Source organism: Drosophila nasuta, chromosome 2L (assembly GCF_023558535.2).
Source record: "Drosophila nasuta strain 15112-1781.00 chromosome 2L, ASM2355853v1, whole genome shotgun sequence".
Lineage (NCBI taxonomy): Eukaryota > Metazoa > Arthropoda > Insecta > Diptera > Drosophilidae > Drosophila > Drosophila nasuta.
The window spans coordinates 9,872,002-10,331,630 of NC_083455.1; the positions used below are offsets into that span (position 1 = coordinate 9,872,002).

At 35.2% G+C, this 459,629-nt stretch overlaps 51 protein-coding genes, 3 long non-coding RNA genes and 4 other non-coding genes across 94 annotated transcripts; 32 read left to right on the plus strand and 26 right to left on the minus strand.

Moving 5' to 3' along the window:
* Positions 1-982: 982 nt before the first annotated feature.
* Positions 983-2,881, minus strand: LOC132783609 (uncharacterized). The gene is made up of 3 exons (XR_009632171.1): positions 2,722-2,881; positions 1,457-2,652; positions 983-1,387 (listed from the first exon to the last, which is right to left on the minus strand). It is a non-coding gene; the product is annotated as an uncharacterized LOC132783609 (long non-coding RNA).
* A 15,172-nt stretch (positions 2,882-18,053) lies between these two features.
* Positions 18,054-18,831, minus strand: LOC132785882 (GATA zinc finger domain-containing protein 12-like; the record flags this gene model as incomplete). The annotated part of the gene is made up of 1 exon (XM_060792186.1): positions 18,054-18,831. A coding segment is annotated over one exon (642 nt), but the record flags the coding sequence as incomplete, so codon positions are not given.
* On the minus strand, positions 18,806-96,818 carry LOC132783606 (guanine nucleotide-binding protein subunit gamma-e). 2 transcript variants are annotated; one of them, XM_060788877.1, is made up of 4 exons: positions 96,650-96,818; positions 95,952-96,085; positions 58,608-58,749; positions 18,806-18,937 (listed from the first exon to the last, which is right to left on the minus strand). In XM_060788877.1, exons 3-4 carry the CDS (start codon positions 58,718-58,720, stop codon positions 18,832-18,834), a joined length of 219 nt encoding a protein of 72 aa, XP_060644860.1. In that variant the 5' UTR covers positions 58,721-58,749; positions 95,952-96,085; positions 96,650-96,818; the 3' UTR covers positions 18,806-18,831. The 2 variants fall into 2 exon arrangements, with proteins under 2 accessions (XP_060644860.1, XP_060644859.1); XM_060788876.1 differs by lacking the exon at positions 96,650-96,818 and having other exon boundaries at positions 95,952-96,300.
* LOC132783604 (angiopoietin-2-like) lies at positions 49,254-50,877 on the plus strand. The gene is made up of 3 exons (XM_060788874.1): positions 49,254-49,353; positions 49,423-50,584; positions 50,653-50,877. The coding sequence occupies exons 1-2, from the start codon at positions 49,273-49,275 to the stop codon at positions 50,359-50,361; spliced, it is 1,020 nt and encodes a 339-aa protein (XP_060644857.1). The 5' UTR covers positions 49,254-49,272; the 3' UTR covers positions 50,362-50,584; positions 50,653-50,877.
* LOC132793986 (fibroleukin-like) lies at positions 87,071-88,716 on the plus strand. Its single transcript, XM_060804189.1, has 3 exons — positions 87,071-87,230; positions 87,299-88,438; positions 88,508-88,716. Exons 1-3 carry the CDS (start codon positions 87,226-87,228, stop codon positions 88,542-88,544), a joined length of 1,182 nt encoding a protein of 393 aa, XP_060660172.1. The 5' UTR covers positions 87,071-87,225; the 3' UTR covers positions 88,545-88,716.
* A 902-nt stretch (positions 96,819-97,720) lies between the features above and the next one.
* LOC132793417 (angiopoietin-related protein 6-like) lies at positions 97,721-100,072 on the plus strand. Its single transcript, XM_060803342.1, has 3 exons — positions 97,721-98,351; positions 98,421-99,591; positions 99,661-100,072. The coding sequence occupies exons 2-3, from the start codon at positions 99,098-99,100 to the stop codon at positions 99,764-99,766; spliced, it is 600 nt and encodes a 199-aa protein (XP_060659325.1). The 5' UTR covers positions 97,721-98,351; positions 98,421-99,097; the 3' UTR covers positions 99,767-100,072.
* Positions 100,073-103,288: 3,216 nt separating this feature from the next.
* Positions 103,289-105,627, plus strand: LOC132798322 (borealin). 2 transcript variants are annotated; one of them, XM_060810137.1, is made up of 3 exons: positions 103,289-103,892; positions 104,691-105,150; positions 105,242-105,627. In XM_060810137.1, exons 1-3 carry the CDS (start codon positions 103,502-103,504, stop codon positions 105,432-105,434), a joined length of 1,044 nt encoding a protein of 347 aa, XP_060666120.1. In that variant the 5' UTR covers positions 103,289-103,501; the 3' UTR covers positions 105,435-105,627. The 2 variants fall into 2 exon arrangements, with proteins under 2 accessions (XP_060666120.1, XP_060666119.1); XM_060810136.1 differs by having other exon boundaries at positions 103,299-103,892; positions 104,679-105,150.
* A 546-nt stretch (positions 105,628-106,173) lies between these two features.
* Positions 106,174-107,132, plus strand: LOC132792151 (borealin). Its single transcript, XM_060801403.1, has 3 exons — positions 106,174-106,506; positions 106,564-106,777; positions 106,831-107,132. The coding sequence occupies exons 1-3, from the start codon at positions 106,245-106,247 to the stop codon at positions 107,027-107,029; spliced, it is 675 nt and encodes a 224-aa protein (XP_060657386.1). The 5' UTR covers positions 106,174-106,244; the 3' UTR covers positions 107,030-107,132.
* Positions 107,133-107,517: 385 nt separating this feature from the next.
* Positions 107,518-109,287, plus strand: LOC132798670 (general transcription factor 3C polypeptide 5). Its single transcript, XM_060810617.1, has 4 exons — positions 107,518-107,685; positions 107,748-107,949; positions 108,006-108,135; positions 108,193-109,287. Exons 1-4 carry the CDS (start codon positions 107,566-107,568, stop codon positions 109,181-109,183), a joined length of 1,443 nt encoding a protein of 480 aa, XP_060666600.1. The 5' UTR covers positions 107,518-107,565; the 3' UTR covers positions 109,184-109,287.
* Positions 109,288-110,409: 1,122 nt separating this feature from the next.
* On the minus strand, positions 110,410-114,489 carry LOC132798284 (asparagine--tRNA ligase, cytoplasmic). The gene is made up of 2 exons (XM_060810091.1): positions 114,332-114,489; positions 110,410-112,238 (listed from the first exon to the last, which is right to left on the minus strand). Exons 1-2 carry the CDS (start codon positions 114,363-114,365, stop codon positions 110,596-110,598), a joined length of 1,677 nt encoding a protein of 558 aa, XP_060666074.1. The 5' UTR covers positions 114,366-114,489; the 3' UTR covers positions 110,410-110,595.
* A 370-nt stretch (positions 114,490-114,859) lies between these two features.
* LOC132798286 (dynactin subunit 6) lies at positions 114,860-115,646 on the plus strand. The gene is made up of 2 exons (XM_060810097.1): positions 114,860-114,964; positions 115,032-115,646. The coding sequence occupies exons 1-2, from the start codon at positions 114,948-114,950 to the stop codon at positions 115,570-115,572; spliced, it is 558 nt and encodes a 185-aa protein (XP_060666080.1). The 5' UTR covers positions 114,860-114,947; the 3' UTR covers positions 115,573-115,646.
* Positions 115,568-116,268, minus strand: LOC132798287 (probable DNA-directed RNA polymerases I and III subunit RPAC2). Its single transcript, XM_060810098.1, has 2 exons — positions 116,147-116,268; positions 115,568-116,093 (listed from the first exon to the last, which is right to left on the minus strand). The coding sequence occupies exons 1-2, from the start codon at positions 116,162-116,164 to the stop codon at positions 115,791-115,793; spliced, it is 321 nt and encodes a 106-aa protein (XP_060666081.1). The 5' UTR covers positions 116,165-116,268; the 3' UTR covers positions 115,568-115,790.
* Positions 116,269-116,589: 321 nt separating this feature from the next.
* LOC132798282 (brain tumor protein) lies at positions 116,590-153,806 on the plus strand. 9 transcript variants are annotated; one of them, XM_060810082.1, is made up of 4 exons: positions 116,590-117,173; positions 139,352-139,602; positions 141,460-144,795; positions 151,845-153,806. In XM_060810082.1, the coding sequence occupies exons 3-4, from the start codon at positions 141,564-141,566 to the stop codon at positions 151,937-151,939; spliced, it is 3,327 nt and encodes a 1,108-aa protein (XP_060666065.1). In that variant the 5' UTR covers positions 116,590-117,173; positions 139,352-139,602; positions 141,460-141,563; the 3' UTR covers positions 151,940-153,806. The 9 variants fall into 9 exon arrangements, with proteins under 9 accessions (XP_060666065.1, XP_060666073.1, XP_060666070.1 ...); XM_060810087.1 differs by lacking the exon at positions 116,590-117,173 and adding an exon at positions 130,116-130,132; XM_060810083.1 differs by lacking the exon at positions 116,590-117,173 and adding an exon at positions 132,607-132,754.
* Positions 153,807-154,346: 540 nt separating this feature from the next.
* On the minus strand, positions 154,347-154,880 carry LOC132798288 (uncharacterized). Its single transcript, XR_009633923.1, has 2 exons — positions 154,739-154,880; positions 154,347-154,677 (listed from the first exon to the last, which is right to left on the minus strand). It is a non-coding gene; the product is annotated as an uncharacterized LOC132798288 (long non-coding RNA).
* A 64-nt stretch (positions 154,881-154,944) lies between these two features.
* LOC132798285 (uncharacterized) lies at positions 154,945-158,959 on the plus strand. Of its 9 annotated transcripts, none has more exons than XR_009633918.1 (4): positions 155,322-156,250; positions 156,412-156,669; positions 157,597-157,812; positions 157,877-158,959. XR_009633918.1 is itself a non-coding variant. In XM_060810093.1 (2 exons), exons 1-2 carry the CDS (start codon positions 155,051-155,053, stop codon positions 158,473-158,475), a joined length of 828 nt encoding a protein of 275 aa, XP_060666076.1. In that variant the 5' UTR covers positions 154,945-155,050; the 3' UTR covers positions 158,476-158,955. The 9 variants fall into 9 exon arrangements, 3 of the variants coding, with proteins under 3 accessions (XP_060666076.1, XP_060666078.1, XP_060666077.1); XR_009633919.1 differs by having other exon boundaries at positions 155,322-156,041; XR_009633921.1 differs by having other exon boundaries at positions 155,322-155,881.
* LOC132798290 (uncharacterized) lies at positions 156,373-157,160 on the minus strand. Its single transcript, XR_009633924.1, has 2 exons — positions 156,878-157,160; positions 156,373-156,803 (listed from the first exon to the last, which is right to left on the minus strand). It is a non-coding gene; the product is annotated as an uncharacterized LOC132798290 (long non-coding RNA).
* A 291-nt stretch (positions 158,960-159,250) lies between the features above and the next one.
* On the plus strand, positions 159,251-161,399 carry LOC132798357 (pineapple eye protein). Its single transcript, XM_060810175.1, has 2 exons — positions 159,251-159,431; positions 159,486-161,399. The coding sequence occupies exons 1-2, from the start codon at positions 159,318-159,320 to the stop codon at positions 161,238-161,240; spliced, it is 1,869 nt and encodes a 622-aa protein (XP_060666158.1). The 5' UTR covers positions 159,251-159,317; the 3' UTR covers positions 161,241-161,399.
* A 913-nt stretch (positions 161,400-162,312) lies between these two features.
* LOC132798226 (pescadillo homolog) lies at positions 162,313-163,828 on the plus strand. Of its 2 annotated transcripts, XM_060810008.1 has the most exons (3): positions 162,313-162,524; positions 162,614-163,449; positions 163,512-163,828. In XM_060810008.1, exons 2-3 carry the CDS (start codon positions 162,826-162,828, stop codon positions 163,683-163,685), a joined length of 798 nt encoding a protein of 265 aa, XP_060665991.1. In that variant the 5' UTR covers positions 162,313-162,524; positions 162,614-162,825; the 3' UTR covers positions 163,686-163,828. The 2 variants fall into 2 exon arrangements, with proteins under 2 accessions (XP_060665991.1, XP_060665990.1); XM_060810007.1 differs by having other exon boundaries at positions 162,313-163,449.
* Positions 163,745-164,916, minus strand: LOC132798227 (coiled-coil domain-containing protein 43). The gene is made up of 3 exons (XM_060810009.1): positions 164,635-164,916; positions 164,359-164,577; positions 163,745-164,295 (listed from the first exon to the last, which is right to left on the minus strand). Exons 1-3 carry the CDS (start codon positions 164,788-164,790, stop codon positions 164,047-164,049), a joined length of 624 nt encoding a protein of 207 aa, XP_060665992.1. The 5' UTR covers positions 164,791-164,916; the 3' UTR covers positions 163,745-164,046.
* Positions 164,917-165,191: 275 nt separating this feature from the next.
* Positions 165,192-288,325, plus strand: LOC132786284 (neurogenic protein mastermind). 5 transcript variants are annotated; one of them, XM_060792890.1, is made up of 15 exons: positions 165,192-165,817; positions 181,964-182,027; positions 209,326-209,556; positions 272,375-273,005; positions 274,067-274,228; positions 279,937-280,807; positions 280,923-282,409; positions 282,583-282,792; positions 282,865-284,320; positions 284,534-284,719; positions 284,778-285,115; positions 285,206-285,506; positions 286,054-286,422; positions 287,335-287,640; positions 287,713-288,325. In XM_060792890.1, exons 3-15 carry the CDS (start codon positions 209,528-209,530, stop codon positions 287,742-287,744), a joined length of 6,378 nt encoding a protein of 2,125 aa, XP_060648873.1. In that variant the 5' UTR covers positions 165,192-165,817; positions 181,964-182,027; positions 209,326-209,527; the 3' UTR covers positions 287,745-288,325. The 5 variants fall into 5 exon arrangements, with proteins under 5 accessions (XP_060648873.1, XP_060649025.1, XP_060648798.1 ...); XM_060792815.1 differs by lacking the exons at positions 165,192-165,817; positions 181,964-182,027 and adding an exon at positions 185,719-187,200; XM_060792966.1 differs by lacking the exons at positions 165,192-165,817; positions 181,964-182,027 and adding an exon at positions 185,719-187,200 and having other exon boundaries at positions 285,209-285,506.
* LOC132798899 (fibrinogen-like protein 1) lies at positions 177,865-179,531 on the minus strand. Of its 3 annotated transcripts, XR_009633989.1 has the most exons (4): positions 179,399-179,531; positions 179,243-179,329; positions 178,134-178,419; positions 177,865-178,064 (listed from the first exon to the last, which is right to left on the minus strand). XR_009633989.1 is itself a non-coding variant. In XM_060810911.1 (3 exons), exons 1-3 carry the CDS (start codon positions 179,186-179,188, stop codon positions 177,959-177,961), a joined length of 1,119 nt encoding a protein of 372 aa, XP_060666894.1. In that variant the 5' UTR covers positions 179,189-179,232; the 3' UTR covers positions 177,865-177,958. The 3 variants fall into 3 exon arrangements, 2 of the variants coding, with proteins under 2 accessions (XP_060666894.1, XP_060666893.1); XM_060810911.1 differs by lacking the exons at positions 179,243-179,329; positions 179,399-179,531 and adding an exon at positions 178,927-179,232 and having other exon boundaries at positions 178,134-178,884; XM_060810910.1 differs by lacking the exons at positions 179,243-179,329; positions 179,399-179,531 and having other exon boundaries at positions 178,134-179,230.
* Positions 222,883-224,561, plus strand: LOC132786925 (fibrinogen-like protein 1). The gene is made up of 3 exons (XM_060793726.1): positions 222,883-222,969; positions 223,039-224,234; positions 224,304-224,561. Exons 1-3 carry the CDS (start codon positions 222,889-222,891, stop codon positions 224,413-224,415), a joined length of 1,389 nt encoding a protein of 462 aa, XP_060649709.1. The 5' UTR covers positions 222,883-222,888; the 3' UTR covers positions 224,416-224,561.
* Positions 256,932-258,574, minus strand: LOC132798771 (fibrinogen-like protein 1). The gene is made up of 3 exons (XM_060810743.1): positions 258,439-258,574; positions 257,244-258,369; positions 256,932-257,174 (listed from the first exon to the last, which is right to left on the minus strand). The coding sequence occupies exons 2-3, from the start codon at positions 258,239-258,241 to the stop codon at positions 257,054-257,056; spliced, it is 1,119 nt and encodes a 372-aa protein (XP_060666726.1). The 5' UTR covers positions 258,242-258,369; positions 258,439-258,574; the 3' UTR covers positions 256,932-257,053.
* Positions 261,208-262,878, minus strand: LOC132790453 (fibrinogen-like protein 1). The gene is made up of 3 exons (XM_060798986.1): positions 262,760-262,878; positions 261,495-262,690; positions 261,208-261,425 (listed from the first exon to the last, which is right to left on the minus strand). Exons 1-3 carry the CDS (start codon positions 262,838-262,840, stop codon positions 261,329-261,331), a joined length of 1,374 nt encoding a protein of 457 aa, XP_060654969.1. The 5' UTR covers positions 262,841-262,878; the 3' UTR covers positions 261,208-261,328.
* Positions 288,326-293,882: 5,557 nt separating the features above from the next.
* On the plus strand, positions 293,883-297,095 carry LOC132787201 (alpha-N-acetylgalactosaminidase). Of its 2 annotated transcripts, XM_060794162.1 has the most exons (7): positions 293,883-293,994; positions 294,420-294,527; positions 294,648-294,808; positions 294,863-295,037; positions 295,094-295,525; positions 295,584-295,946; positions 296,851-297,095. In XM_060794162.1, exons 2-7 carry the CDS (start codon positions 294,507-294,509, stop codon positions 296,968-296,970), a joined length of 1,272 nt encoding a protein of 423 aa, XP_060650145.1. In that variant the 5' UTR covers positions 293,883-293,994; positions 294,420-294,506; the 3' UTR covers positions 296,971-297,095. The 2 variants fall into 2 exon arrangements, with proteins under 2 accessions (XP_060650145.1, XP_060650220.1); XM_060794237.1 differs by lacking the exon at positions 294,420-294,527 and having other exon boundaries at positions 293,890-293,994.
* A 19-nt stretch (positions 297,096-297,114) lies between these two features.
* Positions 297,115-300,869, minus strand: LOC132787493 (stress-activated protein kinase JNK). Its single transcript, XM_060794600.1, has 7 exons — positions 300,758-300,869; positions 299,478-299,640; positions 298,610-298,739; positions 298,346-298,543; positions 298,011-298,275; positions 297,663-297,946; positions 297,115-297,356 (listed from the first exon to the last, which is right to left on the minus strand). The coding sequence occupies exons 2-7, from the start codon at positions 299,585-299,587 to the stop codon at positions 297,231-297,233; spliced, it is 1,113 nt and encodes a 370-aa protein (XP_060650583.1). The 5' UTR covers positions 299,588-299,640; positions 300,758-300,869; the 3' UTR covers positions 297,115-297,230.
* A 651-nt stretch (positions 300,870-301,520) lies between these two features.
* Positions 301,521-303,211, minus strand: LOC132787635 (probable elongation factor 1-delta). 2 transcript variants are annotated; one of them, XM_060794851.1, is made up of 3 exons: positions 303,040-303,210; positions 302,388-302,465; positions 301,521-302,242 (listed from the first exon to the last, which is right to left on the minus strand). In XM_060794851.1, exons 1-3 carry the CDS (start codon positions 303,124-303,126, stop codon positions 301,637-301,639), a joined length of 771 nt encoding a protein of 256 aa, XP_060650834.1. In that variant the 5' UTR covers positions 303,127-303,210; the 3' UTR covers positions 301,521-301,636. The 2 variants fall into 2 exon arrangements, with proteins under 2 accessions (XP_060650834.1, XP_060650918.1); XM_060794935.1 differs by lacking the exon at positions 302,388-302,465 and having other exon boundaries at positions 303,040-303,211.
* Positions 303,212-303,489: 278 nt separating this feature from the next.
* Positions 303,490-305,168, plus strand: LOC132786992 (dolichyl-diphosphooligosaccharide--protein glycosyltransferase subunit 1). Its single transcript, XM_060793851.1, has 2 exons — positions 303,490-304,113; positions 304,174-305,168. The coding sequence occupies exons 1-2, from the start codon at positions 303,540-303,542 to the stop codon at positions 304,962-304,964; spliced, it is 1,365 nt and encodes a 454-aa protein (XP_060649834.1). The 5' UTR covers positions 303,490-303,539; the 3' UTR covers positions 304,965-305,168.
* A 97-nt stretch (positions 305,169-305,265) lies between these two features.
* On the minus strand, positions 305,266-312,375 carry LOC132786618 (uncharacterized). Of its 2 annotated transcripts, none has more exons than XM_060793312.1 (5): positions 312,299-312,375; positions 308,246-308,496; positions 307,992-308,189; positions 307,763-307,927; positions 305,266-306,630 (listed from the first exon to the last, which is right to left on the minus strand). In XM_060793312.1, the coding sequence occupies exons 2-5, from the start codon at positions 308,489-308,491 to the stop codon at positions 305,413-305,415; spliced, it is 1,827 nt and encodes a 608-aa protein (XP_060649295.1). In that variant the 5' UTR covers positions 308,492-308,496; positions 312,299-312,375; the 3' UTR covers positions 305,266-305,412. The 2 variants fall into 2 exon arrangements, with proteins under 2 accessions (XP_060649295.1, XP_060649214.1); XM_060793231.1 differs by lacking the exon at positions 312,299-312,375 and adding an exon at positions 311,965-312,118.
* On the plus strand, positions 312,325-314,093 carry LOC132787334 (acylglycerol kinase, mitochondrial). The gene is made up of 4 exons (XM_060794360.1): positions 312,325-312,416; positions 312,611-312,814; positions 312,885-313,011; positions 313,067-314,093. Exons 2-4 carry the CDS (start codon positions 312,717-312,719, stop codon positions 314,078-314,080), a joined length of 1,239 nt encoding a protein of 412 aa, XP_060650343.1. The 5' UTR covers positions 312,325-312,416; positions 312,611-312,716; the 3' UTR covers positions 314,081-314,093.
* LOC132787734 (protein trunk) lies at positions 314,082-315,036 on the minus strand. The gene is made up of 2 exons (XM_060795051.1): positions 314,937-315,036; positions 314,082-314,873 (listed from the first exon to the last, which is right to left on the minus strand). The coding sequence occupies exon 2, from the start codon at positions 314,846-314,848 to the stop codon at positions 314,138-314,140; it is 711 nt and encodes a 236-aa protein (XP_060651034.1). The 5' UTR covers positions 314,849-314,873; positions 314,937-315,036; the 3' UTR covers positions 314,082-314,137.
* A 328-nt stretch (positions 315,037-315,364) lies between these two features.
* On the plus strand, positions 315,365-316,611 carry LOC132787561 (proteasome subunit alpha type-1). Its single transcript, XM_060794725.1, has 3 exons — positions 315,365-315,512; positions 315,575-316,213; positions 316,272-316,611. The coding sequence occupies exons 1-3, from the start codon at positions 315,510-315,512 to the stop codon at positions 316,491-316,493; spliced, it is 864 nt and encodes a 287-aa protein (XP_060650708.1). The 5' UTR covers positions 315,365-315,509; the 3' UTR covers positions 316,494-316,611.
* Positions 316,612-317,462: 851 nt separating this feature from the next.
* LOC132786757 (vesicular glutamate transporter 1) lies at positions 317,463-320,648 on the plus strand. Of its 3 annotated transcripts, none has more exons than XM_060793432.1 (5): positions 317,463-317,753; positions 318,698-318,775; positions 318,852-319,012; positions 319,079-320,149; positions 320,222-320,648. In XM_060793432.1, the coding sequence occupies exons 2-5, from the start codon at positions 318,718-318,720 to the stop codon at positions 320,420-320,422; spliced, it is 1,491 nt and encodes a 496-aa protein (XP_060649415.1). In that variant the 5' UTR covers positions 317,463-317,753; positions 318,698-318,717; the 3' UTR covers positions 320,423-320,648. The 3 variants fall into 3 exon arrangements, with proteins under 3 accessions (XP_060649415.1, XP_060649500.1, XP_060649579.1); XM_060793517.1 differs by lacking the exon at positions 317,463-317,753 and adding an exon at positions 317,761-317,829; XM_060793596.1 differs by lacking the exon at positions 317,463-317,753 and adding an exon at positions 318,237-318,258.
* Positions 320,649-320,956: 308 nt separating this feature from the next.
* On the plus strand, positions 320,957-323,056 carry LOC132787059 (mitochondrial chaperone BCS1). Of its 2 annotated transcripts, none has more exons than XM_060794047.1 (2): positions 320,957-321,031; positions 321,697-323,056. In XM_060794047.1, exon 2 carries the CDS (start codon positions 321,703-321,705, stop codon positions 322,999-323,001), a length of 1,299 nt encoding a protein of 432 aa, XP_060650030.1. In that variant the 5' UTR covers positions 320,957-321,031; positions 321,697-321,702; the 3' UTR covers positions 323,002-323,056. The 2 variants fall into 2 exon arrangements, with proteins under 2 accessions (XP_060650030.1, XP_060649957.1); XM_060793974.1 differs by having other exon boundaries at positions 321,010-321,166.
* A 412-nt stretch (positions 323,057-323,468) lies between these two features.
* Positions 323,469-326,000, plus strand: LOC132787410 (cystathionine gamma-lyase). Its single transcript, XM_060794477.1, has 6 exons — positions 323,469-323,668; positions 324,554-324,750; positions 324,896-324,986; positions 325,055-325,322; positions 325,381-325,708; positions 325,771-326,000. Exons 1-6 carry the CDS (start codon positions 323,525-323,527, stop codon positions 325,919-325,921), a joined length of 1,179 nt encoding a protein of 392 aa, XP_060650460.1. The 5' UTR covers positions 323,469-323,524; the 3' UTR covers positions 325,922-326,000.
* A 265-nt stretch (positions 326,001-326,265) lies between these two features.
* On the plus strand, positions 326,266-328,596 carry LOC132796349 (probable dolichyl pyrophosphate Man9GlcNAc2 alpha-1,3-glucosyltransferase). The gene is made up of 4 exons (XM_060807497.1): positions 326,266-326,996; positions 327,614-327,811; positions 327,868-328,027; positions 328,090-328,596. The coding sequence occupies exons 1-4, from the start codon at positions 326,332-326,334 to the stop codon at positions 328,522-328,524; spliced, it is 1,458 nt and encodes a 485-aa protein (XP_060663480.1). The 5' UTR covers positions 326,266-326,331; the 3' UTR covers positions 328,525-328,596.
* Positions 328,082-331,680, minus strand: LOC132796358 (cyclin-dependent kinase 5 activator 1). 2 transcript variants are annotated; one of them, XM_060807517.1, is made up of 5 exons: positions 331,562-331,680; positions 330,228-331,135; positions 329,977-330,114; positions 329,238-329,443; positions 328,082-329,167 (listed from the first exon to the last, which is right to left on the minus strand). In XM_060807517.1, exons 2-5 carry the CDS (start codon positions 331,128-331,130, stop codon positions 329,020-329,022), a joined length of 1,395 nt encoding a protein of 464 aa, XP_060663500.1. In that variant the 5' UTR covers positions 331,131-331,135; positions 331,562-331,680; the 3' UTR covers positions 328,082-329,019. The 2 variants fall into 2 exon arrangements, with proteins under 2 accessions (XP_060663500.1, XP_060663492.1); XM_060807509.1 differs by having other exon boundaries at positions 331,410-331,680.
* A 1,187-nt stretch (positions 331,681-332,867) lies between these two features.
* On the plus strand, positions 332,868-335,030 carry LOC132794006 (protein CEPU-1). Its single transcript, XM_060804212.1, has 7 exons — positions 332,868-333,041; positions 333,194-333,438; positions 333,537-333,653; positions 334,257-334,350; positions 334,471-334,598; positions 334,661-334,829; positions 334,896-335,030. The coding sequence occupies exons 1-7, from the start codon at positions 332,999-333,001 to the stop codon at positions 334,985-334,987; spliced, it is 888 nt and encodes a 295-aa protein (XP_060660195.1). The 5' UTR covers positions 332,868-332,998; the 3' UTR covers positions 334,988-335,030.
* A 565-nt stretch (positions 335,031-335,595) lies between these two features.
* LOC132787636 (polyisoprenoid diphosphate/phosphate phosphohydrolase PLPP6) lies at positions 335,596-336,722 on the minus strand. The gene is made up of 2 exons (XM_060794812.1): positions 336,571-336,722; positions 335,596-336,500 (listed from the first exon to the last, which is right to left on the minus strand). Exons 1-2 carry the CDS (start codon positions 336,577-336,579, stop codon positions 335,886-335,888), a joined length of 624 nt encoding a protein of 207 aa, XP_060650795.1. The 5' UTR covers positions 336,580-336,722; the 3' UTR covers positions 335,596-335,885.
* A 715-nt stretch (positions 336,723-337,437) lies between these two features.
* On the minus strand, positions 337,438-343,727 carry LOC132793929 (uncharacterized). Of its 2 annotated transcripts, XM_060804097.1 has the most exons (8): positions 342,814-343,726; positions 341,495-341,638; positions 340,364-341,411; positions 340,138-340,265; positions 339,898-340,062; positions 339,565-339,832; positions 339,366-339,496; positions 337,438-339,200 (listed from the first exon to the last, which is right to left on the minus strand). In XM_060804097.1, the coding sequence occupies exons 1-8, from the start codon at positions 343,111-343,113 to the stop codon at positions 339,012-339,014; spliced, it is 2,373 nt and encodes a 790-aa protein (XP_060660080.1). In that variant the 5' UTR covers positions 343,114-343,726; the 3' UTR covers positions 337,438-339,011. The 2 variants fall into 2 exon arrangements, with proteins under 2 accessions (XP_060660080.1, XP_060660089.1); XM_060804106.1 differs by lacking the exon at positions 339,898-340,062 and having other exon boundaries at positions 342,814-343,727.
* Positions 343,728-344,408: 681 nt separating this feature from the next.
* Positions 344,409-349,515, plus strand: LOC132793004 (insulin receptor substrate 1). 4 transcript variants are annotated; one of them, XM_060802595.1, is made up of 9 exons: positions 344,409-344,516; positions 345,582-345,975; positions 346,033-346,213; positions 346,284-346,415; positions 346,533-346,720; positions 347,180-347,432; positions 347,499-347,605; positions 347,740-347,839; positions 347,907-349,515. In XM_060802595.1, the coding sequence occupies exons 2-9, from the start codon at positions 345,606-345,608 to the stop codon at positions 349,462-349,464; spliced, it is 2,889 nt and encodes a 962-aa protein (XP_060658578.1). In that variant the 5' UTR covers positions 344,409-344,516; positions 345,582-345,605; the 3' UTR covers positions 349,465-349,515. The 4 variants fall into 4 exon arrangements, with proteins under 4 accessions (XP_060658578.1, XP_060658548.1, XP_060658570.1 ...); XM_060802565.1 differs by having other exon boundaries at positions 347,499-347,587; positions 347,656-347,839; XM_060802587.1 differs by lacking the exon at positions 344,409-344,516 and adding an exon at positions 344,697-344,711 and having other exon boundaries at positions 347,499-347,587; positions 347,656-347,839.
* Positions 349,516-349,749: 234 nt separating this feature from the next.
* LOC132793019 (uncharacterized) lies at positions 349,750-350,606 on the plus strand. The gene is made up of 2 exons (XM_060802607.1): positions 349,750-350,190; positions 350,247-350,606. The coding sequence occupies exons 1-2, from the start codon at positions 349,827-349,829 to the stop codon at positions 350,411-350,413; spliced, it is 531 nt and encodes a 176-aa protein (XP_060658590.1). The 5' UTR covers positions 349,750-349,826; the 3' UTR covers positions 350,414-350,606.
* A 455-nt stretch (positions 350,607-351,061) lies between these two features.
* LOC132785958 (uncharacterized) lies at positions 351,062-354,175 on the plus strand (the record flags this gene model as incomplete). The annotated part of the gene is made up of 2 exons (XM_060792299.1): positions 351,062-352,720; positions 353,267-354,175. Coding segments are annotated over 2 exons (1,851 nt in total), but the record flags the coding sequence as incomplete, so codon positions are not given.
* A 1-nt stretch (position 354,176) lies between these two features.
* Positions 354,177-357,457, minus strand: LOC132783744 (engulfment and cell motility protein 1). The gene is made up of 4 exons (XM_060789100.1): positions 357,242-357,457; positions 355,658-356,692; positions 355,043-355,594; positions 354,177-354,985 (listed from the first exon to the last, which is right to left on the minus strand). Exons 1-4 carry the CDS (start codon positions 357,336-357,338, stop codon positions 354,486-354,488), a joined length of 2,184 nt encoding a protein of 727 aa, XP_060645083.1. The 5' UTR covers positions 357,339-357,457; the 3' UTR covers positions 354,177-354,485.
* A 183-nt stretch (positions 357,458-357,640) lies between these two features.
* Positions 357,641-359,083, minus strand: LOC132783747 (tRNA (cytosine(38)-C(5))-methyltransferase). Its single transcript, XM_060789103.1, has 2 exons — positions 358,740-359,083; positions 357,641-358,685 (listed from the first exon to the last, which is right to left on the minus strand). The coding sequence occupies exons 1-2, from the start codon at positions 358,798-358,800 to the stop codon at positions 357,703-357,705; spliced, it is 1,044 nt and encodes a 347-aa protein (XP_060645086.1). The 5' UTR covers positions 358,801-359,083; the 3' UTR covers positions 357,641-357,702.
* Positions 359,084-359,104: 21 nt separating this feature from the next.
* LOC132783746 (probable ribosome production factor 1) lies at positions 359,105-360,503 on the plus strand. The gene has a single exon (XM_060789102.1). It carries the CDS (start codon positions 359,192-359,194, stop codon positions 360,401-360,403), a length of 1,212 nt encoding a protein of 403 aa, XP_060645085.1. The 5' UTR covers positions 359,105-359,191; the 3' UTR covers positions 360,404-360,503.
* Positions 360,504-360,967: 464 nt separating this feature from the next.
* On the minus strand, positions 360,968-362,501 carry LOC132783748 (peroxisomal biogenesis factor 19). Its single transcript, XM_060789104.1, has 5 exons — positions 362,346-362,501; positions 362,147-362,264; positions 361,763-362,066; positions 361,538-361,701; positions 360,968-361,445 (listed from the first exon to the last, which is right to left on the minus strand). Exons 1-5 carry the CDS (start codon positions 362,398-362,400, stop codon positions 361,205-361,207), a joined length of 882 nt encoding a protein of 293 aa, XP_060645087.1. The 5' UTR covers positions 362,401-362,501; the 3' UTR covers positions 360,968-361,204.
* Positions 362,502-373,015: 10,514 nt separating this feature from the next.
* Positions 373,016-375,501, plus strand: LOC132783745 (segmentation protein paired). The gene is made up of 2 exons (XM_060789101.1): positions 373,016-373,363; positions 373,559-375,501. Exons 1-2 carry the CDS (start codon positions 373,297-373,299, stop codon positions 375,298-375,300), a joined length of 1,809 nt encoding a protein of 602 aa, XP_060645084.1. The 5' UTR covers positions 373,016-373,296; the 3' UTR covers positions 375,301-375,501.
* A 13,570-nt stretch (positions 375,502-389,071) lies between these two features.
* Positions 389,072-394,185, plus strand: LOC132798358 (armadillo repeat-containing protein gudu). The gene is made up of 3 exons (XM_060810176.1): positions 389,072-390,094; positions 391,803-393,054; positions 393,929-394,185. The coding sequence occupies exons 1-3, from the start codon at positions 389,484-389,486 to the stop codon at positions 394,067-394,069; spliced, it is 2,004 nt and encodes a 667-aa protein (XP_060666159.1). The 5' UTR covers positions 389,072-389,483; the 3' UTR covers positions 394,070-394,185.
* A 593-nt stretch (positions 394,186-394,778) lies between these two features.
* Positions 394,779-411,013, minus strand: LOC132798808 (ras-related and estrogen-regulated growth inhibitor). Its single transcript, XM_060810794.1, has 6 exons — positions 410,358-411,013; positions 399,416-399,587; positions 399,197-399,333; positions 398,979-399,137; positions 398,764-398,916; positions 394,779-395,282 (listed from the first exon to the last, which is right to left on the minus strand). Exons 2-6 carry the CDS (start codon positions 399,522-399,524, stop codon positions 394,842-394,844), a joined length of 999 nt encoding a protein of 332 aa, XP_060666777.1. The 5' UTR covers positions 399,525-399,587; positions 410,358-411,013; the 3' UTR covers positions 394,779-394,841.
* A 6,376-nt stretch (positions 411,014-417,389) lies between these two features.
* LOC132798330 (trehalose-phosphate phosphatase) lies at positions 417,390-420,158 on the plus strand. Its single transcript, XM_060810142.1, has 3 exons — positions 417,390-417,804; positions 419,147-419,768; positions 419,837-420,158. Exons 1-3 carry the CDS (start codon positions 417,740-417,742, stop codon positions 419,966-419,968), a joined length of 819 nt encoding a protein of 272 aa, XP_060666125.1. The 5' UTR covers positions 417,390-417,739; the 3' UTR covers positions 419,969-420,158.
* A 1,450-nt stretch (positions 420,159-421,608) lies between these two features.
* On the plus strand, positions 421,609-426,410 carry LOC132796329 (uncharacterized). Its single transcript, XM_060807473.1, has 4 exons — positions 421,609-421,769; positions 421,835-422,159; positions 422,229-422,415; positions 425,911-426,410. Exons 1-4 carry the CDS (start codon positions 421,705-421,707, stop codon positions 426,162-426,164), a joined length of 831 nt encoding a protein of 276 aa, XP_060663456.1. The 5' UTR covers positions 421,609-421,704; the 3' UTR covers positions 426,165-426,410.
* Positions 426,318-427,211, minus strand: LOC132796339 (SOSS complex subunit B homolog). Its single transcript, XM_060807484.1, has 2 exons — positions 427,006-427,211; positions 426,318-426,943 (listed from the first exon to the last, which is right to left on the minus strand). Exons 1-2 carry the CDS (start codon positions 427,084-427,086, stop codon positions 426,470-426,472), a joined length of 555 nt encoding a protein of 184 aa, XP_060663467.1. The 5' UTR covers positions 427,087-427,211; the 3' UTR covers positions 426,318-426,469.
* A 345-nt stretch (positions 427,212-427,556) lies between these two features.
* On the plus strand, positions 427,557-438,769 carry LOC132789618 (histone acetyltransferase KAT7). Its single transcript, XM_060797732.1, has 7 exons — positions 427,557-429,281; positions 429,336-429,493; positions 429,552-429,924; positions 434,089-434,194; positions 437,838-437,995; positions 438,312-438,407; positions 438,468-438,769. The coding sequence occupies exons 1-7, from the start codon at positions 427,776-427,778 to the stop codon at positions 438,582-438,584; spliced, it is 2,514 nt and encodes an 837-aa protein (XP_060653715.1). The 5' UTR covers positions 427,557-427,775; the 3' UTR covers positions 438,585-438,769.
* A 7,079-nt stretch (positions 438,770-445,848) lies between these two features.
* Positions 445,849-445,920, plus strand: Trnaq-cug (transfer RNA glutamine (anticodon CUG)). The gene has a single exon. It is a non-coding gene; the product is annotated as a tRNA-Gln (tRNA).
* Positions 445,921-447,048: 1,128 nt separating this feature from the next.
* Positions 447,049-447,120, minus strand: Trnaq-cug (transfer RNA glutamine (anticodon CUG)). Its single transcript has one exon. It is a non-coding gene; the product is annotated as a tRNA-Gln (tRNA).
* A 172-nt stretch (positions 447,121-447,292) lies between these two features.
* On the minus strand, positions 447,293-447,364 carry Trnaq-cug (transfer RNA glutamine (anticodon CUG)). The gene has a single exon. It is a non-coding gene; the product is annotated as a tRNA-Gln (tRNA).
* Positions 447,365-448,994: 1,630 nt separating this feature from the next.
* On the minus strand, positions 448,995-449,066 carry Trnaq-cug (transfer RNA glutamine (anticodon CUG)). The gene has a single exon. It is a non-coding gene; the product is annotated as a tRNA-Gln (tRNA).
* Between the last annotated feature and the right edge of the window lie 10,563 nt (positions 449,067-459,629).

Sequence of the window (459,629 nt, forward strand, 5' to 3'; positions counted from 1 at the left end):
GCATTGAGTTCCCAAGCAGGCATAAAAACGTTTATCAATATACATACAAATATGCAAGATTATATTGATTTCGAAATAACAAACATTGTCAAATTCACGTTATTGTCGTGCTCTGCGCCCAAAGAATTATCTTCAAAACAATATACTATATATATACATGTGATATAAAGAACAACGAGTTAAGAGAGTAAAATAAATATAAACATTCGAGTGTGCTCGACTGTGAGATACCCGCTATGAACGCAAAACAGAGCGGTATACATTTTAAATTATACCAAATTAATATGCTACAAAATAGGAAAAAAAATATACCAAACTTCTTGATCAGCGTCAACAGCAGAGACGATCTAGTCATGTCCGTCTGTCTGTCTGTCTGTCCGTCTGTCCGTATGAAACACTGGATCTCAGAGACTATAATAGATAGAGCTATAATTTTTTTTCCGACAACATTTGTTATGATTGCACGCAGATCAAGTTTTTTTTCCTCAAATTTTGCTACGCCCACATCCGCCCCCGCAAATAAAAAAAAACTAATAACAAACGTATTTTTAAATCTAATTTTTGCGAATTTTTGTATATGCAGTAATAACTATAGTAGTTATGATTCCTGAAAATTTGGTTGCGATCGGATAAAAATTGTCAAAGTTATTAAAGAAATACTTTTGTATGGGTAAAAAAAACACCTACTTACTAGGGCTCTGTGTTGCTTTGGTTGACAATCTGGTATATTGTGCCGTCTATGGTATGTTTTGAGTGCGGTATTACATCGATAAACTAAATATTTTTAGTATTTTTGTAGTATATTCGGTATATTTTGATAAAAATACCGCTAAATATATTTCTTTTATTCAAAATGGGTAGCGGGTATCTCACAGTCGAGTACACTCGAATTGTGTAATTATTATTACCTTACCATAAACTGATGTTACAAAAACCAAATTTTTTAGGTATTATTAGTAACAATGTTTAGTCAAGAAACGAATATGTGTAGATAATTTCTTAAATTATATTAATATTCAAGGTTCGACTGAAAGGATATATACAGGATAATCATAAGTTTACTGACTTTTAAGTACTATATTTGCACCTCTATTGAAAAGCTACATCAAAACATACAATAAATGCAAAAAAAACTGATCTATCTCCATTCAAAAAATAAATCGCTGCATTAGATAGTCGCTGGATTTATTTTTCAGAACGAAATTTCTTAATGCACCAATATATATATAAATGATTATATAATTGAGTCAAATATGGGAATTTCAGCTTTTCAGTTTATCACTTTTTCATCGCATCTTTGGGGCGAATTAGCATCTTAACTTCTTTAAGTATAATGTACTTCTTCTCCCACCAACCTAGTTTTGGCCCATATGGTGCATTTAAACGACTGCATAAGAAAAACCAAAAATCTATAATTATGTGTCTTGCTTCGAAAATAAAAATTTGCAATATTTACCATGTATAACAATAATTATACCACCAGCCACTTTCATTCCAGACTGCGCAATTATTAACATCATCTTTGTCGTTGTCGTGATCGTATGTTGAGAATTTCATGTTTTCAGTGTCTCTCATGCCATCCTCAATAAAAGTTCCATTGGATTTACCCAAACTCAGTGCATATCCATTATCTTCATCAGATATTTTGAAGTCGTCATAACGAACGTTGAAGGCACTTCCATTCTGAGCAACCAAATGTATGTAAAGTTCGAAACGCTGCAAGCTCGTGATACGATGGATTTTCTCTAAACCAAGAAAGAAATCACTTTCAAAAGAACCGAAACCGTTGCGATACGTTGCCCAATCCCTATTGAAATTCTCATTTCCCCCAACTCGTTGTTGTATTACAATCCATCCAGGTCCAGCTAACTGACTATCGCACAAAACATTGAATAAACCTATGCCAGAGACATTGAGTTGATTAACTCCCGGATATTCTCCGAAAGGGATGCATGTTGTTGCATTTAATTTATCAAGTTCAGATTGACATAACTGATTTTCCTTTACTTTATCTATTAGCTTAGTTTCACTTTCATTTAATTTCAATTGAATTTTTTTCTGTTCTTCTCTAATGTTCTCTGATGTTCTATTTAATTTGTTGATTTCTGAACGACATAACTGAATATCTTTTTCATGCTTTATTGATATAGATTTACTGTTCTCTAATTCCAATTCAAGTGTTTTCTGGTGTTCAGTGTTATTTTTAATATTCTCACTAAATCTGTTTATATTATCATCTTTTTCAATTAATTTAGAATTAACAGATTTTAATTGAACTTGACAATTTTCTAAGTTGGTGGATTTATCTGTTAGTTGTTCTTCTAATTTAAGAATAATATTTTGTTGTGAATGAATTTCAGATTCAGATTTATCAACTTTATTTTGACACAATTGCAAATCGTTTTCCCCTTTGACTACTTTGTTTTTATACTCATTTAATAGAGCTGCCTCCTTCACGAATGTTTCATGAATTCTTACAATTTCACGATATTTTTCCATAAGATCAGAATTTAACTCACTTATCTGCTTTTCCTTAGTTTCACTTTGTTCTAATTCATTTCTAACCTGTCTGAAATAATCAAGCAACGGTTTCACAGTTTTATATGTATGAATGCGGCACTGTTCTTCCATTATTCGGTCTGATTCACAAGTCTGATAGGAAGAAAAAGTATACACTTTAATCACTCATTGTTCTTCTTAGTATTATGTCTTTGATCTCACTTCATCTCCAGTTGTTGTAGCCACCAAGAATATTTGAAGGACCATCAGTAACAAAACTCCGTTATATTGTATTCTGCCCATTTTAAATGCTTCGACTGCTCGCAAGTAAATTGAATTTGCAACTGAATTTCGTTATTTCGTTAAAGTCATTGAAATTCTGCAGCGGATGTGGATTCCGCATTCTGAACGAGAGAGGTCAAGTAATGATAACCTAGAGTCTCGGCCCTAGATTCTCTGTCGGCAGAAGAGATTTCAATGTCGGATGATCATCTGTAATTTTTTCTGTTCAATAGGTTCTGGTCTATTTGCTCCAAGCAGCTTCTTCTTGAAGACCCATCGACAACAACATTGTTTTCAATTTCTTTCAGTCGCGTGTTGACGAAATTATGCTCGAATACTTTCACAATGGGAATGAGTTTGTATTAATATATATGCCGACAACTATTTGGTTAGCAAATTTAAAAACAACTTGATTAAGTTAATAATTGATTTTTTCTACCTGCTTTTATGGGGTAGAAGAGTATTATAACTTTGTGCCGGCAGGAAATGTGTGTAACAGGTAGAAGGAGGCATCTCCGATCCCATAAAATATATATATTCTTGATCTGCGTCAACAGACGAGACGATCTAGCCATGCCCGCTTGTCCGTCTGTCCATATGAAACACTGGATCTCAAAGACTATAAGAGATAAGAGCTATAATTTTTTTTCGACAGCATTTGTTATGTTTGCACGCAGATCAAGTTTGTTTAAAATTTTTGCCACGCCCACTTTCGCCCCCGCAAATCAACAAAAATCGAATAACAAGCGTAAAATCTAGAGTCGCGAATTTTTTATACATACAATAATAACTAGTAATTGTGATTCCTGAAAATTTGGCTGCGATCAGATAAAATTTTTCGAAGTTATTAAAGAAATACTTGTGTACTACTACTTAGTGGCTTTGGCTGACAAATGTGGTACTATATAAATATACCAAATATACAATTTTGTTTGTTTATGGTATTTTTGAATTTTAGTATATTTTGAGAATAATACCGCAATATTTTGCTTTTATTCAAAATGAGTAGCGGGTATCTTACAGTCGAGCACACTCGACTGTTGCTTTCTTATTCCTATACAAAAGTATTTCATAAATAAGTTCTACAATTTTTATCTGATCACAAACAGGAAAGTAAATATCTTTTATCTAATACTCGTCGTAGGACTATCGATTGTGGTTTATGTTGAATAGTTTGAGATTAGCCGCCGCAAATAGGTAAACAGTATCATACCATCATCAGTTATACCAGGCGAACATTAATTAGAAGCAAGCAATAATGCAAAAAGTCAATGGCATCCTGTGCTCCCACCTGCTGCTCTATTATGTTCGCCTGGTACTTCAGCAATTTCAGACAATTCCATTTGTCATGCAGGGGCGAAAATTGCCAAATCATCAATTTAAATAACAAGAGAACATAAATCAGCAGCAGGCAATACTATGTGAAATCAATTGCAGCACGTGTTCCCGCTCTGAAAGGATCTTTCTCTGAACTGCTGCTGCGTTGGAAAACCACGTGCTGCTTCATTATGTTTGCCTGGTATTTCATCTGCTCGATTACGGCAGTTGTTGAACAATTCTAGTCATCGCGAATGGGTAAAAAGTGACAAATCATCAAATGAAATACCAGGAGATCATAAATCAGCAGCAAGCAATTATGTTCGCCAAGTATTTCAGCTGATCCACGTTGCACTTTACTATGACTTCTTCCTACTCACAGCTATTGTAATTTTCTTATAATCTACTAGGCCAACAGAAGTGACCAGAAGGTAGCTGCAGACAAAGTCACTTCGGAACGTTTTCAATTCTGACCAATCAAATGCAAGATCTCATAATCCCGCCCTTAGGATCCACATGCAAGAGCGCAAACTGACCAATGGGGACAAAACATATTTGGGTCCATTTCTAAATATTCTATTCTATTTTTTTATGTTCGCCTGATATTTCAGTCTCTCCAAGTGGCTTTTAACAGAAAGTCTTGATACCTAGAGCCCGTCACGAACTGCAGAAAAGTGCCATAAGAACGAGTATTTAGAGAGGGCAGAGGAGGGATAAGATGAGGAAGATGACTGTGCATTTTCTTATTACTTATACTATTTCCCTATAAAGGTTTTGTGACACACTTTCTTCAATGCGGTAATTTTTCGTATGAAATATCAGTTATCAATATTTCACTGGTTTACTGATTGCCCGCATATGTTATGTGGATGCAGATCGATAGAGCTGTTCGTTGTGATCCTAGCAATATATATCCTTTGAGAGTATGGCAGGATATGGCCAAATAACGACAGATCTTCATTTAGTTTAGATACTTTGTATAGCAACCCCTAAAAGTATGCAATCCAAACAAATAATGCTTTTACCATATTCGCCATAACTTGGCCAAATCCTGAAAGATCTGGCAAGGACATACCTTTTTTGTAATTATAGTAACCAGAACTATTGATTAGGATTCAGGAATTTCAAGGATCTCTTAAGAAAAAACACTTTAAATTTTTTCAAGGGGGTAAGCATAGAAAACTTGGCAAAAACTTGAAAAAACCGCCGTATTTCGGCCATTTGAAGGACGATTGGGATGTCCTTTGGCACAAGGACAGCTATAATCAATACAAACTGATTGGCATACCAAAGAGGAAAAATGTCCTGCAAATAGCCAAGTTACAAGGACTTTTTTTAATTTAAAAAAATCGTGTATATCTCGGCCGTATCCTGTCTGATCCTTGCGAATTCTGTGCCAAATGTGAAATATTAGTTAGGCCTATCATCCTGCCAAAGTACATTCAAATCTTTGTGGTTCTCGAGATATCCTGCAAATTTGCAAATTTAACCTTTTCCTCTTGATTCGCCGACCAAAAAATTACAAAAGTTGGATCCTTAGATAATCCCATATTTTTTGATGCAGATTGATAAAGTTCGTTCTTGCGATCGTGCCTATATATGTCCTTTGACGTATTTCGTCAGGATATGGCCGAGATATAGCTTGTTTTCGAAAAAGTATCATTGCTACACCCTGAAAGTATGCTACAAAAATTATTTTTTAAAGCGTCAATTTCAAATTTGCAAGTAATCGACAAAGAAATCAAATCCGTTAAATTACCAAAATATTATGTTTTTATTATTTGTTTTTTACTATTGTTATTATTGTATGTACCAAAAATCATGACTCTAGCTTCAAAACTACGCTTTATATCATTTTTGTCGCTTTGCAAAGCAAATTTGATCTGCCTTCAAAAATAGCAAGATCTCTATTGGATATCATACGGACCGACAAACAGTTTGACATGAATATTTCGCCTCGCCTGTTGACGCTGATTAAGTATTTATGATATGTATATTCTTTAAAGGGTCAAAGATACCTTCTTTTGCCTGTTGCATGCATTTCCTGCCAGCACAAAGTTATAATACCCTTCTACCCTATGGATAGAGGGTATAATTATTTTAACGGCACGAAATTCCTTTTGAAGTTGTTTCTTTTATTTCAACTCTACCTCATGGAATCGTGGGTTAAGTCTTCAGTTTAAATCTTGCTAGGTTAAGGCTCCGCTTTAAATGTGTGAATAATTACCACAACCTGGCTGGCTGGCAAGGTTCCTCTTGCTACAGGCACAATGTTTGCCTTGGGGCAATCTCATTAAACCAACGCATAGCGTCGGCTTTGCCACCAGCGACCATTCAATTTGTTGTAGTCGCCTAAATAATTCATGCTTAAATTTCACTTAAACATGCAAAAACTCGTTACGCCCAGCGTCTTGCTTCTCTTCTCTCTCTTTCTACAACTTTATCTCCGTCTCTTTTTCCTTCACTGTTAGGCTGTAAGCAAACTGACCACCCACAATGTTCCAGATTCAGATACAGAATCGCGCGTTGTTTTTTTCTGTGCTCAAAGAAAACTTTTGCTGGGTCACACAGAGAGAATCAGCAAAACGACCACAAGATAAACGTTGAGCAAACTTTGTATACAAGCTAAAGCCGAGTCGAGTCGAGTTGAGTTGAGGAGGCGCACACACAAAAAATGCACAAGCTGAGCTGATAATTTGCCTTCAGTTTTTTAAATAAAATATAAATCAAGCCACGTGCCAGCCGCAGAGGCAGCTCGCTCAACTCTGAAAGCGGCTGAGAGAATTCTCATTTACAGTTTGTCAAGCGAAGGCAGAGTCACTGAGTCCGTCAACCAGTCAAGCATTCATTCTGTCATTTGGTTGTTTGTGCCAAAAGACTTGACACACACACTCACACACACACATTGCCTTAACTTGAGCCGACAGCTCGACCAAAATTCAGTGGAAATTTTGCGCAACTTTTAAGTTTGGAGCCACGCTGCGTATGCTTGATAAAAATGAAATAAAAATCTCTCTTGAGCCCCATTCGCACTGACGTGTTAATTAGTGTGACGTTTTATTTTTATATATTTTCAGTTCTTCACGTACCATATACCCTAAGGTCCAGATGGGAATAAGAAAGGAGAGGGAGAAGGAGAAGGATAATGATTTCTAGCCTTGAAGCTGAGGCAACTACAAATTAAGGCTCCCGCTGGCTTTATGCGCTGCATATTGTCGACTCATTAAAAATCAGTTCACAATTTGCGTTGGCGAAACCGCAAAAAGCAGAGCCACGACCAAGTAATTTTCATTTTCATAATCAAACAAACTGCAAATCACACAGCACACAAACACACACAAAAGGAAATACAAAACACAAGGCCGCTTGCGGGGCTAGATTTTTGTCATGGAAGGAGATTTCGCTGTGGCGACTGAGCCGCAGATTCAGCCACGTCAATTGCATTAGGAATTGCATTTAATGAGCAAGCACACCAGGCAGAGTGAGGAGAGTTGAAGCAGCAGCTGCCAGCGACAGCGACAACGACAACGTCGTCAGGCAAATGGGCTAGAAAATGGCGCCATTGAGACGCCAAAACTGGCGCCCAACGTGAGATGCTGATGACTAAACATTTGAATGCTGCTCGTAGTTTATATCAAAAGCCAGCTTAGCAAATAATTAAAGCAGACAGCCCCGCCGTGCCAGTCCATGCTTTTGCTTGTCAAATAAATTTGTTATTAACTATTGCAATGTTGCATGCATAATATATCATCCGTTTACATTTTGACAACAATGTTCAGGTAATTCGCCAGCATAATCCAAAACAATTTTCTAGTCCAACGAAATCGATTCAACAACAGCATTTGCATAAAACTCGCCCCAAATATTCCCTCGTGTTTTATGCGCATAATATTGTATTATTTAAATGCTGCCTCTGTTGTCAACATTGTGCGAGATTTTCAACTCAATTTTCCATCTCTATTGGACATTGTTGACATTGCTTGTTGTTGCATTTGCTGCTAATCAATTGCATTTCAGTTGTGCATTGTGCTGTAGTGTGAAATTATAATGAATTTTATTGCAAAATGAAAACTACATAAGTATATTTAAACACAATAGGATAATGCATCATATTGAAGCTATTAAAAGATAACAGCTATTAAAAATTATAAGGTCAATTAATAAATTATAAAATATTTTAAGATAATCTTGAGTTAAATTGTCAATTTTTAGTGCAATAAATAATTTTTGGGCATCAACTTTTATAAATAGTGTTTCTTGGACAAATTCTTAATGATATATTAAGAACCTGCAGTTGTCCAATCAAGATAACTGCACTCCTATTTTGATACACTTGCAGCCTAGCTCAAATTGACGTGAGTATGCCTTTTTTAATGTTACTTAAAGACGGTAGATACAAACAAAAAATTAAAACAATATCACATTTTATGCATTATACTTTACACTATTGTTTTGCATACTGTAGTAGGACGTGTGCCTACACACACATACATACATATACTTTAACTCGATGCTCTCTCGGCTATCCGAACTCTCTCTCTCGATATTGGCTCTCTTTATCTTTTCTCTCATTCTATTTCACATTCTATGTATTCTATGTATAACATAATTAAGCTACGCGGTCAGTCTTGATCGAGCAGCAGAATAAATCGGACGCTAAGCTACAATTCGTGTTGTTTTATTAACTACCACAATTTCAGAAGTGGGATCGGCCATGAAAAAAAACATGAACACGTCTACATTTGACAAATACGCTACGGCCCAGTTAAAAAAGTGGCTAACAGAGCTATGTTTGCCCACGACAGGCAGCAGAGCAAAATTAATAAAACGGTTGTTCGATGTTTCACCAGAGATGTTTAAAAAAGTACCAGCAGGAAGCAACGATTTATTAAGTTTGGCCAATATTTTGTCTGGCCAAGAAAAGGAATTGCACAACAACAACGAGCGTCATGATCAGACTCAAAATGTTCGCGAAAATTCTGACAGAGGAGAGGGTGTTGACCAGGATTTGTTAAACACCATTGAAAAGCTGTAAGAAGAATTACGTTTAAGCAAAAAGGAATTGCGAAATTCGCAGAACAACGTAGCTGCACATCAGATGTATACATCAGAAATAGACAACAACAACGGCGCCACACAGTTTTTGCACGCAGCTGCACAGCGTTCGGCGCCAGAAGTCGCGAATTTGGGCGACAACAACAACGACAGCAACGGGATCGAGACAACAACAACGGTGCCATACAGTTTTTTGCGCGCAGCTGCACAGCATTCGGCGCCAGAAGTCGCGAATTTGGGCGACAGCAACGACAACAACAACATCAGCAGTTCTGTATTTCAAGCTATGGGCAGCACTGGAAATGTAACGGGCAGTACTGGAGAAGAGAAGAATTGAGCTAAACGAAGTAAAATGTGGATCAGCGGTCTCGCTCGCACTCGGAAAGGAAGCTACGCTAGAGTTCGACGGAAAATCATGTGCACGCATTTGGGAGTAGATCGCTTCATCACAAGGCAACATCTGTTAGGAACACAGACTGTTAGGCAACAACTGTTAGGAACATAGATTATTAGGCAACATCTGTTAGGAACACTGATTGTTATGCAACAACTGTTAGTGACATCAACTGTTAGGGACATCAACTGTTAGGCAACAACTGTTAGGAACATAGACTGTCAGGCAACAACTTTAGGAACATAGACTGTCATGCAACAACTGTTAGGAACATAGATTATTATTCAACATCTGTTAGGAGCACAGACTGTTAACGATAACAGAGCGAATAATGAAAACAAACTGTTAGGAAATAACACAACTGTTACGAGATTGTTATGCTAAACCACAACTGTTACGAGATTGTTATGCTAAATCACAACTATTAGAGGATCAATTTATTAAGGGCGATAGATTAAATGAAAAAAAAAAAACTTTTATGGAATTATTAGAAGAAAATAGTTAAGAACAACAAAGATTTATCAAATTAGTAAACTCAGCAACATTCACAAAATTAGATTTGAAAAATGGCTACTTCCATGTTTACATGGAAGAAACTTTTCGATGATTTAATCAGGCAAGAATTAAATAATAAGTAAAAATGTATAAAAATATTTTACTGTACGACATAATAGTAAAAGTATTAGTTAAGATTTATTTTTATTCTTTGTAAAGTCAAGATCAGGAGATCTGGTTCGCAGGATGGCCGAGTTGTAGTAGGACGTGTGCCTACACACACATACATACATATACTTTAACTCGATGCTCTCTCGGCTATCCGAACTCTCTCTCTCGATATTGGCTCTCTTTATCTTTTCTCTCATTCTATTTCACATTCTATGTATTCTATGTATAACATAATTAAGCTACGCGGTCAGTCTTGATCGAGCAGCAGAATAAATCGGACGCTAAGCTACAATTCGTGTTGTTTTATTAACTACCACAATACTTTTTTGACTTTTTTCGTTTTTAAATTCTGCTACGAGCGACGAGACAAAACTTTAAGAGGTATTGTATTGTTTTGGACACGTGTGCAGTAGATTTAATTGCACTTAAAACTTTTTATTAATCTTCCAAAAAAATGCATCTCAATTCTGTGCAGCGAATGCGTTTAGAAAAAGACCCAAAAGACCCATTAGCCGTGCTTTGGCCACTTTTATAGCGACTGTAATATTGTTTGGCAAAAATATCCTTCAAACAGCCAAGATACAACAACTTTTTTTTTATTTAGAAAATTGGTCATACTTCTTTCATATATTGTTTGATATTTGCAAGCCATGCTTTAAGAGAAGCATAATAGTGAGGATTATAATCCCCTTTTAACTTTCGAATTGTCTTGGATTCTGCAATTTCTTCTGTTTACAATTACAAAAGTTGAATCATTAGATTGATTCAGTTGGTCCTTACGATTGTAGCAATGTGTCTTTTGAAAGTCGTGACAGCTTATGGTCGAGATATTGATTCGTTTACCCTTGCAATTGTTTCTGAAATAATACTAGTCTTACTTATCTTGTGCTTTTATCTTTATTCCTATAACATATTAACATATTCTTTATGAAAACATCACAGTGAATTTATTTAATTATTTTTTATTATTAGTTTTAATATGAAATATTCATCTGTCTTTACATTTAGAAAAAGGTTTTAATTTAATTGTATCTACTCCTGGCAATGCCATTATCATGTCACTGTTAAAGATAGAAATTTGTTCTGAAGTACCCAAGGAAGTTCCTTGAAGTAAAAAGAGATTCCCTCCTTCAACTTTTGGGCTCCACACACGAACGCTCATCTCTTGATACGTTGCTAGGTACATTTTGTGAGTATTGTCACAGGATTCGCCGAGTTCACCTCGAGACTTCTGAAGACCTTTATTGATCAAGATATCAATGACAAAAATCTGGATAATCTTACTGCTTTTTATCACTTACCAACAGGCGTATCAAATTTTTCACGCCTCTTTCACACTTCAGACTCAATTCGACCACATAGGGACATACTTAAGCTTCGACCACCAGCTGAGTTCCAACGACAGAGCAACTCAATCAATCTACTCATCGAATGAATGAATGAATACTTGATGAGTTGCAATAACTTACGATACTCTCGCTATCTCAACTGACTGCTGACAAATGCCATAGCTTATGAAAGCTAAACACACGCTCCCTTTTACATTATGGTAAAAGTCGTCCTTAGCATTCGCCTTGCCTTTTTATAATGTTTCATGGTAATTTGGCCATTTCCGTTGGCTCACATCGTAAACACACACACACACATGCTTGAGAGAACCCAAGTCTAACTGCCTCTGCTCATTTCATGGGTTGGACGTATAATTCAGCTGCTTTCAACTGCCTGTGTTGCGTTTCCCTGTTCGAGAATCGGTCACCTGGGTCTCATTAATGCTGCGCTGTGGTAATTGCCATGTAAATTCAACGCGCTGAACATTTTTATATGCCTCTCTATCTTATCTCTGTGACTTTTGGGTATTTAAGTGTGAGCTGAATTGCTTTAAGAAAGGAAAACCTTGAAGTAAAGACATCGTATGGCTGTGAAGTTGCTTTGAAAGTTTGCTTTTAATTTTATTTCTGAAATCAATTGATTATTTTGAATTTGTATTTACTCTACTTTAATTCTTTTGGTGCAGTCAAGAATAATAATAGTATTTATATTATGATTCTTCAAAAATTTGGTTGCGATCAGATAGAAAATTTAGAAGTTATTTAAGAATTTCTTTATATGGGGAAATTCAGGTCTTGGCTGGCAATCTGGTATATTTTGAGCATAATGTGAATGTAGTACTATATTGAAATACCAAATATAAACTTTCGCATAGTTTTAGTGTTTTTGCTATATTAATTCTGCATGTTTTAAAAATAATACCGCATTGTTTGGCAAATGTAATGATATATTGATATACCAAATGTATCGTTTGGTATATTTTTAGTATTTTTGCTGTATATCAATTCGGTATATGTATATTAAAAAGAATACCGCACTGTTAGGAAAATTTAGTACTACATGTATATCAATAAACCAAATATACCCGTTGGTGTATTTTTAGTATTAAGTGCAATAATATATATTTTAAAATTAATACCGCACTGTTTTGCTTTTATTCAAAATGGGTGGCAGGAATCTCAACATCGAGCACTCTCGACTATAGCTTTCTTAAGCTTGTTAAGTTTGTTATTGATATTTCTGTCGAACATTTTTTCTCACTCATGAACTTGTTTTAACATATACACTTTCAATTTCTTACTGATTTTGTTGCCCAGGCTAGCATGCTTTTGCTAACAGCTTAATAGCCAACATCGACAGAGAAAAACCTGCTGCAAAATAGAGATAAATATGCCAACAGTCAAGTTGTATGGATTTATTTTATCGTCACATTCAATTTTATTGCGAACTCAATAGTTAGAACAATGACATTTTCAATTTGAAAGCATTTCCATTACAATTTTCCAATCGCTTTCAACTGTAAGCCAAGTCATTTGCACAGTTCGCTGACTTTCAATTGCTGTGCCTCGGCTAACAATAGAAAGAAGGGTCGGCGATGTACATATAAAATCTACACCAGATACTGGAGCTTTAGAAATAAAGTTGTGAGTCGCAGACTAGTTTAATTAAATTAGTTATAGTTGGTCCTTTTGTTCTCTTAATTGCTGCAGAAACTAAGCGCAAACTAATGTCATTACGTATTGACAGGTGACTTGATGTGAATAGTACTCCATCACTTGAATTATTTGGTATTTAAATGCTGTAAATTTAACATCGAATATAGACATTACGCATACGCAGAGTATGACAAAAGACTGTTACCAAAAGTCTTTTGCTTTATCTAATACTTACTGTCGCCCGAAGCAAAGATGACAAGCAAGGAATGAAAAAGCATTTCCAACTTGCCAATTTACATAAGTAACAGTCAAGTGTTAGAGTTAAATGAAATAATATCAAATATACATGTAAATTATATGAAACAAAAAGCGTCAGCAGAATCTAAATAAATACGAATGTAAAAAGCATAATTTAGCAGCATCATCATCATTACCATACTGAGAAGGGGGAAATGGAAAGCAGCCAAACCAAAAGGTTTTATCTCGGGTTATAGGCATAGGGAAAATTCGTAGTTGGATGGTTCAAAAATAAAACACAAGCAACATTTTTGTTTTTTTTTTTTTGTTAGTTTTTCTGTTTTTCTTTTATAGAGAGGGTAGTTTTTCTCCGCTAAGGATTTTCAAAGTTTACTTTTATTTAGAGAAGTTCCTTTAATGATAATCATACTTATGCATTGTTTTTGTTCTGTTTGGTTTTGTGTTTTTGTTTGTTGTTTGCCTTCTTGTTTTGTTTTTAAAATTTGTTTTTTTGGTTGTTGTTAAATAGTTGTTGTTTAACAGCTAAATACATGTTATTATATCATGGTTTAATAAGTTTGTTTTTCGTAATGTTTTTGACTTTCTTTTCGGTATAGTTTGTTTTCTGCATTAAAATTCACTTACTAACTAGATTTTGCATTATGTTTTAAGTTGTTATTCGTTCTAAATTATAATTGTTTTGTTTGCTTTTTTAATTATTTTTTGGTTTCTGGTTTAAGCCTTTGATGTTGTGCGGCACCGTGAGTTTGTTTGTTGTTGTTGTTGTTTTTTTGTCTTAAGAGTTCGCATTTCTCGACAAGTTTAAGAATCAATCATATTTCTAAAATTAAATAATAATCTATATATCCATATATCTTAATAGTTAACGTCACTTAATAACCTAAATTGTAACAATAATTTGTTGTTTTTTTTTTAACTTTTACACACATATAAGCAATACACGTAGTAATATTTTGTTCTATATATATGTATATGTATAATATATGTATGTATTTATATATAGTATATTTTGTTTATTGAGTTTAAACGCTTGGAATGAACTTTAACATCAACTTACGAACTAGAGATTTGATTTCAATATAAATATTTTCGCTTTCTCACCAACTTTTTTCTTTTGGCACATGCTGACAGACAGCGATGAGTTGTATAAGTTGTCGTTTTCCAACACTGTGCCAGCGGTAACCTCTTCTTCTTCTTCTTTCCATCCTCTTCTCCTCTTCTTTTCCATCTTCTTCGCTCTTCAAGCTGACTTAAGAACTAGATTAATTGAGATTGGCTTTAACATGCGCATTTCTTCATCAACTTTTGAATGAGTGTTAATGACATGTTAATAACTTGTTTTGACTTCTATTTGAATAAATATATAATTATATACGATTATATTTAATAATTAAATGTATTACTTTTAATTTTAACAGTTACAAACTTGTTTATTCATATATTTATTCATATTTAAGAACGTTTGGAAAAATCACTAAATTTTCGCTTCTTTCTTTCCTTCATTTCGTTTCGTTTCGTATATATTTATTTACCTCTCCATTTCATATGACCCTCAACATTAATGTTTTTTTCTGTAATTTATTTTGAGACTACGCGTATTTAGAAAATGAATTTGAATTAACGTTTAATATATATTCGATATTCGATTAAATATATTTAAAAAGTGCGTGCGTACTTTGAGCAAACCTTATGCCACAGCGTGAGTCTAGTCAAAAATCGCCAGAGAAAAGTATGACATTGCATTATTGTGGGGAGACTTCTCAATTCTCTAGATCCACAAATTGTTCAATTTTCGTGGCACCCTCACACCCCTTTTGCCCCCGTCTCCAGCATCCCGGACTCCGTGCCGGGAGTGGAGCTGAGGCTACTTGGCGTGCTTAATGCGCTCTTGAACAATCATGGAGCCAAATATGTTTGTGTGTTTTTTTTTTGGAAAATCTTTGGGGAAATCCACGAAAGAGCTTTCGTTGACTAGACGCACGTTGGGGCACAATTGAAGTGCCTGAAGTGACTGACGCCTACGCTTACTGAGTACATTTCTAATTTAGCTTGAACTTTGCTGCTTTGATTTCAACTGTTTACCACACACAGACACTTTGGCACAATCTGACATTTGGAACACACACGCAGTGTGATGTTTGGCAACGCTGCGTGTTCCACATGCCAAGCGTTCCCCGCGTGTCTGTGAAAATCGGCACTGCGCGCGTTTGTTCGCAATGTCGACTTTCCTCGCATTTTGATTAAACTTCTTCCTATCCTATCATTCCATTTAATATAATTGTTTTATATTCTTTGTTGTTTGTTTTTTCGTTCGTATTTTGTAACCACCAATACCTTAATTAGTTTTATTTTCTTGTGTTGGTTTTGTTTGCTTTGTAGATTGCAGAGTGCAGCCTGTTTAACTCGTTGAGCCATTCGCTTTAGCTTGGTTGATTGTAGCTGGCTGCTACTTTGTGCTTTCGACGCCAAACTGCGTTCCATTTCATGCGTTTCAACTTTGTAATTGCTTACTACTTCCTCACTATGGCTCTGCTCCAATTTTGCACAGTTCCACTCTCATTCGTTCCACGTTGCCCGTAATACTTTTGTATTGCTGCTACTTTCTCAATCAACTTGCTCTAATTATCATAATGCTATTTGTTTTCTTATTTTGTTGCGCGACTTATCAATATTGTTATCAATTTTCTTTTTGTCTACTTTGTGGGTTGAAATGTGCTCGCTTTTTATGTACTTTTGTTTACTACAGTTGCGGTTATATTTCGAGTATTTATCTTTAATCTCATACATTGTGTTCGTTTTGTATTTTACTTCTTCGTCTGTATTTTGGTAACCTCATTTTTTGACGAGTGTTTTGGGTGTGTGTTGTGTTTGTGTCTGTGGTTGTGGTTGTGTCGTGTGTTTTGTTGTCTTTTAATTATCTGCCTAAAATTATAAGACTAATTCGAAATTGAAATCAAATATTTGTCTATAACTTAACATTTTATTAAACGTAAACTCATTTCATCGTTTAGTCTGCTTCTTTTTCTGTTGTGTTTGAACAGATTTCGATATTAAGCGTTTAATATAATATAATATTCAATGGTTCCTCAAGTCCATTTTGCAGTTTTATCTATCGACTGTTTCGCTAAATTATTCTAAGCTGGGTTCAACTATTTATCATCACTACATTTATGTAGATCATCTTCTTTTTTAATCGCACTACATTAATAGTTACTGTATTCGACATCTTCATCTTCATCTACGGTTTCAAGTGTAGTTTGAGTGTCATTTGTATCTGTTGTTGTTTTTGTTGTTGTTGTTGTGTTCTGCGTATATAATAATATAATCTCACTAGGTAATGGTAATAAACATAGCTTTAAAACTAAATAAATACGTATATTATCATCGAGTAACTACAGCGTCTGCCTTTTTAAATAGTTTGTTTGTTTCATTGTTTCTCTAAACATATGTTATATATGTATATTGTATATAAAATCATATTCATATCTCTATATAGTATATATGTATATATATATAAGTTATCATTTATAATATTTTCTTGTTTCTTGAATAGAAAACCATACATAAAAGTGTGTCTATCGATTTGCATTTTGCATTTTGCATTTTCACAAAACACGCATCGTTCTCAATTTGCAATTTTTTCTTCTCTCATCTGCTAAGTTCATAAAATAATCGTGGTTTTTTGGGAACTAAATTTATTTAGGAGGGTCTATATATCATTATTTTTTATTTAACAGCATCTCAAGCAAAAAACTTATCTCAAAATACTTAAAAAATGGTTTTCTTTGGCAAACTTTAAGCACGACTGGGAATGTATATTTCTGTTGTTTCTTTCATTCGTGTAGCTTGATCAAGTCAAAAACTTATTACAAAAAAAATTTAGTTGATTTTGCAGGCCAGACAAAGGTAGAAATATTGGCAATGAAACAGCAAGATCGTTTGTTTCATTCCCATATTTAGCACACAATGAATGGCCAAAAAACAATTTAGGATTTAAGTACGATAAAAAAAAACAATCTATTTATTATGGCAAACAGTTTTGGATTTTAGCTTTTCGGTTTTTGTTTTGGTTTGTTTGTCGTTTCCTGACTAAACATGATGGGTGGGTTACATTTATCGAGGCTCAACATGTAGGATTTTGTATTGATATGAGCTGTTTAAGTTTTTTTTTTTGGTTGGTTTTGTTAGCGCTGTCGACTAGTGTAGAATGGGAGGGATTTCATGGTGATGATGACGATGATGGCAATGATGATGACGATGATGTTAAAGGAAAAGAAACAATGTACGGCATGCTTGAACTGAAAGAGCAATAACAACTACAATACGATACGATAGCTAGAAAAAAACGTAGAGAGATGAACGATTCAAAACACAAGCGACAAGTAGATAAACGACGAGAGCGAGAGCGATAACGATAACGATTAAAGAGAGAGAGAGAGACAGACAGTAACGAGACGACAGCGACAACGAGAGTATGTTCGATGAGACGAGTACAAATACGAGCGAATACTCGATGAGCACTCGTTGTTGATGTGGCTGTAGTTGTTGTTGTTGTTGTAGTTTCTTTTTTGTTGTGGTTCATTTAGACTATGCACAGCTTATTTATGGTTATTATTTATTTAAGTTTTGAAGAAAGTGTGGCATAATTGTAAAACTTAAGCATAGAGGATTCTGATTCTGATTTCTTACTGTCCCATCACTCGATCGTCCTTACTTCATTCCCCAAGATTACCATTACCATCGCCTTCTGTGCATCAGGATCTGTTCACGTACGATCTGCCAGAACTTGCCGTGCAGCCAAAGGACGAGCACAACCAGCTGCATGAGCAGCGGCCACTGTTGAAGTTCGTGGCGTGTGCGACGCTTCAGCTGTTGGAGTCGCCCCTTTGGGCCACCGAGCAGACGACACTCGAGCGGTGCTGTTGCCGGGGGCGGGGCATAGCTCAGGTTGTAGTTGTAATAGTAGTAATAGTTGTTGTTGTAGTGCTGCTGTTGTTGCTGCTGCAACTCAACCGACGGCGTCACATGATCGAGATCACTCGCATTGCAATCGAAATTGAAGTTTGAATCGGAATTGGAGTTTGAATTGGAATTGGAGTTGAAGTTGGAGTTGGAGTTGGAGTTGGAGACATGGTTGCTACCTCTATGGCTGCTCTCTAAATAGCTATAATTATTATTATTATTACTTTGGTATGCATTGTTTGTTGCACATGTTGTTGCTGTTGTTGATCGCGTTGACAATGTTGCTGTAGCTGCTGTTGGAGTAGTTGTTGTTGTCTTTATAGTATTGTTATCATCATTATTATTATTTATGTTATTGTTGTTGTTGATGGTTGGATGCTCATCATTACGGTATTTCTGTGGTTTACGATAATATTACATGATGATACATTTGCCCTTTTCAGCCCACGGATTGTTCTTTTTATCCGGCGCATTAATCAACGGATCATTCTTCTCGTTCTCCTCAATAAAGGAGCGCATTCTGTGAAGGAAAAAAAGAGAAAGTAAATATCATTAGTTGGGTTAAGTAAATTGAGTATTATATACATTCCTAAAGAGAACAACTGAGAGACCCGCTACACATTAGAAAATTAACAACATAAATATTCCGAAAATATACTGAAAATATACCGTGAATATACTGAAAATTCCATGATATATACTATATATGTATATACCGAAAATGTTCTTAAATATACCCAAAATATATAAACTTAACGACACACGAAAATATTACAAATATACCGAAAATATACTTCAATATACCCTAAAAATATATACTTAAAGATACCCGAAAATATATTTGTTATACCCAATATACCATTACAGTCAAAATATACCATTTTTGTAGAACTGTAATTGAAGTATTTTTCTTTATATAGAATATACTGTTAATATGTACAACTTGAATTTAATGTGTGTATGTAATACATTGTTGAACTGTAGTGGAAACCAACTTGATCTTTGAACAACACTAAAACGCATTGTTAAACATAATAGTTGATGAGTTAAGTCTCACTCAAGTCCCAAAAAGCATTGAAGCAAGTTAGTCAGGAAATTCACTGCATACTTAAATATTTTAATGCTGCCGAATTCAGCAGCTAATGCATAACAAATAAATAAAATAAAATGTACAACTCAATTGCGTTTGAGATAAAAATGAATCCTTTGGCAATGTTCCCTCACACCTTCAATGAGGGAAACTAGTCAAAGTGTTGGGGATCGTAAAACGTGTAAGCTTCTCAAATGGTTACAACAAGAATCAAGCTATTTTAAGAATTGCGGGAGTGCTTAAAGCGAAGCCAAGCACCGAACAGATGTATAACGACATCGCACGCGCCATCCATTTCAACAGCAGGCAAACCCATAAAATCGCAGGGGTCGAGTGCGTATACTTAACGCGGTAGTGATAGTGCTGGATAGGGGCGAAGAATGAAGAGGAATAGGGGACGGGCAGTCAGCAGTTTTTATGCTAATCTGCACGCAGATGGACATTAAAAATGTTCAACGTTTTACTTTTACACGCGCTCGCTCGCAAAACTAAAGAAGACGCTTTCTTCTGCCTCTCCCCCGCCTCTACTATAGCCAACTTCCCCCACTTGAAATCGTCTGCATACAAACGTTGTTGTTATTGTAATACACTTATCCTTTAGCAGCATACAAATGGGGGCGCCCTGTCGTTTGCATTTGTGTCTCCTTCATTTCGTTTTGTCTGTCTGCAGTCTCAAGTCCACAGTCTTCAGCCTTTCTAGCCGTTTGCCCATTTGTTTTCCTTCATTTCTGCACATTTTCTTCGCACGCGTCTTGTGCTCAGAGAAGGAAACTCCTGCTCCCAATAAATAATTTCTTGTGAATTTACCAAAAAAAGAAAAGAAGGGGAAATAAAAAAAGCAAACACAAGCAGCAATGCAAAGTGGAACAGATAAAAGTACAGACTGAATGTGTCTGTGACGTTGACGGCGACGGCGACTGTGGCACACGCTTTGCATTTCAATTTCTTGCGTGAATTGTTTTCTTTGCATTTCCTCACGAACGCCTTCATTTCGCCATGTTTCACGCGGCGTATGCGTTATATTAAGCACTTGCGAATCCCGCAAAACGATTGCTGCTCCCAATATTGCCATAAAAGTATTTAAATCATATATCTTTGCTGCGTCACGCAGCAGCAAAAAAAATTTAAAATTCTTTAATTATTTATATGTGCAGTAAAATTAATTGCACAACGTTTTTTTATATTTTATTGCTTGAGTATAATTAGAATTAATAAATAACTTGCTTTTATATTTTACTGCTCGAATATAGTAACAATACTTCAAGTATTTCAAAACATAAATTTATCTGATAATGTGGTATATTTTGCAAGTAGCATTAATAACAAATATATCATTTGGTATATTTTTATATCCGCTATCCATATGGTAGAAGGGTATTATAATTTTGTGCCGGCAGGAAATGTATGTAACAGGTAGAAGGAGGCATCTCCGACCCTATAAAGTATATATATTCTTGATCAGCGTCAACAGCCGAGACGATCTAGCCATGTCCGTCTGTCCGTCTGTGTGTCTGTCCGTCTGTCCGTCTGTCCGTATGAAACACTGGATCTCAGAGACTATAAGAGATAGGGCTAGAATTTTTTTTCGACAGCATTTGTTATGTTTGCACGCTGATCAAGTTTGTTTCAAATTTTTGCCACGCCCACTTCCGCCCCCGCAAATCAAAAAAATCGAATAACAAGCGTAAGCTACAGCTCCGAGTTTTGGTGTATACAATAATAACTATAGTATTTATGATTTCTAAAAAATTTGGTTGCGATCAGATAAAAATTGTGGAAGTTATTAAAGAAATACTTTTGTATGGCCAAAAAAGCCTACTTACTAGGGGTCTTAGTTGCTTTGGCCCACAATCTGGTATTTCGTGCCATCTATGGTATATTTTGAATGCGGTACTATATCAATATACCAAATATACCATTTGGCATATTTTTAGAATATTTGTAGTATATTTTGAATAAATACCGCAATATTTCGCTTTTATTCAAAATGGGTAGCGGGTATCTCACAGTCGAGCACACTCGACTGTAACTTTCTTACTTGTTTTTAATATTTTTGAGGTATACTTATGAATACCGCACTTTTCGAGCACGCTTTCTTTCTTGTTAATTTTCTCAATAAATTTAAATTACTATTTTAATTTCGAAATAAATTCTTTTAATACGAACTATGCATTGATGCATTTGAATTTATTTACTTTATTGTGGTTCATAGAAATATTTCATTATGTGGAAATTTGAAAATACGTTTTTATAATTTGTATTTCATTTCTTGGAAATTTAAATAATACTCAATTTAAGAGGAAATTCTTTATATATTTAAAGAAACTTTACTTTAGCTATTGATAATTTCTTTGCGAATAAAATGTGCAAATGCGTTATGGCATTAAAGAGTAATATCTTTTGATTTATTTATTGGATATAATTTAAAAGAGATTTCTGAATTTATAGCTAAATTATAATGTATTATTATTTATATTATGATTTTGTTTTATGTCATTTTCATAATGCATTTCAATTTAATTTATTTATACATTTGTTTTATTTATTCATTGCAGTCGTACTTAAATCTGAATTTGGCTTATTTGCTTGGCACATTTCCTGGCTTTCTCATTAGTTACATTGCGTTTGCCTCGCTCGCTTGGTGGGACAGATAATATATTTTTCCTTTTTGGAATTGAAACACATGCGTCGTATACGCAATGTCGTGCACACACGCGTCAGTGACAAACTATTGTGTTTGCACTTGTGTGTTGTCAGGTGTGTGTGTGTGTGTTCCCCCCTTATCTGAGTTCCCCTCCTCCCCCTTTATCCGTCTGCCCATCTTACGCCGCATTTATGCATAATTTAACTAACAAGACCTTGTCGACTTTGTTGTCCTTGTTGTGCATACCTGTGTGTGTGTGTGTGTGTGTGTGTGTGTGTGTGTGTGTTTGACTATAACTGTGCCAATGTCTGTGTGGTATGCAGAGCGGAGGGGCGTCTCCATTTCCTTGCTCATTTTCCGCATCAGCAGAGCAAAAGGCAACGTCATGTAAGACAGCAAGGGATTCAACACAGAAAGAGAAAGAGAGAGAGAGTGAGAGAGAGGAGAGGGGATGATAGACTGTTTGCTAGATACATAAAGCAATGCCCAGCGAGGCTAATGGGCTTATGACTCTGCGGTTTTCCCGGAAAAGCCTACAGCCTCCACCTCCCTCTCTACCTTGGAAAAGAAAACACACACACATAGTACAACTGGAGAGGCGAGAGAGAGAGAAAGTGAGAAAAAGCGAGCAAGCAAAGCGGCAGCAAAAGTATTTTAGCCCCTAAACAAAAGGCCAAGGGTTCTGTTTTACTCATTTTTTGTGTTTCGGGTTAGGTTTGGTTAGGTTTTTAGGATTTCGGTTCGACAGTCAAGGCTACAAGGCTACGAAACGAAAACAAGTAAAAGAAGAAAAGCCAGTCAACAAAGTTGTTATGATGACGTTCTTGCGGCAAAAGGTTGCAAACGACTCTGGAAAAGTGTATAAAAAAAAAAAATGAATGTAAAAGTACATTTTCATAGCCCCTTATGTATGACATTTCATTTTGTTGTCGGTGGCAAAACGTTGCTTATCATGTATTTATAATGAGCGCATTAGCAAGAAATGTCCAGAAAAAGGTTTTTCACATCCCGTAAGTAGCTTATTTAACGCCAAAAAAAAAGCCAGCAGCAGCAGCAAAAGGAGTGACATTCAAGGCAGCTGAAGAAGGCTGAAGCACAATTCTGAGAATACATTTAAAGTGCTTGGCTTAAGCACGGAATTTACATTTACACTTTGCACGAGTTTCCAAGTCATTCCCATTTTGCCGATTCCGTCTCATTGTGTTTAAAATTTATAGCCAGTCAAACAGTCTGCTTCAACTTTAGGCGACTCTTTAAAATGGATTTGGCGTTCAGGTATTTCAGCTGTCAGTACAAGAATTCTTGGCCCCAAAAAACAAAACAAAAAGGAACCAAAGCAGATTTGTGTGTGCGCTTGGCAAGGGTTAAAAGGGGTTTTGCACTTGAGTCGCGTTTATTGAAAACGACATCGTTGTTGTTGTTGTTGTTGTTGTTGTTGTTTTGCCATGAAATATGCAGCAGCCAAACGGATGTCGATTGTAGCGCTGAGCTCAGTTGATGATGTCATCATCATTGGCAGCTGTACTCGCAATTACTTGTCGAAAACTTTGCCCATAACTGTAAGACGCTTTTAATAAGCAAACGGCAGCAAGTTGATGGAATACGACGTCGAGCATAAAAACAAAAGCATTCACTTTGTGGCGCCGAATAATTGTTACTCTCAACAATATTTAGAAATAGGTAAGACATAAAAAGAGAAATTTAAAAGCAGCTAAGTTTAGCTGTAATGCCACATAAAGCATTATTAGTAATAAGAGAGCGAAAAGTATTTTAAATTGTATTTTATGTAGACACTTTTTAAATACTAAATATTCTGTCTAACCTAATGTTTTATATTCAGAATTTAATGCATCGTAAAGACAAGCATTGCCTTATTAAAAATATTAATTTAATAATTAACAAGAAGAGTAAAAACAGCTTGGCATTATGGTAAAAATATATAAAATTAATATAGCGACAAATACTAAAATATACTAAACCCTATATTTTAAATTTTCTGGTTTTCAGAACTCTTCAATTTTCTGTATAAAATTTTCCGAACCACTTTAGAATTAATATTTCGTATAGTGTATATCATATCTTTAAGAAAGTTTTCAAAATTAAGAAAGTTTTGAGTTTTATTTAAGTTTTGAAACCATTGAAATACTAGAAAATCAATATAACCTATCCATCTTAATTCATTCTTATATTTAACAAGGAAAGCACAAAGAGTGCGGTATTTTAGTTGAAAATATACCAAAAATAATAAATCAAAAATATATACCAAATGTTATATTTTGTATGTCTATATAAAATGGATCATTTTTTTACTTTTGCAGAGCACTTAAAATTATACAAAATTTATAACAAACCACATTCGAAATAAAAACGAATATTCAACTGTTATTTATATAATATTTTATCTTTAAGAAACACGATAGTTTTAATGTAAGTTTTAAAACCTTTGAAATACTATAAAACCAATATAATCTATCCATCTAAATAAATAAGGAGAGTAAAACATAGAGAGTGCGGTATTTTAGTTAAAAATATAACACTATATAACCATACACTATATAACAATACAATACAATATCACGACATATACCAAATATATACCAACTGTTTTATTTTATATATCTATATAAAATTAAATGATGGATAAATGTTTTTACGTTTGAAGAGCCCTTCAAATTTTGCAAAATTTATAACAAACCACATCCGAAATAAAAACGAATATACATCTGTTATTTATATACTATTTTTAAGAAACTCCTTAGTTTTAATCTTAGTTTTAAAACCTTTGAAATATTATAAAACCAATCTAACCTATCGCTCTTAATTCACTTTTAAAAGCAGCCTCATCAACCTAGTTACCAATGCAAGCAAAAGCCAAACGTTGCTTAATTATAATTCGTATAAACTTTGTAGCAAGTTTGCAACAATCTGAAGCAGCAGCTGCAACAAATTGTGGAAACGCTTCAAGCATCCAAGCAGCACATGCCGAGTGTTCCACTGTCTTCGTGTAAGCATTGAAAACTAACTCGTTAACCCCTTTTAATGAATGCGTGCCCACTTTCATTTAGTAAACTGCTCTCTGGGGCTGCAAATTAACAGCACTTCCGTTGAAGCAAGAGACAAATTATATGAAATTGTCAATGGCTGCCATTGCATGCCATTTCTGATTCGGATTCAGATTCAGATTCGGATGTGTTTCCTGCCAGCCAACTGACAACATTTTGCTTTTAGCTTTTAGCTAATTCATGGCTTAAAATGGGGAATGGTAAATGAACAGAGACAGAGATTGAGTAGACTCTAGTGCAATGACCTAACTAATGAAATATTCACAGATTAGGTGCTGTGCAAGGAATTTCGTTCAACAAAAATGTAATTTAAATATGAAAGGATGCGCAGCAATAATTGAATAGAAAAAGGAGTGAAGGTTTTAATGTTGTAATGAAGGAAATAATTGCTTCTTAATTAAACATTAATAGATTAAATTTTGCATTCCAAGAATTGTTTGCTTTCTGATTGCTTTAATTATTTCCATTTCAATTCGTCAGTAATAAATGTTATATTTTCTAAGAGCTTTTCATTTATAATTTCCACATAAAAGTGAACGCAACAATTTTAATTTAACTGCAGTTTTATTCTCATTTATTTATTTCTTAATTCATTTATTACTTAGTTCATTTCATCTACTATATGTTAATTTATAACTTTCACATAAACCTATTTTCCCCTTAACTTCAACTTCCCCAATTTCCTTATCGTAATGCAACAACATTTGTGTTAAAGGTCAAATTCTTTTCCAGCTTAGTATCCTTCATCCTTTTTATAAACTCTCATTAGAGATAGAGATGAAAGGGGAGATAAAAAACTAGTAGATAAATCTCTAGGCACATTAAATGGCAAAGTTACACAGTTGCAAGCACGTTACAATTTATCAGCATACAGATAATGATATATTATTGTGCTCTCATAAATTGTGGACCTTAATCACAGTTGCTGCCGTCTCAAAACTTACGAGCAGACGCAGAGAGCAACAAAGTTTGTGAACTATTAATTAAATTCAAACACACACACGCACACACACACACACAGTTGTCAACTGAATGAAAGGAGAGCACAAAAAGTGTGCAAAACACACACATGCAAAGAAGAGTCATTTACCTTTTTTGGTTAGGCTGCGAAACATTCGACTTTGTCTATTTCTGTTGCATGGAAACCAAAATACGATTTAAATGTTGATTTATGACAGACACACAAACACACACACACACATGCAGACAGACAGACAGGCATAATCTAAGCACCTGAACGAACGCTATAAAAAGCATTATTTATCGAATGGCGTCAACATTCTAGGCAGCTATCGAACACAATAAACAGAACCCACATCGTGCCGCAAGCAGCTTAACTGACGCTTTTCCACCAGCAAAGCCGCCAAACTTCTCCACGCTTCATCCTTCCCCAACAACTCTGTACAACTCTCTCTGTGTCTCTTTCCCCCGATCTGCCTTCACACTCTCACATTGCGGCGGAAACTCCATGCAGACATAAATTTCATATTCAGTTTGTGTAAACAAAGTGCGACAACCACATGTCACATCGCATCCTCTCTTTCTCTTACTTTTTCGCTATATGTGAGAGTGTGTGTGTGTGTGTGTGTGTGCCTCTTTTGCCTTTTACTTCCTTGCTTCTTGTTTCGTTTTGTTTGAGTTTGTGCTTAAAAATATGATTTCATGCATACTTTATTTGTTTACGCATAATTACTGACGCCTTTCTCTCTCGCTCTCTCGCTCTTGCCTGCAGGCAAGCAGGCATGCAAAATTGTTGCCTACTTTTGTGCGCACTGCAACACTGTAAATCTATAGCATACTTTTGTGCGTTGGCCTACGGCGACCTTCGTCATAAGCAAATTTCGAGCTCATTTCACAACTGTATTGTTGTGCACAGCACTTGGCGGCCTTCGCAGCCGCAGCTAAATTTAACATGCTTTCCACAACAACAACAACAAGAACAGGGCAACAAAAAAAGTACTGGCAACAGCAGCTGCTGTGGAGAACAAGAGAACAAGGCAGCGGCACTTAAAGCCCAGTTAAAAGCCCCTCCAGCAGCCCGCCAAGTTGAAGCGCTTTGTTTGCATGCAAAATATGCGGAATTTATATAGATACACACATGTGTGTATGTGTGTGTGTGTGAGATATGCAGCGAGGTAATTTCATAGAAGCAGCTCAGGTGCGACCCCAAAATAAGGCAAAGACCGACTAAAGACACTCACGACATCGCAACATCGCAATTGAGACTTAGAGAAAAGTCTACATTTATAGTATCAACTAATATTTCCCATTTCGCAGTTTTTACAGGGTATAAGTATGCATAGAGTAAAATTGCTTTGGCTTATCGCGTGTTGTAAACACACACAAATTGCACGAAATATGCAAATTCCCAGTGTAGATTCAACATGTGATGCATTTCATTAGCTTCAAGTGCTTGCAGTTGCCCCATAACTCAACCGCCACTGAAAGAGAGTGTGGCGAAATGCGAAGAATAGTAATTTATTCAGCATTGTAAAGGGCATGAGAAGCATTATGAAAATTGCGCTGGAACAAAGCATAAATCCAATTTTCTACTTTTAAGTAATTTCGATGTAGACTTAAAATTTTTTGTTCGTATTTAAAATTTCGAAACTTGCTTTTGCCTTAATCCCAGCCATAAATATTTAATGAATTTATTGTGGTCCGAACAAGCAAAGTTTACCAAAAAACAAGCAAGTTTCTATTAACCCTCTCACATACATTTTTCCCCAGAGTTATTAGTAAAAGAAAAAAAAAGAGTAGAGATAGCTTTCTTCCCCCGACTGCAATGAAAAGCAAAAACTTTGCCCCATTGGAGTTGAAATTACTGCCTTGCGAACTCCTCTAAAATATTTAACATTGTGCCCACAATTTATGTGCACAAAATGTTACTTTAAGAATTTATTTTTCTTACTTACTTTTCTCGCAACTTTTGGCACAAAATTACTGCTCAACTTTAAGGCACAATTTGTGATTCTTGCGTACACCTCAAAATGTCGCATTTTAGCTTGCCACACTAAGTAGAAGCTGCACGTTGCACAAACAAAACCCGGAAAAGCAAACGTTGCCCAGATTTAGATGGAGATGGAGACAAAAACCTGAGACTGAGACTGCGACGGATTTGTGCGACGTAATCAGAAATCCAAAGAAGTTTTTTACGCGAACTGCGCACTGAATGACAAAATGCACATCAGCAGTAAATTCAAGCGAAAAAACGAGGGTGGAAACTACAGACTGGTGAATACTCTAAAATAATCAAAATACTATAAAATATTGTTAGTGTGAGAGAATTTTAACGAGTTTTTTTTATAAACATAATATTTAACAACATTTATTCATATTATTCATACTAATATTTCATTATGGTTTCTACTTGAGTTTCCAATAATTACTCTATATAAATGAGAAATGTTTTTCTTTTCAAAAATTATTATGCTTTCCTACATTTTTTTATTCTTATGTCACATCATTAAAAATTATTATTATCAAATTCTCCCTAATTACATAAATTTTAAAAGTAACTCAAACATTAAACAAAAGTACAAGATTAAATTTCTTTATTCTAAACTTTGGTTTTTATAGTTTTGACTAAAGTTTGTACCAATTTCTTTATGATTAACGTTGAAGAAAATAATAAAGTAAATTTACTTTTCATGCATTCATATTGACACATTTGCAATACTAATTTCATCACTTTTTGCATGTCATTAGTTCCAATTTAATTTTTTAGTATTTAACTCGGATCTACATTCATTTCAATAGTAGTCATCTCTAACAAATACTTGAGAAAAGATTCCTCAAACTACAACTGCATTATTTAATATTCTTCATCAATTATGTTTTAATATATTGTAACTTGGCGTGAATTTAGTTCATTAAACTCTTGATGTAGTATTAAATTTGAGTTGATAATTTCATCACTTTATTTTGCATTATTAATATGCTTTCAAATTTATTATTTTATAATCATATAATCACTCCTATATTCATTTCAATAGTGAGTCAACTCCACTTGATTCTTGTTCAGAAATTCATGATTTAAATTCATTGTAATACATATTGTACTAATTAAATATTTTTACTAAAGTTTGTAGCATATTTATTATGAGAAATGTTTCTAAGAGTAAACAATTATTTTTACTAAACTAGTATCAAAATAATCACACTCATACCTACTAGAAATTCTTTCTACATAGTTCATTTCAATAGTCACTTCAGTCCAATCAACACACCCTATATCTTGTTTGATTACTATATAGGGTATTCATGTTTGTCTTCGATTTGGGGAATCATTGAGGATTCTGGCAAACAGAGGCAATGTTTCAGTGCCCGATGAGCTTAAAAGTGGTAACGAAACCAAATCACGACACACTAATCGTTGCCCCAACAGAGAAAGGGGTAAGCAACTTTGTTGACACTTGGGAGAGGGAAGGGAGCGGAAGGGATAAGGGCTCAGGTCACCTGCTGACCCCCACTCGATGGGAGAAAAAGACCAAAAGAAGCAGCTTTATTATGCACCAGAGCCGACAAGCAGACTTGCCACAATCTGCCGCACAAGAGTGCTTGGCATTTTCTTAACCACTCTCCAAATGCGGGGGCGGCGAGGAGAGAAAGAGAGAGTGGGAGAGAGATGTGGATGCTTTCGCCTTTTTTGCCTTTTCATGAATAACAAATCAGGTTGAAAGACAATCCTGGGCCAGGTCGTGGCCTAGACGGCCAAAAGCCGCAGTTCGTTTCTCAGTTCTCGCAGTTTTCTATGCATACAAAACGACAACGAAAATCCTGAAACAAAAAAAAATGTATTTAGCATGGCAAAGCAATGTGGTGAGAGAGAGAGAGGGAAGGGGAGGTAATGCCAAAGCGGGGGAGGGGGTGGGGGGATAGTGAGATGTGGTGAGGTGAGAGTAACTGCACTAGAAATGTTTTGAAGGCCTTCTGGTCCACTTTTGTTGAATTGAAAAGAAATTGTGCAAAAAACACTTGAGCTGAGTTTTCCTTCCCCCGCCGCCACCTCATTATATACAGCCTCCCCTCTCACTATCCCCCCTTCCCCTTCTTCGTCAACGTCTCTTTTTTTCAAGTGTTTGTCAAAGTTTTGCCTCAGGTCTTAGCAGCATAGAAATATTTTCTATATTTTGCTGTTGCACAGAAAAATAGCAAGTCAAATGACCTGTGACAAGAGCAGAGAATATACAGTTCTACAGTGCCTGCCGGAATGCAACGAACATGTGACAAAAAGAACAGTCTCCGCAACCGAGTTTGAATCGTGCAATTGAGAACCTTGGCCGGCAACTTTGGCTAAAACTTGTGGCAGCTCAATGAAAAGCATGAAAACCCAAACTGAACTCTTTCTACGTGCAATTTGGAGAGGCGAATAAGTTTTTGTCCGAAAATTTCCTTTAGCTTCTCATTTTACACAGCCAATTTAAAAGAGCGAGTATATTACGAACTCACAAAGCAAAGTCTTGACATTTAATTATGAAAAATAAATGAGGGAACAAATTTAAATTATTTTCATTCTGTAAAAGTTTTGTTAAACTTTTTTGCAGTTGTTTGTTCACTAAATTATTTGCATCTTAAGAAAGATTTTCTGCAATATTTTATACGAATTTTCATGATTAAGAATTAAATCATTTTGACATTTAACATACAATTTTATTACGACTTTTTTACGTTTTCTGAATTTTGATTGTTTTTTTTTTTTTTTTTAATTACTTAAAACTGAAGAAAGAATTTTAGTATTATTTAATACGATTAATCATGACTAAGAATTAAAACATTTTGACCTTAGCATTCATTATTAATATTAATTTCCTTAAATTGTTAAAAGTTTCAATTATTTGTTGGTTTAATTACTTTGAGAAAGAATTAATTACTTCAGAAAGAATTTCAGCAATATTTTATATTAGTTCACGACCAAGAATTAAATCGCCATACATTTTTAATATTGATTTTGCTCAAATGTTCAATTCTTTGTTGATTAAATTACTTTAAACTTCAGGAAGAATTTCAGCAATTTTATATATCAATTGAAGACCTCAGCATACAAATTTATTTGTGAATGTCTTTGCTGTAAGACTTTTATTAAAATACGCAACATTGTCTGACTAAGATTTAAATCGTTTTTATATTTATAAATAAATTTGTTACTAAAATGTGACGCTTTTCTAAAACGTTTGCAATTGTTTTACGACTTTAATTTATATTTAAGTTTAATTCACGTTTAGATATATATAAAATTACTATTAAAAATATGATATTAAATGGAAGTGTTAGCGAAACCATTCATCACAAATCATTTTGCATTTCGTGAATTTAGGCGTTTCATCTCAATGCAGAAATTCCAAATTAAAATGCAATTTGTATAAGACTTGGGCATAATAATGCGTGTGCGCCTAAAATGCAGGAAACACACAAACTGTCTGGCGTTAAAGAGAAAGAGAAAGTCGGGCAAAGCAAAAGGCCGGAAAAGCTTAGCATACATTTCAGCGCTGTTTGCTTAATTTCAGTAATTGCGTATGCCAGACACGCAGCCAGGATTTTAATGCTCCACAGATGCAGAGGAGAGAGGAGAGTGGAGAAGGAAGCTGAGGCTTAAGCACATAATTTCTAGACACCATTCAATAATTACAGGTGGCAATGTGGCAAGTGTTTGATGGCATGGGGCAAGCACATATATCGTGCTATATACCACACATATGAATGTATGTATACGTTTCATACAAGTGCTCATCATTGAGCTATCAAGCGATGAGTGTAATGCAAATGCATATTGCTTGGTGAATGCCGAGCGGAAATTTAATGCCAGAAATTGCAAATTTCCTGCTATCAAAACTCAAACTCGGGCACAACTTTGAGCCAAGCCGATGATGATGATGACGAGTGAGAGAGAGAGAGAGAGACGAAAGCTTGGCAATTGCTGCGTATTTGTAGATTTGCATATTTGATTTACTGTCGACAACTAAAAGTTCCAATCTACCTAGCTTTGCCTACTTGATGCTGGCACATGTGGCGTATGCGTGATGCCTGCTAAGGCTTACTAAACGGCAACAATATTAGTAGAAATTGCATTTTGCTATGCTCCCTACTATTTTGGCTGTTATTTAACCATATTTGGAATTAATTATTTGAAATATCTAATTACCACTTTTGAATTACACTTGAGACGATTGACCTTTATTTTCCATGATTTCATATTTGAAATCCAGGAAATTCTATGTTCCGGGAATTCTTCTGAAAATCTTGTATTCTGGTATATATTTTCAACGTAGTAGTACATCGATATACCAAATAAAGGCTTTAGTATTTTTCGATATATAGATTAGGTATATTTTAAGAACAATGCTTTGCTTTTTGGTTGAATAACTAAAGAAGGTGACAAATAGACACCACTATTTATTCTGGTATATTTTATATCATTCGGTATATTTTCAAAGTAATAGTATATCAATATACCAAACAAAGACATAGGTATATTCTTAAAACAAAAAATACCAACATGAAATCCTACTGAAGATACCAACAATTACAAAATATACCAAACAAAAACTTTGGTATATTTTAATATTTGACATATTTGTTAGCTATATTTGAAGACATTGTTTTTATTGAAGATGAGTAGTGGGTACCTTAAAGTCGAGAACACTCTTGTGTACACTTAATTTTTTTTTGTGTTTGGGTGAATAATAATATTCAGAATTAATAACCAAAATTGTCAACAACAAAAGAAAACTATTGAAACAATAAATTTCGAAATATTCAGAAAATAAATTCAATTTCGTTATAAAAATTGATTGCTCAAGTTGGTTAAACTATTTGGCACACATAAATTATATCCTAGCATATAGAATACATATATGAAAAAACATTCAAGGCGACAATCTTCAAGTTGACTGTGTTCATTTGCGAGTGCAGAGAGACACAGTTCAGTTGAGTTTGCTTCAGTTGTTTGCTTAACTTTGTCTCGGCGCAAATATGTAGGCTAAGCACATTTTTGCTTTTTCTGCGACTTCTAGTTGATTAATTGAACTGGAAAATTGCTGAGCGAGCGAACCATATACACACACAAAAAACAAAAGTTGAAGGGCGCGTATGATTGATAGTTTAAGCTGGGTTTAATGAGGCCTGAAGGGCAATCCCTTATGGCAACCGCAGTTGTATGGTTGACCAGATGGAGATTCTTTTCTAAGTCACGCACTCATTCCCATTTACATAGCTAATTACTTTGGTGCCACCTGATTTTTGCATCCCTTAATTAAAGTTACTCACAAATTGGGGAGAGGAAAGAGAAAAGCTCGCACAATGCGTTTGTTAATGAAGAAAAGTTTTGCGCGTCTTTTTGACAAATTGCATGACAATCAGTGCGCATTGCGTTGATGGAATGCAGAGGACTGAAGAGAGGTCTCAAGCGACTTTAAAAGGAGCAATTGTTCATTGGGAAAGCAATTTGCAAACCAGCAACGACAAAAGCCAGCAAATTAAATGATGAGATCAGGCAACAACCAACAAAAACAACAACTACAACAAACTGACAACGATTTTCATTTGGCTTGCAAATTTCAGCATTCTGCTACTCGAAAAGTCTTTCATTTACGTGACATGGCCCAAAGAATGTTGCCGGGTCCGAAAGAGGCAAAAGTGAATCAAATGAATGACAGACAGTTGATTCATGTGTCCACCATGTCCACTAGGGACAGCAATTACACCCAGGGGGAAGCACACCATAAATTATACTCATAGTAATTCTGTCGTTTGTCAAATGCAAAACTGCCACAGTAAAAACTTGCCTCGTAAATTAGCAGAACAACTCGAGTTTGTCAAACATACATACATATATAGCAATTTTGTATAATCAAATTAGAAACGAGAGTGTCAATTGTCTATATATGTACGTATGTATGTTAATAATTCAAAGTAGAACGAAACAAACCATCAATTTGAGCATACTGTTTACGCTTTGTCTTTTTTCTGAACTGCAGCTAAAAAGTTTTAAAAATATGCAACGTTTCTAGTCAATTAAGCATATATTAAAAGTTAGTTATTATATAAAATTTGGATATTAAACAGCATAAATTTTAAGTATGTGAGCACTTATAATTTTAAAGAGCAAGGAAACAATTTTTTACCATAATTGTCCAATATTATACATGTCAACTTCTTATTTCCAAACTACAGCGATTGAATGTATGGCAATAGATGTTTAATCCAAACCAGTAAAGCGATAGAAACTTATAAAGGGAATTAGAATTTTTCACATTTCATAATATTAGAATAAACTAGTTATTTGCAATATAATTCCTATAAAAAGAAACCTAATTTTATCTGCTGAAATACTGTTAAAAATTTGAACCACCATGTTTTAATTGATGTTTGCCAAAATGAAGAGGTTAATCACAGTCCATTGGTTGAAGAAAACATTTTGAAGACGCCAATAAATGGTACAATAACTTTAACCAGTTAGTTAGAGGATATAATTCACATAGACAATATGATTATAGAACAATTTTAGGAATCAGTCAAATGCCAACTTTTGTAGCAATAAAACTCCACTCCCAAATATACCAACAATCTCTTTTTAAGAAAATTATATTAAATTTACAGTAATTAAAAGCTTCATCAGAATAACTTAAAATAAATTTTTGCAACAAAGAATTATGAGTGACAACAGTTAGCGACAGCTAGATAAACAATGTATCAAGATAGGTCAAAAGCAGCTTTTTGAAGAAGGCAAAAGTTGTACCGTAAATTGACAAGAAAAATGAATTCTCCTAGGCAGTAAATTGAAAGGTCCATATAAAATAAAATCTCTCAACTTTTATAATATTAAAATTTACTTTCTAATGCTACCTACCAAAGATGAGATGTACATTAAATATTTAAATGTTTTGCTGTATTTAAAAGCTACATCATGGTCGATTGCAATTAAATTCTTATGACCATAGCAAAAAGAATTGTGAGTGACAACAAATAGCGATTGAGTTAGGTTAAACTAAACATTTTGAAGAGGGAAAACATTTAATGAATTATTCATTAATTCTCATAGACAGTGCATTGAGAAAACTTATAAAAAGAATCAGAAAAATGTGTCACCTTTTATTAAAGTAAATTCTACCTGAAACGGATGAGATTGGCATTTTCATTAAATGTTTAAATTATTTATAGATACTTAAATTCAATTTACTGTAATTAAAAGCTACATCGAAGTCGAATATAATTAATTTCTAACGACTACATCCTAAAAATTTGTGAGTGACAACAATTAGCGACCGCTAGATCAATTATGGAAAGAGTTTGGTTAAAAGAAATCTTTTGATGGAGGCAAATGGCACATGAATTGATTCTCCTAGTCTGTATATTGAAACATCCATAGAAAATAAAATAAGTCCCCTTTTGTAATACTAAAATTTACTTTCAAGTTTCTCTCGCATGTTCAATTCAATTTTCTGTAATTAAAAGCTACATCAGAGTCGATTGAAATTAAATTCTAATGACCACATCCCAACGAATCGAGAGTGACAACATTTAGCGACCGCTAGATCAATGATGTATTGAGTAAGGTTGAAGGAAACATTTTGAAGAACGTTTCATCTATCCTTCTGGGACCCAAGATTTCGAGGATGTTAAACTGTTATTGCACTCTTCTGCGCTTCAGTTGGGTACATGTAATTTGTTATTTTTAAATCACTGATGCGGGCAGAAAGCAAGAGAGAGAGAGAGAGAGTGAAGAGTGTGGAACGATGAGTGAGTGAGAGGGCAGCAAGTTGCGGGTCCTCTAATTGATGCCTCGACAACGAGGCGATTCGCTTGAAAAGTTTTGTGTATCCTTTTAGCGTTAACTGTACTTTTGTGTTGGTTTTGCGGCTGCTTTGGCAGTTTTCCCGCTGCCGCTGCCGCTGCTCGTCAGGTTGTTGTTTTTTATTACTATTGTTTTTGTAGTTGTTAGTTGTTGTTGTTGTTGTTGTCGTTACTGTAGATGTTTGTGCTCTAATTCGCCGTTAAGTGGCTTTTGGACATTTGTTGCAAAACTTTGCCACTTTTTTTTTCTCGTTCAATTATTGTAGTTGTTGTCGTTGTTGTTGTTGTTGGTGTTGTTGTAGTTGTTGTTGGTGTTGTTGCTTTCATCCACTTGATACAGTTGGTGTTTGTTGTTTTCGATACTTTTAGCGGGTTTTGTTGCGGTTCAACCGATGCTGGCAGATAGCCCTCTGCAGTTGCGGTAAATTAATGAGTGACAACACAGTATCAGAGCGAAAGAGAGCGAAAGAGAGAGAGGGAAAGGGAGAGGGAAAGAAAAGTTTACTTCGGCAAGAGCCCAAAGTTCAATTTTCTATTGAAGAACTTGAGTCGGAAAGCCGCTCAAATTGCTCTGTCAAACGATAGACGCTGATTTAGCTTCACTTCAACAAATTAAAGCAGCAAAATACTTTATTAAAGAATCAGCTCTGAAAAGTACTTTAAACGATGTACAATTTTATTGTTGTCCTCAATTGATTGCCTTTTAATTCCGGTAACCATTTAAAGTGAACAAGAATTTTCCATAGGAATTTCAGTTATACAAAAAAAGTTGTTTGCAATAAGTATTCTTTTATGAAATAAATATCTCTATATAGTCAAAAATATTTATTTCAATTTTTGAAATATTGACCTAACTATAAAATTGGTTTCTATTTGTTACAGTTTTACTTTAATTCACTAAATAAATATTATTCTGTGACATTTGCAAGCAACTAGGCGCAAAAATATGCTTTCTTCTTCATATCGAAAATTTATTACGATATTCGGCTGTACAAAGGATTTTACAGCTTTGCGGTCAAATATAAATTGTTATAAACACTATTATGCAATATTTTTCATACAAAAATATAGTTTTCAATTTATTCATTTAAGATTTGAAGACATTTATTATGTTCTGAGATACTGCAATGAATTTTTCTACATTTTCAAGAAGAAACCTTCTTTCACACAAATCTATCCTCCATAAATAGAATAAAAAAATAATGAAATATAGTCTGATGAACCTAAATTTATTCATTATCAATAGCATTTATTTTTAGACTACACAGAGAGAAAAAACAGAGATTAGAAAGTTGAATGCAAATCTTGCTTTGAGATATTTATTAAAATATATATTTTGAAACAAGATTTGTATGCTGAATTTGCATTACAAAATTACAAAATCTCATTTTAAAGTTAAAACCTTGTTTCAAGAAAGTTTTATTCTGTAGAGAGAGAAAAAAAAGTTAATTGAAAAGTAGATTGTAAATCTTCATTTAAGAACTTATCGATCTTGGAAAAAATCTTGACACAAGATTTTTAGGTGGAAAATAGAAATCTCAAATTTTTGTAGAATTTTGATCTTGATTTAAGAATAAACCTTTTTAGATAAATTTTGACATCTTATAATCTTAATTAAGATTATATTCTTCGTTTACGTGCACTTCGTGTATTTAAAACTTCGAAAATGTCAGAAATTAACTGAAATTATTAATATTACAAGAAGGAAGTGAAAAAAACTTGTAACTTCTCTCCTGAAGAGAAAACGTTTTACAAAAAAAAATATCATATTAATTTTCAATGAAAGATGATAATCTATAATTAAAAAGTATTGAAAAATCTTGGAGTACCATTTAATTATGAATAGTATTCTTTCTTTTGTAATTTTATAACAATGCAATTACTACGAACAAATTCTACTTCTGTAATTCTCAATTCAACTGTAATTGGATATGTTCAATACTTCGCTCATTTATCTTTATATTGTATTCTTTGCGCTTAAGTTAAGGCAATTATTCTACGTTATTCTTTGAGCTGCCTTATAGCTTAAAGTTGAAGCTGTGACTTTGATTTAATAGCCACTCACTGAAGTGCTTCTTCTCTGTGCATCGCTGCAATCAGAATTTGTTGACCATTTCGTTTCATAAATAAACCAATAATTTCATTTAAAGCCCAGCAACCCGCAGCACCTGTGACGATGATGGTGACGTTAACTGTGACTGAGTGTGGAGAAAGGAGAGTTCGAAGTGGAGACAGCAGAGTGGAGTGGAGTGGAGACATTGCATCGTGCGGTTCATGAATGCGAAATGCGGAACACTTCAAATATGTACAAGCATGTGTATCTCTTGAACGAGTTTACGGATGCGAGTGCGAGTGTGTGCGTGTGCGTGGGTGTAAACGTGTGTGTAAACGTGTGTGTAAACGTGTGTGTAAGCGTGTGTGTTCGTGTGGGTCATAAAGCTTTACGAGCTGGCGTCCACACAACGCGCCTCATTGTTATGGACAATAATGCGCTGAGACAAACACGTGAAATAAGATTTTCATTTTTATTTTCATGTTGGCATTTTTCCCGAGCCAAGCGGAAGTTGTTTTAATTATAACACCTGGCTGCAAAAGCTGCAGAAGCAGCAGCGAACGAAGAAGGACATTACATCATGGTACAGTCAGTGCAAAAAGACACAAAGAAAACAAGTAAGGAAGTTACAGTCGAGTATGCTCGACTGTGGGATACTCGCTACACATTTTGAATAAAAGGAAAACAGTGTGGTATTATTCTTATAATATACTATATAATATACCGCAAAATTACTAAACTATTCCAAAGGCTATATTTGGCATATTGATACAGTATTCGTATATAGTACTATTCTTGAAATATACTGAGCTAATATACCGCAAAAAACTAAAATATACCATAGACAATATTTGGTATATTGATCAACAAAAATGTATAACTCTATCTTTTATCGACTCTGAGATCTAAGTGTTCATACGAACAGACGGACAGACAGACGGATAGGCAAAGATAGCTGTGTATATCGCCTCGGCTGTTGATGCTGATTAATAATCAAATTATACCTTTTCACCCTATGGGAAGCAGGCGTAATGAGAGAGACAGAGAGAGAAAGAGATGAAAAAAAGAGATTCTTTACCATATATGTAGATTTCATATGCAAAATTTAATCCCACAAATGAGAAACGTTCTTCACGGTGACTGCATTGAAATCGCACTTTCTTTAGTCTCTTGCTCGCCCTTCTCAATTGTCTCTAAGAATAGTTTTGCGACCAGACACATAGTCACAATTTAACAAATTAAAAAAGGGCGCAGCACAGACAAAAAGCTACGGCAACGATGGCAGGCAGGACGAACAGGAAGAACAATCCGGATGCACAACCAAAACTGTACGAAACGTCATGACCATGACCAAGAAGCGACCAACTGCCAACAGTCAAGAGATAGAGATAGACATAGAGATAGAGATAGACATAGAGAGCAAGCAAAGTATAGTATGCAAAAATGTGGGGCAATTGTGGATACAGATATCCTGCGAAACTGAGTTGCATCTGGCTGTCTCGCCCCAAGGGCGTTACGAGCAAACACATCCATTCTCTCATATACGAAAAACTCGTTTTCTAATTGAATACGAGAAGCGGCGAGCCAACAGCTCAGAATATTCACAGTGTTTATGGTTTGACTTACGGATTATTGTGCACATTTCAACATTTGCTATTTCAATTTTACTCACCTGAAAAGAGAAGAGAGGAATGATTTCAATTAGTATGGCAATAAAAAAATGATTTAATAAGCTTTACTTCTTATGCAATTTCTGATCGAATGCAAAGAGCTAACAAAGAAATAGTTAATTGCATCTTCAATTGTCAATGCTCAATCATTAAACAATACTTTTTACTTTTTTTTGCCTCAAATTTCTGCACGCTTTCATTGCAAGATTCAAAGAGATCATTTTTAAAGTTTTAAGTTTAAGTTATATAGATAAATATTGAATCCCGATTAATACGAAATAAATAATATAATAATAATAAGACATTGTTTTCCATCCTAAAACCGGTTGAATTATATAGAGAGAAGAAGTACATTCTAAAAACTAGAATACAAATCTTCAGATTAAAAACTTTTCCATATTGAACAAGTAAGAAATCGACTGTGAGATATCCACTTTCCAATAAAACCATATTCTTAAGAATCTGGTATATTTTGTGCTCTAAGGTATACTTTGAATGTAGTGTAATATCAATATACCAAATAATGTTAATAGTAGAATATCGTAACCAATAAAATTATTCGGTATATTAGTATAATATCGTAACTAATAAAATTATTTGGTATATCGATATTACACTACATTCAAAATATACCATAGAGTACAAAGTATACCAAATTGTCAAACAAAGCACTTGTACACTAACAAAAATAAATCAAAAACCACAAATGAAATACTTTCCTTGTAGTTTAATAAAAAGCAAAACCCCCAAATTTAATACATACAACTTCAAAAATATTTTTTGTAACAATTTCCACCACAAATGTGTGCGAAATAAATCCAATCAATTGCTAATCTTGTCTGGCTGTCCGTCAATCTTTTTAATATTGCAGATAAAGATACCTTAACTGCATTTTGTTGAATTAGTTTCTGTGTTTTATTTTTTTTCGCGCAACTTGGCAACTTAATCAAATTGCTGGCGATGTTTGCACATTTATCATGTGGTTATTTATGTACACAAAGAAATAAATCACACATATTTCCCACATGATGTGATTTAATAATTGATGAATATAGTTTTCAGCCTTGGCGTTTTTTTCCGGTTACATTTGGCAGCATAGACATCATGGGAATTAGGGCTCATCCGTAACCCTGAATTATTGAGCAGACCAGAGCAGAGGACCAAAGAGATCGTATAGTCACATGTTGCTTTAATATGGTTTTAAGTCATTTCATTTATTATTTAAGCCGTGGCACAATTCGGTCGCGTTTGGCTGTCAAAAATGCAATCGCGCCAAAAAAAAGAGTAGGAAAAAAACCCAACCAGAGCAAATAAAACAACAAAAAAAATCGAAAAATATGGGATGCAGTGAAATTCAATTACTGCCCGATGACGGCGCGAAAGAGAGAGGGAGAGTGATAGAAAGAGAAGGAAATGCGACTGTTGGGAACGTAACGAGATGTAACCGTTGTTTGCACATAAATTGTTTGTAGTTATGCCAAAGCTCATAATGTGTGTGCGAAAGTGTACTACACACATATAAACTAGTGTGTGTGTGTGTGTGTGTATGTGGGTGTGGATGTGACCCCCATTTGCTGCCCCCTCTGAACCGCACTCTGAGCAGCTGCCAGTCGCCATTTACTGCCATTTGCGCCCAGCCATGTGTCAATGAAAAAACCAAAAAATAAATACGAAATTCGAATAATCCAACGCCAAAACGTCGCTGTTTTTCCAAGGCAATTTATCTGACCTCACACTCGAGTTTTTCCTTCTCCCCGCTACTCTCTCTCTTTACATTTTCAATTGCCTTTGTTTCCTCTGCTTCACATCAGCTATCGGAGCTCTGCTTGCCATTGAAATGTGTACCATAATTTCTGTTTTTATTAACCATGTGAATGACGACTGTAGAAAAACTCGCATAAAAACTGAATGAACAACACAAAAAGCGAAAAACGAAAAGCGAAAAGAAAAACGACCAACTAAAGCAAAGTAATAATATTGTACAAATAACGACATTGTAGTTGATACACAGCGCACGCATTTCGCTATCAACTGCACAGCATATATAGAATTTCTTTTACACGGACTCAGCATATACATATAGAATACTAATGAATTGGAGAGAGCAAAAGATAAATAAAACAACGCGGGCACGCATTCAGCTACGTAACTATATTTAATGGCATATTAAAAAGACTGACCACCAGCATCACTTTTAATATCAACAAACCACAGAAGGAAAGAAATTGATTTCTTTCTCTTATCTGTCACTATAATGACTTTTATTAAAATTCACATAAAGCGGCAAAGATATGAAAGACTACATAAACTATGTTCGCTAAACTTTTATGACAACGCTGTTAATTTGAAATTCAAACACAAAATATCCACTAAGTAGATAAAGATTTCACAATTTAATGGGTCACATTCAATACTATTTTTATCTTAGACAGCATACTCTATAAACTTGTATTAGATATTTAAAAAAGTAAAATAGTACAAAATTCACAAATACCCAGCCCTATTCCACGGTGAACGAAACTTTGCTGCGTAAATGTTTCAGCCTTATAGAATTCAATGAATGAATCAGTTCTTACGTCAGTCAGAAAAAAATATTAAATATAAATAGATTGAAGTAAAGTTCTAGAAACTACAGAAGGAAAGAAATTGATTTGTTTCTCTTCTTATAATAACATTCATTAAAAATTTAAAAATTATAAAATAATATAAAAGACTACAAGAACTATGTTCGCTAAACTTTTATGACAACGCTGTTAATTTGAAATTCAATCACAAAATATCCACTAAGTAAATAAAGATTTCACAATTTAATGGATCACATACAATACTATTTTTATCGTAGGCAGCATACTCTTTACAATTGTATTAGATATTTAAAAAAGTAAAATATAATATAACATAAAAAGCAGGAAATTTACAACAACCCAGCCTTAATCCACGGTGAACGAAACTTTACTGCGTAAACAACTAAATATAAATAGATTGAAGTAAGGTTCAACAAATTACAGTCAGAAATAAATAAATTTCTTTCTTTTATCTGTCACTATCATTACTGTTACTTTTATTTAAAATTCACAAAAAGCGCTAAAGATACAAAGGACTTCACAAACTACCTATGTATAATAATCGATAAAGATTTTACAATTTAATGTTTCATATTTAATCCTACTTTTATCATGTTCGCTTACTTAGTTCTGTTAACAGAACAAAGGTTTAATATAGTTAAGAGTTGAAAATTAAAAATAAAAAACCAGCCTGAAATATTCTAAACTATTTTGTGTAAAAATTGCAGGCTAATAGTTCCAAACAAATGTATTAGTTCTAAAGGCTGTTAATCAGAAGCTCAGTCAGTTCATTATAAACAACTAAAACACACAGATAGAGATAAAGTGCAAATATACATATTCGCAATTTTTATGGTAAAGCTGTTATTCAAGCAAATAATATTTACAAAGTCGATGAAGATTTCATAATTTAAACCATTAGCTAAATTCAATTAAATCAATTCATTGCGTTTCCATTTACAATCTATCACAACTTCTAAAAAAAACTCTTCAAATTAATATAATTAGCTCCCAAAATACTTTTGCATCTAACATAAATAAATACAATAAACAAATTGACCATAAAAGAACACTTTGTACTTTGGCATCTGTTCAGTTGCCAGTGAATAAATCCTCGCAACAAATTAAATAAAGTACATATTAATGTTGGCTTTGTGACACTCGACTTCTGACTAGTTTTAGCCCACTTCATGCTCAAGCTAAGCTGCAATTTGTTCGCCTAACCGCAGAAGATAGTGGTCATAACTTTTTAATTAGTCGCCATCTCTAAATTAAGTCGAGAGAAATCCATCAGCAAATTAACTGATATTTTATTATGACCATTGTGGCATTAATAAATCTTCAATAAACGTTGTTTATTGTTGATTTTTGCGATTATTGATGTGATATTTAAATAAATGAGGCAATAAGAAGTATTAATAGGCGGCTGCTTAAAGGCAATCAGCAAATTGAAGCGACACCTTCTCGCGCCAAGCAATTAAAGAGCTTGTTAGCTGCCTTAATAATGTTGCCAGCTTAATAGCCAAGCTTGCAGCGTGTTGCTGCAACCCCCCAGCCAATTGCTCAATCATTCAACTAATAGACCAGGCGATGAACTGCGATTTCTAACTGGGCGTAATTGCAAGCAACTCAGTAGCTGGGCGTGACACACTAAGTACTTGCTGCATTGGAGCGCTCTTCTAATAGACAATCGCTTAATTAGCTGCCACCGACGCCGCTCAAAGACAGAATAGTCTACACTTAGACTTTGCACTTATGTGGCATAAAATAAATAAGCTCGCATTTGTTGCAAACTTCTAGTGGAAGTGGCCATTATGCTGCACATTACTATACTATACATGTATGTATATTATATGTTTAGAAATCACTCGTTATATACTAAGAGTAAATACAAGGAAAGTAGAAAACTACAGTCGAGCGAATTCGATACACGTCACCAAATTCCTTAAAAGGCAAGAAGTGCTTAAAAGTGCTTAAAATATACCATCTTGATATACTGAAAAAATACTGAAATGTACCAAATGGTATATTTGATATATAGTATATACCAAATTAATATACTGAAAAAATAATAAAGTATGCCAAGGTCCATTTTCGGTATATGATATATACCAAATTCATATTCTAAACAAATACAAAAGTATGCCAAAGGCTATATTTGCTATTTAGTATATACCAAATTCATATACTGAACAATAATAAAGTGTATCATATACCATATTTGGTATAATAATAATAAAAAATACTAAAGTATAGCGAAGGTGTTATTTTGTGTATAGTATATACTACTACATTAAAAATATACCAGAGTACCAAATATACATTTCCTGTAGGCTCAAAATTATAATATCTTTCTTCACTATGGGCAGCGGGTATAAACAAAACTTACGTTTGCTCTACAACAATCATTAAATACTATAAATGACAAAGTCATGTTCTTACGGAAAGTATTATAATAATATGTATTGATGTTGAACTCGCTCTTCCACTTAAATATAATTTTACAATCATCATACATTCAATTTTATGGCAAGCTTGCATTAAGAGTGTGTTAATTAAGCTTTCGATAAACAAAGAAATAAATGCAACGCTTGCAGTTCTGTTGAAGCAAACGACAATATTGATTTTCAAGTGATCAATCAACATTTTATTTAATGCGTTGATGCAACGCACAGTATGGTAAATAAGGGAGAATAAATCGGTTATAAATTCGATATGTGTTTCATTTGTAGCAGCAGGCATCTATGTCCTTTGACCTTATAAAGTTTAGAAACAGTCATATCCTTTGACCTTATGAAATTTCCGATTTCCATCCACAACATTCGTCTATTTCAATTTTAAAGACTTGGCGAATGCATTATTTATGGGCTCTACTTTTGTTAATGTAAAATGCCAACGCTGAGCAATAGATTAGAACTGGCGTATCATAATTCACTTTGACATTGCTCGAGCAAGATTAATGTAGCTGATACTCGCAGATATGTAGGCAAAAATTGCATGCAAGTAGACAATTCGACTACAAAACTCGTATATACACACTTATATTCGCACTCACAGTGAGTCTTATACACGTATAAGAGGTGAGGAACCTGCTTGAATTGGCTCTGCTGCTATTGCTGCTGCTGCTGTCGTTGCCATTACAATTCATTTATATGTGTGGCATGTTTTATGGCATACTTTGCTGTGCTGCCATTAATCAACATTAAAAGTGTCAACAACAACAACAACAGCAACAAAGGGACCAACAATGGACAGAGCAACAACAATGGCCAACAGCAACAAAGAGAGTATAAGAAGACAGCAAAATGGAAAAAGAAAAATGCTAAGCTTGCCGCTTCTTTGCTCTCTGTATGCAAAATAAAATGCGAAAAGTGCTCATAAATAGCTGACACGTTGCCACGTCGAGCGTAACGCATCAGGTAGAGTAGGGGAACAGCAAAAAGTGTGTGGAAAGTACTATACTATAGTGTGTGCCACGTGTAGCGATAAAGCAATCAGCAGGTGTTTGTCATATTCCTCGAGTAAATTATTTGCCCCGACAAGTTGATAATTCACCACTCGCAAGTCGCAACTCGAAAGTCGCCAGTTTTCAGTTTCCAGATTCCATCTCCGGTTGCCGCTCAATTTCTTGCGCCGTTAAGCCCAACATTATATTATTTATGGGCTTTGCTCCTTTTACAGTTTATTTCTTAGCTGACAAGTTAAGTAATATTAAAAATGTTTTTTCTATAACAAAATTTATTGCACCCTAAATATGACAGCAAAGTTAGTTATTAGTTTTTCTCTACAAATCAATGAAAAGCGATTTGGCTAAAAATTCTTCTTACAAGAAAATTGTTAAGAAAAGATCTAGTGAAACATTTGTATTTACAATCCATATAAAATGTTTACCTGGGTACAAAATAAAAGCAAAAGTATATGAGAGGAAGTCTCAAGTGATTTCATCTAGTTTATATTGCCGCAAGTTGTTTTTAAACAAATAAAAGTTTGGTACGAAATTAGCATTGTTTAGCTTCAACTGCTTAATAAATCAACATAAAAAAAAAACAAAAATAAATGTAATTGAGATTTTTCATATTCTAATTAATCTAATAAATATATGAAAAATCTAACTTATATTTATTTTATTTGGATTTGTTAAGTAGTTAAACGACATCTAAATTTAATTGAAATAAATAATAAATAGAAACAAACTCATTTTGGGATCTTTCATTTAATCTGATTAGAGATTTTTTTGCGGTTTTCCTTGAACCCTGCAGCGATTGTTGGATTAAAATAATGTTCTTTAAACACCCACAATATTTAGTAATATTTAAATTAAATGCGATAAATAATTTATTTAAATTTATAAGATAATTAAATTACCTACAAGTGCTTATTACATAAATCTAAATACAACATTAATCTAAATAAACCTCAGAGTAATATTTCGAATGCCGATTCAAAGTCGAATAATAAAGTTGAAATAAATTTCAATTCATAAACATACATTTTCAAGCTTTAAATTTCCGTAGGGTGACTTTAAAACTTGAAGTGCTTTGCTTCTCCAAAACTCTTGCGATGCCTGCCACGTTTCGCGACTAAATTGTAATGCCCTCAGCAAAATATCGAAAACGTTGAAACAATTTCAGCAATTTCAATTGCGCGTCCCAAGTGCCTGTTGAGCAGATGCGGACGGAGATGAAGATGGGGGGGCAATAGCAATCAAGCAACCGTTTGGCAATCGTTCAACCCTATTCTTATTAAATTATATTAAACACAGTTCACAAAATTACAAGAAAGGAAGGTTTACATCCTTTCTCTCCTTTTCGGCGACTGTTTTACGCGTTCTTCTTTCGCTTCTGTTGCTGTTGTTGGGCATGAAGTCAGCACTTTATAGAATGTTGTTTTGCATTTAAATTAAATTGAATAAACCACTAATCCAATTCAGTGGCCACACCCGCTTGTGCAAACAAAGGTCACATCAACACTGAAGTCTGTCGACGCCTGAAGACACAAAAGCGAGTACATTTTGCCCATATCCTTTTGCATATGCTTTCCCTCTTTTTCCTCTTAGGCCAATTAATTTGCATGTTTTTGTGGGTCACACAAAAACGGTTTAAAGCCTGTGTTAAGTAGTGCTGACTTGCCTTATGCTGACAGTGTCAATTAGTTGGCCAATGACCATGGACAATTGCACTCACTGTGCACTGAGTGCAGCAAGGCAAATCGCCTCACTTGGCCCTTAAAAGTATGCTTCATATTTTAGCTGCAGCCATTTTGACTTATAAGAGCAAGTGCTTTGTGTATGTGTGTTTGTGTGTTGTTTAAAAGTTGTGCTTAATATGCCGCGACAATAGCATACAACAGCTTCGTGGCGTCGTCTTTTGGCACTCAGTGTGCACAATTTGTCACAACTTTGCGCTTTCAGCTCAGGCTCCATTTAGTTTAGTTGCTCTGCTTCTTCTTCATATATCATCCACAGAACTTTCGACAATAAAGTTTAAACTTTATTGTAGTGTACTTTATTCGCATATATATTTTGTACACAATAAAATAAACGTGTATGTAAAATTATAATTTAATTTAAGTTCCTTGTGCTTTGCAAAAGCCAACTTATGCATAATTTATATTTAATTGAATTCTAATTACTTGAAGCTAAAACTCATTTATAATGCTCCATATTTTCAAAATTGTTTTCCTATTACTTAAATTCAATTATTTAATTCCCCAATACTTAAACCTATGGTTAATATATTAATTATTTAAATTTATTTTTATTTGATGATATATATTGTGTTTTCTAATATTTACCAATACTTCTTATTTATTTATAATTGTCTTCTCTACTATTTAAATAAACGTATTTCATTTTGCAATTCTTTCAACTGTTTTCCTACCGTTTTTACTCAAGAATTATTTAAAAAGAACACGCTTTTAGTCAAAACTACCCCATAAAATACATTTGAAAACAAGTGAGATAGCTACAGTCGAGTGTGCTCGACTGTGAGATACCAGCTACCCATTTTGAATAAAAGCAAAATATTGCGGTATTTTTTAAAATATACAGAAATAAAATAACGAAATTCTTTATAAATATGTCAAATGGTATATTGGTGTATTGCTATGGTACTAAACTCAATATATACTATAGACTGCAAAATATAGTATACCAAATTGTCTCCCAAAGCAAATAAGACCTCTAGTAAGTAGGCGTTTTTATCCATTGAAACAAACTTGATCTGAGTGCAAACAACAAATGCTATCAAAATTATAGCTCTATTTCTTATAGTCTCTGAGATCCAGTGTTTCACACGGACAGACACACAGACAGACATGGCTAGATCTTCTTGGCTGTTGATGATGATCAAGAATATACTTGTATATATTTTATGGGGTCGGAGATGTCTCCTTCTACCTGTTACATACATTTCCTGCCCGCACAAAATTATAATACCCTTCTACCCTATCGGTAGCGGGTATTAAAAGTAAATTATACTCTTATTAACTTAATCAAGTTGTTTTTAAATTTGCTAACCAAATAGTTGTCAGCATATATATTAATAAAACTCAGTCCCATTGTCCTTTTGAAAGTATTCGAGCAGAATTTCGAGTACTTCGGAGATTTACCCCACTGTTAACACACGACTGAAAGAAATTGAAAACAATGTTGTTGTCGACTTGTCTTCAAGGAGAAGCTGCTTGGAGCAAACAGAACAGAATCTATTTTTATTCCTAATGATAAGCCATGATTTTATGATCCGAGCTTTTATTTTTTTATTTCTTCGAATTTAAAAAAATAAACAGGAAATCATCTGACATTGAAAAATCTTCTGCCGAAAGAGAATCTAGGGCAGAGACTCTAGGTTATCATTACTTGACCTCTCTCGTTCAGATCAATTGAGCGGAATCCACATCCGCTTCAAACATTCAATGACTTTAACGAAATAACGAAATTCAGTTCCAAATTCATTTTGTTTGCAGGCAGTCGAAACATTTAAAATGGGCGGAATAAAATATAACGGAGTTTTCTTACTGATGGTCCTTCAAATATTCTTGGTGGCTAAAACAACTGGAGATGAAGTGAGATCAAAGACATAATACTAACAAGAATAAAGAGTGATTAAAGTGTATACGTTTTCTTCCTATCAGACGTGTGAAGACCGAAAAATGGAAGAACAGTGCCGGCTTCATAACTACAAGACTGTGAAACCTTTGCTAGATTACTTCAGGCAGGTTAGAAATGAGTTAGAACAAAGTGAAACTAAGGAAAAGCAGATAAGTGAATTAAATTCTGATCTTATGGAAAAATATCATGAAATTGTAAAAATTCATGAAACATTCAAGAAGGAGGCAGCTCTATTAAATGAGTATAAAAAAAAAGTAATCAAAGGGGAAAACGATTTGCAATTGTGTCAAAATAAGGTTGATAAATCTGAATCTGGAATTAATTCACAACAAAATATTATTCTTAAATTAGAAAAACAACTATTAGATAAATCCACCAACTTAGAAAATTGTCAAGTTCAATTAAAATCTCTTAATTCTAGATTAATTGAAAAAGATGAAAATATAAAGAGATTGAGTGAGAATATTAAAAATAAAACAGAACATCAGAAAACACTTGAGTTGGAATTAGAGAAGAGTAAATCTATATTAATAAAGCATGAAAAAGATAAACAGTTATGTCGTTCAGAAATTAACAAATTAAATACGACATCAGAGAATATTAGAGAAGAACAGAAAAATATTCAATTGAAATTAAAAGAAAGTGAAACTAAGCTAATAGATAAAGTAAAGGATAATCAGTTATGTCAATATGAACTTGATAAATTAAGTTCCACATGCATCCCTTTCGGAGAAAATCCAGGAATTCATCAACTCAATGTCTCTGGCATAGGTTTATTCAATGTTTTGTGCGATAGTCAGTTAGCTGGACCTGGATGGATTGCAATACAACAACGAGTTGGGGGAAATGAGAGTTTCGATAGGGATTGGGCAACGTTTCGCAAAGGATTCGGTTCTTTTGAAAGATACATCGTATCACGAGCTTGCAGCGTTTCGAACTTTACATACATTTGGTTGCTCTGAATGGAAGTACCTACAACGCTCGTTATGACGACTTTAAAATATCTGATGAAGATAATGGATATGCACTGAGTTTGGGTAAATTTAATGGAACTGTTTTGGATAGCATGAGAGACAGTGAAAACATGAAATTCACAACATTCGATCACGACAACGACAAAGTTGATTATCGTAATTGCGCATTCTTCTATAAAAGTGGCGGGTGGTACAATTATTGGTCTCCTTGGTAAATATTGCAAATTTTTATTTTCGAAGGAAAACATTAATTATAGATTTTTGTTGTTTCTCATGCAGTAATTTAAATGCACCAGTTCCATATTGGTGGAGCAATAAGTTCATTTACTTTAAAGAAGTTAAGATGCTAATTCGTCCCAACGAAGCGATGAAGAAGTGATAAACTGAAAAGCTGAAATTCCCATATTTGACTCAATTATGTAATCATTTATATATAATTGGTGCATTAAGAAATTGCGTTCTGAAAAATAAATCGATCGACTATTTAATGCAGCGATTTAATTTTTGAATGGAAATATTTTAGTTTTTATTGCTTTTATTGTATGTGTTGATGTAGCAAATTTAAAATGTCACTAGACGTGCAAATACTTAAAAGTCAGTAAACTTATCATTATTCTGTATATATCCTTTTAGTCGAACCTTGAATATGAATGTAATTTAATAATTGATCTACCCATATTCGTCTCTTATTTAAACATAAATGATGCAGTTTTGTTACTAATAATACATACAAAATTTTGTTTTTGCAACATCAGTTGATGGAAAGGTAATAATAATTACACAAAGCAGTGTATTATAGTGGGTGCTATAAGTGTATTTATTTTCCTCTTATTAGACAGATGAATTCGACCAGCAAATGGAAAATCTAGTGTGCTCGACTGTGAGATACCCGCTACCCATTTCGAAACCAAAATATTGCGGAACAGACGCACATGGCTAGATCGTATCGGCTGTTGATGCTGATCAAGAATATATATACATATATAGTTTATAGGGTCGGAGATACCTCCTTCTACTTGTTGCATACATTTCCTGCCGGCACAACGTTATAATACCCTTCTATACTATGGGTAGCGGGTATAAAAAAATAGTCTTCTCTGCGCATTCTTTTAATTCGATAGTAAATTATTATCAACGTCCAGTTTTTATAGTCCATAAATAATAATGACTCTTGTTTTTAAACACTTTCTTTCAATCGGAACATAGAACTTGCTTGTGCAGTTTTTAGAGCTCATAAAATTTGTAGCAAACTCTAGTTGACTAAGCTAAACAATACCCTAGTTATATGTTTTTATATTTTTAAATCCCCTAAGCTGTTAAAGGGTATTTATACCACGAAAGGAATCAATTGTTAGTCGCAGATTTAGCTGCAATAAATTGCCAAATATTTTTCAAAGTCGCATTAAATTCGCTTCCCAAAGGAAAAAGGAAAAAACCCAAAGGAAAAAACCAATTGAGTTTCGGTTTTTCTTTTTTTGGGTTAACCCCGTTGCGTTGTGGAAAATGCATCCGCTGAGTCGAGTCTGGCTGTGAGACTCGTTCATACATTTCCGAATTTATAACCACAATAAACCGCAACAAAAGCGACAACCACACAGCCATAAACTGCAGCTCTACTCGCATGCCTTATTGTTGTTCTTGTTGCTTCCCCAACATATATATAAATTGCCATAAAAATATAAAAAAGTGTATACAAAAATAAAGGAAATTCTACTTGCTCTCCTTCCCATACTCACAACAGGAAAAATGAAATGCCAAAAAGCAAGCTACAATATTTTCGGCTTCTCTCTCTCTCTCTCTCTCTCTCTCTTGCTTTCTCTCTCTCTCTCAATCTCTTTTTCTTTTTCGCTTCTCGTTGAGCCTCCGAGAGAAAACACAATTTTACGCACGAAAAGTCAAAGTAATTCGCCTACAGAAATACCCTAGGTTCATAATCTGAAAAGTTATATTAGCTCTAGATTTCAGATAAGCTGTGTAAACAATGCTTTGTTATAAAAAAAAAAATCAGCTTAATTTTAAAGTCAATCAACTGATTATCTAAATTAAGTATAAATTTAAATTTTAAATAATTGGATGAACTACTTATGCAATGTGAAATCATTGTGATGACTAAGATGTTGACTGATTGACGGACTCATATATTGATTGACAAATTATTTTATTGTTGATTGAGCGTCTGATTGTCTTTTCTTTTCTTTAATAGATAGCTACATTAAATGAATAATACTCAATATTACACACATTTGGTAACTGATTAATGGAGTGATGATTTGACTTCACGACCTGTTGATTGATTTATTGACTGTTATATTGATTGACAGAATTTTTGATTGAACGTCTGGTTATATTATATAGCTATATTTAATCAATAATAGACAATTTGAAACACATTTGATTATCGATGAACTCATTGATTGCTTTCACCTATTGACTTTCTGATTGTCTGACTGACTAATTCAATTTAAAAATTTCATTGACTGATGATTGATGCATAAACTCACTGAATTGTATAACAAATGTTGAGGTTTATTATAAAATATGACAGATTAACTAAATACTTAAATAAAATCATAGCACTAATTTGCATTGGATCACAAAATATGACATCTTCACTCTCTGATTGACTGACTGCTATTGATTGATGACTGACTAAGCAAACTCACTAAACTTGCAATAGCATTTTGATCATCAGAAATATGAACTATCCTATTAAATCATTGCAGATTAAGTAATCATTCTTATTGATGGTACTTTTTAGGTTATTTCTTATTTCCAATTTAATTTCTAATTTGAGAGTAGGGTATGTTTTAGTCGTTCAATATTATCGAACAACTTGTATGTATATAACTTGGCTTATTTATAAGACACTGCGAGCGACACTAAAAATAAATTCGCACTTGTTGATGGTAAATTAAAATGCACAACAGATTTACATGCCGACGGAAGTCGATATGGAGAGCATAAAATAGAAAGACAGGCAAAGAGAAGGACGAGAGACAGAGAGAGAGAGAGAGAGGGAGAGTGAGACAGAGTTGAAAGCTGAGTTTTGCGGCGGGCATATTAACATTATATAAGGAGCTTGCACGTAAAACTTTTAGCACCTGGAGTCCAGGGCGAAACTTTGCAGCAACAAGCAAAAGTTTTACCCCCCCCCCCCATCCACCCCTCTCACTCTGTCTCTCTCTCTCTCTCTCTTTCCCCCTCTTTCTTGCTTGCAGGGAAAACAAAGTAAGCCACAAAACTTGGACTTAGCATTAAGCTGAAATAGATGCCCGGCCCGGGGCCAAAGTTGCGACGCCCCAAAATGTATGCAACAACATTTTGTGGCCTGCAACAGTGAAATGACCATCGCGATGGTCGAGCAACCGCTTAAAGCCTGTCACGCAACATGACAGTGTGTGAGTGTGCGGTTACAGCAACAACTCATACACACACACACACTCCCGCTGAGGGTGTCAATCAATCATGATTGCGCAAACCGAAAAAACCAAAAGCGAGGCGACCAAAGAATTGGGTTCCATTTCGTCATGCTCGACAATCACGTTGTTGGTTCGTTGGTTCGTTCGTTCGTTCGTTGCAACCAAATCGCCGTAATGTGTGGTGTTTGCTGCACTTAACGAGCTGCCTGCCAGCCACACACACACCCACACACACACACATACGAGAGACCTACTCCCACTATAACGGTGGTCAGTCAGTGCAATTTGTACATCAATCAAGTGCTACGAATTCGCCTCTCAAAATTTAATTGACTTTGATTTTGTAAAGTTGCTCTCTATGTGTGTGTTATATACTGCTATTTCTATGTGTATGTGTGTATCATACTGCTATTTCAATGTGTATGTATGTACTTTATACGCTTGACTAATTTGCTTCGTTTTACAGCTGCCGCTGATTAATCGAGCAGTTAATCGAGCAGTAATCGCTCTATAAAATTGCATTTGTCATGCCCTATAAATGCCCGAAACTCGAACGTTATTGGATAATTCACAACGTTTGTTCGAACTTCAATTCAATTTGTATTTCAATTTGTAGTTTGAGTGTTTCAGTTTGAGTTTGACTTGGCTTCGATTACCGCAATCAAAGCTAAAAATATATATGTACATATATACTTTTATACTTTTTTGTTGTTTACTTATTTGTTTTGCTGTTGGTCGAGTTTATTTGATAGTTAAATTCCATTTGATTTCACTACGAGAGTGTTTAAATAGCGTCAACATTTTGTACACAATAAACTGAAGAATTCCATCGTCATCGCCATCGCCATCGTTTGTTTGACAAAAGACACAAAAATGCAATGACAACGTTTGCAGCTGCAATTGATAGCGCCAAAATTGAAAATACCAATTAAAGCCAAAGTGTTTAATTGAAGGTTTAAAATTCCTAACTGGCTTTAAAGAATAAAATGTGAAAATCTATTAAATACAAATAAAGTGTTCACAAGATACATTTGCTGCTTAAGAGTAATGTAGTAAATTTGTTTTGCTTTCAACTCTAGTCGAAAATAAATGCATTAAATATCAAATAAAAAGAGAGCAGAAAAAGAAACCAAATAGTTCGGTGACCGAGTCTTATAAACGAAATGTGAACACCGAATAAATATAAAATAAAATCCTCAAGATATTTTTTCTGTATAGGAATTAAAGCAACACATCGAATGCATTAAATAATTCAAATGCAACTTAAGCTAATGCATAAGATATCCAGGGAAAATTTAAAGAATAAAATTGGTTGCAGAAATTTATATATAAAATGAGAAATTAAGTAGAATTCAAATATCTACAAGATACTTTAGCTGATTGCGAGTAGAACAGTAGATTTGTTGTGCATTTTGCTTTGTACTCAGATATCTAAAAGAATTCAATTGCAAGTCAAAAGCTAAATCATTGAAAAAAAGCGAGGAATTGGAAACAAAAATAAAAGCCAAAGGACTTAGTTGAAGGATTAAAATCAGTTTCTGATATTTAAGAATCAAATAAGAAAATCATTTAAATATAAATACTATATAATAGAGGAGAGTTGTCAATATGTTTTGCTTAACACTCAAATACTCTTAAATCCTAAGCACAGCAGTATAGAAAAAAGCAGGCACAAGTTGTAATCTCTCTAAAGTTAATCCTTGCGCCACGCTGATTAATAAATAAATAAATTAAAAATGTAAATCAGTAATGCAGCAGCTAAGGTTCAATCCCCGCTGAATTAGGCTGCGCATTCGGTATGCAGACAAAATGCAAAAGGATTAGCCAGCTCAACATGGTTGAGGATAGGTTAAATAAATTACATAAGGCCACACAAGCACAGAGTGATGTAAGCCCTCATTGAGACCCCAGAGCAACCGAAACAGAGAGAGAGAGAGAGAGAGAGAGAGAGAGAGAGAAGCGAGTACACAAATTCATGCTGCTGTATACCAATTAATTATTCATAATTAGCCAGCGACTAAATGTTTAACTAAATCGCAGGCTCTTCAGCCATGGCCACGGGTCCGAATACGTTTATGGCTACGGGTCTGATTACGGCTTTAGCCAACCCCGGACAACTTTGACTCCGACTCTGACTCCGACTCCGTTTGTTTATTCAAAAATTGGCTGCAGTCACAGTTGGCTAAAACAGCGGAAAGCGCTGTTTGTTTTCTGGTTCAACAATATTAAAAGTTGGCCATTAGAGAGACGCCACATTAATTGTGATTTATGTGCAACAGCGCCAGCTCCACGTTTCACATTGTGTGGCATGGCCATTGTTGAGCGCAACCTTGCCACATTTTCATGCCACAATTACAGTTTTAAATATGCTCACAAAAATAGTGAACAACATTAGACAACTTTGAATGCAATCCCAGGATAGAGAAAGAGCTGCGCATAAATCAATTGATTTATACACTAAATGCAATAAAATAACACTAAAAGCGAGCTTCGCATTTTGATTATCAATAAACTAAATATGCATTAACTAATTCGCTAGAAGCTCTAAAGATATATTAAATATATTTATTCATATTTAAAATTTTTAGAAGTTTTCCAGTCGAGCGAAAGTTCAACATAAAAATAAAATAATATTTAAATTTCATTTACCAAAATCTCTTCTTCTTTAAAAAAAAATCTATATATTCCATAGAAATTTGAAACATTGACTATGAATATGAACTTCATACACAAAGCGAACAAAATGTAAATTGAATAGTGGCTTGCAAAAAATTTAAAGAGTTAAGAATTTTAGGTCGAAAAAAGCTTGAAACTCTCTTGAGATTATAATCTTGAATTTCTAAAATTTTTGTAAAATTTTCTTGAGTTAATAATACACCTTCTTGTTCAATTTTGACATCATATAATCGTGATTTAAGCAAGTTTTCCTTCTTCAAATTTTTCAACGGAAGTTGAACATAAAAATAAAAGAATGTTTAAATTTAATTTATCTCTGCTTCAAATTCAAATTGTTCCTAATTCAAAATTCAAATAAATCTAAATTCACAAGGTAAAAGAAATGCCCAAAGATATTTGCAATATAAACTATGCTGAAAAGCATATAAATATATGTTATATACTCATAGCCCGGTTTTAATGCATTTCGAAGCATAAAAAAAAGATGCGGCGAAAATCAAAGCAAATTTCATGCTAAGTATTTGATTATTGTCATTAACGTTTATAGTTTATGGGGCTTTTATCAGATGAACAGACTGTCAGACTAATGAATGTGATTATATCGATTTTGCGGTAAATGCGCATAAAGAATAATGAACATTACATTAATATCTATTATAATTACTTTTATTGTATTGTTCATCTGAGTTAAAATGAGTACAATTACTTTCTTATTCACAAATTACTTTAATATCAGATATTTATAAATATCAACTTTAGTCCTGTAATTGACAATTTTCTTTAGAAACAATTTCTATACCAACCTAAGAACAATATCGGGTATAAGGATACACAACTAACAAAATATATATTTATTTAAAAAAAAACACATAATCATCATTTGCTTTACTTTAAACAATTTACATTTTGCCTTAGTTCAATAGGAACATTTTTGTCAATCTGGAAACAAGAGTTGGTTATCTGGAATTTTATTAGATTTTTGATATTGAATTAAGAGTTTACTTGCTTGGTTAAATTTTGACATCATATAACCTCGATTTAAGATCTAATACTGGATTTTAGAACGTGTTTGTTTTTCTGTGTACTTAACTATTTGCTATTCATTCTTATAGTTATAGTATCTCAACACAGTATAAGCTAATAGGAAACAAAGAGTTATAGTTTCTACCAGCAAATGAAAAAGCTTCTTTGTGTGCATTAATTTGATGCTATTTAAAAGCCAGAACCATTAGAAAGACTTTGTTTAAAGTTAAAATGAAGAGTACTTAAAAACCAATTCTAATTTGATGAGCTACACACATGCGAGCTTGTAGATATAAAAGCAAAAAGCCTGTAGCTAAAAGCCAAAAGACAAAAGTCTGACAAAGAAAGTTGTAATAGGCACAAAATTGGACAATAAAACCGCTTTGAGCGTGGGCAAAAAGTTGTAATAGGTATCAATTGCTGTGGCACGAATACTTGCATCAACATATTTCTGGGCAAACATAACTTTGCAAATTCACTCGGCGAATTTATGTGAAACATTTTGTCGGGGGGATGCTCAACTTTCACACACACACACACACACACACACACAGGCACATCAAAACAGAGAGAGAAACACATGTATATAACTTTTGTCTAGTCGTTGTCTACACACTCCCCTGTAAGCCCCTCAACCCCTGCACACAGGGGGGGCGGCGAAAAACATTAACTGGGTATAGACTGAAAGGCGAACATACTAGTTTAGAGCGGGGTCTGAAGCAGCAGCAACCACCGCGACGACAACCACCGCAACAGCAACAAAAACAACAACTTTATATTTATGTAAATATTTTGCAAGTACAAACAGAACGCCCGGTTGAGCACTCAGGGCGCGCTCAGGTGTTTGTCTCGTCGGGCCCCAAGAAAGAAGAAGAAGAACAAGAAGTGTATGAATATTTTAGGCCAGCACTGTGTCAACTTTGGACCACGCCACGAGGCGCGTCTAGACAAACACCACGAATTTCCAAACACACACACACTCACAGCCACACAACAACACTTTTGAGTTGCCACTCACGCAAATTTATTTATAAATTTATTTTAAATCGAAAACACTGTCGTATTATTAAATATTATTATTTATGTTTTGTATTTGTCGTTTTGTTTTTTACTCACTCAGCAATGCTTTTAGATAACGGCCAGCGCTCCATAGAGGCCTGATATTTCATATTCTCGATTTGCTTCTTTAATGCGTCCCGATCCATGTTTTGTAGAGCACTGGGATCCATGTCGGCCAAAATTTATCCACATGCCACCCCTGCAATGGCCAACAGAGAGAAACATTGAGAGAGAGTGTTGAAAAAATGTTAATGTCAAGAGATGCCATAAAAATCTGCAAAGAGTCGCGCTCTCTCGCTCTCACTCTCGCTTCCGCACACTCACACTCACTTTCACGCTCTCACATTCGCTCTCTTGCAAAGCGGCAGCTGTACTGCAGTCAACTTGTGCCGTGTGGTTGAATCACCCTGTATTCGTTTTAATGGCCGGTGTCTCAAGTTTTGCAGCGTTCAGCTTCAACGCATGCGCACAGCATTAATAACAAATCAATAGAGAGCTCCACAGTGCGAGAGTGGGAACAAGAGCGAGAGCGAGAGCGAGAGCGAGAGCGTGTGTCTGTTTTAACAGCGCCGCCTAGGAGGCTGCTATAAAAACTGGTTTCAACTGGCTGCTGTTAGCATTTGCCCACAAATCATTTGTTTACCTCCGGAAAAAAAAGGAAAACTGGAATGCAGCCAAAAATAAAAGGGCGCGCCCGTCGCAACTGTCAAATGCAGAAAACCAATAGCAACAACAACAACAATATTAAAATGTTAGCCAAAAAACAGCTGAGCCAAGCACGCAGCTCTCCCACAAAAAAAAAAAATCACTTCCTCGCTCTCTTTTTTGCACTCAATTTCTCTCCCTTTCTGCCACCTTTAAGCTGTGGCCGGCTTTCACACACGGTAATTTATGAAACCTCATCTTTGTTTATTTAGTCGCCAGGCGTTTTAGTCTTGATGTCGTAAATAACAGCAGCGTGTCAAATCATTTTCAGGGGTTGGCGTGCTCGACGAACATTAATTTATGGCAGCCCATTGTTCAACTACGCGGCATAAATTAAATGTGTACAAAAATATATTCGAATATATTTGAAATAAACGACAAAGCTTGTGTAACATTTGCTGTTAACAGCAACATCAACAGCTGCTGTTAATAGTAACAGTAACAGTAACAGTAACAGTCGCTGTTATGTTTAGCTTAGACACAAACCTCTCGCAGTTATCGCATGCTACAAAATGATTCAATTTGATATAGCAAACAATAAAAACAACCGCAAAGAGTCCTGTGCCGGGATAAGGGTCTAGTGACAGCTCGGACACAAAGAAGGACGAGACGAGACGAGAGGGGACAACTGAAAACCGCAGGCAGCAGTTGATTCCCATAAGGTTGACAAAGCCACGCTTCGGCCATAATCAACGCCAATGATATGAGTTTCCACTCTACATCCCACTCAACAACGTGGGGGCGTGGACAATGATGCACTCCCCAACCAAACGGGAGTTCGGCCCTTCTCTCGTTCCGTGTAGTTTTTCGCTGCCAACATTTTGTAGGTGTAACTTAACAAATAGGAAAAAGGGACAAAGCGGTCGCTCAGTCGGTTGCTGGCTTTGACCATGTTTGCTCCATGTTCCATTCCCCTTAGTCAGCGATACATCATTTTTTGTCGCTTCGTTGGTCAACTGACAGCGGTTACTCCAAAAACGACCGAAACAACCAGCTGTCAGGCCGTAAAAGGATTTGGGGCTTTAAACCCAGAAAATGGTTGAGTTGAGCAGCTGTGTTCTGTGTTCTGTATTCTCTCTTCTAATATATTTTTTAAAGCCATCGTTTCATTCCTGGGGTGCGAAGTGTTAATGGCTAAAAAGTGTTGTAAAAAGCCAGATTTAATGTGTTGGCCAGGGAATCCCTGCAATGGAAGTGAGACAGAGAGAGGAAGAGAGAGAGAGAGAGAACTCTTCTCGCCTGCTGTCCTTACAACATGTGTCCTGCCTGCTGTGTGCTCACATGTTGACAACGACGAGCCCTCGGCACTAAAAGCTTAAAGTTGGTTTAATTAAAACTTTTACAACCAGTTCACTCCTTGCTGGCTAACAATCCAGGCAGCCAGCTACCAGCTACCAGTTACCACCTTCCTTTTGGCCAGTTAAATGTGCAAATCATTGGATTTTCGGCAGGACACTTTGATGTCTGCTAAACTAAGCGTGATTCCAGCGAACATAAGCGAACAAGCTAAAGTTTAGAATACAGAATGCATGGCTCAATGTTACCCTTTAACTCCTAGTTTTAAATTGTCTTATTTAAATTATCCTCCACATCTCTATTCTTGCTCTACTTTTTGCAAAATTCAGCTTCAAAAATTAAAGTAAATGTTTATCCTTAATTTAACTTTACTCTCCATTTAATTTTCTAAATATTCATTCTACAATGCTCTGAAAACATTTAATTTATTCAAATTATAAGTGAATACAATTTGAGCAATTAAATTTTCATATAAATTATCAAATAATTTGTATATTCACTTTTACAACATTGTTCACATTCCTTGCATACAATTCGCTCTTTATATAAAACAAATTATTTCCAATTATTTAAATTTATTCAATTCATAAGTGAACACAACTTTGTGCAATGAATTTGAATTGAATATTATCATAATTGTTTATTTCGACAGTCAGAATTCTTTTCATTTCATTGTAAAAAGAATTATATTATTTCATTTCATATAAGGAACCGTTTCTTCAATATCCCCAGAAGTATTCTATAGTGCGCTTGTATCTCAAATATTGAAGGAACGAAATTTGTCATATTTGTCATTACCCCAAGAAATAGACTTATTGAAACATTAAGATCATTAAACAAATTTATAATAATGCCAACGGTATTTATAATTTCTAAAAATATGGTTTCGATCGGATAAAAGTTTTCGAAGTAATTTAAGAAATACATTTGTATTGAAAAACAACGCATATTGCAAGCGAGATTTAATTTCTTTCGGCTGACAATCTGGTATATTTTGCACTCTCTGGTATATTTATAATGTTCTAGTATTTCGATATATCAACAATATCCTTCGGTATATTTCAATATCAAATGTGGTATATTTTAAGTATAATACCGCACTGTTTTTATTCAGAATGATTTGCGGGTATTTCACAATCGAGCTTACTGGACTTTCTCAATTATTATAATTATCGACTTATACAATTCTGTTTACTTGATTACACATCAATCTTCTTCTATCTAATTGGATAGGAAATTCGAGCGATAGAAATTTCATCTATTCGAAGATAAATACTACTTAGTGCAAATGGATTTTCAGTTGAAATTTCCCCCGATTCCATTTTATGCTTATCGACTTTTACAATTCTATTTACTGCTAGCTCTGCAAATGAAACTTTCCCACTCCCAATTTGAGCGCTTGAAATCTAAACTAATTGCTTGCAGCAATTGTCGGTCAAATAATTGATGCTGCTGTAACCCAGAGTTGGGAGTGTGTGCTCATGCCGTGGTTAGCTGTTCAAGACAGACTCAGAGACAGAGACAGGGAGACAGAGACAGAGAGAGAGAACTGCAAATGCAACTGAAAAAGTAGCAGAAATTTATCTCATACATGGCACCCAAATAGAGAGCATGCAACGGACATAAATCGTTAGCAAAATGTTTTTGGCGGTTACAAGCGGCTGTTCCAAATTCCCTTCCAACTTTCCCTTATCCCCCTCTCCCTTTTCGCTTCGGGGTGTTTGGTTTTTTTTCTCCCTCGCACACACACACAAATACAGTAAGCCGCTTGAGTGTTTCGCGTATATGAATGTGTGGTGAGTATGCGTGTGTGTGTGTGTGTGTGTGTGTGTGAGCTGACGTTCAAGTTTTTTACACTCGTTCCCCTCGCTTGCACAACAACAACAACAACAACAGCAGGCTCGTCCCACGCACAAAGCAAATGCTCTCTGCAAGCGACAAGGACAACTACGAAAAGTCAAGTGATTTTCTTTTTTGATTGTTGTTGGCATCCTGTTGCTGTTTGTTGTCCTTCCCTCCCTTCTTCTTCATCTTCTTGTTGCTCTTGTTGTTGGTTGTCCGAAAAAGAAAACAAATTGTCAACCGTCAACCGGGTTCTGTCAGCCAGCGAGTCAAGCAGAGTGAAAGAGGCATAGAGCAGAATTCATGTATGCAACACTCACACACTCACACACACACACACACACACACTTGCGAGGGTCACTTCAGAAGTCTGTTTGACAGGAAAATTAAATTTTATGAACTCGTTTATCGATTAACTTGTCTTCCATCTTAAAGACAAATTGCTGAGCCTAAGTTTATGATTGGGCACAAATACATTTCCGTTTGAAGAATGATGAATCGAAGAGTGTACCAAAACCTTGTCAGACTTCAAAAGTCATTGATTGTCCGTGAAAATAGAAAATAAAATGAAGAATTAAAAGAGATTCCGCACTGTCACAGGCTTCAGTGGAGTTTCCTTCTAAGAAATTACCTAGTAGAGGAATCTAGTTGTTAAGTTCCTCATCTTTACCCTCCCCACCATGGTAAATGTAGATTTTTTTTTATAAGTTACCCCTAATTTAGTTCATATTTCATTTTTTTATATACTCGACTTCGTTGACTCGACAGACCATATTAAAAAAAATTAGCAATATAAGTATATTCATGATACTCTGATTGTTGAATACATATATGATATGATTAAGAATATTTAAATAAGAATATTTAAATGACTTCAAGTCTGAAGCGTACTCGGGACAAATTCATTTAACCCATTGGCACATTTGTATCATAAAATATACCATTTGTAACTTGTACTTTTTAAAGTAACTTACTCAGATGTCGTTTTCTTACGGTCGTGGTACCATGACAAAGATAAGTGCCGAATAAATTACGATGATAATGTGCTATATGAAAAAATATACAGATGATTAATATAAATGTACCAAAAATCAGAATTCTTTCAATTTGATGTATCCACAAGTATGCCTCAACAATTTTCTATTACAATTATTGCTTTTATGTTTACTAATTTAGTGTAAAATAACAAGAAGATACAGACGATGAAATTCGTGTCGCTTCTCAGCGAATGATTGAAACTATATAAAAAGAATTTATTGTTGTTGCATTGTGGATTGTTGTACTGTTGTTGTACAACGAGCTACTCATCCAGTGTATGCCTGATCTTCAGGCACATACGATCCATTAATAATCAATTTAATGCCAGGCCGTGATCTTTGTGTGTATGTGGTGAACCGTCAGAATCAGATTCTTTGGTGCTCCGATGAGCAGCCAAACTTGTTGTGACGTCCAACCAAATTCGTGCACCCAATGGATTATTGATACTAGGGTTCACTAGGGTCACACAGCGCTCTATAGTTGTCATAGAGGTTGATTGGACCACTAGAGAGGCTAACATCCGTCAGTGCCGAGCTCGATGAGCCGAACTTGTATAATGAAGAGATATTGGTTATCACTGCACTCACAATTATTTCCACTTCATACCTGTATTAGTTTTCGAATTTATCACTGCACTATTGATATATGTATATATATTTATGTATATGCGTCTATGCTCGCATATATTCTCACTATTGTGGGGATGATCTGGTTTTCTTTGCCAGATTATAAAATTGCAGAATCACGTGAAGTTATAAAAATTTCGGTTGCCGAGAGACAATAAATACGTCTACTTTGTCTAATTGCTTTTCTCTACTGCTAAGCTTTCGACTGTACGCCACTGCCCCGCATGGTAAGCCGAGCTTTTGCAAGAGCTTTGTGAAGACAGTGATAAGCAAAGTGCAGATAGTGAGATGACTAAGTTGGGGTGCGTCAATATTTAGAACAGCAAAAAACAAAAAGTTGGGAAATTTGGAACTCTTCTATTCAAATATATTTCTCGGTCACTATAAGTTGGATTTCGATTGAGGGAATTATGTGGATAAGGTATGATTTAAATGATTTTATGATTCAAATTATAATTTACAAAATAAATATATTCCGTTTCTGATCATTTAATGCTTTTAGCAATTGGAATTAAGTTTGAAGCAAGAAGAATCAAAATTGGGTGCCTATTAAGCAAATTTTATGGATAAGATAACATTTAAATAATTTTAGAGAAATTATCACATGGGTTATAAATAAAAGTTGTTTCTTTGCCTTTAATGATTTTATCAGTTAAAAAAGAGTTATTGAATTAGTGAAAGATTAATTGCATCATCCATTTCATCTGATAATGACTCAGCTTTATCAAATATTGCAAATTTTAGTGGGTTAATAATGCTTTTTTTCTGCTGTTAAAAATTAATAGTTCAATTATTAAATAAATGAGTGAATCAGTCAGCCAGTATGACAGTTAGTACAAATGGTACCCCCACTAGCAGGACACCCCCCGTTAGTCGGACAGTTAGCACAAATGACTTAGCGAAAATCCCCATTCGCATTTAATGTGTTTATCAGGTAAAGACGATTTATTATTTAAATAAATACAGGTTAGTAAGAGATGCAAATTATGTTAATGACCCAACCTTATTGCATTATCAAATAGTGTACATTTTATTGGGTTAATATTGCTGCCTTCTACCTGTTACCAGTTGATGATGAGTCCCCCCATTAGCGGGACAGTTAGTCGGACAGTTAGCACAAATGACTTAGGAAAAATCCCCATTAGAAGGACATTCTTTTAAGCAAACACTTCGATATTCTTTACAGAGGAATTTGTCCTCCTTTAAGTTGATCTTCAAAGATGAATACCTGCTGAAATCAGTTTTCACTGTATTTTTAGTTTTACACTGCATTTACTCTACTAAATAACCGTTGACATGCAAATTAAAAGACCACATCGATCAACCCTCGACACTGGGTAAATTTATAAACTCGTCTGAGTGTTCAGACGCTTCTGGCACGACAACAAAAAGTGAAAAGTGTTTTTGTTATTAACTAGCACGTGCAAAGCGAAAGTGTCGAAAATTGCCCAGCACTTGAAAATGATAATTCAACAGCAAATTGAGGGTCTTCTCACTTGCATTTCTGTATAAATATTTAACGTAGCTCAAAGCAATGGAAATAATTGTCATTAACCAACTAAAATATTATACGACTCAACAACAAATTCCGCTTGTTAGCTTGTCAGCTAGGAATGCAAGAAATTTAACGATTATGTTGACAGTTGACGGTTGATGGCTGACTGAGGGAAAATTTATGAGAAGGACGTTTAATGTATTGTTAGCCAAATGCTAGTTCAGCTAAAAAATATGACGGCAACTTGTGTCCAGCCAAGCGACTAACAAGAAACGTGCTCATTTTCTATGAGTATAGAATGCTCAAGAATATTAAATATACGAGTATATGACTTTATTCTCTCAGCGTTGCTTACATTTATATTAAGTAGTTTCAATCTAATCGGAGCTAGTATTGAAAGCTAGCATATAAACTTCAATAACCATTTAAAATTACACAATGATTCTCTCTTAATTTACTTAGTCTATAGCTTTCGAATATATTATATTTCGTTCTAACTTTAACCCCATAACATTAAAAGCTAAGCAATCATTTCATCACTTAAAAATACATTACATACACTGTAAAGTATTTCAATTTAAGGCATTTTAAAAGCAAAAAGTTATACAAGCAAACTATCATCCTATTATTCAAATCAATGTCTTAGACTTAGACTTAGAATTGTATAAGATAGAGAATTATTACCATACAACCATCAGTGAACAATATGAAGTGCGTTTTTTATCAACTGTAAATAATCTCAAAGAGTTTAATACATTAAAATTACGTAGTTTTAATATAATTTATTTTTAATTCATTTTAGAAACTTGCGGATGTATTTGTAGTTCTAACTATTCAGCTTATTAAAAACTTATATCCAATTATTTAAATAATATTTTAGTGCACACAGAATGATTTATAATATAATATCACATAATTTTTACCGCCAATTAAGATAATTATCAGCTTTAAATAAGGTCAAAGAGTAAACTGCATTCAAAATATGTAGTTTTAATTTACTCAGAAATTTAATAACATGTTGATATATCTAATTATTTTGTTTTAAGCGTCATTACTTTAAGTTGCACCATAACATTAACCGCAAAGTAAAATGCTTATCAAATGAAAAAGTTGACTTCATTAAATTAATGTAGTTTCAATTTACAGTTTTCTAACTTGAAATCTTTAAAATTTGTTTGTTTCTCTGATCATTTTTGAAAAAATAATCAAAATATTTTTATAAAAAATTCTATTGCTTGACAATTATTATTTAGAATAATCGATAGAGAATTATTACAGTCAAGAGATAACGATATCAAATAACATTAACATTTATCAACTTTAAATAAGCTTAAAGAGTTGACATTTAAATTATGTATTTTTAATTTACGGTTTCCTTCTTTAACACTCTCTAGACTCTTAATAAAAACTAGCATTCAATTCTTTAAATAATGTTTGAAACCATTAGCCTGAGACTAAACGACTTGTATAAAATTGGGATATATTATATTGCAACAATGAAAAAATATCTTTATCAACTCTAAAGAAGTTTTTATTTTAAACGTTTCTATCTTTAAGGCACTTGAACTCAGATAAAAACATCTTTGTATGTCTGATTATTTTGTTTGCGTTTTTTTTTTTGAAGTAATCAAATTACATTGCTTGAAATTTGGCCACAAAATGAACGTCTTGTATATCTTTAAAACAAGGCTTTATTAAAGCCACAGAATAAACGTCTTGTTTAAGATGATATTACAACAAAGAGATGACGATATCACATAACATTAATCATCAAGTAAAATCTTTATCAACTGTAAATGTAGCTTAAAGAGTTGACTTCATTAAAATTTTGTAGTTTCAATTTACAGGTTTCAATCAGTAAGGAACTTTAGACGCAGATAAAAACAAGTTTGTATCTCTGATTCTTTGGTTTTTTAAAAGGTAAGTAGAACCTAGGAGGGGATTTAAAAAGTAATCATGCTATTCTTAAAACAATGCTTTAATATAAAATGAAGCTTGACATTAAAGCCACAGAGTAAATACGATGAGGAGTTACAAACAAACAAGAGATGACGATATCACATAACTTTTACCGTCAAGTAAAATCTTTATCAGCTGTTAATAAGTGTTGACTACAATAAATTTATATACTTATAATTGACAGTTTTTAAGACACTTAAAACCCAAAAGCTTTAAAATATGTTTTAATCTCTGATTATTTTGTTATTTTTAAAGTAATTATGATATCCTTGAAACAGAAAATGTTTTAGTATCAAATTAAATTGCTTGACATTTAGCCGCAAAATAAAATTCTTGTGTACGATAGGGAATTATTACAACAACGAGTTAACCATATCGCATAACATTAATAGCAAAGTAAAAAGTTTATCAGCTGTAAATAAACGAAGCAATTTTCCTGTTGAATTTGTCATTGCAGCCAAGCCACTTGAACTCGCTCGAGTATCCAACATTGTATGACAAATGTTTGTGCAGTCATCAACGGGATTTCATTGTGAATTGCGAATTGCGAATTGCCACCTTAAAAGCTGTCGACAGCCTTGGCAACTGGAAAATAATACAAGGGAAGCGACGACAACAACAACAACAACAACGATGACGACGATGATGACAAATTCAGGGCAAAGTTTCGAGTCCGCAACTTTTTGGGGAACCACAAAATGCAGCTGCAACTTGATGTGCAACTTGGTATCTTCAAGTGTCTGCCGACCACTTAGCGAGAGCGAAAAAGACAAACTGTGAGAGAGAGACGGAGTGAATGAAATAATTAAATCAAAAAATGCGTGTGGTTTCCAGGTTTGGCGATTTGCCAAACTGCGTGAGTGTGTGAAACAAATATTTCTATCCCTATATAATGTGAAGTACATACTCGAATAAATTCTGTGGCTGGTACTATGTGGCGTATGCGTGATTTATAACCTAACCAGGTGTTGCCTAATGATGAATTAATGCCAAGCATCGTGCACCCCCACAAAATGTGAATTTAATATGTCTTTGCACTGCATGAAAGAACTTATCTTAGGGCAAGTTACCATGGAGAACAAAAATATTAAAAACAACTTGATAAAAGCGTACAAAGTACAAAAGAATATTTGAACTGAAGGTTCTATTGTCAAAATCATTTTTGTTCTGCAAAAGTAAACTCATATTAACACAATACACATTTGTATTTGTTCTTTCCATGTATTAAATATGTCACAGTTTATTTCAAATATTTCATTTTTAGAACACCTTACATGAAAAATATAAATATTTTACACTTAATTGAAATCAACAAGCTAGAATGAACTTTGCTCAACAGATTTCTGGCTGAAAAATTGTATAATTTGTAGTTAAAATAGAGTCAGGAGCAGCTCAATATAATTATGTTGTAACATCTGTGTAATAATTATAAAGAAAACTATGCGTATGCTACTAATGGAATAATATATTATTAAGAACTATTGGCAAAAGTTTGAGGATTTTTATAACCGCTACTCATAGGGTAAAATAACTTTGTGCCTGCAGGAAATGTATGTAACAGGCATAAGGAGGCATCTCCGACCCCATAAAGTATATAAATTCTTGATCAGAATCAACGCCGAGACGATCTAGCCATGTCCGTCTGTCTGTCCGTCTGTCTGTCCGTATTAACACCTAGATCTCAGAGACTATAAGAGCTAGAACTATAATTTTTTTGACAGCATTTGTTGTTTGCCCGAAGATCAAGATTGTTTCAAATTTTGGCCACGCCCACTTCCGTCTACTTAAATAAAAAAAAATCGATATACAATAATAACTAAAGACGCAAAAACGCCTACTTACTAGGGGTCTTAGTTGCTTTGGCTGACAATCTGGTATATTGTGTCGTGTATGGTGTATTTTGAATGTGGTACTATCTTGATATACCAAAAATACCATTTGGTATATTATAAGTATTTTTGTAGTATGTTTGATATGTTTTGAGAATAATACCGTAATATTTAGCTTTTATTCAAAATGAGTCACGGGTATCTCACAGTCGAGCACACTCGATTGTAGCTTTCTTACTTGTATAGTTATAAATCCGGCACTGTTTTTCCATTTGTTGGTCGAATTTATCTGTCTAATAAGAAGAAAATAAATACACTTATAGCATCCCCTGTAATACACTGCTTTGTGTAATTATTATTACCTTTTCATCAACTGATGTTTCAAAAACAAAATTTTGTATATATTATTAGTAACAAAACTGCATCATTTATGTTTAGATAAGAAACGAATATGTGTAGATCATTTCTGAAATCACATTAATATTTAAAGTTCGACTGAAAGGATATATACAGGATAATCGAAAGTTCACTGATTTTTAAGTATTTGCACCTCTATTGAAAGTGTCTAGAGATTTTAAATTTGCTAAATCAAAAGATACAATAAATGCAATAAAAACTGAAATATTTCCATTCCAAAATTAAATCGCTGCATTAAATAGTCGATCGTTTTATTTTTCAATAAAATGCACCAATTTCTTAATGCACCAATTGTATATATGTAAATGATTACGTAATTGAGTCAAATATGGGAATTTCAGCATTTCAGTTTATCACTTCCTTATCGCATCTTTGGGGCGAATTAGCATCTTAACTTCATTAATTTCAGCGCTCCACCAACGTAAATCTAGCCCATATCGTGCATTTAAATCACTGCATAAGAAACAACAAAAATCTATAATTATGTGTATTCCTTCGTAAATAAAAATTTGCAATATTTACCAGTAAGAACAAGAATTGTACCACCAGCCACTTTCATACGAGACTGCGCAATTATATTCATCATATTTGTCGTTGTCGTGATCGAATGTTGAGAATTTCAAGTTTTCAGTTTCTCTCATCGCATCCTCAATAATAGTTCCATTGAATTTACCCAAACTCAGTGAATATCCATTATCTTCATCAGATATTTTGAAGTCGTCATAACGAGCATTGTAGGTACTTCCATCCTTATCAACAAAATGTATGTAAAGTTCGAAACGCTGCAAGCTCGTGATGTAATTTCTCTAATCCGAGAAAGAAATCACTTTCAAAAGAACCGAAACTCTCATTTCCCCTAACTCGTTGTTGTATTACAATCCATCCAGGTCCAGCTAACTGACTATCACACAAAACATTGAATAAACCTATGCCAGAGACATTGAGTTGATGAACTCCTGGGATTTCCTCCGAAAGGGAGACACGTTGTGGCATTTAATTTATCAAGTTCAGATTGACATAACTGATTTTCCTTTACTTTATCTATTAGCTTAGTTTCACTTTCCTTGAATTTCAATTGAATCTTTTTCTGTTCTTCTCTAATATTCTCTGATGTCCTATTTAAATCGTTGATTTCTGAACGACATAACTGAATCTCTTTTTCATGATTTATTAATGTAGATTTACTCTCTTCTAATTTCATATCAAGTGTTTTCTGATGTTCTGTGTTATTTTTTAAATTCTCACTCAATCTCTTTATATTTTCATCTTTTTCAATTAATCTAGAATTAACAGATTTTAATTGAACTTGGCAATTTTCTAAGTTGGTGGATTTATCTGTTAGTTGTTCTAATTAATTTAAGAATCATATTTTGTTTTGAATTAATTTCAGATTCAGATTTATCAACCTTATTTTGACACAATTGAAAATCGTTTTCCCCCTTTGATTACTTTGTTTTTATACTCATTTAATAGAGCTGCCTCCTTCATGAATGTTTCATGAATTCTTACAATTTCATAATATTTTTCCATAAGATCAGAATTTAATTCACTTATCTGCTTTTCCTTAGTTTCACTTTGTTCTAACTTATTTCTGAGCTGTCTAATAATATCGATCAACGGTTTCACAGTTTTTTGGTCTGATTCATGCGTCTGTTAGGAAGAAAAGGTATACACTTTAATCACTCTTTATTCTTCTCAGTATTATGTCTTTGATCTCACTTCATCTCCAGTTGTTGTAGCCACCAAGAATATTTGAAGAACCATCAGTAAGAAAACTCCGTTAAATTTTATTCTGCACATTTTAAATGTTTCGACTGCCCTCAAACAAAATGAATTTGGAACTGAATTTCGTTATTTCGTTAAAGTCATTGAAAATCTGAAGCGGATGTGGATTCCGCTCAATAGATCTGAACGAGAGAGGTCAAGTAATGATAATCTAGAGTCTCGGCCTAGATTCTCTTTCGGCAGAAGAAATTTCAATGTCGGATGAGAAGAGATTTCAATGTCGGATGATTGTCTGTATTTTTCTTAAATTCGAAAAAATAAACAAAATAAAAATATAAAAAATTTATAGCAATAGGTTCTGTTCTGTTTGCTCCAAGCAGCTTCTTCTTGAAGACCCATCGACAACAACATTGTTTTCAATTTCTTTCAGTCGCGTGTTGACGAAATTATGCTCGAATACTTTCAAAACGACAATGGGACTGAGTTTTTCTTAACAACTATTTGGTTAGCAAATTTTAAAACAACTTGATTAAATTAATAAGAGTTATAGGGTAGAAGGGTATTATAACTTTGTGCCGGCAGGAAATGTATGTAACAGGTATAATAATAATTTTTTTTCAACGGCATTTGTTATGTTTGCACGCAGATCAAGTTTGTTTCAAATTTTGGCCACGCTCACTTCCACCCGACAAATCATTAACAAGTAAGAAAGCTACAGTCGAGTGTGCTCGAGTGCAAGATATACCAGATTGTTACCCAAAGCAAATATGATCTCTAGTAAGTAGGCGTTTTTGCCCATACAAAAGTATTTATACCCGCTACCCATACGGTTGATTTTTGTTTATTTGTAGGGTTATTATAGCTCTATCTCTTATAGTCTCTGAGATCCAGTGTTTCATACGGACAGACGGACAGACACACAGACGGACATGGCTATATCGTCTCGGCTGTTGACGCTGATCAAGAATATATATACTTTATAGGGTCGGAGATGCCTCCTTCTACCTGTTACATACATTTCCTGCCGGCACAAATGGGTAGCGGGGTATCTCACAGTCGAGCAGTCGAGCAGTCGACTGTAGCTTTCTTTATTTTTTCTTTTTGTGGAGTAATAATTTGCTATATATTATTTATAACACCGCTCTGTTTTACCCTTATTCAAAATGGGCGCTTATTCAAAATTACATTCCTTCAAATAAATAATTGTGTGTGTTAAGAGTTGTTGGGAGAATCAGGAATATTAATGCTACCAAAGTTTCTTTTGACAGTTTTTTGTAACTAATAGTAAGTGTGTCTTTAAAAGAACATTTGGAGCCACTTTAAACGCTGTTTACTTGTTGGACACTTCCACACTTGTGCCTATAAAAGTCAGTAGAACTTTTTCTTATTTTGGTACTTCCAGCCAACTCATAATCGGGAGAGGGAATTCCCTTAAAGTTGGAGACAATATTTATGTGGATTCAAGTTTGCAGCCATAAAAAAATACGTGTATGTGTCTGCTCAGTGAACATAAAGGGAGAGGGAAAGGGAGAGGGAGAGTCATCTGTTACTATGAAGCACTGTGAAGCGAGGTGAGAGTGGCCTTATAAGTTATAGTGTGACAAGAAGTTTGGTAACTTTATCGGGGCACTCGCATAAATCACAGCAACTAAACGAAGCCGAATGGCAATTATATTTACGACCTGACCTGACTGCAATCGATGCGCTGCTGTCTGCAGATACAAAGCCCAGATGCAGATACTAGAGCTCTGTAAATGGCAACACTAAAGATGGACAATTGTTGTTATACGGAGTATACACAAGAGTGAAAAGGGTATTTTCATGCTCAATTGTTGCATTCTAAAAATAAATTATTATCTTCATTGAGGTAACACGAATTTTTGCTATGCTCATAGTCAACAGAAAATAACTAACTCTTAAAAACTATTGAGTCTTCATAATAATGCTGATAATAAGTTAATATGTCTAATTCGAAACTTAATTTTAAATTTATATCGTAATGAAACAATTATAATAAGACATAAGATTCATCTTTATTAAAAATGTTTGGTAAGCATAGAGATTCTTATTTATTCAAGTTAAAAAATTGTTTTGGTATATGTTTTTCACTTTTTCGCATATGGAGAATACTTCATTACATAGCAGATGGCTGAATTGTTAGCACTGGCAAACATTATAATCAATTCTTTGAAAGAATAATAAAATTTCATCTATTTACAAGTACTACACTGCTGTTTCTTGGTATTGTTTGTCCACCTCTTTCATTCTCAAAAGTAAAAGTAAATATTCAATTCATGTTCATCTTAGTTCTTAATTCTTAGTTCTTCTTAGTTCTTAATTCTTAGAAACAATTAAAGTGAAAGTCCTTATACTATGGTTGACAATAATTTTAAAAAGCACCAAAGTTAATTACAGAATTGAAGAACTTTCTGCTAACTTTCGTAATTATTCACATGAATAAATAACTTTAATTAATAAATTAAGAATATTCAGCCAAAACTCAAAAACTTGTTGAATGCATAGTTTCATTTATACTAAAAAGTTGGTTTTGGTATCTCAGAGTCTAACCTAATTTTCCGACTTTTTTTATCTGTTTCTTGGTGCTTGTTTACCGATGAGATGCAGTATATTTAATTAATATAGTTGCTACTAACTGTCATAATTTGTTAATAAATAATATTCGTCAAAAACTTCAATCCATGATTATTGCATGGTTTCATTTGAACAATATCCCTAAAAAAAGGTTCAGGTATCTCAGAGTCTAACCTAGTTTTCCCACTTTTTTTTATCTGTTTGTTGTGTGCTTGTTTACCGATGATGGCAAAGCGTACAAAGCAAGCGAAGGCAGAACAAAAAATGCAATTAAAAGCGTTTCATGTGACACTTCAGTTGCTCCACGTTCTATTGTAGTCTATTTCTCTCTTTTTTTTTTTTTTGTTATTCACCCGGATCGAGGGATCTATTTGTTTGCTTTGCCAGCGGGTTATTGCATAATAGTAGCAGCAGGTAGCTGGCAAAAGAACGATTGGATGGCAAAACGAAAGATAATAGTTATCCAGAGCTACGACAACACCCACTGTTTATTTATATCGATATGCAGAGAGGCGAGTGAAAAGTTTAGAGGTGCATTAAAGTTGCATGCTTATTGTGATAAGCAGCACAGAAAAACGGCAGCTGCTCATTTAACATTTACGTTGAGTGCAAGCAGCAAGCAGCAGCAAAAGGATCTGCCAACTGGGAGACATCATAAAGTTTTTTGTGCTGCATATGACACGATGCACTTAAATTGGAAATGAGCATCAGAGGACACACGGAGGACGGACACAGGACACACTTTGAAGATGGCAAAACTTGAAGACGAAAATTAAATGTAAGCATGGAACCCAAACCATTAAATTTGCATTAAAATATTCAATTAAGAGCAGAGCAGACAGGACATGAGAGAGCAACCAGAGCACACAGAGCACTAAGCAGCTGCTGAAATAGAGACAATGTACTCTTGCTACATGTGGCAGCTGCTGTTGCTGCTGCTGCTTCTTCTGCTGTGGCGGTCGCTCCGCCTCGTGGAGTGCATCAAAGGCATTTGGGTGTCTTTTATGATACGATGACGATGACAATTTCTGGCCCCTCTCTATGTCTCTCTGCCTGCGCACTGTCTCTGGCACCTTATTTTATGCTTTAATTATTTGTAGCATGCAAAGTTAAGCTCTTACACACACACACACATACATAGACAGACACTGGGCAGGGCATTAAGTTGTAAATATGTAAAAAGGCGACGTAGCTCAGCTAGCTGCATGTAAAATTGCATCTCCCTCACACTCATCTGCTATCTCCTACTCTCACTTCCACTCCCACTCCTCCACTTTGTGTGTTTGTGTTAAACTGAATTACATTGCAGCCAGCAGCTGACTGTGTGCATGCATGTGTGTTAAAAGCTGTCTGCTGTGCACTGTGTGCGTGTCTACATATTTAACAACGCCGCAAAGTATGCAGCAAAGTTTATCAGCTGCGTGGTCGTGGCTGCTGCTAAAGCTTCCACAACGGATTTACTTCTGTGTTTCCTTTCCGTTTCTGTTGCTCTTGTTGTTACCAAAAAATACCCTGTAGTAGTGCTGAAGAGAAGTGTTGTATGTAAGAAATAGTAGTGCAGTAAATGGTATAGAAAAATCGAATTAATATTGAAAAAAGACTCAATTTAATGCCATCAAACTTTCCGGCTGTCTGTCCGTCCGTGCCTAAAAACACCAATATTTGATTGACATTCAAAGCTAGTGCTATAAAATTCTATATACACACTCAAATTTAACGTAAGTTTAAATATTCTCACGTTTTGCTGGTTTATATATATTTTTAATCCGTTTATTTAATAGTATTTGCCACGCCATTTTGCCATGTAACTGACAGTTGAGCAAACTCGACAGCAGCTTTCTAACTTGTTTTGCTTCTGTTTTTGTTTTGCTAACACACACGTCGCCAGACAGCTATTTTAGTTAGTGGCTGCTGCGGGTGAGTGCTTCGTTTTAAATCCGTTACAATTTACTTTAAGCAAATCCCATAAATTCCCCATATCACAACACACACTCCCACAACCAGATAACAACACTTACACACACTCTTGTGCTGTGCAGTTTTCGGTACATTTTTTTAATGGAGTTCCTATGTGGGCATAACTAAAGCAGCTTACGAGCTACTTTATGAGCTTCCTCCTGCCTCCTCCCACACTTTTGTACTTTATTAAAAGGCATTTAATTTAAACGTGCATATAACACACAGTATATTTATCCAGTTTAAGCTCATCTGCCTACAGCTGAGTCCACAAGCTGCCAACAAATTGCAATTTGCTATTATCTGAGAATATCCTATTATTGTAGTACATATTGCAAACTCTGTTTATTCTGCACCTTTTTTACTAACGAATTTCATTTTATCAATTGAAAATGAAATGAAAATATATATTCGCATAGAAATAAATATTGTTAGATTTTCAATTTACCACACAAATACGAGTATTATTTTAAATTTTCAAGTTTTTTTTTGCAGTTTATACAAATTGATTAGATTATTGCTGCACATTGACAAGATGACAACTTTATCTGATTCCCGCTTTGTATTTCCGTTTGCAACTGATTTGTGTTTGAGTCTGATAAAATGTTAAGCTCCAGGAAGTAAGTGCTTGAAGTTGATATTTATTGAGATTGCTTTTCAGAAGACTTATTGCCGATTGAACTTACTTATGGTAAATTAAATTGTGACTTTCGTGCGTTCTTGAATTATGGATATTTTATGTCGTTAAAACAATCTTATTGCCGGAATATTTAATTCAAAATTATGATTAAATTGTCTCTCTATCTCTTTTATTTAATTTAAATATGATTTCATCTTGACTAAAGCAATTTCTCTTGATTTTATAGCATTATTTATCTATGCTATATTTGCAGATAATATTAATATTATGATCGGCTTTATTACAATATAAATAAATGGCTTTACAACAACTTTATTTTTGTACTAAACAAAAAATATGTACACACTGTTAAAAAAGTTTTAAAAAGTTCTTAGTACTAAGAATTTTGGTCTAAAAAGTGCGTCAAGATTGTAAAAATCTTAAAATTAAAAGGCACATTTTGATTTCAAGAACATTTGATATTAGATAAAAGTACTTATTAATAAGAGGAAAAAATCATTTAGTTGTAAGACCAAAAATCTTCTTTTAAGATAAACAAAATACTACATTATATTATATTTAATGACTAATGTTCTTAATTTTAAAAATGTGTTCTTAATGTGGTCTTACTTTAAGAACAAAACTGAGTTTAGAAACTGGTCATTTTTTTAGGGTACTGCATTATATTTTGCAACACATTTGTAATCACAATATTTGAATACTTTCAACAATGATTTATGTTTGAAATCCAACTTTAAAAGGACAAAGTCTCTCACAGTTTATACTATAAAGGCAACGCTTTGGTCTGCTTTCATCTCTAAACTTAAAGCTTAATTTAATATATCACACCTTAGTGCACTTGCAAATTCATCCAGGAGTCATGCCCTTTAGATAAATTCGAAACTGTCCGTGATTCGCAATCAATCCGACGAACTAACTGAATTGGGAGTGCTGCAAGAGCCAGACAAACTGTCTAACTGTCTGAATGAGTGACAGACTGACTAACTGACTGACTGACTAACTGAATGGTTGACTGACTGACTGACTGACTGACTAGTTGACCAACTGACGTGCCACACCCAATCACTTAACGGGCTCATTTGGATGCACACTTGTTGCCGAATGCAGCGAGCAACGTTTAATCAAATCAATTTTCCATTCTCCCATTCTTTTTTCGGGTTGCTTCTTACACATGTTGCAAAATGCTGAAATCATTTACGAGCTCGTCGTCAATTCTTTGCTTCGTCCAGCACTATGTAAATGTAATTCATTGTGACAGCCACGAAGAGAGAGAGAGAGAGAGAGAGGAAGATAGGAGAGAGTGAGACGGCATGAATGAAAGAAATGGGCAACTCTAATTGAATTTAGTTTACGGCATTTTTGTCGGTCCTTGACCAGGCTTGGCTGGCAAAAATGCTACGCTCAAGCTCAAAATTGATGCATGAAAAGTGCAACGCACCAAAAGGAGGGAGAGGAGAGGTGAAGGCGGCGAAGCGAGGTGGGCGCATTGTGCAAAGCAATGCCATGCCACGGATTTCGTAGCCGTTTTCCAAAAGCATCCATAGAAATGCCGAGTTGCATCATTCTGCTTGTGGGGAGGGGATGGGGAGGGGGGCAGCTGGCAACTGTCGCCTTTGTCTGCCCGCTTTTTGTTAGCCAGCGAGGCCAGCGCCAAATTGGTGTCGGATTCGCGATGCGGGGGAGGCGAGGGGGACTGAGGGGACTGAGGGCTGCGGGTTTAGTCGGCCATGAATGGCGGCGCAAATAATTGAATAAGGCGATCAATAGGTGAACAAGTTGCAAAAAGCCAGCCCCCAATTCATCTATGCCCCATTCACAAGTCTCCTTCCCCTCTCTCTGTCCCTCTCTCCCTCTTGAAACTCGAATTCATTTCGGAATTGCGCTGCGGCAGATGAAGCTAGACTCTGGGCAAAAGTGAGCAAAAGTGTTTAATTGAATTAGCCAAGCACAAGTGCGGGTCAAAAAAGCTGACAAAACAACAAAATCAAAATCAAAATATAAAACTAAAGCCGTTCAGCTCAACGAACTTTCATTTCTCTACCGGATTTTCACGCATTTTCAACATTCTTTGATCCATCTCTCTTACTCCTACTTCATCCATCTCTTTCGCTCAGTTTCCTCGTCACAGCTAACGGGACTTGCGTCATCTCCTATTAACAAATTTACCAACTCCAAATTGTTTCAACCAAGTTATTTCTACAAAGTTTTCTAACTAAGTTTTCCTAAATATTTTCTCTAAAGATTTTAGCCCCCCCTTCAGGGGTATTCAAAATTTAAACTTAATAGTTCTATATGCATTTCTAACAAAACTATTCACTTGCATCATACGCAACAGCTTAGCAAATTATAATGATTGTAAATTACTTTAGTTTATTAATAAACTAAATTTTACCATTCCCAAAGTTCCTCTTGCGAAATACATTTTTACAAAATTTACACTTTTTTCTACAGGAAAGAAAATAAACTTTAAAGAAATTTTGATTTGCATACTTATAAGATCGTTTACAAAAAATTAAATTTTAAATAGCATTTCAAGAAAATGAAATATTTTAAGCCTACACATTTTTCCCTGCTGAAAGAAAGAAAAAACAATCAAGTAAGAAAGCTACAGTCGAGTGTGCTCGACTGTGAGATACCCGCTACTCATTTTGAATAAAATCAAAATATTCCAAAATAATATACCACAAAAACACTAAGAATACAACAAATGGTATATTTGGTATATTTATATGATGCTACATTCAAGATATACTACAGAGTGTCAGCCAAAAGCACCTAAGAGCCCATACAAAAATATTTCTTTCATAACTTCAACTTTAATAACTTCTATATAGTCATGATATTTATATACCCGCTGCCCATAAGGCAAAAGAGTATTTTAATATTGTGCCTACAACAAATGTATGTATTCTTGCCGTTTGTCCGTCTGTCTGTCTTTGTCTTTCCGAATGAGAGCCTATGGTAGATCTTAGCGACTATAAGTGCTACCTTAATCTTTATAGTCATTTTGATTCCTCAACAATATGATTGCCATTATATAATAATTGTAAAAGTTATTTAAGAAATAACTTTCATATTTTATAATTGTATATGGTTGCTGCAGGCATATTTTGTACTTTATGATATATATTGATTTTAGTACTATATTCATATACCAAATAAAGCCTTCGGAGCATTAATTGTATTTATTTGTACCATATGGTTTTATTAAAAATGATTAGAGAGTATATCTCACAGTCGAACACACTAAACTGTAGTTTTCTTAAATATTTTGTATAACCATAACGTAAAGCACAAAAAACAAGCATGAAAATTGAGAACTGAACGAAAACTAAATATTAGGTAAACGTATTTTACTACATAACTGAAAACTAAATGAAAACTAAATATTAAGCAACGTATTTTATTACAATAACTGCTTTAGATATTCCACAACCCATGTAATAAATAAGGAAACCATAAATTCATTTTTGGAATGCGCTTAGAAATTCAATATGCATACACAATTTAGATTTGTATACAGATTAAATGAAATGAATGCGTTGAAATCGGAGTTGTAAATCTGTAAAACTTTTAACAGATTTAACTTGAAGTTTCATAAAGCTCTTGAAAAAGATTATTAAACTTTTTTCAATTTATCTGAAGCAATCTTACAACAATATAAATTGCTGAGCTCATATTGAATCCAAATATCAATTTGGCAATGAAAAATTAATAGTATCCAATTAATTTCAAAAGCATACACTTTAGTCACAGGTAAATTTAAAGGCAAAAGAGTTTCCATGCTTCGCCCCCCCCTTTGCTTTATCTAAGGCAATGCAATTCAATACACATCGATAGGATATCAAAATCCAATCAAATCGAAGCCTGCATCAATTTTTTATGTCTCAAAACGAAGGAGGAAGAAAAAGCAAACTGAAATCGCAATGAAAAATTATGAGCCATGTGGCAGTTATACACTCACAAAAGCAACAATAAAACGACTAGCTGCAACAACAACAACAACTAGAATCAGAATCAGAAACAGTTGCAGCAGCGGGAGCTTTGGCAATAACAATAACAATAACAAACACAACCCTTTTGGCTCTGCAATTGACCACGACGAGATCCCAGGGCCAAAATAGCATATAGCCAATAGCCAAGTGGCCATTGATGCGTTAAATAAAAAGCTCAACCAAACAATTTCCAAAGCAAAAACAAGTGCAAATTTGAAGAAGGAGACGATGCTTTGCTTCATCGTTTCCACATGGAAGAGAAATGAAAGCAAGAAATTCAGTAGCTGCTATTTTTGTGTTATGAAGACATTGAAATACCCTTTTTTTGATGAATAATGAAAATAATTTATGTATACATAAGTATTATAAAACTTACGGAAATATATGTAACAAGCAGAAGGAGTCATCACCAACCGCAGAAACTGCAGCTTTCGGTATATTTTAATATTATTAAGATAAAATTATCTATAATTTTGGTATATTCTTAGAAGATGGCTTTATTGAATATGAGTAGCGGCTAGCTTTCCTACTTATTCTTATTATTTTAGTATTTTGTATGTATCTTTGGTATATTTTTGATACATTTAAGTAATTAGTAGTATATTTTGGATATAATTTTTAAATATTGTTTTTATTGAATTTGGACAGTGGTAGCTTTCTTTCTTAATTCTTTTATTGAAATATTTTTATGGTATATTTTCTAAAGGATGGTTTTAATTAAAATGGGTAGCGGGTAACTTTCTCGCTTAATTATTTGATTTTTAGTATATTTGTAGTATATTTTTGGTATATTTTTAGAATATGGTTGTATTGAAAATGTGTAGCGGGTAGGTTTCTTACTTATTCTTATTATTTTAGTATTTTGTATGTTTTTTTGGTATAATTTTGATATATTTGAGTAAGTTGTAGTATATTTTGGGTATATTTTTTAATATTTTTTATTGAATTTGGGTAGTGGGTAGCTTTCTTTCTTAATTTTTTATTTAAGTGTTTCTACAGTATATTTTTGGTATATTTTCTAAAGGATGGTTTTAATTAAAATGGATAGCGGGTAATTTTCTTACTTAATTCCTTGATTTTTAGTATTTTAGTATTATATTTTTGGTATATTTTTAAAATATGGTTTTATTGAAAATGAATATTAGTTAGGTTCCTTACTTATTGTTTTCTATTTTATTTTGTTTGTTTATACCGTATTTCAATTTAATTTATTTTCGTTTATTTATTTTTTTCTTATTTCTCATATCATAAAATAATAATACGGAAATTGTAAGTTAAGAAAATTAAATTTTCATTTCACTAAATTTGTTATTTTGATGTTCTATTTTGATATTTTCTTGTTTGTCATGCAGTTAAACTAAGTTTGTTAACTCTAAATATTTACTTTCTGTATCATGACAAAGCTAAAATAACTGCTGCAAGTGGGAAACAGAATGACTGGCAAAAAAAGTGCAGTCATAAAGTTTGAAGCAACAGTCAATAAAAAGCTATAAACTTGACAGTAAACGACTTAATAATGACCCGGTTGAAGTTTGTGCATTAGCAGCGATTACGTTTGCTTAATTTATATATTTACAGGGTATCAAATTGATGCAACAACTAACAAGCATTATTAGGGCAGCTTTCTTGTTTTGCTCCTTTCTACTTCTCGTTTCCCCTCTTCTCTTCTCTGCTCTGCTCTCCTCCTCTATCAAGATTCTCTGTGTGCCGCATCTCTTTTAGTATACTGACTCTGCCCAGACACGTTCACAAACATTTCATGGTTCAATAAATTTGCTGCCGAGCGTACCGGAAACTTTGCGAAAAATCCATTGGAAAATGCTCCTCTCTCTCTCTCTCTCTCTGTCTCTGTCTCTGTCTCTGTGTGTTGCCATGTAAAAAGCAAAGAAATTATCTGTTGCCACTGGCTGTTTGCCACGCCCCCAACCTACACGCTTCGCCCACCTGCTACGAAGGAGCCCACATTCTACACAGAGAAAAAAATTGATAGGTGTCGGAATTGTCTATAGCTTTAGTTGAGTTTAAATAAAAGATTAATACATCTTGATATTTAACTCGAATAATTTCTATTAAATTCTTATTATTTATTTATTTTTCCTTTTTACTTTAAAATTTGGTCAAATAAAATATCAAAATATCAAATTTTGTACTAAAATAGGAAAATTCAATTTATTTTATTCTTGATCTATAATTTTATTATTATTATTTTCAGACATTTGAAATTACAGAAGTGAATTCCTTAACTTAAAGTTAGATTTCTATCTTTCTTAAAAAAAATTTAATTGGAAATGCATTACAATAGAATATTTATTTAGTTAGGGAACCAAAGTATTACATTTGAATTTCAGAATTAAACTTAATACACCAAAAATTTATGAATAAATTTCTAGGTTTCTATTTAAATTGTTCTCTTTTTGTCTTTCGTTCTAGTCTTTTAATTAAATTGTTGTTTTTGTCTTTCTTAGTAGGCTTCGAACTATTCTTTTTATCTTTCTTGATAGATATCAGTTATTAAATAAAATATAGATTTTGTAATGCAATAAAATATGAAAAGAAAATATATTTTTGGCTGTTTGATGTTAAAAATTTAATCTAAAACAGACGACATTTTAAAGTAAAGTTCATTGCTTGAATTTAGTTGAGTTTAGTTTAAACTTTTTCTCTTTGTGCATGCTGCTGCTGTCCTTATGCCACATACGAGTTGCTTGCTCACTTTTTTCTTTTATTATTATTTTTATTTCCCGTTTTACATTTTACATTTTACAATTTTTTCGTATTTTTTTTCTGTTTTTGCATTTTGCACATTTTACAAGTCTCTGACGCGCGCTCTTTCCGCTTGCCTTGCCTTGTTTGCCACGTCCACACATTATATATTTGGATCCCATTCAGCGGGTGTGAGCATGAGGTAAATTATGCATTGCCCTTCCCCCCACCCACTTTTCACACCTTTTGCGATAGCAAGAAAGACAGAGAGAGAGAGAGAGACAAGATCAGAGGCTGAGGCTGACTGCGTCTGGCACAATTATTGTTGTTGTTGTTGTTGTTATTGTTGCAAGTGTTTGGCTGCCTTTTAATATGTTGCACAAATAGCAATTAAAAATGCTACTGCAAAAAAGAACACCAACCAAATGAATTTTAACGAGCATTCCATAATTTATAGTTTTAATTAGACGAAGCTCACCTAAGCTGTGTATTTTTTTTTGTATTTCGATTCAATGTGCATTATCTCTTGATTAAAATTGCTATTTGAAAAGGTTGTAGCAAATTGAAAAACTGCGTATCGATGACCAAGCTTGCAGAAAATAAAGCAATAATTTATACTGATAGCATTTAGCTAAGCTTTATTTTCAATTAAAATGGGAAGCAGCAGAAATAAGCAAAGAGTGAATCAAATAATTGATATTGATCCGTTTGAAATTAATTTCTTATTATTTTAATTAGTTTTATACAATTTAATAATAATAAGTTAACAAGAGCTTTTATCTATCAGTAATAATTAGTTTTAATTCATTTGAATTCATCAAATATACAATCTATTAAATATATAGTCATATAGTCAAAAACACAATGAAGTATCATCATTAGTTTTAATTACTTTAGTCTCTTATTAATTTAGTTCAGTTGAAACTCATTCTAAAAGCTAAATGGTTGTATTAAATTTATCTAACAATATTTGTCTAACTTTCTCTAACTCTAGTTAACACTTCGCATTATGTAGCTTAGTTTTCAGAGCCCTTCTGAATTATTTATAGAGCAGAATTAAAGTTAAACTTTTGGCTTGTCTATACATTAAATCCGGTAAATAATCCAATAAAAAAGAATTTTGCATTTTACAGAGAATGGGAAATTAAAATTTATGAAATTTCTGTTTGAGATAGAGTTTTGTGTTGATGTGATGTATTCAGAAACAAGAGATGTACTGTCGAGTGTGCTCGACTATGAGATACCCGCTACCTATTTTCAATAAATGCAAACCAATGTGGTATTTCTATTATAATATACCAATTTAATATACTGAAGCAAAACAGTGCGGTATTATTTATAAAATATACTAAAATATGCGAATTTGGTCTACCGATATTGAAAATATACCATACAGTACAAAGTACATATGTCAGATTGTCAAGCTAATCAAGTCTTTAGCCATATAAATTTTGTTCTTAAATAAGTTCTACAATTTTATCTAATCGCAATCGAAAATCGTGAACCTTCGACTCTGTGGATGAATAATTTAAAAGAAAAATCAATGATTTATCATAATTAGATAATTCGTTAACACTTTACTAGCACATAAAGTGAGTTTAATTTAGCATATAACCCAGAGGTCTTTTATTCATAGAGCAGCATTACTTTATTGGATTCATTAAATTTTGGCTTATTGGATTCAGTAAATATGCAAAATATTCTAACGAAAATAAGTTTTGCATTTTGCTAAGGAGTGAAATGAAATATTCGCTATAACTGAACTCTAAAATGGAATTTAAAAAACTTCTGTTTGAAATAGAGACTCGTGTTTAACTCATGTTGTTTAATACAATCTTATACTTAATACAATACAAACTCATCATTAGATCATTCGTCATATAAATTGACTTTTACTAATAAATTATTTAGAGAGTTAAACTTCTGCTTATAAGTAATTCCTTCAAAATAATCTAACTAAAATGAATGCTACATTTTCATTGAAAATGAAATTTGCAATTTGCTACTACTGAAATGACTCTAAAATTAAATTTATTCAACTTCTGTTTGGAATAGAGACTGGTGTTAAACTCATATTGCTTAATAGAATGATTAACTTTGTGTTGTTTAATAATAAGCTCAGTGAAATATCATCATTAGATCATTCGTTGAAGACTTTACTCAACAGAAAAAGTGACTTTTATTTAATTAACTATTTAGAGAGCATCACTGCAGTTCAACTTCTGCTTATGCTATTAAGTAATTCCGTCAAAATAATCTAACTAAAATGAATTTTTCATAGAATAGTATGAAATTTGAAATTTGAAATTCGCCATGACTGGACTCAAAAATGAAATTTATCAAACTTCTGCTACGTTGCACACGAAGAATGCAAACACAAATGCCACACACACACACACACATACACAGAAAGAGAGAGAGAGAGAGAGAGAAAGAGAAGCAGTGACACAGAAGCAGACACTATACGGAAACCGGAAGTACTGCGCAAATTTTGTGAATGCACTTCCGTTTAGTGGGCTGCGGATTCTCATCGTGCACGGAATTTCAGTTGGCCGCAAATCGCATAGACTACAGCAAAGTGTGTGTTTTGTTATTTATGCTTTGTATGTTAGTTGACTACATTTAAATTTATTAAACGTCGATATTACAATTACAGACACGCAAAATACACAACAAATTGAAGTTAAACACGTTTAACATTTAGTTTCCTAATAAACTAAATTGCAGTTTATTCAATTGTCCTTTCTGACATTTTGCCAAATATTTACAGCAAATAAACATTCAATATTTTTGTCTGCTTAAATTTGCGGTTTCCTACTTTATTTTATTATAAATTGCAAATCGATAAGCTAATTTGCAGACAGTTTATTAGTTCAATTTTTGAATTGCCGCTAAAAACTAATTGGCGACTCATTAAACTTGTCATTCAAAACAGCCTTGCACTGATCTCATTAACAGTGTGCAATCTGAAGAAGGTCAAGCCTGCAATTAATATCAACACCAAATTGCAGTCTTTTAATTAAGTCACTCATTAGAAAGTTTAACAGCGTAGATGTCTTTAATTAACAGCATATTTATCTGTAAGTTAATCTAACTGCCACATAAATATATTTTATTTTTAATTGAAATTTCTATATAAAATTACATATAAGAAAATTTATATATCAAAATTCACGTCTCTAGCTTTTACGCTTGTTATTCGATTTTTGTTGATTTGCGGGAGCGGAAGGGGGCGTGGCAAAAGTTTGACACAAACTTCATCTGCGAGCAAACATATCAAATACTGTTGTTTTTAAATTTGCTAACCAAATAGTTGCCAGCATATATATTAATTAATTAATCTCAGTCCCATTGTCGTTTTGAAAATATTCGAACATAATTTCGAGTACTTCGAAGATTGACCCCACTGTCAACACGCGACTGAAAGAAATTGAAAACAATGTTGTTGTCGATGGGTCTCTAAGAAGAAGCTGCTTGGAGCAAACAGAACAGAACCTATAGAACAGAAAAAATTACAGATGATCATTCGCCATTGAAATCTCTCCTCATCCGACATTGAAATCTCTTCTCATCCGACATTGAAATCTCTTCTCATCCGACATTAAAATCTCTTCTGCCGACAGAGAATCTAGGCCGAGACTCTAGGTTATCATTACTTGACCCCTCTCGTTCAGATCTATTGAGCGGAATCCACATCCGCTTCAGACAATCAATGACTTTAACGAAATAACGAAATTCAGTTCCAAATTCATTTTGTTTGCGGGCAGTCGAAACATTTAAAATGGCCGGAATAAAATTTAACGGAGTTTTCTTACTGATTGTCCTTCAAATATTCTTGGTGGCTACAACAACTGGAGATGAAGTGAGAACAAAGACATAATAAGACATAAGAAGAATAAAAAGTGATTAAAGTGTATTTCGTCCTATTAGACGTGTGAATCAGACCGAAAAATCGAAGAACAGTGCCGACTTCATAACTACAAGACCTTTACTCGATTACTTCAGGCAGGTTAGAAATGAGTTAGAACAAAGTGAAACTAAGGAAAAGCAGATAAGTGAATTAAATTCTGATCTTATGGAAAAATATCATGAAATTGTAAGAATTCATGAAACATTCATGAAGGAGGCAGATCTATTAAATGAGTATAAAAACAAAGTAATCAAAGGGGAAAACGATTTGCAATTGTGTCAAAATAAAGTTGATAAATCTGAATCTGAAATTAATTCTTTAAAAGAACAACTAACAGATAAATCCACCAACTTAGAAAATTGTCAAGTTCAATTAAAATATCTTAATTCTAGATTAATTGAAAAAGATGAAAAGATAAAGAGATTTAGTGAGAATATTAAGAATAACACAGAGCATCAGAAAACACTTGAGTCGCAATTAGAGAAGAGTCAATCTATATTAATAAAGCATGAACATGTTATTCAGTTATATCGTTCAGAAATCAACGAATTAAAAGGGACATCAGAGAACTTTAGAGAAGGACAGAAAAATATTCAATTGAAATTAACAGAAAGTGAAACTAAGCTAAGTCAATCTGAACTTGATAAATTAAGTGCCACAACATGCATCCCTTTCGGAGGAAATCCAGGAGTTAATCAACTCAAGATCTCTGGCATAGGTTTATTCAATGTTTTGTGCGATAGTCAGTTAGCTGGACCTGGATGGATTGTAATACAACAACGAGTTGGAGGAAATGAGAATTTCACTAGGGATTGGGCAACGTATCGCAAAGGTTTCGGTTCTTTTGAAAGTGATTTCTTTCTTGGATTAGAGAAATTACATCGTATCACGAGCTTGCAGCGTTTCGAACTTTACATACATATGGTTGATGAGGATGGAAGTACCTACAACGCTCGTTATGACGACTTCAAAATATCTGATGAAGATAATGGATATGCACTGAGTTTGGGTAAATTCAATGGAACCATTATTGGGGATGCCATGAGATACAATGAGAACATGAAATTCACAACATTCGATCACGACAACGACAAACGTGATGATGGTAATTGCGCAGTCTGGACTGAAAGTGGCTGGTGGTACGATGCTTGTTCTTATTGGTAAATATTACAAATTTTTATTTACGAAGGAATACACATAATTATAGATTTTTGTTTTTTCTTATGCAGTAATTTAAATGCACCATATGGGTCACGTCTACATTGAGGGACAGTTTGGTACAATTATATTTTACTTAATGAAGTTAAGATGCTAATTCGCCCCAAAGATGCGATGAAGAAGTGATAAATTGAAACGCTGAAATTCCCATATTTGACTCAATTATGTAATTATTTATATATTATTGAGTTCTGGAAAATAAAACGATCGACAATTTAATGCAGCGATTTATTTTTTGAATGGAAATATTTCTGTTTTTATTGCATTTAATTTTTGTTTCGATGTAGTACATTTTAAGTCTCTAGATGCTTTCAATAGAGGTGCAAATACTTAAAAGTCAGTAAACTTATGATTATCCTGTAAATATCCTTTCAGTCGAACCTTGAATATTAATGTAATTTAAGAAATGATCTTCATATATTCGTTTCTTATCTTAACATAAATGATGCAGTTTTGTTACTAATAATTACACAAAGCAGTGTATTATAGTGGGTGCTAAAGGTGTATTTATCTTCTTCTTATTAGACAGATGAATTCGACCAAAAAATTATAGAATAGTTCCGGATTTATAACTACACAAGTAAGAAAGCTACAGCCGAGTGAGCTTGACTGTGAGATACCCGCTACCCATTTTGAATAAAAGCTAAATATTGCGGTATTATTCTCAAAATATACCAAACATACTACAAAAATACTAAAAATATAGGGAATTGTATTTTGGTATATCAAATATACCATTGAAAATATACCATAGACAGCACGATATACCAGATTGTCAGCAATCAGATTGCCAAAGCAACTAAGACCTCTCTAAAGTAGGCGTTTTTGCCCATACAAAAGTATTTCTTTAATAACTTCGACAATTTTTATCTGATCGCAACCAAATTTTCAGGAATCACAATTACTATAGTTGTTATTGTAAATACCAAAATTCGCGACGCTAGCTTTATATTCATATTTTCATATGAACAGACGGACCCTACTTCATCGGGTCGGAGATGCCTCCTTCTACCTGTTGCATACATTTCCTGCCGGCACAAAGTTATAAAACCCTTCTACCCTATGGGTAGCGGGTATAACAAGTCATTTTGAATAAAAGCAGAAATACTAATATACTGAACAAACGTAAAATATACCAAGGGCCATATTTGGTATATATTTGAAGTACTACATTCGAAATATACCATAAAGATATAAAATTACCCGTTTGTCAGCCAAAGCAGCTAAAACTCGATTGCAGTAGGCGTAATTTTCCATACAGAAGTATAACTTCTACGATTATCTTTATTATTCTATATAAAATTACTTTCAATGATATTAGAAAATTAATAACTAGCAGCTCTGTAACTATAACTATTTCTTTGTAGGTTTTAGAGCCTGTTTTGCATTAGCATTATTTTATTTATCTTCTAAATTTAAAAAAAAACATAGAAAATATCATGAATGCCTAAGAAACGAACTAAATATTACAAGAAATTACGGAACTAGAGATAAAACACGATTTTATATTTACTCCGTATAAGTTTTAGAAATAATAGCTTCAAAGTGAAAAGCGAAATTAATCAATGCATTTTATTTACAACATTTTTTCCCATTTTCTGTTCTTGCAATCTACAATTTTTCATGTCACTTATCAATGACCTTTTTTTCTATTTGTATAAAATATATAATTAGATATTATCACTTCGAAGAGAAGTTAATCAATGCATACTATCTAGGAAATATTTTCCATAGTTTGCGATATTTCACTTTACCTACTGACGAATTCTTAAAATATATTTAAGGCTTAAGTTATTGGCTGCCATTAAAGCAACCATATAAAAAGGTAAGCGACACACACACACGCACACATTTACAATTCTATTTTTCCCTCTTTGCCTTTGCTTTTGCTTCAGCTGCCATATTTTCTTTTGTTTAACTTGAACGGCAAAGTAATGCACGCCAATTTTCAATACAAAAATCGAACTTTGAAGTGTCCGTCGTCGCGTCGCGTCGCGTCGCCTCGCGCCCTCTTTACGAGTGGGCGTGGCGGCAGAGCTGCAAATTGGGGCATGGCTTAGCACTGGCTGCATTGTTGCTGCTGCTGCTGCTGGGTGCATTTCTAGTTTGCATGGCCAAAAACCACTTGAAATTATTATTGATGAACACGCGCCGCGGGGGGCAGCGAAGCAACGAAGCCATCAATGACAATGGGCAGCAGCAGCGAAATCGAAACGAGGGCGTCGATAAGCCAAGAGAGTGCCAAGAGGGGGAGGGAGGAAAAGTAAGGTTTAGTGTAGTAATGTTGTCGCGGCAACGAATGCGTTTTGTGCGTGCACACGGAAAATATGGAAAATGAAAACGAAAATACATTGCATACTTAACGGGGCAACGAAGCGAAAAGCAGCTTTCACCGTCCAGGGGAAAGGCAAAGCGAAAGGCAGAGGCAGAGGCAGAGGCACAGGTCATTTGCCTGGCCAGCAAGCACTCGAGTAACTTTTTATGGCAATTGCCATAAATTAAAAATTTTTATTAGCATACTTTCAGGCGGCAACTCTCCTAATAAAGAAGAAGCTAGAGCAAACGCAAAATGGTGAAAATATTGAGTAATTTTAGTTTTTTTGTGAGGACTTTGTAATTCATTCAATGAAACTTATGCTAAAACAAATTCGATATTCGGTAATTAAGCTTTTTTTAGACGCATAAAATATTGCTATTTTAATAAGGATAAATATGAAGTATAAAATATAAAAATGTTAAAAAAATTAAATGTTTAATCGAAAGTATTAATATCAACAAATTTAAGAAAAAATGCATTTAAAATATCGCAGATTGTATAAAGCGATAAGCGAAATATAATATTTTATTTCCTTCTTCCTTTCTTCGGTATATTAAATTGGTATATTTCAAGAATAATACCGCAAAGTTTCGCTTTTATTGAAATCTAATCTATTAATATCAACAATTTTATGAAAAAATACTTTTTTAATTTCACTAATTGTATAATGATAAGCGAAATACAGTATTTTAACATTCCTTTCTTCCTTTATTACTCACTGTATATTTATTTGGTATATTTTATTAATAATACCACATTGTTTGGTTTTTATTAAAATTGAGTAACGGGTATCCTAAAGCTAATGTATTAATATCAACAATGTTAGCAAAAAATACATTTTTAATCTCATTAAATAAAATATAGTTTTTTATTTCCCTTCTTTTAATTTCCATGGGTATATTCATTTGGTATATTTTAAGAATAATACCGCACAGTCTTCATTTTATTGAAATTGAGAAGCGGGTATCTCAAACTTTCGTACTTATTTTTTTATAACCAGAAATCTCAATCAGTGAAATTATTTTAAATAATTAAAAAAAAAAACTGCAACTTAATCAGATCAATTTATGGAATAATAATTTAAGCAACATATAAAATATTAAATAATAAAAATCTTATGTAAAAATCCCTTTTTTCACTTAAAAAAAATAAACTCTTACTTTTCGAATAAGAAAGCTTTTTATTTATCTCAAGATCTTAGCAAAAAGTTGATATATTTAAATTCGATCAAAGAACTTTCCTCGTTGCACTTTGCAAACCAAATAGAATGCCGCAAATATTTTGCCACATCGAAAATGATTTGATATTCAAACACGAAAGCATTCACAGTTGAAATAATTTGCATTCCGTTTATATAGTATTTGCTAAAAAATTAGCATGGAAAAATGCTGCGCATTTAATTAAAATGCTTAATTGAAACATGTTGAATTACATGCGGCACTTTGAGCATAAACAATGCCACAACTAAATCCATCGAAAGGTTTCGCAGAAATTCATCAAATTGTCACGTAGCGTGGATCCCTTTTTATACATTTTTTTTCGTTTTCCTGACATGAATGCATTGAAATGCAAATATTTTGCATTATAATTGAAGCACGACAAATACGTAGGGGAATTCCGTGAATTCAAGTGAATGCATGTGATTGCGATTGCCAATCAATGTGGATGGGGAGAAGAATTCAAACGGTGTGACAGCAAAATACATTGATACACATGTAATTCAATTATTTTTTCATTGCAACAAATATCAAATTTAAGTTGCGAGGGATTATGTCATGAAAAATACTAAATACTCTCACGTACTGGTATATTATTAGATTATATAGTATTATATTGTTGTTGCAGTATTTGTTACTGATTTTTTTCGTTGCAACAAATACCAAATTTAAGTTTCGAGAGTTTTTTTTAACGCAAAATACTGAATACTCTCACATTCTGGTAAATTTTTAGATTCTATAGTATTATATTGTAGTTGCAGTATTTGTTACCGATTATTAAATAAATCGATATTCCTCTCAATAATCTAATTCTGTTCTACTATTAATATGTCTATACATATATTTCTTCTGAACAGTATATATTTATTTTATTGCAAGAAAATTTGGCTATTAGGTTATATGTGGAGTATAAATGGATAATGAAAATGTTAATAATAATATTAAATAAATAAATAATGTAAATATGTGCCACAAATCTTTTAAATGGAATGAAAATATTCAACCTCCCTTTAACTCTACACTACACGAATAACTTTGAAAATTTAATTGCGTTAAATGAAGTGGTAAAAACGTCACAAAAAATATCAAATGTGGCATGCCTTGCGGACAATACACACATATATATATTTACAAAATGAATGCCTGATTTGAGTTACAAAATGGTTTTTAATTGGCCAGCATAATCATTGAATGATTGCCTTTTGGGGGCCAATATCAGGCACAAAACAACAGGAAATTATTGAGGCGCCGAAATAAATGAAATTGAATTGAATTGAACTGAACTGTAACTGCCATATAAAAATACATTTATAATTCAAATACAAAATTGCAATGACAATTTCATTGACGACAGGCGCCACATTAAAAAGTTTATGGAACAGCAGGAGACGAAGTGAGGACGAATGTCAGTTAATAATTCTTACACAGCCTTAATCGTTGCGTCATCTTTGACTGTAAATATTTTTACAACAAAGTCAGAGTGAGAACACCAGAGAGAGAGAGAGAGAATATGTCATTAAGTGCGGTTACAATGCAAATGAAATGGCGCTTTTCGTTATTGTAATGATTATTTAATTGAATTGGTCGATTAAAAAGTTTAATTGATCTTTGCGGCCCGAAATCCTTTTCTGTGCTGATGTCATATTTTTTTGTTGTATTAACTCTCAGTTAACAGATGCGTAACTCAAAGTTTTATCTTATTGAAACGTTTTTGTGATAATCGCTGGGACAATTAGTGGATGATTTACTGACTATCACACAATCAAAGGATGGTATCTTTGAAGAGGTTAAGTACAGCAATTAATTAGTGATTGAAAGCAAAAAGGTCAGAGTGTTTAACATGTTTGTTATCATAATAAATTCAAACTACCCTTAACTCTATACTATACGAATAAGTTTAAAAATTTAATTGCGATGTGTTGTTCCTTTTATGAAATATAAATTTATTTGTCAAAAATAATGTTTATTTCCACAATTATTTGTCACTTTCAGACTGCAAAATTGGGTTACAAAAAATGTTGCAATACTTATTATTTAATAGTAAGTATTTATGTAAGAATTTTGGCGATAATTGAGTGCTTCGTTCAAGGACTCAAACATTTTTATAGAAACGTCAACTTGAGTAATGAAACCTGATAAACTTGTAAAGCTAAAAGACAAAGCAAAGATGAGAAGCTAATTATCCACTAATGAGAGTGTAAACTGAGATAAAATTGTTGAGAAATTAACTTTTAGTATTCGGTTAAATTGGAAAGATTACAATTTAAAGAGAATATGTTCACATCCTTATACACTTATATATAAATTGATGTCCTACATATTAATTCTTAATATTGAGAATCTTAACATAATTTTCAATGTAGAGAATTCTATTCCCTTATCTTGAATATAAAGCTTTTTATACCCGCTACCCATAGGGTAGAAGGGTATTATAATTTGTGCCGGCAGGAAATGTATGTAACAGGTAGAAGGAGGCATCTCCGACCCTATAAAGTATATATATTCTTGATCAGCGTCAACAGCCGAGACGATATAGCCATGTCCGTCTGTCCGTCTGTCCGTCTGTCCGTCTGTCCGTCTGTGTGTCTGTCCGTCTGTCCGTATGAACACCTAGATCTCAGAGACTATAAGAGATAGAGCTATAATTTTTTTTCGATAGCATTTGTTATGTTTGCACGCAGATCAAGTTTGTTTCAAATTTTTGCCACGCCCACTTCCGCCACCGCAAATCAAAAAAATCAAATAACAAGCGCAATTTTAAAGCTAGAGTTGCGAATTTTGGTATATACAATAATTACTATAGTAGTTATGATTTCTGAAAATTTAATTGCGATCAGATAAAAATTGTGGAAGTTATTAAAGAAATACTTTTGTATGGGCAAAAACGCCTACTTACTAGGGCTTTTAGTTGTTTTGGGCGACAATCTGGTACATTGTGCCGTCTGTGGTATATTTTGAATGGTGTCCTGTATCGATATACCAAACATATCATTTGGTATATTTGTAGTATTTTTTTTTTAGTATTTTCGGTATATTTTGAAAATAATTCCGCAATATTTGGCCCTTATTAAAAATGGGTAGCGGGTATCTCACAGTCGAGCACACTCGACTGTAACTTTCTTACTTGTTTCTATACTTCTTACTTAAAATTTAAGTAGACAAAATGTTAATGTTTATAATGAAATTTAATTATTATTGTTAATAATTGAGTGCATCCTTCAAGAACTTAAGCATTTTTCTATAAACGTCAACTTGAGTAATAAAACCTGATAGGTGAGATGAGAAGGTTTTGAGAAGTGGATAATTCCACTAATGAGAGTGTAAACTGAGATAAAGTTGTTGAGAAGTGAATTTAAAGTTCTCAGTAAAGGACAAAATATTACATTTTCAAGAGTTGAAATGAATATGCTCACATTCTTATAATCTTTTATATAAATCCACCTACTGGTAATTTCAAATAACCTGGAACATTATAATATATAATCTTATATTTATATACTAGCTATAGAGAATCTTAACATGTTTATTATCATAATGAATTCTATTCTCTTATCTTGAATAGACATTTATGTGTGAGAAATAAAGATGTTTTCTACACTAATCGCATCAATTAGTTTTTCATTGTTCAGCTACAAAATGTAGGTAGAAAAACTATTGTAATACTTAATATTTAATATGAAATATTACCAAGTATTCATCTAAGAGTTTTGGGTATAATTGAACCCACGGACTTGAGCATTTTTTATAAAAGGAAAAAGGCGACTCTTAATCTAGAATTGTAAAACACTGTTCAGCAATCAGTCTAAAATTAAACTGCTAGAAAGATTATAAATTCAATCGACTGTGTAAAAGTCAAATATATGTATATATTTTTTTGGGTATATTCCAGATATTCCATTCAAAAACTTGTGCATAACTTACCAGCCGGAAAAGTTGAGAAATTTGTCGCCTCACTGGTAAAGTGGACGTTGGCGTTGGAGTTGGCTTCGAATTGAATTTAGATGTGGGCGTGGATTTATGGCTTTAAGAATGTTGTCAATGTTGAGAACCGAGCACTGGAAACACGTTTTCAATTTGCGTTAAGAGCTGGAGGACAGTGCGCGCCAAAAAAGTATGCAACACACTCATCACAACATACACACACAGACACAGACACAGAGGGACACAACAACAGAAAACGGAAAACTACAAAATTATATAGAAATGTCTTGTGGGTCTGTCTCTCAGCGATGTTGGCCGACTGCCTGCGACGATGTCAATGGCTGTTTTCCGTTAGCTGCTTTGCCCGATGGCCGATGTCTGATGGCTGATGGTTGGTAATGTGATTAGTTGGCCCCTGTCGATGTGTACGTGAGTGTGTGTGTGTGTGTTGTGAGTAAATTTTAATTTAATTATGTCGTCGTCGCACTCTTCGCACAACAACGTTCCCTCTCCCTGTCCCGCTCTCTCTCTCTCTCTCTCTCCCACTCTGGCCTCGCAATTACGAAAGAATGCTGAAAGCAAGTGTGCAAGAGAGACAGCGTTCGGGCACGAAGGGGAGGGAGGAAGAAAAACTAAAGACACGCACCAATAAACAAAGGAAACAATAACAGAAAATAGAAAAAAAGAAAACAGCTAACCGGGTCTAGTTTGCTGCACAAACGCGCGAATGTCGAAAGTCGAATGAATGGCAAATGAGTGTGTGAGTGTGTGTGTGCGTGTGTGTGTGAATAGTGCGAATGCGAATGCGATGCGATTGCGAAATGCGAGTGCGAAATGCAAACTGCGAACTGCGAACTGCAAACTGTGAATTGCGAACGCGAACTCGACTGCGATTGCGATTGCAATGCAAAACTGAAAACGGAACTGAACTGAGCTCAAACACGGACTGTTTTTCTTTCTTTTTTCGTTTTTTATTTGGTGTGAACGTTGCATCTGCTGTCGCTGCTACAAGCGACTGAGTCGCTGCCACTCTTGGTGTTGCATGCACCAAGGCGAAACACAGCCGAGAGCCGAAGTCGCCACGAGTTGGAACGTTGTGGCAATGTGAAACACTCGTTTGAGTGCAACTCAGCAAGCAAAGTGTTCCCTTTAAAATGGGAACAGCTAGAACACCTGTGTGCAATTGCAACTGAAGAGAAGAGAAGAGTTATAGGAGGGGGAGAGAAATTTAATTGAGTTTTCGTTACTACTTCAATATTTGGGCTCATTAATGCGAGCGAGGGTAACAACAACTACCCTCAAGTTGAGGAGGGAGGGGGATGAAAGTATTACAAGTATTAAAAAGCCATAACATTCCACATTGAATTGATTGCTTGTCGTTTCGTTTCCTTCTCGCTTCGAGCCACCCACAAACTATCATTATTTTGCAGGGTAGCTGCACACAACCACATGAAGTGCATTCATTACTTATGGCCATAATAAATTGGGACAAGAATGCTCTCTTCAACATCATATGCTTCTCGATTGGGCGGCAACAGTTGAGCTCATTAAATTTCGGGGCAACATTCAAAAACAATCCTAAATACGATATAAACAGCGACAGTCGAGAGAGTCTGTGAGATAATCGCTACCCATTTTGAATTAAAGCAAAATATTGCGGAATTTGATTTAAATATAGCGAAAAATATACCACACAAATTCTTTTAAAATATGTCGAATGGTATATTGGTATATTGTTATGGCACTAAACTCAATATATACTATAGAGTGCAAAATATACCAGATTGTCAGTAGGCGTATTTTATGGGATCGGAGATGCCTCCTTGTGCCTGTTATAATACCTTATAATACCTTTCTACCCAATGGGTAGCGGATATATAAACTCAATTATACTCTTATTTACTTAATCAAGTTGTTTTTAAATTTGCTAATCAAATAGTTGGCAGCATATACATATGTATATTAATAAAAACTCAGTCCTATTATGCTTTTGAAAGTATCCGAGCATAATTTCGTCAGCACGCGACTGAAAGAAATTGAAAACAATGTTGTTGTCGGTGGGTCTTCAAGAAAAAGCTGTTTGGAGCAAACAGAACAGAACCTATTGAACAGAAAAAATTACAGTTGATCATCCGACATTGAAATTTCTTCTTCCAACAGAGAATCTAGGGCAGAGAGTCTAGATTATCATTACTTGACCTCTCTCGTTCAGATCTATTGAGCGCAGTCCACATCCGCTTCAGACATTCAATGACTTTAACGAAATAACGAAATTCAGTTCCAAATTCATTTTGTTTGCGGGCAGTCGAAATATTTAAAATGCGCAGAATAAAATTTAACGGAGTTTTGTTACTGATGGTCCTTCAAATATTCTTGGTGGCTACAACAACTGGAGATGAAGTGAGATCAAAGACATTATACTAAGAAAAATAAAGAGTGATTAAAGTGTATACGTTTTCTTCCTATCAGACGTGTGAATCAGACCGAAAAATGGAAGAACAGTGCCGGCTTCATAACTACAAGACTGTAAAGCCTTTGCTAGATTACTTCAGGCAGGTTAGAAATGAGTTAGAACAAAGTGAAACTAAGGAAAAGCAGATGAGTGATCTTATGGAAAAATATCAAGAAATTGTAAGAATTCATGAAACATTCATGAAGGAGGCAGATTTATTAAATGAGTATAAAAACAAAGTAATCAAAGGGGAAAACGATTTGCAATTGTGTCAAAATAAAGTTGATAAATCTGAATCTGAAATTAATTCACAACAAAATACTATTTTTAAATTAAAAGAACAACTAACAGATAAATCCACCAACTTAGAAAATTGTCAAGTTCAATTAAAATCTGTTAATTCTAGTTTAATTGAAAAAGATGAAAATATAAAAAGATTTAATGAGAATATTAAAAATAACACAGAATATCAGAAAACACTTGAGTTGGAATTAGAGAAGAGTAAATCTAAATTAATAAATCATGAAAATGATATTCAGTTATGTCGCAACAAATTAAATTGGACATCAGAGAACTTTAGAGAAGAACAGAAAAAGATTCAATTGAAATTAACAGAAAGTGAAACTAAGCTAATAGATAAAGTAAAGGAAAATCAGTTATGTCAATCTGAACTTGATAAATTAAATGCCACAACATGCCCCCCTTCGGAGATTATTCAGGAGTTCATCAACTAAATGTCTCTGGCATAGGTTTATTCAATGTTTTGTGCGATAGTCAGTTAGCTGGACCTGGATGGATTGTAATACAACAACGAGTTGGGGGAAATGAGAATTTCAATAGGGATTGGGTAACGTATCGCAAAGGTTTCGGCGTTCCTGAAAGTGATTTCTTTCTTGGATTAGAGAAACTACATCGTATCACGAGCTTGCAGCGTTTCGAACTTTACATACATTTGGTTGCTCGGAATGGAAGAACCTACAACGCTCGTTATGACGACTTCAAAATATCTGATGAAGATAATGGATATGCACTGAGTTTGGGTAAATTCAATGGAACCATTATTGGGGATGGCATGAGATGGTCTGAAAACATGAAATTCACAACATTCGATCACGACAACGACAAATATGGTGCTAATTGCGCAGACTCGCATGAAAGTGGCTGGTGGTACAATTCTTGTTCTCGTTGGTAAATATTGCAAATTTTTATTTTCGAAGGAATACACATAATTATGGATTTTTGTTGTTTCTTATGCAGTTATTTAAATGTACCATATGAACATCTACTTTGGTGGAACAATGGAATCATGTACCTTAAAGAAGTTAAGATGCTAATTCGGCCCAAAGAAGAGATGAAGAAGTGATAAACTGAAAAGCTGAAATTCCCATATTTGACTCAATTATGTAATTATTTATATATGATTGGTGCATTAAGAAATAGGTTTCTTTTAATGAATAAATAAGAAAATAAGCTAAACACTCGCTACAAATTGTGAACAAGAGCAAAACAGTGCGGTATTAATTTTAAAATATACTTAATTAATATACCACAAAAATACTAAAACTATACCAAATGATATATTTGGCATATTGAAATACGTAGTACTACAATCAAAATATACCATAGATTAGAAAATATACCTGATTGTCAGTCAAAGCTTCTAAGACCTGTTGTAGTAGCTTGATTGTGATTGTAGGTGATTGTTTCCAATAAAAAGAATTTCTTAAATAAGTTTTAAAACTTTATATCTTATCGAAACCCAATTTTCAGAAGTCTTAAATATTGTTATAAATATAAAATTACGCTTGATATTCGAATTTTTTCGATTTGCGGAGGCGAAAGTGGAACTGCATGGATACGCAACAAATGCTGCCGAAAAAGAATTATATCTCTATCTCTTATAGTCTCTGAGATTTAGATGTTTATACGGACGGACAGACAGACAGACGGACAGGCACAAAGCTATAATACCACTATGGATAGCGGGTATAAAAACAGACAGAAATAAGATAATGCAGATAAAGTCTGCAGATATTAAAGAGTGTGAAATTTAAGCTGATAGCCAAGACGTTGTTAGTTTTGCTTTTCGAATCTCTGACTAAAGAAACAAGTATTTACGAGTGACATTTTGAAGCTAATGGCATTTCTTTACACACATAAACATAAACATTGAAGACATGTTTAGTGATATTTTTATTAGATTATATACACAATTTTATAGGGTGTTAACTCAGAGCAACTGCAACGACTCAGTTGCTTTGACATCACACTCTACTCAAGCATGAACACAATGAAGATAATAAAATATTACATTAGCGATATAAGATCAAAAAATGAATTTCAAGCTTTCGGCGCTGAGACGTGATTATTTGAATATGTAAATATTATTCATAAATATTTAAATAGAGAATGAATAAAAGAGAACAGATTTCACGATGTAGCCATAAACATATTTTTCTATATATACATATATTATTATATTCTTTTTAATTTTATTATATTATTATGTCTTAAATCAGATTTTCTGTACGATTCACCTTTCAGAGAATTCTAATTTTAGAGCTGCTGTTGTATTATAATTTTAATTTATATCATTAAAAGTAATATTTGATTTCATTCATTTTAATATTTATTATTTGCAGATTGGATTTTAAATATAAGAATTATATATGTTGCAGAAACTTATTTCTTGCTGCTATTGTATTACCACTTTAATTAATAAAATATCATAAAAAGTAATAATTAATTACTTTAATTTTAAAATTTATTATTTACAGATTTATTTCTTTATTTAATGGTTATATATTGCAGGAGATTATTACTGACAGACCCTTTGGAAATTAAAGAAAAAATCAAAACCAAATTGGTCTTGCAAATTTGAAGGCATTAAATCAGTTAAAGTTTGCTTTGACTCCCACTCAATATTTAATATGCAGTCGCAAAGTTTTCGAAAACTGCCAACTATATGCATACATAATTTTATTCAATACAATCGCAAAATAAACGCAAACAACAACAACAAAAAGCTGCAGAGCAAAACCATTTCCATAGTGCAAAAGCAGAATAAAAATGTCACCAGAGCCATCTATCGCCTGGAGGCAGCAACTAGCATTAGAGTATCTCGTGGCCGAACAACAGTTTCGCATAGAATAGCGCTTATTAAAGACTTTCTGTGTGGCAGGTTGTCTAGGATGCGTATCCTGCGCTTTGTGTGCGCCACCTGCCTATGTGTGTGTGTGTGTGTGTGTGTGTGTATTGCTGGATACGTATGTATATAGAGATGTAATGATGCCGCTCTGTTGCAGCTGTTCCAGATATCAGTGAGGACAATAAAAGCGAAGCATGCGAGGCGCATCACACCGCAGCAATATGCAACAGTTGCAACAGGCATAATAAAACGCACATTTATCCACAAGAGTGTGTGTGTGTGTGTGTGTATTAAGTCGTTGTGTAATCTATCCATGAAAGTCGCTTCCGTTTTACATTTTGTATGCTTAACGCATCGTTTGGTCGCGCAAATTGAGTTTCACTGTGGCTGTGGCTGCTTTTGTTGCACAAATAAAGTGCTGCGAAAATGTTGACGTTGCCGCTGATTGGATATGCTATTTTGCCTTTGACACATGCCACATGCCACACAGTAGTCGTACTACAACATTTTGTGGCCTTTTGCCACACAACTTTTACCAGCCTTTGTGCCTCACACACACACACTCAAGTGGCAATTAAAATCCTTGACACTCCTTCTCTTTTGAGCAACAATTTAATTAGGAAAATCGAATCAATAAGTGCTGCAATTTATAAGATTGTGTGAAGCTGCTAATCCTGCATAGGCTCTTTGACTTCTTGACACCCTGTATGCATAGTGCATCCACACTGTTCAACCATGAACAGCAGATGGCGCTATCAATTATCAAGACCGCATACTTTTCGATAATTGTATAATACAACATGTATTATACATGTTGTGATACAAAACTTTGCACTTTTCTTTTATCCTCTTTGATAATCATTAGAAATTACTAATAACTACTACTATTTTGAATATTAACCACAATTCCAATTGGTACACATTTTCAGCCTTGCCACTAAGTGATAAAATGCATCCGAATCTACGAATTGGGCAACACTGAAAATACAGTTATGTTTTTCTTTGCACGACGATATTAAAATGGTAGAGAATTTTTACATTTGATGGGTTATCAAGGTTTTATATACATATCTTGAACTATTTTTATGTTGCTTAAATTCAGTTACTTACATACATATGTATTTAAATCGAAAAACATATTCCAATGCAGTCATAGTCTGCAGTACAAAAGTAAAACAGGACTGTGGAACTCCAGAGCACAATTGCACATATAAATGGTGGTGTTCTTTAATTCATTAGTCACATAAAAAAATGTTTAAAAAAAAATAAATACTAAAAGACAAACTTAGTAATTGCAAAACAGACTATACAACTGGGCGCAAAAAAAATATATAAAAACGCGCGTACAACAAAGACCAATAAGTGAAAGGGCGATGTCATGAAACATCGATAACAACGAATTTTTTAAACATCAAATTGCTGCAACAATCGATATTTTGTAGCAATTGTGGCCTGGTTGCACTGCATGTGGTATATTGGTATATTTTGAAAAAAAAATTATGAAAAATAGTTGTTATTTTAAATTTTTGGTTTTTTATTCCACTTGCCATCTACAATGTTTTGTACCCTCTTATCTAACCAAGTAACTGTAAAATTTTCTGTAAAAAATTTTATCTAAAAATCGAGTATGAAGTCAATGACAGCAGTTTATTTTAAAAAAAGTATATCTGATAATTTGTAGTATTTTTAAACCAAAAAGTATATATAAAGACGGTCTCACTGCGCGGTGTCGTATACTTTGTGCGTTGTGAAATTAAGAGTACGGTCACGCTGTTTTACTTTGAAGCTGCCGATCGACGCCATTAGAAAAAAAGGCGGAAAAACTCAAAAGAAAACATAAAAACTCAGACGCCTGCTAAGAAGGAAACAAAGAAAATCGTAAAATAATAGCAAAAATAATTTAAGGAATTTTCGGAGCTAAACGCAACAAATCGAAGGCAAAGAAACAAAATGCCACGCACAAAGATACCAAAGAATTCGAAACGGAACCGAGAGGCCGCCAATCGTGAGGAGAAAATACGCGTTTACGAATTGAAAACGGATTCCATACAATTGGCATTAGAGGATAAGGAGACGCGCTACAAATCAATGACTGACACAGCAATACAGCTAATACAATCGCGACTGCAATCCGAATTGTGCAGCATGAAGATGAGCGAATTTCTCGACATTATCGCAGAGCTTGAGCACTTCGAAGATTTCAAGGCCAGCGATCAAACGCAGCACAATGCCACCCAATCCATGTGCAACAGCACAATAAACGGCGGCGGTGGCGCCTCCAACGACGGTGGCAGCATCAATTGCGGCAGCGCCATTGCCGCAAACAGTCGCAACGATGAAGGTAAGCGAACCTAGCCTTATTAATCATACTGCAGCATACCCGGTAGCCAGGGGGTAGTAAAGTATTCCAAGATCATGGCCATCAAATACGAAGCTTTTGCGTCATAAAAATCATACAGTGTTATCTGATGATTTATTCCTTGCATTCTGAATTTGTGAATTGGCTTTCAGATAAATATGTATAAAATTGGTTAAATAATGTTATATGTATTATATGTTGTCACCAATCTTCACTGTTCTCAATTATCTTTAATATGCATTGAATTATTGAAGCATTGTTTTGGCAGATGGTGAAATTCAACGACCTAATCCAGGGCAGCCTGAACGAAGTTAAAGATAAATATAGGACTCGATTTATGTTAGATTTAGCCAATAGATTATTTGTAATTTGCTTCAAAATTTGTAATTTGCTGTAAAATGTTGTACATTTTTAGTAGTTAAGTAAAGAGATTATTGGGTGAAAGGTATTGTTACTTTTAGAATAGATGTGATTTAGAGCAAGATATTTTCGTATCAAGTTCGAAATCCTTGATCTAGGTCATGACCGAATGTATATAGATATTAAAAATTGGTTCATAATCATGGCTATCGGGTATCTTACAGTTGAGCTTGCTTGACTGTCGCTTGCTCATTACTTATTATTGCTCTTTCTTTGTTTTATTGGTGGCGAGTTTTCACTAACAAATCTTTCAATTTTAACCTTGTCATCCATAACTTTCGCACTCACACACTGTACACACACACACATGCGCACGCACATTCCGTTGGTCTGGTCACTCTATTTAAGGCTACCTTACAGAGGACAGCGGCATGGGCGGAGGCGCCATCAGCATCACCGGCAGCATCAACAACAACATCAGCGGCAGCAGCAACAGCGTCAATGCCATAAGCACAATGTCCGCTTACAACGGTGCCGCCATGCGCTCGGCGCGCGCTATGCGAACTCCTGGGCCGCTGCATTCGGCGCGTGCGCGCCGTGAACGTCGCAGTCGCTCCGCCTGTGGAAACAAGCTGGGGCAAGCAGTCGGCGGTGTCACAACTACGAACAGCAGCAACTCGTCGTCGAATGCACATCGCAACTCGCGCAGCAAATTGCGCACTCCAATGGCCTCGCGTCCGAAGGCGTTCAGCGCGGATCGCACAGCTCGCAAGCCACGCCCAACATCCTCGCCTTCCACACCGCCCATGGCCTTTTTGCGGTGGCCCAAGCCGGGCGAGGTGGCGCTCTCCCAATACGGCAGTCCCATCGTAGCCCAAGTGTAAGCAGAGTTCCCCTTTTTATTTATTTTCCTTCCTTTTGTAGATTCAACTTTTATCTAAACTATATCTCTTTTATTTTCGACTTCACAGCATGCCGGATAAGTTTGCCAATGTTAATATACCAATAAGGAATGGCGTACTGTCGCTGCGACCGCGTAAATTGGGCGAAATAAAGCCGGATCTGCTCGAGAATCTAGATGCGGACACCCTTAACCAGATTAAGACATTGCACGAGAATTTACAATTGATTGTAGACACCGCCAGCAAGGCAGGATTAAAGTAGCGCTCATCCGAAAGCTATTTATCCATCCCACTTTGCCAATCTATAAATACCCCACGTATTTTATGTTTGCTTAGTTTATCGATTATAATCACGCATTTAATTTCTGTATTTTCAATTTTTACGCATTAGTGATTTTTAAAGTGTATTTTAAAATGTAAGCTTATGTTTCTTAATAAATTTCAATGTTCATTCACGTTGTCACTGTTTCCCCATGTTGGATATTTCAGATATGCTTAATGATAATACTATTTTAATGGTTTTAGAAGAATTTTGATTAAAATGTTTCTATATTCGTTCCTGCTTGCTATAAAAAAATAGAAAATAATTTATATTCAACTTTTTAGAAAATTGATTAGTTCAAATAAACACTTCAACATTTTATTTATAAGGAATTCATAGAAATTATTGTTTTAAATTGGGAATTATTTATTTATTAAATTCTTAAAGAAAGGATTGATTATAAATATTCAAATGCTATTAAATTAAATGCTATTCTTCGTATAGTATATTAAATTTTCACTTTCGAGGATGATTCGATATGGATATAGTTCTCAAGAAGTTATTTTTAAAGGTCAAATTATCCTTTTTGTACTTCTACTCCATAATCTAATATTTAATTTAAAACTGATGATGATGATCAAACATAGTTTCGTTAAATATAAATTCAAAAGGTTTTTAATGGAGTTACTTTTATAAATGTACAGCATCTTATTCAAACGTAGTAATCGTGTTTTCAACATCGCTTTCAAAGTTGGCGCTGAGATTTCTCATTCCATATCGTGCCTATTATTTTGTTCAGTTGAGCAAAAAATGCCACGCACCAAAGTGCCTAAGAAACGTACACGCTACCAGGTGCGTCTGGAGGCGGAAATCGCAGAGCGTCAACGTCTCGCTGGTGTCAAGCTGGACGCAGCGCTGCAGAAGATTGATGAGTTGGGCAAGCACAGCAAGCAGCAGGTGGACAATCAATTGCAGCTGTTGATGGCTCGCATGCCGCAGCAAATGCTGCAGATGAAATGGAGCGATCTTTACAAGCTGCAGCTACAACGCTTTGAGCATTTTCAGTTCAAATGTAGGAATATATCTTTATCAGCTTTGGCTTAATAATTTAGTGATTAATCTCTTGCAGCTCCAGCTCCTCCGCCAACTCCACGCAGTCACTCCAATTGTACCCGGGGACGTCTACGCACTCCACAATCTTCTCGCAGCCAAGTGCAGTCCGTGGACAGAGCGGGCGCCATGCTTAAGCGCGACGACAATTTGCCAGCCTTCACCTTACTCCGCTGGCCCAAACCCGGCGAAGTGGCGCTCTCCACAGGCGGCAGTCCATTGGCAGTGCAAACGTAAGTTGTCCATATACAGTTGTCTCCTCTTATGTGTCATCCCTTCCATTTAGCTTTCCAGATCGCTGTGCCAACGTCCATATTCCCACCAAGGTGGGCGTCCTTAAGTTGGAGGCCCAGAAATTGGCGGATGTGAAACGTGAGGTGCTCCAGCAGCTGGATGCGTCCACATTGAATCAAATCAAGACATTGAGCTCCAATCTGCACAAGATTGTCGATATTGCCACCAAAATACAAGCCAGCAAAAAATAGTTTACAATTGCTAAAGTTCATTTACACTTTGAGCATTAACTGCCATTGTTCTTTTTATCGATAATTGTATTTATGTTGTGCTAATAAATCGATTGCTCTCTAACGCCATTGGCATTTATTAAAAGAGTAATTTTTTAAATTAATTATTAATATAGCGATTAGAATATGTATAGAATACGTTTAGTCTGCACATAATTGTTGACTATGCCATCCAATTGCAGTCCAGCATTGTTTTCTTAAGTTTGTTTACATTTTTAAATCCTAACGGGCAGTTTCCGCTATTATTCATCGGCAACTTTGATAATTTATTCCTTAACAAATCGTATGTCAATGAATTTAAGAGTCTTCACAAAGCATTTTCTTGTTTTACAGTGATATTAATACTATTGCAACATTGAAAATAAACTAGTAAATTACTAATTTAAGAATATAACAGCTGACTGCGCAAACAGCGATTGTAAAATCGATTGTTGGAATGCAACCCTGCGTCTCATCTGTTTACATGTGTGTATGTTTGTAATTTAGTAAACAAAAACATGTCGCGGCAACTAAACTTCAAGCTTGGTCAGGAATATGAACTTATTGAATATCCCGGACGTGTTGTCAACATTGACCGAATGGAGGCAACACTTGGAGGCATTGTAAACATATCAAAGGTAAGTAGAAGGCATATTTGTAAAGGAATTGCAACAGCTGGTAAATTACATTGCTCTTGCAGGTTTTGAATGATGAGAAGAAGCGCTTGGAGTTGCGCTTCCATCCGGATAATCCATACAATAAGCCCACCTTTGGCGACTGCACCGATAAATCGGGTGTGCTGCTGTCGGTGAAAGTGAGGCGCCACAAACGGGACAAGACGCGACCGCCACAGCATTTTGTGCGCTTGCTGGGCTACTGCAGTCGCAGCTTCTCCTTTGAATGTGAGTGGACAGTTCACTCTGTGCATTAAGCTTAGATACTAACTATTATTTGGCAGCACTTTGTGACTTTCAGTATCTGCCGCTGTGGCATCAGCCCAAGAGCAACGATGCGCTCGCTGCCGAAGAGCTAAGCTATGCGATGCCGCTAGTGAAACCACAAGATGTCACCGACTTGGAGTTCTTCAAGTGAGTGTTGAGCATGGTCAATTGCTCAAACTGTTACTTAAACCAAATCCTCCTTAGATGCAAGCAATCACAGCTGCTTTGTTTGCCGGAACTCTTTGCACGCGTTGACATCGTGCATGCCGGCAACTTTCGCATCGATGAGGCGGACGATGGGCAACAGGAAGTGCTCGGTGTGGTGGCCAAGACCACATATGACAATCACGACATTGTGCCGTTTAGCATGCAGGACACATTTCCCACACAGCCCGATGCACAAATTCTCAAACGCCTCAAGGTCAAATATGTTTCCGATGAGCAATTTATGCGCGTGAAGAAACTATTCGCCGAGAGTCCTGTCTGGACAAGAATAGCCCTGCTCTACGAGTCCGGGGTGACCAATGATAAGCTCAAGTGCATCATACCCTCTTTGGCCTTCTACTTTAGTAACGGTCCTTGGCGCTCGCTCTATGTGCGCTATGGCTACGATCCGCGCAAGGATTTCAAGAGTCGTCACTACCAGACCTTTGATTTTCGGCTGCGTTTCGGCTCCGGTGTGTCTGAGTTTGTCTATTGCCGCAAGTCCGCGAAACAAAAGATGTTGCTAACTGGCGGCGCAGCTGAAGATTCGAAGAATGATCTCGTACAAAACATTGATTATCCATATTTCGAGGAGCACAAACTGCCGCGTTCACGCCAATGTATGCTGCGCTATTGCGATGTGCGTCTGCCCAAAATACAGGAAATGCTGGAGAAGATTCCCACACCACTAACTGGCGCTGTGTGCAATGAACGCACTGGCTGGTTGCCTCCCAGCTTTGATTCGCAGGTGCGACAAGTTGTCTGCGCCACCATCAGCGAACTGCTCCGCAATCACTATCGCAAGGAGCATCTCACTGCGGAGGTGGATGCGGTCCCACAAGCTGATGTCGATGCTGAAGGAGAGGGGGAGGGTGAAGGCGAGGAGGAGTACTATGCAGAGGATGAGGACATGGACATGGAAGAAAGCACCGCCAATGAGTCCTTCGACGACAAAAACATCGAGCAGCTGCTCACCAATATGACAAGCTAAGATTATATTACAACCATAAAATAATTACAATCTTATTATTATTGTTATCTTGTAATAGATTATAATACTATAATAATAATATAAAATAATACCTGAGTCAAAAGAAAACCGTGCCTAGTGCAAGGTCAAGGCTAACATAAGAATATTTAGTTTGTTAAATTGCGTAAAAGAAAAATACATTCATTGGAATTTCAATTTGTTATTCACTAAACTGTCCAGTTTACTACTGTGGGCAAAAAGTAAGGTGAATTTTCAATTTAAACTTCGCGGGCCTAACAATTCGGGATAGTTCTTTTTTTCTTGAGTTGGCAGGACTGTTGATGACATCTTGTCCAAATTTCATGTGAATGTCATTATCAGTAATATATTTACGCTTGTGTTTTCAAAACGACCAAGAGTGCATTTTTCGATCTTTACAATGTCTGATTTAATTGAGCAAAGAATTGCCATCAAATTTTGTTTGCGGAATGAAATTTCGGCTGCTGAAACGTTGAGGATGTTGCGGAAGGCCTTTGGTGATTCTACCATGTCACAAAAAAGTGTTTATAAGTGGTACAAAGAGTTCAAAGAGGGTCGAGAACGTGTTGATGACTTGGAGCGCTCCGGACGACCATCGACATCAACAGATGACCAACATGTCAATGAAGTGGAGGAATTAGTGAGCAAAAATCATCGGTTGACTGTTAGAGACCTTACTAAAAAGATCGGGATATCAGAAGGATCTGTGAAAACGATTTTGAAAGACCACGGCCTACGAAAAGTCAAATCTCGTTTGGTACCGAAAACTATCAATAAAAGCTGAATCGAAGAAAGCGCTGATGGCTATACCGCTAATGATTTGGCATGTTTCGAGGGAGGGGATTACTTTCAAGGGGATGAAATAGATTTAGTAGAATAAATAAAGATTTTTCATTTTACAAATAAGTTCACCTTATATTAAACTTGTTATATTAATGTAATTATATTTTGTTTCGATTTTTTTTCAAATATTTGCGAATAATATTTGTTTTCTCTAAGATTCATCAAACTCATTTAAATAAGACTTAATTTTAAATAATTTTATATTAATACCCATTCCAATATGAAATTTCGAATTAAGCTTTATACTGTTCTGGAATTAGAATATATATTTTTAAAAAGTCCTAGATAGAAATTTTTGAAATTGTCTTCTCGTCGAAATTAATTTTCCATTTAATCGAATAAACAAAACAGTTATTTTCGTGGTAGCCTCCAAAGGATTAAAATGTATTTATATCGAAGATAGCAATTTAAATGCAGTACAATTTGTAATTATGATCCAGAATCTTGAAGCGTTTATTTGAGTTTATATAATATTAGTGATAACAAAGCCATAGTATTTTGTTTTTTTAAATGCCGCATTTAAAAGGGGAAAGACAAAGAAGCTTTCCAGCTTAGGGCTTGCATCTGTCGAGGAAGCGTGGATACAAGCAGACCTCGCGAATGTGATAGCGATTGAGCAGCCAGCAGAGGAAGCGCTCCAAGCCCAATCCGTATCCGCCATGTGGCATTGTGCCGTAGATGCGTTGATCCGTGTACCAATAGTAGGGCTTGGGATCGATGCCCTCGCGTTCGTAGCCCTTCAGCAGCTCGGCGCTATCGAAGATCCTCATGGAGCCACCCACAATCTCGCCCACATTTGGCAGCAGCACATCCACGCTCTCCGTGAGGCGATTGTCCTCGGCGCAGCGTGACATGTAGAAGGACTTAATCTCGGCTGGGAATTTAATCAGCAAAATGGGCTCGTTGATGGTATCAGTCATTTTGCGCTCGGGAGCCTCGGGAATATCCTCGCCAAACTCGTAGAAGGTGCCATCATCCTTGGTCACATTGTTCTCCTTCAGCCATTTGATGGCATCCGTGTAAGCCATGCGTCTGAATGGCTTCTTGGGCGGCTTAAAGTCGGGATTGAGTTCGCCAACTAGATAACCGTATGGTGACTTCAACACACGATCCACAACATCGGTGACCAGATCCTCCAAACGATCCAACAAATCGTCGAATGTGACAAACGGAAACTCGGCCTCTATGTGCGTGTATTCGGCCAAATGGCGACGAGTGCGACTCTGCTCCGCACGATAGCTCTGGGCAATGGTGAAGACATCGCCCAGCGCCGGCAAACAAGTCTCCAGATACAATTGCGAGCTCTGGGTCAAATACGCTTCCTCGCCGAAATACTGCAGCTTGAACAGCGTCGAACCGCCCTCGACTTGGGTTTGCACCAAGGTTGGAGGAGTGACCTCGTTGTAGCCACGCGCAAAGTAATGGGCACGGAATGCCTGCATGACCACCGAGCGCATCTTCAGCACCTTTGAGGTGTTCTCGCCACGAATCATGATGTGCCTGTTGTCCAGCTGCACATCGGGTTGTGCCTCCTCGTTGAGAATGGCATCAGCACCGCCTGGAGGCGCCAAGCCAATCAGTTCCCAGTAATCCACATGCAATTCATGGCCACCTGGAGCTGTTTTGCCCTCGGGTACTAGCTTTAAGGTGCCATAGAGCAGCACAGTGCTCTCGGTGCTCAGCGTCAGCGCCTCGTAGGTCTGACACAACAGATCATTGAGCACACACTGCAAGAATCCGGTGCCATCGCGAAGAGTGATGAAGATCAACGATTTGCCCTGACGACGCAAGCGATGCACCCAACCATAGAGCTTAACCCGAGTGTTGCGATGCTCGGCACCTTCGAGGATACGAATGCGCTTTGCCACTGGCCAGCTGGGATCCTCGGCGATCTTCACTTTGCGCGCCTCCTCCAGATTCTGTTGACGCTTCTCTGCATCTTCCGCTTCGCGTTGTTGCTTCTCGGCATTCTTGTGTCCCTCACGCACAAACAGCTTTTGTATCTTCTTCAGCTGCGATTTGGCTGCCGGCTCGTAAAGCTCGCTGGCCTTGGGGTCTTTGCTGTCCACATAGATTGTGGGGAAGGGTTCCTTTCCTGCATGACGCATCGCCTGCAGAATCGTCTTGTAGGGCTTCAACTCGCTGCCATCGCCGGAGTCGTCGCTGCCACGCTTTTCCGACGTGAAAAGCGCACCTGTTAAAAAATAAACGCATTTTAATTTCATTTTTATACACAATATTTTAATAAATAGTATAGTTGTGGAATAAAATATTAAACCAAAAGAGGAAATTAATTCATTTTAATTTCAATTCAAATTCTGATGTATCAGTAATTTTTAATTTTTTAAAATTATTATATACATAAGCTTTTAAAAAATAAATAAAAACGATTCCATTTATACAGAATTTCTTATTAAAAAAGATGAATTAATTACAATTCTATGTGCTTAAATAAAATTAACAATAATATGATAATCGTTATTTAATATGATAATTATTTTAGTTGGGGAGTTAAGATCATTTTAGATAAATAAATTCGTTAAAGGAATATGACATTAAATTAAAAGGAAGTTAATGTATTAATTGTATATTAAAAATAAACTTATAAGAAACGAATTTTGTTGGTATTCTATAAGAAATAACATATAAATAGCAATAACATATAAACTCTTAACTTGCCGGCTGTGCCATTTGTTTTGTGAGTCACTATGTACCAGAGAACGGCACGGGTATACACACTCAACGGGTGCACCCGTTACTCATGTGCCTTTTCGGTAGCCTTACACTCGCGAGTGCGAGTGGCCAAAAATACACACACTCGCGAGCCTTATACTCATGAGCAATAAGTGTATCGCGAGCCTTACACTCGCGAGTGCGAGTGCCGAGGCATACTCGCCACTCGCGAGCCTCACACTCGCGAGTGCGAGTGCCGAGGCATACTCGCCACTCGCGAGCCTTACACTCGCAAGTGCGAGTGCCGAGGCATACTCGGCAATTTGCGATCGGTGATTCTATGCACTCGGGTAAAGCCGGTGCCGGTGGTTATGGGTAAAAAATTATGAGTGGACCGGCACGATTGTATGTATGCACATACATATGTACGTTTGTGTGTATGTATATTGAGATGCAAGAAATGCCGTCGGCTTTTTGTATTGTTCTTGTTATGCATATATTTTTATGATTTTATTGTTTTTTAGGTAAAGAATTTCAAAAAATTCCAAAAGGTTTAACAACTAAATTTACCAACCTGACCTGACCCGACAAAATGTAACGCCCATTCATACCTAATTAATATTATAATTCAATAGGAAATGTGGAAAATCCGGGGTTTGTAAAGTGAAATTTTACCTGTTTTATGAGTTTTTGATTTTTATATTCATTAATAACCGGTATTGTAAATGCCTATATAATTACAAAGGGTATTTTGCAAATTTATGCAATTTCCATAAATTTCAGGAAAAACCACCTGATATTTTATTTGACCATTTGTCAAAGTAAAAAAACACCCAAAAATCATTCAAAGAAGTCAAAAGTCATAAAATCTACCCGCGAGCCGCGACACACAAGCATCAATAGGGGTGGGGGAAAAACACCCGAGTATTTGCTCAGACACTCGCGAGTGTCTGATCAAACACTCGCGAGTGTCTGAGCAAAACACTCGCGAGTGTCTGAGCAAAACACTCGCGAGTGTCTGAGCATTTCGTCAAGAGTGTCTAAAATGATCGGTTGCACGAAGAACAACCACCCGCGAGACACGAGTGTGTACGAGCCGAGTGCAAGAAAGGCTCGAGTATGACAATGACTCATACTCGCAGCACTCGCATGATTTTGAATAAGTGTGTATCTCTCACTCGTTTTGCGAGTGCACGAGTAGCACTCGCACTCTTAAAAGTACGGGTGTGAGTCGAGTGTCGAAATTTGCCACCCGTGACGATGTCTGCTATGTACACTATATTCATATCTAGATATGACAATAATTGAGTTCAGCAATTGATTTTTAAGAATTAATTTTCAAAAATAAGAAAACTAAATTAAAGGAATTCAGTTATTTACTAAATGTAGAATTTTAAAAAGTCGTAGTTAACCATTTTAATAACAGAAAATCAATGATGAAGTTGAGCATGCATGCCGAGTCAGTAATTAAGTTCATCACTGTATACACTATATTTTTGCGCATGTATTTGTGTGTATGTGTGCTTCAATGACACATGGCCAACGTGGACAGCGGCATTTCAAGTAAAAGCACAATTTTATCACTTATCAACGCGAAATTTTTGTAAAACTCACCAATTGTTAGCTCAGCCAGCTGTTCTGTAGGCATTTTGAATACCAAATGCTTCCGCTTACTGTCTTAAGTAAATAAACGTAGACCGTGTCTGCTTAAAAGCTGCAATCAAATTGCATCAGCTTCGAGACCGAACCAGGGCTGCAATGCTAAATTTGCCGCACATGAGAACTAAGTTCTCGACTAAATAAACGAGCACTGGTTCATTTGGCATTCACAACGCAACTTGAACAATTTAAAAATTTACTAAAATTACTACAAAAAAAAAATATTGATCGTTTACTTATGACCGAATTTTAGATATTATGCTTAACTTGTATTTTCAATGCTGAATATGTAACTTACAAATATTTATTTGTATTTTGTATTAATTTATTCCAATTTGTTTCGTGCATGTTTAATGATGGTCCTTTTTTTATTGATAGAAAATTAAATACAAAAATATATAATTGCAATAGAAAACTTGTTGAATATCGTAATTGAACAGAATCAACTCGCTGTGTGACCATATATAAAAGTGGTAAGAATCGATGATCAAAACACTTAATAAATATCGATTAATCGGATGTGCCATCAAAGTTGCTCCTCATCATCCAATTGAAACAGCTGAAAATAAAAATGCCCGTAGAAAACAAGTAAATAAGTTTTGTGCCTGAAAGTAAACAACTGCAAGCATTAACATCTTCGAACTCTTCCATATAGCATTAAAATCCTGCCCAAGTCAGTGGTGTGCGATGAAAGCACACTAACCGGTGACATCACCTTCTCCACTGGCTGCGTCGTCCATCCCAGTGCAACAGTCATCGCTGAAGCGGGACCCATAATATTTGGCGAAAACTGCATCATCGAGGAGTATGCAACTATTGCACATGAATTAGCCGAAGGTGCCAGCTGGGACGCCAACAACATACTGAGTATTGGCAGTCACAATGTCTTCGAGGTCGGTTGCACGGTTAAAGCAGCGCGCATTGGCGACAAGAATGTCTTCGAGAGCAAAAGTTTTGTGGGCAAAGGTGTGACAGTATCCAGCGGCTGTGTGATTGGCGCCGGGATTCGAATGCGCACTGTGCAATTGTTGCCGGAGAATACAATTGTTTATGGACAGCAGGCGCTGCAACGGGAAGCAATTGATAAACAAGGTTCACAGACACTCCAAATTGACTTTTTGCGTAAAGTTCTGCCCAATTATCATCATTTGCGCAAGCCCAACTATGATCCCAAGAAGGCGCGCAGCGTCGTCTAGTTATTGTATAGTGTATTTGTGTATTAATTAATCTCCACATCCTTTGCATTAAAGCTATTTATCTCCTTCTCAAACGTTTCTATTGTATGATCACATAACGCCTCCAAATCTTCCAGTCCTCGCTTCAGCAAATCTATAGCACGCTCGCGATGCGATTGTATGCGAAAATGCAGCTTCTGCTCGGTGGGATGCGGTATCGTGTAGCCACAGAAAATGTATTAATTAATCTCCACATCCTTTGCATTAAAGCTATTTATCTCCTTCTCAAACGTTTCTATTGTATGATCACATAACGCCTCCAAATCTTCCAGTCCTCGCTTCAGCAAATCTATAGCACGCTCGCGATGCGATTGTATGCGAAAATGCAGCTTCTGCTCGGTGGGATGCGGTATCGTGTAGCCACAGAAATCCACCTCCGGGTAGCGAGCAATTATCGTCTTCAAAGCGTTGCCCAGCGTGTGACTTTCGTTCATGAACACAAAAGTGCGGGAGCCATCGCCGTTCTTCTCATCACCTGCCAACTAAATTAATACACTTTAATTGTCATTCACTTCTCACTTAATGCATTATTCACCTCTGCCAAAGCGCCCATTATTTCTCTAAACTTGTTGAAATTGTAAACAAACTTGTTTGGTCAAAAACGTGCACAATATAAAAGCAACGTTTTGTGGCTGGTTGGCAACTCTGTTGAAGCGATAGTCGCTGTTTGGTTCGATGCGATACTCATACTTAGTTTGCTGGTATTTTCCCAATAAATACGTTCCTAACTGTTAAAAATATTTGTAAAGCGCATAGCAAGTCCGTCGAGAAGTACCGAAAATATAAAATTAAGAATCTATTCTTTCAAAAACTTTTTTTGCTTAAAAAAAATTAATTATGTTTAGTAAGTACATAATTCCTATCGCCCATTCTCACAAAATTTGATTAAACAAAATAACGGAAAATACCAACTTGCAGGGTGGCCGGCAATGTAGGATGCTATAAAACGTTGACTTATTTTTTGTCTATTAAACTTCGGTCACTCTGGACTGACAGACGAGAACACTTCGAAAAAGCCGAAGTTTTGCTTGGTGTTGGTTTAATTTTTACGTTAATAGTGCAATTGCTAATTAATTTCGAGCACACCAGCAATTTCATAATACTTCTAGTGTTTTAATATCACACGTTGCTCAGTCTCACAAAAAAGCAGCAACATAAGCAAAAAATAAAATATATAAAAAAGCACCGCGATTCTTTTGTTAGTGTTCCATATACATGTATGTGCATATGAATGTGTGCGTGTGTTTGAAACCAGCGCAAAAAAGTCTTATACAGCAGAAAAGGCGGCAAAAAGAAGCAGCAGAACAACGACAACAACAACGTAACGCAAAGTAAAATTGCAACAGCAAACAGCAAAAGTTTGTGCAATGCAAATGCATTTAACGTGAAAATCGGGTGACAGCGGCACATTGCTCTATAAACAAACAAAACAAAAGCAACAAAACGTTTTGTGTTTTTGCAACACATTTCGTTTTATGTGCGTCAATGCAGAGGACAGGAATAAAGCAACGGGCAAAAATCAACTGCAGCCGAGCCAACAGCAACAACAAATTGGAATACAGGTTTGTGCAGAAACAGCAAAAAATTGAAATTAAAGAAAAATAAGCAACTATTTTTTGTACACATAATTTATTGCAATTTTATGAACTAAAAAAAATATGCCAATATTTATTAAGTGAATACATATCAATTTGTATACAGGCAGCGGACATGTATTTGTATAAACACAAATCCAAATTATGCAAATTCATGCACACACACACAGAGACAGCGGCAGCAGGCTGGCAACAAGCGTGCGCAAAGGCGGAAGCGTATGTACATGCAATACAAATACAAGTTTGCATACGTGCGCCTGCATGTGTGTGTATGCTAGCAGACCAGTTCGCCGTTCTTTTTTAAGCTTTTTTGTTGTTGTTTACTTTACTACATGTACATACGCTATGTCTGTGTGTGCATACATTATTACTTTAGGTATTGCTCCGTGTATTATGCTTCCCCCGTGTGCCACTCCCTTCCCCCACGGTCTACACCTCTCTCTTACTCTCTTTACATGTTCTAGCATAAAGCGACGCTCGCGGTTCATTTGTTTGATGGCGGCAGCGGCAGCGCCGTCGGCGTCACTCACATCTGTTGTTTGTTAAAGGCAGCCTGTCTGCTGCCTCTTTGCTTGGTGGTGACTAACGCCAAAGCGTGTTCCGCTATCTCAAAACGTTTCCCACGTCCCCGAGGCCTCCACACAGACACACACCCACACTGCAAGCATGTGTTGTAATGGTTGGAGTTTTTCTGCTTCTTCTGCTGTAAGCGCTGCTCTTGTTGTCTTTGTTGTTGCTGCATTTGGCGCTGTTTCATTTGCCAGTTCAAGCCTATGCAGTTCCCCTTGCAATTTGTTTTACACGTTTCATTTCTCATTTTGTTTTCCCCACATTTAGGCAATCATGCAAAAGGGTGCATTTGCATTTATGTACAATGTAATGTAAATGTAGCACATATGTACATACATACATAAAAGTACATATGTAGAAATTGTTTGATCATGCTCGGCAGCTGTTGAACATTAATGTTTATGAACGAATTGGAAAATTTTTTTCGAAATGCATCTATATTACACTATCTTGCACTGCATTGCATTGCACCATTTATTTTTATTATTCTACGTATTTGTTTATTGTGCACATACGCCATTTGATCGGCTGGCATACATATGTATGTACATACATACATACATATCATATTCTTATTTGTCAACACAAATCAATGTTGGGTTATTTTTGTCTGTGTTTTCGGAGAACTGCATGAGTGAATTATCCGTTATCAAACTGATTTCGAAATGCACTTGCTGCCAAAGTTCATTTGAACTACTATCGAACTAGATCTTTGTTAAGGCGCTAGTCGAATTGCAAAAACAAATCGCATTTGCAGCCCTGGTACAAGTTAAGCTTTGCAGCTTGCGTCTGATGCTGCTGCGAATATATGGAGATGTGTGTATGTATGTATGTGTCTATATTAAGAAGCAAACGTGAGCAGACCATCGAGTGTCTGTGGAAGAGCAGTGCACAGACAGGAGGCAGCATTTTTCGAATTCCCAAAATCACCATAAAAACTAAATGACGGGGGGCAAACACTCACATTCATACATACATGCAGCAAAAATAACAGCAGCAGCAGCAACAACAACAATGACAATGCGAATGTGAATGAGGGCCGTCCGTCTGTGCAAAAAAAAACAGATCTGGCAACACTGTCGCATCCTGTTTTTTTTTCATCTCCCTCTGTTGCTGGGCGACGAATGATCGGCAGCCAGACAGAGACATACAGACATATAAATACACATACATATTTGTATGCTCACACTTATACACATCAGTGTAATGACTCCTTATTGCCGTTTTTAAAGTCTTGTGGCAGTGTTTTTTTTTTTTAATTGTTATTTCATCGTTTAAGTAAGGACTGAAAATAGCATACAGAGAAGACAAGTAATAATGTTTTGAAAATGGCAGAAATAAACTGACACTAAAAATGTTGGCTGCATTTATTTTATTTTATATATAAAATACATACATATGTATATTGTGGTTTTTAAGCCAAACTCCTTAATAAAAAATTAAAATTTTGATTACCTTTCCAACATGTAAACATTTAAATAGCCGTTTTCCCAATTTTAATGTTTATATTTTTAAAATTACTATTGGATCTGACAATAAATAAACTAAAATATACATTCGAGAAATTGCTGTAATTGTAATAATGAATATCTCAGTTAACAAAATTGCATTTCCTTTCAAATTGCAATAAACTATTTTGTAAGCAAGTGAGAATGCTCGACAGTCAGATATCCCGTAAATTTTCTCGAGGCTGTGTATTCTGCCAGGACTACAAGGTCTACTCTACTCCTGCTGCTCAGCTACAGCTGCCCTGGTCCTGCGGTTTCATTTCATTTCATCTTCGTTTCACTTTTTTTTTCATTTTGTTTGTGTTGCCTTGTTTCGCTTTCTGCTTTGTGCTTTGTGCGCTCTCGTCGTCGCATTGTACAGCTGCCGGTTTTCAACATGTTGTGTGTGCGCCATCTCTTTCGCACTTGCATGCTCCTGATGTGCGATGTTGCTATTGCTTTTTCGCATACACACGGGGTGGAAATGCTGTGTGCTCAGCTCTGCTGTGCATTGTGAACAAAAATGTTTCGCAGCCGGCGCACACGGCAAAAACGTTGGCTTTGATCCTTTTGCTTTTGCTTTTATTATTATTTGATTCTTTTTCGTTTTTATTATTTTCTTTTATGCTTTCTACTTTTGGCTCAGACATAGACGACGTCTGTCTGGCCACCCCAAAAATTTGAACAGCACATTTTGTGGGGGGAAAGTGTCTTGCAAATAAATAAATAGTCATGTCAGCCATAATATTAATGCCACCGAATAGCGGAAGGGCAGACAGCAGAGAGACGACGTCGACTTTGACGTCGAGGGGTGTTGAGTGCGGTGTTTTACGTTGGGGACAACAAACAGCGGCGGCGGCGGCGGCAGCAGGAACAACGCTGTCGTTGGGCGTTGCTAATCAACCCTCGGGGGCTGCCAGACGACCGACCGACCGACAACAATAAGAACAACAACAAGCCACAAGCGAGAGCAACAGCCACAACTGCAGTGGCAGCCTCCCCCGAAATACACACACACAAACACTCACGAGTCTATCTCAAGTCCGTGTGAGGTCAATAAACCTTCGAGCCAGCATTTCTTGCCGCGAAAATCGATGGACCATTCCCAGACCAGCTTTTCCCTGCCATCTCCCATCTCCCCCATCTGCTCTTCTTCTTCTAGTTTTACCCCCTCGAGTCACTTGAGTTTCGTTTCGCGTTCACGTTCACGTTTTACGCATTTTTGTGCATTGACCCCCAACGCACCGTGTCCGCAACCCTTGCGCGCCATTTCAATTTCTTTGGGGGCCGTGAACCTTTTGTGAGGGGGAAGTATTTTTTGATATGAAATTCGCTTGGCTGCATTCTTTCGCCTCTGAGTTCAAATCCTTGAAAAGTAATCATTAAAATGCTTCTAGAATAGTTTGCAGATACTTCCTGTATGGTAGACTCGTCTCAGTATCATCTTTGTTTGCTCTAGCACTTTCTGAAAGTATTTAAAAAGGATCTTAACTTCTGGAAGTTACTTCCCTGTTTAGTCCTTTTCATAACTTTAACGTATTTGTAGAGGGATTAATACTCTGCTAAGTATCTATTACTTTCTGGAATTATCTTAAAAAAGGGTATCCCCCATATATTTCCTCTTCTCTCACAAAACCATGTTAGTCTAGGATATATCAGAATAACAATCATTGAAACTATTACATGAAATGGCTTTTTGTAGTACCTTAGAGCATAGTCTAATCCTAATAAATGTCCAAAATAGTACAGTAAGTTCGAAGTGGAATAAAATCTTAAAATAGTTGCCGAGAGTTTCAAATACATTTTTCTTTCTGACAACCTGACGTGCTCGTCCCTTTTGTAATGAAATTTAGCTTATCCTTTGGGAGTATGTAGTGCCTGAGCAGGGGGGGGGAGAGAAATCATTCTAGGCTCGAAGAAAGTATGCCATCTTTGTGCAGGGTTTGTCTTTTATGGCATGTAATGAATCGTAACTTAAGCAATAACAATGAGAATAGCATTAGCAATCATTTGGTTTTTGTGTCTGTATCAGGTAGACAGGCGAGTAGCGAGTGGCGAGTGGTTGTTGCCCCTTGTGTCTTTCCTTCCCTTTTAGGGGTGGCTTTAGCAGCGGCAGTCTGAAGTCTCGTAAGGAAATCCTTGGGAAACAACAGGGGGGTGATGCCAAACTCCATGAGTGTACACTATGTACAATTTCACGCTTTCCTCTATTTGTTATTTTAATATGGAAATGGAAATGTAAATGGGATGGGATGGGTCCGAAAGGCGACAGATCGAGTGTCGAGTGTAATGATGTCTAACAAGTTATGTGTGTAAGTTTGTAAGCTGTTACATGCTCCGCAACTCGGGGATCGTGAGAAATTTTAATGTAATCAACTCGCCTCTAGGGGTAGGCACAACCAAAACAAAAGAGCCTATACAGGTTGCAATTTCAGGGGAAAAACGACAGGTCAAACTCCGGGTTGCCAGAGGAAAGAAAGAGAAAGAACATTTTAAATAGAATTGTTCCTCAACACCAAATTGAAACAGAGAAATGCTTATGAGACAACTCATTTGAACCAGCATATACTTAAAATTCAAATGATTTTAGATCGTAAACGGAAAGAGAACATTTTTCTTAAATTTCTTGACTTGCACAATTAAAATTTACCATTTCTTATTATAGAAATGCTTTTTGTTTCGTGTTATGAAATATTTTTCTAAACATTTTTAAATGTGATAAGGAATATTTGTAGATTTGTGACTCATTTCATATTTTACTATAACTCGGATCACATAATAAACTCACTTACGTGTTGTTAGATTACAGGCCTTAAACCTTTTCTACTTTAGCACATGATATAACATTGTATAAGTATAAAGAAATTTATGAACCTAAATATCTTGGAAAAACACATTACTCCTCTGTAATGATTTAAAAGTTTCTAGAGTAAAAAAGCATTTCACAATCGGTTTTAAAGTCGAACTATAACTAATATACAACTTGTTAGCTGTATTGGCAAATGGTCTATATACATATTAGCTAACTGCAGTTAAAAGCGAGACTTGTTAAAAGCTTCGTCGTTATCTTTGTTTTGCAATTGCGAGACTAGTTTGCACTTAAGATTTGCCACACATCGTTGAAAACGTTCTTACATTTGGTGACAAAATCGCACACGAAATTGTATAAAGTGTGTCTGAAATTTCGTTGTGCTGATAATGAAACAACAACAGTTGAAAAACGAAGCCAACACCAAAGCTGAGGCGAATAAATACAATACGAATATGTATGTAAGTATTTATTTATTTTGTATGCGACCGAGTACATTATTCTTTTAAGTTCTTTGGAGCTTTTCGGCTTTTCGAATTGCTATTGTTGCTTCCGCTTGTTGTTGCTGTTGTTGTAGCTGTTCTTGCTTGTTGAAATACAAATGATTTCACAACTTGCTATGGTCTCGTCACCGCGAGCGACAGCACAACGTGTAACCCCCGACGGCGACTTGAAAAACCAAGAACAAATAAGAAATCAGTCGAATGTGCTCGACTTTGAGCTACCCGGACAGTTTTAAGAAATTTTAAAGCAATTTCAGAAAATGAAAGTTATTAAAAATCGTTTTATGACCAAGTATATCATGCGATCACAAATTAGTTTTCAGAGCTCATTCAGATTATTCTTATAATCGCCTATACCAAATTTCGACTTTGTAGCTTCGAAAATTTGAGACAAAATTGAAATAGAAAAAATCTTCATTAGAAAAGCCAAAAACCTAGAACAAATAAGCAAATATTCGAATGTGCTTGACCTTGAGCTACCCGGAGTCAGTTTTAAGAAAAATCAAATCCAATTCAGGAGATTAACTTTGTGTAAAATTGTTTCTTGACCAAGTTTATTATGCAGTCATAATGAAATTTTCAGAACTCATTCAGATTATTGATATAATATCATTAATACGAATATTCAATTTTGTATTTTTGTAAGACATAAAAAATAGGTTTAAAAATAGGTTGTCACTACCCTTCTAATCTTTTTTGTTGCTGATATGCAATCATAATGAAATTTTCAGAACTCATTCAGATTATTGTTATAATCATCTATACCAAAATTCATCTCTGTAGCTTTTCGAGTTTGAGCTAAAAGTGAAATTATAAAAATCTTCGTTAGACTATATTTTACTTTTCAAAATCGGTTGTCACTACCCTTCTAAGCTTTTATCTTGCTGGTATTAAAAACAATAACAAAACGGCAAAGCTAAAGAGCGAAGAGCACGAATAAAAAAGAAATGAATCTAGCGAGAAGAAGAAACACGTTTTTCAAGCGTTGCTGATTTCATATTAGATTTAGATATACATTGTATTGTTGTATTGTATTGTAGATGTTCTTGTCGCCTAACCTGATAATTTCTGCTGCCAGCTGAAATGATTCAGAGATCCACCAACAATTTGGCAAAGTGAATGTACCCGATATTTGTGTTTAGGATTTTGGCTAGCCAAGTTCTGTTTCATGATGTCCAATAATAAATATTACGTGCGATATTAAAAAGAATTGAATGGAAAGGAAGCCACGCGCCTCAGTCTCTCTCTCTCTCTCTGTCTCTCTCTTCAAAGCTCTCTATCGCTTTAGATCGAAGAGATTGACCAAAAGAGCACAGTATTGACTATTGGCTGACTGTAAGATACCCAGTAAATATTTAAAAAGTTGAAAACTGATTTTATATATATAAATTTTTCTATATTTTCAAAATATATCAAAATTGTTTATAAGATGTTGAACCAATTTTCCTATAGTAATCAATTTTAATATTATATTATGTTATTATGTAATAGAATACATTTTATAGCATATATTGATATCGAAGAAAACAAGATTTTACTGGCCTTCTTTTTGTACATGAAATGATAATATTATTTCTTTAAAAGAAATTATAGCTTTATGGACTACCATATCAATCAAAGCAAACACATGATAGCCACATATCAGAATTATCGTTGACACTGAAAAAATTATCTTTTAAGACATCTGCACTTATTGACAATTGATGATAAGTTATTGGATGTGATTTATTTAAACTATAAATAAAGTTTCAATTTGCAAGCTTTTAATATTTCACCAAGAAATTGAATCAATGAATGAAATGCTTTTAAAATATCTTATCACTTTGCAATTATTTATTGATTAGTTAAAGGCAAATGGTATTGTATTTAATAAATAATAAACAAAGCGTGTCATTCACACTTCTCTTGTTATCGATAAAAAGTTTATCGTTGGATTAGCTATGCCTGACTGTCAGACAGGGTATCGAGAGAGCGGGAGAGACAGAAAGAGAGAGGCAGCTTTTAAGCTCCCACCGGCGCCCCCGCCTGTTGCTGTTTTGGCTGTTGCTTCTTCTTTAATGAAGGTCAATGTTCGTCTGTTAGACGCCATCGGCCCGGCAGAGACGTCGACGTTCTGCGTCTGCGTCGACGTCGCTGGCAATTGTTGCTGGTTTCTTTTCTGCTGTTTCGCTCCATTTGGTTGGGTGCTTGACGCTTCTGCCGACGCCGCCGTCGATGTTGCTGCTATTTGTTGTCGTTGTTGTTATTGTAGTTGAAGTTGTTCTCTTGCTGCCGTTGTTGTTGTTGTGATAGTGAACTGTTGGCAGATCATCAAGCGAGCCCCACACACACTCATAAAAGTCGTAAGTCGCGACGGGTTCATCAAGAGTCAAACTTGAAAACTTGCCGGACCCTAAAAACGAGAAAAAAACTACAAATCTAACATTAGAGCATTGTTAATGATATTTCATGCTTATTGTTACAGGCGTGTCTTTCTCTTCTCCTCCCCCCTCTCTTTCTCCTCTTGTCCCTCCATCGCCCTCTCAAGCGTAATTATGTCTAACATAATTTAATTGTTTTAATTTGCTTTGGCTTTTTGGGGGGCACCCTCGAAAATTTGGTTGGAATTGAATGATTTCCGTTTCTTTGCTCACATTAAATCGCTTGAGCTTGAAGTTTGAGCATAAAGCAGAATCGTGGTTTATGATAAGATTCTACAAATTAAAGACCTCAAAACTTTTGAAGACCTACCCAAAAAAAAAAGAAGGAAAACCAAAGCGGCGTGTGGCCAAATATAATTTATATTGCAAAATCAATCAATCAAGATAGAAATTTTTTATTTATCTAAATTTACCATTTACAGATTAAAATTCAAAGTTTATTGAAAATCAAAGCCTTTAATTTTAAAATTTTAAGAATAAGTCAAGAACTTATAATCGTATCAATTTTCTTTATGAAACATTTGTAATATTTGAGAGTATTTTGTATTATTTGACCAAGAATTGCATTTTAAGATATATTATTGATGTTTTATTTCATTTATATATTTTAACTTCTGTCAAAACTTATGTTTTACAAATAAAAATATAAATTTAAAAAAATATATATTTATTCTAATAATAACAAGAACTGTAATATGAAGCTTCTTTGACAATGCATCAAACTAAAGCTTGCAGAACAATCAAAACACAGTCAATCAAATTGAAACATAGAAAAAAAGAGAAGTAATAAAAACTTATTTTGAAAAATCAATAGAATTTTACAACTTAGGAATTTCATTCATGTTTTATATTATAATATTTTAATGGAAATTTTGCAAGTTTACCTTGAGATTCAGAAAATATATTGCTAGTAATAAATGAAGCAGTAAAAACGGCAAATTTTAATATCTCTTTAGCAAATATAATATGAAACAGCTTCTGGAGAGGCTTTTCTTAAGCTTTATGAGGGAGTTAACTTGATTCCCATGGGGCAAAAAAGCGATGCTCAGGTGGATTCGAGGCAAGTGATGCATATGTAAAAAATATTCCACACAAGCGGAAGTTTTGATGCCGGATAAAGGCAGACGAGTAAATATTTGTATTCATATGTTGTTGTTGATGATGATGGGAGAGGTTGTTGAAAGACCCAAGAGTCAGTCCATTGAAATTAACCAAGCGACCGAAAAGTGTCATTTCCTTTGAAAATAATCTGACGAAATAAATATAATGGACACACTCACACACACACACACATATATAAACAAATAAGAGACTGCCCATGGTTGAGAAACCTTGGATCAATTATGAACGTTGACCTTTTTGCCAAATTTTCCATTGTAAAGAGTAAAGCGAATGGCCAAAAGGTGAAAGAACAGAACCAAACAGAACAGAACTCAACGTGGAACATAGAGAAGCGCGTGGACTGTGGACTCTATGGAGTGTGGATTGCAAAGTGTGGAACGTGGGACGAGGAATGGCAAAGCACTAAAGTAAATAGTATATGGCGACATGTTGGGCTTGAGCTTGAGAAGCGAAGCGAAGAGAAAGGAAACAAGAGATAGAGAGAGAGAGCAAAACGAGCACAAAGAGATTTAAAGCAAATAAATAAGCTAAAAAGCAAAACAACAATAAAATGAAAAGACAACAAATATATTGTTGCCAAAAACTTTGGATAGCAACAAAAACAAAAAAAGGGGGTGACAGCCTTGGAAAATAATTTAATAAGTTTGTCATTGAACCCAGTCTGCAAAAAAAAAAGAGGGAACGAAGCTTGAGTAGCTAATTCAACTTTTGAGGATACAATTTATTAATTCCGTCTGCGCTTCTTTCGCTTTAAATTACTCAAGCTATTTAAATGAGACTCTTGTGCAGCAAAAGGTGACTTTAAACATCATCTCTCCATGGTCACAATCCAGTCTTAGAGCAAACCGTTATATGTGAAACCGTTACTTCTTATTTGCTAATAAATAAATTACTATTAGGTAATGTTTTTTATTGAATTTTGAAAACCTGACTACTAGCAATTGGTGATTAAAAAGAATTTCTTGCATAATTCTTTGCTTTCTTCTTAATTATAAATACATTTCTCCGGATATGTGAACCACATTAAACCCGAGAGCAATCTAGAAATAATTCTAAGCTAAAATCGAAATAAATAAACCAAAGAACAGGTCTCTTTAGTGTGAAGAATTTATTCCCTTCTCATGCCCTTAATTTGTTCCCGCCCCTAATATAATTTATGAACTCGCCAAAAGACAAAAAAAATAGAAGCTGCCAATCATCATAATCTAGCCAATTATAAATTCAAGTTATCGATTAATTTATCACTTGTGTTAAGCCTAAAAGGTACAACTCAAGTCTCACGTTATGAGTTCATTTGCATAAAATTAAAAGACCATTCATCCAACACTAATTTTTTGTCTTGTAGTACATCAAGTATTTATATTTTGTATATATAAATATATATTTGCGATTGCGCGTGTCTTAAAGTATCTCAAGCTGCTGCTGCCCGCATTTATCTCTCATTTCTTGTTAACACAAAAAAAGAGAAAAAAAGTGCTGCTAAGCAATAGGCAGAATCTCAGGGCAAATGCTGAATGCTAGAGCCAAAAATAAAAACGGGTTTGAAACAAAAGAACAGACATTAACCTGTCCCCCTGCTGCCCCCTTTTGTTCTCCCCCTTTTACCATCACTTGAGGATCACGAGAACAGAGCAAAAAGAAAAACAACAACAACGAAAAAAAAGCGATTGTGTTGAAGACTTGAAATGGTAACTAAGTATAATATTTATGAGCTTTGAACTCGCGAGATCGGTTGAGTTAGTTGAGTTAGTGAACATAGAAAGGATGCAGGGGGCATTCAACTTGCAGAGAAAAACACGCATCAGAGCGGAAAATATTGCTGTAGCAAATTAGTTTCTGAGGAAAGTAAATTTCGGAGATGATTTATACATAGGAAAATCGTAAACACTGCCCAGAATATCATTCAAAGAATTTTAAAGCTAACAATTTGAGTTGAGTAACATTTTTGAGCTTATAATTAACGCATTTTGATTAAGTCACGAAAAAAATAAGAAATGATATGATATATTTAAAATTAATAAACATATATAAACATATCATGTCAATTAATAATAAAAAAAGCAACATATAAAAAATGTTAAGATTTCAAAAATAAATGTTCTGATATTTTTTTTTAATTTTTGAGAATATGAAAAAAAAATAATAAGAAAATATATGTTTCGATATTCTATTTTTTTTTATTTTAGGATTAAATGTATTTTTATTTCTCCAAAAATATGCAATATGTTTTTAAATCGAGTTTAAGTAAATTTCCGAGATGATTTATACATAGGAAAATCGTTAACACTGCCCACAATATTATTCAAAGAATTTTAAAGCTAACGATTTGAGTTCTTAACATTTTTGAGCTTATAATTAACGAATTTTGATTAAGTCGCGAAAAAAAGGAATTATATATTTAAAATAAATAATCAATAGCAATATATAAAAAAATTTTAAGATTTAGAAAATGAATGTTTTGATATTTTATTTTTGTTTTGTTATTTTGAGATTAAATATATTTTTATTTCTTCAAAATATGCAATGAATATGAAAAATGTTAAGAATTTTTAAAATATATGTTTCGATATTTTTTATTTTTTTTATTTTAATATTAAATATATTTTTATTTCTCCAAAATATACAATATGTTTTTAAATCTAATTAAATTTTCAGCATTTCTCTTAAGAAAATATATTAATACCTTTTTAAAAATTATCCCAAAAAATATCACAAAAATATTGTTTTGAATATTCTTATTCCGACTTTAAGCACCAAAATTCTCACGAAACATATAAATTATGAAACCAAATAAATAAAATTAATTGTTATGGACAGCTGTAAACAAGGAAGACAGTGAGAAAGAGAGAGAGGGAGAATGAGAGAGAGGATCAGCTTCCGCTTGGAAGCACTTGCTGTGAGCTTCCAGTTTACAGCGCGTTCAGCAAGCTCATTGAAAATGCAGAGCTTTTTATTTCTAATTTATTGTGCTTGTTGCTTTAGCATTTGATTGAACGATTGAGTAGCGAGAGCAACAAGTTTTGTTTTTGTTTTTGTTTTTTTCTATACAAATTTAAATGGTTTTGGGCTTTTATTAGTTCGTTTGTTTGGCTATTCATAGTGACAGCCTCAACTTGTAAGCGCTCCACACGCACAACAACAACAACAATAGCAAGAACAAAACTTGACAAATACAACAATAATAATAACACTAACAACATAGGTCGACGGTTAGTTGGTTTATTGACATCGCTTTGCCTCTGCTTCGTGTCTCAGTTGCCACTTTTTTTTTTTTTTTTTTCTTTTTTGTTCAAGTTCGTGAATTTTTTAGCCGTTCGTTGACTTTTTTGTATGTTGCTTGGTTTTTTTTGTTAACGGTGTGTTTGTGCCAAGCTAATATCACTTTAACATTGGTTTCTGTTCTGTTTTATTTTGTGGACTATTATGTTATTATACATTTTGTGTGTGTACCACATTTAAGCCAACAATTTTCGCAACATTCTCTGAAATGTTTCTGGGAATACAAAAACTGAGACGAGGCCGCAGACAGAGTCTGAGACTCAGACTCAGACTCTGATACACCCGCAAAAAAAAAGCTCAAGTTTCAACATGAAATTTCCTGCATATGCTTCTGTCCATGCGGTTTTCGAGTTTAAACAGAATTATGAGGTCAGTGCAAGGTCGGAAAGGGTTAAAAAAAAAAAACAAAAAGTAAATTGGAAATTGATGTGTCTTAGCGCTAATGTAAGCGGATATGAGGGTCCTGAAGAGCCCCAATATTTAACATAATTAAAAAAAAGGCTGAGAAAGAACTTTAGACATCAATATCACGTTAAAAGTAAGATAAAATGATTGTCAAAGAATTTCCAGCATTAATTCCACTCTTTGTTTATTTTTTCTTTGCAGGTAAATAACCGATAACAACAAATCGATTAAATTATCGATTGCATTTGCATAAGCCAGTTCCATTTGATTGGGTTCCAACAATTCATCTTAAAGTCCGACTTGCGATCCACACCCTCGCACACACATTGATGTAAGTTGATCGATCGTCAGTTGCATTCCCACCCTTACGATCCACTCTCGCCTGCGCTCTCAGCGCCACTTACCTCGTTTCGTTCCACATTTACGTTCCTTACACACACGGCAGGAAAGGCAGACAGCGAGTGTGAATGAGCGAGACAGAGAGGTAGGGAGTATGAGCACGAGGCAGGAAGCGAGAGAGGGTAGAAAAGAGAGAGAGAGAGAGAGTGAACGACAGCTGCAGCATTGCTTTTCAGGGCACAAGCTGGCTTATTTCCGGTTTCGAGTGTCACCTTTTTTCTTCCCTCCAAATATTAAAAAGAGCCATTACCAAACCGATATATGAGTGTGTGAGTATGTGTGTATGTATATGTGTTTGGTTTTTATCGTTGTTGAAATTCTCTTTAGCAAGGCAAACATCTGGCTCTTGGCCTGTGACGGCGACAGCTGCTAGGGCAAGCCTAGCTCTCCCCCCCACCTCCTCCATTCCATTCTCTCTCTCCCCCAGTCCACAAGCGTAGCGGCGTTTAATTGCCGGCTTCGTTTAATGAGCGCGCGCGACGATTGAATTGTCTGTCAATATGACAATAAAACAATATTCAACGTTTTTACTACACATGTACTTACACATTTATTTATGAATGTATTAATAATGTATGCATGCAATAAATACAACAAACTTCAACTTTGCCATGGCTGCTGATGTCTCTGACGATGATGTTGCCTTACCTCATTTTTTGCTCAGACTCAATAGCAATTTTTTCATTTGTTTTTTTTTTTTGCTACTTTGGCACGTTCAACGTCTCTCGCTTGTCATTGGGGGGAGTTCATGAACCGCTTGCAAGGACAGTCGGCGGCTGGCAGATCGATCACTGAAAAAAAGCAGCTTAAACTGAAAATGGAACATGGATGTCGAAATCCACTGTGCCGTTTTCCACTTGTTTCCTTTCCCATTGTGGAATACAAAACACAATGCTCAACTCATCATGAACCCATAATTCTCAGAATCCAGACAGAGACAATCCACAGTAAGCAAATGCGTAAGAGCGAGATGGCACACATTGGCCACCTCCTGTGTGAGTCACACGCTTACACACACATACAGAGAGAGCAAGCAAGTTGTGTGCAGTGCAGACTCAATCAAAGTTGGCAACATTGGCCGAAGCCGAAGCACGCAAGAAATCACTGACCTTGACTTTTAACAAAGTTTAAGGCCCTTTTAGTTGCCAGCGCGCACACACAGACACCAACATAGTCATTGTGTATGTGTGAGCAGCATAATTATGTACACACACATACAAACATTTAATCGAGCGTGTGTGTGTGTGTGTGAATTGTAGCCAAGCGCGTTCGCTTCTAGACTGGTTTATTGCGCGCTGTTCTTAAGCTTGCTCTTAACGCACATGACGCAAGCGTTCCGTTCCGTCCGCAGTCGACGTCGCTGCTGCGCAGACTTTTACATTTTTCCTATTGCATCAGCGATCGAATACACACAAACACACTCACACACTGACGATCAGTTGGATCGCTGCTCGTTGTTGTACATTTAGCCATAAAAGGCTGTCTGTATGTGTGTGTGTGTGTACATGGAAATAAAACATTTACCTGAGAACGCAGACCGCAAAATCATTTTACCTGTCTTTTCTTGTTTTAGTCTTGTTCTTTTCACACACACACACACATTAAATGTATATATATTAATGTTATCTTTAATTAATAAATCGAAGCATGTATTTAAAGCCACTTCCTTTCTCAACAGTTCGCTCGCACTCGCCGCTTACTCCCCCACACTGCATCTAATTGCACTTAGTCCAACTCTCTCTCCCTATCTCTCTCTCTCTTTCTGTCTTAGTCTTTCTCCTTTTTCTGTAGCAATGAGTGCACTGCTCCCTTTTGCAAATATTCTTGTAAATGAATGTGTGTGTGTGCGTGCAAATTGTTCTATGCATGATGTCTACTAGTTGGTTCTGGCTGATGCTCTCTTCTGCCGCTGTCGCTGTCTATGTGTATGTGAGCGTGCGTGCGTGTGTGTAGGAGGTTGTCAGAGGTCAGTCTCATCGCAGCCGCAGTCGCAGCCTTTTGCTTGTGGCCCATGTACAATACATTCCACACGTATGTACGTACAATACACACTCCACAATACGTACATACAGACAGTATGTTCCACTTGCCATTTTGTTGCGCATTGAGCATTCTGTGTTGTGTTGTGGGACTGGTGGGACCCCCAACTAGATTTTTGCTACCATGCCCTGCCTGCCTCTGCTCTGCTCTGCTACCGTAGCGCGCCCCTCTGCTGCGTCGTTCTTTGTCTCTGTTTTGTTCGCGCCGAACTGGTTGTGTGAGTTTTTGGCTTGGGCTGCTGCTCTGCCGCTGAGTGTTTCGAATCCAATTCGTTTCATTTCCCATATTCCGTTGCTGTGTTTCGCCGCTCAGTTTGTTCCGTGGCTTGTATCTTGTAAAAATTCTTCTATGTTTACTCATTTCTCATTCAGTTCTTTGCGCTCGCTGCATAAACAACGTGTATACGCTTGCCGTTGTCGCCGTCGTCGTTGTGGTCGTCGTCGCGTCCCCAACAATATCATCTCTTAGCAAAGATTCATTCGTCGCGTTGTTATTACACTACTACATGTGTTTTGTGAGTTTGCAACAATAATAACAAGCAATATTTAATAAAAAAAAAAGTATTAATATTATAATAAGAAAAATATACATACATACATATAAATAAGAGTGCAGTCAAATTGTTGTATGTATGCGATACATACTAACATATTTACGTATTAAAACATTTTCCTGTTTCACCACAAAACGACAAACGACGCCAACACAAGCAGCAGCAGCAGCGACAGCAGTAAAAACAACAACAGCCGCAGCAGCAGCGTAGCGTCGGCGTCGCAGAGTTCATCAACTTGTTTAGAATCGTCGTCGTCGTCGTCGTCGTTGCTGAGTACGTGGTACGTGAGTGCGTGGCTGTCTCGGTTGCCTGTGAATGTTTGTGTGCATGCGACTGTATGTGTGTACTTGCATATGCTTTAGTGTGTGTGTTGCCTTTTTCCTACTCGCCTTTTTTACACGTTTAATTTGTCTACGAGTTGCCGCTTCACTTGCTCTCTCGCCTCTCTTTAGATTTTGTATTTGTATTTGTTTGTTGTTGGCATACGGATACGACGCAATGCAGTCGACAACAACAGCAGCAACAACAACAACAACAAAATGAAGAAAGACAACAATAATATTTAAACGTAGCGCATTTGGGCTTCGATTTACTTGCTTTGCTTGCTCGCTGTATGTGTTGTTTGTTCTTTTTCTCTTTTTCCGCGCGTTTTGTGTATGTTTTGTTTGTATTACATTTTTTGTTATTATCTCATTTCTTATTGTTGTTTCGCCTCGCCTCGCGTCTTGCATGTATTTTTGTATTTACCGCTTTACCGACGACTCGCTGCGCGTCTACAGTAGATGCCATACAAATAGGCACAGTGTGATAAAATGCATTGTGCAAATTACGATAATTGTAACAGATTTTTGCATCTTGATGAAACATTTTAAGTATACAAAAATAACCTAATGTTGGATTTAAAAAATTCAGCACTCGAGGAGTGAAAAAAGGATTTATTCGTCTCAATATTCTTCCGACGAAGTTTGAAAAAAAAAGTTTTTAAAGATATCGAGACTAACAATTATTCAAGCAATTTAATTAATAACATTTGATCCAGTTAGAATAATGTTTATGTCCAAGTTCTAGACTCCAAGAAGCGATCTAAGTTCTTTATTAGTTTTTTGTGAGTATATAAAATAAATTGTAAGTAATTGCATTCAATGTGTTTAGTAAATGACAAAAAAGGAGTAAGAATCCAAAAGCTGTAAAATATTCAGATATTTTTTTGCTTTTTATAAAAAGGATACAAATTAGGATAATGATTAAGAATGAGGATAATTTTTCATGCTTGAAAGTTCTATTTTACATTCATTTAATTGATGTTCATCCTTTAGCTTGCTTAACACGTTGTGTTGTTTGTTGTTGTGATTGAAAAGCCGTTTTGTATGATGTGTGGGTTTTGTTTATTAATATTAATGGATTATTTGTATTATGTCGATGTTTGTATTGATAAAGTTGGTGAAGGCGGGCATAAGGTGCGACAACCTTTCCGGGGGCGCGACCTTGTGCTTCGGCCTGTTTGTTTGACGGCAATTGTATAAACAGAGAGTGATCAAGATTAACTGCTGTTGCTGGTGCCATTGGTTATTGCCACCACTGTGATGCGGAAGAGTAATATGCCTTGTTTTTTTGCTTTTTCTTTGTTGCATATATATTAAGAAAAAATGAGGGAGAGAGGGAGAAAACAAAAAACAAATTATTACGGCAATGTTCTTTAATTTTACTCACACGACGTCGTCGTCGTCGTCGTTTTCTTACTGTGCTGAGCCACGCTGGTTTCCAAGTCATTAAAATACAACGGGCTTTCGGCAGCGCCAGCAACGACGACGAACACATGTGTTTTTAATTTAACGTTTAGCGCAAAAAAACACAAAAAAGATCGGGAAACGTGTTTAAAATGTTGATACACTTCTGCACTCAAGTATCGTATTTCATTTACGCTCGATAACGCATTTGGTCTGATCGAAAAAGCTGTCGCCACCGCTTCGCCCTATGAGTGTATAGTTAAAGTTGATATATTTAAATGTACGATATTATAATTATTATTATAGCAAACTTCCATGATATTCTTCTATGTATTCATTTGTGTAATAAGTTTAGGTTGTGTGGCAATCTGTGTGTGCTGTGTTCCACAGCAACAATCTTTGTGTACCAGTTTTCATTATCTAAAAGTTGCGCGCTTTGGTGTTTCTTTCTCATTACTTGACAGTTTGGGGGTCTGTTGTTGGGGTCTCTTGGGTCGAGCTCTACACGTAATAGATAAAGTCTCCATATATCGTATATACAGAGTGTAGTAGACAAGAGACCGAAATTGATACAACTCTAATTGAAAATGTTTAAGTAGATTGTAAATATTTATCGAGAGTGGCACGAAAGACACGTACAATTTGATTAGATGCAGCACTAATTGCTGCACTAAAACAAGCGCGTTTTTTTTTTTTGCACTATTATATTTTAGCCAAGAAAGCACAATATTGCAGGAGGCCACTGTTAATGGCAGGACAATGGAACTACAATATTTGCATGTAATTTTATACAGATGCATTATTACACATGGAATTGTTAAAAAAAACAATATTTTCGCCTTTACTGTATTAGATTTCCGAGCAATTGCAATATTTCAGCCCCCCGCTGTTAATTTAAGAACAGAATAGTTGCCGAAAAAAGTTGCAGTAATATTTGCATGCAGTTTCCTATTACTTGTGGCGCCATCTAGTGTGCGAGATTAAAAATTACAAACAGTGCATTGTGCAGTGCTAGACTAGTCGCTACCCTTTTACTATGCATCTGCTGTGATGGGAGCATTAGCTAGTCTACCCGCGGAGCTCGCAATAATACATATTATTTTACAGCTTCGTTTTTAGTGAGTGAACTGAACCTTCAGGAACATGGCGACGACGCGCCGTTGACCTGTCGGACCAAGTGAGAAACACAGGCAAAGAGAGAGCGAGATAGACAGTGAGTGAGTGTGAGGCTGCATCCAGAAGCAGCAGCAATAAAGCGGAGTCTGTTGTGTTGTATGAGTTGCGATGTGTTGATGTGTTTGTGCAAGTGCAAGAAGAAGAAGCAGCAGCTCTCGACGCAGGCTGTGCTGATGGTTGTCTGCTAAATTGGATGCTGCCTTGCTTTTGTTGTATTTGGCTTGTTGTTTTTGTTGTCTGCCATTCTTCGCCGTTCATTTCATTTCATGTTGTTATTTTTTGTCGCCATCGTCGCACTCTAATACAGCAATAAAAACAACTCTTGCGTGGGGGTCACTTGGCATTGTTCTTCTTCTTCTTCGGCAGCTTCTGGTTCAATAAAAGGCGCCGAGTAAATTTCATTCAAGCAGACTCCTCACTGCACAACGCCCTGTCTCGCTCCCGCTTCCTCCTCTCCATCTGCTTTTTAAGCTGCTGACGCATTGCACTTTGGGGAGTGTGTGTGTGTGGAGAGTTCGAAGAGTTGAGATTCAGACAAAGTCTTCGAATTGGTTTCACAAATACGAAATTTGCATCGAACTCTTTTGCATAATTCTAGGAACACCAACACTCACACATACATATGCAATGTATTTGTGGATGTGTGTGTGTGTTTGTGTATCTGCAGCTGCGGCCCGTTTAGAAACGATGGCGCAGGTAAAAACAGTTTCGTTGTCGTCGCAAAATTTCGCATGCTTTATTCTTTTGTCGTTCTTTTTTCCGAATTGCGCTTTGTGCTGGCCTTCTATATTTTGTACGCGTCTGTCTGTGTCATGCTCTTTGGCTTTGTTGTGGTTGTTACCGCTGTTGGGTACCATTGAACTCTGCTGTCGCTGCTGACGTCGGCGTCGACATCGACGTCACTGCTGCTGCTGCAACTACTGCAGCAGCAACCCTAAATGTGCGCCTAGGCGGGGAACGTTTGGGAATTGAAACACACACACTGCAGCAGTCGTTTATTTCTATGCGAAAATGAAACAGCGTTGAATGCATTTTCGTTGTATTTGTTGTTTCTGCAGAACTCCTGGGCCCTGTTTTTATGTCCGTCTCCCATTCTACTCTCGTTTACAGCTCAGCTCTGTCTCTCTCTTTCTCCCTCTCGCTCACTCTCTTTGCTCCCGCTCTGCTGAACTTGATATTTTTCGTTGTTTTTGCCTTGCAGTCATTTTAAATACTCACTATACTCTACAGTTGAAAAGGGTATTTTCATTTACAGGAAACCACATAGTATGCTAATAATTAGCGAGTATCTCAATGTTGTGCAAAGCTGAGTGTATTTTTTTTATACTCTTTCGCTTTCATATAATAAAGTTGTGCCATTCCGCCGAAGCTATAAATATTTTATTACAAGATCCATGTAGTATTTGTGCATGTAAAAGTCTTTATAGGGTGGCACTCTTCCTCTTGCCCCTGCTTCAATGATTTTCTGGCATATGTTTCCTATTCTCCTCGTCTACTTGAAGTGTAAAGAGTGCCAAGGCAAAAACGGAAAAACAACAATAAAACAAAAGATGCGACATATGGTATATATTGTATATTACTTTTAGAAGACAATCTGATATTTATCTTGTCGCGATAGATAATATAGAATATGGCGCGTCGTATTCAAAGAGCGAGTCCCAATGTTTACTGTATATAGACCAATTTTTGCTAATCTAATCGCGCCCAACTGGCCTCAACTATATCAATTAGTAATTTAGTATGTGCGTTTATTTTAGATATGCTGCTGTCATCGACGTTTAAAAAGCAACTGTTTTTGTCATTATTACTGTTGCTGTTGTTTTTGTGGTTGTTGTTTCTTGTTGTTGTTATTGTGTCTTTCCAATCATAAACAATGCCACGCAACGTGTTTATTATTAAGCAAACCTGTTCAAATATGAACTTATAATAATGATTAAATGGTATTATACTCCTACTAAGCTGGGAAGTTAAGGAACTAAAGAACACCTAATTCATTTGGTTTATTTAAGTGGTCACACAATTAATAGATCATTTGAGTGTGAGTTCCAGGAATGAATGTTCGCTCATATGAGTCAGCGAAGGAATGATTAGTTCACACGTTCGCTCATATGAGTCAGCCAAAGGAACTTATTGAAGCTCATCTCATTATTTGCAACAGTTGGCAACGCGCTTAAAGAAGCTGCTGCGCATACGATTAAGCACACACACACACAGACACATTAATAAACATCTGTGTAATGCCATCGATGCTGAATGTTAATGCAATTATTGTATGGATACGTGTGTATGCGTATATTTTTAATTGCATGCCAACAATGAGTAGAGAAATGCTGCGCTGCAATTTACAACTAACTTCAAACAAACATACGCACACATACATACACGTGTATGCTGTATGCATTGCCTGTGTCTGCGCGTCATTTGCTGGCATTTTCCATGCACCGACTGTAACCACAAAAACATTCAAACAGGAAGAAGAACTTTTCTCTTTCGCTCGCTCGCTCTCTCTCTCTCTGTCTCTCGAAAGTTCTGGCCGGCGACAGCGGCAGCGACGTCGTCATCATAGGCAAAAATTTTGAACACACACTTTGCCTACTCAGCATTAGCAGCAGCAGCAGCAGCAGCGCAAGCAACAACTGTGAAAGCAAATTTGTTGTTGTTGAATGTGTTGCTGCGGTCGTTGCCCAAAATTGGGAAACATGCGCACCACAAACTATTAATCCTAAGAGAACGAGTGGGGTTCCTAACCTGACTGAAGAGAGCGACTGCCGCCGTGTTATCGGTTTATCGTTTTTGTGAATGCTGCTTCCTGTTACAATAGTAATACCATTTGGCGCTCTCTTTCTCTCAGAGAGCACACAACCTGTGGCGCTCGCAAAAACTTTGTGCTGGGTGACTGGCCGACGCCATATTGTTTTTAGGGTTGCGCGCGCTCTTAAAGCGGGGCTGCAAAAATTTGCCTTTGGGGTGATTGAGCCGGCATTCAACAGTTCGGCATTTATGCTCTATCTCACTCCTGCTACCGCGCCCGCTACCACCTCCCGTTCTCTCACCCACACGTAAACTCTGTCGGTGTGTGTGTGTGTGATCGCTGCGGGCTCTTGTTGCCGTGTGCTTTTACTGTAAATATGAATATTGATTTTTCCCAACTTTGTGCTCCCTTCAACTGCCCGTCGATGTTGTCGGCGTTGTGTGAGTGATTTTGACAATAGATATTTGGTTGTTGCGCCTTTCTTTTTCTATTGTATTCCTTTCCCTTCCCCTTTTGTGGCTACTGCAATTGTGCAACGCTGCTCTGCCCAGTTTTAGTTGTAAGGACACACGCAGGCAACGCAACTCTCTCTTTTCTCTTCGCTCCTCTCACTCTATCTCTCTCTTTCTCTGCGACAGTGGCGGCGGCTTTGCTGCCCTGCCGCTCTGCTCGTCGCAAGCTTTACCCGGGTCGCTGAATAATGCGCAAAGTTAGTTTTGCAGGGAGCTGCGTTGCAAACGCGTCGTTTCCCCACGGACGTTTCTACCCAAAGAGAAAAATATATTCCGCAGTGAAAAGTGCAGTTAGTCTTAACAATAATTACAATAAAATAACAAAAAAATTATAAATTTGCCAAAAAAAAACAAAAACTAACGTATTTTCGTTTGTTTGTTATAATTGCAGCATTTTGTGCGCGCGACTAAAATTGACAGCAGCCTAAAAGTATGCTACAAAAATATTCAACTTGTTACCGCTACGCAGACGACAGCAGCAACACTAACAGCACCAACAACAACAGCAGCAGCATAAGTAACGAGCAAAAAGGACCATAAAAACGCCAAAAAAAAACTTTGAATTGGCAGCATTTTTGACAGCATTAGCAAAGTGAATGCAACAACAATCAAACTAGACGAAAAATTACAACAATAAATAAGGTAAGTCATTGCCTTTTGAACGTCCCTGTGTGTGTGTGTGCGGGTGAGTGTGAGAACGTGTGTGTGTGTATTCAGTCTAGACAGTTGCAGCAACCCCTGTCACCCCTTGTGCACCCTTCGCTCAGCGCGCGCTTTGACTGCCGCTTTTTTCGGTTTGTCGAGGGTTGATTTTGCGTTTCATTTTTCGGTCTTCAAGAGACGCATTTGTTGACGGATGTTGTTGTGTTGCGTTGTGTGTGTGTGTGTGTGTGTGTGGGGGAGACGAAAATCTAGAAAACTTTCTTGTCTTGTTTACTTTTCTGTGAGGGGCATTTTTGCACCCCCGCTCTGTTGCTCTCACTCTCTCTCTCTCTTCCTCCTCTCCCTCTTCCACTCCCTGTTTTACTTACTCCCCCACTCACGTACTCAGTGACTGTTGCTGCCGGCAGGGCAAGTAGTTCAATCAACCTAGAAGCGAGGGGGAGGGGCAGCAGGGCAGCAGTTGTCTGCCAAGAGGGAGCGAGAGTTGTGCGTGCGATTATTGCATTTCCTGTTGATGGCTGAAGTTGAAGGTAACTTGAGTTCCCTTTTTCCGGGGGTTGCTAAACCCGGCCACAAAGTGGGGGACAAACTCGCAAGACTTGTATGCCATTCTCGAAACGCACTTTGTTTCCATTTGTTGTGGGGGAAGGGAGGGTGGGGAAACCTAGAGTAATAAAAGCAAAACAAGCTGTCGCTACTAGAAGCGGGGAGTGAGATTAGAGCGCTACAATTAGTTATAAATTATGTTAGCATAAAGAAAAAGGTGAATCACAAAATTGTGCAACAACAACCACAAACAAAAAACAAAAAAAAGGGGGCCAAAACAATAGACAGCAAGCAAAACTTTTGCTGACTCATATGAGAGAGGAAGCCTTGGGACTCTTTTGGAGCAGGAGAAGAAGGGGGCAAGGGAAGGTTGTAGGGTGTTTCCCCTTAATGAAAGCAAAGCGTCTAGAATTTATGAAATTATGCAAAGGCTTATGAATTGCCAAACAAATAGGGATTTGAGTTCTGTTCGTTACGCCCAATTATGTCTGCGCATTGAAGCGTGGCTTTTTCTCGATTCACTCTTCAGGTCTTTTTGTCTGGAAAGTTCTATTAAGTCGCATTTCCGGCAATGAGTTGACAAACTTATGCATTTTGGAGGAAAAGTGAGCATAGGCTAGATAAGGTCATAATTTGTTGAAGACTTTTTGGAGAAAGAGTTTTGCAATATAAAAAAGGGGAAAAGTACCTTTTTGTTGTCCTGTTCCTCTAATGGGATGAATATTTTAATTGCTTTTATAAAGTTGCAAGGTGGAAAATTATTGGTTTGGAAAAGAACATTCTTTTGTTTGTTTTTGGGTCAAAGAAAGAGTTTATCATGTAGTGTTTTTCAAAATTTAAATAAAGATGAACAAGAAAAAATATGCAAGATGATATTTGAAGAATAAACTAAAGTTAGGAGGAGTCAAATTTAAGGGGAACTCATTATGGTAGAAGTTGAACAAAGGTTAGGAAGATATCAACAGAATTAGGAGATCATTTAGATTATGGGGAAGATGGGTTAATATTTAAAATAGATATGAAAACTGAAGGCAATAGATAATGAATATATAAATTTGGTTAAAAATAGTGAAGGGACTTCATTACAAAAATTAGGAGATCATTTTGGATGGGGAAGATGGCTTCGTATTTAACATAGATATAAAAACTGAAGGTAATAGATATCTTTCTATAGGGACTTTACTTGTTCCTTTACCTATAACAATGTCCCTTTGTCCCTTGTCCCTTTACCTATCATAATGTCATTAAACAAGTAATTAATTCATTTACAACCTTCTTTGTTACTTTCAGTCACAGAATTCAACTGAGAGGACCTTAAGTATAGAGTGAGAGACTCACTCAGGAACACAAACGCTAAGCAAGCGATACACACACACGCACACACAGAGATTAGGATGGCGTCGTCGCCGACACCATCTCTGGACTCGATGCGTGGCGCCAACTCGATAGAATCGTATGAGCACGCTGGCTATTTATCCGACTCGCCGCTGACACTGAGCGGCTCATCGCCACCGGCGAGCGATTCGGCGATCTGCAGTGATGAGTACATTGCGGGGGGTGGTCCGGTGAGTGTTAAGGTGCGTCAGGATGTGAGTGTGATAAATGGACATCATCCGATTTCGACATCGGTGTCATCTAGCTCATCGGCCAGCTCTTCGTCCTGCTCCTCATCATCATCGTCATCCTCATCGTCGTCCTCTTCGTCATCATCGTCGTCGTCAACCAGCGGTCTCAGCGGTTGTGGCAGCACCAGCAGCAGCGTCATCAGTGGCAGCAACAATGTGACAGCCGTGAGCAATGGTCCCGGTGTCATTGGCAGCAATCTCAATAGCAACAGCAGCAATGGCAGCATTAGCAGTCTCGTTGTCGGTGCCGGCAAAGGCAACAGCAACAACAGCAGCAGCAGCAACAACACCAACGGCAGCAGCAACATCAGCACTAATGGCAGCAACAACAACAACAGCAGTAGCAACAACAGCTTGTCGCCAGCACGTTGCACCGCCTGCAAGAGCAAGTGCAGCGATGCGGTGGCGAAGTGTTTCGATTGCCAGAGCTATCTATGCGCCAACTGTGTGACAGCGCATGAGTTTATGCATTGCTTCAACGGTCACAACGTTTGCCTCATCAAGGGCTTCGAGGCCAGCGGCAACAGCAACGGCAGCAGCAACAGCATCAACAGCAGCAGCAACAGCAACTCGAACAATCCGGCGTCGAGTGACTTCAAGTTCGCCAGTTCGCTGACCATGATGTTGCAACAACAGCAGCAGCAATCGCAGCTGACAGACGTCCAACAACAGCAGCAGCAGCAACAGCAACCAATGTCACAGCTGTCGAAGATTGTGCTAGCAGCAGCAGCAGCTGCCGCCAATCAGACACAACAGGAGCAACATCATGACTCTCTCTATGCCACACACATGCAACAGCAACAGCAGCAGCAACAACAACAGCAGCAGCAGCGACAACTGTTTTGTGGTCGTCACAAGCATGAGTTGCTCAAGTTCAGTTGCCGCACCTGCTGCACTCTGGTGTGCAAGGAGTGCATTGTGCTCGAGCATTCGACGGGACTCCACGAGCTGGAGAATGTGCAATCGCCCGGCATGCTGACAGCCAGCAACAACAACAGCAACAGCAGCAACAACAGCGCCGCCTCCAATGAGGCAGCATTGCAAACTCTGTTGGCCGATATGCGTGGCAAGATCGGAGAGATCGTGGCCATTGCAAATGGGGCCGAACAGAGTGTGAACAAGGTGAAGTTGCAGTATCAGAAGGCGCACAACGAACTCAACGAGACGCATCAGTTCTTTGCCTCGATGCTCGACGAACGTCGCTCGGAGTTGCTCAAGGATCTCGAGTCTCTGTACACGGCACGTGTCAACAGCAATGCGGTGTGGCTGCAACGCTCCAAGGAGCTCATCGACAAGGGTCTCTCCACCTGCGAAGCTGTCGAACGCACCCCGGCAACCGGTGTGCAGTCGCCGCTGCTCACCGAGGCGCTGCTACTGCGCAAGACACTGGAGCAACAGTTGCAGACGGGCGTGCAGGATTTGCAGCTGCCCTTCGAGCTCGAGTTCATGTCCAACTATCAGTCGATACAGGCCGGAGTGCGCAACACTTTCGGCTACATTCGTGCCAGCAATGGCGGAGGAGGAGGCAGCGGCGTCAGCAGTGCCACCTGCTCGGAGGCAAGTCTCAGTCTCGGTCACTTGACGCACAGCAGCAGCAGCCACAACAGTCACGGTCACAACGGACAGAGTCACGGCAAACAGCCGCCGATTGCTCGACCCACACAGAGCGCCAGCAACAGCAGCGCCAGCAGCGCTGGCAGTCATCACCATCAACATCAGCAGCAACAGCAGCAACACTTGCAGCTGCAACAGCATCAACAGCAGCAGCAGCAGCAGTTGCTGCCCGGTTTGGGTCTGGGCAGTCTGCTCGACAACAGCAGCGTCAACAGCGTCGTGAATGGCAGCGGCAGCAGCAGCTATGCAAATGGTTTGCGCAGCCTTAACGAGTTGCAGCACTTTGGCGAGTTGCTCCCAAAGAGGAACAGCAGCAGTTCGCATTACAATCCGTACGAGAAGTGGAGCAACGGTGGCAGCGATAATCTCTTCAATACGTCCTCGGCTTTGGTCAGCAGCAATGGCAGCAACTCGGCGGTTGTCGATGCCTTCGCCAGTCTCTCGAGTGTCGCATTGAACGGCGGCAACAGCAGCCAGAGCACTGTGAGCAATGATTCTCTGCTGGATTTGACCAACAAGTTGCTCTCCGCTTCGATTTATCCACCCAAGTCGCAGATCAAGCGACAGAAGATGATCTACCACTGCAAATTCGGTGAATTCGGTGTGATGGAGGGGCAATTCACTGAGCCCAGCGGTGTTGCTGTCAATGCCCAGAATGACATCATTGTCGCCGACACGAACAATCATCGCATCCAGATCTTTGACAAGGAGGGACGCTTCAAGTTCCAGTTTGGCGAGTGCGGCAAACGCGATTCGCAGTTGTTGTATCCCAATCGGGTGGCTGTTGTCCGCAATTCGGGCGACATCATTGTGACGGAACGTTCGCCCACCCATCAGATTCAGATCTACAATCAGTATGGGCAATTTGTGAGGAAGTTCGGTGCCACGATCTTGCAACATCCGCGTGGCGTGACTGTGGATAATAAGGGACGCATCATTGTCGTTGAGTGCAAGGTGATGCGTGTGATCATCTTCGATCAGAATGGCAATGTGCTGCACAAGTTCGGTTGCTCCAAGCATCTGGAGTTCCCCAACGGTGTGGTGGTGAATGACAAGCAGGAGATCTTCATCAGCGACAATCGGGCGCATTGCGTCAAGGTCTTCAACTATGAGGGACAATATCTGCGGCAAATCGGTGGCGAGGGCATCACCAATTATCCCATCGGTGTCGGCATCAATTCGAATGGCGAGATTCTCATTGCCGACAATCACAACAACTTCAATCTGACCATTTTCACCCAGGATGGGCAACTGATCTCCGCCCTCGAGTCGAAGGTGAAGCATGCCCAATGCTTCGATGTTGCACTGATGGATGATGGCAGCGTTGTACTCGCCAGCAAGGATTATCGCCTCTACATCTATCGCTACGTTCAGCTGGCTCCAGTGGGTATGTAAGATGATCATGATGTATGATGATGTATGCAACCAACACCAACTGCGAACGTGCAACAACACGCAACTCGACGTTATCTGTAGGTTTATTTAGGATTAGCCAGCGACAGTTTTTCTATTAACTTGCGCGCGCTGTTCTCCCGCTCTCTATCTCTCTCTCTCTGCCTCTGTCTCTGTCTCTCAAATACTGTGCTTTAGCTACTGCTCGTTTGTTTCCCCCTCTCCTATCTCTATCTCTCTCACACTAGCATAGCAAGAGGGGTGCGTGCATTGAGTTCCACAAAGTGTGGAACGCATTCCACCGATCAGACTGCGAGTGGATTGTGTTTTAAATCAATTCCTTCCATTCCCAAAACATTCGAATTTATGTGGATTGCATTTCTCGATGCGTTCCACACACGCACACACCATTTTGTGGAACTCGTTGCACGCCCTCTTAAAGTACTATACATATATATTTTTGATTATTATCTATTTAAAAAAAGAAAAATATTGTTGAATTTTGTTTTTATACACTGTGTTAAGATTCTGCTGTTTATTTTTTATTTTATTTGATTTTGATTTTATTTTATACATGTACTACTTATTTTTTTTTATTTTATTTAATTAATTGATTATTGAATTTGTGTATTATAATTTGTACTATTTTTGTATTCTTGTCTCGAATTTGGAGCTCCAGACTGCCTGCAAGTCTCTTAATCACACATTTTTTGAATAAAATAATATAAAAAAATAATACACAAAAAAAAAACGCAAAAAAAAAACAAAGAAACAACAACCAGCAAAAGATCCCTCCACTTTTTTATGTTCGCTTGTCTCTCGTTGCAAAAGCAAACAAAAAACAAAACAAAAAAAAAAAAAGGAAAAACGATAGAGAAGTTGATGTAATTACTATTTAAACAATTTGACTTTACACACACAAGTATATATACATATATCATCTATATTTTATTGACTGTAATTAAATTAAGTACTGCGCATTGTTTGTTATTATTTTTGATTGCATAAACAACAACAAAAAGTAAAAAAAAAGGAAAAAAAACAAGGAAATGAGAAATGAATCGAAATGAAATGGAAAGAATTAAATATATATTTAACTGTTTTTTATGTTTATATAAATATATACTATTATTTTTGTATTGATTGTAAAACTTATTGATTACTGATTATTTATATGCGTACATCTGTATTTTACAAAATATTATTACATTTTTGCTACATTTTTTTTATAATCAACCAACAAAAAACCAACAACAAAAGCAAAAACAAAACAAACCAACAGCAAACTAATTTCTTATACTCGCTTAGTTTTTATGTTTTTATTGTTTTATTATTATTATTATTACTATTACAACTATTACTATTATCATTATTATTATTATTATTATTATGATTACACAAGCAACATAATATTATTAAAAAATTTAATTATTAAACAAAGATACAATTTGCAGATTCTTAATTTGTAAAATCAAAAGAAAGGAAAATCGAAAAAAAAAAAAAAAAAAAACGAAAAACGCACTGAAAAAATAGTTGAAATTGTTGTTCTTAATTGTTGATCTACTTATGTATATGTGTGTATGTGCATATGTGTATGTGTATTTATTTATAATTTCTTTGTTTGTTTAAGTTTTGAATTGTAAAGACTTGACGCTCAAGAGAACGATTTAATATCAAAGGCAATTGTTGTTACAAATTTAAAAAATTGATCGAAGACGAAATGAAAATTGCAAATGCGAAAGAAAATTGAATTTAAAACCATTTACATTTATTTATGTTGGTTTAAACAATTAATTCTAATTTATGAATCACGCGCGAGGAGAAAGCAGAAAATGAGAAAATATAAATAAAAAATAAACAAAACAAAAAAAAAAAACATAACAAATAAAATGATAAAATGGTTGGCAATCAGCGCAGAAGACTTAAACAATTTAATTATTATTAATGATGACCACTTACTATATATATACATAATTACAAATATATAATTAATAATAATAACGATTAAGAAGCGAACTTAACTTAGGGCAAAGCATAAATCTCAATCAGAAACTCTCGAAAGATAGTTTCAAAACATTGACAACAAAACAAAAACGAAAAACAAAATCGTATTTCTATTAATTATTGCCGTCGTTTGAGTTGGTTTTTCATTTATTTTTTAAGTATTTTTCCATGTGTTCCAATTGCTTTTATGATTCCTCTTCCCCCTCAACTCAACTCCAAACTGCAAAATGAACGCCAACTCACTCGAGAGTTGCTTTTGAGACTGCGTTACAAAATATAAATATAATGAATAATTAATAATCATAATAATTATAATATATTTTGAGAACGCAAGCAACACTTGATGATGAACTTTTGAGACTACAAACGCAACAGTAACAGGAACAGCATTTACAAAATGTTTATTTTATTACAAAACAAAACAAAAAAAGAACTTAAAACTTAATAATATAATTATATACATATATATTACGATATATACTTATCAAATATGTTTGTTTGTTTGTTTGTTTTTCGCTTGGGCCCAACAATTTATTACGACTTTTTTTTGTGTATAATTTTTGTGCTTTTGTTTTGATTTAGAATATTTAAATATTTAAATAAAAACACATTCTCGTTCAATCGTTTTTCTTCACTTAAGTGAGAGATTATTAAACTGTAGTGTTCTATTATTATTATATTTTTTTTTTTGTAATACAAACTATGGAATGTATCTTGTATCTTATATCTTGTATCTATAGAGAGTATATATTATTATTATTATTATTATTATTATTGTGTGTTCATTTGCCCACGTGCTTTGCATTTGGTCAAAGGACACGCAGATGACGGTTTTTAATTTTAATGCTTGTTGTAAACTATAAAAAAACAAAAACAAAATACAACTATATTTAATTAATGTAATTGTAATTGTAACTGTAATTGTAATTGTAATCGTAATTGTGCGTAGCCTGTAATGGAACGGTAAAACAAAGTATTGTACATTTCTTGTGAGAAACTTTTTACTTGACACCAAAACTGAAACTGTTGAAAATTTTTTATATACATAAAATTGTTAATCAAACACAAAAAACAAAAAACTACAAAAAAAAACAAAAACAAAGTGAAAACTGCTAATTGATGGTATTTATTATGGCTTAAAAACATATATATAATACTATTTAATTATATATTTATTATTATTATTCAATAGCATTTAGCATTTAAATATTTGGCACAAAACAAACACAAAACGAAACGAAAAAGCAGCTGACTATTTTTTATGACTTGTGCTTTGATCTTTTTTTGTTTGTTTGTTTGTTTGTTTTGAAAACTGTTACAAAATGGGACACAAATAACATTTAATGAATTATTAAACTTGAACTTAATTAAATACTTGAAGCAAGCAAGAGACGACAACAGAAAACAAATTTGATAATTTGATTTACATAAATTGTTGTACAATTTTTATTAATTAATCACTAATACTACCACCACAAACCACGAAAAATAATAGTAACTAAAAGTACATAATTAAAAACATTTTTTATACATACAATTATTCCGACAAAAAAGAAAAAAAAAAAAAAAAAAAAAAAAAAAAAACGTAGCTTTGTGTTTTCATTTTGTTCACTTTTAGTTCTGATTAGCTTGATTTGTTTAAACAAATTTCGAACGGACTCAGCGAGTGTCCCCGCCCCTCAATTCTTGCCACGCCCCTTTGTCTCCTTCCTCTGCCTCTATCGCTTCCCAAGAAATATTTTGTCGATGAATATGTAGAAATTTAATTATATATATATATATCAAATACATAAATGTTGATAACAATTTTGATTGAATTGAGAATCTAATAGACTGTACAAACGACATGATGAATATGCAACAATTTCATGAAAATATATATTTATATATATTTCATAGAAACATATTTATGCAAAAGATTACACACATTACGCTATCTGTAACTCTATACACACATACATACATATATATAGTATATATACATACATTGACATTTTTAAAAGTAACACACAAACATATATACTATATGGTAGATATATACATATATATGAATTTTTTTTCAATGCAATGAAAAATCAACTACAATATATATAAAGTAACCTTTTTATACCGCCAACTAACTGTGCTCTCTAATTATAATCCAAATATGCTCTAAAAGCAGAATTAATTTACTTCGGTTAGCCGAAGTTGAAATACCCTTGCGGAATGTTGAACTTCGAAAAGATTATCGATAATTATTCTATACCTTCTGCTTGGGTAATCGATTAAAAAAAAAAAACTAGGCTAGGACTGCGATCTTTGGATTTTATGACATACATATACCCTGACTATATAATGATTGTATATGTATGTGATGTATATGTGAATGTATGTGTATATTTAAATATTTAACTATGTGTAGTTGGTATTTGCATGTGACGCCATTTGTGATTAGTTTTGGGGCCGCCTCATTCATAAAGCAAAAAGCAAAAAAAAAACCAAAAACAAGAGAAAAACAAAATATTCGTTTCATCACAAGAACAAATAATAATAAAGACGATCGAAAGCATATTTATGAATTATAATGAATACTAATCGTAAGAATATAATGTGCTGATGAAGTAGGCAACACTTTTTCATTGTTAGGCTATAAATATTGAAGCCAAAAACTAACTTAACTTTAGAAGTCCAAGTCTGGTTACATATAAAAACAAAAAACAAAGGGCAAGGGTTTGGTTTAATGTTCGAGTTTTGGATTAGAGATTGGGATTAGAATTGCGTTGAAAGACGGTTGAAGAGTGAATATATACTTAGATCAAAATTAGCCCGGCAGACATCAATTTTAATGTAGTTTATATTTTTGATAAATGTTATTGAATAATATTGAAAAACCAACAAAAAAAGAAAAAAGAAAAACGTATCCAAAATCAAAGAGAATTGATAAGCAAAAGCGGAAGCATACTCAGCGTATCCGGCGCGTTGTTGACCATTTGTACGGAATTTAGATTTATCGATATCGATATCGTCATCGATATCGACATCATTGGCAAGCAGCAGCGAATAATAATAATAATAATAATGATAAATAAATTCAAACTGGCTTCGTAGAAGTGTTTTTAAGTATTATTAGTCTATATACAAACAAAAAGTAAATGCTTCTATTTATTTATTAACACTCTTTTCATTTGTAGTCATCAGAAATAATCAACTACGATACCGCAATGTTAAATTCAATGTTAGAGAACCACTTCAAGCAAAAAAAAAAAAAGTATACTATACCTACATTGTGTGTATATATTTTTTAAATTAACTAGCTACATACAGACATATAAAAATATATACATTCATAACATTTAAATTAATAATTAATGCTTGGCTTGCGTAGTGTCTATCGAAAATGCAAACAAACATTTCTCATTTTTTTGTCGGCAATAATTTTCTTAATCTAAGATTAAGAACTAGCAATTAGAGTTAATTGCCAAACACACACGTTCAATTTAAGCAAATGTCATTAATCATATTCATAAAATCCATATATGAAGCGATTTAATCATACCCTCTTAAAAACGAAGTGCGTATGATGGAGACACAAAAACGACAACAGCAACAACCACAACAACAACATTTCTTTCTTACATGTACACATACATACATAAGTACATACATATGTGGTAAAGCGAAATACCAATATGCATGTGTGCATACATTTGTGCGCAAAACCAATATGGCGATCATGCTTAAAGTTAGCCGAAAATGAAATACTCTTGCACTTAGTTGCCGCCAGCGCCCACTACAATCATAACTACTAGGAGCAAAGGGTCTTAGAGCGTCGCAGTGCGTTCACTGCGCTGAAATGTATGCACTCTTTTCTGCCTCTCCATGATCTCGCTCTTAAAACTGCAGCAACAGCATGACGCTCTTGCAAAAGCTCTCTTTGCTAATGAGCGCAAATCTATGCACACATGCATGTATAAATGATAAACAATTAACTATGACTGATTTTTACACAGGAAACATTTACACATAAATATGTATAAACAAGCATATACAACTATACAGATATATATACATATACTACTATATATACATACATTTATATATATACATAAATATGAAAGATGTTGCTACTATTATACATACATATGTACACGTAATAACACGCCAGCTACATGTGTGTGCGGTGCATGTTATAACCATACGTGTGTTTGTTTCTCTTTAAGGAATTTAGTAGACAAAGAGAACTTTACATTTAACACACACATTTCTATGATACTCAATTAGGAACATGAACAAGAACAACAAAATCTTAGACTGCTTCGAAAACGTAAACGTGAAACAAGGACGAAAAACAAAAAAAATGAAATTGATATCGAAAGATAAAAACAAATTATTAAAATAAAAAAAAAAACATTTAAATGGAATGCGACGCGTTTAGGGAATTTTATAAGTTTATTTTGTAGTTCACATTTGTTTTTGAGTTGATTTGCCATCTCTTGCATCCTACATATACTATGTATGTATTTCTATCTCTCTCTATCTTTTACTTAGCGCGCAAGACAAATGATTGATAAGAAAATTTTAAATGTATTTGAGCAAAATTGAAGATAAAATCTAAAAATTAAACAACAAGAATATATAAAAAATATTTACATATATACACATGCATAATGTAATAATTATTATTATTATAATAGAGTGCGTATACATATAACTGTTTGTTGTTAGCTGCTTATACTTCCTATTGAAGACTACCAACACATTCATATCCAAGCATTTGTAGTCTGTATTTGTATTTTAAAGTATATAGTATAGTAATATATAGTCTATACTCATCTTCAAGCATTTATTAATAAGAAACCACACATTAATATGCTCCATACGATCATTGTATGTATCTCAAGTCACACACAACAAAAAAAAAGAAAGTATGACAAATCAAAATATTACTATAATATTGTTAATGAATTTGCATTTAACATTGATTTATATTATTGCAAAATAAAAGCAAATTGTTGTTTATGATTTTGTTGATTTATTTGCTTTTTCTTTTTTTATTTGCAGCCTCACGCAAAATGGCCAACAACTTGGCCGATAAAATTCAGTCAGAATACAAAAATTGTTTGAATTTACAATTGTTGGAGGATATCAATTATTAAGTTTATATTTACATAACACATTCCACATGCCAATTTTATATTCAAGTTGTTTTGTTCTCACTTTTTTCTGTTTTAAATCAATTTTGGGACTCAACAAAATAAATGAAATGATGAATAATTGAAAATGAGTCTCTACGGTCGAACCGCACACAAAAAAAAACTTAAAAAAAGATAAAAAAAAATTATATATTACAAGAAATTTGCTTAGAATTCCAATTGACATATTCATAATTGTTAGCTTATACATCATTATTATACATCATACATACATATATATTATATTCATGCATTGACATCTACGTACATAAGCAAATACATACCAACATCTAGTTATAGTGCATCATGAAATCATCATCTAGTCATTTTAATTATTAAACCCAACATACATAAGCACATATGTATTTTTTATAACAAAAACAAAAACGAAAAGAAAAAAAAAAACGAAAACGAAAATGAAAATGAAAATATTCATATGAAACACCAATTAAATGTTAAATGTCGTTACAATTAAGTTGATATGTTTTAACACAAGCTACAATTACAATTTTAAAAATAACAATTGATTGATTTTCTGCGAAATGAAGAAATGATCAAGAATGAAATGGAATGATGAAGAAAAGTTGAATGTTTTAGATGAACATAGTATACAGGGTGTTGCTAAATGGCTTTATATACTTACTTACACATGCTAAAAACACACTTACACATATTTATTAAATACATACATGTTTTTCTATATGGTTATTTATTCAATGCCCCCAATTGTTTAACCCAACTCTTAGTTAAAAAAAAAAGAAAAACACACACACAAAACGAAAAAAGAATATAAATATTTTCGCTCAAATTTAGTTGATTCATATGAGAATGAAAGTTTGTTAAAGAAAAAGAAAATGTGAAAATGCAAAAAATATAATGATGATTAACGAAAGGATTAAGGACTGAAAGGTAAATGATATATCAATGGGTTAAGGTTAACATTGCAGGTTAGCACTCTTGGCTGTTTTTTGGGAGAGAATTGACGATGGAATGAAATTGTTAAATTTATGTTAATGAAATATGATGAAAAGTAAACCCAAAAATATGATAAAAACAAAAAATGAAAATGCAAATGAAAGAAAATAAAACACATACACACATGGCCCACCAATGCATACTATATGCGCACTGTTTCTTATATAATGCATATAGATCAGAGTACTACGAACACCCCCCAGAAACACCGATCACAGTTACAGATACACAGATAACGATACATTTACAGTTGCAGAGATCCATAGTTACACCCGAAACATTTGAATTCAGTATTACATATAATTTAACTGACTAAACTAACTTTAACTGCCAACTCTTCTCCTCTATATCTAAAACGCTGCTACTAAAATGCATTCATTATATATGGTAGACATAGTAGACACCCTGCATATGTACTTAAAGCCCCCACTCTTATAAAAACAAGTTGAAGAAGTAGATCAAGAAGAATATGAATATGAAGAAGAAGAAGAAGCACACAGCAAGATGGCAATTCTCAAGAACTAAACGCATATGAAACGCATTTACTTAATATACATGCATATAACTTATATATATTTTTATGTATTAATATTTTTATTAACAACCAATACCAAGAACAACAATGGGAATAACAAATTAACAATTACCAATACAATACTTACACATGCATATATATATATATATGTATATCTATTATATGTATATGAAGTATATGAAAAGTATTCTTAATGTAAAATACCGAATGTAATAAATGTGAATGTTATTAACTCATTATACTATTATTATTACGATTCTGATTGTATGGGCTATTAACCCATTGATAACTAAATGGAAAAACCAAAAAAAAAAAACACAATTAATGACACTCATTATTCTAATGTTTAAGTGCGAAAAAAACGTAACTCGCTAAAATCGTCAAAATATCTGCAAATATTTTTATACACTGATAAAAATAATAAAACGTAACAAAAAGAAAAACAAATTCATAATTTTTGGTCGTGAATGGCGAAAGTAAATGGATAATGTTTGAAACTGATATAACTGAAACTGATTTGTGTGAATTTGATTAATAATATTAACAGAAAAACAATTATAAAAACAACCAAAGAGAACTTGAAGCAAAAGTAAGTCTTTTTAATGCTTAGGGGCCACAATTTTCGAAGTACATAATTAAAAAAAAAACATTGAAAAATAAAAATTATTATTATTATATATTGTATTAACATTAAAAATGTTGTGTAACAGTAATAATAAAAAGACGAAACAACAACAATTTTATTGTAAGAATTACTATTTCCATCACAAGAAAAACTAAAAAAAAAAAATAAAAAATATTTTGTTTTTAATAAATCAACTTGGTTTTCACTAAATGTTCAAATGGGCGAGGCGAGGCAAGTAATTATTTCTGCAAGTTTTATTTAATGCACAAAACAACTGAAAATTAGATGAAAAAATGGAAAAGAAAATTTGATTCACCACATGCTGCCACAGATATTATAATATCGCTGATTACTGCTGGGGAATCATCAGAGCAAATGCAGTCCGAAGAACGAGTATTTGTAATTTAAGTCGCCAACGGCTCCGCAACAGCAACCGGGTGCAGCAGTTGCACATGGGCCACAGGGTCCATCACAGGCGGTGCGATAACAGCAATAGCTGCAATCTACAAGGCAGCACTGGACACAGGGTGTTTCTCTGTAGTAGCGGCTCTGGCAGCACATGGTGATCTAGAAAAACAATTCCAATCGATTAATTGATGCTTGCTAGCTAGAATTTAAAAATGCTTACCTATAGAAATTTCTGGGATGTCGGCTTGAGTCTGAAATTGAAACTAAGCTAAAATATTAAAACTTGTGCTACGTATTTTAAGCACGGCCTGCTTACAGTGAAATTCAAAATTTAACGTTCACATTGTAACTGCATAAGGGTTGCCATATTATAGTTTTTATCCAGTTCTCTAAGCCGCTGGTTCATATGAACGCTCCAAAGAAACCAATAGAATGAATGCGTTCGCAGTTTAGTTCACTTATTTGAGCGAACAAAATCAGCTGTTCTTCAGTCACAACAAGTTGCATTTATTAAGAACTAACAATATAAACAATGGCTGGTTTGCATCAGCTTACTGTGGATGTGAGCTGTATAAAAAATGAGAATAAGGAGCACGTTGAAGAGAAGGAGCAGTGGGACAGCCAAAAAATGAATGTTATAAAAACAGAGCCTGCGGAGGAAGCAACAACAGACAAACTGTGGACAGAAATTGACATTGGACCCATAAAACTAGAGGAAAATTTGTACAATTTAGAAAAGGAAGTGGACTCTTTTGAAACGAGTAATTCATAATTCTTAAGCGAGGTACACACGATGCAAACAATTTGCAGCAAGTTGAAAATAATTTGAAATTTGTTTTTGTTTTGCAAGTTCTTCGTTAGAAGCAAAATGGTTTCATTTGAATTTATACGTGCAAATATGATTGCAAAATGGTTTCGCTCGTGTTTATATGTATTATAATCTTTATACGTACGTTCAAATTTGATTGCAGCAAGTTGATTGCTGATATAAGCGCGAGTGAAACCATTTTGTTGCAAATAAAGAACTTGCAACATTTTTTGCGGCAATATTTTTTGCTTGTTGTCTGTATACATTATTTTGACGTTATCTTGGTTGCGTCAGTTGCTTGCTTGTTTGCATGTGCGGTTTGCTTTCAGTCGCAATATTGCAGCAAGCTTTGCAACATGTGGGATCGCGAGAAAACGATACAATTAATTGAATTTTACGAGAATCATTCTGTTTTATGGGATGCCTCGTCAGCAGACTATAAAAATAAGCATAAAAAAGCAAAATGCTTATCGCGAAATTGCTGAAAAATTAGACAAAAGTAATGATGAAATAAAAACAAAAATTCATCATTTGCGCACTCAATTTTTGCCAGAGGTGCGCAGAGTGAAGCAAAAAAAAGTGTGGCCAGGGTACATCGGACAACTATACCAGCAAATGGCATGACACTTCACCATCAGGCGAAAAAAAAAAGCATTTTTAAATTCTTCACATATATCTTTTGCTTGAGTAGAGTTTTGCGTATTTCTTTAAATTGGTAATACCAATTTGGTATGCAGTTTCATCTTCAGCTTCACTTCTCCATCAACTTCATTGTCGAGTGTTCCATTCGGAGGATATTTTTGTTTTGACACTTTCTTAAACATCAACCAGTTTTCTGGCCCAAGTTCCAATGGCCTTCTTAAAGCACAAAATCTATTTTCCATTATGCCAAATACACTCTTCCACTTTTCATTATTCTGTAACGTATGTATATGATAGACTACATGCTTTAAAAATTAATCCATCAGAAATATTTCCTATGCCTCCTACATCGAAGTAGTTTTATAGTTTTCGTCTGCTAACACTTAAGTTGAAATAGTTACTACCACTGTTAGACGGATCTTTAATATCTACGTGTTTTACAGATGACAGATGACGTACCAAGTACATCCAAAACAAAAAAAAGAAAACGTTATGTGATAGAATTTAAGGACGAAGATCAGCATTTTAAAAAGGTTGAAATCACATCAAAATAAAATAGACTTCTGCTTCGCAGAAAAATTCAAAGAGCTATTTTGGAAGTATCGGAAATTGATAGCGAGGACACTTTTACTTGATCCACGCCTAATATCGTGTACTCATCTACCAACTCTCCAGTTCTTGCCTTTTGCGATGGTAAAATGGTAAATGCATATAAAATTTACATACATACTTTAAGATATTCCCTTTTTGGGCATTCATTCACTCCGGCACAATTTGTGCAACCGTGCTCACAGGAATGCGACAAAGAAACATCACAGAATGATATGAATCACTTCTAAAAAATGTAGTTACATCAATAAACATATTAATTAAAAGTTCATAAAAATGTTAATTATATTTAATACATACCCGTGGCTAAAAAATGCAATGTCAGGGCTAATAGCTCATTTGGTGGAATCGCACGACGCTTCACAGTGTCTTGTTTAGTTATATAGTTTTTTACTTTTTATACCCGCTAACCATAGGGTATAAGGGTATTATAACTTTGAGCCGGCAGGAAATGTATAGTATGTAACAGGTATAAGGAGGCATCTCTGGAGCTGGAATTTTGGTATATACAATAATAACGATAGTAATTGTGATTCCTGAAAATTTGGTTGCGATCAGATAAAAACTGTAGAAGTGATTAAAAAAATACTTTTGTATGGGCAAAAACGCCTACTTACTAGGGGTCTAATTTGCTTTGGCCGACAATCTGGTATATTGTGCCGTCTATGGTATATTTTGAATGCGGTACTATATAGATAAACCAAATATACCATTTGGTATATTTTTAGTATTTTAGTATATTTTGTATATTTTAATAATAATACCTTAAAATATATTTTTAGTATTTTTGTAGTATAATTGGTATGTTTTGAGAATAATACCGCAAAATGGGTAGCGGGTATCTCACAGTCGAGCACACTCGACTGTAGCTTTCTTACTTGTTCTTATATAAAATTGAAATCACTGACTGACATGCGAATCAAATTGTAATAGTTTGTAGCTCTTTTAAAAGGTTCTGGATGCACTCCTTTTTCATTTCTATTGGAAATCCAATTCCAACACTTTCTTTTTTTTTGCAGACTCTAATCTTCTCACTTTTTTACGTTTAATGAAAGTCGCTAATGAGCAATAGCAGAAACTCTCGATTTTTGTGCTGACATAATATATACACGTCGTTATTCCTTCACTTTCACAAAAACAACAGAACTTGTAAATAAAAAGTTTGCCTGCAAAACGAAAATTGATTGAAGCAAGAAATTTTCTTGCAATATTTGTGCAAACTTTTGCTGCAAATTGTTTGTATCGTGTGGACCTAGCCTAAAATTTGAATTATGAAACTAATTATCGTGTGATTTACAGAAAGTGCATGCAAACTGCCTGAGGAGGCATCTGGGAAGTCCGGTAAATCTCAAAATCGACGTGAAATTGTGCGAAACTTTCATCAACGCATTTTGCAACTGGATAAGCATCAAAGCCAGCCTTGGAGTTACCAAACAAAAAGCATTTCGAATGCCCAGCACATGCGGGAGCTGCGACAGCGTCTCATGAACTTGGAGCAGTCAGCAGGCAACTCTTCTAGTGATTCTAATGATTGTGGCACGCCAAGCAGTCAACTCAGACGTGAGCTTGAGCAGCGTCTCATGGATGTGGACTCATTTCATAGAGCTAAAAAGCTGAGTAATCGTCAAAGAGTTGCTGCCAAGCTGCCTTCAGAAACAGAAGCTGCTCAGCGGATGCGGAGGCTGCGACAACGTCGTCGAGATCTTCAGTCTGCTCACAGTAATTGTGATAGTCCAACAACTCCTATCGAATTAAGTGCAAATCGAATGGAAGAGTTTCGACAGCGTCTCTTGAAGACAACAATTGTTGCAGCCACGGCTAAAACACAAAAACAATTACGAAACTTGACACACAAGAAATCCATTGGAGATAAAAAACTTTCAAAGCCTGCCACGTGACAAGATCAATAAAAACAAATATTTTATATTTTATTCTTAAGCTTTTATAGACATTATTTTCATAATTCATTTATATCTATTGTTAAGGTCAGATGTCATTTTTAAATTAATTTCATTGTATGTTACCTGATTTAGACGTATGGGTGTATTTATTTGAGAAATGTGTGTATTTTGTTTAACTCAAGTTTTAATGAGGCTTGGTATCATAAAAATATATCTATCTACACAAAATGTATATGTTAATTCTGAAGTTTTATGATGTTACCAAATAATTACAACATTTATGTATTTAAAAAATGTATGTGCCTATAAAAAAATGAGACTTTGGCAGTCAATAATCTCAGATACTTTAAAAGCTTTGGAATTTAAATGTAAATATTAGATTTATATTTATCGTTAAATTATAGAAAAAGAACTAACTAAAATAAGTATCTAATAAAGAATTTTAGATTTAATAAAATTTAAACACAAAAATGCAAACAAATTATGGAAAACACTCATATTTTATTAATTGAAAATTATTATTTTTTGAATAATTTGTAAAGCTTTTGTTAAATGTAATAACATAGTTGTGGATTCTGGTTTAAACTTAACATTAATATATTTTTAAATATAAATTAAAAATAATATTAAATTTATTTAATACAATTTACTAGTTTTGAAGTGCAAATTAAAAATAACCCCATTCAAATAATTGCAGGGATGGAACATTTAGTCGTTATTGGCTCGATAATCGAACATATCGAGTAGATTTTTTCGATTATCGAGCCAAAGTTATCGCAGCTGACAAGTATCACTGGGCGCGTATCGACAAATTGGCCGACAAATTTAATTCGAAAACAATGCGTAAATGTGATATTTGTAATAAAACAGACGAGGGAAGCGAAGATGACGATGTTTACATGTACGGAGAGTGGATGACCAGATGTAAAATCACAGTGCATTATTTTTGTTTGGTAAGGACAGCAAATCTTTGATGAACAGCAATTAAAATATTTCTCGCTTTGCAGATGCTCTCAACACATTTGCCACAACAAGGCGGCGACACCAGTGGAATACTCGGTTTCATGATACGCGACATACGCAAAGAGATCCAAGCGGCACAACTACGCAAATGCTTCTATTGCCTTGGACCAGGCGCCAGCATAGAGTGCCACAAGTGTCATGCAATCTTCCATTTGGCGTGCGGCATGGAAAGTCATTGTGTTAACTATTTCCGTGATGACTTTCGCAGCTATTGTAAGGATTGTGCACCACGCGACAAATATCAAAAGCAACTGATGGCGGCGCCACAGTCAGTTTTCAAAAATCTACGTTGCGACATTTGCTTTGACAGTATCCGTGTGTTTATATTGTCCAAGGTGGTGTATGGCGACTGTTGTCGCAAGGGATTTGCCCACAAGGTCTGCATGCGACGCTATGCTTATTCATCCGGCTACTATTTGCGTTGTCTGTGGTGTCGCGATGTGAAATTCCACGAGACGATTAAACTGCAGTCGGTCTTTGTGCCAGATCGCGATGCTACCTGGGAGCTACAAAAGAATGCATATAGCGAATTGCATTCAAAGCCCTTGCATTGTGATGAAGCGGAATGTTTGTGTCCTAAGGGTAGAAGTTACAGTAAGACCTATAACTGGAACATCCAGTTGTGCATTACATGCGCTGCCTATGGTTCGCATTTCAAGTGCCGGAAGGATGGTGCTAAAGATTTCAAATGCGAATTATGCAAAGTAATCGAAGCGAAGATGCAGAAATCAAAAGACAGAAACAAAGAGCAAAATTCACAAAAAAGCAACAAGGACCAAACAAATACCACGAGTCAATTGGATACCACATTATATTTGTCCAAGAATTCGCAATCGCTAGCATCGGATGACGAGGCGCTTCATGCCACAGACGAGGAGAGCTGCTCCACTGAGGCCAGCATTGTAACAGTTATTGCCTCGCAACTTCGCAAATCGACGATCTCAGAACCAAACGAAACACCAACACCAACAAATGAAATTGCTCTTGAAACACAGACACCAACACCAACACCTGAAGTTGCTATTGAAACACCAACACCAACATGTGAAGATGCTGTTGAAACACCAACACCTGCTGTTGAGGCTGAAGTTGCTGTTGAGGCAATGGTGATTGATCTGCCGGATTCGCAGAAGATTGAATTCCGTTTGCCGCAACCGCCACCAACACCTGAAGTTGCTATTGAAACACCAACACCTGCTGTTGAGGCATCAACATCAACACCAACACCTGCAGCTGAGGCTGAAGTTGCTGTTGAGGCAATGGTGATTGATCTGCCGGATTCGCAGAAGATTGAATTCCGTTTGCCGCAACCGCCACCAACACCTGAAGTTGCTATTGAAACACCAACACCTGCTGTTGAGGCATCAACATCAACACCAACACCAACACCTGCAGCTGAGGCTGAAGTTGCTGTTGAGGCAATGGTGATTGATCTGCCGGATTCGCAGAAGATTGAATTCCGTTTGCCGCAACCGCCGCTTTTACTCCGCAAGAGCTTCACGCATGGCGAACACTTCTATTTGCAGGTCTATGACTATCAGGAGCAGTATCCGGAGCGCTGCGTGGGCACTTGGACTTTCCGCTTTCTCATGAACGATGCACGGATTCAGGATAGTTCTGAGCAGGCGTTGGAGCAGCTGCAGCCAACGATGTCAGATGTTTGGACGCGTGATAGAAATCGTGGCATCTACGACGAAATTGATCACAAAGAAAAGGAGCTGGCAATGTCATCAATTTAAACTAAAGTGCTTGTCAGCATATGACTATTTGTAATGCTCATCCGTTTAACTAAGTTAATCGAACATCGTTAGTAATATTGAAAATATTTTTTTTTTTACAAAAATTCGTTTTTGCTTTGCTTTTCTGAATTTCTCCTGTGAACATATTATTTATTTCAAAAGTTTATAATAAACAAAATAATTACAAAAAAATATTAAATTTAATATAAGAATACTTTCAATTCTTCTTGTTGGCTTTAAGAATTGAATAAATATTTGCTATTCGAGGAATAATATATGATTAATTTATTATAATAAAGAATCTGATCGACAATTGTAAACAGTGAATATGTATAAACCCATAGATGACTAAAATAAGTATAAAAACAGAGTTCAGGTAGCGCTATCTAAAAGTTAGTTTAGTTTTAAAAAGGATTTTATTTTTAACAAGTAAGAAAGTGTGCTCGACTGTGAGATACCCGCTACACATTTTGAATAAAAGCTAAATATTGCGGTATTATTCTCAAAATATACCAAAAACACTGAAAATATACCGAATTGTATATTTGGCATATCAAGATAGTACCCCATTCAAAATATACCATAGGCGGCATAATATACCAGATTGTCAGTTAAAGCAACTAAGACCCTTAGTAAGTAGGCGTTTTTGCCCATAAAAAAGTATTTCTTTAATAACTTCTACAATTTTTATCTGATCGCAACCAAATCAGGAATTACAATTACTATAGTTATTATTGTACATACTAAAATTTGCTGCTCTAGCTTTAAAGTTACGCTTGTTATTAGATTTTTTTAATTTGCGGGGGCGGAAGTGGGCGTGACAAAAATTCGAAACAAACTTGATCTGCGTGCAAACATAACAAATGCTGTTATAACTCTATCTCTTATAGTCTCTGAGATCCAGTGCTTCATACTGAACGACGGACAGAACCACAGACGGACAGACAGACATGACTAGATAGTCTCGGCTGTTGATGCTGATCCTCCTTCTACCTGTTACATACATTTCCCGCAGGCACAAAGTTATAATACCCTTCTACCCTATGGGTAGCGGGTATAAAATGTTCAGGTAACGCTATCTAAAAGTTTGTTTTGTTTTAAAAAGAATTGTATCTTCAAGAATAAATAAGAGTAAGAGTATTAACCTACTACCTTGATTCTAAATCAGTCAGTAATTGCATTGCAACCCCTTCGCTAATCAGATGTCAAGGAAAAGTGTCTTCGATGCTGTGTTCAATGATGGAGCTTTTAAGCTCAGTACTTCGAGCAAATCAGGAAATTGGGGTATGCAAAAAAAAAGCTCTTTGCACTGCAGGGGTAAAAGAAAAACCCCCTAACGAATGCAACACTGTCACTAACGAAGGGAAGCAAAGCTTTCGCAGGTACAATCAAAGTTATCACCAGAAGCTGAGAGTCAACGGAGACGCAAACAACCCTCGTGCAGGACAACGAAACGGTTGCGAGGATGTGATTTTGCTGCTGACTTTCTCAAGTCAACAACATCGAACAACAAATTTTTGCAGTCAGCAAAAAAAAAAAGAGTGCTTAACAGCTTGTTAGATAGTTGTAGTGAATTTTTGCTAAAATGCGAAGTCGCACTGAGCTGGTGACCACCACATTTGATTTGGATTCAGATGAGGAGGACTATAGTCCCGATGACGACGATTCCGAGGAGGATTGGCGACCCAATAACAACAACAAGAAGCCGCAAACCAAACAATCCGAAGCTGGCGGTGGCCGCAAACGCAAGTCCAGCGCTTCAACGGCATCCAAGGCCAAGAGACGTGCGATTGCTGCAGCGGCTGCAGCAGCAGCGGCGGCTGCGGCAGCTGCTGCTGTGGCAGCTTCCAAGGTGAGCGATGATGATGACTTCGAGTCCGCTGATGACTTCTTGGATGGCGACGAGGAGGAGGATGAGGATGATTTGGATACAGAGCACAGCGATGAGGATGATATCGAGTCGCCAGCTGCGAGCACCTCAACCAACAAACGTCCTCAGAGTCTGCCGCCAAAGAAGCAGTTTGCAGTGAAACTGACGCAGCTGGATTTGCTAATCAACAAGCGTGAATTGTGTGCCAAGGATTGGCTGCAGAATGCACGTCTGTGTCTGTGGCGCAAGGATGAGCAAACGAAGCTGTTGCAGAAGTATTTGCGGGTCAAGACCACACAGGATGCGGAACAGCAGCTGCTCTTCACCTCCAGCTCAGTGGTAAGTTTGTGTATCACTTCTTCCTTAATATCTTTAATATATAAATGCAATTTCTTAAACAGTACTCCAGCTGGGATGAGCAGCACATAGGTGACTTTGTGGCTGTTAAAGTGAATTGTTTGGATCCGAATAATCGACGCATTCAACTGGCTGATTTAGAGGCTATTAAAAAGTTGTCGCTGGAGCTGCAGGCGACACAACACGTGGCTGATGAGGCGGCGGCAACAACTAATTAACTTTCAAGTTTGTTTAAGCACACAACAATTCCTAGCGTTAACTTAGTATTATTATTAGTATTTTAAAAGTTGAAAACGATTTTCAAATTTATTGTTTAGTGAAAACAATTTCAATATCAAATTAAAAATCGCGCATTTGCACAGTAATTTTTTTTCGAGGGCGGGACGTTAACTATAATATAATCATTTGAATTGCATGCATACGTATAATTTGCTTAGTTGGCAGCTAAATTTAATGAATCTGTTGCACTTAATTAGCACGGCAGCTAAGCGAATTATACTATATAGTACTATATATGCATGTATGCTGCTTGATTTTTGGATGCCGGACGGTTTGCAGAGTTTAGCCTGCCAGCTGCGGTTACCGACGACGTTCGCCTTTGACTGTTTTGCGTTTCTCTTTCTTCTCTTCACGCAATTGCTTCTGCTTCTCGCGATCCTCTTTATCCTTTTGCTTTTTAGCCGCACTCTCTAGGCGGGCTTGCTCTCGCTTCTCCTTCGCCAGGTTCGCTACATCCGCCTTGTTTGTATTGGCCATAATTCCGCCAGAGCCACTTGGCTCAATGCCCTCGCCATCCGAATCGTCGTCCTCCTCCTCGCTGACAGCAGTCTGCAAATAAGTTAAAATAAGCTTTTAAGAATGAGTTTAAGGATTTGACGATTTGTGGTTAACCTGTGAATATTGCGCGAGTATCTGTTGCTTGATGCGACGCTCCTCGTCGGTATATTCACGCTCCTTGGCGGCGGGTTGTAGCTTTTGTTGCTCCAGCAACTTGGCCAGCTGAGCATTCACATCGATGTCCAGACCTTTCTTGGGCGGCTCATCGGCGCTGGGATGACTCTGTAGCCACTTTTGCAGTATGCTCGCCACCAGCTCCTCAATGTTGGCACTCTATAAGTGAAAATGTTAAGAAATTGTACAGTTTAATAACTTTATTTCCAAACTTACGCCAGTTTCGCTTAAGATGCCTTCGAGTGCCTCGATTTTTTCTTCTTGGGATTCCTCCTCGCCCTCGAGTATGCCAATAATGTAGGCACCAAAGACGCTTTCGTCTGTGTTGAGCAGCCGCAGCTGAGTATTTAGCCACGTTTCGAATTCACTCATTTTTCAAATGCAGTGCGGGCAGCTTGAAATTTGTTGTTCAGCCAAAACTAAAAGCTGATAAAATAAAGCAACAGCAAACTTGACACAGCATGCAAGTTGCAGCGTTGCCAGATCTTGCAAATCGATCAGCTGTCAATAATGCCGCATCAATGCAAACAATAAACGCGTTTGTTCTGTAGAATAATTTGTCTTTATATAGTAACTTATATTTAATAATTATTTAGCACTAAAACAAACTTAATGTATAAGCTGTGCTTTGTATTTATGTTCACCGGGTGCTATCGATACTTAAGTAGTTATCGATACCAGCTGCACAGCTGTGCGCAACAGTTGTGAATGCCCGGTAGTGTTGACTAACGAACATTTAGTGCTACAAAGCGCAGACATTTCTATTGTTATTTATTTTTTGTGCTGCGTTCTTTTCACTTGAAATTGCGATTTAGTTTGTGTCTTTCATTAAACATTTCATTGTTTTTAGTTGCAAATGGCAACAATTATACGTGCAACATATAAAGAACGCATGCAACATGCGCCAATACATAGACGGATCAACATATAGAATAATGTGCAGCAGTTGGCTTATTGCCACAATAACAATAAGTGTTTATATTATAAACAAATTCCAAGTGCAATCCCAACTATAAGTTGCGAAGGGTAAAAAATATAGTTATGCTATTGCGACGACGACGGTTTTGTGCGTAATAGCAAAAGTGTGTGTGTGTGTGCGTATGTCTCGACTCTGTCTGCGGGCGTGTGTGTGAGTAAGTGTTCTTTTCGTATCTTCGTCTTTGTCGCGCTCTAATAGAACAATAACAACAACACATCACACGACATCTGCGTTTTGTTTATTTGTTGCCTTCAAACAACAAAAATAACTACAACACACGCGCAGCTGCAGTTAGCAACAAGTGGATAAATATACAAAATAAAGCCACGCTCAAGAAAAACGAGAAATCGCCAAACAATTTGTCTACGAAATACATTTTATACTACGATTTTTTTTTTGATTAGTGTTCTTTTTATGCAGGTGAGTTAATTGCACCTAACTTTATTTGACAGTTGATTGACAATTGATTAATATTTATGCTAATGCAAGAGCAAGCAATAATTGAAATACTCAATACGTACACTATAAATCATTATTTATTATTATTTTTTTTTTAATTTTATTTATGTAAATTTTAACTACAAGTGTTAAACTTAAAGTTGATTGAATATGGTTTACATTTAATTTTTTGAAAGTTCAGTTTAATTTCCTTTAAACTTGACTATAATTTCCTTTTAAACTTCACTTTAACTATTTGCTTATTTCTATTTCAAAATCCGCTTTTTGAAGCCTCTTCCCAGTTAAAAAAAATAATTTGCATTAAAAAAAATAAAAGTCAAAACTTTCGTGTTTTATTTGCTTTAATGCCTCAGAAGGCGGCCTTCGTTTTATATGGGTGTAAAACTGCTAAATTCCGCACGAATAAAAACGAACATAAAACGATAAATGGAAGCCAAAGAAGACGCGTCTTCTCAGTCATTTTTTTTTTGTAGATTTGTGTGCACTTCTCGCAGGCTTATTTACTCTGAAATTTGAAAGCCTCTTAAAATTGCAGTCAACTCGTAAACTTCACACTTTCCATCAGTCGTTGAAGCGTTAACTGCCAGCTAGGCATTAACCCAAATTGTGTTTATCTTCTTTATATATAGGAAGTGTTAGCTTCATATTGTACGTTTCCAATTTTGTTTTGGCATTATTTTAATTTAATGTTATTAAATAAAAAATAACATTGAAAGGTAATTTAACTAATTAATGTAGGATTGTATATATAAATTTTTATATTTGAACATAGGATATTATATGTTTATATATAGGGATTCTTAACTCCATATATTAATTTTGAAGTAGTTATGTTTATATTCACACAACTTTCAAAGTAATTCTACATTATATTTGACTTGATATAATTTTAAACCTTTTTTAAATGTTAAAATAATTCCTAAACTATTTAATTTAACACTTTTATATGTGATTTTATTATTTTTAAAACATCATACATTAAAAAAAGATTATTTATTTGAGTAAAGTTTATATAAAAATCTCAAAATGTTCCTCTTAATTATATTAAAGTCGTAGATCACATTACCACATTTTATAGTAATCAATCTTTGCAGTAAATAGGATTAGTTTAAGCTTCATTTGTCGCACTTTATTATATTGAAAATTATATCGTCATGATATGCACGAAGCTAGGCAAAAATTCAAAAACAGAAGTCGGAACATCAAAGCAAAGCAATTAACAGTTGGCAAGAAGGAAGTGGCTAGAGAAGAGAAAAGTCCCGGTAGACCCTGTTGGGGATAAGTACTAGGAAGGCAATCCAAAAATGTATTTGAGGCAAATCCAAAGAGCGTGGCCTTCGCCCATTTTGTGGGGAGGTGTTCCAAAGAGGAGGCGCCTCCTGTCAAGAAGGATGTCAGCAAGAGTTCGTTATACACTCTCTCCACAAACATATTATAATGCTGTGAAGTACGAGTATTTTGTGTTATTCTTACTGATGGAATTATGCAGAGCTCCCCACGGCGATTGGGGGTCGGGTCGCATTTAATGGGGTGGCACTCGGGCACTCGGGTTTTTGCGCCTGATGGCTGCAAACATATGTTGCTTGTTAGGACAGCAAAGCAGGTTTGGCCTCCATCGACAACGACTCTGACTCTGACTCTGACTCTGACTCTGGGTTACTTAGCAATGAAAACGAATGAAACGAAAGATTATTACCATGAATTTGTTAAGTATGTAGTTTACCCAGAAACTGCTTGTAAATCCATTGAAATACCTTGATAATGCTCTTTTAATTTTATATTAAATATATTATGCAATACATATAAATTTTATATATTTATAAAAGTGGGAGTTCATTTTAAATATAAAAGAAAAAACAGGTCAAATGAACATTTTCTTTCTAATCTGAAAGTTATTAGGAAATTAGTAATATAATAATTTTCTATATTTCTCAAGAATTTAAAAATGGTTGTCCATTTAACATATAAGAGAAAAAACAGCCGAAATGAACATTTTCTTCCTAAACAGTTTTATAAAAAAAAGTTAAAAAAAACTACTACTATAAAAAGTATATTATAAAAGACTATACGGGAAAAGTTAATAAAAGTTAAATTAAGAAAAAGATATACAAATTTTCTGAATTTCACAAGTAAGCAAGAATTTAAAAGGATTTTTAAATTACATTTTCAAATTGAAATTCTTACATTCCTGTGAAGTATAAAAAATATTATAATATTTGTTTCTTATTAACTTTCCCTTATATAGGCTAGGGTTTTTGTGATCATAAAATATATTCTTGTATTTATTTGTTTTACTAATGGAAACATGAGAGAAATATATAGGAATATAAAAAAATAATCACATATATATATATAATTTAGAAATTATAAATTCTTATTTTGGAAACTCGTTAAATAATAATGACAACGTCACCAAATATGTGCTAAGTTGATACAACCCTATAGCAAATGACACTTAAACAACTACTGAAGTGTTGCAAATTTACATTGAGAGTGTTATTATTTTGTGAAACTTTGTGCAGCAGTAAAATTAAGGTGCTTTTACATATTTAAAATGTATTATTCAAGCACAATTTTATCATTGGATAAAAACACATTTGCTTGTGTTCTCTATATATACGATTATTATCGCATTCTAAGTGCTTTTAATGATTTTGTAAAAATTAAATAATTAATTACACTTCAGAGTATACTTTGTAATTCATGTAACAATATAGATATGAAATATATATAATATATAAATCTTTTTCCCATCTTTTTACAATTGTTAAAGTAGATTTACGAAATTCTTAAGTATTTTCGCCACTTGCAGTAGAGAAGTTGAGTTAGCGCCATCTATCGTATTGTAGCTGCATCGATGTGGTCTGCGTTTGAATTTCAAAGAGAAATATATTACTCAGACTTATTAGCTTATTAATAAAAGAATTTCTATAAACTGAACATTTAAAATAATGAGAAGAAAACTTTCTAAACATAAAAGATATAGATTAAAATAATAAGAGAACAACTTTTTAAATAAAAAATATATAGATTTTCAAATTATTAATTCAAAGATTTTTATAAATTTAAAATAATAAGAAAAAACTTACAAAATATAACAAAAATCGATTTGTATATAATAGATATGGTCAAAAAATGTTCAAGTGCAGAGATATAATAGTCAGTAAAATATCGCAATTACTATTTTGAAGTTTACAAAAAAGGTCTTTTAATTTAAGTTAAATGTAATAACGAGAAAACTCTTAGGGATTAGTTCCATTAGAGATCTTTAGCTTGTATTACTAGCAAGAAAAACAAATACATAAATATTAAAATATTATTACTTAAAATAATATCTTGGGTCTATTACATGGCTTACAAAGTTTCTATAAAAATTGTCTAATCATTGGGAGAATTAAGTATTACGTTGGCAATGGCTTCAAGCGTTATTCGTACTTAGGAGTATCTTAAGAGTCGAGCACGCTCGCCTGCAGCGTTTTCTGCTTGTTTTTATCATCAGCAGTTGAGTGAAACTGATTGAATACGTACACTCGAGCTTCATTTTGGATGGCATGGCAACTGTTTCAGCTTCTGCTTCTGCATTTGCTGCTGTTGCTGTCAGCTGGAAGCCTGAGCTCCGCGGGCGGCTGATGGATTCCATTCATAGCGACGGCCCCCGCATACATGGATATCCTGGTGCGGCTCAGAAGAGTCCTTTGGATGGGGAGGGGAGGGAGAAGGGGAAGGGGAAGGCGGAGAACTCTGTGCTGCTTGTCGACTTTGACATTTTCATTTTACAACTGGCAATAATTTGTGTTGCTATCATTGCGTCCGTCGTTGACAAATTGTCCGCTAAGTCAGAGCAGAATCTATGTCAGCTTAAATGTATGTATAAGACAGGTCATGGTGATATATGGAAGAGCTTCTCTTATTCCCGGACTCTCTGTCGATTCCTGTTGCGCTCTCAAGTAGCCGCAACATGTGTGTGGGCTTTCAAACAATTTTCAATTAAGCGTACAATCACGATAAATAAATCTCATTGTGCAGCGAACTTCATCTAACCCGTTCTCTCTCTCTCTCTCTCTCTCCCTCCCCTCTCTCTCTCTCTCTCCCTCGGCTGTTGGAGTCACTGTTGCGTGGTATGAGGCAGCTGCCATGTTGCCACTTTATTGCAGTCTTCTAGCTTCCTCTGTGCCGCTAACACGCTTTTGCTTCTAGCCATTTGATACTCTGTCCTCTGCCCTCTAGCTACTTAGGGCCTAGTTGACTAGAGTGTGGCTTACGTTTAATAAACTATCATTTTGCAACACATTTTCCATTGTCATGATGACTCTTTAAAGCAGATTTGTGAATTGCTTCCTATAAAATCCACGAACAGATTTATAAACTGATAAAAATATGCAAAAAACCCAAACTTAATGAGATATTGATAACAACATTTTTATATATACAAGTTTTGCTGTATTTGGAATCTATAAAATAAATAATAATAATTTATTACATCGTAATAGTTATATCGTAAATTAATTTAAAATCTGTCAGACTAAAATTCTACATTTTGAATTGTTATGATGACTCAGTAACAGATTTATGAACTGATAAAAATATGGTAAAAAACCAAAAACAACCAGTTAATTAAATATTGATAACTAAATTTATTTTACATTTTTCTGAATTTGGAATCACAGAAAAATTAATGATAATGTCGTATTAATTATTATATTATAACGTAAAAGTTGTACCTCAAATTAGTATAGAGTCCGTCAAATTATAATTTTACATTTTAGATTGTCATATTTCATATTTCATCATAAATTTTAAACATGCATATTGATCTTCTTTAGCGTAATTTTAAACTGAACTAAATTTAATTTCAAGGGAAATAATTTGTGAATCTATATTTTATACATATCCATTTAAGCATTTTATTAGTTGTAGCTTAATAAATTAAACATCTGCTATTCAACTTTTATAATTTTACATTATATTTTCGATTGCTATGTTTTTCAACAATAAAAATATATATAATACAATATTTTGTATTAAAATTTTGCTGAATTTGAATCCCAGAAAAATAAATAAAAATATTATTTTTATTTGAAATATAAATAATACTATAATATTATATTATATTATATTATATTATATCGTAACAGTAGTAACTTAAATTAGTTTTTAATTTTAAAAATTTTCTTCTTAAGCGTCGTTTTAAACTGATTTCAATGTAATTTCCAGGTAATAATTTGTGTATCTATATTTTCTATCTTTGCATACTTTTTTTTCATTTAAGCATTTTACTATTTGCAGCTTAATAAATTATACATCTTCTATTCAACTTTTATAATTTTACATTATATTTTCGATTGCCATGATTTCAGCCATATATAAGCATAGCTGATTGTAATCTATGAATCATCATCATAAATGTTAAAGATAGTAAAAAAAATTGCAAAACTTAGTTGTTTTTTTTTTTTTTAAATTATTCTTTTGGGTTTTTGTAGGTGCCACATTATTGCAAAGGGTATCCCTTTCATTAAGTGATATATTTATATTCCTGAAAAGTAATGAAGAATATCTTAACTTATAAGATTTTTCTAATAAACTAAAAAGGTTGTTTTATAAAATAGTTTAAAACAACAATCTTAAAACATTTTTGAATATGTTTCAACACTATTTATGTATACATAACCAAAGTAAATAATTATTGTAAAAATAAAAGAAATTCTTAATTTCTCTTTGAATTTCAAATTTTGTTGAGAGTATTTCTGTGTCGCATTGTAAGTTGTTAGAGTCGAAAATGTCGACTTGTTTATGTTTCATTTCCTTGCCATAAATTACGCGTTTCGAGTGAGCCGAGTGTGTGTTTTTATAATGTTTTGATATATGTGTTTGGATGAGATGTTATGAGTTACATTTGAAGAAGCAATTCAACAGTTATGCTTAGACTGGATTCATTCTTCGAGTGTGTCCAAAATGTGTGTGTGTGTGGCCAGTTTGAGGCGCTTGACAAATAAATATATAAAAATATATGTATATAGATAATGAAATGAAAAGAGCGAACCGCCAAATGCAGGCAAATTCAATCAAGCTAAAATTGAAAAAGATTTCCGTGAAGAATTAAGCGTCTACTCTTGCTCTCTCTTTCACTCTTTCTAATGCTTGCGCCGAAAAAAAAAATGGAAAAAAATTACATAAACAGCAAACGAAAACGATGAGAAAAAGATGCGGCAAAGCCAAGCAGAGGCATTTTTTATAAAGTAAATAATAAATCAGCGACGAGACGAGATATATGAAAACCGAACCACATAAAGAGACACACACACACTAATACACTCACACACATACACATACACATATGCAGATACAGATACAGATGCAAAAGCATCGGAGAAACTACCTATAGAAGATTTAGTGGTTTGTCTTCTGGACTTTGCTTAGGTAACTCAAAGGAAGTAAACAGGATTTGAACTTTACCAGGAATTTGGCTCTTCAGTATGCTGTTCTTCTTCTTCGTCGTCTTCTTCTTCTTTTGCTGCTGCTGTTGCTGCCACAGCTTGTGGCATGCCTCTAACCTATGCATTAGGTACAACACAAAAAAATAGTTCTCTTTTTTTTTTTGGTTCCCTAAAGTTTAGCTTCACGTCATATTTCTTTTCTTTTTTTTTCGTGTTTTGTGTATTTGCTGTGTGGAAATTCGATATATTTAAATATGTAGTTAGTTCATTTTGTTGTTCGTTCTTCAATGAATTCCCCTGAATTTTATTAAATGATAAGACGTGTAATTTGAACACACATAAGCTTAAACAGCGAGCCAGAGCAAATAAGTAATACATATATATACTATATATATAATCTTTTATATAGCCCAGAAGTCATTTGATATTGGGAATACGTGGAATTCTGTGCGCCAGCCAATTAACCGATAGTCAAATTTTCAAATGCTGCAGCTCATTTCAACCGGGGGTCAAACTTACAGTTATGTGAGTCTTTCAGCTGCAAAAATAAATAAATAACAAATATAGAAGCAGAATTTGTTGATTGAAATTTGTTTTAAAGGTTAGTTGAACACATTTAAAATATAATTCTTAATTTTCTTTTAGAAATTTACTTTCCTCACTGGCAAAGAAGTTTAATAAATATTAAAAAAAGAAAGATACAATTGAGTGTGCTCGACTGTAAGACACCCGTTATCAATAACAGCAAAACTGCTTGGTATTATTCTTAAAATATACCAAATGTTACTATTTTTAGCATAATAATTTAGTATATTTTAGGAATAATGCAAAAGGTCGAGATTTTTCGTAAAATATACCAAATTGCAGTATTTTTAGCAAAATAAACAAAATAATAATTAATAATAAATTATACCAAATTATTATACTAACAATGCTGATAATATACCAAGTGTTTTATTGGGTATATCAATGTACTATTAAATTTAAAATATACCGTAGGGTACAAAATATACCAGATTGTCAATTAAGACTCGACTGCAGCAGCCATTGATTGACATATAAAAATAAATAAATACCATCTCAATTTTTAGTCTGCAATCAAATTTACAAGAATCATAAAGACTGGAGCTATGATTGTATGTACCTCTTTAAAAAAAGAGCTTTACGATTTGCGTGGGCGAAAGTGGGCGTGGTAAAAACGTAAAAAAAAACTTGATCTGTTTGGAAAAGTGCCGTAGAAAAATTTGTAGTTCTATTTCTGACATTCAATTATACGGACAAACAGACTGACAAACGGACAGACAGACGGACATGGCTAGATCGTCTCAGCTGTTGACGGTGATCAAGAATATATATACTTAATAGGATCGTAGATGCCTCCTTATGCATGTTACATACATTTCCTGGCTTTTTAAAGCTTTCTTCTTTTAATATACTTGTATATAAAATTCTAAAATCAATTCTTCGCAGATTGAACTTCTTTGCATCAAAGTTCACAAAAGAAAATTATAGTTTCCATTTGCCGCTTAATATTCGCTATTTTTCATACTGTAGTTTCTAAGCTGGCTGTCTGCAATTTGCAATTAAAATGTATAAAATAATATAGCCCCACGATCAATTATTCAAATTGCACTTGGGTCGTTCATTTTGTATGTGTGCAACACGAGTACAGTTAGTTTTTTGTGTTGCATGTTGCATGTTGTGTTGCTGCCTTGTTGTTGTTGTTGTTGTTGTTGGGGTTGTTGCAGCTGCTGTTGTTGCCACTGGTATTTACTTGGCTGCCATGTTGCTTATTTGCCACAAGTGAGCAATTATTTGTGCAACATAATTAAAGTTTTATTAATTCATAAACAAATGCGGCGTTAAACAAGCGAAATTTCATAGTATTCGACTACAAGATACTCTGGAATTTGCAAAGTAAACTGTTGATTGTAAAGTTAAATTCAATGGTGAAGAAAATTTGAGAAAATAGTAAAACATGAAACCTTTTGAATGACTTTAATAGGAAACTTAAGAAATAGATCTACAAGTCTTAAATGTTACCATTTTGATTGATAAGTAGTGATTTTATGTTATCGGAAACTGTTTTGATATATTGAATTTAAATAATAGACATTTTCAAAACAGAAATTTACGTTGATATATTTTAAAAATAATCCTAATTGTTTTAAGGCAATCCAACATTTTTATTTGCCAATTTTCAATTCAGTCTTAAGTAACAAATAGACATATATACATTTAAAAAAAATCAGTAAAACTATATATTTTAAATATAAATATTCAAATTGATCATAATTACTGCATTAAGATTTTTAGTTTTCATTTATAAGCTAAGTTACTGTATAAAAATACTAAATGCTATATTTGGTATACTACTACTATTAAATTCAAAATTGATTATAATTATCACATAAATAATTTAATTTTTATTTTTTTAACAATTTACTGAGATTTTTATAATTCTATCAAACAAAAATAATCACTTAATCATAAAGATTACAAGTTATCTTTATTGGTAGGGTAAACATTTCCATATTCAATTTCATATAAAAATCAATTATAATGACTTTTTGGAATACTACAAGTAAACTATGTGAACTATTTCTAAAATATAATACATCAAAATGATTTCTTTACAATATTAATTCGTTAATTTAACTTAATAATATGTTCAAATCTTGAGAGTTGTCATAAATAAAAATAAATAGCGAGATACTATTTAATGTCTTTATTGCCATACTTCAAATAAATAGTAAAATTAGAATTTCTCATAACAGATGGCATAGCATTTTGATTAATAATTCCAATATAAAATTAGTTCTTTTCAAATATTTTTATAAATTGTTGTACATTTACGTAATATAAATTTTTTTTATAAATAAAAAAAGAAAAATTAAAAGTTTCACAGGAAAAAAAATGTGTTAAAATCAAGAAAAAAATTGGAATTAAGATTATATGATGTCAAAATGAATTATTAATTATTTCATCCTAAAAATCTTATTTAAAGATATTTTATTTTTAAGCTCGAAAAAATATTAAATGGAGATTTGCAATCAACTTTACAATCTAGATTTTTTTCTGAGTAGTTGTAATTTTAATTTGCAAACTTGTCCAATTTGTAATAAATAAAATAAAAATTAGAAGTTTCACAGAAAGAAAAAATGTGTTAAAATCAAGAATAAAATTTGGAATTAAGAGAATATGATGTCAACATTTATTATTTCAACGTACAAATCTTATTTAAAGATACTTTATTTTTAAGATCAAAAAAATAAAACAAAATTTACAATCTACATTTAAATATAGATTTTTTTCTCTGATTTTATGATTTTCTCTAATTTTAATTTGCAAACTTGTCCAATTTGTAATAAATATTCTCATTTTAATTTGCAAACTTGTCCAATTTGTAATAAATAAAATTAAAATTAAAAGTTTCACAGAAAGAAAAAATGTGTTAAAATCAAGAATAAAATTTGGAATCAAAATTATATGATGTCAAAATTGATTATTTCAACCTAAAAATCTTATTTAAAGATATTGTCTTTTTAAGTTCGAAAAAATATTGAATAGAGATTTCGAATCTACTTTTCAATATAGTTTGTTTTCTGTGAGTAGTTCTAATTTTAATTTGCAAACTTATCCAGTTTTTAATAAAAAAAACATTTAAGAAGTTAAAAAACACGTCCCTTTTCGGCCAGTTACATAAATTTTCATCGAGTTATGATACCCCGTTTTAATTGTGTTTTAATGAGAATCGGCAGCAAATGCAAAATGCCTTTCAGCACTTCATCAAGGGGCAAAGCTGTCGCGTTGTTGCTGCTGCTGTTGTTGTTGTTGTTGTTGTTGTTGGTGTTGCTTTGACTGTGTGTTGCTGCATCATTCATAAATAATTCCAAAAACGCAGACACACAGCGCAACACAACTGCAGGCAACGGAGACGCAGACGCAGACGCTGGCGGAGGGGAAGGGGGAGGGGAAGGGGGAACAGCATGCTGCATATTTTGCGCACATATTCCATTTTCACACCGGCTTACAACATTCGACACCTGCCCCCCCCGTCCATCTCCTCCCTCTCTGCCACAGTGCTTGCGGCAAACCTGTCTTTGCTGAATTTCGATTTAAGCACGTGTCGCGTCTGTTTGTTGTTTGTTGTTGCTTTTTGTTTGCCGCTGCTTATTGTGTTGCACTTCCACCAACTTGTTTGCCATTTGCTGCTCTGTGCCACCCAAAAAAACAATTTTGGTAGCGCAACAACTGAAAGTCGCCCCTTAAAAGTAACTTCCGCAATCGCACAGCAACAAAATACTCGCAACCAAGAAAATAAATATGGTAAAAAGAATAAAGAAATCAGAGCATTGAAATCTCACCATGAGTGGGCACATTTAAATACCCTGTAAGCAACTCGATTCACAACACTTTATGAATGCCATAAATACTGAGACACATTGCGAAAGACATCGAATTATAAATACTCTTTTACTTATTTATATTTTTCAACAAATGAATTTTCCCTTACTAATTTATTGGAAATTTAATGCAGACATAAAACTAAGACAATAATAATAGCATCGAAGAATAAAACTTGTTTTTTTTTATTAAAATAATTTAGCAATTTATGAAAAATAAAGTTAAGTTAGAGATAGAAAACTGAAAATAAAATAAGTTAAATTGGAGATATATGAATGGTGAAATTGAAGAATAAATAATTCAATTTATAAAAAATGAAATAAAGTTAAAGTTCAAATATAAATTAAGGATATAAAACTGAAGAATAAATTATATTTTTCATATTGAAATAAATTTGAAATTTAAAAAAAAAATTCAATTAAGTTAAATTAGAGTTAGAAAACTGAAGAATAAATTCTCTTTTTAAAAATTAACTTATGTTAAATTAGACATACATTAATGGTGGAGATGAAGAATAAATAATTACTAATTTTCTTATTAAAATAAATTTGCAATTTATAAGAAATGAAATAATGTTAAATTAGAGATATAAAATTGAGGAAAAAATTCTTTTTTTTCTTTTTTTACATGGCTAAATGATTTTTTATACCCGCTACCCATAGGGTAGAAGGGTATTATAACTTTGGAACAGGAAATGTATGTAACAGGTAGAAGGAGGCATCTCCGACCCTATAAAGTATATATATTCTTGATCAGCATCAACAGCCAAGACTATCTAGCCATGTCCGTCTGTTCCGCAATATTTTGGTTTCGAAATGGGTAGCGGGTATCTCACAGTCGAGCACACTCGATCTTCCATTTGTTCGTCGAATTCATCTGTCTAATAAGAAGAAAATAAATGCATTTATAGCACCCATTATAATACACCGCTTTGTGTAATTATTATTACCTTTCCATCAACTGATGTTGTAAAAACATAATTTCTTATGTATTATTAGTAACAAAACTCCATCATTTATGTCTAGATAAGAAACGAATATATGTAGATCATTTCTTAAATTACATTAATATTCAAGGTTCTACTGAAAGGATAATCATAAGTTTACTGACTTTTAAGTAAATTAAATTCCATTCAAAAAATAAATCGCTGCATTAAATAGTCGATCGTTTTATTTTTCAGAACGCAATTTCTTAATGCACCAATTATATATAAATGATTACATAATTGAGTCAAATATGGGAATTTCAGCTTTTCAGTTTATCACTTCTTCATCGCTTCTTTGGGGCGAATTAGCATCTTAACTTCTTTAAGTAAAATAGTTCCATAGTTCCAACAATATAGACTACCATATGGTGTATTTAAATTACTGCATAAGAAACAACAAAAATCTATAATTATGTGTATTCCTTCGAAAATAAAAATTTGCAATATTTACCAATAAGAACAAGAATTGTACCACCAGCCACTTTTACCCCAGACTGCGCAATTACCATTATCAACTTTGTCGTTGTCGTGATCGAATGTTGTGAATTTCATGTTTTCATGTTTTCTCATGCTACCCTCAATAGTTCCATTGAATTTACCCAAACTCAGTGCATATCCATTATCTTCATCAGATATTTTGAAGTCGTCATAACGAGCGTTGTAGGTTCTTCCATTCTGAGCAACCAAATGTATGTAAAGTTCGAAGCGCTGCAAGCTCGTGATACGATGGATTTTCTCTAAACCAAGAAAGAAATCACTTTCAAAAGAACCGAAACCTTTGCGATACGTTGCCCAATCCCTATTGAAATTCTCATCTCCCCCAACTCGTTGTTGTATTACAATCCATCCAGGTCCAGCTAACTGACTATCGCATAAAACATCGAATAAACCTATGCCAGAGACATTGAGTTCATAAACTCCTGAATAATCTCCGAAAGGAAGACACGTTGTGGGACTTAACATATCAAGTTCAGATTGACTTAGTTTAGTTTCATTTTCTGTTAATTTCAATTGAATCTTTTTCTGTTCTTCTCTAATGTTCTCTGATATCCTATTTAATTTGTTGTTTTCTAAACGACATAACTGAATATCATTTTCATGCTTTATTATTATAGATTTACTCTTCTCTAATTCCAACTCAAGTGTTTTCTGATGTTCTTTGTTACTTTTAATATTCTCACTCAATCTCTTTATATTTTCATCTTTTTCAATTAATCTAGAATTAAGAGCTTTTATATTTTTACCTTTTTCAATTAATGTAGAATCAAGAGATTTTAATTGAACTTGACAATTTTCTAAGTTGGTGGATTTATCTGTTAGTTGTTCTTTTAATTTAAGAATAATATTTTGTTGTGAATTAATTTCAGATTCAGATTTATCAACTTTATTTTGACACAATTGCAAATCGTTTTCCCCTTTGATTACTTTGTTTTTGTACTCATTTAATAGAGCTGCCTCCTTCATGAATGTTTCATGAATTCTTACAATTTCATGATATTTTTCCATAAGATCACTTATCAGCTTTTCCTTAGTTTCACTTTGTTCTATCTCATTTCTAACCTGCCTGAAGTAGTCAAGTAAAGGTTTAACAGTCTTGTAGTTATGAAGCCGGCACTGTTCTTCCATTATTCGGTCTGATTCACACGTCTGATAATAAGAAAAATTAAACACTTTAATCACTCTTTATTCTTCTTAGTATTATGTCTTTGATCTCACTTCATCTCCAGTTGTTGTAGCCACCAAGAATATTTGAAGGACCATCAGTAAGAAAACTCCGTTAAATTTTATTCTGCACATTTTAAATGTTTCGACTGCCCGCAAACAAAATGAATTTGGAACTGAATTTAGTTATTTCGTTAGAGTCATTGAAAATATGAAGCGGATGTGGACTCCGCTCAATAGATCTGAACGGGAGAGGTCAAGTAATGATAACCTAGAGTCTCGGCCTAGATTCTCTGTCGGCAGAAGAGATTTCAATGTCGGATGAGAAGAGATTTCAATGTCAGATGAGAAGAGATTTAGAGTCGCGAATTTTGGCATATACAATAATAACTATAGTAGTTGTGATTCTTGAAAATTAAATTGCAATCAGATAAAAATTGTCGATGTTATTAAAAAATACGTTTGTATGGGCGAAAATGCCTAGTATATTTTTGTATTTTTGTAGTATTTTTGGTATTTATATATGTGGTATATTTTGAGAACAATACCGCAATATTTAGCTTTTATTCAAAATGGGTAGAGGGTATCTCACAGTCGAGCACACTCGACTGTAGCTTTCTTACTTGTTAACTAAAAAATTGACCGTTTGCTTAAAATACTGCTTCTTCAAATGTTGTCGAGCTGATAATATACTCAAAATATTAGAGCAAGTACTGATTGATTAATAATATAATATTCAATGTGATCTAGTTAAACAATGATAAACTTACTGATTGATTGATTTACTAATGAGACTCGCTTATTAGTGATATAACTATGAATAGAGATCTAGTTTTTCAAGCATTAATTGATCAATTTATTGTGCACTTAGTGAGTTGTGCTAATATAATATTAAAATAAGATAATAAATCTTTTCAACTCGATCATTAAAATAGATTGCATAAATACGTTCACTTGGTGGGCCCGTAAAATAACCCCATCACTAAACAGTTTATAGGGTATATTTTTACACGATCTAAATTAAAATTGGTATGAAAAAGCAGCGTGTGGCGTCTTTGACGTTGTCATCGTCATCGTCGTTGTCGTTGTCGTTTGCCGAAGTGTTTATTGTGGTTCATGGTTGCAACACCTGTCGAATTGTGGCATCAGCATAAAATAGAATAAAATGAAATGAAATGAAATAATAAATGAATGCGATGAAGCTCATGAAGCGAAAGCAGACCACAAAAAGCGAGAGTCACAGATACAAAAACCGAGAAAACCCAATGCGCAAACCGAATCGTATATAATATATATATAAATACTTATACTCATATCAAAAAAGAAATATATACAGAAGTATTAAACAAATACAATGAATTTGAAAGCAACACACACAAAGTATAACAGATGAAAAATACAAAAAAAAAAAATGAGAAGAAATAAAACGTCTGCGCTTCAAGTTGGGCAAATAGCAAATTAAATAAATAATAATAATACGAATATTTATACAATAATGAAACACGCGCAAGGTTTAAGCACACACAATCAATTGTTAGCAAACAATTTGAAAAATTCAAAGTTAAATTTGAAACATTCAATTTGCAGACTTTGGCATAGGAAAAATGCAAAATGTATTCCTCAGATAAGAGATTAGATTTATTATTTTTTCGTAAAGATAAAATCAGGTAACTGCCAAAAAAAAAAATAAAGAACACCTGTTCCGAAAACTAAACTTTGCTGATAAAGTATTTTTATGCCGTCTACGTTTTGTTCTCTATTTTAGAACTGCTTTAGTTGTTTTATTTTTAGCATGATATCAACTTATGACAATTTAATCAGCTCTTAAAAATGATGATTGAATCTTATGCTTGTCATGTAAAAATACTTTATTTAATTTAGTTAAATACAAATATTATTATTGATAAAAAAGAAGAGTTATTTGAAAAATTATGTCTTAGCTGCTTTGACTGACAATCTGGTATATATTGACCTTTGTGGTATATGTCGAATGTATTATTTTCATCGATATGGCCAATCTGGCATATTTTGACCTCTTGGTATATTTCGAATTCATTATTTCATCGATATATAAAATATGAACAATCCGGTATATGATGGTATATTTTGAATGTATTTCTTCACCGATATACCACATACGGACAATCTGGTATATTTTGAACTATGGTATATTTCAAATGTCTTACTTAATCGACATACCAAATATGGCATTCGGTATATTTTTATATTTTTGCGGTATGTTATTTAGTATAATTTAAGAATAATAACGTTTTGTTTTGCTTTTAATTAGAAGGGTTGCGGGTATTTCATATTCGAGTAGACTCGACTTAATATATCTTAGTTTTTTTTATATTTAGAAACTACACATTTATTTTCTTTGGACTACTCACTTTTCCTTTTCATTTGAAATACGAGTAATATGAAATTGTGCATAAAATTATTTGACGTGAATTTTAATAAGTTACTTGTAGTTATTTTTAGGTTCTAGAGCAAAAATATTATTTAACGAATATTACAGCACATTTAAAACATATTTAAGATACATCAATTAAGTTATATTAACTAAATTTAAAAATTTACAATCTTAACTAATATTGGTTTAATTTTTTATTTTTTCAGGATTAATTTTTATGTTGTTTGGATAATTCAATAGTTTACGTTCTTCAATTATGTCAAAGTGAAAGTAAGTAAAGTAAATCTAAGTAAATTTAAAATTCGCTGCATGGATTTCCATTTACGATCAATTTGTGGTAATAAATAAACAAGTTTATAATGGAAAATGGGGAAATATGTTAAGGTATAATTTCTGTCACTTCCCAGGTAAATATGACTCAAGTCTTGAAGCAGTTTCAATGCCAAACACAAACAGTTTTCCAACGAAAACTTTGGAAAATATAGCTCAACATGTATGTGTGTGTGTGTGTGTGTGTGTGTGTGTGTGTGTGTGTGTGTGTGTGTGTGTGTGTGTGTGTATAATCCGACACTACTGTCATTTTCTTGACTGGTCATCAAGTTTTATGCTATGATTTAGCATTGTCTCTCGTCATTTTGTATCTAATTGTTTGTAACATTAAGCAAAAAAAAACAACCCAACGTTAAGAAATAAAAATAACAAAAGCCAAAGTCAAAGGAAAATGGCAACAAAAAAAAGAGTTTTTTTTTACAAACTGTCAGCAATTAAAGTAGCACATTTGTCTTTGTAGTTAGCAGTTTGGTAAGTTTCTATACCCTGTAGCTAAAGAATGGTTTAGAGAGGGGTTTATCAATTATAGTTTTAAGAGCGGGTTCAAGTTGATTACATAATAAATTTTGAACGGAAATTAATGCAAAAAATGGGAGATCGAATAATAATCATAATAATATTAATATGAATAATATAATAATGTTTGAATAATATAAATATAATGAAACATTTCATTTCCAAAATCATAAACCAACTAAAATTATGTTATATGTATATAATATAATATCAGAGCTCATTGGAAAACTAATATTTCCGTTAATTTCATGTTAATTATACCATGTACTTATTGTTTAAACAGACAGATTGTAAATAAAAGAAGAGAAAGCGAGAAGAAAAAAGAAATACATATTTTTTTAAATTTATCAAAACAAATAAAGAAAAGAAATATAAATATTTATATAATAATTTGCATTTAGTAATCGTTTTTTAAGGATTCATAATTTTAGTTTAAAGGTATCTTCTATTTAATCGTTGCACATAAATTTCATAAGAAATTTCTGAAGACTCGCATTTACAGGGTATCTGCTAGTCATTAACTGTGTGTAAAAGTCACTCTCACTTATTTAGTAGCTGTTGTCTCAGTTTTGTGGTCTTGTGCGGTAATTATGTGCATACAATCAGCAACTTAACTGCATTTGTCATGCATAATTAAGGCTGCCAGCAAATTCAACCAAAACTTAAGTGCCAAACGGCAACAAACAAATAAATGCGAAAGTGTTTGTTGGTTTTAAAAACATCATAAAAGAATATAAAATTGAATTTATACTTACATTTTTTTTTTTGCCTAGAGTCACGGTCGTAATTATACAAAATGTTAACCACAAATTCGAAAACATTATTAGCTTTTAGGAGACTCTAAGAATATAAATTTAAGAATTTATATTTATTATTATTATTATTTTAGTTTAATACAAAAATTCAGTATATTTAGTGGACTTTTTTATTTATTTATTTATTTTTTTTTTTTTTAATTTTAAAAATTCTAATTTTTGCAATATTTCCAATAATTATTAAGAATAAATATGAAATTATATCAAAGCAAATGTTTGGAATATAAATTTTAAAACTGAACTAAAAAAGATAAATTTGTGAAAGACTTGTTTTTCATTTTAAATTGCAAATTCTGTAGTTGTTCAGAGCTAATTTAATAAAGAACAATAAATTTTATAAAGCCCTTGAACTGCTAAAAAAAAACTATTAATTAGACAAAATTTAAAGTTTACACAAAGAAACTAAATATTACATGAAAAATGTGAAATATTGCCAAATATTGTTCATAAATGGAAACTTCTGGTAAACATTCGAATTTTTTGTGATACAACTTGACTTGCAATCAGTTGGCCAAGTCATCCAATGAGTCAGCACATATTTTAAGTAATAAAAAGTTGCAATAAGCACGCTTAATAAAAGTTTGTAAAGGGAGTGTTCAATTAATGTAAACAAATATTCATTTAGCTAAAGTTGGAAAAAAAACTACATAATTTTTTAAATAAAAAACATTTAAAAATTTAAAAAATGAGCAAAAGATATTATACATTTTAATAAATATGATTTGCTGATGTCAAATTCATGAAGTCTTTTGAAATTTTGAAAATGAATTAAGCTAGCTCCCACATAAAAACAATTAATAATTGTAATTTTCAATAAGCAATACATTTGCTTGGTCAATTGAAGATTGTAGATTGCTTATCAAATCTCTTGGGCAATAAACCGAGTGTTCAAATTGCGATAATAGTTATCACTCGAACGAAAATTAACCTAAGACTACCATTTAAATTGTCATCCTTTTAAACACAAGTGCAAAAGCTTAAAGTTAAATCTTTGTTGAAGCCGCCTTAAATCTGTTGTGTGAGTAAGTTAGAGGCAAAACTATTATCTTTTTTCATATTTTGTATGCCATGAAATACAAAAAGAAAAAAAAATTAAAAATTTGTTGCCGCTTTGCTTAAAAAAAAGAGCCATAAAAAGCAGCAAAATAGCTGCCAATAAAACCGTGTACATATGTGCGTGTGTATGATGAGATATATGCGTGTGCTTGTGTTGGTGCATGGGAACAGCTAGTAGCTGTGGAGTACTATTGAAATTGAAGGCGACAGTGACGACAACGACAACGACGACGGCGACGTTGACGCCGCGAGCTTTTCCATTTTGTTTATTTTTGTGCTTACATTTTTGTCGTTGTGCCGCGCGACAAAGCTGCAAATGAGCGAGTTTGTCTACGGCACAAAGAGCGAACGAGCGGTAGCAAATGCAATTGTGCTCTCTCTTTTTGTTTTTGTTTTTGCCACTCTCACTTGAGGAGTGCGGCGCTCTCTTCACACAAAAACACAACATGTGTTTCGTCATCAAAATGTATTTTTGTTGCATTTGCCGTGTGTTTGTTTGGTTGGAGAAATTTTTTAATTTTTTTTGTAGCTCGCTTTCAACGTGTCTCTGTCATTGTTTGCTAGCGGGAAAGCTTTGGGAAATTTAATTGTATGTGTCAGTATGCAATTACACACATTAATAAGTCGTATTTATTTAATTTAAATATTATTTACATATTTAGCATATTAGCATTGGCATTATTATTTGATTGGTTGTATGATTTTACCAAAAGCCGCCATTAAATTTCTGCAAAAGCACTACAACAACAACAAGCCATCATCAACAGCAAAGACAACAACAAAAACCATCAGCAGCAACGTTGTCGCTGCCGTTGTCTTCGTTGCCGTTGTCGATGTCGATGCTGTTGGTAAGCGCCTCTCTTCACATACGCTAATTGTGGGGCCACCACGCAAAATGAAAATGCCGGCAGTGGCCTCCAGAGAGAGCACGAGAGCGTAATCGAAAGAGAGCGTGTGCGTACACAACCCACAAACACACACAGCCAAGTAATCGTTGCATCTCGTTCTGTTTTGTCTGCTAGCCGTGGCTGGTGTAAGCAGAGGCGCATTATTATTGGGCAGCCATTGCAAAGCGTTGCCAACAGATAACAAAACCAATTTTTTGCGCTCTCGCGACACTTGACACAAGCAGCGGGAGAGGAGAGCATGAGCTCTCAAGTAAATGAGAGAGAATGACAGCAAGCAAAGTAAGCAAGCAAACACACAGCTGGTGTGTTGTACCTATTTGATGCGTTTCAGTCCGAGTTTGTATTTCGTTTGGTGAGGTTTGTTTTTTGTGACCCACACGTCGAGCTGAGAAAAATTATTGTGTGTGTTGTCAGCCCTTGTGCTGTGCTGTGTGTGTCGTCGTCCCCACTGTGCTCTGCTGCTGTCGACGTGTCTCTCGTTTCGGGCGCCGTGCGTGTCTCTCACACAACAGCTTAAATACAAAACTGGCAAAACAATTGTGAATTTATATATATTTTCGAGCGAAATCAATTTAAATCGCTAAAAATCGAAAATTGCGCAAATAGCAAAATCCACTTGGCGCAGCCCAAAATATAAGAAAATCAAGCAAAGTGCGTGTGTGTGTCGGATGTGTGCGTGTGTGTGTGAGTGTATTTGGAGTGTGTTTGTTTCACACACCGCAGCGTGTTAACAACGCAAATTGCTCTCAATATTATTCAACATTTTCGATTGTTTGTTGATCTCGTCCCAGCAAAACTTACACTATTCTCCAGCAGCAATAACAACAAATTGTCAAATATTAAAATTGTGTGAATATTTACTGAAAAACAAAAAAAAAAATTTTTTTCCAACTCGGTTACGGAATTTTTGTGTCGCGTTTCATTGCCAGCATGTCTCTTGAGCGCGCACTCTCTTGATGTCGCTTGGCTCTCTCACTCTCTGTGTCTCTTCGTTGCTTTGGCGCTCTCGTGTCGCTTTGCCGCGTTGCGTCGGCCGCGTTTCATAATCCAATTGCCGTCACTCGTTTCGTTTCGTTTTGTGGTCGGTCTTCCTACGTTGCGTTATCGCCCGAGCTTCACGTATCTTTATTTATATTTTGTTTCGTTTCCATTTCGTTTCGCATTCGCGCCGTGTAATATTTTAGTGTGGCTAGTGCCCACACCCCCCACTCTCCCCTTTGGGCGCTCTTGTCTTCGACTCAAAGCTGCTTCCTCCTTCATATAAAACACGCCCGATTCGAGTTTTCCTACAAAAACTAATCTTTTGTTTTTGATTTCCTCCAACTTCGTTTTGTTTTGATCTACAGTTCTAACTTCTACGACACAAGTACTATATCATTTCATGGAAGAATTCCATACAAAAATAAAATACTATATGTTGTCACAAGTAAATAAAAATAAAATAAACAACAACAACAAATATATCTCAAGTTTGCCTTGAAAATACAAAAAAAAATATAATAAAAGTAAAAAATATTCAATAAAAATATAATAAAATCAATATAGCTACCATATAGAGCAATCCACATATATTTATACACGCAACGGTTTCACTTTGCAAATTATATACAACAACAACAACAACAAAATTTACAAGCATCATTATAAACAATATTGATTGTTAGGCCAATTGTTGCCTAGTGCAAAAAAAAAAATTAATTAGATAATTGATTAATTATAAAATAAATACAAAATAATACAAAAAAAAAATGCAGCTAAACTCAATAAACTTGGATTATAACGCATTTTACGATTGATTGAATTTGAATCTAAAAAAAGGTAAATAAACAAGCTATTATTTTATGCAAAATGCATAAAGATAAATATAAAATTACCTTAAGTTGAAAATTGTTTTTGTAAAAGGTTTACAACTGAACTTGGTCCTTGGCATATTTTGTAAAAACTTGAATTATTCTCATATAAGTACTTAATCAGGGTCTAAACAAAACAACAAACAATCAAGATATTACAGCGACTTTTTAGTATTTATGGAGTTGGTAGTTTTCGTTTTAGTATATTTAGACAGATTTAGTATTTTCTTTCTCTAACTTCTTTATTTTAAAATTAGAAAATAGTTCAAGAAAATACACACTTTAAATTTAATTTAATATTTTTTATATTCGGAAAGTGGAAAAATCACTTTTTAAAATGTATATTCAAATATAATAACAATACGAGTATTCGAAAACATTTCATTTTAACTGCCAACAAAATTTTGAATAACTTTCGTCAGTTGTAATTACTTGTAACGATATCTAATTGGGAGATAAAGTATCTCACGGCTACTTTAAAGTCTGTCAAGCATTTGGCAAATGATATTGAAATAGAAATAGATGAAAATATTTTAGTTTAGATATTTCTTTATATTTATATATTAGCATTTTATTTATACGCGCGTGTTTCAATGAAGATTTTCCTTTTGACTATTTTCGTGTCTCCCTCTCGCTCTCGCTCTCCAAACCCGCGCTCTCTCTCTCTGTCTATTGAGTGTCGCTGTCTCACTCTTTCGCACCTGCTTAGTGTGCGTACTTTTGCGACGTATTTCGGTTTGATTTAATTAGTTTATTGTTGTTAATTTTGTGTGTTTGCGAACAGGTTAAACCAGTTTTGAGACCAAGCAAAAAAAAAATAATACTTATATATATAAAAGCCTCTAACGAAAAATTTCTTTATAAATAGTTTTGTGTTCGTTTCAGTTTTTGTGTTTTTTTTGGTTGCTTGGTTGAATTGCTTCTCTCTCGCTCGCGCTCTCTCTCTCTCTCGCTCTCTTGCTCGCCCCCCTCGGCACTTAATTGTCTGCTTATTATTTAATAAATATGTGTATGCCTAAACAGTGCGCTTAGGCTTATCGCCAAGGCAAGTACGCACACACACACAGATACATAAATACACACACACGCACACACACATACACTTGTGTAGACAGGCCCAGCAGCGATTAGATAATAGCATTTTAAATGTTGTCTCTACTGTACGCTGAAAAATTGACCAACAATAACAAATGGACTTTGTTTTGAAACTGACAAAATCAGAGAGAGAGAGAGAGAGTGCGGGAGAGAGAGAGAGCAAACGAATGAGAGTGACTGATAAGGTAATATGCGTGGAAAAGATAGGAAAGCAGACAGAAAGAGAGAGAGACTGAGTAGAGGAAGAGAGCGATTGCTAGGGAGCGGCAGACTGAACGTGATATGATATATTTTGAGACTATATAAAATATTCAATAAGCAGATCTGTTTATAAATATTGCAAATAAAAACAAACGCAAAATGAAACACTTAAGCAATAGTCTAACTACCTGATATTTAGATACGCAAAGAGAAAAGATTTCTCAAAGAATTCGTCTGAAAATTGATTTGGATCTTTGCTAAGTTATTTTTATGTTAGTTTATTATTTACCTAATGAAGATGATTGGACAGAAATGCATGCGTTGGTATTAATAGCTAAGGTATTTGGTGAAGGAAGGAAAATTTTATAACAATTATAATTTGAAATACACCAAAATATTGTGAATTACCTAAATATGAATGAACTTTATGGAATTTCACATTCCGACTGATATATGAAGGAAATGCTTCATTTCATAGCGATGTGTATTTTACAAATGTAGCTAAAATCTGTAGAAATTTTAAACTATAAAAAATTCGAAACATTAAAATGAGCAAAAAAGTAAAAGAGAGCGGCTAGAATAAAGTATCTGTTGACTCAAAGACTTGCTGAGATTAGAGACAGCTAATTTGATTTTTAATGTGCATAGACAAGTCGAAAATAAAGTAATAAATATGAGTATACTATATGTAAGAATGTATCTACAAGTATGCAGATATCAACATACGATATGCGGTATACTGTATACTGTACGTATACGCAATGCAAGCAATGCCATTAAAAACTTGTTGTCGTCGGTCGTCGTTGCTTCTTTTGCTTAAAAAAAAAAAGCTTAAGCTTCGTTGACCTTTGCGTCAATGTCCTCAAAACCTTGAGTGTCGCTCTTTTTTTCGGGTTATTGAGGAAAAGCAACAGTACTTTTTCTTTTTCTGGCGTTTTTTGTGACTTGCATTTGTCTTGCAGTTTCTTTTATAGCTTGGAGAAAAATGAATTTATAGATTAAGAAAAATTTAATGATTCCGTAATTGGGAAATTAAGCGCAGTTCGTCTTCAATTCCAACTTCTAGTTACATTCTCCTCTTGCTCAAATTGGCATATTTTATTTTTTCCTCTCATTTTTTTCTTCTCATTTTTTTTTATAATTACGTTAACTTCAATTACTGCTTACGTACAATATCATACCAATTTTTGCTTCTTCTTCTTCATCGTCTTGGTCGTCATCTTTTGCTTCTTCTTTTCAGTCGTTTTCCAGTCGAAACTGGTTTCTTTTTGTTTTTTTTTTGTTCGTATATTTCGTTTGCTCCACGAGTTTTGCTATAATTTTAATTTCTTTTTGAAGTTCTTCGCAAATGTTTTGAAGGTCTTGCCGCTTTTTGCTATTTAAATTGTAGTTAAATAATTTTTGAAATGTCTTCAAAAATTGTTGAAGCAGACAATAAATACGGTTTTGTGTATATAAGGCAAGGTTTTCCTTAAGCAACAGCACAGGGAATACCATCTAGTGTGGCATCTGCTAATGTTGAAGGCCCCTCGATGACTTGACAAAAATAATGTTGATTAAAGAGAAACTATTTGCGTTGATAAATGGAGTAGAAAGAAAGGTGCAAACTTCAAATTTATCTTTCGATGCGATTTTAATGAACTAATAAGTATTAAATAAATCTAAAATATGTCAACTCGGTATTAGAAAAGTGCATTATTTGATATTTTTAATTTTTTGAAAACTAGCTATTATTTTGTAAAGAAATTCTTTAATTTATTATTGAAGCTACTTTCTTGCTTATCCAAATATATTCAATATTATGAACTAATAATGTATGTTTATCTAAAATATATGAAATTAATCTTAAAGAAGCTTGAAAATATTAATCTTTTTATTATATTTTAATTAAAATTTATTACTAAATTCACTTTTAATTTGATTTTGAAGCAAGAATGAAACTTCAAAGATTTATTCCTCATAGACCAGGCTATATATTCGTATAATATTAATCTTTTTTTTTTATTTTTTAAGCAATTTTGTTATTAAATTCACTTTTAATTTGATTTTGAACAGAGAATGAAGTTTCAAAGATTTATTCCGAATTGATCAAGCTATATATTCATGACAATTTCAACGCAACTGACTTTGACTTGATATCGAATATTTCGAGTCGTGGTTGATTCACTATTTCCTACACACACACACACTCTCTCACACACACACACATACACATCCATTGTATTTGTTTTGTTTTGCTTTTTGAGTTTGCCGCCTGCTTTGGCTGCTTTTGCGGCATTTGAATTCATTTTTAGATTTCAATTTATTTTCGGCGTAGTTTATGCCAATTTGTTTTTTTTTGTTGTTGTCGCTGCTCCTGTTGTTGTTGTTGGTGTGATTTCTTTTTTATAATATTACGTATGCCACATTTCTGAATATGTATATTATTCAAATAGTATGCATGCATGTGGATTTTTTTGTTGTTGTTGTGAAAGCTTCTTTAAGTGAATTTTGTTGTGATATTCATTCTTTTATAAAAAGCTAAAGAATGAAGTCCAACACGATTAGAATGCTCTCTTGTCAGCACTGGCTTTATATTCTGTTGTTGATTCGAGTCTGTGTTGTATTATATCAACGCTCGTAATATCTATAACAATAATAAACATTTCGGCTTTGACAGCGTATTAACTAATTGACGTCTTTGTTTATCTTGAAGACACAATTTTCAGCGATTTTTGTTGTTTTTCGGAAATTGACATTTTCGACATGCCGCCAAATGCGAGACAAATGTTTCCACTCATCTCCAAATGGCACATAACAGTAAAATTCTAGACGGCACATGTAAATACCCTGTAAAAATATAAAAGTTTAAGGTTTGATGGAAATTTAAACATTAAAGTAAATAAAATGTAGAGCAAATAAGAAATAAACTTCGTTACATTGAATTATGTTTGAATATCTTGAACAAGAATGGGTAATGCAGGGTATATAACAGTATTCCAGCACTATTCCATTCAACAATACTCTGTAAAAATATAAAAGTTCGAGGTTTGATGGAAACTTATACATTAAAGTAAATAAAATGTAGAGCAAATAAGAAGTAAACTTCATTGCAATTAATTATGTTTGAACAATAAATCTTGAACAAGAATGGATAATACGGGGTATCTATGGCTTAATCTTTGGATCAATATGCAATCTTACAAGCCTTTTGAATTGACTGTACTTAGTGTTCTTGGCTGGTTTCTTGTGCCTTATACTCTTCGTACTACAATTATCTTAATTAAAAATCTCAAGTCAAAGTTGGCCAGAGTCAAGACAACCACAAACAGCCACAAGAGCAGAAGATTAGCTCATCTCTTTTCTGCTGAATTAAATAATCAACGTTGTTGTTATTTTTATTGCTGTTTTTTGCCAGCTCTTTGTTGCGAATTTGTTTAAAAACAGGGCTTAAAACATGGCTCTTAGTTATAGAAATTCCAGTTGTGACCATTGCGCAAAATAATCAAGTCAAAAGCTGTTAAAATCTGAATTTTAAGCGCTAGGAATGCGTTGAGAATGAATCACAAATGAATTTAATGGGCTTGACTGCTGACTTGAGTAACATTTTGATAGTAATTAGAGATGGGAATTTACTGAAAATAAAATACATTTATAAATTATAGTATTTGATAACGTAATAATAAAATTGTTATTAATTACAATACTTATTTTGATTGTCAATATATTAATTGCATAGTTATTACTTTTCAATTGCCGCTTTTATTGCTCCAACTTGCGAAATGCGAGTTAACGCATCAATTTCTATTATGATGCTCTTGAAAGCTTCTCCGTCTAAGCTTTGATGTTTTTCGTTCTAGTTGAGCTGCTCAAAGCTTCAAAGTTGACAGTTAAATGTCGTAAGAGAGCCAATCGATCCCTATGCGAGAGTGCGTCTCTCTCGCTCTCCTTCTATTAGCAGCGTAAGCCGCTGATCTGAGTGCGAGTTCAAAGTGCGAGCGAGACAATCAACGAGCATTTTGTTGGGTGTATTAGTGTGTGTGTGTGTGATTTGTCTGCACACTGCCAAAGTTTGAGTCAGAATGTTGAACTGCTTTTTGGTTTGACGTCGCTGTTGCGCTACCTGTTGCCGCCTGAGCGCGCTGCCCCTAAAAACAACATTTAAGCACTGCTTTTGTTGTTGTTGCTGCTGCTGTTGCTTGTGATTTGGTTAAACGTCGCTAAAGTCTATTATTATCCCAGGCAAGCATACAAAAGGCTAAGAAGCAAAGCGTAAGATAAAACCAAAACCAAAAAAAAAAGAATATTACCAGCAAACGTCAGAGCGACCACCCTTTAAAGAAGCAAAACATACACACAACAACACTGAAAAGAATCTAGAATAATTATTATATGCGGTTTTTACACAACAATAACAACAACAACAACAAGCATAAGAGCAGCGCAGGCAGAAACACGCACACACACGAAAACTTCTCATTGGCATATCAAAAAGCGGCACCAAAGAGCGAGACACACACACACGTCACAGCATGCGAGTGTGACAGAGTTGGCGATATATTGGGGCTTCAAGACTTTACCTAACGTTCTGAGCATTGCGTTGCTGTCGTTCATATGTCTGTATGTGTGTGAAATGTAGGGGAAATATTAATGAGCATGTGTGAGGCAAAAAGGCTCTCAGCATTTGTATGCGACTATGTGTGTGTGTGTGTGAGTGTTTATAAAGTTGATTGCACTCGATTTTTAGATACAGCTTTTTCAAGGTCATCAACGAAAAAACGACAAGCTAACCAAAAAAGCAAAGCGCTCGCTGCTTAGTTGCTGCTTCTTGTTGGCCGCTTCTAACAGCAACAACAGCAGCAGCAGCCGACGACAGATCGACAAAGAGCACACACAAAAACACACACACACACGCTCGTAATATAAGAAGTGATGCCTGTGCTTTGGCTTGCTTTACTTTACTTTGCACTAAATTTGAGCCTCTCTTTTGCTGTCGCTCTCTCTCACGCTGTCGCGCTCTCTTCTTGCTTTACGTAGTATTATTAGAGCGAGCCGCGCATTTAATTGAAAACTATGCGCCGAAAAAAAAGCTCTCGAGTTGAACTTGAAATGTTTTTGGCGACTTTGTCGTCGTTCCTCTCGTTCGTCTTTTCGCGCTCCTCTAACATATTGCGCGGCTGGTAAACATTCCAGAATGCTGAAATCAAAACAAGCATTCCATTTTATGACGTCTTTGATTCTTATATTGTTTTGTTATACATATTAGCAAAATAATACATTTTTTTTGTTTTGTGTATTAACAGTCGAAGAGTTGATTAATTTATTTAAATTTCAGTTTTTGAATAATATTTAAATTGAATACCATTAATCCTTTGAGCAGTGTATTAATATATTCGTTACGTCAAAGTCCGATGTTCTCATGTTTATTTTTCGATCATTGCAATAAAAAAATTCATGTTGTGATTTGGTTTGTTTGTGTGCTGATGTTTGCAGCTGTTGGAAATGAGCCGGTTTTTGTTTTTAGATGCTCGCTTGCTTTATTCCTCTCTCTCTCTATCTTTCTTTGTCTACATCGATCTTATTCTTTCATTCTTCAATTGAAAACAAACGTGAGTTTGCTGAGCATTTTTTTTTTGCAACCTTTTGTTCTTCCTGTTCTGCAGCAGAACAAAGGATGCAGAAGGATAAAACAAAATAAAGAAATATTTATAGCAAACATTGAGGGAATTTGATAATTATGAAATTATAAAACACATACCTAAGACTGAAATAAAATGCATTCGTTTTTTATAATCAATTTTTTATTTTAAAAAGTAGCACGAAAGAATTTGCAACGTCATCGTGAAAAAAAAACAGAAATCTTAATTATCATAATTTATATAAATCGGAAATTAAAGAATGCTTAAAAGTGAAAACTTATTTAAATAGAAAAAGAAAAGACTAAACTTTAATCATAACTTTTTTAAGCAGGCGCCACCTGCAAAAGACAGCAATATATGATATTGGTTAGTTTATCTCAAATCTAAAGCTTCGCTTAGAAAAACGACATAAATTATCATAATTTTAATTACTCAAACCTTGAATTCATTCGCAATATCTTGATAATGTCTTGGATAATTTTATTTGTGTTCCCTTAGACTAAAGAACAACAAGAACACAGGTTCCTCACGATAGTCTGACATCAGTTTTTCCTCGAGTGCTGGCATAAAAAATCCATTTGCATTTTTTTTTTTGGCTTTTGGCTTTTGGTTTTCCCCTCCTTTCCCCTCCTTTCCATCCTCTGCAATCGGTGTACGATGAGGGCCCATAAACAACTTGTTAAGGCCCTCCATAAAAAAGGCTCTTTCAAGTGCTAAATGTCAAATTTACGCAGCTTTATTTATGGCTAGCAAAATTTTCAAGCAAATCGAAATGAATTTACATAAAAGCCAAATAAATAAGCGAGTCCACAGATAAATACGCATGTGTGTGTATCTGTGTGAGACTACTCACACTTAACAATATGTGCGTGTGTGTGTGTGTATCTCATATTGTGTTATGGATTTACTTTCAGTTGTGTAATATGCGCTGTGAGTAATTATGACCAAAATAACAAGCAAACAATCGCTGTCTTTGGCATGTCGAAGATTAAGCACACTAAAGAGAGCGTTTTTATACTTGCTATACACATGATAATTAATCGATTTCGAAATATTAAAAATATTCGCAAAGAATTCTCAGCGGTTCTTTTTGGCAACTAAAGAATAACGTAATTTTTTGTTGTGCTGAAACTAAGAGAAGAAAAATAAAACAATTCTTTCGGACCTTATAGCAAGGAATTTATCATATTTGAATGATTATAGACTTTATAGAATGCATGAATATATGACTAAGTTACTATCTGTACAGATAAACAGTATTATTTATAGCAAAAGATTCATTTTAAATATATGTAGATTTAATTTAAAATTTTGAAACTTAATAAGTAAGTTACTCATTGTATAGATAAGTTAAGAATTTGTTTTAAAGATTATAGATTTTATTTTAAAATTGTAGAATTGATGAAACTTTCAAATGGTTTTGATATCTTTATTTAATATATCCTTTAAAATTATAGATTTTAATTTAGAATTGAAGAAACTTTGAAAGGATTAAGATATTTTTATTTAAGATATTTTGTAAAGATTATAGATTTTAATTTAGAATTGAATAAACTTTCAAATGACTAAAAAATCTTGACAGATAAATGATATTGAAATGGTTATTTTCATTTTCTCTTTTCATATTAACTTTTTGAATCTATTTAGAGAGATAGAGAGAGATCAAAAGACATTGATCAATTTTTTTTTTTTTATTTACATACTTTTTTTTATATATAATGAGTATGTTTTTGTATTAATATTCAATGCGAATTTTCATTTATGGCATATAATATTATACAATTGATTTCAATGGAATGCTTAGAATTAACAGTTGTGGTTATTTTGAGGTTTTCTAGTAGAGATTAATGAATTAAATGTAATCAGAATTAAAATAATTATGAAAGTACATAAATTAAGAAGCTAAACTTTTTACCACTAGAATAAAAATAAGTATAAAAGAAAACTTAATATAATATAAAATTCACATTAACGAAATAGTCTAAAGATTTCTGAATGTGAGAAGCTAAACTTTTTACCACTAGAATAAAAATAAATAAAAAAGAATCCTTAATTCACTTTAGCGAAATAGTCTAAAGATTTGTTAATGTGAGTATCTTTAATTTCGAATGTTGAATGAATATATTAAAGTACCCTATATCTATAAGGGTATAATAACAATAAGTAAGTCATATACGCGTATGCTGACTTCATTGACAAGCTGTCTGAATGATGCCAAAATCTTAAGCAGTTAATGAGAGGAGGACAGAGGAAGAAAGACAGCAAATGAGAGAGGGAGAGGCGTGAGTTTTATGGGGCCAGAGAGAGAGGGAGAGGGGGAGTAAAGAATGCGTGTGTGTGTGTGTTATTTTTATGGTGCTGTGTGGCAGTCTGGTAAAATCTGGGATGTTGTTTACAACGACCATGCAAATCAGCTGAACTGCAAATGGGGCAGCAAATTCCATTCGACGCATATTTTATACAATCTGCTCTGTGCTGCGTACGCGCAATTCAAATGCAATCCAATCTCAATACAATACATACAATACCAAAAAAATACCATCAAACCGAATCGAAACGAATCGAAACCAATGCGGCCTGCATAAATGTTGTTGTTGTTGGGCTTTTATAGGGCGTGTGGCGTGTGGCTTGTGGCTTGTGGCGACTCAAGAGGTCTGCCAAAAATGGCCAGAGAGTCATCCAAAAAAAGCGAATCGCAATATCAAAATAACTTGCCAATTGTCGACTCTAATGATGACGATAGTTTGTTGTTGTTGTTTCGCTCTTGTTGTTGTTGTTGTTATGGAAATGGAAGTGCGACAACAACAAATGAAAATGTTAGTGCTCTACTCTATTTGTTTTCGCTTTTGGATTGCCTCTTTGCATAGCTATGCAAATTGATATGAAGACGATGGAAATTTCATCACTTAATATGAAATTATATCCAAGGAATCTCTTGGAAACATTTATATTACATTATCAATTTGCCAAAGGGAGTATTACTTCCATTCTTAAAAAAATATCTCTAATTTTATTTAATCTAATGAAACCCAGAATATAAATTCCATTGTAATTAATGTTTATTTATATCTAATATGTCTTTCATTTTATTTAACTTTATTTTGTTAGATCGAGTGGAACCTAGAATATCAACTGCATTCTAATCCATATTTAGTTTTGAATATACAATAAATGAAATGTAGATGAAATTTCAATTTTTCTGTATGAATTGAATTTATATTCTAAAATGTTCAAAAGTTTTATTTTTGCCAGCAAATTATTTTTAAGAATAAAATGCATATTCCATATATTGTATTCAATTTGACTACATAAAGTTGAAAATTAAAGACAGAATTTTAGTTTCCAAAATAAAGTTGCACATTAAAGATTGAATTTTAGTTTTCAACTTTATTTTGTTCAGTTAATTTACTTCCCAAAAATATTACGTTGGCAAAAATATGGTTTTATAAATTAATTCGTGGAATACTCAATAAATAAAGTATTAAATTGTTGTGACGTAATTTGAAACATCATATTTGACAATCGGATATAAGAAACCTTTAAGGAGAAACATAATTTAATTTTCAATTTTGTTTTATATTTAGAATTTCAAAAATAACCAGAAAAATGCAAGTGAAATTGTGGAATTTGAAGTATTCAATTATTTGAAAATATTCGTCAATTTTATTAATTAAATATTTGTGCTGTGAATAGATGAAATAGATGTTGAGAGAGATGGGGGAGAGGTGTGCAAGGGAAGTGTTATATTACGCTAAATTTGTTGCCAAGTGTCGCTGGCGATTGTCTTGACAACGTTTGTACTATTTTTGGGGGAAACTCATTACGAGATTAATTCAATTAAAAGTCTCTTAGCCCAAAGGCAAAGCTTAACAGCTTAGCCAAGTCGCTTCGTCTGCTGGAGTTTGGGTGCAATTAACTTGGTCGTTATAAGAAATAAGTCAATAAATAAAAGTCAAAGAATTAAATTGCATGCGATGCAACCTCATTTTCAAATAAGATTTATTTCGAGTAAATTAGCAAATATTTCGCTGTAATTATGTGTGGAAAATTCCTAGCAAACATTTCTCTCTCTCTCTCTCTCTCTCTCTCTTTCTAATTTGATTAATTACTCAAAATCGACATAAACAAGTTTTTGGCACAAGTGAAGCAGAAGAAGACAGATAAAACGGTGTCTGAAAAAGAGAGAGAGAGAGAAAGAAGAACTTGGGATGTGATTAATGATTCGATTCGACAACAGAACCCTAAGGTTATGTTGTTATTGTTGTTGTTGTTCTTGGCTACTTATTGTTATGTATTAGCTAAACACTTGCTATTCAGCTACCATCTAAGAACGATTACCTGAGCAACTGCTTCCGGGCAATTGTGACATCATTTTGTTGGAGATATTCAACTCACTTGGAGAGTAAATAAAAACTGTTTCAAAATGTTGCTAGATTTATGTGTATTCATTTCTATTTTTTTGATTTAATACTATTAAGTATCTTACTAATGGTTCAGTTTGCATGTTCATCGACAGTTAACCGCTGCGTTGGCGTTCTTCAGCTATAATAAAGAACGAAGTTCGTTGCGATGCAGCATTAAGATACTCTGTAATTATGCAAAATTGGTCAGGAGAAGAACATTAAAGTAGAAGGGTTAAAGAATGTTGCTTATAACATTTAAGACTGCAGTTAAGATTATCAATATAGATCTAAGAGTCCTCAAATTAAGTAATTATACTCTATAAAAATCGATATGTTTTATACTATACAAAAATGGTTTCTTCTTAAAAAAAAATTAAAAGAAATAATCGGAAAAGAAAAAGTTCTTGTTTAAAGAGAAATTATATTAAATCAAAAAACAACATTGAACAACATTTCTATTTGTATATAATATCTTTTAAATCTATAAAAATCATTGTTTTCTATAATACAAATAAATTGTTTTTTCCTAAAGAAAATTTTCTTGCTTAAGAAAAGTTTAAATTAAATGTTATAAATATGAAAATGAAGTAAATTAAAGAAAGTTCAAGAAATATTTCTATTTAATAATAAATCAAAAAATATATTTTTGCTTTTTAGTTTACTAATTTGTTTTTATAAATATTTTCTCATAAACATTTCTTTTCATGTATGACATCTTTTTGCTTTATAATGTTTTCGATATTTTCTATAATACAAATAAATTATTTGAAAAAGTTCTTGTTTGAGAAAAGTTTAAATAAAATATTAATAAATTATAAAATATTTTATTGCTGATTTGCTTTATTTTGACAATACATATTTTCTCATCAACATTTTTATTTTCCCAGGGTATCTTTTAGTCGTTTATTCCAGCGCTCTAACTTGATTTCCACGCCGATTTTTATATCGTTTTCCATTTGTTTAATGCTTCTTTGTGTTTTTGTGCAAACTAACCTATTTTTCAGTTTGGAAATTCCAAACATTTGTATTTGATCAACATTTTTTCCGTTTTTCGTTTTTTTTTTAAATGCTAAAATTCATTTGCGCAAGTACAAAAGAGCGTTGTGTGTGTGCCAGTTTCTTTTTTTTGAAACAGCCATCGAATGATAATAGTACTAAAACCACATTTTTAACGTACTTTTTTGTCGTTCGTCTTTTTTCCGCTTTTTTGGTTTTTTGGCTTATCAGTAACGAAAAATTTAAACAGCTGTCGTGAAACGCACTGCAAACAGTTGAAAAACAAAATCCAAATACGAATGCGAGTGCCATGTGGTGTATCTCTTCTTCTTCTTCTTCTTCTGCTTCTTCGGGTTGTTGTTGTTGTTTATTATAGACATATCTGTATTTTGTCAGGTATTCCAGACACGTCCCGAGCAACGAAGCTCGAAGCTACCTCGTAATGTAACCAGACTTATTGCCTGCGTTTTTCGTATCTATTTTCAAAAACTATACAACATACGATTCCGACTTGAAGTTGGAGCTGATATGCAAAGCATGTACCTCCCATTGCCTGCCCCTATGCACACACACACACACATGCGTATAAACTGCAGTAATCGGAGCGTGGGGAGGTGATCAGAGCGAGAGAGAGAGAGAGACAGAGAGAAGGTCTTTCTTTCTATCACTTTTAACTCTTTCCACGGTCTCTGCCCGCAGCTTGATAGTTAGACGAATACAACATACGAACGCTATTGTCTTCTTGTCTGTCGTTTTAATAGCTTCAATACCCTTGGAATTTATTAAAGGGTATTATAAAGTTGGGCCTTGAGCAAGGGTTGCAAGGAATTCAAATCACTTTATGTTTTTAATACAATTATTTTTAGTTGCACTTTAAAATTTATTTTAATTTTTGATTCATTTTATATTTTGAATACAACTATTTTTAGTTGCTTTCTATTCACTTAAATATTTATTTTAATTCTTTGATCAGTTTATATTTTTAAACTAAATATTTTTAGTTACTTTCTATAGATTTTAAAATGTATTTTAATTTATTTTTATTATATTCATTATTTGTATGTTTAATTTTCGATTTATTCCTGAATTCTTCAAATTGCTATTAAATTAAATTCGTATTTTATTATATTAGATTTTTAGATTATTAAAATATTTCGGTATTTTTTCAGTATGTTTTTTGCCATTTTTAAATTATTGTTGAATTATTCAAATTGTTATTGGATATTCGCATTTGATTGCATTGGTCTATTACTTTATTGCAATATTTTAGTATTTTTTCAGTATATTTCTTGCCATTCATTACATTTATAATTTGACAGTAAATTTATTGATATCAAAATTTTTGTATTTTTAATTTTTTTTTAGTATGGATATTTTATTTAGAATTTTTTTTGTGTCTTAGACAAAAAATATCAAAAGTTGTTAGTCACAATTTATTTTTATTTCATCATTTATTCCATGAATTACCAAACATTTTTGAATACTCAATATAATTGAAAAACATTATTAACCGCTTTAGCTTACCTAATGATTTCTATTTACAAGGTATCTTATTGTCTAGAACGCTTCACTGACGATTGTTTCGTTGAGCGCAATGCGGAAATAAGTTGAAGCTGATAAGTTGACTTTGAGTTTGACTCCAGCTGTGGAAAATTGTTATGCGCCTGTTGTAATGAGCAATAAAATGATCGTGAAGTTGTCGTTGCCAAGAATGTCTTCTGCAATTTTAATGTCTTTTTAAGTGCATTAGGTTTGGAGACAACTCTCAAACAACAAGCATATCCTGTGTGGCAAAAGAGCTATAGTATAAATAGACTACTTTAAAGAAACTAACATTACAATTAACAATACATTTTTGTTAATTTTTTGTACATCAAATAAATTTGATAATCAGTTTTTTTGGGAGCTGCCTGAGCGACCCACCCAAAATGTTGAAATAAAATATGATACGTGACATTTTTATCAAACACATTTAACCCGAAAATCATCAACAATTACTTATATAAGTTATTCTCAAGGCGGAAAAGACGAATACCGTAAATAATGTGTAAATTGTATTTAAACCATTTTGCGCATTCGCTTGATTAATTGGCTTTTAGATTGAGTTATGACACAATTATAAATTAAGTGCTAGAATTTTAAAAAGGGAGAGGCAGGAAAGAGGTAAAACGAGAGAGAATGAAAGTTACCTGACTTTTAGAGTATATACCAACACTTTTAGTATATACCATACATTTAGTATATACAATAAGTTGAAGTATCTTGCTGTTGAGTACACTTTGACTTGCTTTACAATTGCTATTTTAAAAAGAGAGAGGCGGGAAAAAGACAAAACGAAAGAATGAAAGTTACCTGACTTTTAGAGTATATACCAATACTTTTAGTATATACCATAAGTTGTAGTATTTTGCTATTGAGCACACTTTAACTTGTTCTACATTTAGTATTTTAACAAGGGATGTGCAGAAAAGAGACAACATGAGAGTGAAAGGAGTTACCTCCCGTTTAGAGTATATACCACATTTTCAGTATATAGCGTAAGTTGTAGTACCTTGCTGTTGGGCACACTCAACGTGGTTTACAATTACTATTTTGAAAAGGGAGAGGCAGGAAAGAGACAAAGCGAAAGAAAGAAAGTTATCTGACTTTAAGAGTATACTTTTAGTATATACCACAAGTTGTAGTATCTTGCTGTTGAGCACACTTTGACTTGTTTTACAATTGCTATCAGGTACATTTATAATGGTCGGCGATAAGAACAGTTGCTCGATCCACTTGTGCCTCGAATTTTGTGCTTATCAACTTACAATACTTAACGCTGATGGATCAGGGCAAGTCGAGGTTTTTACTTTTGTAATATTTGGGAATGAAATTACTCACGGCACTTGCTGCTTCATTCCACTTTACAGTTTGCTAAGCAAATTTGCAACTTTATGAGTTGTTTTTCGTGTGTGTGTGTGTGTTTGTGTGTGTTCGTAATGAGGCCAGTTTAAAATACATAAACTCAATTTTTATATATTTACTTTGCGTTATTGTTGTTGCTGTTGTGCACATAAACAATAAAAACAGCAAAAGCAAAAAATATTTAAAAGCCAAAAAATCCGAAATGTTTTATTGTCGCGTACGCAAGAAAACGTACAAATATTTTTGCCACAAAGTGTGCCCCAAATAAGGGGCACAACAACAACAACCACAACAACAACAATAGCGATGAGCTGTTAATAATGCTATGTAAATAAGCGAAATAAACACATGAAATGCTAAAATGCTATCTCGCAAGCTGCTCCAGCATACAAAATTCTCATCACGTTGTTTTTCACAATAAAAGGATAGAGAAGAAATTATCTTAAAAGCGGACAGATTGACTGACTGAATGACTGAAATAGAAATTATGCTAAAAGCACTGCGTAAAGACTGATTGAATAGCTTACTGCTGAAATCTAATGAATTTTTGCATATTTCCTATTTGAAACAAGTAAGAAAGCGACAGTCGAGTGTGCTCGACAGTGAGATACTTATAATATACCAAATTAATATACCACAAAAATACTAAAACGTGTCAAAAGCTTTATTTAGTATATTTATACAGTACTATATTTAAAATATACCATAGATTACAAAATATACCAAGTGAGAAAGCTACAGTTGAGTGGGCTCGACTATGAGATACTTATAATATACTAAATTAATATACCACAAAAATGCTAAAACGCACCAAAGGCTTTATTTAGTATATTTAGCACTTTATTAAAAATATACCAAGCTACAATCGAGTGTGATACGTATAATACACCAAATTAATATACCACAAAAATACTAAAACGTATCAAATGAAATATTTAGAATATTTTAATAGTATTATATTCAAAATATATCATAGAGTACAAAATGTACCAATTAACAAAGCTACAGTCGAGTGGGCTCGACTGTGAGATACTTATAATATACCAAATTGATATATTGAATTGATATAGTAGTATATTCAAAATATACCAGATTGTCAGCCAAATTTTTCCTTTTCAAAAGTATTTCTTAAATAAGTTATACAGTTTTTATCTCTTCTCACATATTTGTACCAATATCAAAACTTGAAATCAATTTAATTACTTGCATAGCAACAAAAGAAAAATGGTTAACTAAAATTCTTTTGATTCGGTTCGTGATCAAATGATAATAATCTTAGCAAGGGCGCCAAATACTCTCTTCATTAGTATTTAAAATATTATGGGAAACTTTTATAAATTTGAAATTATTATCTAATTTAGTCTGGCAAATGAAACAAACAGATTTCAATTAACGTTTTCGAATTGATCCACATTTAATTATCAAAGACTCAAATCGTGTCTTTAAGCCTCAGTTGTTTCTTTTTCTGTATACAGATATATTTGTAATTGTATCTGTATCCGAAACTGTATCTGTATCTGTATGTGTTTCTATATTTGTATCTGGAGCTGTGTGTTTTGTTGATTAACACGTCATCAAGCGTTGATCAAATGAAATTCACGAAATTTTCACAAAGGCGTGTTAATTAAAAACGTCGCTCGTGTCTGAGTGAGAAACAGTGAGAGAGAGTGAAGGAATGAGAGAGATAGTTAGCTCATAAGTAACTCAATCACTTGCTTTCTTGCTCACTCAGTCTTTCTCTTGGGATTCTCCTTTTGGGTTCGGATTTTTGGGTTTTTGCCCTTGAGATACTTCTATATACAAGTCTAGAAGTTGTTTATTTTATTGTCATCGTTGTCGTCGCTTCAAATGTTGTTTGTGTGTGTGTCTGTGTTTTTTTTATTTTTATCAACGCTTGAAGACGAGCCGGAAGAAGCAGACGAAAACTGCATTGAGTTATCGAGTGGCAGACGAAACGTAAACAAAACGCATATCGTTTCCCCATTGCCCTTTTTCGCTCTGTCTCACTCACTCAAACACATGCTCCTTCTCTTTCCCTCTTTCTTCGTCTCCTGGCTGTGCGTTGTATTTGTTTATTGCGTGTAAATTTCGGGAATAAACAAATAACCGCAAAACCAAGATAGAACGCTTGTTCTTTGGGTTGTCGAAATATTAATACTCTTAAAGTTTTCTTTTTTCTTTCTATTTTTCATCAGAGCAATAGAATAATCACTCTCATATTACCAGGAAGGTTTTCTCTAAAGTTAAATTTTACATTACATTAAAATTTACATGTTTAATTTGGTATTTTGACTAAGTATTCAGTTCTTTTCTTCCTTAACCAAAATTAAAAATATTCTTTAAAAATTGATATAAAAATGTAACTATTATTCTAAAGAACATATTAATATTATTTCAGTCAAGTTTCTCAAAAATAGCAATTATATTATTTATAATAATAGTTAAATTTTCAAATTTTAATTCAACTTTTGAAAGAATATTTTTTTTTTTTGCTTGGAAATTGAATTGAAATATCTTATAAGTTTAGTAAGTTATACTATAACTTAAGACATATATTTTGTTCGATTATGAATTTAATTTTGTGATAATTTACGTGCATTCTACAAACTTGAAAATTTCTTATAATTGTAATAGAAAGATTTGTATTTCATTATGCAACTTATTCATATAATTGTCTATTATTATTATCCATTTAAGTAGTGAAACAATTACGTACAACTTTCTTTTCTCTATTGCACAATAAGATAGTTAACATGACTGCTCGAGACACGTCTCCAATTGCCTCTCGTAAGTGGCTTACCCTTTTTAAGATAGTGTATAAATACTATGGCTGCGTTTATTTGTGTTTCCGTGAATGGAGTGCATGACGAATTGACAAATTATTTGATTATGGCTTAAGTGAAATTGTTGAAATGTGCATTTCGTACCGAAAATTCATTTGCTGCGTTGCTCTTGCCTTATCTTGGTCTGCCGCAGTCGCTGCCTCTGCCTCAGTCGCTGCTATTGTTCTGTGCGCAGTTACATAATATACATACAAACACACATATTAGCCGGTTGCGTTGAAATACATCTGCAAGTGAGTGAACGGTGTGTCCGACTCTAAGGTAAACGAGCAGCACTAAACTTGCGAGAGAGCAAGTGAGTAAGAGAGAGAGCGAGAGCACAGCAACTGACTACGTAAGTTATGCAACGGCAGAGCCACGACTAAAGCAACAACAACAACAACAGCAATAACTACAGCAGCAGCAGCAGCAACGACGAAGAGCAGCACAAAGCGTACATAAAGTAAAAAAAAAATTCAACGGCTACCTTTGCTTCCCCCTTCCCTACTCCCCACACCCCACTCTGTCATCTCTATGGCTCTCACGGCTTGGCTGCTTGACTGTCGAAGCCGGTTGCGCTGGCAGAACTTCTTCTCTTTGCTGATGTTATTCTTTTTGTTGTTGTTGCTTTTGCTGTTGCTTTGGCTGCCCGCAAGATTCTGCACAGTTTACCGTTACCTTAATGGCTAAATCACCGTTTAGAAACGCAACGCGAAAAAAGCAGCACATAAAAATGGCTGCTTGTTGTTGTTGTTGCTGCTGTTGTTGGTTGCTGTAGCTGTAGCTGTTCTTCAGTTGACCGATTTCAGCGGAACTCTCTTCGACGTAAAACCTAAAACGTAATCATAGTATTTATATATTTCGCAGACGTGCTTAGATTTTAATTAAATTGAAAATTACACTCAATTGCACGCCTGGGAGTCGAAAAACTTGCAGGCAATAGGTATTATTTATACCCTGTAACTGAAATTATAGCAAAGGGTCGACACAAACACTAAAAGAGAGAAACTTTTGTGCATTATGGAAGAGAATGAAATTTTTAGGTCGGTAAACTTACATAACATACGATCATTATAATGATTATAACGTGCTTAGGTTATAATTATATTTTCAGAAGCCAGAAAGACTTCTGGGCTTAAAACTATGAAGACAACAGTTAGCTAAGATTGTTTTCTATTATGATAACGTAACTTTTTTAGTAAGAAAAACTATTAAAATTTCAGTTATTATCTTTCTTTTATGTTTGAATTTCAAAAGAATGTTTGAGTATCAAAGATGGAAGTATGAATAGTAGAAAACAAACGATAATTGAAACATTTTTAAAAATAATAATAATTTTAATTTTTCAGTTTTGTATGAAAGATATCTTAACTATGAACGATAAGAAATGTGTTAAATCTCATCACAAATGGCAAGCTTAAATATCTAGATAGTTGTGGGCTCAAAAGAAAAGTTCTTGGGCTTTGTGATTGGTTGCCTGAAGTTGTACGATAAGAAGAGGAAAACAAAGCACTTGTTGGGCTTGCATTTAATCAATCAAAAGGCGGGGCAGGAAAAAATATGGCAAACAAAACGATATGAGAGATATATAAATACGAATATGTGTAGAAACAATGAGAACAGCAGCAGTAACAACAGTAACAACAGTAACAACAACAACAACAAAGGCAATGAAATGCATTATTATTAATATCACAAAAATACATGAGAAAACAATGACCAGGCGAGTGAGACGCATATAGGATGACATCAAGCTTAGCTCTCCCAAGAGTGTGAGCGAGCTGGCGATAGCAAAAGACAGATTATGCTTCTGCTTTTGTGCCACGCGTACTGGAAATTATATAAAACATGTTTCTGCTGTGTCAAGAGGAGGAGCACAGTGAGAGAGAGGGGGCCGGGGGGAATACTGCGACTGGGAGGAAGCATAGCCAAAGGCAAAAACAATAAGAGAAACAAAATAACGCAATGCAGTTGTTGTGTTGTGCGTGTGTTTGTTGCGCTCTCTTTCGCTCCCACTTCCCGCTCCCGTTGTCAGCTCTTTGGCCTCTCATTGTTGTTGATGTTTTAAAAGCAAATACAATAAAGCATATACTCTCGCTCTCTCGCTCTCACACTTGCCATGCGAAAACAACAAAGAATAACTGCAGTCATCAAACAGAATTAAAGTTACTCTAACAAGATTACTAAAATCCATAAATCACAGAAAATGTATAACTGATAAACTTTGAGATAGATAAAAAAAATATTGATATATCTAAATGTAAAATAGATCGTCTTAAATGATTTCGACATCTATTAAAAATCCATTGACAAATCTCATAAATCAAAAAAGGAATAACAAAACACAGTAGTCAACAGAAATCCATAAAAATGCATTAAAAGTTGACATCAATTGAAATTATTGCTTCCGACCTCAGTTGGGGCAGTAAAAAGCAATGTGTTCACTTCATTAAAATTTATTATTTGCCATTGCTGACAAGTCAACGCTCTCAATGCGTTGCATACTTGATGAACAATTCATGCGACTCTCGCTTTTGGCAAGTGTGCAACAAGAATGCAGAAAATAAATACAAAAAGCTTTCAGTTGGGTGGTGGCTGCAATGCATTGAGTACGAGTATATGACACGTTGGCAACGCGTTGCAAAAAAAACACAAACAAAAACAAGAAAAAAGAATAACACACTCACATACAGACAAACACACTCTCTGGGATTATGCAGCTGATGAGCTTATGCGAGAGAGCGGTAGAGTGAGAGCGAGAGAGCTGAAACTGAAGCTAAAGCCAAATCCAAAGCCTCAACTGCAGCTTCTCAAATTGACAAACAAGCAAAGATGCGAATAACGGAAGAAACGGAACAAAAGGGAAAAGGGGGCCAAGCAGATGGGCTTGGGAAATCGCTCTAAGCAGGAAATGTTGCTGAAGGAAAAGTATTTAAAGTTGCGAAAAATATGATAAATGATTATAAATAAAAATTGTTTTTCTTAAAAAAGATGAGATATTTTTGTATTGCTATGTATACGATCGGTAGTTTTTAGCATAGATATTTATAGACAGATATTTATTTCTTGGAGAAATGTGCAACAGCGTTATAGAGAATCGAAATTATTCACATATGTGTATCAACAAAAAATAACACAAATAGAAAAGCGCGTCTTTTATTTAGTTTTATTTTCATACAAATTCTTTATGTTTAGCATTTGAACAAAAAGAATACAATTTTTGAAAAAGAATAAAAGTTGTTGGTATAGATATATTCTCTTTTATACCGAGTGCAACAATATCATAATTAAAAAAATTATTTTAAAATAATAAAACGAATTACAAAAAAAAAAAAAAAATTAATATACTGTTTTAATTTAGGTAAACTTTAAAGTAAAGAGTCCTTAATTTACTAACTACATTATTTTTCATTTATTTTTATATGTGTACCTCAATATTATTTTTCATTTATTTGTATACGTATAATATATCTCCATACTATTTTGCTTTTATTTTCACATGCGCCACATTCAGAAAAATACATATTTTTATGGTATTTTACTGTGCATACTGGTTATTTCATAATCTTTCTTCAGCCTTAACCCTTGTGTGCCGAAAAGACAAACTTGCACTTTGCCAGCGGCAAAATATAAAAAGAGCCCAACATGTTTCTCCCCTTCAAAAAGAGAAAGATTCACACTTGGCGCCTTTTACACAGTTAGCTGAGTTTGCTTTTAAGGTAGAGAGAGGGGGACAAAGGGGGGACAGGGGGTCGTTGTAGGGTAGGTCGAAGGCGGCTCGACCCGACCCTAAGTGTTTCTTGTAACTTGAGTCTTCAAGTGCCCAGCTGGCATTTGCTTTTGCCAGTTTTTGTACATTTTTCCCGCTGTATTCAACCATCTTGGGGCATTTTCCTCAACTTGTTTTGTTCATAAGAAAAAATACGAAAAATAAAAAAAAAACTAAAACAAAAACCGAAAAAAGAAAATGAAAAGAATGCCTGAAACAGAATTGTAGAAAAATGTTAATAAAAGTTGTATTCATCTTGCCTCTTTTTTCTCTTTTTTTTTGCAGTGTGTGTTTCATTTACGTCTTGAAGCAAGTTGTTATGTATAGCCCCCGAGTTAGACATCAAATCAACGACAAGCAACATTAACAACAACAACAACAACTACAACAATAGGAGCAGCAGCATCATCAACAGCTACAACAACAACAACAACAACAACAACGGGCACATCTAACGCTGCAGCTAACAGATGAGCCCCAACAACAGATGTCAATTGCTGCAGCCGAAAATGCAGGGTAAGTTATTCTTCTTCTTCTTCTTTATCGTTATAGCGAACTCAAGAGAGCTACATTTAAGATGTATCTCAATCTCATTCGGCATGCACAAAGCATTTCAAGTAGCTTCTATAGCCCAAGGCGTGGCTTTAACAATGCTTAAGACACAAGTTACAGTTAATTACAAGAAATAAGCTTGTCAATCAGCATTTCAATCATATGATCATTCAACAAATGGGTTTTATAGCTTTCGGTTAGATCCTACAGCCAAAAGCGTGGTTTTAAAAACCCTTAAAATACAAGCTAGAGTGAACAAATTCATTAAATACAAAAAATAAGCTTGTCAATCACCATTTCAATCAACAAATGGGTTTTATACCTTTCGGTTAATATCTGTTGATAAACTTTATAATTATTAATAACACTACAAATATGTGCGTTAATTAAATAAAATTTGCATGCATTTCAATCAAACAATCAATCAGTCAGTCTATGAGCCATTTGTTCGGTATTGTCAGTAATAAAGTCTATCTATCATAAATTCCACATAATTTAAAATATATTAGGATTATTAAAAGTAATATAAGCTTTTTTAACACTATTATCAAACACATCAATCAGTCTTTCAATCAAAAACTTACTAAATGTATCAGATGTATGATGATGATATGAAATTTAAGTATTTGAATGTATAAGAAGTCATTCAGTTAATTTCTTAGCGAATCAGTCAATCTGGTTTCCACATTCTTAACACATATAATCAGTTCATCCTCAATTCAACCAGTTGTCAATCAACCACCTTATTCAATCACTCAATCATTCCATTAATAAACAGCTTCTAATACAATAGAATAGCTTTTAGCTGTCTAAATTATGCAGCTGCTTCATAATTAAATTCTTTGAATTCGCCATTCATCTAATCAATAGGCTCTTCAATCAATCATCAATCACTGATATAACCAATCTCCCCATCAAACTGTCAGTATTTAAACTCAAATAGTCACTCAATCTCTTAATATGTGTATATTCTGTCAGTCTGTGCCCAAAACAAGCTCATTGACTCATTAATTGTGGCTCATTCTCAAAAGTATCGCACAGATACAAATGCGAGTTGAGATACAAATATTGTTTTGATGTACGACACCTTTGCTGAGCTAATACAATAAAATTTTAAAGAGAGGAAAAACATTGAGATTTGTGATTGAGAGAGATTCTCAGCATTCTTTGTGTCTCAAATGTTATTCTGAAATATTTTTGCGCATATTTCGGTCTTTGATTTATAGCTTTCAATTACTTTTATGTTCTGTTTCAGTTGAGTTTTTTTGTTTGTGGTCGACGTCGTTGCTCATAATTTCTCAAGTTTTGTTTTGCTATTTCCTTTCGGTCTTTTTTTGGTTTCGCTTTTTTTTGATTGAAATTGATTTTATTAGGTTTTTTTATATTATAAGTTCAGATGCGTTCCAAGTGGAAATTTGTGGCGCATTTTATGGTTTTATTTACACCCAAATGCGCGACTCTGCGCTTTTTATTATGGGTCAAATTGTGTATGTGTGTGTATGTGTTGTTTGCGGGGGAGAAGCTCAAAAAAAAAAAAAGAAGGTGTGCAGCGAAATAAAATGCTAAGCTTCGCTCCACTTGAATGGCAATTTATGACGTTAGTTGAACAAACAACAAATAAATAAGATAAAAGTGTGTAATCACACATAAAAATCGAATAGCCTTCGACTCTCATACTCATAAAATCTTTGCATTATTTATGGAACTCAAGTTGCAGTCATTATGATTTTGTTTATTAATATTCACCTGGCCTAATGCTTGTTGTTTGCTTAAGCTTTGCCCTCTGACCTAATTAGAACTACAAAGTTTTACCAAACTGCATCGAAAGTGGTTCAATTATGAATATTTAATTAGAATTGATGTCGTTCATATTGATGTTATGACAACGTCTTCAATGTGCTGTCCATTCGTTGTCTCTCTCTCTCCCTCTCTGATTATTTATTTACTTCATTGTTTATTTACTTTCGAACGTCAAGTGGAACAGATGAACTTTAAGTTAATGAAGAAACTTTTATTAAGAGATGCAAACTGAACTATGACACAAATTTATTGCTGTTAAAATAAGTTTTAATAAATAAAGTTAGTTCCGGGTTCAAAATAATTGATTGATTGATATGTCAACAATTTGAAATACAATAAAAATAAATATGATTTATTAAAATGACAACAATGTTAATACCTTGTCTCTATTTGAAGTGATGGAATATATTTGATTGATTGATTGACTAAATATTTCTGCGCCTCCTAATAGAAAAAATTAAATATGGTGTTAAGTATTTCTTTTTATAAACTGCCAAAATATCAATGATGATATGATTCTTTGTCTCTTCATATGCCATTTGATGGGATGGAATAAATTTGATTGATTGATTGACTGACTGAATATTTCTGCGCTTACAAGTAAAAGTTGAATAAGTATTTCTTTTTACTAACTGCCAAAATATCAATTAATAAGTCAACTAGTTAGTGAATAACTCGTCAGTTTCTTTGTCAATCACTTGGTCAATCCATCAATCACTTTATGTAGTAGAAAATCCATTCGAAAGATACGCTACTTTCCCAGTGCATTTAATGACTAAATTAACTCGACGCCTATTGAAGATTTTCACTGCATAATTTTCACTTTTCTTTGATGCCGCAACGAAAACGAAAGTGAAATAAATGAGGCAGGTCTCCCCCTGATGAAGAGAGCGATAGAGAGAAGGGGGAGGCGAACATTTTGAAGGTAGAGTTACGAGTGCACAAGTAGTTTTTTGTGTTTTGTATTTTTTGGGTTTAGGCCTAGAAACACACAAAAAGCTGAAAAGCTAGAGCCTAGCTGAAAACTGAAACTGAACCGAACTGAGTCTCGGCCACGCTGATGAGTTTAGCCCACTTTCACTTTCGTTTCGTTTGGGTTTCGTTCCATTTTTCTAGTTTTCGGCTAGCCGGTTTTTCCAAGCCACAACACACACACACAGAGAGAGCGAGAGAGAAAGAGAGATAGAGAGAGAGAGAGAGACTAACTGACTGACTGACTGACAATGAAATAAAGTTGTTTCATATTTCATGGCGAGTTTGAAACTGAAACTAAAACTATTTCAGGCAACGCCTAAAAAATAAAAGTAAAAAACAAACTTGCATAGGAAAAAATGCCACAAAATTACTCATCAAACTGTAGACAGAGCTGCGGCATTGTAGGCTTGATCAATGGAAAAGAAAAAAATGAAAAAAAAACAAGCAGAGAAAAAAGAAACATTCATTGTCTGCCCACGTAATATGAATACACTCACAAATACTCACTCTCATACTCACATGCGAGTGAGATGTTTAGCTCTTTTTTTTTTTACCAAGTAACTAAATATAAATCTATTAGTTTTCACATTTTGCTCGCTCACTTTCACTTTTGTCAATCGCAATTAGTGACGACAACAACAATAAAGCATTGTACAAAGTTTCTCATTTTAATTGCACTCGTCTTCGAAATGAGCCTACACAACAAAATAGCAAAAGTCATTTAATTGCCAGCAAATCAACAACAATAACAACAACTGACATAGCAACAATGATAAAAGAAAACAATAGTTTATAGATGAATTACTTAACTTTTCAACTGTTAGTAGCTTTATGAATGTATTTTTAAAGTAATCAGTGTGAATCTTAAAGCAAGCAGTGCTGTTTTACTTTAAGATTGTGAACTGTACTTCTGCTGTCCTGCTGCCTGTCTGTCCACTGATTCAAGCAACTCTAACTGCTAAACTATAAAAGCTATCACCTCCAAATTTGTCTTAGATATGATTGAGCTTAATACACATACTAAGAATACTTTAACATTTTAATTACTATGTTTTGGGGTAATTATTAAGTTCAAAAGCGTGCGACTTAAGATTACAGCAGACTGTCATGGGAAACTAAATACCCAAGAAACTGACATTCGAAACAGAAATTTGCCAAGGCAAGCAGTGTTTACTTTGAAGCAAGCAGTGTTTTTCTACTTGAAGATTGAGAACTGTACTTCTGGCATCCTGCTGTCCGTCTGTCCACTCATTAAGATAGCTATAACTCATAAACTATAAGAGTTATCACTACGAAATTTCGATGAAATATTCATAAGTTTAACACACAAACTTAGTATACTTTAAAATGTAGATTAAAATCCTTTAAGACTGTGTTTTGGAGAAATTATTAAATTCGAAAGCATTTGAGTGCGACTTAGGATTACAGCAGACTCTCATGGTTTGCAAGCAACAAACTAAATACCCAAGAAACTGGCATTGAAAACACAAATTTTCCATTTGGCAACAACTACGCAGCAAATTTCATATAATTTCTGAAAGCAACAACAACGACAACAACAACAATAAGCAAACGCCCACATAGCTGTCTAAAAACACGCCTCAACAACAAAACGAAATCATTTTTCCAAACTCGGAAAAAACAGTCGAAGAAGATGATGGAAGAAGAAGAAGAAGCGAGCGATTCATAAGCCGCTTACATAAGAAGAATGAATCAATGAATGTGGCTGTGAATATTTGCTTGTTATTTGATTTTTTATTGTTTCTATTTTTTTCCACTTTTTTGTTTCTACTTATTTATTTTTTTTTGTCGAGTAGAATTTAAGCTAAGTACGCCTTAATTGGCTTTGGGCGTGGTTGAGGAACAAGCAATCAATCAGATTTCTTTATTAGAATTTTTTTTTCTCGTTTTTAATGTATTTGCAAATGAATCTGCAGCTGTAGTTGTAACTGTATCTAGCTAGCCCAATTTCCAATGTAGCCAGAACTTTGATGAAAATTCCAATGTGGCGTCGCGTCGACGCCCACATTGAAGCGAATAACTGCGTTTTTTTTATGACTTTTCTTTGTTACGCGGAAAATGAGGGAAAACCTCATACCACAACGTATACATACATACATATGTATATCTACATTTTCATACATCTCCCTCTTTCTCTATTCAGTTGAGGCGAATCTAATGCACAAGCAAAGAAAAAGAAATGAAGGGAAAACAAGTTATTGCATTTTATATTTATCCTTATCAGCAAGGCGAGAGGGAGTGGCAGTGTGAGGGGGAGGGGAAAAGTGCTATCGCCATAATTTGTATGCAGACAACGCGATTGCAGAGCTGCATTTGCTGTTCTGTTATTACACACTTCATTTATTCAGTCTGCTGCTGCAAATTACTTTGAATATGCTCTTATTATGCGCTCTCGCTCATCATTGAAGCTGCACAAAATTGAAGCGTAGTTTGCTTATAAATTATTTAAAATAGTTTTACATCTGCATTCCAATACAAAGTTTTGCAGTCTGTTAAAGTAACAAAGTCTCACAGCTCTCTTCGCTGTTAATTAACAGCGTTGTTACGTGTAAGTGCATAGGTAAACAGCGACACACACACACACTCAACGCACGCACACTGCAAGCTGTTCACGCAGTTTACTTTTTTGCCGGCGCAGTCTATTAGAGAGAGCGCCTAAAACATGACGTCACGCGACTAAAGCACTCACTCTCTCTCTTGTTATCTCTCTTTGTATTTGCGCTCTTTTGTTTTTAGACTGATCGCTGCTCAATACGTGGACATTGCTGCTGCGTTAATGAGCCGATCATTTGACATTTTGAGCAGACTAATTGTTTGCATACGTCACCAATGAAACGCAGTATTGTAGTGTACTACATACAATTGACATTAGTGCTCAGTGAGTGGTAAAAAAATGAAATCGACAGGAACTAAATGAGTCATGTGGCGCACTTAGTTTTTAGTTATATTATTCAGCAATATGACAAACAATATTACATAATTTATGAGAGAAAATCAAATGTGTTGAATAATTGATTTGTAGAAAATGAAACATAATTAAAAAATAGCAATCAAGCTTACATAATTTGCACGCACACACACACACACATACACTGCCATATTGGTATTCTACAATTACTGTTCCAATTCAATAAGCAGTGCAATTTGCCAAGTTGTTGTTATTGTTGTGTGTAAGCAAGCAGTTTTTTCTGCCGTCTGCTGTCTGCTTGACACCCACACGTGCACAGTTTGTGACGCGTGTGCGTGCAACTTGTGTGTGTGCGTGTGTTTGTGACTTATCTTAATCGCGCCTACAACTTTTGCCAACACATGTTCCAACATGTCAATCACCTTATATCTAATAAGAACAAAAAGTAAGACAACAAATCGAAGAAAAGCAACAGCAATAAATACTTGTTGTTTATCACAAACAAAATTTGATATACGATTATGATCCGTCTAAGTTATTATACAGATTATTATATTTTCGTAGGGAGCCCCGCTCATTGAGTTTTGTTGTCCATGTCAAAACATATATTAATTACATGCTGCTTACCTAAGCAGTTTTTCGCGCTCTCCCTCTCTCTCTCTTTCTCACTCTCTCTGTCGCACTTTCGACGTGTAATGTGAACCTGTCCAGCTGTTTTAGACGCAGACATTAAGCAGACGACCGCTAATTACCTCGCCAAAGCATCATCATCAGACAGTCTGGCAACCTGGCCAAATCTCAACAGACTTGCCACATTATATAAGGAGAGACACCGTTTAAAGCAGCTCAAGAATTTGACGAAAGTTAAGCTCTTCAAATGAATTTGAAATAAGCACTTAAAAAAAAAACTGAAAATCTCCTTAAGTCAACTACAATACAATTGCCCTTCAATTGTGACTAAGAAAAAGACTCCGACTAGCTTAATTTCATCATCCGACTGCTTTCGGTTTCATCTGTTGGTTTTTTATTTTACGTTTTTTTACGTTTTTACCTTCAGGTACTCAAGCGTTGCCGCTGTTTGTTGCCTACCTCAATAGCAAAGCAAGACTTTGACTTCACCTTCAAAGCACATTTTTGCAAATCAAGTTTAACGCCAAAAGCCTCAAAGAAAAAGATAAATACATAAAACACAAACAAGCAACAAGAGAGAGAAAAGACACAACTCAGATGCTCTAGCAACAAATTTTAAATAAAAATAATAACACAAGCAATTGGTTAATTGAATTAAACATTCAAAGAGAATGCTAACAAATTGATAAGTTGACTTCAAGGATTTCTTAGACAAATTCTAAAATTTTAAGCAAACCATTTATTAAATTGAATTAAAAGTTAAAATAGAATACAAACAAATTGTTGAGTACAAGGATTTATTAAACAAAAATTGGTTAATTGAATAAAGAACTAAATAAGAATACAAAGAGTTGATTTCTTTTTCTAAAAATATAATAATGAAAAAATAAGATGAATAATTGAATAGAAACTAAATTAATAAGAATACAAAGAGTTTATTTCTTACAAATGTATTCTAAAAATGTAATAATGATAACAGATGAATAATTGTATTAGAAATTAATAAAATGATTAAAAGCAATCCTAAAATGGGATTTATTAAGCATACATTTTTAAGTTTTATAGTTATAAATGTATGCTTTATATTTCTAAATCATGCAGAGAACCTTTAACATTTATGGTTAAAAATAAATAATTGCTATCATATGATACAAACATAAGATTGAAACTTTAAGCAAATGGTTTTTGTGCAGATATAGAATATAAAGTGGAATTTAATTGCTTCTTCAAAATGTTTTCAATATAGTGAAACTACTAAGTTAAATAATTTTATATTCTCTACTATTAACTTTAATAATTTCATACTCTCTCATTCAGTCATATTCAATAAACTTTTAAAGTGCCGCAAGTTTCAGCAAACACATTATTAAAATTGAATGTCTAGTTTGAATGTCAATACAATCAAATAAATTGAGCCACGCCTTACTTTGAATGCGTTGCAAGCTCCATAAATAAATGAAAATACCTTCTGCAAGAGTATGAGCACTGAAAATAAACTGCCAAAAATAGAGAGAGAGAAAAACGTTGTAATTTTTGTTAATGATTTTTTGTTGTTTCTCTTTTTTTTTTCTAGTTTTGAGTTTTGGGCTATAATTCGTTCGTTTCGCTTCTTGACGCTGCTGCATAGTTTCAGTTTTTGGTTTTAGCCACGTTTGATGTCTATAAATGTTGGTTAAGGTTGGCTTAACTTTGAAATCAAGTTTGAGTCAAACTACATAGGCCAAACATAAACGGATAGTTGCTTTTTAGCCTGCTCTACTAGCAACATTAGTTGGTAGTTGCTTTTTTTTTTGGTTTGCTGTAATGTAATGCATTTGTCTTTTCGAGTTGTTGTTGTTGCTTTTGCAGTATCATTGCTGGCTTGGGGTATTAGACACGGTCTGATTACCTGATAAATTCATAGATAGACTCGTATGTGACGGCATTAAAATAATTGTGATTTACGACTCGCCTTTTTTCTACTACTATATACAACTGCAATTTCGATGCTCGATTTAAGCTGAAAAATGTTAAAAGCCAACAGCATTAATGCAATTTAAATGCGCTTTAGATAAGGCTAATTTATTTAAAAATTGCTGTAGTTAACAATTAAATGAAATTCACAATTCCTTTAATTGAAATGCGTTTTCAATTTCAATGAATTTCCATAGCAAACAGCTTTAACAGCTGTTAACTGGCTTTATTAAATGTTAATTGAATGTTTTTTACAACAGCAATTTTTAATTGGGGATTAATTGTAAAATATACTTTAATTTGCTTTGAACTGAAATTGCATTAAATTAAATGTGTAGTTCAATTCTCGTAATATTCAGCTTTAACAGCTGCTAACTTAGTTTGAATGTTAATTAACATTTACACAACCCAAATTTTAGGTTCATATGACAATATTGTTTTATTCTTTTTATTGTTTTAAAATTTCAAAAGATTTAAATTAAATTAAAATTAACTCTTGTACCATTAAATTTTAACAGCTGTTAACTTAGATTAGGATTGAATGTTAATCAACATTTCCACAACATAATTTTGAGGTATCTTCAAAAATGTTGTGTTCTTTTCTGTGCTTCAAAGTTATTGTAATTAGCAATAGATTTAAGTTTAATCTACTTCCATATCAATAAATTCTCATAGCACTCAATCTGTTAACTAGCATTAACATTGCATGTTAATTAACATTTGTGCAACATGATTTTTTTTAGGTTCATTCGACAGCCTTGGTTTGCTTTTTCATTTTTTTTTATTTTTGTTATTTTAAATGCCATTTAGCTCATTTATGGCAGAGGAAACTGAGAAGAAAATATACATTCACATTTTTACTGTATGCCAAAGGCAAATATGCCGTTTCTTTTTGTGTGAATGTGTGCATGTGTGTGTGTGTGTGCGTTTTGCCAGCCTCCCCAATCAGCCAAGCGAGCGACAATAATAAAAGCATATAAATGAAAATGAAAATAATAAAAATCATACGAGATATATGTAATAACAATAATAAGTTTCGCCTTCGGGTAGGTCATGCGAGAGTCTGCTCTTTCCCTTACTCTTCTCCCTTGCTCTCCTACTCTTGTTCTTCCTCTTTGTCTGCCTCTTTTGTTGAAGTTCCATGCGTAATAAAAAGCTCAGCAGTGTCTGAGGCTTTTCAACTGTTTACACACAATTTGCTGACTGCTATGGCCTTACTTCAATTGCTGACTGCTATGGCAACTGGCTTACTCCTATTGCTCACTGCTATGGCAGCTGGCTTACTCCTATTGCTCACTGCTATGGCATCTGGCTTATTCCATTAGTTGACTGCTATGAAATCTGCTTACTTCAGTAGCTAACTGCTATGAAATTTAGTGTACTCCAATTGGTAACTGCTAAAAGAACTACCTTACTCCAATAGCTGGCTGTTATGACGTCTTGCTTACTTTCATTAGTTGACTGCTATGACAGTTTTCTTACTTCAATTGCTGACTACTATGCCATTTAGCTTACTCCATTTGCTGACTGCTATGACAGCATCTTTATGCTAATATCACAAGTAGTTAAAAACAATTGCAACAATCTCACATATATTATTTTTTATCTTTCACCATTAATAGTCAAGCATTAACTTTTATTAATTTGCATTCAACTTTCACCTGTATTTTAATTGCTCAATATTTCTCTCATTTTCGCATTCGAATTGTGCACAAAATGTGACAATTATCGACGGCTCATTTATTAAATGCAAACATATTTACAACAACAATTTGATTTTATTGCTGCATAAATTATTCGTTAAATACAATGTGTAGAATTTTCACCGCAAGTTGTTAAACGCATTTATACAATGTTTTAAAGTGTTAAGTAAACTGGGAATATATTTTAACAGTTTTTTGTTTATTTGACAGTTTAGAGTACTGATATTTTATGTTGAAATTCTTCATAGTAAAATATATATCTTATTGCTATTTTGCATTGATTTCGGACTTTTGTTTTTGGCTTCAAAATAATTGATGAAGTATGTTGATCCATAGTAACTTATTTATTTTAATCCATCACAACGTGCAGCAATTATAAGAAAAAAAAAACACTTATCCAATTATTTTGGAATTGTAAAATAAGTTTAAAGTATTTCTATAATCTTTTTCTTCTGTAAAGTATTTCTACAATCAAATTTCATATACTTTTTCTTCTGCCTTCACATTTAAAAATGATTTAAATTTAAATCGTTTCCCTAAAAGTTTTAATCCATACAGATTACTTTAACTACTAAATGTTAATCGCAGACTATTTGGGTTTTAAAACTTAAATTTCACTGCTGTTAAATCGCGTGTTTCATTTTCCAATTTCTTAATTATTCAAGCGCAAACTTTACGACTTGGACTTGGCTTCCAAATAAATGCAGACCCTCGATAAGTTCCGTTACACTTTCAACAATAAATAAATTATAATTAACACGACCTTACTAAACAATAGCACAGACCATAAATCGATTCGTAAAACAAAAGGCAAAATCATCAAACTCATCCGATTGGAACTCAAATGATTCACATTTGCTGTCGAGTTTAGTTTGTTAATTAAAAATTAAATTGAAATAAAACAATTGCGGATTTAATACAATTGTTAATTGTTGGTAAAAACCATGGCTACATTTTTTTTATTGTTTTGTTTTATTAATTGCAGTAATTTTTGCACTTAAAAATTTAATATCTAAAGCGACGTTTGGCTGGGCTAATTAAAATTGCATTAAAGTAGCCGGATAATTTATTGGCCTTTAACTTGTCTTGCGGCTGTCATAATTTGTACCCTGTAAAATTAAACGAGGAAGGGTTGGTTAGTGATTTGGTAAAGGGAGAAATATTTGTGGATATGAAAAAGAATAGAAATACATTTTGGATTATGAAGTATTTGTATTTAGTAGAATGACAATTAGAGGAAGAATTATAAATAAAGTTAGGCCTTTTATCTTAAATGTTGATTGTGCATTTTTTATTTTTGATCTATTATGGTTTTAAGTTTAAATTAAGTCAATTTTTTATCTTAACTTTTAATTTTTTCCTCTTCGTTTTGGGGACTTATTTGCTTTGGCTGACAATATAGTATATTTTTTGTGTTCTATGGTATATTTTGTACTGATGCAGCATTATTTCGTTATATCAAATAGAGAGCTCAGTATATTTTAGTATTTCAGTATATTCATTTAGTATATTTTATGTTTTACGGTATTTCTCAGTCGAGTCCGCTGAGTATATAATAGCGTTTTAGTATATCCATTTAGTATATTTTATTTTATTGTATGGTATTTCACAGTCGGGACTACTTAGTATATTTTAGTATTTTTAGTATATTCATTAAATATACTTTTTTTGTTGTATTTTAAGGTATATTTCAGCCGGGCCCGCTTAGTATATTTTAGTATATTCATTTGGTATATTTTTATTTTATTTTAGAGTATTTCTCAGTCGAGTTCACTCAGTATATTTTAGTATTTTTAGTATATTCATTAAGTATATTTTTTATTGTATTTTTTGGGGTATTTCTCAGTCGAGTCCACTCAACTGTAGATTTCTTTTTTGCTTGCCACTTTTAGAATTATTTACAATCTAAAAATCTTATGTGATAAATTTACAATTTATTTGACTTATTTTGATCACAGCACCGACTAGCAACTACCCTTTACAACATATGGCTTTCCTCCATTTTATCTGCCAAAACTTCTTCCATTTTTCCCACCCATTTTCTTTATACTTTTTGCTGGCCATCCAATTAGCCAACTGAATAAGTTTATTTGTTTTACCACTGCGAATTTTGTTTGAATTTTTCCAGTTGCACTGTTTGCGTTTGCAGCTGTTTTCTGTCTTTCATTTTCATCGTGAAAATGTTGTTGCTTCTTCTTCTTTTTCAGCTGATTCTACTTCTTCTTCGTCGTCTTTCATTTCGTCTTCTTTTCCTTGTGTGGGCGTGGCCTTTGTTGCTTGTTTTTATTGCAATTAAACATGCAATTGGGGGCCAGCCATAAACTATGCGACGCATTCCCCTCCGTTCGGATAATGTGTAATTAGTACACACACACACATTGTAAGGGTGTGTGTGGAATACGTTATAAACAAATGTGAGTCAGCCAATATTACGCTTCTTTGTCCTTAACATTTGCCATTGTCCTGCTTAATCCCAATGCAAATTCATTTATTACTTTCTTTCATTCGCAGTCCGCATATGAAAGTATTTTCTTTAATATGGAATTTACATCCCTAATGAATGCATAAAATAAGAATATCTCAAGATTTTATTACTGCGATGCATTTTCATTGATGCTCTTAGTTTATTGATGTGCAAATTCTGTGTATCTTATAAAATTCAGAGAATGTTTGATACCAAATGAGTGCATAAAAGAGGAATATCTAAAGTTTTTCATGAGATCTATAAATGTATATTTTTTACTGCTCTGATGAAGTACTTTTCTCAAGCTAAATGCATTTTAAATAAAAGCTAAATTTGGTTGCGATCAGATAAAAATTGTAGAAGTTATTAAAGAAATACCTTTGTATAGGCAAAAATGACTAGTTACTAGAAGTCTTAGTTGCTTTGGCTGACATTCTGGTATATTGTGCCGCCTATGGTATATTTTGAATGTGGTACTATATCTATATACCAAATTGGTATATTTAAAAAAAATACCGCAATATTTAGCTTTTATTTAAAATGGGTAGCGGGTATCTCACAGTCGAGCACACTCGACTATAGCTTTCTAACTTGTTATTTTTTCGAATTTAAAAAAAATTTACAGACGATCATCCGACATTAAAATGTCTTCTCATCCGACATTGAAATCTCTTCTGCCGACAGAGAATCTAGGCCGAGACTCTAGGTTATCATGACTTAACCTCTCCCGTTCAGATCTATTGCGCGGAGCCCACATCCGCTTCAGATTTTCAATGACTTTGTCGAAATAACAAAATTCAGTTCCAAATTCATTTTGTTTGCGGGCAGTCGAAACATTTAAAATGGGCAGAATAAAATTTAATAGAGTTTTCTTACTGATGGTCCTTCAAATATTATTGGTGGCTACAACAACTGGAGATGAAGTGAGATCAAAGACATAATACTAAGAAGAATAAAGAGTGATTAAAGTGTTTAATTTTTCTTATTATCAGACGTGTGAATCAGACCGAATAATGGAAGAACAGTGCCGGCTTCATAACTACAAGACTGTTAAACCTTTACTCGACTATTTCAGGCAGGTTAGAAATGAGTTAGAACAAAGTGAAACTAAGGAAAAGCAGATAAGTGAATTAAATTCCGATCTTATGGAAAAATATCATGAAATTGTAAGAATTCATGAAACATTCATGAAGGAGGCAGATCTGTTAAATGAGTACAAAAACAAAGTAATCAAAGGGGAACACGATTTACAATTGTGTCAAAATAAAGCTGATAAATCTGATTTTGAAATTAATTCACAACATAATATTATTCTTAAATTAAAAGAACAACTAGCAGATAAATCCACCAACTTAGAAAATTGTCAAGTTCAATTAAAATCTGTTAATTCTAAATTATTTGAAAAAGATGAAAATATAAAGAGATTGAGTGAGAATATTAAAAATAACACCGAACATCAGAAAACACTTGAGTTGGAATTAGAGAAGAGTAAATCTATATTAGTAAATCATGAAAAAGATATTCAGTTATGTCGATCAGAAATCAACGAATTAAATAGGACATCAGAGAACAATAGAGAAAAACAGAAAAAGATTCAATTGAAATTAACAGAAAATGAAACTAAGCTAATAGATAAAGTAAAGGAAAATCAGTTATATCAATCTGAACTTGATAAAGTAAATGCCACAACATGCATCCCTTTCGGTGATAATCCAGGAGTTCATCAACTCAATGTCTCTGGCATAGGTTTATTCAATGTTTTGTGCGATAGTCAGTTAGCTGGACCTGGATGGATTGTAATACAACAACGAGTGGGGGGAAATGAGAATTTCACTAGGGATTGGGCAACGTATCGCAAAGGTTTTGGTTCTTTTGAAAGTGATTTCTTTCTTGGCTTAGAGAAAATCCATCGTATCACGAGCTTGCAGCGATTCGAACTTTACATACATTTGGTTCATCGGAATGGAAGAACCCTCAACGCTCGTTATGACGACTTCAAAATATCTGATGAAGATAATGGATATGCACTGAGTTTGGGTAAATTCACTGGAACTATTATTGAGGATGGCATGAGAATAGCTAAAAATATGAAATTCACAACATTCGATCGCGACAACGACAAAGATGATTATGGTAATTGCGCAGACTTGTTTGAAAGTGGCTGGTGGTACAATTCTTGTTCTGCTTGGTAAATATTGAAAATTTTTATTAACGAAGGAATACACATATTTATAGATTTTTGTTGTTTCTTATGCAGTCCTTTAAATGCACCATATGGGAAACATCTAGTTTGGTGCTACTTTGAGTGTATTTACCTTAAAGAAGTTAAGATGCTAATTCGCCCCAAAGAAGCAATAAAGAAGTTATAAACTGAAAAGCTGAAATTCCCATATTTGAATCAATTATGTAATCATTTATATATTATTTAACCGGTATTTTCGGTATATCAATATAGTACCATATTCAAAATATACCATAGGCGGCATAATATACCAGATTGTCAGCCAAAGCAACTAAGGCCCATAGTATGTAGGCATTTTTGCTCATACAAAAGTGGGAGTGGGCGTGGCAAAAATTTTAAGCAAACTTGAACTGGCTGCAAATATAACAAATGCTGTTGAAAAAAATTATAGCTCTATCTCTTATAGTCTCTGAGATCTAGGTGTTCATACGGACAGACAGACAGACGGACAGATGGTTATGGATAGATCGTCTAGGGTTATGTTATATACATTTCCTGCCGGCAAAAAGTTATAAACCATTGTTTCTAAATGTGTAGATAAATAATTCTTTAAAATTTAGATTTCTATCCAAAAATCACGGTTATATGATACAGATTTAAATTTACCAGCAATGATTTAAAAGTTTTTCTATGATGAAAAAGATTCTTAATCTTAAAATTATGATTGAGATTAAAATCTTGATTTAAGAATTGTTTAATCCAAAACTCTTGTTTCAATAATTTTCCTTTAAGATCGAATTTCCTTAAAATCTTTAAGAATTAATTTCTAGATAAGCAAATATTTTAGGGAATAGTTAAAGAAAGTAGCAAAACATTGTATTATAAATACAAATTTGATGAATTTATAAAGTGTAACATTCATTGTTTTGATAAGTTTCATTGGAATATTCGGTTATATCAGCTATCGAAGCGCATCTTGACTGGCAAACACACACACTTTATACACACACTTTACACACATCATTTTGTTGGCTGACAGCATTTTTGATGAAATGGCTTTTTATATGATTTATGATTCAATTGGAATGATTACGACATACGCTGAAATGAGCAAATGTTGCTCCTTTTTGCTGCTTTAACTTTGGCTGCTGTTTCAGCTGATGACGACAACAGCTGCAATTTAGAAATTAAATTTGCCATGCAACATTAAGAGCCAGCAACAAATGAATTGAAAGGCGGGGGCACAACACACACACACACACACAAACGCACATACATACTAACACACACTCATCCAACGAACTGTGATTCAGTGCAGAGAACTCGGCGACTTCTTGGGAAAAGAACTCTCGGGAGTCGAATCGAGTTGAGTTGAGTTTTAGGATCCACTCCGTGACGCGACACATGTTGTCACTTTGCTTCTGCTTCTGCTTCTTCCTCCTCTGTGTTCCCCTTTTCGCCCCTCTCTTTGTTAATATCCGGCTACTTTTGCCCTCGCTAATAATTCATTATCTGGCGCAATGCATCTATAAGGTGTTGCCAACCAGACTGAGAGACGGCCCGACTGCAAAAGTATCTGCCAGATACATCTCTATCCTTTTCCCTTCCATCTCTTTTTCTATTTGCAGCTGATGAATGCAGGCAACATTCGCTTCGCAATATTTGCTTTATTTATTTTCGGCTTTTGTTCGTTTTGCTCTTCTTCTTTTGGTTAATTAAGTGCAATAAACTTGTTGCAGACGATGAACCTTTTTTTAATTGATTTTCTAATGTATTGTGTGGATTGATAAATTCATCAAAAATTTTAGACAAATTCTGTATAGAAATTTTTGATTTGAAATTTGTATAAATTCTTTTTAATTTGTAAACAAATCAATATAAATATTTTTGGTTTAAGAAACTCACTCATTTATTTTTATTTAAATATTTTGAGCAAAATAAAGGATTGTAAGCAAAAACCTTAAACAAAATTCAATTTAAAGATTCTAGACTATTCACTCTTTTTTTTTTTTAGAATTTATTAAGAATTTACTGATCAGTTCTTTAATAAATACAATCGTATTCAAAAATTATCCATTCATTTTAAAATAAAATCATTTTAATAAATTTGACGATATAAAGAATTTGAAATAAATTCAGTCACTTAAAGAATTTTTGAATGTTTTTATTTCAGAATAAGAAACAATTTGTAACATTCTTTTTCTCCATTAAAAAGTTGATGTATTCATTTTAAAATAAGTTAATCAGTTTAATAATAAACACATGCATTTAGTTTTAAATTAATTTGGTTCCTTCAAGAATATCTACAAGAATTAAAGAATATGAATATGATTTTTTTTTTAATCTAATAAAAAATGTTTGCGAGTATTTTCGAATGACCTTGAATGTTTATGCAGTATTTTAAAAAAAATGTCAGTCTAAGTTTATGAATTGTATTGCTACTTTTATTATTATTATTGAAGCATAGATTACAAATGAATTTATAACCAAGCGTAAATGTATTAGCTCTGGCTTTGCCAAGAAATGTATTTTTATTTCAATAAATTCTAACCAATATAAAACGAATTCATTTATTTTAAAGTATTTGTAACCTAATAAAGAGATTATTAATTAAAGAAAAGCTAAACATATTCATAATGATAGACACACAACATAAAGTTAGTTAGTTACTTTCTTTCTATTCCAAACTTTGCATTTTAAATCTATTAAAAAATGTTTTTTTTGGGTAATTATAATCAAATGTTGTAACTAAATGAAACTAGTTATATTTGGTCCATTCAAGAATATATGAATTTATTGTGAAACAAATTCAGCTGCATAAATAATTTGTGAATATTCTTTATTCTGACATTTGAAAGTTTATACATCAATTTAAAAAAATTTCAGTCTAAGAAAGAGTTTATGCATTGATCTATCAATAAATTCTGTCTAATAAAGAAGTAATGCATTTATTTTCAAATAAACCTCATCTAATAAGAAGATAATTTTTTAAAGAAATGTCGACAACTGTCTAAAAAGATTCGCATTGATAGACACACGACATCAAGGTTAACTTCCCTTTATTACAAACTTTACATTTTATTTTCACAACTATTAAAAAATGTTTTTTTGTTGGGTAATTATAATCAAATGTTGTAACCAAATGAAACCAGTTAAATTTGGCACTGTTCAGCACCTTCTTCTATCTTATCTACACCTAGAACCTAGAACCTATCACGAAATCGTAATCAACAAGTAATTTTAGGGTTAGTGTTCAGTTCAATGCTGTCGCCTCCGTCAGCGTCAATATCATTTTTCAAGGATATTACCAATTTGTCACAGACAGCAAATATAGGAGACAAGTCTCCAAGGAGAGTAGGAGATAGAGAGGGAGAGAGAGGATGAAAGCGAGGGGCGGGTCACGAGTTTGCTGGAAATAAAGCAAATTAAATGGAAAGCGGCGTGTAAATCTGTCGCATTAGCAAAACATCATGTTTCACTGCAAATGGCACGCACTGTAAAATATGTTAACTAGAAGGAGGCTGCCTCGATTCTTGCTATTCTCCCTCACTCTCTCTCTCTATTGGTATTGACACGGCAGCGAGAAAATTGTAGAAGAGGAGAGAGAGAGGGGGGAATTGGGAGGGACACGATCTCCTGGCAACAGTGAAGGACAAACAAGTGCGATGCGGAGGTGGGAAAGAGAACGATGCAGGAGTGTGAAGCCAAGCAAGGACATCATCAAATTGACACAGCGACAGTCACAGTGGAGCAAGAGCTATTGAAATTTGTATAATATTGCAAATGAATTATTAATGCTATAGAATTGTTCAGACACAAATATTAATAATCATATTAAATATATATCTATAATATATACCATAATAGAATTAATACTATAATCTATATAATAGTACCATAATATAATATCATAATTATTATTAATATTTGTGTCTGAGTACTTCCATAGCATTAATAACATATCATTGTATTATAACTATTTATATCAATTATTATATTATTAAATCAAATAGAAGACACAAAAATAACTTTTTATTGATAATAAATTAAAATTAGATTTAATAATCTTTAAAAAAAATTTCGTTTGAATTAATCATACAATTAAAATATATCTACCTTGAAATATTAAAATAATATAGCATATAAAATCCAACGAGAGATAAAAAATTAAAATATATTTACTTAAAATAAAGACAATAAAGTTTAAATTTATTTGCTTTACAATAATATTATATTGCGCATAAAATCAAACAAAAGTTACAATTATAATGACTGCTAAATTTCAAATTTGCTTATTTTATTTTATTTCTTTGAATATATGAACTTACCTAATAATTGAATAAAACATCTAAAACATTTAGAATGATTTATCTCTGCTAAGATGTAAATTAAAAACAGCTTCATTTCAATTTATTTGCTTACTTTTTTTAAATGTAGGAAATGAGTTGGTATTATTCTTCTTCTTCTTTTTTAACTTATAAAAATACTTAAGTTGTGAAGAATAAAACAAAAGTCATTTACTACGCTTTAAGTATTTTTATATTGTGGTTTGTTTTATTCTATAAGTATTTAAATGTAAACATTAAAACACTTAAATTCCAATTAATAAACCAAACTCATTTTGTTTGAAGTTTAAAAATAATATTACACTTCAAATCAAATACAAGAATAACTTTATAATCAACACTTACTTCTAAGAACTTAATTTTGATTGTACCAGAATGTGATTTAGTAAATGAAATACTAAAAATATGAATAAGAAATCAAAATAGAATTCTTAAAATACAAGTAATTTATTTTAAGTATGCGATTAATATAGTATTGTGAATAATTTCGTTTGTTATTCATAATATTACGCATACGTCCCAGTGTGCAGTGTGTGTCGACACTTGTAGATTGTAGGCGTGTGTGTGTGTGAGTGTGGGAGGGAGCGTGTATTGGTTTGGTATACAACATGTTGAGCCTGAACCTTAATTTATGCCACTTTCCATCGCCGTCGCCGTCGTTGTTGCCTTTGCCTCCTACTTGCCACTTGCCACGTCGCACGTTGCACGTCTCCAGTCGCCTGTCGCCAGTTGTCGACGTCGTTGTCGTTGTTGTTGTCGTCTGTGTGTGGCAAAGGATTTTCGGGTTTCACCTTTTTGCCTTGTTGTCCTTGTTGTTGTTGTTGTTGTTGTCGTTTCAATTGTCGCAGCTTCTGTTGATGTTGTTGTTGTGGCCATTTGCCATTTTTACTTATTGTCACTGTTATTTTTTTTTGTATTTAGTTTTCCACTTTTTCCCATCCACGCAATGTTGTTCGCTATTAGCTTTTTATGCAACGTCGCGCTTCATGATAATTTTTTATGGCTTATTGTGTTTGATTACACGTGTTGAGACCAAAACATCAACAGCAACAGCAACAACAACACGAAGCGAAGCAAACTGAGGCAAACAATTGGTCTCGCTATTTTCTTGGTTTCTTTTTCATCACTTCTTCACAGAGTTTTCTTTTTTTTTTAATTGTATATTAAGAGCAAAGGCTTCCTTTTCAAAATACCATATTAAAACTCGCTATATATAGCATATTTATACTATACTACAGTGCGTATACGCAATTTCTGTATTAAATGTTAGTTATCAAGTTTTCTAATAAACGTTTCACAAATTATGGAAAATTAATAATGAATTATTAGAAAAATGACAAACTAAATCAATATTTAATTGTTTAAATTTCATTATTAAGCCTGCTGAATATTTTTTAGGAATACAAAAAATATTATTTACGAAAACTAATTTTAATTTCTTATCTTTTCTTTTATTTCCAGGTATGTACCAATCTCTATATAATGGTTTTTTGATTATTATAAGTAGTAAGTAAAATCATAAAGAATATATGATAAATATGATAAAATATAAATATTTATATTTGCCAAGTGGTTGCTAATTTATATCATAAAAGAGAAAACTTGATATATTCTATCTACTTCAGCTGATTGAAAAATTAAAGGAAAAGAAATCTGAGGAAATCTTTATGGGAAATCTTTAATAATTTGCATTAATTATGTTAAATTATGAAACGCAATCGTTAGGTTTTTTTTAACAGTGTTGTTTATTAACTCGGTTATTCCAAATCTCTTATTAAAATCGTTACATATCATTAACAGTTGCACCCCAACAGAGCTGTTAATTAACAGAACTCATCATTGATGTTAATTTATAGAACTTAACATTGTAACTCTTATTTAAATAACAGATGCAGCTAAAACAATGCTGTTAATTAACAGAACTGAACGTTAATGTTAATCAACAGAACTTAACATTGCAGTTCTTATTAAAAGGCTAACATTTAAATAACAGATGCTGCCAAAATAGTGCTGTTGATTGAAAGAACTTAACATTGCCACAATGTTAAGCAGTCGAAATGAAGTCAGTTTGATTTTGAATACGCAAAGTAATCAAAATTCAATGTACAACAAACTTTAACGTGCAAATAAAATAGTTGTTTAACAAGTTATAATGAAATATTTTGCACGCATTCCGAAGTTCTTTTAACTGCTTCGTTTTGGTTTGTTATCAAGTCATAAATCCATTATGGTGGCATTTCCGTTTTTCATTATATTATTGTCAACTAGAAGTCAGCTCGAGTTTTTCTTTTTTTTCATTCGTGGCCATAACGGCATTTATTAAAAAACTTGCAAAGCCAATGGCAACAACAACAACAAAAGCAGCAGCAGCAGAAAATGTCGAACGACATTATTTGTATTTGCTGTGGATTTATAGCAACTAGGGAGGCGAGGAGGGAAGGGGAGAGCAGTGAGTAACGTTTTTAAACTATACGTAGTTTAGTACTGCAAACACACACACACACAGACACAGACACGCACACAAGTAACGCTGTCCCACTCTCTTGAGCACCTCACATACTCCAATGGCACTTCAGCTTACGTTATAAGAACAGAACAGAACATAACGAAGCGAAGCGAGTCTGTTTCACAATTTGCCACAACGTTCCGCGAGCAAAGCGAACAGCAGAACCAGAATGAGAATGAGAACGAAAACGTTTCTCGTTGGCGCTTTTGGAGCTGTGCCTGCCTACGAAAACTGCGACGCAATTGTGGCGCTGAACTGTACAGTGGAGGACATTGACATTTTGCGTTTGCGTTTCGTTAGCATTTTTCGTTCACTCGTTTCAGTCCCAGCTACGTAGCCACAGTCGCTGTTGCTGTTGCTGACGCTGTCGCTGTCGCAGTTGCCGTCACCACAGAGGCAAAGAGAGCCACAGAACGTTTTTATGCACACAACGTGTTGAAAAGAAACAACTTTTAGCCACTGCTTCTTCCTACACACACACGCATACACTCTGACAGTTGTGTTTATGTGTGTATTTACACTACTGTAATTATTGTTGTTGTCGTTGTGACTTCTTACGTTTCGCTAGTGAAGCTCATTAAAATTGTGATAATGCGCGAGGAACGCGCTCCATCTACCTCCCTCCTCTCCCTTTCCCCACCTCTCCCATTCTAGCCACACACTTCACATGTTCTGTTCTCACTCTGACAACAAATGTTGACAGTTTTATTTGGAACATTTGGTGTTGGAAACTAATCCCGACCATAAAACTGGGATTTGTTCCTAACCTTTGGAGCATGTGACCACCACAGCAACAAAAACAGCAACAACAACAGCTAACATCTAAGTCATCATCATAATTCCAACTAAACATTATGTTTAATGCCCATAAAAGTAATTGCTTTTGCTTGTGATTCAGCTGAAAGCAAAAATACAAAAAATACAAAAAACAAAAACTACAAATTTTCACACTTGGTTTTTTTATTAATCATTTTTAATTGAGCTGCTGTCAATGCAAATTTTATTAGAAAAAATGATTGCAGCGTAAATCTGTGGAGATCAATAAAATGTCTATGAAAGATTTATGAACTGATTTGTTGAGTACTTTTTAATTATATGGATACATTTTAATAGCATTTTGATGTTACAGTTTTACTATACACGAAATAGATAAATAAATTTAGCTACATTTTTATGAGTTACTTTGAGTATTGCTATATTTTTTGCACCCTAATATTGAAATATTTAAAATAGTTTACAGTTATAATAGTAAATTCCAAATCTTGTAACTGATTTCATAACTTTAAAATAATATAAAATGCTGAACTAAATATTTTTTTTCAAAAATGAAAAAAAAACACTGTTTTATAATATTACATTTTTAAATGTGAAGTTTTGTTTGAGATAAAAATGTATTATTTATTACTTCACTATTATTTCAGTTTCTTAATTAATAGTTTTTACATACAAAACAATTGCAAATTATAAAACTCAATTCATCAAATTGCATTTCATTCAAAATTTCGAGGTCATTCACAGATATTTGTGAGACACTGTGATTCATGTGCATGCAAGTCGTCGATTCGTGTTCAAATTACATTCCGTCAAAGTTTGACAGGATATTTCCTTGAAATTATTTTTGGCGGTCACACACCTTTTCTTTCCCGTTACTCGATTTTACAAAGAAATTGAACATTTCTTGCCACACCCATTTGAAGAATAAATAATAATAACCAAGTTAAGACAAGAAAAGCAAGCTAAAAATACGCCATCTAAAATATATGCATAGTGAGAGTGAGTGAGTGAAAGAGAGAGAGAGAAAGAAATTGAGTAAAATTGATGTTAGAAAATTTGCATTATTATAGCACAATGGGAGACGACAAGGTGAAATAATTGCTAGAATTGAACAACATGGAAAAAAATATAAAGAGCTGACGCGTCGCGCATCATGGAAAGAGATGGAAAGAGAAGGGAAAGGGGGGAGAAGTTTAGAACCCTATCCCAACCGGCGTTTTAACAGCGTTGTCATGAATGGGGCGGCTGACAATGAAACACACGCGAGGCGACGCAACGCGACAGCGACATGGCGACAAAGCGTTCGACGAGCAGCTGTTTGGGTTCCCAACTCTGTTGTTGTTGCAAAAGCTTTCACCCAGGCGCAAAAGCAAACGTTTGCCGCACTTTGTGTTTTTGCAAACACACAGCGACAGCGCGACAAAGCGTTGAGAGAGAGAGAGCAAGCAAGAGAAGCGACTGTGAAAGAGAGCGAATTTTGCAGTTGCGCTCTCTGAGCGTAGATGCTTTGCTAATTGGAGCAAAGCAAACACAAACAAATGGCAATGGGTCGACATTGTGTTCCAATGCCACACTGTTTCACTCTACGCTGTGCTGCTGGCGTCGCTGCTTACTCTTTAGCGTAGTGCTAAGGGGGAGCAGCGAAGTTTTGGTGACGCTTTTTCAATGCTGGGCGGCTGCTGTTTGCTGTTTGTTGCTTGCTGCTTGTGTTGTCCTTACACAACTGCAAATGTAATGTGTCAGGATTTTATGCTGCTGCTGCGCTGTCGCTGTCGCTGCCGGTTGCTGCTGCCTCTGTTCTGCTTATCTGACCGTATTGATCTTGTTACAATTTGAAAATGTGTGTAATTTGTTTTGTCTGACGCAGGCGCGACTTGTTTTTTCGTTTTTGCTTCGTTTTTTTCTCCCCATTGTTTTGTTTTTGTTTTGCATTTGCTGCTGCTTTTGCTTTTACTGGGCGGCTGCTGCGGCTGTGTGACCGTATGTATGTGTGTGTGTGTGTGTTGCTCTCTTGTTGTTTGCGCGCTTGTTTGCTGACAGCCTATTACGTCACGTGCTCGCTGTTTTGTTTGTTGTTGTTGTGTGTTTTGTTTGCGCTAATTGTCGTTGTCGCTTCTTCGTGGTTCTCAATTTGTAATGTGCTTATTGACAGTTTTGTAATAGAAACACAACTATGTATAATATAACGTAATGCAATTAAGAAGATGCCAAGATTAACGTTACGTAATGGGCAGCGTTGTAAGCTTTAAATTAATTGCAAACAAAAATGCGCGCCGAAATGTCGCCTAATAAATGGCGAGATTAACGTTAATTACGTAAAGTATTAAGACGTTATCTCAACGTAATTGCTAACATGGCCACAGCTGCGAATTACACACAGTGCGTATACGCATTTAATTGCAGACGCATTTTAACGTAACATCAATCTTTACAGCGATGACAATAAAGAAGCTAGCATGAGCTCACTTAACAGCAAATGTTACTTAACATTGCTATATTTAGAAATGTTATTTAACATAACCCAAGTTAACAGAAGAAACCTTTGCAATTTAACATAACCTCACTTAACAAACGTTTGAAAACAGACTTGGGAAAAATGCTTATAAGACCATAAATAATAAACAATGCATAATGTAATTAAATAACTTGCATGCACAAAGAGTAGAATTTGTCCAATAAATGATTTATTTATGTGCATATTTGCAAGTTGTTTACAACTTCAATACAACTTGCAACTGCCACAAACTCAAGGCGAACTCAAACATAAAATATACATTATGTAAGTGTGTGTGTGTCTGTGTATGTGTGTGTAATTTCCTGCCTAAATGCGAGTAACTACAGCAACTTTGGACAAGTGCAGAAACAAGCTGAAACAACAACAACTGCAATAACAGTAACTGGCCCAAACAGTCATTAAAGCCCACCTTAAACTTTGGCCAAAACACGCACTCGTAACAGGCCTCAACCTCAGTCTGTCTCTGTCTCTGTCGCACACTATGCAGCATTTAAAGTAAAACTTTATCGACAGGAAACTTCATTATAAACGACATTGGCACACAGACACAAACACATATACAAATTGTTACACACACACACAAACAGCAGCGCAGCTTTCCTCTAACGGCAAATGCAGCCTAGTGAATTTTACAGTGGGACCGAAGCGTGCGGCAATAGACAAGAGTTGTGAAACAAATTATGGGTTTAGTCGCGAGAAGTTGCCTAGAGCGAGAAAGAGAGAGATAGAGAGAGCTGAAAAATGAAGTCGCGGAGGGGAAGGAATGTCTAACATTGCAACGTGACCATCGTGCACTTGTAACATGTTTTTTTTTCTATGTTGTAGCTGTAAACTTGTTCAAGTTGCATGCATAGATGAGAGAGAGGGAGAGCGAGAGCCAGCCAAGTGATAGTTAGAAAGCGAAAGATAGACAGAGAGAGCAATAAAACTGGATTATAGGCCTGCGCGCATCGGCAAAAACAACTACTACACGTAACAACAACAATAACTGTTCATGCCAACCAATTACAGTGACACCTCAACTTAAAATAGAAACTTTAACAATGATGTCTACTATTGTTATTCGAATTTTGTATCAAAATGTTGAAATGCGATGAAAAACAAAAATATTTTTCTTGAGTTTAAATTTGAAATGTCAATTTATATAATATTTTAAAAGCAAGAAACACACTTTAACAAATAAATTAAAAAAATAGATTTGAACGATTAGAAGCTAGCATTATAGTTTCCAATTTAAATTTTAATGTTTAATTTAAATAATATAAATACTACAAAATAGTTAACAGCCAAAGAAAATTACATTTCACTCATCTATTGAATTTTAATAGGCTTAATAAATATCATGACTAATAATTTTACAATTTTACATATATAATATTATTGATTTTTACTTTATTACTGATTATTTTCAATTGATTTTAATACTTAAAAGCTGGCATTATAGCTTTTTGATTTATATTTTGATATTCAAATTAAATAATATAAATACTGCAAAATAAAAATTACATATTTACTTTCGAGCTTTAATCAGCTTAATAAGAATTTTGACTAACAATATGAAATTTTACATATATTATTTATTTTTACATTTTTACTGATTATTTTCAATTGATTTAGAAGCTGGCATTACAGTTTTCAATTTAAATTTTTATATTAAAATTAAATAATTTAAATACTACAAAATAGTGAACAACTAATAAAAATGACATTAATCAGCTTAATAAGTATTATGACTAATTATATGCTATTTTACATATATTATTTATTTTTACATTATTACTGATTATTTTGATTCAAGGCAGTGCGTGGCATAACTCTTGTCAATTAGCATGATAAGTCGTAAATGCAAGGAGTAAATTGCTGCAGTAATTGCATAGTGCAGTTCCACTGTGCGCACGTCATCGCGACCGCAGAATGCAGCCCAGCCCAAAGCCCAAGTTGGAGTCGAAGCCACAACAACAAATTCGAATACAAATACACAAGCAGGCATGCATGTTCATGTGTGTGAGTGTGTGTGTGTAGGCATTTCGGCTGCTGCTGCTGTTGTTGTTGTTGTAATTGTGATTCGACGTTCGTCTGCCTTGGCAGCATTTTTGTTGCTTTGCTGCTTTTGTTTTGTTTTTGGCACGTTTTTTTTGTGTTCGTCGTTCGACGTCGTGGCCTCTGCTTGTATTTGTTGTTGTTGCTGTGTGAAATAGGCAAAAGTAGTGAAAACTCGTTTTTTGCATGTCTCTCTTTGGGGAGTTGTTGTTGTTGTTGTTGTTACTGTAGTTGTTGCTTGTCGGTTTTGTCGGCTTTGAAGTTTAACTACTTTTGGAGGCTAGCAACGGGCCAAAGTTGTTTTTATGGTTGTTGTTTGTTGCCTTTGCCATATCCTTTAGCCAATGACGCCCAGTTTGTCCCCCCTCTCTCTCTCTCTATCTCACTCTCTCGCTCTTTCTTCCTCTCTCGCTCTGGCTTGGTCTTGTCTCGTTGAGTTTTTCCAGAGTAGGTCAGGAATGCAACAAAGTTGTTGTTGTCGCGCCCACTTAGCAACTGCAACTTGGCCACGTTTTGTTGCCGTTACTGTTGTTGTTGTTGTTGTTGTTGGCTTGGCTTGTCATACGGTATTTTTCTCTCGGCTCGTACCGTTAGAAGCCACTAAAGTTGTGCGCTTGGCCACGTTAATACTGCATCTCTCCCTCTCTCTCTCTCCCACTCTTTCTCTCTCTCTTTCTCTTCAAGTGTGTTATGTTATTTTGTTGGCCAGGCTCTTACATTAGCTTTGGCTGACAAATGACTTAACACTTTGCTCTCATGTCATAAAATTAAATTCGCATTTTGTTTCAATTTGTTTGTTTGCTCGTTTCTTGTTTATGGGCATTTTTGCTGCTTGCAACATTAATTTTCCAAGACATCCTTTTAACCGTTGACAGCTAAAATTGTGTTGCAAGTTGCTAGTAAAAGTTTGCCTAAATTGGTTAAATTCATATATTCACAGAGAGAGAAAAGTTTCGTTCTACAAAACCAGAATCAAAACTTTTAAAGTGTATATATATAAATTGTTGTGAAATAAATATAAATTTATAAACTATAAAAGTTTTTTTGTGGTAGTTTCTTTTTTGGTTCATAGCCCTACAATTTGATGCTTAAAAGTTCAAAGAAATTGGCATAAAGAAATATTTTCTTTTTTTAATTTCGGTTAAAAAAAACTAGAGTTCTAATTATATATTATAGATCGAAGAATGTAAAATTAAAACAGCGATTAATTTAAAAAGATTTAAATTTCTTCATTTTATATCCTCAAAAGGTGGAATACATTTTTTCAATCTTTAATCAATATTTTCTACTTGTAAAGCAACAATTTTAGGTATTTGTAATTGATATAAAATAAATACTACCATAGATTTGCATTGGTGCTATCATAAATTAGACAAAGAAGTTTGGAAAATGGTTCCGAATTCTATAAATAAAAAAATGAATACATTATAGACACTATTAAATAATATAAGGACAATAAAAAGTATTGCTTACAACATTATTTTATACTGGTATAGTTTATTTTATAGTTTTTAATTCCAAATTATTTTTAAATTTTTACAAAACATCCATAAAATTCAATTTTTTGCACACTTATTCAATTTTCTACAATTTTTTATTGTATTTACTAAAAATAAAGAAAACATTCTTTGCTTTGTAACTTCTCTTATTCATAGTCAAAAAGAAAATGAAGTACATATAAGGAATGTTATTCACAGTTCAAATTCAAAAGAATTATTAAAAGAAAGAATAAAATCGAAGGTCGCAAATATTAAAAGATTGTAAAATGAAAAATGAGCATTTTGAAAGCCGAACATATTCTATAATAATTTGCATTTTCACAAAAGATGCTGCTGCTTAAACATAATCCATTCATCGCATAATTCAGACATTGAATAGTTGATTTGCATCATTTGCAGTTTTGCCTCACTCAAAAGCTATCGACTTAAGGGACAGTTTGACAAGCAGTTTGAAGATACAAAAGTATCTTTGCATCTAAATAGAATGTGTGTGAAGTAACTGTAAGCGACGCAATCGGCATGCAATATTATCATCATAATTGTCGGCATTAAAAGTGCGGTGACAATAGAGACAAGTTTAATAATGTTGCAGATACATTCGTAGTTATACCAACCAACCCACCCAGCTGTAATATAGTTATTAACTCTAGCTGTATCTCAAGCAAGTGGCAAGTATCTGACTGCCAGTTAGCTGTATCCGCTGAGCTACTGTGGTAATTAGCAAAACTAATTAATGCTGCTCAAATGTGTGCCATGTATCTGCCACTTATGCCGTGCTGTGTATCTTGTATCTCGTATCTTGTATCTGCCACAATCTCAAAATTAACAACATTGTCGAGGTGTCGCCTTGCTTTTCCCGTTCACCGTTCACCATTTGCCATTTGCCGTTGGGCACCGTTAAGCTCTTCATCTACTTCTACTTCTGGTGTCAGCTTGTGGTATTAATTTTAAAACAGCTTTGCGACACTCCCGGAAATCATATCCGCCACACACTTTACCTCTACTATGTGTATTCAAATGCAACTCGCTTACTAAGGCATTAATAGTAACTATTAACTCTACTTCAGCTTTCCACCTCTGCTTAAAATGTTCTTAAGGAAAATGAAAAACCCTCACGTATATCATATAACCTGCTCAATTTAAAATGTAACATTTCCATATCCGACGAGCGACGTGTTCAGACAAGCATCGTAAAACTCAAACGCAGCTGCGCCTAAAAGCAGACTACTCTATACAATTTGAAGAAGTTCTGCTTTAGATTAGACGACTATTTGATACGCTTGCAAAAATGGAATTGCAAATTTTAAATTCAGTATTTGGTCTTTGAAATCTATTTTGAATTTCTTGGGAAAATTAGTTGACAGAGCTAATGAAATAGTATTATTATGTGCTACTCTTGCAGAAATCGAATTTCATTTTCAAATTCAGTAATTTACAATTTAGTTTGGTCTCTGAAATCTATTTTGTATGATAACTTAGAGTAATCAAAAAATGATAAATGCTGAGTAATAAAGAATATATTAAATATATATTTAATGATAAATACTGAATACTATATTAAAAATTATGAATACTGAGTAACCAAATATATTAAAATTTTAATTATTAATATTAGGAAATTGAAAATGTAGCTTTTGTGTTTTAAATAAATATATTAAAACCTCTATTATCAGGAAATTAAAAATGTCTTTTAAGTATTTCCATAAAAATATTATGAATTTTCCCAGAAAAATTATAACAAAATTTTCAATTATTAAGCGAAAGTTACAAAAATTCTTTCGTTATTCTTTTGAAATTTGTAAGTTGACTTTCGGAATTTGTAATTTGACTTAATTAATTGAACTTGTGTATTTTAATAAGTATATTTTAAGTATATAAGTATATTTTGAATACATAATAATTTTTTTTGGCAGTTGAGCCTTAAAAATGTCTCGACCGTCGAAAGTATATTTTAACACTCTTTATATTGTATATTTTATAATTTTTTAAAGGAAAACATTTTTAAAAATAGTACTATAATATTCAAAAATTCTTAAAATATCATTTTAGTTCTCAAATGGGCTTTAAAGTTCCCTCCCAAAAGCAACAAACATTTTCACTAACAAGTCAATTCAACCTTCATCACAAATACCTGCGTTAAAAGAGTATTAAGCTATCGAATAAAATGTCACTCAACAGTTGTACAACAGTTGTGTTATACTCATTTTTTTGCGCCATTACAAAATAATTGAAGTAAGTGGATGGCGCCCCCTCTCGCTCTTCTCTCTCTTCTCTTTGCTCACTCGCTTTCCCTGTCTGTTTCGTTCGCCATTGCGACACATTTTTGAATACGCGTCGCGCTTAGGAAAAAGAGGAGCTGGCGACATAGGAAAAAAAAGAAATCTTTGCACATTTCTTTTTACGCCTTTCCTTTTTGGCAGCAGCCTCAAGTTCAAGGTTATCTCTGCTGCTGCTGCTGCTGCTCTCTCACTCTCAGCTTCGCACACACTCTCTTTCAGTGGCTGCCTCCCGCTCTCCCGCTCTCTCTTTCGTTGTCTCTGTGAACGATTTTCGGGCGTGAATATTTCGAGGATATCGTGAAGGCTTTGGCTTTGCCTTTGCCGTTTGTTGTTGTTGTCACAGCCGCTTTTTTTGGGGTGTTGCCGCCAAACGCCGACGCCAGCGCAACGCCGCAGTCGCCGTTGACGTCGACGTCGACTATGATGCCCGAGTTGAGGTTATTTACCCAGCGAGTGGAATTCGTTGAACTTGAATTTTTATTGCTGGCAAGTTTCTTGTACCCAAAATGTAATTGTCATGTGGGTGAAATGGGTGGCTTGGGTGGTTTTCAGGTGGGTGGTGGGATGGTTGAACGTGTTTTGCTGATATTTATATTTCAATTTATTCTATATTTACTATAGATAATTGCAAGTAAATTTACAATATAATTGAAATATTCTACATTTATTTTTCTTATACTTTTAAAAAAATTTTTTGTACTTATTTTTATTTATTTTAATAGTTTAATAATAAAGGACTAGAACAAAATTATGGTATATCAACATCATTCTTAATTCCGTTATCTAAAGGTTAAATAATACCTTTTAACGGTTTAAATTTTTAATTAGGATACTTACTAACAATTACAGTTGTTACAATTGTTTGTATGTATGTCTTCTGAACGCTATATAAAACACAATATGCTATTTAAGACTTTATAGTTTGTTTTCCACACACTTTAAGCAAAACTTTAGCTCGCCAGCAAATTTCAGGACAATCGCTTGGCAAACTCAGCAGTTATTCCAATTAATTACAGGAGCCATCCTGACTAGCGCCATCTAGCGGTTCGTGGCTTTTAATGGCCTTGTTTATGACTGTAAAATATTGCGCTAATTTCTAAGCGAGATAAATGAAATTGTGATTTAAGCTGATGCCTAGAAGGCGACCACGAAGAGAAGAAAAAAAAAACATGATAATAAATAAGAAATTATTATTGTTGTTGGACAGTTTGCTGTCGCAATCGTAGGTCCCGTTGTCGCAGTTGGCGTCGCAGCAGCAGCAGAAAGAGAGAGAGAGAGAGAGAGAGAGAAGAGTTGTAACTGTGTTATGCATCCAAGGCACTATTAAACATATATAAGGAATATAGTACGAATAACAATAACAAATGCTGTCGCAGCACAAATCGAAATGGAAAGAATGATGATGAAGAAGAAGCAGAAGCAGAGAATCAAGCACTTTTTGGACGGTTGAACGTACGCAGGTCCTGAGTTCATTCACCGTTGAAACCAAAATCAAGATACAACAAAAACAGCGACGTCAGCGTCGACAGCGCCAACGCCAGCGACAGAAGAGAGCAAAGACAGCAAGCAGAGCGCCAAGAGGCAATGCATACGTAAGACGACAGCAACAGTGACGGCAACGGCGACAGCGACAGCGACAATGATGCGACGCAAAGTCAAAGACGACGACAAGCAAAGCAAAAACAACAACAATAACAACAAAAAAAAAAACAATTTTGTAAGAACAAATGAAACAAATGCAAAAACAACGTAAACAATACGCGCGTCGACGCCGCTAAAGCTTTCAGCGCACTTTTACGAGCGTAGAGAGCGACAGCGACGCAATGTGCGGGTGAATGTATGTGTGTATGGGAGAGCTGCAGGAGAGTGTGTCAGTGTGTGGAGTGGCTAAGCTTGAGAGGGAGTTCAAATACAATAGTAGAAAAGAACGCACGCTCTCTCTCACTCACTCTCTGTGTGTGTGCGTGTGTTTGTGAGTTTGAAATGTATGCAAATAAAATGCGTATGCGAGGCTGAAGTGGGTTAATATGAATACAACAACAACAAGAACAAGAACAAGAACAACAATAACCCAACCGAACTCAACTGAACCAAGTTGAGTCGAGTTGAACTGAACAACGGGGCAAAACACTCGAAAAGGAAGACATCGAAGGACAAGAGTGCATTGGCCGATGCTGCTGCTATCGTTGCTGTTGCTATTGCGGTTGCTGCTGCTGCTGCTGCCTCGCTTCTGCCATTTACATGCTCTCTAATAGCACTAAACATTTATGGAAATTGCCATTCGCATAAATGTATGCTACTTTCAAAGGCCTAAACCGCACATACTCACGCACACACTCACACGCACACAACCACACACACCAACAGCAAATAGTGGTCAGCTTTTTATACCGCAATATTCTTTTTGGTCTTTTTTGGTGCTTTTATTTATAAGCCTTGGTTTAGCGTTTTGTCTGCTGACTGTCTGTGTGTGAACGAGAGGGAGGATACAGTTTAGGTCATCCATTTAATGCATTGTATATATGTATTATATTTTTATTTTTATTTTTACCTGCTTATCATTTTTTTTAAAGAAAGTAGATAATTGTAAATTAAAAAAAAAAATTACTTTAATATAAATATACTAAATTCAGTATCAGTTCAATCAGTTTTTATAATAAATATTCCAAACACTTAGTTTTTAAATATAAATTACTTTTCCATAAAGTATTAAATTTTGATATAAGGCAACTTTTAAGAAAGTAATAAATTAATCGTATTTTTTCATTTATTAATTTTAATGTAAAAAGCTTGAATTATATATTATAAAAATTAAGAAACTTAAATTATAAACTTAAGAAGCTTAGCAAAACTTTTTTAATTTTGTTTAATTTTTAAATTTAATGCTTGATAATTTAAAGAATTCAATTTGGTTCTTGAAACTTTTTAAACTATTCTCATCCATTCTTAGATAGTTTTGTGGGTACTCTGTATTTTTTGAATAAGCAATTTCTACACCCATCCAATATGTTTTAACTTAAATAAAGAAAGTTCACTTTGATGATGGAAAATATTGATTATGCTGTAAAAGTTTACCCTCCATTTGAGGTCGTTATGTGACCGATAAGAAGTTGGGATACTCAGTGTTGTGTCATTAGACGGCTAATCGTTCACTTGCCGCAATTAAAGTGGCCGCAAGTTTGTGGCACGTGCAACTGCTTCACGCAATAAAGAAACGAACGGAACTTTGAACAAACAAAATATGAAATTAATTGCAGAATGTCGACAAATAACAACCAAAAAAATAAAGGCAGAGCAATCACAGAGAACATTTCCACTGAGACAGGATAATAGACTAGCGGTACTCTATAGAGAGAGAGAGAGGGGGGAGGACAAGGCAGCAAGGACATGCTCCAATAAAACCCTCTCATGTCAGTGATAAATGAACAATTTATTAAATTACCACAACGCCAGCCGAATAGAAATAAAGCAAAAAGGACCTCCCAATGAGCTCACTCTCCTCTCCTTCTCCTCCCTCTTCTATTACCCTCTCTCTCTCTGCTCATCACATGCGTGTTTGGTAGGCAAACAAGATAAAGGGGGAGGAGAGGGTTACAGTGTGTTTGTGTGTGTGTGTGTGTCCAGCGTTGATTTATCGCCAGAGAAAAGTGCTATAAATGGGGACAAATGAGTTTGCCCACAGCTGCCAACGCAGGGATTCCCTCCAAACTCACTGTGATGAGCAAATTAAACAGCCACTGTGTTCGCTAATGAATAGATATTCAAAATAAATATGCATTTTTCCAAAATTTACTTCATATTGTTATCCTTAGTGACACAGAATTAGAGGCGCTAAAATATGTCCATAAAATGATAAGCAAAAAAAATAATAAGGAAAAAATAATAAGGAGAAATAATCGAACTCTACATAAACCTCACTCTAAAAAACTCTCGATTATAATTAAAAAATAATCATTATATTTTCATAATAACAAAAATACTATAATTATATTTAAAAAAAAAAGAGATATTAATAATACATTAATAATACTGAATTTGCAGTAATTTTTAATAAAAAAAAAATAATAATTAATAATAATAAATTTACTTAAGTTCTCAGCAAATTTGATTTCATTTTAAATATTGCAGCAGTAAAAAATCACAAAGGTTGAAACAGAAAAGTTGATATGTTTTATCATATTATCAGCAAACTTATTTGTTTGAAGTTAACTCTAGATTAAAATTATATAATAACTGTTATATTATTATAAAATTTGATATTACATAAAATTCAATTTTAATACCCACACATTCTTAAGTTATTTTAGAATACTTATTAAAATAAGAAATAAAATCAACTTTAATGTGAATAAATTTATTCCTTGGAATAATTTGTTTCGAATACAATTGAATAAAAAGAAAACTATTAATTAATTGTGTGATACACTCAATTAATAAATTTAATATTGATTAAAAATATGAAAAGTTGAAGTGTTTTCTGATTTTAATCATTTTTTTATCATATTTATATTATGTATTTTACAATTTGATATAAATAGTTACAATTTTCTTTGATTTTAGTCATTAATATTTTATATAAATATGATAAAATAAAAACTTTTTATTTTCGCATTAAAGTTATTAATATGAATTCAATTATTGTAATTTTAATTTAAAATATAGAAACCGTAAAAAAAGTATAAAATTGAAGCAGACTAACTATTAAATTAATGTATTTACTATAATGAATAATTGAAAACATTATTATGATTATTAACTGCTCTCTGTCAATCAGTCAATCAGGTAATCAATCAGTCACACAATAAAATTACAGATTATTAAAGTTACGTAGCTTGCTTCGAGAAGGGCCACAAATAATTTCACGACAATTCCCAATTATCATTAAAGGGTCGCGTCTCCTCTTATCACCTCCTCGTACTTTTGGGCCCACTTGTATTGATTCTGACTGACAGTTGAGTAGGTGGGCAACACACACACACACACACTCACACTCACACAAGCGAGAGTGTTAACCGAAAAAATGACGTGGCCGCAATTAAAGCAATCGAACAGGAACTCAAGAAATTGCTGCCACAAAGCAATAAGCCATTGACGTGAGACCAGCAAACGAAAAAAAAAACGAAAACTAGGAAAAACAAGAGAGGAGCAAAGAGTAAAATACATAACATATAAAATATATACAGTAGTAGGCAGTTGGTAATAGCGGACCGAATAGTTAAGCGAATTGAAGCGAAGCAACGGCCCAAAGTAAAGTAAACCAGTCCAAGAGCGACGGACGGACGGACAGACGGACGGACGGACGGACAGAAAGGCGGACAGAAGGTCTTTCGGTTTCAGTTTTACTAGTTTCCAGCTTTAGCTTCAGCTTCGTAGTTGTCGTTGTCGTCGTGTACTTGAGATGACGTCAACGCATAAAAATATAACTATTTCCGAAGGCGAAAAAGAAGGAAAAAGTGAAGCATGTTTTTCGTTGTTTTTTGAGAGGGAACAAAACAGTCAAGCAGTCAGTTAGTCAGTCATTCATTCAGGCAGTCAAAATATTGTGCGGTTAAGTAGCTTTTAGAACCGCGAAACTAAATTCAATGAATTGAGTTGTCGTTGCTTTCGCAATGCGGTTCATTGAACTTGTCAGGACATGAACTGCGATAACTCTTGGCCAACTTGCTCGAACTTGGCCAACAAAAATGCGTGTGTCAACTGTATCTAATCAAGCAATGCTCACTCACTCTTTCTCTCTCCTCTCTCTCTTCAGTTGTCTTTATCAATCTGCAGTTCAATGGCATTGACACTTTTGCCATTGACCGATATTGGCAATATAATAAACAAGGAAGTCAATCGGTCAATCGACAGTTCACTTAATGTTACGACAAGCAGCAGCAGTAACTTGATTGAACTCAAAGCAATCAGTTGCTGATGATGAATTCTAAGCTAATACGCAGCTCAATTCATTCTTAACCTTTCAAGCCATCAATTAAGCTGATTTTCACAAGATTACTTTAACAGTTTCTCTTTAGTTTATTCACTAAACTTCAGCTTGCTCTTAAGTTGTTCATCAATAGCTTTTAAATTCATATCATTCACTCATGTTGATTGATTGATCAATCAGCTTATCTTTACTTTCCTTTCTTAAGTTTATTTTATTATAATTATTACGTGTTGGAATGCCACTTGATTGATTTAATATATTTGAAATACTAAGTTAATAGCGTTCAATCATGTTGATTGACATAAGCCAAGAATAAAATTTACGGAAATCAAGTAAATTATTTGACGTATTACAAATTAATGTATTAAACTTCCACATCTTCTAGGTTAACAGCTTTCAATCATGATGATTGACAGCCGGCAAGTCAATCAACAGGCTTTTATCACAATCATATGCTTCTCAAGGTCAAAAGTCTGATAAATTCAACCCATATTTAATTTGCTTGACATCATTCAATCATGTTGATTGAGCACAACTTTTTCATGTTTTCATAAAACTTCAGCTTGATCTTAAATCGATAATCGATCACTAATATGTCTAATATCTTGTATGGAGTCATTGAAATTACTCATTAAGCTTGTCAATACTTCTTTCAACAAACTTTATCGTGGTTTTATTTGTATTTTCTGCTTTTCTGCTGTCAATTAACATGATTGAATACTTTTCATTTAGGAAAATTAAGTTAATTTAAGGTTTTAGATCAATTTCTTTACATCCATAAACTAATATAATTACCAAATTAAACTAATAGCGTTCAATCATGCTGATTGATGACAGACAAGTCAATCAATTAAATCAAATTTCAATCGATAAAATTCAAACCATTATATTCTCAATCTCGTTGCAAATTCAACTCCTTTTTATATGCTTGACAATCAATTTCAATCAAGTTGATTGAGCACACCCTTTGCCGCTATCAATCACAGCGCAATCACAAGAAAATAGTTTGTCCATGAGCCAACTGGAGATTTGTTCAAGTTCACGCAGTTATATTTAAATTCAATGATTTATTTTTGGCAATCAAGCAGAGAAATAAAAACATACTCAGTACACATTCATGAATATACTCAAAATGAGTATGACTAATTTCTTGAATAAACGAAAGAGAGAGGGAGAGGGAGAGAGACCATTCAAATCACTCAATTTGATTTCAAACAGTTTAAAAATAGACATTCAGTTTATGCTATTTGCTTGTTTGTGAATGTTTTGTGTGCTTTATTTATATTATTTTTGTTTGACTTTCAGGGTTAAGTATGTTTTTGTGTGTAGCGAGTGTCTCTAAGAGTAAGGTAGTTCCTATTTACGCTTCGATTTATTCATTAAAATGGCTAATTTATTTCTTAATTGCGAATACAATTTTTAAATAGTTTTTCCCATACAATTTTTCTACCTTACTTAACTTTAATTGTATTTGACTTGCTTCTAATATAATTGTAATTAAAACGCACTAAAACAGCAAACTAATTGTCTTTTTATTTCTCTCTTTCATTACAGGTAAGCAGCCTTAAACGTTTACGCATTTGTCTTGCGGACAGCCTCCATGTCGTATGATTAATATGAGCGTAAGTTGCAGAATCAGAGCAAAGAACTCGCTCGCAATATAAATTGTTAATGTCAACACGTTCTGCGATTCCACAACTGACAGTTTTCTCTGTTATTCTCTCTCCCTCCCTCACTTTTATCTACTACTTGATTCGTGTTTAATTTTGCTTATTGCCTTGTAATGAAAATTAATTGCGGTCACCAACGGACAAACATTAAGAAATTGCTCTCTTCACTTCGTTTACTGTTCTGTTCTCTACTGTTCTCTAAGCTGACTTTTGGTCACAGTTGTCGACGGTCAAGGGATCGAGGGTTCGAGGGGTCAACTGCCAAAAATCTGTGGGTGCTAAAATACGTGCGGCATATTTACACAGCAGATTAATCTCTTTTTCTGTGACAATCCAACTGACAAGGGCGAAGAGTTTGCTTTGGAATTGGAATTGTAATCGCATCTCGGCTTTAGCCACAAAACTCTTGTCAACAGTCACCAATGGTTAATTAATGTACAGCTATTGCTATTTACTGTATTTATTTATTCACTACTTTATCTGCAAATTAGATGGTCCCAATTTTATGTTAAACTATTCCATTATAGAAGAGCGGAAAGAACTGCTGGAAAACAATAGTTGTAAATTACGAAATATTCCCTAAATTTAGCTGAACTTTTTATACAACTTTTATGTATACTAATTTCGACTTTTTCAGAGCACAATTGTAGAAGTTATTGAAGAAATTCTTTTGTATGGGAAAATCTGTTTCTTTTTATGGGATTTAGTTGCTTTGACTGACATTCTGGTATATTTTGAATTTAGTGATATATCAATATACTAAAAATAACTTTAGTATATTTTAGTATTTTTGTTGTATATCAATATTGTACATTTTAAGTATAATTCCGCACTTTAGTAATATATCAATATACTATGTATAGTCTTTTAGTATTTTTGTAGCATATTAATTTGGTATATTTTAAGAATAATACCTCACTTTAGTAATATATCAATATACTGTATATAACCTTTGGTATATTTCAGTATTTTTGTAACATATTAATTTGGTATATTTTAAGAAAAATACCGCTCTTATTTGTTTTTATTCAAAATGATTAGCGGGTACTTTATGGTCGAGCACACTCGAGTATAACTTTTTACTTGTTTGTTTATCTGCAATAGTATTGACTAAAGCCAAAGAGTTTTCCGGTAGAAAAACTCATTTTATTTAAACAGAAAACTACAATCAAATCTACAATTTAGTCAAATATTTATAAAGAAAAACAAAGTTTCTTTATTAATCAAAAAAAAAAAACAGGAGTGAACAAAATATTTAGAAATGCAAATCTGATGTGAGCTACTTTAATAGTCAACTAATTAAGCTCACTCCTTTTTCAACCAATTGTTTTTTTTTATTTCTATCTGTACCAATTCATTTATTTATCTCCTACGATTAGCTCATATCTATCTGCTTAAGATGGAAAGCTGCAAATATTTATAAATACATAAGTATTATAGCTTAGAGGTAGTTGAAATATATCACTTTCAACAGCTAATTGTTGAAATTATGAAATGAATTATTTTTAGCTATTATTTAAAGATTTAAAAAGATCTTTATCTACACATATATCTTATTATAATCCAATGACTTACGCCAAAGAGTTGCACTTTTCAATTTATTGAAGAAGACAAAAGTAGAAATCACTGTTAAAGGAAATAATATTTTTTGAATGCATATAATTCAAGGCAGACTATAATTTGATGGCTTATTTCCCATCGAACAAATCTCTGCAACTGTTTGATTAACCCTTCACTTTCACTTACTTTCATTCGCTGTGCATTTTTAGCATCGCAATGCGAGAGAAAGAGAAGGAGAGATAGAGAGTGAAGAGTGACGAGTGTGTGCAGTTAATCGCATTTAATCACCTAATGCAATTCCATTTAATTTCCCAGCACTTTCATCAGGCACATTTCATTTTTATTGAGGTATTTGCTGGGCGCGTCTAGCTCTCTTTCTCTTTCTAGCTGTCTCTCCGTCTCTCTCTCTCTGCCTATCTTCCTTTCTTACTTTTATTGTCGTTGTCCATTTCTAAGGACAGGCAATTCGGACAAACTTGCAATGCTTGTTTCAAAATACCAAATTCTGGCATACATTCTGTTTACGAGCCACAAAAAACGTAATTGCCCCATTTCCACAGCAGAATAAAATGAAGAAGAAGTACTAGACGAAGAAGAAGAAGAAGAAGTAGAATGACCAACTGCAGACGCGCATTCTGAGAAAGCATTCAACACTTTAATGCAGGCAATTGCTGTTGTGCTAGATCTTGTTTGCTTCTTCTTCTTTATAGCCAAAAGTCTCGACCACTAACAATTCCTGTAAAAATCTTAACGAGGCCCGCAGAAGTGTTGATATCACATCGGAGTTTATTTGAGAAATGTTTAGGAAACAACACGACATTGTAAATGCTCTATTCGAGATATTCTGAAAATTTCCGCACAATCGTTACACAAGTAAAAAAGTTATGCAACTTTACAAGTTTATTAAATTAAAGATTACATAGTAAAAATATACGAAAATTTCAGCACAATCGTAGGATAAATACAAAAGTTATGCAACTTGTTAATTATTATATTGAAGATTATAATAATTTTTAAAAGTTTGCTTACCTCTTGCTCTATTACATATCTGTAGGGTATCTCGTATTCGTTGCCACCCCTTTTGCAGCCCACACACGCACTTGTTAAGCAGAAGTTAAGAATGAGCAATTTATCAGCGTATTTTGTGTGTGTTTTTGTTTCTGCTTATTTGGCACAAATCGAGAGAGGCCTCCACATAACATAACATAAACATGTCCAGTTGCCGAACCCAAAGCGCATTTCCTTATTGCATTTTCAAATTTGCGCATACTCTATGTCCTAAGGGTATTATACTGTAGTGACGAAATATGTTAAGCCATTAGAGTATTAATTGTTGTAAAAATCAGAGAAATTGCTAAACTATTTCCTAAATAGAAATGTTAAAGTTTCTTCATTATTTATTCATTTTTAATTTTATTTTTAAAAGATCTCAATATTCAGATGTGTAGTTTTATATAATTGCGCTTAATTTAGATTTATATATATTTTTTATTTTACAATTCGACATATATAGTTTTTCTATTCAAAAGGTTTTATTTATTTTTACATTTCTTGAACATTTTTTCTTAAGAATTTTGCAATGAATTTTTCTCAAATTTATTTTTTTGAGCAATATTTTCATATTCGATACATATATTTGTTTTTGTATTCATTTTTAAAATGTTTTCATTATTTATTTTCTTCAATTAAAATATTTTTTAATTTTACATTTCTAGAACATTGTTTTTAAGAATTTTGAAATTAAATTTTCTCAAATTTATTTTTTTTTCTAATATTTTCATATTCCATATATATACATATAAATATATATATATATTTTTTATTTTTTTTTTGTATTAATTTTTAAAATGTTTTCATTATTTATTTTCTTCAATTAAAATATTTATTTATTTTTACATTTCTTAATCTCTTAAGAATTTTGAAATTAATTTTTCACAAATTAATTTTTTTTATTCATATTCCAATACCTTCATTTGTCACTTTGGTAAGTGAATCAAATGCTCGACTTCGCTGCCCATAACTTAAGGTTCTTGTTTATGTTCTTTTTTTGTGTGTGTGTGTTATTGTTATTATTTTTGTTGTTGCTCGTGTTCTTGTTGTTGTTGTTGTTGTTAGCGGCGTGCGTCCGCCTCGAAATGAATGCAAATATTTGCCAATGAGGCGCTTTTTAGTCGTTCAGTATTTGCGGCCCCGTTTATTACTCATAGAGTCAACTACGAGTTTTGGAGTCGTGAAGTCCGTTTATATTGGGTTCGTTGACCCCAACCGAAAAGAAAGTGACGCATCCTATGAAAATACTATACTATATATGAAGTAGTATGTATGTTTGTATCTATGTACGTTATAAATATTTTATATATATTGTATTTCCAAAACTTGTGCACTTTTTTTTTTATTTCATTCTTTCTTCATTCAATATTTGCGTGCTCCATTTGTTGTTCTCTTCTTCTTCTTCGTCTTCGTTTTGTGGCTTTGTTGCTTTTGTTTTGTTTTAACGGCGCTTTAAAAATAGCTGAGACCTTTGCTTGACTCCTCAACTTTTTGGCCCCGCATTGCTTTGATAAGACTTAAAGCTTCCTGCCCCTCCCCCTCTCTATCCGCTCAGTTACTCTCCTCTCTCTCTTTCTCTCTCTTGTCGCACCTCCCTCAATTGAGTCGCAATCATTTTATATGCGATTCAACAAATTTATTTTACACCTTATGCAATGCTATTTGAGTGTTTTTTTCGATTCACCTGTAAAGTGAAATCATTTATTTAATATATTTTATTTTAATCGATCATGGAATTATATAAAAACAAAAAGAAAATATATTACAAAAAATACTATTCAATTTTAATGTATTTGCTCTTTATTTATTTAAAATGTAAAATGAATATAATAAAAACGATTAAAATGTAAACTTGCATATTTTGTTGCATTCTTATAAAGTTCAACTTATCTAAGCAAAAGTATAGACTGAAATTAATATCATCTTTAAGAAATTTTCTCATTTTCTCTTATATTCTTCTACTCAAATATCTTTATTCATTTGATATCTTTTAATTTTGTAATTATATTCAATTCACTTTAAAGCTTAAATGACTGTAATATTTAATAAGAAATAAAATACAAAACAATCTTAAATCTCTCCTTCTTTCTCTCTCTCTCTCTCTTAACACTGTCTCAATAGATGCTCCTTCAAATCCCCTCTTTCCCCCTCTCCATCACTCCCTTTTATTCGGTTATTTCTTGTGCGCCGCCATTCAACTTAATTGAACAACTTACTGTGTTTACTTTACAACTCGGCAATAATAATAATTTTTTTTTGTTTGTGTGCGGAGAATTGCCGTTAAGTTGAAGTTGGCAGCAATGTGACATGTCGGAAATTATACCAAGTTTTCAATTGGTTTTCTTTTGTTGCCTTCTTCGCATTGTGTTGTTTACTGCCTCGTTTTATGCTCATATTTCGTCATTATGGTAACTGTACTTGCTTGGATAGCTAAACGGTGTGGCAAGGGAGTAGAAGGGAGGCAAAGCAGCGTGTGCGATTTGTCAACAAACTCTTTGCATGCATATTGAGTATACGATTACATGTGTAAAGCAGTGCCATTATGATGACTGGCAGTATTTCTCACAAGTGGCCACTGGCCAGCCTAGATCAGCTAAACTGCTTGGCTACAGTGCTGCCCAGTAGCTTTTCCTGCAGTGCAGCCCATAGAAATTTGACTATTCCTGTTTCAGTCGCACTGCTTAACGCAGAAAACTGCTTCTTGGCTGCCTGCAAAGTTCTCACGCTAAGTTACAATTGCTATTGTTGTTATTCTGCTGTGTTGTCGCTACTCCAGTTTATTATACCGTAAACCGTTGTAGGTTGACAGCGATAAGTATTGCATGCGTGATTCACATGTTGCCAATCTGCATAATGGGTGTTGTGGTTTGATTATACCTCCAGTGCTGCCCATTTGCTGATAGGTAATTTTTGCATACCTTTTTTTGTGTGCTTACTTGGTTTACTGTATGTACATAATTAGTTTTATTGTTCTGTAATTGTATGATATGTGATTATGCTTTTGCTTTAAAATGGGTCAAATGTTCCTTCTCTTCACTAATTTTACTAATGAATAGTATTTTAATAATTATCCAATGCTCCATTGAATATTTCAATTAAATGACAATCCCAACTGCTTATCCTTTCTTGCATTACACTTTTCTAGCGCTGCTTTGCACTGCTTAGAAGAGTTCCCATATCGTTAGCATCCTCCACCCTGCAGTCAAAGCGAGCGCAACAGCAACTGTACACGTTGTTGTTGTGCTTGTTGTTTTCATCTACGTCAGTTTTAACATATTTTTGCATTTACGTATTTACGTCACATGAAATTACGCTATGCGTGACATGCTTTTATGTCGCTGTGCACGTGTGTGTGTGTGTATGTGAAGCTCTCCTAAACCAACCGCAGCCAGCAAACTTCAACTTCAAAACAAAGAACAAGAGCTATAACTACAACGACAACGACAACGACAACGACAGCAAGCAACAGCGTTGACATATTTCCGCAATAAAGCTGCAGGGCGACAACGACGGACAAGTTTTCAATGTGAACGGAGATTGCATGCGAAAGAGAGAGAGCCAGTGTGCGTGAGTGAGAGCGAGAGACGGAGAGCATTGCGAGTCTGTTGCACAATTAAGAATTTGTTATGCAAGTCTTTTTGGTCTCCGAGTGCAACTGCAGCAGCAGCAGCTTCTGTTACCCTGCGGTAATGTTGTTGCCCGTTACATTATTGGGGTAGGACCACAAAGCGAGAGCAAAAAAGAGAGATAGAGAGACTGCAAAGAAGTGCAGCAGCGAAGCTTTGAAGTTGTTTTTGTTTCTCTTGCAGGGTAGAAAGCAGCATGATTATTATTGTGAGCATGATTGAGCAGCTCCTCTATGCGCAATTAATGCAATGCCTGTCAAAAATGTCGTTGTTGTTTGTCTTTCATTTGCAGTTCTTTTGATAGGGCAAAGAAAGGAAATCTGAAAGACACAAAAAAAAAACAATCAAGCAAAACTTAACGAAGCATAAAATTGCGTAATTTACTGCGCATTTAATTTCAAGTTGCGTTTTGCACAAGAATTGGAAAATACTTGCTAGCGAGTACAACCCAACAACGAGAGAAACCGGCAAAGAACAAGCTCGAAATAACTGAGCGCGGCTTCGCGAAAAGAGAGCTTTCGATACGCCTTTAATACAAAACGAAACACATGCATATGCATGTAGTATGGGTGTATACGTGTGTGTATGTAAATGAATGATGGCGGTCGACTATTTTAATGAGAACGCATTGTGGAAAGGTGTGAAGTTAAAGAGAAGAGAAACTTGATTGTGATTTGCTATGGATTGTGGATCATTGTGGATTGCATTTCAGGATAAGCAACAGCTTCATATGCTTTTTTAATGTAAAGTTCTTTTTTCTTAAATTATATTAAAGTAAATACAATATTTTTCTTTGAATTTTTAGTATTTTAGATTATAATTCTTCAAAGACGTTTTAAATTTTTAGTTTAATTGATAAAATTTTAATTTCACAATTTTCATGGGTATAGTACTGTTTTTCTTATAATAGTTGTTTAACTTAATAACTCATTGCTGTAATAATTGTCCTCTTTATTTGTCGACTCACAGCCTGCGAACGTCTTTTGTGTTTATTGTTTGCATTGTCAACGCCTCATTTTTTGATCGGCAATATATTTTTTTTGTTAAATATAAAGCGTAGACAAAGGCTTAGCGGACAAAGGATGTGGCAGCAGCTGTGTGTAGAAGAAAAAGCAGTCAGCAGATAAATCAGAAGATTCTATACCCCAAAAAAACAGATCGAGAACTTGCTAAATCAAGTTTAAATGATGAAACCAAAGCCACTTTCCGCATTTGCTTCTCGTCTAATGCACAGTATGAACTGCTCGCATACCCTGTAAATGCAGAGCAGGTGAATCAACAAGGCGAAAAGAGTGTAGAATTTTTTAATGCTTAACTGCAAGTCGAGCATCGCCTTTGATTTATTTGAAGTGGAAATCCGGCTAGCAAAGGGCGTAGCTGCTCTCGCTCTCTCGCTCTCTCTCTTGAGTCGCCGCTCTTGCAAAGCTCAAGCATTCCGTTTGTTGGTTTTGTCTGACAGCAAGCAGATCTCTCCGCTTTTCTTCACTGGAACCGCTTGCAGCTCCATCAATCCGTTCATCCGTTTTGGTGCAGCGCTCTGTAATTAATTTGGCAGCTACAACAGAGCGCAAAGAGAATATTTAAAGCGGCATCATATCGAATTACCTTACTTTACCATTGACAGAGCGGCAGACAGAGATGAAGAGGAAGAGCGAGAGGAACAGACGTGCAGAGAGTCCAAGCTAAAGAGACATACATACAGGGTGCTCTGCACTTGCCATCATAATTCAATTTAATGCAAAGCTAACAACTGTTTGAGTTCAGCTGGTTAACCCTTTTGCCTTTTTTTCTGTTGCCCCTCTTCTCTTCTCCACACCTCCTCCTCTACAACGTACGCAGCTTTGGCTCAACTTAATTAACTCGCCACTGCTCCACAATATTTTTGTCTCGCTCTTGCTTATGCTGCAGTTCGGTTTACAAACTAAACATTAGCAATGGCAAATACGTCCGTTTAATTAAATTTGCATAGAAAATAAAAATAATGCAACAACAACGGCAGCAAAGTGAATGAAAGAATGAGAAAGAGAGGGAGCCACGCAACTGCAGTGCTTGTCAAACTGTTTGTTGGGAAAATGTGATGCTGAAAAATAAAATTGCGAAAAACAAGTTGTGCATTTAAATTGAAAGAGAGATGTATATGCTAGTATAAGAACAATTATCAACAAGTAAGAGTGAGATACCCGCTACCTATTTTGAGTAAAAGCAAAATATTCTGGTATTATTTTCAAAATATACCGAAAATACTACAAAAGTACTAAAAAATATACCAAATGGTATGTTTGGTATATCGATATAGTACACCATTCAAAATATACCATAAACGGCACAATGTGCCAGATTGTCAGCCAAAGCATCTAAGACCCCTAGTAAGTAGGCGTTTTTGCCCATACAAATGCATTTCTTTAATAACTTCCACAATTTTTACCTGATCGCAACCAAATTTTCAGGAATCCCAACTGCTATAGTAATTATAGTATACACCAAAATTTGTAGCTCTAGCTTTCAAATTACACTTGTCATTCGATTTTTTTGATATGCGGGGGCGGAAGTGGGCGTGGCAAAAATTTGAAACAAACTTGATCTGCGTGCAAACATAACAAATGCTGTCGAAGAAAATAATAGGTCTATCTCTTAAAGTCTCTGAGATCTAGGTGTTCATACGGACAGACGGACTAGATCGTCTCGGCTGTTGACGCTGATCAAGAATATATATACTTTATAGGGTCGGAGATGCCTCGTTCTACCTGTTGCATACATTTCCTGCCGTCACAAAGTTATAATACCCTTTTACCCTATGGGTAGCGGGTATAATTACTTTTATAAATCATTTGTACTTTAAATTTCTATAAAATTTGCTGTTTGCATATTAATAATACGTAAATGTAATAAAAGCTGAAATATTTCCATTCAATAAATAAATAGCTGCATGAAATAGTCGATCGTTTTATTTTTCAGAACGCAATTTCTTAATGCACCAATTATACAAGTATATAAATGATTATATAATTGAGTCAAATATGGGAATTTCAGCTTTTCAGTTTATCACTTCTTCATCTTCTTTGGGACGAATTAGCATCTTAACTTCTTTAAATAAAATATAATTGTTATAATCGTCCCACCAACATAGATCTGGCCCATATTGTGCATTTAAATGACTGCATAAGAAACAACAAAAATCTATAATTATGTGCATTCCTTCGAAAATAAAAATTTGCAATATTTACCAAGTATTACAATAATTGTACCACCAGCCACTTTCATATATGATTGCACAATTATCATCATCATCGTTGTCGTTGTCGTGATCGAATGTTGAGAATTTCATGTTTTCAGTGTTTCTCATGCCATCCCCAAAAGGAGTTGAAATTAAATTTCCCAAACTCAGTGCATATCCATTATCTTCATCAGATATTTTGAAGCCGTCATAACGAGCATTGAAGGTATTGTCATTCTCATCAACCAAATGTATGTAAAGTTCGAAATGCTGCAAGCTCGTGATACGATGTAATTTCTCTAATCCAAGAAAGAAATCACTTTCAAAAGAACCGAAACCTTTGCGATACGTTGCCCAATCCCTATTGAAATTCTCATTTCCCCCAACTCGTTGTTGTATTACAATCCATCCAGGTCCAGCTAACTGACTATCGCACAAAACATCGAATAAACCTATGCCAGAGACGTTGAGTTGATTAACTCCTGAATAATCTCCGAAAGGGAGACATGTTGTGGGACTTAATTTATGAAGTGCAGATTGACATAACTGATTTTCCTTTACTTTATCTATTAGCTTAGTTTCAGCATCTTTTAATTTCAATTGAATATTTTTCTGTTCTTCTCTAATGTTCTCTGATGTCCTATTTAATTTGTTGATTTCTGAACGACATAACTGAATATCATGTTCATGCTTTATTACTATAGATTTACTCTTCTCTAATTCCAATTCAAGTGTTTTCTGATGTTCTGTGTTATTTTTAATATTCTCACTCAATCTCTTTATATTTTCATCTTTTTCAATTAATTTAGAATTAAGAGATTTTAATTGAACTTGACAATTTTCTAAGTATGTGGATTTATCTGTTAGTTGTTCTTTTAATTTAAGAATAATATTATGTTGTGAATTAATTTCAAAATCAGATTTATCAACTTTATTTTGACACAATTGCAAATCGTTTTCCCCTTTGATTACTTTGTTTTTGTACTCATTTAATAGATTTGCCTCCATTTTTCCATAAGATCAGCATTTAATTCACTTATCTGCTTTTCCTTAGTTTCACTTTGTTCTAACTCATTTCTGACCTGTCTAATAATATCAAGCAAAGGCTTTACAGTTTTTTGGTCTGATTCATACGTCTGATAAGAAGAAAAGGTATACACTTTAATCACTCTTTATTCTTCTTAGTATTATGTCTTTGATCTCACTTCATCTCCAGTTGTTGTAGCCACCAAGAATATTTGAAGGACCATCAGTAAGAAAACTCCGTTAAATTTTATTCTGCACATTTTAAATGTTTCGACTGCCCGCAAACAAAATGAATTTGGAACTGAATTTAGTTATTTCGTTAAAGTCATTGAAAATATGAAGCGGATGTGGACTCCGCTCAATAGATCTGAACGAGAGAGGTCAAGTAATGATAACCTAGAGTCTCGGCCTAGATTCTCTGTCGGAAGAAGAGATTTCAATGTCGGATGATTGTCTGCGATTTTTTTTAAATTCCAAAAAATAACAAGTTAGAAAGTTACAGTCGAGTGTGCTCGACTGTGAGATACCCGCTACCCATTTTGAATAAAAGCTAAATATTGCGGTATTATTCTCAAAATATACCAAAAAATACTGCGAAAATACTAAAAATATACCGAAATATATGTTTAGTATATCAAGATAGTACACACACGTTCAAAATATACCATAGACGGCACAATATACCAGATTGTCAGTCAAAAAACCTCTAAGACCTCTAGTAAGTAGGCGTTTTTGCCCATACAAAAGTATTTCTTTAATAACTTCCACAATTTTTATCTGATCGCAATCAAATAAAATACTTTATTATTATTATATTATTATATTATTATTATTGTAACCACCAAAATTCGCAGCTGTAGCTTGAATATTACGCTTGTTATTAGATTTTATTGATTTGCGGGGGCGGAAGTGGGTGTGGCAAAAATTTTAAACAAACTTGATCTGGGTTCAAACATATCAAATGCTGTGAAAAAAATTATAGCTCTATCTCTTATAGTCTCTGAGATCTAGGTGTTCATACGAACAGACGGACAGACAGACATGGCTAGATCGTCTCGGCTGTTGACGCTCATCAAGAATATATATACTTTATAGGGTCGGAGATGCCTCGTTCTACCTGTTATACACATTTCCTGCCGGCACAAAGTTATAATACCCTTCTACCCTATGGGTTGCGAGTATAAAAATGACACCTTAAATGTCCTACAACTAGTTTAAATTTAATAATGTAATGATTTCACTGCTTCACAAACTACGTTTCGCTAGATGGCGCCACTTTAAATTTAAAGTAAATTTACAGGGCATAATTGAATGTGTTCTTGTATGCTTTTTAAGCTATATCTGCAGCCTATCGATTTAGCCACATTGTTTGTCCATTGCAACTGCCGTTCAACTGTCGAAAACTCTGTAGAAAAGTAATAAAAAAGCAAAGTTAAATAGTTATTGCGGTGCAACTGATAATGGGGAAATCCCTCAACATATCCATGAGAGCGGAAAATTGTAAAAAAAAAAAGAAACTCGAGGAAAAATACATGTGGAAAATAAAGCGAAAACTGCGACTGGCAAATGTGGAAACCAAAGGAGTAGCAGCAGAGGGAGGGAAGGCGGGGAAAAAGGGCTCAAAGTGGGGCAGCAACAGCAGATGGAAATACGAGCAGCGAGTGAAATGTTAGACATTGTGGCAGCCACACACAATCACACACACACATGCTAGATGAGGATTTACAAGCTTGTTGTAAACTTATACCTTTGGCAAACACACACGACAAAAAACAAGTGACAAGGCTGCAAACTAAGCTAACTCGACTGTAAAGCACTCGCTAGCAGTAAAGAAAATATACAAAATATATTGAAATCAATTTAAACTAGACTCAAATTCTTTAAAAATAATCAGTAAAAGTAATAAAATATAAAATCAAATCAATATTAGACTGAAAAATAATATTAAAATGGAATCTGGAACTCTAGTATAATATAAAAATTATGAGTTGTATCAACATTACTCTACAAAACTGTTAGAAAATCAACAAATAATTTCTTGTTATGTTCTCACAAAATTTGTACAGATTCAGAACTTGTAATCCCTAAGATCTATCTATTTAAAAAGAAATCAACAATTTTCACTTAAAGCTCTAACATTGCCAGCGGATTATTACACCCTCTTAAGCGTTGGGGTAGCGAGTATAAAAATGAAGGCAGTCAATAGAACGCTCACACACATGAAGACGCACAATTACATCTGTATGTGAAAGGGGATTAAAAGGACATGACAGGCTGCTGTTTAGGTGTATGCGAATAAGGGGGATGGGGAGGGGAGGGGGAGTAAGGGAAGTTGCGGAGCCGCCCCAGACAACAATTGCAAATGCCGCGGCAAAACGATGGAAACTGTGGAAACTGTCACAATGTGCAGTCGTGTATGTAAACAATTGTAATCCGGTAGAAAAATCACAGAACAGAACTGAACACAACAGCAGCAACACAACGAAGCGAAGCAAACCTAACCTAACAAAAAAAAACATACAGCATAGCAGCGAAACGAAGCGAACCTAACCTCACATAATGGAAGAAGAGAAGCGCAGAGGAGAACGAAACGAGCTCAGCAAAGCAAAGCCTACTAAACGAACATACCAAGAGCTTATCTTGTAATTCAATATTGAATTGAATTGCGTGGCAGGAAAGGGAAGGCAAGGGAATAGAACGAATTAAGAAAGAACTGCATCATTTATGTTTAGATAAGAAACGAATATATAAAGATCATTTCTTAAATTACATTAATATTCAAGGTTCGACTGAAAAGATATTTACAGGATAATCAAAACTGATTTACTGATTTTTAAGTATTTGCACCTCTATTGAAAGTGTCTAGAGATTTTAAATTTGCTAAATCAAAAGATACAATAAATGCAATAAAAACTGAAATATTACCATTCAAAAAATAAATCGCTGCATTAAATAGTCGATCATTTTATTTTTCAGAACGCAATTTCTTAATGCACCAATTATATATAAATGATTACATAATTGAGTCAAATATGGGAATTTCAGCTTTTCAGTTTATCACTTCTTCATCTATTCTTTGGGGCGAATTAGCATCTTAACTTCTTCAAGTAAAATATACCCATTGACCCGCCAACTTAGATATCGCTCATATGGTGCATTTAAAGGACTGCAGAAGAAACAACAAAAATCTATAAATATGTGTATTCCTTCGTAAATAAAAATTTTCAATATTTACCAAGCAGAACAAGAATTGTACCACCAGCCACCTTCATTCCAGACTGCGCAATTACCATAAAAAGCTTTGTCGTTGTCGTGATCGAATGTTGTGAATTTCATGTTTTCACTGTCTCTCAATGCATCCTCAAGAATAGTTCCATTGCATTTACCCAAACTCAGTGAATATCCATTATCTTCATCAGATATTTTGAAGTCGTCATAACGAGCGTTGTAAGCACTTCCATACCGAGTAACCAAATGTATGTAAAGTTCGAAACGCTGCAAGCTCGTGATACGATGTAATTTCTCTAAGCCAAGAAAGAAATCACTTTCAAAAGAACCGAAACCTTTGCGATACGTTGCCCAATCCCTATTGAAATTCTCATTTCCCCCAACTCGTTGTTGTATTACAATCCATCCAGGTCCAGCTAACTGACTATCGCACAAAACATTGAATAAACCTATGCCAGAGACATTGAGTTGATGAACTCCTGAATAATCTCCGAAAGGGAGACATGTTGTTGGACTTAATTTATGAAGTGCAGATTGACATAACTGATTTTCCTTTACTTTATCTATTAGCTTAGTTTCAGCATCTTTTAATTTCAATTGAATATTTTTCTGTTCTTCTCTAATGTTCTCTGATGTCCTATTTAATTTGTTGTTTTCTGAACGACATAACTGAATATCTTTTTCATGCTTTACTAATATAGATTTACTCTTCTCTAATTCCAACTCAAGTGTTTTCTGATGTTCTGTGTTATTTTTAATAATCTCATTCAATCTCTTTATATTTTCATCTTTTTCAATTAATCTAGAATTAACAGATTTTAATTGAACTTGACAGTTTTCTAAGTTGGTGGATTTATCTGATAGTTGGTTTTCAAATTTAAGAATAGTATTTTGTTGTGAATTAATTATAGATTCAGATTTATCAACTTTATTTTGACACAATAGTAAATCGTGTTCCCCTTTGATTACTTTGTTTTTGTACGCATTTAATAGATCCGCCTCCTTCTTGAATGTTTCATGAATTCTTACAATTTCATGATATTTTTCCATAAGATCGGAATTTAATTCACTTATCTGCTTTTCCTTAGTTTCACTTTGTTCTAACTCATTTCTAACCTGCCTGAAATAGTCGAGTAAAGGTTTAACAGTCTTGTAGTTATGTAGCCGGCACCGTTCTTCCATTTTTCGGTCTGTTTCACAAGTCTGATAGGAAGAAAAAGTATACACTTTTGTCACTCTTTATTCTTCTTAGTATTATGTCTTTGATCTCACTTCATCTCCAGTTGTTGTAGCCACCAAGAATATTTGAAGGATCATCAGTAACAAAACTCCGTTAAATGTTATTCTGCCCATTTTAAATGTTTCGACTGCCCGCAAACAAAATGAATTTGGAACTGAATTTAGTTATTTCGTTAAAGTCATTGAAAATATGAAGCGGATGTGGACTCTGCTCAATAGATCTGAACGGGAGAGGTCAAGTAATGATAACCTAGAGTCTCGGACTAGAATCTCTGTCGGCATAAGAGATTTCAATGTCGGATGATTGTCTGCGATTTTTTTAAATTCCAAATAATAACAAGTTAGAAAGCTACAGTCGAATACAAGCAACATATTGCGGTAATAATCTCAAAATATTAAAAAAAAAATGTGCATGTATTCTCGATCGGGATTTGAATCCGAGCACCATAACATGTCGGGCTTGCAACCTTTCACTAAATCTAACACAGCCATTATGCAGTTGCTATTTAACTCTAGCCATATAAGATAATCATCAAAATCAATGCGCGCTTAGTTCTTACTTCTGTCAGCTTGAAAGGGAATAAAAAAATATAAACCATTAAAAAAAATGTTTGTATTCCCGACCGGAACTCGAACCCGGACACCTCAACATGTTGGTCTTGAACTTTACCACCAGAGCTATCACAGCTATATATCACAGCCGCTATAGGCGAGCATGTATGTATATACGCAATACGTATTACGTATACGCATACATACAATACATACAACATACGACATACATACATACAACATGCAACCAAATTTTCGGGGATGACAATTGCTATATTTGTTATTGTCTAAAAATTATAGCTCTATCTCTTATAGTCTCAAAGATCCAGTGTTTCATACGGACAGACGGACAGTCACATAGACACAGCTACCCTATGGGTAGCGGGTATAAAAATATGCATCAGATTATTTATCTTTTTACTTAATAAATCAATTAAAAAAAAACTTAAAAAACAACATTATTTTCATTTACGCATCAGACTTTTCATCTTTCTACTCTATAAATCAACATCATTTTCAATGGTGTATATTTCCGCAATATTATGAACAATAATAATATATATGTATGTATGTAGATTCATTTATCTTTGATGATCAATGATGATCGTGTATTAATCAACATTTCTCTCTGTTCTTTCTTTGCAGGTGAGTAACGCAATGAACTTTCCAAGGAAAAGCTCGTCAATTCGTATATTATCAAAAAAAAAAAACATACGAGTATAAAATCGTTGTCAGCTTTTTGAAATGTAAACAACATGCAAAAAATCCAAAAACAACAGCGGAATTTTGAAGGTTAGCTTATAATTTTATTTTTATTTGCTCATCAATTAAAACTTTTGCAGTTTGCGAGACGGAGAAACACAAACTTGAAGGAAATATATAAATTTAATTGTGCACAAACTGCAAAACAATCTTCAACATGAAAAATACCTTATAGTAATAAATAATTTTGGACTTCTTTTTAATTGTCCCCATGAAGAGTACAAGAGGAATGAATTAAGGCTACTAACATTAAACAAAACTTAAAGCATAAATATGCAAACTATGCAAAAGAATACTAAATGCACATAATAGTTTACAACTTTCATTAAGTTTTCAGTATTTTTGAATTTAATACAAATTATATATTTATAAAATATAACAGAAGAGTATTTATACAAAGATTTAAAGTAGTCTTTTCATCAACTTTACTTTATTATTTATGTTTCTTTTCTTTTAAATATTTTTTTTTATTCTGTTTCTTTTCTATCTAATTGACAATAAGTAAATTTTATGTTTCTTTTAAGTATACGAGATTTTTTAGTTCCTTCCTATTGTTAAATAATTAAAATTTTAAATTTATTACTTAATTCAATAACTTTCAATGTTTATATGCGATTTGCATCGCCTCACAATTGAATAAGACTCTACCTCGACAATAAGTCTTAGTCAGCTGCTCAATTTAGCAACTATCAGTTTTCAAGTCAGCTCAGTTTGGAGTGTGACCGTATTTAGCTGCAGTCGCCGTTGAACACGCAAAACAGCTGTTTTTTTTTCACGCGCGTCTAACCTTAGCTAAAGTGTCTAAAGCTAAAGCTAAAGCAAAAACAGAAACAGAAACAGAAACAACAAACACAAACAAACTGCCGCAAAATGCTAAATCGACTCTGACCCACTGACATTATTTCGCTATAGCAACGATGACGACGACGACAACAGCAACAACAACAATAACAATAAAAACAACTGCAAGCACTCAGACAACAACAACAACAAGAACAGAATCTAAACACAGTGCAGTTTATCAGCAGGTGGATTGCTGAGGCCGGTTATACAATGTTACATTGAATATGTACTATATAATAGTCTATATGTTTGCACACACTAAGACAGACAGATTGACGTAGAGAATGATAGATAGAGAGAGAGAGAAAAAGAGAGAGACTACTTGTAAGATGCCGGAAAGAGAAAGAGAACGACCCTGTCTAGTGCCTACTACATTATTCTAGTTGCATTCGCATGCATTCGACCTCAGTTTGATTTGCTTTAGAGAAACTGATAATAACAATAGTCAGACTAAAAGCAGTAATAAAATAAATTAGTTATATATCACTTCAATTAAAATGTGTACTTTACAGAATTATAGTTTAATAATTAAAAGCTTATTGCTAATATTGCTAAAACAGGAAAGCGAAAAAGCTAAAAGAAGAGCTAGAAAATCATAATACATCGATATTACATATCGTATCGTATAATATCGATAAATTAGTACCTAGCCCAAAGTCAAGCAACATTTTTTGAGGTGGTTATAGATTTTATAGGCATTTTATGATTTGAATTTTTTTTTTTTATTTAAATAAAAATAGAAATATTGTAATGTATATATCTTTTGCAATATCTATGTAGAAATATTAATTTATCAATCAATTTAGTTTAATTTTAATCTTTATTTTCGTACCATTTCAAAGCGATCATGGAACGATCTGCTCTTTGCTTTATGACTAACGACACACCCACTTTAGCATATCGTCAAGGGTATGCCCCGCTTCAAATACCGCACCCGACAACAAAGGCAAATAACTGAATCATTGGACATATCACACTTATAAATATATTTTTATGTTTTTTTTTTGTGTTTTGCGAAAATAAAAATATAAAAAAATTCAACATAAACGACAGCGACAACAACAACAACAGCAACGAACAGCAATCGAAATACACTTGAACGTGAGTGAAACAAAATTCATGACCCACTTTATAAAACGCTTTTTCTTTCATCCATGACCCACTTTATTATTTGTAGCAATGATTGAGCGCACGCGAGAGCGAACGAGAAAGACAGAGAGACACAAAGAGAGCGAGCGCTGAGCAGTTTAAGCATATGTTTTATATTCAGACAATTAGTTGCTAAAATGCAAGCCTACAACAACTGTACAACTAACTGCACAACTGTCGGCACAGCTGAGTAAATGAGCTGAGACACAGCACTCTCTCACACACACACACACACACACACACTCAGACGCAGTCGGATAGACAGACTCAAGTACGTGGGGGAGAGGGGGGAAGTGCAGTTGGCGAAGAGCGCAGCTCAGTCAGAGAGAAGCGAATTGCAAATGGCGGGCGGCAGGCGGCAAACGGCGGCTTAGTTAGCTGAGTTTTTAGTTAGGGGCCAGCGACAAGTGCCGCCTCTTCATGCATGCGTGTGTATGCTTTGAGTGTGATTATGAATGTCAGTCAGTCTGACAGAGAGACAGAGACAGAGACAGCGACAGCGACAGACAAACTGAAAAACACTCGAAAAGCCGCAAAACAACTAAATTATGTACAAAATGATTTACGGTTGGAGGTTAAGAGCAATACTTGCACACAGGTATAAATACAATAGATAACTCCACACTGTTATACTGTTATACTCGAGTATGCCACAAGCAGTTCAAACGAATCTTTGCCATTAACCTAATCACCTACTTACTACAATTACTCATCCATTGCGATAAATTTAAATTATAAAAAAAGTACCTGCAATAGTTATTTATTATCAGTGGATCGTATCTGCATAACATATATATTACAGTAGTGAGTCAACAGCTGACGAAATCGAACTGAAGAATTCCAAGAATTTGCAGCATATAGAATTTCAATAGAGACTAGAAATCGTTTGTTCAATAAAGCTTGGCAAATAATATTAATTGATTGATTTTATGTAATTAATATAACTAAATTGAGATGATTTAATTTAAAAAATAATTTAATATTAAATATTTATTATTAACATTAATTAATTTGTCATAAGAGGCTTTTAACATGCTCTTATATTCTTTGCTATACCCGATAGATGGCATTGAAACACTTTGAAGCGCCATCTAGTGTGCTGAAGTTTGGCAACTGGTTCTAATGCTGGAAATTACGTATACGCGTAGTGTGCTACTTTAGGGAAACTAATAGTCGTTATCGTTGTTGTTGTTGTTGTTGTTGCTGCTGTTTCTATTGCACTTTGTCCACTTCCATTTTTGGGATGCCATTACAACTACTATGTGAACAATGTTGCTAGTTTGTTGTTGTTTGTTGACTGCATGTTGTTGTCTCTCCCATCGCTGTCACTTAGTTTGCTGATGTTGTTGTTGTTACTGTTGTTGCTGTTGTTGGTCGCACTCGTTGGCAATTAATTGCGACTGACAACATGGACAACATGTTTGTTTTCGTGTGGCAAATTGGCTGCTGTCTGCTGCATCAAAGTGAATCGTTGTTGCAACTCTCAAATTAAAATTTGTCAAGTGAAATTAATGCGCTTTCCCACAAGAGAGCTTAAAGTGTGCATTGTAGAAAAAACACTGGAAATTATTTAAAGTGAAGCGTCTAAAAATGTTTAAATGTGTTACTCACATTCTCAACTATTCAAGAATTTCATCATGCTTTCAACAAAGGTCAGCTCTTAAATATTCTGTATAGCTTCATTCAGAATCAGATTAGATAATATCTTTGGGGAGCTGGCTGCTCAGCTGTCCAGCAGCACGTAGGCCAAAGCAAAGCTTTAGGAATGCCTAAAACAATATCGCAGGTCGCAGTTGTTGATTTGCTCACAAATTGCCCTCAAGCATTGAAAATATTAATGGATATTATTTTGCTTTTGCTTTTTGGGATCTGGCAATTTAATGAATAAATCAGTTTAGGTTCTTTTAAACTTTGAAAATATTTCTTTAGGTATTTAAATTTCAAATAAAACCAAACTTAGACAATTGTAAAGGAAATAAGAAAATAATATATTTCAATTTTGTAGCAATTTAATGAATAAATCAGTTTAGGTTTTATTTTAAACTTTGAAAATATTTCTTTGGGTAGAAAGGGTAAAGAAATTTCAAATAAATGTAAATTATGAGTAACTAAAGATATTTCGAATTTATGTTTAATATGAGAATATTTTATTCATTCATTTACAAACTGTAATTTACCTGGAAAAGCAAAAGCAAAAGCGACCACACACTAAGGAACTTGGTAATGACCAGTGTCCAGTGTTGAGGACTGTGAGCTTGTTGTACTCTTATTTTTTTTAATTACATTATGTGCATAATGAAGGCCTCGACTGCGTCCCAAAGAGAATGCGAATTGCGAATTGCAGGCAAAAATAATTACAGACACTGAACGCCCCGAGTCAACGATGTAATCAGCGTAAAACAGAACCAAGAATGGAAGATGGAGAATGGAGAACGGAGAGAAACAGCGTGAACTAAATCAAAAGAATATCAACTGAATGCTAGCAGAGCTATAGAGTAGCTTCATTTGAGAGTACCCTGTAATAGGACAGAGAAGTTTTTAAGATAGATGAAAGACAGAAATAGAAAATTCAATTAAAATACATTTCTAATATAAAGCAAAATTAAATAGGATAATCTAATTAAGACTATGATCAGAACAGAATCTTCTTTATAGAACAGTGAAGAATTGGAAGGTCTGATTGGTCAAAACACAAAACTGAAAAGTATTATTTGCTACATAAATATTACAAAATGAAGTTAAAATAATGTTATGTGGAAACAATCAGCACCAAATATTATAGAATAGAAGAAGTTTTAATAAAAAGAAAAAGTGCAATTAACATAGCAACATTAATTATAGATTATACATAATTATCGATTCGAGTTCACAAAAAAACGATGGGGAAATTACACTTAGTTGGGTTTAAGTTACAAAATAGTTGGAGCTACCCAATATCAAGAATGAGGCAGGGTATTTGCCAGCAAAGGGAATAGTTTTTCATACTCAATGCTGAAAAATAAAGACTCATTAAATTTTGTGGTTATAGACACCCATTTGTGTAACCCCCATTGGGTATTATTCAGCATATTAGAATTTAATAGTTTTCTATATTCAATATTAAAACAAGATATATAAAAATCGGAATATCAAATATAAAAATTCAAAGAAATCTTATTTTATATTGAGTAATTTTCACATAGTTGTAGACACCCAATGCTGTAAATTGTGCAGGGTATTTTTCAATTCACTATTATCAAAAGATGTAAATATATTGAGACTAAAGATTTAAAAATTCAAATTCTAAAAAATCTGAAATAATTTTAAATAATTTACAAAATAGTTGTAGATAGTTATCAAAAGATATACGTTTAATGGGACTCAAGATATAAGGATACAAAATTCAAAAAATCTGAAATAATTTACAAAATAGTTGTAGACACCCAATAATATAAATTGTGTAGGGTATCCGCTAAGCAGACGGACATGAGAGCAAAGGTGGAGCTGACGGGCAGCTGACCAAAAACCAAAAAAAGAAGAAATAAAGGAGGAAAAAAGGCTGCGCTATGAGCGCGAAAATGAGTGACGTATAATCACAAAGGGGGCAGCCAGGGAACCGCCCCCGCTCCCTCCCCCGTTGCCTGCTCTCACACCTTCCCCTCTTCGTTTTTTTTTGTTGTAGTTTCCCTTGACAGGCGCAATAATTGCGCAGATTCGGACTTCTGAGTTATTTTTTTTTTTTTTGAACAGCGTGACACATTAATAAGCCACCCCAATGATGATGATGATGATGAAGATGATGATTAAGTTGCAGCGGTTCATTATGAAGTTGTAGTTTACAGTTAGCTGCTGGCACACTGGGCGTATGATTGACGATTGACGTGCCCAATTAAGGAAGACAGCGAGTGCACTTTTAATTAATTAAATTACAAATGATGCAGTTACCCTTTGTTTGCCTGCTTCTTCTTCTTCTTTTACTTTTGTTCCCTTGTTCGTGTTGCATTGCTTATCAACATTATATATTTCCAGTCTATATTTACAAACACTTGTTCGAATAAACTCGAATAATCTGCAGTTATCGCACTTGCTCACAAGGCTAATTTCGCAACTTATCAATCATTGAGCTCGAACTGCGTTCGAAGAGATTTCCACACACCTCTCTTTCGCACTTTCCCCCCACCCCTCTTTTATCTCCTCTCTCGCTCTCTCTCTCGCTCATTTGATTAACAACTTTCGCCTCAGCTTTGACAATATGCTGACAATATGGAAACGTTTCGTTTACGAGCCTTTGTTTATTTGTTTTGTTTTGTTTTTGGTTTTTTGGGTAGACAGAGAAACGCCTCGAAGCGCATAATGAATCATTTAATTGCTGGTTTGTATCGCATATAGATTTGTTCCTTAAAGTGCTGCCAAGAGAGTCTCAATTCATAATCAAACAAGGGATACATGTAAAATATTTTTGATGCATCAAAAAATCATTTTAAATATAAACATTAAGAAAAGGGAGATCAATTATGATATTTTCAATTATACAAATTACGTTTTATTTTTCAGTTTAGAAGTAAATTCTATTAAAGAGCAGAATTTAAGTGAATTAAATAAATTAAATAACATAATTAGAAATTGAACTTAAACGAAGAGATAGTTTAAATTATGAATTCCAATTTAAGAACAATTTAATATACAATTAAAACTTAAAGTTAGAATTACAACTTTAACAAATATAAAATGTAGAGTATATTTTTAAGCCAAATTCGAATGTGAGTTTAACAAAAACATGTTGAAAAATCATTTCTGTATAAAGTGTAAGTTTATTTGTTGTTCCATTTAATGTCATTCAAATTTGAAGTACATATAAGTTGCTAATCAACAATTTTCCGCACAGTTTTTTTTTTTTTTAATTTTAGTTTTATTTTTCGTTAAAATTGTGAGTGATCCCTAAACTATAAATACTTTATAGAATATACCCTTCAAATTAAACTTAAAATAATATTAAAATCAACTTTGTATAATGGAAAATTTTGTAGGCCTTTTGTTTTCCTCTTTTTGCTTTGCATGCGATTGACAAATGCAAATGAATTAGATAAAAACAAAAAGGAAAGAAGTACTATACACTATACTATAAAGTTTGTAATCGAGGCAGCACATTATCACAAATAGAAAGTGTGCAGATAGACTAAAGAGAAAGAGAGACAGTGAATAAGAAAAGGGGAAGAAACGTATTTGCAAATCATTTTCGCATTTACATTTCACTTAAGGCGCGTGGGGTTAGAGACAATGCTCAAGGCCGCTAAGCAAAGAAATCAAATACAATTGAAGGTAGCTAATAAAGCTACAGACGAGCCTGCTAGACTCTGAGATACGCGCTATCAAAAATGCAATGCACAAAGCAAAAGCAGCCATGACTTTCAGAAATTTTAATCAGACTTCATAAATGTATTTTTTTATTTTCACGAGCGCACAACTAAACTTTGCGTATAATTTGTTAGAATGTTGTCAAAAAATTTGGTAGCTATAACTCTAATGGTTTTAGAGCTATAGATGCTGAAGTCAGCGGACAGACAGTTCTATTAAATCTATATCCTTAATGAGTAAATAAATAGAAAAATCTACTGCATACTTTTAGGTGTTTTAAATGCCTGATTATTTTATTATTTTTATAGATTATATTTTCTGAAAAGTATATAATACAATTCCTAATTAATTCTTCATGCAAATAATACCAGATCTATTTTATTATTTCGCCAACAAGTCCAAATACATTGATTGACTACAAAGGTTATAAAAACTTATCTTACAAAAATACTTTTCTTTCTTAAATACGGAATGCAAATTCAAACCAATTTCTTTAACATATTTTTCTTTTTGGTTTCATATACTTTTCTTTATTGAACTTTAAATTTTTTCAATTCATATGAACATCTCAGTACTTAACAAAGAATTTATTATTCGCTAATGCGTGTTTTAAAAAGTCTAGAATTAAATTGGCAAAGAATCATATTATTTTGATGTATCTATTTGGCGCTTTACAACTCTGATGTTTTATCAATAATTAGTCTTCAAAATTCAACATAAATAACAAAAAAGATTAATGGCGAATACAAAAAAAAATGTTTCTTTATATTACACTTATTACATTTGATGATTTACTACCAATGAATTTTATACAATATTATTTTATTCAATAATATTATTTATTATTTATTTGAATTTAATAGTAATTGAAATTTTTCAATATCTTTTAATCATAGTATGTAAATATTATCTTATTTGTGTGTAAAATCTTAATCTGTAGTCTTAAACTTTTCTTAAAAGTGTTTCCCTTAATAAACTTTCGCATCTGTTTTCTCTCAACTATTGCAGGCTTAGCCCAGGTGACTTACCAGATCATTGGGCCTCAGGTACAGCAACAACAAACGGAGCAGCAACAGCCTCAAGTAGCAAGCACAGCAGCAGCAGCAACAGCAGCAGCAACAACAACATCAACAACAGCGGCAACTCTGGTTGCAATCTGCCGCGCTCGTCGCCGGCCGCTGCGACCGCAGCAGTTACAATCCCGGCCGCTGGCGGTAGCGTGGTAAGCGGACAGGGAGCGGGAGCGGGAGGAGGAGCGCAACTGCATCACGGTCTGACGCCCAATACGCCGCAGCAACGAACGGCGGCAACACCAACGCCAGCAGCAGTTGCCGCCGCCGCCGCCGCAGCAGCAGCTGCCAACAATCTGCTCACGCTGCAACAGCAACAGCAACAACAACTGCTCTACCAACAACAACAGCAACAACACCAACAACATCAGCAACATCAGCAGCAGCAGCTCGGCTCGCATCATTCGCATCAGAGCAAAGCAGCGGCTGCAGCTGCTGCGACAGCGCACATTGCAGCTGCGCTGCAGCGCTCGGCCGCCATCATGAATGCGGTCGCTTCGCCGATTCCAGCGAACGCGGCGACTTCGGCTCGCAAAATTCGCCGCAAGACGGACACGAAAGTGAATTTGGTGAGTGAATTGCAATTTATCGATCCTAAAGGACCACATATCGAACTGTTATCGATAGCGACAAAGTTGGTATATTGTGCGTGTGACCTTGTGTCAGCTGGTTAGTGCGGTCACACCTGCCACCAACACAGACTGAACAGTAGAAAAAGAAGTGAAGAATATTGTCATAGAATTAAATAAAGCTTTTCTTATGTATTGTTATTTTGCAATTGCAATAATTACGATACAGACTGAAAATTTGAAAAAGAAGTGAGGAATAGAATCAACGAATTAAATTTCTTATATCTCGGTATTAAAAAAAAAATAATATTATAATTACGATCCCTGAAATAAAATACTAGAAAAGTTATACTGAAAGTTTCTCATTTTAAATTTCTATTGTATTAATTTTTATTTTAGTAGTTTGCTAGACAGGATCTAAAATTAACCAGACCGTTTTTTTTTCTCAAACTGTTTTAAATCATGGTAAATATTTAAAGATTACCATACAGTAAACTTTTTCTTAAACTGACAAATCATATCAACAACAAATAAAGATTGTTAAAAATAGTGTGGCTATAAAATTCTTAAATACCCAAAAGCGAATAACTTAAAACAGCTTTGCATACATTTTCGGTGAAAAGATAAGTATTGAATTAGCAAAACAAGGAATTTATTATTTGCTAATTCGAAATCTAAAAAATCGAGTATTAAATTAGTAAAACAAGGAATATATTAACTGCTAAATAGAATTTAAAAAAAGAAACTCTTAAAATATCATGTTATATCGACGTGTCGACAAGATGCCTTCAACCTTTATCAATTATATCAATAATTAGTCGACAAAATACAGCACTTAAAATCCCTAATTTGACATTCCAAAAGTCTAATGATTAATTAATTTATCATTTTAAGACTGACATGTTGTCAATAAACTTGATAAATTAGTGAGCGAAATTTTGCTTGACAACAATCTGGTAGAAATTTCACCTCAGGATTTATGTAATACTTTCTTGCTTCAATAAATGCAATTGATCTAGTTATTATTTATAAGTGCTAATAATTTGTATTTCTTTTAACAGCCGCAATCACAGATCAACAAATGCAACAATGAGAAGCGACGTCGGGAAATGGAAAATAATTACATCGAGCAGCTCTCGGAGTTTCTGCAGCTCAACAAACGTGGGGATATGACATCAACGAAACCGGATAAGGCGGCAATATTAAATCAAGTGGTTCGAACGGTGAGTAAATCCCTTCGAAAAAAATCCCCATCTAAAAGACAAAGGCAATGAGAAAAGAAAACAAAATGCGTGTCGACACACTTTAATCAAAAACTCATCAAACTAATAAGCGAAAACAAGTTTTGCACAGCATCCAGAGGGAACTTTGTACTTAGCAATGACACAAGTCCCCAATGTAATTTTCCTGCAGTTTTCTGCTCTCGCTTTTCCTTTTTTCCTTTTGCTATTTGGTGACACGTGCTTCTCAATTAAAAACCAATTATGTTCAAATTCAAATCAGATCGAATGGGGCTAAAAATAATAAAGGAAATTTGGGGAAAAGGAAAAGAGTTCGATGGAGGCGCGGGGATATTTCGTCTTTTCTCGCTGACGCAATGCCTGAATTTAATTAATATTTTTATTTAATTTACATAAATTTATTTATGTTTCAATGACACCAGGGCGAGTGGCTAGCAGCAATACCCTGTAAAAAGAGCTGAGGGTATGCGCGACTTGTTTCGTAATAAGCAAAAAAAAAAATTTTAAATCTGAGTCAAATTCCAAAGAAAGTTAGTTTTTGTTCAAGATATATAGAATATTGTTCATTCTTTATTGTTATCAATTGGAAAGAATTTTTATTAAATTATATTTTTATTCTCTTAAAATGTATTGTGAGGAATAATTTTTATTATATTATTATTTTTATTCTTCCTCATGTCACTCATGATTATTATATGTGATGTTTACAGAGTATTCTGTTAGTCGTATACTGTGAGCATCAGTTTCAGGTAGCCTAAGCACTTTATTATGCAAATTATAAGCGCCACGCTTTGCCGAACTTCAAAAAACAAATTTAAATGAAATGCGGCAGCAGCGCAAACAACATAATCCAAGCTCAACAACAACAAAAGCAAACGCAAACGCTATAGCGACAACGACAACGACAACGACAACGACAAACAAAAACAAAGTACATCAACATTTGATTTAAACTAAACACTAGTTAATGTAATTAAAGCCAGCTGCTCGCATAAATAATGAATAAATGAAATTAAATGCAGATGGCGATGGCGATGACGATAGTTTATTTATGGACAATGAGCGTTCATTCCAGGCTGGAATTTCCAGCCTAAAATCAAATTTTGACCACAGCAAAACCATCATATAAAATTCTTATATTGTCGTACTTTATATGATTAATCACAGGCTAGACAACACAGCTAATTAAATAAATTATAAAATAATAAAGTGTATAATGTGGCGATTTTAGAAAACCATAATTTCAAAAGCTTAAACTTGATGTCATCATTCAAATATTTCTATAGTCTAGACTCTAGACTCTTGCAGAACCTGAAATTAATGTCATATAAAATTTAAATGATATTAGGGAATAAATTAGTGAAGATGTATTGTAAAATAAAAAGGGGTTTTTTCTATCATATAACGAAATAAGTTAATATAATATTATATTTGCTACAAGTTATTATGAAGTAAATGTAATTGAAACAATATTAAGTAATATATTTTTATACAATTCACTTATAATACTTATAATACCCGATTCCGAAAGACCAAGAAGTAAATATAATACATTCTTTAGAACTAACAAAAAACATTTAAAGGATAGAAGTGAGATAATTAATTTCTCAATTGCACTTCATCCACCTAAATCGCTGTCTCTGTGGCACACCATGCCTCTCTTTCCCTCCTTCTCTAGCCGAATATTCTTGTTGTCTGGTGAGGTGATACTTACCCTTTTTTTTTTTGGATATTGTGCAGCTTTTGTAGTTGTCTGCTCTGCATAGCTTCGCATCTGCGTTTTTTTGGAAGCTTTAAAAATTCGCACATTACCTGATGCGATCAATTGAAGCCCAAACAGAAGCAGAACAAAACTCGCAAAAAATTAAAAAGACATGAAACACACGCACACATAAACATTTAGAACAAAAAGCCCAGACACGTTTTAGACATACGAATGTAAATTGTATGCATGTGAATACATATGAATGTATGTACACTAAGCAGAAAAAGTCTGCGTACAAACTTAACGCGCAACTTTGATGTTAAATAAAAATAGTTGTATTGAAGATATTGGCTTCATTTTTTTTTTTAAATTAACAACATATCTATTATGAAAAAATATAACCAGTCTTCATTTATTTCCATCAGCAACTTTTTTAATTAAAATCAAAAACCAAAAAATACACCAGTTTTCGAATCAGAAAAAGTCTGCGTACAAACTTAAATTAGTTTAAAAAAAAACCATTTATTAATAAAATATTACAAAAATTAGTACGAGGTAGGATAAATAGAAAGGTTTATTGTGCCAATCAAGCGTTTTGGCATTGATTAAACCAATTTTTGGTGAATTCTGGTGGTATTTCGATCCACTCATCCAAAATTGCTCCCGAGGGAGGAAACCGTTCGTCAAACTGGACCAAAAAGGGAAATCTCAGCGGGAAATTGTCGAATTTGTTTTTAAAACGCATTCTATGATTAAAAAAGTCAAAAAAAATTGGAATCAAACCGGCACAGTTCAATCAAAGCCACATTCTGGTAGGCCTCCAAAGCTGACCGATCGAGAAGAGCGGGAGATTTTGATGTCGGTGAGGCGTAATCCTGGGTCAACTGCCGCAAAAATTGGTCAGGACATAAAGGAGAACTATAAGAAGGATTTACATGATAAAACAATCCGAAAAATTTCCGAAAAATTTCCAAAAAGTAGGACTTTCATGCCAGTGTTGCGCGGAAGAAGATTCTCATATCACCCGTCAGTAAAGCGAAGCGCTTTGATTTTACAAAAAATACATCCAATAGCCTTTAGCCTTTTGGAACAAAGTTATTTTCAATTATTGGAGCAATTTGACATAAAAGGGCGAAAATTTGAGTGGCGCAAACCTGGCACAGCCCTTGATGTGCATAACCTTGCGCCAGCAGTTAAGTACGGTGGTGGCAGCGTGAGCAACACAGGCATGAAAGTCCTACTTTTTGGAAATTTTTCGGAAATTTTTCGGATTGTTTTATCATGTAAATCCTTCTTATAGTTCTCCTTTATGTCCTGACCAATTTTTGCGGCAGTTGACCCAGGATTACGCCTCACCGACATCAAAATCTCCCGCTCTTCTCGATCGGTCAGCTTTGGAGGCCTACCAGAATGTGGCTTTGATTGAACTGTGCCGGTTTGATTCCAATTTTTTTTGACTTTTTTAATCATAGAATGCGTTTTAAAAACAAATTCGACAATTTCCCGCTGAGATTTCCCTTTTTGGTCCAGTTTGACGAACGGTTTCCTCCCTCGGGAGCAATTTTGGATGAGTGGATCGAAATACCACCAGAATTCACCAAAAATTGGTTTAATCAATGCCAAAACGCTTGATTGGCACAATAAACCTTCCTATTTATCCTACCTCGTACTAATTTTTGTAATATTTTATTAATAAATGGCTTTTTTTTAAACTAATTTAAGTTTGTACGCAGACTTTTTCTGATTCGAAAACTGGTGTATTTTTTGTTTTTTGATTTTAATTAAAAAAGTTGCTGATGGAAATAAATGAAGACTGGTTATATTTTTTCATAATAGATATGTTGTTAATTTAAAAAAAAAATGAAGCCAATATCTTCAATACAACTATTTTTATTTAACATCAAAGTTGCGCGTTAAGTTTGTACGCAGACTTTTTCTGCTTAGTGTATGTGCTCGCACATTCGTCACTGCATGCTCTGCTTCGTGTTGTTGCTGTTGTTGTTTATTTTATCATTTGACTGATATTTTTCGGAGTGCCTTCACCCCAAAAATTTGAACGCCCGTTGCTTAAGCAACTTTTCCTGGTTGGCTAGCGTAAATACTCACACACACAAACTCACGCAGAGCTGCTTTACACTCATACTCACTGACACACATGGGGGAGCTTCCTTCCAAAACACAGCAAAAATAAAATGAAGTAAAAGCTCGCTCTCTTTCTGCCACTCGCTGCTGCGCTCTTGCTTTGCTTGCACTGGGCAGATCAACGAACTGCGTTCGCTTTTTGGCGATGACGTCGCACTTCTTAATTTCATGTTTTGTTGTTATTACTTTGAGTGTGCAACAGGAATAGCCGAGAACAGCAATAGCAGTAGCAGCGCCACCCGCTTCACTCATACACTCATTCAAATGGGTGATAACACACATACACACACAAGTCGCATATGGAATGTATACAAATACCAAAATACCATCTCATACCCACACGTGAGCCGGTAAACAAAACGGCAGCCAGAGCAGACTGTGAGCATTCGGATTCGCACTCATGTTCGCTCAGCGTGCGAAGAGAGCGTGCGAGTGAGTGAACGCCAGAAAGAGAACATCGCCTGTGTGATGATGAGCTTGTGTTGTGCCGTCTTTGTTGTTGTACTCGTGTGTATATTTGCCGTGTTTTCGGGCTTTTTTTAATACAATAATACAATTGCATCAAAATGTATGTTTAGTATTTCGGCAACTTTGTGACAGTGCTGAGTGTGCGCAACGTTTTCTGTGATTTGATTTTGATTTGCCGATTTCTTTTTAAACGTGATTAATTCTCATTGTGAAAACTAACCATAATTTTGTGATAAATAACATGTATGTAAATGGTTGTAAATAACACATTCATATGTGAATACAAGTCAAAATTAATGCGGTACAATCCTCAACAACAATAACAATAACAACAACAATGAAATCGAATGGCAAAAAGCCATTGACACGCTCAGAACACGCGCCCTCAAGTTGATTGACCTTGAGATTGTTGTTGTTATGGGGCGGGGGAAATGTGAAATTTGTGCCTGCACTACGTCTTTCAAGTATTCAATCAAACCATAGTATTGATAATATTGTAACACCTATATACATGCCAGCTTACATGCAGTTGTGTGTGTGTGTGTGCGTGTTGAGCTTTCATTCAAATGCCTTTTCGTCTAGTTTTCAATAAGCTTATGCGTTGTGTGCGTCGAGCTCTAGTATTACGTGTGTGTTTGTGTGCGTGAGTGCGCTGCCTGTATGTCAATGACTCAAAGCTCAAACGCGCGCGAAAATTTTTCTTAGCGATGTAAAAATATAAAAACTCACACAGTAGAAATAAGATGAAATGCGGTTTATTGCACTTCATGTGTAAACACACTCACACACTCTCACTCCCTCACTCATTCACCCATACAAAGTGTGAAACGAATCGCCGAAGCTTTTCTCTCGCTCTCTCAGACATTCGGGAGTCGGGAGTCATTTTCGACTAGCGCAAAAGCTTTTTTTTGCAAACCAAAGTGCGAAGATGATGATGACAATGTCGTTGATCACAATAATTGCTATGACTGGAGTTGCGTTCTGTTAAACGCGGCTTGCTATTTCTTATGTGAGTGCGTGTGTGTTTGCTTCCGCATCACAAACAATTTCGTTTTAGCCTTGCACTAAAACTTACATATACATAAATGTGTGAGCGTGTGCAAAGGCATTTTTAATGTGTGCGTTGTGTAGAGACGCCATTTTGATCCAGTTGTGGGATGAACAAGTGGAAAGTGGAATGAGAGAGAACCTATGGAATTTATGCACAAATAAAGTTTTATGCAGCGATAACGATATCTTAAAGCTCAGACAGAACGTTGTAATTGACTGACTATATGATTCCCTATAATTTACTTTATTTCTCGTATAACGTCTTTGTTTATTTATTTATCGGTCAACTTCGAGACTTATAGACTGAATTCGTATTTACTTGCAGTATCGTGATATTTGTGACAAAGGCCAAAGCCGTGATATATCCTCAACATCAACCAACAACAACTCCACGACAACGACCAACAACAATAATAACAACAATAACAATAACAACAACAATAATAACAACAATAACAACACAAGCAACAAACCACAAGCAACCTCAACACGCTGCTCTCGCTGCGCCACAGACAACTGTTCGATACACCCTGTGCAACAGGGTGAAGTATCTTCAACAGAGCCACCGCTGCCCGAACCTTCGCTACTCAACGGTCAAGTGCCGGAGATTTCCGCCTATTTCGAGGCACTCGAGCACTACATTAGCTCGGTTGGTTGGGTCCTGCTTCAAGTGAACGCGAACGGCATCATTGAATCCTGTACGCAGAACATACGCGAACTGATTGGCTATGAGAAGCAGGAGCTGTACCACCAGCCCCTCTACATGTACCTGTATTCGGGGGATCACGCCAAACTGGAGCCGATCATAAACAACATGTACAGCACTAGTGGAGGAGGCGGTGGAGGATCAGGAGCAGGACCTGGTGGAGGAGGAGCAGGTGGTTCAGGGGGCGCTGGAGCTGGAGGAAGCAGTTGGGGCGATCTCGATGAGCTGAACAATGGCAACGCCTCACAGCAATCGGCAGGCTCCAATTCCAGCTCGAGTGGCGGCAACGGTGGTGGAGGAGGAGGCAGTGGTAGTGGGGCAGGCAAATCGAAGCGCAGCATATCGACCAAGGTGCGCATGCTAGTCAAGGATACGCGGCCAGCGACACAGACCTCCTCCAATTGCGATGGCATGGATACAAAACCGTTGCGTCCGTCAGGACAGCAGGATAAATACGAAGAAGTTGTCTTGATCGCGGCGCCAGTGAAAGGTAAGTAAAACATCCCAGGTTGGGGTTAGGGAAGCAGATTATATTGCTCGCTTCTTATGGCTTCAGTCTAATCGATAAAAGGCTTTCTCTAATCAGTAATTTACTTTCCCTACAGATGATGCCGATGCGAGCAGCTCGGTGCTCTGTCTGATCACGCGACCCGAAGACGAGTCGCCGCTGGAGATCAACATGCAGCAGCATGTGCAGCAGCAGCCCATCGAGCAAATGACATTCAAGCTGGACATGCACGGCAAAATACTCAGCCTGGACTCGACTGCACTGCGTGAGCCGTTCAAGCAACATCTGCAGACGTGGATCGGTCGCTTGTGGCAGGATCTGTGTCATCCACACGATCTATCCATGCTCAAGTCCCATCTCCGCGACATTCAAGAGTCGGCCTCGGTCCATTCGCCTGGCAGTTCGGGCGGCGGTCCCGTGCACAATGCACCCATATCGAATGTTATATCACGTCCATTTCGTTTGCGTCTCGGCGCTCCCGATGTCTATGTGCATGTGAAGGCCAATTCGAGACTGTTCCTCAACCAAAACCCCGGCGAGAGCGATTTCATCATGTCCGTGCAGACGCTGCTTAACTCGGAGAACGACATGAACAGCAACAACACCGGATCCGGTTCAGGAACGGGCTCAGGTGGTTTGGGTTTAAGCCAAATATGCGCAATGTCGCCGGGTGCCTCGTTGGCCAGTTCACTGGTTAGCACACTCTCCATGGAGGCGCTGGGACACAGTTCCACATCCGCAGCTAGTGCCAGCTTACTGCCAACCCATTTGCTTGGCGGCCTAGTCGGTGGCGGACAACACAACAACAGCAGCAACAATAATGGCGGAAGCGGCAGCAGCAACAGCACGCAAACGACCAATGTCGGTGGTCCGCTGATGAGTTCGGCGATCATCAATGGCAGCGGCATGCAACAGCGCCTGGGCAACGCCAGTGGCTCGGCCTCGGCATCAAATTCCTCGGCTGCCACATTGGTTAATGCCTTCACCGCATCGCCGGCTCATGTGGAGCACTCGTTCTATGGCAGCGATGCCTTCGAGTTTGATATTGCACATTCCTCGTTCGACATGGATCCCAGCGGCGGTGGCGTCGGCGCCTGGACCGATTCGCGTCCCAATTCGCGGGCATCCGTTGCCACACCGGTCAGCACGCCGCGTCCGCCGTCGGGACACGGTTTTAGTCCGGCTGTTTGCGCTTCGCCAGCGACGCCGTATCAGCTGTCCTCACAGTCGGCGGCCAGTTTGCCCTCGCCACAGTCAAATGCCAGCGCCGGCGCTGGCGGTAACTATGGTTTCAACTTTCAATCCTACGACCCGGCGGACAGCAAACCCGACAAGGAGCAACTACAGCAGCAGCAACAGGTGGGAAACAATGCCAACAGCAACAACAACAATGCTTTGATGGGTGGCAGTCTGCCAAATGGCGTCGGAGTCGGAGTTGGTGGCGGCATGGGCGGACTGCTGATGGGTCAGCAACAGCAGACGCCACCGCAACAGGAATCGTCGGAGAGACTACGCCATCTGCTCACTAAGACGCAGAGCCTAGCAAGCGGACAAGGCGGCAGCGGTTTGGGCGAGGAGGAAAAGGTAAGAGATCGTTCCCTTACACAGGGACTAAAGCGTGTTAAGAGCTCTTTCCGATACTATCAAGTAGAGTTGATCTATTGTCCGTCTGTTCGTTTGGGTAGCTTCCTCTCTGTCTCCCTGTCTGGTAGTGCACTAAAGTAATGCGGTTCTTTTTTTGCTCTTTTGTATTGTAGTACTTCAAGCAGGAATGCAACGAGGATGAAAAACTGAAAATGGGACCAGTCGGTAGCGGCGGAGCTGGGGCTCCAGCAAGCAGCAGCTTCAAAATGGGCGGCCAACCGGGTCCGATGGGAATGTTTGGGCAACTCGGACGCGGGGGCGCAACAAATGCCAATGCGCTATTGCAGAAGGCGGGCAACTCACAGAATCCCATGCTGCTCAAGGTGAATAATTTTGCTTAGCCTAGGAAGTGCATTTATCGCTGATACTCATTTGATTCCATTTCACATTTACAGCTGCTTAACGAGAAGAGTGAGGACGACGATGGCAGCGGTGGAGCCGGCACTGGAGGAGGACCGGGCGGTGTCGTTACGAATGCACGACAGAGTGAGCTAATGCGTCAACTGCAGAAGGACGATGGCGGCAATCATGGTCCTGGACATGGCATGATGGGCGGTGGAAGCGGTGGCGGTGGCCCTGGTGGAGGAGGGGGCAACATGAGCAACGAGGATCTCAAGCGCATGCTGAAAATACAAAGTGACCCAGCGATGAGTCGCAAGCGTTCACTCAACGAGCCCGATGATGATATTTCCGCCAAGCGTTCCGAGGATAAGCCCAGCAAACTGTGCTCACAGAACAAAATGTTGGCGAAACTGTTGCAGAATCCACCCAAGTTGCCCAAGGCACCAAACCCCGAGCAACTGTTGAAGGTGAAAACATTGCCGGACATTACCAGCTCAACGGTGAACAGTGTGAGCAGCTCGCTGGCAGCGCCAGGTAATCTGATTAGTGCCGGCAGCACAGGACCCAAAGCGGCGGCAGCAGCAGCTTCGAATAGAGCACGCAAACTGCAGCAGCAACAGCAGCAGCAACAACAACAACAGCAGCAACAACAATTGCAACAGCAACAGCAATCGACTGCAGCTCAGCAGCAGCAGCAGCTGCAAAACGATGTCTACCTCAGTCAGCAGCAGCTGGCATACCAGCAACAGCAACAACAACAACAGCAGCAGCAGCAGCAACAACAGCAGCACCAACAACAACAGCAGCAGCAGCAACATCAACTGGCGACCACAGGAACTACCTCAATTACCATAGCGGCCTCGACCTCAGCAGCTGCAGCGGCAGCAGCTGCCGACTCGGAGTTGTCCAAGTTGCTGGACAGCGTGATGGAATATTATACGGATGATACGCCCATTGTGAATGCTGCACCCTCAGAGGCTTCGGCAATCAGCGATATACAGAAATCGCTGATGGATGTTGAATCTGCCAGCTTTGGGCATGTGATGAACTCGCATTTGCTCATGTCCCAGCAGCAGCAGCAACAACAACAGCAGCAACAGCAGCAGCAGTTGCTGGTGCAACAACAAGTGCAACAGCATCAGCAGCAACAACAGCAGCAGCAGCAACAACAACGGCAGCAACACTTGCAGCCACCAGCCTATCCCAGCATGCTCAATCTGCATCAGCATCAACAACAGCAACAGCAGAATCAGCAGCTACCACAGCATTTAATGCGCCAACTGGAGGCGACGCGTAATCAGGGCTTTCAACGTCCACCGCCCATGTATCCGGTGCGTGGACGCGGTCCTATGAATGCGGTGGCCACGGCCAGCGGTGGCGTTGTGTTGCCCAATCAGCAGATGCGCAACATGCGTCAGCAGCAGCAGCAACAACAGCTGGCAGCACAGCAGAAGGAGCGACTGCTGCAGCAGCAACAGAAGCAGCAGCTGCTTGTGCCCGAGAATGCCAGTGAGTAATGCCGTAAACTATATGCATATTTTCTACTTAGTTTGATCCGCAATAAAGCGGAAGTATGAATTAAAGCTATAACCGATTCGTGTCTTCAATAAGCACTGGTTGAAATACATGTTATGGCTTGTACTTTTAAACGACATTCGGGGACTAATTTAGAATAACATATCTAGAATAAAATTAACTCCCAATCATTTTTCCCCTTTGCAGCTGGCATTAATGCGGGCATCAATAACATTGGCTCGCTGCTGAACACGACGGTGGCGCCAAATGTGTCGCTCTCGCGCACAAATCTGCCAGCGGATGCGCAGCTAAGTCCGAACTTTGCACAAACGCTGATGCAGCAACAGCTCAGCCCCGGACGCAGTGCGCCTTACAGTCCGCAGCCGAGTCAAGGTGAGTAAAGGAAAGCTAAGCCTCTACTTTAAATACTACTACTTTTGTTCATTAACAGGCTATGCTCCGCAATTTGGGCAAACTGCGCAGCGTTTGTCGCCGCAACAGCAGCAGCAAAATCCGCAGCAGCAACAGCAGCAGTTGGCTTATCTGCAACAGCAGCAAGCAGGCGATGGCGGGCGCTCTAATACGCCATTTGCCAGTGGCTCGGGACTGCAATCGCCTGGCATGCAGAACAGTCCACAGCAATGGCCCTCGGCGGGCGTTGGCGGTGGCAACGGTGGACCTGGGGGACCAGGTGTGGCTGTCGGTGGACCAGGTGGACCGCTGCCGTCAGGCAATGCGGGACGCTCACTGCAGCAGCACAATAACCCCTTGCTCATTGCGCAGCTGCAGGTGAGTATCAACGACAACAACGTCGGCACATTGCCAAATCAGCTGCAACAACAACTAACATCCTCCCAACTTTCTGCCCTTCCAACCAAGCAGAATAATGCCCGACAGCAGTACCAGCAAAATCAGCGACGTGGCCTAAACTCCCCCGGCGCTGTGGGACCCGTGGGTAACAATGCAGCAGCCTTGCAGAGGCAGAACTCCTTCCATGCGCAAGGTGGAGCCACAACACCCGATGGCAGTTCCGGACCGGGAGGCGGACCCTTCGGTGGCAGCGGTCCTCAGTCGCCCTACGGCGGCGCTCCGACGAATGCGTTCCAGCAGCAGCAACTGCAACAACTGCAGCGTCTGCAGCGGCAGGGCAGCGTGCCACAGGCCACACAGCATTTACCAGGTGAGTCGAGTCGCACAATGAATGAGGCAGAAACCCAGAAACGTTATCTCCCCTTTGATGGGAGAGTTTGTCCTAGCGAGCAGCTCGACCCTTGACTTAGTTCTTAGCGATACCTTCCCCCAAAGACAACAGTTCAACCCTGATATGAACTAGCTCACGAGCTCTTATTAGGCGCAACTAGTTCGCGAATTTGAAAATAAATTAGATAAATGGATGAATTAGAAATAGTAATGCATTATAAACTAGATAAAGAAATGTGAATGGCCAACTAGTTACCAAATTGAGAAAATTCCTTAAATGACAGAGGGCTGAAATGGTTAAGCTGAACAAATGAACTAGTTCCAAGAACGTTTTGACGAACTAGATTCGGTTTTAGCGCAATGCAGCTTGGCTCAACTTACTGTTATATATCAACAATACATAAACAGCTTTACACACACACACATACATTCACACACACACACACACACACACACAGACATTTGTTAATATTTGAACTAGATTTTAACCAATGCCAACAAACAAATCAAACGCTTAACCGAAACAGGCTCAACGCGCTTCGGTTTATCGCCGGGCAATAACAACAACAACAACGGCAACAGCAGCGGCAACAACAACCACAACAGCCACAATGAGAATTCCGCCGCCGCCAATCAACAGCAGCAACATCAGCAGCAGCAACAACACCAGCAACAACAACAACAGCAGCAGCAACAGCTGATGAACGGCATGAGCATGTCGCCCCATCCGGCCATGATGGGTGTAGGAGGAATGGGCAGTGGCGGCGGCAATGGCATCATAGGGCTGGGCGGTGGCGGTGGTGGAGGCGTAGGCGGAGGCGGTGGCTATGCGGCCTTAGCTGCCTACGGCCAAGCAGCGGCGGCGGCGAATGATTTCTATGGTCGAGTGCAGACCGGTAAGCCGAGTGTGTCCTCACACTTGAATACTCTCTCTCTCTCTCTTGAATACTCTTCCCCTCTCGCTCATGCTCTTGCTCTCGCTCTCTCATGCGCTCGTTGTACAACAAACACACTTGTCATGCCCGATATACGATATTCGATAAACGATATGCGATAAAAACGCTGTGTATATAAAAAACCAAAATTCAAGCTAATCATTGTGTACATAATCCAGTTGCGATATCCACACACACACACCACACCCCTTGGGTTAACACACACACACACCAGTATACAACACACACACACATCTCAAGCCTAACCACATTTGCGTGTTTTAATTGTAAAAGTGTAATATAATATATGCTATATATGTATATGTAATCGATCTTGTGTATATAACCCATAGATCTAAGTAGCTAGGACTCTCCATCTGTATATAATATATTCATAGTCTTAGGTGCAGCACCCTCCCGACCAACCCCCAACCCGACCCCTACGCTGTAATATTAACCCTAGCGAAAATTCGATAAATAGAAACAAGTGGAAACACTTTGATTGGGATGCGAAAATACGAAATGCAAATCTTTTGGCTGTGAATCTGTCATATAAAATGATAAATATTTATTCATTGTAAAAGGGAACCCCACAATTATCCAAAAACTATTTATATTATATATTTATGTTTATGAAGAGCAATCGATGAAAAGAATTATGTATAATTAAGTTTATGTTTATTGTTTGTATGCTGGTACACTTGTTTGTCTTTTGTGTAATTATATTTATGTTAAATGTTAGAACCATATATTGTGACTAAAAATCTCCACTCTCCGTTTAATTAATAATTTAATTATTTTTTGGGTGACTTGCTTTAGACTTGCTCTAAATAATGTTACTAATGCTTTGGAAATTCTCTCTCGTTCTTACAGCTGGCAATAATGTTGGCGTTGGCGGAGCTGGTGGCAATGCCAATTCGGAGTTTGTCAAGCAGGAATTGCGAGCTGTGGTCAGTGTGCGTGCCCAGCAAGCGGCGGCGGCGGCCACGGGAGGAGGCGTGAGTGGAGGAAATGTGGCGCAACGCGGCCAGACGCCGCAGAGTCCGTTGCAGCAGGGACCAATGATCGGTGGCGGCAATAGTACAAATGCGATGGGCAATGCCACGCCCGGTGGCAGCGTTAATGCCGGCAATCTTCACTTGCCGCCAGATGAGATAATGGGATTTAGCTTCGAGACGCGTGAGTATATATAACTTTTAATCTACTTTCATTTAATTTATTACTAATATATGAATTCACATTCATTTACAGCGGACTTCTACACCAGCAGCGCCTCCAGGTGACCCTAAGGCGTGTCCAGATACTCATCAAGCGATCCGGGAATCCAGGAAGAACAACAGCAATGGCAAACAACATTACAACTACTACGACAAACTGCTACAGCAAATAGATCATTTCGATATCTTCTTCAAAACGCATTTATAACGTTGGCTCGCCCAAGTTTCTCTTTTTCTAAAAAAGATGAATACCAATCAACAATTTTGCCACACTTTCGTTCAACACACACAGCCACGCAGGCGTAAAAAAAAAAACATTAAGTAATTAACAAAAAAAAATATGAAAAAATAAACAAAAAAAAAATGAGAAGCGAACGCCTAGAAATGCGTAAAATATAAATGTAAAATTCAAACCGATAAATAGCAGCACCTTTCAATAAGCCAAAACGTTAATACAATTAATATAAATTTATATATATAACAAAAATATATATATATATGCGTAAATATATTTATTATTAACACTAGCAAATATTAATTGTAATGCATACATAAAAGAAGAGAAAAAACAAAACGAGATAAATATTAAATAACAGACACGCTATAGTTAAATATTTTGAAATGCTGCTAAACATTATACAACAAAAGTAAAACAAAACAAAGCAAAGCAAACATATTTATTACGTATAAAGCATAGGCTAAGATGCTATATATATAGTATATAAATATATATATACAAAATCACACACGTACACGTATGTATATCTTTATGCATATACATATATGTATGACGTTTCAAGCTGTTGTTTAATATATTGATATTTGTATAACTAACAAAAGTAAAACTCTATATATATTTATATATAGACATGAGAATGACAGCAGTTTGATAGGCTTTAAATTTAATTAGTTTTAATTACAACAAAAATAACAAAATGTATACAATTTGAACGAACTATAAAATGTAACACACACACACACACAGACACACACATACACGTACACGTACACTCACACAAACACATACCACACCACCCACACCCACATTAAACAAAAATACATAGCATATATTAAATATATGTACGCATAACTACAATTTAGTGTTGAATTTTTTTCAGTGTGATAATTTGTTAAATTTTATATTATTTGTTGCTCTTGAGCGTGTCCTTACCCCCATACATAATATGATTTCCAAAAGTTTCAATTTCTTTTTACTACTATATATGATTTTAATGCGAATGCAAATTGCTAAATCACAAAAACAACCAAACAATCGATGAACTCAATTAGTTGAAAACAATATATATTGTACAATAATAATTACTATTTGTTATGCCGCTCTGTAACGTTGTAACTATATATATATTTATATATATATATATTTGTACATACACATATACATATACAAATCTTTTAGCACACACATGCCTATACTCTTTCTAAATTCTATTTCCGTTTCGAAATTGTAATTGATAATTTAGTTAATGCTCTACACGTAATTATTTGATAATGTTTATGTTCTAACATATAACAAGCAACATGAAAAGCAAACACTGAGCAGTCATGTCAGTGTCTATGTGAAGGCTATTTTACAGGTTTTTGTTTAAACTAATTAGTAACACAGTTTTATTGAGATAATATTAATACTTCTTTTATACACATTATACACACACACACACAGTACATTATGTAGGATATTACAATTCAATTCAAATTTAAATGCAACGTTTGACGAGAACAAACAGCAACAAATGAAATCACAATTTGTTTGCAACAGACAAAGGCGACAACAAAAAATAAAAAATAAAATGTGGGAAATGTTTCTCTTATTTATGTGTAGTTATTTTTATTATTATTCTTATTATTATTCATTTTTTGCTTTGTTTACGCAAAAAGCATCTATAAACTATAATATGTAGTTGGGTTCAATCGTTATAAATATTATTATTATTATTATTATTTTAAAAATGCTATACAAATATTATTATATACATATTATATAAATATCTATTTTAAATATAGTTTTTTAATTTTATTAAATATGTTTTAAATACGAGAAAAACGTAAATAAAAATTTATATACAATATATAAAAACCAATTAAGTTTTATTTATTATGATGCTGAAAAAAATCAACAAATTCAACAACGATAATTATTATAAAATTTGCAAAAAAAATACAAAAAAAAAAACGAAAACAAATAAAAATATTTAATTAATGTGTAAAGTGAAGATATTAACACTTGGGAAAATAGAAATACCTCTCGTTAAGTTCAAAAAACCTATAATTAAAAAATACAAATACAAATTTATATACATACATACATATATATTAACTCATGAAAACCAAATTAAGGATTACTAAACATAATAGATTAAAATTAGAATATTGAATAGCATTTCGTATTCGCATTCGTATTCTAATAATATGAATTTGTATATATTTCAATGCTAATTGCAAATTGAAAGTTTCATATAAATATTTGAATAATTCAATAAGAATTAAGATCATTACATTTTTTTTAAGACGCTGCTAGTTAAATTTCAGTTTTTAAGAGGCTACATTTAATGCAATTAAATAAAAAAAGATAAACAACCTGCAGTACTCGAAATCCCCCTCGGACTCCACAACGATTGTATGAATTACAAGATTTTTGACATGGTGTCAGTAGTGGGGTCTATTTTAAGGGAATTTTGGAAGTTGGAAAATGATTTCAGCTTCACTCTCGGTTCTCACATAGATAATATTTGTTTATACTGAATAAAACCTCAACCGAATGGCGAAAAACGAAAAAGTAAATGATATACACACGTATACTGCATTTAGAATAGGTTTGAATAATCCCCAAATTATTCAAAGATTATCAAGTACGAGTATATATTCATATATAGTATATAATTAAGTGACTTGGCTAAAGGTTATAGTAAATTTCACAGACACACAGCAACACAAAAAGTACATATAAAGTGCATTAATGAATTTAAGCATTTAATGAAATTAATTAATTTATAAGCATACAAAATTATATAGTTATACACGCCCTTATATATATATACGAATATATATATATTTAACAAAAAAAATATTTACAAAAAAAAAATGAAATCACTTTCATATGCATAATAATTAATTGAATACATTTAATACGATATTGAAGCTAGCTATGAATTATACAGTAATAAGAGAAATGCAAAAAAAATAAAAGAAAAAAAGAAAAAAGTACAGATTCCATTTTGATAAATATATTGAAATAAGTTAAAAGCACATCTACATTTAAGTTAATTACAATTGATTGTATATAATACATAAGCAAATATTTATTTAACGATTTCTATTAAGTTTTCTACCAACTCTTTCCACTGTACATATACGTATGTTTTCTCTCTGTCTATCTCTCGTTCTGTCTCTCTTACTTATAATGCAACCTAGTACCATAAATTTGTACCAAAATAAATAAGATCATGAAACAGTAATGACAAAAACAAATGCAACGCCCTGTACCCGTGCATAAAGCCTACAAAAGAAACAAACCAACCAGAGATGGTTAAAAAAACAATACAAGTATAACAACAAATACTATTTACTAATAATTACAAATACAAAGATGCCCTGAATCGTAATAAGTAGTGCCCAAAATACAAAACAAACAAAAAATAATACAAAAAAAAAAAACTTATACGAAATTCGAATCGAATCGATAAATTAAAACGAAATAAGTATATGTATATTAAATAGCATTTATAAAGTTATAACAAATTCTAAAACCAACAGCCTAAACAATTAGCTATAAACAACAAATAGTCAAAACAAATAGCACAATTTTGTATAAAATTATCCTTAATAACCATTGCATAATTTCAATACAAAGCAACCGTTAGACATCATACTTAGTGCAGGCAGGAACACTTAATATTAGCAACCATTTCACAGTTATTGCAAAAAGTATGGCACCACTCTTCACTCACATACACATATGAACTTACATATACAGGATGACTGCTATGAACTGCAATTTGTACAATTTTCCATTCATTTGTTTCATTCCCATTTTGTTTCTCTGCGTTGCTGAGCAAATCCACATTGCAGTATTTTTTAGTTCCAAGTTCCAAAATATATCGAAATAACCGATAAAAGTTTTAAGTATTTTGCGATCGAAATGAACGTTAATTTCGAATCGGTCACTTTTGTAGTATTTCTTATTTCAGTTGTAGTTCATTTTAGGCGATCCTGTATATTGTCTCTTACATGGAAAAAGCTGGATGGATAGAAAGTCTTGTTGATTGGCTGTGTTAAAAAAAAGACAAAGAAAAAGATGAGGTACGACGAAATGAACAATGAAAAATTGATAATGCGAACAGTCGAGTTTAATGGGGTTTTCGAGGATAAAGTATGTAATAAGCGTAATGTAGTTAGACGCGTTCAGATAACGCCTAGTTAACTGAGTCTCGATAGGTTAGTTTTCGACGGAAGTAAGATCAGTTCAAATACAATTACTCATATTCTCTAAGTACTAACAGACTTTTTAAGTTATTTGTCAAACACATCATTATTATTATTTAATATTGTTTGTCCTTTGTTATTTTCGGGTTGGAGGAGTCGATGAAAAATATGGTTAAACCTTACTCGTACAATGTTACAAAATAAATGTTATATTGTGTTGTTGTCCACTCACTGTTCGGAATACGAATTAAATAATAATAATATTGTGCATATTTGAGACATGTTTTGTGTAAGTCTACCCGTTTTGCTATGTATTGTATTTTTATGTATGGGAGACACACCCCCTCTCTATCACAGACACCCTAACGCACTCATTCACACTCAATGTAATCGGAGAGGGAGAGAACAATTATACCAAACACAAGTAATCACTTGAATTACGACACATTTGTTTACACCAACAAAATGTGTATAAGTAATTAATTAAATAACTAATCGAATACCCTGTGCCCATCGTAGCTGCAAGGGTATCATAGTAATCTGAATTCTCCTCTTCTATGGATGCTGAAGATATTTCCCTTGCTTAACCTACGCTAATCGAAAAAGATTAAATCAAAATTCAAGTACAATTTGAAGAGATAGGTAAAGGCATTTTAAAAGTTATTTTAATCAATGGAAAGCATAGGGAATGAGAGGGTATAGGGTATCTCAGAACTGGGTACAGGGTATCTCACAGTCGAGTGTTCTCACTTATATATTTCAAATAAAATGTATGTACAATGTGTAAATGTAAAATGTAAGAAAAAGCACCTTCAATTGAATTTACATGAAACAAAACAAGACAAAACAAAAAAAAGAATATGTTTAAAACGATGTACGGCTATGTTTATGTTTGTATACTTACAAATCTATGAATAATTAAATTTATTAATTAATTATAAATTAAATATACAATGAAATACAATACACAACATTAACAGTAACAGTAACAGTAACATTAACATTACATTAACAGCAACCACAAGAGCAACAGAAACAACACTCACACTTAAAACGATTGCAAACTGAAACAACAAGAAAATTCAACATGAATATGAAAATGAAAATGAGAAATGGAAAAAGACTAAATAAAATATTAATGAATTAAGAGTAATACGAGTCTTATTGCTATGAAGTTGTTAAAACCTGGTAAGTTCAACTCCAATCGTTTATTTTTTATTTGCCTTTTTATTACAGCGATGAATGAAAGCGTTTCATTCTTTTGAACTTTTGCCCAAATTTATGAATATTTTGACGTATGAGAAACTTGTAGAGCTGGTCATTAAAGTTTCAGGTCTTTGACACCGTCGGACCTTTCACATTAAATTCGAAGACCTGTTTTTCCCTTTTCGGCCTTGAAGCGAATAAGCTTACTTACCATAAACTATCCACTTGGGTTTTATGTTAAGCTTGGTAATGGATCTTTTCGGATTATTGTTGTAAGACTTTCAAAGCCTATAATTTTAGTTGTAAATTAAACAATGCCAAACGATATTTCAATTTAAAATTAGTGATGAATTTAATAAAGAGTCAATCTTATAAATTTACATATCTCAGATTTAAAAAAAAATTATAGGGTATCTCGCAGTCACGCAGACCCATTTAGAATTAGCATTTCTTGGTCTTGAATAAATTAAACAAATTGTGTAGAGTTGTGATTGCTGAGGTGGAGCATTTGTTTGGTATTTACTTAGATTGTGACGTGCACTCTTATAATTAGACCAAATAAATCTCTTATTTGTACAGTACATTACACTCCACATAATCCAATTAACATTTTGTGCAAATGCGATCCTAACGAATTGCTTATAAAACTCGACAATTTTTGGTATTTCAGGTGAGAATAAAAAGGGATCTAAGACCCCTAATGAGAATATAACCAAGAATGAAAGTGAAAATCCAAGAATAATGCGGAAATTAAAGGCAGAAAAATTATACAAATGTTTGCATGTGTGTGTGTGTGTATGCTTTGTGCATGCAACAAAGAAAATTATATAAAATTAATGTTATTCGATTTATATAATGCTTAAACTATTATAAATAGATAAGATCTAATATTATTTTTCAAGAAAAGCTTCAAAAACAACTTCAGCTAACTGGAAAGTGGTTTATTATATTTGGTTATGCAATTCGTGTGTGTTTAAGTTATGTAATCATTTTCGAAATATGGTTGACTAACTTCCCAACTAATTATAGTGATTTTCTCTACTAACAAACTGTGCTAATTATTTATTAAGACAAAGTGCTTTCTTCTGATTGCAGTGAGTATGTTTAGCTATTCATTTCGCATGCTGCAACCATGTTGTTAATTAAACCCATTAACAAGTATCAGAGGATATTTCAAAGATAATGCATGCAATAAACTCAGAGGTAAGTATGTAGTGAGTAAAGCTTAAAGTAGACGATCTGGTAAACAAATTTATTAAGAGTATCTTAAGAGTATCTTACCAGAGTACTAGATGTTTTCATGATTGTGTTTGCTTTTTACAGATGTTGAATCAGATTATATATATCTATCTTATAAGCAGCCTTAGTGCAGTTTGTTACTGCCTAGAAAATGGCTTGGCAAGGACTCCTCCCATGGGCTGGTTGTCCTGGGAGCGTTTTCGCTGCAACACCGACTGCACAAATGATCCCTACAATTGTATAAGGTATATCGATTAAATTAAAGTTCATCATTTATTAAATCATCATATTTGGCATAGTGAAAGGCTCTTTCAAGTCATGGCTGATTTGCTGGTTTCCGAAGGATACGCTTCGGCTGGCTATGAATATGTTAATATCGATGATTGTTGGCTGGAAAAGCATCGAGGTCCTGCAGGACAGTTGCTGTCTGATCACAAACGATTTCCGAACGGCATGAAGGCGCTGTCCGATTATGTAAGCAATAGGAATGAATCAGTTATAATCCTTAGTCATCCTTGCATTATCTTTAGATACATGCCCGTGGACTAAAGTTCGGAATATACGAGGATTACGGTAACTATACGTGTGCAGGTTATCCAGGAATTATTGGCTACGAGGAATCGGATGCACATCAGTTCGCTGCTTGGAATGTCGACTATGTAAAGTTGGATGGATGCTATGCTCAACCCTATGATATGGATCGGGGTTATTCGGAATTCGGCCGGTATCTGAATAGCACAGGGAAACCCATGGTTTATTCCTGCAGCTGGCCTGTTTATCAGATCTATGCGGGTATTCAGCCCAACTTCTCAGCCATTCAAAGTCACTGCAATCTATGGAGGAACTATGATGACATTCAGGACTCTTGGGCGTCGGTTGAGAATATTATCGACTACTATGGCAATAATCAGGATATAATTGCGCCTAATGCGGGTCCTGGTCACTGGAACGATCCTGATATGGTATGAGTATCTTCGATAAATGATGACTTTGGATTTTTATATCCTTGCTTTATTACAGTTGATAATTGGAAATTTTGGGCTCAGCTACGAACAGGCAAAAACCCAATTTGCTGTGTGGGCAATTCTCGCAGCGCCGCTTTTAATGTCTGTCGATCTGAGAACAATTCGTCCTGAATTTAAGGATATTTTGCTGAATCGAAAAATAATTGCTGTCGATCAAGATCCATTGGGAATTCAAGGACGCAGAATCTACAAGCACAAAGGCATCGAAATTTGGTCAAAGCCCATCAGTCCAGTTTATCAAATATATTACTCCTATGCAATTGCATTCATCAATCGGAGAACGGATGGAACTCCTTCCGATATCTCTGTGACATTGAAGGAGTTGGGATTGATAAACTCTTCGGGATACAGAGTTGAGGTAAGTTACAATAAAAAGGAATAATATATGTAGTATATAAAGCATGCTTGATGTCGATCAATAGAGTTGATCCTTGTGATCTTAGCAACATTTGTCCCTTGAAAATGCGATACAATATGGTTAAAATATAACTTATTTTCGAAAAAGGACATTCGTGTTTTGGCCATAGCTTGGTCAAATCTTGAAGGATATGGCAAGGATATACATTTTTGTAATCACAAAGATTAACATTATCAATTGGCATTCAAGAATTCGCGAGATATTCTTAAAAAATTAAACTCAATTTTTTAAAGAAAAATTGTTAAAATTGACCGAGATCGGCCGTATCTCGGTCATTTCAAGGACAATCGGAATGTCCTTTTATACAAGGATAGGTCTAATCAATACAAACTGATTGGCATATTAAAAAGGACGAACGTCCTGCAAACAGCAAAGTTACAAGGACTTTTTTATATACCGAAAATAACGAATATCTCGAGCATATCCTGTCTGATCCTTGCAAATCATGTGTCGAATAAAACTTCCTGGTGAGTACTATCATCCTGCCAAAGGACATCCAAATCGTCCTTGAAGTTCTAAAGTTAGAATGAAATTTGTGAATTTCAACTTCTTCTGACCAAAAAATTACAAGTTTTTGGTTCTTAGATGACCTTATGTTATTTTTGACGCAGATCGGTATATTTAGCCAGAACATTTGTTTTTTATAATACTTACTCACATACTTACTTTATTAGAGTATTTTATTAATGCCAGGACATTTGTTTTTGATAATACTTAATCACATATTTACCTTACTAAAACTTTTTGATTTAATAGCAAGTCATAAATACGATATTAATGTTGCTTGCATTTTTTTATTTATATAAACAAAATATTATATTTACTTCTACTCTTATCATTTCAGGATCTATACGAAAACGTTGACTATGGAATATTATATCCGCATACTAAAATCAAGGTGAAGGTGAATCCGTCTGGCGTTGTTATGTTGAAAGCTGAAACCCAATACCTTAAAAATGTGTAACATTTCTAACAAACTTAATGTAAATGTATTGTTGCGTTTGAATAATAAACAAATAAAAACACTTTAACGCCAGTTAACGTGATATTTGCCCTATTTAAATGACTGATATAAAGAGGAGACAGATCCATGTTGAGTAATAAAGCATTTGATACATTAAACTTTATGTTTATTATTATTTGTAGTTGTGATTACTATATATTTTTTAATAAAATTGTTGTATTGTTGATAAGCTATTGACTTATTAAGGAATACTTCTTGTCCTACCGGGTAATATTACTTGTATTGTGTGCTTCATAGTCCATTACTTCCTCATAAATTAACTCCTTCCATTGCTCGACTGTGTGCTCCCTTTCATCAACGCTATGATCATATGGCTCTGGAGCAGGCTGTTGAAAGAGAAGCATGGAATTTATATTAGAGATTATGGTCGTAATCGAACACCTTAGAAAATAAACTAAAGAACCTTTAGGTTCCTTTTACCGAGTCCTTTTCAAACTAAGTAACTAAGTAAGTAACTAATTCAAGAATGAAACAGGAATTGATTAGAAGCCAAACGGACTGACAATTTGAATTCCATCAACATTATTCGAATATACATAGAAGTTCTAAATTGTTATACTTATTGTAAAAGGTATTTAAAGTATTTGTTAGAGTTCAAAGTAGTTCAGAAAAGTGATTTGCGCTTTACTTACAGCATCAACCTCTTCAGCATCGTACCACACATTAATGTACTCATGCTTTAAAGCTTTGTCCACGGATATTCGCAGCTCTGGATCAATGACTAGCATCTTACTAAGTAGATCCCTGGCCTCAGCTGCCTTCCTTCGACTGTTTTGATTATTATCAGTAGGAAACAGGCCATCAGGAAATAGCCTATCGAACGAATATCCAGTGTATCTTGGACGATTTTCAACATAATTGCGTACAGTTGGCTGCAGCCTCTGCATAAAGTTTGGCGATGGTGTACCCAGTTGCTCTGCAAAGCAAATGAAGCATAAGTGATTCAGATTCGCAATTTAAACTGATTTGTTTCAATTTACCAATTATCTTATTCCACTGATCAATATGATCAGTACCAGGGAAGAGTACACCACCGCGAATCATTTCACCCATAATGCAACCAACAGACCAAATGTCCACATTCTCGGTATAGCCCATTCCCAAGATAACCTCTGGAGCTCTGTAGTATCTGGTAACCACGTAAGGAGTCATCATAAATGTTGTACCCGCTGTGCGCGCAAGTCCAAAATCAAGAATCTTTAGAGTACAGTCGGCCTTAACAACTATATTGGAAGGTTTTAAATCCTACAACGAATAATAATGTGTTATTACAATTAAGGGAAATTGGAACCTTTTGAGAAAATTGATAGTTTACTCTATGTATAATTCCAGCGGAATGCAAATGCTTGATTCCGCATAGCATTTGATAAAGCAAATACGACATTCGATCATGATCCAAATCCATTTGAATCACTTGGCATAGATTAGCATCCATCAGCTCCATTACAAGATAAACATCTTGGAATTCCTCTAAATTGCGCTGAGGCGTGAACGCATTAAGCAAACCGATAATCTGGAATAGGAAAATATAGCAATGATATTGCATGCAACTTGCATCCTTATATGATCAGTTACATACATTCTTGTGATTCACAAGTTTCATTAGCTTGAACTCTCTATAAGCTCTTTTAGCATGCGTCACATTTTGGAATGGTCGAGATAACTTTTTAATTGCGACGTGTTGTTCAGTAATCGTATCGTAAGCAGCACTGAAACGAAAACGAGTTAGAGAAAATCAGAAATTTGGTAGTCAAAGACATTCATGAATCATTCATTTAGTTCTTCCCAAAGTCCATTGAACCTGTCTCATCATTGTTCTCATTCTTTAATCTTTCTAGTGTTTGCAAACAAAATCTTTCCAAGTTATTCTTCTTCTTGGTGACAATTTATATTAATATATTGATTCGTAACAAAATCATTAGATAAGACTCTTTAAAGACCCTCCCTCAGAACGCCATGTTATCGATTGTACAACCAAGATAAGATAAATATAACAAGACAAACAAAACTATTTTAGACTCGGTGAAAATTAAATATTCGTTCATGGTGAAGCAAATTAGTTGACTACGGACTGACGGACATGCCAATATCGACCTATTTGGATGCCCTAATTATGAATGTTTATATTATATACTTCTACCACGTTTGTTATAACTTGCAAAATTACAACAGCGTCTCCTATAATCAATATAGTGCGATTGTACATACATTTTAGTAATCCAAAATAAATTATTTTAAAAATTGTACTCTTTTCTTAAACGAAATTAAAATTTAATCTAAACGACAATTTGAACAAGTTTTTATTTTACTAAATTTCTAGTTTTAAAATCGAAATATAATATTTCAAAGAATCCAAAAATAAAGCTGGGTTTGAAAAATCAATAAGAAATTATGATTGTATCCCAATTTCATATGTTTATAAAAGATAATAAGAAATGTTGACTTACCAAACGATTCCTTGGGCTCCAGATCCAATTGGCCTTAACTTAATGTACCGACTGAGGATTGTGAAATTGGTATCACCGACTTCAACGGTATAATGATGCTGGGTGGCCATATTAAAGTGTTTAATTCTTATTTCCGTTAAAGACAATTATTGACCATTTCGTCCTGAAATCAAAAAAGAAAATGTTTCATGATTACAAATATAAATTAAAACATATCTTAAATTTTTTTTTTAATTAGTGCTGTTATTTGTCAAAATTTTCTAATTATAATTTCAGTTACTGGTATTTTATATTTTCTTTACTTTTTATAAAAGAACATTATATTTATTTATACATTTATTCTTCATTAAATTTTTTTTTATTTCTTTAAAACTTTGTTCCATACAAAAAGTATTATTATCATGATTATGTAAACAAACAATTATCTTTCTTCGAACTAAAGAAACTTCCCTCGTTGGTGGTATGACGCATGACCATAATACGGCACTTTTGCCGGTGGACAGAAAGAAAGGACTCGGCCCCAAGGCAGCAAAATGCCGAATAATTTTTAATCGATAAAATGTGGTTGGCAAGAAAATAACCAGTTTTATAACAAGTTTCTGATTTTTGCCATTTTCTACACTTTATCAAAATGTTAACAAATAAATGCTTATTCATCAAAAATATAATTTAAGTCCATAACTTAATATATGTATTTTTATGACCACCAAACAAACTAGTAAAAATTTACTGTATAACACACACACCCACACTTGTACTATGCAAATGCACGTACATCAAAATGTTTCAGAAAGTGGATCGATATTCTGATAGCATACATACATTTCAATTGTATTGATCCATTTTACAACTGATATGTAAGAGGAATTACATGCCTATTAACATAAATATTTATTTAAAATCACCGAAATTGTTTAAACATTAGTAGATAATATATTGTCCACACACATCTATACAAATGTCGGTATGTACATTCTCTGAATGTGTGTGTCCAAATGTCGATAAAGTAATTTCTACTTTGCGGGGTTACTTTTTGTCAGGCTGCACAAATGTCGGTGTGTATCTTTTCTTTAACAAATCATTTTATTTCGTACACTTTTTATGCGCAGATGTATGTAGATACTTTTCTACTTTTATATTTTAGTCTATTAGAATCAAACATAAGAATGTCGCACAAAATATATACGAACACTCGTTAAACACATGCATAATATATACACTTTTTCAGGCATGCGTTTACTTTAATGCAAAGCGATTTATATAATTTTTTGTTAACTTACGCATATTATCAGTAAAAAAATAAATTTAAAACACAATTTTACATATGTATGTACATATGTTTAGTTCATCAATAATAAATAACTGTATGTATGCACAATCGTTGCGAAAGATTTGGATTAGAGGTGGAAAAACATCGATGGCACTATCGATGTGGTAAAAATCGATTTTTATGGCAACAAATAAGATAATTTGGAGACATATAATTTATAATTATTATAATGAATTAATTTTTATTGAATAATTCTTATTTAGAATGAAATTTAAACAAAGTATTAAGCTTTGTATACAAAGTTCGATGTTTCTCCACCTCTAAGATTGGGAGTAAGAATCGATATTTATCATAAGAAAGAGAAAAAGTAGGACTTTTGTTGTCTTAAATACCACAATTATAAAATATACTAAAAACTAGTTGGTAAAATGGTGTTACTATATATCGATAGTTGGACACGCAGTTTCCAATCAGAGCCACCTAATTGGAAGGTCAGCCGCTTCGCGAATTATATATTATAAAAAGGATGCTAATCACATGTTCTTTGATTACATTCAAACCGAACCAAAATAAAAAGTCTACACTTTAGAAAAACAGATTATATAATTTATCAAATATATCGGAAAATCTATCGATTACATTGAAACACTAAAATATTGGCTGCGCGGTAAATTTCGATGGTTTCGACCCAAAACTTAAAATATATTTGTATTGTTTAAATCCATGCAGTCACCATTTAACTTAAACAAACTAAAAAGGAAAGGAAATCACCATTATTTTCGTGCAATCGCATATAAAAAAGAACCCTTTTATTTTTTCGTGTTGGGCATTATTTTACACATTCTAGTACACTCCATTCGTAAATTTGAAAATCATTTGAAACTAAAAATTAGATTTTGTTAAATGCAGCAATATCAACGCTCTGCACTAACTCTTCAATTTTCTCAATTTCTTCGGTAAGCCAATCAATGGAAACCTTCTCATCCTCCACAACGCATGAGATGACTACCTTTTGAATACCAAAGGCAACCGGCACAAATTTCGAGGCTCCCCAAAGCAAGCCATCTAGAGTAATTTTGCGAATCTCGGCTTCCATAACCTTTAGATCGATTTCATCGTCCCATGGCTTTACATCTAGCAGTATGCTTGACTTGGCAATAATTGCGGTTTTAGTTGCCTTCTTCTCGGCATATTTGGTCAAGCGTTCTTCGCGAATTCGAGCATGCTCTTCATCTTCTTCATCGCTATCTGAGCCGAACAAGTCTACATCATCATCATCGTCATCAGCCTTTGCACTGACTTTAGCATTGGCATCAGCATTAGAGACGGGGGCGGTAGAGTTGACTTTGTTACTTGACAGTTGATTCTCTAATTGGGAGACACGACTTAAGATGGTCTGGAATATTCCCTGATATTCCTTGGTAGTCGCTTCCAGAGCTGCAAGTCGGCTCAAAACTTCAGTGTTCGCGCATGGTTCGACTTTGATGCCATCAATCTGCAAAAGCAAAATAACTTTACATTACATTGTACGTGAACAATTCGGTTTTGGGAATACAAAAAACAGCAATATTTTCTAAAATAAAATACGACCCGACAATTTCAAAGAAAAAACTACAGCACAATAAGTTGGAGTATCTCACCTTTTCCAAAGTATTTTGTAAGTGCTCCCTGGCTTTTGCAATTTCTGTTACTAAACTGCAGCTATTTGGCTTCGCGACCTTCAAATTACAACAAATAATATTTATAAATAGATTATTTTCATTTCAATGCAAGTGAAGGAAGGTGCATATATTTATTTGTAAGCGTATATATTATTTTGACAACATTTTGTATAACATACATGTACATACATATGTATTTTTCAAGACTTCTAATTTTGATGACCCAATAAAATAAAGCCGAAATCGCTTTGAGCCGCTATTTTAGTTTTTTTTACAAAGTTGGTAAGGATTATTGGACATTTTTATTTTTGGAAAATTAAAAAATTAGCTACTTGTTATAAACAATGAGTACATTCATTCAATATAAACAAACTATATTTTTTGTTATTTGCGTAATATTGTTGCTTGTTATTTAACCTTTAAACAAATTGATCGCAATCTTTTGCAGAACCCGGGTTAATTTTCTTATTATATATTGTGGTATTGTAACCCTTGGTAACAGAAAACGTGCTCGCAGAGATACTGCCGAATGTACATACATACATACATCTATGCTTATAATCCACAATTACATACATACAAACATGTGTACGTGTGCGAAAATTTTGTAAACTAAATTCACAGAACTTACGTCGGATAACTTTTCATAGTACAGTTTTTCTGCATTATCGTAGCGGGCCTTATCCACCCAGAATTTTTCCAAAGCTTCCACGCGCATCTTTCAAAATATATAAAAAAGAGATATAAAAACACCGCTCCACAGACGTTCGGCACCAAGAATAAGTATATCGGTGCTTGTTGCACTTCTTGAAAATGTGAAGGAATATCGATATTTAATGCCACATCACAGCTACAATAATCGCATTAGTTATGTGCTGGAATTCTAGATTAATATGCTTATCGAAGAAAATATTTAAAATTATCGACATATAAATAAATTACATTTTTAAATTAAAAATAGTTTGCATTTTCTTTATCGTACAAAAGTTTTAATTCTGAATTTATTAGAGGAAATAAACGAGTCGAAGATAAGCTCGAACAACCCAGAGATATTAATCGATTAATCGAATGATTTACAACCTTGTTGGCAACCAAATAATCTCTCACATTTAGCAATACGTGTCGAAAAGAATGAAGAAAATGGAATTAAGTCGGATAATTTATTGTGTAGCATTAACATATTTATGTTTTAGTGCAGCGAATGCTGAAATTATTAATAAGAATGTAGAACGAGTCCTCGATTTGTCGTCCCAACTCGTCAAGACGACATATAAAATCACCGCCGAGGAGACTACCGGCAAACCCATAAAGGAGTATGTGTTTATTGTCACCGAGCCAAATCTGTCGTATATTTCGGCAAAGGATGGATTGAACAAAAAAGTTGAAGTACAAAAGATACAAGAAGGTGGTGCAAGCGATGTGTTTTCCTACAAACTAACATTCAGCTCACCCTCTTCGAAGCAAAGCATTGTCATCGAAACAGTCTCCACCAAAAATATACTGCCACATCCATCGGAAATTAAACAAAACGATAAACAATTGGTGAAGTTTGTTGGCAAGCTTTATCTCTACTCGAAATATTCGACAAGTACCCAGAAGACCAACGTTATTCTTAGTTCGTCCAACATACTGTCGCATACTCAGGTCAAACCGTTCTCAGTATCGTCCAATAAAGTCTTCTTTGGACCCTATGAAAATATTGGAGGTAATTAGTTACTCATGGTATATACTAACAATGCCTAACTATAATTCTTTATTGGTATAGCACAATCGGAAGATGAACTGGTGCTGCACTATGAAAATCAAACGCCTTTCCTCACAGTCAATACTTTGGAACGCACAATCGAAGTATCACACTGGGGCAATATTGCTGTTAAGGAAGATATTCAATTGACGCATTCTGGAGCTAAACTGAAGGGTTCGTTCTCTCGCTACGATTTCCAAAAGGACGGCCGCTCAGGACAATCTGCTGTTAAGTCTTACAAAACCTATTTGCCAGCATCGGCCAATGGTGTTTACTATCGCGATACAAATGGCAACATTTCTACCTCTAACATGAATCTTATGCGCGACTTTGTTGATCTTGATCTTCGTCCAAGATTCCCATTGTTCGGTGGCTGGAAAACACAGTATACTCTTGGCTATAATGTGCCCTCCTATGAGTACCTGTACAGTTCAGGCAACAAATATATGCTGAAGATGCATCTCATCGATCATATCCATGACAATATGTTGATCGATGAAGCTGTTGTCAACATCATTCTACCCGAGGGATCCACAAATATTGAGCTCATAACGCCATACAGCGTAAAACGTCACCAAAATGATCTGATGTACACCTATTTGGATACCGTCGGACGTCCTGTTATCTCATTTTCGAAACAAAATTTGGTGGAAAATCACATTTCTGATTTCACTCTGAAGTACTCATTCTCAAAGGTATCCTTGCTGCAAGAGCCCTTGTTAGTTATTGGCTTCATTTACATCATCTTTTTATTCACCATTGTTTTCTTGCGATTAGATTTGTCGATTACATCTCATTCCCATAAAGATTAGTAATTCCTTAATTACAATAATGTGTGTAACTTTTCATTGTATCGAAAAGCAAATAAAAATGCACTTTAACAATATTTTGAGTTCTGATTATTATACATACATTCGATGTGCATTTAATGATAAACACAACAAGAAAAAAAACAGATTTTCGTAATACTATGTACTGATCCAAATTTTGATTACAATAAAACAACTTGAAAATTATGAGTTGATTTCATGTATTTTTACTAAAAGTAATCTAGCCGAGTATATTTGTGAATTTTAACAATCCTCAACCAATAAGCTAGTTCACGCTTAAACTAAATCGCATCCCTTATTGAAATTGATGCTTATTAAAATAGTCTTCAACAATTCAAATAATTGTACACAATATAAATTAAGAAGTTTATTGTAAAAAATAACAATAGTTTATTTTAATTAATTAATCAATGCTAGCCGGTTATATCAATTATGTTGTTAAATCAATGGAAATTATTTGATTGATGTCTTTTTTCTCAGTACTCGTTGGATGGGCGGCACACCAGTCCGAAACGGCCACCACTTTCTTGGGCAAATTGCAATTCTCCTGGTTTTGGGATTGCGCAAATGTGTTTGATGTTTGATTAATTTTATCCGAACCATTTTGTTTCGGTTCAAGACTAAATCTGTTCAATACAGAATTAGTCTTATAATTTGAGAATATGTAGACCGATTGTTGCAGCGGTTTCAGCGAGTTGTCATCTATTGTTTGCGCATAACTGGATAGGGTTGCGCATTCAGCGTTTTCCACCAATTGATGATTATGATGTTGGCTGGCAGCGATATCTTTCTTATGCGACACAGAAATTATTGCATACGAATTGAGGATTTTGGGTGGTGCCATTTGATCGCATTGATCATCATCGTCCGAGGAACACAAGTCAATCGTATCGACAAGAACTTCGCTTGTTGGCGAAATTCGCCATTGGGAATTCAGTGAAGTATCGCGTGTTAATCTAATATTAAGTTTTGTGTTCGTTACAGTTCCAGGTAGTAATTGCTCACCAATGTTCTCGCCCAACTTTTTTAATCGAACCGAGATTGGACGGCACTGCTTGATCAGCGGCGAATTGAGAAACAAGAAGTTTTGCGTAGTATCTCGCCGTTGCTGAAACTGTCGACGAGGAAATGCATAAATGTGCGCGCTATTCTCATGCAATTTCTTGAATGTAATGTGCACATTACTTGGCGTTGGCTTCTTCTCAAATGGTTTCCCATACTTGCAGTTATTCTTATTATTTACAACTAACGGCGTGTAGCAAAAACGATCCAAACGCTCTTGCCGCTCAGACACATACTCTAGCGATATTGTCTGTTTCATTGTCTTCAGTAATTTTTGTCCAGCTGGAGACGATATTGGGATAAATGCACATCGATTGAGGGAAGGCACAGCTCGATTCCTTCGTGCTGATATGCGTTTATTTTTACTTGTTGTAACCACAACCATTTCTTCATTGCATGAGCTTGCTCCTCCTCCTTGTTTTTGTTTTACAAAATTATGATCGGATTCTTTTGATTGAAGAGCAAAATTAAGCAGAAATGCATTCCTTAATTCTGTATTCTCATTTTTACTTTCAAGTTTTCTTTCTGGTTCCGGAGAGTCACATAATATGACATCGTCCTCTATATTACAGATTTTTTCATGTTCCTGCAAGAAAACACATGTTATTCAATTTGCATTAATTATGGTCACTCGATAATCGATCATTTTTCACGAGTAAAATAAAATTATAATGATTGATGATAAAGTAATAAACAATTAAAGGCTAACTGGCATGCTACGGTATTCACTTTTGGTTTTCGTTTCCGTTTTGGGACCAAAACCGAGATTTTCGTTTTTAGGTGCTCCGGTTTTCACAAGTTTTTGGTCATCGTTTCGGAACGTTTCATTATTTACTGCTGAAACAGCTGACTTGTGCTTTGGTCAAAAGTAAACAACGCGAAAAAATGTATTTTGTATGTCCAATTTCCTGCGTGGAAAGAACTCACATAAGGATATTTTTATCGTGCATAGTTGATTTATGCTTCCCCTGAATGAAATATATTTGCGTTTTGTGTTTTTTGATAAGAAAGATTTGAAACTTTCTTTACAAAAAAAAAACAGTTGAACGGCAATCAGCTATTTCCTACAAAAAAGGGCATGCCACTTTTTTAATGGATGTCATTGCGGTGATTTCAATCATTTTTTTATACAATTTTAGCACATAAGTAATTAAATTAAATAAATTAATTTTTAAAAAAACAAATTTTACCCAACTTCACCAAATTTCATCCGTTTGAATATACAAGTAATTTTAACTCGCTTTTTCATTCCATCAAAAGTATGGCAGCTTAGGCGATAACTCATGGTGTGTGACTTATCGGTCGCTCACCAAAACGAAAATTGTTGTTGCCGACGACAAAATTTTATTTCCAAATTTGAGGTGGGGTCAGAAATTAGTCGTTTTACAAATAATTACAAGCCTAATTGATCTTTTAGCGGTCTTAAAAGAAAGACAATAAACCAATGAGTCGACTACTTTTTTTTCCTTTTGCAAATTAGATCCCATTTAATATAGAAAAAGGCATTTACTTTTCATTTCGGCAAGACAAATTTTCTCGTTTGGCAATTCGAAAGAATCTTGTGAAAGTGAAAACGGGAGCACCAATTTTTTCGTTTTCGTTTTCAAAACGAATGCTCCGGTATTCACTATTGGGGAGCATGCCTGAATAAGATGATATTTTTAAATCTTGCATATATGCATGAACTTCAATAATTATTAAATTAATATTCATCTTACCAGAATAGCTTCCTTGGAGTATAGTTCAGCATCACAGTTATCGCATAGATAAATATCGAACGGAGCCGGTTCGACCATCATGTATTGTGTGTTGTCATCATGAGTATCGTTTTTACTTTTATGGAGTAATAAGCATTTTCTACCCTTTAGCATTCGATCATAAGACTGGATGGAAATAAAAACGAATTCAATAAATCTGAAAATATAATTTGTTATATATTTGCCTTACCATGTTTTCATTGCGAAACGTTACGAGCAGTTTATTATTGCGTCTATCATAAAGCGATGTAGTTGAGTTGTAGTTGTTAATGAACCTCAAGCTGGCATGCTCGTACGCAGCCAAATCATTACAGAAACGTAATAAAAAGAGGCTTTTGTGAAACTGATAACAAATCACAACAATTTCCTTCATTTTTTCTATCCAATTCTGCGAATAATATTATTTATTATGAAAAACTTTAAAGATAACAATTAAAAACTTACCCCGTAAAAGTTTTTCGGCTTTTTGAGTGGTATTCCAAACGGCGCATTTTCTGGCCACCATTCCGGCTCGCTGCAGTCTATTTTCTTCGGTAAATTAATATGTCCCAAAGAGCATTGAACCATAAATGGTATGAAATTTTCCAACTGAGACTCGGTGATCTTGTCTAAGGAAGTTGGATACCCATTTGCAAACAAAAGAGGTAGGTTCGATATCATATTTTGTTGCGATTTGTCCGTGTCGTCCATTGCAACTGAAAAGGAAAAGGGAGTTTTTGTTATTGTTCAATTATTTATTATTTTGCATCTTGCAAAAGCAAAAATTTGGGAGGATGTGATCTCTTTGTTTATCTATGCTGATGAAAGATGATGACCAACATATGGTCCTCATAAAACGGAATTATCCAATTTTCGTGAGTTAAATTTTAACTTTATGACCAGGTAAAAGAGCAGCAAGGGAAAGCCTTCATCGCGGATAAGAAAAAGTCTTAAAGAATCTGCAGAACAATCCTTTTTTAATCCTGTAGTTTAATATTGTGTTAAATTTAAGAAAAGTTGCGTCAATTTTCCGCCCTATTGTTATCGATGTGTTCCAATTCCCATCGTTTCTACATATCAAACACAGGTTTCTATGGACCCTACACTAAAACAAAATATAGCGTATCTTAAACTGAATCAATAAATACTGATTCATCGATGAGGTTGAAAAAAACCACTAAGTGCCTACTTTTCTAAATATGTTTTGCAGAAAAAAATTCCCTGACATTATTAAATGTATAGTATAAATTATAATGTTTAATATTATTTGTATAACGATCTCGTCTCCATTCTCTACCATACTACACTTACCCAACTTTAAATCAAACATGATATTTGCAAAAAACTGAAGTTATAAAAGTAAGTCTTCCGAAAATGTACCGTGCACGATCAAACGTCTGAGCAGACTGTGTGTCACCTTCGCGTTCGCGAAGATGTTTTTATATTGTCCTACCTACCACACCAATTTTCGTAAGATGGTGGCTAATCCTATATTCTGTTCGGGTGGCTGCGGTGTCAAGTACCCGAACCGCAAAATAAGCGAAAACAACTCAGAGGTAAATATACGAAGGTTTGCATTTGTCAAATATGGTATGCATATTAAAGTTATCATAAAAGCGGCAGTAAATGTAATAAAAAGATTGCAAGTAGAAAAAGGATTCTTCGATCGGCTTCAGTTACAACTTAACAGAACGTAACCTCGACATCTTAATAATTTTCTGTTCCACACTACATACAGTTAGGAAATCTATGGTCTGATTCAGTCAAAGCTCAAACGAAACACATTCAGAGCAATGGTTAGAGTTTAAACAGATGACGAGAGGGTGCGAATAGTCACATTTCACTCTTTGTTCTCTCTCTCTCAGCTACATACTGGAACTATTTTTTCGGTTCCGCTTTGCTAGTGTATTTCGCTGAAAATTGAAAATGGCGTTTTGGGTATGTATAACATGAACATGTGTTACGTGTCTGTGAAGGATCGTTGTGCTTTATCTTTAATTGCTTTCATTTGTATCGCTCAGGAACTCATGCTCGTCCTTTAATTTAAATCTTTAGGACCGCAATTACCCAATCATAAACAGTGATTACAAGTGAGCTTGAATTTCCTTGATTTTTTTTCGCTGGAGTTGCAGAAGATTATGGATAAAACATTTCTTTGTCCTAGCTCTTACGTATAAGCCAAGTCGATCAGAGAGTGATTTAACCCAGCTTATGCAAACCATTTATTTGATTGATTATCCATTGATCCGCTTCTGAACATAAACAAGTAAGAAAGTTACAGACGAGTGAGATACCCGCTACCCATTTTGAATAAAAGTAAAATATTTCGGTATTTTTCGGCGTTTTTGCCCATACAAAAGTATTTCTTTTATAACTTCCACAATCTGATCGCAATCAAATTTTCAGAAATCATAAATACTATAGTTATTATTGTATACACCAAAATTCGCAGCTGTAGCTTGAAAATTACGCTTGTTATTCGATTTAATTGATTTGCGGGGGCAGAAGTGGGCGTGGCAAAATTTTGAAACAAACTTGATCTGCGTGCAAAAATAACAAATGCTGTCGAAAAAATTATAGCCCTATCTCTTATAGTCTCTACCCAATGGGTTGCGGGTATGAAAAGGAGGTTACATCAGTGGGCGCGCACTTTCTCTTAGTGCTCCTATTGCTTAGACGCCATAAATTCTGGGTTTTAAAACTCGTCTCTCATCTCTCTCTCCGGTAGCGAGTTTTGAGACTTTTATTGTTCTTCAAAAAAGTCCGAAGTTCTTATATCCTTTTACCTGAGACTCACGTTTGGGTAGGTAGCCTAAAATAGACTATTTTCAAAAGTGAACGGGTCTAGGTAGAAATTCATCAGCAGCGACTATGTACACACATTTACAAAATTTATTTAAGTTATTTCTTTAAGTTCGCTGCACCAACTTTAATTTGCGTGCCCACTTAATCGTAAATCCCTCGAAAATCGACAATTCAAATAAAATTTACTCTATACGCCAGGGGCTCTTAAAAATTATGCTTATACAGTGGGAAGTTGTCAGTTACGTAACTTACTATATATACTCTGTTTTCTCATTCAAGACACGACATCGAGTCGTGCTATATTCCCAAATATAAATATGTATGTATATGCGAAAGTTCCGCGATCTTGAAATAATGTTGATTACCTTTTATCACTCCGCAAAATCTTTTTAACGATCGAATAAATAGAAAATACATTTAGTGTATTTGAGCGGCGGGAAGCTCAGCATAGAGAACGAGGGAAGAAGCAGCGCAGACGCTAACGCGCACACTGTACAATGCTCACAGGCAGCATTGCTATAGTGTGCGTTTTGCTTGCATGTATTAATGTGAGTTGGTAGGGGTATAATTGTTCTGGGGGAAAGTTGGTCACTTCGCGCACCTTTCACGCGCAACTTCTATTTTAAGGGGTACGCGAATAGTTTAGCTGAGGCTCTTCAGGTGCGACTTTAATGATGAGATGCGATCTTTTGATGAAGTCGATTAATACATGCATGCTATCGATCAATTTGAGGAAAGGACATTTCGATTTATTAATTTCCTTAGGAAATTTAAGGAAACCTCATAGAATACGAGAAATTTTGCAACAAAATTGTTATATAAAAGGATGTACATATGTATGTATATGTGTGAGAGCGAAAAGGAACCATTTTCCCTGAGCAGATTTCTATATTGATATCACTACATTTAAGAGACAAGAACACACTATTGGAAAGTTGCCTTGGAAAGGTGATGGGAACGAGAGCTTTCCAAGCACACTGCCACAAATCCCAAGCGAACTTTCAAAGAAAATGTTAATATTTTACTGTCCATTAGAATTGTTGTTTTTTTTTTGTGGGAAGGAAGATAACAAATGCGATTACTCTCCAAAATCCGCATGTTGCTTGAAGAATATATACATAAATACATACAGAAGTAAATATGTGGTCAAAATAAAATACATAGTATACATTAGAATATGCTGTTGTATATTTTTATATATGTACATATATATATAGGGGTACATTAACATGAAGTTGTTGCCCATTTTTACTTGATAATCAAATCGAATATTTTATGCTTAGGCATGGGAACGTTGTGCCCAGCACACACATACTTATACACACAAGAATTAATTTGTCCATATACATAAATTGAGATTACATTAATGCTATACGTACACATATATGTTTTTAATCACGTATTTAGAACTTTATGACAGCACTGAGCAAATTGTGGATTGAATGTTTTAATTTAGTGGTGGCAGCTTTTTATCAAATTATATTTAGTTTATCCAGACACAATTGTGCCAGCATATATACATACATATGCATGTATTCACACATTATTTAGTTTCTCATTTGCAAACACAGTCAACGTTGTCATATATGACAAATCGTTTAAAAAAACGTATTTAAAAGCGTAATTGAATGTCGCTTCTGGTTTAAAAATTACAAAACTAATTACATGTTTTACACCATCAATATGAGTTGTTTTTCTTAATATTTTTTTTACCTCAAATCGTTCTGCAATCGGAACTGTGAAATCAGAACAGAAAATAATTCGATGGTGGTCAGTCACTGCAGTGGGTATCGATAATCGCGGAAAAAACATATGATAAATCGCATAGACTGTAAGATTATTTATCCTACTCAAATTGCACAATTATTATTAATTATATTTATTAAACATGTGCGTAGTTTGATAAATTGGTATTTCTTAAAATTTATTAAAATTCTTTTCGATTGCCTTTATTTCATTTCGATTACATTTGTGTAGTCTTATCGAGTTTGTTTTAATATCGAACTTTTACGTTTCTTTCCGTAGGCTTCCAATATTGACGCTATTTAATCGATTTAAATTGTTGGTGGCCAGAGTACAAAAATAAAGATTGTTTTTGTAGTTAGATAGTTTATATAAACAGACTGGAAAGATGAATGTGCTACGAACTATTCGAAACAATTGGAAAAAAAGTGTATTCTTCTCAGGACTTTTAGGATATGGCATATCCACATTAAAGACAAACATCGAGTATGCAATAGATAGTATAAGTATAAAAATTCACCCATGTGTTTGTTTATTAACACCAACTATTTTGCAGAATTAAACAATATATGAATGAATTCTCCAATGATGTTATGCATGTTGGGCAAAATACGCAAGGAACCCCACAAAATGTTCTGGTTGTGATGAATCCTATTGCCAACAATAAAAAGGCCGAAAATTTGGTAAATAGCATTATTGCTTATAATTACTTTTTCATTCATCATTTTTGGTTTTTAGTTTAAAAAGTATTGTGAACCCATACTGCATTTAGCTGGCTATTCGGTTGAAGTACTGCGCACCAATTATATAGGCCATGCCAAGGCCTATGTAGAGGAGCTAAATAAGTTGCCCGATGTGATTGTTGTTGCCGGTGGCGATGGCACAAAATCTGAGGTTATAACCGGTCTCTTGCGTCGTCAGGGCAGCTCCTGTCCCATTTCATTTATTCCTCTGGGTCGCGACAAACAGCCGAAGTCGTCATTCTTCAGCTTGAGCAAACAGCATGAGCTAGACTATGTGATACAATTGTGTAATTCCTTGGTGCCACTGTTGAAGAATCAGTCCAAATACGAGAGCGTTATTCAATATGATGTTCTTAACGATGCTGCTAGTGAGGAAGGTGCTGCCCAATTGAAACCCATTTTTGGACAAAATGGTTTCTCGTGGGGTCTGCTGAAAGAGCTAGACAACAAGAAGGATAAATATTGGTATCTGGGACCCCTTAAGCACCATATTGCTGCATTTCTCAGATCATTTTCCGGCAACGTCGATTGGCAATTGGATACAGATTATGTCTACACACCTCCATGCAGTGGCTGCAGCAATTGTCGTGTGCAAAGGGACAAAACGCCGCCCAATAAAGGTTTCTTTACAAAGAAACTTGTGTCCCCTCAAAATGGAAAGGTGGATGCATCGTATAAACTAGTGGTGAATGAGAAGTGCTCTTCAAATCAGGAGGGATCTATTACATCGAACCAAATTAATATTTCGCTCAATCAGAATAGCGAAAACTTTGACGAGCTGGAAAGCAAATTTATTAATTCGTTACAACCAGGATGGGAATTCATCAAGAATATTCCCAACATTACGAATAAGACAATAGAGCCTAATTTTATTGTTAAGAGCAGAACGATCAAGCTTTATCCATCGGCGAATACACCAAATATATTCTATTCTATTGACGGCGAGGAATACGAACCACGACCCATCAAAGTGTCCATTGTCCCCAATGCAATTAAAGTGTTTTGTTGAAATTTTCTAGTAATGATTGTATAATTATTAATTGGAGGGACATACACGCATAAATAGCTAATATAACATCACACATTCACAGCAAAAATTGACGGCGATCTCCTCCCAGATCCACAATTGGGTATAATCGTTGATGAACTCATCCGAAGTGATCAAAATTAATTTATCACTCACGTGAATACATGATCCCGGCTTTCGACGCAGCACTTTGATGGTAAATGATTTAGGTTTGCACTTGAAATGACCGTACCAACATTTTTTTGCAATACATTCGATCGATCGAATATAGCGCGGAAAATAATTTAAACCCAAATCAATCCAGTTGATGATTGAAGAGCATTCCCAAGGCCGAGTTTTAAACATTTCATGTTTTCCGGGCCCGCCTCCCTCGAATACATTTCTTACGTTTATGGTTTTCCTCTTCAATGAGTCTTCTTCCTTTTTTTCGTGATAAGTGAAATGATTTGTCTCCCAGGCTGGAAAGCTGCCCAATGAAAGCACGTCATCATCCGCATAGAATGGTACATCAATCGATGACCTCTTCGCTCCGATTTTAGTGGGGTCTTCTTTGGGGCCATTTCGACCCGAAGGAGGTTCAATGCTCATATACCGTGGGTTATACGCTTGTCCCAGAATCATGCTCAGCGACTTTGGTGACAGTTCCGCACAATAATCCTCCAGTGCAGCACTACACAGGATTCCAGCTGTGCAGCAAAGCTCGCAAATCCAAAACAAACTCAAGCTCCTATGGGATACCACAATACCCATTTTGTTGGAGTATATCAGGCTACATCTGTGTATAGAAACATTCTCTTTCAACGCTTTTTAGTTTTCGTTTAGTTAATCTGATTCTTACATATTTAAAATAATAAAATCGAGCGCAACAATTAAAACTTGATTTAGATATGGGAAATTCTCCAAAGGTAAGTTCTATTGTGAACTTAGTATGCAGGTCAAGCTGAGCTTGCAAGTTGAAAAAAAAAATTTTTCATCTACAGCTCAAGAAAAATCTTTTGAATTCTTAAAAATAAAATTTAATATGATTATTTTTAATGAATAATTTAAGTAAATTCTTCGCATTTAAATTAAAAACTTGTTTCAAATACACTGCGATATATGCAAGAAATTTGAAATTATTATGCTAATTCACTTCATGTCTTTTGTTAATATATTTATTTATTTTTTAGCTACTGTTATTAAAAACCAACTACAAAATTAATTTTTATTTTCTTAAGTTTTATTTTTAAACATGATAAGTACAATAAATGCACTATCGTTAATCAGTGAATATATCGATACAATTTCAAAATGGCTCGTGCAATATGTGCTGTGAACTTCTCGAGTTGCCCATCACTAACACATTTGGATTGTCATCATTCAATATTCAGCATTCAACAACTTGGCCTGACCGACAATTTTTAAATAGAAAATGGCAAGTACACATTATTAAGTTGCAGTAGTAACAATGAAAAATTAACTATATTATAATTGCAGTTTCGCAATCAGTACGACAGCGATGTCACAGTGTGGAGCCCCCAAGGGCGCCTCCATCAAGTAGAGTACGCAATGGCGGCTGTAAAACTCGGTACCGCAACTGTTGGCCTCAAAAATCGTGACTACGCCGTTCTTGTTGCTCTCTGCAAGCCGGCTTCAGAGCTCTCCGCTTCGCAGCGTAAAATCATTCCCATTGATGATCATCTGGGCATCTCTATAGCTGGCATTACGGCCGATGCACGAGTTCTCAGCAAGTATTTGCGCTCGGAGTGCTTAAGTTATAAGCATTCGTATGGCTCGACATATCCAGTGTCGCGCTTGATAACCAATTTGGGCAACAAAATGCAGACAACAACGCAACGTTATGATCGTCGTCCCTACGGAGTGGGTTTGCTCATCGCTGGTTACGATGAGAAGGGTCCTCATATCTATAAGGTGGAACCATCCGCAAATTTCTTCAATTGCAAGGCAATGACCATTGGCTCGAGATCTCAAAGCGCTCGCACCTATTTGGAACGTCATTTGTCCACATTCAATGCCAGCTCTAAGGATGACATTATTTGCCATGGCATTCACGCTATTCGCAGCTCATTGCCCAACGATGAACTCGTCTCCAAAGACGATGGCGGATCTCAATTGGTATTATTCAGTATTATTTATTATTGTTAACATTGTTAACTGATTTACCATATAACAGAACATTACTGTGGCAATTGTTGGCAAGGATCAGCCGTTCAAAATCTTATCCGATGAAGAAAATCTGCACTATTTGGAAATGGCCAAAAAGCGCGGCGGCTCAATAATCGTCTCAAAGGACGACGACGACGATGACAAGCCATCGCCAGGAGATAGCGAGGAACCAGCACCTTCGACTGCTCGTGATCCACAAGTTGCTGTGGCCACCATGGAAAATCCTTAATTGTAACACATACTATCCGATGTTTAATATTTAATAGTCATCTAATAAAGGTGTATGAAATATTATTCTTACTTTTATAATTAAAATGAAAACACGACATATATAATATTGTGGGTAACTATTTGTTTTTATTTTACAAACATAAAATTTAACTTTGTCCCAAATGATGATTACCATTTAATTGTACCATTCTACATAATGTTGGTATTGTACAATAAAGAAAAGTACGAACTTGCAAACGTACATATGCGTGTACTAACTAGTGTGGAGTTGCCAACGTATTTTAAATGTACCATTTTTGTTAATAGTGTGGGAAGCGTGTTTGGTGTTAATTTATAATGATGGATGAGTGCAAAACGATTTAAATTGTGTTTTTGGGTTACCTTTAATTGGTTTTATATTTGGAGCGGCCCTATTATGTTTCTTGTAAGGTATCTACTAAATTTATTATTATATACTTAAATTATTTTATACATAAACAAAAAAATTAAAAATAATGTTATCATAAATTATTGCTATGCTAATAAATAAAATTCAATACGAATTTTTGAATTCATTCAAAAGAAAATGAACTCGAAACGGATCAAAACATTACCCACCGTTTCCATCGATTATTTATATGTGGGGGTTGGTTTCGCATATAAAATTATCGATAAACACTTAATGTAGTTTGGGGGGTTTGAGACGGATCAAGCATAAATTAAACAAACTTTTCTTAAAACAAAATACCACTGCTTACGACAGTTTTCTATATTGATTAATATTCCAATCAGTGACCATTTAACAGTTGGCAACTTTGTTAATAAATCAAAAATAATAAAAGTTGTATGCAACTTTTACGCATAATTTGAATTATTCAAATTAGATATTTAAAGAGGAAATGAAAGAAAATCACAAATAAAGCGAGACTTCCGTGTTTAACAATGTTCTATGATTAGTGAAAACTCACTGCTAAGCAAGTAATTAAGTTGCGATCTTATGCTAAGTTGTATGAACTAAAAGTGCATGTGTGAATACTCCATAATAAATCAGCTATTGATTGATTGCTCCACATTTATCGAAATGGCAAGAAAAGCTTATACGACGAGTAGTTTACGACGAACATCCATTGAATGTACTTACATAGACAAATTGAAACGAGCGAAGCGAGTGGTGAAATAACTCACAAATAAATTCAAAACAATTTGAATAACTACAAAAGAACATTGCCTACGTATGCGTATGTGTGTGCCAATGAATGGATATAACTATAATAAAAAGGTATAACTACACGGAGTTGTAATCTGCTAAACCATTTTGACAACAGTCTCTGAGTAAATAAAACAACACGGCAGAAGTGAGTACGTGTGTGTGTTTTTGTTCAATCAAAACATATAGTATGTACATTCACACATACATACATACGTACATGTATATAAATAGTCACATGTGTTTTTACAAATGCTTCTGGTCTAACTGACTTTGGTGATTTGTCACATTTAATAATGCTGTGATTGCGTGTACATATTTATAATTGATTATTAACATATTAATATAATTTATTTATATATATGTATGTTATTAGGAGCAAATTTATGTGCAGTGAAATAAATAGCCTATTTCAATTCCAAATCATTTCATGAAACGATAAAATCTTTGATGAGTCCTTTCGATAAACATGCAAATTCGATTTATTGATACGAAATTTAGCACTAGATGCACTAAGTGACGTGTAATCAACACAATCATGCATTTATTGGAATAAAACCTTACCACAAGCTAACTGGTGAACTAATTGTTGTGCTCCAGGTTATGGAGCTAATTGTTTATCCGATAAGTCTCAACCGCAGTTTATTATTAACTTCCTTGAAGGATGTGTGAATGTTAATTTTCCTTTTAAGTTGGCAACGACAAAATATATGTACATACGTATATTGATAATTTTGGGAACCCTCTAGTTGGGTTGCTTTCTTCTATATAAATCAAGCAAAGGCAAAATAAAAAGCAAATTTTTATATCGACTAACCTCCACACACAATATTGAAAATAATAGAAATGTCTGCAATTATTCGGTTTATTACTTTCAGCTTATATTCAGATGGCTTGCAATATTTTAGATTAATAGGAAGATTGAAGCTTTAATAAATTTTATCTTATAAAATATTAATGTATAAAAACTTCATGCATTTAATTTCAATCCATTCTATTTATCTTTGCGATTTTAGAATTCCTTAACGACAAAATAATGTATTCTGCTCCCACTAAACAACCTCATCCGATTAAGAATCGGACAAGTTTTAGAGGTAAGATTTGTAGCAACCAACTTACATTCAATCGCAATTTGTAACATCGTTTTTTATTTTTCAATTTATATTATAGATAAAATTCCAGCGCGTTTGGTTTTGTATTTCCTATCATGGTCTGGGTTCCTGGTGTCCTTCATGATGCGCAATGACATGAACATTGCGCTGGTTGCAATGATTTCCAATAGCAATGCGACAGAATCGTTGAACAATGAGCATACTCCCAAGTTGAACTTGGTAATGCTGAACTTTTCGATCTCGTTCTTGAACTGTATTTAATCTAACATTGATGTTTCCTTTTAGGGTGGCGCAAGTGACGATCAAATATCTGGAATTAAGTCTTGGATCATAGGTTCATTCTTTTGGTGTTATGTGCTCTCCCAAGTCGTGGGGGGCATTGCTACTGAAGCTCTGGGAACGAAATCTGTATTTGGATGGTCACAACTTGCAACTGCGTTATGTAGTCTGCTAATGCCTTTGGCCGCCGAAGTGCATTATGCGGTCGTGATAGCTCTTCGTTCAATTCAGGGCTTTGCTTCTGGATTGACGTGGCCTGCCATGTACGCCATTGTTGGATACTGGATACCACTGGCGGAGCGTTCGCGTTTCATGTCAAGCTTTCAAGGATTCAGTATTGGAATAGGATTAACGTATCCGCTGTGCGGATTTATCATTACAAAGTTCGGATGGCCACCTGTGTTCTATACAACTGGTTTATTGGGTGTCAGTTGGTGCCTTCTATGGTATACATTGGCCTTCAACACGCCCAGGGAGCATCCTCGCATAACGAAGGAAGAACTCAACTATATTGAGTTGAATGTGGGCGAGGAAGTATTAAATTCAGTTACCATGAAAGTGCCATGGAGGCAAATCTTTTTGTCCCTACCGGTCTGGGCGATTGGAATAACAACCTTCGGTCGAATATTTGTGCATTACGTGTTCATAACGAGTGGACCCACATTTATGGATTCCATTCTCAAATTCAAGGTTTCGACTAATGGTATTGTGTCTGGACTGCCTTTCCTCGGATCCTACGTTTCCGCCGTGCTCTTTTGCTATATTGCTGACAAGCTGCTGTTGCACAAGATTATGACCTTAACCAATGTGAGAAAAGTATTTACGGCTCTCTCGCAAGTTGTTCCTGGACTGTTAATTGCTGCCCTTGGTTACATTGATAATATTGGAGTTCTTCTGACATTTTGGTTTATTGCTGTTATGTTGATCACAGCATCGTATGCAGGTGCAATGGCGAATATTATTGATCTCGCGCCGAATTATGGACACTCTGGAGCAGTCTTAGCATTCTGTCAAACAATTCATATGTCTGCATCATTCATCTCGCCTTTAACCGTTGGATACATAGTTACGGACGAAGTAAGTCTAATTAAACTCTATTTGAAATCAATATTTTCATAATTTTGTAATTATAATCTTCGCCCCTTTTAGAAATCAATCAGCCAGTGGCGCATTATATTTGTGATCTCAGGAATCATTGCTGTTGCGACTTATATTTTCTACCAATTTTTTGCCACCGCTGAAATACAGCCTTGGAATGCTTTGCGACCTATTAATAATCAGGAAGATGAGGAGGCAAAAATGGTACCGAGGGAAAAGGCTGAGAAGAAATACATTCCCAAATCGACATGAGCGCTGGAATCACATAACTATTTGTACTATATACGGTTCTTGCGTTCTTAATTATATTATGTTGTTAATGAATTTGACTAGTTAAAATTTGACAACTATTAACAAAAGGGTGTAGATACTGTTAACTAATGGGAACATTCTTTAACTCTTGTGATAGACATAGATATTTTCTTGTAAATACAAATATATAACAATGTTTTCCTATTTCTAGAACATTAAATATCAATATTGCATTTTTCAATATTTTTTGTTAGTGAATTTGCATGTAAATTTTTCCCTATTAATTTCATTACTACTGCTATTCTGGAATGGCATAAATTAAATAAAAATACGAAATCGGGAAATCTTAAAAATATTTGAAATGCCTCATTTAAATTAGATTTCCGTTAAAAAAATGAAAAAGTTAATAATTCACAACAGACAGAAAATTAATTCTTTAAAAGGATAATATATAAATATAAAGGAACGTCTATTTTCGATAACATAAATTTCATAGTCCAATTTGTTCTTTTATACAAACCGAGTCGATATTTATTATCGATAGTGCAATCGATAAGGGTCAGCTGTTTTGTATTATATGAACGTGTTTATGTCGTTGCTTATATTTGCGTAAGTACATTAAAAATTGTAAAAGCTGAATAAAATTTGGTCTAAAACGAAGCAATTGAATGTTAAAACTGTCAATATGAGATTGTGGATTTGTTAAACGTGTATTTTTATTAGAGAAGGGTGCAAACATAACAAGTGAGTGCGTGATTAAATTATGAAGGCCTAAAGTAATCAACAAATGCATTGTTATGTATTTATTTATTTACTGTTTGTGGCTAGATACTACATAGTAAATTTCAATTCACATATATACACATGCACATACAATTTTATGTGTAAGATATACATAATTAAACATTGTCAAAGTATTAGATTGATAGAATGACATACCAAGAGTTTTGCCGGTTTATAAGAGATCTAAACAGTTAAATTGCTGTTGGATAGGTGATGATTTTAAATATTGTATAAATTCACAAACATTAACTACATACATATCATAAGGACACAACACAGTTTTCATTAGTGTACCTTTTTAAATTGGTACGTTGCTGCAAGCAATTTTTTTGTAGAAATGTACCAGGTGTGTAAAAAGTATTTTGGTACAAAAGTGCCACCTTAAGTACCAATATACCAGTTTAGTCTTTAAAATATTAAACGCTTTTACGATTTCTACATTTCATACTATATTTTGTCGGATTACATATATCATTTCAATATTTTTACAGGTGAAGATGGCCATCGGCGAACTTATCTCAAGTTTATCGTCTAACCCATATTTTGGGGCTGGCTTCGGACTGTTCGGAGTAGGAGCCAGTGCAGCGATACTGAGGAAAGGTCTTCAGGGTGCTGTGGTGCTATTTCGACGGCATATGATGATCACTCTGGAAGTGCCCTGCAGAGACAAATCGTACCAATGGCTTTTAAAATGGATCACCATTAAGGGAGCGAGAAAGACACAACATTTGAGTGTGGAGACGACATTCTTGCAGAATGACAACGGAAAAATTCGAACCACTTACGACTTTATACCGAGCATTGGAAAACATTTATTTCAATACAAAAGAAATTGGATTCAAGTGGAGCGCACAAGGGAGCAACAAACGTTAGATTTACACATGGGAGTGCCATGGGAATCTGTGACGTTGACAGCGTTTGGCAATAACAAACAAATCTACTTTGATATCCTGGAGGAGGCAAGACAATTGGCCTTGCAGGCGACTGAGGGAAAAACACTTATGTACACGGCAATGGGCTCGGAATGGCGACCATTTGGACATCCCCGGCGACGTAGACCTGCCAGTTCAGTTGTCTTAGACGAGGGCATTTCGAGTAGAATCATTGCGGACTGTAAGGATTTCATTGGAAACTCCTTATGGTACACACAGCGAGGAATTCCATACCGCAGAGGCTATTTGTTATATGGTCCTCCGGGATGTGGCAAATCAAGTTTTATAACTGCCTTGGCAGGCGAATTGGAGTACGGCATTTGTTTACTAAACTTGTCGGAGCGTGGACTCACCGATGATAGGCTAAATCATCTAATGAACGTGGCCCCAGAACAAACTATAATCCTACTTGAAGATATTGATGCTGCATTTATTTCGAGAGAAGCGACTTTACAGCAGAAGTCTGCTTATGACGGCTTGAATCGCATCACATTCAGTGGCTTGTTGAACTGCCTCGATGGCGTTGCTTCCACAGAAGCTCGCATTGTTTTTATGACCACCAATTACCTCGATCGTTTAGATCCCGCCTTAATTAGACCTGGTCGCATCGATTTAAAGGAATACATTGGCTATTGTACTCAACATCAGCTCGAGCAAATGTTTAAAAAATTCTTCGGAGAGCAAGAAGTTGCCAAATCGACGGAGTTCGCTCAACGAATCGTTGCCACAGGTCGCACCGTGAGTCCAGCGCAAATTCAAGGGTTCTTCATGAGACACAAGTCTTCCCCTCCACAGCTAGTTGTGGACAGTTGTCATAGTATTTGGGAGAGCGATGAAAAAATAGCTATTAGTTACGTTAATTAAATTGTTAATTTTCCAAAATGTTGTGTACAAAATAAAATTGTAAATTGCAACTTTATATACTATATCGTTTAATATATTAATAGTGTCAATAAGGGAATTTATTTACTTCCTCAAATACTGTGATCTCAAGAAAAGAAACTTAACAAGAGCTATAGTCAGGGTGACAATTTAAAAATGTATTTATTTATATCTATAGCCAAAATAGATGCTTGCATTAAAGTATTTAACAAAATTGTTATAAAATGTAAACAAGTAAAATATTATTATTATTTATATTTAAAATATAAAATAAGTTAAAATAGAAAGTCTAGAAAACTACAGTATTTGAAAGCCCGTTGGAAAAGGTAAATTTGAAATGGAAATTTGACCATCGATAATATTTGGCGATAGTCGAACCAATCGCTTATCTATTCTGGTTCTAAGCAAGTGTGAATGACCTATCGATCACAGAAAACCATCGTTGTTGATGAAGCAGTGATTAACAAGTGTTTGTCGCGTGTGGTTCGTTTTCAGCTGTTGTAAAATGAGTTTCAAGAGTCAACCCAAAGGTTTTGCCACCAAATCCATTCACGCTGGACAGGATCCAGAGCAATGGAAGAGTGCCAGTGTTATTCCTCCCATTTCACTGAGCACAACCTTCAAACAGGATGCCCCTGGAGAGCATCGTGTAAGATAAAATTTTATGATGCAAACATGTGCAAAAGAAAAGTGTATTTATATCTTCCACCGCAGCAATATTGTCTTTCCTATTAATAAATATTTAACGCTTTGTTGGCACAACTGATAAATGCCAATCTACACATATTTATGTAAATATGCAGAAATTCATGTACATATGTATGTATAAGTAGATACGCATTAGCAGTGCTATCGATAAGCCGGTAAACGGCAGATAAATTTTCCATCATTTAGAATTTACATTTGTATGAATGTGTGTGTACATTGTGTATTTTGATTGTATTGTGTTATACCGTGGTTAAATTTTTATTTAAGCCTGTAAAAATAAATAATTATCTAAAAACACTAAATTATGTATATGATAAATCATATGATAGTTAAACAATGATAATTTAAAGCATTAATCTGACATTCTAATTCTAGTTATCTACATAGATTTATTGAGATAGTGATATTTATTATTATCGTTTAATTATGCAGCTCACTTTGGCTTATCAATATAATTAAACAATAATAATAAATATCGTTAATCGTATGTTATAAATTCTGATTGGAGTGCATTATGTTTTGCTTGTACGTTTATTGACCATCAGTCGACAACGGAAAAACGGTTTATATTTAGAAAATTTGAAAAATATGTAAAGTCATAGGTCTCAACTGATTTGAACTATTTCGCAGATAAGTGTCTTTAATAAACAGCCGAGCCCTGTTGTCCAAACCAATTTTGCCAAATCATTGTAGATTTAAAATTAACAAAAAAAAAAGCAAACTCATTATATATAATTAATTTAAAAATACCCCCCTCGAAGATTTTAAAATTTGAACGAAACAACAGATATAGTGCGATATTAATTTCTGTATACATTAATTCCAGGGTTATGAGTACTCTAGGAGTGGCAATCCAACCCGTAATGTTCTGGAGAAATGTTTCGCTGCTCTCGATAATGCCAAGTATGGATTGACCTTCTCTTCTGGTCTGGGTGCAACAACTGCTGTTCTTACTATGCTCAACAGTGGCGATCACATTATTATGGGCGATGACGTCTATGGTGGAACCAACAGACTTATCAGGTAATGTTTAGTTTTAGTATTGCATAATTATTATTATTTACGATTAATACTTATTCTTATAAAATTCCTTTTTTCAATATTTCAATTCTATATTTTTAATTTTGTAAACTTTATTATAGTGATAATTAATTATTCATATTTTCAGACAAGTGGCCTCTCGTTTGGGAATAAATGCAACTTTTGTTGATCCCACCAATTTGGATGCTATTAAAGCAGCATTTAAACCTGAAACTAAAGTATTTTACGATAGAACATCTCTTAAACATATGCTACACTAATATACTATAATTTTATTTATTTCCAGCTTATTTGGATTGAGTCTCCAACAAATCCTTTGATTAAAGTCGCTGACATTGCTGCCATTGCCAAGATCAGCCATGACGCTGGCAATATTATTGTGGCCGTGGACAACACTTTCCTGACTTCGTATTTCCAACGTCCTCTTGAGCTGGGAGCTGATCTGGTGTGCTATTCCATGACCAAATACATGAATGGACACACCGATGTTGTTATGGGAGGTATAACCATGGATTCTGAAGATCTTTACAACAGATTGAAGTTTTTGCAAAATGGTAAATATGTCTGACACTCTCTATATACATAGATTTTAAGCAATATTCTATCTTGCAGCTGTTGGCATTGTTCCATCGCCGTTTGATTGCTACCAAGTGAACCGCAGTCTGAAGACTTTGTCTCTGCGTATGCAACAACATCAGAGCAACGCGCTGCAAGTGGCCAAGTTCCTGGATTCGCATGCTTTCGTTGAGAAGGTACTACATCCGGCTCTGCCTTCCCATCCACAGCATGAGATTGCCCTTAAGCAGACCTATGGATACAGCGGCGTATTCTCATTCTATATCAAGGGCGACCTGAAGCATTCATCAGCTTTCTTGAAGGCTCTGAAGATTTTCACTTTGGCTGAAAGTCTTGGTGGATATGAAAGCTTGGCTGAATTGCCGTAAGTTTTACAACATAGATTAATATGATTGTTTTTTAAATTAACTTTCATGTTATTTATAGTTCCGTTATGACACATGCTTCTGTACCTGCTGAAGATCGCAAAACTCTGGGCATTACTGACGGTCTTGTTCGTTTGTCTGTTGGTCTTGAGGACGCCGACGATTTAATCAATGATCTGAGCCAGGCTCTGGACATTGCTGCGAAGGCATAAAATACAAATCCACATCCCCATCATGTAAAATACGCCCTGAGTGTCCTATTAAATAATAAATATTGTAATTATGCAAAAGCGTGGTATGTTTATGTTGGACAATATCCCAGTTAAACTTTTCAGTAATTGATTATTAGCCAATACTGTTAATTTGTTATTAACAAAGGCCTAGGTGTGTATGAAACACGAAAAAAAATTTTAAAAAATGTTGCAAAGCAAACAAGGTTTACAAATCGAAAGAATGATGAGAAATCGATATTTTCATCGTATCGATAGGCCTTGCCACAATTAATTAGCGATACATCGTGCTCAAATCGATATATTTGTTCTATACGACATCGATATACACTAGTGCAGTGCCGGTGCCATCGCAAAGTGGAATGCAATGATAACGTCAAACAATTGTAAAAATGCTGTCTGAGTTGGCAGCCACGGCGTTTCTCGCCTTATCGCTGAGATCAATTATATCACTTAACGCATATTCTGGATACAACAAGCCGCCGATGTTTGGCGACTATGAGGCACAACGGCATTGGCAAGAAGTGACTGTAAATTTAGACGCCAAATCGTGGTATACAAATGGCACACACAACGACCTGCAATATTGGGGCTTAGATTATCCACCTCTTACAGCATATCATAGCTATCTGGTGGGTCTTGCCGCCAAAACGCAGAATGCCAGTTTTGTGTCCTTGCACGCGAGTCGCGGCATCGAAAGCAAGGAGCACAAGAGTTTTATGCGTCTCACGGTTTTGGCTGCCGATCTTTTGATTTATTTGCCGGCAATTTGGATTTTAAGTGTTGCCATCGATCGAACCTTTCAGAGCAACATCAAGGAGTTGTTATTTCTACTGCTCGCTCTATATCCGGGGCAAATGCTCATCGACAATGGACACTTTCAATACAACAACATATCGCTCGGAGTGGCAGCTGTGGCAATTGCCGCGATTCTCTGCAATAAAAACTATTTAGCCGCGTTTACGTTCACATTGGCCCTGAACTATAAACAAATGGAATTGTACCATGCGCTTCCATTCTTTTCATATCTTCTTGGCACCACTTTGTCTCACAAAAGGTATAATATTTATAATTGCATTCATTTATTTGTATTATTTGTTGTATACAGGGTCAAATTACAATAGTTGAGATTGGTAAATTGGTTTTGAAAAGCTCAACAGTTGCTCAAATGATTTAACGGAATATATATTTAGTTGTTAAACTTTAGCATTGACATATGATCCTACGGCTAAAGTTGTGTACAAAATCATTTGAAATTAATATTCTTGATTTTCGAATATATATTACTAAAACTTTTATTGAACACTTGTAATTATTCTATGGTGAATTCACTGTTTACTTTCATAATTTATAATTCTCTATAAACGTTAAGTTGCTCTACAAATTCCGAAGAAATATGACCAGATAGATACTTGATAGATAGATATTTCTATACTATACGAAATCATTTTATAATTACTAGACATTAAACATATACAAACTAATAATTTGTGGTTCTATATAAAACTTAAATTTCTGTAAGAATTCAGATGATTCTTAATTGATAGATTTCATTAATTAATTTGTTATTGTTTTTATTATACTTTTTTATATATATTATAATCAAATTTTACCATTGAGTATTGTTACTCATAAAAACTATTAATTCACTAAACTCTTTCCCTTAATTTTCAGTTTTAAGTCCTTTGCAATTGAGCTGACAGCCATTGCCTCAATTGTATTGATGGTTTTTGCCATTCTATGGCTACCATGGTTGCATTCCATAGAAGCAGCTTCCCAGGTTTTGCATCGTCTTTTTCCACTTGGACGCGGTGTGTTTGAGGACAAAGTGGCCAATGTTTGGTGCAGCATCAATGTTATTTTTAAACTAAGGTAAGCAAATCATTAACTAGCTAATAATTATGAAATTAATTTGTTGGGTTTTGCAGGAAACATTTCCAAAATCATCAGATGGCTTTAATCTGTTTGGGGACCACTCTCTTAACTGTACTACCAACAAATATAATTCTCTTCTGGCGACGCAGCAAACCGATGTTTTTGTTAACTCTATTCAATACTTCAGCAGCCTTTTTCCTATTCTCATTTCAAGTAAGAAATTACGTTTACTATATATTTAAATGCCAACTATAACTATCGAATGTATTCTGCAGGTTCACGAGAAGTCAATTTTATTGGTTGCTTTGCCAGCAATTTGTTTATTTCAATGGTGGCCAAATGAGATGCTATGGTTCCTAGAAGTCTCAGTATTTAGCATGATTCCGCTTCTAAAGCGTGATCATCTGTTAATTCCAAGTGTGGCAGCAACTGTCCTTTTCCATTTAGTTTTTAAATGCAATTACTTCAAGCCCAACAAGGAACAGATGCTCGAAAACAAACTTTTAAATACGACCGTTGCAATATCGGAGATTCTAATGCTGTCAATTTTAGTTGGGTCCTTAGCTATAAAGCCCTCTGCTAGATATCCAGACATTTGGCCCTTAATTATTTCCGTTGTAAGCTGTGCACATATTTTCTTATTTTTGGTTTGGGGATATGTGAAACAGTTTATGCAGTGCGATCGTAAGCTATATAATAAAATCGAGTAACAATCATAAAAACAGTGTGATCATAAAATGTACTATAATAAAATCTAGTGATTAAAAATAATAATTCTGAAATTCTGTTTGCATTTTATTCCTAAAAAATGTTCGCTAGAAATGGAGCAATGGAAAACCATTAAGATTAAGATTTTATTCAGTTTATTGAACATTATTGCATTCCATTTAAATAGAGAACACAACGCCGTTACACTTCATAATTGTTAGTTTAGTTTTAGTTTTGTTTTTTTTTTTGTTTTTATCCGAATTTGCACAATGTCTTTTAATATCTTTACATTTTTATTTTGAACAAGTGTGATGGTGACATAAAGAAATTTTCTAATGATTTACGAAGTGTTTATGTTTGGTTTTGGTTTTGTTTTGTTTTGTATTTTGTTTCTTTTTCATTGTTTAGCACTATTTTGTTGGTTTTATTTTATCTGGAAAAGTCTGCTGATGTGTAGACAATGAAAGTCGGACCACAACCTGTCGGTTATCTTTCCGTCAGGCGCCTCCGCAAGATGATCTTCGATTCGAGTTGGTTTGAAATTGACCGCATGATTTTAATTCAGTGAATACTTCGGTAAAGAATGCTGGCTCTGCATTGATCTTAAGCATCTTATTGCTTAATCTGTTCACGATCACCAGGCATCTTTAAAAGCAAATCAAGAAAAGTGCAATCAAATTTTAATGCTATGCTAATATTGCGCTTTTTCACTTACCTGTCCCAAAAGTTCTCTTTGGAGTCCTCGACCAAAAATGGCTTAAGAGGATAACTTATTTCGTTTCCCATGTATGAATACGACAAATACAAACAAGTGAGCACAGATGCCTGAAGATCAGATTCCTTTGTTTCCTCTCCGTTGACCAGTTCACGAACTAACATATAGACGAATACAACATTTGCTGGATTGATAAATGCCACATCCTGTAAGTCAAAAAAGTACGCTTTAAATTATTTTCGGGGTCTAAATAAAACTTTCTGTGTTGTAGCTGCTGTATTGAGAGTCTAATAAGAATTGGGATATTTTTATTCGCTAAGGGGAACTTAAAATCCTTTTCAAACATATTAAATATTTTGTAATGCAGCAAAATAATATTATTTATAATTTTGAAATTATTATTTACAATACAAAAAGTCCATTGAAAATTATTTGAAATTTATTGTATAATTTAATCGAAAATAACGAAATATTTCACAATCTGACTGTTATTTATTTAAATAGGAATTTCCTTTAGTTTAAGGAAATTAAAGCAATTAATTATATATTTTTTAAATATAATGTTTAAAGTCCCTGGCTTAAACTTATGAACTTTGGGGACAATATTAGTGCTGTATCTAAATATATATCAAAAAATAGTTTGCCAACGCATTATTAAATTTAAGACTTTAAAAGTGAATTATGGTAACTGTCAAAATGTTTGAGCAATTGATTGTAAGGGAATTGAGACTTTATTTACCTGCCAGCCCTGCAAGAGGAGGCTACGATCGACAGCCCTGAGCCACATGACGGCGTCGCCAGGATCAAAGTTGTTTAACCGATGGCAACGATAGTGCAAGAACATGCCCAGGCATTTGAGTAGTTCCGAAGTAGAAGCCTATTTATTGTAGGAGAAGAGTTGAAAATGAATGTGTAACATTAGCAACTGTTTCCAATTAGAATCGAAACTGTTCCCAGTTCGAAGACTGTTCTCAGACTATACCGAATTACCTGTATGACAGTTTTGCGTGGAATGTGATTTTGATTAGTGTTCTTGATCTGTATCGACGAAGCCTGCAACTGCTGGGGCAGTGTCAACGTTAAAGGCTGCTTCTGGATCAGTTTGTTGTGATTGGTTATCGAGTTGGTATTGTTGACACGTCCCAGCTCCTTGGCCGTGGATGGCTTCTGTGTTTTGGCGGCCGTGGGGAAGAATGGCAAATCCCTGATGACCTGATTTTGATTGCAGTGATGCTGTTGCTGATGCTGATGCTCCTCGATGTGATTGCAATGCAGCTGGATATTCTTATTCTTATCAGCTGTGGCTGTCGCATTCACCGCCCCCGATGTGGAGTACGATGCCTCCAGGAGTTGAGCCTTAAAGCAGGCCGACGGCATATTGGCGCATTTGTTCTTGTTGTCGACCTTCTTTTTGTTATGCGAAGTCGATAGCTTCTTCCATGAGAGCGCATTGATGAACAGCGAGTGCTTCTTCAAGCTCTTCTCAATCGAACTCTTCTCCGAGATGACAATCGAGTTCTCATTATGCGAGTCCAAATCATTGTTGATCGTGTCCTTCGACGACACTGTCAGATTATTGAAGTTGTTGTGCGAATTGATTTGCGTGTGCATTGAATTATATTGCATGCTTGCCCCACAGCTGTTCTGATTGTGTCCGGAGCCATGTCGCGATATTTGATGCGACGATATTCCGGATTTGCCCGATTTATTCTCGCGGTTCTTGGCATTGTTCAGCTGCTCATACGAGAAGTTATTCAAATGCGAATCGATGGAGCCCGCAGACTCGTTGAGTTTCTCCGCCTGCAAGTCAGCGGATTGATTGTATGGAAAATTGGGCTGTGACGAATAGATGGGATGTCTATCCCTTGGATTAAAACTCAGCACCGTGCCCATGTTGACTGCAATTATATAAGTACAATTGTATTTATTGTTATTAAACTCTGCAATTGAATATCTCTCTCTGTTTTTCTTTTTCGTATTTAATGTATTCCAAGTTATTGATTAGTTAAGACACACATCCATCCACATCCAGACTTCACTTTTGTATACATATTATTTATATTTACTTTTTTTCTTGTTCCTTCTCTTTTTTTTTTTTAATTGTTTTACTACTTTTCGTTACTTATTTTATTCGCATTGCGATCCTATGGAATTTTGTTATAAATCACGTACCTAAATTCGTGATTTAGTATCAACTCAATTGATTGAATTTTTCTTTCGTTATTTCCTATGTTGTTTTACTAGTAGTTGTCCAATTGAATATACAAATTTCGTTAATTGCATTTATTTCTAAGATTTAGTTTATAGCTTTGCAGATTACACACATTTTTTTGCAAGTTTCACAAGTGGATTTATGGATATTTTACATTATTTTTGTGAAACACATTTAACTAAAGAACTTCCGAAATATTCCTTAAATCGATTTCTTCACATGCGAAAAATCTACTCTCAAGGGTTGGAATTCCATTCTCCTCCATCTCCAGCCCACCACACGGAGCATGCTCACTGCGCACTTGACATTTTTGTTACCCCTATTTGGTGCTGTTTGGTGCTGTTGCCTGTTTGGGGGACATTTTCTTACTATATTTTCTATTTTCTTCTATATAGTATTGCGTAAATTTGCATTTCTTTTTCAATATTGGCTAGCACCTAGCATTGGATAATATTTCTGTCTATATTATGTAGTATTTGCATGCACATAGGCTTTTGTTTCTTTCTTTCTGCTGAACCTTATTTCTTACTACGTCATTTCTTCATCACAATTTTTGAGTAATATATCTGAAATTACTTTATTGTTTCTTAAATGATAGATCTTCTTAAGTTGTGTTTAATTAATAATATACAGAAAATCTAGCATTAGATATCATTCAAAGAAATATAATAAAAGTTCGAAATTGATTTCTTCTTCACTTCATTTCATACTTCAAATAGATATTTTAAAAACAATTTCTGAAGGATTTGTTATATGAAAAAACTTCCTAAAGAACAAAAATATAATGTGAAATGCCAAAAATTTATAATCTCAAAATACATTATCTGTAATTCATAAAAACATTATAGGTTTAAACTCTAATTTAATTTCAAAAAAGCATTCTATGAAATAAGAAAATGTTGGCATTATAATGTAAGATTCAATATTATACGTGAAAAATCAAAACTTTCTCAGAAATCCAATATTTTTAAAAATGTCAATTGCAAAGATTCGAAGTCCTAAATCATACAAAGTGTAAAACCTAACTTAACAGTTTTGAATAAAAGTCGTTTCTCAATAGTTTTCAAACAAGGTCGAAGATGGATAGAAAGTGGCGCCACCTGGCGGTTGTATAACGGCTTTGCGTGCGCCGAAATCTATTTAAATGTGCTTGCATATAAGATGTGTTTGCCCTGGGCATCTGGGCTAATAATACCCTACACACTGGAGGGGCATTCGCGACTTAAGCATCCTCGTCGAATGCGAGTGTTTGCAGGACTCGCTTGTGTGTACATACAGATGGGAATACTTTTGGTATTTTTTCAAATAATTACTGGAAAAGTTGTTGTGTAAACACTTGCTCATCTTTTTGAATTTTTGCCCCCAATGCGCATGGCGAATATTAATGAAGTGTGCCTAGAGAAGTGGAGGGAAACGCGGCGGGAAGGGATCGGGGCAAAAGGCAAAAAGGATAAGCATTTTTGCTGAAAAATTACATAGCTACAGCGACTAAACTAATTGAAGTGTTTTTGATGTGTGATTAAAAAACAATTTGCAGACCACAAATCACATGATGAATGGGTCACGAATATGTCGGATTTTACTTTATTTTTGTAAGTTGTGCAAAAGGATATTACGACACACTGAAGTGTGAGATATTATCTGGGCTAACTGCCGCTAGTTAATGTGATTTGTTTTGTACCTCGAGGAGAGAAAGTGATAACATATGAGTACATAAAATCCACATTTCGATTATGTTTTGCAGTGTTTTTTCGAGCCACGCTTTGTCAGCGGAGTTATTTCGATCCGAAAATAAACATCACAGAGATGTTTATGATGGGCGACGATGTCAATAATGGCTTCAATATGAACGACGACCAAATTGTAAAGTTCATCAAGCCTCTCGACAGGGGGCCCTACTTCGATACATCAGCCACCAAGAATGTGACATCATTGGTGGGCAAAACGGGGCATCTCAACTGTCGTGTCAGGAATCTGGGCAATAAAACGGTTCGTATTTCAGGCTGACTGGCTTTCAAGTTGTATCTGTGAATACATACAGCAAACATCATTAACATTCACATTCACGTGCTAATTACCATTTGTAGGTATCCTGGATACGGCACAGGGACCTTCATCTTTTGACTGTGGCTGAGAGCACGTACACATCGGACCAAAGATTCACTTCAATCTACAATAAGCAAACTGGCGATTGGTCTTTGCAGGTAAATACTAAAATGATTCCACTACATTAGTAACCATAATAACTATCATTTTGTAATTATAGTTTTTTAGTTTTTCAAGTATTATTAAAAATTGTTTAAAGCTTTGACTTTTTGCTATAAAACCATCATTTATTTATGTATTCTAAACCTTTAAACCTAAAGCAAAATTATATTAAGAAACTATTTCAGCTTTACTGAAATTATTTCATAAATATAATATTATCCAACGCATCATTTTATCAAGAAATAAAAAAAAAAATTATTAGTTCATACTAATATTAAACAATTTCTAGTTTATATTCATCCCACTAAAATAAAAGTCTAATCCTTACTTTCATTAAGCAATTATTTCTTTAACTTTAATAATCGAACTTATGACATATAACTAATAGTAACTGATTTTCAGCTTACATGTATCAATCCAACATAAATGTCTTCTAATGCTTACTTTACTTAAGAAGTTATTAATTTATTCATATAAATCATTTCATAACCTAGCCCAAATTTTCTGGCGCTTTCTGTTTTATTCTTTACAAATTTAAGAAGTTACTTCAACTAATTTATTATTATTGATTGATTTAAATTTGTATTTATTTTTTGCAGATCAAATTTCCCCAATTAAGAGATTCGGGAGTTTACGAGTGTCAAGTTTCAACGACACCTCCTGTTGGCTATACAATGATATTTTCAGTTGTTGGTATGTGCATTTTGAAATATTCTATATACATTTAAGCTACGAACAAATTTAGTGGTATTATTAGCATTATTTTTAATGTATTATGTAAATACGAAACTTATGTTATACATCTACTTGCAGAGCCCATCACAAGTATTCCGGGAGGTCCCGAGCTATACATTGATTTGGGCTCCACAGTTAACCTGACTTGTATTGTGAAGCATCTTCCGGATCCACCGCTAATGGTGCATTGGACCCACAATAATCAGGCGAGTACAAATACCATATACTTCTACTATATACTACAATATAAATGTGAATATCTTTGCAGGAGATCAACTACGATTCACCTCGAGGTGGAGTATCAGTTATTACCGAGAAGGGTGATATAACCACATCATATCTTTTAATACAACGCGCCCAAATATCCGATTCTGGCAGATATTCCTGCATGCCATCGAATGCAAATGCCAAATCGGTTAATGTCCACATTTTAAATGGTATATATTCTTCTTAAATTTAAGCTTTTAAAAATATTAAATATTTATTAAATTCATATTTTTTAGGAGACCACCCGGCCGCGGTTCAAGGAGCCAACTCGTTTGTCGGGCTTAGTTTAAATGCGCTAGTTTTTATAATGGTTTTTGCACATGTATAAGATTATTAAATAATTATAAACGTAATTTTATTGTAAATATATAAATACAAGGTACTTACTTTACATTTATAGTTTACAAACAATAATAAATTAGATTTTAAACAATTTCAGTTTCTTCAACTTTACTATTTTTTCTGATCGTCAACCTATCGTATTATATTTTTTAGATTATCTGGTACTCTTCGCTCTTTAAACTTTCCTCATTTTAAATTTTTTTTTAAAGGCAATTTCAACTTTTCTTTCCCATCTCAACTTGAACATTTCTCTTATGATTTGAAACATTTTCGAATTCGATGATTGGACGATAGTTGCGGAATGTAAATATATCGATGTCGTCAGATCTGACGATATTCTGATAATTGTTTTACAAATACTTTATAAATGAGCAATCGACACTCCTAATGCATATTTATACATACCTATGTAGTGAAGCGTTTTCCAGCTGATTTATGATCAACGTTTTGGATTCTTACAACGATTAAAGTTCAAACCGTTAAACAATCTATGCAATCTATGGAGCAAAGGTCTGACATCGAAGTTTTAGAGCGCAGATCGTCAAAGATTTATAACCATAAACTTCTTGAAATGATTCAATAAGCGAATAATTATGCGTGTTTGTCGAATCATCAATGTGTTATTTATTAATAAAGTATTACTGATTAAGGTTTTACATTAAAATTACAATTGTGCTTTGGATCGTACGACAATCTTAGTGTAGTTATAATTGAAAGAACAACGAGCAATATAAAACCTATGTCTTTCGAGGCTTTATTTCATATTTTTTCCAGACCTTTCAAAAAGGTAACAAATTCAACAAATTAACTTTACCAACTGCTGCTTTGGCATTGCGATTATATACAAAGTAATAAGCAAAAATGACGAGTTTCCTATAAAGTATTTAATTGGGTTCACTGAACACTTTGTCTTCAGATAGAAAACCAACGAACCAAGCAGCCGAATCAGCGCTAAGCCAAATCAGACCAAGGAACAAGGCTTCCACAACTCCAATCAATGCTCCAGCGCAAACATCCAAAATATAATGGCGTTTCAATATCAGTCTGGAGAGCACGACGCTGACAGCCCAAGCTGTCAAAGGCATCCAGAAAATGATGGGCAGGGAATACAGATGGGTGAAGAAGACGAGGATATAGAAAGCTCGCGATGCGTGACCCGATGGAAAGCTGAATTTATCAGGTCCAATTGTCAGCATGTCTGTGGCCGGCATTGGTCGCCGTCTGCGCACAAATGCTTTGAGAAGTGCCACCACAACGATGTCCAGCAACAATCCAATCAGCATATTCACTTGCATCTGATGCAGATCGCTGGAGTTGAGCAACCAGATGAAGGCGACCCATGTTGCAAGCCAAGCGATGCCATCGCATGAGACCTCCAGCATTTTGCAGTGTATCTTCAGGGACTTGAAGGATGAGAACTGCAGCAGGTAGGCAACAAAGCGATCCGTCAGCTTCACATCTTGCTCTAAGATTTTCTTTAATGCGGGCGAAACTTGTCTCTGTGTAGACAAAAGAATTTGCAGATAAGTACAATTAATACACAAAGTCTACTGCAAACAATCAATTTACCTCTGTCATGTTGAGTTTTATTATATGTCTTATTCTGCAGAGTATTACTTAGTTTTCTTTCCAAATTAAAGCAAACAACTTTTATTCACCAGATAAAAATAAACATACATTATTCTGATGAGTTGTTCATTCCACATCAATAGAGCTGGCCAACTTACCTTATCGATACTATCGATAAATTGTTAACACTATTTAGGTGCAACGGATATTATCGATTATTCCGATTTGAAATATCGAATTTATTTTCAAATAGTAAAACTAGAAAAGATCTTGGATAAAATATTATATTTATTAATATGAATTAAAACATTTTGTGCAGCTTTTTTGTTAGCATAATTATTAACTATTTACATATTCCACCTTTCAAAGACGAAATAGTAATCAGCCACCAGCTTAAGTTTCCGGTGATTCTTGTTCTTGGAATCAAACTCAGAATGAGTCATTATCTCTTTGCCAACGATTCCACTATTCAAAGACAGCGCCGCTGAGCAAATGCCAAGCACAACCAATTGTCAGTCAAAGCCCATATTTAATTCAATTAATAAATTTATTATAACCGTTAGAAGATTTTTGAGATTATTAAATTCGAAAAAATAAATGTGTAACTTTGTCTTAGCTTAATGATTTTATTTATAATTACATTAATAAGATCGAAAACTGCATTTGCTTTTGATATTAAGAATCTCTTATTAGAAATATAAATATTTGTTCAATATTTTGCTTGAAACTTTAGCATGGTATTATGAATATTGCTTTAAATTGCATAGTTTAACTATTTAAAAATTGTGGAGATTATTTTATTATCACATTATTTTCATTTACAGGCAAGAGATTTTACAAATGTTTTCTAGCTATATAAATCTGCTGATTAAACAATAAAATGTTCATTTTGTTGTTTTTGTTTTGTTTTTTTTTTTTTGTTTGTGTTTTAAACATTGTTTGGATCAAAATATATGTATTTGCCAAACATACTGTATTATATAATTTAAATAGTATACTAAACAATAATTTTGCAAAATGCTTTTCATGAATTAAGCAACACAATACTCAAGATTTTTTATACAAATTTGAAAGACAGGAATTTAATTCAAAACGTAATTGAAATTACAAATTCGATTAGCTTAATAGCACATTTTTCTTGTGATATATTTATATTATCTTTTTTTTGTTGTTTTGTTTTTGACAACCAAATTTTACAAGTTTGCAGAATTAAAATTAAATGAGTTTCGAACTACAAAAACTGACAATAATTTTTTAATTTTTGTTTACAAAAAATATTCTTTTGAAGCAGTTGATTTTAAAAAAAATATACATATTAGCTTCAAAGCCTACAATGGTTATAAATACTTGTTTTACAGGCTAAATCTGGCAACGACAATATAAACTATAAACTTTTTATCACTTATTGTCGAGCATTTTTTAATCATTTTGAAAATTTTGTTTTTGTTTTTAATACATACTGATTTTTATAGAAATGAATACTAATTTTATATGTATAAATCAATTGTTTTTGGGTAAATTCATTTCTATAAAAATCAATGCACAAGTTCCTAGACTATATAAGTTAGAGACTGATTTGATTAGTAAACCGAAATACCTAATTAGTAAAATCGAATTAAGGGATACCCAAAACTTGGTCAATTTTTAATGTATTACATAGTTAGGAAAATATCTATTAATGTCGAAAACTTGCATTCCTTTTTTATATTGCGATTATGTTGATTATAGATATGTCCGAGTGGGAAAGAAAGATGTCGAAAAGGAAGTTTTAGTTTGGAGTATCCCATAATTTAGTGTATTGATGTTTGATCAGTTTCAATTGTTAAAAACTTTTGAATTTTGTGTAATAATGCTTGTGGTAGAATGAGTGCATTTGGTTTTGTGATAATATTGTTTTTGTCGATGGTGTCGTTTTATAATGCCAAGCTACTTAAGTGGTGTCATTAAATGTTAAAAATACTGAAGCATGTATTTCAATAAATATCAATATCTCTTTAATTGCTTAAAATTGTATTTTATTTATAAAAAGCATTAAGTAATTCTGTCCGTGCTTAAGTTAATTTATTTCACACCATAAAATTAAAACTTTGAACCGAGTTTTTTCTTGTTTTAGTATTTTGGTATTAGTTTCTAAGAATACAAATTAATATGAGTATGAGTATATATGTATGTATATACATATGTAAGTATATATCGTGTGTGACACTCTACGTGCATTATATGTATGTATATATAATTCTATATATGTGTAAACATATACATAAATCTGTATATATTCATATATATGTCTAACACATATTGCAATTACTTTCTTTCGATTTTATATTATTGTTTTCTCTTCTTGTTATCTTCTGCATTTGATTTGTATTTTTGTATTTGTTTTTGTTTGAGTTCATAAATAAAATTGTGTGCGCTTGAAGGCTTGAATTACTTGAATTGTTTTATTTGGCGTTGTATGTTAACTTTGCATTATTTTCACTGGAAACAAGGTTAAGAGGTACAGATAGTTCCTCGCCTTCGCAGGTATCATTAAACTCAGGCAAAGATTGTGATTTTTTCCGTTTCAAAATAACATCTTTCAGTGTTGCTGCCGCTCCCCCTCCTGTTTCAGATAAATCCGTTTTGTATTTCTAGAAAATTATGATGATGTTCAAATAAATAATGATTTTCATCCAACATAATTTAAAATGCTAACAATGACAGTTGGATTCCACTGCCACATTTCTATGATTTTTTTGGCCAGCAAAATCCATATACCTAAGTGGAATAGTTAATAATCAAGTAATTATACTCACGTTAAATACTTGATCTGAAATACTGAGTGTTTCCTGACTTATCGACAAATCCAGCTTTTTGTGATCTATGAAACTATTCATGTTATGCGTCTCAAAGTCTGCCGCCGAGTTGCAGGGTAATTGTCGATTTCCTAGAGATTATTTAAAGATAGTACAATTAGTAAGTAGATGGAATTGTAAATTCAAATTGTTAGCTCACTTTTCTTGGATTTCTCGCACTCTTTGGGCCGCCTACGCCGAGTGTGAATGGTGTCACGTCTCATTGAATGCGGTCGATTCACGCCATGCAGCTTAAAGTACAATCCGCAAGCGTTGCAAACCATCTCGCCTCGCACACTGCGTCTCCAAATGGTTGTTGTCAGGGTACCACAATTCGAGCACGACATATCCTTTTGCGACGTTGTCGATAAAGCATTGCTGCTACTGCTGCTGCTGCCGCTGTTACTGCTACTGTTGCATTTGATGCTCTGAAATTGTGAGGGAATTGGAATCATTGGAATTAGTTAATTACATTAATCAATCAAATACATGCCTTTTTGTCTTTGATTCCCTCTGTCAATGTGTTTGATACACCTTCTGAGCGAACGTATGTATCTGTTACCTTAATATCTGGAGACTCAATGCAATCGGTTTTGGTTGGAAAACTTTGCTTACGCCTACATATTTTGACAACACTTGATTGAGATTCAGACATATCCTATATACCACAAAAAACAACAAAAATAGTTGTGTTTTCGTATCAATTGCGTAGGTGAAAATGAGTCTTAATTACCTTTAAAAGTGGTAGTGGTTCTTCAGGTACTTTTGTCAATGCGATTGCCGACGGCGCAGGAAATACAAAAGTGTTAGTCATCATGCTGCGTATTAGTTGCGTAGCTCGACTTTCGTCTTTGTTTTTGGCTGAAAAAAGAGAAAACACCGTTAAGTATCATGGTCTACTATTATTTCAGACAATTATTTTGATAAATAAAATAGATTTAGATTTAAAATCAACTCACCAGCGGAACGTGCCAATGCTTGCCACAGTTGTGTCGTCGCCGCATCTGTTGCATGATCCGAATTGACGCTCTCGGGCGTCTTGCGATCATTCATTGCCGATGCAATATCCATTTCTAGTTTATTCGAATCAGAGCTGTCCTCAGAGTCCGATAGACAAGTCGCAATACTTTCGGTATTTAGTTTAGTTTGTTGTTGTTGTGGTGTTTTTGTGTTCAATTGGTAAATAGATGAGCCGCCAACATCGTTGATCGTAATACTATAATTCTTAAGATCGCCATCGCAAGAGCCCCTTAGAGGAGCATTCACATGGACATCAAGTATTGGTGGTGGTGGTGGCGGTGGCGGTTGCTGGCCAAAGTTACGTGACGTTGATGTTGAGGTTGCAGCAAATTCATAATCATTCTTTTCCTTTTTCACGGACAAATCGATTTCAACAGTGTCGTGCAGCATCTCGTTATCGATTGATGGACGTTTTGATTTTATCACAGAACTTTTAATACTTGTTTCCGCAGAGAGTGCAGAGAGACAAGGAGATTGGGGATTCGAGCATGGTGGTGAAATGACAATTTTTTTACTTATATCCATAAGCACTGCGGCAGTCTCTAGTTGCTGTTGCAAGTTCTTATATTGCTCAACTTCTTTTGCATCTTTTGATTGTATCGCCGTCCCATTATCTAATTCAAAATATTTCTCCGTTTTAATTGCTGTTCGCGGTGTCATTATCTTATTGGTATCGGGATTCAATATCGGCTCACGATGCTCAATAATAGCATTGCTCGACGATGATGTTGTTTGTGATGAAAGGGATGGACTCTCAAATAGGTTTGAATACAATAATGGAGCTTGTTGCATATCTCTGATGTTGCTTTCAATTTGGCGCTCGATAATTTCCTTTGCATTTACAAGGGTAACGCCATCAAGTTTCGGTTGCCGTTGGCTATATCTTGTTTTTGACGATTTGCTCAGTTCAGTCAGCGCCGTTGCCGCTATTGCCTCCGATGTAGATTTTAAAATTTCATCAAGTTTCATTTCCAGTTCATTTGTGTCCTAAACAAAATATAAAATGTTTTGTTTTTATTTGTACAAATAAAGTTTCGCATTAAATTCCTACTAATCAAGTATATACTTACAAGATGCTCAGAGTCCGATATTGCCAGGAATTCTCTTAAGGCCATATGCGAATTAAGCGCCATGTTGCGGAACTTCCAAAATGATTCGAGTTTAATGCGGCACTCAAGGCACACGATTGACGGAAATCCATCGTTGGGCAATGGCTGAAATGGTTGGGGGAAAACAAAGAGTTTGATAAATACATAATCATCGATCGTTCCAGAAACTATTTTAAAATATCTAGAAGGAGTCAAAAGTTTGGCAAGGTATATTAAACCAATTTATCGACCGCTTCAAAATAATGTTTTTAATAGGTAAAACTTAAAATTAGATAGGTAATTATTTAATACCTTTTAAATTTACTTTAAAAATAGCTTTATTTAATAAACATAACAAAATAAAAATTTAGATCATAAGTATAATAATAATAATAATTATTTATTTTTAATTTTTTAAATTTTTATTTATTAATTTAAAGCCCAAACATAGCAAGCGCACGGTGGAAATCAAGTACTTCACTTTGTTGCGCTATCAAATGAAATTCACCACAGGGCAAATACTCAACACATGCTATCCAATGTGTCCAATTGGAGGGGTGACTTTATTTGCAGTGAACTCAGCAAGGGTATTTAGGCTTCGGCATGCCGAAAAAACCAAAAATCCTTTTCCTTTATCTAATTCTTATATATTTTTGTATCGCTGATAAAACCTTAGCTAATTAAAAAGAGATATGTTGTCAATAGCAACAAATAATAAAACAATTTGTCTCGCTCACACTTATCAGTTCAACGAAAGATAATGAGTGTTGTAAAAGTAAGGTGTATGAACGTAATTCCAGCATTAAAGAAGCAAATAAATAAATAAATAAATATATGTACATATGTATGCACATACATACATATTTATGTGTGTGTATACAAAATATTCGTGTGACAAGAGAATGGCTTTGATAATAAATTATTAAAAGTACAAATATATGTTTGTTGAATTTTGCGTGGATTATTTTACATTTAGATAATTAATGCATTCAGTGAAAAAGTCGTAAAGTTGCATGGAAAAGTAATCGCAGAGTGAAGCAAAGCAGAGCAGACATTTCTTTTATTTTTTAAAGTGATGGTAGCGTAATCACACACAATCACCAAATCACCATCACCAACACAAGCACATGTATGTATGAATGTGCATACAAACATCGTGAGCACACATATACAAATGCACGCAAGCATGCAATACATATACACATCGATATATCCATACACATGCCCCGCATACGTACCATGTGTGTGCGTGTGTGTGTGGGTTTGTGTGTTGAGTTGAATTAAAAACAACTTTGCCTTACCTTAATAGAGAGACAGTTGAATATCTGAATTGTAATGTGCGGTGATGAATCATCTTTATGCTCTTGATTGTAATTTTCGTTGCTTGACGTATTTTCGCCGATATCATGAAATAGTCCAACATGCTGCTGCTGTTGCTGCTTAACTTTGAAGTGTTGCTCCTTCTCCTGGTCGCCAATTGGATTATTTGTTGTTTCACTATTTCTCACTTCTTGTTGCGGATGTTGTGTTGCTGCTGTTGTTGTTGGAAATTTTAATGCTGATGTTGTTGGTGGAGAAGTTGACGACGGAGTTTGCAGCATGCGACGAGCGTAGTTAATATTGTTGTTGTCATTTGTTGTTGTTGTGCATGGCGGGTTAGCAGCAGACGACGATGATGAAGAAGAAGAAGGCACACTCGGTGTGTTGTAATTGTTTTTTTATATGTAGAGAATTATTGGTATTGCTGCTGCTGCTGCTTTTTTCTGCTGCTGATAACTCGTTATCATCACCATCACAGCAACATGTATTATTTGGGTCCAGAGCATTATTGCAGACACATTTGTTGGCCGCATTAATATTGCACGGATTAGTGGCATTCAATTGGCTAGTGCCAACTGTTTCATTTTCAGGCTCTTGTAGGCCTGTTGTCGACGTCTCACTTGTACAACTACTTGGATTATAAATTTGTAGATCTGGGATATCGCACTCATTAACCAATGTGAGGCACAATCGACAAACTTGACGATACTTATGTGGTACATTATACATAATTATTTGTGTTATTTGTATTTGTTTTCACTCGCAAGCAATCTGACGCACACTTTTTGATTCTTTGTTATATTTGAAAATTATAACTTTAAAACAAATTAGAAAACAAATGTAAACACTATTTGTCACTTTTTCATTGTTTTACAATCCACATTCAGCTCACTGAAAATAATTCAATTCACTGGTTCTTCGACTGCGATAATATCGCGAACTAGTCGTTCTCTTTTTTGCACATCAAGTGAATGTCCGACAATGATGAGTGTACAATTTACGAGCTGATCACACCACCTGCACATCGATAAACTAAACGTGCGAGTGATATCGACTTCGTGATTAGAATTATAATAAATTTTACAAATTTTGAATATATGTTCTAGCATTTATGTAAAGAAAAAATAATAATAATTTTTCCAAATAATATTACATCTTAAAAAAGATTAATTACTTTTCATTAACATTAACTAAGCCACATACAAATAAAAATAGTCAATTGATTATTATTTAAGTTTTCAATAAATCAGATACGTAATTCAATACAAAATACGTTTTTCTAATTTTAAATTAAATAACAATATTAAAAATGTACTAAATTTAAATTAAAAGAGTATTTAAGAATATTAATTAAATTGTTGACTCATGCTCAAAATTGGCAACATAATTCGATTTTCTAATAATTTTTAAATTTTAGGAATTTACTTTTTTACTTGAAATTAACTTTAAGAATGGCGTGAATCAGAACGTGGAAAGTCCGAAAAAATCGAAATAATTGCGGTGCAGTTCATAAGGACCATGTTGATCAATTTATCGATATAGAGAATTGCAACCCTTACTCGTTATTGGGCGTTCTATGAAAAGTTCGATTTCATTCTAGTGTCACCACTAAATTTAAAAAAAATCATTAGATTATAAATTAATAAATACATGCATAAATATATATACGCCAATTGAATACAGAGTATGTATACTTGTATTTATTTATAGCTAAATACAAAACATAACTGTCTTTACATAACACAAGCACGAACATTTGAACGCGTGAGCAAGGAATACGTACAATATCGAAGAAATATTCTCGGCCGTATGTGTAGTGTGTACATATGCTTATACATATTTTATATGTGCACATGTATGTAACGGAATGCATACATATGTATGTACATGCGTGTTTGTGTTTTGTATGTGTGTTTATAATGTGTATGTATGTATGCACACATTGTCTATATAGTGATTATAGTAACAACGTAGTAAGTCCTTCGTGAGCATATTTTACACGACATTCACCACAATTTGGTCGCTGTGTGTTTTTTCCTCAATGTTTGACATTGTTGTTTGTGTGTGGTTGTCCGTTGTACATTAATTAATTAGCGCGAACATGTGTATTTTGTATTTTGCTGTTTGAAGCATGTGCAAATAAAAAATGTGCTGTCTTCAATTGCAATTCAATTGATGCGTATTTATTATGTTTATTTATACGCAATTTGTGATAGTAGTGTATCAAAATTATCGATAACAGATTGCAAATTAATGTTGAGTTTACCTTTGGAACTATGCGAATATATAGATAATACATAACTGTATATACATTTGCACTTACACATACATACACACATGTGTAACTCGAATGTATGAAAACAAAACTCCCCTTGGAAATACCCGGAAATATTTCCGTCACACATTTCCCACGAAATCTTTATTCATATGGTTGGTGTATGTTTACATACATATAACAAATACATAATGCGCATTAGACAACTACATTTGCTAATTAATCATCAAAGTACTGGCTGTGAATAGATAAAGTTACAGTTAGAATAACAATAGATTTATATCAAATCCTGATTCAGAGATGATACCCAGTTTAATATTCTACCAGTTAGATTTTAATTAATGTGATTTAATCTACGTACAAGTTTCAGCCTCCCAATTCTTATCGTTGCTAGTTCGGATAGGTCTACATACATATGTATGTGAATATATAATTGTTATTAATATGCATTACAATTTTCGTTGCTATTTTCAGTTAACATAGGATAGTGGATCATTCATGATGGCTTCCATGTCGGACAACGGATTAGTTCTAAGTGGTTACCAAAAGAAACTGAAAACTATGAAAAAGAAGTTTTTCGTTTTGTATAAAGATACCACAAATAATGCAGCACGATTGGAATACTATGATACGGAAAAGAAGTTTATTCAATGTGCCGAACCCAAACGAGTTATTTATTTAAAGAGCTGCTTTAACATTAATCGACGCACTGATACAAAACATCAATTTGTCTTGGGTCTGTCGTCGAGAGAAGGCGGCTTTGGGATTGTTTTAAATTCTGAGAATGATTTAAAGAAGTGGTTGGATAACCTCTTATCCATACAACGAGATCACGCCTTTCGATCCGATCAAGCCTTCATACCATATGGTGAGTAACGGTCTTTAAAGAATTGGGTCAGATTAAAAGCATTTATTTCTCTTTTAGAGTATGTTTGGCAAGTCGTGGTGCAAAGGAAAGGAATGTCGGAGAGTGCTAGGATCACAGGCAGCTATCATTGTTGCCTGAGAGCAACGTCGCTTACCTTCAAATGCATGGGATCGGAAAAGTTACCTAATGGCGAGGATCGTCTCGATAATGCCGAAATCCTTTTGACCACAATAAGACGGCAAGTCTACACAAGACACAAGAATATCCAAGAAATCTTTAGTTAATCCCAATTTATATTTCGCTTGCAGTTGTGGTCACGCGTCGCCTCAGTGCATTTTCTTTATGGAATTGGGACGTCAAAGTGCATTGGGTTCTGGAGAACTGTGGATGGAGACAGAAGATGCTACAATTGCAAAGAAAATGCACGATACTATATTACAGTAAGTAGAAGTTCTTGTTAAATGAGAACTTCAATTCTTTAGTTGACTTTAGTATGTTTTTGTAATGAAATAATTAATATTTCCAAGTACAAGTAATTAATTGAATTTCTTTTGCAGAGCAATGTCAGCCAAAACCGAGTCTAACATGAACTTGCTAAACGTTTACAAAGGAAAAACGGATTTATCCAACGAGCCAATGAGGAAACGTTCATCATCAGCAACAGAGTCGTCCAAGCCCATTAATGTTTTGCATAAACGACAAAATCCTATTGAAATTAGAAACAGTTTTTCGCCACAGTATAACAGTAAGTCAAATACAAGCATTCCTTTGTTGATCTAAGTTGTACTTTCTAAGTAATAGATGTGCTATATACATGTATACAAACCGTATTTTGTTTTTTCATTTAATTGAAATGTCATGGAAGCCGAAAGTAGAGGGAGAAACATTCATATATTGCATTGTAATCCATATAAATTAATGCTGCACTGCGTACCTTTGAATACTAACATTAATAGGATAATAATACCATATTTGAGATGGTAGTATGTATAGATCATTTGAAATAGAGTGGGTAAATAGGACGTGGTTAATTAAAAAGAATCTTAAGGAAAAGTCAACGTTGATTTGTAGATGGGTTTGAATCTCAGTCATGAGTGATAGATGTATGCAGGCAGAGCACCACCAAATTTAGAATATTTTAATAGTTTTACTTTAGTTTGAAGACCTCAGAAATCGAATAACATATTCGCAATTTGCTTTTTAGGCTATGGACGAGAAAGGTGTGACAGCTTGCCAACGCGAAATAGAACGCTGAGCGAATGCAGCAATCAAACCTATAGCGCATTAAAGCACGGCCATCGATGCAACACAATATCGGGTTCCCGGCCACATGCAGCACAAAGACACAGTGATAGCCCTCCAATGACTACACCAATGAAATGCTCGGAAAGTGAAGAATCCTCAGTTAGCATTGATGAAGCTGACGATAAAGACATGTTTGACCCGTATCGAATAAAGTAAGTTCGCTAGTGCTTTAAAAATAAATATACATATATTAAATTCTCGTCAATATTTCCTTGCAGTTCAAGGAGTTCAAAGGGCATCATACCCGAGGAAAATCTTGACGACGACTTGGTTGTTGTCGACAATAGCAAAATGTCACGAATCAATGGTAGTGTCCAATGTCAAGGTAATATTGAGGAAATTGCTTTTAATTCACATTCTTTTTGTCATTCATAGAAAACTTTGAAAACTATATTTCTATGACCCCAATCAAAACGACGTATGAAAACATCAATGCCAATCATGTGAACCATTGCATAGGATCAAACGCCATGATTGGTGTTGCCGACGAAGACTTGAATTTCGCTTTTCCTGAGCACTCTCCCGAGAAGCTGGCAAAAGACGCGGAAGTGGACAATCAGTAAGTTTATTTGATAGTCCTGGAAATTATTCAATGAATGGCCTTAAACTAAATTTTAATTTTTTAGGTATGAACGTCCAATGCGTGCGTATTCGATTGGCAATAAAGTGGAGCATACGAAGTTGAACAAGGTTTTAGGCAACCTGAATGAAGTGGATAATAGCTCAACGCGAGTTCGAGCTTATTCGGTTGGATCAAAGTCAAAAATACCTCGTTGCGATATTCAGCGAGGTGTGCTCTTTTCCAAAGGCAAAAAGGGACATAAGGGCAGTCATTTTAATGTATCTGTCGATATGCAGGCATACAACGATGTTGGATTCAACACACCAAGGGAAATTAAGTCAACAAGCGCTCCACTATTGAATCCAAAACAATATATTAACACGGATCGAATGAGTGATTTAATGGAAATCGATTTCTCCAATCCAGTCAGCACACCTTCCTCCAACACATTGTTGTCGCAACCGCAAAAGTCCTCTACAAAAAACTTCCAAATAGCAAATCTAACTCAAACAACAAATATTCCTCCTAATCCTTATTCAATGTCCTCTGGAAATATCAAACAAATGGAATTGCAAAGGCAAGAAGAGCCAGCATATCCTACCTTACCCTATCCAATCCCAACAAAGTGTGCGGAGACTCCTACTGATAATGGATATTTGGAAATGAAGCCGGTTGGCATAACACCCTCAAATTCCAAACCTAACAGCTATTGTCTTGAAGATCAGATATTAAGGTTGAGGCTGCAAAACTCTTCCGCCATGCCAGTGCCGTCGAGCAAGCCAATGGACACTTTGAATTCAAATGAAAAAAGTCCCACTCAAGGTTCAACAAGTCCTCTCAAAAACAACATTCGATCATTTATGATGGATAGAAAGATAGAGAATAGGCCACCAGATACTAGTACAGAATTATCAAAACCTGCACTTTTGTCGCCGACTAATGAAAAGTTGAAGAGTCCCCAGCATCCACATCAGCAGCAGCCGCAACAGCAACAACAACAGCTCGATGAAAATACCAAATTGGAAAACAAATGTGAGAATACAATATCAAATTTTGCTGCCACAGTCGGAAGAAAGTTGATACATTCAATAAGTAACGAGGACTATTCAAAAAACATGAATAAACCACAAGAGGCGGGTGACAGTAAAGATGTTGGGTACCAAATACTACAGATCAAAAGTGATAGTTCCCTAATTTCAAAAAAGAAAAATCAAAGGCCAATATATAAGCCACAATGTGGTCGACAGTTTCTACTCGAGGGTGTCAATAGTGCAGATGAAAAGGTTCTGAAGCCAATTGCGCACCCCCCAAATGCACCTTCGTTAAATAACAAATTGATAGCGGCGACAGATTTAAAGGAATCCAAGGCGGAGCCTCTTTTAAATAAAGATGAGAATGAATCAGCAACGTCAACAGGACCCTACGAGCAGCATGCATTGTATTACGCAAGTTTAGATCTTCCTCAGAGCAGCGGACAAATCACTTCAAAATGTCTTAAAAACAACGCATCGTGTGAATCTCCGCCAGTAGCAGTTTCCTTTGATAATCGAAACTCATATGCAAAAATTGATTTTGACCAATCTGATTCATCGTCTGCTTCATCAAAAATTTTTAACGTTTAAAATGTATCATAAATATATTACTTTTTTCTTAAAAACAGAAATTGAAGGCTTGTTTTCATTAAAGAATTGTACAAAAATACATAACATTTAGTTTTAAACATATGGTTTCAGTGCGCTCAACTTAAAAACTGGTTGGATTAAAAATAACACTAAAGGCTACACGATAAGTTTTACAAAGATGTTTTAATATTTGAAAGTTACCGCTAAAAAATATCGATTTAAAATCGAAGTCACATATACTGGCATAGCCGAAGGTGTGAACATTTTGAAAATACCTAAATATGTAAAACAAAACAATTATTTTTCCTAATTCAATCTGTGGTCACACTGTTCACAATAGTAAAAAACATTTGTTGTGAAAGATGAAATCTACCAAATTGAAACGAAATTTTTGGCTCACTGCCGAAATAGAATGCATGCTAAATCTAATTAAGGAGGTAAAATTGGAACAAGGATCCGCACCGAGTACCACGACGCATCACACCTTCACTCAGATTGCTAGCAAAATGAAAAAACATGGATTTCCCAACAAGTCACCGACGCAAGTGCGTCGAAAATGGTTTCAGATGAAGTCCGCATATCTTTGCTATAAAAAGGGGAACGTAGATCGCTTATTTTTAATACCGGAGAAGTTTCGCAATGTAATAGCACAATTTGTTGAAAATGGTAGTAAAATGGTATCTAGCCCTCAACAGCAACCTGCTGAGCGAAAAGTGAAGCCAAAAGGTAAACAATACTGATCTCCATTAGATTAAATAAATCATTATAATTGTTCTTTTTAGTTGCAGTGCCTGTGTCAGCTGTGGATACATTTATGGCGCAGATAAAGAAGAACAATAAACTATTGAATGCTGAGTTCAACAAATTGGAAGAGACACTCTTGAATTATGAACAACGGTGTCAAAGTATGCGAGATTACAATATTATTAAATACGTCAATAATTACTAGATTTTTGAATAGTTAATGTATAAAGAAATAGGTATTTAACTTATTTTATAATTGATTAGTTTAATAGTTATAAAAATACTTTAAGTTAAAAGTGCAATAGCTTTTTTATACTCAATGCTTTCCATATATTATTAAAACATATATGTATGTTAAGGAGTCTCAAATTTTTTGAATAAAAACAAAAACAGCTGCACTCTAGTTTTGTTTTTGTTTGTGACTTTTCATAACAAAAATAGAGCCAGCTCAATGAACTTTTCACCGAATTCTGAACTATGGTTTTACAGAAATATAATAACATTTATAAAATGCAGTTTTTACAACAATTGTAAATAATCGTTTTAATTAAGAATGTATAATAAAGTATATACATACATATACAAAAAAAATATTTTTTTGCCCCGCTCAATTCAAAGGGAACTTGTCGATAACACATAAACCAAACAATTTATCGAGACGACGCGATAACAGGCTACTTCGTCGATAGCTACTGGAGCGATTGCAGTTGTTTACTAATTGGCGCCAATTCGACTTCGAATGTCCTACATTCGAATTAGTTATTGATTTTTAACCTGCTGACATAATTGCAGTGAGAGAGTTGAGTTTATTTATCGTGACTAAAGTGTCTATCTTAACCCCGGAGTGACTTGAAAAACGTACAAAATTGCACACTTACTGGAAAATCCGTTGCACCACCAACCACCGCTATCGGGTGGCACAGCGGATCGACTTGGCGTAGAATTCGATTTCTACAACGTGGCCTCCAGCAAAGTACACCCGAGTCCGGGGGCAGCGCGCAGTGTCTGGGCGCTGCCCCTGACGGCCTCCTCATCATGCAACATGGAGGAAGATGGACACGCGCATGGAGACATCGATATCGACATTGATCATCATCGACCCCATTCACCAACTGGCGCCAATGGTGGCGCCTCCAATGGTGATGGCAGCGAGCACGACAGCAATATGCTTCTGTTCGAGGGCTTAGATGGGGCCACCGTTAACCTCGATGACATCTTCGATATCATCAAGAGCGGCGAGGTCAGCGAAGTGGAGAATCTGGTGGAGAAGTTTGGCATGGAATGTTTGTCGGCTCGGGATAGACACGGCTATACGCCTGCCCATTGGATTGCGCTCAATGGCAACGTGCAACTGATGCGTTATCTCATTGAACGCTCCGCTCCCATTGATCTCCCCTGCCTGGGCACCCAGGGACCGCGGCCCATCCACTGGGCGTGCCGCAAGGGACACGCTTCCGTTGTGCAGGTGCTGCTGCAGGCGGGAGTCGCCGTCAACGCAGCGGACTTTAAGGGACTGACGCCGCTGCACTTGGCCTGCATGTATGGACGCACTGCAACGGCCGCCTATCTGCTGGGCATGGGTGCCTTGAACAATTTGACGGACATCAATGGTGACACGGCGCTGCATTGGGCTGCGTACAAGGGACATGGCGATCTGATGCGTCTGCTCATGTACTCGGGCGTGGAGCTGCAGAAGACGGATAACTTTGGCTCGACGCCGCTGCATCTCGCTTGTCTCTCCGGGAATATAAATTGTGTGAGGCTGCTGTGCGAGAAATCGCAGCTTGATCTGGAGCCGCGTGACAAGAATGGCAAGACACCCATTATGTTGGCTCAGGCGCATCAGCATCAGGATGTGGTACGTCTGCTGTACGGCGAAGTGAAAAAGAAGTCACGCTGGATGCCCTCCGTCTCGGAGAGTTGGGGCTGGCTCTTTGGCGGCGCAGGCGACTCGAAGGGACCGCTCTTTCTGTTTCTCTTCTCGGTGCTGCTCTGGGGTTATCCCATGTACATGATACGCGCTATTCCCATTACCTGGAACATATTGCGGCGTTCGCATTATTGCTTCATCTACTGGAACGTGGTCATGTGGGTCAGCTGGGCCATTGCAAATCGTCGTGATCCCGGCTATATTCCGCTCAGCTCCGATGCCTACTATCGGGCCATCAAGCAGATCCCGTACTTCGATAAGCTCAAGAAGCGCAATGTGATGTTGACGCGTCTCTGCCACAGCTGCCGTTGTCTGCGTCCGCTGCGGGCCAAGCATTGTCGGGTGTGCAATCGTTGTGTCTCCTACTTCGATCATCATTGTCCCTTCATCTACAATTGTGTGGGGCTGAGGAATCGCATGTGGTTCTTCCTTTTTGTGCTGTCGGTGGCAGTCAATTGCTCGTTCACCATATATTTTGCTTGCTATTGCGTCATGATCGAGGGATTCACACTGCTCTACGTGTTGGGACTCATCGAGGCAGTTGTCTTCTGCGGTCTAGGCTGGATTCTCACCTGCACTTCGGTAAGAATAAAACATCAATTTTTGCAATACGTTTTTATTTTTTTGTTATTTTGTTCAGATTACTTTATTTTCATTATATAAATATAAAATATCATGATATAAAAGATCTATTAGATATTTTCTATATAAAATATTATTGTTTATGTATATAGAAATTCATTTCGTGCCCCAATTTCATAGTTATTTTGATGAATAAATCGAAATGTTTTTATTAATTGGTCTATCATTAATATTCAGTCAATATGCATTAGAGCTTTATAAGAATTACTGATTAATTTAAAATTGAAATAACAATTATAATTTGTCATAGAATGAATACTTATTTAAAATTTCTTCAAAATAAAATCCCTTGATATTGTTTCGTGATGTATTTAATGCTTTGGGATTATTCGATAGCACAAATTAAATAAAATTATTATATTGTTTTTAAGAATTATAAATTTGAGGCTAATTTTTATGGTAATCTCTATCGATTTTAAAAAAGAAGTGTACTTTCTATTCTTGTTACCACTTTAATTGCAACTAATATCAATTTATATCTTTCAGATACTTCATGCCTGTATGAATCTCACCACAAACGAAATGTTCAACTACAAGCGCTATCCATATTTGCGAGACAAGCGCGGACGCTATCAGAATCCGTTCTCTCGCGGTCCCATCCTTAATCTGCTAGAGTTCTTTGTCTGTCTGCCCGATCGAGGCGATGACACCGATCTGCTGCTTGAGGATAACATTTGATTAAGAAGCTAGGAGCGCGCCCAAGCTCCTTGCCGGCGCAAGGTTCCAGTGCGTGGATAATAGTCAATCAGTCAACGCTCCACGAAGGAGCAAATGGCGACAGCTGTGCTTTAATTTTTGCTCCAGGCTTTATGCTTACTCGATACTATCAAGTTGGGGATGTTGATATGCAAGCATTATCGAAAGTGGCTATTGTTGTAAGTCAATATTATCAAATAAGTGATATATTTGGCTATATTTGAAGAACAAAGTTAAAATTTAGATTCCAATAGAAATAAAACGCATTGAAAAGGCCATTATACAAAAAATGTGATGACAACTAATTAAATTAATATAGAAATGATGAATCTGCCACCACAATATTTTCGAGAATATCAACAATCCTTCTTGCATAGTTCAATCACATCCACAATTTGTTCGTTTATCAATTTTTATCAAAACAATTGCAATTTATCCTTGCAGAGGGGTTTGGTTCTAGAAGATTGCCAGCGAGAAACTTTCAACTAGTTAGCATAATAAATCAATTAGTTAGTTGACAAATTTCCAATAGTTATAGTTTCCACATATATCATGATCTCGACAAAGAACAGAATACTCTGCTGTAAGGATATTTCGAGCTTCGGCAGCTTCGAAGAATGCTTCTTTTCTAGCATACTAAATAAGAATACGCTTCTCTTGTTAATTTTTTTTTGTACAAAATTGTTACATGTATAAAACGTTGTATTTAATGAATCTCTATATTATATATATACTATATACTTAATATAATAATTAATCAAAATGTGTGTGTATGTGTATGTAAATGATGACTAAATGGCTAATATGTAGAGGGAACGCAAGTGTTCGTCGCTCCATTTGTTCATTCGTTTAGAAATTGCACAGTTAATACTAAAACTCAGATCGGACTGAAAGATAATCTCTCTTTCTATAATGGGTACACTTTGGTATGTATCTTGGGCGTGTGTGGAATTAATCGAAATTCTGATTTGATTTGCAAACGAATGATTATTGCAATACTTTAGTTTGTTTAGCTCTCGAAACAAAAGTCATAGTTCTCCGGATCCTCGGGAATTGGCGGCGGATCCTTGCTAATGTCCACGCCCTCGGTGTCCAGCAACCGCAACTTGATCTCCATAGAGAGCAGCGTGTCAAAGTCCTCCTTCTTCTGCTTGCTGCACATCTCCTGGCCAAGCAACGCATTGATGCCATCTGTCCAATAATTGAACACGCTCTCATCCGGTGCCATAAAATCGAGGGTCGAGTGATCCATGCTCTCGAATGTGATAGAGAAGGCCAAGCTGACGGCTGGTTTGCGAGAACGGGTCTCCTTCATGTGCGGACACTCCTTGCCCTCCAACAGCTGCTTGATATCAATGATGGGCAGCTTCTTGGGCAACTCTTCCAGCGTGGGAATGTTCTTCTCATCGCTGTCGCCATAGTGTATCACCTTGTGGTTAGGTGATAAGCGTGCATACCAGAACTTGTCCTTTGTGCGTGTGCCGCGCAGATACTTAGAAAAGCGAGTACCTGTAATGATAATTAACGATGTAAGTTGGCAGCAGAAATTACTAAACTATTTCTCACCTTCCACTAGATACGATAGTCGCTGCTGTTTGATCAGCTCCTCGATTTGTGGCGAGATTTTCTCTTTGAGCTTCACAATGGCCGAAGCCGTCGAATCACATTCCTCCTTCGAGGTGCGCTCCTGTTGCCGCAGCGTGGTTATCTGCTGATATGTGAGCAGTGCAATCTTGCTGCGAAAATCCTCCAAGTTCTCGGGGCGAAGTTTCAAAGTGCGTTGAATTTGTTCGCGCACTACGCTAAACACCTTTTGGAAGTCCTCGGCTGTGGCACGCATATCCTTCCAGGTGCGATTCAACGTAATGACGCAAATGCAAAAGAACTCTTCAAAAGGCTGATCGTGAGTAAAGAACATGGGCTGAAAGTCCCCCGATTGCTCTGCGGGTGGTTCGCCTATGCGTAAAATGTCGCAGAGCAACTTAACCAGCTCAATGGAAGTGCGTCCAAAGGGACATTCGTGTTCGTCGGCGCGACAGGAGTTCTCGTGAACAATCTTCGTGTACTGCTGCGTGTAGTTGCGAGCAAAGTAAACCATGCAGTCCAGCGCCAAGATGCCTACGAAATAGATAAACAAGTTAAACACAAATACTACAATATGGAAGTGAAATTATCTTTTACCTGGTGGCGTTTCTATGAAGTCCTGTGCGGGATTGATATCGCACTTGAAGCCCAGTTTCTTGTAGTACTGTGAGAAGTTGACATTGCCACCACCAGAGCCGCCGCCGCCTCCTCCACTACCACCGCCACCACGTCGAATGTGCTCATCATTCAAGCTGAGATTGCCCGCATAATCATCGAAAGCAATGCGCCGCAATTCTTTGATTTTCTCATGTGCATCCTGATCCTGCGCATTCATCTTCATACGCATACGCTTCTCCAATAGACCAATCGTGAGTGTCTGCAGTACATACAGCTGATGTGTCATCTCCGTGCTCAGTCCGTTGCCAATTAAAGCCAAGCGATATTGCTTGGCACTGATGGTGTTGGCAATGACACGTTTGCGTTGTTCATCCGCCTTCATGAAGAGTGCATTGAGCAGCGCAATAGCATTCTGACGCATCACCGGTGAGTTGACCTCCTGTAGTAGACGCAGCAGATCCTGCAGTTTAATGTCTTCGGCTACCAGCACATATTTGCTACTGCTTTGCACAATGTTCTCGAGATTCGAAAGCGCACTCTCGCCACATTTGGTTGGATATTTTTGGAAATTGCGCACGATTTCAATGTTGCGTGCGACAAAGGAGTTTTCAGGCACCTCCCAGGATACGGTGCCGTGCTCCATAAGCTCCACAAAGCTGGCCAGACTGTAATTGAGTATATCCTCATTCTTTTGACTGACATCCACAATCATTTTAATCAATATATCCAAGCCTTTCTCCTTGATAAATTCCAAAGCAAATGTGTGATCGGTGCTCAATGATGTCAACTCCTTGAGACGTTGCGCCTTGTCGTCAGGGGTACCATTGATCAAGACATCTAATGCATCGCTGGCCGTCTTCGAAGGTGAGTACTGTAGACACAGCACAGAGCCATTTTTAATCTCATTCCTATTCTTTTCCGTCACATACTTCATATTGTTGGGTTCGCAGAACTGCAGCGCATAATTCTGATGATCGCTAATGGACCAACCATTGCATATTTCTTGTATTTTGCCTGGAAAATGTGCATTAGTTTAATAAAATGGCATAGATAATGAGTTATATATAAATTTTCTACGAAATTTTTATTTCTAATAACAAGTTAATCGCGTAATAAGACTATTTCTTCGTGAAGTTAAGTTAACACAAACCCAAGCATGCAGATATTTTAACAAGTGCCTATAAAAAGGCGCATCTATATATACATACATATTTATATATAAATGTACCACTTTGCGGACAAAGCTGTCTAGTAAATAAATAAGCGTGATGTTTGCGGTCATAGACCCCGCAAATAACATCCATTTCCACTTCCATTTCAACTTCCTGTTGTGTCCCCTCATTTTAATGAGCACTCTGCTGACATCACAACAAAGGGCGTTGGCACTGCACTTGCGTTCATATTAAAACTAGCACAACTATTATAAAACAATAAAGAGTAAGTTATGTGCCTGCCCTTGCAGCTAATCTCCCTCTATGACACATCCATAAATATTGCTTATTGCACTTTATAATGAGAGGAAACACACAATTTATTCCCACACACGCACACAAGCATACTCACTTGCAAGTGGATGTCGTTGATCCAGATTTATAAGTTGTGCCATATGATTCTCCCGCTCCACAGCGATTTTCACGATGTGCGCATCCTTCACCGGCATTTTTTTTCGGTATCATCTTGATGATAGCTGCTGAATTAATTGCTATATCCACTAAATTATTATTATTTGCTAGTCCGACTCGAGATTTGTGATTAATTATTGACTATTATACGATAACATATACATATCGATATTTCTATTGAAAGCAATCGCACGCCCATCGATACTTTAAGTGCATACGATAGCTAATAATCGCACTACATGCACATAACCACTTTGCTTCATTCGATTGATGTCGGTCATTGATGCCAACTTGGTTTTTTTCTGTAAAGTTATCAACCTGTATGTATGAAATTGCTTGCTTTCATTTTAACAAAAATATGTTTATTTTATGCTAAGCAAAGTAATTTTGTAAATGCAACGATTACGAATTTGTCAACAATTTTAGTAGTTCGCCTACAACACAAACATTAATGCTATTGCCAAGCAACCGGTATTTTTGGCGATTCGTTGTCTCCGCTGGAAATTGAAAATCTTCGGGAAAACTCATCAGCCTGGCGACTTCTCGTGGTGTAAAATATCGCAATTTAACTTGACGTAACAGCTCAAGGCGCTTTTGTTGTGTCTCTGGGTCACAGCCACTGTTGTTCGGATCCATGTCAATTTCTTGAACTGCCTTAAAAATTCGATGCGATTCTTCTTCAGAGAGTGGAGTAAAAGCTGAACCCGTGCCTTCAGTATAGTGGGTATAACCCTTGGTGAAGCACATGGATCTGCTCTGCGCTGGATGGATAATGTCCATGACTAAAACTCGCTTCATTAGCACGTCATCGGGCACCAAATAGTCACTTGAGGCACTGGACTCCACAATACTGGATATCATGGCAATTTGCTGTTGATCTGGGTCGACTATTTCTGATGGCATTTTCTCCCAGATCTTCCCCGATTCAAAGGGAAAATCCTGATCTCGTCGTGCTATGCAATAGTAGCGATGTCGTGTGTTGGGCACATTAAACTGTGTAGGCGTCAGTATAAACTCTCGCCAATGGAAACCTCCTTTCTCAAGTGCCTCGATAAATTGTTCCCTCGCTTGGGACACTTCAAAGCCTTTCACATTCTCCATGAGAACATAACGCAGCGTTTCACACTGTGGTATCAAGGAACAGAGGTGAGATAAAGCACATGATCGTTTGTCCTCCACATCTCGTTGTAAGCCTTGGCGAGTATGCGGTTGACAGGGCGGTGACATTAGCAGCATGTTAGCCTGCAGCTTGGTGACTTCCTTTACACTTAAGCTCTGTATATTGCGTGTCTTTACGTTCGTTTCCTTATAATTATGCGCGTAGACCGCATTGGCGACTGTGTTTACATCCAGAGCGGCGACTACGTCGCCTTTTAGCTGTGCATCTGTGAAGTTAAATATTATATGGCTTGGTCGGTGCTGTTTTTTTATGGTCTTACATTTAAAGGCATAATGCATGCCGCCAATGCCACTGAAAAGTTCCAATACACGAAATTCCATTACAGTAACTTTCAATTTTTGTTTACCTCGCTATTCAATGCAAAACAAGTGGACAGCACACTTGCTTACAGCTGTGTTGCCATTCGCAGTGAATCTCCGCGCGTCTTTGAATGACTACTTACATTTTAACTTAAGTAACAATTAAATTTAATTTCTTTCTTCTTATCAATGTCACTACACAATAAAAATACGCGAAATTCCATTACTGTTGTTTTCATTTAAATTTAGCTTATCTTATTTCAAATGCAAAAAAGCACATTTATCAGCTGTTTTGCCATTCTCAGAGAATGGTCGTGTGTGACTGTCAACTTTTAGACAAGAAGAAGCACGTCAACACGTGCCGCTTACTTTGAGTTGTGTTACACAGTTTTTACTTCATATTTGTAAAAAAATGGGAAAAATTAAGCGAAAAGCGCAACCGGTACCTGTGGAGGAGGACTCAGACAGCGACTCCAGTTTCGCAGAGGAGGAGCTGAGCGAAAAGGAGGTGGGACCTGTCACAGATAGCAGCGATGACAGTGACTTGGAAACGGAGCCTAAGAAAAAGTCAAGCGACACAACTGCAGATGCTGATGCTTCAGGTGATGATGATGATGCTGCCGAGGATGATGAAGAAGTTGACGACGACGAGGAAGACGATGATGATGACGACGATGACGAGGACGGTGATGGAGAAGATGACAAGAAGAAAGCCCGCTTACCTGTGCTGAATCCTTTAAGCCTGATGAAGAACAAAGAGCAGCGCATGGCGCTTTTCCGCAAAATGAAAAAGGAGAAGCACAAGAAAAAGATGCAGGAACGCCGGGCTCGCCGCAAGGCTGGTTTGCCTGCTAATCCAGGTCACACCATTGAAAGCTTACGTGAAAAGGATCAAACAGACGTCAACAATCTGAACGATTCGGATAATGAGGAGCTGCAAAAGGAGTTGGAAATCGACGATTTCAGCACATATTTTGAACGCGTCTATGAGCCAAAGGTGCTCATCACATTCGCCGACAATCCTGTGACTAAGACGCGTAAATTTGGGCTGGAATTGTCACGTATTTTTCCCAATGCGCTAGTGAAGATTCGCAACAAAGCGTCGGTGAAACGCATTTGCAAGAGTGCTGAGCGGGAAAAGTTCACAGATGTGGTCATTATCAATGAGGATCGACGTAAACCCAATGGATTGTTGGTCATACATTTGCCCAATGGACCCACGGCGCATTTCAAACTATCCAACGTCAAGTTGACAACGGACATTAAGCGTGATCACAAGGAGATAACTAAGCATCGCCCCGAGGTGATACTCACGAACTTTACGACACGCTTGGGCCTCACTGTGGGACGCATGATGGGCGCGTTGTTCCATCACGATCCAGAGTTTCGTGGGCGTCGTGCGGTCACCTTTCACAATCAGAGAGATTACATCTTCTTTCGCCATCATCGCTATGAGTTTAACAAGGAGGGTAAACGAGTGAAGCTCCGCGAACTGGGACCGCGATTCACGCTTAAGTTGCGCTCGCTGCAGGAGGGTACATTTGATAGCAAGACTGGCGACTACACTTGGATCATTAGCAACAAGCGACATGCCATGGAGTCGAGACGTCGCTTCTTCCTCTAGTTTAAAAAATTAAGAAACGAATGCCTTTCATTATTGAAATGTGTTTGATATATTTTATTTCCTAGAGCATATAAATAAAATAAAATAAGGGTAAAAAAAATATATTGTTTTTTTTTGTTTAAAGTACTTTACCATACAACTTGTTGTAACCAGATTGTTTATTCCTTCAGCATGGAAGCTAATTTTACGGCATCAATAGAATCGTAGCTCCTTCTTCTAGTTTAAAGCATAAGGAAAGAATGCCTTTCAATGTTGAAATGTGTTTCATATGTTTTATTTAATAACATGTAAATAAAAAAAGGGTAATAGAAACAACTCTTGTTGCTTACAACCTTCGCTTGCTACGCATAATTGAATTGGTGGCATCCACAAGTTTGTGTCGAAGTCTTCACTTCATTATTTAGTTTACAAGTTTCAGAAACGAATGTCTTTCGTTTATGAATAAAATTTAATTAAAAAAAAGTAATAAAAAAAGCAACATTTCATGTGATTGTCACATATAATTGAATTGGTATCCAGAAATTCTTTCTCCATTCTACAAACGAATGACTTTCTCTGTTGAAATGTGTTTCAATATAATTTTATTGCGTAGATCATATAAATAAAAAGAAATAATAAGTATAATAAAAACAACTCGTTTGTTTAGAACCTTTCACTTGTAGCATATCCACCACTTGATGTCGAAATCATAAATGTTTACGTAGTAAATTATTCAAATTGACTTATGCTAAATGTGCAACATACAACGAGGGACACGACGGGACATTTTGGCACTCCCACTAGGAACGACGTTTGACCAATTTACATAGTGGGACACTGAGGACTTGCCGGCAGACCAGCAGCTGCTGTTGGATCTCCAAAGGGCAAATCGCCCCCAGTTTCAGCCAGAATCTCAGCTGGTGGCTGGCCGTAGTCTTGCAGTTTGCGCATGTCATCGAGCACCACACGGAATTTCTCGCGCTTCACTGTAGGCGAATCGTCGGGTTTTTCGCTCTGCAAGTGTCCCTCAATCACCTTGTAAAGTTCCAGTTGTTTCTGGTATCTGCAGTTTGAATGAAAAAGTTAATGTAAACAAATGTGGTGTAAGGTGAGACGCGACAAATGGGGCGAGGTCTTTCTGCATATTTTACACACCTTTCTTTGTCCTCTGCTGAGAGTGTGGCGTCGTTCTCCTCCAAATACTTGGGATACTTCTCCAGTAACTCCTTAATGCTGGGCAGCAGGATCTCCGCCGAGAGAAGGCTCTGCATCATGCCCTCCATGAATGGCAAGAATGAATTGCCATCCGCATCAGCAGCCTACAACCAAATTTTGAATGTTATTTCATTTCAAATAGTTGAACTTTGCTAAGCTACTCACGCCATCCAAATTCAAGGAACTGAACATGCTGGCAATGTCGTTTTCACCAGCCGGCGCCTCCAGATTCTCAGTGCCCTCTTGCAGACCCTTCAGCGCCTGCGAAATGCTGTCTGAATACTTAGACACCTCTTCATCATTCGCAGAGTTCTCCCCGCTCAATGTCATCGCAGCTGCTTCGGCCATTTTCTTGAATCCGGCCATGAATTGATCGGGATCTTGTGGCAGTGGTGGTATATCACCGCTGGGCGTGTCTGGGCCACCGAACAATGTGTTCATACGCTCCGCCAAGATTTTCGCTTGTTCACTGTTTAACAAAAGTTCCAAAGTTCAAAGTGATAAAATAGTGCAAGCAAAAATCGATGTAATGTAACAATGATTGCTTACACGAAAAATGCATCTGGATCTGGGGCGCCATCGGTCACTTCACCTGCAGTGGCGGCATCTGTCGTCGAGGAAGGTCCCTTGTCCCCACTCTTTGTTTTGTCGAAATCCTGCAGAGCACCTGCAACACACAGCACGAGTGTATTTCTTTTATTATATAAGTTTCGGTGGCGCAACGTTATGCTAATTAGGTGTTACTCACTGTCTAGCAAATCGTTGAGATCATCGGCGTCTCCGTTCGGCTTTTTCTCAGACATTTTGTTTAAAATTTATAAATGAAATGATTTAATTACAGCAAAAACTATGTAACACCTCCTGCTCTTTATTGAAACTGAATGAGTGGGGCTGTGTATGTGCGTGCCGAGTTGATATACTAGTTTTAGTACATCGCAGCAGTGAGACCGTAATCTGCAGGGGAGTATATGTTTGTTGGTATTAAAATACTGCTAAAAGAAAATATGAATATGCAATTTGTCGTGTCGTTATTATAATAGTAGTCTGATCAGAATAGAAAATGTTAATATAATTACTCGATTTTTTAATGCATTTTGGAAATATACTAATATTAATACGACAGGTTCATAGATGCTCCGTATTTTTATCCATATATTTCTTCGAAAGTGTTCCAATACAAGATGAATTGGACCAATATGAATGATAGTTTTTAGTTAGTTAGTTTGTATGTGTTTTTAAAATATGTTGAGCGAATTAAAAAAATCTATAGTTGAAGAGCATTTTAATCCTAAATGTTGCTTATTCATATATAAAAAAATAGCTACTGCATGAATCAGAATACTTAAAATGTTAAAAATCTTCACTAGCTTGACTTGTAGTTAAAAATTTTTGTTCTGTTGTGTTTTGTTTTGTTGTGTTTTTCGAAATTATTTAAAATATTTAGTTTCTGATGCTCAAATCTTCTCTTGATTTCTGCTTCAAAAGATACATGTAAAAAATAATCGAATGCTAAATGTTCACTCTTATCTTAAAAAGAAGAAATTTTAGAATCGTTAATGTTAAGGGTTAGAAAAAATAAATATTTAATATAGAAGTTATATTAATAAATTATTATAAAATAATTCTTAATATTAAATCGGTATAATAAAATGATACTTCCCCTAATAGTAAATTAAAGGAAATGTATTTATTTAGTTTAATTGCCTTTCAGAAAACTATGCAGTCAATTGTAGAAAATCAGAGGTGATGAAAATTGAAACAATCCAAGGACATTAGGCGAAGATTATCTAAAATAATCACCCAAAATATTTATGGTTATTCTGCGAAACACAAACACTACACCACACCACACCAAATCGCGCTAAGGTCATGCACCTTGCTGTGCCGACATGAAGATCGGCGACCAAAACTGCGACCAAAACTTAAACCGCACATACTACGGCGAAGATATAGCTGTTAGCTGTGAGGGGCTGTCGATAGATGCGAGACAAATTCCGAAACCAGAACGATACACCCAAGTACTCTACACATGGATTTCGGTAGGGAGTCTTTTGCAACTGCAACTGCAACTAAGATTGCCGCCTCTCAAGGTCAACATTGATATAGAGAAGAGGAACCCTGCGATGTTTTTCAAGTCCTTAACGCAATCTCATATGGTTGGTTTTTGGTTATTTGGACGTTTTCTGCTTTAACCGCACCGTTTACCATTTACCAGAGAGCAAGACGAATTCAAATTCTCGACTTCTCATTCGGCACGCCGTGTTTGTGGTAAGTTTTTGGGGGCGTTCTCTTTCAGGGTGGATGTATAGTGCTATATTCTATGAATATACTGCTGCGTGGGCGGAGTCTTGCTGGAAATAATGCGTAATTTACTGTATTAGCTGTTCTCCTTTATTTGTTAATGTGACTTCAACTGTAAATGTGGTTCGCATACAAATTTGAATATTGTCAAGAAAACAGAATTAAAAAAATAAAATAATACAACTTAGATTAAAATCATTTAAATAGACATACAAGTTGTGATTATTAGCTATTTGCATAATTTTTTTGTTCCACATTCTATGCAAGGATTATCTACATTTATTACTTTTATTTTCGGTTTTTTGCTTTATTAGGTTTTTTTTTAATTTTTGATCCCCTTAAATTTTAAATGAAAGTCTAAGAGGTAAATTTAATAATAATAATTTAGGAAGTCACTATTTAACTTACCTTACTACATTTTTGTTTAAAAAATTTATGACTATATTATAAGTGGTAGTAAATATCCAAAGTGCTCATTTAATATGAAAACTAATTCCTGAGAAACTCACAGAAAATTTGTCAATGTGTTACAGTTTTTCTTGGTTGATTTTCTCTCAACCAATAAAAATATTTTCTTTGACTAAGTCAAAAATCAAAGTGTTCGCTTTTCAAGGAACTTAAACGGGCCAAGTCAAGAAGTCAAAACAAAAAGTCGAAAACGTAAAAACCCTTTTGCCAAACAATGTTTGTTCGTATAAATAGAACTCGCTCTTTTTTGACACAATTTTTAAATGAACTCGAGTCCTTGTCATAAACAGTTTATTTTGATATAATCGGCTGCGAGAAGTGAAATTTATTGTAGAAAAGCAAAACATACCTGGACCAGCATAGCGCACGCAAATTTTCTTGAGAAGCATAAAACAGAACGGAACAGAACCATGTGCAGGCAAGAGAACCCACAGAGTCTCTCTGCCAGGACGTCATAAAATTCTAGCTCATCCTCACTGGCGTTTCTCTCTTCTCTTCTCTTCGCTGTGCTGTGCTGTACTGTGTGTGTTGTGTGTTTTTGGGAAACTTTGTTGTGGAACATTGCCATCCATCCATATATCATTGGGATGAGAATACTGCGATTTCACGGTCACTGATCGTCCCGAACAACTTTTTCGAAAGGCCCTTTTCAGCGATGATCAACCACGTTATGTATACATCCTTCCAGCGAAGCGGAAGAGGACAGCTCATTTTTACAGCCTTCGCGCTATCGATCAGTTCCATAATGGACTAGCGATTGTTCCCCGCGAATGTGCAATGATTGTGGTTTTATAGGCCCACCATTCAAGCCATACAAGTCCAAATTACTGCGTGTGCCAAGTGTAGGGATTGCTTTCTTTCAAATAAATATGATTTAAAAATTTAGAAATTACTCTTTAAAAAGATACGTAAATTCATAAAATTCTTACTTTCGTATTAATTTTTTAAATCAAATACTAAAATTGGTGAACTATTCACTTTGCTTTCTTTAAAAACTCAGAAATTACTCTTCGAATTAAATAAATTAATAAATTCCTCATTTTCGAGTTAATTAAATCAAAAAACTGAAATTGATAAAGCATTCACTTTCCTTAATAAATGATATAAACATTGACTAAATACTTATTAAAACTTCCATTAATTCTTTATTTTATAAAATTATCATCAATATTAACTTTCTTTCACATGTGAAAATAAGTATTACAAATTCCAAATCCAAAACTGAAGCAAGATTTTGTTTTGTATTTTATTATTTTTTAATTCTGAATCGGAACCGTAAAATAAAGTCCAGTTTTCAGAAAAAATAACTTCCGGGTTCATAGTTTTCATTAAATGTTATAGCTTACAATAAGTAGTAATTGATAACCTTAGTTTTTATAGCTAAAAAAAACAAATACATATGTATTAAAAATTCTTAATTGAGTTTTGAGAAATTGTCAATACTTCATTTTTATTATAATCTAATTCTATTGTTTTGGTGGCTGCAGCTTAGTTTATTTTTCTATTTCCTATTTTATTTAAATACTTGTAGAATCAAATAATATTTTTATTTTTTTTAATATTATTTATAATTTGTGCCTGGTAAGGATCGTGCCTGCAATCTCCTTTGATAGGCGGCCGTGTCAATTGCGATTAAAACACTTGCGATTGCAGCATTTCCTGGAAAACAGCGACAGTAGTTTTCTTTTGAAATCAACCAACTGTTGCCCCTCCCCAATCACCATCCCCATCTCCATCTCCAACTCCCTGATGGCGATGAAGCAACGCCTTGTGAGTTTTTCACGCCATCAAAGCGCTTTGCGCTTAACGCTCAACGCAACGTCAACGCATGCAAATGAGGCCTTGCGTCTGTCTCAGAGTTGGGAGGGTTCTCAGTTCTAAGTTCCCAATTCCAGACAGCATGCTGCTGTTGCATCCTCCATTCCCCCTCTCATAATGTGGGTCGCCGACGTCGCAATGTTCTGAATGATTAAGCGGAAATTAAGTGTATGTGTGTGTTTGCATTATTTGCAGCCGTCCAATTGGTTACGGTAACTTCTTTTTAATGCTTGTGGGCTGGGCTTTTTGTCAGGCTATCAATTTGAATTGTCAATGTTGTACTTTCAATTGCGGCAGCCATTTATTCTGAGACATTTTCGTAGTGCAATGCAATAAGTTCAAATCGATATCGAACGCAAGCTGCGATTACACTTGCGCCATCGATAACACAGTCGCCATCACGTAACGCATAACGTAAGCTTCACTACGCTTGACGTTAATTGAGTATCGATATCATTTGAGCATTCGTAATGCATCTTCAAAACGCAGCCACACGGCTTTGATTAATGAAGGTGATTGAATAATATTATTTAAATTCGCATACATCCGATACGAAGCGTTGCTAATGTTAAAACGCCGGCAAAGATTGACCTAAGCGCCCCTTCTCCTCTCTTTCTCTTTCCCGTGAATGTGAGAAAAACGCCACCTACTTTTTGATCTGAGCTGCTCTTGGACAAAGTCGTTGTCCAGTACATCAATAGAGTCAAGCTGATGGTGAGGTTGTGGTTATGGCTGTGCCTGTTGTTGATGATGAATAGCTGTTGATCGGTCGATCAGAGCAATAGCAATTACAAATCATACTACAATATATACAAGCGAAGGGGCAACAGGTTGTGCTGCTTGTTTGTTGTTTGGCAGTCTCAGGAAAACAAATTAATCTTGTTGCCACTGACAGAAAAGATCGTTGGTCGCTCGCTTGCTCTTTTGCCTCACTTGCTCACTTGGCAGCAGCCCCTTTCCACTGGCACTTTTCCATTTGGCTTGCAGCATGTTTGATGATGCTCCCTGCCCTGCGGGGTGAAGCGTGAACGACCTGTGACGTTCCCTCTCCAGATGTTTGATTTCGCCCTGATGTTGTTGCTCTTGTTGCTGCCGCTTTGGCTGTGACTGTGGCTGTTGCTGTGACTGTGGCTGTTGTTGCATTGTGGACCCGTTTGCGCCTACCTTGCGCCTTCTGTTTAATGATCAATTTGTTGGCCTCTGATCGTACCGACAGCGCTTACGCTTAGCAGTCACCACTCCACTCGATTGCCATCTTCAGCTAATGACTTTTGTAAAAGTGGGTGTATGTGGCAGCAGCTCCTTCTGCCTCCTGCTGCCTGTCTCCTGTCTCCTGCCTCCCTAACTCTCTTTTGCTCCTCAATACATTTCATATGGTAGAAGTGTATTATAATTTTTGTGTTAAGTTGACTTTCTATATAAACAATATAATAACTCTAAGCATCAATTTTGTAGGCCAACATATGTATAAAATTTGTATTAATTTTCGATTTTCCCTGTATATAAATAACTAAATTTTAGTAAGTATGGAAACTTAGACTATAAAATGCTGATAATTCTACTACTCATAATTGTATTTTATAATTTTGTTTCCGATTCTTTGAGTACAATTTTAAAATAAGCATATTATAAAAGCAATCTGACAGTTTCATAACGATCGCTTACTAATCTCGATCATGCACTATTTTTAAATTAAAATAAAGGGTATATAAAAGAAAAATTTGTGAGTTATTTAAAAAACCATTTGAAGTTTAGTTACAAATTATAATAGAAATGAATATTTAAGATAAAATGTCTGAGTACTTCTTTACGATTACTCAATAGTCTTAAGCAAGAATTGTTTCTTAAAAGGAAAAAAGAAGAATTGTAGGTGGAACTAACAAGAACTTAGAGGTTATTTCTTTACCTAGTAATTTAATTGAAAAAAAAAAAACATTTTGAAGTGGTTCTTATTTAATGCTGCAGTTACTTTGCTTAAACTAATATTTTGGTAGTGTGTTACTTTAAGTCGTGCATACTCGACTGTAGCTTACTTGTTTTTTGTGCAAATGAAAAATGTGCAAATGAACAGCAATTTCGCCAGACAAAGCGTCGACTTTGACTTGGTAGTCATCGGGTCTGGTCTGGTCTGGTTGACTGGGCGTGTCGAAACGTGGCCATAGTTCCACTAACCGACACTCGGAGTTTTTGCGGCAAACCGTTGGATTATGCATTTGACATTGTGTGGGTAGAGATCTGGCCTTTCAATCGAAATATAAAATATGCTAATTTGCGGACAATGGAGTTCCGAGGAAGCCAGATCGTGACCCACAAACAACTAATGCCTTCAATTAGCCGAACTAAACACATGCCAAAAGGCAAAGGCAAGGGTTAATCGCGATTCGCCTTGCTGCTGATCGCAGCACGATGAGGAAGAGGAGGTGTTCACAGGAGGCTGCCACTTCGCCAGGGATCGGGAAAGCCCTCACGGATCTCGAGGGGCGTTAGCTGCGTTAAGCCGCATCTGAGCATCTAGAAGTCGACGACTTGGCTACCTGAGACGCCAGCCAGGTTTAACTCGTTGAGCTCGGCGGCCATGCAAAATCGTTTACAAATGTTGATCAATAAAACGTTGGACTGTAATGCGATTAGCCGCTATAATCGTGCCCACGACGTTGTTGTAGCTCAGCTCAACTTCTGCTCAAAGTTTTGCCCAAAATATTTGAAAAAGTCAACTGGCGATCTTCGCGAGGATCACTCGCTAAGCTGTTCGACATTTCCCTCTAATCTCGTCGTTTGTTTCTATTTGTTTGCATGCTTTAGCAAGGATTTCGTTTTACGATCGCCCCTTAAGTCTCCTGCTTTGCTCCTTGTCAGCATTGCTGGGAAAAAGGACAGACTCGCCTGCAACTGCAACTGTTGCTACTTTAAGTTGCCAACTGTCCGCTGCCCGGGGGGCAGCAACTGATTTTGCATACTGCCTCTCGTATTTACCAAAACTAACTGCGGATTAGACCAGAAGTCAATCTACGCCCGCTAACAGTGCAGAGTGTGTGATCTTTTTAAAACTACTTTATTTATTGCTGTACGGAATTTAAATAAGTTTTAACATATTTTGAATAAATACATTTATTTTGAATCACTACTTTTATTATATTACATTTATTCGAGTTTTTAGGGACTTAATTAATGAAGAAATATATGTTAATATTTTCAAGTAAAATACTCCAATACTTTTAACATATTTTTGAATTTTTACGCATGTAATTTATGTATATATTTTGAAGAAATATATGTTAATATTTTCAAGAACAATATACATCTACAATATTATGAGATCAACCAATCTTAATCAAATATGTAGGTTTTCTATTATTATATAAATGTATTTAATACCGTTACTGTTTTGTAATCTCCATTTAATTTTACAATTTAAAAAAATGTCAAGAATATTTAAAAGTCTAAAAGTTTTCACAATAATTGGTCATATTATTCATTTTAGCTGAGTCCGTAAAATTCGAATTATTTTCTGTTATGAAACTTTTTTTATGTGTGATTTATTTTCCTCCATATAAAAGATTTTTTCAGTCTTCTTACTGTAAAATTGTTGTCTACTAGAATAATGGCTAAATTATTTTCATGGTTATGGAGTCTATCGATATATTTCATACTAAATAAAATTACTAAATTATATAGATCACTTTAATTTTAAATTAATTTCAAACTATTTCTTATTTTATTTCAATGCTACCAATAAACTAAAAAATAAATTAAATTAAACAGTAGTTCATCAGCTTTTACTTTGTTTCAATCATTTTATTTTTTCAATAAACTAAATTTTGAAATAATTTTATTGCACTCAAATGTGAAGATTTCAGTATTTCATTATTTGATTTGAATTGCCTTGTTTCTATCTCTTCATATGAATTCGCAATGTATGATCAGTGTTTGCTCCACATGTGGTGCAATCACTGGAGACTCAGCTTGTTGTGTGGATTATATGGAAATTTGTTACACGGCAGCAAAGATCAGCGTGAACGAAAAACAATAGTCGATGTACAGAGCGACTGATAAAGACATTAGGAGAGGTCAAGAAAAGGAGCAGGGGTAAGGTTGGGTAGCGATGCAATCAAGGCCATTCCATAGAGACGACAACATTACGTTGGCCCAAATCGAATCGATTGCACGGGAGTGAAAGAGAGCGGTAGATGGAGAGAGAGAGAGAGAAGGAAAGAGAAGACTGTGATGGCAACTATGATTGTGAATTTGTGGAAAGCAAAGCGTGATGTAACCACGACTAACTTGATTAAGGATGCAACATAAACAGGTGTCAGGTGGAGAAGGTAAAGCTGTGGAAGGTAGAGGAAAAGAGAGAGAGAGGGAGGTAGAGAGTGAGAGAGGGAAAGAGGGAGTGAGTAGAGACTCCAATGCAATCGATTAAAGGACTATTTGTTTGCGCAGAATGAAGACGCACGCCTCGACTAAGACAGCGAGGTGGCATGCAACATTCTGTGGCAGGTAGGAAGCAGCAGAAACTTGCAAGAGAGTTGATATTCATTCATAGCGCCGTAGGTGGCATCATAAAAAGTCTTTTAGCACTCTTTATTCATCCGGGGCTTGGCTCTTCGTGGAAATTGTGACGACGTTGTTGCACCGTCACCGTCAGCGTCACCGTCATCGTCACCGTTTATGGCTTCGCTGTCTCCTACTGTGTTCAGTCTATAGAGATTTCAATTGCACTGTTTGCCGGACTTTGATGCCTGCCATCGTTGCCAGCGCATTGATAGCGCGAAATTAGCGTTATATGGCATTGCCTTTTCACTCCGCATTGTTCGCGCAAATCGAGAAATCAACGCGATTGAAGTTGCACTTCATTTGTCGCCTTATTGGTTATAAGGCGAGATCAAAGACATCGCGATTTCGATTGATTTCGATACCGATTCTTCTCAATCTGCTGCCAAGGTCATCTCTAATCTCAAGGTCAACGCTGTTGTCCCGCTAGGCGCAAATATTGCTGTTTTAGTTCTTTGGTACTCCCAACTCCCGTTGGGTTTGCTTTACCAAAATGCCAACGGGCAGCCGCACCGAGCAGTAGAAACCCAAGTCCTTTGTTGGCCTGCGGCCTCCGTTGTCCTTGCTTAGTCAGGATGCAGCATTTCGTCACGAACTCCTGATCTTCGATAGCAATTTCCGCGCTGGCGTTTAATGTTTGCAGCGGCATCATTAATTCCAACCTCTTGGCGCTCACAGTGGGTGCTTTCTACTCATATAGATTGGCTTTCTTTTCCACACATATTTCCCCTTCTTGCCTCTTGGCGGCTCTTTGTTTTCGTTGCGTGAAATTCGGCAATTAATCAAACTCACACGCTCGCTGACCCGACACACAACTCCGACTCCGTCTCCGTCTACGACTCTGACTCCACCTTCCACTTCAATTCCAACTCCACCACCATGAGATGACCGCGACAGCAGCGTCACATCAAATGCTTAAGCGTGACAAGGATATGATATGCCCACAAGAAAAGGGGATAATGAAAGTAGAGCGTTTGAAAATAACAGAAGGCATTTGAAATTAAATTAATAAATTCAAGTCAAATTTCTTACCCAAGTTTAAAATTTTACATTTTTTAAAATTTACTTAGGAAAAAAATGAAGTGAACCGAAGAATATCAGCAATTTAAAATGATAAATTTGAAAATATTCTTGAAGTTAAAGGTGGAAGATCTTCGGCTTGTTTAATTACAATATATTTATATAATAGATAGAAGTGGATATTTTATAATGATTAAAAATTTAATAAAAGTAAATATTTCTAATTAAAAAAACGGACATATTTTTGAAAGTATAAATTTTAAATTGACAAAATTTCTCCTGGTTGATGATAATAAAATTCTAAAAGAATATTACTTTTAAAAATAATAACAAAATAAATATTCTTAAAAATGTATGTATATATTGGTAAATCGAAGTGAGTTTTTAATGTTGGAAACATAGAAATGCAATCAAATAAATGTTAGTGTAATATTCTAGTCGAAATAAATTAAATTACTTAATTAAATACAAAACAATAAGAAGATTATTTTAAGTTTAAAATAGATATTTTGTTAAACTGCAGCAGAAGTTCTATAATAAAGCCGAATTATTATAAAACGACAATTGATTTAAGAATTCATTAATATCGAGGGATGCGGAATAACATAAAAGAGTATAACTAGCGATAAAGCTTAATAAATAAATTAAATTGCTAAAACATACCACATAATAAAGTATAACTTTCGATCTGCGCCTGGGCCTATGGTAACGGGACAACTGCACTGTCCATATCGAAGTACACTACAACTTATTCTTTGACTCTCCTACTGATTGATAATTTAGTACTAATGAGGTATCAATAAAGGATCTAATACGCTTGTAAAACAATTAATGCGTACTCGATTGCATTATGACTTGCATCTAATGTCCAATTCGATTAAGCAGCTGCAGAATTGGGTCAAAGGGACAAGGACTCGAGCTGCAAACTCCACAGTCAAGGTTATTTGGAGCCCTACGCTGCTGCCATTGGCCCACTGATGGCGCTCGTCAAAATGCCGCCCCCTAGTGAGAGAAGTCGGCACTGCCCAAGCGACTGCCAAGCGCTATGATCGCGCACAAGTGCGAACGAGAGGCAACTATGGCAAGTGCTGCGATTGGTCCGCGTGGTTGTTTACCTGCCGCAATGGCTGACATCTTGACTTGCTGTCGTCGCTGCTCTCGCTGTCGACGTCGCTGCTTCACAGAAAGGCAACGATCTTGGACGCTGCTGCACTGATGAAGTTAGTTAGACACAGACTGCGCAACGAGTCAGACATACAACTTCGTGGCCTCCGTTAACGTCTACGTCTCGTCTACAACTTTGTTCACATTTTTACGTCGCCTACGTTTTCGTCGCGCTCTGCAACTACAACGAATTGATTGCGAAAAATAAGAAGAAAAACAAATAAAATAACCGTTGTTTCGTTGGCTTATGAAACTGTAACAAAATACATTTCGCAATTCGATTTGGCTATCGATAACGATACCGATAGCGGTAGCGATAGCGAGTGAAGTGAGTTGTCGCCACATTTAATTTGGATTTGGGGAAGGCCGTGTGAACTATGACTGTAACCGCCTTTGCCGCCGCCATGCACAGACCCTTCTTCAATGGATACACAGCAATGCAAGGTAAGTGTCGACAAGACAAGGTTAACAACAACAACAACAACAACAACCTGAGCAATTAGTGTGCGACCTTCGACACGACGATCGACGTTTCCTCTTCCCGGGAAGTCAATTGTGCGAGGTGTCGTAAATCAAGTGGCACACGCTTCGCTTCTAGTTCCTTGCTAACTTTCTTTTTCCTATTCTCTCCTTTGCTAGATATGAACAGCGGCCAAGGACGCGTAAATCAGCTGGGCGGCGTCTTCATCAACGGTCGTCCACTGCCAAACAACATTCGACTGAAGATCGTCGAAATGGCCGCCGATGGCATTCGTCCTTGCGTCATCTCGCGTCAGTTGCGCGTCTCCCATGGCTGTGTCTCCAAGATCCTCAATCGCTATCAGGAGACGGGCTCCATACGCCCTGGAGTGATTGGTGGCTCCAAGCCACGCATTGCCACGCCCGAGATCGAGAGTCGAATTGAGGAGTACAAGCGCAGCAATCCGGGCATGTTCTCCTGGGAGATACGCGACAAACTGATCAGGGAGGGCATCTGTGATCGCAGCATGGTGCCTTCGGTGTCCGCCATCTCGCGCCTGGTGCGTGGCCGTGATGCGAACGGCAGCAGCGATAGCAATGACAATGATCATGATAATACCGGCGGCAAACTATCATCCAGCTCGTGCAGCTCCAATTCCGCACACAACCAACACAAACCCTCCGATGAGGATATTTCCGACTGCGAATCCGAGCCGGGCATCGCTCTCAAGCGCAAGCAACGTCGCTGCCGCACCACCTTCTCCGCCACACAACTGGAGGAGCTGGAACGCGCCTTTGAGCGCACCCAATACCCGGACATCTTTACGCGCGAGGAGCTGGCTCAACGCACCAATCTCACCGAGGCCCGCATCCAGGTGTGGTTTAGCAATCGTCGCGCTCGTCTCCGCAAGCAACACACCTCAGTGGCGGGCAGCAGCGTCGTGGCAGCTGCGGCACCAACTGTGGGAGGCAGCCAGAGCAGTCACAGCCTCAATCACAGCAGTGTGGCCAGCTCACATCAGTTGACCCCGCTGGCCATGATGCCCAGCATCGATGCAGTGTACCAGCATCATCAGTACGACTTCTACAGCAATCCAGCTCCCGTCGCAGGCAGCAGCAGCAGCAATCTCTCGCCGCCACCGTCGCATCATCATCATCAGTTCTACAATCCCGCTGCCAGCACCACCGCCAGCTACATCATGCCCAGCTCGGCGAGCAATTCCGCCGTCGCTCCCGAGCACTACGATGCCTCGCAATTGGGCGCCGTCTACAGCACTGCATCTGAGCCGCATCAGACAATGCCACGTAACGAGAGTCCCAACGAGTCCATCTGCTCCACCGGCTTCGGCCAGCTGCCGCCCACCCCCAACAGCTTGTCCGCTGTCGTCGTGGGTGCCTCAAGTGGCAACGAAGCAGCCACTTCCTCCTCCTCGCTGGTCAACGACAGCGATGATCTCTCGGCTGCTCTCAAAGTGGAGACAGCTGATCTGGTGGCCCAATCGCAGTCGCAGCTCTACACCAACTGGAGCGCTAGTCTGCGTCCCAATGCCCCACTATCACCTGAGGATTCCCTCAATTCGACCAGCTCGACGAGCAATGCACTGGAGGTGACAGTTCCCAGCTCGGCAGCAACTGCCGCTCACCAGATGTTCCATCATGCCTATCAGCATCCAGCGGGTCAATATGCCCCATATGCACCATCGTCAACGCATCCCCATGCTCCGCATCCCCATCATCCGCATGCCCCGCATCCGCATGCACATGCGCAGTATGCCACACCGCATTATCCTGCCACCAGCTCGTCGCACTTCATGCCGCAGAACTTCAATGCAGCCGCCGCCGCAGCCGCCGCTTTCTCCTCGCCCTCGAAGATGAATTACACAGCGATGCCGCCACAGCCGTTCTATCACTCCTGGTACTAGACAACGCCGGAATATCACCTCTCTAATCTCGCCAAAGAATCATGTTACACTATGCTAGCACCAAGTCTCGAGTGGTTCTACAAGCTATATGTAGTTATATCCTTAGTTGTAAGAGCATTTAGCCTATTCCTGAGTACTACTTTGGAGAGTACATCTGTATATAGTGTCTATAAGTTGCAAATAAATATATTATAATTTATATATACATCTGCAGAAATGTTAATTTATGAAGAAAGAAAAGGTGGATTGATCAACCTTCACGAATGTATCTTTAAGTTGTATCTTTAAGGTATTAATTTATGAAGAAAGAAAAAAGTGGATTGATCTTTCTACCTTCAAGAATGTATCTTTAAGTTGAAAATAAATACAATGATAATTTATATAAATAAAAGTCTATATAAAGATAGATTTCTGAATTTGCCAGGACATCATCTATAAGTATATATCCCAATTTATAGCAATTCATTTAACTCAACTGCAATTCGTATAAAACTCTATTTAGTTTCTTGAAAGTTACAACTAAATATATGCTAATTTATACTGGAAGAGCAGACGCTTCTATCCAGCTCCTGGAACTGCCAGGACATGCTGTGCTCATTCAGTAGCCTTGCAGGACCTTGACACGCTTCTGTTGCCAGCAGGATTCCGGAAAATCTCGTTGCGAGCCATTAGAGACCTTAAGTAGCGAACGCATCCCGCATTCCGCATTTCGTGTTCCGAGTTTTGGCACAAGATTTCAACAAACTCAACGGGACATAAGGACTCGAGGACGCCATGCTGTGAGTAAGCAAAACTCCAAAAACTAAAAACACAAAAATAAAACTGAGAAATAGAAATCTTCCATTGCGGAAGTTGGCAATACATTTGGCTCTAAATGAGAACTCTAGTTGCAGTCGTCATCATTAAAAGTGGCTCAAACTCCAACCAAGGTGTTAATTGCCCATCAATTCTATCGAATTGAGTAATTGCCCCTAAGCATTTACCTCAAATTCACACCTCTCTCTCTCCGCTCTGCTCTGCTCTCCGCTCTGTTCTGCTCTGAACCCAAAATCTAAATCTTTTCTACGTGTGCAACAAGTGGCAATTAATGAAGTCATACTTCAACAGACATCGCTCATCCCCAGACAATCCCTTGGTCCTTGATCCTCTCAGTTTTCTGTTTGTATCTCTGTGTTATTATTTTAATCTAGTTTTTCCTACAATATTTGTGCAGACCAAAAGTAAATATTGACTTTGAAATCGACTTAGGATCGCAGTTCCAGGTAGAGTGCAAAAATTGTTTGCCAAAAATCCGACTGCAAATTGCGACAACCGAATCTCATTTGGTACTAAAGATTTCTATCAATCTCTTGGCAGTTTTGTTATTTTTCTTCCATTCGATGAAATTGTATTTTTACCTTGTTGTTGAGTTTCTTGCTATCTCATGGCTAAATAGTTGGACTTTTCTTTCGTTCGTTTTAGGTTAGCCCAATTTTGAAGCTTGTCTAATGCCAATTTAATAGCACCCAACGATTTCACTGGGCTTTGGCTCCAGCCAAGCTAATAATGCAATAAACTCAATAAACTTTAATTAAAATTTGATTCATCAACCCCGATCCCAACTCCGATCCCCATTCGACCCTAGAGAAGCACGGTAGCTGAGAAAGCTCCGCTCGACAAATGTTTTTGTAAATGCCACAAATCCAAAATATTACGCATTAATTTTCGGTAGCGATAAAGAATTACAACTCAAGTCTTTGCTTTGACTGTGTTACAAGTATTTCTTGGACTTGAACCTTTACTTTGTCAGACTAATGAACTTTTTGTAGCCGCTCTATTTGTACCCCAATCTTGTCCAGCTGCAGCAGCAGCAGCAAGAGCAGATCATGGGCGGAGGCTACTTGCTTCACCGTCTTGATTAATGAACCGACAATGTGTTGAACCGACAAAGCTACGAAAATTGTAATTTAACATATGAGTAGCTGCCACAGCAGCAACCACAGCAACAGCGACAGCAACAACCACAGCAGCAGATGAGCCACAGATTTAATTTAATTTTATATACCCTAACAGACAATTCGAGTTTGGTCAATATGAGCCAAGATTATATGACGCTTTTTTAAGGAAGTTAGAAAATACAATTCTTCCAATTCCAAAATATTTTAATTTAAGAAAGATTAAAAAAAAAACGCTTTTAGTTTAATTTATTTAAATGAGTTAACTTTTTATTCTTTTGTAATTATATATTCATTCTAATTTAGTTTTTAATTTTAAAAATTGAATAATAAAACAATAAAATTAGTGGTCTTCAACAATTAAAATCATTAATCAAGTTAATTTTTTTTTGAGTTTTATTTTGAAACACAATATTTTTTCTAGAATTTTCAGAAAGGTTGTATGATATGGACAATTTGTTTCGATGAATTTAGTGTTTACAAGGAAATGGTCCGTTAATAACTTTTCTGAATAGTTTATACATCAAAATAAACAAACACTATTTAAATATTTTTTTTAGATAAATTCAGTTTTTAATATTGAAATTTAAAAAAGTTATTTTAATTTGTTTTTGTTTTATTAAATCTCATTAACAAATTAACTTCTTACATTCATTTAAAACATTTTAGTCTTCAAAAAAAAATGGCAGTTTCTACTACATATGTTATTGCCAAAAAATAGTTTCCATATTTGAATTTCTTGTTAGTGTATTAAATGTTCGATAAGCCACATCAGTCGTGTCTCTATCAAATATCTGCCTTTTTGTTTAGCCATTATTATAAATGACTTTTGCCGTAAGTCGAGTCTGTTGTACCTGTTGCAATGCTGCCCCTGATCATGGTCCAATTATAATCGTATTTTGCATTTTATAGACTCGTAAAGACGGTGTCAGGTATATCAGGCGGTGCCTGAGGCATAAGAAGCGCAAAACCTCAAAATATTTACAGGGTTCTGGCGGCAGACAAGCCTCCTAAATGAGCTGTGGATTGTCCCAAAATAAACTGCGCGAATTCGAATGCGAATTTCAGTTCCAAGAGACGAAATCGCTGGGTTGCGAAAGGATTTAGCGAGCACTACAAAGCCAAAGAGAGGGAGAGAGAAAGGTTGTGGGTGTAAGAGAGAGACAACATAAACACAGCTCGAGGATTAGGCAGATTCGGAAATAATCCTTTGCTGCCAGGAAGCGCGCAGGGCCAGGGAAAAGGTGAAAGGTTTCCCTCACTCATTTACGATGCACCATAAACTTTTATTTGCTGTCATTCTGTGTTTCTGTTTCTCTTTCTCTGTTTCCAGTCGAAGCGCATGCGCAGCTCTCAAGTCCGAACACAAACCCCTTTCCAAGCAAGAGTTAAGAACGGGAAAGGCTTAGCTTTTCAGCTCGTTCCATTTCCCAACCTCTTCTTCATTCCTTTTTCTGTGCTCGCTACGAAGTGAAGTCAAAGTCAGGTAGACAGGATCAGTGAGCGAGCACAATGAGGACACTCGGACTCTTCACGTCTATGTCGAACGGGCCGATAATCCTTGCTAATGAGGTGTTTGCTTCAACAGGCTGCAGGAGAAAGTCTCTAAGTCAAGGATCATCAAGGATAATGTGCATAGATCTTAGCTCTATTTATGCTCAATGAACTAGTTGAGCAACTTAAACTCTTGCTCTCTTACTTTATTGCGCTGTGAAAATTTTTGAATATCTTTGAATATTTATGATATGATTTAGTTAGATCGATTTTTAAAGATTTAGTGGAATATAGCTAAAATTTTGTATTATGATTAAGAATTATTTAGCGATTAATAGAATAATTTTTCATGAGGCGTCAAAAGATAAAAATTTTTTTTTATTATGATATTTATAAAATTATTTGTATAACTCTCGAAATGCTGTTGAAAACAAAACAATTATTGATAATAAAAAAAAAAAGATAATGCCGAATTTAAATTTCTTTTTTTATGTTGCAAATATGTAAATATTTATTGGGAAAGGCATATTTAAAATTAAAAATAAAAAAAATATATATATCAGACTTTTGTTTTTATTTGATCTCTAAAAATCAAAGAAATCTTCAATGCAACTGGTAAGTAAGGTAAGTATTTAATTTAATAAAAAAAGGGTAGGTATTGAAAATTGGTCGAAAATCTAAAAATGAACTGTATATCGGTCACTTAAAAGATGATCGCGATGTTCTTTGGCGCAAGGTTGTTTCTCTTGGAGTTTAGCCAAGTGTTTAATACTTATATGAGATCTATATTCTTAAATGCAGATCAATAGACCTATAATGTGCAGAAACGATGTCCTTTTAAATTTCGAAAGGATATGGCTGAACTGTAACTAATTTTATTCAATAACTGCTTCTTAATCTGCACAAAATGAACTATTTTGAATAGAATCAGTTTAATATTTGTTTAAAAGCGTTACAGAGCTTTACTCCAGTTGCAATTAATTTTAACGTTTTAATCGTTATTGTTGTTATCATCAATGACATTTTTTATGTTTATTGCCGTTACGAAGGGCTAAATACTACGAAATTATCGAGTCAAACACCAGGCGAACAGAGATCAGCAGTAAGCAGCAGAACAGAAAGTCACTTGTAATTGGAGAGTTTTGTCTCCCGCTCTTGGGATCCAAATTACACTCTGAGAGAATAATTGTATTCTCTTTTGGATTTCTCCTGTGCGAGAAGTAATCCACCTGCTACTCTATTATGTTCGCCTGGTATTTTAACAGATTGAAATGAGAAATATTGGTAGAAGTAGTAGTAGTTATTGAAGTAGTTTTTGTTATTTACGAAGAAAATGGCATTACGATGGGCTGAAAAGTGCGAAATCATAGGATGAAATACTAGGGGAACAAAAATCGGCAGCAAGCAGCAGTTCAGAAAGTCACTTGCCCCACGTGCTTTTTAATATAATTAAAGAGTATTGTGTCCCGCTTTTGGGATCTACCTTACGATATGAGAGAATAATTATATACTCTGCAGCTTTTGTGCATGGGGTAATCCACCTGCTACTCTATTATGTTCGCCTGGTATTTTAACAGATTCATACATAAGTCCGAATAAGAAATAGTGGTAGTATAAATTAAATTAATTTTTTTTTAAGAATATCTAGAGGATCATATAATAACGCGTAAATATAATACGACAATACTTTGCTGGTAGCTTCAAGTTTACTTGCAAGATATAATATTTAACATAATATTGTATGAAAATTCCAAATACCTGCATTTTAAATTATAGGACACATTATAATATTACTCTATTTAATATTATAATATTTATACCCACTACCCATAGGGTAGAAGGGTATTATAACTTTGTGCCGGCAGGAAATGTATGTAACAGGTAGAAGGAGGCATCTCCGACCCTATAAAGTATATGTATTCTTGATCAGCATCAACAGCCGAGACGATCTAGCCATGTCCGTCTGTCTGTCTGTTTGTCCGTCTGTCCGTATGAAACACTGGATCTCGTAAAAACTAGAATTTTGATATAATAATAACTGATAATAATAACTAGTAATTGTGGTTCCTGAAAATTTGGTTGCGATCAGATAAAAATTGTCGAAGTGATTAAAGAAATACTTTTGTATGGGCAAAAACGCCTACTTACTAGGGGTCACAGTTGCTTTGGCTGACAATTTGGTATATTGTGCCCATGCTATATTTTTAATGCGGTACTATATCGATATACCAAATACACTATTCGGTGTATATTTGTAGTATTTTTGCAATATTTCGGTATATTTTGAGAATAATACCGCAATATTTAGCTTTTATTCAAAATGGGTACCAGGTATATCACAGTCAAGCACACTCGAATGTAGCTTTCTTACTTATAAATCCGGCACTGTTCTTCCATTTGTTGGTCGAATTCATCTATTTAATAAGAGGAAAATAAATACACCTTTAGCACCCACTATAATACACTGCTTTGTGTAATTAATATTACCTTCTCATTAACTAATGTGGCAAAAATAAAATTTTTTATATATTATTAGTAACAAAACTGCATCATTTATGTTTAGATAAGAAACGAATATGTGAAGATCATTTCTGAAATTATATTAATATTCAAGGTCCGGCAGAAAGGATATATACAGGCTAATCATAAGTTTACTGACTTTTAAGTATTTGTACCTCTATTGAAAGCGTCTAAAGATTTAAATTTGCTACATCAAAAGATACAATAAATGCTATAAAAACTGAAATATTTCCATAAAAAAAATATGTCGCTGAATTAAATAGTCGATCATTTTATTTTTTAGAACGCAATTTCGTAATGCACCAATTATATATAAATGATTACATAATTGAGTCATATATAGGAATTTTAACTTTTCAGTTTATCACTTCTTCATCGCATCTTTGGGGCGAATTAGCATCTTAACTTCTTTAATTCCAATATAATTGGAATTTTCGTCCCACCAACGTAGAAGTGCCCCATATGGTGCATTTAAATTACTGCATAAGAAACATAAGAAGCAACAAAAATCTATAATTATGTGTATTCCTTCGTAAATACAAATTTGCAATATTTACCTAGAAAAACAAGAATTGTGCCACCAGCCACTTTTTAACACGACTGCGCAATTACGACCATCAAATTCGTCGTTGTCGTGATCGAATGTTGTGAATTTCATGTTTTCAGATTCTCTCATGCCATCCCCAATAAAAGTTCCATTGAATTTACCCAAGCTCAGTGCATATCCATTATCTTCATTAGATATTTTGAAGTCGTCATAACGAACGTTGTAGGTACTTCCATTCTCAGCAACCATATGTATGTAAAGTTCGAAACGCTGCAAGCTCGTGATGCTATGTAATTTCTCTAATCCAAGAAAGAAATCACTTTGAAAAGAACCGAAACCTTTGCGAAACGTTGCCCAATCTCTATAGAAACTCTCTTTTCCCCCAACTCGTTGTTGTATTACAATCCATCCAGGTCCAGCTAATTGACTATCGCACAAAACATTGAATAAACCTATGCCAGAGACCTTGAGTTGATGAACTCCTGGATTTTCTCCAAAAGGGATGCATGTTGTGGCATTTAATATATCAAGTTCAGATTGACATAACTGATTTTCCTTTACTTTATCTATTAGCTTAGTTTCATTTTCTTTTAATTCCAATTGAATATTTTTCTGTTCTTCTATATTGTTCTCTAATGTCCTATTTAATTCGTTGATTTCTGATCGACATAACTGAATAAGTTTTTTTTGCTTTATTAATGTAGATTTACTCTTCTCGAATTTCAACTCAAGTTTCTTCTGATGTTCTGTGTTATTTTTAATATTCTCACTAAATATCTTTATATTTTCATCTTTTTCAATTAATCTAGAATTAACATATTTTAATTGAACTTGACAATTTTCTAAGTGTGTGGATTTATCCTTTACTCTATCTATTAGCTTAGTTTCACTTTCTGTTAATTTCAATTGAATCTTTTTCTGTTCTTCTCTAATGTTTTCTGATGTCCTATTTAATTCGTTGATTTCTGAACGACATAACTGAATATATTTTTCATTCTTTATTGATATAGATTTACTCTTCTCTAATTCCAACTCAAGTGCTTTCTGATGTTCTGTTTTATTTTTAATATTCTCACTAATTCTCTTTATATTTTCATCTTTTTCAATTAATCTAGAATTAAGAGCTTTTATATTTTCATCTTTTTCAATTAAACTAGAATTGAAAGATTTTAATTGAACTTGACAATTTTCTAAGTTAGTTGATTTATCTGATAGTTGTTTTTCTAATTTAAGAATAGTATTTTGTTTTGAATTAATTTCAGATTCAGATTTATCAACTTTATTTTGACAGAATTGCAAATCGTTTTCCCCTTTGATCACTTTGTTTTTGTACTCATTTAATAGATCTGCCTCTTTCTTGAATGTTTCATGAATTCTTACAATTTCATGATATTTTTCCATAAGATCACTTATCTGCTTTTCCTTAGTTTCACTTTGTTCTATCTCATTTCTAACCTGCCTGAAATAATCGAGCAAGGGTTTAACAGTCTTGTAGTTATGAAGCCGGCACTGTTCTTCCAATTTTCGGTCTGATTCACACGTCTGATAGGAAGAAAAGGTATACACTTTAATCACTCTTTATTCTTCTTAGTATTATGTTTTTGATCTCACTTCATCTCCAGTTGTTGTAGCCACCAAGAATATTTGAAGGACCATCAGTAAGAAAACTCCGTTAAATTTTATTCTGCACATTTTAAATGTTTCGACTGCCCGCAAACAAAATAAATTTGGAACTGAATATTTCGTTAAAGTCAGTGCAGCCGATTTGCATTCCGCTCAATAGATCTGAACGGGAGAGGTCAAGTAATGATAGCCTAGAGTCGCGGCCTAGATTCTCTGTCGGCAGAAGAGATTTCAATGTCGGATGATTGTCTGTAATTTTTTTTTTAAATTCGAAAAAATAAATAAAATAAAAATATTGTTTTCAATTTCTTAGTCGCGTGTTGACAGTGGGGTCAATCTCCGAAGTACTCGAAATTATGCTCGAATACTTTCAAAACGACAATTGGCCTGAGTTTTTATTAATATATATGCTGACAACTATTTGGTTAGCAAATTTAAAAAACAACTTGATTAAGTTAATAAGAGTATAATTATATCCGCTACCCATAGGGTAGAAGGGTATTATAACTTTGTGCCGGCAGGAAATGTATGTAACAGGTAGAAGGAGGCATCTCTGACCCTATAAAGTATATATATTCTTAATCAGCTTCAACAGCCGAGACGATCTAGCCATGTCTGTCTGTCTGTCTGTGTGTCTGTCCGTATGAAACACTAGATCTCAGCGACTATAAGAGATAGCATTTGTTATGTAGATCAAGTTTGTTTCAAATTTTTGCCACGCCACTTCCGCCCCCGCAAATCAATAAAATTTAATAACAAGCGTAATTTTAAAGCTGGTGTATACGATAATAACAATAGGAGTTATGATTCCTGAAAATTTGGCTGCGATCAGATGAAAATTGTGGAAGTTATTAAAGAAATACTTTTGTATGGCTGACAATCTGGTATATTGTGCCGCCTATGGTATATTTTGAATGCGGTACCGATATACGATATACCAAATATACCAACTGGCACATTTTCGGTATTTTTGTAATATTTTCGGTATATTTTGAAAATAATACCGCAATATTTTGCTCTTATTCAAAATGGGTAGCGGGTATCTCACAGTCGAGCATACTCGACTGTAGCTTTCTTACTTGTTTTTATTTATATTTTTAAATAATCAAATACGTACAATAATAAATTAAAGCATTTAATTTTCAACTAATTTATGATAGAATAGCTACATTTTGTTATTTAGGTAATATCGTCATTATTAACCTTCACAGTAATTGCAATGTTTTCATCAAATGTATGTCAAAAGTTTTGTAGTCGCAAGGACACTCAGACCATGGATCACAATTGAGAACCCCTTGTGATGACAGATTGTGAGCATAATCAAAGACTATTGGCAAACATTTTGGTTTGGTCTGTCAACTACTGTCTGGGTACAGAGGCACAGGTTGCAGTTCGTGTCCTGCAGTTTCGTGTTCTGCTCAATGTCCTCGGATGGAATAGCCGATGTCCCACCGGGCTCGGCAACTCAAACAGAGAAAAGTCTGCGCGATGGCTGAACGAAGTCGAAGACGGAATCGGAGTCGGAGTGCGAAGAGGAGAGTTGTTGAGCGCACGCTGTTAGCTCACAAATTGATTTGTCAAATTGAAGCGCACAAGGACATTGCGATCATTAACGATGATTGCAGGACTCGTCAAAGTCGAAGGTCGAAGGCCATTGCGCAGTTGGACTTGGGTCGGACAATTGTCAACACTTTGTGTACTGCTCCGAGCAACTGAGAGATCTGCTCACTTACCACCAACTGTTTCTGTTTCGCGACGATCTTCCATCTCTATCCTCGCTGCTGTCATCACTCTCTTTCTTTCTAGTCTGCCAGTTGGAGTTTTATTAATAAATATGTTACATAGACTAAGCAAAAGAGAAACAGAGAGAGAGAGAGAGAGAGCTAAATATAAATGCAGAGAGCGAGGCAGATAGTCGTGTCTTTGATCTTGCAAATTGTCGTAATCGATTTGGAATGCTTGGCGGGACCTTCGACTGCTGCTCCTTTCAGTGCATCCTCCTGCTCGGTTGGCTTGGTTAGCAACTTGCCAGCTTCCTTTTGGCATCTTGGCCCAGCAAGTGTCTTCTGTTCAATGCTTCCACCACAAACTGAGTGCAAATTTCAGTTGAGACTGCGACCGTCACGCTATGTTTATGCTCATATCCCACTTTTGTTTACAAATCTCGAAAATTATCTTTTAATAGAACTTTGCATTTTCATTTTGTATTACTTTCAATTTTATCTGGTCTTGGAGGAAAATAGTGAATCATTTCTGGGAATGAATGTGTTGGAAACTTTTTACTACTTTTATAAAATGATCGATTTAAGGTAAATATACAAAAAACCAATTTCCACTTACTTCAATAGTTTGGGTATTAATAAATATATAATATTACAAAAATAATAATACTTATATCATATTTAGTGCCAATGACAAAGCACGTTCTAAGAATCCTGGCAATATCTTGATCTTGAAGGAAAATAATAAATAACTTTTGTGGAATTGTGCAAAGCGAATGACAACTTTGGAAACTAGTTAATATTCTTTTTATAATATTATCGATTTAACGTAATAAGTAATTACGTATTAACACTAAAAAAAATGTACTTTTTACTTTTCGTTTACTTTAATTCATAGATTAGTCAATAAATAACAAATATTTTAAAAGAAATAATAATTTTTGCTATCAAAACGAGTTTAGAGGAGTAAGAACTAGGTTGTTTTTTATGACGATCGCTATACGAGATTTGCTGCTTATTTATGTTCGCTCAATATTTAATTTTTTATTTTATATTTGCGACTGCTTTTAATTGTCTACAACAACAACAACTTCTTTAAATTTGTTCTTGATAAAAACAACAACTACATTATAAATGATTACAACAACAGAAGCATTTCGTAATGGATGTTTGAAGGCGAATTTCTCAAATAGTTTATTTTGCATACTTTTAGGGGCACACAAATTAGGCAGACCAAATTCCTCATATCTCCGCCATATCCTGTTTTCAAAGAGGATCACAATACTCTCGCAAAGATTAGAGAAAACATTGAAGTGATATGCTGTTATCTGCACAAACAAAAATCAAGCAACTTTGATGTTTTACGGATATTTGTTCCTTTAACATGAATTGACAACTTTCTTTAATTATCTTCCAAATTTCGTCTCTACGGAATAAACTTTGTTTCCGTTGACATGGAAAAGAAAGATATTTCCTATATCAATAATAATAATTCAGAAAGAGCTTATAATATGACAATTTATTGCTCTGGCTTTCAACTCTCTTTTTATATATTCATTACTTTTGCTAGCTTATTGTACTCAATGTAGTTATTTTAGTATTATGCTAATCAAGATGAAACTTTTTTAAATAGGAAATGTTGAATGCGAATCCAGTTAATAAATGGACTTACGTACTTTAGTAGGAATCTATGCCATCTAATAAAATATATGCGCAATGCTAATGTGTTCACCTGCGCCCAACTGACATTATAATTAATGACAAGCAGTCGAAACAGAGCGAACCGTTGAAGGGCAATCATCAGCGAACAATGGCTATTCAAGTATTATATATGTATGTTATATTGTGTGTTAGGTGAACAATGTTGTAGCGCAAAACGGTGCATTTCATTTCAGAGTTCTCCTACTACTTGTTTCGATTTTCGATACAAAACTCAACCTTACTCTTATCGCTGTGGAAGTGAGAAAGGGCCTCGCTTTGAAATTTAGCTGCTGCATATTAATATTAATGGTTTATTATTATGACCTGGTGCCTCAGTGTTGCCTTCTTGCCTATTTAGGTAACTTCAGCCTCAGCTCCAGTTCCACAGCCTCAACTTCAACTCCAACTCCAACTCCAGCTGTAACTGTAGCTAGTCTCGAGTGTAGCTCCTTTTGGGGTTGCCGTAGCTTTGTTCACGCCGCGATTGCTTCACTGCACTGACGCCTGGCGTGACGATTTTAATTTTTGCTCTACTCTGTAGCTATAAAATTGTGAAAGCGGGCTTGCACGACGGTGTGATGATAGCAATGAATTTTGTAGATGCTTGATTTCATTCCATATGGAATAGTAAACATTAGAACTATTAGAATTTATATGTTTTATTTCATATTTATTAAAAATTTAAATAAAGTTTCATCAGTTTTTCTTTATGTAGCTTTAAGACTAGTAACACAGAACCAAATGGATAATGATATCTTAATATTGAGACGAGTTTCAAAATTGAATTAAAATATGTCCACATAAAAAATGGAAAAACACAACAGCATACTTTTGGAATAAATTTAATTTTTATACCTACAATTTAATTCATTTGGGATAGATAATTTCAAGCAACTGAAGAGATGTAATATATAATATCAGGGCTCGTTGGATATCAGCTATTTCTGTTAATTGAATATTAGTTACACAATTTACTTATTGTTAAAGTAGACAGATTGTAAATAAATGAATTGAGAACAAAAATAAATTTAGGATTACAACAATAAATAATCATAATAAAAACTTTAGCTTCTAGCGCTGACATGAAAATAAATTAAAACATAAAAGCAAGCAAAAAAACTCGCGGGTATGTGCAAGTCGATCATTCAGGACTACAGCAACTTACGTTTTTTATTATTATGTTTAAAGCGGCGCATGGTGCTTGGAGTCGCCTCCGTGACTGCAACAAATGACTGGCTAGGCGAGAGGGAGGGGGCAATGGAAGGTGTGTGGAGTAGGAGAAGGAGAACTGGCGATGCTTCAGGTATTGCAGAATATTCGCTTCTGAGTGAGTGAGTTAAAGTTAAAGTGTGCGCTATGAGTTGCAATGGGCACAGTTGCAATTAGTCGCACGCCGTGGCGAGTCAGCGCCACCTAGCGGACAGTGGCTAGCAGGCAGCAGCCAATAGCAGCGAGAGGCTCAATGAACGGCATTGCCCGACATTCCATGAACGCAGCTCCCTTAAACTTAGTAGCGCAGCTAATGAAGTCCGCTTCACGCCAAGTGACAGTGGCCAACACAAAAGCAACAACTGCAAAAATAACAACAACAATAATATATACTTACAATGTAGGGAAAGGAGTTTTAGTTGGCGTTTGGCGTTGTCGACTTCACGGACGCGTGCAAATTCCACAGAAAAAAGTGTTGAACTTTTTATTTTATGCACTCGACCTGCAACTAAGTTGAAGTTGAAGTTCCCCATAAAACGTTTATAGCATAATTCATTACGTACTTATGTATATACATATGTATGTTTATAGCATAAAGTTTGAATTGTTGAAAGAGACATGTTGAAAGCAATGTAAATTTCGGAATTAAATTAAAATGCTTATTATTTGGTATATTTTTATACGCGTTACACATAGGAAGAAGGGTATTATAATTGTGGTCCGGTAGAAAATGTATGTAACAAGCAGAAGGGGGCATCTCCGACCCCGTAAAAAGTATATATTCTTGATCATCATGAACAGCCTTGCTTAAGCTGACAATCTAAAATACTTACTACTCTATGGTATATTTTGAATGTAGTTCTATTGTGTATATTGATATACTAAATATATCCTTTGGTATATTTTATTGTTTTTATATTATATTTTTAGTATATTTGTAGAATATGGTTTCATTGGAGATGACAACCGGGTTTCTCACAGTCAAGCTCATTCGAGTGTATCTTTCTGACTTGTTTCATTTTATTAAACAACATTTTTTATCACATTCTTCCTTTTTAACCATATCCCAAGTCAGCTTGCTCCAATTGGAACACTTCATTAAGCGCAATAAACACAGCCACATCCGGACAGTTGTGTTGAGTAGCCATTTAAATTAAAATTTTCCTATGTACTTAAAATATCTAATACAAAAAAAATGTTCATAAAAAGTAGACAAACAAATTGAATTAACCCAATACACATGTTATTCATATGGAACATAAAAAAACGTCACCCTAGCAACAAATGTTATTTAATCGATTTTACTGGCCTTTGAAATTCCTTGACGTGAATCAAATACACAAATTCCAGCACATCAAAGTTGTCCAACATCGCAAGCAGTTCAAGTCGAGTATTATATATTTTCCTTAACGAGCTTTAAGATAATCCAAAGAGATGAGTGCCAGTGGAAATGCGCCGCGAAGACAGCGAAAAATACGCGAACAATGCGGTTCATGTCCGGATCGCTTTTCGCGCGATAAACGACAGGTTGTTGTAGAGGATTCGGATACCACTGAGGAGGAATCCTCCACCGACGAGGAGGAGCGCTGGAAGGATGTGGCACGAGCTGCCGAAATACCAGCTGAATACTATAATATCCAGAAACTGGTGAAGTACATCAAGGCGGGCAATCAGACAGCAACGATTGTGTCGCTTTGCTGCCTGCAGGATTACGATCTGCGCACACAAATTAATCAGTTTGCCATCCAGGACATTGGCGGTCTCGATGTGCTCGTCAACATCCTCGAGTGCAACGACACCAAATGCTGTTTGGGCGCACTCTCTGTGCTGTCGGACATCACACTCAACATTGACATACGCAAGACAATCGTCGATCTCGATGGTATTCCTCTCATTGTGGATATCCTGAGTTCCTCCATGAGGGATCTGAAGACTATGGCAGCCGAGACCTTGTCGAATGTCAGCAAAGTGCGACTGGCTCGCAAATATGTGCGCCAATGTGGCGGCATCTCCAAGTTGGTCGATCTACTGGACATCAAGATGAGGTAAGAGCTGATATGAGAACTGTTTTTATACCCGCTACCCATAGGGTAGAAGGGTATTATAACTTTGTGCCGGCAGGAAATGTATGTAACAGGTAGAAGGAGGCATCTCCGACCCTATAAAGTATATATATTCTTGATCAGCGTCAACAGCCGAGACGATCTAGCCATGTCCGTCTGTCCGTCTGTGTGTCTGTCCGTCTGTCCGTCCGTCCGTATGAACACCTAGATCTCAGAGACTATAAGAGATAGAGCTATAATTTTTTTTCGACAGCATTTGTTATGTTTGCACGCAGATCAAGTTTGTTTCAAATTTTTGCCACGCCCACTTCCGCCCCGCAAATCAAAAAATCAAATAACAAGCGTAATTGTAAAGCTAGAATTGCGAATTTTGGTATATATAATAACTACTATAGTAGTTATGATTCCTGAAAATTTGGTTGCGATCAGATAAAAATTGTCGAAGTTATTAAAGAAATACTTTTGTATGGGCAAAACGCCTACTTACTAGGGGTCTAATTTGCTTTGGCCGACAATCTGGTATATTGTGCCGTCTATGGTATATTTTGAATGGTGTACTATATCGATATACCAAATATACCATTTGGTATATTTTTAGTATTTTTAGTATATTTGGTATATTTTTTATAATAATACCCCAAAATATATTTTTAGTATTTTTGTAGTATAATTGGTATGTTTTGAGAATAATACCGCAAAATATATTGCTTTTATTCAAAATGGGTAGCGGGTATCTCACAGTCGAGCACACTCGACTGTAGCTTTCTTACTTGTTTTGCTATGTATAAGTACAGAACTAACCATCAGATCATCAAATTTGGTTCTCTCTTTTTTGTTGTCGTTCTATCTATTTTTGTGAATTTTACTTAATTTTCAACCTTAACTTCTAACATTCGATTTCTTGAACAAGTTATGAGTTTGAGGTAATAGAACTGACAACGACACTCCTTAATTGTGCAATACTTTGTTTTTCACGTTCTTAAATAGATTTGAAATTTAAAACTGTTACTAATAATCGTAACTAAATAATTTCTACAAAATAAGAAAACTTCATTTGTTCTTGCATTTAGCTACAAAAAAGAATTCTATTGAATTATACATCATAAAATCAAGAATCCAAAGAGCATAAATGAAGGCAATCATAAATATTTTAGAAGTTTTCTAGAATATATTTTCCTGAAATAAGATAAAATAATACTTATTTTAAAGCTTATACTTATTTTTAATTTACGAAAATATTCTTAGAATACTACAGTTTCTAAATTGTATTGAGAAACATAACATAACATATATTAAATTAAGATCGAAATTCATATTATATATTTAGATTGTTTGTTAAAAACAAAGAAATCGGTTGCAAAATTTTAAAGACGGAAAATGAACTATATTAGAATTATCTTATGATTGGAAATCTGATTTGAACAATTAGTTCAACATTAATTTAGAAAATGAAAATGAAATTGTGGAATTTAAAACCTAATTTTCTCTCTGGGGCATTTATTATTCTTTCATTTTTCAATAAAGATGCATAAATATATAATATTTCTACCTTAAAACGATAATAGAATATTTTATCAAAATGTGCCGAGTTTCGAAATATGCACAAATTACATTAGTCCAAGAAATTCTTACATAATTCTATATTTTATAAAAATGGTGTAAATTAAATTTTCAAATAATTTGTTTGCAGCATATTGCAGACTCCGCGCGATCAACTGACTGTGGAGGAGATCGAATGCCTGGATATGGCACGTGCCGGATCCCGAGCACTATGGACCCTGGCCGACTCCAAGCACAACATGGAGCAGATGCGGAAGAGCGGAATTGTGCCACTCATGGCCAACCTGCTGAAGTCGGTCCACATCGATGTGGTTATACCCATAATGGGCACCGTGCAGAAATGTTCATCGGAGCCAAAGTTCCAGCTGGCAATCACTACAGAAGGCATGATTGCGGACATTGTGAATCACTTGAAGTCGGAGTGCATTGATCTCAAGGTGGAGGGCAGCTCGGCGCTCTACAAGTGCGCCTTTGATGCAACCACGCGGGATTTGGTGCGAGAGGCTGGCGGATTGGAGCCACTGGTGGCCATACTCAAGGACAAAACGGTGCGGGATAACAAACCATTGTTGCGAGGAGCAACGGGCGCCATCTGGATGTGTGCGATGACGGATGAGAATGTAAAGGAGCTGGACGACATGAATGTCATACACCATCTGGTTGCTCTGCTGGCTGATGAATGTGATGAGGTGTTGACCAATGTGACTGGAGCGTTGTCTGAGTGTGTGCGTTTCCAGGAGAATCGTGTGGCTGTCTTAAACGCTGGAGGATTGCCATCAATGGTATCGCTGCTCAACTCTTCGCATGCGCCGCTGCTCGAGAATCTGGCCAAGGCGATCAAAGAGTGCGCTGAGGATGCCGATTGCATGCGTGTGCTCGAGAAATTGGACGCAGTGCGTCTGGTGTGGTCACTGCTCAAGAACACCAGTCCGCGTGTCCAAGCCAATGCTGCCTACGCCATCTGTCCGTGTGTCAAGAATGCCACAGACTCGGCGGAGTTGGTGCGCAGTCTCGTTGGCGCCATGGAACTCGTTGTGGGTCTTCTAAAGTCCAAGGAAATCATGGTCTTGTCAGCTGTCTGTGCGGCGATTGCCACCATTGCCCTCGATCAAACCAATCTGGCCATACTCTCGGATCTGCGTGTCATCTATAAGCTGGCGGATCTGGTCAACACCACCGATGACAATCTGCGCATGAATCTCGCTGCTGCGGTTGCCGCTTGCGCTTGCTTCGGCAACAACACTGAAGAATTAGGACGTCTGCGCACTGTGACTCCCATTGTCACTTACATGACCAGCGACAATCCGCTTGTGCATCGCACCACGGCCATGGCCTTGGAGAAGCTGTCGATGGATCCACAGAACTGCATCACAATGCACCAGGTAAGTCGGGTTAAAATCCTTTAATCAGGAAGTGCAATTAATAATGATGAGCTTATAAACATCTAACGCGAATAAGTTAAGAATCAACAAATTCTGCAATAGCAATTTGATTTTTATAATAAAAATCCAAAATACAAATTAAAGCTGGTATAATCAGCTACCCATAGAAGTTGACCTACTTTAAGGGTATTTTGTAGTATACCCTTCAGGACATATAATATATATATATACTTGTATATATAATTATGCAACATACAGAAGGAGGTATCACCCAGCCCACAAAGTATGTATATAGTATATTCTTAATCAGAGTTAACAGCAGAGACGATATAGCCATGTTCATCTGTCTGTATGATCTCAGAGACTATAAGAAATAGAACTGTACGCAACCTAAGATTTTTTTTTATACTTTCGCTTCCGGTCCCACAAATCAAATAGCATATGTAGCATATGTATAATTCTAACTGAAATCTTCACGATTCCTGAAAATTTGTTTGTCATCTGAGAAATAATTTTATATGGCAAAAAACGGCTACTGTATATTTTAAATGGTATATTTTAAATGCATTAGTATATCAGTATACCAAATATAGCCTTCTATGTATTTTAGTATTTTTAAGTATATTAATTCGGTATATTTTAATAATAATTCCGCACTCTTTTACTTTTATTGAAAGTGTTTAGCGGATATCTCACATTCGAGCACACTCGTATACAGCTTTCTTAGTAATGCGTCGATCATAATGAAAAAAAAAATTGTTATGTTTATTATTTTCCAAATTAAGTTTTTATAATAATATTAATAATGATTGTTTCTTCTAAAAAATGATATTATTTCGCTTCATTTAATTGATATTCGTTACCTCTTTCTCAGAGCGGAGTTGTGCCTTTTCTTTTGGAGTGCATTGGATCCACTAACAAGGAGTTGCAATTGGCTGCTGCTGGATGTCTGCGCAACATTCGTGAGTTGGCGCTGCGTGCCGAGGAATATATGCTGAAGATCGACGACGATTAGACACGAGACTTTCTACATACATACTTCATTCTTCTTTTACGCTGTTTAAATTGTTTGCAAGTGCTTCAAATAAATGATACAGCAAAAGCTGCTATAAATCGAAATTTGCAAGTGAAGCTCAAGTTTGTTTCCTATAGGGTTGGAATTGAATTCAAGTGGGTAACTTATAATTTAATTTACTTACGTACTGCGTTTGATCATTGATTCTTATTATATGTGTATTGAAAGGGAGAAAGAAGGCAAATGACTTATGCATTATGATGTAGTAGTAAGTACCCCAACTCATTTTCAGATCAGTTCTAAGCTAAGGAATCAGCTTAAACGAATATACAGTATACGCCCAGACGGACTAAGCTAGGTTCTAAAAAAGTACTTCAAAACTCAAATCAAATACCCAAAGACTTTTACCTAAAGATAAATATTCGTTTGCATATCAAATCACTTTTTTAGGCTTCAAAAGAGTAAAATAATATATGATTGTTAAAAATGTAGCTTATTATCTACATAATAAACAAAATCCTCTTTCAAACTATTTTGTAAGTACGAAATACGTATTTAAGCCCTAATACTATCGTTAACTTCACTGGAGCTTCAAAACACTGCAACTAACATTTAGGATATTTAGCTATCGCCATCTAAAAGAGTAAATGTTCTCATACAAAAACTTGTTTCTCATAAATAAATGTACACAAACGGATTTCAACATTTAGCTATAAATATATTTGGCGGAACAATTGAACTAACTAAATATGGGAACAGCACCATCTAGCGGTCAGTAGCTGGCATTGCTGCCCCTCGTCGAGATGCTCATGCGCCGCTCTACGCGATTCGTGTGCGGCAAGAGGCAACCAGGTGGCGGATAGCGCCAACGTCTCGGTCTCGACAACAACGTGCCATCGGTGGAGGCGCGATTCCGGAACGGAGCATCGATGTCGCTTCGTGAGCTGCCCAAACTGCTGCTCGCGATGTCGTCCGTGGACTCGGTGTGATCGCCGTGGACGCTGCCTTCCTCCTGGCAGGCACTGCCAATGAGAAGGAACGAGCGACGCGTCACGGCCAGCGACGTTGTGTCGTAGAAGGAACATGAACCAGAATCAGGAGGCGTCAGGATGCCATCTGCGGCATTTGCCACATCGCTGGTGGAACGTTTGAGCTTGGGGAATTTGCTGAACACACGCCAGAAGCGGAACACATCGCGAAATACGTTCTGCACCTGAAAAACAGCATGTGAAAATCAGATTAAGTTTTGGAAGTTAGTTAGAAGGGTATTATAACTTTGTACCGACAGGAAATGTATGTAACAGGTAGAAGGAGGAATCTCTGACCCTATAAAGTATATATATTCTTAATCAGCTTCAACAGTCGAGACGATCTAGCCATGTCCGTCTGTCCGTCTGTCTGTCTGTTGGTCCGTCTGTCCGTATGAAACACTGGATCTCAGAGACTATAAGAGATAGAGCTATAATTTTCGATAGCATTTGTTATGTTTGCACGCAAATCAAGTTTGTTTCAAATTTTTGCCACGCCCACTTCCGCCCCCGCAAATCAAAATCGAATAACAAGCGTAATTTTGAAGCTAGAATTTCGAGAGTTTCGAGAGCTAGAGTTTGTATATACAATAACTACTATAATAGTTATGATTCCTAAGAATTTGGTTGCGATCAGATAAAAATTGTATAAGTTATTAAAGAAATACTTTTGTATGGGCAAAAACGCCTACTTACTAGGGGTCGCAGTTGCTTTGGCTGACAATCTGGTATATTGTGCCGTCTATGGTATATTTTGAATGCGGTACAATATCGATATACCAAATATACCATTTGGTATATTTTTAGTATTTTCACAGTATATTCGGTATATTTTGAGAAAAATACCGCAAAATATATTTCTTTTATTCAAAATGGGTAGCGGGTATTTCACAGTCGAGTACACTCGACTGTAGCTTTCTTACTTGTTCTGATTATGATTATTACTATGATAGATAATACAAATATATATTGCAACATTAAATAATAACTTCAATTAATTAGAAAATCCAAAAAATTTTAATTATAAAAAGTTAATTAGGAATTTTCTGTTTAGGAATATAAATTAAATGTAAGGAACATAAAATATATAAATAATATTTTAGGAAGGAATGCTTATTTACTAAGAGTTACATTAATCTATTCATTATTGCTAGGGTCGGAGTGGTGGATAAGATTAGATTAAAGTGAGTTAACCAAAAGTATTCATAATAAGATAATGATATTCCAGTGCGGAGCCAAATTCTGACTTATGTTTACGTAACTACATATGTACGCAACTGTGCCGAGGCAGGAATCTATTCCAAATCGAGTGGAATCTACGAGATTTATATTCCCAACTACTTTCAACAACCCTTTAAAGTGGCCCGTGATTTGAAGACTCAGGAAGGTGGTTGGACTATTATTTTAAGACGACTTGATGGGAGAGTGAAGTTTTATCGAAACTGGAATACTTACAAAAAGGGATTTGGTGATCTAGATGGCGAGTTTTTTTTGGGATTGGACAAAATACATGCATTAACTACGGAGTTCAGTCAAGAGTTGCTTGTGATTCTCGAGGATTTTCAGGGCACAGAAGTGTTTGAGAAGTATGAAAGATTTGCAATTGCTGACGAAGATAAACTGTATGCTTTGAACACTCTGACCCCAGGCAGCGGGATTGCTGGTGATTCTTTGATATATAATAAGTTCTCAAATTTCACCACCTATGATCGGGACAAAGATGCATCGGATAAAAACTGTGCCGAGGAACGAAAAGGAGCTTGGTGGTATAAGAACTGCACTCGAGCGTAAGAATATATGGTATGATTATCCCAATTTTCTTGGTAAAACATTTTTTTATAGCCAATTTACAGGTATATATAATGGCACAAGTTCTCTGGGCATTTACTGGTCCGAATTCAGGAACAAAACCTCTCTCAAAAAAACCATTATGATAATACGTCCAAGGAAGACTTCCTACATAGAGGATGATTGACTTTGTCTGTTCATAGAGACAAAAACAATTTTATCTTTGGAAAAGATATTTGTCTTCCCGCAAAAAAGAGTATCTTGTTATTAACATATAATGGACATATACGAGGGTTGCTATTTATATTTCTGGCCTAATAATGAAAATGCGAATATTTATAAAAAAAAATGGATTTATTGTTTGTCACAGTATTCTCCAGCAAGATTTATATACTTTTGAATGCCCTCAAATCAATTGTCGAAGCACTTTTTCCACTCTGATTGAGGCACCTCCAAAACATGGTTTTTGAACACTTTAACAGCATCTTCTGACATCGAAAATCAATGACCACGCCTTTTTTCGATGATGTGCGGGTATAAAAAGAAGTCAAGTCAGGGCTGTACGGCGGATGACCCATGAATTCCACGTTTTGACCGCAAAAAAAGGCGCGGGTTTGAGCTGGTGTGTGGGAGTTCGCGTTGTCATGGTGCGGAATGATCCATCTTTTCTTGTTCGTTTTTCGAATTTCTACAAGGAGTTCAGGCTTACAAATTATGGTGTACCACTCAGAATTGACCGTCCTACATTGCTCAAGCGAAACAGTCGCCACATGACCAGTTTTACCGAAGAAACAGGCGACCATTTGCTGAATAGTGCTTCCTCCACGAACAAGGTTCGTTGGATTTGGCTCGTCTTCAAAGACCCACACGGTCGATTGCTGTTTTGTTTTGGGCTCATAACCATAGATCCATGATTCGTCACCTGTGACCATCTTATAAATGTCTTTTGAAGCACAGGGAATGTATTTTTTCATAAATTTCTTTGAACCAATCCACACAAGCCTTTTTTTGAGCAATCGTTAAATTGTGCGGGATCCAATGAGAACAATCCTTTTACGACCAGGTGTTTATGCAATATCGAATGTATTCTGGTGGAAGAAATGTCAAAGGATGCCTCTATCTCACGATATGTCACATGTCGATCTAGCATTATCAGTTCACGCACGGCATCAATGTTTTCTGGCCCAACGTCCGTTTTTGGACGACCTTCACAACCTTCGTCTTCTAGCGAGCATCGGCCACGATAGAATCCATTAAACCAGTATTTCACAGGGCTATAGGATGGCACTTCATCGCCTTATAAAGATTTAAGTTCATCGGTGCACTCGTGTCGTAATAATCCAAGTCGAAAGTTGTGAAAAATTTTTGCTCAAAAGTGTTCACGAGTTAATTCGATTTTTCTGCCGAGGTAAGTTTTTGATTAATCGTTTATCGATATCAAACGTGCTCGTACATGAACAAGCTGTATGGAGCTTTTATTGATAAAAGTCCAAACTTTTTTTGGAAAATAGCCAATTGGTCCTAATATGGCTAGAAGTGACCTAGGCCAGAAACTTAAATAGCAACCCTCGTATTCATTCACATTAATGTAATACGTTTGATTTTAAGCATTCTTAATTTGTAATATTAATCTTCACAAAACTACATTATAATATTATAGAATACTGCAAAATTTTCTAAATTTACAAATTTATTGTACGAAGTAAGGAAAGACATTAAATATTTATGGATGCTTAATTAAATAGTGACTGGTAAATGGAAGAGAAGCTAGTAAAGTTCCGGAGAAATTTGAAAGAATATAAAACAATGTTCAGGTACTATTGATACTAAAGATCATTGAGATTATTAAGAAATTGTGAAATTATATAATGCACGTACCTGATCAACACTCTCCCTAACGGATATCTCATGAAAGCAGGCGCAGGATAGCTCACGAAACCGACGTTGTCCCTCCTCCAAACTGACCATTCGATCTCCCGTCTGATCTGTCTTGTTGCCCACCAGTATGACGGGTATGTCCAAGGCATAATCCTGCAAAGCAAAGCACAATTAACAGAAGTTGGTAAGAAAAAGCAATTCATGTCAATTCAAACCTTGCTGGTGGAACCCAATTTGCGTCGACGTTTGTTGTAGTTGATGAGGAACTTCAGTCGACTGCACTCGTCAAAGGAGCACTTGTCTGTGATGGAGTAAACGAGTATAAATGCATCCGCCCAGCGTATGTTCGACTCCAGACTAACTCCATCCAGTTCCTGCAAAAAGCAAGAAGTCAGTTTGGTTTATTAAATCGTTTAAAACTATTTTTACTTACATGCAGCTGTCCGGTGGCATCCAGTATATCGAACTGTATCGCCTCATTGTCCAGCGTTGTTTGGCAGGTATAGATTTTCTCTAGATTTGGATCATATTCTCCAATAAAACGGCGGGTGATAAAACGCACCACCATGGCTACACAAATGACGAAGATAAAGTCGAGAAAGGATTGAAGCTTTAGCAGACTTGTCTCCTATTACTTTGGCTCGTCACTCACCCGTTTTTCCCACTCCGCTCTGGCCGAGCACCATGACCTTCAGTGTCTTTTGTTTATTGGTATGCAGGCCCAGCTTGACCAGCGACGACTTCGGCGAGGTGGCATTCATTTCACTTCACTCCACAACGGAGAAATCAAATAGAATGTAGACGAAGGCCAACTGTTTTAGGTGCTGTGAAAAAGAAAAGAAAAGCTGCGTAAGTTTTTGCCATGAGATGAACACAATGCGTCTGTCTGCCCAGCATGATTGACAGAACCTTTTCTAATGCCCTACAAACTAAGCATTAAAAGGTTACATCGACTCGCGACAATTGTATGTTATGATGTATTGCCAGTATACAATTATTATATGGTAAAGTATTGTACAATCTCACAGTTGCTCAATGGCCAGACCTTAAATTAATTTCCCTAGGAAATGAAGAATGGAAGTCTTATTTTTTGTGTCTCAAAAGTCTGTGTGTATATGAAAAAGTGTATATTTTTCTAATAATTACAGCTGTGAACTTAGAAATAGCAGTGCTAGTGCGTGTTTAAAATTGAAAAATGCTATTATAAACACAACTTCAAGACTAAATTTTGCTTTGCTAATTTTTGGTTGTTTCTTATCTCTATATTTCCATCAACTAACAAAAACGAATTTGCAAAAAAAACAGTTATGTAGTTTTTTTCGGTCACACTGCTATTTCAAAGTTCACATCTGTACGTACTTTAAATCTTTGTTAAGATTCCTCGTATACAACAAGATTAGGCTCTCAAAAGGAAAGCAGTAGAATTATTTAATAAATATTATAAAATATTTAATATTTTAAAAAAAGGTTAAGGTGCCATCTCAGAAAACTGTGTTAACAAAATACTAAGAATTCGCTGTGCTTGTAATAATACAAGGTATGCTTTGTTCTATCATACCCACATACTGTACATTTGCATGTTCTATCAGATATTATTATTTGCTGCATAGTTCGGCTGCCCGTAATCCATACGAGGAGCTGGGAGAGTTCTTCCACCTCCGACACGCATTTTTTTGGCTCAGCTCACAACAATATTGCATACTTTCGAGCGTCGGCAACAAAAGGCGGGTGAATTTTTCGTAGCATACGCTAAGGCGCACTACAAAAGACAAGCGAGTGCGTGTGTTTTATAGCTCCCCTCACGCACACACAAGTCTAAGTATACATATGTAAATGTGAATTCGTGTGTGAGTGTGTGTGTGTGTGTGTTTGTGCTGCTGATAAGGTCAACAATGTCAGCGACAACGACAACTTTGAAACATTTATTGGACACTTTTTTGCGTCGCCGTCGTCCCAGGGTCAGAGCCTGAGACTGAAACTGAAACACAAGAGCAACAGCGACAGCAACTGAACTGGAGCCACACACACAGCTTAAGCCATCGTCAGGGACATGGCCAGGGACATGGTCAATATTATGATAATGTTTATAATAATCAACAACACGCCCCGACAATTATCAGCAGATTACTCACTCTATATATAAATATATATACATATACTCGGATACATAGTTCCACTTGCAAGCAATTCTCGTGCACTTCAAAATAAGTAAATACAATAGTGCTCATAAAATATCAATTATCACTTAAATGCGAGGTAAATGTCGCACTCCATTGGGCGCCCTCCATTCACTCCAATGCCCAAGTGCCTCTCAATACAGTCGCATTATTTCCAACAACCAAGAGCTCAAGTGCATGTGGATAATTCTCTGTCTCCGTCTACGTGTACACTCCACTCCTAGTGTTTGTCCAGTCAGAATGTAAACAATGAGTCTGCCAGGTAATTTATCGATATCGAGTCACAATTTGAATACTCTTCAAGAATACACATTTAAACGTTAGTTTAATGCTCTACTCTAAAATATCTATTATGATTAATCTGGTTTAGTTATATTATTAAAATTTAAGGAACAAATTATTCTAAGAAATAGTAGAAATAAATAAATTGTTTAGAGAGTATTTTCAATATTAGGCATCAGGTTGAAGATATTCTTAGTAAGTTTAAGCTTTGCAACAACACTTTTAATTAAATAATTAGAATACAAAATTACCTACGCATACTATAAATGTTGTAATTTGCTGAGATCACAATAAAAACTATTGAATACTAAATATTTTATAAGATTGATTGAGCAGAGGTAGAATAATAACTAAATTTCTCAGATTATTCTATATTTTGATTCATTTACAACCAGTTTACAAAATATTTTAAAAGCTGAATTTATTGCTCAAAAACATTTATATATTAATTAATGTTTATATATGTATATAACCCAATGTAAAATTACCTACTCAAATCATAAATGAATTCAGACCGCAGTAAATTCAGGCTGACTATAAGTAATTATTACATTAGTAAAGAAGAGTTAGATTAATAACTAACTTGGTCAGATTAAGCACTTATCACTTGTTGAGTGTACTCCATGGAAGTGTATTATAATTACTTCTGCTACTGAATGAATATACAGCTCTCAGCTCAAAGGCTCGTGTGCTTGTTTGTGCATTGTGTTTACTACGCATTTGTTGCTTCACACAAATACACGCGCTCAAACACAGACAGATAGATGGCGGGGAGAAAAAGAGAATCATGTGGATGTATATAGAAGTATTAATGTCTGCTGTGCTGATAAATATTCATCAGGAGCAGGCGCCAGCAGCCAGTAGAGAGCAACCAGCAACCAGCAGCCACATGCATGCTGATTATGCCAGCAGCAGCAGACCAGGAGAAAATCCTGGACTCGGTTCCGAACCCGAGCCAGACTTTACCTTTTGCGACTTAAAGCATTTGCTGCGTAGATTTTAATTAGGTGGATTTGTAGCTCAAACAATGCGAAAGCCGAAAGCGGCTGCCAAGGCAACGCAACATTCTATTCTATAGTAGAACGCTGCGCGTGCCTAATGAACCAATTGCCTGCCCGTCAACAGGGCGTATACGTAACGCAACGTAACACATCGCTCCACTGGTCGGCTGGTCGATTTTATGTGCATCAAGTGGTTGTGTTGCCACGACGCCTGGAAAACAACTTTTTCGAGAGTTTTTCTCCGTCTCGCCCTTAGGTCCATTAAGTCCCGTCTGTGTTGCGTCTGCTGCCCAAGCGAAACTTTCCTTTTCACTTCTACCTCGACTTCAACTTCCACTTTCATTTTGATTTTGATTTCGATTTAATTACTGCGATTTTCTTTTGTTTCGCCCTCTACATGTGGATGTTCACACGCTGTCCCGCAGGAAACTCACGATGGGAATCTCAACAGCTTTAAGGGGAATGACGATGTGTTGTTCTCTCTTCTCTGTTGTTGTCTGTTGTGGCCATCGGGCGGTGCAGTCAAGCAAGGTGTAAACAGTGCCAGCAAACTGTTACGCACACTAATGAGTTCTAACGCACATTATCTGCCATCTTCGCACACATTACTACACAGTAGGGTTACCCAAGAGACCTCAAGAAAAAAACTGAAATCTCTCATGTGACACGCAAGCGAAAGCACTTTAGTTTTTTATTTAACTAGTTAAAGACAGAAGCAATTTCACATCTTTAAACTAGCAAAATCTTGCAAATTTATAACATTTCTGCAGTGAATCTTATATAATAAAATATAATATTGTTATTATTCACCAAATATTTAAAAACAACTTCTGATTAATCCGTATACTCATGGCATTATTTTATGACCGCAAAGATATATAATATATAAATGAAGTCAGTGAACTAAATATAAATAATTAAAATACATTTTAAACTTTAGTGAAGATTATTGTTATACCATAATTATTGAAGATTTGATTACAATTATAACAATTATTACAATTATAAACAACAATTTATACCCTATCGAAAATTTATTAACGCTGAACTTTAGTAAAAAGAATTTAATTTTTTTGTATAATATATTAAATTTTTCAAAGCAATATTGTTGATAAAAATAAATTACCATAATTGGTTAAATTTTCATATTTTTAAATGTGAACCGCAAAGGATAAATAGTAGTAGTTATAAGTTTGTATTTAGAGTTTTTTTTATATTTAAGCAATGACTATAGTTCTTAATTTAACTAAACTGCCTTTTCAAAGGGCTACTTTTAAATATAACGAATTCTCAAATTTAATAAGTGAATAGATATATAAAAATATTAGAAATTGTAGTCAATAAAATGATAATGTAATACAAAAAATTAATGAAAGTAACACATTCGACGCTACCATTTTTAATTAAAATACGGATCACAATAAGTCCTTAAGTAATATTGGAAAAATATGTATACACGGAGAGATTAAATATTTAGCTTTCTTTGTTAAATTTTGAGATTTTTCCATTCTTGAAACAAGATTATACTCTTAAATTTCAAGATTAGGAAATCTTGAATATTTGCTGGATTTTTATTTTAACTTAAGAATAAACTTTCATGGTTCAATTTTGACATCATATAATCTTGATTTACGATTTTATACTTGATTTTGGCACGTTATTTTCTTTCTGTGTAGTCTTGAATTGAAGCAATAAAGTTGAGTGCATTAAAATTTCAGGAAAATTTCCAATATAAGTTAGATAAGCGACGCAAAATAGAAAAGTGATTAAAGTGTCTTTAATACAAAAAAGTCATGAAATATCATGAAGCACCCTCATTGCCAACATTGTCAACGGCACCTTATGAGCATACATTAAGGACCAGTGACCGTAACTGTAGTTGGGGAGCGGGACCTTGGCATAGACATTGAATTCAAAAAAGTTGCTCAGGCATAGTTACTATACACACACTCTTCACAGAAATAGCAGCAGAAAGAAACACTTGGGTCAGTGTGGTAAGAGTGAAGTGGAGTAAATGAGACAGAAAGAGAGAGTGAGTGAGTGAGAGAGTGACATCGGGTTGTTGACCTGTTTATGTTTATGAAAACTTATTGCGTGCTACATTTTGAGCAAATTGAGTTGAGATTGGGTTACTACAGAAAGCGCGTCTGGTTGCCTAGCGCACGTGTCGCACTTCGCCGTGTTGCGACGAGAGCTGCTTAAAATTCCATAGAAAACAAATCAACCTAACCACTGACCAATAACAAAAACATAACAACAACAACAATAAGTAGCCGCAGTTGTTAATACGTCAGGTGTAAACGACTATGCAATACCCGGTAGTGATAAAGAAGTGAGTATTAAAACTACTTAGAGAAAAAACTAGATTGAAAAGTAGATTTCAATCTTGATTTTATAAACTTTTTCCTCTTAAAGAAGAGTTTTTTGAAAACAAGAATTCCAGATTAATAAAAGAATGTATGTATTCCAAAAATACCAAAATATACTGAGGTCTATATTTGGTATATTGATTATATTTAAAATATACTTCTAGATTAATAAAAGAAAATATTCCAAAAATACCAAAATATACTGAGGGCTTTATTTGGTATATCGATATACTATTATATATTTAAAATATACCTAAAAAGAATATACCAAATTAAAGAACAACAATAAGATTTAAATAAAAAATATACTAAATAAACCAAATTTATATACCAAAAAATTCTGAACTATGCCGAAGCCTATATTTGGTATATCAATACACTATTACATTCAAAATATACTAAAATAACAATGCATACATTCCAAACAAATTCTTATATTATTATAGTCAGTAATATCTTAGAATTTTATTTATTCAAAAACTAAAGAAGCGCTATAATTGTGCTAAAGGTTTTAACAATCTTCAACACTTTAAGAGTATTTCCTCCAAATTTCATAACTCTAGCTCTTGTACTCTCAGATATTGAGCCACTTATACAGCAGGACAGACATACAGACGGATGGACAAGCATGCCTATGTTGCCTCGCCTCGCTATTGGGAGCTGCATCCTTTTGTCTACTTGCAACATTTTCGCTAGTCACTCACTTATACCTTCTGCACTGATAGCTGACCGGGTATACGAAAAAAAAAAGTGTAGTACTCGTAGGTTGTCATGGCAGCAAAGCAATTCCGCTTCCACTTTGGCTAAGGTCATGGGAAGCGCAGCACTTGCGACGCGACTCATGACTATTGGAGTTGTGTCGAGTAGTAGCAGGTGTCCCCCCCTTCTGCCCCTTCTCCTACGTATTTCTGCTTGTCATTTCACTTCATTACCAACCATCGACAACATTAACAGCACACAACAACAACAACAACAACACACACACACAACTGTTGCCATTGGTTGTGCGTCCCTGAAATTGAAAATGCGAAATTGTTAGACCGTATGTCGCTTAGCGTCGCATTGTAGAGTTATATATATATATATATATACGTATATATATGGAAGTAGAGAGAGCTCGTCGGTCAGCCTCCATCGACCACAATAGCCCATGACTCCCCTTCCCTTTCGCTCTCCCCCCTTCACTCAACTGCAACAGTCGCAAAGTATTTATTTTGTCGCGCATTTCCATGTGGGATGTGAAAGTAACCACGCAGCGTCTGCGTCGCAGAACCTTGAAAACAGTATTAGCCAAAATATATACGGTATATACTATATAGTATACGAAAAAAGGGAAATTTGATGTGGCGAAAGCTCCAAAAAAAAAAAAGAAACAATCAGAAGTGCGATTTGCAAATATGTGAAATACGAGATACTCTTCAATCTGGGTAAACAATCAAAGTCAACTGCATAAAAACAGAGTTAATAAAGTATAGATGAAGCGATAAAATTTATAAGAAATAATTAAAGATTATGCCGACATCGACTACTTTATCAAACATAAAAATATTTGGATTCTTAATTAGTTTTCTTTTTACAAACTGAATATTTCAGAAAGATAAAAATACGTCGTTCCTTATTTACTTAGCTTCTTATATTTTTGATAGAAACTTAATATTTCAGAAAGTTGAAAATACATTACTCCTTATTTAGTCATCTTCTTTTAATTTTGTAGGATATTTAATATTCCAACTGGCTTTTCTTTGCATTAAAAAGGAAGAACATAATGTATCAATGTTACACTTATTTTTATGAATAAGAAGTTTAATTCCATTGATTCACTTCTTTTAAATGAATAAAATACTAAATATCTGAGAACAGTTTTAGTTTTCAACAAAAATGTTAAATTTTTCACTGAAAAATACATGAAATATAAGATAAACTTGAATAAGGTTCGCATTAAAAAAAAGGGAAAATATTAAGAACACTTTTCACTTCCTCTCAATTATTAAAATACTAAACGCATAAGAATAGACTTAGTTTGCATGTCTCATCAGCAAACATGCAAAATTGGTTACTTAAAAATACTTGAAATAAAAGAGGAATTTAAATGAGCTTCACATAAAAAAAAGGAGAAATATAAGGAACACTTTTATTGTCTAGACACGACTCACTTAATACCTACAATTAAGACAACTCATGACAACTTAAATGCAGAAAAGATGCTACAAGAAAAGGGTTTTTAACTTGCCTCAGAGCAAATTAAAATGGTTTCACATTTAAAGAATTTGCGTATATCATTTTCTACGAATCAAATACTTCAAAAAAGGCGATTCCATTTAAATGTAACTGGGAAGAAAAGAGAACAGCAAACATGTTGCATGCTTCGAAAAGGACACCAAGGACTCTTGCTCTCAGGATACCCAAATCATACAGTAGCAATGCAAACCGCAACGACGAGGCCTTGTTAAATAAGCCTCATAAATACAAGTCAACCGTCATAAATGTCATTTCGGGCGAGCGCAGCTGAGAGAGAGTGAGAGCGTGAGTGAGGGGGGAAAGGGATACACTCTGAGAGAAAGAGAGAGCAAGAGAGTGTGAGTGATAAGCGACGTTTAACTAAAAATAAATGCGACCATCGTGCTAAAGTTTGCTAACTCATGGCCAGCGTTGAAGAACAATGTGAGTAATATGATACAAAAACCACAAGTACCAACATTATAAACACACACGCACACACACACACTCACACACACACAGTGTTACACCGTTGAACATGTGTGAGAGACGTGCTGAACTGTTGCAAGTGGCTTTAGCTTTGGCTTTGGCTTTGCCCTGTTTTATTTAGTGCGAGAAACACGTGCCCCAAAAATACGAAAAAGCAACCAACGGTTGCTTCTGGACGAGCACAGGATTGCTATCTGGGGATGGCGAGAATAAATAGTTTTCCCCGGATTATCTGCCAGTAAGTTTATAAACCTTAAAGTCGACCCGTTTATCAGCGTAAATTGAATGAATTTTCAGCAGCATTTGGTCAATTTTGTGTTGTTTAACTTTCCTTAAATTCAAGCATTTAAATGTAGTTGTTCTATTAAATTGTTTTTTAGCAATTTACTAATTATTTTGCTCATTAAATTGCTTCTTAAAGTGCAGGTATTAAGTATCAAACTCAGCCCAAATATTTGAAGCAACAAAAGTGTACTTCAATTTAGGTAATAGCCTCTTAATACCTTTAGAGCCCTTCAAAGCGTTTTGCAGACAAAAAAAGAATTAACAATTTTATGACTATATAAAAAATAAAATCAAAATGAATGTAAAACAAAATGAATGCAGACAACACAAAAGTTTATCTAGTAGATACAAATTTATTGCTTTCTAAATTAAACGTATTGAATATATCAACTTAATTTAAATTTAATGTTCGTACTAAGAGTTTTACCTTTTGTCATGTAGTGATTATGCAAATATTTTAAATCATTAGCTCTTAGCTTAGTTTTCAAACTATAAATATTCCTTATCACAAATAAGTTATTATTTGAAATAACACAAATACTAAAGTATACTTTACATATTAAAGCTTTTCATGATTACTTTAATAAGCGCTCTATAATCAGAAATTCTGTTGAATTTTTGCTAACTACTGCTTACATAAATTCTGTTGAATTTTTGCTAATTGCTGCCTAAACAGTTTGCCAAATTGAAACTCAACTCTGTACAAGCAGCGATTCTCTTTAAGTTTCACTAATTACTATTAAATCAGTTTGTCTAATTGAAATATAATACACAATCAACATAAATACTTTGCTAATGGAATTTGCCACAATTCGTTGTAAATGAAATGCAACAGCTAACATAAAGCTGGCACAAATTCTCAGCTTTGTCTGATTGTTCTCGCAGCTTATCAACATTTCTTCGTTTTTTTTTGTATTCTTATCGTTAACCTACTTTGCCAGCATAATAATATAATTAACACGCATAATTTGCTGATGAAATTTCAGCATAAATCAAAGCTTACGACGGTTCTTATTGATTTCACAGCGTCGCGATTGTTTCCTTTGGCTTATGAGTCCCATTTTTGCGTCTTTTTTTAAGAGCCTACTCTCAGTTTTTATGCCCAGACATTGTGGTGTCGCGTCACACGCGTCGTATGCGTCATGTGTGTACTTTGAATATCAATAACTTGTAGCTCTTTTGCCTATTTTGTGTCTGTTTACGATCGCCTCCAATGAACAGTGAATTACGAGATGCTCGATTGTCACCCACAAGCCACAAGCGAACGTCTTCACTCCCCCTGGCTCCTCCCCTCCCCGCTCTCCTCCCACTGAATGTCTGCGGTTGCAAGGCAATAAAAATTGTGATGCTTTTGTTGCTGGGTTTTTCGCGTTCTAGCCGCAAGCTAAAGCCGGGCAGCCGGCGCGCCTTTTGTGGGTGTGGTTGCCAGGGAAGTGCAGAGGCGGGCGGGGGAAGGGGGAGGTGGCTATTAACTAGTAAGTAGCTTTATGACAGTGGGGCGCCCACCAAAATGCGCCTCATTATACGAGTATTTACTGATTGTTCAAACGCTTCACAAACACTTTTCTCCCCCTTCTCTCCACCACACTGACCGCCAAAGACAGTGCAACAAATTTGCTTTTCACTTTTGCTTATTGCGGCGACCTTGCGGGTAAATTTAAAATGTATTTAAAACAAATCAAACAAATCAAATCTCTCAACGCGCCGCGCATCGCTCACATCAAAAATGTTGTTTTGCTTTTTTCTTTTTCTTGGTTTTTTTTTTTCTTGTGTTTCTCTTTCACATTTCTCAAAGTCATCGTGTCGGAAATACACGAAACTATCTAATGCCAATTAAAATGATTAACAATGAGATACAAGAGCGAAGATTGTTTATAATTTGCTCGACTATAAAGCACTTAGTAAAATGCAATTGTTGAAAAATTATTGGTAATAATTTAGGAAAGACGTCAAGTTCTCTTTAAGCGATTATTTTGAGATTATCAATCTTGAGATTGTGCTAAAATTTACTACTTTTAATTAGTAATTAATGCTGTCTTTAATCTCGTAAATTTAAGTAGAAATTTATGTTGCTTTCTCTTTATTCTTTTGTATATTTTATGACTGAGTTTTGCTTTAATAAATTGAACTGCAAATTTCACAGTGTAGTTTAATAATACTTAATTGAACTCTGTACTTAGTGCCAAAAGACAATAAAATTTTAATGCTGCCCGAATTAGTCGGAAAACACTAACAATTTAATGATATTTTTAATGGCAGAATTTTCCATTCAATAGTTTCCATACTTTTAATTTTCATATTTTCACAAGATGAAAAGAAATTGAACTGCAATCGATTTGTTAATCTTGTAAACAAGCTAAACACGTTTTTCTTCTTTTTTTTTGTCTTTTTTTACAGGGTATCCAAATGGTGTCTAGCAAATGTTGCGCATAAACATGTTTATTATGTGCTGCGTGTGTGTGTGTGTGGAAAGGGCAAAAAGCATATTTGGCCAAATTATGTTTCCGCTTCGAGGTCGCCTAAAGCAGAGGCGTGTCCAAAGGGGGCGTATTTCGTTCACACATTTCTTTATCTTTGCCCCTTGCAGAGTTTGTTGGCCACGCCGCTGTGCCGTGTTTTTAATTGTTTATGAATTTTACCTCAGCAACCGCATCAAATAATATTGGAAATTATGCGTTGTTTATTTGTGTGTGTGTGTTTGTTATAATTGTAATAAATTCAAGAATTTATTTTCGCTGCGCGCACATTTTGCTAAAATAATTAAGTATACGCACCGTTTGCTTGCAGCAGGAAATGATTTATTTACACTTTTTGCGAAAATTGAAATTAATTGTGTTTCCTTTTTGTTGAGTGAAAGAGATATTTTATTTTTATTTTTATTTTTAATTTTTATTTATTTCGGGTGAGGAACCTTCGCGGCTAAGTTCCTGTCACACATTAAGCCAAAGGCTGGCGGCAATTATGCTTTTATATGCACTTGCTTTAAGCTACCCTCGATGCGTGTTTATTGCGACGCGGCCAGGAGGCCATTGTAAAACAATAATGAAAATCCGAAATACACCGACAATAACAATGACAACAGCAACAAGAACAAGAACAAGAACACAAAAAAAGTGAAAACAGCGCGCGGCGACTGCGCGACGTTGTCAACCGAAGCGAGAGCGAGATGGCGCGAAAGTATTGCGAGTTCTACTACACTTTACCACCTCCTCCTCCCACTGGTGTTCGCAACAAGTGCAGTTGTAAAATGCAAAAGAGTTTCGACGCGGAAGTGCACAACAACAACAACAACACGCCCACAACACATCAAAAAGAAGACAGCGACAGGCGACAAGCGACAGGCACAAACACGAAAATATTTTTCTCCGTATTGTTAAATGGGAGTTTGGCGGCAGCCAAGCGTCGACGCGTCCGTTGCGCTGGCTTTCAAACAGGCGAATAAACAACAGAAAACAGGGAGAAGCAACAAAAACAAATCAAGCAAACCAAACGCCGGCAGCAGCTGCGACAGCGGCAGAGGCAGCAACAGCAACAGCAACAGTTAGCTTCAAACACAAGCAAAACAAACACACACACAAACAAGTGTTGTGTAATTTCTGCATGTTTGAAAAAACTCTGCAGTTATAATATAAACTTTTAATATAAAAATATTGTGTTAATAATGCAGCATTAAACTACATAAATAATAACTTATTTATTAAATTTAATAACATTTGCTTCCCATTTTAGCTTTTTTCTGGCCAAATTGCTGCCAAAGCGACAGCATCTTTGAGTGCTTTACAGTATTCTGTTAAGCTTTCAGTGAGCTTTACAAACAATGTTAAGCTAGCAGCGAGTTTAACAGCGGCGACTGTTAAGAAACCGAAGCAGTAACTCAAACCAAATAAAATAGAATAAAAACATACAAATACAATAAATTACTGAAATGACATGAAATTAATAAATTCATGAAAAGATGCCTGTTAATTTTCTGGCATGACCTTCAAGCCCATGTGGACCGCATGTGTGTTTGTTATTTATTTGCTGCTGGGCGATGGTGAGGGAGGGGACAGACGATGGGAGCCTGACTAATGTTAAGCGCACGCCACAGTCATAGTCGAGACACCCACACAATTACATGCACGTGCATAATCACACGCACGCGCACATTTCATGTAAACACTTATACTTGTGCATATTTATACAGGCGGTATATGGTCCAAAGGCAACCTGTTGACATCGGTCGGTCGCGCGGTTTGGGGCCGCTGTCTTCCACTGAACACAGCCCACAACCCACAACCCACAGGGCACATGTGTGAGTACGCGTACTTTTAGGATGCGTGTGTCTGTTGTTTGCTTAGGTGTGCGTGCACATACATATGTATGGGTACCAATGAATGTATATTTGCTACTGGGAAAGAGGGAACGAGGAAAGGAGAAGTTCACACAACCTACGACCTTAATTATCATAAAGATACAAATATCTAAATTGACAGCAGCATGAATAACTGACGGACATATGGACTGAAGTGAATGTGTGTGGAATTTGTTGCTCAACATTCATGTATTAATTAAATATATGCTTGTCTTCGCTTGCTTTTAAATTTCTTTCAATTAATGCTATACAATTCTTTAGACTATGTATATATATTTATGATTTACCATAGTATTATTGATGTATTATAATTAGTTTTTAGTTTTATATATTATTAAAGAATTTAAAATATTTGAAATATTTCAAAAATTATTATAATCAGCACCAGTAATGAACATTTTTTCCTAAATGTATTTCATTTTCAAATGTTTCAAATTTATGTTTAACTAAAGTATTTGAAATTCAATGAATTTTCTTATATAATACATATATTGTATAAATGTAATAATACTTTAATTCAAAATATATTAAATTGATTATATATTTTTGTTGAGAAGGCATGCAATTTAAAAAGTTGTTCATTTCGATTTAAATATAATTAATTATATTATTAAAATTGAAAATATAAAACTTGAATTACTAATTTTTGCTATTTTTTCTTTAGTTAGGGTATTAAGCTAGGGTATTTAGCTAGGGTATTAAGTAGTCGTCAGCATTGCACATGTCTCTTTAGGTTAGTTGCTTAGGTCGGATTCTCGTCACTAATTGCTTTTGACAAGCGCCTGAGCACCCGAGTCTCAATTGGCAACAGGTTCGAATGCCACAGGATGAGCATTCACTTTAGAAGGCACTGTGCTGTGTGTGATAGTCTGCGTGTGTAGAAGTGTGTGTGCGTGTGTGTCTCTGCATTCATTACGCTCCACTGCCTGAGGCATCAGTGTGACGCCCCCTTTCAACCCATTTAACCCTAATGCACGTGCAAACCAATTGATGGGCGCCTTACTCCGTTTTACCTTTTGCCCCTTCACCTTTAACCCTCGCAGGTCGAATTCTATCGTCGTCATAGCTGCTGTCACTTTGCATTCGTGTTGTTTACGCATCAACAGCAGCCAAAAGGTGTTCGACATCCCCACCATTCCCCTCATTTCCCCTCTCTGCCCCTCACTACACTATTCAACAACTTATCATCTGCTTTGTTTATTTGTTGTTCTAAGGTTAGGGGGAGTCAAACTAATTTGTCAAAAATAAACTGTCAAGGCAACGATGTCTTCGCTGGCCAAACGAAAGAGATAAAACGATAATTTATTAATCGTGTAACTGTTTCCTTAGTGAAAACATTAAATTGGATAGATTCGTATCAAAGTCAAGGTCAAAGACAGCGTCACAACTTGACCAGGCTTGAGGTGAGTGAGAAGCAGCTTCAAATTTAGTTGAGAACTTTTAGCATAGCAATAAAGTTCTGTTGAAGTATACGAAAATATAGTATATTTGATATACCAATTATTCTATTAAAGCTTAAGTAAGTGGTGAATAATGGGAATAAATATAAATATACTAAAAAAATATACTAAATTATACAAAATACTATTATTTTTGGTATGTTAGTAAAGAAACTTTGAATTTATTGCATAAATTTAAAAATAAAACAAACAAATATTTGTAATATGTTTATAATAAAATATATATAATATTGTAAAAGAATATTATGGAAATAAAAGAAGTTAAATCTTTTAGAATTAATAGTGTAATAATAGACTATTGCAAATAAATATAAATACTAATTACTTTACTATATACTAAATATTATACTAAAATTGAGACTAGAAATTATACTATTATTCCTTAGGCTTTTAACAATACTTAAATTTAATATTAAACAAGTAAGAAAGTTGAATAATGGCAAAGCAGTGCGGTATTATTCTTAAAATATACCGAGAAAAATATACTAAAAATATTTAAAAATATATTTAATGCTATATTTGGTATATTGCTAAATCAAATACCAAATATACCATATAATATAAAATAAATATATTAAAAATACACCGAGTCTGTATTTGGTATATTAATAAAGTGCTGCATTTCCAATATACGATATAGTATAAAATATACCAGATTTTTTTATGAGTTGCAAATTACATTTGAAGTAATTAAATGTTTGGAATCTGCCCAAATTAAGTATTTTATATTTTGACTAAAAAATATAGCCTATCATACCATCGTAAATATCCCAAACAATCAAGTGCTCGCTCTCTGACCTACTCTCTGTCAATTGAATGTTTATGGATATATGTTTATTTATAGTACTGCGCCAAATATGATTTCTCAAATAATGTTCTCTCAAGACAAAAAAAGCTTTGGCACGAAAGCTTTTCGACAGCGTCTGGCGATCGTTTAGAAAATGTTTACGCATTAATTACAAACATTAAGCGAAACCCGAAAATAACGTTGTTGATTGGAAAATTGTCAATAAATTGCAATAAAATTGACAAGCAATCTCAGCAATTAAGACAAAAGTGAGTGCAAAAAGTTGCGTCGTTGAATGATGAAAATTGAAAGAAGAATACTATAATATACGAGTAAATTCATTAAAGAAGTGAACCTTGTTGTTAACCTTGTCCCCAGACTCAAAACCCGTGCCAATATTTAGATAATGTGCCAGACACTTGTTTACAGCCTGCAACTCGCGTGTTTTCTCCGATTTTCGTTTTGTTTTTAATTAACACTCAGCGAAACTCCAACTGAGAGCTAAACAGGCATTCGATTAGTTTAGGCCTTAATTAGTCTAATGCCGATAAAAATCCACAGAGATAAATGTATGTATGTGTGTGTTTGTGTGTGTGGGTATCAAAGGTATATTCGATGTCATAGAGAGAGGCTTGTTTACTTTAGATAGGCGCCACCAAAAGTCTCTTCCCGCTCTCTTTCTATGACAAATATCGTGAGTAAACAGTTTAACCAATACTCTGAGTTCTGAGGTCTGAAAGTGGGGTTTGATATTGGGGTCTGCTTCAGGCCCGGACTGTGGGGGATTTGGGTGAACATGAGCATGCGCCAATGGCATGCTACGAATTACTTCTCAATAGACTGGCAAACAAACTCTGCGTGATTCACAACTGAAAATCATGCGCTCTCCAAGTCACGGCTAATGGCAAATTCGGTTTTGAATGAAAAGCAACAAAGCAACAGCAAACAAATTCTCTTTAAATTCATAATGTTAATTTGAAAATAATAGAAGCATGAATTAAGATTAATATGATGTTGATTGATTTATTTTTGTTGATAATTACAAACATTCCAAAAATTAATTTTGGATATAATAGTAATTAAACTTTGAATTTAAAAATAAAAAAAAATAACAAATATTTGTGAGAAAGTTTATAATAAAATACTAAATAACATTTATATTTGTAAATTGAATTTAAAGATAAAAGAAACAAATATTTGTGAGAATAACAAGAAACAGTAAACAAATTCTCTTTAAATTCATAATGTTAATTTTAAAATAATTGAAGCATGAATTAAGATTAATATGATGTTGATTGATTTATTTTTGTTGATAATTACATAAATTAAAAGTAAATTATATTCAAAAAATAAAATTCTTATATTAACAAATATTTTTTAATTTATTACATTTAATTAAAAAATAAGAATCACAATAATTTGGAATAAATTTCACAATACAATATAATAAACGAGTGAAGTAATAAAAGAATACCAAATTTATAAAATATGAAATTATTTAATGAGGTTAAACATTTTAAATTTATAAAGATAATTGGGAAATAATAAAAACAAATATTTATGATAAATTTTATAATAAAATATATAATAATAATACATATATAATAATTTGGAAATAAGAAAGTAGTTCGCATTTTTAGAATTAGTGGTGTAAAATATTTCATTAGTGGTCTAGAATATTAAAGTTTGGTAAATTAAATGGTCATTCATTTAAGACTAAACAATTTTTAAAATTATAATAATAAATTAAAAAATAATAAAACCAAATATGAAGTCAGATATAATTATAATAATAATTTTGATATATCGAGGAAGAGTCGATAAAATTTATAGAATTGGTTATGTAATAAAAGAACACTTCATTTTTACAAAATTCTATATTTCAATAAGATTAAATAATTTGGCAATTTATTAAAAATAATTTGAAAATAATAATAACAATTAGTGGGTTAAATGTCGTTTTGAGTAGATATTCTTTTGATATATAATATATATATATAATATATAGAAGAAATCTGTTGAACTCTATATTAAATTATGACATAGTGCTGAATAATTAGAATACAAGAATGGAAAAATTGGATCTTTAATATTTTAACGAACATTTTGAAAAGAATTCAAACAAATAATTGCGATTATATGTTAATATCTTAAATCAATTCAATTTAGTTAGTTTATATTTACAATGATTACAGATTTCTCATTGTAAATATAAACTAAATTCATTGAATTACGGATTTCTCATTGTAAACATAAACTAAATACATTAAATTGAGTATTTTTATTAATTTTTTGCAATATCTACAATGATTTGAGTATTTTTGTATTTAAAACATTGTTCAATGAGATTTCAACATTTTACTTGTGAATGAACCAATTAAAACCCATTTTTAGCAAATGTTTTCTGAACACATTAAACAAGTATTATAAATAAAAAAAAATAGATAAACATTTGGCGATTGTTTGTGGCGAATATTAGAAAAATATAGCGAGAAAAAACATGTTGTTTTTAAGTGGCAAGGAAATGGAAAATTTTACGAATATAATTTGCTACTTTAATCAATGAAATGGGTTTAAAACACAGCTACCCTCTAGAGGAGAAATCACGTGAAGCACAACAGGCAACTGAGATTGGGAATCGCTGCAAGCTGTGCCTATATTTAGAAGGCGTCTGTCTAATCTCATCGATGCGAGGCACGTAACAAATATTTGTGGCAATTACGACAAACAAAGGCTGAGGCAGGGGGAAGGCAGTCAAACAGTCAGTCAATCGTTCAGTTAGTCATTTACTCAGACAAACTCCCGCTGTGGGGATTATGCTTGTGTCAATGGGATTAGCGCATTGTGGAGTGAAGGAAATATGGAAAATTACATGAGTAATTAACCTCGAGAGGGGATTCTTTATTGCAATGAACTTGAGGCAAACAACTTGTTGTTGTTGTGGGCGCAATGCCCCAAAAGGCGGCATGCAACGAAGTAGCCACGAAGTCGACGCGTGGCAATTGCATTGCGTACGATGAGTAATGTGTGTGTAATGTCTTTGTCTCCCTTCATCAATAAAACAAAAACAATACAACAACAACGCAGTGCAAATATGAATTCAATTCGGGAAATGTGAACAACGACAACGTCGAATTTTGCTATATAAAAACTCAGGTCAGGAGCGAAAGTAGACAACAGTTAACTAGCAGAGCTCTCAAGGGACAGGTAACAACACGAATACAACTGATAATCGCAATCGATTGCAAAGAAGTTTGAGAGCAAGATCAGGCAAAAGAGAGAGGGGAGAAAACTAAGCAAACTGGAAAAGAGATTAGCTGAGCTGAGCGAGAGATTTGTTATCAGCTAACCCGGCGATTTTAAAAGCAAACCTCAGTCAAGCAGCGATTCACAGTTCCGCTTCAGCTCTCAACGAGACAACAACATTTCAGCTAAAATATACTTTGATCAATTTCAGTGCTATCACAACAACAACAACAATTCGCAGTACTTCGACTCATATTGAGCTTAATTTGCTTCACAAGGATCATTCAAACAACAACAACAGCTGACATCATGCCTGAGAAACAAGTTGCACCTGTCATCAGTCGCCTGGAGGAATTCGAACAGAATCTGCCCGGGTAAGTTACGGATTGATTAAATCATCCCCAGCCGTAATCATCTTTGTCATTATCACTATCAATGTGACCTTGCGACCAAGCAAGAGAAAGAGACAGAGACAGAGAGGAAGTCATGTAATAGGGAGATTGCTGATAATGCGGATTAGGAAAAGTGAGAGAGAGATAATTACAGCAAGTAGGAAAGAGTGAAAGAAAGTTAACAATGATAGCTGATAAGCACATATAGATATTTCAATATTTTTATAGAGTCTCTCTATGATAAATGTCTATATTACAGTCGATTAAAACAAAAGACAGCAGTCAATGCTCAACTTTAAGTGACCCTTGAGCTAATGAGTTTCGTAAGAAAAATTCAGCTGCTAAGCATACATATAGAGTATAGATATTCGTATTGTAGAAAAGAGAATATAGCGAATACATACTTTTTAATAATATTAAAGTTTACAGAGGCAAATCAAAACAATTAAGAAAGCTGTTGGAAACTAGCTACCCATTTTGAATAAATCAAAACAATGCAAATATATACTTAAACATACATTAAATATGACCTTCGGTATATTTAGTATTTTTGCGGTATATTACTGTACCGCACTGTTTTGCTTCTTCCTGTTACTTTCATTTCCTGCCGGCACAATGTTATAATACCCTTTTACCCTATGGGTACCGGGTATTATAAACACAAAGCAATATTTGACTGAGCAAGACCCTTAATATAAATTCCACAAAAGAAAATATACTAATAATGTAAAGCGTGATGAACTGTAAAGATACCGAGTACAGAAATGTTTTAACAAGTAAGAAGGTTTTTTTGTAGAGAGTGCTTTATTATACTGTGTTCCCTCTTCCATTATTATTTCACTATAAACGAATTGCAAGTTGCATAGTTTCTCTTTGTTAAAAAGAAATGTGAATGAACATGGCTAAATCACTCGAATAGTGTCAAAGATTTCTCATCCATAAAGATACGTCCTAACCTAATATAAATGGACGTAAGCTACAAAATTAGATAAAATGAGAATAAATAAAAATGCAATTGAAAAAGGAATATAATGCACGAATACTTAAGGAATAACATTTTGCAACATATCCAAATTTCATTGCTTCTCGTCTAAAAAAAATCGTAAAAATCGCCTTAATTTAATTTCCATATGATTAAATTGAAGATTAACATTCTGTTTTTTATCAGATAAAAAAGCAAAAAATCTTAATTTCCATATCACCAAATTGAAGCTTGACAATTTTTCTAAGTTATCAGATAGAAAAGCAAATAAACCTAGAGTTTACCTTTTTTAAAAACCTTAAAAAAAATGGCTTAATATATTTCCCTCCATTTGCCTTTCAGCTATCTGAACACACATTCGAAGCTGGCCATTCTCCTTGATTACGACGGCACCTTGGCGCCCATTGCATCGAATCCGAGCAAGACCAAAATGCCCGTCGAACTGGAGGCGATACTCCACAAGCTGGCCAAGCATCCGCAAATCTTTCTCGCCGTCATCTCAGGACGTGCCCTGAAGGATGTGCAGGCGCATGTGAACATCGATGGCGTCACCTATGCCGGCAATCACGGACTGGAGATCGAGTATCCCGATGGATCGCGACACGATTACGAGTTGCCCGCAGACATTAAGAAGAACTACACGGCGATGGTGCAGGAACTGAAGCAAAAGGTGGAGAAGAATGGAGCCTGGGTGGAAGATAAGAGGGTCTCCCTCACTTATCACTATCGCGATACGCCCGTCGAGTTGAAGGATGAACAGAAGCGTTTGGCCACGGAGATCTGTCAACGTCACGGCTTCAGGGCGAATCAGGCTCATGAGGCCATTGAGGCAAAGCCGCCAGTTGATTGGAACAAAGGCGAGGCGGCTCTTTACATACTCAAGAGCAAGTTTGGCCAAGATTGGGCGGAACAAGTTCTGGTTGTGTTCGCTGGCGATGATACCACCGATGAGGATGCCATGAGAGTGAGTAAAGAATACTTTCCTAAGCTTCAACTTTCCTTAACTCATCTTCTTATCATTCTTTTCTTTAGGTGCTCCAAGGCTTGGGCAGATCCTTCCGCATTGCAGCCGATGACAAAATCCAAACCTTTGCCGACTTCCGTCTGCCCAAACAGGATGTAATGACTGATCTCCTCCAGTGGATAGCTCGCGTCTATGCCTAGAAATATGAATACATGAATTAATTGCTTAGTTATTTAATGAATTTACTCGTATGTGTAAGCTCCAATGTGAAGTTTAATTTTAAATGTTGTTAGCTTTATTTACAAACAATTAAACAACTTTACATTTAGTTGATACACTTTAACACATAATTTTGTATATAAACAATTCAAACTGTTTATGCTAAAAATACGTAAATTCCTTTTTTGCTTTTACATTTTACAAAGTGCGAGGCGGGGAATTTGAAAGAAGCGTGAAATTACAATTTTACAGAGTATTTAAAATTAAAATTTTAAAATAAACTCAACAAAAATTTAATTGAAATATCATGCCAAAAGCTTGATAACTGAAAATTTATTTACAAATTTAAAATAGTTTTATAGTTAATAGTAAAATTTACTTATTTTTGTGACAAATTTGAAAACATTTCTCATCGTTAAAAACATATTTAAAAGGCTTGGACATTTATGGTCTGCGATAATAGTTTCTTGAATTTATTACAATTACTTAATTAGAATATATTTAGCATTATTTTTCTTTATATTTCTTTTTTCTTTGTCTGCACGTTGTTTTTAAGTCTGTGAAAGCAGTCTAAAAATAATGCAATTAATTTAGCAAAATATATTATTTCTGATATATAATAAACACATGTTATTTATGCATTCTTTAAATTAATTTAAGCAAGGAAAGCGTTGGCAGAACAACGTTTCTCCAGGGCATTGATGCGGCGCTTGTTTTAAATTACGTATACGTAATAAATTACACATACGCAAAAGTTAATGAATTAACCATAATAAATTAAATACAACTTTATTGTTTACTGTTTGTTCATTGTGTGTTTCTCTACTTCCTGCAGCTGTTTTTCCTCCAACAATGCCGCTCTCTATACTTAAGTTTCACTGTAGCTACTAGAAATATTTCGACTGTCTGATTCAAATTAAGTTATTATTAATACTGTATACCTTAATGTATTTCCGACACTGTTTCTGCTTTTTCTCTCTCTCTCTCTCAAATGTGTGTCACTCAAGCGGAGGCTTCACTGTGTCAGTGATGCCAACCCAACAAAAAGACAAACAAACAAAATAAATAGTTCAATGCAAAGGAAGTGTCGGCGGTTGTGTAAATGATCATAAAATGTTGCCCAAACACTCGATCAATGAATGAATGAATGAAAACGCTGTCGGGCAGCTGTCTAAGTGAGTCAAAATAAATCGCTAGACACAAAACGAATGTGAATGTGAGTGTATTCATAGTATTCACATAGTGGGCTAAGAAGAAGTGTGTCAACGGAGATGAGTCCAAAAACCAAAAAAGTGAAACGACCTGAAGACGACAACGACAACCACTCGCTGTATTTACGAGCCTATATCTACACTATATAGATATCGAACTGACGCTATATATACCACACACACACACATATACAGTATATATTCTTGTGTATGTATTAAAGATCCATTATGGTATGTGCTTTTTTATGCGCATATGCCTCATAAATAACGTGCGCTATTACTTGGCCAACGACCAGAGTTGCCACACTTCCCGCACAGAGAGAGAGAGAGAATGGAAGAGAGAGCATCACTTCTTCTTCTTGCTCATAGATGCCTCACCATGGGCCTTTCGCTGGCGCACCTTGGGCATTAGTATTAAGTCGATCGAGGTACGTCCAGCACGTCGCACAGTTTCCGGTAGATAGAATATCTTTTATTTTTGAACTCAACATCAACTCAACTCAACTATGGCTGAGCAGAAGAAGGCACCGCTCTTGAAGAAGGAGGAGGATTACGTCAAGGCTCTCGAGGGGTAAGCTTCAACAGCAATGTGAACTTGGCTAGCAACACTTTTTGAACAATTATCCTGTTGCTTAGCTTCATCACACCCGATCAGGATCAGGTTGTCCTGCTGCTGGATTACGATGGCACCCTTGCTCCCCTCACCGAGGAGTTGTCTGTGATGCCCAAGGATACGGAGATCAACATTAAGAAACTGGCTGCCAATGAGAAAATCTTCATGGTTGTCTTCTCCGGTCGCGAGCTGAACGAGATCAAGAACCACTTGAAGTTCCCCAATGTCACCTATGCTGGCAATCACGGTCTCGAGGTGGAGTACCCATCGGGCAAGAAGTTCAAGATCGAAATGCCCGAAGAGCTGCTCGAGAAGCACAACAAGCTGGTGGCTGAGCTCAAGGAGAAGGTGATTGAGAAAGATTTCTTGAAATTCCTTTCTTATTCTTAATGGAATTTCTGTTTCCCATTACGACAGGTTGTTTGCTCCGGTGCCTGGGTTGAGGATAAGAAGATCTCGGTGACCTATCACTACAAGGGCGTCACCGACAAGCTGAAGGCCAAGCTCATTGCCGAGGCCAAGGGTCTGATTCAGTCCCATGGCTTCCAGCTGATCGAGACTCCCTACGCTCTGGAGGGCAAGCCACGCGTCAACTGGGACAAAGGTTAGTCTGAAGGGGAACTTAAAAAGTTATATATATAGTATATAGATATATAGTATACATATTCGATATATCAATTTGTTTTCGATTGTCAGCCAACTGTTGCCGCCTGTTTTTTGGGCTGCGGCTGTCGTCGGCACCTGTTCGAAACAATTCGATTTTGAACGAGACGACGCTTCGATGATTTAATTATTACCCAAAGTCTGCAGTCTATATAGTATTCCATATATTTCCCCATAGCGCACGGCCGCAAAATTCAAAATTTCACCCCAGAGAGGTGGAATGTGGGCGTCGTCTTCGAAGAGCCCCAAAATGAAAATATCAAAAACAACCGAAATTTCTTGCTCACAAATTTATGTGGCAACTGTCAGCGTTCAAAAATGTTTTCCACTTTTTTTCTTCGATTTCTTTTTTTTTTCCTCTTTCTGTTTTTTCCTTTTTTCTGTCGGCGCCCCTCTTGACAAATACAGCAGAGAGCAAACTGATGTCAAAAGCGCGCCACCTTCTGAATAGACTTGCCTAAAACATATATGTATAAATTTATATATATCACATATATCTAGCTTTCTATGGTCTTTGGGAAATATTTAGTCAGCGCGATGATAAATGTTCAAGTCTCTGCAATTTCTCAGCGAAAAATTTTGCTTTCATTTCGCAAATATTTAATTTTGACTTGTTTTGTCTAGCGTTTGATTTGTTCCTATTTGGAACGTGCAGAGGATATTTTAAATTCCTTACAACACAATTTAAGATATATGTTCTAAAGCAAGTCTAAATATTCTTTATAGACATGGTATTTTTTTAACTTAGTGGTATAAAATGGGAAATTAAATTTGTAATACAGATTTACATAAAATTATTACTATATCATTTCTATATTTATTAATTAATACTGATAAGTTTGAGTTACTAAAATTTTAATTAATCATTTAATGATAGAAAGATGCTTTAGAAATGCTGTAGAGCAATTAATTTCTGGTTGGCAGCGATTTATTTCATGCACTTTTATACAATATTTATTACCCGATTGGCATGAAATTGGCAGACTTTGAATTAATTTCAATTAATATATCCCTGGCATAACATAATCATGTCTACATCGAATGTAATGAATCAGATACATGAAGCAATTATAACGAGGCTATGCAGACAGTTTAAAGAACTCAAACTAAGCGCATCTAATGCGAAACATCTTTAGCTAATGATGCGATGCTTCACATATCATATGCCAATAAATGCTGTCACTATATATATAGTGACGGAACGATCATATTTGATGGTTTTCTGAATGGCATAAGGTACTAAATATATATTTCTGATCACATCCCGTTTTGTAGTCTGTCATGTTGTTAGATCAATCTAAGATCACATAATCATCTTCTTCTGCTGAAGAATGATATTCCATATCTAAAATGGAATGCAATCTGTCGACAGAAACGTCGTTCCAAAATTATCCACAATTCTCGGGGGCGAGAATACGCGACATTTCCAATGAGCCGCGACAAATGTGCATAATTCAAAAGACAACAAAAATATTTACGGCCAACAAATAAAAATTAATTATGATTGTGCCCGCCTTTTGGAGGAGCAATAAATTCCTAGTGGAAAAATATTGCACAAAGCGAAAAATATGAAAATTCAAAAATTTCGAAGATAGCAACAAGAAAAAAGAAAAAAGCGTTCGAAAAAAAGAAAAAGCAAAACAGGCGGTATTTATTATTTCTGTATGAAAAATGAAAAGCTGGCAAGCGCATTTGAAATGGCAACAAAAGCAAGAACCGAAGAGAAGAGAAGAAAGTGGAATTGTTGGTGCCGTCTGAAAAGAAAATGCAATACTTAAATTGATGGACAGAGGGGAGGGAGAGATCGGGACGTCTAATGCGTCATCAATTAAACAAAAATGTAGCGTTAATAGCGAACAAAATAAACAACAAGCAACACAAAGCCAGCATAATTAAAATAATGAAAAAAGGCAAACACACTCAACACACACATATTATTCTATTATATAGTATGCAAAGATATAGTATGTATATAGTGACGGTCTGTGGCGAGTTGAATGATTTGAAATTGTGGCTTGCGCACAATTTACTTGACGGGCCGCAGGCCAAACACAATTTGCTCGCTCCACACCCACGCAGCGGACTAAAAATAACGCCTAGAAGATACACACTTAGATATAGACATATAGCATTATAGATATATATGCCCCGATGTGAGATAAATCTCTGCCCCTAACACGGGCAAGTCAACTTCTTATAACACATATAGTATATCTATTCTCATACATATATAGCGAGTGAACGATTCAAAATATTGTGGAAAACTTGTTTATTGCCCGAAGATCCGATTCTCCAGCATCTGCAAGACGTGCATATATCATCAAGGGGGTCCCAAAAACAAATATGCCAAAATAGCTCGAATCTATAGAACATTTTTTTATTAATATAATGCTGATCGCATAAATATAATTAAAATAGGATAAATTGAATAAATGGGCATCAAAAACAATGCCAAAATAGCTGAATTTTTTTAAACATTTTGTAATTATATATTTCAACATCTTTCATGAAATTATTCGTTAATTCATACTGATAAACATATCAATATTACTCCAAAGATAGTTTACCCATTTGAATGTGAGCTCTTTAAAGCTGAAGTGTTTCATAGAAAAGCATTAATAATTTGTAAAACGACTTTAGTTGGTTCCACGAATCTGACAAAAAATAGCCATTCAATTGATTTTCATTAATATAAAAAAAAATGTAAGATAATTCTATTCCTAAATTCAAAAATATTTAAATATTAAGTTAGGACTGGTACATCAAAATATCCACTGAAACCTATAGTCTTTTTAACAATGTTGAGCTTACAATTTATAGCACAATTTTATTAAAATATATGCTTAAAAAGCCTTTGCTTAGATTAGACTTTAAACAAGAAACCCTCCAATATCAATATAATTCATAATATTAAGTTACTTAATAATACAATTTACTTAATAAAATTCTATCGGAATTTCAGTTTCAATACAAGTTTAGCCTCAAATAGAAGAGCATTCATATTGATTATTTTAATCAATATTAAAAGATTGAAAGAAATAAAATTAAAATGATTGGTTTCTTAACTTAGCTAATAGTAGTTCAAGTTAGCATATGTATATATATATAACTTTTAACAATTAATATATACTTTTAACAATTAAGATTTCTTTTAAAATAATGAAATATTAAAACGATTTATTGTAGTTGTTGGTACATTAGATATTTTTCTTTAAAATTGAATAAGGATTGTTTTAAATATTTAAAAAAGCTTAAGCCTCAAATTATATATCATAGTAGTACAATTAAAGACTGTTAATTTCCAAACACAACTTTTGGTATTTATTATATATGACTTAATGTAAATATAACTTTTATTTAAAATCTTCTTGGTTCTAAGTACATTATAAGCTTATCAAACCCTTCTTACCGTTTTTCGATTCTTATATATTTACAGGAGAGGGTGCCAAGATGATCCTGGAGAAGCACTTCGATGCTGACTGGGCCAAGAACCTGAAGATCATCTATGTGGGTGACGACACCACCGACGAGGATGCCATCAAGGTGCTGCACGGCATTGGCAAGACCTTCCGCGTCTCGGAGCTGCCCACGCTGAAGACCTATGCCAACTATCAGATCAAGACCGTCGAGGAGGTTGGCTGGCTGCTGAAAGCTGTTCAGGCCAACTACGAGAAGAAGAAGAAGGCATAAGCATTGCGGGCCACAGCTCTAAGCTTAAGCTAATTCCACACATACACACACACCACACACATGCACACATCAACACAAATACACATATGTAGAGTTGTCTTGTATTTCATACTATTTATGATTATGATTATTACCAATTATTTATTATTATAGATGTTTTGTATGTCAATCTCTCGTCCCTTATTTTTCTGTTTTATGTTTTCTCTACAAAATTCGCAATAAACTTGTTCATATAATTTAATAATATCCTTCCTATGCATTTGTCTTAAAATATTGCCCTAAGATTCGTTCGTTTCCTTTGCATCTTATCGTCGATCTCCCTTCATTGCGCCAGCTCGCGCTGCTCCAGTGCGTCCTCCTCGTCCTGCTTGCTTCACAATCGCTGGCGGCACCACGGCAGGCGTAGCATTTACAGCTGGTTGCACAGCGCCCGCAACAACGCCAACTGGTGTCGCCACCGGCGTCTGGACAGCGACCATGTTGCCAGTTTGTGGAGCTGCCGCTTGAGGATCGGTACGTTTGGGTTCGCTCATGTTTAGCGCCTCGTTGAAGATCATACAGAACTCGCCGATCTTAAAGACTTCGCCATTCTTGCCCGAATACAGAGTGAGGCAGTGACGCCAAATCGACGCATAGCCTTTGGTCAGACGAACAATGTCGCCGGGTGCAATCAGCTTGCCGGGCTCATCCCAAATGGAGACATTAATGCTGGCGGTGGGATCACCTACTTTGAAATTGCGCACCTCTCGGTTCTCTTTCGTCACTGTTGCTACGCCAACCTGTTGAAATAAAAGGCATGTTATTAAAAACACTAATAAACAAATGCCAACAAGTTGTCAACCTCGAGTACAATGAATATCACATTGATATTCTTCAAACCGGGCTTAATATCCTTGATGGGAATGCATTCTGCGTTGTACATTATATTTCTAGTGCTCTGTATTGGATTTACTTAATTTAAGTAATTGTTAATTTGCAATTTGATTTATTTTTTCTTATTTGACGCTAACAAAATTATAAAATGCATATAATGAAAGAGGCGCAACAAAACAGCTGACCAGAAAATATACTAGTTTACAATGCCGGAAAATATACTACGGCCTCACTGACTTTGCTCCTCACTTGTGATAGTGAAGTGTAGCAGTGAAGTGAATAGTGACTGCGACGAAATTCACATTAAAAATGAAAGCTATTACAAACTATTAAATAATTCATTTAATTTTAATTAAAAGTGAACTTTAATTAAATAAACCAAATTACTTACTTTTCATTCAACAATTCAGCTTATTTAGTTATCTTATATGATTGTATGCAGGCCTCGTATTTGTAAAACTAGTATATAAAATGAGTTGGTATATTTCATGAGAATATTTAATAATTGTAACTGTGGTCACTCAGCACACAACAATAACTTAATTGTGCATTGCTGTGCAAAAATAAAAGCAAACAAAATATTGCAAATTGATGCATAATAACTAAAGCAACAAATACAAACCCAAGTGCATCGTGAAATACATGTCATCAGTCATCGTTTACTGCAAAGCAACAATTAATTACGGGTGCGTAAACCATTGAAAAGACAAGTATTTACCTATTGTTTACCACACAAACATGGAAAGTGGCAGCAGCTCAAGTTCCACTTCGGGCAGCACAACATCAAGCGGCTCATCCAGTTGCACAGACACAGGCAGCTCTTCAGATAGCGATTCCAGCAGCTCAGATGTGCCACGCGCCGAGGAATCTAAACCACATCCCGCAAAACAGCCTCAAAACCCTGTTAGACGCAAAATACCAGCACCGCCTTCAGCCGACAATGAGAAGCCAAAGGCTACTGGGAATAGCAATGCTGCATTGGCAACGGCGGCGAGCAAAGTACGTTCTGTGGTGGCCGCCAGCAATCAGCGCAATGGCGGACTGTCCAGCGATGATGATGACGATGACGACGATGATGATGCGCCGCCAGCCAAAAAAAATGCGCGCACAGTAAACAATTCAGTGGCACGACGCAAGCCCTCGACAAGCACAGCGCCTAAACAGACAACAGGAGGAGGAGGAGGAAGTGGAGCAGCAACAAGTAAAGCGACACAGCCAGCCAAAGCTCAAGCGCAGCGCAATGGCGACAACAATACTAAGCGTCCCTCGCTGAGCAGCAGCTCTAACAGCACCGATGATTCGGCGCATCGTGGCGACACCAAAAATGGACGCAAAGTGCCGCTGAAGCTGGCGAGCACAGCCACCGCAGTGCGCGCTAAACAAATGCGCGCCAAAGCGCTGCAAGCCAAGACGAGCAATAGCAACAGTAACAACAACAGCAATAAAAATGGACCAAGGCGCGGCAAGAGCAGGAGCAGCGATGGCAGCGACGATTCAGAGAGCGGCTCAGGCTCGGAGACAAGTTCGATGAGCGAATCGGAGGCTACAGACTCAAGCAATTCCTACAGCTCACAGCCGGCGACGGGAAAATCGAATGCCAAAGGCAAGCGAGGAACAGCAGCAGCAGCTGGAGACAGCGAGGAGGAACGCAAGGATAAAGCGAATCCCATGCGCAAGTTAACCCGCTCACTGAGCATGCGGCGCTCCAAGCAACAGCAGCAGCAGGTCAAGCCAGGCAGCGAAACGGAATCAGATGCGGAAATGGAGCAGGAAGATGACAAGAGTCGTGTGCTGTCCAAGAGTCCTGCGAAGAAATCATCCACAACAACAGCAACAGGTCTCAACAGCAGTAAATGCAAGGTGAAGAAGGAAAGCAGCGTCTTGAGCTCCATAAAATCACGACCTGTGTCGCCGGCGCTTCAGCTGGAGAAGAAGTGTCCTATAGAAGGCTGCGACTCCTCAGGTCATTTGAGCGGCAATTTGGATCGTCATTTTCTGCCCGAAGCGTGTCCCATTTACCACAACATGTCCGCTTCGGAGTGCAAGGAGCGTGCCAACGAACGCAAGCTGCGCAACGAGCAGCGTTTAAAGTTTCCACCCGTCAGCAACAGCAATTCGAGCACGCCGGGCAATCAGCACAGCAATCCCAAGACGTTGACGCCCGAGCAGCGAGAATTTCTGGCCAAAATACGCGAATCTCGTGCCAACTTTCGACCAATTAGCAGCAGCTTTTTAAATGATAAGGTAGAAGAATTGTATTTAATGAATTCTTTAGACTAATACCCTAATATCTTGCAGGTGAAGCTGGATAAGGACTGCACGGATGAGGATCGCGAACCGAATCTGGCGGGCCTGGTGCCCGACTATGATTTGCAACTGTTTCGCGAGGCTCAAGCACAAGCTTCGGAGCGAATAGAGGATGAACTCAAGGATCTGCCCGTTGGCAAGGGCATCAAGTAGGTGTCATCACTAACTTCTTCGATTTTGTTACTCAACCTTTCTCTTCTCTTTTAGATACATCAGCATGGGCAAGTACAAGATGAAGGTGTGGTATCAATCGCCCTATCCCGATGATGCTGCCCGCCTGCCCAAAATGTATATCTGTGAGTTTTGTCTGCGCTATCAGAAATCCGAGACGGGCATCAAACGTCATGCCCAGAAATGCGTCTGGCGTCATCCGCCAGGCGATGAAATCTATCGCAAGGGCAAACTGCAGGTGTGGCAAGTGGATGGCAAACGTTACAAGCAATACTGTCAGCATCTTTGTCTGCTGGCCAAGTTCTTTTTGGACCACAAAACATTGTACTACGATGTGGAGCCATTTTTGTTCTATATCATGACGTTGGCCGATGTCGATGGCTGTCACATTGTCGGATACTTTAGCAAGGTGAGAGAGAATTTTAAATTCAGAAAAGTACTTATCTAAATATTTTACATATAAGAGAGGTTAATCAAAAGGAATATTTATCTGCTCATTATTTCCATTGTTTTTCAGTTATTACTATTATTTTATTTTATTATTATTATTATTTTATTATTATCATTATTTTATTTTATTACTTTTATTATTTTATTTTATTATTATTATTATTTTATTTTATTAATATTATTTAACGAATTCCTTAATGCAATGAGATGAACCGGAACGCCTCTAGGCTATAAAGGTTTTGGGTTTATTTCATATTGGAATGGTTCTTACCCATTATTTCTAGTCTTTACTTGAACATCGAGTTTTGAGCTAAAACTGCGAATATTTTAGATTATTGTGAATTGATTCAAATTGTCTATATGCGGAAAACTTTCCTCTATTCTTCATATAGAATAAATTTCTAAATAAAAACCATAGAATTATTTACTAACAATAATGTTAAAATGTTACAAATCTATTATTCTTTATAATAGTGATTTGTATTGTCAAGTTTATTATCTCATTTTTCTATATATTTTAAACTACGTAAACGTGCTTTATTTTGTTCAAATTTAATGTTAGCTTTAGCACTCGATGGTCTCAGTTTAAATTCTTTAAGAAAATCTTCATTGTTTTCTCAGTACGAAAATCAGAATTAATTTGTTGCTTATCTGTCTGCACTTTCTCTCAAAATGGAATTGCCAAAGTAATGAATAATATGGTATTCTTCTCTACTTTAATGATTTCAGACTTTTGCAGAAAAGTATTTAAGTCAATTATGGCAATTATCTTTTAATAGAAACAAAGTTTAACAAATATTTTGATTAACTCCCCCCTTTCGGATAAATATATGGATTATATCCCTTGGTTGGGGACTGAGCTTAATTTCTTATTGGAAGCATTAAGAACTATAGTTGTTATTTGCAATCAAATTGAATAATACCATTTCACAGTTTTATGATTCTTTTGTGTCTGCTGCCAGAGCAGAGAGAACAGGGCTCAGCTTAGACAGACTTCCCAGGCCTCAGACTCAGAGCCAGAAACAGAAGTAGAACCCAGAACCAGACAAGCCAAGCTGAAAGCCCAGATGAAGAGGGGAGGTGTTAGGTGTTGCATGTGGCATGTGGCATGTAATACATAGAGGCTGGCAACAGAGAGACAGACAGCTCTCTATACTATGCTTTATACTCGCTACTACATGCCAGACAGCAGTTGGCATTCTTGACCATACCCAAAAATTGTTTTGTCAACTGCGTTGAGATGTTGCTCCAGCTTCCAGCTCCAGTTTTAGCTGCTGCGGGTAAATAAGCTGCCACTATTGGAGGCGTGCCACATTTCCCCAGCAACCCCCCAAAAATACAAACGAAAAAACGAGCAAACAACTAGTAGAAGACCGACAACAGCAGCAGCATCGGCAGCAGCAGCATCAGCAGCTGGGCAAAATAAGAAAGAAATCGAAATAAAAACAAAATACGACGACGATGACGACGACGAGTTGTATATTGTCTGCCATGTGCACGAGGTTTCTTGACCTCCCCCTGAACGTGGCAACGAGTCTGCGGACTCCCAACTCCATTCGATTCCATGTTGCAAGCTCTGACTGCATACACAAGTTTTTTGGGCGCTCCCAGAGACTGGGTTTGTGTTACAAATTGCGCATGTCGCGCATAGCTCCCAGTTTGGAGTTGGAGTTGCTGCTGGGAATCGTAGTCCGGAGTACAACGCAGTCTGTGTATTCCATTCATCCCGAACTCAGACCAGGAGCTGCAGAATCAGCAGCTGGTTTCACACACCACACTGAGAGAAATAGTCAATGCATATGCTGCTCATTTGCTAAATTCTTATAAACGAATGGATTTTGACTTAATACCATTAACAGAATGACGTATTTCTGTTCTTTATTGAAATCATTTCATTTTTTATTAAATACTAATGTTAGTTCTACTTAAACAAGCTCTGCTGAGACTTCCCAACATTATACAGTATATTATAGAGCTGATAGTATGTAAAAACACCAAACCCTAATCTGTTATTCTAACTGCTGATTCATGGTATGACACATTCTATAAAAATTGCATTTCGGACTTTCCATACTAGACTTCAATTAATCATGCGTTCAAAACTCTTGATTCGGGCAGAATTTGTTTCTATCTTACAATAGTTTAGATTCTAAAAAGGGGTTTTCCACCACAACAGTTTTAAATGTTAGTCACCTAATTTGGAAATATTTTTGCCCAAGCTAAACTTGTTTTTAAATAGAATAAATTCAGCTGTATTTGCTTTTGTATTTTATTTTTGTTTTTTAGTTATTTAAGAAAATATTTTATTTTAAATTATCTGCATTTTATTAAATTATTCAGATTTTGCTTCTAATTATTTATTTATCTAGTTGTTGATTTTTAAAGTTATTTCTTTATAATTCCGTTTGTTTTAATTTGATGATGACATTATTTGAAAGTATTTATTGTTGTAACATTATTTTCTTTTTGCTTTTTATTGTTTTTTTTTCAAATTTCTATTTGCCTATTGTAGACCCCTACAATGTTCTTATTGATCTAGTTTTATTCATTATTCATACATTTTTAAATGTTTGTAGTTATTTATTTTTAATGGCTTATTTCAATTATCGATTTCTTGCCAATGAATAAATATATCAATTTATTTGTTTTCATTTTTTTTTTCTTATTTATTTTTTATAGTGGATTTTCTATTTTAATTTAGGTTAATTAGTTTGGGTTATTTAATTTATTTTTATACAAATATCTATTAGAGATTTGTGATGTTATATTTATTTATCTTGTTTCAAATTCTTGACTTTGGTTTAATTTCAAGGGTTTACTTTAATTTTAGTCTTTTGTAGACCTTGAACTTTAAAATATAAGATAGCGTAACAGACCTAAAGGCCTTATCTGCAACTTTCTATAGTATATATGTTCCTGATCAGCATCTGTAATCAAGTCAGTATACTCTTGTCTGTCTGCTGGAACACACCTAGTTGTCTCTCTCCCCATGTGTACGAGTTATTTGGGTATCTGGCTTCCCTCACTCGCTTGCCTGCTTATTTTCGGCAATGCTCCAGCTCCGGACTGCGAGTTCCCAGTCTCCCGAAATTGCAACATGGGCATCAGCCCAGACAGCAGCCAGACATGGCGGATTGGGGCAGGAAGATACGCTGCCAGTCGACACTGGATGCTGTCGTCGTTGCCATCGTTGTCGTCGTTGTTGTCGCTGCTGCCTGGGCGTATACGATTGAGGTCGTGCACCTCGCTTGGTCTCTCGTGCGCCTGCTCCAACTCTGTGATCCCCCCTCACATCTGTGCACATCTCCTCGCTCCCTTTTGCATATGTGCGTTCCCAGACATCATGGCAGACGCTGCAAAACAAAGCAGCAAACCAACAAAAAAAAAAATGCTCATCGTACATAAATGTATTTCCGAATTGCGAATTGTGGATTTGGGAATTGTTGCCTTTCGGGTCGGGTTCACACCCAAAAAACGCCGTAGACATCGCCGCATTTTTTGGCAGTCAGCAGTCCCAGCCGCTGAAATCTTCCTTTCCCCACCTGCTTACCCAGTCAGCAGTTGCAGCAGTTGGGTTCGTCTCTTTGTCGTCTCGTCTCGCATCGCGTTGCGTTGCGTATGAATCCCCACCGACTTATGTATGTATCACATATATATATATATGTATATATATATACCATAGCTTCACTATATAGCTTTATAGATATGTATACGCAATGCACTCCATCTCTTTCTCTATCTTTCTTTCCCTTTCCGTCTCGCTTGCTTTCTTTGTCTGGCCCATCGATTCGTCGCGTGGTCATTGAACTCCCGAAAAAGCTAGAAGCGATAAATGACAACCCCCAACCAAAGCTGTCTGACACTTTGTCTGCCATACGCTCTATCTGTCTGCCCGTCCGTCTGTCTGCCCGTCCGTCCGTCTGTCTGTCTGTCCACTTGCCCGTGTGTGTGGCCTTAAGCATTTATTGTTATTGATTTAATTGTCATATTATGTTTAAACTAATGTTGATTTTTGTCCCTTTTTTGTTTAGCTGTCCATTGACTTAATTTGTTCGATTTTTTTGCGTTAAGCTTTAATGTCCACTTGCTAATCGTTTATTCATTTTTTCTATCGATTTTTCAGCATATTCCATTCCTGCAGGAAAAGAACTCGTTCTATAATGTTTCGTGCATTCTAACCTTGCCCCCATATCAGCGCAAAGGCTACGGCAGACTGCTCATCGATTTCAGTAAGTGAATGGGGTAATTATTTAAGTTACTTTAGCAACAACAAAAATAACAGCTTAAAGCTGCGTGTCAATGTTTTGAAGAATCGGGAAGTTTTAAGTTGGTTTTTTAAAAGCTTGAGAGAAGAAAATATATAGATCGAAGTTTATAAAGTAAAGCTTACTTCTAAAGTTATTGTAATAAAAAAGAAAAGTCTGCATTAAGCTGCAAGTTCTTTTGAAAACTATAAAATTACTTTATTTTTTGTTATTGTAATGTTCTTCCAAAGCTAATTGCCTCGATATTTCATTAAGTTAACTTATCAGTAGCTTTCAAAATACTGCATCAACTTAATTTAGTTTACCTGTCTTTCTATCTATAGATAAGTTGCGTTATAAGGCAAGCTTTCGAAGCTAAGTTAAGAGTTAAAGTATTTGAATTGAAATGTAAAGCTCATTATTGGAAGTATTGGGAGTTATTTTAAAACTTTCCGTTTACATAGAACTACTCTCTTCATCCTAAGTTTCAGAATATATGTTTTAATTGTTTTCAATTTTTTATCTTATTGTTGGACTGCATTATAATTTCATATGATTATATCTATCTTATCTATGAAGCAATTAAATTTGAAACCACTTGTGATTAATCCAAAAGAGATAAAATAGTTGCATGAAATGCAGAAATCTTTAAAATTATTGCTGCAGCTGCTTAACAAGTTTTCCGCAAATTTACTTTACAACTTAATGACAGTATTTAGAACAAAAGAGAAGAAGCAAATTGAAAATATTTGCAGATTAATTATAATGAGACTAGGCTATCGATTTAAGTGGTGGCTGAGTGAGGTGTGTGCGTGTGAGTCATGGCAATATATGCATGTGTGTGTGAGTGTGTGTGTGTGTATGTCTAGTTGTATATATTATTAGTGTAGTTAGTGCAATATAGTTAATCATCATTGCATGAGAGAAGTCAACATGCCAGGCTCAGCTGAGTTGAGCTCAACTCCATTCGAGCTTAGCTTTCCATGCTGCAGTGCATGCAATTTCTGCATCAATTAAATGTAGACTCTACACACTGTGTAGACCAAGGTCTGTCTGCAGGTGTATCGATATATATCTATCCCTCTCTCTCTTTCTCGCTCTCATTGTGTAATGCATGGGCATAAGTAATTTTTATCGTTATACCACCACCGAAATTGTTTAAAATTAATCCGCCTTTGAAACGGCCAAAGACAGCGCCAGACAATAAAGAAAGAAAGAAAAGGAAAAAAAAAAGAATTACCCCCAGACCAAAGCTGAGCAGCACTTGAGTCATAGTCACATTGCGGCTTGGTTGAATGGCAACGCCGCGGCGTCGGTCTCTATGTACAAAGCCTCGATACACATGCAATGCGGGTGTCCAAGCACAGTCGAAAAGCATTGACTGATGACTGGGCAGAAGGGGGCGGCGTAGGGGGCTAACGAACGAAACGACATTGACCTTACACACGCACACACACAAAGGAATGCAGAACAAGGAGTAGGAGAGCAAAAGCAAGCCAGTGCCTTGAGAGAGAGTGTGTGTGAGTGTGGTGAGCTTTAGCTAAAGTTCGGACAGAGTGCGAGAGCAAACAGTTTTCGTCAATGTTAACAACACCCAGGCAAAGCCGAATGTGTGGCGTTTGCCCTTTTGTAACGGACTGTAGCTGTCTGCTCTGTCTGTCTTCATGTCTGCCTCATTAGCACAAAACGGGCGAACAGCCATTAGAGCGAGATGGCCATACAAGCACATAATACATATACATAGCCAGGTGTAATAACTGCATGCACGCAAATATGCAAATGTGAAGGTTGAAGAAGGAACGGGGCGGGAGTAATAATTTTCGAGCAGTTTGAGCAAGGGTCGCCTATGATGTATGGAGTCTCTGCCGCCGTCGCCGCCCTTATCTACCAGGGCTAATGTATTAATTAATGAAATCAAGCCCACAACCGCACAAAGCATTCCAAAAGTTGCAGCCCCGGAAAAAAATGCCAAAAACAACAAATAAAAATTTCAGCTGGCGCTTAAAGCTGGCAACAACAACAAAAAATGCAAAACTTTTGCAGACGACGACGACGACGTCGAAGAAGAAGCAGCAGCAGTAACACAAGCATCGCAATTGGCGGCAGACAACAAAGGTCAGCACAGGTCACAATGAAAGGGCGTCGTCCTCTGCGTACCAGAGTCAAGTCTGTGTCTGCCATCAGTAGTCGAGTTGAGAATACCCGGTAAACGAGAGCATTTGCTAATTGCAGCTAGAACAACAATTAGAGCAACGCTAATTGACTACAAACCCTGGCTAAAGTTGTTAATTGTTTCGCAAAAATCTAAACGTATTTAACAGACTCATTGCACATTCAATGCACGCTGCTTTCCATTTATTATACTCGTAGTCGAGACGACTGCTTTACGCCTCTTGGTATGCAACATTGCGCAGTCGGGCCAGCAATGCGAATCGCAAGCATCGATCGATAAAGTCGTCTCGACGTAGCCTCTCACACTCTCACACCCACACAGGACGAGAGTGCAAGACAGAGATGGCAGAGCGAGAGAGATGCGAGAGCAATAGACCGACGGCGGCGGCGACGCCACAGCAAAGAAATCAAAACGCCACCCACTAAAATGAGAACTGTAAACGTGAGTTTTCTACCTTCGTCAGCCGCAAAGCTTTGCACAGCGCATAGTGGGTTTTGTATAAAGAAACTACTTACAGTCAACGAATATTGTTGGCGTTTGTCGGTTTGTGTAAATTTTTCTGCTCTTTTCACATCTATGTATAACAAGAGTTGGCTGGTATGATACCATAAACAATACTAAACCTATCGGTAGACATCTCGGGACATATCGATATGTCAAAGCAACTCAATGGACATCTGTGATCGTGTGCTTTGCTCCACGGTGCTCAATTAAAGTAAATACAAGAACGCTGCTGCGGCTGAAGCTTTCACACGACGCCATAAACGTATGAATTTATGTGTGTGTGTACTCACCCCACTTTACGTTACGCTGCAGGGTTCGCCCGAACCTCAACCAGTTGCAGTTGTGTCTGTCGTTGAGTGCGTCTAGCGTCTGTTTTGCGAGTGTTTGTATGTGTGTGTGTGTGTGTGTGTCGAGTGTGCGTACTGTGTATGTGTCTGCTCTGTTGGATTTTTTTCCCGAGCCTGCCTCAGTGGGTTTTGTGTTGTGAGGGCAACCGACAAACTCGTCCTCGTTGATTTACTTGCTGCACTCATTGTTACTGTTGTTGTGTTATCTAGACTCGAGAATTGTTGCTGCCAGACGACGGCGACGGCGACGTCGTCGAGCTTTTAAGGGGGTTGAGCTTTTTGGGTTGAATGCACGCGAGAACGCTGTTTAAATGCCCGTCGCGCTCGTCATTCAATGTGACCAGTCGCCGTCGCCGTCGTTAACGCCGACGTCGCTGTCGCAGTCGTTCCCCCCACTTGGGACGCACACTTTGCGGAATCCTGTCTAGACACACCACAGAAAACGCTGAGTTGGGTACGTTTCTTTTTTTCTCGGATGGTTTGAGGGCGGGGCAAACTTGGTCACCATAAATAATGCGCCGGAACTTAAAAAGCTAGTGCTATCTATAGCATACTTATGGGCGATGTGTTTAATGCGCTTTTACTATCTATCTGCACTCTGCAGGTTATCTGCTAACCCGTGTAGAGGGCAAAATTGGTTCGCCAGAGAAGCCGCTGTCCGATCTGGGACTCATCTCATATCGCTCCTACTGGAAGGATGTCCTGCTCGACTATCTCTGCAACCGTTCCGGTAACACGCTCTGCATCAAGGATGTATCACAGGTAAAATAAATACGAAGTTGTGTTTAAAAAGGGTTTTTTTTAAGTTTCCTGTCTCCAATTTGTATTTCTAAAAAAATGTAATTCTTCATCTATAACAAAAGATTTTCAGTTAAAAGTTAAAGAATTACTATTAAAAGTTTTAATTCAATCAATTAATAATTAAACAAAGTAAAAGTTACCTTTCAATTAAAATAATCAAAATCAACTCTACAATGACGTAATGTAAAAATAATTAGTTAAACAACTCTTTTTAATTAATTATAATCGTTACAGTTTCTCCATTATACTCACATATTTATATTTTTGATTCCCACAGGAAATGGCCATCTACTCGTATGATATTGTGAGCACGCTGCAGGCTCTGGGCATGATGAAATACTGGAAAGGCAAACACATAGTTTTAAAGAAGCAGGTGATTTTTAAGAGATCAGCCATCAAAGAATGATTATATTAAAATGCGTGATCTTTGTAGGATGTGCTGGATGAGTATGAAGAGCGAGTGAAGCGACGCGGGACGTTTCCCAAAATCGATGACTCCTGTTTGCGCTGGCAGCCCTTTATACCGATTCAGCCGAGCGAATCGCCATAACCACGTGGCTGGAAGCACGCCCCAGCGTGCTTTGTGGAGTCATCCTAAATTGATTAAGACAACAAGAGATATAGTGCTTAGTATTTGTATTTTTGTTGGTAGTTAATTGATAGTAACATTACGTATAGTGCAAATTCCTCAAACTTTGATTCCGACTTAAATATACTCGAGATGCGAACTAGCTTCGCTTCGTTGAAAAAACAACCGCCGACATCTTGAGATTTACTTCAATTTATACGTGCTACACAAAAGTGTTGGAAGGGTAGAACAAGTTTGTGGCAGGCAGAAAACGTTATATGAATCTTAAAAAGAGATTCTATAGATCCAAAGGTTACCAAGAGCTGCATTATTACATATAAACCAAGCTCTTAAAGCCGTTCATCCATCTGTCTGTCCGTCTAAAATACAAGTATAAAATTAATGTTTTCTGATCTCTTCAGTCCATTCGTATGCCTGTCCTTACAAACCTATGTATGCCTCAGGAACTATTAAATAATAATTGCTAATAGCAATCCACTTTATAACATGTACATATATATCTACTATACTTCTCCTATATCCATTTGCGTGGCTGTCTGTCTGTTCATAACTCAGAAACTATAACATTATCATCCTTATATTTACGTTACAAATATTTTCTTAGAATTATGTTACCAAACTTGAAGCTTGAAGTATTCCAGCGTCGATCACACTCGACTCTAGCTGCCTTGCTTGTCTTCTCTCTGCTGTGAGCTCATCACCCAGATGAATCATGGAAGCGGGCAAAGAAAAGCCAACGCGTTTACATCGCAGTCAGCAGTCGATGCGGTTGGGTGCGGTGCAATTCGTGATGATGGCGAAGGCGGCGGCCGGTTTGGTTGGGGAGTGAAGAGAGTTTGTATAGCAACAGCGACAGCAACAGCAGCAGCGACTTGCAAAAAAGTGCAAACTGTGGCAGTGGCAGTGGCAGCAACAGCAGCAGCGGCGCATTGACATTGCCGCCGCCCCAGACAACGCCACACCAATACCAAAGCACAAAAAACAAAGCGTCAGACAGGTAGAGAGACCAGCGTGAGGAGTCAAAAGAGGAGAGGAGAGGAGAGAAGGCGAAAAGGAGAGACATAAAAACTGCACACAACAGCAACAGAGGGACGAACGGGGAGCAAGACGACCAGCGCCAGTCACTGCGACTGCACGCCACGTTTATGGCCAAAAAGCATATGCAGCAACAGCAAGAGAAGCAGCAGCAACAGCAGAGCCAGCAACAGCAGCAGCAGAGACGCCAGCAGCGCGGCAAGCAGCCTGCCAGGCAGCCAGCTAGCGACAATGCCGCCCTGCCAGACACAGACATCAATTCGTCGCACAGTGGTACACACCCAGTCGAAAGCTCTACGATAATACGTACAAAAAATTGTTTAAATTATTAAAAAAAAAAACATTTTCATATAAATAAAAAGCTAATTTATATACAACTTGATATATATTTTTAATTTATGTTTTGGAACACTTTATTAGAGTAAATACAAAAATTAAATTACATCAAGTTTATAGGCCAATTTTTCCTTCAGATTCATTCAGAGAAAAAATAACTAATCTATTGAAGTAGCTATTACCAAAAATAAATAAATAACAATATTCATCTTTAAAATTGAATAAACTCGCACAAATTTGCCTTAATAAGAGTCAGATCTTTTTATGTAGTTTTAATTAGTTAAAAATGCAAAAATTTTATGCAGGCAAACAACCATTCTACCACAACAAAAAAAATCGAAAGTAAATATAACAAACTGGGGCAATTAATGTAGTAAAAAAGCTTTTTACTGCATTTAATTATTAGCTATTTGGCATGTTTAGTTCCAAGTGTAGATGGTGACTAGCAGTGAGATAACTAATAAACTTTTATAATCTGCAGTGTCACAAGTCTATTTACTGATAAAAAAAAATTCATTTCATGCATTAAAGTTGAAACGTTTGGTTAAATACATACATACATATACTATTTTATGTAACTTCCAAACCTGTTGGTTTAGCGTCAATGGATTTAGACTAACTACCTTTAAAATTAATCTGCAACTGGTTTGCAATTCTAGACGAAATAGAAACTTGAAATGTCACATCAAAAAAATAAAGCTACAGAAATGGTTCAGAACTGAAAGTCATATCTGAATTGTTAAATATATATATAGCTCAAAATTAATAACAGCAATTGACTATTTTTCTTATTCGTGTGGACCCTGAAAATTTGAACAGAATTTAAATTTTCATAAAAATAGACAAACTATCTATACAATTTGTTACTAACTGAAATTTTAATCCTTTAAATAAAAATTAAAAGGGAATTTTGAGTAGCTTTAGTTTTTTTCGTTCTCTTTATAATCTTTGATTCTTAATGTTTTTCTTAAAACAAAAAACAAATATTTTTTGAAGAAAACTAATAATTATATCTATTTCTCTTTAGCAAACTAAAACTTTATGCACAAAAGTGGATCAAACGTCATATCGAAGCTATGAAATCATATGTAGAATAATAATGTAATTCTTATGAAATGTGACTGATGTTTTTTTCGGAGAAAGAGTGATAGAAAGTAGTTGGCTGCGTAGATAAAGCGCTGTGAACCACTGTGCTAGCTTTTTGTTGCAGTCTGTTGTTGTTGGGCTGGTGGTGCCGTAGTTATAACAAAGGAACCCCGTGAGTGAGAACTGGGCAAAAACGTATATGCAATGTATGCGTGAGTGTGTCTGTGCGTGTGCATCAGTATTGGTGAACGGAAAGCGCGGTGTAGGAAGCAGGAAGCGAAAGAAACGGCAACACATACGACTACTCGGCTGCTGCTGCTGCTGTTTCTCTCCACGTGTACGTGTGTGTGTGTAGTGTGTACAGACACATACAGACAGCTGACGACGCTAGCAGAGACAGCGACAGAAGCAGCAACGTCAACTTAGTGGCAATGCGAAATAAAATTCGCGCATTCGGCTTTTGATTAAGCAGCAACATTGAGCATTTGATCACCAACAGCCGGCGTGCGCGGTTCGCTTCGCTTCTTCGCATCGCATCGCATTCAATTGCCTTTTGCTCCAAACGGCAAACAGAGAGCTGGCATAACACATAAAAATAAAAAAAAAACAGAAGAAAAATAGCAAAGTCGAAAAAAAATCACAGAACACCGAGTACCAAATAAAATAAAAGGCCAGAGCGTTTCTAGGCGGTCGCACAGTCGGCCATTTGCACATCAAGTGGCCGATTGTGTCTCTCTGTGTCTGTGTGTGTCTGTTGCGTGTGTGTGTGTGAAGCTAAACTTTGCAGCGTCGTCGCGCGTGTGTGTGAACAATTAAAGCAACAAAGAACAAATAAGCAGAAAAAAAGCTCAGCCAGGCGACGAAATTGTCACAGGCCAAGTGCAACGGAAGTTGTAGAGTGAACCAAAGACATGAAAAGTAACAATTAAAAATTAAAAAAAACAATAAAATGACACTATCGACAAAAAAAAAAGCTTCGATCGATGCCTTTGCATCTTTATTGTGAAATTTAATGCTTAAAGCCGGACGAACAGGAAGATGTGGAAAGGAAAGGGCGGGTGCAGTGGAGACGACGGCGCCATAGATATCTAATTGTTTCTTGGTATAAAGGGGAGGCAAGGGAAACGAAATTAACGCAGGTCAAAAAGCGAACCAAATGCTCGTTAAAAAGAAGACTTGAACATCATAAAAAAAATGTAGTTGAGGTTGGGTTTATTTTTAGCGTTTTGATATCACAAGGCACCAGCAACAACAAACGGCGACACAACAACAAATTTTAGCTACGCACACAAACACACACAGAACAGACGAGACATACGCAAAAAAAAAGAGAGGAGAGAGAAAGACAAGCAGCAACTACAAATAGCAGCAGAAATGTTTGAAGCGACGACCGAGCGACCGCCGACCACATGATTCTACACATTCTGTGTAGAGTCCACACAATATTTCCAAATTTCTTTTGCCTACACAAAAAAAGCACGCATACTAAGCCAATTACTCGTCACACACTCAACGTTTTTGTCGCTCAAATATTAATTTTAGACAAAAATGTTGCCCAGACCCATGACGATGAAACTCGCATACACGAACAAGAAATTTGGCAATTTTTACACCGTGTGCTTGTGTGTTAGTGAGAGTCTTTGTGTGTGTGGGTTTGATCAGACTAAACTTTTTTTGCAAGCAAACTCCAACTCAGGGTTAAGGGCGTTCTCAATTTGAAAAAGCATGTGCTTGCATTTTGCACAATGTGAGAGAGAGAGGGAGAGAAAGAGAGCAGGCACCCACACACACACTCAGCCAGATAGACATGCACTCGGCAGTTGTCGGCGCATTGTTACTATTTGAGGTTAGGAATGCCCCACCCAAGCAAGACACACATACACAAGTACATAAAAGCAGTCATGTCTGCCAGCCTGCTGCTCATTATACCAACGTACATATATATACTTATACATACATATGTGCATGGTACATATGGTAGTCTGTCTCTGAAATCGTCGCCATTGCTATATACATACACAATTAAATGCCTCACACATACACACATGCTCGGCTGGGCACGACAAAACGACATTCGAACAAAATTCGCAATTATTCACAACGCGCGGCAGTCAAAAGCTGCTCGCGATCGCAGCAGCAGCCAAAGCCGCAGTGACACATCGTGCACACAAACACACACACGCAGCGGAGACTTAAGCGGCAGCAAGTCCAAGTTCATTATACCACAATCTGTGCGAGCGGCTTAAAAAGTTTATGAGGCGTTGTAAAAAAAAGTATTCAACCAAAAAAAAAGTGTAGAGCTGCTGGCAATTCATTTAATTCCTTTTTAGCGAACACACAAGCAAGAGACAGAGAGCAACATCAAGTGAGAGCGAGAGAGACGAAGCACTTTGAACGCGTTTGCAAATTCGATTTTATGCCCTCTGTCTGTGTTCATGTGCACACACACTCAGGAGAGAATTCGCGAATGTAGTGGGGCACGTGTGTGTCTCGGCTGCGCTACAAAACTTGCCAGCCAGAAGAGTCTTGTGGTTTTCCCTGCATGTGTGTGTGTCTGACGGTGATCACGCACGTAGCTCTGCTGCGCTTAGTAACAGAGAGTAAGTGAGCGAGAGAGAAAATGTGAGAGTAAGGCAAGAGAGCAGCGAACAAAACGCCGGTTCTTTTTTTCTTTGCTGTTTCTCTTTCTATAATTTTTTTCGCAGCACTTTAGTTTTCTTGGCTTTTTTCTTTACAGCATTTCAAATATAGAATATCAAGGGTCTCTGTTGGCTCTGGCAAATATGACGACGACTAACTGTTGCTGCGACAAAAAGCAACAAAAAAAGAAATTAAGATTTCGCAATTGTTGCCTGCCCACTGATGACGTCACATCCGATTTGCTGGAGTGCGGTGTGTGGACTATGTAGCCATTAGCACGTACGAACACACATATGTACATAAGCACAAAGTACGCGTGCGTTTGTATGTAATGAGGTGGGCAATGAAAACCATATGACTAATTTGGCATTGTTATTGCATAAATCTGCGTCAAACAGCAGCCAGTAAAATTTCTCACTACAAACAGGCTGTGTAGAAGAAATATCGACGACGGCGACAAAGCTTCAGCGCTCAAAAAGCTCAACACATATACACCACATTCTTTGTGTGCGTTGGGTATGAAGTCATCGGCGTCGTCGCACACAGACGCACACATGCAGAGATCGTTAACCTTAAAGCTTGACATGGACAACACACACAGCACAGCAAGGTCGTTTCCTGTGTGCGGCTTCTTTTTCGCCAGGAGCCCGAATGAACGAGCGAGGACCACTTAGCAACATCTGTTTCTTGCCATCTCTGTCTTTTACCGTGCGCGCTAATCAGTGACCGGGGCTGGTTTTTGGTAACTACACCACAGTCAGGTACCTGAAGTAGCGCGCGTGGTGGCCAGACGCTTTCAACGATACTCATCATCATGGACATTGCTCAACTCCAGCAAACAAATTCAAATGTCTCCCATGTCTATTGTACTTCATCAGGTGCTCTGGTGTCGTATCCGTAACCCGGCACATGTTGAAGTACACTCAATATGCGGTGACTTTTATGTTTGCCAGAGGCCTGTCATTGTAGAACAGTGCATATCATTCTGTGTTGAATTTACATCAGTGAATATTATCCAATACTAATACTATACGTTACAAATCAAATTGAACTGTTACAATAAAAACAATCTACGAAAAGGCAATTCACTTTTTTACTTTATGGGGAGGGGATTAAAGTGACGGCCAATTCTCGGTCTCTGGTGCAAGTGCACCTAATAAACAGGTGGCCATGGAGACATTACTAAATAAAACGGCAGCCGAGCACACCATTTGCACTAATGTAAACAAGTCTTATAAGAGGGGTTAACTTCACAGGGGGAGAGGGAAAGTGCGCCAGCTGTGTTTGCTTATGTTTGATGGATTTGGCATTTGAGGTGTAGTAGAACTAGACTGCAGCGTAATAATGATACAAATAAAGCTGTCTCATTAGTTGGTTAGTTATAATAAGAAACTCGTTAATAGCTTACGGCCAGTTTCAATAATTTTTAAAGCCTGATGAAAATGCAAAACCTCCAGCAGTGAAGCTCGGTGCGACCGCATGCTGATTTTTCAAAAATAAAAATTTCTTTCGGCTATTAGATGCCACTGCAGTACGTATTTTAGTATATTCTAAACAGACGACGATTTTTAAATAGTATTTTGTTGTCTGTTTTAAATGTAATTTTTTTTAAATAAAATATTTTTAAATTTTCAAAAACAATAATGACTTTTGAAATATAACAATAATATTTATATATTAATAAGAAAAAAACATCGATGTTTTACCGATATATCAGCTGAGCGACTAATAGTGTGACCATTTTATGTCGCTAATGTCAAATTCCTAACAGTACTCCTCAAACTGTACAGTTTTATTATTTTGCGTTTGTTGATTTTTACTAATTTTTTTAAACAGATGGCACTAAAGCGTTTTTTTCAAACTGGTTAAAAAGAATGAGAAAATATTTCAAGAACTGTCTCTAGGTTTTTTGTTGGGATTTGTAAATTAGTATAAAAATTGCATATGATGTGTAACCTACCTATTTGGATATTTTAGAGATAAAATTATTCCTCATAAAATTGTAAGTTATTTCTAAGAACGAAATTTTCCCTTCATAAATAACTGCGTAATTATTGATTGAACAAATGCTGAACATTCGACTAACGCCAACAAGAATTATGTGACTTTTGTCAAGATGCTTACAAGCGGTTCCATGGTGTAATGGTTAGCACTCAGGACTCTGAATCCTGCGATCCGAGTTCAAATCTCGGTGGAACCTGAATTTCGAAATTATTTTTTAATTTTTTTTATTAAGATTTGTATTTTAATGTTCTGGTAATAATGTAGCTGCACCTGGCTTTTATTTATTGTAAAATAATAAATTAATAATTTCTAAAGCAGAAAATTTTGCCTCGACTGCCTCTTAACGTGCGGTTCTTGCATCGGCTAATGGTTTGTGAACCCATTGACACATACAATATTGCCAGATATTCGGTTTTGTTGATGTGGCAACTTTACTGTCAGCTGTTGGCTAAAACCAAAAAAAAGCACAAACGCAAAAAAAACATTATTTTTCGCTGGTCTCAGTTTTTTATTTAAGTTTCGGTAAACAAAACGCACGCACACAAACATTGAGATATTATTTAGTTCGAGTGCTGCTTTACATGTGTCGCCAATTTTTTGTTGGGAATTATAAAGAACGCACAAAATGTTCGCGCCGTGCTTTAGCTTGTTGTTGTTGTTTTGCTATCAAAGTGCGCGCATTAAATATTTATTAGAATTGAATGCGTGAATAACGTGAATCTAAAAAAACGTATATCTCTTTAAACTGCATTTTCATTGAAAGAAACTACTCTGCCTTTGTTGTTGATTATGTTGAAACGCTTGCTAAAAGTGTCAATTGCAATTGTGTTGAGTTTAATGTTTACCGTTTCATTGGTAAAGATTGTTTTATTGATTTGGACATCATATCCGGACTGGTTGCTGCATTTCCACCCCGACGCCACTCTCGACAACGACGCCTTCCCCTCCTCCAGTTTTACAGCCGATGAATGGCTTGCATATCAGCATTTGCTGAGTGATAAAGGTAAGTGGAAAGAAATTGCCCATTTATACATTTTGTCTTCTTTGTTTGTTTCATGTGTGTATGCAACGCACACATGCGTAGTGTGTGTGTGTGTGAGTGTTGGGCGCATTGTTGCATTCTGCAAGTGTGTGTGGTCACAAAGCTCTTGCAGTCGCAGCACGTGCTAATTGCTCGGAAATCGAAGCTTTTTTCCAAGGTGCCAAAGTGCAGTCGATACATTTTAAAACGTAAAAGCCCAATTTATAAAACATTATATTAAAAAAATGCACAAAAGAAATATTAACATTTTGTAAAGTTTTTAAAAAAGAATTTCCGGAACTCAGGTTCCACCGAGATTTGAACTCGGATCGCAGGATTCAGAGTCCTGAGTGCTAACCATTACACCATGGAACCGATGTGATCATCTTCAGCAAATTTGTGTAATTAAAATCACCAAGCATAAAAATATGCTTAAAAGAAAGTTGCTGAGATTTCTTTTATTTATTTCAGCATTTCTGAATGGGAATACTTTAACATTGTTAAGCAATAAATGAAATTAAAATTAAAAAAGGTATTTGTGTTAATCAGGTTCCACCGAGATTTGAACTCGGATCGCAGGATTCAGAGTCCTGAGTGCTAACCATTACACCATGGAACCGCTTGATGTTTGGTGTGCTAAATCACAGTTTTATAACAAACAGAGAAAAGCTGATCTCAGTAAAATGCAGAAATAATGTAGCATAACTAAAGGTGCAATCAATTTATTTATTTTTAGAGATCGTATTTTGTTTTACATATTTCTAAAGAATACTTAGTAAACCCTAACAGAAAAACCTTTCTTTAGAAATTTTCAAAATTTACTAGCAGTCAACTTTTGCATTCGTTGATAAAAGTAAATAATGAAAAGCGCATTGCAATTGTTATGGGCGCCAAAAACAAAAAAACAACCTGCTGGAATATGCTTGAAAAGCACAGCAAAACAGCAATGCGAACTCGCAACGAACGTGAGCTTTTCACTCCGAATTTTGTACTTCGTACTTCGGGCAGGACACTCGCCATGCGTTCGGTTCATTCACAAAACGAAGTTTTCCGTGTCAAAAGGCAGCAACAGCAGCAGCTACAAACACACGGCTGTGAAACGAGCGTCGTGTATGTTTTTTTCGGTATAAAATCAATCGTAAATGTCCTTAAATGCTCAGTTTTGGTTTTACGTTGGAGCCCGCTGGTTGATTGCTCGTCAGGACGCCGCGAATCCGTTTATTTGGTACTACACAAAAAAAAAGAGAGAGAACCAAACTTATGAAATTCAGAACATAAACAAGCAAAGAAAATTGTTTAATGCTGTAATACAATGAAATCGGTCGAAGCAATAACCATCGAGTGCTTTGTTTACCAATTTGATGTGTACAACTAAAATTGTTCAAAGGGATTCTTAGAACCCTAACTCGCGTCATCATCGAATATAACTAATTCGCGAGAAGCTACGACAATATCTATTATTCATTAATTGCCCTTTGTTGTTTCACGCACATTTTCACATTTCCCCCAAATTGTGTATTCTCTTTAGTTTTTTTCTTGTGGCTTCAGCGAAATGAGTGATGTCCTTTGTTATTGTGTCCATTATTCCGCCCACGGTCATAAAGTATTAATTGTTAATTTATTTTGATACCACACAGTCCCTTTCACGAGGTTTTCTGCTGTCACTTCCTGCCTTCCTGTCTCTCGCCTTCCGTTTGTCTCTTGACTTCCGACTGTCGCCTGACTTCATTCTCGTTTCGTCGATTTTTACGCGTAGCGTGTGGAATTAACTTGAACTGTGTGTGTGTTTTTTTCCTGGACATTCATGTGTCCGCAAATGGCTCAAATGCTTAATTATGTACCAAGCAGCACATGGGGAGCGCTTCAAGTGTGCCCTTAGATTAATTATTAATATTGAGCTGACAACGCTCACATAATAATTGGAATTGTTAATTAAGATTGACCAACCGAGAGCAAGGAAAAAGGTTGTGGTCTTACATTTGGTAAACTCACGCGTAGTATAGGCTTAAAATATTTAAGGATCAGCACTAAGAGCTGCAGAAAGTCGAAACTACTAATATGAATATTCTTAAAAATATGTAATCAGGTTATACTTCTTTGAAGCAATCTAAAAAAGTGTTTAAAACTCAATTATTAGCTTGCCTAATTCATCCACTACTATAAATAGCTTATTTTGTCAAGAAATAAAGTGATAGATTAAAGAAAAAGTCATTTAAATTTTATAAAATGAAAAAGAATTTTTGATACTCAGGTTCCACCGAGATTTGAACTCGGATCGCAGGATTCAGAGTCCTGAGTGCTAACCATTACACCATGGAACCGCGATGATCCACGGCGAGAAAAGGTACAACTTCTGCTGCTCTCGCTATCTCTTTTGCACCTCGAAATAGACAAGAAAATGCTTAGGGCAGCAATTTTATAAAGAAAACCAGTCGTTGAATGTGTTTTGCGGTTATTTATAGCACGACAAAAGAATGTGATTTAACAATCACAATCAATAAGGTATGCGAGGGGAGAGCAAAACGAGTTGTAATGGGCCAAGCAGAAGAAGGCTAGGAATTTAGCTAATGTTCTTGTCCGGCTGATGGCAGCATTTACTTGAAAAGGAAATAATTGTTTGGTAAACATTGACCAATAGCCGACGGAGGCGCAGACAAAATTCCGTTTGCTTACACGGAAATTGAAAGGAAATTGTGCTTGTTTTTCCTTTTTTTGCTTGATGGAGATAGAGAGTGAGAGAGAGAGATGTGGAGAGAAAGGGTCTGTGGCTAAGCAAATTAAAATTGTTTGCGGGAGACGCTCAGCACACGTTAAAAATGACTCAAGTGTCGAAACAACAGCAACAACAAGCATAACAACAAGAAGACCAACAATAGCAACAATAACAAGAACAAGAAGAAGAGTGTGTACCATGTGCACATAACAAGAGACTAGCGCCTCTTTATCGTGTCGCTCTCTTTTGTCTCAGCCTGCGTTGACTGCCATAGCAGCCGCCTTCTGCATGCAAGCAATTTACCATACGTGTGTTTGTTTGAGTTTGTGTATGTGTGTGTGTACATAGCACAGAGCTCTGTGTGCTGAGCTGCAACTGTTTTTGTTATGTAGGCCAAGCCGTCAGACGCAAAACGGAAGCTGCTGCTGCTGCTGCTATTGTTGCTGTCCCACTCTGGCCAACTGTCATTCAGTTACACCATTGTTGGATGATGTTTCTGTTTCTGTTGTTGTCGCTGTCGTTCCGCTGCCGCTGTACGTGATGTCGCTGGCGACGCTCTTTGTGGTTAGTTATGATTATTGCCATGGCCCTTGTGAGCATTTTGTTTACTTCTTCTTCTTCTTCTGCTTGTCAGTCACATTTGTCAGCCCACAATTATTATAACACAGCAGCCACAACCGCAGCTCATTCTACTGTCTGTCCCTCTCTTGCAAAATTATCATATTGCGCCTTTTGCGATGTCCTTGAATTCAAAACAAAGAGCATAAAAAACTTTTGCGCATTTCAACGCAATGATAATTTAACTGAGAAAAGCTGCGATGAATAGTGCAAAGTGGGATGGTAAGCCAGAAGGGGGATCAGCAGAGGATCTGAACTGGCGACAGTATGACCGCAGTTGACTATAAAAATATGCCACCCCAGCTTAAATAAATATACTAAAAGAAGAAAGATTACCCATACTAGAAATATACTATTGGCTTGAAATATACCACAAAGTAAATATTAACGAACGCTGGCTGGGACTTAAAAACCTAAAGAAAACATTTCGAAATTTGCAGTCATAAAAGTGTCAGCAAAAAAAGCTGAAGAAGAAGCAGCAGCTGAAGCAAACCCGCATTATGGCAAGTTATGGCTAAGCTAAGCTCTCCATTGTGTGTACATTCGAGTCGTAAAGAATCTGCAGAGGGTAGCATTTATTTTACTTTTTATACACAACACACACACACGTACACTACACGAGCATGCAATTGTGTTTGTATTGAGGAAGGAAAACCCAAATAGACGTCAGCCACTTGGCGACCCTAAAGCAAATGAACAGCTCACTTTCATTACAAATTCCGACAGCAAACAGACACACACACATACATATATACACTTACACACCGGTATTTGAGAGTGAGAGAGAGAGAGACAGGCAGACAGACAGCGGCAAGTTAGTGCTTATAACTGCAGACAAAGTTTGTCAGCTCGCATTACGCGGACAGCGGGGAGAGAGAAGGTACACTCACTCACACTCACACACGCACACTTAAACTCACACTCACACACACACATATTCAGATTGGCTGGCTAAGCAAACAAAAGTGTGGCAAAAACAAAAATGGCGCCATCAATGGCGATGATGATGTGTAGAAGGAAGATGTGGAGACTACACACACACGCACATGGAAGCAGACTCTGTCATTGTGAAATTATTGACTCACACTCATATGGGGGCGTCTGCGTGTGTTAGTGTGTGTGTGTGTGTGTAAGGTTTATCAATAAATATTTGTTGACATTGGAAGAGAGAACAAGATACAAGAATGGCGAAAGTGAGAGTGAGATGGCAGACTATCTTTGGGGAATATGTGAATTATTCTTGCTGTGCAGGCGTCGAAAACTCATAACATTTTAAAGATGTCATCTTGACTCGTAGGTGGGGGTAATTGGAAAATTTTGTACATCGAGTGAAGAACTAAATTCAATCTAGATTTATTACCGTTTTGACTGGCTGACAAGAATTTATGCGCTTGCAGAATTTAGCTATATAAAATGCACTGTATAAAAATGGCATTGAATTCTCAGAAAAATTAAGACTGAAATGATTTTTGATCATTTTGCTTACATTTTATAGAAATTCGCTTTATTTATTTAAGCAAATTAACAATTGTGAAATAATTCCAGATATGTTTTATTATTTAAATTTAAATTTAATGTAAAAGTTAAAGTAAAGTTTATATTAAAATTCCAATTCAATTATTGCTCTAAGTATTTTTTTTAAGTATGAAAAATATGAGTAAATAATAGTTGAAAAAGACAAAATTTTAAATAACAATCGATTGTACTAGAAGATAAAATGTTTTTGGAACTTCTTCTTTTATCCCTCAAATTTTGTTGGTCGACTGAGTAGAATCGTATACAACTTTCTTTTTTTTCTGATCAAAATTCATTTAATTGGATTTGTTTCTTCTCTGACTCATCGTTTTGCTATAGTTTACAACAAAAGGTAACTTTTGAGGATTCGCTCATAACTCGTTCATGGGTTTAGTCTTCCAGCTGAGTGCATCGGATAGTTTCGACAGCCTAGAAGTATGCTATTGTTTTTGCTGCTCACAGTTTTGACCTTAGAAAAGTCATTAAGCACTCGAAAGCATATTGAAAGTGCGCTTCAAGCCTGAGAGTCGAAGAGCTGAGGCTTTGATGTGCCTTCGTAACAATGCGCTAACAATGAGAAAGTTGTTACGACAACAGAGTGAAAAGTGAGAAACATCCAGCGAGAAGGATTTTTACATAATACTTGGACTTGGCTCGCAACTTTTCATTGCACAAATTTCTTGGCTCGATTCCATGGGTCGAGCATTATATTTTCGTTTCAGTTTCAGTTTCAGTTTCTGTTTCCTTTTTTTTTGTTGTTTTTGTTGTGTGTGTTGGCAGCGAGCTTTAATCTGAAACGAGCTTGCCGCCCACGCCTAATGCCAATTCCCAGCTGATTTCGCCTTTGGCAGAATGCTGTCGAAACTCATTTGCAAGCCAACCGAACAAAAAAAAAGAGAGAAGAAAACAAAAACAAAAAGAGAAAGAGAAAAGAAATTCAGCATTCAACATTTTCTGACTTGATTTTGCAGTTTGTTTCGCGTAATGCAAAACTTTTGCATAACTTAGCGAGTCCCGAACAACTCCCAAATAGATATGCATCAAAAATGCCAAAAACTTGAGGCCGCAACTTTTTTAATAAATTTATCACAAGAAAGTGAAGAAAACAAAAACCAAAAACTACACGAAACACGTGTCGACTGCTGATGATAATTTAGTAAATTTATTATTTGTGTAAACAACTAAAAAAATCAATAAATTCAAAGCAACGTCGCGTCAACGAATAGAATTTATATACAAACAAATATATTTATATAAAACATAATGTGGTCGCCGGAATCGGAGATAAATTCCATTGCCATGGCTACAACGATGCGACATTCGCAGTCCTCGTCCTCAGGTGAGTTGGCTTTCGCTTTTGGCCAATCAAATGCAAAGCTTTAAACGTAAATTTGAAATTTCCCTCTGGATGCGCTTTGTCGTCGTCTTTTTGCTTCTCTAATGCGGATACACGGAACGTATGCGCAATATTGTTCTCTTACTTTCGCTTGCTTTGCTTGCAAGTACTTCCGTTTCCGTTGTTGTTGCTCTTGATGTTGCTGTTGCTGATCCGATTGATGCCAGACCAAATGACTTGGCTTGGCAGCCTGTTCCATTTGCCTTGAACTTTTCGCGCACGATTAGAGGAAACGCAATAGAGCCTTGACTAAATACCCCAAGTCTAAAGTTCTAGTTCAACTTAAAGTCGAGTGTCCCCTACAAAAACGAAAATGAAACGAAATGCCTGCGACATTATTCACCACGGGTTCAAATTGCAAATGCTAATGGGCAGCAAAGTGCCGTTATGCACGTAATCTCTAAAATGCCAACTACACATATAGGAATTTAGTGTGCACTTCGTCTACAGCACGAGCCACACAAATAAGTTGTGCGATTCCTAAATTTGCTCTCTAAAGTTGCCAGCTTAAAGTCGAAGAATATTTTTAAAATACTTCGCATTGAAATATCGTAAATTTCCATTAAAATAAATGTATTTCTGCCAGTTTATATTCGATGAATATTTTCAAAATACTTCCCTTAAAAATATCGTAAATTTCCATTAAAATAAATGTATTTCTTTGTTCACTCAAAACACTTGTATATTGCCTAACAATAAATTTATAGTATTATGATTATTAAGCTAAGCATTTTCTAATGTGCGTCAAGTTTATATTTTATATTTACTTGGATTTCATTATTGCTAGTGTTGCTTTTATTTTACAGTATAACAAATAGCATTTAAATGTCTCTCGTAATGTTATAAACATAGTCTGGCAAATATAGTAAATTGATGTGGAAAATATCTTTATTTAGTACAAATGAATTGCAATTTATAATTTACTGATGAGGTAATATATACTGATAAATCGTAACTGATTTAAAAATACAGCGCATTTCATATGAATATACAATTCAATGTCACAATCACCGTCTTTAATTATCTCTAAAGTCAATACTTTGTCTGTTGTGACTGACAGATTTATAAAAACTCATTGTGCTGATTATCAAGTATAATTATAGACAGACAGATAATAAACGCTTTGCCTTTAGGTATCAAGAATTTCACAATATTTTATAATAAAGTTTTGCAATCGAAGAGCACCAAAATGAATGATGAGCGCAATTAATAGTGAAACAAGTTTATTTGCTTTTAAATTTGTTGCTTAAAATGCAATGTGAAAGTTGTGGGCAAGTGTTTGCCATAGTCAGCGATATCTTTATATAGAATTGCCTTTTTAATCACATTCATAAATCTCACACACGACAAGAACAAAATGAAGACATACCTTTTCGAAACCGATCTCATTAATAAAATAATTGCTTCTTTGAAATATAGGTTTATTAAATGTCATTATCATTTCGCAAGTATTTAGAAAAGAATTCAATTGAATTTGTAGCTGACAAAGATTTTAAGAACGAAATATGTCAAATTGGTTTTGGAATTTTTAAACATCTAAAAATGGTTTAATCATATCAAACTTCAATAATACATTAATGAAATATACCAAAGGCTAGATGTGGTATTTTACATTAAAAATATAACATACAGTAATAAACATACCAGATTGTTAGCAAAAGCATTTGCGACCCATGGAAAAGTATTTCTTAAATAACTTTTATCTGATCGCATCCAATTTTTTACCTGCTATATTCATTTCCTGACTGCAAAAAGTTATAATACTCTTCTACCCTTTGGGTAGCGGGTATAAACATTTTTTTGATATATGTTTTTTTGCTTTAAATAGACACGAACTGTCAACATCCTTCTAACTTACATTTGCATTGATATAAAGAGATCATTAAAGCTGAAGCTGTATATTGTAGGGACTGTACTTTTAAAGTCTTCGCAATTTAGTTTTGTGAATTTAAAGCTGACCTAAAATAGAAATGTTTTAACCTGATATGTTCTTAAAATCAAAATCATAATTGTAGTTCATTTTGATTTTCATGCTTAAAATAAGTTGCAAAAATTGCAAAAATGTTTTCCACAGTCACATTTATTGAAATTTAGGCCTTCCAGTCTGTTTCTTCTGAACACTTCAATCTAACAGGTATCTCAGCAGTCGAGCAGACTCGCTTTTGTCACTCAGCTTTTTCGCTTGTTAGGCATTTGCCAATTGGTGCAAGGTATGGAAATATGCATTCCTATTGAAGTGCCTCCGGTTGTGTGTCCTGCGCAGCAGTTGTGTGTGCACAAACACATCCATATGTACATATGTATATTTGTATTACTGTGCGTGTGTGTGTGTGTGTGAGTGTGCACACGCAACTTCGATTCCAAATGCCAAAGTGTTGCAGCTTCGTTCGTGCAAATTTGTTTATGTGAATTCGCATATTGTGCGACGAGTGTGTGAGTGTGTGTTTGTGTGTGAGTGTATATATATGTGGTGTATGTATTTGCAAGTGTGTATGTGTGTGTGTGTTGGAATGTGCATGTTTTCGGGCACGAGTTTGCTGCGTTTATTTTTCGGCCATTAATTGCCAGGTCTGTGCCACGCTGCCACATTCATGTTGCACGTGTTGTTGCCGCTGTGTTGCACACACACAGTGTTGCAGCTTAGAGAGGAGGAGGAGGAGGAGGAGCGCAACGGAAACGGTTCATGTCTGCTGGCCATGCCAAAGCGCAACATTAATACCTTGGCATTATGGTTTTAACCCAAATTAAGTTACTTCTATGTGCGGTCAGGCTGTCTCTCTCTCTCTTTCGCTCTCTCTGTCTCTGTCTCGCTCACTTTTTCACTTGCAACTTTTATCGCTTGCCGTGCCGAGTACTTTGCTGCGGCATTATGTGGGCGCCATTTAAGTTGCAAATTGGATTTTGGGCTCAGCGAACATATGCTCAATTAAATTCGCGCAGTCAGCGCAAAAATCAAATAATTCTCGTTAAATGCGAATTAAATTCGCTACAACTGCAGCTGTGAACAATTGCTTTGTGCTGTGATTATGTTGCATGCTTCACGAGGCTTTAAATTAATGCATAAATAATGAAATTTATGCATTTTGTGCGCTATCAAAAAAAGCATCCCGTGGGAAGTAGGTTAAGCCTCAGCCTCTCTCTCTCTCTATATCTAGCTCTTTCTCTCTCTCTTCATTCGCATTATATTACCCGCAAAAACGGTTGGCATAACAAGCATGAAGATTGAAGAAGTCGCGCAGAGGAAAGAGGAAAGAGCTTGGAGTTCAGACCCTGGCTGCAGTCCCATTACTCGTAAATTTAAAACACTGCAATCTGAAATGCATATTCATTTTAGCTGCAATGCCTTCTCTCTCTCCTCCTCCCTCTCTCTCTGTCTCTCTCTCTGTCTGTATATATAAGGCTTTACTCTGGCATATAATATATTGCGTTGTATGTGTTGCATACATAAACAACAATATAATCGTTAAGGATGAAGTGAAAAGTGTGCTTCGCAATATAACGACCAAGAGGCAGACATATTAAATTCCTTTTAAACGTCTCTCAATATTCGCACCCAATTTAACTGGCTAAAATAATGAAATACTTTATGGTTGTTTTTTAGAATTTGAGAAACTATTCAGTACAAGTTAATACAGTATATTTATATACTAAACCTAAAAGAAATGCTTTTGTGCTTACAATGTTGGAAACTGTAGTTCATTGTTAATTATTGTTTAAATTCTAAAAATAATCTAACTATAAGAAGTATTTTCACCAAATTTAGTTGCTTTAGCTCCAATTGTCTATGAGATTTAAACATTGGAATATATGAATAAACAGAAAAGAACTTGAAAAATTAACAAAATTTGCGATATACCAAATTAGTATACCAAAAAAAAAACGAACACTTACTGCAGACATATTTCGGGTATAAATATATTACTATATTTCAAATATACCATAGAGTGCAAAATATACTAAGTGCCTGACGGTTCTTAATAAATTAACAAAGGAACCTAAATACTAACATTTACTATATTTTCGTATATATATATGTTACAACAATTTACAAAGTGGAAAATATACTAAATAACTGAAACTTCTTGATAAATTAACAAAGTTACCTTTGCTATATTCCAAATTACTATACCAAAAAATATTAACACTTACTGCAAGACATATTTCGGATATACAAATATTACTATATTCAAAATATACCATAGAGTGCATAATATACTAAATGGCTGACGCTTCTTAACAAATTAACAAAGTAACCTAAATACTAACATTTACTATATTTTCATATATAAGTATATAACAATTTACATATAGTGGAAAATATACTAAATTACTGATACTTCTTAATAAATTTACTGCAAGACATATTTCGGATATACAAATATTGCTATATTCAAAATATACCATAGAGTGCATAATATACTAAATGGCTAAAACTTTTTGATAAATTAACAAAGTTATCTTGCATTATATACCGAATTAATATACATACCAAAAAATATTACTATTTACTGAAAGTTTTATTTCGTACATCAATTACATTAGAAATATAACATAGAGTGGAAAATATATTGTCAATCAAAGCAATTAAAATTGTACATGAAATACAATTATTTACTGAAGAAATTCTAAGCTGTTTATCTTATCTTAAAGACGGACGAATATATATTCTTCGCTGTTTGAACAAATACTTTGTTTTATTTTGCTTCATATATTAATAGGTTTATGAGCAATCAGTTCATAAGTTGTAAAAAAAATAATAGTCCCAGGTGTGTTCAGTATTTGCTGGTAAATAGTTATAAAAAACTTGCTGGCTGAACTTCAGGTTGACTTTTTACAAACTCAATTCCAACAGCACAACATTTGTAAACTTTTAGTTGCGAATTGTAGCGAGTGATGCAAACTTTATAAAACTAAACAAAACGTGAAAGCACAATCAATAAACAATATTTGTTTATTCTTTCAAAGTTTTTGCTACACTTAAATTAGCATTTATATTTTGTTTTTTGTTTGAGTTGTTAGAGTTAGTTTTAGTTTTTAAAAAGTAACTACTGTTAGGTTGAAAGCAAACGTGTTTTAGTTTATATTTCTACAGTATTTTAGTTAACTACTCTTTAAGAATATAATGAAATATTTATTGCCATTGCTAATTATTTCTGAATAAAACGAATGTGATTTTAATCAGCTTATTAAATGAAATACATAAAAGAAAACCATGCCACTTTGTGGTTTTCTTAATCGAAATCAACTTTGAAGGCTGCGCTGACATTAAACGAGTTAAATGATACGAAAGATTTTATGCATTTCCCCGTTGCAGCATAAAACGCGGGAAATTGGGCTTATTATGGATTATTATGTGCCTGGGAAACGGGACGACAGCCACGTTGACAGTAAAGCCAGCACGCTGCAAGTTGCCGCTGTTGCACGTTGCACATTTCTCGCTCCTGATTGGGACGTCGAGTCAAGGCAAGGCAAGGCACAAGCAAGCTTTGGCTGTAAAGATGACATGCCAGCCACAGACAAAACACACACACACAGTACACGTAAGGCAAACATTGGCTCTCAGCATGTTTTTTGTGAGCAGGGCAAACCGCAAAAAAAACAAGGAAAAGCCGTAAAAGTGAACTAGTAAAAAAAAGAGAGAGAAAAAATAGTGCATTGAGGCTGCCTAAAATGCAACAGCTGCTGTCGTTGGCTGCGCTTGTTTAAACGGCTTCGCTGAAAGCCTGAAAGGAGCTGTGCCCAGGACACATGTTCAAAGGAGGCAAAGGCATGGCAGACAGCTAACAACGACTTCGTTGGCATCTTGCACAGCATCAACATGATGAAGACTATCATCATCGTCATCATTGTGATAGTGTTCATCATCCTCTTTGAGTTGCTCATCATCTGTCTAGGCATCATTTGCAGCCAATTGAGGGACACAATTTGTGCAAATCTTCGACTGCAGCTGCTACACAGCCGTTTATCCCAAGTGAGAATTCTTACAATTTTATCGCATAAATAAAATCCTTCTGCCACTTGACTAACTGACTGATTGCCAATCAATGCGCCGCATTTGTAGCCAAAAATTAAAAACCCATTTCGAGAAAAGAATGTGTCGTGTTCTCTGCCTCAATTGCATCTTTAATTATGTGACAGCGTGAAGGAAATTCACAGCTGTCTGTAAAACGAGAAAAACTAAAAATTCGATTTAAGTTTTGTGCTGCTTTAGTTTAATTCTGAAGTTTTTATAGTCTTACATTACTTACATTTTATTTGCCTTTTAGACAGAGAAGTTATTTGAAAAGAATATTATATAATATAATTTAATAATATATCAATTTAAAACATTTTAATACTATCATATTGAATAGAATATTACATACAAATATATATAATTTAATAATAATACAAATTATAATGCTATCATAATTTATGATGAATTTATTATAATTTTCACTTCATGCGTATGTTAAAAAAATTGTTAAAAAATTGTTATTTTGTATCATAAGAAAAAATTATTTTGTAAAGTGTTATTGCTAAAAATTAAATAATTTCATTTTTTTTACTGTAGGCAATTAATTGAATGATATAAAGCTTTATATGAAACTTATTTAATTTGTTAGCTTAAAATATTCTTAGAAAATGAAATAAACTACATTC

Coding starts and splice junctions, on each gene's coding strand:
- LOC132783604 (XM_060788874.1), top strand. CDS start 49,273: ATGGGCGGAATAAAATATAACGGAGTTTTCTTACTGATGGTCCTTCAA. Junction 49,354..49,422: donor CTAAAACAACTGGAGATGAA/GTGAGATCAAAG, acceptor TCTTCCTATCAG/ACGTGTGAAGACCGAAAAAT.
- LOC132783606 (XM_060788877.1), bottom strand. CDS start 58,720: ATGGATCCCAGTGCTCTACAAAACATGGATCGGGACGCATTAAAGAAG. Junction 18,938..58,607: donor TTATCTAAAAGCATTGCTGA/GTGAGTAAAAAA, acceptor TTTCCTTCACAG/AATGCGCTCCTTTATTGAGG.
- LOC132793986 (XM_060804189.1), top strand. Junction 88,439..88,507: donor TACGATGCTTGTTCTTATTG/GTAAATATTACA, acceptor TTTCTTATGCAG/TAATTTAAATGCACCATATG.
- LOC132793417 (XM_060803342.1), top strand. CDS start 99,098: ATGCCCCCCTTCGGAGATTATTCAGGAGTTCATCAACTAAATGTCTCT. Junction 99,592..99,660: donor TACAATTCTTGTTCTCGTTG/GTAAATATTGCA, acceptor TTTCTTATGCAG/TTATTTAAATGTACCATATG.
- LOC132798322 (XM_060810136.1), top strand. CDS start 103,502: ATGCCACGCACAAAGATACCAAAGAATTCGAAACGGAACCGAGAGGCC. Junction 103,893..104,678: donor AAACAGTCGCAACGATGAAG/GTAAGCGAACCT, acceptor ACTCTATTTAAG/GCTACCTTACAGAGGACAGC. Junction 105,151..105,241: donor AGTCCCATCGTAGCCCAAGT/GTAAGCAGAGTT, acceptor TCGACTTCACAG/CATGCCGGATAAGTTTGCCA.
- LOC132792151 (XM_060801403.1), top strand. CDS start 106,245: ATGCCACGCACCAAAGTGCCTAAGAAACGTACACGCTACCAGGTGCGT. Junction 106,507..106,563: donor TGAGCATTTTCAGTTCAAAT/GTAGGAATATAT, acceptor AATCTCTTGCAG/CTCCAGCTCCTCCGCCAACT. Junction 106,778..106,830: donor AGTCCATTGGCAGTGCAAAC/GTAAGTTGTCCA, acceptor CCTTCCATTTAG/CTTTCCAGATCGCTGTGCCA.
- LOC132798670 (XM_060810617.1), top strand. CDS start 107,566: ATGTCGCGGCAACTAAACTTCAAGCTTGGTCAGGAATATGAACTTATT. Junction 107,686..107,747: donor GCATTGTAAACATATCAAAG/GTAAGTAGAAGG, acceptor TTGCTCTTGCAG/GTTTTGAATGATGAGAAGAA. Junction 108,136..108,192: donor ACCGACTTGGAGTTCTTCAA/GTGAGTGTTGAG, acceptor AATCCTCCTTAG/ATGCAAGCAATCACAGCTGC.
- LOC132798284 (XM_060810091.1), bottom strand. CDS start 114,365: ATGCCTACAGAACAGCTGGCTGAGCTAACAATTG. Junction 112,239..114,331: donor GCTGGCTGAGCTAACAATTG/GTGAGTTTTACA, acceptor ATTTTTTAACAG/GTGCGCTTTTCACGTCGGAA.
- LOC132798282 (XM_060810082.1), top strand. CDS start 141,564: ATGGCGTCGTCGCCGACACCATCTCTGGACTCGATGCGTGGCGCCAAC. Junction 144,796..151,844: donor CGTTCAGCTGGCTCCAGTGG/GTATGTAAGATG, acceptor TTTTATTTGCAG/CCTCACGCAAAATGGCCAAC.
- LOC132798285 (XM_060810093.1), top strand. CDS start 155,051: ATGGCTGGTTTGCATCAGCTTACTGTGGATGTGAGCTGTATAAAAAAT. Junction 155,280..157,876: donor AGTGGACTCTTTTGAAACGA/GTAATTCATAAT, acceptor TGTGATTTACAG/AAAGTGCATGCAAACTGCCT.
- LOC132798357 (XM_060810175.1), top strand. CDS start 159,318: ATGCGTAAATGTGATATTTGTAATAAAACAGACGAGGGAAGCGAAGAT. Junction 159,432..159,485: donor CAGTGCATTATTTTTGTTTG/GTAAGGACAGCA, acceptor CTCGCTTTGCAG/ATGCTCTCAACACATTTGCC.
- LOC132798226 (XM_060810007.1), top strand. CDS start 162,826: ATGCGAAGTCGCACTGAGCTGGTGACCACCACATTTGATTTGGATTCA. Junction 163,450..163,511: donor TCTTCACCTCCAGCTCAGTG/GTAAGTTTGTGT, acceptor TTTCTTAAACAG/TACTCCAGCTGGGATGAGCA.
- LOC132798227 (XM_060810009.1), bottom strand. CDS start 164,790: ATGAGTGAATTCGAAACGTGGCTAAATACTCAGCTGCGGCTGCTCAAC. Junction 164,578..164,634: donor GCATCTTAAGCGAAACTGGC/GTAAGTTTGGAA, acceptor TTTCACTTATAG/AGTGCCAACATTGAGGAGCT. Junction 164,296..164,358: donor TACTCGCGCAATATTCACAG/GTTAACCACAAA, acceptor ACTTATTTGCAG/ACTGCTGTCAGCGAGGAGGA.
- LOC132798899 (XM_060810910.1), bottom strand. CDS start 179,188: ATGGAAAAATATCATGAAATTGTAAGAATTCATGAAACATTCATGAAG. Junction 178,065..178,133: donor TACAATTCTTGTTCTTATTG/GTAAATATTGCA, acceptor TTTCTTATGCAG/TAATTTAAATACACCATATG.
- LOC132786284 (XM_060792890.1), top strand. CDS start 209,528: ATGTCAATTGCTGCAGCCGAAAATGCAGG. Junction 280,808..280,922: donor GATCGCGGCGCCAGTGAAAG/GTAAGTAAAACA, acceptor CTTTCCCTACAG/ATGATGCCGATGCGAGCAGC. Junction 285,507..286,053: donor GGCCACACAGCATTTACCAG/GTGAGTCGAGTC, acceptor TAACCGAAACAG/GCTCAACGCGCTTCGGTTTA.
- LOC132786925 (XM_060793726.1), top strand. CDS start 222,889: ATGGGCAGAATAAAATTTAATAGAGTTTTCTTACTGATGGTCCTTCAA. Junction 222,970..223,038: donor CTACAACAACTGGAGATGAA/GTGAGATCAAAG, acceptor TCTTATTATCAG/ACGTGTGAATCAGACCGAAT. Junction 224,235..224,303: donor TACAATTCTTGTTCTGCTTG/GTAAATATTGAA, acceptor TTTCTTATGCAG/TCCTTTAAATGCACCATATG.
- LOC132798771 (XM_060810743.1), bottom strand. CDS start 258,241: ATGGAGGCAAATCTATTAAATGAGTACAAAAACAAAGTAATCAAAGGG. Junction 257,175..257,243: donor TACAATTATTGTAATACTTG/GTAAATATTGCA, acceptor TTTCTTATGCAG/TCATTTAAATGCACAATATG.
- LOC132790453 (XM_060798986.1), bottom strand. CDS start 262,840: ATGGGCAGAATAACATTTAACGGAGTTTTGTTACTGATGATCCTTCAA. Junction 262,691..262,759: donor CTACAACAACTGGAGATGAA/GTGAGATCAAAG, acceptor TCTTCCTATCAG/ACTTGTGAAACAGACCGAAA. Junction 261,426..261,494: donor TACAATTCTTGTTCTGCTTG/GTAAATATTGAA, acceptor TTTCTTCTGCAG/TCCTTTAAATGCACCATATG.
- LOC132787201 (XM_060794162.1), top strand. CDS start 294,507: ATGCATGCAATAAACTCAGAG. Junction 294,528..294,647: donor TGCATGCAATAAACTCAGAG/GTAAGTATGTAG, acceptor TGCTTTTTACAG/ATGTTGAATCAGATTATATA. Junction 295,526..295,583: donor ACTGGAACGATCCTGATATG/GTATGAGTATCT, acceptor GCTTTATTACAG/TTGATAATTGGAAATTTTGG.
- LOC132787493 (XM_060794600.1), bottom strand. CDS start 299,587: ATGGCCACCCAGCATCATTATACCGTTGAAGTCGGTGATACCAATTTC. Junction 298,276..298,345: donor CCGCTGGAATTATACATAGA/GTAAACTATCAA, acceptor TATTCGTTGTAG/GATTTAAAACCTTCCAATAT. Junction 297,947..298,010: donor TCAGTGGAATAAGATAATTG/GTAAATTGAAAC, acceptor TTTGCTTTGCAG/AGCAACTGGGTACACCATCG.
- LOC132787635 (XM_060794851.1), bottom strand. CDS start 303,126: ATGCGCGTGGAAGCTTTGGAAAAATTCTGGGTGGATAAGGCCCGCTAC. Junction 302,466..303,039: donor ACTATGAAAAGTTATCCGAC/GTAAGTTCTGTG, acceptor TGTAATTTGAAG/GTCGCGAAGCCAAATAGCTG. Junction 302,243..302,387: donor TACAAAATACTTTGGAAAAG/GTGAGATACTCC, acceptor TTGCTTTTGCAG/ATTGATGGCATCAAAGTCGA.
- LOC132786992 (XM_060793851.1), top strand. CDS start 303,540: ATGAAGAAAATGGAATTAAGTCGGATAATTTATTGTGTAGCATTAACA. Junction 304,114..304,173: donor ACCCTATGAAAATATTGGAG/GTAATTAGTTAC, acceptor TTATTGGTATAG/CACAATCGGAAGATGAACTG.
- LOC132786618 (XM_060793231.1), bottom strand. Junction 308,190..308,245: donor AGCCGAAAAACTTTTACGGG/GTAAGTTTTTAA, acceptor TATTATTCGCAG/AATTGGATAGAAAAAATGAA. Junction 306,631..307,762: donor ACTCCAAGGAAGCTATTCTG/GTAAGATGAATA, acceptor GTTTTCTTGCAG/GAACATGAAAAAATCTGTAA.
- LOC132787334 (XM_060794360.1), top strand. CDS start 312,717: ATGAATGTGCTACGAACTATTCGAAACAATTGGAAAAAAAGTGTATTC. Junction 312,815..312,884: donor ACATTAAAGACAAACATCGA/GTATGCAATAGA, acceptor ACTATTTTGCAG/AATTAAACAATATATGAATG. Junction 313,012..313,066: donor ATAAAAAGGCCGAAAATTTG/GTAAATAGCATT, acceptor TTTGGTTTTTAG/TTTAAAAAGTATTGTGAACC.
- LOC132787734 (XM_060795051.1), bottom strand. CDS start 314,848: ATGGGTATTGTGGTATCCCATAGGAGCTTGAGTTTGTTTTGGATTTGC.
- LOC132787561 (XM_060794725.1), top strand. Junction 316,214..316,271: donor ACGATGGCGGATCTCAATTG/GTATTATTCAGT, acceptor ACCATATAACAG/AACATTACTGTGGCAATTGT.
- LOC132786757 (XM_060793432.1), top strand. CDS start 318,718: ATGTATTCTGCTCCCACTAAACAACCTCATCCGATTAAGAATCGGACA. Junction 318,776..318,851: donor GAATCGGACAAGTTTTAGAG/GTAAGATTTGTA, acceptor TTTATATTATAG/ATAAAATTCCAGCGCGTTTG. Junction 319,013..319,078: donor ATACTCCCAAGTTGAACTTG/GTAATGCTGAAC, acceptor GTTTCCTTTTAG/GGTGGCGCAAGTGACGATCA.
- LOC132787059 (XM_060794047.1), top strand. CDS start 321,703: ATGGCCATCGGCGAACTTATCTCAAGTTTATCGTCTAACCCATATTTT.
- LOC132787410 (XM_060794477.1), top strand. CDS start 323,525: ATGAGTTTCAAGAGTCAACCCAAAGGTTTTGCCACCAAATCCATTCAC. Junction 324,987..325,054: donor CATTTAAACCTGAAACTAAA/GTATTTTACGAT, acceptor ATTTATTTCCAG/CTTATTTGGATTGAGTCTCC. Junction 325,323..325,380: donor ATTGAAGTTTTTGCAAAATG/GTAAATATGTCT, acceptor TCTATCTTGCAG/CTGTTGGCATTGTTCCATCG.
- LOC132796349 (XM_060807497.1), top strand. CDS start 326,332: ATGCTGTCTGAGTTGGCAGCCACGGCGTTTCTCGCCTTATCGCTGAGA. Junction 326,997..327,613: donor ACCACTTTGTCTCACAAAAG/GTATAATATTTA, acceptor CTTAATTTTCAG/TTTTAAGTCCTTTGCAATTG. Junction 328,028..328,089: donor TTTTCCTATTCTCATTTCAA/GTAAGAAATTAC, acceptor TGTATTCTGCAG/GTTCACGAGAAGTCAATTTT.
- LOC132796358 (XM_060807517.1), bottom strand. CDS start 331,130: ATGGGCACGGTGCTGAGTTTTAATCCAAGGGATAGACATCCCATCTAT. Junction 330,115..330,227: donor CACGCAAAACTGTCATACAG/GTAATTCGGTAT, acceptor TACAATAAATAG/GCTTCTACTTCGGAACTACT. Junction 329,444..329,976: donor TCCTCTTGCAGGGCTGGCAG/GTAAATAAAGTC, acceptor TTTGACTTACAG/GATGTGGCATTTATCAATCC.
- LOC132794006 (XM_060804212.1), top strand. CDS start 332,999: ATGATGAATGGGTCACGAATATGTCGGATTTTACTTTATTTTT. Junction 334,351..334,470: donor AATGATATTTTCAGTTGTTG/GTATGTGCATTT, acceptor ATCTACTTGCAG/AGCCCATCACAAGTATTCCG. Junction 334,830..334,895: donor TAATGTCCACATTTTAAATG/GTATATATTCTT, acceptor CATATTTTTTAG/GAGACCACCCGGCCGCGGTT.
- LOC132793929 (XM_060804097.1), bottom strand. CDS start 343,113: ATGCTGCAAACTCCGTCGTCAACTTCTCCACCAACAACATCAGCATTA. Junction 341,412..341,494: donor TATCGGACTCTGAGCATCTT/GTAAGTATATAC, acceptor TATTTTGTTTAG/GACACAAATGAACTGGAAAT. Junction 339,833..339,897: donor AGGGAATCAAAGACAAAAAG/GCATGTATTTGA, acceptor TCACAATTTCAG/AGCATCAAATGCAACAGTAG.
- LOC132793004 (XM_060802565.1), top strand. CDS start 345,606: ATGATGGCTTCCATGTCGGACAACGGATTAGTTCTAAGTGGTTACCAA. Junction 345,976..346,032: donor TCAAGCCTTCATACCATATG/GTGAGTAACGGT, acceptor TTTCTCTTTTAG/AGTATGTTTGGCAAGTCGTG. Junction 346,214..346,283: donor CTTTTGACCACAATAAGACG/GCAAGTCTACAC, acceptor TTTCGCTTGCAG/TTGTGGTCACGCGTCGCCTC.
- LOC132793019 (XM_060802607.1), top strand. CDS start 349,827: ATGAAATCTACCAAATTGAAACGAAATTTTTGGCTCACTGCCGAAATA. Junction 350,191..350,246: donor GCGAAAAGTGAAGCCAAAAG/GTAAACAATACT, acceptor TGTTCTTTTTAG/TTGCAGTGCCTGTGTCAGCT.
- LOC132783744 (XM_060789100.1), bottom strand. CDS start 357,338: ATGCCGGTGAAGGATGCGCACATCGTGAAAATCGCTGTGGAGCGGGAG. Junction 355,595..355,657: donor CTTCATAGAAACGCCACCAG/GTAAAAGATAAT, acceptor TCTATTTCGTAG/GCATCTTGGCGCTGGACTGC. Junction 354,986..355,042: donor ACTATCGTATCTAGTGGAAG/GTGAGAAATAGT, acceptor TTATCATTACAG/GTACTCGCTTTTCTAAGTAT.
- LOC132783747 (XM_060789103.1), bottom strand. CDS start 358,800: ATGGAATTTCGTGTATTGGAACTTTTCAGTGGCATTGGCGGCATGCAT. Junction 358,686..358,739: donor CATGCATTATGCCTTTAAAT/GTAAGACCATAA, acceptor TTAACTTCACAG/ATGCACAGCTAAAAGGCGAC.
- LOC132783746 (XM_060789102.1), top strand. CDS start 359,192: ATGGGAAAAATTAAGCGAAAAGCGCAACCGGTACCTGTGGAGGAGGAC.
- LOC132783748 (XM_060789104.1), bottom strand. CDS start 362,400: ATGTCTGAGAAAAAGCCGAACGGAGACGCCGATGATCTCAACGATTTG. Junction 362,265..362,345: donor TCTCAACGATTTGCTAGACA/GTGAGTAACACC, acceptor TGTGTGTTGCAG/GTGCTCTGCAGGATTTCGAC. Junction 361,446..361,537: donor TCAGCAGAGGACAAAGAAAG/GTGTGTAAAATA, acceptor TTCAAACTGCAG/ATACCAGAAACAACTGGAAC.
- LOC132783745 (XM_060789101.1), top strand. CDS start 373,297: ATGACTGTAACCGCCTTTGCCGCCGCCATGCACAGACCCTTCTTCAAT. Junction 373,364..373,558: donor TGGATACACAGCAATGCAAG/GTAAGTGTCGAC, acceptor CTCCTTTGCTAG/ATATGAACAGCGGCCAAGGA.
- LOC132798358 (XM_060810176.1), top strand. CDS start 389,484: ATGAGTGCCAGTGGAAATGCGCCGCGAAGACAGCGAAAAATACGCGAA. Junction 390,095..391,802: donor CTACTGGACATCAAGATGAG/GTAAGAGCTGAT, acceptor ATTTGTTTGCAG/CATATTGCAGACTCCGCGCG. Junction 393,055..393,928: donor ACTGCATCACAATGCACCAG/GTAAGTCGGGTT, acceptor CCTCTTTCTCAG/AGCGGAGTTGTGCCTTTTCT.
- LOC132798808 (XM_060810794.1), bottom strand. CDS start 399,524: ATGAATGCCACCTCGCCGAAGTCGTCGCTGGTCAAGCTGGGCCTGCAT. Junction 398,917..398,978: donor AATTGGGTTCCACCAGCAAG/GTTTGAATTGAC, acceptor TTTGCTTTGCAG/GATTATGCCTTGGACATACC. Junction 395,283..398,763: donor TTAGGGAGAGTGTTGATCAG/GTACGTGCATTA, acceptor GCTGTTTTTCAG/GTGCAGAACGTATTTCGCGA.
- LOC132798330 (XM_060810142.1), top strand. CDS start 417,740: ATGCCTGAGAAACAAGTTGCACCTGTCATCAGTCGCCTGGAGGAATTC. Junction 417,805..419,146: donor TTCGAACAGAATCTGCCCGG/GTAAGTTACGGA, acceptor TTTGCCTTTCAG/CTATCTGAACACACATTCGA. Junction 419,769..419,836: donor CCGATGAGGATGCCATGAGA/GTGAGTAAAGAA, acceptor TCTTTTCTTTAG/GTGCTCCAAGGCTTGGGCAG.
- LOC132796329 (XM_060807473.1), top strand. CDS start 421,705: ATGGCTGAGCAGAAGAAGGCACCGCTCTTGAAGAAGGAGGAGGATTAC. Junction 421,770..421,834: donor TACGTCAAGGCTCTCGAGGG/GTAAGCTTCAAC, acceptor CCTGTTGCTTAG/CTTCATCACACCCGATCAGG. Junction 422,416..425,910: donor ACGCGTCAACTGGGACAAAG/GTTAGTCTGAAG, acceptor ATATATTTACAG/GAGAGGGTGCCAAGATGATC.
- LOC132796339 (XM_060807484.1), bottom strand. CDS start 427,086: ATGTACAACGCAGAATGCATTCCCATCAAGGATATTAAGCCCGGTTTG. Junction 426,944..427,005: donor TGATATTCATTGTACTCGAG/GTTGACAACTTG, acceptor TTATTTCAACAG/GTTGGCGTAGCAACAGTGAC.
- LOC132789618 (XM_060797732.1), top strand. CDS start 427,776: ATGGAAAGTGGCAGCAGCTCAAGTTCCACTTCGGGCAGCACAACATCA. Junction 429,494..429,551: donor CCCGTTGGCAAGGGCATCAA/GTAGGTGTCATC, acceptor CTTCTCTTTTAG/ATACATCAGCATGGGCAAGT. Junction 434,195..437,837: donor CAGACTGCTCATCGATTTCA/GTAAGTGAATGG, acceptor TGCACTCTGCAG/GTTATCTGCTAACCCGTGTA.